Here is a 471,225-nt window from a genome sequence, read left to right on the forward strand (position 1 = left end):
CAACTCCCAGAGCTTACTCAAACTCATGTCCATTGAGTTGGTGATCCCATCCAACCATCTCACCCTCCGTCGTCCCCTTCTTCTCCCACCTTCAATCTTTTCCAGCATCAGGATCTTTTCTAATGAGTCAACTCTTCGCATCAGGTGGCCAAAGTATTGGAGTTTCAACTTCAGCATCAGTCCTTCCCATGAATATTCAGGACAGATTTCCTTTAGGATGGACTAGTTTGATCTCCTTGCAGTCCAAGGGACTCTTAAGAGTCTTCTCCAACACCACAGTTCAAAAGCATCAATTTTTCGGTGCTCAGCTTTCTTTATAGTCCAGTTCTCACATCCATTCATGACTATTGGAAAAACCATAGCTTTGACTAGACAGACCTTTGTTGGCAACCCAAAGCAGCCACCTTTTTCAGTAGCTGGCAATCCAGCTCTCTATCTCAGATGCAGAGTTTCTCACTTATATTTTTAAAACTGTTTGCATATGGAAAATTCAGGAGTTCCCAGCAAATTTTATATGCAGCAAGAGAATAAAGATCTGAGAGATTACATCTCAGGGCCAACACTTGACAGAACCTTAGCAATTATTCCTAGAAGGAAAGAAGGACTCTCCAGTGGTAGCTGGAGGACCCCAGCGTATATCTGGGACTGGATGGGCTTCCCTCTGATGGAACCAGAAGGACTTACTGGAAAGTTGCCAGCCACTTCGTGTAACAATTTAGGTGGGGAGATAATTCCTAATGGGCCTGTGGAACTCTAACCAGATGTTCTGGTTTTACCTGTATTCAAATAATACTGAGTTACTACATGTGATGTTAGGTCGCTCTGGCCTTGGGAACGCCACGATTCTCTATTATTGCCCTGAAACTTGTGATTCTTTCATTGCCACAATGCTGAGTCTTCTTATATAAGGTGCTTTGACTGCCCTGACTTCATGAGAGAGAGATCTACAAGAAGAGAGAATTGCTGCTTAGCAGGGAACTAGGAGAAGGTTTTCAATGTTCCTTAGGGAAATGTGCAAATGAGAGTAAAATGAGAAAAAAAAATCATTTCAGATAGAGGAAAAACAAGACATCTCTGAAGTTGTAGTTTCCTGCTTGAGCACTCAAAATATTCAGTGAACAGTTAATATGGTAGCTAACTATTTCCAATTTCAAGGCTCATTTATTTCCAATAAGTATCTGAAGGGAACAGTGTCTATTTTTAATATTTCCTATAATGTTATATTACTTTGTACTGGTGACTTTATTAATGTTCCTTTCAGTTGAGATGGTTTGGGGTACAAGTAACAGAATATCCAAGTAAAAGCGACTTAAGCAGTGACCATCTGTTATCTCCAGTGGGAGGGGGGCTCTGTGTGGTTCTATCACGTTGTCACCTCCATCTTTCTGCTCTGCCATCCCTGAGGTATTGGCCTTGTCCCTATTCGTGGTGGCAACTCCAGATACTGCATGCAAACATGATCACATTTAAAAAAAGAAGTGGGGCTTTTCTCCTTAGGCATCTTTTCGCTAGACAGGAAAGCTTTTCCAGAATCCACTCCCCCCCCCACCCCCCAGCTGCCTCCCCCTCTCCGATTCCATTAGCCAGGACTGGATCACATGCCAGGGAGGCTGGGAAAGTGACTGGTAGGCATTTCCAGGCTTGGGAGTGGGAGGTGAGCCCCGCTGGTGAGGAAGAAGCGGGATGGGGTGGGAGGGCATCACTAGCAGAACTTGGCACAACCATTGTATAGTGTATTCTATCAGCGAGATTGTAATTAGTCACAGGGTCTGTAACGAGCAAACTAATAAATGAATCCTGTTACTTTCCTAAACTGCCCACTGCCACAATAAAGTTCACACTTCTTCAGTCTATCAGTAGGAGACCCTTTATGAGCTGGCCCCCATTCTCTGCTGCATTTAGCTCATTCTCATTTTATTTTTGAAATAAAAAATCATTTTCAGTTTCTTGGCATTTTTTTTTAAACCTTTACTTTTGGAGGATGATGGCACTTGGTACAGAAGAGGTATGATGTATACAGCCTGTGATGTGCTCTGCTCTAGACGCCAAGATGTCACTGCAGTTGCTGTGACTGTCCTAGCGTGTGGGGGTGGTTGAAACAAAGGATTCGTGACCAGCGCTCCTTCCCACACAGTTCACAAGGAGGCAGCAGGAATGCCATGTGAGTTATTTTGGTCCCAGGAGTGTAGGCAGCGCCGGAGCCTGTTCCGGGCATTGTGATGGCCTGTGCCTCTGGCAGGGTTTCTTCGGGGGCTGTTCTGTTCACTTTACAAGATGCCAAAAGCCTTTGATCAACCTCCTGTCCTCAGCACTGGAACAGTGGAGGTCTGTCTTCCTCAGTTAATTCAAAGGATTCTATTCTGGGGCCACATCATTTGAAGCTGGACTTCACTGTGAACTTGGAGAGCAGGGTTACATTTTGCCCACTTTGCCTAGGATCACTTGCTTACAGCCTCTACAAAATAGTTTTGTTTTTTTAATTCACCTTTAGCATGAGTCAGTCAGTGATAGTTTCACTAATGATGAATGTCTCAGGGGATAAGGTAGATTATTAGGGTAAAGATTAATTCAGGTATCTTATATCATATACAAATGACAACCTCAGAGTAAATGAGAAAGGTAAATCTCTAAATTCTTTTGGACTAACCAGATGATCTCTACAGCTGACAGTATAAACAGTCTTTAAAGTGCAAATGCTAAAGGCAGATTGTCAGGTTCACATTCTTCTACCACTTATTTACTGTGTGACAGTGATCAGATTGCTTAATTTCTCTGTGTCTTACATTCATCATCCATGAAAGGGAGTTAAGAGTACTGAAACATAGTACTCAGTAAGGAGCTTCCCTGGTGGTCCAATGCTTAAGATTCCGAGCTCCCAATGCAAGGGGCCAGGTTCAACCCCTGGTCAGGCAACTAGATCCCACATGCCACAACTAAGACCCAGCAGAGCCAAATAAATAAATATATGCCACACTTCAGCATCTATCCAGTGAAAAACAAGGTCCAAAAGGACACATGCACCCCAGTGTTCATTGCAGCACTGCTTACAATAGCCAAGACAAGGAAGCAACCTAAATGTCCATTGGTAGAAGAATGGATAAGACTTAGAGAACTAACTTACGGTTACCGAGGGAAGGCAGAGGGAAGGGATAGTTAGGGAGATTGGGATGGACATGTACACACTACTATGTTTGAAATAGACAGTCAACAAGGACCTACTGTATAGCACATAGACTTCTGCTCAGTGTTACCTGGCAGCCTGGAGGGGAGTTTGGGGGAGAATGGATACATGCGTATGTATGACTCTGTCGCTTTTCTGTGCACTTGAAACTATCACAACATTGTTAACCAGCTATACTCCAGTATAAAATAAAAAGTTTAAATGAAAAAAAAAAAACAACAGTAAAATCAAACCCCCCAAAAATCTTATAAAAAAGAAAGAAAGGACTCAGTAAGTGCTGGTGTTTCCTATTACCTTGGTAGCGGTTTGATCACTAAGTCGTGTCTGACTCTTTCGACTCCATGAACTGTAGCCTACTGGGCTCCTCTGTCCATGGGAGTCTCCAGGCAAGAATACCGGAGTGGGTTGCCATTTCCTTCTCCAGGGGATCTTCCTGACCCAGGAATCAAACCGAGGTCTCCTGCATTGCAGGTAGATTCTTTACTGACTGAGCTACAAGCGAAGCCCTACTTAGGATGGGGAAGCACTCCTTAAACAAAGAGAAAAAAATGCAAACCACAGAGGAAAAAACTGACACATACCATTAAAATAAAATTAAGAACTTTTATACATCAATAGACCATAAAGTATAAAAAGATAAGTCACAAACTAAGAATTTTTATTTGTTGCATATGTGATTGACAAAAGACTCACATCCAGAAAATATAAATAACAGTTAAATAACAAAAAAAATCAGGCAGCCTCGTGGAAAAATGGGCAAAAAATATAAATAGGCATTTTTCATGAGAAAATACAAACGACTCATAAACACATAAAATGCTTCCATCTCATCAATAATCAGGAAAAGTCAATTTAAAATCCCAATAAGAACCATTTTACACCCGCTGGTTTGGCAAAAGAAAAAAATTTTTTTTTAATTTACAAAATATCCCGGTACATTTGGGAACACTACTGATTGTGTAGCTCATAATCAACAGAAATTTATTGCTCTTAGTTTTGGAGAATGGAAGTCCAAGATCAAGTAGCCAGCAAGGTCATATTCAGGGAGGCCCTCTTGCTGGTTCATGGTGAGCACCTTTCTGCCGTGCCCTCATATGGTGAATTGAAAGAGGCTAGGGATCGCTCTGGAACCTTTTTATCAGGCATTAATCCCATTCATGAGGGCTCCCCTCCTAAAGCCTCATCTACTAATACCAGCCCCTTTTGGGGGGGTTGGATTTTAAATAATAGTTCTGGAAGGACACAAGCATTTAGACCAAATGCTGGTGAAGACATGAAGCATCAGAAACTCCTATTCATTGCTGATGCCATAGATATTGGAAATTGGATGTTGTTTGGTAAAGATGAAGGTGCACGTATAAATTTCACTCTTATACCCCAGAGAAACTTCTGTGTGTGGATAGCAGAAATATACAAGGATAACAGGACTGTTTGTAATAACAAACAAGCAAACAAACCTGGAAGCAGCTCAAGTGGCTATCAACAGAATTAGTGGGCAAATGAACTTTGATACATTTATATGATGAAATACAATACATTGAGTACATCCATATGTGGGAAATTTTGAAGAAAAGCAAGGGAATGAAAAAATTTGGATAGTGGTTCAAAGGTATTGGCAATGTTCTATTTCTTAAACTGGGCACGGTTGTTCATTTTATTATTAAAGATATACATTTATGTGTAATATGACATAACTTTCTATGTATGGTTTTATGTTTCTATGTATATTTCTATGTAAAATATACTATGGTATATTTTATATGTAATTCAGGAAAGCACACAGTTTTGTGGTCAAAGTTTCCAAAAGTTCAGGGTCCTTAGACCTGGATTTAAGTTCAGTCTTCTGCTCTTTATCAGTTACATGGTTTTGGACAAATTCTTTGGAATTCAGTTTCTTCATTCATAAGGTTAAAATAATAACATTTATCTCAAAGATTGTTGCAAAAATTCAGTGGTAGGTACTGAAATTCAGTGGTAGGTTCAATGCTAGTGAAAAACATCTTTTAGTTCAGTTCAGTTGACCAAACACTTTGTGCAGGAGCCAAGGACACAAGGATGAATGAAGCGTGGGCCCTGTCCCTGGGGCTTGCACTGTAGTGAGCAGATAGGCAGGCAAGCTGATAAACTTGAATTAACCTCTGCCTGGAGCTAGGAGAGAGCAAAGAAGATGCACTCAGTTCAGCTCGGAAAGGCAGGTGCAAGCCTGAGATGGCTTCCTAGAAGGGGATGATGTCTGTTGAAATCCCAAAGGACGAGTTAGCCAAATAAATGAGAGAGGTAGGGGGTGAGCGGGCAAGAACAGCATAAGGAACGGCCAGAGGCAAGAAACAGCATAGTTTGTACGTTTTCATGTTAGTTTCAGGTGGGATGAAATGTACCCTAAAATAAGGATAGAGAGACTGGCAGGGCCAGGAGATTCAGAATTTCACACATCGGTTTATTAAAGTTGGACTTGATTCTTAATGGAAGCCATGGAGTAACTTTAGATAAGAGAGCTGCAGGACGAGATTGGTGCTGTAAAAGATCCTCTGCTGGAAGAACAGGTGGAAAACGCCAGAGATAAAGAGATAAAGAGAAAAGTGAGAAGACTGCAGTGGCTCAAGTGAGGATATATAGAAAGGCTGGAGAGAAGCAGAGAGAGTTTAAGAAAAGTTTAGACATAAAACCAGAGCAACCTGTTTGTGGGGCAGGGGAGGAAGGTAGAAAGAAGAACCTAGCTTGGGTGCTGGGTGCCAAGCCAGCACCACTGCTGATGCAAATTGGAAGGAAGAGCTGATCTGGGAGGGAAAAGGGATGAGTTCGGTTTAAGTCAGAAACTTACTGAATTTGAGGTGCTTGTGGGGCATCTGTGCAGAAAAGGGTATACAGAGTTATCCCAAGATGCAAGGTGAGGTCAGGGCCAGGGAGATAGACTTGGGACTTACCAGCTTGCAGGTGAATGAGACTGACCAGGAGAGCACATGGCCTCCGCTTTTTAGGGTAGGGCTCAGCACTGTTTGTCTGTAAAGGGCGAGGTAGTAACTATTTTAGGTTTTGTGGACTCTATGGCCACTACCATAACTATTTACTTCTGATACTATAGTGTGAAAGCAGCCACAGATAATGCATAAGTGAATGCATGGGGATGTGTTGCAATAAAGCGATTCACAAAAACAGGTGGCTGGCCAGATTTGGCCCTTGAACCGTAGTTTGCTGATCCTTGTTCTAGAGAGAGAAGAGCTGAGTGCAGAACACAAGGCCCAGAAGGACCACTTGAGAGGGAAGGGACTATATTTTCCAGGCCTCTTGGCATGTGAATGATAGAATCCCAATTCAAGGGGAAATTCAATAGCTCATAACGAATATCTGGGAAGTGGGGGATGGAGTCAGACCACTGGGTCGAGGAACTTGATTTTTTGGGTATGGGTTTCATCCTCAAATCTGCTTCACATGAGGGGGCAGGGCCACAGCAGCTCCCAGTGTCCATCTTTAGAGCCTGGGTTCAGAGAAGTAAGGAATGCCGCAGATTGACTATTGTTCCCAGTTCTTCATGCCCCTACTCGCAGGGATATTTGTATGACACAACCCCAGCAATTCCTCCCACAAGAGGTGTCTTCCCAGTGATTGTGGATGTGGCCACATGACTTGCTTTGGGAGTGTGGACAGAGTCACAGTGTGACGGTTCTGGCCAAGGCTTGAAGAAACGTCACATGTTTCTGCTTGCTCGGTGCCCTGTCCTGAGAAGAGTGTGTCCCAAGTAGCCACTGGTCCAGAGAGAGTAAAGAAACCTGTGAAACATACCCGGAAGCAACCTTTGCCACATCTGACTGTGGACTATTGGCAAGAAAATAAATACTGGGTGTCACAGGCCACTGAGATCTTGAGAGTCTTTGCTACATAACAAAAGTGACTGATTGAAGGTATTCCCAACCAGCTTTATTGGCAAATGCTGGCGAAAAACTCTGATTGGCCTGATTTGGGACACGTGACCCATCTCTGAACCAATCAGCGAGGACAGAGAGGTTTGGTATTATGATTGGCCCACCTGGGTCACATGCCCACTCTTCAGGGAAGTGGGGCACTTAACCGAGGTGAGGAGAAGGCGTTCGGGGCAGAGGAAATCCTGCCGAGGAGAACCAGCATAGAGTGGTGCATGGAAACTCGGGCAGGAGAGTAACAAAAGCAGGGGTATGTGAATAATTGCATCAGCAGCAAAGAGAACACCAAGACAACAAACGAACTGTGTTTCTTGGTTTTGGCAACATGCATGCGTGCGTGCTCAGTTGCTCAGTCGGGTCCAGCTCTTTGTGGCCTCATGGACTGTAGCCCTCCAGGCTTCTCTGTCCGTGGGATTCTCCAGGCAAGAATACTGGAGTGGGGTGCCATTTCTTCCTCCAGGGGAATCTTCCTGACCCAGGGATTGAACCCACATCTCCTGCATCTCCTGCAGTGGGTAGCGGAGTCTTTGGTTTTGGCAATAACAGCCAGTAAAAGTCATTGGTGATCTTTGCTCCAGCAGTTTCAGTTGAGTATCGGATGACAGCCGGATTATAGCTCACAATACTGTTTCAGTCAACTCCAATCCACTACGGGAATGCTAGTTGTAACCAAAATAGACCTTTGATAGGAGCAGATTAGGAGTCTGTTAAGGGAGAGCCAGGAGTTTTATTTAATTGTGCATCACTTGAAAGCTACATGAGGCTTAGGACAGGGATCATGCACACTCTGTAAGACACAGTTCTTAAGGTGTGAGAGGTCTCTTGAGGGTGGAACCAGGCGGAAAGGTGGAGTCCCCGTCCTGGCATGACCCTCAGGGTCTGTGGGCAGAACCAGATGTGAAGGCTAGATCCAAGCAACAGGAAATTTAAAACAGCAGAGTTTAGTGAGAGATCAGAAGGAGGTGGGAGAGGCCAAGGGAGGGGAGAGCTGATAAGAGTCTCTGGTCCCAGGCCTGGAGAAACAGGAACACAGCCAGCTTGTAACACAAGTATCCATCTGATGGAATGTTCATCCAGTGCCCAAACCTTCAGAGGGGTCTGACTTTTTCTTGACTTCTTCTAAGACCTCTTTCCCCGCCCCGCCCCACGCCCTGTCCTCCATATGCTCCCCGTCCATCCTGCTTTCACTGATGTCGAACTCTGCAACTTCCCAAGGCTCTGTCTCATCAGGGCTGGTCCCCGGCATCTCTCCCTCTGCCTCATCGTAAATGGTACCATCTCAGGTCCCATTCCTTTGCTCTCCACTTTCATCTGGGGATGAATCCATGCCAAGATATTAAAGTAACAGCTCTTCTTCTTCTGTGCTTATTTGCTTTCTAAATAGAGTCCTGGTAATGTGATGTCTTCATCCAAAAGAGCATTTCTGTCAAGGGAGTAAGAATTAGGGCTGCTGGATGTGGGGCAGGCAGAATTGTCCCTCACATCTTACCACAAGAAGAGCTGATTTTGCAGTTCAAGTGTGAAAATAGGATAAGAACAGCATCCCAGCTCAGCAGTCAGCATCATCCTCTCTTCTTCTACTGACGGGATGAGGCCCACCCACATGAGGGAGGGCAATCTGCTCTTCTCAGTTTCCCAAATCAAATGCTAATCTCACCCAGAGACACGCGAAGGAATGCTTGACCAAATGCCTGCTTATCCTGTGGCCCAAATTGACACATGAAGTTAGACACCATAGCAGGCTCCACAAGAAAGGGAATAAGAGAGACAGTCCTGTTTGCTTTTAAAACTGATAAAATGGCCTGACGGCTGTGACGAATGTGGCAGGCAGAAGTTTCACAGACAGAAATTTGATTATTTCTACCATTTTCCTTTGGCCTGGAGTTTGATCTCTGTAGTAATCCAATTTGTAGGCCATTCTACCTGGATAGAATTTCTTTTCTATCTTTGTCCTCCCTCCCCTTCTCCTCCAGTAACATTATCATCATCGTATTGTCATTGTCATCAACATCCAAGGTTTCTTGAGTGCCTGCTGCTTATGGGACTCTGTGCTAGGAAGAAAATTGGAATTCACAGGGGAAACTAGATCTGTCCCTTGTTTTGAGTGGCTAAGTGTCAGTTTAGGAGCCAGAACATGTACATAAAAAGTACAAATCAGTATGAACTGGATAGCTAAGTGCAACATGCAGGAGGATTCTAGTCTTCTTGCTTGGAGAATCCCATGGACAGAGGAGCCTGGTAGGCTACAGTTCACGGGGTAACAAAGAGTCAGCCACAACTGAAGCGACCGACTGAGCATGCATAGGTTCATCTTAGATTCCAGAAAAAGGAGTGCTTAGCAGGCTGACCATGGTCTGGAATAGCTTCAAGGAGGTCATGATCCTTGGGCAGGGCTTGAGGGCAGAGTATGACCAAAATGCATGTTGGGAAGGAGAAAGACTGTGTCAGGTCCCAGAACACTGGATCCAAGTGGAGAGTGCAGGTGTGGGAGGGGACTGACAGGGCTTGGAGGCTTGGTGGCACCTGCACCAGGGAACAGCTTGACGCCTGGGGCGCAGCCTCCAGGAACAGCTTTAGGCCCAGCTTGCTCATTAAAATCTTTTGACTGTGTGTGAAGTTTTCCAGGATCAGCACAGAGTGTCTGCATCTCCCGGAGGCGTCTCCTCCCAAACATGCCTTCTGAAACCTGCCCAGCAGGTCAAGCATGAGGCTGCTCCAGGGAGTGATACACGCACCCTCTGCAAAGCCCTTCTCCTGGATTTGCACATGATTAAAAGAAAGAAAAGCAATGAAAGCAAAAGCCTTGTTTTCCTGGGTGCAGGCGAGCTGGTTTTATACTGTTAGTCCAGTGTACCTGGGCCCGCATCACTGTCGGTTCTTGGTGAGTGTTTGGGGGATGGGATAGAAACTGTGTGAGCCAGGAGACAGTGCAAACTGTGCCTCCTGCAGCCAATGAGGCAGCCTCCCTACCACCCCCGAATCTCCCCCAGGCATTCCTCGGTCCTCAGGAGGCAGTGTGGGTTGCAGAGAGTCATGTTCTATGAGAAACCACATGAGCTTCAGTTCTGCTCTGCCAGGAATCAGCTGCATGACCTTGGACAAGTCATTTTACTTCTCTCAGCCTCATTTCTCATCTGTGAAATCAGAGGCTTGGACTAGATAATGGTGCAGAATGCTTCCAACTCTGAAGGATGAGTACAGGAGAATTTTATCTTCCTTGGATTATAACAAAGAGCTTTTTTGTTTTTTCCTCCCCTGTCTACTTAGGGGAAGAGAGAGCCGCTTGAGAAGGGACTAATCCGTCTCCCTGAGATGTCTTGGGATGTCTGACAGTCTCTAGTCAAAGAGGGTTGGCTTTTAGCTACCAGCCACACTTAAAATAATATCTTTTATGGGTATTTTAGAGAGATGGAATATTTAGAGAACTTTAAATAAAGGAGAACTAAGATTCAAGAATGCTATAATTGAGTAGCTCTGTGATCTTGGACAGATTACTTCACTTTTCTGAGATTCAGTTTCCCTTTTTGTGGTGGCGCTAGTGGTAAAGAACCTGCCTGCCAATGCAAGAGATGTAAAAGACGCAGGTTTGATCCCTGGGTTAGAGAGATCCCCTGGAGGCAGGCATGGCAACCCACCCCAGTGTTCTTGCCTGGAGAATCCTGTGAACAGAGGAGCCTGGCGGATGACAGTCCATGGGATCACAGAGAGTCGGACACGACTGGGTGACTGAACATCAACAACATACAAAATATTATCATTTCAACACAGAGTCAACATGGAAATGTTAATTAAGTATTTAATTTCTTCATACCGTGCTTGAAATCTGCTTTGGATTTTACTCTTTGCATGTCTCAGTTCGGACAGCACAGTTCAAGGCACAAAAGCCACATGTGTCTAATGAATGGTTGCTGTATTGGAAGGCGTAGCTCCAGGTTAAGGTTGATGAAGCCTAGCCTTCCACCCTCCATTCCATTCCTCAGTTCTACGTCCTGTTTGAGAATCCAGGTCTTTCCCAGGTGGCTGTCCTGAGAAAGGCTTTGGGCTTCTTTGAAGACATGCCCACCACCCACATGGGCGTGCTTCAGTCTTACATGTCTTACTAGAAAAATCACAGCATGACACCATAACCATAAAATCCATTCCACAAGGTACATGTATACCATGAGAATAAATTTTTCAAGGCCCTTCAAGCTTGTTATTTGAAGTATCAACTATCATCAAATATCAACTATCATCCTCTTTTTCAGACATGCATTTTGGAGAGCTTGATTTACTGTGATCTTGGCTTACATTCAACCTTCTCTGATAATTCATTTGTTCATTCAATTTATGGAGTGCCTACCATGTGTAATGGAGTTAGGAATGTTATCACATGCAGGAAGGATTCAAGGCCTACCCTTGGGAACCTTAAATTCGAGCTGATGAGCATATCAAGAAACAGGATTTTATAACACAGAGTAGTGGGGGAAATACTCAGTACTCTGAAAGTTTGTAGGAGAGCAGCTAACCTAACAGAGGAGTGTGTGTGTGTGTGTGTGTGTGTGTGTGTGTGTGTGTGCGAGTGCGCGCACATGCAAGGGGGCAGTCAGGAAGGCAATATATAAAGTAAGACCCAAAGTATAGAGAAAGGGAACCCTCCTGCACTGTTGGTGGGAATGTAAATTTATGCAACCTTTATGGAAAACAGTATGGAATTTCCTTAAGAAACTAAAAGCAGAATTACCAAATGATCCAGCAATCCCACTCCTGGGCATATATCCAGAAAGGATAAAGACCTGAAGGTTGAATTGAAGTTGGGGTGTAAATTATTGGGGCGTGTGGGGCTGGGGAAAGGAGGAGAGCCTTCCAGAGAGGTGACGAATGAGTAGGCACATGTCCCAGAGGGTCAAGGACAACACAGGGGATCTGCAAATCACTCCATCTGGCTCAAGCCCAGGAAGAATACATCTTTGGCTTGGGTAGATATAGGGAAGGCATAGTCAAGAGTTTCGACTTTATTTACATTCTACAGTAAAGATACTGGAAACTTCAACTTTGGTTCTGATTTCTCCACCTGCCTTCTTAATCTGTATTTTCTAGCTGTTTACAGGGTATCTCCCTGTTCCGCTTAAGATCAACATTATCAGAATCACTCATCACCCTCACTCCTCTACTAAATATTCCAAACTGGTTCCCTGTCCTAATTTCTCTGTCCCTCATAATGAGATCAGCATAATTCTAGTCTCCTACCCAGCTAAGACATCTTTCATCCCTTCTATATCTTCGCCCCTGGTACCCAAGCTGTCACTGACTCTCGCTAATTTTTTGATTGAATAGCTGAAAGCTTTTGGTTCAAGCACTTTCTGGCTTCCTTGAATTCATCACTCATCTTTCTATAATAGCTTTAAATTTTCACCAAGGCTATCTGAACTCCAAGTGGTATAACTTGTACTCCTTTGAGATATCATTCTGGAACAAAGCAGCAGTTTAAAGATCACATCAGATTATAAAGTAGGAAAATAATTTCTGCAGTCCAGAAAAGCCTCAAGTAATTTTTACTGGAAAAAAGACAATTCTTAATGTTTTATTTAGTTTTGATTCTACTATCATCTTTAAAAAAAATTCATCAACCTTCCTCTTGGAATCTGAAGCTTTTATTACCTGCATAGAGAATTCAGAAGTTGGGGTTTTTACTTGTCTAATTGTGTCCCTCCCTTCAAGGTTTTTCCTGGATGCATTACCTGAATGCTCACTCACCCTAAAAAAATGTTCAACACTGTTTAAACTTGCCCTGATTACCAAGTATCTTACTTCATACTGGCTCAGCAATTCATTATAACCACACCCTGAGAACTGGACACGGAAAATTTAAAACACAAGAACCAGATTGCATTTTGTGTCTCAGGAATAGATGAGAAATGATAATTTCCCCCAGTTGTATTTTGTCATATTTTAAACAAAATGTCCACTGGCTGGAAATTGCATTTCAATCAGTTAAATATTAGGTGAGGTTTAAGTAGTGTGCTCAGCATGAAACTACTTGTTAGAGGTATGGTCATCACGTTTGCTACATCTAAAATCAGGACACATGGTGTGACAATGGAACAGAGGGTTTGAAATCAATGTTACCTTGGAAAATGTGGGTTATGTGACTGCCATAGTTACAGGAAAAGGAAGAGAAATATTGTCCCTCAAGTTTACAGTATTATTGGAAATACAAGTCTAACACATTCATTTACTCCACCACTAAATAGTGAACATTTAGTATTGGAGGTATTTTCTTAGCCAGTAAGATTACAAACATGAAAAATATAGTCACTTTAAATGCGTTCTTAAACAAGGTAGGCCCATATGAGGCTAATTTCATGTGCCAACTTAGCTAGGCTCTGGTGCCCAGTTATTTTGTCAAACACCATTCTAGATGTTGCTGTTTTCAGCTTCAGTTTAGCTGCTCAGTCGTGTCCAACTCTTTGCGAGCCCATGGACTACAGCATGCTAGGCTTGCCTGTCCATCACCAACTCCCAGAGCTTACTCAAACTCATGTCCATTGAGTCAGAGATGCCATCCCACCATCTCATCCTCTGCCATCCCCTTCTCCTCCTGCCCTCAATCTTTCCCAGCATCAAGGCCTTTTCAACTGAGTCACTTCTCATCAGGTGGCCAAAGTATTGGTGCTTCAGCTTCAGCATCAGTCCTTAACTTTTTAGATGTGATTAACATTTAAATAAGTAGACTTGAGTAAAGCCGATTATACTACATACCATGAATGGGCCTCCTTCAATCATTTGAAGGCCTTAAGAGCAAAGACTGAGATTCCCCTCAAGGAGAAGGAATTCAGCCTCCAAACTCAAGGCTACAAAATTGACTCCTAGGGGAATTTCCAGACTACCAGCCTACCCTGCCATTCCCCGGGCATGTGAGCCAACTCCTTAAAGAATCTCTCTCTCTTCTCTCTGAAGAATTCTAATACAACCCTCGTAAGAATTATTTATTTCCCACTCCCGAGGTGTATATTTAAGCCTACTTGTATAACCTTTTTTTTCCCCCCACAAACAGTAACATTCCCCTTCACAATATGTCTTCTAGCAATGTTTTTAAACATATGGCATTCACTTTCAAGGCCCAGCTTGCTGCTGAAGAGAAAATTTAGAAGCTGATATGTAATGAACTGATGGAACAAAGTTGCCTAATTTTAAGTGGAATGGAAAAGAGGGAAGGCAGAGAACTGCAGGAAACCTGAGAGCATTCAGGTCAGAGAGGCCACAGGAAAAAAAGCACAAAGAAGGCAACTTCTTGATGGCAGAATTTGGAGGCAAGAAACTGCATGGAAGATAGGGCCTGTGTCTATGAGGACATACAGTAGAAAAAGATGCTGTGGGGGGAAGAAAAGAGGACAGTAGAGTGAAGCTGGTCAAAGCAATTTGGATAACAATCAAAACTGCTTGCTGGTAAAAAAAACAAGCAAAAAATGTCATTTATGATATAAACTATGAGTTCAAGGCTAGATTAGTGTTTGGGGGTTTTGGAGTTTCTATGAGCCTTTCCCGTGGAAAATGGTACTAGTTGAGCTGTCCTAACAGGAAATGTGGGCGCCTCACAGCAAGAGAATTTTGGAAGGAATACGTGATAGTTGACTTCCCTATCTGGTTTGAGCACATAGCGAGCCCACTTCTCTGAACTGGAGATAGAACCCACTTGGAAGAGGGAAATCTTAGAAATAATTAGGCTTAATTAGGTTGGCAGCTCAGATATCATTATGTCTTGCTGCTCAGGGATGTTTTGCAGATTTAATTAGTTAATGTTTGTAAAATAAGCTACAAGTGCCGTGTATCATTGGCGTAGAATTTGATTTTCAGTATGATGAATCTTCAGTGTGATGTAATTAAGTCATACTGATTTCATATGAACTTTCTTTGCAGGGTAATGCCTGTTCCAGAGTGTTCTGGGGGCATGGGCTCTTGGGCTCTCATACTGACATTTCATCAGGAAGAGTTCTGTCGCTGGAGCACGGCGGCAGGCATTCCGCCTGGAATGTGATTCACGGATCAGGTGAGACGAGACATTTAAGCTGTCAGATGAGAACTGTGACTTACTGATGCATAAATGTGATGTTGTAACGATACCCAGTTGGACAGTATAGTAAATAAAAACAAACACTTTATTATCAAGATTTGCATGAGAGAAAACACTAAGGATCTTAGTTGAGTCCCTATGTTCTCTTTGCCTAGTATATGACATGTACATTAAATACTCTTCAACTAGGAAATTAATTTTTTAAATCCTAAAATGACTTCAAGTATTACTCCATCCATACCTGTTAATAAGCTCTTCTTGCGTGTGTGGGAAAGTCACTCAGCTGTGTCCGACTCTTTGTGACCCCATGGACTGGAGCCTGCCAGGCTCCTCTGTCCATGGAATTCTCCAGGCCAGAATACTGGAGTGGGTAGACTTTACCTTCTCCAGGGGATATTCCCAACCCAGAAATTGAACCCAGATCTCCCTCATTACAGGTGGATTCTTTACCATCTGAGCCACCAGGGAAGTCAAGAATACTGGAATAGGTAGCTCATCCCTTCTCCAGCGGATCTTCCCGACCCAGGGATTGAACCAGGGTTTCCTTCATCGCAGGTGGATTCTTTACCAGCTGAGCTACCAGGGAAGCCCAAGTTCCTCTTAAGCAGTACAATTTATTGTTGACTCAGAAACTCAAAAGTGTATTCACAGTTTTGGACTTGAGAGAGGAATCAAATAAGGTCTAGGATAGAGTTTTTCAAACATTTTAGTCTCAGCGTTTTGTTTTTTTTTTTTCAGCGTTCTTTATACTCTTAAAAATTGTTAAAGATTCTAAAGAACTTTTGTTTATGTGTATTATATCTATCAATGTTCATTGTATTAGAAATTAAAGCTAAGAAAAAGTTTTTTTTTAATTTATACATTCATTGAAAATAATCCCATTATGTAATAACATAAATAAGAGATTTTTATTTTTTTTACTTTATTTTTTTTTCCTAGTGGGTTTTGTCATACATTGATATGAATCAGCCATAGAGTTACACGTATTCCCCATCCCGATCCCCCCTCCCACCTCCCTCTCCACCTGATTCCTCTGGGTCTTCCCAGTGCACCAGGCCCGAGCACTTGACTCATGCATCCCACCTAGGCTGATGATCTGTTTCACCATAGATAATGTACATGCTGTTCTTTCGAAACATCCCACCCTCACCTTCTCCCACAGAGTTCAAAAGTCTGTTCTGTACTTCTGTGTCTCTTTTTCTGTTTTGCATATAGGGTTATTGTTACCATCTTTCTAAATTCCATATATATGTGTTAGTATACTGTATTGGTCTTTATCTTTCTGGTTTACTTCACTCTGTATAATGGGCTCCAGTTTCATCCATCTCATTAGAACTGATTCAAATGAATTCTTTTTAACGGCTGAGTAATATTCCATGGTGTATATGTACCACAGCTTCCTTATCCATTCGTCTGCTGATGGGCATCTAGGTTGCTTCCATGTCCTGGCTATTATAAACAGTGCTGCGATGAACATTGGGGTGCACGTGTCTCTTTCAGATCTGGAAATAAGAGACTTTTAAAGAGAAAACATGAGAACAATGACATTGTTTTACATTTTTATAAATCTTTGAAATGTTTAGCTTAGTAGAAGACAGCTGAAGCTCCATATCTGGTTCTGCATCCAATCTGATGTGATACATTGGTTGCAATAGATGAAAAAAGTTTGGCCTCACCCAAATATGTAACTGGAAAGGGAGGAGTATTTTAACAGACTTCTTAGATGATTGTGGATATTGCTTTTTGACTTGAGACTGTAACACAACAACTGATAGTCTTTAAAGGTTGGTTTCTTCGAAATTGATGGATCCTGCAACTATATCAATGACTCTTATAAAAGATTTTTTTATGTGGGCCATTTAAAAAGTCTTTATTGAATATGTTACAATATTATTTCTGTTTTATGTTTTGGTTTTTCAGCCATGAGGCATATGAGATCTTAACTCCCACACCAGTGATTGAATCCATACCCCTTGCATTAGAAGGTGAAGTCTTAACCACTGGACCACCAGGGAAGACCCTATATTCCATTACTTTAAAATCCATTGGTCTGTCTTGTACTTGTATCATGCACTGGTCATTTGGAAAATATTGATTCACTGAGTTGTGTAAATCTTCCAAATGTTGACACATTTTGTTATACAATATCAAACAATCACTTTGTTCAATATCACCACTGATTTCATCTTAAAATTCTTTAGATATTGGTATACTGCCAAGTTTTCTAAAATTTTCATTTTTGCTATAAAGTTGGAATTTTATTATTGGCAATAAATACTTTCAGTTGTTTTCCTTGAAGTGATAGTCTCACTTTGTTCATTTTAGAAAAAAATGTCTGCCAAATACCCACATCTGAATAAGCATAGTTTGTTTTCAAGTAAAAATGATATTCCATTAAAAAAGCAGCCAGTTTAGCTCACACCCATTGTAACTGATACACCCAGAGGTCTTGTTGGAACATCCCATTTTTCACACAGAATATTAAAGTGATATGTGCTCAAGGGTTGACATTTAATAAAGTGAATACTTTTTACTGCCTTATCAAGGTCACTGTTAAGTGAAATCGGTACTTTAAGAAAAATCCAGGACTACACGGCGGTGCCATATACACTGGTTGTTACAGTTTGGTACCATTGCCTCAACTGGTGCTAAGGCCCAGTATTGCATTCATTTTACCTTTGCTCCACCAATGCAAATGTAAGCACAGTGAAAATACAAATAAGGTCCTCATCTTACAATGAACTTGTAGATCTACTCAGAGACCTCCGGAGTCTGTGGACAGCACCTTGAGAATCACTGGTACAAGAAATGCACTGAAGGGAGACCAGAGGAGAGTCAGGGTGTGTTTTTTTTAAAGCAGCTACTTCAGGATACACAGGATGGTATAGGGCAGTATAATCTGATGGAATTTGTTGTTGTTACTGTTTGCTTTGTAAACGGCAGGAAGCATAATATACTGCCCTAGATCAGTTTTTCCAACTTTTGGGACTATAATACACAAAAGAAATATTTTCTACATTGTAACAGTGTGTACATACATACATATTTACTGAAATAAAACTTTCATGAGATATCCTTACGATTTGTGATGAACTCTAAAACATTTTTATTTTCTTCTATTTCACCTTTTTCAAAAAATGTTAGTTATGACCCACTAAATTGATTTTAGCAACTAACTACAGTGCTCTTGCCTGGAAAATCCCACTGATGGAGGAGCCTGGTAGGCTACAGTCGGTGGGGTTGCAAAGAGTCAGACACGACTGAGCGACTTCACTTTCACTTTTCACTTTCACAAATTGGAGAAGGAAGTGGCAACCCACTCCAGTGTTCTTGCCTGTAGAATCCCAGGGATGGGGAAGCCTGGTGGGCTGCCGTCTGTGGGGTCACACAGAGTCAGACACGACTGAAGCGACTTCCCTTTTGCAATGGGAAATTACTGTTGGCAAAAATCTGCATTTAATAAAGATGCTTTCATTTTGTAATATTTAAACATGGAACATACGGACTGGTTCCAAATTGGAAAATGGAGTATGTCAAGGCTATATATTGTCACCCTGCTTATATAACTTATATGCAGAGTATATCATGCGAAATGCCAGGCTGGATGAAGCACAAGCTGGAATCAAGCTTCCCAGGAGAAATAGCAATAACCTCAGATATGCAGGATGACATCACTCTTATGGCAGAAAGTGAAGAGGAACTAACGAGCCTCTTGATGAAGGTGAAAGAGGAGAGTGAAAAAGCTGACTTAAAACTCAACATTCAAAAAACAAAGATCACTGGCATCTAGTTCCATCATCTCATGGCAAATAGGTGTGGCAACAATGGAAACAGTGACATACTTTATTTTCTTGAGCTCCAAATCACTGCAGATGGTGAGTGCAGCCATGAAATTAAGAGACACTTGCTTCTAGGAAGAAAAGCTGTGACCAACCTAGACAGCATATTAAAAAGCAGAGACATTACTTTGCCAACAAAGGTCCGTCTAGTCAAAGTTATGGTTTTTCCAGTAGTCACGTATGGATGTGAGAGTTGGACTATAAAGAAAGCTGAGCACCATAGAATTGATGCTTTTGAACTGTGGTGTTGGAGAAGACTCTTGAGAGTCCCTTGGACAGCAAGGTGATCAAACCAGTCAATCCTAAGGGAAGTCAATCTGGAATATTGATTGGAAGGACTGATGCTGAAGCTGAAACTCCAATACTTTGACCACCTAATGCTAAGAACTGACTCATTAGAAAAGGCCCTGATATGAGAAAGATTGAAGTCAGGAGAAGGGGATGACAGAGGATGAGATGGTTGGATGGTATCACTGACTCAATGGACACGAGTTTGAGCAAGCTCTGGGAGTTGGTGATGGACAGGGAAGCCTGGCGTGCTGCAGTTCATGGGGGTCACAAAGAGTTGGACATGACTGAGCGACTGAACTGAAGGGTTGATTACCTTTGGTTGGAGACTAAATGTATCCAGGAGTTTTAATGGCTGCTTATTCTGCTATTTCTTGGCTTAGTTTAAATGATTTTAATGCGTAATCAAATGAGAAATGCTTTAAGGATACAACATGTATATTATTACATTTAATATCTGATTGATTTGGTTTTCTCTGCTAAGTCTAGATGTTTACCTGGAGTTGATGAAACCTAACACTTTCCCTCCAGCATTGGTGGATAAATATATGCACTGTGCTGTGTTTAGTCACTTAGTTGTGCCTGACTCTTTGGGACCCAGTGAACTGTAGCCCACCAGGATCCTCTGTCCATGAGATTCTCCAGAGAATACTGGAGTGGGTTGCCATGCCCTCCTCCAGGGAATCTTCCCAATGCAGAGATTGGACCCAGGACTCCCACATTGCAGGCAGCTTCTTTATGGTCTGAGCCACCAGGGAATTCCAAATATACATACTGCTGCTACTGCTAAGTCACTTCAGTCGTGTCCGACTCTGTGCGACCCCATAGACAGCAGCCCACCAGGCTCCCCCATCCCTGGGATTCTCCAGGCAAGAACACTGGAGTGGGTTGCCATTTCCTTCTCCAATGCATGAAAGTGAAAAGTGAAAGGGAAGTCGCTCAGTTGTGTCCGACTCAGTGACCCCATGGACTGCAGCCTACCAGGCTCCTCCGTCCGTGAGATTTTCCAGGCAAGAGTACTGGAGACAACCTTATAAAAGATTTTTTTGTTAAGACTGGTACAGTAGTAACTATCACTCTCATAAAAAGAAAACTTTAGTACATTCCCAGGATTTAGGTTTATATCCCAAGATTTAATACTGCTGTGACTTACTATTCCAGTTTTTTGAAAGCGTTACTTTGATGGATGCAACTAATTGTAAAAACCCAAATGAAGTGGCTATCAATTGGGGATTTTATGCTTTAACAGAATTCTTTCTTGCTAGTGATAAGACTAGAGATGGTAAGCAAGTAGAATGTATGAGAGATTCGGTATTTGGCCCTTTCCTGCTTCTCTTCCTTGGCTTTCAAGATGTCCTTTCATAATCTCTCTCTTTTATATTTTTCAGTATTTTAAAAATATTGACTTATTGTTCTTATTATTGCTTTAATCTTTAAAGTCCGTTTTTTAAAAAAATTTTAATCAGAATATAATTGATTTACAGTGTGTGCTAGTTTCAGGTGTACAACAAAGTGGATCCGTTATATACATATTCACTCTTTTATAGATTCTCTTCTGATGTAGCCACTGCAGTAGAGTTCTCTGTGCTGCTCAGTAAGTCCTCATTCATGATCTATTTTACATATGGTAGTGAGTATGCGTCAGCCTCAATCTTCCAATATATCCCTACCTCCCCTCATCCCCTGGGAACTATAGGTTTGTTTTCTATATCTGTAACTCTATTTGTTTTGTGAAGAAGTTCATTTGTACCCTTTTTTTAAGATTCCAGTGTAAGCAATATAATATGATATTTGTCTTTTCGGTCTGACTTCACTAAGTGTGACCGTGTCTAGGTCCATCCCTGTTGCTGCAAGTGGGCGTTCTTTCATTCTTTTTCTATGGATGATATTCCCTTGTATATATGTACACATTTTCTTTATCCATGCGTTGATGGACATTTCAGTTGCTTCCATGTCCTGGCTATTGTAAATACTGCTGCAATGAACAGTGGGGGACATGAGCCTTTTTGAAGTATGGCTTTCTCCGGATGTATGCCCAGGAGTGGGACTACCAGATCATATAGTAGTTCTATTTTTAGTTTTTTAAAGGAAACTCCATTTTGTTCTCTGTAGTGGCTGCACCAGTTTACATTCCAGCCAACAGTGTAGGAGGGTTTCCCTTTCTCCACATGCTCTCTAGCAGTCATTGTCCATAGATTTTTCGATGATGGCTATTCTGACTGGCATGAAGTGATACCTCATTGCATTTTAATTAGCATTTCTCTAGTAATTAGTGATATTAAGCATCTTTTCATGTGCTTTTTAGCCATCTGTATGTCTTCTTTGGAGAAATATCTATTTAGATATTCCATCCATGTTTTTTTTTTTTTAAAAGGAGGGGGGTTTGTTTTTCTGATATTGAGCTGCATGAACTGTTTGTATATTCTGGAAATTAATCGCTTGTCAGTTGCTTCAGTTGCAAATATTTTCTCCCGTTCTGAGGGTTGACTTTTCATTTTGTTTATGATTTCCTTTGCCTTGCAAAAGCTTTTAAGTTTAATTAGGTCTATTTTCTCTCTGTTCAAGGCCAAGGTACTTACTTAGACTTGCCTCCTCTGCTTTGGCGTCATTCTGGTGATGTATAGGAACAACTGGGCGGGGAGACGGGAAGTGAGAGTTAGCTATCTATTGCAATTGTTCAGAAGAGAGATGAGGAGGCCCTGAATCAGGGAGGTGCCTCTGCAAATGGAAAAGCAGGAAGAGGCCCAGAAGATTTGTCTGGTGATGGGAGAGTGGGGATGTAGGAGAAAGAAAAGATTAGTTTGAGATTCTCAATTAGAGGAACCTGATAAGGTAAGAGGAGGAGCTGAAACAGGAAAATAATTAGGTCATTTTAAAAAACATATTGCAGATATTAAACAGGCATCAGAAAATATAATAGTGGAGCCAGAGAGAGAGCAGGCCTAGACCCTTGAGCTAAATTATCTACACAGGAGCAGTTGTTGAGCTCATGGGTATAAATGAAGTCGATGATGTAGAGAACACAATAGAAGAAGGTGACTAGGTAAACTTTGGGGAATTTTGAAACTGGAAAGAGCAATGAGAGATGAGAGATGAGGAGCCCCTGCAGGAGACATTCAAGGAGCAGAGAACCAGTTAGAAGAAAGGCACTTTGACAGCAATTTCCTTTGGGGGAAAGGACAGCTTCTTTCTTTTTTTCTGAGCAAAAAATAACACAGAAATGTTCAAGGAAATGCGTGATATGGAGAGAAAGATCCTAGAATCTGGAGCCAGCAGCCATGGGTTTTCATTTCCTCATAAGAGCTTACTAGTTATGTGACTTTGGGTAAGCCACAGAACACAGACATGAAGCCTTTAGAGAACAGCTGCAGGAAAGTCTGTGTGCAATATATTGTCAGAAATACGTCAAATCAGAGGGAGGAGAGCTTTCTGGTCGGAGGAAGGCAGAACACATCACTGAATATGTAGAACTTGAGTGAAGTGTCAAAAGATGAGTAGGATTTTGGCAGATACAATAATGAAGGGAGAATACGTGACTCAGAAAAATGAGGGTTTGTCATCTGTAGAAAAGAGAATTGAAGACAAAAATTCTCCTCAAAGAGAATCCTTGTGCTTTCCTTTTCCTTATTTTTGAACTTATGTGGCTTGTTTATTTGAAATGTCGATGTGCCATAGTATAGACAGAAGAAAAAGGTAAGTATGCACTTAAAGGAAAAGCCTTCTTTTAGGATGAATGGGTTAATCGATGTTTTATTTTATTCACTTTCATTTTAGAAATGTACCATGAAAAAGTTTCCATAAGATGCTTCTTATGTTAGTGTTATGGAGAAGGGAATGGCAACCCACTCCTGTATTCCTTCCTGGAGAATCCCAAGGGCAGAGGAGCCTGGCAGGCTATAGTCCATGGGGTCCCAAAGAGTTGGACACGACTGAAGTGACTTAGCACCATGTTTTTGTTAAGGAGATTAGCAGTACTTTATGTAGAAAGTTCAGCAACCACTTAAAGATCACTTCACTTTTCAAGTTGGAGGTACAGATAAGCAACTTATTTAACTTCGAGATCAAAAGTGCAAGTCACACAATGGAGGTCTGGGAGATGTATATTAGATGTGATATGAAAGTGCATCTTTTTGGATCACAATAATAGAGAAAAGCAGGAGGTGATTGCAAACTGAAGAGAGACACAGAGGGAATACAATCCAGAGGAATAAATTGTTTAAGAGTATTGTGACTTTAAGATAAAATATCAGTTTGGTAGTTAACCAACATTCTTGGGCCATGATGCTGGTTCTTTGGGGGAAAAATTAAATCAAGCAAACATAAAGGCATTTTATTCCACTATCTTTGGGGAAAATACAGTTACACATTTGACCTCTCAGAATCCGTTCCAGAATCCGATGAGCTTTATGGACCACGCGCTGGATCAGCAGTAGGGTGTGTGAGAGGCATCCTGTCTGTGGCTGAGCGTTGTTCATTAAGCATTACCAAAGGCTTCAGAAATGATCTCAGTGTGGTTCACCTTGCTTTGAATGAAACCAGTGAGATCACTAGCACTCATTTTAGTTGAGGACAAGCTGAGGATTAGCAGCTTTTCAAAATGAAAACCAGAGAGTACTAAATGTGTCATCATTGGGAGGGGGTGCTCTGGGTTTAAGAGGATTTGGACACATACAGAGATCATTACTATGTTATTAAGCAGTTATAAGTTAGTTTATATTTGCCAAATGCAAATATAAAAATCATTTCTTAATTATACAGGCATAAAAATCTTGCATCATTAACCACATATTTAAAACAGCTTTGCATCACTTACGAAAACAATTTGAAATATCAGATTATTGAATTTCCTCTGTTCTAAAGGCCCATTGCCTCACAGCCAGCCTTAACCTGTTTATTATCTTATAATTAAATGCATTTTTTTAAAAAAGTGTTATTCTGTCATTTATCAAAAACTGAAGTGCAGGGAAATGAAGCAATTTGTGCATATGTTTTCATCCATCCAGTGTTCAAATTCAAGAATCAAACTCAGATTGTTTTTTAACCTGGTCTATATTTGTATAGTATGCCAGGCAGGCAGCATACTGTTAAGGGAAAAGAAGGAAAATAATAAAAATTTTCAAAAAATGATTAGCTTTGAGTTAAATAACAAAGGAGCACCAAATGGAAACTCATCCACTAGCCAAGAAGGGCCATAGTTCACTCCACCATCCATCACCACCAGCTGGCAGATGGGCTCAAGAGTAATGCACTCCTGCGTAGATGCCAAGTTCTCTGCTTGTGTAGCAATCTTTGTCCTTGCCATCCAGAGTGGGAGGACAGGGAGCGGCTGGAGCCTACAGTTCCACGTAGCAGTACATCCCACTTGAAGGAAACTCTTGGGGTTAGCCAACAAAAGTGGAATTCAAATTTGGAACCAGATCTCACCTGATACATTTTAATTGATTGCCATGTGATTGACCATCTGTTTATAATTTGTCTTTTCTTTGTATGAGAAATGCTTTCGTACAGGGTGGGACCCATGTGCCTTTCAATTTCTATATGGAAAAAAAATATTTTCTATCTTTTCATTGCTTTGCTGAGTAGCTTTCAACAAGCTTTTGGAAAAAGTCTGGGTCCAGATTTATAAAGTATCAACTGATGCTGTGCTAAAACAATAGGATATTTTATGGGTTGTAAAGCTCTTATTATTAAGTAATTTTTGGTTGTGGTAATTTTAATAATAAGAGTAGTAAACTATTCTACAGGGTGGAAGGCTGATGAACCTTTTAAAATCAGTTGAGGTTGTTTAAATTCAGTTTATGCCTTAAGAACTAAACCTTAAGTATCTCATTTGGCTCTTGCTATAGTTCTATAATTTATTTGAATGTCACCGTTGCGATGAGGTATAGACATTGATGCTAGCTGGAATTGTGGAGCTAAATGATCAGTCCCTAAAATTTCCAGAAACACCAAAATTTTTGTGTTTTTACAATTTAAAATGTGCTAATCTTCATTGGTGGAAAAGGCAATGGCACCCCACTCAAGTACTCTTGCCTGGAAAATCCCATGGATGGAGGAGCCTGGTGGGCTGCTGTCTATGGGATCACACAGAGTCGGACACGACTGAAGTGACTTAGCAGCAGCAGCAGCAATCTTCATTGGGCCAAATTTCATTCTCTTGTCTAAACCTCCCTTTTATGAGTCCCTCATTAAAACCATGGTGGTTAATATAAGACCAGGGAGCTGCATTTCTTAAAGATGAAGAACAGCATTTCTCTAACTTTGGGGTATCAGAATAATGGTGGGCACTCCATGACCCAGCCCAAATCCATGAAATCAGAATCTGGGGTCTGGACAGCTTTTGTTGTCACGAGTGGCTCAGGTCATTCTGATGCACACCAACGTTTGAGAACAAGTGAACTTAAGAACAAGATCAGCCCAAAGGCCAAATACACCCACTGCCTGTTTTTGTAAATAGCATTTTATTGGAACAGAGCTACAGCCATCATTTTTGTACTGTCTGTGGCTGCTTTCCCAATACAATGACAGAGTTGAGTAGTAGTGACATAAACCATATGGCCCACAAACCTGAAAGTATTTACTATCTGTCCCTTCATGGAGGAAGCTTGCCAACTCCTGAGCGAGACGAATGATATAAAAAGAAATATGTTTTTCCAGATCTAGTCATTTCAGTTCACCCATTCATGCATTCATTCACTCCTTTGCCTGGACAAATAGGAGCTAAAATTCTTAGAATCATGGAGGGGGTTAAAAATGACTTTAGATATCACCTCTTAATATTCTTCAAACCTTTAAGTTGTTTCAAAAAAGAAAGGAAAAACAGCTGAATAATATGTTTTTTAAAAATTAACTTTTTAAAATTCTGTATTTGATTAAGATTTTGGATATTTAATGATTTTCCAACTTATTGCAAAAGGACCCATGGGCAAGTTAAACTCTGTAATAGCATGTATTTTAGCAGCAACTCAAATAAAATTCAAATATAAGGAAAAAATAAGCCTTTCATCTCAAAAGGTGCATAATGTTAAAAGATTAAAGGGGCTTAGAAATGCATTTGGATTCAGCAAGGCAGTGAAATGAGGAAAAGGGCTAATGATCTTTAGGAGCCAGAGACAGCCATCATAAAATAAAGATGCTTTCTGGTGATATAGTACAAAAATGCTCTGTACACTGTATGAAGCATCTTGAAATGTGAATAAATTGGATGAAGTTCCAAAAACAATAGATATGCTCAAGTGAATGGGAGGACTGAAACTGCAGGAAGGCTTTTGATTTACATAGCATGATTGTTTCAAGGTGCACACAGTCCTTCCCAAGAGCTGGGCTGGATTTTCCTCCCAGCGCCTGCAGGAGATATTGAATTGACATCACAGAAAATTGTCAGCAGAGAAGAGAGACTGATTGCCAGGCTGTAGGAGGGAGCTGGAGAAGGGAATTAGGTTCCTTACACCTTGTTCATCATGTCATTCACTCCCTTCTTCAAAGATCTTCAATGACTTCTCATTACTTAAAGGATTAAAGGCAAGTCCCGGCTGGTATTTCAGGCTTTCTCTAATATGTCCCTTATGGGGTATCACTAAGCATTTTCATGCCTACTACCTCATTTGATCTTCACAGTATCCTCATGCAAGTCAGAGGGGGGACTTTGCATTCCCATTTTACAGATATATAAGCTCAGGAATAGCTGGTTTGGGGGCTTCCTATGTGGTGCTAGTGGTAAATAACCCACCTGCCATTGCAGGAGACACAAGAGATGTGTGTTCGATTCCTAGGTTGGGAAGATCTCCTGGAGGAGGGCATGGCAACCCACTCCAGTATTTTTGCCTGGGAAATCCCATGGAAAGAGGAACCTGGTGGGCTACCGTCCACAGAATCACAGAGAGTCGAACATGACTGAAGTGACTTAGCACACACATAACTGGTTTAATGGACCAGCTAAAGGCCATATAGAATGTGGGGGCTGAGTCAGGGCTAGGACTCCTGTCCTCTGTGTGACATCATGTTCATGAATCTTTTCCTCTAGGTTAGCCTGGTTCCTGAAACATGCCTGATGCTTGCCTGGTCTTTGCTTGTGCTGTGGAATACCTCCCCCTTCTCCACGTGCAAGGCCACCTTTTGAGTTCCAGTTCCCTTTGGGGCTTACTCGGTGGCTCAGTGGTAAAAGAATCTGCCTACAATGCAGGAGACGCAGGAGATGCGGGTTCAATCCCCAGTTCTCTTGGTCTGCTAGCAAATGTTTCCTGAGCTCCAGAATTCTGTGCTCTCTTTCTCCTCCTCTGAGCTCACATATATCTTGTTGACATCATTTTCGTTTCCTCCCAATCCTCCATGCCAAAGCACAGCTCCTCCACTTTCCTGGGTGTTCGTCTTGTACGCTGAGACTCTTGAGTCAGTCTTCAACTTTGCTCATGTGTATGCCCCATGTCTCCAATGGAACTGTCTGCTCTTTGAGGGAGCATCTAGATAGCATATATTCCTTTTCTCCTCCACAATGCCTTCTGTGATGCATCAAGAAGGTGGGAGATCCATAAATATTTGTTGGACAAATGAATAATTTCAATCTCAAGCTGTCTCTGAATATGATTAAGAGAAATGAGATGAATTTGAAAAGCGGAGACCAAGTTGTCTTTTTGACAGTAAATTTCCTTTCTGATGAATCAAAATATTCCAAGGACAGCCACTGACGCTCCATGTTCAACTGAGGCCTGGAGTCGTAAGGGCTGAGTAATCTGAACCTGGGCACAAAAGAAAAACCAGCCCCACAGGAAACTGACTTGGAATACGCACTGGTGAGACAACTCTTTCACAACTTTCACTTGAGGCCAGCAACTCACAGGCAGTTGACCTAACAGGAAGAAACAGGAGCAAGTTTCCCCCCTGCCCAAAAGGCTGGCATTGCCATTTCTCCACCTTCCTGGAGGTGCACGCAACTCTGTGCTTTCCTGGCCAGGAACCCAAGGAGCAGCTGCAACAAAGCAAACCTTCCCTGGAGCTTCACCAAGGTCTTCTCATCTCTCTTTGGTTGTGGGATTAAGAATGAACGTAGTCTCTTTGTGAAGTCTGATACATGGGAAATACAGTCCATGGGGTGACTCCTCATGGGAGTGGGTGGTGCTCGCCTCTGAGCAGGGCTGGCTAAGCCTTCATGAAGCCTACTCTGTGCACAGGGCTTCCCCCCTCAACTTTTGTGCATTTCCTGCCCAGTTGCGCTGATCCCACCCTCACCCCCAGGACTGGTGCACGAAACGACCACGCCTGTGATCAGCATTCTCTGAGGTCAGGGCCCCGGCCCGGTCAGCAGGGCTCTGTGGTCTATAGCAGGGGTCCCCAAGCCTTTTGACACCAGGGTCTGGTTTCGTGGAAGACAGTTTTCCCACGGACTTGGGGATGGTTTGGAGATGATTCAAGCACAGTAGTGTCCGTGTTCCTATGAGACTCTAATGCCCCGTTGATCTGACAGGAAGCGGAGCTCAGGTGGTAATGCGAGCAATGGGGAGCGGCTGTAAACACAGGTGAGGCTGCCTGGTTCTGCTGCCCACTGCTCACCTCCTGGTGCAGCCCCAGGAGGTGGTGGGGGCTGCTGGGGACTCTTGGTCTATACCATTCTTCCTAATTCTGGCTGAGTACGTTGACCAAGTCACAACTAAATTTGAGGTTATACCTCTGTACATTGATGACTTCCTCGTGATTTACTAGATCTTTCTGTTGCAGAAAGTGATTATATTAGCCTGAGTGCTACCTGGGAAGCTGAAAATTTATGTGGTTTTTGTGTGTGTAGAATATAATTGAGAGGTTTCTGCAAGAGCCTCTCAATTATATTCCACACACATATTTCTTCACTTAAGAGTAAAGCAGAGCTGTGTAAAGTGAGCAGCGTGTTTACACTAGGTCCCTATGGCTTGCTATCAAATTAGTGGCAAATCAGTATTATAGTAAACAGAGGTCAAAGATCAAACCCACAATTTCACATAAAATTCAAAACACAAGACACAAGACACAAAATAGAAGGCTCGTGTCATGAGACCATCAACTACTCTTAAAAAATAATCAAAACCAGGAAAAGATGAGAGGAAACAAAATTTAAACATGATTTTGGTCCAGGATCTGATGCAAAAGCCAGACCTTACAGAGATCTTTTAAAAACCATGACCACTGACTACATGTCACTCATCTTAACTGGAAACACACACCAAAAGGTGGCAAGAACCAAGACTTAGTAACTCCCGGATTCTATTCATGGACTTGACACTGACTTTGAACAAATCGGAATCTGTCTTCATTTTTCACTCTGAAAATTAGGGTGGAAACTATTGTTTTACTTCTCTTGATGGACAACTCTGGAGAGAATCATGCTAATAAGGAGACAATGGTAATTCTCTCCTAGATTTGATTAGATGTATTTTTGAAAGGTCAAATAATTTAGTAGCATAAAATTGTACACACCACACCCCATTTTTACTGTGGGCAGCTCTCCACTCTTGGCTTCTAAGCAGGAAATGAGAAGAATCACATTTATTCCATGTTAAAGCATTCCTTGAAACAACAACAAAAAAAGCCCCATACAAATTGATTACTGCTTAGCTCTTATTATTGAAATTGGAGTCCTAAATTAGTCAACAGTTCATACCTATCATTATTAATCTAGGTTTAATTAACCTTGAGTTAAAGCATAATGTTTTACTGAGCGGCTTAAATGAATGGGCTAAGACAAATGACAAATATTATTGGGAAACAGCAAAGCCTTTTTAAAAGAGTTTAGAAAAGCTCCAAAGGAATGCTGAATATTTTTAAATAATTTAGTCAATAATTTTAATTACAATGCTGCTTATTAATTCTTAAGTATTTGCTTAATCAATACCACCAGATGTCAGTATATTCTGTATGATTAGCACTGAGTTCTCAAAACCAGCCAGAGTTTTCATTCCAGTTAATGAAAATGATGTAGTGGCCAAATAATTAAAGCTCTCTAGAGGATTATAAATCCTCTTCCTCAGCGTTGGTTATGTTATGGTAGAGGCCCCTCAGTTTAGATACAAATTCCCAGCTTCCCCATAAATCTTGGCACTGAGGTTCTTGAAAGTAAGAATGCCATTCTCTGCAAGTGATGCATGGTCTTTGAGCTCAAACAGCGTGTTGAGGGACACAAACAAGCATAGCTTCAGCTGCGCCAGCTCTGGATCTCTACTTCTGTGCTTTTTTCCTAGCCTATTGACTTGACTTTTCCATTCAGGCAGTGTCTTATTGGCATTTGATGTTTAAACCACAGGGGTTATCAGCTCAATAAGGGGAATTTTGTTAACAAAGAAATAATTTTTACTAATTCCTGGATATGTCCTGGGACTTTTACCTATGTTATCTTATGGAAGCAATAAGAAGTTATGAAATAAAGTTTAAAATGCCTGAAAGCTTATTGTGTGTCTCTTTTTGACAATATGAAGGGCTCAAACTGAGTTCTCAAGCCTTTCATTTCAGTTAACAAAAGTGATGTCATGGTAGAAAAAAAATTAAGGGTTTTAGTAAAACTGGCAAAATCTTGCATTTTCAGGTTATTATTAAGCAAAAATCAGTCCATTCTTTAACAGGATAAACCTGGAAGGCATTTAAGGCACTAGTAAGGATAGGATTTTAAATGCTGTTTAACAGAATGCTATTAATTGTGAGATATGTGTGCATTTTGATAACTGTAAACTTTAGAAATATTCAAAGTCCCTGGCACTATGCTATGTTTTCAGGAAAAAAAAAAGTATTTTGTATAAACAGAACCCACATTGGAGCTTCACATTATGGAGGTTCGGTGTGGGACCATCCTAGATGTGGTCTGGGGAGACAGCATAGCAAGGTAGCTCCAAGCTTCTTGCTGCATAATGAAGAATGCACCTCTCAATTAGAAATAAAAGGGTCCTTGTTTATCCTAGAAGTTGATATTGCTGCAGGCTTTACCTTTGAAGGAAAATCCTTTGAAATATTCTATCTTTATTGTGTTATAAAATGGTTATAGTCTTGTTCCTTTAGGACAAGAGGAAGAAACACTCAACAAAATTCCTTGGATTCTACTTACAAAAACATTGAAACACCTACAGTTGTATTAGTGAAAAGATAACACTGAGTTTTTTTTTTTTTTTTTTAAAGCTTTTCCAACTTCAAAATATTTGTGGAATTCACTGCAAATAGAATTCCCACTTCCCCAAATGCACACGCACACATATTCTTTCATTGGCACCGGAGACCACTGCACCAGATAGTTAAGACTCTCTATTGGACAAGGTCAAATCAGAAATTTTCATTTGGTAACATATATGTTTCATGAAATAGACCACTGATGTCATTGTATTTCAATATGTGCCCTCACATACCATCCTAAACCCACAGAAATCAGAATGTTCATTGTTACCTAGTAGCTAAAAGATGTTACAAAAGCCACTCTTAGATAAATCTTACTTGTCCTGAAATGTTTCCTTATAAAAATACCTTAAGCACACCACAGAATTAGTTACTGGTTGAATCGGAATTGTGCCAGCTGGGGAGGACTTTGGTATTTATACAGTGACAGACAAACCCACTGCTTCCCCAAGCCCCACTATTTTGGGGGGGGACACTGATGCTCAAAGGAATAACTTGCTTAGGACTCATAGTCATCACTGGTATGTGAATCCCAGACACTCTCAGACACCTGGGCATTTGCACTATTTCACTCTTTTATTGAAGTATATTTGATTTACAAACTTGTGTTAGTTTCAGGTATATTGTAGAGTGGTTCAGATATAGATATTTCTCCAAATATATACACATTCTTTTTCAGGTTCTTTTACCCTTATAGGTTATTATAAGATAATTAAGCATAGTTCTCTGGGCTCTACAGTGGGTCCTTGTTGTCTATCTATTTTATATATAGTAGTGTGTATATTGGAGAAGGCAATGGCAACCCATACCAGTACTCTTGCCTGGAAAATCTCACGGACGGAGGAGCCTGGTAGGCTGCAGTCCATGGGGTCACTGAGTCGGACACAACTGAGCGACTTCCCTTTCACTTTTCACTTTCATGCATTGGAGAAGGAAATGGCAACCCACTCCAGTATTCTTGCCTGGAGAATCCCAGGGACGGGGGAGCCTGGTAGGCTGCTGTCTATGGGGTCGCACAGAGTCGGACACGACTGACGTGACTTAACAGCAGCAGCAGTGTGTATGTTAATCTCAAATCCCTAATTTATCCCCCCCACTCCCTTTCCTCTTTCGTAGACATAAATTCACTTTCTGGGTCTGTGAGTCTATTTCTGCTTTGTAAATAAGTACTTTGTATCATTTTTTTCAAGTTCCACATATAAGTGATATCATATGATGTTTGTCCTGCACTATCTGACTTACCTCACTTTGTATGAAATCTCTAGGTCCAGCCATGTTGCTGCAAATGGCATTATTTTTCTTAATTCTTAATAATCATAGTTTTATTATAAACTAACTTGTTTACTCACTGTAACTGGTTTCTAGGCATTAACGAATCTTGACTAATCTTCATAATAGATCACTAGCCAAGTAGATAGCGAGTATAATTCATCTTTTAAAGCTGAAGAAAGAAAACAAGAAGAAGAGGAAGGCATTTTACACACATCATCTTATTTATTTTTCACAATGCCATATGAGGGAAGGTAACTCCATGTGACAAACAAGGAAACTGATCAGATAAGTTAATTAACATGCCCAAGGTCACTATCTATTTAAGCAGCAGAGCCTGGGTTAAACCCAGATCTGTCTGATTCCAGAAACTGTGCTTTGTCCTGTCTGAGATGTTTCTGATTAAGTTGCTTTTCCAAAATTACATGATGAGAGATAATGGAATTGGACACGAAAGTCACTGCCAATGCACTGGATGATGTTTGAACAGGATCTTCACAATTAAGTCCAACAGTATAACTTTTAGCACTAACCAACAGCATCCTAAGCTTTTCTCTCTCTTTTATTGCCAGTCCTTATATATTCCACATACTCAGTATCTTAACTAAATTACAGGTTTGTCTTTCTCTTGCAATCTGTAAACTCCCCGAGGACAGTCCATAGGAATGAAGTTCACCATGAAGTAAAATGTATAAAAATCCCAGCGAGAGATACTGTTCAGATGTGGTTTTAAATGCAGGTACGTATGGTCAGCAGGCTTCTGTTGGCTCACACAGAAGAGTTTCAGATGGGGCAGGAAGAGGGAACGTGGACTCAGAGCCCTCATGGGGCTCAATGCTCCAGCTGTCCTGCTCTCACTCTTTCCCCCATTTTTCACCTCTAATTTAAGCGTCGTTTCCAAAACAGAAGTTGATATACTCTGATGAGTTTTTATTATCAAGTTATGTGAGGTTGATATTGCCTTGACAAGTTTGCCGCTGCTCCTGTTGCTGCTGCTGCCAAGTCACTTCAGTTGTGTCCGACTCTGTGAGACCCCGTAGACCGCAGCCCACCAGGCTCCGGCGTCCCTGGGATTCTCCAGGCAAGAACACTGGAGTGGGTTGCCATTTCCTTCTCCAATGCATGAAAGTGAAAAGTGAAAGTGAAGTCACTCAGTTGTGTCTGACTCGTAGCGACCCCATGGACTGTAGCCCACCAGGCTCCTCCATCCATGGGATTTTCTAGGCAAGAGTACTGGAGTGGGTTGCCATTGCCTTCTCCAGTTGACAAGTTTGGGGTTCAAAAACTGATGTATTTTAAAATTCAGCCTTGTTTATTCAGCATGGGTCTCAATAGGCTTAGGAGGTACAAAGTTCTTAAACAGACCTCAATACCAAGGGCACAGTGGGAAATAAACCTCTTTCCTCACCAGATAGCTGTTTGTTTTTAATTGGATGACGGAGGCAGTTTCTAACTCTGGTGTCTAATTGATGATCCCCAGTGTTTTGGAAAAGCAATAAGATCCTTCCTGGGGCCAGTTTGGAGTGTGCCAGAGGGGCTCCTAAGGACACGGGCAATTGCTGAGTAAACACTCATGGCCCAGTGGCTGCCATGTTGTTCTTGAGTACACGGAGGACAGGGGAGTGGAAAGGAAAATAATTTCTCAAGACTGTGCAAATATTACTTATAACTTCCTGCTGGGGAAATTCGTGAAGTTTCAGAAACCATCTTGCTTGGTATTCATTCATCAATTGGTCCTGGGGGTGGGGTGTGCATGTGGTATTCACCACTTTACCCAGCCGTAGCCTTGAAAGTCATCTCATAAAAATTCCAGCTGTTCTGACACAATGGAAGAGAAACTCTTATTCCTAGGTTTTTGCATATTCTGTGCAGGAGATACGGCTCAGCTCTGCTTCATCCCTCTGCATGTCCTTTGGTTATGAATGACCCAAAGCCTGGTCACAGTCCCTGTGTCCCTCTGGAAGGCCTTCCATAGCAGAGTGGCCCTTCCTGAGGCTGTCTTCAGAGCTGCCGTCAGAGGGCACCCTGAAGGGAGCCAGAGGTTTTAAATACCGCACCTCTTCTTCTTTGTTTTTGGGTAAACAGAAACTCCTATGTGCAGGTAAAGGGAAAAATAACCAGTTGACATTTCATTGACCCAAAAAGGACAAGCTCTGAAATCTCCATGAAGCTGAAAGAATCTAGGCTGGAAAGAAATGACTGATTTTTGCAAATATTTGCACTAACCATATAGTCTTTGTATTAAATTTTTTCTAAAAGATCCTCAATTTAGGAGCTTGAAACCTATCAAATCATCCTCACCATATGCTTGTTTTTCTTAATCATATCATAATATTTCAGAGTAAATTGGCTAGCTTTCTTACTTCCAACTGCTCTGATACAATGAAAAAAGAGCTTCTCTCTTTTTTCTTTTTGGAAAGTAATTTTATCGAAGTTTGTATTTCACCAGGGCATTGCTGACAAGATTCCTTCCTCTGGCTCTCTGCTGTCATAGCACTAGTTGATGCTCTCAACATTAATCATTACATAATAGAACTAATAGTAAAGTTATTACTTATCGGTTAATTTGGAAAGGCCATGAAAGTGAAAGTGCTAGTAGCTCAGTCATGCCTGACTCTTTGTGATCCTCATGGACTGTAGCCTGCTAGGCTTGCCTGTCCCTGGAATTCTCCAGGCAAGAATTTGGAGTGGATAGCCATTCCCTTATCCAGGGGATCTTCCCGACCTAGGGATCGAACCTAGTTCTCCCACATTTCGGGTAGATTCTTTTCCATCTGAGCCACCAGGGAAGCCCTGTATAGGCCATAACTCTGCTGATATAACATAATGTCTGCTGCAATAATATGCATAATTTTTTTTGTCTCTTAAAATCTTATTTTATTTACTTATTTTTAAAAATTAATTAATTTATCTTAATTGGAGGATAATTGCTTTACAATATTGTGGTGATTTTTCCCATACATCGACGTGAATCAGCCATGAATGTGCATGTGTCCCCCCATATTTATTTATTTGGCTGTGCTGGGTCTTAGTTGCAGCATGCAGGATCTTTATTTGCAGCATAGAAATTCTTAGTCGCAGCACATGGGATCTAGTTCATTGATCAGGGGTGGAACCTAGGCCCCCTGCTTTGCGAGCATGGAGTCTTAGCCACTGGACCACCAGGGAAGTCCCTACATTATTTAACCCTCATAGCAGTAAGTGAACAAATAAGGTTAGCAATGAGAGCTTACTATGTGTAATGGATAATTTTATGTGTCAACTTGATGGGGCCATGGGAGGTCCAGCTCATTATTTCTGGGTGTATCTGGGAGAGTGTTTCTGGAAGAGATTAATGTTTGAATTGGTGGACAGAGTAATGCAGACTGTCTTCCCCATGTGGGTGGGCATCATCTAATCCATCAAGAGCCTGAATAGACAAAAACACAGAGGAAATTTGAATTTGTTCTCTGCTTGACTGAGCTAGATGTCAATCTTTTCTGCTCTCAGCACTCCTGGTTCTTAAGCTGTCAGGTCCAGACTGGAATCTATACCATTTTCTCTCTGGCTCAGCTCTCAGGCCTTCCAACTACACCACTGGCTTTCCTGGGTCCCCAGCTTGCAGATGGCAGGTTGTGGGTCTTCTTAGCCTCCAAAATTCAATGAGTGAATACCTGTAATAAATCTCTTTGTAGTTCTGTTGTGTAATCTATTCTGTTTCTCTGAAGAATCCTGATTAATCTGCTCTGCATCAAACATTTTTCTAACCACTTTACACATATTAACTCATTAATTCTCTTTAGTTCTATTTGGTAGATTTTTATCCATTTTCTCTTTTTGTAGGTCTATTGCATCTGGACTGTGACATTAATTTCCAAAATGGTAGCAGTTTCCTCTCTCTTGCCAATTCATCCTTCAAAGATATCAGGGTTAAAATCTTTTTTTTTGTCAATCCTTTGATGGTTTACCACTGCCTTTAGTGTGAATTCCAAATTATTTGACATGGTGCTGCAAGTCCATCAGCATCTAGGTGGCCTTGATGCTCATCAATTTCTGCTGTTCGCTCTGGGCTGTAGCCAACTTCTGTGGCATCTCTCAGCTCCACTGTGCTCTTGGTGCCTATGCCCTTGTGCATGTGTTCCGTCTCTGCCATTACTGCTCATTCCTCAGTTCAGTTCAGTTGCTCAGTTGTATCTGACTTTTCTCCACCCCATGGACTGCAGCACACCAGGCTTCCCGGTCCATCATCAACTCCCGGAGTTCCTAGGTTCCCATTTTTCATGACTGCAGCTGGCTCTCAAGTGGTCTTCTTGCCTCTATTCCTTCTCCCCTCCAACCCATTTTCTATTTGGTGGCCAGACTGATCCTTCTATTAATAAAAATGCAAAGATGAACATGGCACGCCCATGCTTGAGGTCTCTCAACAAGTTCCCATTGTCAAGAGGTTAAAGTCCAAATTCCTTCAAAATACCCTTCAAGACCTTGTCCCAGCTTCTCTCTCCAGCCTCGTCAGTCACTATCCTCCTAAAGGTCACCACCAGACCTTTGCACAGAAAAGCCCTATTGACAAAATATTCTGCTTTGTCCTCCTTTGGCCAACACCTCAGGCTTCATGTCCCCACTGAGATGTCATCTCCTCTAGCCCACCATCCTCTAGCCCATCATCAACTCTTGCCCTTGCAATGGCACCCCACTCCAGTACTCTTGCCTGGAAAATCCCATGGACGGAGGAGTCTGGTAAACTGCAGTCCATGGGGTTGCAAAGAGCCGGACACGACTGAGCCACTTCACTTTCACTTTTCACTTTCATGCATTGGAGAAGGAAATGGCAACCCACTCTAGTGTTCTTGCCTGGAGAATCCCAGGGACTGCGGAGCCTGGTGGGCTGCGGTCTATGGGGTCACACAGAGTCAGACACGGCTGAGGCGACTTAGCAGCAGCAGCAGCAATGCCCTCCAGGGTGGGAAGCATACTGTGCCAACTGTGTACCATAGCACACGATGCTGATTACCCACTTCATCTCCCTGTGTGATCATGCTTGCCTCTCATCAGCTTCTAGCACTGGACTCTGCATTTCCTAACTGGCAGGACCGTCATTTTACCATCACTGCCCCAGTGCCTGCCATTTAAAAGAAACTCAGTAAGTATCCAGTAAGGATGGTGAGAGAATGAACAGACGAATGGCTAGCTGGATCCCTGCCCTATCTTCACTCCCTGATGAAAAATCCCTGCTTTCCTTCTTTGGCTCCAACTTCAGTTCTTCACTAAAGCTGCCCTGCCCCCTCTGTAGAATCAGCACGCCTTTCTCTGTGCCCTCCTGAAAGCGTGAGGCACATATGGTCCTGTTGAATTACAAGCTCCTTGAGGTCAGGGACTGCATTTTTGTCCACTTCAAGCTTGGTCTCTGGCACAGGACCTGGTACTTAGTTGACTGTCAGTACATTTTTGTCAGATGAAATCCTAAATTCACTCATTGCCTCTCTATTCACATCAGTTGAGAGTTTTCATTAGTATTGCCGCATGAAAAATGAAAAAAATATCTACAGAGGGTTCAAAGAGAAGAAAATTAAGGAAGGATGTAGCATTGTGATGAAACAATGCACCGCACCCCCCCCAAATAAACACCCAGCACTCTGTTCCTGGGGCTTTCTGCTCCCTCCACCTGGGTACCTGGGGCACCTTGACTTTCTCCTCTACCTTCTCTCAACCGACTCCCCCGCAACGGGTCTGCAGCCCAGCACATCCTGATCCATTTAGAAAGCAAATTGTATTTTTTTCACCACTGTTTTTAATCAGTCACTCAGTCGTGTCCGACTCTTTGCTATCCCATGGATAGCAGCACACCAGGCTTCCCTGTCCATCACTATCTCCCAAAGTTTGCTCAGAATTGAGCCAGTGATCCCATCCAACCATTGTAACATTTATTGCTGAGCAGAAACTATGTGCAAGCAGATGGAAAGTGCTCAGGGGGCTAAACCTTGGTGTCATTTGATACATGCATCGGTCTGGGGCTCGGTCACTCAAGGAGCTTTCCCCTCCAGAATCGCTTCACCCTAACTTTGTGTTCAGTCCAGCCTACATCTGCTCAGCTAGAAATTCCCTCTCCTTTGCCGCCCAAATGCCAACATGGATGCTACCCCACCTTGAGGTCCCCCTTCCACACATTTATTGTACTGCGTCTGTCCTCTTAAGAATTCCCCTCAGTCGATGCCTTGTCTAGTTGCTGTTTCTTTAGAGTTCTTCCTTCCTCTCTAGTTAATTTGATTTTTTCCTCACTTTCTGTAAGTAACCTCCTTCTCCTCTTTATTCCTGCTCCCACTGGCCCACCCTTCCAGTTCTTCTGCAGAGGATTGTTCCAGCCCCTCTGTCCATTTCTCCCTCAGTTTACTTCCACCAGCATTTATACAGGGTCCACCATCTGACAGGCACTGAGGATAAATAAATAACGCACAGGGCTGGTCCTCAAAGGAGCTCGCTGAAACACATAGAAATAATTACAACGCAGAGCTGTCACAGGATAATGGAAGTTTGTATAGGACTGTGTTGGTATGGATTCTCTTAAGAAATAGAACTTGTTTGCATTCCCACCAACAGTGTAAGAGGGTTCCCTTTTCTCCACACCCTCTCCAGCATTTATTGCTTGTAGACTTTTGGATAGCAGCCATCCTGACTGGCGTGTAATGGTACCTCATTGTGGTTTTGATTTGCATTTCTCTGATAATGAGTGATGTTGAACATCTTTTCATGTGTTTGTTAGCCATCTGTATGTCTTCTTTGGAGAAATGTCTGTTTAGTTCTTTGGCCCATTTTTTGATTGGGTCATTTATTTTTCTGGAATTGAGCTTCAGGAGTTGCTTGTATATTTTTGAGATTAATCCTTTGTCTGTTTCCTCATTTGCTATTATTTTCTCCCAAGCTGAGGGCTGTCTTTTCACCTTACTTATAGTTTCCTTTGTAGTGCAGGTGAGATGCATGAGACAAGTGCTTGGGCCTGGTGCACTGGGAGGACCCAGAGGAGTCGGGTGGAGAGGGAGGTGGGAGGGGGGATCGAGATGGGGAATACGTGTAACTCTATGGCTGATTCATGTCAATGTATGACAAAACCCACTGAAATGTTGTGAAATAATTAGCCTTCAACTAATAAAATAAAATTTAAAAAAATAATTAAAAAAAAAAGAAATAGAACTTGTGATAAAGATTTGGGTACATTCATTTATTCAAGAGGTGATCCAAGGCAGCCCAATGAAGGTGTGAGGGAGTGAAACAGAAGGGGGAAGTGTCAATCAAGAGCATTTGAATAAGTGGGTAAAGGCTGTGGGTGAAGGTCTGAGACTCAGACCTTCTGGGAACCACATGAGACACGGTGGAGAACATCCTCCAAAAACGGTTTCTTTGTAGACTCACAGATTTAGGAAATGAACTTACGGTTCATTTCAGGATGGGGGGAAAGGATAGTTAGGGAGTTTGGGATGGACATGTACACACTGCTATATTTCAAATGGATAACCAACAAGGACTTATGTGTATAGCACATGGAGCTCTGCTCAATGTAATGTGGCAGTCTGCATAGGAGGGAGTTTGGGGGAGAATGGATACACGTACATATAAGGCTGAGTCCCTTCGCTATTCACCTGAAACAATCACAACGTTGTTAATCGGCTATACCCCAATACAAAATAAAAAGATTTCTAAAAAATGGTTTGTTTGTGAAGTCAGGGATGAATTCCTGCCCCTCAGTGGTTAGGGACTGCTTCTGAGACAACCCCCTCACTCCACTCTTGCTTGTCACGTGCAGGGATGACATGCTGTTTTGGTCAGAGAAAGTCCTCGAGTCAAGAGACACAGAGTCCTGAGAAACGAAGCCATACATGTGCCCAGGAATGATCTGCTGGATCTCCAGGTGGCTTCTAGGGTAGCCAGAATATGAGCCAAGTACCAATGACACCTGTCATATGGACACAGAAATATGTATGTGTGTGAGAGTGTATCAGGGGTCAGCAGAATATTCATAGCGGTGCAGTCCTAGCAAGGTTTTGAAGGTGAAAAGTTCTCCAGGTGAACAAGTAGGGAAAATGTTTAAGAACAGGAAGACAGGACGAGGGCTTAGAGATGAATTGCATGCTAATGTTGGTTGCAGATGAGTCGCCGGTGGGTGGAGGTGGAGACACAAGGGGGAAAGTAAGATGGGCAAGACTTGATAAATATTCACGATACATCTTTTCAATGTGAAGAGACAAAAATCCACACCAAGGTGGTGAGAAAATGTTGCCAGCCTTGGCTCTGTGACGTGGTGGTAGGTTGCAGGCAGAACGGGCTGGATGGCTAGAAGGTCCAAGGGTAAATGGAGGATGTAACCAGGTTTGTGGGCCTCATCTTAAACCTTTTACAAATACATTGCAGCTTCTGGTGCCTTGTTTGCCTCTAGATTGTTTACTTACTTTGATGGAGGGAGAGATTTCCTGTTCCTGAACTTCTCAGTTTTACTCTAGTCATCAGCAGAGTCATGTGGAATAAAAATCTCAAGGAAAATGTGGCATTTTCATCTCTTATGAGGAAGTGTAATTTGGGGCTGAAAGAGAACTGAACCTGAATTATTGGCAGAAGAAATATGACCCTCTCTGGGCAAGGCAGAACAATATGGATTGGGATATTCTTCTTACTTCAAATATACATCACTTGTGTTTAAATAAATAAATAGCCCAGACACACCTAACATGGGGGGAAAGCATAATTAGCCAGTAGTGATGATCATGGTCCCCCTGTGCATTTCATCTCCATCTGAGGTGTTTGACTGAGTACTTCACATAAGCAAGGTTTTTTCTCTGCTCCATGACCCCCCGCCAAGCCTCAGCAGAAACCTTCAGAGATCTTTCTCTATAATAGTGTGTTTAACTCCATCTGCAAAAAAAAAAAAAAAAAAAGGAAAAAAAGGTCAATGACATAAACAGAGGGCATTTGGGGATTGGTCTTGCTTATTTAATTTCCTTAAAAAAAAAACACACACAGCTAGGGGCAGCAAAGGGAAAGGCGGGTGAGAGTCTTTAAAAGCTAATTATAGCATAAAAATCATCCTAGAGCTCTGTTCCGGCCTCTGTCAAAGTCCCAGCTTTGTCCTTATGCATGAGTCAAAGCTGCCCAGGGGTCAAGCTTGTGACTACCAAACACCATTACTGCGTCTGATCGCTCCTGTGGAATTTCAGAATGTAATTGGTGTCCCCCACCATCCCACTCCATGATGTAGGACAGGGTTTCTCGGTCTCAGCACTACTGACATTGGGGCCAGATAATTCTTTGCTGTGGGCTCTGTCCTTGCACTGTAGGATGTTTAGGAGCATCCCTGGCCTCCAGCTGATACACAGATGCCAGCAGGCGATCCCTCTCAGGAGATGTGACAACCGAAAATGTCTCCCGACATTGCCAAGTGTCCTCTCGGGGGAAAATCACCCCTATTTGAGAACCACTGACATGAGGCTACAAAGTCATTTCTTTGGAAGCAAATACTCCACAAAATCTCTCTAAGTGACTTGTTCAATTATTTTTTTCTCAAAAGAGCAAAGGAAACCCGTCTTTATGTTTCCCCACTTTGGTCTGTGGTTGCTTTTCTAGTTCTGTTCTTTTTTTATTGCCTGAAAATAACGTTCCCCTATAATACTTTGTCTTCATTTGATTTTCTCAGTTCTCTCAGGCAGACTGGTGCTGTGAAACAAAGCCCAGAACCCTGTGGCTTGGGAACCTTAGGCAAGCTGACAATCAAACATTCAGACATGACAAGGAAAAAGAGAATTTTTTTCATGCCCTTTCTATTAAAAATGCTGCGTTGTAAATGATGTTATTTTCAGTTTCCAGAACAATTATCAAGGTTTCCATCTCCTTGAAGATAGGACCCTCTGAGTATAATTATGTAATTGTTCAGAATGCTTGGCACATTGTAGGTGCTCAATAAATATATAATAATTGACTGCTTGATTAAGATGGATCTACTAGTAATTTGACTTCTACTAGCCCCAGTCATAGGGGGTCCCAGAAACCAGAGACCTTTGAGTAAGTCACTCATGAGGAAGTAAGTATCCCCCCAAATCCACATCGTCTCAGTTTGAATCTGTTCAGTAAATATTTAGAGATTGTTTAGTGCAGTGGGGCTGAGACACAGAGGTGAAAAAATGCAGTGCCCACTTTTAAGGAACTTAAAGACACATCAGTGGATAATTTTAATGCAATGCTGTACATTCTAAGATACAGAGGCTAAACCAATACTGTGGGTGTTCGGTAGAGGGGCCCCACCCTGGCCTTTGCTGAGAGATAGAAGCAGGGTCAGAAGATGCAGCACATAAACGTGTGTCAAGGGACAATCCAAGTCGGTTCTGTGAAGAGGCGCGGGCAGTGAAGAAGTAGGGTGGTGGCAAGGGCGTGCAGGCAGAGGGCCGGCATGGACACACACACAGAGGAGTGATCTACTCTTCCTGAAACTGGGGGTGCTGGGAGATGAGTCTGGAGACGTGGAGAGGCAGGCCCTGGAGTGGGAGCTTTCTTCCACCTAGGGAGCTGTTAAGGTTTTTGTTTTTAAATTGGAGTATAATTGCTTTACAATGCTGTGTTAGTTTCTGCTATACTACAACGTGAATCAACGGTATGTATACATATATCCCCTCCCTCCTGAGCCTCCCTCCCACCTCCCTCCATCTCACCCCTCTATGGCATCCCAGAGCACCAAGCAGAGCTTCCCACTAGCTATCTATTTTATGAATGTTAATGTATATACAGGGCTTCCCTGGTGGCTTAGATGGTAAAGAATCTGCCTGCAATGTGGAAGACCCAGGTTCAATTCCTCGGTTGGGAAGATCCCCTGGAGGAGGGTATGGCAACCCACACAAGTATTCTTGCCTGGAGAATCCCATGGATAGAGGAGTCTGGTGGGCTACAGTCCATGGGGTTGCAAAGAGTGAGACATGACTCAACGACCAACACTGACATATATATATCAATATATCTACTCTTGCAATTTGTCCCACCCCAGCAAGAGAATTTCAGAAAAACATCTACTTCTCCTTCATTGACTATGCTAAACCTTTGCCTGGGTGGATTACAACAAACTGTAGAAAATTCTTAAAGAGATGGGAATACCAGACCACTTTCCTCCTGAGAAACCTGTATGCAGGTCAAGAAGCAACAGTTAGAACTGGATATTGAAAAATGGATGTGTTCCAAATTGGGAAAGGAATATGTCAAGGCTATATATTGTCACCCTGCTTATTTAACTTATGTGCAGAGTACATCATGAGAAATGCTGGGCTGGATGAAGCACAAGCTGGAATCAAGCTTCCCAGGAGAAATATCAATAACTTCAGATATGCAGATGACACCACCCTTATGGCAGAAAGTGAAGAGGAACTAAAAAGCCTCTCGATGAAAGTGAAAGAGGTGAGAAAAAAGGCTGGATTAAAAGCAAAGATCATGGCATCTGGTCCCATCACTTCGTGGCAAATAGATGGGGAAACAATGAAACAGTGACAGACTTTATTTTGTGGGTTCCAAAATCACTGCAGATGGTGACTGTGGTCATGAAATTAAAAGACACTTGCTCCTTGGAAGAACCTAGATAGCATATTAAAAAGCAGAGACATTCCTTGTTGACATAGGTCCATCTAGTCAAAGCTATGGTTTTTCCAGTAGTCACGTATGGATGTGAGAGTTGGACTAGAAAGAAAGCTGAGTGCTGAAGAATTGATGCTTTTGAACTGTGGTGTTAGAGAAGACTCTTGAGAGTCCCTTGGACTGCAAGCAGATTCAACTAGTCCATCCTAAAGGAAATCAGTCCTGAATATTCATTGGAAGGACTGATGCTGAAGCTGAAACTCCAATACTCTGGCCACCTGATGTGAAGAACTGACTCATTGGAAAAGACCTTGATGCTGGGAAAGATTAAAGGCAGGAGAAGAAGGGGACAACAGAGAATGAGATGGTTGGATGGCATCACCAACTCAATGGACATGATTTTGAGCAAGCTCCAAGAGGTGGTGAAGGACAGGGAAGCCTGGTGTGCTGCGGTCCATGGGGTCGTAAAGAGTCGGACACGACTGAGCGACTGAACAAGAACCCTCACCACCACTGTGTCCACATGTCTATTCTCTAGGTCTGCCCTGCGCATAAGTCCATCTGCACCAGTTTTCTAGATTCCATACATTTGCATTAATATACAATATTTGTTTTTCTCTTTCTGACTTACTTTAACAGACTCTAGGTCCATCCACGCATGCGTGCTCAGTTGTTCAGTCGTGTCTGACTCTGAGACTCCATAAACTGTAGCCCACCAGGCTCCTCTGTCCATGAAACTTTCCAGGCAAGAATTCTGAAGTGGACTGCTGTTTCCTACTCAGGGAGATCCTTCCCACCCGGGGGTCAAAGCCACATCTCCTGCATCTTCTGCGTTGGCAGTCGGATTTTTTCTTTTCTTTTCTTTTCTTTTTTTTTCCCACTGAGCCACCTGGAAAGCCCCTAGGTCCATCCACGTCACTACAAATAACCTGATCTCATTCCTTCAGTGAATGGTTTTAAGCAAAGGGTAAGGCAGCCTGCTTTGGGTTTTCCTTCAGTATGAAGCATGGATTTAAAGACCAGTGCTGTTATCCAAAAGTCTGAGAGCAATAAATGCTGGAGAGGGTGTGGAGAAAAGGGAACCCTCTTACACCGTTGGTGGGAACGCAAACTAGTACAGCCACTATGGAGAACAGTGTGGAGATTCCTTAAAAAACTGGAAATAGAACTGCCATATGACCCAGCAATCCCACTCCTGGGCATACACACCGAGGAATCCAGAACTGAAAGAGACACGTGCACCCCAATGTTCATCGCAGCACTGTTTATTATTGCCAGGACATGGAAGCAACCTAGATGCCCATCAGCAGATGAATGGATAAGGAAGCTGTGGTACATATACACCATAGAATATTACTCAACCATTATAAAGAATTCATTTGAATCAGTTCTAATGAGCCCTTTATACAGAGTGAAGTAAACCAGAAAGAGAAAGACCAATACAGTATACTAACGCATATATATGGAATTTAAAAAGATGGTAACGATAACCCTATATGCAAAATAGAAAAAGAGACACAGATGTACAGAACAGACTTTGGGACTCTATGGGAGAAGGCGAGGGTGGGATGTTCTGAGAGAACAGCATTGAAACAAGTATACTATCAAGGGTGAAACACATCACCAGCCCAGGTTGGATGCATGAGACAAGTGCTCAGAGCTGGTGCACTGGGAAGACCAGAGGGATGGGATGGGGAGGGGGGGGGGCAGGGGGGTTCAGGATGGGGAACACGTGTAAATCCATGGCTGATTCATGTCAATGTATGGCAGAAACCACTACAATATTGTAAAGTAATTAGCCTCCAACTAATAAAAATAAATGAAAAAAAATTAAATACAAAATAAAATAAAATAAAGACCAGCGGCTGCATGAGAGAATAACATGACACTTGGGGGAAGAGGCAGTTAGGGTCTTTTCTAGGTAACGGAAGGGGGAAAGGCACACAGTCGACAGGTGGAATGGAATGCCCCGGGATAGACTGAGACCCCAGGGGCAACCCTCTAAGGGACAGACCAGGGTGGTTGGTGGCATTTGAGGGATGTGTCTAATCTGTTGCGATAAGAAAAGCATTTCTCCCTTATCTCTGTGCCACTCCTGCTCAGATCTTTGTGTCTTTTTAGGTAGAGAGGGGGCTTCCCTGGTGGCTCAAATGGTAAAGAATCTGCCTGCAATGCAGGAGACCCAGGTTCAATCCCTACATTTGGAAGATCCCCTGGAGGAAATAATGGCTATCCACGCCAGTATTCTTTTTTTTTTTTTTTTTTTTTTTTTTTTTTTTTTTTTGGGTTTTATCATACATTGACATGAATCAGCCATATAGTTACACGTATTCCCCATCCCGATCCCCCCTCCCACCTCCCTCCCCACCCGACTCCTCAGGGTCCTCCCAGTGCACCAGGCAAGAGCACCTGATTCATGCATCCCACCTGGGCTGGTGGTCTGTTTCACCATAGATAGTATACACGCTGTTCTTTCAAAACATCCCACCCTCACGTTCTCCCCCAGAGTTCAAAAGTCTGTTCTGTACTTCTGTGTCTCTTTTTCTGTTTAGCATATAGGGTTATCGCCACCATCTATCTAAATTCCGTATATATGTGTTAGTATACTGTAATGTTCTTTATCTTTCTGGCTTACTTCACTCTGTATAATGGGCTCCAGTTTCATCCATCTCATTAGAACTGATTCAAATGAATTCTTTTTAACGCCACGCCAGTATTCTTGTCTGGAGAATCCCATGGACAGAGGAGACTGGTGGGCTACAGTCTACGGTCGCAAAGAGATGGTCAAACCCAACAGAGCGACGAATACTTTCATTTTCAGGTAGAGAGGATCAGTTGTTTGCAAATTCCTGATAGAGGCCTTTGTGCTTTCGAAACTCTCAAAGAAAATAAATAGAGTTGGGGGACTTCTATGGTGGTTCAGTGGTTAAGACTTCTTGCTTCTAATGCAGGGGGTGTGGGTTTGATCTCTAGTCAGGGAACTAAGATCCCCCAGGCCATGTGACCAAAAAGTGTAAAAAACAAATAAATTTAGGTCTTAAAATTTTTTTTTATTTTAGAAAGAAATTTGAATGTCAAAGAGGGAGCAGATGATTCCCTTAAATAGTGATGTTACACCAATGAGAAGGAAAAGGGGATTCAGATTTCAAAAGAAACAGAGGCCTGGGTTTCCTAGGTTCATTGCCTTAGACCGCAGAGGGCAAGAGGGAATGAGTCAGGTGGGCAGATAATATTTGATGTGCTCCATACTCACAAATTGGGAAGTATTTGTGAAGTTCAGGGTAATGCTAAAATCTGGAGTTCCAGTGAAGGTACTTGGAATTGAGGAAGCCAAGAACCTCAAAACACTAGTAATGTGTTGGTTGGCCCAGGCATAAATGTCCTAGAATACAGCAGAAATTCAGTCCACCCCTAAGGTGTGTGCCGCTTTGGCAAGAGTGCCCGTGGTGGTATTTCCATTCTCTTCCCAACTCCAGCCCTGTTCTGTTCCCAGACTGGGTTGGTGGGGGATTGCTCTCCTACTTGTATGCCTCATCCTGCACATTCAAGATTCTCCCACACCCTCCAATCACAGCAGCATGGTCCACCCTTTAGAGGGAAGAGGTCCTGGACGTGGATCCAGGGCCTTAAGGCTCTGTGGGCAGGGATTCCCAGCGTCCTGTGTACCCAGAACAGGGTCTTCAAAGAGGGAGCAGGAACTCCCTATGGGACTCTTCCTTTGGCTGTTTGAATTCCTTGCCTCTTGGAAAGGAAGATGGTTATAGGAGGGCACAGCAGGGTCCTCTAAAAGAGGGGTCCAGGGTGGCAATCCTGGTGGACTGGGGGCAATGATGGAAGGAATTGGGATGGAGAAAAAGGCTGTGAGTCAGGGCCTTCGCCCTCCATGAGGCTGTGCTTCTATGTGTGTTTGGGAGAGGTGGGTGGCAGTAATGACACAGAGGGTGAAGAAGAAAAACTACTCTTCATCAAACTCTATGGCTTTAGAATCAAATGAAATACAAGGATGCTATTCTAGCAGATTGATTTTCTCATTTTCCCTGGTAACCTTTAGCTCCTGCAGAGTTCAAAGCCAAGCAAGCAGAGTGGGAGATGCTGGGAGATGACACAGTGAGAGTGGTAGCTGGTAATAAAAAAGAAGAGACAAAAGAGTCCCCGAATAGAAAAACACATTAGTTGGGGGGTCAGTCAGTGCCAGGGAAAATGGCCCTGTATGTGTCCTCGGGACACAACTCCATTACAGCATGGAACAATGATGAATGCGCTTTTAGAAGTTTCCATTTTGGGGAAGAAGCATTTGCTTTCAGTTGTTGGGGAAAAAAAAACATTAATTTAGAGCTCCTATTCTCCAACAACTCAGGGTAAGTTGGGTATTGCTGCAGTTTCCATTTAATCTGAGACTTTATGTTGCCTCTCCTCTGGCTCCTGATGGGTTGAGCAAGTTTTGCCATCGCTTTTCTTTCTCCCCTTCTCCCTCCTGGAGAATTCCACGTGGAGCTGCATCACTGGGCCCATTTCCTGGTCAGGCAGCATAAAATCAGTTCAACTCATCTAAGCCCGAAAATGAAGTGACAATTCTGCGGTTATGGCCTAATTCACAGCCACAGCATTAAATGGTTCATCACAGCCTCAGATGGGACTTTTCATTCTCTTACGACAGATGGCAAATGATAGGAACAGACGTGCCCACTCAACCCGCCTGGCTTCAGCAGGAGCAGGGAGAACAGTGAGGATCATGGACCATTGCAAAAAAAAGGCAAGCCACCTCTTCTCATCAGCGCTTATCCTTGGAACATGTGGGCTTCCACGGTGGGGGGCTCGGAACAGTGCTCTAGGAGCAGGGCTGTAGCATGGCTCCAAGAGAGCCCTGGGTCTGGGAGAGCCTTCGTGTGGTGTTGAAGAGCTCATCTCATCTCAGGGGGATTTGCACCCCTTCTCTGCTCTCGCCTCCTCTCCTTTGAAGGTCAGGAGTGAAGATGCTGCCCCCACCTCATGGCAACTCAATACTTCGCCTCTTTCCCTCGAACAAAAAGGCATGGGTGGACCTGCCTGCCACTCCGACCACAGTATACTATAGTTTATAGCTTTGATGGCCAGGGGCTCCAAGTGCCAGACAACTGGTTTGCAAACACTTGAGTCAGATGGGGCTGCTGGAACACGTGCAGGCATTTGGGGCCTATTCTCCCTGTCACTCCTCCAACCCTGGGGCCAGTCCTGTTCTGAATGGGTGGGTGAGATATGACATCATGATGATAATGATGAAGATCGTGGGAGGAGAAGAAGAGTTTATATACTTCACAGCCCCGCTCTGCAGTACCGGTGCCTGAGAATGATCATGCCATGTAATGTCTATGACTCTTCTGTGCGGTAGGTATTTCTAACCCCCTTTTAGAGATAAGGAGACTGGCCTGGGGCTATTGAACTTTCCTGAGGTCACAAAGGTGAGAGGTCAAAGAGTCAGGCTCCCAGCCCAGCCCTTGCTCTCGACCAGTATCAGGCAGCATCTCCTACCAGACACCTGGGCACTACACTTTGTACTGTGTGGGCTCCGCTTCACTCAGTTTTCCTAGGACCGCCTCTGATCTTGTCCCTTGATTCTAAAAACTAGGCTCTGCCTTGTTCCCTAAGACCATCTTGTTTTAGGCTCCATTTCTGGTCACTGCGTCCTTTTCTAGTTCCCTTGCATGGAGTGCCCGTCAGAGCCAGAACCTCCACTTCTCTGGGATAGAATGCATGCCTTGATCTTTTCAGTACTGCCCACGAATCCCGGCTTACCAGGAGGGTCCCCCAGTACCTTCTAGGCTTGTCGATGATCATCACTTCCTTGTGGCTCCTAGTGGGCCATCGTGTTGCAGAACCCCACTGTCTCTCTTTGACCTCTATACGCCTCTCTATCTTAGGCCCATTGTAAGCTTGTGACCATCTCTGATCACTGCTAATACCTCATCAAGTTTTCCCATCCATCCCCTAGTTTTAAACCACCCCGCATAACACTGAAACATTTATAAGAGGACTGTAAGCAAAACCCGATTTTCCTAAAGGAATACCAGGGAGCCTGAACCACACACTCGTTTCTACAAAAAGCAAGGTCACTCTCCAGTATTCCTTTGGAGGTCTGCCCTTTGGAAGACCTCCCCATCCATTGGGTTGGCAAATAATACTTTTGCTCAGTGTTAGTACCCTTCTTACCACGATCACTGACATCAGGGGCTCATTTGGAAGCTTTCTCAAGTGTACTTTCCGTTATTGATTAAATGTATAAAGGAGGAGAGCTTTATTTATTAGTAATCTCCCTTAGACTTACTCTCAAGACAAGCGTTCAGAGAAGCAGAGAATATAATTCCCAGGGGTCTTGCCAGCCTCCCTAGGCAGCAGAGAAAGGTCATGGAATAAGGAGCCACAGTTCTCTCAGCTTTCCTAGAACAGCTGGTAGTTGTGGAAACCCCTCTGGCAATCTCTGGTGAGGCAGCAGGGCAGAGAGTAATGATAGTGGAGAAAATCATGGATGGAGCCCCTGCAGGGTGGATGTCCAGGAAGGTTTCGGAGAAGACTGGGAGAGTTAGAGGCTACGGAGCAGCCATGGAGTAAGAGAATTGCAGATGAGTGAAAATTTTATGGTGCACTGTGTTGCCTAGGATTCGAAATTGGATCCCCATCCTTGAAAGATACAGTAAAGAGTAGTGTGTTTTTAAAATTGTTTTTAGTTTCTGAAGTGCATTTTCTTTGAATGTGATTTTTGAAAAGAGACTGGGCCATGTGGGACCCTAGAGTCATAAAAACCCCATTTGGACATCATTTCAGGCCACGGAAGAAACCACAGTTGTTTTGCAAATCATCTGACAAGTCCTTAGAAAGGCATTGTTTTCATCTGGAGATAAAGTTTGCCCTAATTCTGCCATATTTTCCAATGCCACATTCCCCTTCATCTGGGAATCATCCCATTTCCTTCCTCAGCTCCCTATATAGCTCTACTTAAATGAGACATGGATAGTTACCTGTGGCAAACACCGAGAATCCTCACAAAGTCAGGCTGGCAGGAAGGCCCAACGGCCCAGAAGGAGAAAGACTGGGCAACAGGCTCAGCATAGTTTAGACATCTTTACTGCTCAGTGCCTTTGATCCGCTTGGCAAACGGCCTGGATTCTTTTCAGAAGTGGGATAGACAAACTCAACTGGGAAAGGCAACGTGGCCCGAGGAGGAATGTGAGTGGGAGGTTTGAGAGTCATCAGTCTGACTCTGTACTGCTAATCTCATCACTCATATCAGTGAGATACAGGGCAGTAAAATATCTTCTTCTTGTTGTTTAGTTGCTAAGTCATGTCCAACTCTTTTGTGACCCCATGGACTGTAGCCCACTAGGCTCCTCTGTCCATGGGATTCTCCAGGCAAGAATACTGGAGTGGGTTGTCATGCCCTCCTCCAGGGGATCTTCCTGGCCCAGGGATCGAACCCAGGTCTCCTGTGTCTCCTGCATGGCAGGCAGGTTCTTTCCTCACTGAGCCACCGGGGAAGCCCCTTTACCATTGCACCACCAGTAAGATAAAGAGTGCTGAATTGCATCTCCAAAATCATTACAGGAGGGATCCCATAACAGATCTAGCAAATATTCTGAGATCCTTAGGACCACAGAATGTAGAACTGCAAGTCCTAGGTATCAGTGAGAATGTGGAAATAGGCCATTTTCATTTGAAACAGAACAAAATATTGTAAGTTACTGAGCCTGAAGCAAAAGATTTATATATACTTGATCTAGCAATACGGACCCAAAGTACTACAGGTCCTCTTGACTCTCACAATGAAAAATGAGCTCATATTTATTGTGTAGAAGTAAATAAAGCAGCTTTTCACGTACCAACACCATTCCTTTACCCTCAGTACCCGCACTGAATGCACTGAATCACCTCCTAATGCTCTTCTCCGATTCATCTTAGTAGGAATTCTAGCTCTCACTCCCCTTTCCTGGTTTTGGCCTGTCTGGTGGTGGTGGTTTAGTCACTAGGTTGTGTCTGACTCTTGGGACCCCATGGACTGTAGCCCTTCAGTTCCTCTCTTCATGGGATTCTCCAGGCAAGAATACAGGAGTTGGTTGCCATTTCCTTCTCCAGGGGATCTTCCTGACCCAGGAATCGAACCCGGGTCTCCTGCATTACAGGCAGATTCTTTACCGACTGAGCTACAAGGGAAGCTAGGGGTTTGCCAGTGGAGAAGTAGCTCTTTTAAGATATTGTACACCAGATACAGACTCTTTGGCAAATGGTAGTTGTATAGCAGAGTTTTTCCATCTGTCTGAATCCCTTCATAAATACAGTACAGCTAGATAGCAAAACTGAAAACACATGGACAACATTTAAACAGAGCTAGGTGACAACCCCAAATACAAGTATATAAAGACAAACCAACAGCAACCCCAAAAACTGCACAGAGTCACAGGACTACACGGGAGGAGGAAGAAAGAAGCAACTGACAGGGTTTGATGGGCCTGAGAACAGAAATCCAGCAGGTGCACCTGAAAATCAGGGTGAGCCAATTTGAGAAGGGCAGCTGAAACACAGAGGGAGTTGTTTCTTCCAATACCAACTAAAGGAAAAGGGCCCCCGGTCAGAATGACCCAGAGGCTGGAGCCATCTAGTCCTTTGAATTCTCAAAACTAACCCAGACCTCCCTTCTAGGACAGGGTAACACAATTAGGAGAAACTTACGGGAATGCAATGAAAATTGAACAGGATGTAGGTAAAAAGAAAAGAGGGAAGAAAATGTCCAATCTGACATGGAGGAAAAGAACAGAGCCTGAGAATGTCAGAAAAGAAGATCCACACAATAACAGCAGAAGAGGGCGCTCTGTGTGGTTAGAAAAGCTTTCTCGAACCTCATTTCTGACCTCACTCTACAAGCCTAGGAAAACTAATGTCACGTAAAAATGATCAACAGGCAAAGCCCATACAAATTTATTATTTAAAAACAGAAGTCAATGAGAATAACATCCCTATGAAAACACAGCAGAAAGACGTGTCCACCAAACATATCAAAATTGTAACTGATTACTTCAAAATGAACCAAAGGACACTTAGAAGATGATTTAAGACTTGAAAGAACAACAACAGTCAGAAATAGAAAAACTTAGAAATGAGCTGACAGAACTCAGGAAATATGTTTAAAAAAGAGAAGCATTATTTCAGAAATAAAGACTAAACTATAAATCTGAGAACAAAAACAAAACAGATAATGTCTTAAGAAAGGTAAATAAGAGAGAGGGAAAAATTTAAAGTCAGAAAAAGTGAAGAGTGAAGTAAAAAGAATTTGAGAAAAAAAGAACAAATATTGAAGACAGGCAAAACAAATCCAATGCGCAGATAATAGAAATTCCTGAAGATGAAAATTAAAACAAGGGAACAGAAAAGAATACTAATAAGCATAATTTAAAAAATATTCCTGAAGGAAAAAAAGTTGAAAAGTGCATCACTTTTCCCCTTTATGACAAGATGGACTAACAGGGACTAGATTTACTCTCCAATATGAAAAAGTAAAAATACTGTACAAAATGCATGAAACAATGGTTTCAAGACACTGGACATCAGGCGATGAAGGACAGTGACCCCTGAGACACGGGAAACAATTGAAGTGAGCGCTGTGATTGCTCCAACTTTCTGCCTTATGACAGTTTCCAGATTTTGGTGCAGAGATGGGAAATCCAGGAGGAGTCAGGCAGATTCCTCAAGTTGAGGAGATAGCCCTATGAGTCTAGGGAGAACAAAATGAGCTAGAGTTAGCAGAACAGAATACTGAGAAGAGAGTGGCACAGAAAAAGAACTCTAGTGATCTAAAAAGGGTATTCAGCACAGTATTGATCAGTGCTACCCAAAGCTGGAGAAAGAATGCCTGAAAAGACTGGAGGGAAGAGTACCTTGATGGTTACACAGGATTGGGAATAATGTCTACTCTGGCCAGGCATGAAAAGAGGCAGGAAAACACAAGCCATAATGAGAAGAATAATTAATCATTATTGGAACCAACCCAGAACTGACATAAGATGTTAAAAATAACAGTCAAGAATGATAAAATTTTTTTTATAACTATGTTCACAAAGTTAAATAGAAAATATAAGAGATCCCAATTGAATTTCCAGAAATGAAAACTATAATGGACATGCATTTGAGCAAGCTCCCGGAGATGGTGAAGGACAGGGAAACCTGGAGTGCTATAGTCCATGGGCTTGCAAAGATTCAGACATGATTCAGTGACTGAACAACAACATGTCCATTGAGTCAGTGATGCCATCCAACCATCTCATCCTCTGTTGCTCTCTTCTCCTCTTGCTCGCGATCTTTTCTGCAGGGCAGACATAGAGAATTGACATGTGGACACAGTGGTGGTGAGGGTTGTTGTTCAGTCACTCAGTCTGTCCAACTCTGCGACTCCATGGACCGCAGCACACCAGGCTTCCCTGCCTTCACCACCTCCTGGAGCTTCCTCAAACTCATGTCCATTGAGTCAGTGATGCCATCCAACCAACTCATCCTCTGTCATCTCCTCCTCCTGCCTTCAATCTTCCCAGCATCAGGGTCTTTTCTAATAAGCTGGCTCATTGCATCAGGAGCTTCAGCTTCAGCATCAGTCCTTCCAATGAATATTCATGACTATTCATTGATTTCGTTTAGGATTGACTGGTTTGATCTCCTTGCTGTCCAAGGGACTCTCAAGAGTCTTCTCCAACACCACAGTTCAAAAGCATCAATTCTTTGGTGCCCGGCCTTCTTTGTGGTCCAACTCTCACATCCACACATGACTACTGGAAAAACCATAGCTTTGACTAGATGGACCTTTGTAGGCAAAGCTATGTCTCTGCTTTTTAGTATGATGTCTAGGTTGGTCATCGCTTTTCTTCCAAGGAGCAAGTGTCTTTTAATTTCGTGGCTACAGTCACCATCTGCAGTGATTCTGGAGCCAAAGAAAATTAAATCTGACACTGTTTTCACTTTTTCCCCATCTATTTGCCATGAAGTGATGGAACCAGATGCCATGATCTTCACTTCTTGATTGGTGAGTTTTAAGCCAACTTTTTCACTCTCCTCTTTCACCTTTGTCAAGAGGCTCTTTAGCTCCTCTTCAATTTCTGCCATTAAAGTAGTATCATCTGCATATCTGAGACTGCTGCTATTTCTCCCAGCAATCTTGATTCCAGGTTGTAAGTCATCCAGCCCAGCATTTCTGCATATAAGGTAAATAAGCAGGGTAACGATATACAGCCTTGACGTACTCCTTTCCCAGTTTGAAACCAGACCATTATTCCATGTCCATTTCTAACTGTTGCTTCTTGTCCTGCAAACAGGTTTCTCAGGAGGCAGTTAAGGGTCTGGGACTCCCATCTCTTCAGGAATATTCCACAGTTTGTCTCGATCCACACAGTCAAAGGGCTTAGCATAGTCAATGAAGCAGAAGTAAGTAGATTTTTCTTTAATTCCCTTGCTTTTTCTGTGATTCATTGGATGTTGGTAATTTACCTAGCCTTAAAAAGAAAGGAAATTCTGACACCTGCTACAGTATGGATGAACTTTGAGGATGTTATGATAAGTGAAATAAGTCAGTCAAAAAAGACAAATACTGTATGATTCCACTTACATGAGGTTCTTAGAGCAGTTAAATTCATAGAAATAGAAAGTAGAGTGATAGTTGTCAGGGGCTAGGGGAACAGGAAAAGGGAAATTTTTTAATAGGAATAAAGTTTCAGTTTTGCAAGATGAAAAGAGCTCTGGAGGTTAGTTACACAACAATGTGCATGTACTTAACGCTACTGAAATGTACACTTAAAAACCATTAATTTTGTGTTGTATATATCTCATTACAATTAAAAATAAAATTATCTAAAAGTATAGCTAGAGATAATATCACACAAAGTGGGCTTCAGAGCAAATAATATTATTAATACCAGGGATAAGCAAATCTATTTTCCAACAAAGTGACCAATTCATCAGGAGGAAAAAGCATACCACATACCTAGGATCGTTGACTTGAATGCCCAACTCTTCAGTATATTTTAACAAAACCATACAACTTTAAAGAAATAGAAAAAAAAATTGGGGGGCATTTAGAAAAAAGAGCACATGGCATAAAAGAGGAAAAATTAACTTATCTCAGACTTTGACATGACACTGTATGCCAGAAGAAAATGGAGTTACTTGCTTAAGTTACTCAAGGAAAGAAAATGTGAGCAAAGGATTATATTCAGCAAAACTGACTTTCTAGTGTAAAGGGTACAGACATACTGTTATCAACATGTGACAACTTTGGGAAACTTGTCCCTAAGATTTCACTAAGAGGTCTACTGGGGAGCAACTTTGAACAGTCAAAATATCTAGAAAGACACTTGCATGAACATAAAATATACAGCCACTTGGCACTCTAAGACCTTTTTTGTTTTTCGGACCCTAAGTCGTGTCCTACTTTTTGTGACCCCATGGACTGCAGCACACCAGGCTCTTCTGTCCTCCACTATTTCCTGGAAGTTGCTCAAATTCATGTTCATTGAGTTGGTGATGCTATGCAACTATCTCACCCTCTGCTGCCCCTTTCTGTTTGCCTTAGATCTTTCCCAGCATCAAGGTCTTCTCCAAAATTCAGCTCTTTGCATCAGGTGGCCAATGTATTGGAGCTTAAGCTTCATTCAGCGTGAGTCCTTCCAATTCAGGGTTGATTTCCTTTAGGATTGGTTGATTTGATCTCCTTGTAGTCCAAAGAACTCTCAAGGATCTTCTCCCGCATCACAATTCAAAAGCATCAATTCTTCAGTGCTCAGTGTTCTTTATGGTCCAACTTTCATATTTGTACATGACTACTGGAAAAAAATTATAGCTTTGACTATATGCATGTTTGTCAGCAGTGATGTCTCTGCTTTTCTTCCAAGAAGCAAGTGTCTTTTAATTATATGGCTGCAGTCACTGTCTGCAGGGATTTTGGAGCCTCCAAAAGTAAAATCTCTCACTGCTTCCACTTTTTCCCCTTCTATTTTCCATGAAGTGATAGGATTGGATGCCACGATCTTAGTTTTTTTAATGTTGAGTTTCAAGCCAGCCCTTTCACTCTCCTCTTTCACCCTCATCAAGAGGCTCTTTAGTTCCTCTTCACTTTCTGCCATAGAGGGGTATCATCTGCATATCTGAGGTTGCTGATATTTCTTCTGGCAATCAATTCCATCTTGTGATTCATCCAGCCCAGCATTTTGCATGATGTACACTGCATGTAAGTTAAATAAGTACGGTGAAAATATACAGTCTTGATGTACTCCTTTCCCAATTTTGAACCCATCTGCTCCACATCCAGTTCTAACGATTGCTTCTCTACAGGTTTTTCAGGAGACAGGTAAGGTGGTCCGGTATGCCCATTTCTTTAAGAATTTTCCACAGTTTGTTGTGACCCACACAGTCAAAGTCTTTAATGTAGTCAATGAAGCAGAAATAGATGTTTTTCTGGAATTCCCTTGCTTTCTCCAAGATCCAGGGAATGTTGGCAACTTGATCTCTGGTTCCTCTGCCTCTTTGACACTCAACTTGCACATCTGGAACTTCTTGACTCACTTACTGCTGAAGCCTAGCTTGAAGGGTTTTGAGCATAATTTTGCCAGCATGTGAAATGAGCACAATTGTACAATAGTTTTAACATTCTTTGACATTGCTCTTCTTTGGGATTGGAATGAAAACTGACCTTTTCCAGGTCTGTGGCCAATTTGCTGGCATACTGAGTACAGTACTTTAATAGCATCATCTTTTAGGATTTGAAATAGTTCAACTGGAATTCCATCACCTCCACTAGTTTTGTTTGTAGTAATGTTTCCTAAGGCCCACTTGATTTCACACTCCAGGATGTCTGCCTCTAGGTGAGTGATCACACCATCGTGGTTATCCAGGTCATTAAGACATTTTTTTGTCAAGTTCTTCTGTGTATTCTTGCCACTTCTTCTTAACCTCTTCTGCTCCTATTAGGTCCTTACCATTTCTCTCTTTTATCATGCTCATCCTTGCATGAAATGTTCCCTTGATAGCTCCATTTTTTTTGAAGATTTTCTAATTTTCTAATCATTCTCATTCTATTTTTTTCCTCTATTTCTTTGAAGATTGTTCATTTAAGAAGGCCTTCTTATCTCTCCTTGCTCTTCTCTAGAACTTTACATTCAGTTGGGTACATCTTTCCTTTTCTCCGTTGCCTTTTGCATCTCTTCTTTCCTCAGCTATTTGTAAAGCCTCCTCAGAGAACCACTTTGCTTTTGAATTTCCTTCTCTTTGGGATGGTTTTGGTCACTGCCTCCTGTACAATGTTATGAACCTCCATCCATAGTTCTTCAGGTACCCTGTCTATCAGATCTAATCCTTTGAATCTGTTTGTCCCTTCCACTGTATAATCATAAGAGATTTAATTTAGGTCATACCTGACCTAAATGGACTAGTGTTGTTCCCTACTTTCTTCAATTTAAGCCTGAATTTTGGGATAAGGAGCTCATGATCTGAGTCACAGTCAGCTCCAGGTCTTATTTTTGCTGACTGTGTACAGAGCTTCTCCATTTTCAATTGCAAAGAAGGTAATAAATCTGATTTCAGTACTGACAAACTGGTGATGTCCATAGGTAGAATCATCTCTTGGGTTGCTGGAAAAGGGTTTTCTATGACCAGCTGCTGCTGTTGCTGCTGCTGCTAAGTCGCTTCAGTCATGTCTGACTCTGTGGGACCCCATAGATGACACCCCACCAGGCTCCCCCGTCCCTGGGATTCTCTAGGCAGATACTGGAGTGGACTGCCATTTCCTTCTCCAATGCATGAAAGTGAAAAGTGAAAGTGAAGTTGCTTAGTCATGCCTAACTCTTAGCGACCCCATGGACTACAGCCTACAAGGCTCCTCCATCCATGGGATTTTCCAAGCAAGAGTACTGGAGTGGGGTGTCATTGCCTTCTCCATCTATGACTAGCATGTTCTCTTGAAAAAATTCTGTTAGCCTTTGCCCTGCTTCATTTTGTACTCCAAGGCCAAACTTGCCTGTTGTTGCAGATATCTCTTGACTTCCTACTTTTGCATTTCAATCCCCTATGATGAAGAAGACATCTTTTGTGGTGTTAGTTCTAAAAGGTCTTATAGGTCTTTGTGGAACTGGTCAACTTGAGCTCCTTCAGCATCAGTGGTTGGGACATAGACTTTGATGACTGTGATGTTGAATAGTTTGCCTTGGAAACAAATTCTGTCATTTTTGACGTTGCCCCCAAGTACTGCATTTCAGACTCTTTTGTTGACTATGAGGGCTACTCTATTTCTCCTAAGGGATTCTCACCCAAGTAGTAGATATAATGTTCATCTGAATTAAATTTGCCATTCTCATCTGTTTTAGTTCACTGGTTCCTAAGATGTTGCTTTTCACTCTTGCCATCTTCTGCTTGACCATGTTCAATTTATCTTGATTCATGGACCTAACATTCCACATTTTTATGCAACATTGTTTTTTATATCATCAGACTTTACTTTCACCACCAGACACATTCACAGCTGAGCATCATTTCTGCTGTGACCCCACCACTTCACTCTTTCTGGAGCTCTTAGTAATTGCCCCCTACTCTTCCCCAGTAGCATACTGGACACCTTCCAACCTGGGGGCTTATCTTTTAGTGTCATATCTTTTTGCCTTTTCATACTATTCATGGAGTTCTCAAGGCAAGAATACTGGGGAGGGTTGCCATTTTCTCCTCCAGTGGACCACATTTTATTAGATCTCTTCAGTATGACCCATTCATCTTGGGTGGCCCTGCATGGAATAGCTTGTAGTTTCATCAAGTTACACAAGCCTCTTTGCCACTACAATGCTGTGAGTGGGATTCTAAAACTAGATGAAAGCTAAAAGAGAGAATAGTATGTAATAGTTTCCTGCTCTGATCATGCAGATGTTATTGTTGTTCAATTGCTAAGTTATGTCCAACTCTTTGTGACCCCACGGACTGCAGCACACTAGGCTTCCCTGTCCTTCACTATCTCTCAGAGTTTGCTCAAACTTATGTCCATTGAGTCAGTGATGCCATCCAACCACCAGATGTAACATAACTATTTTTTTTTAAGTTGAGAGGATAGAGTGATCATGTTTGCATTTTAAAAAATGTTTTTGATCACTGTAGTGACAGTAGGATTGTTTTTTATTCTGAGATGGCTGTGCATCCAATATGAGATAAAACAAATGAATAATTGCACAATATTCTAAAGTCTATCATCCACTGCATGCTTGAAAACCAGGACTCTTGGCATTGAATAAAGGAGATAAAGATTTAAGAGATTAATAAAAACTCTGTAATAATATATAGTCCCTCTCTCAGCCCCAGTAACTCTGTCCACTAAAAAGGTCTAGAAATGAAAATCGACCCATTAGCAATGGATATACTTCAGCACCCAGATAGCCCTCTAAATGCTGTTTCTTACTCGAAAGAAATAGAGCAACTTAGAGAAATGACTGACTCCAAATATAAGATAGGAAATATACAAGGTGAACAAGTTGTCAGACCAGTTAGCAGGAAGCAGAAAGCAAACACTATTAGGGTCATGTCAAAAGGGCTCAGGAACCAACTTGAAGAGAATCCCACCAATGAAAGAGAGGACAATATGATAATAATTTTAGTATCTTGAAATCTATTACATATATTTAAACCCACAATTTCATAATGGTATTTAAATTAAAAAAAAGGAAAGAATTAGTCATCTACAGAGGAGACAGTCTCTTTATCTTGCTTTTCCTATTTAAAGTGTACCTTTGCATAACCAAACAATAGATGAGGGTAAGAGTTTCTTTATACAAATATTTCAACTGGCAAATGAAAACAAATTCTTGCAATTAGAATATCATAAATTTGCAACTCCTAATGAATTAACAAATGCAGGGTAATGTAGGTACAGAGGCCATAGGAATCAGGAAAAGACGTATGGGAAAGACATATCTTTGTTGTTCTGTAGGCAGACAGAAAGTATAGTGACCACATCCTTTCCAAGTCCAGATCAGTTAGAGGCAAAATGGTGAACCATCAAGGTCATTGTCTTTTTCTTCTCTCTCCTGGAAACACTCTGACATGAATTATAATACATATGATTATTACAATAATTCCTGTATTAATCAGGCTCTTTAAGGTTTGATAAAGAAACCCTCCTAGATAACATCTGTGGTGTTGGAGAAGACTCTTGAGAGTCCTTTGGACTGCAAGGAGCTCAAACCAGTCAATCCTAAAGGACTGACTGATGAATATTCAGTCCTGAATATTCATTGGAAGAACTGATGCTGAAGCTGAAACTCCAATATTTTGGACACCTGATGTGAAGAACTGACTCATTGGAAAAGATCCTGATTCTGGGAAAGATTGAAGTCAGGAAGAGAAGGGGACGACAGAGCATGAGATGGTTGGATGGCATCACTGACTCAGTGGACATGAGTTTGAGCAAGCTCTGGGAGTTGGCGAAGGACAGGGAAGCCTGGCATGCTGCAGTCTATGGGGTCAAAAAGAGTTGGACACAACTGAGCAACTGAACTGAGCTGAAGGAGGTTTACTGCAAGGATATATGAGACAAGCCCTGGCCTCTAAGATGATGTTCCCCGAGAATCTCAGGGCTTCCAGTCAGGGATGTACAACAGAACTCACGGTGATGTGGAGCAGTGGGTCGCCACCATGTGGGACAGCCTGAGCCTGTGTGACCCCTTCCATTCTGTGCGGTGCACCCTCCAAGGAAGGGTCTGGTCTGGTCTCCACGTCACCATTCACTACATAGGGTTTCAGCTGTTCAGAGACGTTCCAGCTAGACAGTTTCAGGCCAGCTCACCATCAAGGCTGGCTTTCTTCATGTCTGGTGTACCCATGGTTGTCTTGATTTGGCCCTGGTTCCTATTCCAATTAGTTGGAGCCAGTGTAACCCAGCTACTTTTACTGCAAACACCTGTTGGAGCCCAGGCAACTCCACATAGAAAGAGCTGCTTGGAGCTGTTTTTCCTACCTTTCTCATCTAAGTGATGAAGCTCTGGCCACTGAGACTTCTGGGAAGCCTTAAAAGAAGGGGACACAACTGTCTCCTCTTCATCCACCCGACAGGAACAAGCATACAGAGGAGCTCCTATAGCCATCAGCTTAGAACGTGAAGGTGAGATTTTCAAGGACAGGCAGAGCCGAGAAATGAAGGAAACGAACTGCATCAGTGATGCTTGTGTTGAGTTGCCATGCTGGCCCAAGACTGCCTACCTCTTTGTATGTGAGGGACACAGCTCACTGTTATCTGGGAGCTTGCTGTTTTATGCGACTAAACATTTCCTCATTATTAGAAGCCATACATTCCAGTCTATCAAAATTGACTAATCTGGGGAGCTCTTTTCTCTAAAGATATCACCAAGTGGCTGCCTAACCCCCTAAGCTTATCCACTAGAAAGTGTCTGTGGCTAGTAACGGTGCCAGACACTATCTTTTCCATGAGAGAGAGTGTATTAACAGGAATCTGCCAGACACTCAATGCCCTTGAACTAAGAAATTACTTTCCGTGGTGGATACTTGTATTTGCCCACACGACGTTCATTTGTCTTTGCTAACCAAGTGCCGGTTTTGAGCCCGAATCCAGTGTCTAAGTGCTGGACTGAGGCTAGATTCTGTCTCTCCCCCATGTAATTCTTGCAATTACTTCTCTCTGTATGCCTGACTCATTCTTCTGCAGTTCAACTTTCTTAGTTTCTCCATGCATATGGCAGAAAATGCCTTTAGTAGAGCTCTCAAATTTACATGCATCACTCAGACTAGCTGTTTCTGAACCACACCTCTAATTTTCTGGAACAGAGGATCCTACGCACTCTGCTTTGGTTTAGGTGGAGTCCACTGATCTAACCAACTGGATCTAGGGAGGGCTTGTGCAGTCCTGACATGACAGCAACTGCTGGGGCCACCCTGATCAGTAGTTGGGGTGTAGCACTCAAAAACGAGGTCCAGGGACTGGGAAGACACCCCAAGAGGGTACTTACTACAAGTCTGACTGCTCCCTGTGACCATAACTGGCTCCCTATGACCACAGTCTCAGGGCTGTGACCTTGTCGTTTCATCAGTTGGATCCTGAACTATTAGAAATGCAAGTCATTGAAATTTGGGGCTGTTTGTTAGTGCAGCATGCCTATCCTATCCTGGCTGATACCATATGAACTGGGCTAGGATCAGCATCATTTATGAAAAAGGCATTTGAAGACCACAACTTAGCACCAAGTCTGTCACACAAACCCCTCTCCCCTCCTTTGTTCTGTTTCCTATGAATCTTTCATCCTCATGTGCATGCACGTGTACACGCATGCTCAGTCATGTCTGACTCTTTGTGACCCCATGGATTGTAGCCCACGAGGCTCCTCTGTCCATGGGATTTCCAAGCAAGAATACTGGAGTGGGTTGCCATTTCCTACTCCAGGAGATCTTCCCAAGCCAGGGGTCAAACCCACATCTCCTATGTCTCCTGCACTGGCAGGAGGATTCATTACCACTGAGCCACCTCGTCATTACATCAGAAAGAAAAGTGCTAATGCCTAGCGGTGATGCCACCAAAAATAATGCGAGTGAAAGCTTATTTCTCGCTTGGATGGGGTGTGCCCAGGGATGTGCATACATGAGCAGAGTTTGAGTAGAGGAGTCTGGTGCTCAGTCCAGACTCAGAGAGAGCTCTGCCTGGTTTTCAGGACAAGGTCCTGGGCAGGGGATGCAGCATAGCCTCAATGGCCAGGTAAGGCTTCTGGTGGTGTCCCCCGCTCTGCCAAAGTCACAAAGGAGGCTCAGGAGTCTGGAAAGACAAGCTGAAAGTCATGGGTGCTCTAGTGCTCATGCAGATCCCAAATGTGGGAATGCGATGTGATGATTTTATGAAATATAAAAGTCAAATGAATTTTTCATGAAGAAGTTATCTTCCCAAGATGCAATAATGGAAAATTCCTTTCAAGAACTGGTGTTTAGACCTCACAAAAATGCGCAGCAAATTGCATTGTGATTTATTTGTCAATGTTTTTATAGGTTAGGCGTTACTTTCTACCCCACAGCTGGAGTCAATTTTTAATATTTAAAAGTGGAAAGAAAGCAAAACCTAAACACATCCAGAGCTGTCTGTTTTAGATTGAGCTTTTCCCAAACAGTGCTGTTTAGAACTGAACCCTGAGCATGGTCGGTCAGAAGCCAGCTGGCACTTACTTCCCTGCAACATAGAATTAAAATATCTGGGACTGGGCAGATTACATATAAGACCTCCTAAATTGTAGTTGGTGGGTCTGGTGTTTATAACTGCTTTCAAATGCGTGTAGCCTGTCTGCCCTCTCGATTGAAGAAGGGAAGACTCTTTGTGCTTTTTATTCTGGGTTTCCCTTCATGCTTTGAGCTCAAGGTGCCGTGAACATAATTTTCAAGTCCAGTGGTTTCTGGCCTCCTTTGATGGCTGAGTTAGCAGGAATCCCACAGACGGTCTCCTTGGTGATTTCCAGCACACCCACCCACTACAGAGAAGCAGCCTGTCCTTTCCAGACGCTGACTTCCACAGCGTCTAGTCTGGGAAGTACCCAGAGCCCAACTTCTTGGGCCTCCAGGTGAAACCACAACCTTGAAGGCCTTGAAGGTGGGTTCTCATGGCAAGAATTCAAATCACACACACAAAAAATCAAGCAGGTCTTGAAGCTTAATTCCATTAACCATTCCTTCGGGCTAGTCTCCAGGCTCAATCAGGGGGCTTCATTATATCCGGTGACAAAGGGTTCGCAAAGCGAAACTGGGTCTGTGCCCTTGAGAACACCACAGCATGCTGTTGTCAGAGGCACACACTTGTACCTCAATGCATGGCACATCATACTTCATGCTCATTGCAGCCCCATTGTTGAAGCCTTCAGCTGGCCCTGGCTGCTGCTACGGCTGCCACGCGTGTGCTTACCAACAAAGGATTCTGTAACACACAACATCTGCAGAGAGGAAAAACAACCCTAATTGTGACAGGTGCAATCCCTTTGGGTAAGGGTTGATACCCTTTCGATGGTGGGGGGTATTTCTCTTTGCTCTCTCCTTCTTGCTCTCTCCTGATCATTCTATAGCCAAGGCCCACAGAGAGAGTTGACCCATTTCCAAATGTGTGCATTGGTCCAGCTGGATCAGCCAGTGGAGGGTTCTTGAGGTTGCTGACAACATTCCCCCCATCAGGTTCTGAGAAGCACCAACCATGTCATGGAGACAAGCTCTGAGTTACAAGGAGCCTCAGCAAACGATGAAAATATCAGATGTGCAAGCATTTTGAGCTCAGTGTCAGCTCCCACAGGCCTTCCCCAGCAACCATGCTCATGGTCTTCAGAAGGAACCCTAGCATCTAGCAAACCTCTTCAATAAGCCCCCAAATCCACCAAGGAAGTATCTATCTATCCAATCTATAAGTATCAACCAAGGAAGGGCTGGAGAAGGGCAGTGATTATTCCCCCATCACGAAAGGATTTCTCGCTTCACAAAAAGAGTTTGACATGGATTTCCTTTTTTTTTTTTTTAAGTGCACACCCTAAGAACACAAGTCTCCAGGAACATATTCAACTGTGTAGAGCGAGGTACTTCACATGGGCAACTGGGGCGAAGGTGCAGCAGAGCTGCCCGCCAGCAGGGGGAGCGCTTCCCCCGGTTCAGGTGGCCATCACCGCTCTCTAAATTACCCACACTCGACCGGATAAAAAGCCTGCCGGAGCAGTCAGGGCTGAAGTCCACTGTCCGAAAGGTAATAGACACCCGGTGCATTTGTGTTTGCTCTTAAGGGCCATGGGGAGCCACCAACGGGTTCTCAGAGATGTAGGGAGTTGTACTGGGCCATCCTGTCTTTTGTGCCCCGTGTCTCTGATGTCTTTGAGGAATCCATTTTCAGGAATGATGTTCTATTTCCAGCATTTTCAGCTCCTCTTAGACTGAATCACAGTGGTGACCCAGGAACCAAATACTTCTCAGGGCCCAAGGGTAGTCTCAAGTTTAGGGGGGTTTCTAAGAAAATACATAGCTTTTTGTTGTTGTTGTTGGGAGCTAGGGGAAAGACAAGCATGGTTTAGGGGAACAGGAGAGAGGGGTGAGGCAGAATTATTATCATTTTATGCTCCAGTGGTGCTCCAAACCTTGAAGCAAGGAGCTTGGCACTGAAAATGGTGTTGTTTGAAAGTTAGTGGGCAAGACCTTCTGAGAAACGGGTTGTGGAGATAAGCATCAGGAGGAAACGGCATTGTTTGAAGTTCGTCTGCATCCAGGAAACCAAGAAAAGCAAAGCCACCCATCAGCTGGACCGCAGTGCATACACGCACATGCTCGTGGAATCCAAACACTGTCCAGAGCAAACATCTCAGAGGAGCAAATGGAGAGTGACTTTGCTGGAAAAGGAATTGGGGAAATGGCATTTCCCTCCTGTTCTGGGGATCACAGTCACGATATTCTCTGGGAGAGACGTGAGCTGCAGGGCAGGTACTAGGCACTGTCCCTTTAGTCTCACTGAGTATTGATTGTAAAAGTAACGTCTTGACTTCACAGAGTCCCAAAGATGGGGGAACCCAAAGGGAAGTGATGAAATGAGACATGCGTGTCCTCTTGAATAGCTTACACCCGAATTAGGCCACTGTGACAGCTCCTTTCGGGATGACTACAAGGGCTTTCCCACCTCTGATCTAGACCCCCCTCTCCCACTGCCCCTACGCAGCGCTGCCAGGAGGATCTTTCTAAATCTCACCTGCTTAGCATCCTTCAGTGGCTCCCAGGACCCTCAGGATAAAGCTCCAGTTCTCTGACAGAAGTTACAAGGCCCTTCAGACTTTTGTCTTGGAGGAGATCTCCAAATTTTGTCTTGCCCTTTCTGCTATGGTCACTCAGAAAAAGTTTTCAGTGCCATAGGGAAGGGAAGCGATGCTTTGGGTACTGCAGTGTAGTTTGAGTCCTTTGTCTTTTCATTGACTAGACGTTGTCTAGACCCACATTTTTGAGAGACCCTTAGAGACAGGAGCACACGCCTTCCCCTGCTCCCTCTTTGCTCTGCCTCTGGATAGCTGGCATTTCCCCGCTCTGATTCTTGCATGTACCCGGGGCTTTCTGTTTATCTCCCCTACCTCCACCACCTCTATTTTATCTTTTGAAAGTTGCACTAGACATCGTTCATTACAGAAGTCTTTGCTGACTCACCAGGATGGGAAGGGCCACCCCTGATATCCCCCACCCTGTCCCCCTGAGCGTCTCCCTGTTGTAGCTTTGCACACAGTGGGTAACCACCTGCTGACCTGCCCACTGACCCCCAGGACTGTGAGCCCCAGCGAGGGGGGACTTCTCTGCTGTGTCCCCATGTCTAGGCCAATGCCCAGCATATGTAGGAGCTCAAGTAATCTCTGAATGAAAATATTCCTTTCCCCCAGGCTATTGAAAGACTACCTTGGCATTTGAGGCCGGTTTTTTTTTTTCCCCCTGATCAAGTATGATCTATTATTAATGATCCCACAGTTTGGTCTGTGAATAGGACATCTATGGACAAATGGGTCTGGCTGCTCTGTTTAGGCTTTGAGGAATATCCCTCCTTCCTCGAGAGCTCTCTCTGCAGGCACTTCCATCACCTTAATATTTTATTATGCAGCCCTTTTTCAGGTCATAAGGGCATCATCTCTGTTTAACTGAACATCAAAGCAGAGTCGCCAAGGCTAGCGGTTCCTGTGGCATTCCAGCAATTAGAAAAATTTGTTACCAGGCCAGTTGGGCTGAGGCTGTGTGATTACGTGTTCTCAAGTCTACTTTGATGCAGAATGACATGTAAACAAATAGAGATCAGAGGTGGCTAAAACATTTTCCAGGGGTGTCAGAAGGTCATGAAAATAAACTTTCAGTTCACTCTGTTACATCCTCCCCATCTATAGGGCTCAAGCTCTGCAGAATATAAAACCACAAAGTAAACACCTGATGTCTTCCATCTGATAACCTGTTGTTGTCAGACTCCTGGAGTCTCAGAAACCTGCAGGGTAAGCCCAACCAGAGTAAGAGATTTCACCAAACAGCCCTTTCTCAACCAGAATGGATGACAGAGAGGTTAGGTATTTGACTCCAGTGAATGCTCAGAGACGGCCTGCACCCCAGACCAACAACCTTTCGGGCTGAAGAGCTGCTTACTGGGAGTCCAAGGCCCACATGTCCTGTAGGCCAGGCCCTACCTCCTGCCCACAGTGCTAGGGTCTGTGGCTCTCACGGTTATTGAGAGGATTAAATTAATGAATGAGGTGCTTAGAACAGTGCCCAACACAAGGTGAGCGTCACAATAAACATGCATTATAATTATGAAATTAACAAGAGGTGTGGCTAGTCTTTAACATCTCATTGGGTTGCCTTTAAAAAAAGTCAGAAGAGCTCAAAATGCTCAGCTCCAGCTTCCCTGCTGTGTTGATGTGCATGTGAGCTAAGTTGCCTCAGTCGTGTCCGACTCTTTTGCAACCCCATGGACTGTAGCCCACCAGGCTCTTCTGTCCATGGGATTCTCCAGGCAAAACTACGGGAATGAGTTGCCTCTTTCTTCTCCAGGGGATCTTCCCAACCCAGGCACAGAACCTGCGTCTCTTACGTCACCTGCATTGGCAGGTGGGTTCTTTACCACTAGCACCCCCTTGACAGTGATGAATAAAGCAGCATGTCTTGTATAAACGTGTATATTTCATCGGGACATTGGATGTTTTGACCCCTGGCAAGGCTGGCTTTTCGAAGGAACTTAACAAATGAAGCGATTCTGCTGGTCTGATCAGGCTGGCATGAGCTGTGGGAGCAGGCTCCCAGAATGTGGCCTTGTAGTTTCAGGACAGGGGAGCCACGGGCGAGGGCTGTTTGCTTCTCAGCTCAGGCAGCAGAGCATCTGGACTCGTGCCGGTCCCAGGGGTTTGGTGATCTCAGCTTGGTCCTGGCTGCCAGCAGGAGACCTCTGTGAACTGGAGCTGGCTTTGTGGATGCTGTCCCAGTTTCTTCGTGGAACCACTTAGCTTGGATTCCCGGGGTGGTGAACATCCCTCAGGGGAGGCTTGGGCCAAAGTGTTTTTTCCTACAGGATGTTTGAAGGTGGATTGACCCAGGAAGAAAGGTATTTAGAAGAGAGCAAAGGAGGGTGGCTTGAAAAGAATTCAGAGCTTTTTAACAATAAACAGGCCCCCTGGGGAGAACACTGAAATGAGCCAGGGTAGCTCCGTGGGAGGATTACAGGAGATGTACAGATTTGCAGGCCTCATCGGACTTGTTGATGGATTGGGTGGGGTCGGGAAGAGAGAGAACAGCTCCAGGGGTTGTTTTTTGTTTTTTGCTTTTTTTTTCTTTATTTTTGGAACAACTGAGTGGCTGGTGGTACCTGTCTGCTCACCCCGTCCCCAGGCTGAGCTAGGATGGCCGTAATGGCCCTGATGGCCCTGCTGGTCCCTCCGCCATCATCCTATGAGTCAAAGTTCCCCTGCCCAGAGTTCACCAGTTCACCGGCCTTTAGAGGATGCAGGGTGATCGGAGGAGGGGCACAGTTGGGGCACACTTTTTCTGAGGTCAAGCCTGCATCCATCCAGCAAAATCTCTGGGTCCTGATCCCCCAGGTAGGTTGCTGAGACAATGTCCATCTCTTCCCAGATACAAGGGCTGTTTATAGGAGGGGAGCGCCAGCTCCTCCTGCCTCCCACAGAGGATCCTGCAGTGCAGTGTTAGCAACTGGGGTAAAGAGACAAAAAAGAGTGTGGTGCTTCCTCTTGAATTAAGAGCACAGAATCCTGGCTCAGCCCAGGGCTGCCGGCGGAGGCGTCTTCCCACTTTCCTCCACCGCATCTCTTCCATGTCTGTGGAGGATACCCGACAGGTCTAATCTGCAGAAAATCATTTCAGCTCTGAAAACAGTTAGCTATTTCTAGAAAGCTCCTACATAATCATTATCTGTGGCTCCCCATACCCCCCCACCGCAGTCACTCACTCACACACAGTTTTATTTACAGTTCAAGAAAAGCCCATACATTCTGAATATATACTCCACCCTCCCCACGAACCACTGTAAAAGTCTAAAAACCTACACAGGCTTGTAAATAGATCACCCTTAAATGGAGCAGGATCTCTGAATAATCTCTGAACACCCCGTGAGTCATGCAGCTAAAATGTCCCCCCGGGGGAGCCCAACTTGGCAGCACGCATTTTCCTATTTAAAAAAAAAAATGAGTTCAGAGCTTTCCGAGGCACCCAGCTCTATGCCAGGAAGAGCCCATCTGTGTTTGGTGGGGAAGCCTGTGAGGCCAAATACTCTGCCCTTCACCTGGGCAGAAACATCCCCGGCCAGAAGTCACAGAGCGGAGCAGTGAGGAGAGCCCAGTTAGCAGAGGAGAAAGACCAGCAGATAAGAAACGGGGGCTGGGGTCCACCCCAGGCTCTGTCCTCACAGAGATCTGCTAGGGAATATGCCTACCTTCCCTGAACCTTTGTTTCCTGGTCTCTGGAAGAAAGGGGCTGAGCCAGATTAAATCCCATAATCACTCAGGGCCAGAGATGTGCTCTTTATTTTTAGAAAGCCAAAATTCAACCCTAGGTCTCTAGGGTTGCAGTCTTGTGGATGGATAACTGGTGCTACCTGTTTAGGATTTGGGATCCCCAAGAAGGCTAAGAGGCACCACTCCCAGCTTTAGGAACCTGAGTTTCTGTCTCCCTGGGGTGAGTGCAGGGAGCAGCCTCAGGTTGGAGTGAGTGGATGCGATGCCACCACAGAAATGTCACAGTCTGTGGACGCATTCTCTCCTACCACCGCTGGCCATTGCTAAACTACAGAGACATTAAAATTTATACACCTGACCAGACACTAGAAAAGTCCTGATGGGAACAAGGGGAGGGATAGAGAAAGGGCCAGATTCAGCCCCAGCCCACGCTGTCCCCCAGCACTCTTCTATCTGTGTCCCAGACAAGCCAAGAGACCTTAGCCAAGAAGCCCGAAGCTGAGAGGAATCTTCTTAATGAACTGGAGGGTGTTGCATGGTCTGCTGAAGGGTGCCCGGGAGAGGAGGCAGCCAGCCTGGGTTCCTGGAGGAACCTCCGGCCCTCCTGGTGCCTGGTGAGTGGGACCAGCACTGTTTCCCCAGGCAGCCTCAGGCTGAAGGGAGGTCTTGGCAGCTCCACCTGCAGGTTCTGGGTCTCACACAAGGCTCTTCTCCCTCCCACTCACCTGCTTTCCTTTGACTGCCTGCTCCTCTCCTGTCTGTGCACCCAGCAACCACGGCTGCTTAGGAATTCCCACTCGGAGGAAACAAAGATTGGGACTTTATGACCCCTCGATGCCAGCTCCCTCTGGTTCCACCTTGAAGCTCCTGCCCCCTTCCTTCTGCCCCTCGCACTGGCACTAGTGTGGTCTATCATCCTTTTCCCCCAGAGGTTCTGCTAAAACCTAAATCCCAAGCCCTAGTCTTTTTTCCTCTCTGGTTTCCACTTCCTTAACGTTGACGTCTTCAAAGGTTATATGGCCCAGATATTTTTTCTCCTGTTCTTCCAAACTAAATTGTGCAACTGTCATTCACTAACTCTACATCTGGGACTGTTTTTAACTATTAGGCTGGGTAGTCACCATTAGCGTGCACTCCCACCCACCTCTTCCCTGCTCTGAGCCCCTAGGGGACTGCCCACTGTGGACTACATCTCCCAGAATGCCTTGTAATCTGCTTCCTATCAATTAGCCAATGGGAGGCACCTGGAAAAGGTTAAAGGCTGAAAGATTGGTCAAGGTATTTCTTCCCACCTCTTCCCTATCCTCTCTGCTCTGGTTCTGTCTCTGACTTTTCATGACTTAACCTCGACCAGGCGGCCCCTCGTCTGTAGTTTTCCCTGGGCCACAGTTCCGTTGTTCCTTCTCCTCCTCCGCTTGCCTTAGGTTGGTGATGACTTCCCACTGCCACTGGCCCCCGGGTGCTTCACCATCCCTGTGTGTGCCCATAGCACGGCCCACGCCCACGTGTGTGTCATCGTCTCTGAGCCTCCTGGGGTGAATTTCCTGTTGTGACCGTGCTGATGCAACAGTCCTCTAGCTTTTATTTCTGTGTTTGACTCACTGCCCTTCTAAAATTACATAATTTTTCCACCGAGATCACTGAATTAAATGCTTTCCTTTTAATATGACACCTACTAGAAGTTCTAGAAGGACTCTAGAAAGGTCAAATTCCTTGATAAAGCCATAAGCCATGGAAGAAAAGGTGGTTTCTCAGAGACAAGACAAAAAGGCCCCCCAGGAACAGAAAGAAGTGTCTCCCATGATTGATGGAATTCTTGGCTCTTACTTCTTGATGAAAAGAACTGCAGGAGAGCCAGGCCCTGGAAGAAGAGAATGAGGCAGAGTGATCCCAGATCTGCTTACTTCTAAGGAAAAACAACAACAAAAAAACCCTGAAAGAATCCGTGTGCCTGACACCCGAAATGAACAAATGCTTGCTTTTAAATCCTTACTTCAGATCTTTAAAAAAAGAAATAAACCATTACAGAGTTAAATACCCCCATTTTCTTGTACCAGATCTTTTCCTCTTCCTCCCTTATCAAAGCAGCCACTATGATGAATTCCATGTGTCCCCAGTCCTTGTCCTTCTATTCTCACTATACATCCATGTATTGATAAATGATGTATAACATTATTGTGTGTTTTTAAGCTTGTATGAAAAGTGGTATCTCCTATAGGTAAGATTGTGCAACTTGTTTTTATCATCCAACATTGTGTTGCCTAATCCGGCTCCAATGCCACATAGAGATTGGATCCATGTATTCTCGTTGCTGTATAGTATTCCACGGTTTATTCATTGTATTCATACTCTCACTGGTGGGAAGTTTGTGGCTTTCAAAGGTTTTCGTTTCTATAAGCAATGTTTGTAAAACATGTACAGATTTTTCTCTTGAAAGAGGAGTGCTCAGTTGTTGGGTATGTGTATTTGCTCTTATATTAGAATTTGCCAAAATCGTTCTCCAAAGTTATTTTACCCACTGCTGAATTCCTGTTTCCCTGCATGTTCACCAATACTTTGTATTGTCACAATTTTCCATTTTTACCAAACAAAATTGAATTTCCTTGTTCAAGTTGAATATCCCTGTTTCTTGGTGAGGCCCTAATGTATGTTGGATATTCAGCATTGTTTTATAAATTGATGGTTTATAGTCTTTACACATATTTGAGCTGTGCTCTTTGTCCTTTTGAAAAATTGACTTAAAGAATTTCTTTATATATTTCAAATATGAGTCCTTCGTTATGACTTGCCTTTTACTATATTTTTTCAGATGTTTTCAATTTTGACATTTCCTTTTTTGATTTTCATGTCTTATAAAATAAATCTTTCCTTATCACCATGTCCTAAAAGTTTTCTCCCAAGTGTTTGAGTCTTTAAGGCATTCGGAGTTTATTTTTGGGTTTGGTGTGACACAGCGATCTGATGAAAAATTTTTTTCCATAAAAGAAGCTGGTTGTCCTAATATATTTATTAAATGGTTCATAATGTCTCCACTAATTTATAATGCTTCTACTATCATAAACTAAAGTCCAATTTAGGCTCTATTTGGACTGAAGTCCAAGGCTCTATTTCTGGGCTTTCTATTCTGTTTTATTGATAGGTTAGTCTGTCCCTTTCCCCCCATTCAGTCCAGATGAAAGTGGTAAACCCCACAGCCTCCTGTCTTCAATGCCCATCTCCAATATCTCCCTCTTCACTTTTGTCCTGCACTCTGTACTTATCACTAGACCCATCTTTCCGAGCATCTTCGTCACCTAATCTGAGCACCTACCTTGTGCCAGACAGTGTGCTCCACATGTTGTTGTTCAGTCGCTAAGTCGTGTCCCACTCTTTGCAACCCCATGGATACCACACCAGCACACCAGCCTTTCCTGTCCTTCACTGTCTCCCAGAGTTTGTTCAAACTCACATCCATTGATTTAGTGATGCCATCTACCGTCTCATCCTTTGCTGCCCTCTTCTCCTTTTCTCTTCAATCTTTTCCAGCATCAGAGTCTTTTCAATGAGTCAGCTCTTCACATCAGGTGGCCAAAGTATTGGAGCTTCAGCTTCAGTATCAGTCCTTATGATGAATATTCAGGGTTGATTTCCTTTCTGATTGACTGGTTTGATTGCCTTGCAGTCCAAGGGACTCTCAAGAGTCTTCTCTAACACCACAGTTCAAGAGCATTTATTCTTTGGTGCCCAGCCTTCTTTATGGTCCAGCTCTCACATCCATACATGACTACTGGAAAAATCATAGCTCTGATTATACAGACCCTTGTTGGCAAAGTGATGTCTCTGCTTTTTAATACGATGTCTAGGTTTGTCATAGCTTTTCTTCCAAGGAGCAAGCATCTTTTAATTTCATGACTACAATGACCATCCACTGTGATTTTGGAGCCCAAGAAAATAAAGTCTCTCATTGTTTCCATTTTTCGTTTATTCCTCACAGCTCTATTAGGCGATCTCTGTTTTGCCAATCAGGACACTGAGGTTCCGCAACCGAGTAACTCACTCATGTCACACAGCCAGTAAAGGACAAATACCAGGTGGATGTGTCCATTTGTCCCCAGAGCGCTGATGGCATTCCATTTCCATTTTTAGCCTTCACGATTACCACGATCTGGTTCCTGTCTAATCTCAAAATTCTTCCATCAGAAAAACCACTTGCAAGGTTGTCATAAGGATTCTGTGAGATTATAAATGGGAAAGTACTTTAGGACAACGCCTAGCACATAAAAGGTACTGAATAGACATTAGCTAAACTGGAATAGGAAGTAGGAAACAGTTGCCGAAGTTAAAAAAAGAAAGAGAGAAAGAAAGTTAGTTTACCCCTGTCCTCTTATCCCTCCTTCATTGTTAAAATTAGCTTTTATTGGCATATAGTTGCTCAACAGTATTGTGTTAATTTCTGCCATACAGCTAAGTGAATCAGCTATAGGCTTACATGATTGTGTGCACACATGCCAAGTCGCTTTAGTCACGTCCAACTCTTTGTGACCCCGTGGACTGCAGCCCTTCAGGCTCCTCTGTCCATGGGATTCTCCAGGCAAGAATACTGGAGTGGGTGGCCATGCCCTCCTCCAGGGGATTGTCCTGACCCAGGGATTGAACCGGTGTCTCTTATGTCTCCTGCACTGGCAGGCGGGCTCTTTAGCACTAGCGCCACCTGGGAAACGCCATAAGTACACATATGTCCGCTGCTTTTGGATTTCCTTCCCACTTAGCTCACTATAGATCACTGAGTACAGTTCATGAGCTATACAGTAGTTTCTCATTATCTCCGCTTTAGAATCCCAGTGGGAGTTGGGGAAGTGTGAGTGGGAATTAGTGGGTAGGGGTGTGTGTGTTAGTTGATCAGTCGTGTCCACCTGTTTGCGACCCTACGGTTTGTAGCCTGCCAGGCTCCTCTGTGCATGAGATTCCCCAGGCAAGAATACTGGAGTGGGTTGCCATTCCCTTCTCCAGGGGATCTTTGACCCAGGGATTGAACCCAGGTCTCCCACACTGCAGGCAGATTCTTTACCCTCTGAATCACCAGGGAAGCCCGAGTAGGGGTAGAAACCATCATTGGATACCTACCACTTCCTTGCTGCTTCTTCTGGTTACAGGCTCCCAAGAGCAACAGGATGACTGACAAGGAAAAGCTGATCTAAGGTTGGGACACCCTTAGATACATTATTTATTCCTGCTGAACCTCCAGGCTGAGAGTCAACTCCGCCTGAGCTGTTCTGTATCTCCGGCCACTGAATGGCCGTCATGACCCAGGTTTCTCATCTCCAGCACTCTGAGCTGGAGGGGGACATCTTCCTCCCTCTTCGGGCTGTCTGGGCTCACAGTGTGGCCAGCCATGCCTTCCGCCACTCCCACGGCAACAAGAGACCTACAGGACTCCCTCGGAGGAAGCAGGTGAAACAAAGACAGCTTTTCCAGGCAGCTCCCTGGCTAATGGGAACCACACTGGTGAGGGAAGCTGACTGACTTGAAAAATCCCATGCTAGTACACAGACTCCCATTAACGCTAGGGGATAATGGCCACTTGCAATTTTCTTGCTAATTGAAGTTTTCGTAGGAAAAACAAACACATACATACACATGCATGTCGTATTTCCCCGCGTATTCTATTTCAGAAGCAGTAGGCTGTACGCTTTGGTTCCCGACTCTCTTTGACTCCACCACTCACATCTGTGCTGTGTCATTGGCAGCTCCAGCCACGGCCCCAGGCCACTCTGCAAGAGTCAGAATAAGAGGAAAACCACAGTGAGGAGGACAGTGCCCTCTCTCCCTTGTTTCACTCGGAAATGTTGTCCAACTCTTATGAGAAGCAATATGCTGGGTCCTAAAAGAGGTGAAAACATCAGGTTGCTCAGTGGGAAATTCCAAAGGGCTGCAGCCTGTTTTCCTTTGCTGGTGGTCTGACTCGGTGGGTTGAGGCAGCTGCTCATGGCCAGGGGGCTCATCTCAACATGAGTGATTCTGTAAGGGGAGGATTTTTCCTTCAACAGTCCTTACTGTTCCCCCAAGTCAAGCAGAGATCCTGGGTCCCCAGAACCTTTTTAGATTGGTTGCAAGGAACACTCAGCCGGTGTTTAAAATTTCAAAGTTTGATGGAAAAGCTGTCCATGATAGAGAGACAAGGGCTTCCTAGGTGGTGCTAGAGGTAAAGAACCCTCATGCCAATACAGGAGAAGCAGGAGATGTGGATTCAGTGCCTGGGTAGAGGAGATCCCGTGGAGGAGGGCATGGCAACGTATTCTTGCCTGCAGAATTCTTACCTGGGGAAGATGCTCATCACCAACTAATTATTAGAGAAATGCAAATTAAAACTGCAATGAGGCACCACCAAACACCAGCCAAGATGGCCTTGGTTAAAATGTCTAAAAACAGAATCCCATGGACAGAGGAGCCATAGACTTGCAAAGGGTTGGACGTGACTGAAGCGACTTAGCACACGTGCATACATGCACAGGGGAAAAAAAGTGACTCCATCCCTTGTTATGCTAACGTGACAACGCAAGGGTTCCCGTTGTGTACCTGCTGCCACACCCTCCCCCACACACTCTCAAACGCCTGCCATGCTCATGTGCACGCCACACTTCTACGGTCATGTCAAGACCCGGGCCAGGTCCCTGCAGTGGCAAGTCCATTTCTTCTACATTCCCCAAAGCTTATCAGAACACAAACGAGCTCCAGGAATATTTTAGAAAAAGAATTCACTCACAAAGATCATTCTCTTTTGCTTTTTATTTTGGCCACGATGCACAGCTTGCAGGATCTCAGTTCCCCAAACCAGGGATTGAACCCGGGCCATGGCAGTGAAAGCTCAGAATCCTAACCACTAGAATACCAGGGAACTCTCCCAAAGATTATTCTTGATCACATGTGTCAGATTAGTTATGATGCATGTCTGCATTCATGGTGCCATGGTGGAGACAGGAGATTTCTAGTCCTGGTCCTGGCGCTAGCTCGGTGACCTCGGGTAGGTACCTCTCTGAACATTGGTTTCTTCATCTGCGGAAGTGCGAGGCTGGGCTGGGAGCCTCTGAGTGCATTGGCAGCAATACTTTTCTTGAGGGCAAACTCCTTGTGAGCTTTGTTAGTTCACACATTTGAGGGCCCTGGAAATCAGGACAGACCAGAATTTTCAGGCATCTGACTATTGCTGCTGGGGGCCCTGTAACATTTGCCCCATGGAAGTTGCTGTTTATTTGCTGCCCCTTGACTACCAAACATTCTCCTGGTCTCCATCCCTTCTTCCTAAAATTCTGCCCTCGGGAAAGGATGTGATCATTGTGTGCAGGCTGGGTATCAGTTACTAATCGGGTGGAGGAATTGCCTTTGAAGAGAAGAAGGAGCTTTGAACCAAAGGAATGAAACCCTCATTGTGAAATTTTAGCTGGAGAGTTGAAGGGGGAGCTCTTTGGCTTGAGGAACCTAACTGCACAGAGGCTTATCTTATTGCATATGCCTGAAATCTCAGCTTTAACAAGTGAGTCCTTTTGTTGAAACTTATTGGAGGTTTTCTCCCCACAAAAGGAATGTATTAAAATTCAGAAGTCATTCAGGCCTTGGTGGGAAGGAGTTATTCAGAGCCTTTTTTTTTTTTTTGAGTGCCTTTTAAAAGATGCATTTATTTATTTAAATTTTATTTATTTTTGACTGTGTCAGCTCTTTGTTGATGCGTGGGCTTTTTCTCTTATGGAGATTGGGGGCTACTCTCCAGTTGCGGTGCTCAGGCTTCTTATTGTGTGGCTTCTCTTGTTGCAGAGCATGGGCTTGAGGGTGTGCGGGTCTCAGTAGTAGCTGCAGCAGATGGACTCAGTAGTGGCGGCTCAAGGACTCCCGAACTCAATAGCTGTGGCGCAGAGGCTTAGTTGCCCCATGGCATGTGGGATCTTCTGGGGCCAGGGATCAAACTCGTGTTCCCGCATTGTAAGATGGATTCTTAATTACTCAGCCCCCCTCACCCCGAGGCCCTTCAGTGCCTTTTTTAGTAAGGATGGGGAGGGGAGCAGCTGGAGGTGGGCAGATGGCTGGAGGACTTTGCCGCTGAGGGAGGTGAGAGGAGTTACCCTGAAGGGAAAAACCGAAGGGCGGACTTAGGACCCCAGAAAGCAAACCTCAAGTACCACACAGTGTGGGTGAGGGCCTGCTCACACGGGTAACTCCCCTGCAGGGAGGAGGAGGAGGGCCCAGGAAAGGACTCAGCAGGAGAAATTCCAGCCGTGTTAGAGCAGCACAGGTCTTGAGAGATAAAACAAGAGTCACTGCGTAGAGACGGGATTTACCTCCCCCTAGATTTCGTTCCATATCAAGACTGAAGACACCACGCATGCACCTAGAGGATATTAAAAAGGTCATTAGTCACAGAATGAGTCTTTCTAGGAAGATCACGGCAGGCTCCCAAGAAGATCTGAAAATGGCTGGTGATTTGCAAGTGGTTAGGGGTTGGGGCTGGCGGAAGGGCTCCTGCCTGCTGGCGGGGGTTGGATGGCTTGAACTTGCTGCCGTGCTAAAGGAAGGTGTCCCAGGGCATTCTTATCAGCTTGCCCGGATGTGGGGCAGAAGGGGAATGGGAGTGATGGGATTTGAAGACTGTCCGCGTCAAAAATAAAAAATAGAGTTTTGTTTTTATTTTATTTTTTTAATAGGCCTGTGTGTGCTGTGTGCACAGTCATGCCCAAGTCTTTGTGACCCCGTGGACTGCAGCCCAACAGGCTTCTCTGTCCATGAGATCTCCCAGGCAAGAATGCTGGAGTGCGCTGCCATTTCCTCCTCCAGGAGATCTTCACGACCCAGGGATCGAACCGGCGTCTCCTGCATTGGCAGGCAGATTATTTACCACTGAGCCACCTGGGAAGCCCCTTCTGTAGGCCAGGATGGAGCCCTGGGCCTCCCAGGTCCTCAGTCTTCTGCAGGAGTCAAAGTGACTTCAGCCTGCTCAGTTTAGTGGACCAGAAACTTTCATTCTTTTAAGAACTAGGGAAGCCTGTTAAAATATTTTCTGAATCCACAGACCTCCTGGCCTTCTCTGTGTGTGTGTGTGTGTGTGTGTGTGTGTGAGTATGTCTTTGAAGAACACTGGCTTTAACACTGACCCCAAACTTTAGAGTCTCGTATAATGAGATGCCTGGGACCCCCTAATCAGAACTGGCTCATTTCATGTCTGAGAAATTGAACTCTAAAGAGAACAGGATGGCAGCTCACAAGGTAAAGGTGATCCTCTCATAGCTACTCATCAAACATATCATCCAGAGTAAGAGCAGGGAGAAAACCAAGAATGGGAACTCAGACGTGTGCCATCCTTCCAAGTCAGTCTGGAGGGGCCTATTCAGCATCTAGAAATGCTGACATGGGCTCTATTATTCTTGGAACCAGCTCCCCTTTGGGCAAGGCTTTAGAGCCAGGTGAAGTATAATCTTTTTCCCCAAGAGTCACAGTTTTAAAATTGTAGGTGGTCTCTATCAGGAGATAAGGCCTTTGGGTTTAGTCAAGTCAGTTCAAATCCCGGGTAGGTGACCTTACATTGCTTTCTTCCCATCTGAGCCTCAGTTTCTTCTCCTGCAACATGGGATGTTAAGACTGTACAAAATGTTGTAAAAATTAAGGCTGTTCCAGGTAAAGGACCTTGCAGAGCGTAAGCACTTCGAATACATACTTACCTTCACTTGGTTGTGTGTTCATACAAGACAAGAATTGATCTTATCATGTGTTGTATCCCCAGGGTCCAGCACAAAGCCAGGTATTTCCTAGATGCTCAGTAAGCATTTGCAGAATTGGACCAGTGAAGTGATTGATGACGGGTGTGTCCCTCCTTCTGAGTCCATCTACCAGACAGGGAAGGGCAGGAAATGAAGACCTCATTCAACACTTACTGTGTATACTTGCATCCACTTTTGTGTACATCACACTATTTCATCCTCAGAACAACTCCAATAAGTACCGATGGTTCCATTTTGACAGATGGGAGGAAAGTGAGGCTCCTCCAAAGGTTAAACAGCTCATGAGTGATGGAGCCAGGCCTTCCCTCAAAAGCCCAGGTTCTTTCTAAGCCCCATTCTTTCTGGAGCGGTAAGACAAAACGCAGGGGCAGTTGGATGGGGGGAGCTACCAGGCAGGGATGTTGTGCTGGTATTTTCTTCAGATGTTCAACTCTTTCAACAAAAACACTTCCCAGATGTTTCCAGACCCTGGCGAGTCTTCAGTCGAAAAGAGAAGAATGGTCCCACACCTGCAGGAGAGCGGAACTCTCGAGCCTGACCTCCCTGGATTCAGCTTTTTAATTTGTCCAAGGGTCCCCTGGCAGCGCCCTCATCTCAGCTGCCCTGAGGGCTCCAAGGCAATCCTTACTGTGAGCCAATACGTTTATCCCATCTGAGTGCTAGGTCATGGGGGCTGTTATGGGTTGAATTGTTCCCCCCTGCCCTACCCCACGAAGACACGTTGATGTCCTTACCCCTGGTAGCTGTGAATGTGACTTTATTTGGAAGTAAGGTCTTTGCTGATAAAACCAAGTTAAGATGTCTTGTGTTAGTCCTCCAGTCGTGTCCGACTCTTTGTGACCCATGGACTGTAGCCCACCAGGCTGTTCTGTCTCCAGGCAAGAATACTGGAGTGGGTTGCCATTCCCTTCTCCAGGGGATCTTCCCAACCCAGGGATTGAACCGGGGTCTCCTGCATTGCAGGCAAGTTCTTTGCCATCTGAGCCACCAGGGAAACCCAAATTAAGATGAGCTCATAATGAATCAGGCCCTTAATCCAATGTGACCTATGTCCTTGTAAGAGGAGGGGAATTTCAATGCAAATGCCAACACCAGGGAGAGCCCCTGTGAAGACAGAGCAGAGACTGGAGTCATGTAGGAACAGGCTGAGGAATACCAAGGATTGCCGGCTCCCACCAGAAGCTAGAGGCCTTCCCAGATGGCACTAGTGGTGAAGAACCCGCCTGGCAATGCAGGAGACATAAGAAATGCGGGTTCGATCCCTGGGCAGGGAAGATCCCCTGGAGGAGGACATGGCAACCCACTCTAGTACTCTTGCCTGGAGAACCCCATGGACAGAGGAGCTTGGCAGCCTATAGTCCAGGGGTCGCAAAGAGTCGGACACAACTGAAGTGACTTAGCACGTAAGCACGCATGCCCCAGAAGCTAGGAGGCAGCAAGGAGGGATGGTTCCATGCCTCAGAGACAGCTCGGCCCTACTGACACCTTGACTTCAGACTCCTGGGCTCCAGAACTGTGAGAGAATAAATTCCTGGTGTTTGAAAGCAGTCTGTGGTGCATTGTGAAGGCAGCCTTGGGTTCCAGGGCCTGGCACCTTGGCCATCAGCTGAGAAGGCTCACAGATTGCATCAGTCAGGACCCCAGAGCTCCCCACCTGCTTCCCCCCACCCCCAGGAGACAAGACAGACTTCAGCTCCGGGACACATTTCTCCCTGATGGTCTCTTTCCTGATGGGCTATTTATTCATCTTTTAGCTCAGGTCAAAACCCATCTTGAATCTGAGAAACACACCTTTCTGTTTCCATACAGACCAGTACCCTTGCTACTATTTATACGCTCCTCCAGGGTAGGCGGAGGGTCTAGGGTGTGTGATCCACTCTGGGTCTGGAGAACAGAGGCACTTCACACTTTGTGCGGTGCCCAGGGATCAAGGAGATGGGAAACGAGAACAGCAAAGGTTTCAGACTCAATTCAAATTCTAGCTCTGTTACCTAAAAATGATGTGCTTTGGGAACCGCCATTTAGTCTCAAAGGCTTGGTCTCCTCATCCACAATATAAGGAAAATAACACCCACACAGTGGGGGGTTATTATGAGGATTAAATGAGATAGGATGCACAGCGCCCAACGTACAAAGTGACCCATAAATATTAAGATTATTATTACTTTCGCCGTGGTTGTTGTTACCATTTCCTCTTTATTATCAAATTCTCTGGAATGGGACAGCCCACACCACGAACTAAAGAATTATTTGAGAGAACAGACACAGGAAGCCTCAGTAATGAAGGGAAAGGAATTCACTGCATTTTCTGCCCAGCTCATAAGCCTGTTTTCTGAGCACGGCCCCTCCAACCATAGCTGACTCTCCATTATGGTAGCTGTTACTACCTTTTTATTTTTGCTGTTTATGAGGTTGCATATCTGAACCAGATCTGCAATACTAACTGCTCCTCTGCCCCAGCCAGGGGCACTTGTGGCAAATTGGATTACTGCTCTCAATCTTCACTCCTTGTAACAGGATTATGTATCCATACCCTTTTCTATGCAAGGTGCATTTCCTGTGAGAAGAGTATGCCTTCTACATGACTTGATTTGGCCAATGGGATGTCAGCAGACATGACGTTTGACTTCTCTTGTATTTCTGATCGTTTCTATGGAACACTTGTATGTATATTCTGGGCACTACTTTTCATTATCTTATTGAATTGTCATAAATTGGTAAGCTGAGTACTGTTTTCACACCATCTATCACAGATAAGAAAACTGAGGCCAAGAGAAACTAAGTATCTTGCCCAAAGTCACACCAGTATGGACCCATGGCTGAACCCAGACAGCCTGGCGTGCTGGCCATGTCACCTCATAGCCTGAAGACGTTGGTAGAAATGCCTCTCTCCAAAGACACGAAAAGGTATTGTCTACTCTTTTCTCTTTTTTTTTTTGACAACAGCAACAAGGCAGGCACCTGTCCATGTGTTTTATAGATCTTATTTCTTCATCCCTAAAACTTGCCCCTTTGGGTTTTATGGATGAGGAAACGGAAGCTTAGAAACCGGTGTGGTGGCTTGCCAATGTCACAGAGCTAGTAAGAGGAGCAAGAGCTGGACTTCAGATCTTGAATATCTGACTCCCACACCTGTACTCTTTCCATCTTCTCTCTATGGCATGCCGTCCTTCTGCAGGTTACTGTATTATGGGGGCCTCTGCTGCTCTGGATATAAAAACGGAATAATCAGTCTAGAATCTAGAATTTAGATCTTCTACTCATGCTGGAAGAGGGTGCTGAGAACAGCAGCAATCATGTCTATGTATGATCAAGAGTTCATGTTAAATAAAATTTGTGTTATGTTTTGAATGCATGCCTGCTAAGTTGCCTCAGTCATATCCGACTCTTTGTGACCCTATGGACTATAGCCCGCCAGACTCCTCTGTCCGTGGGATTCTCCAGGCAAGAATACTGGAGTGGGTTGCCATGCCCTCCTCCAGGGGATCTTCCCAACCCAGGGATTGAACTCTTATGTCTCCTGCATCGGCAGGATGGCTCTTTACCACTAGCACCACCTGGAAAGCCCCTATGTTTTGAATACATGGGTAAATTTCTGGGGAGAGTGAGGAAGGGAATATTTTACAAGTCTTAGAGCAGAAGGTTAAAAACCAGCAAAGGCCAAACAATAAAATTAAAAAGTGTCCTGGGAGAAGCGTGTTGGGGAGATGCAGACCGTGTGGCCTGGCCAATAATGGGGCAGGTGTTAGGGAGCCAAGGTGTCCCGGCCGTAGGGAGGGCTGAGTTGTCTGAGTCAGTGGGCCAGGCCCCAGCGTCTGCTATCCGGTGGGTTTACAGAATGGACAGACAAGGTCTTGGAATTGAATGGGGGCGAGTTGCCTTCCAACTCATGTTTAAATGAAGCCATTTGTTCTACAAATATTTATCAGATAAGCAAGGCAGTCTGAGACAATAGAAGTTTGAACTGGAGCTTTTATTTCTGGCAGTAACTGAGGCTTGGCACGTTGCAGCAGGTCTGGGTGTACCATGTACCTGGCTGAACGCTTCAGTAAATAGACCCTCCCTGCCCCTTGGGTGCAGTCAGTGCTAGAAACACATCCTTCTTCCCTAAGGATTTTGCGTGTGAATATGTGAAAAGCCTTCAGCCAAACTAAATCCAAGGCTACAACTAACCATCTCCCAGAATTTAGGTGCCAAAGGGTAACCCTCTATTGCTGATATGGGGAGAGCCCCAGGATACATGATTAAGTAAAATAAATACAGTGTAAATTGTGTCACTCTTGTGAGAAAGCAGAGGAAAATGAAAATAATATTCATATTTGCTTGTATATTTGTAAAGAAACTCTGGAAGAAAGCATGAGCACCTCAAGGCAATGGATATTTCTGGCAAAGGGCTGGGTAGGAATGGAATGAATGAAAGTAGGGATTAGATGAAGACTTCATTACATAGGTTTAAAGTTTTTAAATATAAAAATTATTATACAATAAAATTGACTTTTTGAGAACTTTTTGTAGCGTTTTATCAATTTTTAAAAATACGAGTTTTTTCATTTTATTTTATTTATTTATTTTTGGCTGGGCTGGGTCTTTGTTGCTGTGGGCAGGCTTTCTCTAATCGCAGCAAGAGGGGGCTACTCTTCATTGCAGTGCACGGGCTTCTCACTGCAGTGGCTTCTCTCGTTGGGAACACAGGCTCTAGACACACAGGCTTCAGTAGTTTTAACTCATGGGCTTTGTTGCTCCATGTGGGATCTTTCTGGATCAAGGATCTGAACCCGTGTGCCCTGCATTGCAAGGTGGATTCTTAATCACTGCACCATCAGGAAAGACCAAGTTCTATCAATGCTACCTGCTAAAATTGCTTCAGTCATGTCTGAGTCTTTGCGACCCTATGGACGGTAGCCCTCCAGGCTCCTCTGTCCAGGGATTCTCCAGGCAAGAATACTGGACTGGGTTGCCATTTCCTTCTCTGGGGGATCTTTCCAACTCAGGGACCGAACCCAGGTCTCCTTTGTCTTCTGCACTGACAAGTGGATTCTTTACCACTAGCACCACCTGGGAAGTCTCTTTGAACACATTTAGCCTCACTTAAAATACCAATATGATCAGGATACCAAACAATTCCATTACCCTGAAAACTTCCTGTACTGTTGTAAGACCCAAACGTCAGGTCTCTGTTCCGGAGACGAGCTCCCGCGACTCAATAAACAGTCCAGCAGATGCAATATGCAAGAGGCTTTATTGTCGGTTTGCACAAGCTGGGCGACTCTAGTCTCCTCGGAGGCAGAGTCGCACCGTATAGCAGTGTAAGCTGACTTTTATAGGCAGAAGTCACATTGTCAGCACATCCAGTACAGTGAATGAATAACATAATGTATACCGTTAGCACATCCAGTACAGTGAATGAGTAACATAAAAGTAACATAATGTGTATCATATGGGGTCATCTTATCTGTGAGTACAGGTGCTTGACGTCAGTTGGTTCCGGAAAACAGCAGGCTTGTTTGTGCAGTTATTGGGAAACCTATAGACGTTCCGTTTACATTTCTCTATCCTTATTTTGCAAACGGAAAATTCTGCGCAAGTGGAGAATTTACACAGGCCAGGGAATTTCATGGTGTTTTTCAGATTCTTTCACTGTTCCGTCAATAGCACTGCCTCCCATTGTCCTTAACTCCTGGTAACCAATCATCTATTCTGTATCTTAATAGTTTTGTCTTTTCAAGAATCTCATGTCAATGGAATCATACAGCATGTAATCTTTTGAGTGTAAGTGGGAAAGTCGCTCAGTCGTATCCGACTCTTTGCAACCCCATGGACTATACAGTCCATGGAATTCTCCAGGCCAGAATACTGGAGTGGGTAGCCTGTCCCTTCTCCAGTGGATCTTCCCAACCCAGAATCAAACCCAGGTCTCCTGCATTGCAGGTGGCTTCTTTACCAGCTGAGCCTCCAGACAGCTTTTTTCTCACTCACCAAATTTCTTTGGGATTCTTCCAGGTGGTTGTATGGATCAAAAGTCCATTCCTGTTTATAACTTTGTATCGTCCCTGTATGAATGCAAGACAGATTCCCTCCCCGCCCCCCATTCACCCACTGAAAGACATTTGATTTATTTCTAGCTTGGGACAATTACAAATAGACCTGTTATCGATGTTTGTGTATGGGTTTTTGTGTGGATATACATTTTCATTTCTCTTGGGTAGATATGCGGGTATGTGATTATTGGATCATAAGTACATGTTTCCTTAAATGAAAAACCATGAAACATTTTCCACTGAGGCTGTGACTTTTTACACTCCTGCCAGCAATGTATGAGAGCAACTCAATGTTTGGGTTTTTTCAAATCTTCCTTGGCAATTCTTGCTGTCAGTATACATTAAAAAAAAAAAAAAAAAAAAGACACCACTCTAACAGGTACATAGTGGCACCTTGTAGTGATTTTAATTTGCATTTCCATAATGACTAATAATGTTCAACATATTTTTGTATGCTTCTTTGCCATCTTTCCATCCACTTAGGTGAAATGTCCCTACATGTCTTTTACCCGTTTAAAACCTGAATCGTTTGTTTCCTTGCTGTTGAGTTTTGACAATTCTTGATATATCCTGTACATAAAACCTTTGTCTGATACATGATTTGCAAATATTCTTTCCCAGTCTGAGTTTGCCTTTTTATACTCTTACTGATATCTTTCTCAGATACTGTTTTTAATTTTGATGAAGTCCAATTCATCATTTTTCAAAAAGAATTGTTTTAATGCCATGTCTAAGAGATCGCCAAACCCAAGGTCATAGAGAGTTCTCCTATCTTTTCTTCTAAAAGTTTTATAGATTTGTTTATTACATTTAGATTTATGAACCATTTTGAGTTAATTTTTAAGTTCTGAGGCTTAGGAAGTTTTTTTTTTTCTTTCTTGCCTATAGATCCATTTGTTCCAACATCATTTTTTTGGAAAAGACTATACTTTCTCCATTGAATTATTTTTTGTACCTTCATTGAAAATAATTTGGCCTTATCTGTGTGGGCCTATTTCTAGATGTTCTATCCTGTTCCATTGATTTATTCATCTATCTCTTTGCCAATACCACATTGTCTTGATTACTGTATAAGTCTTAAAATCATGTAATATAATTTCTCCTATTTTATGCACATTTTCCAAAATTGTTTAACCATTCCAGATTTTTGTCTTTCCATATAAATTTTATGATCAGCTTGTATATATCTATAAAAATTCTTATGAGGTTACTGTTGAATTTCATTTAACCTATAGATCAAGTTGGGGAGAAGCAGTATCTTTGCTGTATTGAATCTTCCAATGCAGGAACATGAAATGTCTGTCTACTTATTTAGTCTGTATTATCAATATTTTGCTGTTTTCAGCATTCAGGTCCTGTATGTGTTTTGTTAGGTTTACATCTAAGTATTGCATTTATTGGAACTATTTTAAAATGTTATTGTTTTCCAATTGCACATCGCTAGTGTGTTAATGTATGCTTATTTTTTGTGTTGACTTTGAATCTTACAATGTGCTAAATCTACACATTCATTCTAGCTTTAAGTTTTCTCATTCATGAACATGAGATATGTTTCCATTTATTTAGGTCTTCTTTAATTTCTTTCAGTAATATTTTTATTTTTTATTGTATAAGTCTTTCACTTCCTAGGTTAATTCCTGAGTATCTTGTACTCCTTGATGCTGTTATAAATAAAACTGATTTCTTGTTTTTTCTTCTTTGCATTTTTTATTGAAGTATCATTAATTTACAATTGAAACTGATTTCTTAATTTCCTTTTTATCTTATTGATTGTTAGTGTATGCAACTGACTTTTATGTATTGACCTCTCCTGCTACTTTGCTGAATTCAGTGATTAGTTCTAACAGTTTTTTTGGTATGGAATCTTTGGGGTCTCTTACACATATGATCCCATCATCTGAAAACAGAAATCATTTTACTTCTTTTCTTTTGGATGTCTTTCATTTCTTTTTTCTGCCTAATTGCTCTGCCAGAGTATTGTAGCACTCGGAATTTTGTCAAATGCTTTTTCTGCATCAACTGTGATGATAGTGTGTTTTTTTCCCTTCATTCCATTAATGTGCATATTATATTGGTTGATTTTTCATATGTTAAACCATCCTTGCACTTCAGGACAAATTCCACTTGGTCTTGGTGTAGTAAAATCTTTTAAATACGCTGATGAATTCCATTTGCTAGTCACTCTGATTTTGTTGTTGTTTTCTCTTTTCTGCCTCCTTTTGTGTTATTTGGACACTTCTTATTGTTCCATTTTAATTTATCTATTTGATTTGATTATATCTCTTTATATTTTAGTGGTTATCATAGGTACTGCAAAGGACACATGTAACTTTTTACAGTCTGCATGGAATTGACATTTTACCATTTCATTTGGAATGTAGAAATCTTACCACCTCATAAGTTCTTTTACCCACCCTCTTTTATGCTAGTTACCTTCTGTATGATTCCATCAGACTATATTACAATTTTCCCTATCAACTGTCAAATATATTTTAAAGAACACAAGAGAAGATTAGTATTTTATATTTACCTAGGTATTCACCATTTCTGTTCTTCCTTTATTCTTAATATTTTAAAATTCTTTTAGGTACCATTTCTCTTTTGTCCAAAGTGTGTTAGTCACTCAGTCATGTGTGACTCTTGCAACACTGCCTCCCCCCCCGCACACACCCCTACACCCACCCCCACTCCCCCTTCCATGGACTGTAGCCCGCCAGACTCTTCCGTCCGTGGGATTCTTCAGGCAAGAATACTGGAGTGGGTTGCCATTTCCTTCTCCAGGGGATCTTCCCAAACCAGAGATGGAACCCAGGTCTCCTGCATCATAGGCAGACTCTTTAAGGTCTGAGCCACCAGGGAAGCATAAAAGGATGGTATGGTCGTGTGGGGAAGGTGGGTAGGTGGCAGGGGCAGAGGAAGAGAAAAGCTTTCCTGATAGGGAATCAAACCAGGAGGGCGTGAATCCTGACCACTAGACCACCAGGGAGCGACATAGTGAAAGTCAGTCGTGTCTGACTCTTTGTGACCCCATGGACTGTAGCCTGCCAGGCTCCTCTGTCCATGGAATTCTCCAGTCCAGAACACTGGAATGAGTAGTTGTTCCTTCTCCAGGGGATCTTCCCAACCTAGGGATCAAACCCAGGTCTCCCGCATTGCAGGCAGATTATTTGCCATTGAGCCACCAGCGAAGCCCAAACATCTTCTTTGAATGATTATTTTAGAGTATATTTGCTGACAATGAGTTTTTCGTTTCCTTTCATTTGTGAATGCCCTAATATTATTTTGCCCTCATTTCTGAAGAATACTTTTGCTGAATACAAAATTCGGGTTGACTCTTCTTTTATTTCAGCCTTTAAAAAGGTGTTGTGAGAATTCCTTTTGGCCTCCATGGTTTTCTATGAGAAATCTGAAGTCCATTTGAATTGTTTCTGTATGAGTAATGCGTCAGTTTTCTCTGGTTATTTTCAAGGTTTTTTGTTTGCTTGTTTTTAGTTTTTAGCAGTTTGATTACAAAGAATTCGGGTATGAGTTTATTTAGATTTAGACTGTTTAGGATTTCCTTGACTTCTTGAATCTGTAGGTTTACATCTTTTACCTAAATTAGAAAGTTTTCAACTACTTTTTTAAATGTTTTTCAACACTATACTGTTTTTTTCTTCTTTTTTTTCTTTTTTCATCTCATGACATGAAGTTGGATCTTTTGTTAATGTCCCACAGATCTTGGAGGCTTTGTTCATTTTTCCCCCCTATCATTTTTCTTCTCCATTGTTTGGTTTCTATAATTTTTATTGATCTATCTTCAAGTTCATTGACTGTTTTATGTTATCTCTGTTCTGTTATTCAGATAGCAGAGACTTTTATATGCTATTATCTTTTTTTGTTTCCATTCACTCTTCTTTATATCTTTTATTTCTTTTATGAGACTTTCTTTTCTTACCATTTGCTGCAAAAGTATTGGAAATTGCTCATTGAGGCATTTTCATCATAACTACTTTAAAGTCTGTGTTAGATAACTCTGATGTCTGTATAGTCTCAACATTGATGTCTATTGATTGTCTTTTCCCATCCAATGTTCCTAGTTATTCATATGCAATTTTAAATAGCATTCTGAAATTTTTTTTTCATTCCGAACATTTTGAACATTGTTCAAATTCCATGTAGAATGTTTATGTTTTTGTTGTAGCAAAAAAATTATTCTGGCTAATCTCAGGTTGCAATTTACAATCCATCTTCTATAGGCTACGGTTCCATTATAAGTTCAGTCCTCCAAAGCCATTGTATTGCGCTATGGGTCTATCCCACGTATGTACCACCCAGTGGCCACTCTGAGACCTAGTCACATTTTGTTCTCAAAATCTTTGCTATGCTAACAAGGATCAGATTCACAGTATTAAGCTCAAGGGTGAGCTCTCGAATTCATAAATGCCTTTATTGGATCATTTCTCCAAGCGCCTCCTATCCACAACCTCACAGATAGTTCCCAGCTCCCTCTGGGCTACCCGTTTTGGTTCTCTGGCCAGAACTTGGAGCCCGAGTTACTCTGCTCTGCTGCACTCTTTCACATGCTCCCTCACTTGGCCCTTATGCTGGCCTCTGTTGAGAGGGGACAGAGAAAGGGATAACAACAGTCAGTGAGGTTTGTCCCATCCTCTTGGAACTGCAGCTCTCCCAGAGAGGACGGCTCCCCTCCCTTAGAATTTTGGATCTTCTGGATTCTCGTGGGTTGCTACTGATACTGCAATCACCAGATTGCCTAGAGGCTGGAGCACAAGAGAAAGGAGATGAGGGAAAATAAGATGGAATATTTTCTTACTCTTTGGAGCATTCGAAGTGTTTTTGTCTGGTCCTTGAGCCAAAGCTAGAGGCCTCTCATGGAGCTCTCTCTGCTCAACCGTGCTTACTTGTGGGTTTCTGGATGCCTTGCGTTCAGGTCATGGGATACTGAGGCGAAAAAATACTGTGAACTCACCATTGATGAGATCTGATGGTATTTTGAATTCTGAAGCTCTTTCTCAATCTGCCTGCTGCTATTTACTTTTCACAGTTTTCAAATTGTGTTTCATGTTTCTGTTCAGGCTTTATGGTTGCCGTCAGAGGGAGAGAAAGGGTGAAGCATACCTACTCCATCTCACATGGAGCTGGAGCCAAGCATATTTATACTTATGTACCATATGAGTGTATTACCTATTCAGAATTTAGTCAAATCATTTTAAAAATAAAAAATACTTTATGCACAACTTATGTAGGATGTTATACCAACAGGCTCTGTGAACACTGCAAAAGGTGGCACTTGCCTCTTGTGGGCCAAAAGGTTTTGGCCTACCCCCAGCCCTACTGTCCTGAGATAGCTTCTTCTTTCCTTCATGAGATGAAACGGTTCTAGCCTCTTGACCATGGGTCATCAGTAGGGACACTCACCGGGTTTGGGCCTCTGGCTATTCCCAGCCTCAACCACTTTCACCACAGGTGAAGCTTTGCAGAATGTGGAGCCGGAAGGCCTCAGGGAGGGGGAGTGTGTTTCTTCAGTAGCCAGTAAGGGTGACGTTCCACTGATGTCTCCTGTCTCTTGTGGAAAAGCTGTTAACTCAGGGACAGAAGGTTCACGCCAGTGAACACACCCACCAGGTGCCCAGCTTATTTCCCGAGAGAAATCTTCCACAGCAGGACTGCGTTGTCACACACCTCCTTCAGGCCCAAAGGAGAGGCAAAGAGAAGAAGCAGAACAGGGGACTTCCTGGTGGTCCAGTGGTTAAGACTCCCAGTGCAAGGAGCATGGGTTCGATCCTTGGTCAGGGAACTAGATTCCACATGCTGCAACTGAGACCTGGGTGCAGTCAAATAAATTTTTTAAAAAAGAAGAAGCAGAACTGCTCCATGGCAGCCACAGATACGAGAAAGAGATGGGCTAACCTGAGCAGTGCTACTCCAGGAAAGGGATCAGAACGTGTTTGGAAGGCTGGCCCTGCAACTCTGTAGTAATATCCAGCTGAGATATCTACCCTGAGCAGTTCATCAGCTTGCAGAAGGGTCCACTTTTCTCTGCAGTCAAAAGCTGGGCAAAGATCCATAGCACGTGGCTTTCTGATGAGCTGCTCTCTCCTTTTAAGACACTGACCAGAGCACTCTAGTTGTCCTTTCCTCCTTACTGGCCTTCTCCAGTATGTTTCAAGATCAGTATCATTAGGTGGTTCAGAGCTGGGGCCCCAGAGTCAGAGAGACTTCTGTTCATATTGTAACTCTGTGACTTCCCAGTCATGATTCAGGCGTGTTATTTACATTTTCTAAGTCTTGGCTTCCTTGTCTGTAAGATGGATATAAGAACAGTGCTCAGACTGTGAGATGAATACAAGGTAATACACGTGAAGAACTTAACCCGCTGCCTGACACAGTGCATGTGTCCAGTGGATGGTATCAACCTCCTCCTCACCACCCTCAACATTATGATTGTGAAGACTCTGCTTCCTTCTCTGACCTCTTTATTGTTGGGAGGGCTGTGACTGGAAAAACCACTCATTGAGAATCACCTGCGAATATCTACTTAAAAAAGACAGCTCCCTACAATTGCCCCTCTCTTCAGGATGGGGCATCTCCACCAGGTGGGTTTTGCCAACCTTCAAAAATTCAGAGATTGGCATGAAAACCCCACTGAGAGCCCTATGGCATTTGGGGCTGGGGTAGATAGGAGAGGAAGCTGGGCATAACTCGGGTCTTGAGGGGCTCCCAGCCCTTTTTGCTGGAGGCGTCACTGGGCCCAGGTCTGTGGGCTCACTGGGTGTTGGTCTCAGGTCTTCTGCCCCTCACTTGGCTCAAGACTGGGCCTGGGGGCAGCATGGTTTGGGTAAGCCAAGTAGCTCAAGAGTTAGCATCTGAGGGGCTTCCAGAATCATTAGAGAATCTGGATTTTCAGCTGCTGTAAAGCACTTCCAAGGAAAAATAGGCTTCATGAAAATAGGTTAGACTCAAAAGTTGCTTTGGTATTCCCACAACAATGGACTGATCTGTTTGCATAACTTCCCTGAGTGTGCCTTCTAAGATACATAAGGGCTATTTCACCTTTAGGGAATAATTAGCCTAAAACAACTATTAGTAGGTTTCTCCTCAGACCCTGGAGAATGAAATAATGCAATCATTTTGCTCAGAAATGTTGTTCTTTAATAATATTACTTCCAGAGGACCAAATGCTGCATTAACCTATACCAGGCTTTGTGAATTCCTCCCACATGGCTCTGGCCACCTTGGTTAGCAATGACCTGTTGGTGTGCTGGGAATCTGCGCCCACCCTCCCCTCATCCCTCCTACAAGTGTCCTGGGACTAAAGAACTGGACATAACTGTTCCAAAGGTCACAGGTGCAAGGTCACCCACACCACACTCTCCTACTCCCTAGGATAATCAGATCCTCAATTTCTTTCATTCTTAAAACAAAAATACTACAAAAAGAAACACATGTTCATTGCAGAGAATTTGAAATATACAGAAAAGCAAAAAGCAGAAAGTACAACTCAAAATCTTATCACCCAGTACTTTATTGTCATCTACCCATCTTTCTATATACATTTTAAAATCCCCTATTATTGGACACTTAGGTTATTTTTAACACCCTGGTGAACAATTCCTTGCTCTATGTCCTGCTAAAGAATTCCTGGTAAGATTTTTTGCTCAAATCTCCTATTATTACCTTAAGATAGATGTCACTCCAAGGAATGTCATTATCAAGTCAAAGAGTTTGCATATTTTTAAAGCTTTTTATTCAAGTTGACTTCCAGAAAGATCATATCTATTAACTCTCCTTTCAGTCATGAATGAGATTGCCTGTTTCTTTAGACTCTTACTAGTACCAGGAATTGTACTTTTTTTTTTTAAGTCATAGTTTGAGACATAAAAATTGCACTTCTTTGATTGTTGGTAAAGTTGAGTACACTTTCAAGGGAGACTTGGTCCTTGAAATTACCTGCCTGTTGTTCATTTTTCCATTGAATGTTCTTCATCTTTTTCTTGTAGATTTATAAAAACACAACATACAACAGGGAAATCAATCTATTGCCTATAGTGCCATGTTGTGCTAAGTTGCTTCAGTCATGTCTGACTCTTTTTGACCCCGTGGACTGTAGCCTGCCACGCTCCTCTGTCCATGGGATTCTCCAGGCATGAATACTAGAGTGGGTTGCCATATCCTTCTCCAGGGAATCCTCCTGACCCAGGGATTGAACCTGCATCTCCAGCATCTCGGCATTGGCAGGCAGATTCTTTACCATTGAGCTACCTGGAAAGCCTGGAAAAATCTATAGGCCTTCAAATTTTGATGGGAACTATCCGAGAGCCTTCAAGGATCTGGATTTCTCAGCTTCCATAATCACATAAGCCAATTCTTTACAGAAAATCCCTTTATTTATCTATTTGTGTATATACATATATTTATATATGTGAAATTTGTATATACACACAAAACTTATATATGTATGAAAAGTAGAAGTGAAAGAGTTGCTCAGTCATGTCCGACTCTTTGTGACTCTATAGACTGTAGCCCTCCAGGCTCCTCTGTCCATGGGATTTCCAGGCAAGAATACTGGAGTGGGTTGCCATGCCCTCCTCCAGGGGATCTTCCCAATCTAAGAATCGAATGTGCAACTCCTGCATCGCAGGCAGATTATTTACAGCCTGAGCCATGAGTGTGGCCTATATATGTACATATATAGCCCATTGATTCCATTTCCCTGGAGAACCTGGACTAAATGTCCTCATTTTACAAACGAAAATATGGAGGCTCAAAGAGGTTCAGTCACTTAATTTAAAGTCATCCAGCCGGGAAGTGGCAAAATGGAATCCTTCTCTGTTTGGCGTCCAAGTCCAGGTTTCCTGCACTCCACGTGGGTTCTGAGGATGGGGCATTTCAGCAGGGCTGCAAATGAGATGAGTCATGCGGGTGCAGGATCAGAGCTTCCTTCATTTAAAAGTTTTCATGGATTTATTTTTGCATGACTTTTTATTTTTAAAATGTAACACATTAAAACATTATCTTCAGTGTTGAATTTTTGCCGCTACCTTAAATTTTGTGCCTAAGCAAGTGCCTTAATTCCCTCACCCGAAAGGAGAAGGACGTCTATCCTTTTCAAAGAAATAAAAGTGAGGACACACAGGTGAGTGGAGAGGTTGGGGAACTGGGTGCAAGCCAGGGTCAGGAGACCTGGGTTTGGATGCACTTCCCAACGGTGACTCTGTGTGGCTCTGAGAAGTCTGCTTGGACTTCTGTGCCTCTGGGCCTGTCAGGAGCAGACCTGACTCCCCCCAGCCCCCTGCCCTCAGAAGCACGGCTGGAAGAGGAACATGGGGCTCAACAGGCCCGTTCTACATAAGAGAGACGTTCTGCTTAACACACAAGGTTTGTGATGCTTGGTTAACAAGCCGCATTTGAAATGATCATGGTCTCCGTGTCATTTTGTTCTAAAGGCCTGCTTCCTTCCCGGCCCTGGCTCCCACAGGCAGAGGAGATCAGACGAGGAATTCCCAGGCCCAGGTGGTGGGAGAAAAAAGCCCTCCAAGTCCAGGCCGCCTCCTCCAGCCCAGAACCCAGCCTTCCCAGGGGAGGAGAAGGTTGGGGACCGAGGGGAGGCTCTTTTCAGCTCTCTGACCCAAGAGACCAGCCCAGGCTGCTTGCGAGGTGGGGTCTCGTCCCAGGGCTCCCACATTCTGCGTTCTAACCCATTCTCCCCTCTGACGAACATCCCCACTCCCCCTGCCTGGAGGATCGCCTGACAGCTAATCGCCTTCCCGCCCACTTAGTGCACGCCAGCGGCCACATGACTGAGGGGAAATGGCAACAGACTCAGCCCCTGAACCTGGGCCCAACTGATAGGGCCCAGTTCCTGGAATCGCAGCCGAGAAGCGGCCGGCCCGGCGGGGGCCAGCCTTCCCGGGGTTTGGGCTCCGTCCTGCATGGCAGGGGTTCAAAGTCCACGCAGGCCCCAGCTGGGCCACGGCCTCCCACAGAAGACAAAGAAATCCAGGCCTCCAGGCCGCTCTTACCCTGGAAGCCTTCCCCGTCCCACAGCCTGAGGGGCTCGTCTGCTCCTGACTTCGCTTTGCAGGGCGTCCACCCCCCTCAGGTACAACCTGCCTTAGACCACCGGGCTGGAGCCCTCACTTGCCTGGAGGGGCCGTGCCTGGTCAGGAGGACCCTGTCTCACTCACCTCTAATGACTCCCACTTTTTAAGTAGTTTCTACACATGTGTTATCCTATTTGCTCCTTACGCTGAGAGGTAGGCACTGGTACCAATATTATCACCATTCTGCACGAGGAACAGAGGCCTCAGGGGGGTAAAATAACTTCCCGAAGGTCACAGTGGGGCTTCTCTTGTGGCTCAGCTGGTAAAGAATCTGCCCACAATGCAGGAGACCTGGGTTTGATCCCTGGGTTGGGAAGATCCCCTGGAGATGGGACAGGCTACCCACTCCAGTATTCTGGCCTGGAGAATTTCATGGACTGTACAGTCCATGGGGTTGCAAAGAGTCAGACACGACTGAGTGACTTTCACTTTCAAGGTCACCAGTAGGTGGCCAAGTTGAAAATTGAAGCTGTGTTTCCCATTTATTACCAAAGCTGGTGCATTGATTCACGAAGCCAGAGGTTTCAGACACCAAGCTGCAAAGATGACAGAGCAGAAGGAAATGTGTGAGATAAGGAGCAGGCAGGATCTATCATAAGATAGGAGGTGCTTTCTGTCTGAGGGAGCAGACACTTCACCCTCCAATTACTCTGCCATGTAGGAATTCAGGCCCATTGCAGCTATATGGGTTTTTCTGGAAGAACTTGAAATATACACTTTCAGGTAAAATGTCCTGATTTTCAAATTCTAGAAACCAGTTGAAAATAAAAGGAGCAGGACTTCCCCAGTGGCACAGTGGATGAGAACTTGCCTTACAATGCAGGGACATTGGTTTCATTCCTGGTTCAGGAAGATTCCGCGTGCCATGGAGCAACTAAGCCTGTGGGCCACAACTACTGAGCCTGTGTGCTGCAAGTACTGAAATCCAAGCACCTTGAGCCTGCGCTCTGCAGCAAGAGAAGCCACCACAAGGAGAAGCCCAAGCCCCACAATGAAGAGCAGCCTCTACTCACCACAACTAGGGAAAAATGCCCACGCAAAAGCAATGAAGACCTGTTGCAGCCAAAATAAATAAATAAAAAATAAAAGAAAAACAAGCAACAGTATTATGTTGGCTAAGCAGTAGAAGTCTTTGGGTCAGACATAGCCCATGAGTAGCAATTTGCAACTTCTGCTCCGTGCATTTGCACGCACCATGCTCTGTATATTGGAGATGAGAAGGGAATGCTTGTTTCATTAAATGGAATGTAAACTAACCCTAATTATGGGACGGTTGTATCTGCAGGGGGGGTGGGAATGGTATAATCTCAAATATTCCTAAAGGTTCAGTTCAGTTCAATCACTCAGTCGTGTCCGACTCTTTGCGACCCCATAGACACGCCAGGTCTCCCTGTCCATCACTAGCTCCCGGAGTTTACTCAAACTCATGTTCATGGAGTCGGTGATGCCATCCAACCATCTCATCCTCTATCATCCCCTTCTCCTTCCACCTTCAATCTTTCCCAGTATCAGGGTCTTTTCAAATGAGCCCTAAGGGTATATATTCCTAAGTGTATATAACTTTAAATGACATGGCTCTTGTGTTAATCTACCTGCAATGTGGGAGATTTGGGTTTGATCCCGGGGTCAGGAAGATCCCCTGGAGAAGGAAATGGCAACCCACCCCAGTATTCTTGCCTGGAGAATCCCATGGACAGAGGAGCTTGGTGGGCTACAGTCCATGGGGTCGCAAAGCGCTGGACACGACTGAATGACTAACACTTTCCTGGTGTTGCCTGCTAGGACAGTAGACAGACAGATTCACATACAGACCAGACTGGTGTACTCATAGGACACTCTGAAATGAATCCTTTTCCCAAGTATCCAGAGTGAGACTGTGTCCTGGGAAGGAGGTCATGTGTACGTGGTGCTCAGCCCTGCAGAGACTTGGCCTCTCTGAACTGTCCTCTTTGTCTCCCCATCTCTTACCTGTGGAAGCATCCCAGGACTCAGCCCTGGGACCTCAGCACCTCTTTCTCTCTCTGTCTTGTCTTCCAGGAAGCAGGGATCTCAGCCCCCCTCAGGGACTTGACTGTGACCGCTATACCTTGCCCAAGCCTAAAGCCAAGTTCACTCTCTTCCTCCCAGAATCAGCGTGCCCACCTCCAGCTGGCCTCATTTTAGTCACTTGCACCATCAGTCTTCTGCTTGGGCAGCTCCAAATCCCAGTCTCATTCTCGACATTTTCCTACCTCCCCCTTCATCAATCAGGCCCTAACCCTCAGCCAACATTTCATTCCACCTCTCATCACGTCATACCTGGCTATCACTAAATGCTCCTAACTAATGTAACAGGGATAATATTTGGAGATGGTAACTAAGCCCCCCCCCCCCACCTCCGCCGTTCTTCTCTTTAACTTCTATGGCCCTCCCCCATTCAATCATCCACTGCTCCAAGAGACAGTTGTTAGAACTTAATAAAACAGTTAAGTCACTGCCTTTTGAGTTTCAAAAGCCAGTGGTCAGACTTCAAGACCAGGAGCCCAGTCGGAGAAAATTCCCTCTTCTCTGGGTATAAATACTCCCTGTGTTGGGTGTCGGGGAGGTGTGAAAAGGAAGGAACCGGTGGGTTTCTGAGAAGAAATCCTGTGCCTTCATCCCACACCCAATCTGAGCCCCAGATAGATTGGGGAGGGATTTCAAGAGGAGACAAAACATATGTCTCACTTTCCAGGAAGGAGCCCAGCACAGCCCAGAGACAGAGGAATAGAAATGGCTGCACAGGGTATCCAGAAGGTAAGATCTCAGCTGTCCTCCCAGAGTCTCCTGTGGCCCCCAGGAGGTGCGGGAGAACAGTCAGCATCCTTGGGTTCCTGAAAGAGGAAAGAAAAGAGCTAAGACCCAACCAAGAAAAGGTGCTCTAGATGAACGTTAAGGAAGCCATACCCGCCTGCAACTTCCTTGGCGGGTGACTGAGGACCTACCAGGAGGCGGGGGTGTCTCAGCAGGCGCCCAAGTGGACAAGAAGCTGACTCGCATTCCCAGAGCCCCAGTCCATCATTGTAACACTGACCTAAGACCCCGGAATTCAGACATCATCTTACGTGTGAGGGGATAGGGCAAATCTGAGCAGACAGAGGTTATTAAATCTGTGCTTTTGTGTGGAAGAGGAAATGGAGAAAAATAAAGTTGTCTTTACAACTTGGTCTTCTGTCCTGAAATTCCTAAGTGCGCCTTGCCTCTCTTCTCTCCATATTCCAAACTATTCTGTATTCTGCAGCTAGATCAATCTTCCTAAAATACCACTTCATACTTTTATGGATTCGAAGAGTAATTATTGAACAGCTACAGTGAGCCAGGAGCTGTGTTAGGAGATTAAAAACCTTAAATGGAGTGTAATAAGAAATATGCAAATAACATTAAACTGAGATACCATTTTTCAAGCAAAAATCCAAAGTTTGACAACATACTCTAGGGAGGCTGTGAAGAAGTAAGCACTCAATACATTGCAATTGGAAATGCAAAATGGTACAACCCCCATGGAGAGGAATTTGGCAATACCTCGCAAAATTATAGATGCATTTGTCCTTTGAACAACCTATACCACTTATAAAAATCTGGAGAAACACTGACAAAATTATGAAGGGATGTGTGCACAAGACTATTAATTGCAGCACTATTTATATTAGCAAAGAATTGGAAGCAATCCAAATGCCTATCAATAGGAACCTGGTTAATTAAGTTATTGGCGTATGCTTTTGTTAAAATACACAATAGATTACCATGCAGTGAAAAATATTTCTACATTCTATTATGGAGTGATCTCCAGGACATATTATTAAACGGGGCAAAAAAAAAAAGTGCAGAATGCTATATACATATAGTATGTTGCCTTTTATCTGAAAAAGAGATTGATTACATACACATGCCACTTACGTATTTTTAAATAATAAAAACTAATAATGGTTACTTACAGATGAGGAAGAAATAAAATGGAGACAGGGATGAAAGCAAGACTTCTCTGAATGTACCTTGTTTTATAAATTTTTTACCTTGAAACAATGAAAATACTTTACAATTATGAAACAAAATTAGGTAGAAAATGCAGTCCTTAAACATGAAAAGTAAATAAAACGATTACACCTGTGTATCAACTTGGTGGCTTCATTACCTAGGGAAAAATTATTTCAAGTGACTTCAAAACACAGTAATTTGATTATACAATTCAAATGATATATAGCCTAAGGATTTAAAAAAAAAAGTCCTGAATAGAAATAAACTGCTTTTAGTGGTTATATTGTTAAAAATATTCTACTGTTATTCTGAGACACACCTATAATAAGATAAAGCAAATAAACAGTTCATTTTAGAATTCGATTTTCAGAAAAAGAGAAGAGAGGTATAAATATAAAATTAAAGAAGTAAAAATCATAAGGTTTTAAATTCAAATTGGAAGTATCAGCATAGTTCAGGATATATTTTCTCCTTAAAAGAAAACAAATATGTATTTCCTTTCTTGGTTTGCTAAAAAGACCTAGAGACAATGACCTGCCTAGGAATAACAAGCCCATGGGGATAAAGTCTGCAATATCCAGAATGTCATAAATAAACTACAAGGAGAAAAGAGGGAAAGGAACCTATAAATTTTAAAAGACCTGGAAGACCTATCTGATTAAATGCAACTTGTGAGTTCTGTTTAAATCTTGACTTAAACACATCTAATTATTATTATTATTTTTTTTTACTTTAGAGGGGCTTCCTTGGTAGCTCAGATGGTAAAGAATCTGCCTGCAATGCAGGAGACCTGGATTTGATCCCTCAATCAGGAAGATCTCCTGAGTAGTAAATGGTAACCCACCCTGGCATTCTTTCATGGACAGAGGAACCTGGCATGCTGCAGTCCATCGGGTCCCAAACAGTTGGATATGACTGAGTAACTAACACTTCCACAAATTTTTGAAAAAGACAATCGAAAAAAAATCAGACTATATGATATTAAGAAATCGTTGTTGACTATTAGCTGATGCCTTTTGCAAATATGATAAAAATTTACTCTCTGACCTGGCATTTGGTGCCTTCTGCTTGAATCAATGATAAGATATGACAAATATAGATAGCATACTAAAAAGTAGAGTCATTACTTTGCCAACAAAGGTCCATCTAGTCAAAGCTATGGTTTTTCCAGCAGTCATGTATGGATGTGAGAGTCAGACCATAAAGAAGGTTGAGTGCCAAAGAACTGATGCTTTTGAACTGTGGTGTTGGAGAAGAATCTTGAGAGTCCCTTGGACTGCAAGATCAAACCAGTCAATCTTAAAGGAAATCAATCCTGAATACTAATAGGAAGGACTGATGTTGAAGCTGAAACTGAAGCGCCAATACTTTGGCCATCTGATGTAAGGAGCTGACTCATTAGAAAAGACCCTTATGCTGGGAAAGATTGAAGGCAGGAGGAGAAGGGGATAATAGAGGATGAGGTGGTTGGATGGCATCACTGACTCAATGAACACGAGTTTGAGCAAGCTCCAGGAGATGGTAACAGGGAAGTCTGGAGTGCTGCAGCCCATGGGGTCAGAAAGAGTCGGACACAACTGAGCAACTGAACAACAACAACAACTGGAACCAAAAGATTTTAGTCCTAGATGTGCTACTTTCTAGGCTATGTCTCCTTGAGGAAGTCGTTCAATGACTCGGAACCATTTGTGATAATATGACATCAAAATATACCACTTTACTGGACTCTTGCAAAAACATGAGACGACAAATGTAAGGGCATGTTATAAACCACATCAGCCACCTCTCAAAACCAACCTAGAAACATACCTGAATCTCTGCCTTTATTCTTGTAATTTCCCCTTACCCCGAGTATTCCCCTTGCATTTGACTGCTTATGGATGCTTCACCCTTCTTTCTACTCTCAGCTCAAGTTTCACCTTTTCCTTGAAATCTTTTCTAATCAGTTCAGCTCCTGGTGACCTGGGCTTTGCTTACCCTGTCTGCTGTGGGCCTCCCACAGCTGCACGTGCCTTCAAGGCCAAGCTGTGGGAGGACTAGGGTGGAGAAGCGGTTCCTCTCTGCCAGTCTGATTCTGATGGTGCTTCAGATTCTCCCCTTCTTCCCCAACTTGCCTGCTACTATTTGCTCTTCAGCATTCTCAAGTAGTGGCCCAGGAATTCTCCCCTGACTTCATATCTGCACTTCACTGGGAGAGATGGTGCAGTGTGCTTATTCTATCTTACCTGGAATGTGAATGAAGTGCACTTATTTAAATTCATCTCAGAACTCAAGCTCAGCAAAGAGATGAACTTATGAAGATTTTAAAAATTAGACTCATTTCCTCTGCTTTACCCTGGCTTCTGTAAAGCTCAGAAAAGACGATTTGGCCCAGACACTTGAGCTGCAGTGTCTGGCACACAGGAGATACTAAGTAAATAGCAATCTCTACCTGTCTGTCCGTCCTCTTACCCCTCAAGTGCCGAATTTATTATGCTCAGTAGAAGGAACTTTCGTTAGTCTAGTTTGAGGGCATAATGTCTCTCACTCCCATGCCTTTTATTACTTGGCTTTTCTTGCAGTTCTGTGACAGTGGTTTGGGGCTTATTTTTACCATACTAATATCGTGAGCTGCCTCGAATTCTGTTTGGAAGTAGTCGAGCCATCCGTGAACAAATAAATGAAAAAAAAATATTGTATTCGTGGAATGTTTCATCTGCTTTCACACGTTTCCATATTTCATACTAAAAAAAACTCGATGTGAGTGAGGAAGAAAAGGTAGCAGACGTCTCCTCTATAGGAGAGAAACTGGCATCCAGCCAAGACAGGCTGGCTTGAGGAATCTCTGGGTACATCCTGCTCAACCAGAGATGAACTGTTTTCTGTTTCGGTCTTCTGCTGAATGTAGTACCAAGGCTACAAGCAGTTTGGAAGCCACACTACTGATCTCCAGGTATCCTCTGGGACCCCTTGCCTCCAGAACTCCAAGACAAGGACTTCCTGCCAAGCCTCTTCTCAGACTGACCAGATCCACAACTGGTCTATCCATACTTTGGGATCCAGGGACCCGCTATAGATGCTGGACGTTTGATGTCACTTAAGGAAGTATGATAATGGTTTCTCCACCTTCCCATCTGACCTAGAAAGTTGACCCACAGCTGGCCATATACTAGAGAAGAAGCCCAGCCAAGACCAAAGGAGCTGCCCATTTAATTCTAGCCTAACTTGTCAATGTATAGACAGAATCATGAGCAAGAAGAAATGGCTCCTGTTTTACGCCATTGAATTTTGGGGTAGTTTACTACCTAGCACTGCTAACCCATGCAGAAGCCAAGCAGTAAAAGAGCTATTTCTCTATCATTTCTTGGGATAGCCGGAGCACAAGGTTTTAGTGGCACGAGTCATTCCACAGAGACGGGAAAGGTTGTTAGTGGCCGCACAAGGTTGGGTCTTCGGGGACATTGCTGCTATCTCAACACTCAGACAGGAGTAGCCCAAGCAGGAATAGGATGGGATAAACAGGAGGATCAACTGGAGAAACAGTCTTAAAGTTATCTCCAAGGACTCCCAGAAATATTTAGGAGATATGTGAAAGGGCTGGCAGTCTTACAGGCTTCCCAGGTGGCACTGGAAGTAAAGAATTCACCTGCCAATGAAGGAGACATAAGAGACATGGCTTTGATCCCTGGGTCAGGAAGCTCCCCTAGAGGAGGGGGGCAACCCCCTCCAGTATTCTTACATGGAGAATCCCATGGATAGAGGAGTCTGGCGGAGTACAGTCCTTAGGGTTGCAAAGAGTCAGACACGACTGAAGTGACTTAACACACATGCACGGCGGTCCTACAGAGTAAATATGTTTGGAGCCAGATTGATCACATAATTTGAATATTATACATATGAGGGAGGAGTAATTCTTTGAATTTTTTTTACCTCAAATAAGAATTTAAGTTTCATAAACTTATTACACATAAATTCTTCCAAAGATTTTTTTAAAAATCAAAGAATTCTGTATTTTGTCTATATTGCCAATTCCTTGGGGATAGTTAAGAATGAAAAATGGGAAACGGGTGCAAGGCTGACAGCATCTATCACATATGCTTTGCAAACATCGAAAAACAAAGTGCACAACAATAAACATTAAGTTATTGTGGCAGAGAATTCTGATGCTTGCTCATCCTTGGATCTCTTTTCCTTCCCGGCAAGCATGAGGATTACATATCTCTGCTCCTCTCTCATCAGGACCCATGTGACTGGCCAATGCAGGGTGTAACAGCAGTGATCCTATCACTTCTGAGCTGAAGCATTTGCTTGTTGGTCTAAGTCACTCCGCCATTCTCATCTGCACACTGATGGTAAAGTTACGGGAGAGTGATATCTCTGTCTGCCTGGATCACTGAGTCACAATATGGAAGGCAGCTGACTTGGAAGTCAACCAGACCTGCAGTGGGCGTTGCATCAGCGTGGGAAATCAACTTCGGTTGTGCAGACCACCGAAGTTTTGGCCTTGCTTGTTCCCAAAGCATTCCCAGACCCAATCTACCTATTAATATTTAAGGACCTGAAATTTTAAAAATCTGATTTAAGGGAAAAAAAACCTATTGATACTGTAAATAAATTACAAAAATGGGGAAAAAACTGTTGTGCTGTTGTTGAATGCAGATTATACATGGTTTAATTTTTGGCAAGCAAGATCTAGTGTTCAGAGGAGCATCCAAGAAACTTTATGTGCATGAACATGATAATGGGAATGTTATCCACTTGGCAGAAGTCAGAGGAAAATTTGATAATATTATGGTAGAACTTTTATGCATAATATAAATATCAACACCAAATAATACTGTACCTACTTAGGGATGAGATACAAAACTAATTAAAAGTGTGGCAGATGCAATGAATGAAATCAGTCTGAAGAAGGTAAGAAGAGTTAAACACTACTAATTAATTTGGCTACAAACCTGATGTTGTATTTGAGACACACCACTGATGAACATAGAATAAATAACAATTTTGTTAGATTTGTAGATTCCTAAAAGGCAAATATTTCTACATATAAACATGCTTGGGGACTTTGTTTCCCAGGAGATGACACAACTAAAGAGGGATTATAAACAGTGTCAGTAGACCACGTACAAAAACAATCAAGAATAAAGGAATTTGAGGGGCCATGGATATCACAATATGGCAAATATGCGTGGAAAACACGACAGATTGAAACAGATGATTCTAAGAAATGATTCTAGGGCATTTTCTGTTCCTTGACTGGATATTTTAATCTTAGTGGTAAATGGTGCAATAAAAATCTCTTCTGACACCACTGATTTTTTTTTTTTATACCATCCAGGATCTATACAAGTGCTTTTCATCTTCACTGAAGCCTTGTGTATTAAAAACACATTTACCAAACATAAATTTGAAACTTTGTCAAGTGCATGATGGAAAAGTTGAGCTTATGCCATTATGGCACTAAAAACTCAATTAGAGACTCTGAGCAATCCTTTTTTAGAAAATGTTGCTGTATTAATAAAGACATAGATTGTAGAATTCAAGCCAGAGTTATGCTTTCAAAAACATCCACTATTAAATTTATTTGCTCAGGGTTAATTTGGCAAGATGTTTGAAGCAAAATTAGTGCTCTATGCAAAATAATGCAGGAGCTGAAATTCAACATAGGGTCCAAAGAAGCATTGACAGAGGCTGTGTATTTGTGAAGGCTGATTGGTGTGACTGGGTGAAAGCATGCGGGTTTTCTCCTGTTGGAACCTAGAGCAGGCTGTGGAGACCAGACTCGGGGTGAGGGGTGTGATCAAGGCCCCTCTCTGGGAGGAGGTGAGCCTGCCTTGCAACACAGCAAACAGGAGACTAATCCCTGTGGAAGGGCCTTTGCCATCGAAATTCTGGAATTTTCACATCTGCCCACCAGCGGTCAGCAATCTTTTCTGCATAGACCTACTGTTGCTTGAACCTTCAGAAACACTTTGTCCAACTCCAGAGTTTCAGCTTAGGTCTCCACCATGTCTGGGAGGCTGTGACCCCAGGAGAGGATGAAGGAGGTAGTGAGATGCTGTGAGAAGAGCTGGCAGAAGTGAGAACATAGTTCCCAGAGCAGAGCTTGCTACTGGCATGCATTCCTGGTGACCAGCAAGATGCATTGTAGGCCGCCGTACACAGCCATTGAACGTGTTTGATTCTGCATCTCAGTCCAGTTCCACAGAAAACATTTTTTGAGTAATTACCATGTGGCAGACCCTATTCTAAGCTCTTCATGTGTAGTAATTAATTTAGTTCTCAGCCACCCTATCAATGTGCCCATTTTACAGATTAGGAAACTGAGGCCCAGAGAGACTCTATTACTTACCCTAGTTCAAACTAAACAGCACACTACTGAGAACGTAACCCCAACTGTCTGGCTCCAGAGTGTACATGCTTAGTCAAGATGCAACAGAATCTGGGTATCACCCTTGTAACAAAAGGGTTTAACATCATATTCTGAATTTTTACCCCTAAAACACACACGCACACACACACACACACACACAATTTCCCCTGCAAGAGACAAATCCAAGAGCTGCCACCAGCTTGAAACTGCTTCAGACCATCAGGGTTTCAGGAATGCTGACACCCAGCCGCAGAAGCCGCCCCCTCACAGGGTCACGCCGTCTTCCCAGTGACAGCTGCTGCTGCTCGTCTGTCTCCCCACACAGACGTGACCTTCTCCACCTCTGAGGACAGGCTGAGACCTTGTCAATGCCTCACAGCCGGCAGGAAAACCAGCTGCCAGCCCTTCACAGACAGAGCAGGTGACGGGCGCTAGGGACGCGGGAGGGACTCGTGAGCCCAGGTCCCCTCTCACAACAGTGGGGGCGGATGGGGAACCTGCCCTCCAGCGCCCGAGGCCCCGCAGGAGCTGTTTAGGAAGGACCTTCCCTCCCATCCCGTGAGCAAAGTGCCGGCTGCCTCTTCAGGTCACACTTGCCAAAATCAAGGGACCCAAAATTTAAGGTGACCGAGTTGTCCTGGTTTGCCCAGAGCTTTCCTGGCTTCAGCACTGCAAGTCTCACATCCTGGGGCACCCCCCAACCCTGCCACCAACAGCGAGGCCCCAGGAAACCCAGACAGCTGGCACCCTAATGAAAGCAGACATCAAGGGAAACCCGTTTCACCAGAGCCTCAAGCTGGTACATTTCTCCCCAAATCATCACCATCAGGGTACAGACCGGTCCCCACTGCTCTCTGTACAGAGGGACGTGACATCTCCCTCGGAGCACTGAGAAAGAGACGCTGAGGACACAGGCCCCAAATTCCATCCGCCTGTTCCCATCTCCCCAGAGGGTGCAAAAAATTGGACCCTGGGAGACAGATCTGCTTGGCGGCTGGAGTCACTCCCAGCCTTGGGCAACATTTCCAGGTTTTTCCATCTTTGGCTGAGATGGCAATATTCCCCCTTCATTTCAGAGCCACATGGCTCAGGGTCAGAGACATGAGGACTCATCCAGAATGCTCTGCGATAAAGAGATGACAGATTTAAATCAGTGAGTTAACGTACAGGTGAGAAGACGGTTGGCACAATTTGGCTGGGATGGACAAGAAACCCCGACCAGCTCCAAGGTGCACTCTGTCCCCAGGGATTCTCTTGAGAGGTCTCGGTCCTCAGCACAGCTACAGATACTCACTGTATATAATCCAGACCCCATCTAATGATATGAGTAAATAAACTCTGGACATTCAGCGAGAACAAATCACTAGTCTATCAAAATCCTTGGGGTAAATTAGTTCAACAGACTGGCCTAGAGACATACGCCGTGACTCACTCTCACCCAGTATAAATAAGCGAAGATTAAGCACAACTTGATTGAATCATACTGAAGCTTGGCATAGCTCAACAAACAGATCAGCCTGAAATCTCACATTAGGAACACATAATCTCATAAAATTTATGACTGTTATTGCTCACCACATATGTTTCTGGGTTACTGTGTGCCGGGCTCCGCGCAAGCTGCATCGCTGGGGTCTTGAGGGGCCTGCCTGCAGATCCACAATGTATTTCAAGAAAGAAGACACGTTCCTGGTTGACACTCTTTGGCCTGACTGTCGGCATGGCCTGGCTGCTGTGAGGACTGGGACAGGAGTGGGGATGCTGGCAGTGGGGTCGGAGGCTTACACCATGTCCCAAGCCAGGCCCCTCTGTTAGGCTTGGAATGCTGGTGGGGAGATTGGCAGGCAAATCCTCTTTCCCTTCTCTAGGCCTCAGTTTCCTCCCTTGATAAGAGGGAGTGGTAGAATTAGATGATCTCTAAGGACTTTTCAAGACTTACAGGATCAGTCTAAGAAAGAAGATCAAGGGAGCAACTTATTTATTTATTTATTTTGGGGGGCAACTTATTTAAAGAAAAATCAAGGGACTTCCCTGGTGGTCCACAGGCTAAAACTCTATGCTCCGGATGCAGGGGGCCCTGGGTTAGATCCCTGGTTAGGGAACTAGCTCTCGCCTGCCACAACTAAAAGATCCCACGTGCTGCAACCAAGATGGAAGAACCTGTATGCTGCAACTAAGACCCAGCACAGTCAAATAAGTAAGGAATAAATATTTAAAAAGGAAAGAAAAATCAGAACTGAAATGTCATCAATGAGATCAGTAGAGCATAAAGATGCAGGAGATGTGGGTGTGGCTTTCTGAAGGCATGGCTGGGTACAGGAGGCCGTGGAATGTTAGCCTGAAAATCTGGTAGGGAAAGGTAGATGGCCAACTGCTTTGACAGGCATCTGTCCAAAGCTAAAACATTTCAAGAAATGTTGTCTGAACTTGCATCCCCACTCTACCTTCTCCTGCCAATTGATCGGGGCCTTCTTTCTGCTGAGCCTAAATGCAGCCTCAGGATCCTTCTTAACACAAAAGCCGTTGCCCACCCAACAGATATACAGATGACAGAGAGCTGCTTTCCAACCCAAATGACTCTGAGGCCCTCTCCCAGTCCAGAATGAGAGATTCCAGGGACTCAGAATGAATGCAACCCACGAGGAGTGGAGCACGAGAGAGGAAGGGATTTCCCTTCAATGAAGCATCCTGGCTTGCAGGAGATGGCCACTGAAGTTGAGGTTCAGGGACTCCAGTGATGAAAAGGGGCTGGGACCCTTAGCCCTTGGCTCATTTGCTGGAGCGAGATTCTGCCCACTACCCCTGCCCACCACCCCCTGGCCCCTAGGCCATGTGCTCCAGGTGTTCCCTGCTGTGCTGAGGCTGGTACCCCTCACCCCTCTGCTCCCCCATCCTCGTCCCCACCCCAGTTCATCCTCAGCTTCATCTCATCAATCCCAGGCCCCTCCACGCTTGCTCTGCCAGCAGGCAAGGTCTAACCCTTCTGACCCCCCAGCTTGCTTCCAAGCATTTCTTGCACCATTTCCAGCACTGTCAACTCCATCCAGAAAGAGTTTTGAGCAAGAGAATAACCTTTTTCTTTCTGGCTCATTTATTTTCATTATGATTTTCACAGCCAATTCCAGTAAATCTGCTACATGAAAAGTCCCTACTCATCATTAGATTTGACTTGAACTCTACTTCTGTTAATATTTTGCCTTTTGAAAATGAAAAAAAAAAAAAAAAAACAGTCCTGTTTTGTCTTGACTGTAACTCAGCTATCATTTGGGGACCACCCTTGCCCCTCGACATCTGTGAAGTGTCTCGTGGCAGATTGTATTTCCCCCCAAACTGGCCACAACAATATTTTCAATCTCACATGCTTGCTCCAGATCCTCCATCAAGAGATGAAGCCTGTGTCATCTCTCTTGATCTTGGGTGGACCTTTCGACTGTTTTGACTTATAGAATGCAGTGGAAGGGACTTGATGTGACTTTCAAAGCTGGCTTAGAAAGGCGATACAGCTTCCACCTGGCTCTCTCGAGACACGCTTTTGGCTCCAAGACTGTCAGAAGCCCAGTACCCCTGAAGAAGACTGGATGCAGGTGCCACGTGGAGAGACCCTACAGAGATAGATATTCTCGGGGAGCCTCAGCTGCTCAAGCCTCCAGAGCCTTCAACGCAGACACGTGAACGGGGAAATCTTCGCCATGACCCCAGCCACATCCATCTGAGTGTAACCTCAGGAAGGATCCCAAGCAAGGGCCATGCGGCTGAGCCCCGGCAATCCCCCAAATGGCAAGAGAGAGAATAATAAATGATTGAAGTTGCTTTAGGGCTTCCCCAGTGGCTCAGATGATAAAGAATGTGCCTGCAGTGCCCGAGACCAGGGTTCAATCCCTGGATCGGGGAGGTCCCCTAGAGAAGGGAATGGCAACACACTTCAGTATTCTTGCCTGGAGAATCCCAAGGACAGAGGAGCCTGGGGGGCTACAGTCCACTGGGTCACAAAGGGTTGGACACCACTGAGTGACGAAGCACATAAACACATTGTTGCTTTATGCCACTAACTTTGGGATGGCTTGTTATGCAGTGGTTGATAACCAGGGCAGTCTGACTCAAGCTTGAGCAATTTCCTGCCCCATGGAACTCGAGAAGCTTCTCAAGATTTCTGCTGATTGCTATTGGAGTAGAACTGATTGTTCATCATGGACTATGTGTCCCCAGATGCTGCCTCTGTCCTGTCCCACATTAACTCTTCCATGAAGTCCAGCCCCAGTTTCCATTCCTGAAACAAAAATCACTCACACCAAGCATTTGAGTGAGTAGTAAACTTCATGGAAAATTTAAGGAGATGATGCTGACCAGACAGGCCCCTGCCAACCGGCTTCCTCTTCCCTGCCCACACAAACACCTCTTCCCATTCTCACCCTGCCTCTCGGATGGCTCCGGGAACCCAAATTCTTCTTCTGCCCTGAAGAGTCATTCAGCTCCCCCCAAGCTTGTCATCCAAGATGTCCACACTGACGCATATCAAGAATCTAGCCTTTGCTGGAACCCATTGAGTGATTTTTCTTATGTACACATGCATTGTAAAAAAAAAGAAAAAAAATAAGTTTTAAATAGCATACAGACAAAAAATTAAAAATTGTCCCCAACTCCCATTACCTAGAGGTAAGTACTATTAACATGTGTGATAAATGTCCTACACATACACCACTATTTTACGCAAATGGGATCACACTATCCTTGCTGTTCTTTATTTTCTCCAGGCATCATTAGTAACAATAATAGCTTTACCATTTATTTAGTGCCTGGTATGTATTAGGCTGGCCAAAAAGTTTGTTCGAGTTTTCCATAAGATGTTACAGAAAAACGTGTACAATCTCTTTGGCCAACATAATCTTGGTAGTTGCATAAAGGAGACATCATCTAATCCTTACAACATCCCTAAAATGTATGCTCGTCACCATGGGGTTTCCCTGGTGACTCAGATGGTAAAGAATCTGCCTGCTGACACAGGAGACGTGGGTTTGATCCCTGGGTCGGAAAGATCCCCTGGAAAAGGAAATGGCAACCCACTCCAGTACTCTTGCCTGGAAAACTCCATGAGCAGAGGAGGCTGGCAGGCTACAGTCCTTGGGATGACAAAGAGTTGGACATGACTTAGAGACAAAGACCATCACCATTACCTTCTTTTTCCTGAGGGACCTTAGTGAGAAGCAGGGCTGGAATCTGTAATCCAGGCCCACCTAACTCTAGGTCCTGGGGCTTTCCTCATAGTTCAGTCAGTAAAGAATCTCCTGCAATGCAGGAGACCCAGGTTCGATTCCTTGGTCGGGAAGCTCCACTGGAGAAGGAAATGGCAACCCACTCCAGTGTTCTTGCCTGGAAAATCCCATGGACGGAGGAGCCTGGAAGGTTGCAGTCCATGGGGTCGCAAGAGTCAGACACGATTTAGCAACTAAAGAGAAAGAGAGAACTCTAGGTCCTGTGCTTTTTCTACTGAGGCAGAGGCTCCTCTTTGTATCCTTTTCCCAAACCCTCATACCGCCCTGGATAGACCACCCTGGCCTCACATATCCTGAACCAGACCTGGTCCCCTAACAAGGTCCTGTCTCTCTGCAAAGGGTTCAGAGCTCTTGGGGGGTGGGTGGGTGGGAGGTGGTGGTCCCGTGACTGGCTCATTTGCCTGGTGGGGCTGCGTCTCTGAGAGAGAGGAGGGTCTGGGCCCATAGGAGGAGCAAGGCAGAGACAAATAAGCACTCCCTGTCTCCACATCTGCTGGATCAAGAGTGCCCTGCTGTCCTGAGTCTGGGGGTGGCCTTCACGTGTCATCTGCTCCTTGGCCTGCCCCCCGGGCACGCTTGTCTTGAGTCGTGAGGGCTGCATCTGTCCAGACCAGCTGTACAAGGAGGCCATGCCTATGGAGAAGCATCTGTGCTGGTTCCCGCCGCCCTCGAAGGGACTTTGCCAGGTGGGACTTGCTCTTCCCTGGGAAGGAACACGGCATGTGTCCTCTGTTACCCTTCCGTGATGAGGATATTTTCTGAGCGGAGCCCCAGGGGACCAGCATCCGCTCTGTCCCCTTCTGCAGGGACGCTGGGGGGAGGCCAGGGTAGGAGAAGCCACGCTGAGTGTACTGTGGCCCCAGAAGAGGAGGAACGGCCTCCGGGGAGAGCTGACCTTTCCTTTGACAGCTTTCCTGAGCCTCCAGCTAATTGTGAAGGAGATTTCAAAACTGAGTTATCAGTCTGTCTCCCAGCTGTTTCTGCAGCTGCTGACGCTGGAAGGAGGCCAAGGGCAACCAAGTCCTTCCCACTGCCCCCAGCCTGAAGGTGGGCCCTGCCTTCCATGCCCGAGGCTGTCAGACACTCTCAGCTCAGTGTGGGAGTGAGAAAAATCAGGCTTGGAAGCCATAAGACCCAGATTTGAGTCCCGGCTGTCTACTTATTAATTGGCAACCCAGGACAATTTGCTTAACTTCTCTGATCCTGGCGTTTCTCATCGTCTTGGTTTGCTTTCTGCTAGAAGCTGACCTTGAAAGAGCACTTCTAGTGCAAGTAGTTTGATTGGGAGGTGATCCCAACAAGCACCAGCAAGCAAGTGGGCAAGGAAGGAAAGCAAGCCAGTGGGAGATGCATTATCAAGCAAGTGAGCAAATTGTAGCTTGATCCCACTGGGGATTCTTAGAGATCACATAAATGTCCTGAAGTTATCTGCCATCACCCCCAGAGGCGAGGGAGCTGGGGTGTTGATCTACCAGCTGCTATCAGTTTTTGATCAGTTGAGGGCTGTCCCTGGGGAAGGATCTAGGGGCGACCCACTGCCCTCTGGCTTGCTCCATGTGCGTGCTCCATGCACAGCCAGGGACGTCCTTCAGCAGAGTCACAGTACAGGCCAAAGAGATGCAAGGAGAGTTTGTAGCAGTGTACCTTCCTTCTTCTTTCCAGCTAATGTGCAGACACACGTCTGGAGGCACAGTGTCCTCTTGAGACCCTGAGGTAACGGCATGAGGAAAAGACTGGGAGAATCACACAGAAGCCAGCCCTGGGGTCCTTAGGCTGTAAAGGGAACCTCCAGCCAGCAGCCCCCAGGCTGTTTGTTCAAAGGCTGCAGTTGAGTCTCCCAGTGACTTGCACTCAAGGGTGGGGGAAGTCTGATTCTTTCCTGAAGAGCTGCTGATGGGTAAACCAGACATGGGTTTATCTAGTTGTCCTGCCACAAATGAAAAAGAACACTTCTCTCGGGTAATTTAAACCTGGAATTAAGCTCGGACCTCCTGTTCTGCAGAAGAAGGGGTCTGGGCCAATTGGTGGCAAACACTGGTACCAGCCCTGGAGTCCAGCATGGAGGAGGAGGCCACAGCGGGAGCATCCTGTGAGCTCCAGCCTGCCCCGCCACTCCAGCGGAACTTGCTAAGAGGTGAGAGTATCCCACAGAGGCTATCCCAGCTGTTGTGATATCTTTCACCAAACTTAGGGGCAAAAGGACCACCGGGCAGGCAGTGAGGACTCTTCCAGCAGAGGCTTCAGGCCCAGAGGAGGTCAAAAGCTGTGCATAAGTCAGCAGGCAAATGGAAGGCCCGATGGGCAATGAAAGCCGAGGATTGGAGAGGTTGTACAGTTTAGATCTGGAGAGTGGCTTGCCATGAATGTATGTGTGGTGGGTGAGCATTTATGGAGCTGGTTTTAGAGACCAGACAGTAGCAGATGGGGAAGATCTGTGTTCCTAACCTGCTGCAGATTTGAAATTCAGAAGTGCTCTTCCGCTGGCACATGCAGGTGTGTACATATGTGCATGCTGGCAGGTAGGCGTGTACACACACGTGTGTGAGTACGTGCGTACACATGCGTGGGTGCTGCGGTTGCTGGCTCCTTACCCTCCAGGCTGGTTGGGAAGAAAGCCTTAGTTCTTGCAGCTTAGCCCAGGGGCTTTAGGACTTCTAAATGGTACCTGCAGTTGCTTGAAGATGAGAGGAAAAAGGAGCAATTAATAAAGCACCCCTCTAACATCAAGGGCTGTTGCCGGCCCCTCTGCACACATCGCACTCACAGTGAGACTGTGAGGCAATGCTGAGCTCACAGACTTCGAAGATAGGGCTGATGAGCCAGGACTCGGGACTGGCAGAGCCACTCACTCTGCGTTCTGTTTCTGCTTCCATAACTTACATCCACACGACCGTGGGCATGTCACCTGAGTACTGAGAACCTTAATTTACCAACTAGGAGAGGGGGCAGCTTGGAGTCGGAGGTCCACTGAATCTTTCCTACTCTGCTCAGTTCCCTATGGTATAGTGAGGCTCGAATTAAATAACATTTGGAAATTTTTTTTAAATCAAGTGCCATGATAATTAAAGGATTATAATTATTTTCCATCACAATAATAATAAGCTAAATTTGATTCTGGCATAAAAATGCAAATAGCTGAAATTCAATGATGTAAAACAGATCAATTTGGGGAAAATTATACCCCATATGCATTTCACAAAGCCTGTGCACATACACATTGCCACGGCCGTGAGAAGGACCAGAGAGAGGGAAAGGTTCATTAATTCAGCAAGTCTGTCCAATTCCTGTTGACTCAAAGGCACAACGATTTATTCATGGATAACTCTGCTGGGCTTAGGGGAAGATTCAATGATTAAAATATATTCTTAAAGCCTTTAAGAGACTTTAAGCGATCATTTGTATTCCAAATAGGTCTCACTGACACAAGCTCTTTAAAATGTCAAATTGCAAAAAAAAAAAAAATCCAAAGCCAACGCTGGCTGGCAATCCTTCTGCTAGTTTTATGTAGTTGCACGAGAGTTCTCATTCTGCTGAGACAATAGACTGCATAAATAAGCACTCATAATCAGAGTGCAGGGATCTAATCCAATGAAACTTTCAATCAATTTAATCTGATACCGCTTTGGCAATTTTTCTGGAGCAGTCGCGAATTCAGATCATCTGTCTTATTATTCAACGGTGAATACCACCAGATGACCCAGTTTTGAGTTTGAAATAAAATGTCCCCTGTTGTTCTGTGGTCTTCTACTTTTTTCCCTATAATGCAGCTTGCCTTCTTTAAGCCTCATAAACATCAACGACCTGAAATTCCTATCCCTATTTTCCCACTCAGGACCTCACATCCCACTGAGCCCTGTGCCCCCATTTACTCGGCCAAAGCTCTCTGGGAACCCACTGATACATGGTGCTCCGTGGACAATGATATTTTGGGTGGGAGGGAGACACCATCTTTTGGAGCAACTGAAGTCAGCATCCCCGGAGATGCATGAGTAGTACGGGGTTCCATGCAAAGTTAGAAGAATGGCATTGCTCTTGTGTTTGTGGGTGAGCCCCAGAGCCACTCAGCTTGTACCCAGAGTGCCTTCACCTTCCTCATGGAAACAGTCCCTTTGGCTTCCTTTCTAAACCCTCTGTATGGGGGCCCCATGGAGCCCTGAGCACTCTGCCATTCCCTCCATCCTTCAGTCTTCCCTTCTCTTCCTTCCCAAGGCAACTCTGCCCCCAATTGCCCCCAAAGGCCCTTTGCACATCACTTCACATCAACAGATGCTCAAAGTTTGACAGATGGACCATCAATTCAACCACCAGTCAACCTCCAGATCCCATTCGGGTCTCAGCTACAACACCCTGCAATGTGAATTTTCAAATTCCAGATGTTCTGTCTTATTTTACCCCATGTGGCAAACCATGTGTTTCAATTTTAAGACTTGAAAAATACAGTCAAGATGGCTCTGAGGTCGTGTACTGGCCTTAAGTTCCTTCTGACTCATTCACAGCTGTCTTTAAGCCCAGGACAATTTCCTACACCTTCTCTGCCAAATGCCTTCTAGGCCAGGCTGATTGATGGATGGAAAGCCTGGGTCTCTCAAACACCTTCAGTGGGCCGTTCCTTGGCCAGAGAGTGCCACACATCCAGGATGAAAGAACTGACCCAAGTCAGAGGCCCAACAATCAGATTTTATTTAGGATAGAAGGCCACTGAATCAGTCTTATTTTCTCCAACTTGTGCTGCCTAAGTTTTTCCACATTATTTCTAATTTGGGCTGTGAGAAAGGGGGAAAAATTAAAAACTACTGATCTAGAGATAATGGAATATCTCGGTGGTTATTGCATTAAAAACCAGCCAGTTAAAATGAGTTTGGAAGATCTTAGAAGGCAATCTCTGACTCAAAGTCTGTACAAGCACTGAAGGCAGAATAGAAGCATGGTTAGATGAAGTACTGAACAGCAGAGAGTATTCACAGCTCCCAAGCCACTAGGCATCTTGATTTAGTGGTCGACCACCTCACTGGCCTAATGGTAGGGCTTTCTAAGGGTAGGATGGGGGTGGTGGGAGGGGGCTAGGACTTACAGATTGTGCTCGTAATTAGGAATTTACCAGCAGCACAAATGTCCTCCTGTGCTGCAGTAGGAGAAGCTGCTATAGCAGGGCATCCCCGAAGGAGCCATAGAAGCAGGCTTGGATAATGAGAAGCACTAGGATCAGTCCTTGGGGAAGAAAGATCAGCAAATTTTAGCAAAGAGCGCCTGAGCAGTTTGAGATCTGATCTGAAACTTGGAGAAACTTCCTCATCTCTCTCTGTTGGTATGGCTAATCACACTGAGAAACAAATGAACGAAAAGGCAACATGGCATCTCCTGGATGCAAGATGGAATAATAAGATTTAAACTCAGGCAGCCAGGATGGTTTAGGGAGCAGTGTGGCTCAACTTGAGAAGACAGCTTGCTTAGTACCATTCAAGAGACACTCCAGATCCAGCCCTGGACTTAGATTGAAGACAGCACCCTTGAATTTGCTCCCGAGGAGGTAATGTTGGTCACACGAGAGGAATTTCTCAGAGCTCAGCATGTGAGGCAGCATCACCCTCAGGCTGACCTGAACACTGGAGTAAGTGACATGTATGCTTCCTTTGTGTCAAGAAGGAAATTTTGAACTTGTAACTATGTGGAGACTGCCAAGGAGCAGAGACTGGTGGGTGTTTGCCCACGCCTGAAACCTTCCAAGAACCACTAGCGCAACACAAAGTCCTTTTCCTCTGAATCCTTGCATGGAACTTCCTGTGAATTTCTTATGTTTCTAGCAGCAATTAGTTTGTATAAACAGTTCAAAGTTGACTTGATTGCTAGCCTCACAGTAGCAGCCATGCTCCAGGGGGAGTTGGTCCCAGCTAGAGCAGGGCTGCGACTTTGAACTAGCTCGAGCGTGCTTATCATTGAATTCCTTGTTCCTTGCATAAATTCTCTTATTTCTTAAAACAGAGCTGGGCATCCATGAGGATTAGATTAAATGCTAATGTCCAATCTGCAAGTTCATGTAGGCATCCTCCATTTAACAAAGTTGCAGTTCCCTGTATTCATTTATTCCTCAGTGTGGATTAGAGAACCACCTGTTCTCTAAAATTCTAAGTGTAAAGTCAGAGAAGACTCTGTCTTTCTCTCAGGCTTTCCTGTGCTGTCGTGCTTATGCCCAATTCACCTACATTTGTTTATATTACGGTTCCAACACTTTGCAATCCCAAAAGGTGTATCTGCGGCTCAGAACATGACTATTATTTTCATCTAAGAGGCAGAAAACTGTGCCTAAGGCAAAATCCCACTCAGGCCCCTCAAATCTAACCTTCATAAAGTTGGGTCCACTTAATGGTCCTGTCTACTTGAGTTACATTCTAAATGTACATCCTAGTTTCATTCTAGAAGAAAACTCCAACCCAAATTTGGAAAGAATAGGGAACTTTTGTGTCATAAACTGACCAGTTCTTCACCAAATCTGATTCTTCTTCCTCCTGGCCACATGGTTAGGTGATATTTCCCAACCTCCCTTGCAATTAGGAGTGGTCATGTGACTGATTTCTGACCAGTGAAATGCCAGTGAATACAGTGGGTACCACATCTAGGCCTAGGCTATTAAAACACCCCACATCTATCTCTACCCTCTTTCTCCTTCTCCAGGTTGAATGTAGGTAAGCTCTGCAACATTGGAAAGATGTATTAAAGATGGGAGAAGGAGCCCAATTCCTTGAATCACCACTTGAAGGAGCGTTGTCCACAAATTTATAGCAAATATTTTGGACTTTATGTAAGTAAGAAGTAAACTTCTATCATGAGCCATAATACATTTATTTACTATACTGGTTGGCATCACTTTAACTAATAGCACACCACACATAAAAACTCCTTCTGGAAACACCTCACCTCCTCTTTCTCAACCATTCAATCACTGTCCCCTTTTGAGAGGACCTGGGTTTCCCTGGTGGCTCAGATGGTAAAGAATCTGCCTGCAATGCAGGAGACCCAGGTTCAATCCCTGTGTGAGGAAGGTCTCCTAGAGAAGGGAATGGCAACCTACTCCAATATTCTTGTTTGGGAAATCCCATGGACAAGAGGAGCCTGGTGGGCTACAGTCCATGGGATTGCAATGTGTTGAATATGAAAGAAAAGCTCCTTATATTTCCCTAGTGGCTCAAACAGTAAAGAATCTGCCTGCAATGCAGGAGGCCTGGGTTCGATCCCTGGGTTGGAAAGATCCCCCCGAGAAGGAAATGGCAGCCCATTCCAGTATTCTTGCTTGTAGAATTTCATGGACAGAGGAGATTGGCAGGCTACAGTCCATGGGGTCACATAGAGTTGGACACAACTGAGTGACTAATACACACACACACACAGACACACACCCATTCTGACTTTTACTTTGAAGGGCTACTTTTAACCTTAGCCTGGAATTTTGATAAATTTTAAAACCTTCCTGCTGACACAAAAGTTTTGCTTAAATAAGTTAAATATGCTCTCCAAAAATCTTATTTAGACCAGCAGAAGTAAATTTCATCCCATTCCAGACTTAACAAGATGGATGATTTTTGAAATGCCAAAATAATCTAACAGGCGATAATTAAAATAACATGGTGTTGCTGTACAATGATTATTAGAAAAGCATTATTCATTATATTAATCAAGTTGGGAGAGAGTCTGCTTGTAAGAAACAACCAACTCTCCTCAAACCTCTGCAATATGACGCAACCAAAATGCATCTCTCAAACATATCAATACAAAGTCTGCTTTGGATCCAGGAGCCGGCAGGGCAGCTGGGCTCCACGGGGCAGCTCAGGGATCCAGGCTGCGTTGATCTTGCAGCACCAGCATCTAACTATGTACGTCCACGGCAGGGGAGGGGGACGCTGCGGCCGCTCACACGGGCAGAGCAGTTAAGTGCTTGGGCCCACACAGGTCATTTAGTTCCTCCAAACTTGGAGAGGGTGGAGAAGGAAAGTCACCCTTCCATATGCCCTGTGTGGGGGGAGAATTGGATACAGTGAGCAGTTTCTTTCTATTGGGGGGTGGGTGTGTTTAAGTCATTAAGTCGGGTCTGACTCTGCAACCCCATGATCGTAGCCAGCCAGGCTCCTCTATCCATGGGATTTCCCAGGCAAGAAAACTGAGTGGGTTGCCATTCCCTTCTTCTGGGGATCTTCCTGACCCAGGGATCGAACTTGTGTCTCTTGCATTGCAGGCAGATACTTTATCACACAGCCATCAGGAAAGCCCAGGGTGAGCAGTAGGTACTAGAAAACTCGACCTTTGAAACTTTTGATTTTGATGTCTTAATATTTATGCTGTGAACTTCTGGTAAGTCCAGATTTTTCTCCAAATAAAAAAAAAAAATTCCTGTAATTTAAGCTTGTTTTGCTAAGTCATTTGGATTTCCCAGCTCCGGTTAGTTAGAATAAGTGCAATGTAAGGAAATGAATTTCCTTTAATAAGAATAAGAGCAAAGGAAACAAGAATCCCAAGAGGACTGCAGCCTTTCCCTGGGGCCAGGCTGGGAGGCCACTCAGGGAGGGGGAGGGGGCCAGAGGAGGCGGCTCTTCCAGCATCAAATTCCCCACCTCTCCTGGTCCCAAGTCACACAGCTTCCTACCATGATAAAAATATCCAGAGCCTCGTCATTTAGCCAGATTTAATTAAAGCTGCCCTAAATTAAGAAAATCTAGTCATTGTTTGCATTCCTAGATGCCTATGTTTAGTTGAGTCGCACGTAAGCAAAGAAATGAAAAAATTAGCTTAATTTTTTGGCTGCAGGGAAGAGTGTGAATTGGTTTTCTGTCACTTGCGGGGAACATCTTGTGTCTTCCCTCAGCTGGGTGTCTCTGATGGGATTGCTTCTTCCCACCCTCCTGAAGGCCTCTGAGGACAAGCTGCTGTTCGGCTCTGGCCTGAGGAAACCTCTAGAGCCCACGGACGGCCCAGCTCATTGTGGGCAGGGTTGGGGAGCTCCTTCAGAGAATGACTGCCCACCCACCCAGGGCTCAGAGCAACCGAAAGCTCATGCCAAGTGGGTCACTTGTGGGCATTTGTCTGGCCTGCCCAGGGTTGAGCTGAGCACCAGGGAAAGGTTCAGAATCCTGCTTCTTATCTAAAAAAGAATAAAAATGAATCAGGAAAACTTCTAGACTCCCTGGCTGGGGAGGAACAGCTGTAATGGGTGAGTAAGTTGTGAGTCTTACCTCTAGAGTTGGCCTGTCTTGCTTTGAATCCCAGCAATGTCACTGGTTAGCTCTGTAATCCTGGACATGTTACCCCCCATTTCAGTGCCTGTTTATCTTCAGAAAATTGTAATATATAGATAGGCTCATTGTCAGGATTAACCTAGTTCACAGATCTGAAACCCTTAGAAAGGTGCCTGGTTTAAGGAAGTGACCAACAAATGTTACTTCCATTATTATCATAAGCGGGGGGAGCTACCTACCCCTGGAAACTCCGACTTGGTTGCCTGTGGCAGACTCCCCGACACTGTACTTTCAGAGCACCTCTCTGTTCAACTACTGGAGAGCTTTTCATTTTTATTTTAAATCCAGGAAGCTGATCACCTTGACAGGTTGATGTGTAAGCAATGTGTGATCTAAACAGATAGGGAGAACTGTAAGAAGGATGGGATCCCATTGGGTATCCAGGGTTTGAGTCCAGCAGTAAAGATGTCATAGGAACAGCCTAGAGTGAAGAATCTCTCAGCAATCCCAGAGCAAAATCAGGCCCTGGAGTAACCATGGAAACAGGAGCCCACAGAGGGATGGGAAAGTGGGTGGATGGATGGATCCATCAATGGCGATGGATGGGTAGTTGGGTGGGTGTCACTTTCACAGAAGAGTGAAGGCCTGTGGGCTGCTGTGAGCGCCTCTCAGCTGTAGGGAGCTTTGGGCGGCGGGGAGGGTGGGAATGTGTCCTAGGGTAGACAGTTAGCCATGGTAAAGGACAAACGGGCCAGGGAAGAAAGAGAATCTTTCCCTGAGAGATTTCCCCCAAGTTCTCAGCCTAGGGAAGAAGTGGAGATCAAAGGAAGAGGAGGGGAGCAGGCTTCCAGCCTCTGCAGCTTCCAGGTTGGGTTTCTGGCCCAGAGAATCTTGACCTATCTAATATCTTGTATTCCATGGTTCTTCTGCCTGATTCTCCGCTGCTTGCATTCAAGAACTGGGCTTGACCCTTCCTCAGACCTGTGATGTGGTTCAGGCCTGAAAACACCATTCTGAGAAAAGGGCGACAAAGTCTCATCTGATCATCTCAGCTCCAGCTCAGGGCTCCCCTGGGCCTATGGTCTGAAGTCCTTCCAGCTGGGGAAAGCTTCAGCCACACCCCATGGTGAGGAGCGGGTGGGGACACTCCTGTGTTCACTCCTCCCACCTTGGGAGAAAGGGACGCAGGGTGGCCACCAGCCTCTGCTACCCCTACAGGAACGGGGGTGCTGATGTCCCCAAATGCTCTTCTTCCTGCAATTTCCTCCACCTCTCCCAGTTACATGGGGCCACTAGCTGATATCTGGCCAAAGGAATGTGGCAGGAGAGAAGTCTGCCCCTTCCATAACTGGCCTCAGAAATGTCTCATTCCATCATCCAAACTCTCCTCGTCTCCCATCTAGATGTAGACGATGCCAGGGAAGGATTCCAAGGCCCTATAAGCTGACAGAGCTCAAGATAGAAGGAGACCAGATTCTAGAAATCACCAGGTGGAAAGTTGCTTCCAAACATAAACACATGTTTATGTTCATATCATAAACAATAATATGAGTGAGAAATGATACCTTTACTAGGTGAAGATAGTGGGGTTGGCCCAGATGACCCAGTGGTAAAGAACCCACCTGCCAATGCAGGAGATGCTGGAGATGTGGGTCCGATCCCTGGGTTGGGGAGACCCCCTGGAGAAGGAAATGGCAACCCACTCCAGTATTCTTGCCTGGGGAATCCCATGGACAAAGGAGCCTGGAGAGCTACACTCCATACGGTTGCAGAGTCAGACATGACTGAGCATGAGCAGGCATACAAAAAAAAAAAAAAGAATACAACTGGGATTGGGAGGTCTGGTTATAGCAATTACCCTGCACTTGAGATCATTAAGAGGCCAGACTTTGGAACCAGAGAGACATGTTTGAGTCTAAACACCTCACTTTATGGGCATCAGTAAAATAAGGTTAATAATGGTACCCAAGGGGAGGAGAGCAGGAGGCAAGCAGAGAGCTTAGCACGGGGATGATCACATCACGAGCACATCACGAGCACTAGCTGATACTAGTCATGGTTAACGTCTGGAGCACTTACTATGCACCAGGACTCCCTATACTGCCACCCTTACCCTCAGCCCTCTCAGCTTCATTTTCACCACTATCTTCATCTTTGGCCACCTGCCCTGGGGGGGGGGGGGTGGTTGCTGAGATGCTTCACTGCCTGAGGGCCTTGAGGTAAACGCTCCTGATCTGGTATTCCCTCTCCTCCCCACCCCTGGCCCAGAGAGGAGGGCAAGTGGGAGGGGCTGGGGGCTTCAGTCCAGGCGGTCAGTCACCCAGAGAAGGGTCAGGAGAGGAGAGACAGCAGAAGTGACATGCTGGAGGCAGGCAGAGAGGGGGTTCCCGAGGCCCTGGGGCTCCGACTCCACATGGTGGGTTTTGAGGAAGGCCTGGTGTAGAGAGGAAAGACGGCCAGACCCTGGGCAAGAGTGAGGCTGGGAGACCTGCTGTCTTCTTGTGAATTTCCCTGGGCGCGGCCTTAATTCCAGAATGAATCGAGTTCATCTTCTTTTCTCTAGCCTTGCTCCAGGATGTTTCGGGGAACATAGTGAAGGGTCCCCCAAAGGAGCAGTACCCAGATGGGGGCTCATAGGGAGAGCTTCCCATGGAGATGGGACTTGGACCAGCAGGTCCAAGAGCTGTGACCTTGAAGTCCCAGCCCTTCAGGAGCAGGCCCTGGACAGGCCAGCTCGGAGACTCAGATCCCCTTTGCAATAAGGAATCCCTCTTTTCCTTGTCAGCCTCCCAGGGGTACCTAGGGGACGGGGGCTGTAAGTGGAGAGGAGGGTGGTCTCTGGGAAGAAAGCCAAACAGCCTTGGCAAGGACTTGCACGGTATAAATTCAGTCTGGCATCCAAAAACGATGCAACAGCTATTTGAAAATTTACTGTTGCCTCTTGAGAAAACACTTAATGAGGCATTGCATTCATAATGCAGCAAAACTTCTTACAACTCATCATTTCCCAACTTCCTCTCAGCCTCCCCCACCAGTGCCCCCCTCCCCTATGCCCTCCTTCCCAAGCCTCAGCCCCACTTTCCCAGCACAGGTCTCCCTGCCTGCCTCCCTCTTCTGTTCAGCCTCTACTCCCAGCAGCTCCTCTGTGCCCTTTTCCACCCTAAATCCAAGAAGGGGAAGGAGACAGATTCTGAGAGGCGCCATCAATGGGAGACCAGCAGAAGACAGGAATTGAGGGCAGGCGGTGAAAAAGGCCCCCAGCCTTTACGGCGCCCCTGACCTCAGGCAGGCATGGACCCTAAAGTCAGGACAGGAGTGGGTGCTTACTGAGCTAAGACATAGCCCCTGCCCTTGGTGCTGATCACGGGGCTGCACTGGGGCACATGGCTCTGTGCCAAGGCCCCTAAAGGCAGACTGCTCAAGCTCTGAGTCTCAGCTCCAGGCTCCACACTGTGATCACTTGGGGGGCAGGGGGCGCTTAGAGAAAACCCTGACTCCATGGGCCCGGCACCAGGGATCATGATTTAATTGGCCTGGGTGGAGGCCCAAGGAATCCAGAGGCATCAGTTATTTTAAAATCTCAAGTGATTCCAATGTGCAGCCAGGAATGAGATCCATTAGACTAATCAATTGCCTGGGAGAGCACCCTGGAGCCTGGGAGATCCAGGCCACAGCCCCAGGCACAGCAATTCTTCCCCCTCCAGCTGCTGTCCTGATCCCCCTGGAGGAAGAAGAGGAGGCACAGGATAACGTGGAACAGAAGATGGAGCCTTACTCATATCCATCACGCAATCACATATTCAATAACTGCTTAATATGAGTGCTGCGGGGAAATGGTAGAAACTGACTGAGGCATCTGTTTAGATGGGGCAGCCAGGCTTCTCTGAAAAGGTGACGTGAAATCGAGACCCGAGTGACAAGAAGGCACCTGCCCTGTGAAGGTGCCGGAGCAAGCAGCGGGAATGGCAGGTGCAAAGGCCCTGTGGAAGCAGCCAAGGGGCCCGGGGCTGGGGGCATCCTTGATGTAGAAGAAGCCAAGGGCTGAAGTCTGCCGGGCAGGGGGTGCATCCTGGGGGATCTTGCAACTCAGGAAGGGCTTGCCTCTTATGCTCAGTTCCATGGGAAGCCCCTGGGAGGATTTCAGGAGGGATTGGCAGGACCTGATTTGCATTTCTAAGAGACATTCTGGCTGGGATGGGAAGGGTGGCTGGTGGGAAGCAGGATGGAGGCCCGTGAACAGTCCACTCCGGCGAGGCGGGGGTGCACTCGGCTCCTCCACACGGGGGAATGTAGGTCAGGCAGCCCAGCCCCCTCAGTCAAGCTGCCAGGGCAGCCCCCTCGCCTGTCAGAGAAAGAAGCCGACTCTGAGATGTGTGGGCTCCACCGAGAGATCAGTGTTGGCAGAGGAGACAGAGATAACAATCGCCCAGGTGCAGGGGATCTGGACCGCTGCCTGGGGCCCCCTCTGTCCCTTTCCTGGGATGCCTTCCCCCATCCTGTCACCTCTCCAGGATCCCCCGAGCAGGCCAGCCCAGGGGCAGGCCTTGTGGGTGCCTGGAGCAGGCAGCCGTATTTTAAGACCAGGGCTCAGGCCTCTAAATAAACCATAAACACAGCCAGCTTCCCGGGCACAGAAGGAGGGAGATGACTCCATTTCTCTTCAGTGCAGCGATTGGGAAATAAACCAGTGGCTCTGCCTGTCACACACACTTAGCCCTCTGCAAAGGCGGCTGTCAGACCCAGAGCCTCTGCCACGGACTTCGCGAGAAATAACTGATGTGCCCCAGGCCCCGGCTTCTCCTTGGGGCACCAAGTTCACATTCCCATTCAAGGGAGGGCGGGCATGGGGCCTTGTCCTTGATCCCAGAAAAGGCTGACAAAGGACAGGAATGGACACGGGGCCCCTGAGGGGCTGGGGCCTGTCTCGGTCGGCTGCTACAGGAGACCAGGGAGAGGGAGAGAGGGAGGGAAGATACTAAGAAGGGGGCAGAGGGAGGCTGGCCAGAGCAGAGGCAGAAAAGAGGCTTGTGGACCCCATCATGGAGATGGTGGGCACTCCAGGGGCCTGGCAGAGGTTGGTGTCTGCAGACAGGTGGGTGGCCGTGGGTGTGGGAGAAACAAAGAGAACCAGAAGGTGGGAGGGGGCGGGGGGAGGCTCTCTCTCCATGGGTGAAATCTCCCACGACCACAAAGGAAGAAGGAATGAGCAAAGAACAAAAGCAGACAGGAACAGAAGGAGGCAGGCAAATAAATAGAGCAGGGGAGGGAGGAGAGCCACACAGTCATCAAACCCAAGAGCTTCTGGGGGAGAGGGACCCTCCAGATGGAAAAGGTGATTTGTGCTTTAAGCTCAACTAGGAGAGGAATCAGGGGCAAGGCCAAGGCCACGGGAGTGGCCGGGAGCGGGGGCCATGCTGCAGAAGCCACGCAGACACGTGGTGGTGAAGCAGAAGCGAGGCTGTGAGCTTCTGGGCGGCGCGGAGCCAGGCCGGGCACAGTGAGGGGATGGGCAGAAGGGCAGAGAGAGTCACAGGCACTGCTGCTAAGGGCGCCTGCAGAAGGGGGGGTCTCATAGCTGCCACCAACTCAAGGTGAGGGAGGGGGTGGAAACACGGCGCCAACACACTGATCGTGCGTGCATTTACACAAACACACCCTCGGCAAGGGCTGGCGCACTCTCAGCAGCACTCCTACGGGGATAAAAGAGACCCAGCGGCCCCCAGATGGCAGGTTGGCCAGGTGCGGGGAGAGCCGCAGACTCCCAGTGATAGGTCCAGCAGACCAAGACGGAAGACCTAAAAGAAAGACCCAAGACCACTGACCCAAAAGAAAGAGAGACGGAGACAAAGACAGCAGATCCCGGATTCTCCCTCGCCCTCTTGTTGTGTGTGTCTCTTTCTCCATCTCTGTCTAGTCTGTCTGTCTCTCTCTCACACACACACACCTCCCTCTCTAAAAACTTCAGACAAAAGAGAACGGAAGCTCATGTAGCCTTTTCCACACTATTCTCCCTCCCACCTGCCTCCTCAGGGTCCCCGTGCCTGCAGAAGCCTGTAGGAACATGAGCGTAGAGCCCTGGTGCAGGTAACACATTTGCACACACAACCCCCCTCCCCCACACCCAGAGGCAGGTGGCGAGCACAGCGACAGGGCTGCTGCTGCTGCTGCTAAGTTGCTTCGGACGTGTCCGACTCTGTGCGACCCCATAAACGGCAGCCCACCAGGTTCCCCGGTCCCTGGGATTCTCCAGGCAAGAACACTAGAGTGGGTTGCCATTTCCTTCTCCAATGCAGGAAAGTGAAAAGGGAAAGTGAAGTCGCTCAGTCGTGTCCGACTCTTAGCGACCCCATGGACCGCAGCCCACCAGCCTCCTCCGTCCATGGACTGTTCCAGGCAAGAGTACTGGAGTGGGTTGCCATTGCCTTCTCCAGGGACAGGGCAACCCTATATAAAGCCAGGCTTGGTTCCAGAAAAGTCCGTACAAAACCATCTCGAGGGTTCTCCCCAGGCCCTCCAAGAAGTCCCAGAGCACTCAAGCTCTGCAGAGCACCTGTCTAGCTGAGGTGGCATTACCCGGGTGTTGTAACTAAAATACACGCTGCCCGCAGTGGCTGGGGTGGCTGCTCTGGGAGTCCAAAGCCACAATGGGCTTTCCTGGGACCGGGAGCCCACCAGCTCCCGGCTAAGCTCACGTTGTGCTTCGCATCTTGTAGAATGGGGACCACACAAGGGGCTGAGATCAAGGGGAGGGGGCTCCCCAGGGACTGTGGATCCATTTCTCAGCTCTAACCCAGTGGCACTGCTTTGAGGAACAATCGTAGGAGACCAAGAGCTCAAATCGAGGCCACAGGTCTCCTGGGGAATGCAGGCATGGGTACTGAGCACATCTATGCTGGATCCACACCCCCAGGTCCCCACGGAGTCCGCATACATACGGGTCTCGTTTCATTTGGCACACAGACCCGGTCACAGTCCCACTGAATACTCCGCTGTATACAGCATGCCGTGCACACAGCTCACAGCCTGCCGCGGTGTACACACACCACAATGGCAGGCTGCAGGTTCCCCTGTTCTGACACAGCGTACACATTCCCCCCACCACCCCAGAGGTCCTATTTTTAATTAACGCTGCACAGACCCTGAAAAGCCCCACTTTCCTCAGTCTATACACACAGACACACACACACACACACACACAGTTCCCAGCCATCTTCCGAAGCTGGCACACCACCCCGGCCTGCACACACACAGTGCCCACACAGAGCTCCCAAACAGAACTCCGTGACTCCCTCCCACGCCGGTAGGGCCTGCACTCCGGGCCCCAGCAAGCTAGGCTGAGCTCGACCTTGGGTTTCCCTGCCCGCCGCACCCCCCCCACCCCGGCTTCTCCCCCCTCCCCTCCAACGCCTTTCCTCACCACCCCGCTCCCCCCGCAGCCTCAGGAAACTTTTCAGCAGGTCCCTAAAAGGGGGAAACCTGGAGTTCCCGGCGTCCCGCCCTTCCCCCTCCCCGGACGAACGCAAGTCGCCGGTCATTCCCCAGCTCAGCTCCGCCCCAGAGACTCAGGTAGGGAAGGGTCACCGTAGGCAGCCCCCTGCCTGCGCCCTGGGAGCAAGAGGGTGGTCATAACAGCTTGTCATCAGGGGAGGTAGGTGAGTGATCGGGAAAGGTGTTGGCTCGGCCTCGAGCCGCGGGCGCGAAGGGGTCTCCGCAAACCAGAGGCGGCAGCCTCTCCCGAGTCCGGGCGGCGGCCTCGCGCGGAGCTGTGAGGCGCGGAGCTGTCCGTTCAGCACCACCGCGCCGCGCCCCAGAGCAGGGCCCGCGCAGAGGCGCACGGACTCGGCTCCCGCTCCGGATCCCTCGGGCTGCGGCGCGCGTCGTTGTCTCTCCTCGGTGCCGAGGGGCGTGCGGATCGAAAGAGGGGGGGCTCTGCGAGCGTCGGGGCCACGCAGCCACCTGTGAGCCTCCCGCAACTGCGGACGGCGGCGGCCTCCCCGGCCGGAGACAGGAGGCGCTCGGCGGACCCCGCCCGCCCGCCGGGCGCACACACAGGCGCACACACACTCAGAACACCCTCGCGCACACGCACAGCCAGCCGGCAGCGGCGGCCGCAGCGATGCTCGCCGGCAGGTCGGGGAAGTTTCCCGCCGGCCTCGGCCGCGGGCCCCAGAGCTCGCAGGTAAGCGCTTCCAGAACGCGCAGGGCGAGCCCGGGTAGCTCCGCCGGGTAAGGCGCGGCGCACGCGGCTCCGGGGCACGGAGCCAGGCGGGGGTGGGGGGTGGGGGGGAAGCCCGGGGCGGAGGACGAGGGGGGCCTCAGTCTCGGGGGGCTGGTCTCCGGGGACGCCGGGCCGGCCCCCTTACCCTGTTCGGGGGTTAAGGACTCGAGGGGTGGATTTCCCCGCTCCCCCTCCCGAAGCTACGCGCCCCCCCATCTCGGCCCAGCCCTGCCGGTGCGTATCCCAGCTCTGGTCCCGCCTGTCTGCGGCGAGAGGGCGGGGGCGTCTCCTCGGCCCGCCCACGGGCAAGGTCAGCTCGCAGCTGGCGGAGTCGCTGGGGTGCGACCCCGGGCCGCGGAAAGCGACCGACAGAACCCCCAGGGTGGGGGTGCGGGCGCGGCCATGCTAGTAGAAACATAACCTACCCTCCCCAACTCCAAGCCTTTCTTTGGGAAGGCGGGGAGGCAAAGCCCAGAGCACGGTCCTCCCATCCCAGTGTCCTTCAGTACTCAGAGACCCGCTGGAGAGGACTGGGCGCTCTAGAGACGCATGGGGAGAAAGGAAGGGGTGCCCGAGCCCTGAGCGCCGGGCGCTCACCCGACGCGCTTCCTTTGGCTTCCAGGTGTAGCGCCCCCGCGCGGCGCGGGCGGCCGGGCGTCTCCAGCATGACCGGCCAGAGCCTGTGGGACGTGTCGGAGGCCAACGTCGAGGATGGAGAGATCCGCATCAACGTGGGCGGCTTCAAGAAGCGGCTGCGCTCGCACACGCTGCTGCGCTTCCCCGAGACGCGCCTGGGCCGCCTGCTGCTGTGCCACTCGCGCGAGGCCATCCTGGAGCTCTGCGACGACTACGACGATGCCCAGCGCGAGTTCTACTTCGACCGCAACCCGGAGCTCTTCCCCTACGTGCTGCACTTCTACCACACCGGCAAGCTGCACGTCATGGCGGAGCTGTGCGTCTTCTCCTTCAGCCAGGAGATTGAGTACTGGGGCATCAACGAGTTCTTCATCGACTCCTGCTGCAGCTACAGCTACCACGGCCGCAAAGTGGAACCCGAGCAGGAGAAGTGGGACGAGCAGAGCGACCAGGAAAGCACCACGTCCTCCTTCGACGAGATCCTGGCCTTCTACAACGACGCCTCCAAGTTCGACGGGCAGCCTCTGGGCAACTTCCGCAGACAGCTGTGGCTGGCGCTGGACAACCCCGGCTACTCGGTCCTGAGCAGGGTCTTCAGCGTCCTGTCCATCCTCGTGGTGCTGGGGTCCATCATCACCATGTGTCTCAACAGCCTGCCAGACTTCCAGATCCCTGACCGCCAGGGCAACCCCGGCGAGGACCCCAGGTTCGAAATCGTGGAGCACTTTGGCATCGCCTGGTTCACCTTTGAGCTGGTGGCCAGGTTTGCTGTGGCCCCCGACTTCCTCAAGTTCTTCAAGAACGCCCTAAACCTGATCGACCTCATGTCCATCATCCCCTTTTACATCACGCTGGTGGTGAACCTGGTTGTGGAGAGCACGCCTACCTTGGCCAACTTGGGCAGGGTGGCCCAGGTCCTAAGGCTGATGCGGATTTTCCGCATCTTAAAGCTGGCCAGACACTCCACTGGCCTCCGCTCCCTGGGGGCCACCCTGAAATACAGCTACAAGGAAGTGGGGCTGCTTATGCTCTACCTCTCGGTGGGGATTTCCATCTTCTCCGTAGTGGCCTATACCATCGAAAAGGAGGAGAACGAGGGCCTGGCCACCATCCCCGCCTGCTGGTGGTGGGCCACCGTCAGTATGACCACCGTGGGGTACGGGGATGTGGTCCCGGGGACCACGGCAGGGAAGCTGACCGCCTCTGCCTGCATCCTGGCAGGTATCCTGGTGGTGGTACTGCCCATCACCTTGATCTTCAATAAATTCTCCCACTTTTATCGGCGCCAGAAGCAACTTGAGAGCGCCATGCGCAGCTGTGACTTCGGAGATGGAATGAAGGAGGTCCCTTCCGTCAATTTAAGGGACTATTATGCCCATAAAGTTAAATCCCTCATGGCGAGCCTGACGAACATGAGCAGGAGCTCGCCAAGCGAACTAAGTTTAAATGATTCCCTACATTAGCTGGGAGGGCTTGACATCTTCAAACCCACATTGCTGAGCTGTCTCTTGTGCCTCTGGCACGGTCCAGGTACCCTAGGGTTATGGCGTGAGGAGTATGCCCAGCCCCAGAGGGGAGAGAATGCATGGGATCTGCACCCCAGGCTGCTTTTCCAGTATTTAGGGTCATTTTTCGAGGCTGGTGTGTCTGACACCATGCCTTCGCACCTTTCAGTGAAATGACACTCACTGGTCTTCGCATCGTGGGCATAAAATGTTCACATTTCTGCCGGATGAGTACCACCTCGGATGCTAATCTCTCTGTTCATTGTGCTCTCTTGTCTAGTGCTCATGGCCCAGGACTGTCTCTGATTGTTTGTGCTCCTGTTTCTGAGGTTGTCACGTGAGTTCCGTACAAAAAGCCCCCACAAATATGTCCAGTGGAAACACATCTGTGGGGCCTGCAAGGATAGGATGAGGTTTTGCTCACAGTCAGGTGAAAACAAAATCTCAATTCTTTATCCATTGCTTTCATTTAGTTTTAATATCAAACAAAGAGAATGTGAAGTTAGGTAGACATGACTGATTCAAGTCTGTGAGTTGTTTTTGTCAATGACCTGTAGCCTTGTGACTTGCATGGGTACCCTGCTCCCCTTTCAAATGATGTGCACCCGTGTTGACCTCTTAAATGTTGCTCTTTAGAGAATGTTATTTTGTTAAACATGTAGTGAAGATTGAAAATTTCCCCAAGAATAGATGCATTAGGGCTAGGGACTTCAGCTAAACAAAGGCCAAATCGCATGATGCTTGAAGATCTTTCAGAATCAGGCCTCATTCTTTCCTCGGTGGCTGCAGGGACATTTATTTCTTGCTGAGGTTGCTGGTCTAGGTCATTTGACCAAACTTTGCTGTGTCTTAGCTATTAGCATGTTTCTGATATGTTTCTTTTTTAAGGTGTTTAGAAATAAGATTGTGTTGTCTTTCTCAACCAACAAGTTTACTGTTGTACTGTCTTTCTGAGGCAAACACTGTTGGGCTGCTAGCAAGGGGAGTAGCTTAGAAAATTTTGTTACCTACTCTGAAAGCTTAGATAAAGCTTTTATTTCCAAGCAGAGTTTACTTAGATAATTTTGCTTCTAGGATACAGTATGTAACACACAATGCTCTAATCACCCCAGAGTTCCTGGTATGACATGGACACCTGGTGGTATGGAAGTGTGTACTCAAAATATAGACAAGTGGCTTATCCAGGATGAAAATATTACAGTTCTTATTTCCATTTCAGCTGCCTTCTGTTGGGGGGAAGGTTGGTTGAGGCCAGGAGAAAGGAAAGAGTTGTAAAACAAAAAAAGCATTGTTAATAAAATGTCATAAATAATTGCAAACTTCTTGAAAAGCTTGATGCTATTTTAAAGGCCTTTAAACTTTCAAACTCGGGTTGAAGGTTAGGAACTCTTTCCTTTTCCAAAATGCTCTCCCTCCTTCTTCTTCAGTTAACTAGCATGTAGCATTTTGAAGGGTTAACTTGGATAGTTCTCTGTTATATTCTAGGTAATCATATGGTGTTCCAATTGGCCTCCGTTGTTGTTCTTCTTTGGAAAGGCTACAGAATCCAGTGGTCCACACGTGGAATTAGGCAGGCTTTTTCTCGAGGGCTTGGATCTTCCTTAAAAAGGTCCATTTTGTGTCTTAGTTGGTTGAAGGTAGTACATACCCCTCAGATAGAGTGAGGATCTTGTCAGAGGCTTTATGTCCTTGTAGTTGCCATGGCTACTACAGAGGGGGCCATTTGTTGGATGAATGCACTAGTCACTTACAGCTTTGGGTCCCCAGTTCAAATCTTTCCATCAGACTGGAGCCTCGTAGGGAGCACGGAGACAGCCACCTCCTCGTGCTACCTGATCTACCATCTACTCTGTTTTTCAGAAATATCAGGAAAGATGAGATGCCTTAGGGGTAAAGAGCCACCAAGTCAGAAGAACAGGGTTATTGCTCAGATTTGCACATGTAGCACTTGGCTTTGGCTGATGTTTGCAGCACCGGAAGGCAGAGAATTTATGAAATCATCTCCAGCTGCACTGAGGCAGGTGATGGTAAAACTCGTGAAGACTGTTCAGTTTGCCAAGGCTGATGGTATTGGGTCACTGAGCATGGTATCCACAGTCACTGAGATAAAACTTGTGAAAAGAGGAAACAAGGCAGGAGGCTGAATAGCTCAGTCACTCTCATCAGTATTCTTTTTAAACAGGTTTTTACCACTGAAACAGAGATACTTCTAGTGGTTACTCTTTGCTGATGTGAAAGCTGGAAAACTTGACTTTTCATTTCAGTGATGACTTGCATTATCTGGTGCCTTTCATTGGGGGAATCCCAAAGTGCTTTAGAGACTGTCTTTTTAATATCTTTTGTACATACATACATATATACTCTTATAAAATATTATTTTGCCCATCCTGGAATTTCAGTCACTTCCGAGCATGAGAATAGCCTAATAGCATTGAGGGCTCCAAGCAGTGGTTTCAGATAAGAGGGCGAGAGACCAACCCAGCTGGCTTGAACACTGGAGTTAATTCCCACAGAGAATGGAGATGGAACTCTGATCCAGGGAGAAAGAACCCTTCCTTTCTCACAAAGTAGCACCGAGGTACCAGGTACGCAGTTCACGAGAGCTCTCGGCAGGGCTTTGATTAACCTGGTCAGATAACATTTGATGGGGCAGTTTCTTCGGGTCCCTGAAACTATTTGGTGCAGGGAAGGGGGGGGGGTGGGTGAATTTTCTGTTCTGTTTCTGGAGTTGAGAATATGACTATGAGCTGACAGCTTTGGACACCAGGCTGCCAGACTGACCCGTCCACCCCCTTTGGAGGACACAGTCGGAGCTTCAGAGCACCTGTGTCCAGCTGTGGGCTTGAGAACAACTTCACGGCCAACACTTGAAGGTTATTCTTTTCAACGCCATTGGGACAAAGATATAGGTCATGCTTTTCTTGAAATGCATGTGATGAGCATTTTGAAAGTGCTGGCTGGGAAGTGACACTGTGTCTTTACTGCATAGATGCATGTTGGTTATTGTCCAAACTCTTCTGTCAACCCCCTACTTTTCCTGGCTTTGTTACCAAGGAGGGGCATGTTGTAATGCCGAGCTGATGTGTAGCTCCTAAGGTAGTAATTGGCATTTACCGCTTGGATTTGTTATTTCTACTCGTCTTAGTGTTCACATAATAGAACTACCTGCTAATTCTTGCCTCACTTCGAAGAAAATGGTATGTTATGCACTTTGGGATAGCCATGATCTGTACAGGCTGTGTGTTATCTACTTGAAGGCTTAACTAGTATTTCTTGTATGTTTTAACAGCATGACTTGTTACAGAGTTGTAATTTTAAAAAATCAAGAACGCTGTATTTGTGCTGTCAGTTTTAACACTCATTAACGCGCTACTGTGCGGGCATTGATGCAACCCCGAGGGGCCCTTCTGTGTGATGGCTGCATTTTAGCCTCTGCCCCTCGACTCAGCAGTGAGGGGTAACACCGACGCACTCAGGACTCCAGTCTCGAAGAGTATGAGGATTAAATAGAAAATGATTGCTGACACTCCCTTAGGGCACTTCAGTTACACATGGAGTGGCAAACACAACAAGGGCGTTCGATGCTGGGAACCAGATTTCCTGAGAAAGACTGGGCTTTTTGAGCATTTGTTGGGAAGGAAGAGGTGTTCATTCTTCTTTGGGGGTATGGAGAGGTGGGGTCCCTTTTTCACCGGGACCTGGAGCGACCCGCCTGCTCTGTAGTGGGAATAGTTATGAATTACTGGAGCCCCTGGAAACAGACATCCCTGGTGGGGTTTGCCCCTCCCCTCCCGTCTCATTCACCACCACCGCCGGGCCTGCCAGTACCAACCTCACCCCACCGGGTTGCCATGCCCCCGACTGCTACAGTGCCTCTCTGGCAGCAGGTTGGGGTCCTGGGTAACCTGAGTCTTCTGGCTGGTTTGCTGGGACTATTGCTGGGGGAATTGGCCCTTAGCATCTCCTTAACCTAGTAGTGACCTAGCCTGTGGGGCTTCCCCTGTGGCTCAGTGGTAAAGAATCTGCCTGCAATGCAGGAGATGCAGGTTTGATCCCTGGGTCGAGAAGATCCCCTAGAGGAGGGCCACCCACTGCAGTATTCTTGCCCGGCAATCCCACAGACAGAGGAGCCTGGCAGGCTAGAGTCTGTAGGATCTGAAAGAGTTGAACACAGTTGAATGACTGAGCATGCACGCATGCGTGACCTAGCCTATGAGCCATTCTGAAGGCCACGTGAACCTGTAGGGAGGTCCCTGGGCTAACTGGGCTTTGCTCCCAGTTTTGCCTTCAACTCTGTGATCTTAGGCACCTCACTTGACCTCTCTGAGCCTCACATCCTCCTGCTGCAAAATGAGGAGCCTGGATTAGATCAACCTTAAAGCCCTGCCCAGTTCTTCATCTCGATGTAAACACAGAATTTCTGCATGGCGCTCCACGTCCTCTTGCTAGCACCGAGTGGAACTCAGTAGCCTTAATTTATTTTTAACAAAGCAGAGGGACTGCTCTGTTTGCTTCCATTTCTCTTCTCAAAAGCCATCCACAACAGACAACGATGTCAGGGACAACGATACCAGAGAAAATACTTGGGCTGGTGTCTGTGTCAGGGAAATAGAGGTTTAAGAGAATCAAGGCAGTCTCCTGTGGCTTTTAGGCTATTGACACCGAATCCAAATTCCTGATATTAAAAATCACTAGAGAGGAAAATCCCATTGATCTCATGTGGCTTCAGGGCTAATACTGCCCATTTGTGTTTGCTGCCTCTGTGAAGCCCGGCGGGTCCCCTAGCCAGTTCCCATGAGGTTGCTGGGCCCCAATCTGGACAAGGGCAAGTGGGCTGCCCACCTCCCACATTAAGTTCTCTCCGAGGGGTGGTGGCATCTGCGAGTGTCCCCTTCTGTATAACCTCCAGAAGGGTGTGCCGACAACCTGGTCCCATCTCATGACAGCTGGAGAAGGCGACTGATGATCCAGCATGGAGAAGGTGCTCACAGCCACCACAGACCCTGTGTTCCCATCACACAGGTGTCCTCCCTCCAGCGGGGGTGTACCTGGATGTTCAGGGATATTTGGGGGGATTCCTTGCCTTCTAAAAGGAAAAAAAAATACTTCCTCTTAAGGGAAGAACTTAAATACTGTATTTGCATGGTTATTATCTTCTCCTATTTTTAGGAAGACTTTTAACCAGCGTTTCCACCCAAGGACCATATCTGGGTATCAGATTCAGTTAATAGTGTAGATCTGAAAACAGGCAGCATGTTCTTCCTTCTGTGACCTCATTTGTCAATATGATCACCCTCCTGGTGAAATTCTCCAAAGCAAAGGACTTTGTCTGCTGGTGACAAGTCAATGCTTTCAGAAGAACATTCACACAAACAATAAGACGGGAGGAGAAGCGGGCAGGTGTGCCCAGGAGCTAGTGCAAGTTCCTGCAGCAGAAAAAAGGGAATAGGAAGAAGCCACGGAAAAGAGGAAAAACAAAAGAGGGTACAGAAGGAGAGAGCGAATACAAGAAAAGGCAGAGATGAAGGAAGTGAAAGAGCAGTCAGTTAGGGAGGCTGAGAGAGGCTATGTTTAATGCAGTTATTTCAGGCCTTCCGTTGAATTCATTTTATTTCCAGGCAACAAAACAGGCTCTGAGTCCAACAGTGGCCTCCTGGGAAGTAACTATTTCTGGAGGCAACTCCCACCCCACCCCCCAGCCCCTCCCCTCCCCACCAAAAGGGCTCATGATCTGCTAGAAGAGAGAGATGGAAAGTACCGAAAGCCTTTGGCGTGAAGAAGGCAGTGAGGACACACGGCAAGGCGGGGCAAATAGTGCCTCTTGAAGATGCGTCTTCTGGTTACAAATAGAAAGAGGACCAAATGGTGGCCAGAGGTGGTGGGGCAAGTCAGGAACTGAGAAGTGGAGGGAAGGGAAGGGGAAGAAACTTCCATGCCCAGGGACCTGCACCAGCAGACTCGGAGACCTCCCTGGCCAGCGCGTGGGAGACACATGTGAGCCAGTGTGGTTGAAATGAAGTGTGCTGCAAAGCCAACCCACGGCAAAGCCACCGAAAGAGCTTGGGCGTCATTCTTTTGTCACGGGGTTGGGACACTCTGACCAGCTAATGCTGTTGGGACAGGACCCTGGGTGCAGCTTGGAAGCCTGGGAGGGGCTGGGAGACCTGCCTGAGGTCACTGCCACAGCACAGGCCAGCTACAAAGGAAGCGAGCTGGAGAAGAAGGGGCAGAACGAGATGCCAAGGAGGTCAACCTTACCGGAGTCCATCGACCGCTGGATGTTGGGAAGAGAGATGGAGGGCTGGGATGGCTTCTGGGTTCAGGGGAGGGAGACGGTGCACCAAGAGAGGCTGGGAATACCTGGACCCGTCCCCGAGCTGGAGTCGTGTTGCCGGGTGCCTGGGCAACAGGCAGGCAGAGCTTGCAGAGGGCAGAGGGAAGCCTGGCATGGACTCCTCTGCAGAGAATGGAAGTTGAGGCCATAGGTGAGGTTACCTGGGAAGTGAATGGAGAGACACAGAAGAAAGAAAAGGTCCCTGCGGAAGACCAGCATCCGAGGGGCAGCCACAGGGATGAAGTCCAAGGCCTTGCCTTTCTCTGCCGGCTCATTAGAGCTGTCGTCCTATTTCTCTGCTTTCCCCTGAGAAATCCCTGGAGGGCAAACTCTGCCGGCAGTGGCTTCAGGTTTCCTCTTGATCTGCTTCCTTGTTTTATCTCTGTGATTGGCTTCTGTTCCCATCACTCTTTCCAAACCGCCTTCTTGAAGGCCACCAGGGGCATTCCTGGCCGCCAAGCCGGTGACCCATAGCTCATCAGGTTCCCCATAGACAACCTCTCTGTTCTCCGCCCTCCCTCCTCATTTTGGACCCTGCACTGCAGGTTCTCTGGGCTCTGCCTTTTCTTATCACACCCCCACTGGGTCTTCGTCCTCCTTATTGACCCTCTTCATCAAGTATGTCCCCCAAACTTTGGTCCAGCAAGTCACAGCCATAACCAGTGTGGAGGTGTCAACCTGCCTGACCCCATGTCACTTCTGGGGTCCATGCACATTACCCATGGGCATTTGGAAGTCACCATTTCTAGCTCCCTTGTGGCTCAGGTGGTAAACAATCTGCCTGCAACGCAGGAGACCTGGGTTCGATCCCTGGGTTGGGAAGATCCCCTGGAGAAGGGAAAGGCTACCCACTCTAGTATTCTGGCCTAGAGAATTTCATGGACTGTCTAGTCCATGGGGTCGCAAAGAGCTAGACACAACTGAGTGACTTTCACTTTAATTTTTAGCTCCATATATCCATCCCAAGCTTCCTCTTCCTCCTGCCTTCTCCTTCACATCTGTTAACGGAACCTCGGTGCTCTCAGCCACTCAGATTGAGATTTCAATTCATCTGTGAATCTTCTCCATTGAGTTAGCTGCTCACTCACCATAGCAAGCATTTCTTGACAGCTGACTAATTGCCAAGAACCATATTAGAAGCAAGAGTGATATAGGTAAAGGGCGTTGCTCCTGACCTCTCAGCAGTGTAGACTTTATAGCTATTTTATTGTGCATTGGAATCATCTGAAAGTGTAAGTGAAGTCGCTCAGTCATGTCTGACTCTGCGACCACATGGACTGTAGCCTACCAGGTTCCTCCGTCCATGGGATTTTCCAGGCAAGAGTACTGGAGTGGGTTGCCATTTCCTTCTCCAGAGGATCTTCCTGACCCAGGGATTGAACCTTGGTCTGTCACATTGTAGGCAGACACTTTACCATCTGAGCCACCAGGGAAGTCCTTGGAATCATCTGGGAAGCTTTTAATAGTGCAGATTCCTGGGCATGACTCCATCTACAAAATCAAACTCTTAGGAGTGAGCACCAGGAATTTACTCTTAAGCTCCCAGGTGATTTTGATGCAAGTGGTTTTCAGACCCACATGGAGAAACACTCGGGTCTCAGGGATACCCCTTGCAGAACTCTCACTGTCCCTCCATCACTCGCACACTCTCTTGGACAGCAAGTTTAGTCAATGCTTTCTTCACAGGATCTCACACATTTGTCCCTTCATATTCATTCTAAAGGCGCCCGCCCCACCTCAGTCCTTAACTCACGTTTTGTTCATTTCCAGCAGACTCGCGTCCATTCCCCTCTAGCTCATCCTTTTCTGCAACCCCCTCTCCCAGGCTCATCTTTCCCCTTCCTGTACCTTAGACCTACTGGTGACTTCTTCATAAGCTGGTGCTGACATTCAAAATAAGTACCACAGATATTAAAGGTCACAGCTGGGGAGGTGAAAAGTCTGCATGGACCCATTAAGGCTCTAGACAGAGAAAAGGGCCCATTTAGGAAGGAGTGCCTTTCAATGGGGCAACCAAGGACAGGTGAGAGGGACATAAGGATTTGTAACAGGGAACACAAAAGTTGACAGCATGAAGGCCCTGCGTGTTGGGTGATCAGGCTCCCCACCTGTCCAGCGATGGCCAATCCTGAGTCTTAGACAACCACATGGAAGTGTTAGTTGCTCAGTCGTGTCCGACTGTTTGTGACCCCACGGACTGTAGTCCGCCAGTCTCCTCTGTTCATGAAATTCTCCAGGCAAGAATACCGGAGCAGGTAGCCATTCCCTTCTCCAGGAGGTCTTCCCAACCCAAGGATCGAACCCGGCTCTCCTGCATTGCAGGTGGATTCTTTACCATCTGAGCCACCAGGGGGTCCTAGACTACTGGTTTCTCAGAGACACTGGTGGGTCTGTCCAGCACAGAGTCATCCCTGATATGCAGGCATGTGGGGTGAGGCAGGCAGGCTGGGGGAATATGGTAGAAACAGAATAGGGGTTCACAGGGTGGGGAGCTTCCCACTCAAAACTCTTCTCATCATCGCCTACATCTCCAGACGTTTAAAGACCTCTGAGCTATTTCCAGACCTACTATGAAAAGAACTGAAGTGTCACCCATCAGACACCCATCTAACCATTTCCGAAGAGGAGAACTGGCATGAGTCACTTTTGATCTGTCAGCTTTGAATTGATTTTCCTGGCAAGTTTTGTGGGTCTGCCAGGGCCGACTCCACTGGGAGCAGCTGAATTGTAACCCACTGTGCTCAGGGTCGGTTGTTACAAAGGCCACCGGCCCGGGTCGCAGCCTGCAGTTCTTTTTGTGGAACGTGTGGGAGGAGAGGAGGGAAACACGCCGCAGGAAACCAAGGATGGCCCGGGGCTTTCCCACTGCTTTCCCATAAGCCGTCCTCTCGGATCTCCAAGATCTGAGGTCTGCTTTTGGAACAAGGTGCTGCCGGGAACCAGGGGAGCCCCAGAAGTCATGCTGGATTCTTCCTCCGCTTTCTTCCACTCTGCCCTTCCCTGCGCCCTGGGACCTGGGAGCCGAGCTCAGGCATTTAAATGTTACTATGTAATTTGCCAGTAAAACATGAACTCCCTGATTACTCCATAGTCTTTCTCATCTTTTAAAAGAGCCCTCTCATGTTAAAAAGATAAAAAGAAAAATACAAATTCCAAACCATCCCACTGCCCCTCGCCTTTGCCCATGCTCCCCGGCCTCACCCGTGGGAACGTGTAAACGTGTGTCAGAGCTCTGGAACCAGCAGGACGCCCTGAGTCCCGACGCTCGGGGACTCGTTTGTGCTGATATTTCAGGGCTGAACTTGACGCCTGGAAACTGCAGTGCGCAGATGTCATGCGCTCAGAGAGCCTGGGGAGCCAGTCTCAGCACACAGTGCCGGGAGGGGACCCCAGAGGCAGAATTAAATCAACTGTGAGCCCAGAGCTATCGTTTAGCTGGGAGCCAAACTCCTTGCCCAGCCCAGTGCTGAGTGCAATAGATGTCCTGGGTCCCCAGTACCGTCATGGGTGACATCTCTGAAAAGGTACTTCAGATGGTACCCCCCAGCTCCGCCAGCAGCGCAGGGAGGATACACATGTGTACGTGCCTGTGTCTAAGTTTGTCCATGTGCGCACAGCATGGGGGTCTCTGTGAATTCGTGTGTGTCTGTGTGTCTGTGTGTGAGTGTGTTCCTGCCCTTGTGTGTCTGTGAATGTGGGGGTGCAATGACAGGGGGCATCTTACCCTTTAAAGGAAAGAGGCAGCACCAGCTGCTCTCCAGGGCTCCCACTAGATGTGACTTTCATAGAGAGGCTTTCTCTGCACTTGCCCCAACTTCAAAGACGTCTTTCTACCACCCAGTGTCTCTGCCTTATTTCTCACAGCGTTCAGTACTTTTCCCTCTTAGCTCTTCTTGTGACTTTTCACTTTTGCTTATTGGGTGTTGTCCATCACCCTCACTCAGTGGAAGCTCAGAGGGCAGGGACTTTCGTCTCCAGGGCTCAGCACAGTGCTTGGCACAGAGTGATCATGCTGGCAAGTCATAAATGAACCAAGGACAGAGTGGCCAGCTGAAGTACAGGGTTCAGGCCCTCTCACTGGAAATGATGCTGGAAAAATTGCAGGTCCTTGGGAATCAGGGTGAGCGGCTGCATCCCTGAAAGGAGGGTAGGGAGGCCTTTGTAAAGGGGTTTCACTGCATGGCCATCCTTAGCACAGTCTCCCGGCTGGAAGACCTGTGATGTGCTGGTCAGGCAGGCCGCCTTCAAGGTTGGAAAGGACTGCCTCCCTGTAATGTGCATTTCTAAGTGCACCCAGAACCCAGAGAGGGCTGCCAAGACATTCCCGTTGAATAAGGACTAATGCACGAACCAGTGTGCATGGGAATAATGGGCCTGTATACAAGTCAACATTCAGAAAACTAAGATCATGGCATCTGGTCCCATCACTTCATGGGAAATAGATGGGGAAACAGTGGAAACAGTGTCAGACTTTACTTTTGGGGGCTCCAAAATCACTACAGATGGTGATTGCAGCCATGAAATTAAAAGACGCTTACTCCTTGGAAGGAAACTTATGACCAACCTAGATAGCATATTAAAAAGCAGAGACATTACTTTGCCAACAAAGGTCCGTCTAGTCAAGGCTATGGTTTTTCCAGTGGTCATGTATGGATGTGAGAGTTGGACTGTGAAAAAAGCTGAGCGCCGAAGAATTGATGCTTTTGAACTGTGGTATTGGAGAAGACTCTTGAGAGTCCCTTGGACTGCAAGGAGATCCAACCAGTTCATCCTAAAGGAGATCAGTTCTGGGTGTTCATTGGAAGGACTCATGCTGAAGCTGAAACTCCAATACTTTGGCCACCTCATGTGAAGAACTGACTCATTGGAAAAGACCCTGATGCTGGGAGGGATTGGAGGCAGGAGGAGAAGGGGACGATAGAGGATGAGATGGCTGGATGGCATCACTGACTCAATGAGCATGAGTTTGAGTAAACTCTGGGAGCTGGTGATGGACAGGAAGGCCTGGCGTGCTGCGATTCATGGGGTTGCAAAGGGTCGGACACAACTGAGTGACTGAACTGAACTGAACTGATGGCAATGACAAAGAATGTTCAAATTACCACACAATTGCACTCATTTCACATGCAAGCAAAGTAATGCTCAAAACTCTCCAAGCTAGGCTTCAATAGTATGTGAATCAAGAACTTCCAGATGTTCAAACTGGATTTAGGAAAGGCAGAGGAATCAGAGATCAAATTGCCAACATTTGTTGGATCATAAAAATAGCAAAAGAGTTCCAGAAAAACATCTACTTCTGCTTCATTGAGTATGCTAAAGCCTTTGACTGTGTGGATCACAGCAAACTGTGGAAAATTCTTAAAGAGATGGGATTACCAGACCACCTTTCTTGCCTCCTGAGAAACCTGTATGCAAGTTGAGAAGCAACAGTTAGAATGGGACATGGAACAATGGACTGGTTCCAAATTGGGAAAGGAGTAGGTCAAGGCTGTATATTGTCACCTTGCTTATTTAACTTATATGCAGAGTACATCGTGTGTAATGCCAGGTTGGATGAAGCACAAGCTGGAATCAAGACTGCAGGGAGAAATATCAATAACTTCAGATATGCATATGACACCACCCTTATGCCAGAAAGTGAAGTGGAACTAAAGAGCCTCTTGATGAAGGTGAAAGAGGAGAGTGAAAAAAAACTGGCTTAAAACTGAAAATTAAAAAAACTAAGATCATGGCATCTGTTTCCATCACTTCATGGCAAATAGATGGGGACACAATGAAACAGTGACAGACTTTATTTTCCTGGGCTCCAAAATAACTGCAGATGGTGACTGCAGTCATAAATTAAAAGATGCTTGTTCCTTGGAAGAAAAGCTATAACAAACCTAGACAGTATATTAAAAAGCAGAGACATGACTTACCAACAAAGATCTGTATAGTCAAAGCTATGGTTTTTCCAGTAGTCATGTATGGATGTGAGAGTTGGACCATAAAGAAGGCTGAGCATCAAAGAATTGATGCTTTTTTTAAAAAAAATTTTATTTATTTATTTTAATTGGAGGCTAATTACTTTACAATATTTTAGTGGGTTTTGCCATACATTGACATGAATCAGCCGAATTGATGCTTTTTGAACTGTGGTGTTGGCAAAGAGCCCCTTGGACAGCAAGGAGACCAAACCAGTCAATCCTAAAGGAAATGAATCCTGACTATTCATTGGAAAGACTGATGCTGAAGCTGAAGCTCCAATAATTTGGCCAGCTGATGCAAAGAGCCAACTCATTAGAAAAGACCCTGATGCTGGGAAAGATCGCAAGCAGGAGGAGAAGGGGATGACAGAAGACAAGATGGTTGGATGGCATCACCGACTCAATGGACGTGAGCTTGAGCAAGCTCTGAGAGATGGTGAAGGACAGGGAAGTCTGGCATGCTGCAGTCCATCTGGTTGCAAAGAGTCAGACATGACTGGGTGACTGAACAATGACGATAGTTGCTTTCAGTAGTCTCTTATGATCTTTTGTATTTCTGTGGTGTCAGCTGTAACTTCTTTTTCATTTCTAATTTTATTGAGTTGAGCCCTCTTCCTATTTTCCTAAGAACCAGCTCTTAGTTTCATTGATCTTTGCTATTGTTCTCTTCTCTAAATAAATAAATTTCATTTATTTATGCTCTGCTCTTTATTATTTCTTTCCTTCTACTAAATTGGGGTTTTATTTGTTCTTTTTTCTCTAGTTGCTTCAGATATAAGGTTAGGTTGCTTGAGATTTTTCTTATTTCCTGAGATAAGATTGTATTGCTATAAATTTCCCTCTTTGAATTGCTTTTGCTGCATCCCATGGGTTTTGAATCATCATGTTTTCATTGTCATTTGCCATTAGGTGTTTTTTAAAATTTCCTCTTTGATTTCCTCAGTGATTCACTGGTTATTTAATAACACATTTTTTAAGGCTCCGTGTGTTTGTGTTTTTTACAGTTTTTTTTTTTTTTCTTGTAGTTGATTTCTAATCTCACAGTGTTGTATTTGGAAAAGACATTTGATAAGACTTGAGTTTTCTTAAATTTACCAATGCTTTCTTTGTGCCCCACCATATGATCGACTCAGGTGAATGTTTCCTGTGCACTTGAAAAGAATGTGTATTCTGCTCCTTTTGGATGGAATGCTCTCTAAATATCAGTGAAGACAACATGGTCTAATGTGTCATTTAAGACCTGTGTTTATTGATTTCTGTCTAGATGATCTATCCATTGACACAAGTTGGGTGTAACAGTCCATCACTATTATTGTTTTACTGCCAACTTCTCTTTCTATCAGTGTTACTCTTTACCTTATATATTGAGGTGCTTCTATATTGGGTGCAGATATATTTATAATTATTATATCTTCTTCTTGGGTTGGTAACTTAATCATTATGTAGTGTCTTTTTTGTCTCTTTTAACAGTGTTTATTTTAAAATCCATTTTGTCTGATATGAAAATAGCTACTTCAGCTTTCTTTGGATTTCCATTTGCATGGAATAACTTTTCCATCCCCTCACTTTGTCTTTATGTTTCCCTAGATCTGAAGTGGATCTCTTGTAGACAGCATATTTACAAGTCTTTGTATTTTTTCAGCCAGTCTATATTTTTCAGTTGGCACATTTAATCCATTTACATTTAAGTTAATTACCAATATGCATGTTCTTATTGCTATATTGTTAATTGCTTTGGATTTATTTTTCAGTCTTTTTTCTTCCCTTCCTCTTTTGTACTCTTGTGATTTGATGACTGTCTTTAGTTTGTGCCAGCATTAGTTTCTTGTGTGTGTGTGTGTGTGTGTGTGTGTGTGTGTGTGTATCTATTGTAGGTTTTTGGTTGGTAGTCCCCATAAGCAGTCTATATGTATGCAAGATTGTTTTAAATTGGTCTCTTAATTTCAAATGCATTTCCAATATCCTGCATTTGTACTCTTCTCACAATTGCTGGTTTTGATATCATGTTCATGTGTGAATGATTTTCTACCTTTACTGCATGTTTGCCTTTACCAATGAGCTTTCCTGTATGTAATTTCCTTGTTTCTCATTGTGGCCTTTTCTTTTCCTCTCCAAGAAGATCCTTTAGAATTTTTTTTTGTAAAGCTAGTTTAGTGGCACTGAATTATCTTTGCTTTTGCTTGTCTGTAAAGCCTTTGACTCCATCATTGAATCTGAACAAGAGCCTTGCTGGGTAGAGTATTCTTGGCTGTAGATTTTCCCCTTTCATCACTTTGAATATATCCTGCCACTCCCTTCTGGCCTGCAGAGTTTTCAGCCCCACAATGCTGAAAAGCATTGCGGGGATTCCCTTGCATGTTATTTGCTGCTTTTCCCTTGTTGCTTTTAATATTTTCTCTTTGTCTTTCAATTTTGCCAAATGTCTTGGCATGTTCTGCCTTGGGGTTATCTTGTATGAGTTTCTCTCTTTGCTTCCTGAATTGGGTGACTGTTTCTTTTCTCATGTTAGGTAAGTTTTCAGTTATTATATCTTCAAATATTTTCTCAGGCCCTTTCTTTCTCTCTTCTTCCGGGACCCCTATAATGTGAATACTGGCGCATTTGATGCATTCCCATAGGTCTCTAAGACTGTCCTCATTTCTTTTCATTCTTTTTTATTCTGTTCTGTGGCAGTTATTTCCACCTCTCTGTCTTCCAACTTATCCATTTTTTGCCTCATTTATTTTGCTATTGATTCTTTCTCATGTATTTTTCATTTCAGTTATTATATTGCTCAACTCTGTTCACTAGTTCTTTATATCTTTTAGTTCTTTGTTAAACATTTCTTGTATTTTCTTGTTCTATTCCATTATTTCTCCAAGATCTTGAATCTTTTTTTTTTAATCATTATTCTGAATTCTTTTGGGATAGGTTGCCTATCATCACTTCGCTTAGTTGTTTTTCTGGAATTTTATCTTTTTCCTTCTTCCAGAATACACTCCTCTGCCACCGTCTCATTTTGTCTAGCCTTCTGTGTTTGTGATCTCTGTTCTGTAGGCTGCAAGATTATATTTCCTCCTGCTTCTGATGTCTGCCCTCTGGTGAGTGTGGCTGGTCTAAGAGGCTTGTGCAGGCTTCTTGGTGGAAGGGATTGGTGCTTACCCACTATGGGTGGAGCTAGGTCTTGTCCTCTGGTAAGCAAAGCTATGTCAAGGGATCCGTTTAGAGGCAGCTGTGGACTCAGAAAGACTTCAATCAGTCTGTCTGTGATGTGTAGGGCTGTGTTCCTACCCAGTTCACTGTTTAGCCTGAGACATCTCACTATTGGAACTGACAGGCTGTTGGGTGGGCCCAGGTCCTGGTGACAAACGGCAGTTTTGAGAACTCATGCCAATGAGGAAGCCCTGTTATCTCTATCAGTGTCCTTGCCCCCACAGCGAGCTACTGCTGGCCCCTGTCTCCCCAGGAGAGCCTCCAAGACCAGTGGATAGGTCTGACTGAGGCTCCTGCGAAATCATTGCTTTTTCTCTGGGTCCTGGTACACGTGAGAGCTTGTGTGTGTGTGCCCTCCAAGAGTGGAGTTTCTGTTTCTCTCAACCCTGTGGGGTTCCTGTGATCAAGCCCCACTGACTTTCAAAGCCAAGTGCTCTGGGGGCTCCTCTTCCCAATGCCAGAGCCACAGAGTGGGGGGCCTTACATGGGGCTCTGAACCCTTGCTCCTTTGGGAGAGCCTCTGTGATATAATTATTTTCCAGTTTGGGTCGTTCACCTGGTGAGTATGCGATTTGATTGTATTGTGAATGCACCCCTCCTTCCATCTTGTTGTGACTTCTTCTTTGTCTTTGGATGTAGAGCATCTCTTCTGGGAGGTTTGAGTCTTTTTGATAGATGGCTATTCAGCAGTTAGTTGTGACTTTGGTGTTTTTGTGAGAGAGGGTAAGCTCAAGTCCTTCTACTCCACCATCTATTCTCAAATCTCCAAAAAAAAAGTGTGTCGAGGGGGTATTTCAAAGACAGTGCAGGGTGTACAGTGATAAGGAACGGTGTAACAAGAGCATTCTTTTATGATAGGTAATGAGATGTATAGTAATTGTCTCATTTTACTCTTCACTGCAACACTAAATGATAATTTTTTGAACTTATTTTAAAAATGAACCAATTTGTAATTATATATGGAATAGTTGAATACATTAAAAAAAAAATCAAGCCATATAGGGAGAACTCAAACATGCATAACTAACTTCAGTCCCCACCCTTGAGTAACTGCTGTTATTACATTGGTACATACCCTCTTTAACTTTCCACTAGTTTATATACAGATCTTTGTATCTGGAGAATAGAATTGAAGAGTGGTTTTCTAAACTGCTCCATTCTGGAAATGCCTCAATATCACTGAGATAATTTTTTCCATCAATACATAAAAATTAGTATCTTTCTTGGTAGCTGCTTCTAGCATCCCCTCTATGTGCTTGTACCTGAGTTTATCTAGTCATCTCCCTCTAATGATCAATTAGTGAGGTGAGTTATAATCGTTTGGGGACTGAGTACTTTGTCCAAGGCCACCCAACTGGAAAGTGCAGAGCTGGGCTCCAGCCCAAAATTCCATCTGGCTCCAAATACAACAGTCATGACCATGGGTAGTATAAGTGAACACAAACATAAAGGTTTGCTCTAAAGCCGGATAGAAGCTCAGTATGTGTTTGCTCACCACACATTTCTTAAGAACCTACTATGTGCCAAAACAAGTGATGGGGACTCTCCTCCTTGAAGTTTATTTTCTCTAGATGTCCAGTGTCCCGCATGCCTCCTTGCCTACTATAAAATCTGCTGGCCATTTGTCCTGCCTTGCCTGCCTCAGGGTTTTATCCTGGCCCTCCCCCTTTGCCTCCTCACTTGGCACAGTCTTCGGAGTTCTTTTTGTCCGTTCCTCTACCTGACAACAGACGTCTTCATCTCCTGGCCTATCTCTCTCAACCAGTCCCAGGGTCGTACTTCCAACTGACCCCAGGATGCCTCCTCTTGGATATCTCATAGATTTTGAGAATTCATCATGCCCAAATCTGATCTCATTATCTTACTTTTCAAATCCATTTCTATCTTAATGAACTTATCAGTGTTTTGGGGTGGTGCAACCTGGGGTTCTCTGCTCTTTTTGACCCCCACATTCTTTTTTACCTCCTGCATCGATTTAGTCTATCACCTCTGCTTGTTCAGTCTCCCGAATAGCTCTTGGATTTGCCCTCTCCTCTCCATTGTCAGACCCCTGTGAAACTTCAGCCCCTTTCCCCTGAACTAGCACAGAAACCTCCCTCTGACCAGTTCTCCAAGCTCCTGAAGCCCCTAACCCATTCCTCTTTTAGCTTTCATTTCAGTGCTGAGATTACAGGTACAGTTGCTTCAGTCAACTAGTGTGAACTGTGCTTTAGTCATCTGAATGTCTCTGGCACGTGAGGGTCTAGAACCCAGTTTCCCTGAATATTTGCTGAGTGAATGGTAGCACTGATGAGGTTTCCAGAAATAACAGATCAAACCACCCCGGAGGGTGCTTTAAGTGAGGCCCTCCCCTTTTTCATCAGGGTTTGGGTGAAAGAGTGGGAGTGAGGATGAAGCAGAATGTCTGGCTCCTATACTTGAACGTGTTGTTAAACTGACTGGGAATTCCATACCATTAAACTCACCCCACAGTTTTGCATTTTAGGAGCATTACAGATAGTATCTTCTTCACTATCTTTGTGTGGTGGTGATGGCAGGTCTGTCACCAATGCTTCCTTGTGTGTGTTAATCACACACATAGCAAATTTATACAATAAAAATAGAACTGGCAGCAAAATATATAGTATTGCTCTAGCTTTACTGCTTACAAGTACATTTTTATTTTCTCATCACATCAACTGAATGTTTTACTTTATAAAGCACTTTTTAGTACTGTAATTGGTTCCTAATGATCCAGAAAGCCCTGAGATTCTTCTGAAAAGCAGAGATATCCATTGCTTCCCATGCAAATTTCTGCACCATTGACAACAGAATTATAGGGACAAAAAAAAGAAAAAATGAAAAGATTCTATTCTCTTTTTCATATTTTTTTTTTTGTGAAGCAAATGTGATGCATCAGTCTGTTTTGTATGAAACAGGACTCCAGAGATTTTCATTATGTAGGACAATAAAAAAGCTCATGTTTCCCCCTTTAGAAACTGGGGTATATTCTTTCAGGGCTTATAGTTACAGCTGTGTGCAGGGAATTCAAGGGTATTTATCACCCAAATTCTCACATTCAGTTGGATAATTATTTGCTCAAGGGCAAAACCAGTGCTTCCCCAGGTTCCCAAGTATTGAGTACTAAGTACCAACTCTGGTTTGGGAGATAACACAGATGTAAATTTGAGGATGTTGGGACTATTTTCATGAAACTGGTTTGTTTCTAGTTCATTTCTCTGCCTGTATCTTTGTTCATACATTTGCTTATCTTCCCATCCACCCATCCAGAAAATACTGAAAGACATCAGAGACACTGTGATGAACTGAATAGACACAGCCCATATCCTCATGGAGATGAGCAAGGACATTCAGCACCTGAAACTTGGGCTTCTATGATTTCTTAGCCATTTGCTTAGATCCAGATTTGAATCACATTTCTTTCACCTGTGGCTTATCCCTTATTCAAGTGTTTATTTAGCGTTACTATGCTGGGGCTTGTGCTGATGCCACAGAGAGAGGAAAACATGGGCACAGTCCTGGCCCTCAGACAGCTTAGCTGGTGGGAGATACAGAAGAATGAAGGGCCACAGTAATACAATCTGGAAAGTGCAGTGATCCCAACCTGCATCTGGGTGCACAAAGGGGGTTATGCATACCTGAGCAGAGTGTGAACAGTGGGTCACTTCAGTCTCAGGAGGGGTAGGCAGGAGCCATAGGTCACTTGAGGGAGTATTCAGAGCCAGAAAGGGAAACGGTGGCAGGGCTCTGGTATCCAAGGACATGTTTGCTTTAATGGGCTTTATCCTGCAGGTGATGGAAGTCCATTGCCTTCTGGATTGACAGTGCCAGCAGATGCGAGGGAGGGTGAGTTGAGGGGAACGAACTTGGAGCTGAGACCAGTTAAGGGGCCACTGCAATCGTCTGGGCAGGAGATGATGGAAGACCCAGGGGCAACAGCAGAGAGAGAATGGAGGTGAGGACACAGATTTGAGAAACATCTGGAAGCTGGAATTGTCTGGGTGGTGCAGGGTGAAAGACAATGGTGATTCAAGGACCCCCAGCACTGGTGATTGAATGGCAGATGTAGCACCCACTGGGCTGAAAATATAGGGGCGGTAGTGTTCGGTCACGCTGAATTGGAGGTACGTGTACGGCATTAAGAATACCTGGGTGTGGCATTTATGAGCACAAGTCTGGGCTGAAGGCAGGGATTTGGGAGCCATTAGCATGCAGGTGTTTACTGAGTTGAGGTTGGGTGATGCCATTGACAAATACTGAAAACACCACACAGCCCGCTGTTAACTCTGAGAATATTGATCATGCATATTGATATTAAATTGAATATGCACTGTGTGCTTTCCAATAGTCCCCTTAGGGAGACACTTCTTATCTAGGTACTAAGAATGATGGGGTTTCTTCTGAGCAGCAGTTTGCTTTTGTCTTTTCCTCCCCTAAAATTAAAAAAAAATTATGATTTTAACATAACTAAATATATTCACTTTAAAAAGCTTACAATTGATTGATTATTAATACAGTCACAGAGCTATGCAATCATCACCCCAATCAATTTTGGAACATTTTTGTCACCCCTCCCAACCCTCCTGTGCCCATTATTTCATTCCTTTTTACTGCTAACCATATTTCCTGGTATGGATACACCACATTCTATCCATTCATCAGTTGATGCAAGCTTTTATCTTACAGACCAGCACTGTCCAATAAACTCATAATGTGAATCACAAATATAAGCCACATATGTAATGAAATTTTTTTATATAATTAAAAAATTTTAGCTGCTTTTTTAAAAAAAGTGATGAGAATTAGGCGAAATTAACAAGATAGTTTAACCCAACAAATCCAAAATATTATTTCAATATGAAATAATAAAAATTATTAACGGGATAGTCAACATTTTATTTTGCATGAAGTCTCTGTGATACAATGTGTATTTTATACTTACAGTTCATCTCAGTGTGGCTATCCACATTTCACAAGGCTACCATTTCAGACAGAATAGCTGGATAATGTGAACTGTTTCTGCTTTCTTTCTTCACGTTGGCTTCCGGGAAGCTTTGGACCAAATTCACAGTAAGCAATTTTTCTATTATCAATAATATGATTCATGGCTCCAGATTGCTTCTCTTGTTTTTGCTTTTCCTTTTCTCACTTGTTTTTAATTTATGCTACTTTATAAATTACCTCAAATAAAGGTGGAAAATGACAAAGATCTCGAGAAGACTATCACTGACGAAAAGAAGATAAATATTTCAGTCCGGCAAATACCGAGTGAGTTGATTTGTGGAGTTGAGTTTAAGTGAATTTCTTTAGATGCTGTTGCTAATTCTCTACCCACTTTCTCTGGCCCCTTTGATCCAATACCCAACCTTTGCAAGGCTCTGCACACATTATTTCTTCTAGATACTATCAAATAATATCAAATAATAGAAATGGGTCTGACTGAGTGTGACTGGGAGACACAGGCGCCAGGAAACAGGCCAGATATTTTTACTTTCAATTAATTCATCTGGGTAACATTCAGTGACTGGGGAAAACAAGCCCAACCAGAAACACAGACCACATGACCTCCTAAACTGCAGGAGAGAGCAAGCAAGACAAATGGTCCTTAACGTATTTTCACTGAACACCTTCCCTGTGTCACGAAACTTTCTTAGACTTTGGAAGTATACCAAATATTCTTTCTCCTCTCTGCCTTTCTATGTGCTCTGCCCTCCCCGCAGTGCCTTTCTTTCTCTGCTGCCTTCGCAAGCCTCAAGGCCTCGTTCAAGCACCCCTTCCTGAAACCTTCCTCGTCCTGCTCCACAGGGCTTCCTCTTTATATTTCTTACCACACCCGTGTGTGTCTGCCCTCTGCCAGGCGACCAGCAGCAGTGCTCAGGCAGGAGACAGGTCACCTGTGTTGGCAAACCCAGCACAGAAGCTGGTTCCACAGGTGCTCGTCGATGAGTTAAACGAAGGGCAAAGTTGCCGGGACTCCCCGGGTGTGAGGCAGTGTGCTAAGAGCTTCACGTGTGTTTCACATTCATTTTCACAAGCCTCTGAGGCTGCCTCCCCTGTTTGATAAAGAAGATGAGACTTAAAGGAAGGTTAAATAACTCATTCAAGGTCTTGCAACAAGTCGGTGGCAGAATGTCAAAGATGCTTACCTTTGAAGAGCTCCAATCTGCAGACGAGATCAGCTTTCATTATCTTTTTTATAACAACCTCAAGAACTAAAGAAACGAATGTACTTCAAATTGGACAGAGTAGGGGTAGGTCTCTTCTGTCAGAAGTTTTTTATTCCTTTCAGCCAAGTTAGAAATGGTTACTATCGACTATCTCTGTATATCTTGTAGATATTTATTACATATTATACTTATTACCATTGCTTTGGGTAAATGTCAGGGGAACTGGTAAGACATCAGAAGTCATTTAACAAGTATATGACATCCCTTACATATGGAACCTAAAAATGATACAAATGAGCTGACTAAAAAAACAGAAAGAGAGTCACAGAATTAGAGAAAGAACTTATGGTTGCCAGGGGAAAATGGGAGGAAGGGATAGCTATGGAGTTTGGGATGGACAAGCACACACTGCTGCGTTTAAAGTGCGTAACCAGAACAGACTTTTGGACTCTGTGGCAGAAGGCAAGGGTGGGATGTTCTGAGAGAACAGCATTGAAACAAGTATACTATCAAGGATGAAACAGACCAGCCCAGGCTGGATGCACGAGGCAAGTGCTCGGGGCTGGTGCACTGGGAAGACCCAGAGGGATGGGATGGGGAGGGAGGCAGGAGGGGGGATCAGGATGGGGAACACATGTAAATCCATGGCTGATTCATGTCAATGTATGGCAAAAACCACTACAATAAAAAATTAATTTAAAAAAAAAAAAGTGCGTAACCAACAAGGACCTACTATACAGCACAGGGAACTCTGCTCAAGGTCATGTGGCAGCCTGGACGGGAGGGGAGTTTGGGGGAGAATGGAGGCATGTGTGTGTACGGCTTAGTGAAACTATCACAACAATTGTTAATCAGCTATACCGCAACACAAAATAAAAAGCTAAAAATACCCCAAAACTAGCAATTTATTAGATTTGTGTGAAGTTATTTTGCCTTATGAACTTTAAAAGCATTGTTGGACTTCTGTGACTGCCCACATTCAAATTCTGAATCATATTCCTAATCACTACTCACTTGTTACAGCAAATAATAAACCCTCACAACCAAAAAGCCTTGCTGAACCTTGTTAAGGCCTACATTCATTAGTCCATTAGTATCAGGCATAATTTCCAAAGGCCACATTCTAAGTGTGGAAACTGATTTATGGTCATTAGCTGGTATGCTTTTAGAATAAACTTCTATAAACTTTATGAAAGGTCAACAGAGAATGAACTCATGAATTTGCACACTGATTCATTAATAATGAAACAGTTCTACATTTCAGATTCCTCAGTGTATCTTGTTTTTAATATTGAAGACTTTTTGGTTCCAAGTGCTATTATGTCTTCTCATTTGAATATTTTTGCTAAGAATATTTTCTTTTTAAATAGGAAAGAAAGCTGTCATGGAATAAATGGGAAGTCTGAAAAACTGCACAGCTGCAGAACTGCCCCCATCCAGCGAGCTCTGTATACACTGGGACATTAGAAAGAGAATATTTTAAAAGCTGAGAGCGTTAGTGTCAGGTTTTATTTAGCTTCCACTCAACTAATTACACTTCACCTTGGAAAATTCTATAAAAATTTAAAGACAACTAGTTGCTTGGTTTAAATACAGGCAGGCACTGAATTTTCTACTAGAATTTTGGAATTCTAATTTTTAGTGCTTTCTCATAAAATGGAATACTTGTTTTTCTACCGTGGAAATGTAGGGTATGACACTATTTTGTAATTTTGGCTACAACTGTCCTATCTATCACGTTAAAAAATAAAAAACCTGTTTCCATTTGCTCTTTTCTCTTCACCGAGACTATAAAGTGGCTTATGGATAGAACAATACAAATGGGAAAACACTGAGATGAGATTTTAAGGATTCTGATCTGCTGACTGGCCTGGGGTTTGGACAGCATGGTGTTTTGCCTGGTTGGCCTAAATCAGTTTTGGTGTAAATGTGATTTGAGCAGGCTGCCGAGGGCAGGAGGTGTGAGGACTGGGGGCATGTGGTATTCTCTCTTGGCTTGTTCCCTAAGAGCAAAGACAGTGGTTATCTCCAAACCAGGGGACCTCATACCCTACAGATTTCTTTCTCCCCACGTGGTGATACTCTGAAAGATTCCAGCAGGGTTCCAGACCCAGGGCCTAACCTGCAGATTCCCTTGTCACACTGTGACCATATTTGACACCCACATGAACCCTATGAGACGATATAAAAATAGCACAATAAGGAACCAGATTCTTCTCGGTATACTGGAGAGACTCATACCTCCAGGTAATTCCTTTTCCTTAAAAAAAAAAAAAAAACACCTTTCTATTTTTACAAATTTAAGATCAGGAAAATGTAAACACATAGATCATAGAATCCTATAAAATTATTAGCTCTAAATTTGATTTCAAACTTCCTAGGATCAAAGTAAACTGGGAAACCCAATCAATTACATGATTCATACTTTTGAGAACCAGAATGCCAAAACTTTACTGAAATAAAACTATAGAATAAATTTGAAAATTTTCTGATGGTTCTTCACAAATGAGGCCAGAGATGTTGGCCTTAATAATATCCCTAAAATAGAAAAGATAATTCTTAAGGTGGGGGGGATGGTATAGCTTAACCTAACTACTGACTCTGGTCTAGGAAGAAAGGAAATACTTAAATCACTATCTGTGAGCAGGTTAGACCCTTGATGGGTTCTAGAAGACTCTAATGCACTTTAGAAGTTACAATAAACTTACTTATCAATGGAGACCAGGGCCTTTTCCTTTATTCTTTTAAAAACAAACTATATAAACTGAAAAGAGTTAAGTTTATTTTTAAAGTCATATGCTAGGAACTTCACTTAATATTTCACATGTACTAGAATGTTTGATTATCACAATTGCTGCATTATTATAGATCAGGAAATTGAAACAGATTGCTTGAATGCTTCTTCTTACCCAGGGCAACAAAAGTATAGAGCTGGAACTTGAACCCAGGTAATTGACCTTCTGAGGTCTTCTTTCTTCCACTATACTGATCAATGTTTCTTTAAAGTACTCATTATCAAAGACAGACTTTGGTAAGGAAGAGAAGATGCTAACATTTTAGTTTACCAAAACAAACAAACAAACAAACTCTCTCTCTCTCTCTCTCTCTCTCTCTCTCTATATATATATATATATATATAGCTTTTAAGGCACAAGAACTCCAAATATATCCTAATGAAGGGTAAAAAATATCTTTTTGTACAAATCATCTTGGAAACTTCAGTAAATGCACCCTGCTTCTTTTCCTGCCATGTAGATAGGGTGCCTTTTAGGAAAATCTAGGTTCCATTGAAATGGAGAAAAAGTTCAAATCAGCTAATAAGGTCCTCTCCTAAGTTTTAACTGAAGCTTCTTCCAAGATAGATCAGCAACCCTGTCCAGCAATTCTAAAGCCAGACCTGCTGTGTTTATTAGGCAATGTGGTCTAGTGGAAAAAGCAAAGATTTTGGAGACAGACAGTTTAAAGCTCATGCTGGCATTGACTAGCATGATGATCTCATTTAATCTCTCTAATCCTGTCTTTTCCGAGAAAAAGACTATGCATCTTGTTGTGAAGGTTTGAGATAATATACCAAGTTCATGATTTGGTAGCTGCTCAAAAACTGGTTGACATTATTGTTCTTGTTACCATGATTACCAAAATGTAAGGAGAGGGATTAGCCTATATGATTAATGATGGCAATTCTGTTACTCAAGCTAGTTGCCTGCAGTAAAACTTTATTTACTACCAAATACATCTAACATCCTGGTAAGCAGTGAGAAAGCAAGGTAGACAAACACCAAGTTTCTGCTTTCAGCTACCTTACAATCCAGTAATAAGGGAAATCGAAAAGAATTTGGAAGCAGTTTGGTTTGGTGGAAGAAAGGCCTCAAAGAAAGCAGTTAAGGCAGGATGGGCTTCACGGCTGGGACAAGCTGCAGGCCTTGAGGGGCTTCCCAGGTGACGCTCATGGTAAAGAACCCCCCTGGCAATGCAGGTAGATGCTGGAGACTAGGTTCTATCCCTGGGTCAGGAAGATCCCCTGGAGAAGGGCATGGCAACCCACCCCCGTAGTCTTGCCTGGAGAATCCCACGCACAGAGAAGCCTGGCTGGCGGGCTCCAGTCCACAGGATCCCAGAGTCGGACATGCCTGAAGCTTAGTGACACGCACACAGGGCTTGAATGGCAGGAGGCAGAGTTCATTAGTTTTTTTTCCTCCCATTGCGCAGAGTTCATCCTTAACTTGGTAGGCAAAGTTCTGCGAACTGGAAGAGTGACCAGCAGAATCAGAATTTTAAATTAGAGAGCTTAATCAAGTGAAGGAAAAAAAACTGTAATCGGGAGTCTGGCTAATACAGGTGTGAGAAGAGCAATGGACTGGGAACTGTTCTTCCAAGACTAGTGGAAGAACCGAACTGGTCACTTGCTTTCTCGTTTGGGGTCTTTTTATGACTCGGGGAGTTGGTTGACTGAGGTTGAAGGTGTTTTGAGTAGATATGGAACACGAAGAGAAGCTGATTGACTCCTTGGAGGATAAGCCATGATCCAATACATCAGACTATGCTACGAAGGTATATAAGCGGCCCTGTATCTTAGCTCCAACAGCAAAGACAAGTAATCCTCCTGTTAGACTCCAGATTCCTGGGCTCTCAGCCCCCACCCCTCAGAAAGAATCTCCAAATAGTACTCCAAAATAGCATTTTGATAAAATATCTATTAACTGTCTATACTTAAGAAGTTTAGTATGCAATGCAATTCCAATTATTTTTAAAAATTGTTCTATTTTAGAATGTTTTATTATTAGTACTTTTGGATTTATTTTAATTATTATTCTTTAACATACAGGATAGGAAACGAAAAATAGCACTCCTATTGAATGCTAACGTGTCAGTAATTTGAAAAGATTTCCTGTGACTAAGTTAAAAACATCTCATTAATATATTATATAATTTCCGCAAGAGAAGCTACATATTTTTCAGTGACTAGAGAGTGATTTTAAAAGTTGGGGATATGATTCAGTAAACAAGCAGAAGTAAGAAATTCAAAAGCATGTAAATAATACATGTAAGGCTGTTCAGCAAAGTATCTGACACACATAAGTGTCCCAAATAACAGGTATTATTATTTTGAAAACCATTTAAATAAATACATTTTCTTGTCCAACTGGCCACAGTAGCTCATATTTTGAATATAAAACTATTTATGCTAAAATAAGCTAAGTGTATTGTAAGCCTGTAGAAATGAGTCATCTAAGTTCATTAAATCAAAGAAAAAATTTTCTCATCTAGAGGCCAACATATACAATGATGCTGACTTTTCAGCAAGGTGAAATCCTTCTTCATTAGCTTCAATTACATCTACAATACTGTATCTATGAGAGGACGGGGGTGTGCAGAAAGCACATGTAACTATTTTTGGAATGTTCTCAGCAACCAAGGTTAAAATAATAAGTGTCTTCGTCTTAAACTCATTAAAATAACCAGAAAACTCTTTCCTAAGAATAATGACTAATCAATGCTGACCTAGACTTGAAAGTTTCTTTAATGGCTTTTGGTTCTTCCAAACTTTAAATTCCTTTTTTGATTGGTGGTTGGCAAAGAGTGAGAAGATAGGAAAATTTTAAGGCAGATTATCCTGAAATGTTCTGGAGCTTCCTAAGGTTCTGAAGTAGAACAATGTCTACTGTTCTTAAATCTCTAAATATAGGTGTGTATCCATAAATTTGGGCTTCTCAGGTGGCTTAGATGATAAAGAATCGGCCAGTCATGCAGGAGACCTGGGTTTGATCTCTGGGTCAGGAAGATCCTCTAGAGAAGGAAACAGTAACCCACTTTAGTATTCTTGCCTGGAGAATTCCATGGACAGAGGAGCCTGGTGGGTACAGTCCACACAGTCCATGGGGTCGCAAAGAGTCAGACACAACTGAGCGACTAACATACATATATTGAGAAAGACAAATATAACAACATATAAATATATATATATAAATAACATATATATAAAGAACAAATAATTCATATATAAATAACATACACATTTAAAAAGACAAATATACATATATAAAGACAAATGTAAAGTCTAGTCACATAAAAATTATGATTGAAACATGGGATATCTATGATTAAGAGGAAGATTCTTGTTGAGACTTTATTAGTAAGAGTAGTTAACAGGCCTTGTTGAATGAATTTGCATAAATTTTCTAGTTTAGTAAATAGGAGATAAATCATCTTCATAGGTTTCTTTTCATTTCATGTAGGTGGTTTTACTTGGCTGATAACAAATCAGTCAGTGGATTCCATCACATTAGGTGAGGTATTCAGCAGTTTACTGAAAGAAAAACAAAGAAAAAAAAGGGCGGGGTGTTTGAGTTGATTGACTCATCTGACTGACCCTGAAGCTGACAGCGGAAGTCACAAACTCAGTCTTCATTTGTTGTTATTCAGTCACTCAGTCGTGTCCCACTCTTTGTGACCCCATGAACTGCAGAACGTCAGGCTTCCTTGTCCTTCACTACCTCCCAGAGTTTGCTCAAACTCATGTCCAGTGAGTTGGTGATGCCATCCAACCATCTCCTATTTTGTGGCCCCCTTTCTCTTCCTGCCTTCAATCTTTCCCAGCATCAGGGTCTTTTCCAATGAGTCAGCTCTTCGTATCAGGTGGCCCAAAGCACTGGAGCTTCAGCTTCAGCATCAATCTTTCCAATGACTATTTAGAACTGATTTCCTGATTGACTGGTGTGATCTCCTTGCTGTCCAAGGGACTCAAGTTTTCTCCAGCACCATTTTTAATAACCTTTATAAAATCTTCAATATTTACCATGTTTTAACAATATCATAACCTGTATCCAATGAGACAATTTGCTGTTTGTAAGGACTCAACAGGGCAAAGACAAATGTTACTCCAGGTATTACCTGAGGTGCAAAGGTCATTTTAAAAAGGAGTAGAAGTTTCCAGAGATGACACAACTTCTGTTGCTGCTGGCTGGAGCCACTGTATGACTCACCAGCACTCCTTCCCTTGCTGTGGTGACCACCAACGTTGCAGACGGCGGAGGCTGTCAGCGTGGTCCCTGGCAATGAAGGTCAGGAGCAGGGCACGTGGGTGACAGGTGATCTAGGTTATATTAAACCCTTGAAGGTTTAGGGTTGTTATCACTAAATAGTCTAGCCTGTACTGTCCTGACTAACATACCTTCCTTGCCTAGAAAAGACAGAATCTAGGTCATGAGTTTTAAAAAAAGATAGAGCTGAAATGTGCGGGTGGCACAGTAAATTTATTTGTCTTTATGATTTACACATAGTAATTAAACACACAAAAGAACAAACGCTGTCAAGATGGCCATATGTAGTTTAGGAAATGACTGGTCCCGGTTCAATCATGCAAATGTTCATTCAGCTTAGAAATGAGTTTCTTTTTAATGGTTTTAATCTTTTTTTCCCCCAGTCCCCAAGGCTTGCACAGATCAGTACAAACATTTCTGCTACTTTGTTATCATCAGGCACATGATGTTTACCAATTCCCAGCAAATAAGTGAAATCAACAAAAAAGTCTGGGGACAACTGAGCATTTTCACAGAAATAAATGTGATGAGCTTATTACAATTTGATACAGTTTAGCTCTCAGACCTACCCATGAAGCATGAAACAATATTAAGAATTACATTTGTCTTAAGGATTTATTTCTTTTAAAATATTCACCATACATTTTTGTGCAAGGGTTCCATTGATTTCTTTGGTTTTAAACATTATAGCTCTGTATGACCTAAATATATATAATCCTATTTGTACCAAACATCAGAAATAAAAAAATTAAAATTTCAGAAGGTAAAAATGGAATTATTGCTTCAGTATAAAAAATTGCCTGGCCCATTTATGTACTATTGCTATTATTGCTTTGCTTCTATTGGAAAACTATCCTGGAAATCAAGGAATGTACCCCGTAGCTCCTGGCTTACAGTATAATTTGGTTGTACACTGTCATCTATTAATATGTCCCGACCTTCACCAAAGCTATCCTGATTTTGCCCTTAAAAAACAAAACAAAGTGAAATAGCATAAATAAATAAGTTTACCTAGAGGGATACAATAAATAGGCTATTAGAAAAGAATAAAGAATACTGTAACATAAAGCCCTTCGGTGCTGTACAATTAAACAATAGCTTTGGATTTTCAAGGTTTCTAAACACAGCCTTCGTTTTACAACACAGTTTTAGTGCTGGTATGTAGCTGACAGATACAGAGAAGAATGTACTTCTGCTGTTTTCATCATCTAAAAATGAAAACACAGTGGAAACCGTATTAAGTTCTGTCTTCTGGGAATTTACCTGGGTTTGTACCATCATCAGTTTTTGGCTGCTGCCTGGCTGTAGAGCACAAATCTTAGAGATTAAAAAAAAAAATCATAATATTTCTTCAATTCTTAGTGGTTTCTTGGTCTCCAGAATAGTCATAGAAACAAACAGAAAGGAAATTAGACTCAGAAGTTTTGCTGTCTTCTTTTCTTTGCATCCATTGCATCCAGAATGGGCTGCCTTTTCGCAGTGTATCTTTGACGAAGCTCTTCTATTTCTCGTTCCATCATGGGGTCCAGTGCTTTTAACCGCATCTGTAGTTCTTCTAAACTGAGATTTTTTAACTAGATATAGAAAAAAAAAGAAGACGACATTAAAATAGTAAAATTATCTATAATAGGTTAAAGTCTAATGAGTTTTAGCAGGAATATTCCGACTCTTTACATCATCTTTGAAATATGGCTCAACAATTAAAAGAGGAAGTCCTTCCCTGAAGAACCGAGAAGGCACATCTTGCAGGAACCTCAAGTAATTTGCAACAAAACAATAAAAAAAAACCTCTCCTTTTAGGAAAAAACAAATGAGAAAAATAAGTTAATAAAATCTATCTGGGTTAAAAAAAGGCAGAAATACAAATGTACCACTGCCTACAGATAGATTTTCAGGATATGTTCTGGATTGTTGTTGTTGTTGTTCAGTTGTGTCCAACTCTTTGCAGCCCCACGGACTGCAGCACGCCAGGCCTCCCTGTCCCTCACAACCTCCCGAAGTTTGCCGAAGTTCATGTCCATCGCATCGGTGATGCCATCCAGCCATCTCTTCCACTAACACCCTCTTCTCCTTCACTCTAATCTCTCACATCCTTGCCAGCCATGGAGAGCTATGGATAATCATGAACACTTGCAGAGATCACCCAAGAATGTGACAGGATTGAATACAGGGTTAAATTAACTGTTCTAGTCTGCATTTTATCAAATGCTTAAATTTTAAGTACTTGGCTGATCAGAAAATCAAATTATCTAGAATACTTTAACCCCAAATTGGTTACTTTATAAGCCAGGCAAGAAAACACTCTCATTACTTTGTCACATACCAATTTTAACCAAAAATAGCATTTTTCAGCTTGATCCTCCACCTTACTCATCATACCTGGCCCTAAGTGACTCTTGGTTCCAAAAGTCAAATTCATTCTCAACTGAAAAAGATCTGTCACCGCTGAGGATACTGAAAAGAATGAGTCACAGACTCTGAGGAAATGCAAAGGAGGAGCTCCAAAAATATAAGGATGATAGTGTTACGGGAAAGAATGCATTGGTTCCCAGGATGATGACTCTGAAGGTGATTACCACTTGCTCTGGTTTGTATAAGCAGTGCTTGTATATACCTAAAATATGCCCTGTTATTTCTTAGTCAAACATCACTAAAACAAAACAAAACAAAAAACCCCTAGCCTATTATATTATACAATTATATATATGTACATATAAAGCACAGTGTTATGTTACATGGGCTTCCTAGGTGCTCAGTGATAAAGCATCTGCCTGCCAACGCAGGGGACATGGGTTCGATCCCTGGGTCGGGAAAATCCTCTGGGGAAAGAAGTGGCCATCCACCCCAGTATCCTTGACTGGGAAATGCCATGGACAGAGAAGCCTGGTGGGCTACAGTCCATAGGGTTGCAAAAGAGTCAGACAAGACTTAGTGACTAAACAATAATTATATCACATACTTTCTTCACTAATTTTTAAGATAAGTATTAATCTGCTCTATGGTCACTACTGTTTAAATCACTCTGGGGATAAAGAATAAGCTAGTGGGGCATCTTGACACTTCTGTGATGGTGAGATGAACGGCCAATGGAGATCACACATAGCCACGTTTCTCTGGGGAAGATGCTGGGGGCTGTCTACCATAAGATCAGGTTCCACTGTCTCTGTTTTAGCCTATGTTACCTTTGTTATCTTTGAATTTCTATAACATTCAAAATTTAAATATCACCATTCAGTATTTGATTCTGGAGTCATGTACTATTTTCACAATTAATTTTTATGCATGGGTTTCATGTCTATCCCAGATAATCCCCAAATATTTAAACTTTAGACACACATCTTTGTACACACATCTAGAAACTATTAAACTATACTGCTAAATGTAAGGACACAAAGGTGAGGTAAATAGGAATATAGAATAAATGACTCAAAGGAATGGGTTACACTATAATTAGTGTATTAGTGTTATAATTAGTGTTATTTCTAAAACATCATACAAAGCAAACAATTGTTGCATTAAATACCCTATAAATATCTTACACTACCTTACTGGGGAAAATTACCCATAGTTTCTAACTATTTTACTAAAGTAATGGACTGAATTCAGAAGAAAGCTACTTAGAAAACTTTTTTTTGGTAACAGACTTTTATATTATCAACATGTAAAATTTTATATTATCAATATGAAAAACAGATCTGTGATATTGGAGAACCATTAGCTGGCATTGTTAGGGAATTATGTGTTCCACATATGAAAATTCATGGCACATCTAAATCTTAATTAAGTGATAAAACTCTTTCAACCATTTTTAACAGAAAATCCTTTATAAAGTATTTTACAGAATATGCTGCCTTCTAAAACAACCTCTCCTTTTGGTGAATCATCATTATTAATATCTATTACTAATGTATACCATATATTAATTTACCTTCTTCCTTTTGGTTTTATCTTCATTTGAGGGAAAGCTATCAGCTCCTCAGTATGTCTGGTAAGTGGCTCAGATGGTAAAGAATCTGCCTGCAATGTGGGAGACCTGGGTTTGATCTCTGGGTCAGGAAGATCCCCTGGAGAAGGGAATGGCAACCCACTCCAGTATTCTTGCCTGGAGAATCCCATGGACAGAGGAGCCTGGCGGGCTACAGTCCATGGGGTGCAGAGTCGGACGCGACTGAGTGACTCTTGCTTTCACTATCAGGCCCTTTCACTGCCACCCCTGGGTGAATATCCTTCTCTCTCTACTCCAAGTCTTGTTCACCTACTGGGAACCAGAAAAGCAATTAAACAATTCTATCAGGCATCACACTAAATAGGAATAAATAGCTCTGAGTGAAAGCTTGAGGCTATTTTAGGAAAGATAGAGCATGGCTTTAGTGCTGAAGCTTGTTACACATTTTCTGTTGTGTATGTGTGTTTAAAATTTTGGACTTCCCTGGTGGTCCAGTGGTTAAGAATCTGCCTGCCAATGCAGGGAACACAGGTTTGATCCCTGGTCCAGGAAGATCCACAAGCTACGGAGCAATTAAGCCCTTGTGCCACAACCACAGATGCTTGCATGCTCCAGAGCCTGTGCTCCACAAGAGAAGCCAGCGATGAGAAGCCCACGGGCCGTAACTGAAGAGTAGGCCCCACTCGCTGTGACTAGAGGAAGCCCATGTGCGGCAATGAAGACCCAACACAACCCCAAGAAATAAAAAATTAAAAAATTTTTAAAGCCTTAAAAAATTTAATTTCATATTTGTGGCTGTAAAAGGTTGAGATTACAGGAAATCTTTTACATAAAATATATCCATAGTTGGGGCTTCCCTTATGGCTCAGCTGGTAAAGAATCCGCCTGCAAAGCAGGAGACCCTGGTTCAATCCCTGGGTTGAGAAGATCCCCTGGAGAAAGGAAAGGCTACCCACTGTAGTATTCTGGCCTGGAGAAGTCCATGGACTGTATACTCCATGCGGTCACACAGAGTTGGACACGACTGAGGGACTTTCACTTTCACTATACATAGTTATGTTTTCTGGTGGGCCATCAGAGAACTTCAGAACTTTAACTCACTTGTTAAAACATTTATTGATATTTTCTATGGACCCAAGCACTGCAGATGCAAAGATGAACAGAACGCTACCTCCCTTAAGGAGCTTGCAATCTAGCTCATGAGACAGGTCCAGGTACAGCTAACTCATGAATGGAGGGGTACGCTGAGAAGTCGGGAAACAGGATGGGGTAGGGTAACAGCGTATGCAGAAATGTGTAAGGCACACAAGTGCCTGACATCTTTCGAGATGTCAGCTGACTGCTGGGATGTAGGAAGGATCCATGGGAGAAAGGGATCAGAAGATAAAGACAAGAAAGAGGGGAGAGGCTGGATGACTAAGGGCTTTAAATGTGCTGCTACAAAATTTCTGTAGACAAGAAAAGAAATGCTTGATAATTCTGAGCATAATTACTGACATGACTGTATATGAATGAGCTTTAGAAAAATGTCTCCAATAGCAGGCAGAGAAAATGGGTTGCCAGCGGGGTGGGGGAATACGTGCAGGAGTTGTCGTCAACAGGTTACTTCAGCAATCTAGTGACAGGAAGAGGCTTGAACCAGGGAAATGGAAGCAGAGATCGAGGAGAGGAGTTAGAGAGTCTAGAAAATACAACTGATCAGGCTTTCTTTGTTCACTGACAGAGGGAGGAAGGATTAGGGACGATTCTGGCTTAAAGCTGGGGTCATGGGGTAGAGATTGACACCAGTTAATAAGGGGGGGAGAGTTAACGGCATTAAGGTGGAGATATCAGATGTGGATTATAATTTGGGGGTTTCAGACCTCAGGAGAAAGATTCAAGCTGAAGACAAAGACTCAGGGAATCATCAGCATTTAGTTTGTAATGAGGCTCTCAACGAGGATAAGATTATCCAGGAAAAGAAGATTTTTCTCTCTGTTCCTAAGATCCATGATATCCAACAGAAAACGACCCACAAATCTTATTAACACTGTGGTCAGAGGCTTTTCTTATCTTCTTAACAGAACAGAAACATATATATATATATATGTCTCCATTCATCTAGCCATATATTCCTAAATAACTCTAGATTATGGTGTCATCTAGACCCCAGAAATTGTGAGGTTAACTGGTAAAAATGTTTACTTCTTATACAAATAGGTATGACTTACAGACATGAACTTCTGGTTGAATTTTGACTTCTGATTCAGCCCTAATAACATATATTTAGCACTCTGTGTTTCTGTAGCCCTCAAGCCTCCACAGGCTTAAAAATGGTTTGGGGTGGGAAACATGGCAGAAACAGCTTTTCAGTCTCTTAGAAAATAGTATGCTCAATTCCTTGGTAGTAAAAAGATCACAAGGCAGATTAAACATTTAGAGAGACTCATAATGATAAAAATTACCCTGTAAAATCATACAATCCACTATCACCCTTTAAAAATGCTAATCCAAATTAAAACAATTTGGGGAGGGGTAGTAAATGTGAAGAGTTGACTCATTGGAAAAGACCCTGATGCTGGGAGGGATTGGGGGCAGGAGGAGAAGGGGACAACAGAGGATGAGATGGCTGGAAGGCATCACTGACTCAATGGAGATGAGTTTGAGTAAACTCTGGGAGTCTGTGATGGACAGGGAGGCCTGGCGTGCTGCGATTCATGGGGTCGCAAAGAGTCGGACACGACTGAGTGACTGAACTGAATACAGATAGAATCAGAAGAAAATGCTGAGCTTCCTGAACTAATATCAATGTTACTGTGATGAAAGTTTCCTTCACTAAAATCAAGTCTCTGAGAAGATGGAAATCACTTCAGAATTATGTTTATGGATTAACAGATCTTGTGGTAAATTAACTTGAATTTACATTTTTTTATATAGGAAAGAAATGTTACTTATGAACCATCTTTCTACATGAAATACAAAGTAGCTGTATTACCATAATCACATGCCAGCTGACTAACTCCAGAATAAATGTAGAGTAAACAGTGTTGGGAGCATCAAGTCTTTGTTCTATGTCTGGGTTTAGAATTTGGTAAGTCAAGTCAAATAAAAGAATTTTAGAATATGTATACATTGTGGGCTTTACTATATACGAAAAACATACAAAAATGAGTATCTGGAAATGACTTTTACATGTTTTAGGCTAATTTTATTAAACAAAATTTAGTTTTTAACTTAAAATGATAAAATAGAAATTGCATAACTAGCAATGATGCTTAAATCTTCAGGCCTTAACACAATGGAAGAATATATTGCAGCTTGACGATCTTTACAAACACTGGACACATGTCTTGGTTAAGTGACTGAATAGGCTGCCATGCAGCCAGAAGGAAAACCTGAAGGTAGAGAGTGAGCCCACAGCTGCTTCAAAAACACAGTCACAGAAACGTCTATGCGTTTTGGAACGGTACTGTTTCATTATCTGAGACATTTTTTTTCCCTATATTATAATTCACATTCCCTATTCTGCTCTTCTTGGCCATTTGAAATGACAAATATCAGGGGGCAAGACGTACTAAGAGCAGAGAATAAACTCAGTTTCCATAAAAGGGTTTAAACAGAGACTGGGTATATTGAATCATATGGGCCTGAAAGAAATACATTTTGAGATCTGGGATTATTAAAAGTTATTGCATATGACTAAATCATTTATTTAGCAGAAAACACAGAGCCAGGTTTAGTTAAGCCTCACAGAATCTCACACTAAGAGAACCTTAGAGATGATCTACTCTAACTTCCTTATTTTAGGGGAGGAAATGAGAGCTAGCCTGCTCAGAGTTACACTCCTGGTTAGTAACAGAGACATACCCAACTCTTAGGTCAAAGCTGCTCTGTTTTGTTTTTTTTATTATACCAAGCCTGATATTCTTAATCTAGCACAGCCAGAGAGTTCAAAATGTTATGTCACTTCAGAATGGGGGTGTGATACTGAGAAACTTCTAGGGTCTTCAACCTGAACTAAAAGGAAAAATGGTTTTTAAATATTCAGCTATAAAGGCCACACTGAGCAGAAAATGCCACATTTGACATTTCTACAAAGCCGTCTCTTAAAATGGAATAAACTGCAGAAGTTCAGCAAAAGAGGAAATGGCTCTCTTCTTAAAGGTTCAGGCTGGTAAACTAGGATCTCCCAGCTCTTACAGAAAGTTTAGGTGACAAACTCTTAAGAAAAACCCAAAACTTTCAAAGAATATTAATTAGATAGTTGAGTGGGTGGATACTTGTATATAATGGAAAAGTCAAAACTACTTTTCAATAGGAGTAACATTTTGTTTGAAAATAGTATCGCTTGGTACATGAGTGACAGCTTGAATAAGCAGCTCATTTTGTTACTGATAGTCCTAGATTATCACATTTTAATCCAAGAGGTAAGAAGATTACAGCTCAATATACTAAAATATTTTTTCACTATGCTTTTAAAAAAAAATCCAGGACAGGTATGCAGATTAATAACTCACCAGCTCTTACATAAAACAGCATAAATAACTCAGTGATGTAAGAAGGCAGCAAACAAAATTAAATCAATCCACAGATAATTCTGACAGCTCAAGCTTTTAATAAGAATCATTTCTGAACTCTATGAGAAGTACTGAAAAGCTGCTAATTATTATTGATCAGGAAGAACTGCCAATAAAATTAGAACTTTCAAGTTTATGTATCCAGTCTGCTATAAAAATGCTATTTTGTTTTGTCAAAAATAGTCCTAGTTACATGAGGGGTTTTTTTTTAAGTCTTAATTTCAAAAAATAGCAGAAACAGGATCATGCAAGTTTTAAAGTGCTTAGGTGTGGTAACATTTCAATACTTAATGGGTCTATGAGTTGCTGGTATAATCAATCAACTCAGAGACCATCACAATGAAGCAAATGGTCTTACGTGTAAATGTTAACACCGTCAAAGACTCGATCAAAAAAACTTTGTCTAAGGTTGGCTGTGTTTACTGGGAAAACACACTCTTCCTAGCAACTGTTTAAATAAATCTCACAGATGCTACAGACCTTATTAGTGGCCTGTGATTAAAAAAATATGGATTGCTAATACTGTATCCTGACTCATCTATTTTCCCATCTGCTAGCAATTCTAACAACACGAACTATCAACAGAACGGCTAACAACAATAATTTTCTATGGCAATTTTGATGCTGAATCGCCTATAGCATTTTGCAGGATTTACCGCTGCACGCCTCAAACTGTTTTGAATTGTCTGTGGCCTGGAGCAACATATTCCGTCCCCCCCACCCCCGATATTCCATTTTAGTTCAAATTTTTACTGTGTTGAACAGAATCTGGTTTAGTTTTATACAACAGTATTCATGGAGGCCGCCACATCATTTCACTAACAATGAGAGTAGGAGACACACCAAAGTACTAGCAGAAATCCAGTCAGGACCACTGATTAAGTTTAGACACCTGTGCACAGCTAAGGGGCTTTCTGCTAAGCAACAGGGATGATGGGTAGCACTTAAAAAAAAGGTTAAGATGTTAACATATTAAGGAATTTCCTGATTTAATTTCTGGCACTGAGAAGAAAACAATAAACGAGCTCTCAAGTCAATACAAAATTCTACGAAGCTTTCTTAAAAGCTTCATAGTACATACATATTTAAAACATGTATTTACAAGCTAATGAAAAAAGTGATAACTTCAGACTTGACACCTTATGGAAGAGAGGCTGAATTACTCACCGTATACGTTTTTAAAAATCTACATTAAATCTATCAGCAGAGCTTTCTTCAGACAGACAATCTCTACCTATCTGGATGGATGATTGTACATATAACTCTGTTTGGGGCTGAGTGGCCCCGTCTATAGCTGAATGACTACAAGAATTCCGGGATTATAACTGGAAATTGAATTAAGCGTCTGTTTGACCTCGGAGCATCTAGAGTAACTGTAAGACATTTAGATCTTTTCATTCCTGAAGAAAAGGGAGAGCATCCCTTCTTGTGGCTGTCAGTGGAGGACAGAGGGAAAGTGCCAATTACTGATCACTTACCAGGGGTCAGACGCCATCCTGGGTCCCTGGCAGTAAGTCATTTAATCCTAACAGTCACTTTACAGGGTAGCTATTACCAGTTCTGTTTTAGAGGTGAGGACACTCAGAGACCCAGGGACTCACCCCAGGTCACACGGCTACCGGAGTTTATCCATGCACTCAAGGACAACATCAAATCCACCCATGTAAGTTTGAAGTGGAGCCTAGTGAGAACAATTTCTTAGGCCTCCCAAGAACTACAAAAGCACGTCAAAGGCCAATTATCAAAAGATTTTTTTAAAACAGATTGTTTATAGATTAAAAACAGGGAAACATTTATAATCCCACCTTTCCCCTCTAGATTGCACCTAGAGGAATATTTTACTTTCAAGATATTAATGTATTTTTGAGGCTTCCCAGGTGACGCAGTGGTAAAGAATCCACCCGCCAATGCAGAAGATGTAAGAGATATAGGTTCAATCCCTAGGTTGGGAAGATCCCCTGGAGGAGGAAATAGCAACCCACTCCAGTGTTCTTGCCTGGAAAATTCCACGAACAAGAGCCTGGCAGGCTACAGTCCATGGAGTCAAAAAGAGTCGGACACGACTGAGCGCACACACAATGTATGTTAGCTATAACTGGCTTTATGAAATAAGCACGTATATGTTTTTGAAGGATTTTTCTACTTACAGCTCTCTAGAAATATAAACACATTTCTACATAGCCCTCTGGGATAGATGCCACAATTTAATCAATAAAGAGATACGCCGTGACAAAACTAACATGACCTGTCCCCTTGACATAGAAGCAAGATAGCCGGCATCCATTCAGACTGTCCCATAGTTGGTCTGACATGGTTTCTGGCTTGGGTCCGGCAGCGAGCTACAAACTGATGGACATTACTATGGCTATTTTCTACAGAAATCTGAGCCACCCATACAAAAAAAAGAACCATGAAATTTCAGTTGTATTCCTCAATGGCAACTGAACACCCATTCCTTTTATGCCTTTCAATTTCTAGTAAGCAGTTTTGTCTGCTAAAAATACCAGGAAAAACTTAATTCATGCATAACTCTGCTATACTGTAAGAAGCTCAAAAATTCTAGGCCCAGAACAAAAAATTATGAGTAACTCGAAACCAACCACTAATTAAATCTTTCCAGATCTACTAAGGGGCAGATGAAAAAGCTCTATTAACTCTGATTCCTTATATCTGTGTTTTTGATGAACACTTTGAACAGTTTTTAAAGCACCAACAAAGTCATACATGAGGGATTAACCAATTATGTGATTAACTTTCTTTATATACTATGCAACTAGTTTCTTTAAAAATTATATGACTAAGTTATGGATGATCACAAACATTAAAAAAAAAACATAACTACTTAAAATGTATCTGTAACCAGCTTACTGGGCAAATCTTTGTGTGAACAACTGTATAAACAAATAGTTTCACTTCCTCAATCACACTTCTTCAACTATGCTATGCCAAATTTCCCTGACACATCCCTCAAGGAGTCTTGCACAGATTGCATTGATTTTTGGTCACTTTTTATTATTGAAAGTCCAGTTATAAATCTCAATCTCATACTAAACATGGGCTTCCCAGATGGTGCTAGTGGTGAAGAACCCGCCTGCCAATGCGGGCGACAGGAGACATGGGTTTGATCCCTGGGTCGGGACGATCCCTCCCCCTCAGTCTGGGCTTGCACAGAAAGACCAAGAGATTGTGGGAAGGGATGCTGTCTGCATCCAGAACCTTCTCCCCACCTCTTTTCAATTTCAGGGTCTACTTCCTCTCTGGCTCTGGGAGCTGGGAAAGACAGAAGGACCTTTTGAACTAAATGGTTCCATGTCAGCTGCAGGGAGGTTCCCCTGGTCCTGCTCCGGCTAGACTGATTACTGGGGCTGGATTTCCAGTACGGATTTCCAGTGGGGGGGGATGGTATCACCCTGGTGCTCACCCCTCCTGGAGAGGGGCTGCACTCTGGGTGGGGTATCATCTCCTCCGGCCTGGAGGCCCCCTCAGCAGCAATAATGACTTCTGATCTCTATTTTTAGAACCACAGAGATTGCAGAGCTTCTTTTCTACACTCTCCAGGGCCACCAGGACTACAGAGGGCAGAGGGCCCCTAGTCCCTTCTCTCCTAGAACATTACACAGCGGTCCCAAGTTATCCTGCAGGCCTTGGTTCCACCAACACACGTCTTTGGGGGAGAAGCAGACATCTTCGTTAATACACCCTCCAGACTCCCAGGACCTTGCCTGTCTGCTCTAGTGGTAACCGGTGGGTGTGCAGGGTCAACCAGCTCAGCGAGCAGCTGGCTGGGACACCAGATGCCAGCTCCCTTTACCGCAGGCACACCGATCTCTACGAACGGCAACCCCGAGGCACGCCACGGCCACCTTCAATCTCAGCCAGGAGAGGGCCCCTTCCTTCCCCACCCACTAACCACTAGGCTGTGAACTGCATCAGGACAGGAACTTTGGCAAATAGTTGCATCCCCAGTGTCTAGACAGAGCAGGTACCTGATAGACGTATACTGAATGAACGAAAAATGGCGGGGCTCTTAGTAAACCCTGGAGGGAGGTGTCTGGTCTCAATGGCTGGCAGGCCTCCTTAGAACACATGATAACTTGAGAGTCTGCTGGTTTTGGTTGTGGACAAGACTGCTCATGTGTGGCAACAGGAAAAGTACTTTCAATGCTGTGGTACACATCTGTTCACTCTAAAATATGAAAAAAGTGTGTGTGTGGTATCAAGTAGGCGCACGCACACCTGAAGTAGGGCAGAAAGAGCCATTTGGGAAAATCAGAGACATTATCCAGCATATTTCACTTATTTCACTACAGGATAGGTCCATGCTCCGTTACATGTTTATTCTGCATGTCTGATAATACATTTAATTTTGATCTCAACTCCTTACTGTCTTAGAAAAATGGCTTCTGTCAGAAAGTTCTTCAAAATGATAATAAATACCATAGTTTACTCCTTTGGCAAACATGTACAGAAGTGCTTTGGGAGGGCATAATTCTTACTAATACCACTGAGTGCATACAACCATTTATACAGTTTTCTGCTGCAGTAATATCATAGTACTTAACCTGACCATTTAAATTACGTCTATCTGCAAATCATGAAGATGCAAAATTTACTTTGCCCATCTATAAAAAGGGTTTTAAAATAAAATAGAGGTCAACTGAAAACCACACATCATGAAACGCAGGTTGTAATGCATGGCTTTTTAAAATAGAGAAGCAATACCTACAAATGAACAGGATTCCTAATACTTTAGTTTTAAGGCGTTCAATTTGTAGTTCCTTTAAGACACCACAGAATAAATATCATGGTCTAATACCCACTTATAAAATAACACGAACTCAAAGTGTGGTAAAAAGTTTTTAAAAACTTAAGAGAGCAACAATAAATTTTGAACATAGTTCTTCATCCTTACTTGCCACATGAGTTTTAGAAAATAAAATTTACCAAAAAGGAAACATTTTAACATAATCAACAATTTTAGAATGGCATAATTTGTGACCAAAACAGTATTTTTAATTTCCCAGTAGTAATAGTATTTTAAATTTTAATTGATTAATTTTTAATTTATTTGAATATAAAAATTCAATTAAAAATCCATGAAGAAATTCAGGAGTTTAAAAGGATGAGCAGAAAAAAAAGGATAGGAGGGCACCTATGAAAATGTTAAAATATAAAATCCCTTCCTATTTTAATAACAATCAGTCTTGTGCAAACATAAAGACAAAACCAAGTGAATAAGACTGAAGCTGAAGGCTTCTGCCCTTATTCTTTCATTAATAGTTGTTTTAAAATATGTTCATAGTGCTACTAATTTAAAGTAAGAGAAAATATAAAATGAGACTAAGTGAAAATAAAATTGGCTAATTATTAACTGAAATGCATCTTATGAAGGAGGCCTCAACTAAGTGTAAATGTTTCAAACTTACAACTTTCTGGTTTAGGGAGAAGACAGCAGTGTTTGTGTGTTACATCATCATCTTAGACTGGACAACTAATATGTATAAAACACTGAAAATAAAGATGAGAAAGTAACATGCCAGTGTCATCTGCAAACGAAATAGCTTAGAGTAAAAGTTTACTGCAAACTAAAATTTTCACACTTAGGTGCCTTTAATAAATGAATTTTTCCCAAACGCTTTTTAAAAAAATATGAGAATGCCATCAAATTAGATTTTTAAAAATTGCTTTTATCAACTAGTGGCATCAAAATTTTGTTTAACCCCACCTTGTAAAATGAGTTAAAAGGAGGCACTTTAACATAATCAAGTTAACAAACATTGTTCCCAAATGTTCCCAGAACTTTTCGGCGCTGAGAGGGACAAAGCTGCACCTCCTTCAGAGGCAACGAGACTTCTGACTTGATCTTCCTTGAGCCAAACACCTCTTCCTGAGTGAACTCACAACTAGGGGGACACGGAAACAGAGGCAGAGAGCTGCGACTGAGGGGACTTCATGAAAACAAGATCGTCTCACTTTGCATCTGGTGGAAGCCAAGAGACTGCGGTCACTAGTGGAAACTAGTGGATCAGAGTTTGAGCTCTGGTTCGAATAATATACATTAATGTAATGTAGTTTTGCTAGTAAATCTTTACATCTTATTTTTCAGTATGAAATTTCAGCTCAGTCTTAAAAAACGTCCGATTTTAAAAAGGATAAGAGGAAAAATGCATCTTTAATTAGTGACCAAATAAAAGACATACTGTTGGTTTACCTCCTGTGGAAAAGTTACAAAAAACCTATGGGGCTGTTAAATTCAATGTGCTTGTGAGGAACATTCTATAAGATGTTGTTAGCAAGTGGCTGACATATGTGTTATTCACAACAGCTAATCCACTTGTATCATTACTCTGAATTATTTTGTATTAGCATACAGTATTAGGCAATTCCCAATTCTGAATAAATGATCTAACAGACTTAGTGACTGGCTGCCTGGTACCACCAGATGCCAGAATCCTCCGGAGCACTCTTAAGACAAAAATACTGAGAGTGAAATTTCCTTTTCCTTATTAGATTTAGAGTAGAGGTGCAATACCAGAAAGTCTGAAATAATTAAAAAAAAAAAAAAAAAACCACAACAAAAAACTTCACTCAAAGGAATCACCCTCAAATGAGCTCAGGTACTAGCCCACACTGCGCTGCCCATTTCTGGATTCCCATGAGATCCAGCCTGTTTTCAATGAGGAACATCCACGTGAACAGACTGCTTCATGCCATGGTCCTCTTAACCAGTGTGGATGGTCCGTAACTGGGAGGCTCACCCTCGGCCCTGCTGCCATCGGTGGGCGTGCCGACTCGCACACCTCTTCGGCTCCTTGGCAGCTGTGAGAATCAGGCCTGGCCTGAGCCTTGCTGTCCCGGCCCAACGGTGCTCACTGCCTCGTCGTGCCCAGACTCACCACCGCCTTTGAAGCAGGCCACGTACATTATGTTGGCCCAACCTGATACTCGAACAGACAGCTGTGCCGAACCACGCTGTCCGAGGAGAGAGGCCTCAAGCATTGAAGCAGCTGCAGATCTTGCCAGTTATCTCCTAATTTTTCAATTACCTGAAACTTTGCTTTTCATTAACCTTTAATGAGCATCATAATGAACTATGCACCTAGTAACAGAGAGGGCAGATTTCCCACCAGGCTGTTTCGAGAGACTGACGGCAGTAGAAGCTTCCCCATCCTGTCAAATCTCTGACTACAAAAAAAAAAGATGCTGTTTATGGATTCTGAAGCACTTAGTGGGGTTTTAACCTTGCAGAGTTACCACAGATTGAATAATTGGTAATTATATTGTAAAACCTCTTAGACCCCATTAAGAAATTAACACATAGAACATCTGAGAGTAGTGGATGTGGAAGCAATGGGATGCAATAAAACGAAATCCTTGTAAATCAACTGATTGCAATGGGTGGGGCTCTTCTGGAAGGAGCACGGTGTAGAGCGAAAAGTCTGACTGACTGCAAGAGTACAAAGGTTTATGGAAGATGGGAACTGGCTTGCAGCTCGATCCCTGATCTGTGAGAAGGAAGGAAGATGAGTCACTACTGCATCAATGGTATTTGGACCCGAGAAAGCAGGATGTCACTGAGCTCCACACTGGTGCGAGGTCCTGAACACCTCGCACGAGGGCAAGGTAAGCGCTCAGGCTCTAGAAGGGGCTGGGTCACTGGCTATCCGGCTCCCTCTAGTGGCCAGACTTGGCACCACACGTTTCTGCCTTGTAAGAGCATAAACCTGCTTTCCTCTTTTTCTTTCTCCTGTTTGAAGTGTGTGTGTGTATGTGTGGGTGGGTGGGTGTATCACTCAGTAGTGTCTAAATTTCAAAACCTTTTTTAGTTGTGGAAGGAATCACCAATACTACTGTTGGTCTATAGGCAGGTGGAAAACTACTTATTATGTATAAACATTTGACATCCCCAAAAGTAAGCTGTATTACAATGATTCAAAGAAAAAACGTTCCTTTGAGTATATATAAAATCCCATGGATGAAGCTACTTAAATGGAAAGATGCAGTCAGTACTTCACTATTTAAAATTTAATTCTTTACAGGTACTTAATTTGGAAGAAATATTCTTTTATATATGGATATGTATTGCTGGAAAGTTCATGTACATAATAGCTAACAAGTTTTTTGAGCACTTAGTACTGGTAGACACTATGCTTAGTGTTATCTCATTTAACAGGTACTAATCCTGTGACACAGTACTATTAATGTCACAATTTTTCAGAGTTTAAATTGTCAGAGGCAGCAAGAGTTTACACTTATGGAAGACATTTAGCCACTAAAAGGTATGATGGGGATTTGAATCCAAGGCAACCTAAATTTGGAGCTGGCGGTTTTAAACATTACACTACATATAGATACATAATTTATCAGCCATTTTAAATCTAGGTTTACATTAGCACAGAGACTTGCAGGTGAACAAAGCTTAGGAACTAAACTGAAATCCTTATGCCAGTCAAGGGCTCATTCCCTACAACATTTATTCATGTATATTTTACAGTTGATGGGGAGTTGGCCACGAGAGCCTGAGATATAATATTTTTCAAACTGTAAAATATTTAAAGATACTTATAATTTACAATGCATGTTTACATTATATTATTATAAGATGAACTTCACAGTAACTCTGTGAAATGGGACAGATAATTCTGTAAATAGGCATTATTCTTACTTTACAGATAAGATTAATAAGATTTAGAGTGATTGGTTAACTTCCCTAGGTAACCTTTCCTCAAAATCTAGGTATCTCAAATGATTGACTATACAACGAATTAGCCTCAGTCTATAATCTTTATCCTGTTACAGAGAAAATAAAAAATGAGAATTTCCACGATAAACCAAAAGAAAATTTTACTTATGCTAGACAATTTAAGTTTCACTTTATTTCTTATTTATCCGCAGTAAGTAATTCAACAGTAATTACTATTGCTGAACTTGCAAAAATCCATGGAAGAAGAAAATAAAAATCAGAAAGTAAAAAACCATAGGGGAAAAAAAAAGAACAGATATGAATCATAAAATCCCCACTGAATTGGGAGCAGAACAGTCCAAAAATTATGAGGTTAAGGTGAATGATTACATAAAGTACTTAGCATTTTAAAATTCTTTAATTTTGTAAAGTGCCTTCAAAAAAATTTGATATTTTTTTTTTCATAACCCCTAAGAGATCACTGGGAGGCATAATAGCGTCTACATGGCAGATCAAGAACATTTCACAGCACAAAAGTACTATGAAAGTAAGCTATTACTTTTGCTGAATAGAAGACAGCTTGTGATTCTAATTACAGGACAAAGCCCCCAATTCTTTCTGAATATAAAGCAGTGCAGTTTAGACACATTCCTGCTCACTCATCTTCCACACCCCCTGTTCTAATGGAAGACACATGCCTCCCTCTGATCCAAGGCCAGACAGCCCTGGAGTGGGCTCAGAAACCTCACTACATGGTTATCTTCCTTCTCTCACGCTCCTTCAAACTCTCTCAGTCTTTAGCACCAAAATCGAATACTTTCTAAATATATCCGATCTTAAACAGACCAAGAAAAACAGACTTGCCTTCAATTTCACCCACCCCTCTCCGCTGTCATAATTTCATCCCTCTTCTCTTAAAAGCCAAACTTCTCAGAAATGTGAAGGAAAGTTTCTACTTTCTAAACTGGGTATCACACTTCAGCTCCCTCCATACTGCTCCTGCCCCCATCAGATTCTCCAAACTGCTCCTGTTCGGTCACCAAAGTCAAGTGAATGCTTTCTACTTTCGGATAATTTGACCCCTCAAGCTGCACTTGATACTTTCTTCACTGCTTCATTCTTATTCTTCAGATCCTAGCATTTAACAGGTGCCTAACATATGCTTGTTGAATAAACTAGTAGCCAGAAATAGGCAGAGGAATATTTCCATAGTCATAAAGGTACAACGATTCATAAATCTCTAAAAATGATTTTTGGGGTCTACAGTTCATTCTGATTCTGTTTAACTGTGAGGTGGAACTTCGTCTTGGCCGGGCACTAACAAGCTTGAATTCTTAAGAATCAGTGTGTAATTTTTGAAAAGATCTGACTACCAAGGACAAAAATAATGTAGCTATGTTAGTAATATCTGCTACTAGTAGATATTAACAAGGGATGATACATCATCATCCAACCTGGGAACATTACTAATACGTTTCAAAAAGCATCATGAAAGATTCTATTTATCATTTTATCAGTGTTTATCATCATGATGACATATTTAAAGATAAATATGAAATACAATATTAATCATTAAATATGTTACTGTGATGAAATTTCCTGAAATCAGAGTTCATCTGTTTATGCACACTCAACAAGATAATAAAATGTCTTAATCAATGTATTAGCACAATCTCAAGTCTTATTAGGAATCTCAATTCAAATGGTTAACATCCTTTTTTAAAAGACGTTTTATTTTACATTGGAGTATAGCGAGTTAACAAGTTTCAGGTGGACAGCTAAGGGACTTGGCTCAGCCGAACATACACGTGTATCCATTCTCCCCCAAAGTCCCTCCCGTCCAGGCTTCCACAAAACCCTGAGCAGAGTTCCCTGTGCTATTACAGTAGGCCCTTGGTGGAAAATGGTTAACACCTTAATGCTGGGTAGAGGCCGGAAGGCTGGGGGATTCTCAGATGCACAAACCTGAAAGGATTGTGCTCAGGTGTGAATATAACCTTGATCAAAGGCACCAAGGGGCTAGGTGAAGAGGCAGAATGCAGAACACGCATTTGCACAGAAAATTAACGGGGGAAGAGACTGTGACAGCAGAGATGGCCCCTCTGAGCTTCCCTCAAAGACCTGATGTGACGTGATGTTCTAGTTCAGTTTAAAGAGAACTATCAAGGACCACAGGGGCTCCTACACCTTAGACACATTTCAAGGCAAAAGTAGATACACTGGGCAGAGAAAACTCCGAATTTAACATTTAATTCAACATAGACTTCATGTCAGTAACAAGTTTTTATTCAAACCAGTGGGAGAGAGAAGTTTCTTGTCCCACATGTATTCAACATAATGCCCTTTTTTTCCTCCCAGATAATTTGTCAAAACCAGAGGTATGGGGATAAGGGTTGAATCATGCAGTGCTTTTCTTACAGACATGAAGACTTCCCTGGTGGCTCAGATGGTCAAGAATCTGCCTGCAATGCAGAAGTCCTGGGTTTGATCCCTGGATTGAAAAGATCCTCTGGAGAAGGGAATGGTTCTGTCTCTGGTATTCTAGCCTTGAAAATCCCATGGACAGAGGAGCCTGGTGGGCTACAGTCCATGGGGTCGCAAAGAGTAAAAGGACAAGGCTGAGCTACTAACACACACGAAGACTTGGGAACACCTTAGTCCAAGGCAGAGAACTTCAATGCCCCACAAGGTCTAATACTGAGCAGATCTGGGATTATACTGGTCAGGTGATGAAAGGCCCAAGGTAATTATCGAGACTAATCAGAATTGCCAAGGGCACTGACATGCGGGCCCTCTAATAGTTATATTTATCAGCAGTCTTAAATGGCTACAGGTACATGCTCTGGTTGTGTGCCCCCCACGCCCCTGCCTTGTAACTAGATTTTCATTCCAATAGAAAAGGGGAGGAAAAAAATGACTCCAGGTGGGAACAATGTTGCCTCTCTCTGAGAACTGACAACCATGTTCCCAGGGCAGCCCTAGTGGCTCAGCCATAAAGAGCCCACCTGCCAGGGTAGGAGACGTGAGTTAATCCCTGGGTTGGGAAGATCCCCTGGAGAAGGAAATGGCAACCCGCTCCAGTGTTCTTGCCTGGGGAATCCCACGGACAGAGGAGCCTGGCGGGCTACAGTCAGGAGGTCACAAAGAGTCAGACAGGACTTAGCAACTCAACAGCAGCAGCAACCATACTACCAGCAAATGGACAAGGCAAATACAAATACAATAACAGATTTGAGTGTTTCAATAAAAACAAAGCTTCCCCCAAACTGACTTCATTTCAAAAATAACCAGAGCCAAAGTTGTTTTTCTAGCCTCTCCCGGAGTTCTCCAAGTTCCTTAGCACCTATAACTTATATCACTACCAGCACGCACCCTTTAACTGCAGCTCCCTGGTAGCCAAGGTGACAGAGTAAAGGCTCCCACATGCCTCCGCTCCACAAATCCCGCCCGTGGCTTCCAAGGGTCCACTAGTTGTTCATTCAGGGCTTCCCGTCCCTGCTCTTCACCAGAAAGGACCACTCCTGTGGTTCTGGCTGCAGGACAGGCTTGAGAGAGGCCTCCATCCTTTTCCAGGCAAGAATACTGGAGGGGGTTGCCATTTCCTTCTCCAGGGGATCTTCCCGACCCAGGGATCGAACCCAGGTCTCCCGCATTGCAGGCAGACGCTTTACCTTCTGAGCCACCGGGGAAGCCCTGAGAGAGGTTGGCCGGGCACAATCACTACACCAGTGGGAGTGGCCCTCAGAAGGAAAAGAAGGGATAGGGGAGAGAAAGGACACAGGAAAAGGCTCTAGGCGTCTGTTCCAGGTTTCTCAACCGCGGCAGTGTTGATACATTGGATTGGACAGTTCTTTATTATGGAGGCTGTCCTGTGCTTTTCAGAAGGTTTAGCAGCATCCCTGGCTTCTACTGACAAGATGAAAAGTAGCAGTTTCCCAGCTGCAAGAACCAAAAATGCCCAGATATTAACAAGTGGGCCCTGGAGGCAAAATCAACCCTGGCTGAGAACTAATGATCTCCGAGGATCTCAGACATAAAAAGGACTAGGAAGAAAACGAAAGAGAGAGAAGGACTCTTGGGCTGTGTGTGGCAGAAGCCAGGGCCCAGCACAGAGGGCAGCACAGCTGGCTCCCTGTCCTCTTGTCTCCCCATCTTTGCAAACTCTCTTTCCCCTTCAGCTTACATACAGATGCCCACATCTGCGTCCAACTCCACACCAGAGCGTTCCTCCATCTGCCCTTATAAGCTTTATTTCCAAGCTTCTGTCATCATCCTGTTCTGAGATTTTCTTCTCTCCCTGTGTTCCTGATGAGGTGGCAGTGGTACCAACTGATGAAGGCATCTAAATTCATTCCACTCATCTCTGATAGAAGAGTGCATGGGTGGCAATCGGCATGATGCAGAAAAAAGGGCGTCAGTTGTGAGGATGACAAACTTCATCTTTATCACTGCTTCACCCTTGGCAGTTCTGCTTGACTTCCTCTGGGTGAGGACATGAAGGACTTTCTGTGTGACAGTGTAGGCATGTAGTTTAACAGGAAACATGAGAGGCAGGTAAAGGATTAAAAAGCATATCAGGAGTTCAGCTTTCGTAGGTCAGAGAAAGCTCCTAAGAAGCTAACTCTTTCACAAAGAACTATCTTAAACTTTTCCACAAAGAACAGCCTTAAGGATATTAAACTTAAACCTTCAGAAAACAATGACAATAACAACAAAATGAATCACTAAAGGCTATGAAGAGTAAACATAACACATTCTTTCTCTCCAAAGTAAAACATTTACAATGTCTGGGATATGATCCAAAATTACTTGACATATCAAGAATCAGGAAGATGTGATCCACTCTCAAATGAAATGAAAATCAACTGAGACCAACCTTTATATGATCCAGATATAGAAACTGACAGGACTTTAAAGCAGCTATAATTATACTCAGTGAGGTAAGGAAGAATATGTTCACAATGAATGAAAAAATGGGAAATCCTAGCAGAGAAATAGGAAAAATAACAAAACAAAAAAAAAAAGGAAATTTTAGAACTGAAAAAATTCAATATCTGAAATAAAAAATTACTGGATATGCTTAATTGCAGGAGAAAGATGATAAAAGATCTACTGGAAAGAGACCAATAGAAATGATCTAATCCAGAGAGAAAAGATTGGGGGAAAAATGAATGCAGTTCCCACGACCTTTGGGATAATATCAAAAGGTCTAACAGGTTATCTGGAGTCCTGAAAGGTAGGGAATGAGAGACTGAGAAAAAAAATCTGAAGAAATAATAACCAAATATATCTCCAATTGTGGTAAAAGATGTAAACTTATAGATTCAAGAAGCTCATGAGCTGTCAAGAAAATTAAAAACAACATCAATCACAAAAATCTATGCCGAGGTCCGCTGAAAACAACAACAAAAAATTCTTGAAAGTAGGCAAAAAAAAAAAATATACAATATATATAAGAGATACATATGAATCCCCTGTATATTACACCATAGACTTCTCTTTAGAAAATATGGAGACCAGAAGACAAGTAGAACAACGTCTGAGATGTTCTGGGGGAAAAGTATACTTCATTTTAAATATAAAGGCACAGATGGGTTAAAGTAGATGAATATAAAAGCATAAAGCAGGCAGTCAGTAAACACAAGAAGGATGTAGAGACTATACTAATATCAAGAGGAAATAAAGGCTATCACTTGCCTAGCTGAGAAAATATCATTAAAAAAAAAACAAAACAAAACACTTACCAAGCACAAACAGAAAAGCTTCTTCAAATGTACGAGGCACTGAATTCACACTTCATCAGATAATCTAGATGACCAGGGCTCTTTCTAACAACCTTGGTTGGCACACATCACAACTATTGCAGAGACGGCTAAGAGAGAGATCCAACCTTTGTATGCTCTCTACTACTGTCTCGCCAGCCACATAATGAAACCCACCAGAAATAACAATAATCTACTAAGTCAGAGATTCTCTACTTAGGGGAAAGACTCAGGCGATGCTCTTACATCACAATTGGCAGAGGAAAAGACACACACACACACAAACACACACACACAAAACACATATGGCAAAACGCTAGTATTTGTTGACTCTAGGTGGTGAATGTGTGTTTACTATTTTCAGCTTAAAAAAAAATTTTGCAGTGAAAAAAAGTTGGAGGAAAATGAGCCAGAAGAACTTTATTCCAAATACCCATTCCTTTCTTTTCTTTCAGTGTTTTCTAGTTGGCAGGAGGGGGGATGTCAGAGTACCAGCTACATATTTTGAAAAAGAACTGCATATGATTTTGATATATACATCAGTCATTGCAAGAAAACCCACATAGATAAACACTGTTGGAATTATGTATAAAATCTTCTATTTTCAGATTATAAAGTCTAGGAATCTTTTTTCAAGATGTTTTTCATTCATTCAACAATTATTCCCTGAACACCTATCATTGTGACTGGCACAGCAGTGGACACACTGGAGGAATCCTGGTCTCCGTTCTAGTGAAGAGACAAGAAGCAAAAACGTACATTGCTGGGTGGTGCTAAGTGCTCATTAAGAAAGAAAACCAAGGACTTCCCTGGTGGTCCAGCAGTTGAGAATCTGCCTTCCAAAACAGGGGACGTGGGTTGGATCCCTGTTTGGGGAATGAGGTCCCACACGCCGCAAAGCAACTAAGCCCCCAGCCATGACCAAGGAGCCCGCCCGATGCAACAACAGATCCTGCAAGCCAAACAAACAAATTTTTTTTTTTTTTTAAAGAAAGAAAACCGAGTAGGGATTAGAGTGACTAGAACGTGACTTGAATGAAGAGGAACTATGTGAGAAGGACAGTCCTGATTGTGCCAGTGAAGGCCCAGGCCTCAAGGAAGGAGTGAACTGGACTTGAAGACCAACAGGAAGACCAGCAGGGCTGAGCACCATGAGCCAAAAGAGCATGGGAAACACGGCCAGAGAGAGGGCCGGCGGCCAGAAACGAGTGGCACCAAGAGACCTCAGAGTTTATCCTGTGATGGAAACGTCCTGGTGTGTTTTGAGCAGGGGAGCAACTGAATTTGATCCACATTTAAAAGGAACCAATGAGGCTCCACAGTGGAGGATAGAATTTAGGGAGGCAAGAATGCAACCAGACAGAACAGTCAGCAGATCAATTAGTTGTTGCCAAAAATAACCCATCACAAGTGGAAAATACATAAAGACATTCTAAAAACCATCCTGCCCCCACCCCCACCTCACAGGCAGGAAAATACACAAAGGTAGGGAGTAAATACTGTATACTTATCAATTACTAAGGTTCCACTACTAGCCTCTGCTGGCTTGTGTTTAAAAGGAAAGGTGGTCTGAAAGAACTACCGGCTAGGATGTGTTTGGGACTTTATAAACAATGGGATGGGGTTCTGACAATCAGGTTTCACCTGTACTTCTCACCTCATCCTTCTACACTAAAAAAAAAAAAAAAAAAAGAAAGTTACTAAAGTATAATATGCATTCAACTGAAGCTGTTTCCACACATTTCTCACATTTCCCTTGAGTTAGCATCCAAGATTAACTTAAAAGGTCAAGAAGGAATTCAAATTCAAGGTTCTTCCTGCCTGCCCCATCTCAGGCACTTTAAAATAAACATAAACATATACTAATGTCACTTCATCTGTAGCATTCACCTTTCCAAGGAACTTTAAAAGAAAACACCCTGCAGGTGGATTTTTGACATGTAAATCTCACAGATAAAATAGCACAGCATTCTTATACATCAATTATGTACTTTAAAAATATTATTTCTCCCTCAATAAAAATAAATCAGTTTCAATCCTAAGAGTAATTAAGGTCAAAACTCAATGTTCTAACAACAGTTTTACATAGTTCATTTAAATTATTCCATTTTAAATAAAAATGACACACAAGAGACAGATGTTTTTATGGATTCTTCTGAAGAAATTACATAAAACCAAAATGAAATATACTCATAATAGTTTCTAACTGATGGCAGGAACTGGCAATTCCTAAAATGGTGAGGATTTGTTTCCAGGGTTCGGGGAAGCACATGCCCTGTACGATGGGCTTCAGGAGTTATTATGCTGTCGTCTGCACAGCAGCGACTGACGGCCAACACTCAAACGGTACCTTGGAGAGACTCGACAGCACCTCTCACTGCCCGGCGCCTTCCTCTCCATGCATGTCAAACGGAGAGAAGAACAGTTGCCAAGCCACCTCTCAGCAATTTCTGGCTTCCCTGATAGATCATTTAGTAAAGAATGTGCCTGCAATGCAGGAGACCCCGGTCCGACTCCTGGGTCGGGAAGATCCGCTGGAAAAGGGACAGGCTACCCACTCTAGTATTCTGGTCTGGAGAATTCCAAAGACTGTAGAGTCCATGGGGTTGCAAAGAGTCGGACATGACTGAGCGACTTTCACTTCACTTCACTTTTCTCAGCAATTTTAGAAGATTTAATGACAAGGGAGCCAGACCTCCGTGGCGAGTCAATTACTCCCTGGGTGGAAGTCACGTTATTTGTGAGGCGCTATAACTCTAAGGATCGTAGAGTACTTTACAAGCACTCTGAGCAGTTATTTTGTGACTCTCCAAAGTGTTTACATTAAAGAATAATGTACACTCAATCACGTAACAAATAATTGGATGTTTTATTAAAAACAGTTTGACAGAATGAAATCATCATACAGATATTATAAAGGTGTTTCTCTTCTATTAATGAGAAAGAGAATACGGATCTTTTAGGACAAATGGGTTTAAAGGAAAAGACAGATAAGGATGAAGCTAACCGAATCCAGACCGATTAAAATGGCCTGATACCATGAACTATGTATTTCATTGAGCCAAGTTCAGAGCCCACTAATCTCAGCTTGCCCAAGGCAAGCTTAGGACACTACCCTTAAAAGAAAAGATACATATCTGCTGATGAAATATGATTCAATTCTTAAAAAGTGGCCCAATATTAATTGAAATAATTAATATAACACGTATAAAGGCAGTACAAACACTTAAATTTGGATTAGTGAAGTCAGACTCTCTAAATAGTTCACACAGGACGGTCATGCTCTCATAAGTTAAAATGGATAAAATTGATTTTTTACACCAGATTAGCTACACAATATTAATCATATAAAATATTTCCCTGAAAGTCTTGGCACAAAAATGGGCCAACGTTTTCTGTTGTGGATAGTTTTTTTCCAATGTAAATTTAGATGGGGAAAAACCTTTAGAAGGTAATCACAAATTTCAAAATCAATAAATTCAAATTGTTTTTAAGCCCGTGAAGACATAGGCCTGCCAAACACTGCAGGAAACTGATGTACAATATGCCTGGCAGCTGGACCATGTGAAAAAATTTTAGGAACGATCTTAAAATAATCAAGATTCTAAAGTCTCAAAAAACCTTGTTTTAGTAAGACCACTTTCCTGGTTCATAAAAAAGATACAGAAGTAAGGGGTGGCGAATTATCTTGGGTATCTTTCAGTGGTATTTTTATTTGGGCCTGGACTCAGAAGAAATAGTTCACCGTCATCATTACGGCCAGCTGCTCAGTGGCACGGAATGAAGTCAACCGAGGGAAACCATGGACGTGCGTGAAAACAGGGCGTAAGACAGTCCAAAACAAACTAAGACAGCTACCTCCACTCAGTGAAAATTGGGGTCAATTTCTTGCTACCTTTAAAAAGCTGCCTCTACTAATCTGGCCGTGAATATTAACAGACTGAGAAGATTCAGTTTCCCAACACAAGTGCCACCATGGTTTAAAGACTTAATAGAATCCACTTTATTCTAAGTCCTACCACTTTTCAAAAGGAACAGGAAACATTTAAACAAAGAAAATAGTTTTCTTCCTACAAAAACTGGGGGAAATGCCAAACTTTGTCTTTAGAAACAGTTTTAGTTTGATACTAAAGTATCATTAACACTTTGAGCAGAAGCACTAACATATTTCATTGTTCACTTAAAAATTATAAGAGGAGTGCATCCTGAATGATAAAGTTCAAATAATACCAAAACACGAATGTACTAAAGCAGTGAAAGTCTACTTTTGACTCTTGGAAAACTGATTTGTTGTATAGCTTCCAGATCTTTTCCCAACACACATACACAAATATTTTACAAAAAATTGAATTATTTTTCTGCCTGATAACTTGTTTTTTATTTTTAGAAAAAGTGTATTATGGGGGACATGTCCCTGGTGGTCCAGTGGTTAAGATTCTGCCTTCTAATGCAGGAAGTCCAGGAGTTCAATCCCTGGTCAGGGAGCTAGGATTCTGCATGCCGTGTGGCCAAAAACCAAAACGTAAAACAGAAGCAATATTGTAACAAATTTAATAAAGACTTTAAAAAATGGTCCACATTAAAAAAAAAAAACACTTAAAAAAAAAAAAAAAGGACCAGCATATCATGGAGAGTCTTCTGTATCTGGACAAAAAAATCCGCTGCTCTCAGAAAGAAGGCATATAAGGCATATATATGCACACAGGTACACACCCCACGGCTGCACCTGCTAAGCTCTTTTCATTTGTTCATTCATTCATGTAACAAACTTTTACTGAATGCCTACTATATTTCAGGTATGGTGGGAGGCTGGACCCCTGGTCACTGCCTGAGGGAAAGAAGCAACTGCAGGTGCTGCTAACACAGAATGGCAGGCTGTTAAGGGAAGCTTTCCTAGAGGAGGTACACCTAAGATTAGTCTTGAAAAGTAGGCAAGAATCAGTAAGGTAAAGGACTAAACAATCCACATTAAATTAGACTAAAGTAATGCAAGTTTATGAACTTATTATACTAATACATTTAACTATGTGAATGAGCTATTTCGCCATATTTTACTGTTTGTCTTTTTTTTCCCCAAAGTAAAGATAAAAAAATAACACTAGAACTAGATTTTCCAGTAGTGCAATTAATAATGATTTTTCTAAAAGTATTCTATATAAAGGGAAATACAAGGTTTGAAAATTTAAGACCCTCTTTTTTATATGTGCATGTTTATTATATATACATGTATGTACATGTGAATATATGTATATACTCACATACACAAACTGTATACTGCTGCTGCTGCTGCTGCTAAGTCGCTTCAGTCGTGTCCGACTCTGTGCGACCCCATAGACGGGAGCCCACCAGGCTCCTCTGTCCCGGGGGTTCTCCAGCCAAGAATACTGAGGTGGGTTGCCATTTCCTTCTCCAAAACTATATACTACAGGATACTAAATATTTCAGAATAAAATAAATCTCATCTTTTTTTGGCATTCTTGTCAAAGCAAAAGACAACTCATATTCAACTAGTCAAATTAACTTTTATGCAGAACTGTTTTTTAATGCCTTAAAAGCCGGGTTCATTTTAGTCATCCAAAACCTTACAGAGCTTCTTTTATGGACAAGCTACTATATGAACCTCTGAAATATAATCAGCTGAAGACACAATCCTTACCCATGAAGGGCTTTCAATGATTGTATCAGGGGAATACAGAGTCACAAATAATTATAATACAAAAGCAGCACGCAGAGAAGAGATTAATTCTGACCTGGGGAATTGGACATTAAATGGAAAGCACAGGGCTAAGCTGGGTGGAATTTCAACTCGCCGAACAGGGCTCAGGGGTACTCCAGAATAACGCAGAAAGGCACGAGGAAAGATAAGGAGGATGGACAGACCAGGAGGACGGGTGCTGCCACACACAGGCAGAGGACAAGGAGGTGGCAGGGTGAGGCTCAGTTTAGAGGCACAGAGGAAGCAGGGGTGGGAAATGGCTGAAGCGGTCATGGGGGCAGATCATGGGGCAGAGTAGTCACATTCCAACAAGCTCAGCCTTTACCCTAAGGAAATGAGCCATCAGAGATTTCTCTAAGGGGATGATCTGATTAGAATGACGCATGAGTAGGAATGGAAAAGAAGACAGGAGTAGGTAGACACTGCAGAGGACTGTGACAAAGCTCTAATGAAGAAGTGAGGAGGGATTAAGGACTGTAGCGGTGGAAACTGGAAGATGGGAAGAGCCTGATAGAGACCCACTGAAGGCAGAGTGAAAAAGGTAAAGAACGTGGGCTCCAGAAAGCCCTGGATCTGAATTCTGGCTCCTCCAAATACTTGTTTTCTGACCTTGTTTTACCTCCTGTAAGCTATAGGTACCTCATCTATAAAACAGAAATATCTCAATCTTCCTGTGTGGGGAAAAAACCTACAAGAAAAACATAGGAAGCTGTCTAGATAAGTCATGTGCACACACTTATTTATTCACCACAATATAATGACACATAGAAGAACAAAATGCAGCCCTTATCTGGTTGGTAAAACAGACATAAAAACACAGAAGAGAGGGGGCAGAGAGGCATTAATGATTGTGTAGAAAATGGTGAAGGAATTCAGGAAGTTTTCATAGAGGTGTTTGAAGGAGGCTACTCACAACTTTGAGGTGTTTCAGTCTGACCTTGACGCACTAGGGTCTTCACTTTACCGTATATATTATAGTACACGACTGCCAAGATACTGTGTTATCAGAATTTTAGAGGTGAAGGGAAAGTCAAGAGAAAGTGGTAGAAAAAAAAAGGTGGGGCAAGGGGAGGAAGGGCAAAGTAAGAAAGATTAGAGGAATATGAATGAATTTTTAGGCAAATACCTTATCAGGAAACAACACTTGAAAGAAAGCCAGACAATATTTAGATTCCTAGTGTAATACAACGTCAAGGCAGCAAAACTCAAATGAAAGAATCTAATGAGTTTCAGGTGGTGGTTTAGTAGATGTTTTTCATTAGGTGAAGCTGAGTTGAGGTGGCTACTGTCAGTGTCAAAGCCCTGTCTGAACAAGTTTTAACTTCAAGCAACAAATGTAAAGACTTTTGTTTAGACTGCTTAAATGCACTGGTCTACCACTGGTAAGAGTCAAAGTAACCTGCTTCTTTGTAACCAGAAAAACCTGGTTGCAAAGGATGTTGTCTTCAATTCTTTCATGTATCAGGCAATTTTATATAACTTAGCCAATAATATATTTACATAACGATATTCAACAAATATCTATTGAATGCCCAGTCTATGTAAGGCACAATAGTGTATCAGTTCAGTTCAGTTCAGTCACTCAGTCATGTCCGACTCTTTGTGGATACATGAATGGATATTATACAGATCTCGCCACCATGAATCTCATAAATGTGCTTACTATAAAGCAGAAACTGATCAATTCAATGAGCGGTACAGATAATTCAGAGCGAAAAATGGAGGTTGACTACCTTTGAGTTGGGAAGATTAAGGATGTGCCACTGGCATTAGGTCAGAAGGGACTATTCTGTGATAGTCATTTGACAAACATTTAATGAGCAAGCCATTTACTTGGAGGACAATGAGACTCTGAGGTGTTTTTGTCCAACACTTTCATTTAATTCAGTGGGAAACAAAGACCCAGAGACTCAAACAGCTAATTCAAACACATCATAAGAGGTCAAAACAGACCTGATATCTCCAGGCTGCAAGCCCGGGTACTTTGACTACTTTACTCTGTCTCCCTCCGTCTGTTTTGGAACAATGACTATTTTAAAATGCAACCCATTCCATTTCTGGATTCAGTTTAACTGTTGTAAATGCCTGCTGTAACATTTAGTTAAAAATATCTAAGCAGTGGCCCCCTCTGGAGGCACATAAAACATATACAATCCTTCAGCCACATGGCCATCATTCACATATATGAAGACAATTCTCACACTCCCATTCTATCATTTGGGATTCAGTATATCACCGTGACTGGGGAACAGGCACTGGAGTTGGGAAGAGCTGTATTTGAATCCTAGCTTCAACATTCAGGCAGTATATGGTCATGAGCAGAGTTACTTGACTTATACAATCTGTGTGCTCTTGTAGAAAATGGGGGTATCTGTGTCCCTTCTGCCTCCCACTGAATATAATGGCTAATAGCTATGATGGAGAACTGGTATAACTTTCAGTATGACTGTTGGAATACTCGAGTTTCTCTACATGTTAATCTAGCACTGAATCATGAGGAGGGAAAAGTTACACGACTGAAAAAGATGGCAGTGTTTTTCTCCCTCCTCTCCTTCTCCGATACTGACCAGTCAATGAGTGATGGCTGTGCAATACTGAAGAAAAGCTAGATAACTGTCATGGTTTTACCAGAAAGTAGACAGAGCTCTGTATGCATGTGTGCCGTAATCGTATTGACTCTTTGCGACCCCATGGACTGTACAGACTGCCAGACTCCTCAAGAATACCGGAGTGGGTTGCCATTTCCTACTCCAGGGGATCTTCTTGACCCAGGGATCGAACCTGTGTCTCTTGTGTCTCCTGCAATGGCAGGTGAATTCTGGCGCCGCCTGTGAAGATAGCAGTTTTATGGAGATGTAATGTTGAAAATATTTCCCTATCATATAAGGCACAAGGGCTTCCCTGGTGGCTCAGATGGCAAAGACCCCACCTGCAATGTGGGAGACCAGGGTTCGATCCCTGGGTCAGGAAGATCCTCTGGAGAAGGGAATGGCAACCCACTCTAGTATTCTTGCCTTGAGGAATTCCATGGACAGAGGAGCCTGGTGGGCTATAGTTCATGGGGTCACAAAGAGGTGGACACGCCCGAGAGATTAACACTATCACTTTCACTATCTATAAAGCACAAACATGCATGCCTTTTCTTTTTTTTTTAATTAGAAAGAAAGATCTTCAAGGGTGGGATTCAGATAGTTTTACAACTTGTACTGTCTCAAATGCATTAAGACAGAAAAAGGTAGAAGGACTCCTCCCTCTTTGTTCATAAGTTCACCTAAACAATGCAGTACAAAGCTGACAGTGTTTCCCAGTTCCTTGGGGAGGATGGGGAGGAGTGGAAAAGAAGAACAGACGATTCAGAAGTGGATTCTGTTCCTACTTCCAAATGTTACACACCAGCTGGTAATGTTTAATAGCAATAACCTCATCTGCTAGGCACTGCAACTAATTTCCCATATTTGGAGAGGAAAAATGCATCGTGTCTGAAAGAACGCCCTACTGACAGGGAATATAGTGATTGACAATTAAGGTAGATATGTAGCTCCTGGGTATGAGAGAGTACTCAAGGACTCAGGTATCTACACAGCGGACACACAGTTTGCGGAAGCAGAGGCAGAATGAGTCAGTGTCCTCAAAGTACGCGCGGCACCAAGAAACGGAAGATGAAGACACCAGAGGAGGGGCAGAGTGGCAGGCTGGTAGCTGCCCCCTGCCCCCAACCCCCAGGATCTGCTCTTCCTTCTGCAAAAATAACATTTTTAGCTGGATTCACGGCCATTCAGAATAATGAGAGCATTTCCCCTGTCTCTCTTGCAGCTAGGTAGATGTAGCCATGAGGCTAAGTACTGGCCCGTTTCTATGGCAGTTTCTGGGCACCTCCCTCAGAAGATGGCTGGGGCAGGCCCTTTTCATCCTGTTCTCCAACCTGCTGCGTGAAATGGAGATGCTTCCCCTTCTATCAGGAAAATGAGAGTACCACCCTGGGAATGGTGAGTGGTAAGCGTCAGGAAGTGGGTCTCTAGGCATATAAAATGTTCTCAATTTTTATTAAACAGTGCTGTAAAAAAATCCTTAAAACTCTTTTGTACAGATCTATTTCCTTAGATCTATTTCCTTTACCCCCAGAAGTGGGTAAAAGGATTAAAAAAAAATTCTGAAGATTATGATACATATGGGTGGAATCACTCTTCTCAAAGTTTACATTTACGTCTGCTCCCCTCCTTCCCAGACCAGTATTAGGAGTTAATCTATTTTCACTAATTGGTAAGGGCTCTTTTTATAGTGTGGGCACCATATTATAAATACTCCCCAAATTATTTGCCTTTTTTTAGTTGATTATTTTACTGTCCAGAAACCTAAAATCTTTATGCAGTCAAATCAAACCCTTTAAAAAGTAATTCCTACCTTTACTATCATCCATTTAAAATGCCTTCCCCTTCATTAAGATTATGTATACATTCATCTACATTCTTCCTACTAGTTTTTACCTTCCACTTAATCTTTAATCCACAAGATTTTCCTCACATATTTAGCTAACTGTACCAACACCTGATTCAACACTTTCAATAATACGTATTATTATGTACTTAAAGATCCACTTTTATTATATTCTAATCTTTAAAAATTAGTAGTAGGCTGTTTTAATTACTGTGGCTTTAGAAATATTATAAAACTCACTCATGCAAATAACTCACATCACGTTTTTGGGGGGGGGACAAAAGTCTGGTTTATTCCTTCAAATGAACATTAGAAATACACAGTCAGGTTTGACAAAAAGAAAAAAATACCAAACTTTAATTGGAATTGTATTAAATGACGAAGAGAAAAAATTATATTTTGGTGAGGGAGAATGTATAACTCTAAAACATTAACTCCTCCCATCCACAAATATGGAATATTTCTCAAATTGCTTTTATGTCACTTAGTTAGGTTTCATAGTTTATGTCATATGTTAGTTCTATAGTTTACTTAAGTCCTTTAGTTTACTTTGTTAGGTAAATTTCTTAAGAATGGTTGAAGATCTTTTTCATTTAATTGTACTACTATAAGCAGGATCTTTAAAAATATATTTCTAATTGTGTTGGTATTGAGGAAAATAATTTTTGAATTTATTTTTAACTAACCATTTTACTGGTATGTTTTTCTTTTTTAACATTTATTTTTATTTATTTGGCTGCATAGAATCTTAGTTGTGGCATGTGGGATCTAGTTCCCTGACCAAGGATCGAACCCAGGCCCCCTATATCAGGAGTGCAGAGTCTTAGCCACTGGACCACCAGGGAGTTCCCACTAGTATGTTTTTAAATAAAATTTTCATAAATATTAGTTGATTATCTTGGGTTTTCTGGTTAGACAATAATCTTTTCAATTTTAAATGATAATGGTAATCCTCATTTCCTTTGCAATATTTATACTTCATTTCATCTTCCTGTCTTAACTGCATTAGACAAAACTTTCAAAATAATATTAAAAAATAGAGTCAATTAAGGTAATAGCTGATACCTTATTTTCATTGACTTTACATCGGAGGGCATTTCTCTCTTTTGCCCTGTGTAAACAGCTGTTCTTTATCAGGCTTTTTCACTTTTATACCTCCCCCAACCCCTAACTATTCCATAAATTTGAAGGCAGAAACTGTGTTTTCAGTCAGTTCAGTCACTTAGTCATGTCTGACTCTTTGCGACCCCATGGACTGCAGCATGCCAGGCTTCCCTGTCCATTACCAACTCCCAGAGCTTACTCAAACTCATGCCCATCAAGTCAGTGATGCCATCCAACCATCACATCTTCTGTCATCCCCTTCTCCTCCTGCCATCAATCTTTCCCAGCATCGGGGTCTTATCTAAGAGTCAGTTCTTTGCATCAGGTGGCCAAAGTATTGGAGTTTCAGCTTCAGCATCAGTCATTTCAATGAATATTTAGAACTGATCTCCTTTAGGATGGACTGGTTGGATCTCCTTGCAGTCCAAGGGACTTTCAAGAGTCTTCTCCAACACCACAGTTCAAAAGCATCAATTCTTTGGTGCTCAACTTTCTCTTATAGTCCAACTCCCACATCCATACATGACTGCTGGAAAAACCACAGTTTTGACTAGATGGACCTTTGTCGGCAAAGTAATGTCTCTGCTTTTTAACATGCTGTCTAGGTTGATCATAGTGTTTTAGTATAGGTTAAAATAATAGTAGCACTCAGAACAGTGTCCTGCACAAAGCAGATAAACCATTAAACCTGTAGTTCTCCAACCTGGTGGATCATTGGAATCACATGGAAGCTTTTTAAAAACTAGACTGCAAGTTCTATAAACCATTTACAAAATTCAAATTCTCTATTCACAGGGGAGACAATCTAGATGTTTTAAAAGTTTCTCAGTCCATTCTGATGATCCACTAGATTTGAGATCTAATCTAATATTTTTAACATTCCTGGAGATTCTGTTTCAGAGCCAGGGATATCTGATTTTTAACAAATTTTTCTAAAAGACTCAAAGGCAAGTTTGGAAATTACTGATTCAGATAGTAATTCAGGGAAGAGATCAAAGGCCTTTTTCTCTTTTATGTTTTCTGTATTTTATATTCTTCATAAAAGTAAAAAAAAAAAAAAAGGCGAGATATATAATGAAAAAGTTAATCTCCCAGCTGTACCTCCTTGAGATAACTACTGATAACCAAAGAGTGGTATCCTTTCAAACTTTTTCCTTGCATAAACAAAATGAACGTAAGAGTGTATGTGTGCATGTTGTGTGAAATTTTCTCTTTGCTTGTTTTTACCAAAACAAAATAATAGCCAACCCATTATTTTATAATTTGGCATTATATTTAAATCTGTTACTGCAAACAAATGATAATGAATGCTCTCAGGACCATTTAGCCTACTTATTAATAAAATGAAAACTAACTTCCATTTTCTCATCTATAACACACTTAAATATAGCAATGAGTATAAAAATATTTTAATTTCATTTTTAATTCTTTAGCAAATATAGGGACAATTTTGGGAAACTCAGCTAGGAAGTTCAAAGCTAGAAGTTAATATTAATGTACCAAAGGACAATGGGTTCACAAATCAAAACAGCATCTTAAAAACCATGAGGACAGTGGTAATGTAGGAAGGCTAAAAATGGCATATAAAACTTCCTTTTCAACACAAATAATAAAGTACTTAAAGACTACAAAAAGAAATCCTATTATAGATGTTACTTATGCTTCAGCTGTTACTCATCTTTTAGATAAAGGCTATTTTTAATACACAAGCAAAATTAAGGTTCAACTGACCTCCATTTAACATGCTTTAATGAAACCTAAAAGATAGCACTCAAATGTATGCCAGAAATAAACTTTTCTAAAATAGAACTGCTAATAAAGGGAAAGAAAGTAAATTACTAGCTAAGAAAAAAGAACATATTCTAAAAGACTAAGTGATGACTTTGGTGAAATCACTACATCATTCGTCACTACTAAATTTTCATAGTTTCTTTTCCATATTGCTCAATGAAACACACTGGTTATTATACCAATTATGACATAGTAGAAATAGATTTTTCTATATTCCCCAACAGTGAAAATGAGAAGACAGTGTGGGAGTTGCAGAGAGAATGAGAGAGAAAAGGAAAGCTAAAAGCAAAAAAGTTAAGAAAGACGTCTTCCCCTACCAAAAATGAACAAAACTGCAATTTCAGATTCATTCTGCAAGGATCTTTCTGTACAAGCAGGATTTAAAGAGAGTTTTAAGAAAATGATGTCTTCCTGGCTTTCAGGAATTTGTCAGAAGAATATCTGATTCGGTAAAGTTGGAATGGGGGAGAGAATGTGGTGGGGGACGAAGTTAATCTAAAAAAGTGTGAAATTAGAAGGTTTAAAGGTTTAAAAATCAAGAGCAAATATGCTGAAAATAACAATAATAATTTACAAAAGAAATAGTTTTGAGAAAGGGAAAACAATCAGTGTTGTGGATGATGGAAGCAATCCTAAAAAGTGTTCTGCTGTGTTTTTAGAGGGAACAACAAATCAGGGAGACTTATGATAGCAGTTAAGGTTTAGACGGCTAGATACTTGGCAGAAGTGACAAATGGAAAGGAGAGTAATTATTAGGTGCCATCTCCAGACAGCCACTCCTCTCCAGCACCCACCCATACTCCCTAACTGCCCTGACACAGATTAACACTGTAATACACTTCTCCCTTTACCAGCTAAACTCGATTTCTCTATCAATCCTCTGGGTGCCATCCACTCTTGTCCGTTAATTAAGGACTTCATTGCATTGATTATCTTTGACCAATCCTCAAACTCCTTAGTTCTTCCTTTTCAGCATGTAAAAGTCCTCAAGTTTCTCATATGTAAGACCAAACCAAAATAGGAGAACAAGTTTCCCTTCAACTATCTCCTTATTATCTCCCTACAAGCTGCTCCTGGGAAAAAAGTCTGCTTCTTCCCCTCGGTTCACCCCTCACTCTGAGGGAGTGTGGCTTGAGGACTAACCATCTGACGGAGGCAACTTTACTTAAAAGCAACACTGACCGTCTAAGCGTCAAATCCAATCTCCAGTTTTGAGTTCCCATATTGATTTAATCTTTCTGAAGCTCTTTATGCGTTTACCTCCTCTTTCTTGAGAAGCTCCCTTCCCTCAGTACCTGAGCCATCACTCCGCCTTCGTCCATGCTCGCCAGGGATCCATCTCAGTCCCTCTATTACTGCTCTCCTTCGGTTTTCCTTCAGTTACACCAGCTCAAAAAAACCTCCACAATTCTGAATCTCTAGCCCAAACATATTTTTATGGAGCTCTAATTCTGGATATGGCCAAAAATACAGCTCTTTCTGAATTTTGACAGTATTTGTACATCTAAAACTAATTCATCACGTTCCCCCTTAAAAAGTCACTATTCCTTAACATAGTGGAAGGAGCCATCACTCACCCAGTGGTTCAAGTAACATCTGGGAATCATCTGAGATCTTTTCTCTCTTATTTCCTACATCTAATCATTAGTGGCTAGAAATTCTCTCAAAAGTGCCCCTTTCCATCCAATTCATTGCCTTCATGCATTTCTCAGATTATGTCATATTGCAACATCCTTGTTAATGATTTCACTACCTCTAACCTCAATTCCTTCCAACCTAGTTTCTGAAGATCGGTTCACTGTAATTTTTCAGTGGCTCTCAGGTTTATATAAGCTAAAACCTAAACTTCTTTATATGACATAAATGTACCTGCCACTTGCCTTCCTCATTCCCACCACTTCCCAATTCCACTTCACGCTTTAGTAACACTGCATATGTTACTAATACATGCCCAACTCTTCTGTATATAACACAATTTTCCCGCCTGTCTGCCTAGTACATTCTTACATGTTCTTAGGTATCTGTTTAAATGCTAACTTCTTAAACAGCATCTCCTTCCTCTATCAGGTGATACTTTGGTGTTCTTTGTATATTCTCATTACACTTTTAGAGATCCTTCCATTAAATGACCTTACTGCATTATAATTGTTTGCAAGGGCAGCTTAACTAATTAACTGGTTTATATTAGGGAATTAAAATAGATCTCAGGACAACAGTTACCAAACTATTCCCTAACTTAAAAAGTTTTATAATAATGTATGCTCAGAAATAAAGGTCTTTTAATTAACTTTCTGAGATTGAAGAATAAGACCATTTATTATTTTTGCTTTACTGCTATTTTTTTATTTGCCAATATTTTTTATTATTTTGTTTTTTTGCTTTGCCTAGAACAGTGACTGGAAGAACACAGATTTTTGATACATGTATTGCTCTTGATTTAAATCTAATTTAAAGATCTGTAGCATTTACCTAAACCAGTATTTCACTGCACAAATATTGTTTGAGTGAACTATTGTTAATATTAGCCAGAAGCAACCCTTGGTGCTGGGAATAGTGCTGACAGTTACGATCTCTACTCCAGAGGAATTTAAAATGTGGAGAAGACAGATGGTTAAAAAGTAATTCTTATAGTGTGTAATGAGAGCGTGACAAGAGACTACAGAAACCTTTATTTAGAGGTCTAACCTGTCTTTTCCCCTGAGCATATCAACCTTAAACAGTGCCTGGAAAGACAGGCAAAAGACAGATGGATAGTGAGAGGGGTCGTGATGCTAGAGAGGCCCAGGAAACTGTAGCACAGATCCTGCAGAAGGGAGACTGTGAGAAAAGAGAGGAGAGACACTTGGAGCCAAACCGGGAAGGGACCATCCAAGAGAAGTTAAAGCTCTGCACTTGCAGCAACCGAGTCAAATGTTCTCCAGGAATCAAACGGCTAAATTAAACAACTGTTTTCCAAAAGCACCATATTCCTTAACCATAAAGAGAAAAAATATTCTAAATAAAACTCTTCCTAGACTTCCCATCCTGTGGTACCCACTGTGACTAAGCACTGAGGAAGTACATTAAACTAGAGATGTTTCACTTGCACATCTCCAGGGTGTGTGAAAATGAAAACAACTGAGACTCAGAACTCTCAAAAGTGATCAGAGTTCTAACCATGAACTCAAGTGTGCCAAGCAACATAATAAACGTTCACTTTTGAAACCGGAGAAGTATGCTTTACCTTTTTATTTGGGGTAGAAGATTAGATTCTAATCTCTTTTGGTTTCCCATTCAGATGAGTACAGTAAATGGGATCATGCTTCTATGTTACAGGTACATTTTTGGGAAAGTCTGTGACTATTTTAATTTAAAAGCCATGGACAGCAAACTGGAGGAGTTCTTATCATGCAAAATGTTGTATAAATAGTTCCATGTGCACTCTTCATCTGGAGTCTCACTAGAGATGGATAATGACCTTGTATTTTGTACTCATTTACTCTGAATTAGCCAAACCTTCTGTTTTTAATTACACACTTAATTCACCTAGCATGGTCTAATTACAGAAAACAAAACATCATTTAAACAAAAGGTGGCCTTGAACTTAATCTATCAAAACACTAGTTAGTTTTAAAAGTTTTCAGTTCTTAATAAACTGCCAAGACATGCAACAGCAATTTTCCAAATGTGATCATATACTTTTATAGCAACAGATTTACTACATAATCAAACATCTGTATATACTTTGAAAACTTGATGTACTGTCTGTCTCACTATTAATGCGAATCTGCTTAAATTTTGACAGACGTGAAATAAAAAAGTCTAAAAGTCAAAGTACTACGTAATACTTTTTTCAATGTCCAAGATCATTTTGGCCTTGAAATGACGAGTCATCATAACTATGGCTACTTATTTACAAAATGGTCCAGAACCCTGCAAAGGCTCATCTGTGAAATTTCTCCTAACTCCCCGCAGCAGAGGAGCCCTTCCCTCTGTGCCACCATTTCTCTTTACACACCTCTCAATCCCAGCATTTACAGCACTGAATGGTGATTACTGGTTTAAAGATGTCTCCTACCTAAAGTGCAAACTTCATGAAAGCAGAGTTCATGCCTTTTATTTCTATAAATATGTGCTCCAACATGGAGCACAGAGCCTGACACAAAGCAAGTTCTCAATACATGTTTGCTGAATTAATGTTTTTAAATATAATACTGTAAAACTGTCTTAATTTGGAGATGACATGATCTCGTATATACAAAATTCTAAGGAATGCACCAAAATACTACTAGAACTAATAAATGAGTTCCATTAGGTTGCAGGATACAAGATCAATATATAAAAATCAATTGTTTTTCTATACAGTAGCAAAGAGCAAACCAAAAGTCAAACTAAGAAAAATAATTCCATTTAGAATGACATGAAAAGAACAAAATATTTAGGAAAAAATTTAACAAGTGCAAAACAGACTATGAAAATTATAAAACATTTCTGAGAGAAATTAAAGAAGATCCAAATAAATGTAAAGACATCCTATGTTCACGGGTTGGGAGACAATAGTGTTAAGGATGAACTACTTCTCAAATTCATCTACAGAATCTAGAGAGTCAATGCAATTCCTACCAAATCACAGCTGACTTCTTTGCAGAAAATGACAAGCTCATCCTAAAATTCATATGAAAATTCACAGAATTAAAAATAGCCAAAACATACAATGGAACATTATTCAGCCTTAGAAACGAAGGAAATCCGGTCACAAGCTACAACACAGATGAACCTTGAGGACATTATACTAAGTGAAACAAACCCATTATAAAAAGTTAAATACTACACGGTCAAGCAACTGTCAGAGGTATCTAAAGGAGTCAAAATCACAGAAACATGACAAGGCAGAATGATGGTTACCAGCGGCTGGGAAGAAGGGAAAATGTGAATTGTTTAACAGATATAGAATTTCAGTTTTGCAAGCTGAAAAGAGTTGTGGAGAACGGTTGCATAACAATGAATGTAAACATTATGGAACTGTACAGTTAGAATGGTTAAGACGGTAAATTTTACGGTTGTTTTTTTTTTTTTACAAAAAAATTATTTTAAAATAGCTCAAACAATCTTGAAAAAGAACAACAAAATTGGAGCATACATTTCCTGCATTCAAAACTTAGCGCAGAGCTACAGTAATCAAGATGGTGTGATTCCATGCTACTGCCTCAATTCATCCCACCCTCTCTTTCCCCCACTGTGCACACAAGGCTGTTCCTATGTCTGCATCTCCACTGCTGCCCTGCAAATACGCTCGCCAGTACTATCTTTCTAGGTTCCCTATATATGCGCTAATGTGTGATATTTGTTTATCTCTCTGACTCACTTCACTCTGTGTGACAGGCTCTAGGTTCATCCACCTCATTAGGACCGACTCAAATGTGTTCTTTTGATGGCTCAGTAATATTCCACTGTATATACATACCACAACTTCTTTATCCATTCATCTGTTGATGGACATCTAGGTTGCTTCCAATTTACAAATTAAAAAAAAAAAGATAGTGTGGTACTGGTAGGAAGACACGTGTATATAACAAAGCAATAGAGTTAAGAATCTAAAAATAATTCCTCACATTTATGGTCAACCAATTTTCTAGAAGAGTGACAAGACCACTTAATAAGGGAAAGAATATTCTTTTCAACAAATGCTGGGACACCCAGATACGGACAAGCAACAGAATGAAGTTGAATTTCTATCTCACATCATATGTAACAATTAACTCAAAATGGATCAAAGACCTGGATGTAAGAGCCAAAACTATAAAACTCTTAGAAGAAAACATAACTGCACATCTTCACGACCTTAGTTTAGGCAATAGTTTCTATACAAGGAATCAAACAAACAAAAAGGACTTCATGAAAATAAAAAATTTCTGTGCTTCAAAGGACTTGATAAGACAGTCAAAAGACAACCCACAGAATGGGAGAAAATCCTGAAAATCACAGACCTGATAAGCAACTTGATACAGAATATATTAAAAAAAACTTTTACAACTCAATAAAAATACTAACCACACAATTAAAACATAGGCAAAGGATTTGAATAGACATTTCTTCAGAGGATATATGTAAATAGAAAATAAGCATACGAAAAGATACTACAGCATTAGCTGTAAGGGAAATACCAATAAAAACCACAATGAAAACAAACAAAATCACAATGGATTCCACTTCACACCCGCTAGGACAGCCAATCAAAAGTACAGATAATAGCAAGTGTTGATGAGGATGTGGAGAAACTGGAACCCTTAATCCTGCTGATGGGAATGTACAACAGTGCAACTGCTTTGGAACACAGTCTGACAGTTCCTCAAATGCTTAAACCTAGCACTGTCACATGATTCAGCAATTCCACGCCCAAGAGAAATGAAAATATATGTCCACAGAAAAATCTGCACAAAATTTTTCATAGAAGCATTATTCATAGTAACTAAAAGGTGGAAATAATCTAAACAACCATCAGTTGATAAATGGATAACCAAATACCGTACATTCAAACAATGGAATATTATTTGTCTACAAATAGGAATGAAGTGTTGATATACAGCGTAACATGGTTGGACCTTTAAAACACTACTTACACACACAAATAACTTAGAATATTAAGTGACCAAACTACATTTCTAGGAAAGAAACATAGGATTATGTGAAAGTACAGCTGACCGTTGAACAACACAGGAGGTAGGGGGGTCGACCCTCCATGCAGTGAAAACCTGCATACAACTTAAGAGTAGACCCTCTGCATCCAAGATTCCTCTATAAATGCTGTTTCACATCTGTGAGTTCAACTAACTGCAGACTGTGTAATATTGTAGTATTTACTATCGAGAAAAATCTACACATAAGTGGACTCATGCAGTTCAAACTCTGTCGTTCAAGTGTCAACTGTATAAGGCTTCCAATGACTAAAGAGATGTCTTCACACCTAAATTGTTTCCCTGAAAAGAGGTGAAAACCCCCACTGTGGTACAAACTATACAAAGTGCAACATGGCCTTGCCCTTCATAAAACAAGTGATTGCTTCATGTTACTATAATAATTTTTATCTTTTTTTTTTTTTGAGATTTAGGGAGGATCTTTTTCACTTCAAGAATTTATTATGAACTTAAACTGTCAGGATCAGTAATAAGCTCCCTTGTTGCTAACTATTCAACAGTAAGGGATCAGTGCTCATCTTGAGCTTTAGCTGATCACTCCCTCATTTTAGGACACTTTTCTCACTTAACCTTCAGGATACCACACTCCCCTGGTTCTCTTCTTACTTCCTTGATCATTCCTTCTCATACTCTTTTGCTGGTTCCTTCTCTTCTCAAACTTTTAACATTGCTATCCTCTGGGGACCAGCCCTTAACTCTCTGGTAGGCTGAATAATAATCCCTCAAGATACCATGTTCTAATTCCTGGAACCTGTAAATGCTACCTTATATGGCAAAGACTTTGAAATGTGATTAAGTTGAGGGACTAAATTTAAAATCCTAAAGACGGGGAACTCATTCTGAATTATCTGGATGAACCCTGAATGTAATCACAAGTGTTCCCACACGAGGAAGTGACAAGGAGATTTCACACAGAAGAAGGGATGGGAGAAGTAATTGGATGTTGAAAAAAGGCAAGGAAACAGATTCTCTCCTAACATCTCTGGGAGGGAAGTTTGGCCCCACTGAAGTCTTGGTTTACTCCCATAAGACAGTTTGTATTTCTGACCTCCAGAACCATAAATGAATAAATTGAGAATGTTATACCAGTAGAAATATTAACTGCTTGGCTTGAAGAGAACAAGGATACACCAGTGTCTCCATCCTTTTCCTGCAAATAGGTCCATCAATACCATTTTTCTAGATTCCATATGTATGTGTTAATATACAATATTTTTCTCTTTCTGACTTAACTTCACTCTGTAAAACAGGCTCTAGGTTCATTCACCTCATTAGAACAACTCAAATTCGACACAGATGTAGAGAATGAACTTGTGGATACACTGGGGGAACAGTGGGACGAATAGAGAAAATGGCATTGACACATATACATGATCATGTGTAAACAGACAGCTGGTGGGAAGTTGCTGTATTACATAGGGAGCCCAGCCTGGTGCTCTGTGATGACTTGGCGGGGTGGGATGGAGGGAGGGGAGAGAGGCTCAAGAGGGAGGATTGTATGTATAATTACGGCTGACCTGCACTGTTGTACAGCAAAAACCAACAGAACATCATACAGCAATTTTCCTCCAATTAAAAAATACATTTTTTAAAAAAGGACAAGAATAGGATAAAATGAAGGAAGACTGTCAAACTCCCAAAATTCTACAACCAGGAAACATGCTAAGAAAACTTGTTGCTGTTTAGCGGCAAAGTCGTGTCCAACTCCTTGCCACCCCATGGACGGTAGCCTGCTGGGCTCCTCTGTCCTTGGATTTTCTAGGCAAGAACACTGGAGTAGGTTGCCACTTCCTTCTCTGGGGAAATCAAACCCACCTCTCCTGCACTGGCAGGTGGATTCTTTACCACTAAGCCACTAGGGAAGCTGAGCTGAAAAAACTTCTTTACCCATCAAGAAAAAGGAAGTGTGACTCAGAGCGCAGAGTGTATGACCCAGAGGGCAGAGCCTCAAGTCACAAAAGATTACTCTCAGGTCTTGAAACCTAACTAAGATTTTCAAAATTGAATTTCAAAATTGCTTGGGACCAGTGAGTCCCTTCTTCCTTCCACTGAATCCTTTTTGAAATATTTATAACTGTTACCTTATTCCTCTGTGCCACTGTTATATTTTGATCAGTAGATCATTTATTTCCTAGTTCAATAGGTCCATGACGGGTAGGAATTTTGTTCCAGAACGGATCATGCCTAGAGTATAACCATACCTGATTTTGATGATGATATTCTGGGGACTTGTGATCCTTTAGATAAGGGGCTCTGAGTGAATGCTGTAATGGGCCAAGACTTTTGGAGATATTGGGTTGAGGTGAATGTATTTTGCATAAGGACAGACATGAATCCTTGGGGACCACAGTGAAGACTGCAGTATTCTGTGTTAAAGGCATTCCATGATGTCCATGTCCTTATACCTGGAACCTATGACTATGACTTTACAAGACTTTGTAGAAGTGACTAACTTAATAATCTTGAGATGGAAGATTACCCTTCAATATACAGGTGGACCTTAAACGAAATCCTAAGTGTCCTTTTAAAAGGACACTTTTAAATTCACACAGATGACAAAGGTCATGGGACAGAAGTAGGAAGCAGTAACACAGAAAAGACACTACTCCAGTAGCTTTAAAGATGGAGAAAGGGGCTATGAATCAAGGCTGCAAGGAATGCTGCTTGAGATGCTCAAAGAGGAAACAGGTTTTCTGCTAAAGCCTCTGAAAGGAACACAGTGCTGCTGATAGCATGATTTAGCCCTCTAAATCTTAGTTAAGACTTCTGATCTCCAGAACAATGAAAAAACAAATTTCTATTTTTTAAAGCCACTGTTTGTGGTAACTGAATGTCATATTTTTCTATAGTCACAGGAAACTAATAGAGACTCCTTTCCCCTTCCCTATACATATGCATTCATTTGGAGAGTCCGTTAAAGATCCTATTCAACCTCATGGTTTTGAATACCATCTATATACTGATGTCCCCAAATGCAGCCTGCGTTTCTCTCCCAAACTCCCAACTTGTATATACAAACAAAACTCCTGATATTTCATACTGAATTAAACAGACTAAAGGGATAGAACAGAGCCTCCCAAATAGAATCTCTCATATACAGACACTTGATCTATGAGAGAGAGAGGATTTCACAAAGTGAAGAAAGAATGGATTTTTCAGTATATGGTGCCAGACAATCAGTTATAAAATCAGACTCTAAACTAACTAACTCAAAATCTAACTCAAAAACCAAAGTGACTGATTTATGTCCACACAAAAACATCCACATGAATGTTCAGAGCGGCTTCATTCATAACCACCAAAAATTGAAAGCAACTAAGATGCCCTTCAATAGATGAATGGATAAACACACTGTGATGCATCCACACAATGGAATATTATCCGGCAACTGAAAAAAAGGAGCTATAAAGCCATGAAAAAACACGGAGGAAATATAAATGTATACTGCTAAGTGAAAGAGCCCAATCTGAAAAGGCTACATATTGTATATGATTCCAATCGTATTTTGGAAAAGAGAAACTTCAGAGACAGCAGAAAGATGGATGATTGCCAGGATTTGAAGAAACACGGGGCGAGATGAACAGGTGGAGCACAGGCGCTTCCAGGGCAGTTACGCTACTCCGTATGAAACTATAAAGGCGGCACACGACAATGTGCATTTGTCAAAATCTACAGAACTGTGCAATACAAACAGTAAACCCTAGTGGAAACTATGGACTTTAGTCAATAATAATGTATCACTATTGGTTTATCAATTATAACAGATATACCCCACTAACAGAAGACTTTAATAATGGGGGAACTAGGGAGTAGAGGGGTGAGAGGGAAAATGTGGAAACTGTACTTTCTGTTCAGCTCTCCTATAAAGCTAAAACTTCTCTAAAAACTAAAGTCTACTAACTAAAGACAAAGTGGAGGGTAAAATTGTAATATTTTAGAATTCAACAAATAAGATATATTTGCTGCTGCTGCTAAGTCACTTCAGTCGTGTCCGACTCTGTGTGACCCAATAGAGGGCAGCCCACCAGGCTCCTCTGTCCCTGGGATTCTCCAGGCAAGAATACTGGAGTGGGTTGCCATTTCCTTCTCCAAAGATATATTTATGTCCTTTTAAATATGACCCAGAAAGAGTGTATCTTAACAGAGAATAATGAATCCAATTATATTAAAATTCAGAACTTCTATCATTAAAAAAAAAATCACAGTGAAAAAACAACTGACCAAATGGGAGAAAAAGATCATAGCAATTTAACAGAAATAAAACAAAACAAACATCCAGAATATATGAATAGTTCCTATAAAGCAATAAAAAAAAGACAAATAATCTTAGTAGAAGACTAAAAGACTTGAACAGGCACTTTACAGAAGAGGAAATTAGAATGGCCCAAATCCATGAGAACCACATGAAACTGTATTCAGTCCCATTCATGATGAGGGAAATATAATAATGAAATATCTTTTCACAGCCACCAGATTGGTGACAATACAAAACCTAGCAATAGTAAATTAATGACAGTGCTGAGCAATGGGTACTTTTAGTGTAAACTGGTATACCATTTTACAAAATAATTGTGTATAATCAGTAAAGTTAAAGATGTAAATATTTTACTATTCAGCAATTTCTAACACAGAAGATACTATAATGAAATTCTTGCACTTGTTCTCTGGGAGGCATGTATAAAAATGTTCATGGCAGCACTGCCTGTAACAGCTAAAGGTGAGAAATGATTCAAGTATTAGTCAATAGAGACCAGATATATAAAACATGGAGGGAAAAAAAATCATTTAGTGGAAGACTATATAGCAGTGAAAATACATAAACTACAGTTTCATGAATCAAAACTAGTTTCATGAATCTAGGGTATACTTTTGAGTATGAGTTCAGTTCAGTCACTCAGTCGTGTCCGACTCTTTGCAACCCCCTGGACTGCAGGCACGCCAGGCCTCCCTGTTCATCACTAACTCCAGTGGTTTACTCAAACTAATGTTCGTTGAGTTAGTGATGCTATCCACGCATCTCATCCTCTGTTGTCCCCTTTGCCTCCTGCCTTCAATCTTTCCCAGCATCAGGGTCTTTTCCAATGAGTCAGTTCTTCGTATCAGGTGGCCAAAGTATTGGAGTTTCAGCTTCAGCATCAGTCCTTCCAATGAATATTTAGGACTGATTTCCTTTAGGATGGACTAGTTGGATCTCCTTGCAGTCCAAGGGACTTTCAAGAGTCTTCTCCAACACCACAGTTCACAAACATCAATTCTTCGGCGCTCAGCTTTCTTTATAATCCAACTCTCACATCCATACATGACTACTGGAAAAACCAAAGCTTTGACTAGATGGACCTTTGTTGGCAAAGTAATGTGTCTGCTTTTTAATATGCTGTCTAGGTTGGTTACAACTTTCAAGGAGCAAGCGTCTTTCAATTTCATGGCTGTAGTCACCATCTGCAGTGATTCTGGAGCCCAAAAAACTAAAGTCTGTCACTGTTTCCCCATCTATTTGCCATGAAGTGATAGGACCAGATGTCATGATCTTAGTTTTCTGAATGTTGAGCTTTAAGCCAACTTTTTCACTCTCCTCTTTCACTTTCATCAAGAGGCTCTTTAGTTCTTCCTTGCTTTCTGCCATAAAGGTGGTGTTGTCTGCATATCTGAGGTTATTGATATTTCTCCTGGCAACCTTGATTCCAGCTTGTGCTTCATCCAGCCTGGCATTTCTCATGATGTACTCTGCATATAAGTTAAATAAGCAGGGTGACGGTATACAGCCTTGATGTACTCCTTTCCCTATTTGGAACCAGTCTGTTGTTCCATGTCTAGTTCTAACTGTTGCTTCCTGACCTGCACACAGATTTCTCAAGAGGCAGGTCAGGTGGTCTGGTATTCCCATCTCTTTCAGAATTTTCCACAGTTTGTGGTTATCCACACAGTCAAAGGCTTTGGCATAGTCAATAAAGCAGAAATAGATGTTTTTCTGGAATTCTCTTGCTTTTTCGATAATCCAACAGATGTTGCCATATTTCATCTCTGATTCCTCTGTCTTTTCTAAAACCAGCTTGAACATTTGGAAGTTTACAGTTCATGTACTGTTGAAGCCTGGCTTGGAGAATTTTGAGCATTACTTTACTAGCGTGTGAGATGAATGCAACTGTGCAGTAGTTTGAGCATTCTTTGGCATTGCCTTTCTTTGGGACTGGAATGAAAATGGACCTTTTCCAGTCCTGTTGCCACTGCTGAGTTTTCCAAATTTGCTGGCATATTGAGTGCAGCACCTTCACAGTATTATCTTTTAGGATTTGAAATAGCTCAACTGGAATTCCATCACCTCTACTAGCTTTGTTTGTAGTGATGCTTCCTAAGGCCCACTTGACTTTGCATTCCAGGATGTCTGGCTCTAGATGAGTGATCACACCATCGTGATTATCTTGGGTCGTGAAGATTATCTGGGCATTCTCTGTCCCCCGTCTGAGGTCTATGTCAGAAGCTTTCTCTGTCTCTTTTCATACTTTAATAAAACTCTGCGCAGTGCTGGAGCGGCGGCTGCATGGCGCTGGAGCGGCCGTGAGGAGATACCCCATGCCCAAGGGCAAATGAAAAGCCCCAGCAAAATGGTAGGAGGGGAAAATTCGCGTTTAGAATCAAATCCCACTCTCGCCAGAGACGCTCAGAGGGCTCAAACAAACCTTGTACACGCCAGGACCCAGGGACCCCACGAGACTGAGCCAGAGCTGTGTCTGAGCATCCCCTGTGGAGGGACTGATCAGCAGTGGACTGCGACAGTTACAGGCTCTGGGCACAGCAGACTTGGGTATGGCATAAGCCCTCTTGGAGGAGGTCGCCACTGACCTCACCACAGAGCAGCCAGAACTTCCACAGGACTGGGGAACAGACTCTTGGAGGCACAAACAGAACCTTGTGTGCACCAGGACCCAAGAGAAAGGAGCAGGGACCCCACAAGAGACTGACCCAGACTTGCCTGTGAGTGTCCAGGAGTCTCCACCAGAAGCATGGGTCGGTGGTGGCCTGCTGCATGGCTGCGGGCAGTGAGTGTGGCAGTACATGCATGGGACCTTTGGAGGAGGCCGCCATTATCTTCACTACCCCCCCATAGTTAAGTTAGTTAGTTAGTTAAGTCACTCAGTCGCGTCTCACTCTTTGCAACCCCGTGAACTGTAGCCCACCAAGCTCCTCCGTCCATGGGATTCCCCAGGCAAGAATACTAGAGTGGGTTGCCATTTCCTTCTCCAGGGGATCTTCTCAAACCAGGGATCGAACCCAGGTCTCCCACACTGCAGGCAGATGCTTTAACCTCTGAGCCACCAAGGAAGCCCCCACCATACTTTGGCCCCAAATAAACAGCAGGGAGGGAATACAGCTCTACCCATCAACAGAAAATTGGATTAAAGATTTACTGAGCATAGGCCCGCCCACCAGAACAAGACCCAGTTTCCCCCTCAGTCAGTCTCTCCTGGCTCAACTGGTAAAGAATCCGCCTGCAATGCTGGAGACCTGGGTTCGATCCCTGGGTTGAGAAGATCCCCTGGAGAAGGAAAAGGCTACTCACTCCAGTATTCTGGCCTGGAGAATTCCATAGTCTCTACAGTCCATGGGGTCGCAAAGAGTTGGACAGGACTGACGACTTTCATTAGGCTTTTGAGTATACCCTAGACCAAAAGAGTCAAATCACAAAAGCAGACCCAAAATATAATTCCATTTATATAAAGCTCAAATCCAGCAAGACCAAATAACATACGCTTAAGAATAAACACCTGTTTATGGCCAAGTTATTTCATTGTACATAATATACCACCTCTTCACACCTTCTTTATATTCATCTGTTGGTTTCCATATCTTGGCTATTGTAAATAAAGCAGTTAGGAACACTGGGGTACACGTATCTTTTCACACTAGTGTCTTCATTTTCTTCAGACATATACCCAGCAGTGAAACTGCTGAATCATATGTTAGTTCTATTTTTACTTTTTTGAGGAACCTCTATACTGCTTTCCATAGCGGCTATACCGATTTATGTTCCCAACAAGGGTGTATACAAAGTAGATGGACCTAGAGGGTATTATGCTCAGTGAAGTAAGTCAGACAGAGACAGACATATACTCCTGTATACAGATATATGTATACAGATATACATATCAATTATATGTGGGGTCAAAAAATAAATAAATGTATATAACAAAACAGAAACAGACTTGAGATACAGAGAATAAACTGGTGATTACCAGTGGGGAGAGGAAAGAAGGAAGGGGCAAGACAGGAGCATGGGATTAAGAGACACGAACTATCATGTATAATATAAATAAGCAATAAGGATATACTGACAGCAAAGGGAAATGCATTATTCTGTGATAACTTTAAATGGAGAATATTATAAAAATATCAAATCACTGTTGTACATATGAAACTAATATAGTATTATTGTAAATCAACTATACTTCAACAATTTATTTTTTAAAAACCAACAAGATATATACAAATGAAAAAAGAGAAAATAACATACACCTGGTTGGTATAACTACAAAGATAAGAAAAGTAATATTAATAATTGCCACAAAAGTAAGAATAGTGGGTATTGGTATAGGAAGAGTTGGGGAAACATAAGGAGCTTTTAAGAAATTATAATTTATATTGCTTAACCTAGATGGTGAGTAACTGGGCATGTGTATAACTTTTCTTAAATTCATACATATAATGTTTGGTGAAAAAAAAATAAACATATATGTAAGAATTATAAAAGGTAAAGGTAGAAGCAAATAATAATAAAAGCAGCTACAGAAATATAAATGTACTTTATATATGCTGCCTTGGGTCAAATATTTTAAAATGCTACATACCTTAACAAAAAAACCCAGCATAATTACAGAAAGGGAGTGCATATTTTTTTCCTAACTCTTTATGATAAAAAATTGCAAACAGCCATAGAAAAGTTCAAATATGGTAGCATAATGAACACACACATATAATCTCTGCTTTGCTTCAATAACTGTTAATAGTTTATTCTATCTACTTACCTTACTTTCTACACACACACACACACACACACACACACACACACACACACTTCTATTCTGAGCCACTGTAAAGTACATACAGAATAACACGGCACTTCACATCTAAGTACACCAGCATCTAAGATGCACCTTCTGAGAATAAGGATGTTTTCCTGCATCACCACCTGCTTCTATTGTGCCCAAGAAAATGAATGCTATGTCTATAAACTCACCTAACATAGGGACTACACATTTTGTGAAGAACAGAAAACCTGGGAAACTTATACAATAATATGTACAGTTGAAAGGTTACCCATAATAAATTCACTAAATATGCTGAGGAAATACATGTTTACTTACTTTAAAAACTCATTAACAATACCTAAGGATTAAGTTTAACTAGGCCAAGATGGGAGAAGGCAATGGCACCCCACTCGAGTGTTCTTGCCTGGAGAATCCCAGGGACGGTGGAGCCTGGTGGGCTGCCGTCTACGGGGTTGCACAGAGTCGGACACTACTGAAGCGACTTAGCAGCAGCAACAGCAGTGACTCAGATGTTAAAGAACCCATCTGCAAAGCAGGAGACCTCAGTTCGATCCCTGGGTAAGGAATATTCCCTGGAGAAGGGCACGGCTACCCACTCCAGTATTCTTGCCTATAGAATTCCACAGACAGAGGAGCCCGGCAGAATACAGTCCATGGGTTCACAAAGAGCGGGACACAACTGAGCAACTCACACACACACCGTTTAATAAAATACCTTGATATTGAGCTCTATAAAACTTCAAAGTACAGGTCTTGAAAGTAGGGGACTAGAAATACTAAATAAATGCCAATTAAAACAAAAATAAATGAATAAAATCTATGGAGACAATTGCATATTCATGTGTTGCATGTGAATCATTTCAACTATAGTATCTAATAATTTAACATTTACATATCTCAACAACTTTTAAAATATAACCATATAAGAATCTAATTTAAAAATACAAAGTAGCTACTGCATATATTGTACACTTGTGATTATTTTATTAGAAATGCAAAAAATTCAATAAAATTTCTTATTCTAAAAATAAAAGTATGTACACAGTCATGCTTAAGGTCATGCTTAAGGATTTTAGAAAATTCTCTTTTAAAGGAAAGCGATCCTAAATACAAGAGAACAAATACATTAAGTACATCAGTATGAAATTGAGTCAAGAGTATGAACTGATACATTTCTTGAATGCCTTCTCTTACATTGTCACCTTGCTCTGCATTTAGAAGGTAGTTTTATTTGATACTTATTTCAAATATTAATACAAAACAGGTTTTCCCTAAATTACAAAATAAAGATGACTTGAGAGGGATTTTCATTTAACTTAGAGAACATGCATTAAATTGTTACCAACAAGTAAACTGATATAGATGCTACTGTATTTATGTTTTAGTTATGAAACAGAAAAGGGTATGAAAAACTCTGTAAGTATATTTTTAAAATAATCTTTACTGTTTAGATGAATGTGATTTTTATTTAACCTTTCAGAATAATAACCATAAACGGAGATGATGATGTTTGGCTTGATTTCTTCTAAGCTCTTTTGCATGAATTCTGTTTATTTTCACAGTTAAACATATTCCCTCATCTGGAGCCATGGATATCAGAGACGTCCTATTACTAGAAAGGGGGCTTGAACTGAAGGAGCGTTGCCCATTTCGGAAAAACAGTTTTTCACGGTTCAGTGAAAAAAGGAGGAAAGATTCTCACCCCAAGAAAATCACACATATGGTTCACATGGAAACTGCAACATCAGCAGAGACACTCTACAGTAGAGAGAATCGGACTGTGCCAGAACGGAACCGGCCATCTTCAGATGACCAGGTTCAGATGATGAGCTCGGCCTCTTCTGGCCTTCCTCTAGCCTGCTCCTCACCCCTTCCCTCTCACTGTCCATCTCCCCAAGAGCGAGACCCAGCAGAGGAGAAAGCATACCAACTGTCTTAAACCACTATGGTGGCCTGTCCTGAGACACAGGGTAGGGAATGATCAGGTGAGATTTAAATCACATTTGAGCGTAAAATTTTAAACTAGTCAGACTTTTACTAACCAAAAGTAACCAGAAACTTGTAGCATTTGTTGAAAGGCAAGTTAGGGGGCAGAAAAAGGAGATTAGAGAGTGTATCCACTGTTCAAAGTAGGTTTGGAGAAAAAGCCATATCAGATTTACACCCAATGAACTGTAACTGGTAATCTTCTTTCAATGCGGGAGACCCAGGTTCAATCCCTGGGTTGGGAAGATCCCCTGGAGAAGGGAATGGCAACCCACTCCAGTCTTCTTGCCTGGAGAATTCCATGGACAGAAGATCCTGGCAGGCTACAGTCCATGAGGACACAAAGAACTGGACAAAACTAAGTGATTAACACACACAAAAAGTGTTTACATCTAAAAACATACCAGCATGAATCATGATACCAGAATGAATCCTCAAAGAGCTAAGAACACAAAATCTGGTAGCTGAAACTATGAAGTTCAAGTTTAGACTGATACAGGCCTCAGTTAGAAAAAAAAAAAAGTAAAATGTCAGCCCTGGTAAATTCTCAAGTGACAGCTGTTATCTGCCTTCTTAAGTAAGCTTGACTCAGCTTATATCCAAGGCTAGATAAAGCCAGTATCCACTGCTCACTGCTCCTTCTCTGCTGACCTGCTGCCGCTAAGTCGCTTCAGTCGTGTCCGACTCTGTGCGACCCCATAGTCGGCAGTCCACCAGGCTCCCCCGTCCCTGGGATTCTCCAGGCAAAACACTGGAGTGTGTTCCCATTTCCTTCTCCAGCTCATGAAAGTGAAAAGTGAAACTGGAGTTACTTAGTCGTGTCCGACTCTTAGCGACCTCATGGACTTCAGCCTACCAGGCTCCTTCGTCCATGGGATGTTCCAGGCAAGAGCACTGGAGTGGGGTGCCACTGCCTTCTCCGCTCTGCTGACCTAGGATTCCCTAAAAATCCACTTTTGGTAACTCTCTCCCCTTACTTCAAGGCTTTCTCTGGGTGATCTCATGTCCTGTAGGCCAAATATTCCCAGAATCATAGCTTCATCCTGTATTTTCAACTATCTAGTGTACCGTATGTCCTCCAGACATTATAAACTTAATACATCTGCAACAGAATCACCCTCCAAACCCAATCTCCAAAACCCCTTCCTCCCTTCTTCTCTACTCTGTATCTCAAACAATGGCAACATCATCAATCTAATTCTCTAGATCAGAAAACCTTTCGTTCATTCTAATTCCCTACATACGATTGGTTATCATATCCAGATGATTCTTAAATCTAGGATATTTCTTAAAGCGAAACTCTCATCACTAATTTCACTGTCTTTGTCTTAATCATTTGACAATTTCAACAGGCTTCAATCCAGCCATCCTAAGGTTCCAGTCTATCCGATTCCTATCTGCTTCACCCTGACACTAAAAAACCAATTTGATAAGGGTTACTCTCCTGATAAGAACTCTGCACTAGTTATCCACTGCCCACAGAATTAAGGCTGAATACCTGCTTGGCAGTTGAGACCTTCACAACCTGGGTCACTCCCAAATCATCCCCAATATTCCTCTGTTTCGCAGTCATTATCTCCTCTAGGACCTGTTCTCTCACTCAGCTCAAGTGTGCAGAAAAGCCTTCTTCTGTGTTTCTGGCTAAGCCAACTTGCTTTGTACCTGCACCTTTGCCTGCAACCATGTATGAAATCTACTCTACTCCAATGGTCATCATCAGTTTTGCCTCTGTTTACAGTTTGGGTTCGGTGCCATCATTTACCCATCTTCTAGTTTTCTTGATTTCAGGCTCAAACTACAGCCTGTTCGCTAAAGGCTTAACAACAGTGTAGTTGTCAAGGGCAATTAATTGTACAGGGCAAATTCTGTAGTCATACCTCCTGGGTTCAAATTTTAACTGTGTCACCCAGAGTCTATGTGGCTTTGACTATGAACTTATCAGCTCTCTATGTCTTAGTTTCCTCAGTTTTTTTTTTTTTTTTAAGATGGGGGAGAAATTACAACAGTACCTTCTGCAAAAGGATCACTTTCAAGAAAATGCTTTGAAATGTACTCAGCACACAATAAATTCTCAATGTTTATTAGCTATTATTTCTGCTAATAATTAGCATCTAGAAGCAAAAGGGACAGGGAAAATTCTGAGCAGTAAAATTACACAGGTAGACAAAACTGCACTCATCACTCTAAACTTCAAAGAACTGATGAGTCAGAAAAATAATCTCAGATGCTGACATTTTAAACTTCATGCAGCATCCTATCCTGAGTTCCAGCAAAATGGGGAATAGGCTCTGAATGGATGGAAGCCTCAGATTTCCAGCGTGGAGTCAAGAGAAAGAAAGGTATAAATGAATACAGACAAGGAAGAAATTCTTACAAGTGAGAGCAACTGATGTAAAAAACAAGAAACTCAAAGGTTGACTAAGTTGAGGAAAATGCTTAAAAATGACAACAAAAAAGGTGAATTTTTAGCATATCTAAAGAGCTGCTTTTAAATGACTACTACATTGGTCAGGGTTGGATAATTTATTGATTTCAGCTATTTCAAGAATATTTTTCTGAAAGACTATACCTATAATTCTAAAGTAAAGGAAAAATGGAAAGGCAGAATTTGTTTGCAGACATTGGCTGTGTCTGCTAATTGATTCACACTGATTTCTGTGAATCAAAGGGGAATTTAACCATCTGGCTGCTATTGGGCCTTATATACCAAGCAACACTCAGTATTCACAGTCAGGGTAAGAATAATTGAACACTGAAAACCAAAGTCAGGCAATATTCAGTTTTGTACCATCACTGAAGTTCTAAGGCTTTTCAGTAAATTTCTTTTCATCAAAGATTATAATCATGAAAATGACTGTTTCAGAACTTTCGTCCATAGCAACAATAATCTATAACTAACTACTCACTTCATTTGACTAGTTAGTTAAAGTGTATGGCTGATTATCAACTTTTTGCAATTTAAATATTTTTAGCCTTGACTATTATATAGCTTAATTTGCTTTCTCATATTAAGAGAGAGAATAAAACTAAATTGAAAGATTAACCGAGATTTTTATAAGACACTAATAAGAAACAGCTTTAATTACATGTGTATACTGCACATCAAATTTAATATGCACCATTACTTAATTCATGAAGGAGAAAAAACCTCCTTTGTTAAAAGCCATGAAAATGTGTCTTAAAAATAAATCAAAATAATTAAGTATCTCTATATCAAAATTATTCTGCAACTGTATGTTAGTTTGATATCCTCTTTTGCTTATCTCTGTACTATCTGTCTATATTTCTAGAAAGATGTTTCTATTATTGATGGACAAAATTATAAAATAAAACTAGTTTGGTTCTGAATCAAGAAAACTAGGTTTTGATTTTTGAAAAGCTGTAATTTACTGGAATGTCTTCTAATCCAAAGGATCCAGTCTAATGAAAGCTTTCTACATTTAACAAATGAGAGGTAGAATAGAAAAAGTTTCCAACCTAAAATTACAACAAGAGAAAAAGGTGTATTAGTTTAACCAGGCCAACAAATCTAATGGACCCAAAATGAACTATGTACTTGTAACTCTGAAAGACACAGATCAGGAAGTATGATGGAATCAGTTACAGAAAAGGCTCTGACACTAAACCTGAATTAAGTATGAATGTACACACACAGTTTCAGACTTGAAGAAATTTCATTTAGGATGGTTAAAGTAAAAAAAGAACTCTCCTATTGTCAACACAACCTGCTAACTAGGGAGGTTCAGTCAATCCTAACAACTTGCTTGAAATCTTATGGCTTATTTAAGAAGTAAATACTGTGGGGCATGGGTCTTAAATTAGAAGGCAATACGTTTTATTGTCCACTCTATAATTCTAAGTTCCACTATTGGTTCTTAACATGTTTTTTTCACATAATCACCCAGGAGTCTTCACTGCTTATTGACTAAACATTCAAAATGAGGTTATGAACAAAAAGTGCACTTAGTCAAAATAACTTCCTAAGACATCAACATTAGCCACAACATGCTTAAGTGTATTAACATCTTTGTTTTAAAATGTAAAGTAGCCAATTTTTCAACACACTCTTCTAGATAAATGACATTTTTAAAAGAATAAATTACTATGAGGAAAGTTTGTGCTTTTTAGAACTCTTTGGAAAACCATTTTTCCTTTTGCCACGTGTTTTAAACATCGTAATAAATTCCAACATGGTGACAAGAACCCACACACTGCACCTGTGCTTTCTATCTTAATTAATCCAAGAAGTACAGGCCTGCTCACTTTAATTTGTAAAGGAAATGATGATATAGTGAGTTTCAACTTAAGGCATTAATTACCTAAGCAAGCAGAATTAGCTTAATGTTTCAGGAGATCTTGCCTAGACACAAGCACCAAATAAAATCTTCTGAAATTCTGGACGCCTTTAACAGCCTATTTAGGAATAGAAAGCAAAATGCTCACTCTACCTTAGGTGTCCAAATGGATTAAATTATATTGAGGGAAAAAACAGTGTGAGGGTTTAGAGATGCTAAAGTTTTTGTGGTCTTTACTACAGAATTAATTAAATTCAGTTTAGCTCCCTGGTGACTATTAATATTTTCTTCCCTACTTGTATATGAATGTGTATCTTTGAAGAAGGGCCCCACTCTCCTTTCAAAACAAAGGTTACAACTGTCTTAATGCCACAGTAGACTGATGGCCAAAATCTTATAAAAAAGTCTCCATGGACCTAGACAATCACATGTTGCAACTGTGCACACAGCACACCATCTGTTGGATATAACTGCCAGCACAGATTTCGTGAGTTGGCGAAGGACTGCAACAGTCAAGAATTCTCCAAGTGTTTCACAGCGTAGGGTTCTCATTAATTTTAATTTCCTGTTGGCTCTCGAAGGAAAGAGTGAGCAGAGAACGCACCGTGTGCCACAAGCGCTCCAGTTCAGGCCGCACGTACACCTGTGATCATAAACACTTCCCCAGGGCTGGCCACGCAAGAGCTTGAGATTCTGTGTTTATTTCTTCTTTACCCAAGAAGAAATAAATCTGAAGGACCTACAGTTATCTTCTCATACTGGGGTAATACTCCTGCAAACATCTGGAAATACTTGACAGTAATCATTTAATTAATGCAAAACTAATCGATGACAATATGCTTAAAGACTTCCCTCAGTGGAAGCACTTTCCTTGGTGCACATGACTAGGGTCTGAGGAGAACAGGCAGTTCTTTGACTCAGGAGCGCACCACGAGCGAAGCTGTGAGCCAGCATCTCTTTAAAGGGCAAAGGCGCTCTCGGGTATTTAAGTAGCGAAAGCAGATGGTAGCATACTGCTTCGCTGCTGAAAACGCAGATGCTGTTGGCTGAAGTTTTTACCTCCAGGCTCCCTATAGGGCCTGGGTGGCTGAGGGCTTTCCAAAGGCCTGGCATCACTACAAGTGTTTGCATGGGCTCCTGGACCCCACCACTGCCTCCACTTCATCACCCTCCACCGCTGCTGGCTGCCCTGGTGGGCTGAAAAAATCCTAAGAGGGGAAGATGCCTAAAGTGCCCCTGTGGCTCCAGAAGCAGGGCTGGTACTTCCTCCAGCTTTCTTTACTGCTTTCTACAGTTGGCAGCACTGAGGTTTCTTGGGTTTTGTGGGGGGGTTTTGGGTTTTTTTTTTCCCCTATCACCATAATGATTTGCCAATCCAGAGTCAGAGGAAGAACTGTAAAAATCTCAGCAAAGTTCAGGGCACATTTATGCTTGAAGAAGAGAACTTTATTTGCCTTCTGCCACCATCACGAAGACTGTTTCTCCAGTGTTGCCGTGGAGAATTTTTGTGTCCCTTAGCTCAAAAGAGCAACACAAACTGAATATTTAAGAAAATTTTAAAAAGTTACCTTACAATTAACATTACCTTCAGTTTGAGTCAAAAACGAAACAAAAAATAAATAAATAACTGATTTATCTAATCCCTCTTATACTAGCAGTTACTGTCAATCCAATTCCTTTTTTAAAGTTTGGAACCAATATGGTGGATTAGCAGATGGCTTTTAAAAGTTTTTGTTCTTATTCCAAAATCTTTACATTATCCAAAGAATATCTATTTAAGTATGAATGATAGTGTAATTTCTGCAAAACATGATCTTCATACATGCTCTCCAATTAACACTAAACAATCTGGATGCTAAATCTGTTTGGAAATAATTCTAACAAAAGCTGAAACATTAGACAAGCGCTGTTAATAAACAGATTTGCCTTTTACATTTGTGTTAGAAATTTTCATAGCCACACCCTAAACAGAACTTTTTTAGTAGAGTTAAAATAATTGGTTCAGTTAGCCTCAATACATTCTATCTTATCTTTATGCTACCTTCAAGATGGTGAAATCACAAATCATTTCTCTTATCATCTCCTTACATCCAGGAACATAACAGGAAACAACCAACTGACAGAAAATCTAAAAGACAAATGCTAAAGAAAATACACAAATTAAGTTGCATGCAGACTTCAAGATAAAGAATGCCTCCTACTCCTCACATCTGTCTGGCAGGTGTCTTTCCTAAGTTTTGCCCTTTTGGAATCTACTCTGAATATGACAAAAGACAGAGAAGTATTTGCTTTCGTTTTTCTTTTTTGAAAACTCTTTTTCTTAAGGTACAAGGAAAAGCCCTCCATGTCCTGTAAACACAGTCAAAATGACTTCGGATAGTTTCAAGCAACTTGTATTTCATAGACACAGGAAACACATAAAATGTAGTTCTTTTGGAAGGTGTCCTTGAGATATATCATAAAGACGGAAGATAAGCACAGAAACCTGTGCACACTTTAGACTTTGATGAGTCACATTTTTAACATTCTATATCTAATATATGATGGAATAAATAAGACCAGATTTCCCTTATCAACACCAGCTGGGGTCTTAAATGGAAATTGGTCTTTGCTTTTGGTCCATTTTCTTGTTTTGTATGCAAAGAATTTTATCACATTCTTTACACTTTGTCCCACCTTTGCATCCTCTTGTCCTACTCTCTTTTAGCCTCTTACACACTCTTCCTTTTTTTCAACACACGCACTGCTTCTCTTAGCAATTCTTTATTTATCTTCTGGCAATGATTCCTTTCTTCATCTCTTATTTATTCCCATTTGCATTCCCTCCGTAGCTACTGCAAACATATTTCACTTTCCTCCAAGTGATGAGAGGGTTGAGCAGTTCACAGGTGTAGTAAACGCTGGAGAAGGAAGAACTGCTCTAGTCATTCCGTCCCCCTCCCTTCTCCCCTTTTACGGCTACATGCCCTGTATAAGTCAGAAAAGAAATAATCCTGCAAAAATTAAATCCAGTCATATGATCTCGTGGAGACTCTTCCCAGCTGTGAATTTATTTTCCTTCTCTCTGTTTTTTTTTTTAAGTTTCACCTTCTATTATTTAGCTCCTCCTCTTAACCAATATCTTCTCTTTAGTAAGTCAGCTATTTCTGCTGATTAACCTTTCTAGTGTCTCCTACATCTCTCCCTGTTTTTGCTGCTTCTTTTCCACTTTATTACTATATTATTTAAAGTCTACTTCACATACTTGATTTTCCCCTACCTCTAGTCTTTTTCTATCAATCAATTCTGCATGCTAACATCAAGATTAATATTCTTAAAACACTTTTCATCATGTCATTCTCCAACCTAAAAACCTTCAGTTGGTTTTCCACTGTCTAGGAAATAAAATTTCAGACTTTGCAATCTTACATTTAAGGCTTCCACCATTTAAGGCTTCCACCATCTGACCCGAACCTAGCTTTCCATTTTATCTCCCGTATTATTCCAAATGCGCTTGAAGGTCTCCACTTCATTGTCACCCAATATATCTTGTCATTTCCTACCTTTAAGCTTTTTATTACACACATCATCCTTTGTACTGCCTGCCTTCCCTTCTCCAACCTTTACTGAGTCCTCCTCTTAATAAAACCACATAATATCTGAATTACTGCTCTGGATTACAATTTAACACTTTACTAACTTATATTTTGTCTTAACAAATGTACACACACACACATTTAAACCCACAGTGCCTGGCACAATCCAACCAGAAAACAGGACATTCGTTAAGCTAAAGTTTTCTAAAAAATTTTGGAATTTCCAGATAGAAGGACTCCAGAATCTATGACGGGCGGAAAATGTTGTCAGAAGTTGGCCACTGGAAAAACTGATGCTGTGACTCAAAACTAGAATGAGCTGAAAAAGGACAGTAGAAGACTGCATGTCAAAAGTTGTGCATGAATATTCCAAAAGTAGGGTATGAGATGACCCTTGCCAAAACCACTAATGACCTCCGGCTCCCTAAATTCGTCATTCTAAACGCTGCTGAGTTTTTCATTATGACAACTTTCAGGAGACTATTCACAAAGATGACTGCAATAATTCTCATTCATTCCACAGGACCCTCTGCAATGCAACTTTGCTATTCTCCTCATCACAAGGTGAAATCAATTTCCACATCCTTTGATTCTGGACTGGCCTTGTGACATAGAGTGACTAAGAATAACCACTTTTAAGTTCAGTGGCATTAAGTACATTCACACTACTGCGCTATCAGCATGACACACCATCCCTAGGACTTTTCTCATCTTCCAAAACTGAAGTTCTGCCCTCAAAAAACAATAACTCCCTACTTTCCCTTTCCTCTGTACCTGGCAACCACCATGTTATTTCTATGAATTAGATAAGACTACTCTAGATATCGCATATAAGTGGAATCATACAGAATCCTTTTGTGTGACTGGCTATCTCACTTAGCTTATTATCTTCACAGTTCATAGATCCATGTTATGGTTTGTGTCAAAATTTCCTTCCTTTTCAGGCTGAATTATATTTCACTGTATGCACATATCACATTTTGTCTATCTGTTCATCTATCAATTGACACTTGGGTTGCTTCCATCTTTTGGCAATTGTGAATAACACTGCTATTAACGTGGATATACAAATATCTATTCAGGTCTTTGCTTTTATTCATTTCTTCTGGGTATATACCCTGAGATGGAATTGCTGGATCACATGGTAATTTATGTTCAATTTTTTTTGAGGAATGCTGTACTGTTATCCACAGCTGTACCAATCTACATTCCCACGTGTAGTGTACAAGGAAGGGTTCCTTCCAAATTCTCCTCATCCTCACCAACACTTATTTTCTGTGTGTGTGTTTACATAATGGGTGTGAAATAGTATCTCATGGTTTGGACCTGTATTTCCTTAATGATTAAGGAAATCATTATTTGATGATAACAAACAAATCTTTTCACTTGTTTACTGGCCATTTGTATATCTTCTTTGGAGAAATATTCATTGGAGCACTTTGACTATTTGTAAATTCGGTTGCTTAGTTTTTCGTTGTTGAGTTACAGTCATTCAGCTGTATCCTGGGTGCTAACCCCTTATCAGATATGACTTACATACTTTCTCCCACTCTGTGGCCTGAGGTTTGTCTGCTGATAGTGTACTTTGATGCACAGAAGTTTTAGTTCAGTTTCTCTATTTTTTTGTTGTTATTGCCTCTGCTTTTGGTGTCATATCTAAGAAACCACTGCCAAATCCAAAGTCATACAGCTTTCCCCCTGCTTTTCCTATGAGGTTTTCAGATACAGTTCTTATACTTATTTAGATCCTTGATTCATTTCAAGTTAATTATTGTATATTATGTAAGGTAAAGGCCCAAATTCATTCTTTTGCTGTGGCTACTCAGTTTTTCCAGCATTATTTCCTGACAAAGCTATCCTTTCCTCATTGAATGGTTTTAGTACCCTTGCTGAAAAATCACTTGACTGTATATGTCATGGTTTATTTCTGGGCTTTCTATTCATTCCATCAGTCTATATGTCTGTCTGTTTTGATTACTGTAGCTTTGTAGCAGTTTTGAAATGAGGATGAGAACTCCAACTTTGTTTCTCTTTTTCAAGGTTGTTTAGACTATTCAAGTCCCTTGAAATTCCACATGAATTTTACATGGATTTTTCTACTGCTGTAAAAAAACGACATTGGGATTTTAATAGAGATTATATTGAATCTGTAGGTTGCTTTGGACAATGCTGACATCTTAAGCAAATTAAGTCTTCCAATCCATGAATATGAGATGTCACTCCATGTATTGGTGGCTTCTTTAATTTCTTTCAGCAATACTCTGTAGTTTTCAGTGTACAGGTCTTTTATCTCCTTGGTTAAGATTATTTCTAAGTACTCATTTTTTTTTTTAATGATATTGAATTCTAAACTTACGACTCAAAAGACCTTGCAACTTCTTCTATCACCTTCTTGGAACACTGCCACCACAACAAAAAACTTTTAGGCTTGCATGATAGGGTGATACGGCCTAGACAACTCTTAGCAACTGCCAGACATGAGTGATTTTAGAGATCATTTAGCTCCAGTCAAGCTGCTAGATGATTACAGCCACGTGAGAGGGAGACTAGCAGAAGAACCACTCAGCTGAACCTAGGCAAACTGCTTACCCACAAAATTAAAAGCAAATAAAATAGTTATTTTAAGCTACTAAATTTTAGGGGTGGCAGTAAAGACTAACTGAACAAAACTAAATCATTTTATTTGCTATTTCTTAACTATGATAATTTATTCATTACTTTGTACTCATTTCAAACTGTTTTCCAGAGGCTGTTAAGATTTATTCCAACTGAGTTAAGACAGAGTTCTTTGATGCTAAGTACTCTACATTATTCATTGTGTTCATGAATGATTTAAAGCTTGAGGGGCAGGACTCTAAATAATTTATATATATTTTAAAAGGAGATAGCATAAAATTAAATTGTATTAGAAGTATAGATTTCTAATTTACAACCTCAAAATTGAAAAAACAGTAAGGAGATACTATAATGAGTGTATTTCAGACTAACCTGTGCTATCGCTAACAGTTGCTAGCAATTAGTGCTAAATTTACTGAGGAGAGATTTTGAAACTTTATTATCTGATTATTAAAAAACTGAAATAATCACAATATTTAGGAGAAAAGTATTTAACACTAAAAATATTTATAATCCCAAAGCATTTAGAGGCTTGGTGTCTAAGCAAAATGGCTTGATATTACTTAAAATTTTTGAAGATACACATATATCTAAAATTTTATGTTTTATAACAAACATGTATTTATTAACAAATATAGCTATAGTTATTTTAAGTGAAAATCTTACAGAGCAATAGGCAAAAATAAATGCTATTTATGTGTGTGTGTGCTCAGTTGTGTCTGACTCTTTGTAACCCCATGGACTGTAGCCCACCAGGCTCCTCTGTTCATGGGATTCTCCAGGCAAGAATACTGGAGTGGTCTGCCATTACCTTCTCCAAAATGCTATTTGTAATACACACTAAAACAAAAATTTACTTAATAAAAATTTCTACCCCATTAAAGAACTCACTTTAAAAATTTACTCTCTCACATTGTAGAAAGAGTTTAGAATTATTCATCTAGTACTATATGTGTTCTTTAAAAGAAATAATTAATAAGGAGAAAGAAAAAATAAGGAGAAAATGTAACAGGAGGCAACAGACAAGCTTTTTATGTGGCTCAGATGGTAAAAGAATCTGCCTGCAGTGCAGGAGACCTGGGTTTGATCACTGAGCTGGGAAGATCCCCTGGAGAAGGGAATGGCTACCCATTCCAGTATCCTGGCCTGGAGAATCCCATGGACAGAAGAGCCTGGCAGGCTACAGTCCATGGGGTAGAAAAGAGACGGACATGACCGAGTGACTTTCACTACTTGCTTATATTTCTAACTAGACATAGAATGGGACTATTTTTTCTGACAAATCAAGTGGAATTAACACATAAGTAGAAACTATTTGAGTTAAACTTTTAAAGCTGAGGCAAATTCCTCAATGTCTATGTCATAAATACATTTTCAACATTTGTTTAGGAAATTGAATTTACTGTCAGAAATATCTCATATTTGCATCATTAAAAACATCTTTTGAAATAGTTACCATTTTTGTTTTAGAGTCCTAAATATTACTTCAAATTTGGGCTATAATTTATTTAACCACTAGCAATTACTTACACTTCTCTGAAACTACATTTCAACAAACAAACTACAATTTCGCCACTCCTCTACCCATATATGGCAACACACTGAATATTAAAATATAGTCCATAATTTTAATCATACACAAGTGCATACACACACACACACACATACAACCTATCTCTTGCTAGGATGACAAAACAAAGAAAGAGAAAAGAAATATGGAAGAAGTAAAATGTACTTACAAAGTCAAAGTCTCCATCCTGAGGAACTTTCCAGTTATCAGGAAAAACATTTTTGGACATAGGGAAGGGTTCATGCAAATTCTGATGACAGTTTTCATGACTCTTATTCTTGAAGTCCTGTTTATCAAAGTAATCCATGAAAGACGGCCTTTGTACTTGTGGCGAAGTTGCATTTCCTTAGGTAACCAAAGAACACAAGGAGGTATAAGTTATTACAATTACTAAAGAACTATAAGTTTTATTAAAATATGATTTTTAGTACTATAATAAATTTTCACTAGTCAGATTTAAGAACAGCATAGTTAATGAAGAAAATACAGTAAGTAAAATAAGAATGAAGAAACAAAAATATCTAAGGCAAATAGATTGCCTTCACCTAATGATAAGACAGATCTGTAATATTCTTAGATTGTAGAAACATCCCAGAATTTCGGCAGAATCTTTATCATAATATTATTAAAAATGATTTCAAATACATTTGAAATTTGTTAAAGAAAGTAAACATTTTAAAACCTCAATCTTTATTCATAAAACATTCAAGCCTACATTGTTATTGTCCCTGTACCAGCATCAGCTGTAAGAAGTTACAGCTGGTAAGACTTACCCAGCTTCCTCCTGTGTCTCTTTGACTACTTCCTCACAGTCTTTCTAGCTGATTCTACCTCCTCCTGGAATGCCCCTTGTTTCACCTGTCATATTTTTACCTGTGACCCCTAAAGCTATTTCTCCAGCCCAGACCTTGCTCCTAGGTTCTCTGACTTTCCAACAGCTCAATTCCTGGACCTGCAGTGAATTAGTTACCTTGAATTTACCAGTTCTAAAACTAGAACCAAGATCTTTTCCTTCAAGCCTGCTGCTTCTCCAGATGCTCTTTGTCTGCCAAAGTTAACATTCTTTACTTAATCCTCAAAGTGATCAAGTTGAGAATGAACCCAGACTCTCTTTTCCCATCAAACCAAACTGCTCATCAGATTGTTTAACGCTACTGCTCTATCCACCCCTGCTACTGTCTCAGTTTAGCTTCTAATCTTTTCTTGCTGAGGCCACTGTAGCATCCTCCAAACTGGTGTCCGTGCCTTACCTCGGTTTTGATTTTAGTCACACGGACGACGTAGTGACCTTTCTAAACACAAATCAAATCATGTCTTTCTTCTGTTTAGGATCTTTCAGTGACTCCTCATTTCCTATACTGAATGATTAAAGTAGAGAATAAACAGAATAACTAGACTTTCCCAGTGATTTTCAAACTTGATTCCCTAAAGCCCCAGTGTCCCCAAAAAAGATCTTAAGTATCCTTGTATCTGTTTGGCTGAGTTCCCTTAGCTGCTCACCTGAAACTATCACAACATTGTTAGTCCACTATATACCTCAATAGAAAAATTAAAAAGTTAAAAAAAAAACCTAAGTGATTGCCACAAAGATACATGCCTATGCAGTCCTCCACATAATAAATTACCTCTCATCTAAAAAATTTCCTGTGACAGGATGTACACTTATCCACAAGGAAGCCTGTTGGGCTATTCTAAGCTGCAGAGTCTTTTTAAAAATGTGAACTTGAAGTATGTCTTTTTGCAACTTATACTCATGTTCCAAATAAATTTCTCTTTCATACACCAGTCCTTCAGATATCTGAAGACAGATAATGGCTCCACTTTGGCTATGTTTTTCAGGTGAAACATAGCCAGTTCCTTTCATATGACATGTTTTTGAGACGCATCATCATCTAGTTTACTGGCCTATGGAGACATTCCTGTCTCTAAATGATCCTCTAAAATCGGACATAACACTGCTAACAGTAACATGGCCAACTCAGAATGTATTTGTAATAGCACTAACAGAGCTTAAAACTACAGTTTGAAAACTAGGTAACACTATTGGCTCAGGGTGAGCTATAAGGCAATTTTGTAAACATTTCTCCAATCAGTCAAAGTAAAAGTCCCATAAGAAATGAGCAGTGGCAATAGGAAGGAAAGAGGCAGAACAATACTTCGGGCTGATAGAAGAAAACAAGGATATCGCTGAGAAATTTTATACCCGGAATCTCCTTTTGCATTCACAGCAGTCCTGTGCCGCCTCCTCACCCGATCCTAATCAGAAGCTCCTTTCCCAGTTATAGGAGCCACCACAAACACCCTAGGGTCTCAAGGTGAACAGATCGTAACCTAGGATCTAGAGGCTCTCCCTCTCTGAAGATGACAGGGGTCTCTCCTGTGGGGAGGAGTGGCCGTGTAACTCAGTTTTGACCAGTGACACGTAAAAAGAAGGATCCTAGGAAAGCTCTGTTTTCTTGATACCCACATCGTTCCTCTGCTTCTTCTTGCGCTTCTCTGCCTGGAATGCAGACTTAACAGCTGAAGATCTGACAGTTATTCTGCAAGCAGGAAGGTGAGAGTACTACCCTAAAGATGAAAGAATCTAACCCAGAGAAAGAATCACTAATGATGTTATGAAATCACGCTACCAATGTAGGACACTCTGCTTCCGGACTTTTTGTTAAATGAGAAAAGAAATTAATTCCACTCTATTTAAACCACTGTTATTTGGTTCTTCTGGTACCTATTACCAAATTCGGCCCCTAATTACTACATTTCTGTTCCCGAGTAGAGGATATAGTAAGATAAAGGAGCAGCAACCTTCAATTTTAACTGCACCTACATAACACCCCAATTTGAAACTCAGAATTCACTACTACATAGTGGTTTGATTATCACTACATTTCAGGCCAATCTCAAAATCTATGATAAAATGCCTGTCAGAGTCCATACTCAAAATTTTCAAAAATGACCCATTTCTACATTAGAAATAAACATTGTCACAGAAAGTTAACAGAAGTCCAAAAATCAACTGAAATAAAAGAAGGTAGTCTGTTCCATTAGATTTTTCTGTTTGGAGGATGTCAAAACAAGATATCATTAACCAAGACATCCCTCTACACAATTTTTTCAAATGTATGTGCTTATACTTTTAACTATTTTCCATCATTTAGTTTAAAACCTACTATCAACATTTAGAGTATATACTTTTTATATACAAAGAAAAGTTTAAAAACAATTTTTAATTTATAAGGAGGAAAATAGGTTAGGTATATTTTAAAAGTTGGGCTTCCTAGATGGCACAGTGGTAAAGAATCTGCCTGCCAATGCAGGAGATCCAGGTTCCTGGGTCTGGAAAAATCACCTGGAGAAGGGAATGGCAACCCGCTCCAGGATTCTTGCCTGGAGAATCCCATGGACAGAGGAGCTTGGCGAGCTACCACCGATGGAGTTTCAACGACTGAGCACACCCACACATGTTTTAAAAGTTAACGGGATGGAGCAGCTGTAATTGGCCAGTCATATTTAACTACACGATATGAAACACATGTCCACAGAGTGCAGTTGAGTCTCCAAGGAGGCTCGTGTTCACAGACAGACAAGAGGATGATGCTTCTGACTTACAATTTGTTTTTTAAAAAAGAAATAGTAGGCCCTCCAACAGAAGAGTGAAGCAGGAAATCTCAAGACAGTAACCACTGTCATATGTGATTGTGGTTGCTATGGTGAATACCTTTTTTTATATACACAGAAAATAATCACATAAAATTGACATCAGTTTCTCCAGTTATAGTTGAATTCTGACCCTATCTTATAAAAATATATTTTTTATTTTAATAATAAATTTAATGGTCAAAATTACTTCATCCTTCAATTTTGGTCCCAATTCCTTCAACTAGTTGCTATGGAACTAAAATCCCATTAGCAATAAGGAATAAAATAATCACCACTCAATTCTTTTGTGTATGTGAAATTTTAAAGAAAAAAATTATTTCCTCTCCTTCAAACATTCCTTAAAACACACACAAGGAAAGTAAATTGTATGGTATATCATACCTTTTACAAAATATGCCAGTCTACTCACAATTATTCACTAACTATTCTAATTTACACATGACTTCTAAACAGGTGAAAAATTGTCATGAAAATTTAAATATACAACAGAATTTTTAGAATAATCTAACAAATATAATCTGTTTAATTTTTAATTTCTTAACATGAGTATGACAAAGACAGTCAAATGTAGAAATGAAATAATCATCACTTTAGCATAATATCTGGAGTAGGAAATGGTAACCCACTCCAGTATTATTGCCTGGGAAATCCCATGGATAGAGAAGCCTGGCAGGCTACAGTCCACGGAGTTGCAAAGAGTTGGACATGACTGAGTGACTAACACTTCACTTCAGTTAGCATAATATATTTCACTAACAAATGTTTTTTGAATATTACCTAATTTGCTCTAAAAATATTTTAAGATGTGGGTGTTCCACCTGATTAATGATCCCGAAAATCTGTCCTTTAATTTGTTGCCAAGAGCACAATGAATAGGGTATATATAGAAGGGGTTTCCCAGGTGGCACTAACAGAAAAGCACCCACTTAGCAGTGCAGGAGATGCTGAGAGACGTGGGCTTGATCCCTGGGTTGGGAAGATCTCCTGGAGTGGGGCATGGCAGCCCACTCCAGCATTTTTGCCTGGAGAATCTCCCCATGGACAGGGGAGCCTGGCGGACTATAGTCCATGAGGTCACAAAGAGTGGGACATGGCTGAGGCGAGTCAGAGTGTGTGTGTGTGTGTGTGTGTGTGTGTGTGTGAGAGAGAGAGCCTGAGGCGAGTCAGTGTGTGTGTGTGTGTGTGTGTGTGTGTGTGTGTGTGTGTGTGTGTGTGTGTGTGTGTGTGTGTGTGTGTCCATGAGGTCACAAAGAGTGGGACATGACTGAGGCGAGTCAGTGTGTATGTGTGTGTGTGCGTGTGTGTGAACCAGGATGTTAAGAGTGGGACATGACTGAGGCGAGTCAGTGTGTGTGTGTGTGTGTGTGTGTGTGTGTGTGTGTGTGTGTGATGAGGTCACAAAGAGTGGGACATGACTGAGGCGAGTCAGTGTGTGTGTGTGTGTGTGTGTGTGTGTGTGTGTGTGTGTGAGAGAGAGAGAGCGCCTGAGGCGAGTCAGTGTGTGTGTGTGTGTGAGCCTGAGGTGAGTCAGTGTGTGTGTATGTGTGTGTGAGAGAGAGAGAGCCTGAGGCGAGTCAGTGTGTGTGTGTGTGTGTGTGTGTGTGTGAGAGAGAGAGAGAGAGAGCGCCTGAGGCGAGTCAGTGTGTGTGTGTGTGTGTGTGTGAGAGAGAGAGAGCGAGAGCGCCTGAGGCGAGTCAGTGTGTGTGTGTGTGTGTGTGTGTCTGTGTCTGTGTGAGAGAGAGCCTGAGGCGAGTCAGTGTGTGTGTGTGTGTGTGTGTGTGTGTGTGTGTCCATGAGGTCACAAAGAGTGGGACATGACTGAGGCGAGTCAGTGTGTGTGTGTGTGTGTGTGTGTGTGTGTGTGAACCAGGATGTTAAGAGTGGGACATGACTGAGGCGAGTCAGTGTGTGTGTGTGTGTGTGTGTGTGTGTGTGATGAGGTCACAAAGAGTGGGACATGACTGAGGCGAGTCAGTGTGTGTGTGTGTATCAGGATGTTAGTCCAGAAGCTACTAACATCAGCTTTTTCATAACATCAGCCTCTACTATGAAACAAAGGAGGATACAGTCAACATGGAGAGGATCTAGAGGCTATTCAGAAAAAGATTAAAAGCTTAGTAAATAATACCTGCACAAAGGTTAAAGGGAATGAAATTGTGCAGCCAGAAAAAGTCTGAGGATACAATTTAATAAGTATCCAACTATACATGAAGGGGTCTTGCACAGAAAATGGTGACCAGCTGTTTTCCATCTCCGATGAGGGCAAAATAAAAGGAAATAGAAAAATTGAAGCCCAGGATTTTAGTTAAATGGAAGGGATGATTTCCTGTGTGAGTAGTGACCACTGCAACCACCACTGTTTGTCTATGGAAGCCCTTTCTTCAGAGGCCTTGATAAGAATGACTGGCTATCATTTGCAAAAGACTAATATTTATGTGTTTGTGCTCTGTGCTGATACAAGAGGCATCCTATGGTCAAAATACCTACACTAATCACATATCATTAAACATTCCACAGAGCAAAAGCACACAGAACAGACCATATGCAGTACCCACAGGTAACTCCAAAGCACTGTGGCCACACCTTAGCTGAACACCCAGTACCTCTGCAGAGGAAAATAAAGGGTTTCTAACCGCCCCGTGATATGCAGGGCACCTGCACCCAGCTGAAGGTGGGACCTGTAGTCTACTGCTGTCACCTTTACTGCCGTCAGTGGCAAAAGTAATCTTAAAGACGCATATAAAGATTTCTCATGGAAGAATGGTAAGATCTATGGAGAGGTGGGAAAGTGATTCACCGACATACTTCCTTATACTGACTGACTATTTTTGGGCACCTGAATTTCCATCCTTGGTTATTTACTCCTTTGGCTCAAAAAATGTTTTTGGGAAAAACTGTAAATTTGTTGGGGGATGTAAATATTTCAAGAACATAAAACATCATTAAGGAGTTTTTGCACCTGCATATCGGATACTTTGCTGAAATAGGTTTCGGGAGGAAGAAGGAAGGAAAGGGATCTGAATCAGAGCTGAAAGAGAATATTATCACCAAGCACAGTATAGGACATGGAAGTTATCGTTCAGAGCAAATGGTCTCACGCTTACAATTGTGTCCAGAGGCGTCCAATGAACTAGAGAGTAGGAACACCTAATGTTGCTTCTTTTCTTGATATCTCTCCTAAATGCCTTCTAAATCTGTGTAATATCTATTTCTAGGATAAATCCTAAAAACCTAAAGCAGAACCTAATTTGCCTTCTCTTACTATTTAAGTGAAACTACATACATGTGTTTTCTAAATGAAACAATAAACTGTGATCTATTTTAAAAATCACCATGTATTAAAGGTATATACAAAGAAGAAATCTAAAAAATATATATTCAATTAAAATCACTTAAATCAATATTTAATAACTGATGAATAGCTATGATAACTTAATATAAATAAACAAAATAAAGGATTCAGACAGAGGTTATTCCTCTACCCATTCCTGTTACAATATGGTCTCCATGTACTTCACCATTCAGCTAACTGCTTGGTGAACACATGCGACTGCGTCTCCATCCTTCCTAGATAAAACAGGTGAGTTCTGGGCACTGAGGGTACAGTGGGCCTGCTTACTTCTGTCCTAGAAAGTAAGCTGTCAGTCCTAGCTGCACCTCAGAAGTACTTGGAAAGTTTACTACTTTGGGATGTTAGGTTTTGTTAGAGATGTGTGGGTCCTCCTCTGGTCTGCAGAACCAGCATCTCCCAGGGGCCACTGCTAAGATGCACACTTGTGAGGTGAGTCATGTGGACCCAGGAGCAGGGTTTATCTTGTAAATCAAGCCTCTGCTCCAGCCTGAGGAGACCTCTTGAGCTCCTGTTTCTGCCTTAGAATATATTTTTCTTTTCTTCCACTTCATGTCAGTTGCAATTCTAATGGGCTTTCATTCCACAGCTTCACCCCAATTTCTGTAAAAAAAAGAAAAAAATTGAGCTGAGGGCTCAGGCCTAGACCCTAGACCACACAATGGGAAATCTCCTTGACAGCATTATTAAACACAGTGAGAGAAAAATTCTTAGTTTGCTCAGTCATGTCCAACTCTTTGCGACCTCATGGGCTGTAGCCCGCCAGGCTCCTCTGTCCATGGGGATTCTCCAGACAAAAACACTGGATTGGGTTGCCATTCCCTCCTCCAGGGGATCTTCCTGACTGAGGAATCGAACTCTGGTCTCCAGCATTGCAGGCAAATTCTTCACTGTCTAAGCTACCAGGGAAGCCCAACAGTTGGCTGACACTGAGCAACCACTGCCGTTGCCTCTGATGAGCCTTCTTATTGTGCAGTCTGGGAAGCTAAACACTACATTTCCTGTAATACCCTGCACCCAGGGTCCTGGGTAAGTGCACTCTCTCATGACTGGGAAAGCAAGAACCGAGGCAGAGAACAGGGGCCTGCTATCTCAGCCATTTCCTTCCAGCAGCACAGCTACACAGACATGGGATTTTTTTTACTGCAGCATTCCAGCTCCAGTCGTCAGCCTCACTGTGGTTGCAGTCTCAGTGGTAGCTTTCTAATCCCTGAATAGCAACAGGTATTTGATCTCAATCTGTATTTTGAATTCAGCAGTGCCAATGGCAGCCTCTGAATTCACTAGCTTCCTGACTGTAATAATAGTAGTAATTCCATAATGGTCACTTTTGTGGGGGTGTGGGAGTCATTCTTGAAGGCCCAGCCTACACAGCCCTCTCTTCCAACCTCTCCACTGATTTTGTTAATATCCAAAACTCTGAGTTAAATCTTTCTGTGTTTAAAATGCATAGTTTCTGTCCTCCAAAAAACACTGACACAAGCCTATATGTGTATAACTGCTCAACCCTCATAATAAAACCATCAGCTTGGTCATACTACATAGAGTCTACAAGGGTATCATCAAAACCACTGTAAAATACGTTCCTCAAATGATAAAACACAGTATCCAAATCTAGCAGTTTCTCTGATCTAGACGTTTAGCAATGTTGTCAAAAAAGGAAATCAAATTGTTCTGATATGATTTATTCCCACTAACCTATGCTGACTTATAACAATTCAGGTCTCCTTTCCTAAAGGACTCACAAATATTCTAAACAGCCTGCCCAAGGGGACGTCAGGTTCACTGGCCCACAGTAATAACGTGATTTGGGGGGTGGAACCTGGGTCTGTATATAGGGTCTATCACTCATCTGCTATGAAATCCTGGACAAGTCACTTCATGTTCCCAAGTCTCAGTTTCCTTAGCGGCAAACGATAGTGACAACATTATTTACAAAGCCCTCGTGAGAAGTTAATGAGTTGATGTATGTAAAGTTCCAAGCACAATGTTCAGCCCATACTAGACCTGCAATTAATGATAGCTGTGAAAGTGAAAGTGAAGTCCCTCATTCGTGTATGACTCTTTGAGACTCCATGGACTGTGTGTAGCCCGCCAGGCTCCTCCGTCTATGGAATTTTCCAGGTAAGAATACTGGAGTGGGTTGCCAGCTATAGCCTGAGAAATTTACCTTTTATTCTCTTTTCTGAAAATAAACAATGAATAAAATAAAATAACAATTAACTTCATCTTGCTTACATGGATGGCACTTCCCTCATTTTCTCAAAAAAAGACATCAAACTTCACAAACAGTGAAATACAATCCTTTCACCTGCAAGTTATCGCAACACATTACTGATCATACTCCCAGTCGGGAGGCACTGACTCAGCTGAGTGTTCCCTGATCATTACCTCACCTTGCCATTCGATTTCTTATAAATCCAGCCCCAGCTCTGGGAGGCCAGGAAGTTCCACTGTAGGAACATAGCAGATCTGAACAAGGGAAAAGGCCCCCACTTTTTCTTTCCTACAACAGTTTTGCTCTTCTAGAGTTACCCACAAAGAAATAACCTCTACTAGTTTATCAATTTCATGACAACGGATTCCTGACCTGATCCTAATCGATTTCCTCCAGATAAAAAAAAATCCTAAATGTTGATTTCATTCATGACAACCAACCTGCTTACACTTACTGTCAACCTCCTAATTCCAATTGGCATAGACTAGTCTGGATAAAAGATAATATGTAGGGCAGTAGAAATCTATATGCAAATATTGGCTGATGCCAGATTCTGAAAGACCTGGGTTACTGAGCTGAAGCCTCGACATCCTGGAGCAATGAGAGCCCAGGGAAGTGGGAACGGGAGGACGCAGAGCAGGGGAGGGACGGTGAGAGTAACGCCGGCACTGCTGGAAGCAAGCACAGAGACTTCTCCAGACGTGCTCTCCAGGTCTATGCCCGTTTAAAAAAAAATTAAAATTTAAATATTTTCTGTCATTTTCTCTATTTCCCTCAAAAGATCTTTCAACAACTTTGCTTCCTAGAGTTAAGTCATCACACTTTTAAGAAGTAAGGAAAACAGGACTATAATTTCTAGCTTCATGGATAAAGGTATAAAAAAGTATGCAGACATAATCTAAACTGTCAAGAATATTAAATTGGGCAACTCTTTTGAAGCTCTAGTGGTAAAGGTGATGGAAATCAGAATTTTCAGCATATAACATGGTAGATATTTTAGAAAACTGAAAACTGTATAATGCTTTCATCTTTTAGGGAATATATAGATATAAAATCTTTTTAGGGAACAAAAATGCTAAAGACACATTACCAAGTGGGGCTTTCATCAACTTTTAACATAACCTAAGAGCTCATACCAACTAATCTATTTTTTAAAAGATTAACATCATGAAGAAAGACAAAACTAAAACTAATTATGTAGTTTCACGGAAAGTAAGTTCTGCCTCAGTAGCTTCTTTACATTCTATACTATTGCTGTATTACAGTATGACAAAACCAGGGGTTACACTAACATCATTTGGTTCAACTTTTGGGTACATGGAAATCCCATATTATAGAATGATGTCTAAATTGTGGAAACTTAAAATACAAGGAAAGTTGGCTCATGAGATTTAAAACTTGCTCAAGCATATAAAGCAACTACATAAACCACTATCTGCTCCATTTAAAAATAAGCTTTCAATAAAACTTCTGTGACCAAAAAAAATCATGCTTAGGATATAAAATTATGACATAAACTGAATGTTTACTGTGGTTGTCAAAGCTAAAAGTCATTACACAAAACATGTGGAAATCTGTTATTTTAAAGCATGAGGTCTGATAAATCACTATAACATATCTCTTCCTTGAAACAGAATAATCTTAATGTGAATTTGATTTCATAAATACTCATTTTTAAACTACTGTTTAAATGATGATGTTCAATTATATGGACTACAAGGGAAAAGTTGTTTATGTAGTTTCATAAGGAGCTCAGTAGCTCTCTGAAGATAGAACGAAGTACTCGATGATCTTACTAGTCGGTTAAGAATCAGAAAACCTGACTTAGAAGAATTTTATCAGCTGTGGAAAACCGATGCTACCTACTGATGGGAAGCATGCTGTAAATGACCTTATCTGTCTTTTCAATCTACAGGGCATATGACTTGTACCCTAACATAAGCTGGCTTTGGAGGCCACAAGACCGTCCAGTGTAGTCGGTTAGCATGTTAAGGATGCAGAAGCCCTATTCTAGTAATATGCTCAGCTAGGAATGCAAGTCTTAGACTGCTTTCCAGGGCAAAGGCTCAGGATACCCATCAGCATATAAGATTAAAAAAAAAAAAAGTCGCACCCCTTCCCACCCAGGATTAACTATCAGTATCTGGCAATGTGTTTTCATCCTGTGCTTCACAACCCTCCCTTTCAAAGTATACAACCATAATGAGCTATGTATACCAAGGAATATGAAGGAAGCAGCTGCAGTGAGCCAAATGACTTGAAGCTATAAGCTTATCAAGCAGCCTCCTCATGGGGTGTGTGTGTTGGGGGGGATGGGGCGGGAGGGGAGCAGCAAAAACAAAATAGGCAAAAAGAAACAAAAATGTTGGAGAGGAAATTCCTACCTATATCCATTTTATGCTATCAGCAGATCACTTGACTATAACTCTACAGTGCAAGAAGTCATATGTTGCTGCGTTTGTACCCTTCGGAAGAAGTCCTATGTAGTGAAAAACAGCCTGTGCTTAGACTTCGACATTGACCACATATGATTAGGGTAACGGGGGAAGAAAAAGGTCAGTAGGCATCAAGAGGTAATTAATCTGCTGTTGTCTGTAACTGAGAAATCACAATGTTCTACATTGTTAATTGCAAACTTAAAGGGCCATGTTTATACAAAAAGAAATGCTAGCCTGTGAAAGTATCTCTGTCTTCATCACTCTGCAAGCAAAGGAGATCAGAGAGAATGCTTTAACCGTCCTTTCAGCCCTGCAGCGCCCCTGGCGCCGTGCCTCTCATGTTACAAGAAGTAATGATTATGCACTGGGCTGAATGTTCTGCATGAGTATCCTTGTCTCTTGACACATCTTTCTACTGTTTCTTCTTTTCCCACCTTAGCCCTTATGTCTTCCCTCAGCTGTTCCCCTGTGTTACTGCAGCTTCACCGATAATATGGACAACATGAAATAATATTATGTTGTATTATTTGGGACAGAATTTTAGGCTTACTTTTTTAATCAGAAAAGCAAATGTGAGGAATTTTTTTTAATCTCTATCATTCTATCTCAAAGATACTTTACAAATTAAATTTTGGATTAGTATATATCCTTCAACAGAAAAAAGTTCCATAAACCCTCAGCTAAAGAGGAGTTGCTTTCTGCTGTACTAAAAGAAATTCTGAAAACTTACTTGTGGCATACTCCTTTCACTCCCCTCCCCCCCCGAACTTTAAGCGTTTTATTTTGTATTGGGGGTAGAGCAAATTAATAATGTTGTGGTAGTTTCAGGTGAACAGCGAAGGGACTCGCCCATATGTTTACATGTATCTATTCTCCTCCAAACACCCCTCTCACGCAGGCCGCCACGTAACACTGAGCAGAGTTCCCTGTGCTATACTGCAGGCCCTTGTTGATATCCATTCTGAGTGACAGCAGTATGCACACGACCTTCCCAAACGCCCTAGCTATCCCTTCCCCTCTGGCAACCGTAAGTTTATCTGCTAAGTCTGCGAGTCTCTCTCTGTTCTGTAAGTTCATTTGTATCATTTCTTTTTAGACTGTTAAATAAAGTCAAGAAACAAAATTTTCCACAACTGGCTATAACAAGTAACACAGAACTATCCTGGTTTCTATAGAAGCACACTCTCAAAACAGAAGATCAATATTCACGGGGGGAAAAAGCCACATACTTTTCATAGTTCCGTCTTCTTCTTCCTCATCCTCGCTGTTTATGACCATGGTCCCCAAGTCAGACTCTAACATGGTGCTGTTGTGTTCAATCATGGTCTGGGCCCCTTCACTCATGGTGCTTGTGGCCCTCATGGTGCCCACGCTTTCCGAGCTCGTCTTCACCATGGTGTGGGAGTCCAGCTCATCCTCATCCTGCAAGCAGAACACTGCAATGAAGGCAGACTTTTCTAACACAAATGGATATCTTAGAAGAGTATGAGCATTATTATCTTTTTAATAATAAAAAAATGCCATTACTACTAATTCTCATGTAAGGACATACATACAGTGTTATCCTAAGTGCCAACTATCCAAAATAACCTAAAGAATTTAAAGTAAAGTTTTAAGTAATTAAAACTCAAGCAATAGAAATTATTTGATGAAACTGGAGGTGGCCAGTTGTTCTTAAAGTAGGATTAAGATAGACGAGGAAGATGATCAACAAAGAATATATAACAAAATAAATAAAAGAGCATATTAAAGACAGAATGTGTTGGCACTATTATAACAGCCTTAATAATGTTTCTAACTTTGTACAAAAGCCATTAGCTTTTAAAAAATTATTGTAAATACACATAACATAAAATCTATCATCTTAATCATTTTTCAGGGCACAATTCTATGGCATTAGGAACATTTACAGTGTCATCCAATCATCAACACTCTATTCCAAAAATGTTTCATTGTCTCAAACAGAAACTCTGTACCCATTAAAAACTAACTCCTCATTTCTCCCTTCTCCCAATCCTATTCTACTTTCTGGTAGAAAGTATGGAATCTCTGTTCTATTTTCTGTCACAATGAATTCACCGATTCTAGGCACCTTATATAGGTAGAATCATGTCTTCTGTGTCTGGCTTATTTCATTTAGCAAAATGTTTTCAAAGTTCATCCAAATTGTCCCAGATGTCAGAATTCCATTCCTTTTTAAGACTGAATGGTATTTCACTGTGTGTGTGCAAACACGCACACCCCACCACCATCACCACCTTATGTTTACCCATTCCCTTGTTAATGGACATTAAGGTGTTTACACCTTTTGGTTATTAGGAATAATGCTCTGAACACTGGTATATAAGTATCTATAGATATGTGGTCCTTGACTTCTGATGGTTCAACTCAGGATTTTTCAATTGTACAACAGTACAAAAGAGAAACACATTCAGTAGAAACAGTAGTTTGAATTTTGAACTTTTCCCAGCCTTAGCAACATTTGCTAGGAGCTACTCTCATGAAGCTCTGTGACAGCAGCAGCCAGCCATGTGATCGGGGATGTAAAGAACCCGTACATTTACAACCATTCTATACCTATAACACCAATCTGTGTTTCACAGAATGCTATGGTTCAGCACAGCATTTAACAAATTGCACGGGATTCCATAGTTTATTATAAAATAGGCTTTGTGTTAGATGATTTGACAAACTGCAGGCTAATCTAAGTGCTCTGAGCACATTTAAGGTAGGCTACAATTAGCTAGGCTTTTTGGTAGGTTAGGTATATTAAATGCATTTTCGACTCAATCACAGTTTCAACTAGCGAGTTACTTAAGACGTAACTTCATCAAACGTTAAGGAGGATCTCTAGAGCACTTGAAGTGCAAATTATACACTTTCCACATTGGCTGCACCGTTTTATACTCCAAGAGTGTACAGGGTTGCAACTTCTCCACATCCTCACCAACACTTGTTATTCCCCCCCACTTTGCTAACAGACATCCTAATGGATATGTGGTATCTCATTGTGATTTGATTTACATTTTCCTAAGAACTAGTGATGTTGAGCATCTTTTCATGTGCTTATTGGCCATCTGTATGTCTTCTTTGGAGAAATCTCTATTCAAGTCTTTTGCTCATTTAGTGTTATAGGCTGTTTTTGTTGTCAAGCCAAATAAGTCCTTTTTAGGTTCTGGATATTAATCCCTTATCAGATATATGATTTGCAATTATTTTTCCCCATTCTATAGGCTGTCTTTTCACTCTCTTGACAGTTTCTGTGATACACAAAAGCTCTGATGAAGTCCAATTTATCTTTTTCTTTTGTTGCATGTATTTTTGTTGCCATATCCCAGCCATTGGCTTTTAAATGAAATTCACAGAAGAATCAAGTCAGTGACATAAGTATGAACCAAAAAATTCTTTTTAGAACGTTCACCAAAAGATAAACTGGAATAGGGCCACAAAACTAAACTAACAAATTCTGTTTAAGAAACCAAGCAATGTGCTATTTGGAAAAACTTGATCATGCACTGAAATTAATTTATATCTACTTCACTTTAAGTAGAAACAAACAAACAAAACCTAAGTTCTGACAGAAAGTTAAAATGCAAATATTGGAGAACAGGAACATCCACATTGTTCTCAGTGGTTTGACAGCCCTTCTCTTCCTAAACCTACAGTATAAACTCAGCATTATATCTCAAGTTCTTTGCTCATCTTTCATGATCTTCTCTTCCTTTGGAAGACGTCTTCATTCTTATGCCTTCAACTATCTTGTGTGTTGAGGACTCCCAAATTCTGAAAATCTTCCTGACTTTATTTACTACTTATAAGCTTAATGATATTTAAAACTCAACAATCTCAAATGAGATAATTTCATCCATCTCCATGGCCCTTTTAGTCTGCCTCCAGCCCCAAAAACAACCACTAAAGTATCTTCATTAGCTATCTGAGAGTAAGATTTCAATGTCTTCATGGGTTTACTCTTATTCATTTCCTTTATACCAACAGCCAACAAGCTCTTCTTCAAAAGACTCTTTCTCAGTTCCATCTCTTCTTTTCCAGTCCCACTGCTCCTGAGTATCCTCAACTCATGTCTGGGTAACTGAAGGAAGAGCACCCCGACCTTCTAGAACCAGACAGATGTTAGTTCAAATCCTAGTTCAAAGCACTTACTAGACTTAAGACCTTTGCTTGGTGATGTGGTCACTAAGACGTGTCCAACTCTTGCGACCCCGGACCCCAGGCTCCTCTGTCCATGGGATTTCCCAGGCAAGAATACTGGGGTGAACTGCCATTTCCTTCTCCAGAGGATCTTCCCGACTCAGGGATAGAACATGGGTCTCCTGCATCACAGGCAGATTCTTCACCCACTGAATCACCAGGGAAGCCCTCTTAAGACCTTTTAGTAAAGCTATTTAAACTCTCTGAACTTGGGTTTCTTTCAATGGTGTTATGATGATTAAATGAGAAAAGGTATGCCAAATGTTTCCATGCGACTAGGAATAAGGTAGTTTCACCTTCTTCAAAGTATACATACTACACCAATCTCTCTTGAAAACTACTTGTATTATATAATATTCTTCTGCTAAAGAATCTATAATGGCTCCCAGTTCTTACCTGCACTGAAAGCTAAACAAAGCTGCCTAGATTTTAATGTTCTTGTTATCTTGTTTTATATAGTCAACCTATTTTCCCATTGTTCATGTATCATGCAATAGAGTCAGGCTGACCTAAACTGAGTCTCTAGCTGCCATAAACCTGTACCATACTATGCTCATTAAGACTTCATCTTTGTTTATGTCTTCTTCACTACCCAGGATGTTCTTTCCTCACTAATTCATTTTAATTAAATCCTATTACCTTCATGGCTAACTCAGTCTTTATTAATTATTCCCTTTTTCAAACTTTGAGAATTTATGACCTGTCTCACAGGTTGCACTTCTGCATTTAAATTTATGATCTCATACTGTAACTGTTCCATAAAATTGTTTATAAATATAATACTTATGGACAAGAAAGCCTTATAATAATTGTTTCTGAATCTACTAAAGTGCTCCATTCAGTACCCCAGGCAGTTTTAAGTATTCATTGTATATTTACTTTTACACAGAACTGTAAAATCATGAAGCTTTAATAATTCAACCCCTTATTTTAGACATAAAAAAACAAGGCTCACAGAAAGTAAGGGACTTCCCCAAGGTCACACACCTATTTAAAAGTAGAACTGGGACTAAGAAACTAGTTTCTTCATTTCTTAATCCATTATTCCACCAAGTACATGTACCTTATTTACATTTTTAAATTTTGATCTACTTGAATGTTTAAGGTAGAGGAGCAAGTTTACACTTTTCACAGCTTACGTCACCAGATCTTATGCTGAAAGGGTCCCATACAAATTACTTGTTCCATCCTATTCAAAGCCACTGTCGTCTCTCGGATTATTACAATAACCTCCTAGCTGTTTTCACTTTTTGCCCTCTTTGTTCCCATTAGTCTCCCACATAACAGGCAGATTGATCCTTTCAAAACACAAATCACATCATTTTACTCTCTGACTCACCAACCCCACATTTGGCCTCCTGTCACAGTTACAAAAAAGCCCAAAATCTTTATCATGGCCAAATGTGATCTGGCCCGGTAACATCTGCCAACCCCATCTCCTATCACATTCCTTCTCACTCACCACATTCCAGCCAGCCTGGCCTCCTGTGCTGTTTCTTGAGCATTTGAAGCATGTTCCTCTTCAGCCTTTTAAACTGACTGATCTTTCAGCGTGGAATGCTCTTCTCTAAGGCAGTTTTATTTTCTGCTTAACTCAGGTCTCCATTTAGATGCGAGATGTTACCTCTTTAGTGAGGCATTTTCGGACCACCAATCCAAAATTGAAGTCCCCATCAATCTTTTATCCTTCTATATTTTTCATCGCCTGTACCTGGCTTTTCTACCATTAGAATCTAAGTTTGATGAAGGCAAAGAAGCCTTCTTTTTCACAGATGAACTCCCAATGCTTAGAATACCTGGTACACAGTAGTGAAGTTGCTCACTCGTGTCTGACTCTTTGTGACCACATGGACTATAGCTCACCAGGCTCCTCCATCTATGGGATTTTCCAGGCAAGAGTACTAGAGTGGGTTGCCATTTCCTTCTCCAGGGGATCTTCCCAACCCAGGGACTGAACCCAGGTCTCCCGCATTGGAGGCAGATGCTTTACGGTCTGAGCCACAGTAGGGACTTGATAAAAATTTATTGAATACATGAAGTAATTAACATTATTACTTATTCATTCATTCAACAATCATTTATTGCAAATTCATAATATGTCAAGGAGTGGACTAGGCATTGGAGATACAAAGAATAAGAAACAGTTTTGCTCCATTTTTGTTTTTTTTTTTTAAGAAGTCTGAGGTCTAAGAGAAATTGCCTGACATGGAACAATAAATTACAAGACAATTTGTTAAATGCTGTGTTGGCAAAACACAACAGGAATAAAAAAAGGAGCGCCTTTTACTCTACCTCTTATCAAATGAAGAAAGCCTCATAGAGGACACTGCCTTTAAATTAAGTTCTTAAAGGACGAGAAGACTATAATATTTAATGTTGCTGTTGTTGTTCAGTTGCCCAGTCATGTCTGATTCTTTGTGATCCCATGGACTGCAGCATATACATATATATACACACACACAATATTTAATATATATACATAGGCATGCTTAATATTAAAACTTCTTTTTACAACAGAACTACACTTAGACATCCATTCTCAGTTTAGATACCCCAAGTCAGAAATAGGTGTCATATTTTTGTGTTGTTATATCAACTTTTGTGCTTACCTATGCTGATAATATCTTACTACACAATACTGTAATTGTAGGTATATCTGACTTGTCCAAATCAATTAGACTATAAAATTTAAAAGGGAAGTAACCAGATCTTATTAACAATTATATGTCTAGTATCCATTAAAAAGTCTTGTTCTCATTACAAAATCCATTATATTAATATTAAAGCCCTCTTTATGAGGTAGTGCTAAAGCACAGAATGTTATATACAAGGCTCTACCACAGAACTTTATTTAAATCAACTAGTTATTTAAAACATAGGATGACTATTAAAGAAACTGGTAGGAAAAACAGTTAATTAGAATTATTCAGTCAATTATTTATTGAATAGTTGTCATCAATGAGTTAAAAGCACTATAATAAGGAAATTTTGTAGGTCACTCTTATTTAATCCTCTTATTAATACTGTGAGACCCTGTTGTCCCCATTGTGTAAATGATGAAACTGAAGTTCATTTGATTAATAATTTAATATAATTATTATTTTAATAATTATATAATTTTATATTATATAATATATAAATATAATTTTATATTATAATTTTATAATTATAATTAATTATAATTATTAATAATAAAAACTGGGCAAGTTTAATAATTTGCCCAGGATCATCTAACAAATAAGTGGAGAAGCAAGGATTCTAACCAGGTTGTTTGATTCTAAAGCCCAATGACTAACTTCCAAATTTATAAGGTTTTTATTTACAATATTTCTCGACTCTAGGTTAATTTCTATTACAAGTTAGCTACAGCATGTTTCATTTTGCTAAGTTAAGAGATGAAGAAACTGATACACACACAAGTAAACTAATTTGCATGTGCTAAGTCACTTCAGCCGTGTCCGACTCTTTGCGACCCCAAGGACGGTAGCCTGTCAGGCTCCTCTGTCCATAGTATTTTCCAGGCAAGAATACTGAAGTGGGTTGCCATGCCCTCCTCCAGGGGATCTTCCCGACCCAGGGATCAAATCCCCGTCTCTTATGTCTCAGGCATTGCAGACAGGTTCTTTATCACTAGTGCCACCAGGGAAGCCCGAACTAATTTGCACTTTGGTCAAAAAGTTAACAAAAAAGGTTGAGATTTACTCTTTTCAGTAGATTCCACTAAGGAGGGAAGAAAAAAGTTGATTTTCTACCAGTCCTCTTAAAAAATCTGCTGCTAGTTTAACATCTTATTTTACTGTGGTTGCAACCAGTTAATTCCCAAAATACTAAGCTAAATCTATTTTTATATGTGTGAGTCATTTATCTCTCATTCTTGTAAGATTCAGTACTGTGACCATTAAATTTAATAAGAAACATAACATCTGGTTGGTGTGAAATAATACTTTGAAATCTTCCTATATTCTACAACAGAATTGAATCTATAATGAGATAATGAAGCTTGCATCTTTGGATTCACATAACTGACTTAGATAACCTATAAAATTATAAAAACACTGAATTAAGTTTGGAAGGGATAGTTTTTACTGCATATTACTTGCACTTACATAGTCACTTTGCTAGAGGATGCTAAACCAATTTACAAACCTACAGTAAAAGCAAAAAAAAAAAAGCAATCAAGTCACTAATGAGAGGGTGGCATCCAAACAGTCAACAATAAAATACAGAAGGAATGAGAAGCTGTATTTTATGAAATTAGAAAACTCAAATACTAATAATTTGGTGATGGTGTTGAAAACTCTTCAGTAACACTTTTTACTTTTCTCAATCATTAACTCAAATTATTCCTGATCTTTTAGATGGCTATTAAAGTTTCATTTGATTTTTTTAACATTTTCATAATAAAACAGCTATTTATAATGTTTTTCCAAAGTTACACTTCATTTATATATACTCTGCTATTTCTTACAAGAGAAAAGCAGAAGAAAAACATGTTGATACTTTATAGAAAAAGGTCTGCAGAGCAGATGCTTCCCCACTGTAGAGAGCCGCCAATTCCAGTAAGGAATACAATAGCATTTTCAATCAGTGGTCATCATGTGCCAGGAATGCAAAACAGAGTACTGACGATAATCCAGGTTATGAATCATAAAATCCACATGGAATACAAATATTTGAAAACATTATTAGGAAATCCTACTCCACTGCTGAGACAGATTTATGCAATAACGGTCTGAGAAATAATCAGAGCCACTGCACTAGGTGTCTTTACATTTGTAATATCTTCCACCGTAAAAATTTTTCTAAATATTCAGCTACTATCTGACTGATTTAAAGGATATTAACACAAATTTTAGAAAGCATTTGTCATTTCTAACATGAATAAGACTATTCTTAGATAAATGGGTGTCTTTTTAATTTGCAATATTCTAATTATTTTATTTCTCTCCTTGAAATGATATTAAATTCTTTATTACTTATACAATTCTATAACACTATGTTATAAGTACAGAACTTATCTTAGTGACACTTATTCAATTAGATACTCCTGTTGATATTTAGGACTTCCCCAGTGGTTCAGCAGTAAAGAATCTGCCTGCAATGCAGGAGATGCAGGTTTGATCCCTGGATCGGGAAGATCCCCTAGAAGAGGGCATGACTACCCACTCCCATTTTCTTGCCTGAAGAATCCCTCGTCCTGAAGGAGGAGGAGCCTGGTGGGCTGCAGTCCATGAGGTCGCATTGAGTTTGCATACTACTACAGCATGAGAAAAATTATTTTTCAGAAAAAAAAATGAATGTGATGAAAGAAATTAAAGAAGACACAAACATATGGATAGATATACCATGTTCTTGGTTTGGAAGAATCAATATTGTGAAAATGACTATATCACCCAAAGCAATGTACAGATTCAATGCAATCCCTATCAAATTATCTATGGCATTTTTCACAGAATTTTTTACATTCTGTGTAAAAATTATAAAATAGAACAAAATATTTTACAATTTGTATGGAAACACAAAAGATCCTGACTAGCCATAGCATTCTTGAGAAAGAAAAAGTTGGAGGAATCAGGTTCCCTGACTTCAGGTTATGCAAAGCTTTAATCATCAAGACGGTATGGTACTGGCACAAAAACAGATCAGTGGACATGATAGAAAGCCCAGAGATAAAGCCACACACCTATGGTCACCTAAACAATGACAAAGGAGACTAGAATATACAGTGGAGAAAAGACAGTCTCTTGAATAAGTGGTGCTGGGAAAACTGGACAGCTACATGTAAAAGAATGAAACACTCCCTAAAACCATACACAAAAATAAACTCAAAACAGTTTAAAGACCTAAATGTTAGGCCAGATACTATAAAACTCTTAGAGGAAAACATGGGCAAATATTCTCTGACATAAATAGCAGCAAGATCTTTTTTGACCTACAACCTCCTCAACTAACGAAAGCAAAAATAAATAAATGGGACCAAATTAAAATAAAAGCTCCTGCACAGCCAAGGAAACCATACACAAGGCAAGACGACAGCCCTCAGAATGGGAGAAAATATTTTCAATGGAGCAACAAAGAATTAATCTCTAAGATATACAAACAGCTCATGCAGCTCAATGGAAAAAACAAAACAACCCAATCAGAAAACAGGCAGAAGACCTAAATAGACATTTCTCCAAAGAAAACATACAGATGGCCAACAAACATATGAAAAAATGCTCAACATCACTAGTTACTAGAGAAATGCAAATCAAAACTACAATGAGGTATCACTTCACATCCGTCAGAATGGCCATCATCAAAAAGTCTACAAACAATAAATGTTGGAGAGGGGTATGGAGAAAAGGGAATCCTCTTACAATGCTGGTGGGAATCTAAATTGATATAGTCACTACAGATGGTGGTTCCTTAGAAAACTAAAAATATAACTACCATGTGACCCAGCAATCCCACTACTGGGTATATACTCAGAGGAAACTGTGATTCAAAAAGATACATACACCCCAATGTTCACTGCAGCAATATTCACAATAGCTAGGGCATGGAAGCAACCTAAACGTCCATCAACAGAGGAATGGATAAAAAAGATGTGGTACATATACACAATGGGGTGTTACTCAGACATAAAAAGGAAAGAAACTGTGTCATGTGCAGACATGTGGATGGCTCTAGAGACTGTTATACAGAGTATAATGTCAGAAAAAGAAAAATAAATATCATATATTAACATATATATGTGGAATCTAGAAAATTTGCAAAGCAGAAACAGAGACACAGACAGAGCAAACATATGCATATCAAGGGGGCAAAAGGGTGGGATGAATTGGGAGACTGGGATTGACATATATGCAATACGATGTATAAAAAAATATAACTAATGAGAACCTATTGTATAGCACAGGGAACTCAATTTGGTGCTTTGTGGTGACCCAAATGGAAAGGAAGTCCAAAAAAGAGGGCATGTATGTAAACACATGGCTGATTTACTCTGCTGTACGGCAGAAACTGACAAGAGGAGTGTAAAGCATCAAAATTCCAGTTTTAAAAAAATTAACTACAATATTATGGACCTAAAGAGGCCAAACTGACTTTAAAGAAAAAATTGTAAGATCCTAATTCGAATAGAGGAATACAGATAATGAAATAGATAATGTCAGTTATATATAAACAAAAAAAATAAAATAAAACGGCAATGGAATTTCCTACTTCGGCACATGAAAAAGACACTGAAATCTAATAACTAATTTGTGGTGAAAGAGTCAAATGAGAAATCAACATGGCATGTGCAGTGCAACTTCAAGGAAATGAGCGTAAAATTGGGGAAACCTGTGGCAGTGATCTTTTGCTTTTCTCCCCATGCAGAACTAAACCAGAGCTTGTGCTTAAATGCTAACCTGCATCACCAAATAAATTTTAGTCATTCTTGACTTAGAAAAGGCAAAAATCAAAGGGAACTCTTGTGTAGTTGCTTGTATGCCTCATAGCATGGACGAGTCCTGTGTCCTGTTAAAGTAGAGGTACTCTGCACTAGGGCAAGGTGAACTCCTGATGTGACCGCACAGGGCACACATTCCCTTTACATTCCACTTCCAAACATGGCAAGGCTGGCACTATTTGTTGCTTCTGTCATCCGCACATCTGCAGTGTCCACTGTTTCCGGGTTACAGGTGCAAGAGCCCACAGCAGGAGCAACTAACTAACTCTGGTCTCGTTTCACACTGCATTCAACCCAAACTGAGCTAAGAACTACTGAGAAAACATCAGAAATATTCCCCTTCAAATCGTTGCCCTTAAGCATTGCTTCAACACCTGACAGGCTGGAAAAAAAGTCATGAATTGATATTCACCCATTAAATACTGCTAAGACTTAACAGTATCTGGAAATCTGTACAAAGAATGAACTTGCTTCCCACTGCTGTAAGTAGGTGGTCCTTCTACTTCGCTGCAAAAGCAGGAGCACAAGAGCTCATACAGCTGCTGCCTTTCACGTATCTGTCTTTAACAAACAGAAATGCCTGCCTTCATGGATCCTAGCTTTTTGCATGTTCACGGGCATGTTTTAAAGTTACATCAAAGCTTTCAGGATCTCCAAGAGTCATAAAAGACTTGTTCATCAGCACAACAAGCCAAAATGGTGAGAAGGCCTGTGGGCAGGACTTCAGAGGCTCCCTGATGCAAGACGGTACAAGTTCCTGGCATTGTATTAAAAGCTTTCAAACACAAGATTATCTTACATCCCCTGTGCACAATACTGATATATAATAGAGTAAATTAAAAAGTAATAGCAACCTTAACCATGACTCCTTTCTTTTTTCCCAGAGCCAAAAGCACGTCAAAGGATGAACAAAATATAAAGATTATAAAATCAAATATTTTAAGATAAAAGGAACTTTTAAAAAAACTGTTGTTACGAGCAGTTTATTAAAAATCCACAAGAGGGCACCAAAGACAAAAGGCTAGAACAAATTCCATTAATTTGATTTATACACATAAAACAAGTTTACAAAATAGGTTATTATATTTACTAACATACTATCAGTATTTTTCAGAAAGACTACTGGCCACTGATTTTTTAAAAACCTGAATATTTTACAATACCATCACCACTGCCATGTTATTTTTTTACATAAGCAGTATTTATGTTTCTCCAAGGATGTATCTATATTCGTTAATACATTTAGTAATCTATCTACATATCTACATGCAGTAATCTCCCCAATGACTTGCATAAAACAGGAGCTCGGGAAACACTTGCTGACTCTACAAAATTGACAGAAACATACAATAGGAAATATCAAGTACTCACATGACTTAGTCATTGCATTCTAAATTGTGTTTATATAAAAAGATTTATAATCGTGTTATGTTCTTAGAACAAACAGAAGTGAAGTGAAGTGAAGCCGCTCAGTCGTGTCCGACTCTGCAATCCCATGGATTGTAGCCTACCAGGCTCCTCCCTCCATGGATTCTCCAGGCAAGAGTAGTGGAATGGGTTGCCATTTCCTTCTCCAGGGGATCTTCCCAACTCAGGGATCGAACCCAGGTCCCACCAGGGAAGCCCCAAATTAGAGCTAATCTGTCTTTGAAAATAATGTCTTTTTCTCATCTTTTCTTTCTCCTACTCCTTTTCTGCTCTATTATGATAGTTCTTAGCAATAATCAGAAACTTTAATAAATACTTAACAAAAGAAATCGCTTTTATAAACTCAGAAATGATAACATTATAAAATGACTTTTAAGAAATCAGCTTCCAAAACATACAGTTTAGAAGAAAACTGTCTGGATTACAAGAAAATAACAATATTAATTTTAGCATGCAGTTTACATTACTGAAACTGCTGATACAAATGACATTCTGGGGCAGAGAAATGCCAAGTCAGGGCCGCAAAAACAAGCAGTTCCCCCCAAACCAAATATTTATGACATGTTTGACTTATGCACTGCTCCAGAAATACTTCATGTGCCAGGACATACCTGATTATTTTTAAACGTAGATACTTTCGGTGCTGATGGTAATCTTGTGGCACTATGCTAAAGAATACACGGTAAAGTCAGTTAAAATCCATTACAAAGAATTTTACATATCTATTTATTGACTTGATAAATCTTAAGTATTTGTAAGCACTTACTATGTGCCAGGCAGTATGCTAAGATATAGCCTTTGTCTTTGAGAAATGCACAGGTTAGTGGAGAAAATTAGAAAGTACACAAATATAAATACAGTGAGTTAAGCATTCGCACAGAGATAAACACAGAATACCATGAGAGTAGAGGAGCATTTTAATTCAAGATCAGTTGGATAAATACCAAGGACCGCAACTGGTAGATCTCACAGTATGTTCAGCTTTCTGAGAAACTGCCAAACTCTCTAACAGTGTTACACCATTTATGCTTTTCCACCAACAGTGAATGACAGTTTCTGTTGCTGAGCTTGTTCACCAGCACTCAGTATTGTCAGGTTTTTGGGTTTTTTTTTCATTTTAGACATTCTCACAAGTATTTAGTGGCATCTCATGGTTGGTGTAACTTGCCATTCCTGATGACCAAAGGTGCTGGGCATCTTTTCATAAGCTTATTTGACATTTATGATCTTTGACAAGGTGTCTGTTCAGTACTTTTACCCATTTTTTAAATTGTCTTGTTTTTTTTATTGTTGATTTTTAAGGAGCTCATGTATTTTGGACACAAGTCTTTTCAAATAAGGCAGTGCTTTGCAAATATTTTCTCAGACTATGGCTTGTCTCTCCATTTTCCTAATGGGGTCTTTCACAGTGCAGTAGCTTTAGTTTTAATATCACCAGCTGTTTGGGTTTTTTTCCCCCATAAAACTTGCTTTTGGTGTTATAACTCAACACCAAACCTAAGGTAACATAGAGTTTATCCTATGATTTCTTCCATAAGTTTTCTGGTTTTACATGTTATATTCAGGTCTATGATCTATTTCAAGTTAAGTTTTGTGAAAGCCCTGAAGTCTATGTCTAGGTTCTTTTTTTTTCCCCCCCATATAGACATCGGGTTGTTCCAGCACCCTTTAAGAGAGTATTCTTTCTCCACTGAGTTGCCTTTGTGGCCTTTCCAAAGGTCAACTAATTATATTTGTGTGGGTTTGTTTCTGAGTCCTCTATTCTGTTTCACTGATAATACATGTCTATTCTTTTTCTAATACCACACTGTCTTTATTACTATAATTTTACAGATGTTTGCAAATTGGAGTCTTCAAACTATTTTTTCTTATTCATTATTGTGTTGGCTGTTCTAGGCCTTCTGCCTTTCCATGTAATCTTTAGAATCATTTTGTTCGATAGTTACATGTTAGTTTGCTAGAATTTTTATTGTGGATGAACTGAATCTATACATTAAGAAGAAATGATATCTTAACCACATTTTGAGTCTTTTAATCTGTGAACATGGACTGTTCCTCAGTTTTTTTTAGAACTTTGCTTTTTTTAATCAGTGCACACAGATTCTATACATATTTTGTCAGACTTAAGTATTTCTTTTTTATTTCTTTTGTTAAAAGGATTTTTCGAAATTTTCAAATTCCAGTTACTTATTGCTGGTAAACAGAAAGCAAATGAATATTTTACATTGCCCCTGTATCCTGTGACTTCACTATATCCACTTATTATATAGTTCCAGGAGGTTTTTTTTGTCGATTCTTCGAAATTTCCTAGAGAATCGTGTCTATGCAGGCCTTTTCAGTCAGTCACATAATTATCACTTTCTTCTGGGGCCTTTCTCCTCAGTATAAAAATTTAGTAATAGTCTGACCATCAAACAACTAAAGGAAAAACAAGTTATTCATAACCAGACTTCTTGATAGAGTAGTTCCAGAGCCTTTGTTTCTTTCCTTCATCAGGTTCTCTCTCTACCTCGTATCATACTGTGGCTGAAATACTCTTTACAGGGCAACTTTCTGGGTAAGATGAGATCATTTAGAACCTATTTAATTTGAGGTTTCCATGGGTCATCCAAGTCTTTCTGTAGCAGGCAGCAGAGTATGCATTTTTTGAACCCCAAGGGAGAGCTCAGGCAGTTAGGGAATCAACAGACTTTCTGCATCTGGTGATTAAACCTTAAGCAAAAGTGGGATTGCTCAAGAAGTCTTTAAAGAACAACATGGGTTGCTGCTTCTGCTGAGACCACTTCTTAGGTCACCGTCATTAGCCTGATTTACTCCTTATCCTTCAGGAGTCATTTCAGCCTTTGATTCCTCTGGAAAGGGAGCATCTTTCATGGTACTCCTCCAAGGCTTTGGTTTGTTGTTGTTCAGTTGCTAAGCTGGATCCAACTCTTTGTGACCCCATGCACTGCAGCACGGCAGGCTTCTCTGTCTTTCACTATCTGAATGGAGTTTGCTCAAACTCATCTTCATTGAAACATCTGTTAGAAGGTCTAAAATGCCAAAAACACAACACTCCACAAAACCTGACAATACTAAGTGCTGGTGGACATGCTCAGCAACCAAAACTCTCAATTGCTGGTGGCGATGCAAAAATGGTGTAACACTGTTAGAGAACATGGTAATGTTTTACAAAGCTAAACATACCACAGGATCTACCAATTACAGTCCTTAGGTATTCACCCAACTGAATCTGAAAACTTCCATCCATACAAAAGCTGATATGAAAATGTTTACAGCCACTTTATTCACAATTGCCAAAAGTTAGAAATGACCAAGACATTCTTCAGTAGATGAATGGATAAACAAATTGTGGTACATCCATGCAAAGGAATACTGTTTAGTTAAAAATTAAAATGGGGTTGATTTTAAAAAGGGATGAATCTTAAATCTTATTGCTAAGTGAGACAAGCCAGTCTGAAAAGGCTACCTTCTGTTCGATTCCAATTACATGACATGGATAAGGCAGAACTATAGATGGTAAACAGGATGAGCAACTGCAGTGAGCTTGGGGTAGAAGCAGAGCTGAATAGATGTAGCAAAGGGATTCTGGGCAGCGAAAGTATTCTTCAGTGTATTGCAATGGTGAAAATGTAACACCATGCATCTGTCAGAGCTCGTAAGATGCTTACACAATAAAGAATGAACCTTAATGTATGCAAGATCTCAGGGTGTAACGCACAATGCAACACACACCAAAACATCTAACTGTGTTACAAATGTATGAAAGAACTTCACTGAGCAAGGTGGGCAGAAAAGGTGCGAACCCAAGTAACCTTGAAAGTCAGAGGAGTTTTAAGACTTAAGCACTGTACTGAGCACCGTGTTCTACTTGATAAAGTTGTTCCTGTGGGGATATGGCTTAAGTTCTGAAACTACTATACATGTACACAGGAATTGAAACACGTAGCAAAGTGGGTGGTTTAGGTAGAGGGAACCAGGTTTCTCACCATTGTGGTGGGAAGTCATAAATAAGCAAGGAGAAACAGAATGACCCATGTGGTAACAGATTAGAAGTCAAGAGACATCAGTATGAATTCATGTTTAGTTTAATATAGAAACTGATAGAGATATATATACACACACACACAGATACATACATATGTATGAAGACACAGTTAGTATACACATATTTACAGCTGCTTGGTTTGTCTGCTGAGAAGAATCGATAAAGGGACAATACTCCCACAGCAGCAAAAAGTACACCTACAGTCCGTATCTTAGTTTCTAATGCCATGTGCTAATAAAGGAACTAGTCTCCCAGGATTCTAGAAACTGTGGCAGGAAATGCACAAACTGAGTCTAGAGGATCTTACAGTGTCAGAGAATAAGGAAGCAAGTAAAGTAAAAGCAAACCCACAATGATGTGGTTATGTCAAAGGGACAAAGGAGTCAACCATACGAGGAGGCTCCAATGTCCACAGCTGGAATAACTGGAACAAGAAAACAGTACGGAAGTATTGGACTATAACTCAAAGTGTCAACTAAATAACCATGAGTCAGTAAGATGTATATGACTGAATAAGTAAATGGAGAAAACAGACAAAACTCCTATACAGAAGAATTCCAAGTAACTTATGTAGACACTCTGCCCTCCAAGATGGGGAGTGTAACTCCCCATTCCTCAAGTGTGGGCTCCGTTTTATGATGTCCTTCCAAAGAGTACAGGATGGAAAGGGGGAAAGAGTAATTTCATCGTGCAGAAACCTGACAAACACCATGTCAGCCAGGTGATCATGGGTAACATTGACAGTGACAAGTCATATTAACAGAGTGTACTTGTGATATTGTGATATAAGAGGAAACACAGACTTGATCTGTCCCCAGTTCCTGGCACAGTGCTTCTAAAACCCTTATAATTTCTGAGTGGTATATGTGGGAGGAGCATGTTTTGGTATTCATAATAAGCCCCTTTCCACCATATCTGGGTTTTGCTAATACGGAGACTCTCGAGGATGAAGGCTGGCTGCCAGGGGAACCATGTGATTAGAGGGTTGGAACTTTTAGGTCTACCCTCCTGACCTCCAGGAAGAGGAAAGGAGTTAGGGATTGAGTTAATCACCAATGGCCAATATTTTAATCAATCATATCTCTGTCGTGGAACCTCCATAAAACCTCTAAAAGGAGTGTTTTGGAGATTTTCCCGGTTGGTGAATACACTGGGGTGTCAGGAGAGTGACATGCCCGGAGTGGGCATGGACCCCCCCCCCCACAACCCCCTTCCTCACATCCTATTACGCCAGGTAACTCTTCCATTGGGCTATTCCTGAGTTGTATCTCATACTGGTAATAGTAAGTAAAGTGTTTTCCTGAGTTCTGTGAGTTATTCATAGAAAATTAATGAATTTAAGGAGGGCACTGATTTAGAGCCAGTTGGTCCAAGTACAGGAGGCCTACACTTGTGAGAAGCATCTGAAGTAAGGGAAGAGACGGTTTGGTGAGACTGAGCCCATAATCTGTAGGGTCTATAGGGTCTGTGCTAACTCCAGGTAGTTAGCATCAGCATGAATTAAACTGTAAGACACCCAGTTGGTGAACCAGAGAATTGCTTGGGGTAGAAAACCTACACATCTGGTATCAGAAGTTTTACAAACAGAGGAAATGAGTTTTTTCTTTAATGCTCTTGATATAAATGGGATAAGACTAGCCTTTAGTTCTACAGTCTCTCTCTCTCCAAAACGAATAACCTCAGTGTCATCATAAGAAAAAAACATCAAACAAATCCCAATTGGGGACATTCTACAAAATACCTAACTAAATTCCTCAAATTTCTCAAGGTCACCAAAAAGAGGTAATCTGAGAAGCTGTGACAAGCAAGAGGAGTCTAAGGAGACACGGGGTGGTGACTGAGTGTTAATGAAACGTGGTATCCTAGATGGGCCCTGAAACGGAAAAAATGACAGCAGGTGAAAACTTAGTAAATATGGATAGAGTATGGATCTTAGTTGAGAACATTTATCAGTACTGGTTCATTAATTACAACAAATGCAGTATACTAACACAAGATATTAATAATTGGGGGAACTGGGTATGGGTATATGGGAACTCTGTACGACTACTCTCACAATTCTTCTATAAATCTAAAAGGGGTAGTCAAAAATTACAAGCTACTTCAAAAGATAAAATGGAAGAAGCTCTTCACTTTTTTATTTGAATAAAAAAAAATACTAAATAAATATTTATGCTATAAAACCCAACACTAGAATCTACAGTTCAATGGTTCTTTTATCTACATTAGAATCAGCTAGGGAGTTTTAAAAAATTCTGATGCCTGGGCTTCAGCTTATATCAATTAAATCAGAAATTTTTCAGGGTAAGGAATTCCCTGTGGTCCAGTGGTTAAGATTTCATGCTTCCACTGCAGGAGGCATGGATTCGATCCCTAGTCAGAGGTTTAAAATCCCACCATGCCCAGAGACAAGGAATTTTTTTTTAATTAGTTAATTAAAAAAAAAAAAAAAAGAATTCACCAGAGTAAAAGCCAAGGATTATTGGGGGATTTTTTTCCCCTCCAGAAGTAGATAGGTTGTTCAAATGTATAAAGAGAGATTAAGTGACAGTCATTTGCTGAATAGTCAATGCTTGCATGCTAAGTCACTTCAGTTGTGTCTGACTCTTTGCAACCCCATGGATTGTAGCCCACCAGGTTCTTCTGCCATGGGATATTCCAGGTAAGAATACTGGAGTGGGTTGTCATGCCCTTCTCCAAGGGATCTTCCTGACCCAGGGACAGAACCCATGTCTCTTGTCTCCTGCATTAGCAAGCTAATTCTTCACCACTAGCGCCACCTACATTATATTAAACATTACAAATTCTAAAGAATCATTTTTTCCATTAGAGATAATAACTAAAATATACAGACTTTAAGTGATTCGTATACACAAGTTTTTGTATTGACTAGAACAGAACTCTGTATTCCATTATTTAACCAAAAAGTTTGCAGGACTTTCTTTTCCAAATAAGATATTTTAAAAAATATTTAGCAAATTTCTGTATTTATATGCTTTAAAACAAGAACACCCTGGAGCATATCTTATTTTTGAAAAGGTATCCTTTATTGGATAAGATCATGTAAACTTTCACATGGCAGAAATAATTCACATAGATTTACTTTATACCCTACTATGAATGCTCCTTGGTAAAAACAAAATGTCATCTTTATAGAAAGTTGTATTGAGTAGAAAGACCAGATTCATTAGAAGACACTCTTTAAAAAACAGACTTTCTATAAATAATTCAGGAATTTACAGTAAATATGAGCAAATATATGCTTTTTAATCAACTCACACTAAGGATTTGGGAATATCTTCCACTGACATTCAGAAAACAAATAATTTTCTTAATACGTAATACAATTGACCCACCTCAGCACCAAATTTATATCACATGCTCAGGAAGGCCAAAAAAAGATCTTTGCCATGTTTAGCAATGCTTAAACTAGCACAAAAACCTTGATATCAGGATTAACCTGCTGCAGAAATCTCTGTTTGCAATTTATTTAATTTTAAAAAGCTGTACAATTACCTCAGCAATGATCAAAAAATGTCTATTTGTCAAGATATATCCTCATCAGACAAGCTTTTCCTATAATAGGTATAAAAATCAAATTCATAAAGTACTATTTCTTTTTTTTAAAAGCACTATTTCTAATCATGTCCCATATCTCTCTTGAATAAAAAAATATTTAAAGAAGTTTGTCTGTAATAGTTACCTGGGGCTCAGGTGTATAGTACTAAAAAACCTTAAAACACTGTATCTTGAAATAGTTATCATACAGTGCTTCCCTTTCAAATTCACATGGAGAGTTGTTGGTGAATTTTTAGGTTGATGAAAACGTTGATGAAATTTTAGGTCACAAATTTTTCTCCAAATATAGTAACTTGAATTACAAAAAAGAAAATTAAGCTTGGAAAAACTGTAAGTTGATATTGGTATAACCCATAAATTCTCTCATTTCATTCACTCAAAATGAAAAAAGCAGGATCTACAATTGGTTCAAGCATTAATACTGAATACGAATATAAATATCTTTGATAATACAGTAACACAAGGTGAATTTACAGCTCTAGGATTTTCAAATCAAAGAAAGAATTTGATCTATATTATTTCAAAATTCAGCACTATTAAATTTTCAATGGTTCAGGGCCAAAATGGCTCCATGTCATGTCAGCCCAGTAACTGGAAAACAACTAATCAAAAGATCGAGACTAAAGATAATAAACAGGCCATCATGGAACACAGACCCTCTGTATTCTTAAACTAAAAATAAATGTAGAAATAAAACTTGGTAACGCAGACTTCCCACGATGCTGAAAAGACCATCTTTGAAACAATCAAAAAAAGGAAAAGAGGAATGGAGAAAAATCTCAAATGGAAACAACTAGTATATCAAAATAGCCAATCAGGTGGAGTCGAGACGGTAGAGCAGGATGACACAGAGTTTCCACCTCCACACATGTAGAGCATCCACCAGGCACTGGGGGGTGGGGGGGGGGGGGACGGGACACTTCAGACACCTAAGGAGAGGGGAGGAAGCCCCGTGTGACCAGCTAGGATGCTGAGGGAAAGGAAAAGTGGAGGTGGGACATGATCGGCATCCCTGAGGGGTTGCTGGGGGAGGGGAGGGGTTTGCACTATCAGAGGGGCCCACCCATGGTGTGGGGAGTTGTGGGGACAGGAAAAGACTTTTGGGGGCTTAGGGGATCAAAGGGGAAGGGAGCCAGCATTTTCCTGTTTGTTCAGGTCCCGTCAGCCCGCCAGCCTTTTCTAGCCACACAGGTCTTGAGCCTAAGTCCTGCCCTCCTCAGGGCCTTTACTGGCCGTGTGGATCCTGGGCCTAAGCCCCCTGCCCAAGCCTCCTCTGGCCACAAGGGTCCGGGGCCTGAACCTCCCCTGAACCTCCGCACTATCAAGGCCTTTTCCATTTTCTTTTTTTTCCTGCTGGTGTACTGTTTTGTTTCATTGTTTTTACATTTTTGTTTTTTATGATATATTTTTCTATTTCTCTAAATTTATTTTCCTTTTTATTCCTGTTTGGTGCCCTTTTCTTTGGTATGCTGTTCAGCTTGCCAGGTCTTGGTTCCCAGGCTGGGGGTTGGATTGGAGCTCCTGTGGTAGGAGCACTGAGTCCAAACCACTGGACTAAAAGAGAACTGCAGACCTCAGGGGATATTAACTGGTATGAGCTCACCCAGAGATTTTCATCTTGGTACCAAGACCCAGCTCCACCCAACTGCCTGCAAACTCCAGTGCTGGATGTCTCAGGGCAAAACAGGAAGACAGGAAGACATACCAACCCATTAAAAAAAGTGAAACATTAAAAAAAAAAAAAATGAGACAACAAAAAAACATAGTACAGATGAAGAAACAAAGTAAAAACCTACAGGACCAAATAAATGAAGAGGAAATAGGCAACCTACCTAAAAAAAGAATTCGGAGTAATGATAGTAAAGATGATCTTAAAACTGGGAAATAAAATGGAGACATGGATAAAGAAAATACAAGAAATGTTTGACAGGGATCTAGAAGAAATAAAGAATGAACAAACAAAGATGAAAAAACACAACTGAAATGAAAAATACACTAGAAGGAATAGCAGAATAACTGAAGCAGAAGAATGAATAAGTGAGTTGGAAGACAGAAAGGTAGAAATAACTGCCAAGGAGCAGAATAAAGAAAACTGATGAAAAGAAATGAGAACAATCTCAGAGACCTCTGGGGCAACATTAAACAAACCAACATTAGAATTATAGGAGTCCCAGAAAAAGAACAGAAAGAGAAATGGTCTGAGAAAATATTTAAAGAGATTATAGTCTAAATCTTCCCTAACATGGGAAAGGAAATAGCCAACCAAGTCCAGGAAGTGAAGAGGATAAATCCAGGAAGTGAAGAGAATAAAAGACAGGATAAATCCAAGAATAAACATGGTGAGACATGTATTTGAATTGACAAAAATTAAATTCAAAGAAAAAATATTAAAAGCAGCAAGGAGACAGCAATAAACAACATACAAGGGAATCCCCATAAGATTATCAGCTGATTTTTCCACAGAAACTCTGCAGGCCAGAAGGGAGTGGCAGGATATATGTCAAGTGATGAAAGGCAAAAACCTACAACCAAGATAACTTTAGCCAGCAATGATCTCATTCAGATTCGACAGAGAAATCAAAAGCTTTACAGACAACCAAAAGCAAATAAAATTCAGTATCACCAAATCAATTTTATAACAAATGCTAAAGAAACTTCTTTAGTCAGGAAGCACAAGAGAAAATAAAAACCCATAAAAACAAACTCCAAACAAGAATATGGTAAAAGGAGGATACATATTGATAATTACTTTGAATGAAAACAGATTAAATCCTCCAATGAAAAGACCAGCTGAATGGATACAAAAACAAGACCCATACACATGCTACCTACAAGAGACCCACACAGATTGAAAATGAGGGGATGGAAAAAAAATACTCTATGCAAATGGAAAGCAAAAGAAAGCTGAAGCAGCAATACTCGTATCAGACAAAACAGACTCCAAAATAAAGACTGTTATAAGAGACAAAGAATGTCACTACGTAAGGAACAAAGAATCAGTTCAAGAAGAAAACATGGCACTTATTTATGCACCCAACACAGTAGTACCTCAATACATAAGGCAAATGCTAAGAGCCATAAAGAGGAAATTGACAGTAACACAATAATAGTGGATGACTTTAACACCCTACTTAAACGAATGGACAGACAGTCCAGACAGAAAACAAATAAGGAAACATAAGCTTTAAACGACACAACAGACCAGATAGACTTAATTGATATTTATAAGACATTCTACCCAAAAGCAGCAGAATATACTTTCTTCTCAAGTGCACATCCTCCAGGATAGATCACTTCTTAGGTCACAAATGAAGCCTTAGAAAATTTCAGAAAACTGAACTCATATCAAGCATCTTTTCTGACCACAATGGTATGAGATTAGAAATCAATTACAAGGGGAAAAAAAACCCTACAAAAAACATAAAAACATGGAGACTAGACAGTATACTACTAAATAACCAAGAGGTCACTGAAGAAATCAACAAGGAAATAAAAAAATACCCAGGGACAGATGACAACAAAAACATGGTGACCCAAAACTTACAGGATATAGCAAAAGCAGTTATAAGAGGGAAGTTTATAAAAACACAACCCTACCTCAAGGAACAAGAAAAATCTCAAACAAACAACCTAACCTTACACCTAAAGCAACTAGAGAAAGAACAACAAAAAATTCAAAGTGAGTGGAAAGAAAGAAATCATAATGATCAGAGCAGCATATTTACTCAATAAATAAAAAAGAAATGAAAAAACAATAGTAAAGATCAAGAAAACTAAAACTTGGTTGTTTGCAAAGATAAGCAAAATTGACAAATCATTAGCTAGACTCATCAAGTAAAAAAAGGGAAAAGACTCAAATCAATTAAACTAGAAATGAAAAAGAAGTCACAATTGACACCACAGAAACACAAAGGATCTAAGCAACTACTACCAGAAACTATATGCCAATAAAACGGACAAACTGGAAGAAATAGACAAATTCTTAGAAAAGTACAACCTCCCAAGACTGAATAAAGAGGACATAGAAAATATGAACAGACCAATCACAAGTAATGAAATTGAAACTGTGATTTAAAATCTTCCAACAAACAAAAGTTCAGAGTCAGATGGCTTCACAAGTGAGTATAGAGAAGAGCTAACATCTATTCTTCTCAAACTTTCAAAAAACTGCACAGGGAGGAACACACCCAAACTCATTCTATGAGGCCACCATCAAATCAATCAGCCTGATACCAAAACCAGACAAAAATATCACACAATAAAAGGAAAAGTACAGGCCAATATCACCAACATAGAAGCAAAATCCTCAAAAAAACACTAAAAAAGAATCCAACAACACGTTAAAAGGACCATACATCACTATCAAGTGGGATTTATTCCAAGGATGTGGTATACCATATTAACAAATTAAATAAAAATCATATGATCATCTCAATAGACGCAGAGAAAATGTTTGACAAAATTCAACACCCGTTTAGGATAAAAACTCTCCAGAAAGTGGGTATAGAGGAAACTTACCTGCCTCAATATAATAAAGGTCATATGGCAAACCCACAGCAAACGTTATTCTCAACAGCGAAAAGCTGAGAGCATTTCCTTTAAGCTCAGGAACAAGGAAAGGATGTCCACTCTCACCACTATTACTCCACACTGTTACTGAAGTCCTAACCATGGCAACCAGAGGAGCAAAAGGAATGCCAGATGGGAAAGAGTAGGTAACACTGTCATTGTTTGAGGAAGAAACTATATACAGAAAATCCTAAAGATGCCACCACAAAATTCCTAGAGCTCATCAATGAATCTGCTAAAACTGCATGGCAAAATTAATATGCATAACCTCTTGCATTCCTATACACTGACAATGAAAACTCAGAAAGAGAAATTAAAGAAACAATCCCATTTACCACTGCAGCAAAAAGAATAAAATATCCAGGAATAAACCCAGGGGAGGCAAAAGACCTGTACTCAGAAAACTATAAAACACTGATGAACAAAGTCAAAGACGACACAAAAAGAGATACCATGTTCTTGGATTGGAAGAACCAATAGTGTAAAAATGACTATACCACCTAAAGCAATCTACAGATTCAATGAAATTCCTATCAAACTACCAATGGCATTTTTCACAGAAGTAGAACAAAAATTTTTACAATTTGTATGGAAACACCAAAAATCCCAAATAGTCACAGCAATCTTGAGAAAGAAAAACAAAGCTGGAGGAATCAGGCTCCCTAACTTCAGATTACACTACAAAGCTACAGTCATCAAGACACTATGGTACTGGCACAAAAAGAGAAATATAGATCAATGGAACAAGAAAGAAAGCCCAGAGATAAACTCAGGCACATATGGTCGTCTAATCTATGACAAAGGAGAAAAGACAATACAATAGTAAAAAAACAAAAACAAAAAAACAGCCTCTTCAATAAGTGGTGCTGGGAAAACTGGACAACTACATGTAAAAAAATAAAATCAGAACATGCCCTAACACCAAACACAAAAATAAACTCAAAATGGATTAAAGACCTAGACATAAGACTGGATACTACAAAACTCTCGGAGGAAAACACAGGCAGAACACTCTTTGCAAGATCCTCTTTGACCCAGCTCCTAGAGTAATGAAAATAAAAACAAAAATAAACAAATGGGACTGAATTAAACTTAAAAGCTTTTGCACAGCAAAGAAAACCATAAACAAGACAACTCTAGAAATAATTTCTCCCATTCTACTTCAGAATGGGAGAAAATGTTGGCCAATGAAGCAACAAAAGATTAATCTCCAAATTATAAAAACAGCTCTTGCAGCTCAAAACAAAAACAAAAACAAACACCAAAAACCCCCAAAAATCCAATCAAAAAATGGGCAGACCTAAATACACATTTCTCCAGAGAAGAAATACAGATGGCCAACAAACACATGAAAAGATGTTCAGTATCACTAATTATTAGAGAAATGCAAATCAAAACTGCAATGAGGTATCACTTCACACCAGTCAGAATGGTCAACATCAAAAAAATCTATAAACAGGGAGTTTCCTAGTGGTCCAGTGGATAAGACCCTGTGCTCTGAACATAGAGGGCCTGGGTTTGATCGCTGGTCAGGAAGCTAGATCCCACATGCCACAACTAAGACCCAGGGCAACGCAACTGTAAAATAAATTTAAAAAAATTTTTTAAATCTACAAACAATAAATGCTGGAGTGGGTGTGGAGAAAAGAAAATCCTCTTGCACTGTAGGTGGGAATGTAAATTGATTCAGCCACTATGGAGAACAGTATGGAGGTTCCTTAAAAAAACTAAAAATAAAACTACCATATGCCCCAGCAATCCCACTAAATGGGTATGGACCCTGAGAAAACCATAATTCAAAAAGACCCATCTATCCCAATATTCACTCCAGCACTATTCACAATAGCCAGGAAATAGGAGAACCTAAATGTCCATCGAGTTTGTGATGGACAGGGAGGCGTGGCGTGCTGCAATTCATGGGGTCACAAAGAGTCAGACATGACTGAGCGACTGAACTGAACTGAAACGTCCATCGACAGATGAATGGATAAAGAAGGTGTACATACATACAATGGAATATTACTCAGCCACAGAAAGGAATGAAATTGGGTCATTTGTAGAGATGTGGATGGACCAAGAGTCTGTCACACAGTTAAGTCAGAGAAAAACAAATATTATTTCCTAATGCATGTATGTGGAATCCAGAAAAATGATATAGATGAAACTATTTGCAGGGCAGGAATAGAGACAAAGATCTAGAAAATGGACAAGTGGACACAGGACAGGAAAGAGAGGGTAGGATAAACTGGGAGATTAGGACTACTATATATGCATGCCCACATGTAAAATAGCTAGTGGGAACCTGCTTACAGTACAGGGAACTTAGCTCTGTGCTCTCTTACGACCTTGATGGGTGGGATGGGCATGGGGGCAGGAGGTCCAAGAGTTAGGGGTTATATATATAGATATAGCTGATTCATTCTGTTGCACAGCAGAAACTAATACACCATTTTAAAGCTATTTTACTCCAATAATAAAAGAAGAAGAAGAAACAGAGCAGGCCTTCAGAGTTTTAAGGGAACATTATTTTCAATCCAGAATTTTATACTTGATCAACCAACAGTAAAGAAAGAATAAAGACATGGTCAGATATACAGGTCTGAAAAAACTGCTAATGTCTGGAAGCTCCTGGAAGATAGGATGCATCAAAATAAGGAAGTAAAACACAAAAGACAAGACTCAGGAAACATAGGACACATTACAGAAGAGAGAGAAAGGAAATTCCCAGGATGATGTTGGGGAATGGAGGGCCACAATGGTCTGCAGAGGACAGCTTGTTCAAGACTCTAGAAAGTAACTGTTCAGCTTAGAAGCAAATAGAGGGCTCAAATAAAGAATCAGTCAAGTAAAAAGTATGATGCTAAAAAATTATTTGCATTTGAACATACAGAGACCTTTACAACCTCTGCAGAGAGTATAGGGACGGAGCATTTGACAAGTTGGCGATGGGTATGTAGAAAAGTTAACAGCAACAAACAACAGTAAGAAAAGCTGTGACAACTACTAGTTCCAGAAACCACAAAAATAAAAAATATGTAATCATAACGTATTATGATGCTTACATAGTACTATCTAAACACTGAGAGGGATTTTTTTAGAACGGTGCTTTATTATATGAGGAAAATGAGAGATAACAAGTAATCTGTACTTTTAAAGAATTTCAGTTTGTGATCAATAATTTTATCTCAAATATGTTTTCTTAATAAAACTAATTTACTTTTCAAAAAGTAAAAGAACAAGGATAAATTTTTAAATTCTCTTTACTGGTTTTAAGCTTAAAGTAGTTTATAAAGATCTCTACCAATTCTTCCAAACACACGTGGCCATTTAAATCTTGTTTTAAATAAAGACCTTTTCATGATAACTGATGTTATTTTCGTGGCCCTTGGAGTAGCAAAACCAGCAGCAACAACTATTAACACCAAAGAAACCAAAAACAAAACAATAACAAAGTGCCTGGCCAAAATATTTTAATAGCAGTAGTGGAGATAAAAGTAGTAGCATTAATAAAAATGGAAGCTAAACTATTGAGCATACTATGTGTGATAAGTTGTTCTAAGTGTGAAGATACACATTTTTTTTATTCCATCCCTCTAACAACTCTATGAAGCAAGATCTCTCACTATCCCCTTTTTATAGACAGTGAAGCTGAACCAGAGACATTAAATAACTTGGCCAATGACAGTAAATTGGGAACAGAATCAGGATTTTAGTCAAAGCAGTCCATAATTTAACCAATTTGATATAATTGAAGCTTCTGGACTGATTGGACTGATTCTGATGTTGTTCTGTTCATCATCAGTTTAAAAGATTAGAGAGAGAGACTGATCTGAAATTCCTTGGGCTTCCCTGGTAGCTTAGATGGTAAAGTATCTGCCTACAATGAGGGAGATCTGGGTTTGATCCCTGGATTGGGAAGATCCCCTGGAGGAGGGCAAGGCAATGCACTCCAGTATTCTTGCCTGGAGAATACTTCTAGACAGAGCAGCCTGGCGGGATACAGTCCTGAGTGTATAATCACAGGGAGGAAATGGAAAATTCTGGAGAGTGCTCACCTGAAGGCTATACCACCTTCTGGAGGGATGTAGATTTTTCCAAGCACCCTAGCATTTCTCCTGATACATGCTGAGAATTACTGCTTCAGTGAATCACACTGGAGGGGACATGGCATCCCTCAGACATTAAGGACCACAGCATGACAAGTCTAGAATTCAGACCATAAAGAAATCACCAAAAAGTCCTCTTTTCTAAATACAGGAGCTTGGAAACATGGTCAAAAGCCAGTTAATAGGCAAAACCTTTTTCTTTGACTCACTACTAAATTAATAAGAAATAAAATGACACCTTGGAAAGTGAAAATAAAAGGCCTACTACACACATGAAAGTGAAAACTCTCAAGCAAGCCTAACATCAAGAAGTATCCAATTTTGGCTCAACATTTTACTTAACATTCTTCCACATCTGTTTGGCTTCTTGTATTCTACTTAAATTAACATTGTGATTGACATGGGAAACACTTGTGCTATAGCACAAAGCAATTCTTGTAAACTCTTAATCAATTTTTAAATCTATTTTTAAAAAATGACCATTTGACAATATGCACTCTCTGCCTTCTCTTATAAATTCAACTTATTAATACCATCCATTCCACTTTTAAATAATCATCTAGTGTACTGTGTGTGGAGTGTCTACCTTATTATTTAACTAAAATCAGCAAGCACTGACTTTTATTTTATCAGTATTTAAATATAACTCCCTATCTAACATTTTAATAAGATGTACCAGATAACTTAAAACTAGTATTTTAAAAATCAATGATTAATTAGGGTTTAAGAACTACCTAGGCACATAGTTTATTGTATAATTAATACATTACCAAAATGCATGCTCACACATGCATTGAATGCTACAGATATATTAGTATAATCTGAATGAGAACAAGAAAAAGTTCTGTATGCCTTCAATTTATACAGACAACCTATGTCCCATTGTCTGCTGACTTGGTCAGAAATAAATGCAAACTTTATGATTATGTTTGACTTTTATGAAAAATAAAATATCACTTTAATGACAATTTGGCTGTGAAGATTAAAGAGATACATAGCTATGAGACTGTTTTACTTTAAACCTGAACATGTAATCCAATTTTAAGCCAAATTTGCAAGAGGATCCCAAAGGCATGAATAGTATAAAGACAAATACTATGTAAGATTTTTAGCCTTCAATATGAATAAGAGTTCCTGAGAGGACAAGACTACTGATTTTAAAATTTGGTAAAAATGAATGGCAATGTAGAAATATACTCTTACTATAGAAGGACTCCAGATCCACTCTGCGTATCTTGTTCTTATAAGTTTTTGTGTCTATGAATGTATATGTATTTATTTATATTCAGAGCACAAGTGATAAAATGACCTCAAGATAGAAACTACTGCCTGAGAACATAATATAAACTGAATGAATACTACTCATAGTGTGTGACTCTGTCAAGACAATTTTTTCTTATAATTTCAATAAAACAGCAAAAAATAACATAATAGTTTCATCTAAAAATATCACCTTGGTTCCAGAGAATAAATGCTTACTTGAAAACTAAGAAATCATTAAATTTGATGCGATTTTTAACTCTATCCATATTATTTTGGAAGCCTTCCCTTCAAGTGGTAAAACCTAATGCCCCCCACCTTGAATGTGCACTAGACTATATAACACATACCTAAAACAATAGGATAGCTTCAGAATGGGGCAGTGAGCAGAAGCTGGACACACTTAAGAGAGTATTATTTAGTAATAGTATGAAAAGTGACAAACTTTTAGCTTTTATATTTTGGACACTGATTCATCCAATTAGATCTTATATTAAAAAGTCATTGTATATGATAAGAGATAAGAGTACAACTTCACACTTTCACATGTGGCTATTCAGCTGTCCCTCGGACATATTATATTTAACTTACATGCAGAGTACATCATGAGAAATGCTGGGCTGGATGAAGCACAAGCTGGAATCAAGATTGCCGGGAGAAATATCAATAATCTCAGATATGCAGATGACACCACCCTTATGGCAGAAAGCAAAGAAGAACCAAAAAGCCTCTTGATGAAAGTGAAAGAGGAGAGCGAAAAAGTTGGCTTAAAGCTCAACATTCAGAAAACTAAGATCATGGCCTCCGGTTCCATCACTTCATGGCAAATTGATGGCAAAACAGTGGGAACAGTGGCGGACTTTATTTTTCTGGGCTCCAAAATCACTGTAGATGGTGATTGCAGCCATGAAATTAAAAGACGTTTGCTCCTTGGAAGGAAAGTTATGACCAACCTAGACAGCATATTAAAAAGCAGGGACATTACTTTGCCAACAAAGGTCCATTTAGTCAAGGCTGTGGTTTTTCCAGTGGTCATGTATGGATGTGAGAGTTGGACTGTGAAGAAAGCTGAGCGCTGAAGAATTGATGCTTTTGAACTGTGGTGTTGGAGAAGACTCTTGAGAGTTCCTTGGACTGTAAGGAGATCCAACCAGTCCATCCTAAAGGAGATCAGTCCGGGGTGTTCATTGGAAGGACTGATGGTGAAGCTGAAACTTCAATATTTTGGCAACCTGATGCAAAGAACTGACTCATTTGAAAAGACCCTGATGCTGGGACAGACTGAAGGTGGGAGGAGAAGGGGATGACAGAGATCAGATGGTTGGATGGCATCATCCACTCAATGGATATAAGTTTGAGTAAACTCTGGGAGTTGGTAATGGACAGGGAGGCCTGGCGTGTTGCAGTCCATGGGGTCGGAAAGAGTCGGACATGACTGAGCAACTAAACTGAACTGACTGAGTCAGCTGTCTCAGCACCATCCATTAAAAAGACTGCTCTTTTTCCATTGAATGGTCTCCATACCTTAGTTGAAAATTAATTGGCCATAGGTAACATGATTTATTTCTGGACTCTCAATTGTTCTGGACTTTCTATTCCATTGATTTTTATACCAATATTTATGCCAGTACCACAATGATTTAATTACAATTCTACAAAATTTAATTACAAATAGGTTTGTATTATATTCTGAAATTGGAAAGTGAATCCTCCAACTTTGTTCTTTTTTTTTCAGTATTATTTTAGCTATTTGGGGCCCCCTTTTCCATATGAGTTTAAAGATAGGCTTTTTTTTTTTTGCAAAAAAAAATCATAAGGATTGGATGAATATCTGAGTCACTTTGAGAAGTACTGCCATTTAAACAATATTAAGTCTTCCAATCCATGAACATGGGATATCTCTTCAGCGATTAAGGTATTCTTTAATTTCTTTCAGCAGTGTGTTACATTTTTCACTATATAATTATTTTACCTCCTTGGTTAAACTTTTTCTTAGGTATTCCATTCTCTTGATGCTATTGTAAATGTAACTGTTTTCTTAAGTACCTTTTTGCATTGTTCATTGCTAGTGCATAAAAATATAACTGATTTTTGTATGCTGATCTTGTACTAAACTTGCTTATTAACTCTAGAAGATTTAGATGTTTTGAACAGATAACATCTAGGAAGCTTCTCTACCTTAAGGAGACCAAAACAAAGGCAAGCCTCTGTGTCAGTCCCACAGGGAACTGCCAGATAGTTCAAAATGGAGAAGCACACATTTCTGAGAATAAGGTTATTACTCCTCTCCCCTGCCCACAACCTCCACTGTCCCCATGGCTGCCACTGAGCTAAAAAATCGGGGATGGCAGGCATTCAAAAACGCAAAAATGCCACAACACTTTCTTACCAAAACTTAACATTCTTAAACTTCTTCACTAAGCACTCCTCTGGTTGTTTTACGTTTTTTATTAGTTTGCAGTGTTTTGAAAAGGCTGATCTGTCAGTTTCTGCTAACTCAATGGTTTCTTCCTTTTATGTGTTAAAAGAAGCTACTGGGGAAACTTCACCGTTCTCCATGATCAGTAGCTTCTTTTTACAAATAAAATGTGGTGGAACTGACAAGAGCACAACCCTTGAGACTATGTCATAAAAGGCACTGAGATGTCCTTATTCTCTCTCGGAGCACTCGCTCTAAGAGAAGTCAGTTGCCAGACTGTGAAAACTCTCAAACAGACCTACGGGGAGTCTCACATGACAAGTTGCTGAGACAGTTTACCAACAGTCATACGAGTGAGCTACCTTGGAACTGCAGTCCTTGTCAAGCCTTCAGATGACTATAGCTCTGACCGACATTTAAACTGCAACCTCAGAAGAGACTCTGAGTCAAAGTCATCCAATTAAGTCACTCCTGAAAAAAACGATCTACAGACACCAAAAAATAATAAATGTATATTGCTTTAAACTGCGAGGTTTGGGCAGTACATGATATTTAAAGCTGAGGCCTGAAATATGAGAAGCTAGTCATCCAATGAGTTCTAAGGAAGAAGAGTGTTTCAAGCAGAGGGAATGGCAAATGCAAAGGCCCTGCATAAAGAAAGTTCACTGACATGCTAAAAAAAAAAAAAAAAACTTGAAAGAAGATCAATGTCACGGGAGCTCAGTGAACAAGAGGAAAACAGTGAAGAAAAGAGATCACCAAAATGGCAGAAAGTAACTGAAGTGACTGTAACGAAGTCTTTAAAACAGTGAAAATTGCTAAGTTCTAGGGTAATCAAAGGTACCTTATCCATAAAAACATGGAAATTGACCTATAATTAAGTACAGGTAGATAAGACCAAAGCAGTAATAGTCACTAGTCCAAAGACAGCTAGGCAGTTAACTAGTCCAAAACTCACGACAGGCTCACATAAGGTGAAGGAAAGCCAGTGGGTACTACCCCAGAGGGGCAAAAACTAGACTTTTTAGACAATATAACCTTATTGAAAAGTATATAACTCTGATAAGCCAATGTTGCTTATTTTTAGAAGTACTAATAAATATTGGAATGAAACTGAGCATAAGGTCTTAATGAAGAGGCCTAAAAGTAAAAAAACCTAGTTTTATTCTTGGGTTTCTCACTAGTTTTGTCAACTTTGGTAAAATAACTTCACTCCTAATTTAATTTCACTTAACTACAAAATGAAATAATAATATACACATGTCCAGTCTTATCTTTTTTAAGATCAAATAAAATAATATGATAAAAATGCTTTGAAACTACCAAAAAAAAAAAACAAAAAACAAAAAAAACAAATCTGATCATTTGTAGAGAGAAACCAATAAAAACTAACTGTATCTATTATCACACAGGAACCCAGCGTGGAAACTGTAACCCTTTGAGAGTATGAACCAAGATCTTTACATCATCCCATATTACTTACAGAAACAACACCTTTATGAGGACGCTATTTTACAATTCTGAATGGTGAAATCACTGGCGAAAAAATTTATATCTAGAATGCAAGCTTAAAGCATCTGTCTCACCAGGCAGTCCACAGCTACTGCCAAATGAATAACTGATACAGCTGAATACCTAAAGAAAATGATTACAAATCAGTTCTGAGGCTCCCCTGCTGGCTCAGTGGTAAAGAAGCTACCGGCCAACGCAGGAGACCTGGGTTCGGTCCCTGACCCGAGAAGATCCCACATTCCATGGAGCAACTGAGCCAGCGTGTCACAGCTACTGAGCCCGTGCCCCAGAGTCCAGGGATCACAACTACTGAGCCCTCTCGCCATAACCACCGAAGCTTGCACACCCTGGAGCCCATGCTCTGCAAAAAGAGAAGCCAATTCAGTGAGAAGTCCGGTCACTGAAACTAGAGCCCACATGGCAACAAAAACCCAGTACAGCCAATTAAAAAAAAAAAAATCAGCTGAAAAGATGCACACTTGTCCTTGTTTTGGGATACCATATGGCACAAGGTTTAATAACTGGTGAAAAGAGTAAAAGAATTTCAAAAGAAATGCCAATTAGATAACCAGTCTCTGAAATTAAAAATAAATAATTGAGGGCTTCCTGGTGGTCCAGTGGTTAAGAATCTGCCTGCCAATGCAGGGGACACAGGTTCAGTCTGGAGTCAGGGAGGACCCCACAGGCCGCAGGGCAGCTAAGGCCAGGCACCGCAGCTACTGAAGCCTGCGCCCCAGAGCCCGAGGGTGCTCCGCAAGAGAGAAGTCACCCAGTGAGGAGCCCCGTGCACCAACCAGAGAGCAGCCCCTTCTCGCCACAGCTGGAGAAGGCCAACGGGCAGAAACGAAGAACCAGAGCAGCCAAAAAATAAGTAAATAGTAAATGTTCAGGGTAAATTTGAATCAGCAAAATGACAGGATTTGTGTACAAAAACCTTAAGATTAATTTAAAAAACCTTCTTTGGGAAAATACAGATGATGTTATCAAAGCCTTCAATCATTATAAACATAAGATATCTGTGTTTTCAGATTTAATGACTAACTGAATACCCAAGAGGTTTCATCTCTATACCCTACTCAGAAAAAAAAAAAATTACATAATTTGAAACAAGGAAATAAATCATTAGTGAATCACAGAAATGGTAGACACTATTAAGCGTGATATAAAGATATAACCTTTTACTTTATTAAAATGCACTGATGCAGTAATTTAAATAGAATAAGCTGTCCTTTTATGTCCCTCCTGCTTTCCCTAATAACCCATCTTCTGCTGTAGTATTTCATCTACAGTATCGATGATCAGTTAAAAGCAGGTTCCAGAAAATATGACATCAGTTCAGTTCAGTTCGGTTCAGTTGCTCAGCTGTGTCTGACTCTTTGTGACCCCATGGACCACAGCACGCCAGGCCTCCCTGTCCATCACCAACTCCCGGAGTCTACTCAAACTCATCTCCATTGAGTCGGTGATGCTATCCAACCAAATTGACCAAATTCAAGAAAACATTTATTCAACAAACAAGAGAGCTAATATCAACTAGACAACAAATACTGTATAAGCTTACTATATTAACCTTACGTTCCCCATTAGTCACTAAAGCTTAGCTACCAGAAAAGAGTAGCAAATATTTAATAAAAACAAAATATATTTTGAGATTTAATGAACAAATATACTTCTTTTGTACAATAAAACAGAAAGTGCTATCGATATATTTAAAGAAAAAACTGAAATTCTAGAAAAAATCCTAAGAAAAAGATTAACTTTTTTAGGGTAATTACGAACCGAATTTTCTTCCTCCTCTTCCAGTTCTCGCTGCTGTTCTTCATGTCTTTTAGCTTTGATCTCCATTGCTTCTGTGATCAGGTCTCTTAAAATCGATACAGGTTTTGCATTCTTAATAAAAGGGTGCTAGAAAAGTAAAATTCAATGGTATAAATTCAAATGGCTTCTCTGAATTATATCTTAAAAACATTAAAACAATATGTAAATGTGAACCAGGATAATAGGCTTCAATGATTGGTCCTTTATCCAGAATTACATAGATAGGTTAAGAACAGAGAATATTTCAACTGCTTTAGAACTAAAGATTTTACATTTTAGGTTTACTTGTTTTTTAAAAACCACTGCAGAACACAAAAACAAATGTAATCCTGTTGATAAAAATATATCACCATTAGAGATATAGTTTTCCAAAGGAAGTATAGATTATGTAGTCAAAAAGACAATTTTTTTTTTTTTTTTAAACATTGGCATATGTGTATGCTCAGTCGCTCAGTCACATCCGACTCTGCAACCCCATGGACTGCAGTCTGCCAGGCTCCTCTGTTCATGGGATTCTCCAGGCAAGAATACTGGAGTGGGCTGCCATTCCCTTCTTCAGGAGATCATTCTGACCCAGGGATTGAACCCAGGTCTCCTGCATTGCAGGCAGATTCTTTCCTGTCTGAGCCACCAGGAAGCCCAAAGATCAGTGATTATATTACATATAAAAATAAAATGATTTCGGTATTGTTATAAATTTTAATTAATCTTAACAAGCCAACAGCTAAAATCAGTAGTCAAAAGGAAGACAACTATTTTTACTTCTTTTACATATTTTCTATTTATTATATATTTAACAATGTAATCATTTCCAAGGGAAAAGTAAAAAATAGTAATGAGAAAAATATTTTTCAGAAAATAAGTACTGCTTAATTTCTATACTATATATAAAGTAACTTTTCACTTCTTTTTTTGTATCATCCTGATCCAGCTAAAACATCTGAGTTTGCTACAATTCTGATAAACAGAAATAGAACCACCAGGAAATACCTGGGTGTTTGACAACTTTGTAATTCAGAGAGGGGAACATGAGAGAATATAGACAGAAAGGTTAAAAGTTTAATTTGGAATAGATAACTATATTTTGAATCAGCAATACAGCTTCAAAATGTCATTTTCTTAATTATATGTCAGCAGATAAGAGTCAGATGAAAGTCATCTGAGTTATTTTAATAAAGATTCATACAACACAAAAATATTTTTAAAGGTAAAACAATTTTAGTGCTAAAGAAGAAATTTACTGACATTTGTAGGAGGCTTTAAAATGGTGAAGAAAACTATGGGAAAACTATGAGTAAGAATTTTACCTGAATACAGAAGTTCTAGGATAGATGACAAAGAACTAATAAATTATTTTATAGTGGTTATAGACTGATCACCAGATAAATTAAGTTCTATCAACATACCTGTGGTGGAGACTCCTAGCCACCCACCAAAACAGAGTTGGGACTGGACCTATGGCTGCCCAGCTACATTCTACATCTCTCAGACTCCCTTTCAGTTGGTTGTGATTATGGACTAAGTTCTCACCAATGCAATAAAGGTATTTCATTGGTACTGAATGAAATACCAGTGTCTGTGTTGTGTTCTACCCCTTTGATCTGGGCCTCAGAACAGAGAGTGGGAACTCTTCTGTGATTTCTTTTCTTTCTGCCATGCTGGGAAACAGACTGAGACAGTGTCCTAAAGGAGGGGAGAGCAAGAAGGAAGAAATCCCAGTCCCGCTATCAGAATTTCTGAGTAACACTGGTAAAGAGGCTGCAAAAATTAGTAATAACTGAAAATACGCTCTTTTGCCCTTAAAGAACTTATTATCCAGAATAAGGAATAAAAGATAAACGCATAAAAAAAATTACAGTGTGACATTCATGATGATCTAGCACAGTCTATATGATTAAGCAAATTAAAAGTAAAAGAATAGGTGAAGTAATATCAGGTGTCTCCTGGAGAAGAAACAGACTGTTTCAGGGAGAAGGAAAAGTATGAATGATACAAACACACACACACAAAGATAGGAGACGGATGTGAAAACACCGTAGGGAGAGCTGTTGAGCCAAAACAGAAACCCAGCCTACAGAAATGGTGTCCTAAGAGTTTAGACACAGGTAACAGTGGGACAAGAAGGATAAATATTCAGAATAAGACACCAGAATTTTGCCTGACAGCCCCTTTAATTACATAGATTAGAGAATAGTGTAAGGAAAAGAATGTGATACCACAATCTTGCAGTAGAGTTTGGGAATGGAATGAAGTAAGATGGGGAGAAACTGTCAAACAGGTGTAAATTATTAAGAACCTGGGTTAAAAAAATAGCTGCCACAATCAAGAGGAAATACTGAATCTGATGGAAAAACTCTTAAGAAGGATTTAGAGCCTATGTATTAATAGAAGTGAAGGAAGCCTAACACAGCAAAAACTGAGAACCAGTAGAACTGTATCTCTTTACAGAGGCAAAAAAATACCAAATTGTATTTATACTTTATCTTTTCAGGAAAAATTATGAGCCAAATTCCAAGCAACAGTTTTATCTTTAAGAAATGCCAAAGTACACCATCCAGTCTATTGCAAACTTACTTTCATGCAGTTCACTGTGAACTGCCTACGCAGTGTGTTATGCTACTGTTAGCCTACAGAGCTTAACATTCCTTATCTCAAAATCTCAGCATGTCTTACTTCATTGTACTCATTTTTTCCCTACATAATCACTACAGGCATGATTCTGACCAACAAAGAGGAACTGGCTAATAAAGTTAAAAGGATACTTTAAGAACAAGCCCACAATATTTGAGCATTCTTGATGGACTGCATCACCGACTCGATGGACATGAGTTTGGGTGGACTCCGGGAGTTGGTGATGGACAGGGAGGCCTGGCGTGCTGCGGTTCATGGGGTTGCAAAGAGTTGGACACGACTGAGCGACTGAACTGAACTGATCATCACAAGAAAAGTTTTATCAGACACATCGGCAGATTTTTGAAGAATATTTGAAAGCTTTTTACAAGCAGCTGGTAGTAAAACTTTAAAATGCAAAGCAACATAGAAATGAACAGAACAACAACAAAAACCAGAGAAAACAAGGTGGCGAAAGTGAAACGTGACACCTGAGACTGAAACGTTATTAGTACAAACCACTATAAATAAATGAGCTGAATTTCCACGATAGCAGTATTTTAGTTAAGTACTCAAAGATATTTAGTTCACAAGATAAATTAAACTACATGCTTTCTATATGAGATATACTTAACAAAATAAATCCAAATTACGTTTCTATCAGGGGATACTAAAAAGAACTTGGGGGTTAAAAGTCAAGGACAGGCAATGAAATATCAAACATAAACAATGTCAAGAACAACATGATCCAAAAAAAGCAGAAATGAAGACAAAAAATGGTAAGTGAAGGAAGAGTCATACAATATTAATAAGGGACATAATATAAAGAAAGATATTATAGCTATAAATTTGATATATTGGTATAGCATTATGATATATAAGAAAAACAGAGACATAAGAAGATCTAAGTAAATAAGGAGAGGAGACATTAGTATTTCTTTTTTAGTCACTGAGAAATGGAACACTAAAAATTAAAGATTAAAGCAATCTGAATAATATAATCAGACTGAGTTAACAGAAAAATCAATAAACAGAAGTAATGTCTTTTTGTTAAATGCCTAGAAAAGCATGTGGTACCAGCATGAGAATGGAAAGAACAACAAAACAGAATATAATGCCTGGAAATAGACTATAATGTACAAAATAAGCTGGCATATTATGAAAATAGCAATTCTAATCAGTGATGAAAAAATACTTGCTGCTTCCTTATTTTGGGGGTTGAGAGGAAGGTTTTGAATTAAGTTAGATCTTCACCACAGAAGTATCAGAATAAACTGGAGATGGATTAAGAACTCAAAAGTCAAAAAATGGAAATATAAAAGAATTGGTAATACAGGAGAATATTTATATGTTCAACCCAGTGCCATGAAACAAACAAACAAAAACTATAAATCAACTAAAAATTTAACATTTATGTCAGACAAGAGGGTAGTTACTTAAAAGAGTTTTAAAAAGAGTATCAACAAGAAAAAGATAAATAGACCAAGTTCTAAAAGGCAACACAGTTTCCCTATTTCTAAGTGTATCCAGGGTTTCTACCCCAGTCCAACCGTTAGGACTCGCTGCTTTCACTTCAGCAACCCAGGCTCAATCCCGGGTCTGGGAACTAAGATGCCGCAAACTGTGTGGCGTGGCAAAAAAATATCAAGTATCTAACATAAAACATAAGCTAAAAGAGGACAAGAATTCTTACACCACTCGAACTGAAGAGAGAGACTACCCAAAATCAGCCTATCACGTTCTTGGTCATGTATTTTAAGAAGTAAAGCTACTTAAATATGTATTCTTCTAAAATCTGAACTGTTAAACTTTATGTTCTGAGTTATCAATTTCTAAACTGAAAGAATTTAAATTAGTAATTTCTTCCAAGGAGTGAACTGCAGAAGAGACTTCTGCTTCTAAACAGATTGGGCAGTCTTCCTTTCCTCATACCGGTCCGTCAAAGCACAGTGAAAACCCTGGACATCATGCGCAAACAAGCCCAGGGAGACACTGGAAGATGGAGAGCAGGTGGCAAGCCAGCTCGGGGCTGCGGGACTGAAGCAAGGGCTCAGCCGTGAGTTCCACGGGCTTCCCTTTTACTTCAGTTATCCCAGACTGGTTACTGACGAAGCCAGGAACCCAGACACACCAACGGACACAGACTAAAACAGCCCCTACAAAAGCCTGCTCTCTCTGGAGTCCAAGGATCAGGAAAGGGACAGTTAGCCAGCTCGCAGCCCTCTCTTTTAAACAATAACCATTCTGCTCCACCCAAACCCTGCGGAGCGAACAGTGGCCCCACCCCATGTGGCGAAGGCTGGGTGGGGAACCTAGACTTCCACCCTCTGGAGGCTGTCCAATCCTTTCCCTGCAGTGGCATCAGAGAAGACCAAATGTTAAGCTGGGGTGTTCATCCACACCCAGCAGTAAAAGAGGTGCTTCCCTCCCCCAGCGGGGAGATTGGTGAAGATCTCGTGACAGCCTGGACTTCCAGCACTATCAGGCCGTAATAAGGAAACCCCACCTCCCTCCCTGCTAGCGGGGATCGGAGGCGGCAGAAGGGAGAATCAGAACTTCCATCACTGCCCAGCTATCCCGAGGCCCTGCAGCGCCTGCAGAGGCCGCTGAGGGAATCTGAGTCCTCAACCCTGGCTGGTGGTGATAAGGGCCCCCCCCTCCACGAGTCAAAAGAGATCACATGGGGGGCCTGGACTTCTAATGCTACCTGATAGAAATGATGGTGCCCCTCTACCTCACTGAAGCACTATCAAAGGACACCACTTATTACAGAGAATTTAAGTAAGATCCAGCGTCTCAAAACATAATACTCAAAATGCCCGGGGTTTCAAATGAAAATCACTCATCATAAGAAGCAGCAAGAAACTATCAACTTAACTGGGAAAATGCATTCAACAGATACCAACATCGAGATGACATGGATAACAGAATTATCTAGCAGGGATTTTAGAGCAGTCATAAAAATCCTTCAGTGAGCAATTACAAACATGCCTGTAAACACACGACACATTAGAAAGTCTCAGCAAAGAATTAGAAGATGCGAAAGAGAAACAAATGAAAAATACAAAACGAAAATATATAAAACAAAACCTGATGGATGGACTGGTTCTGCAGCAGAATGAGGACAGAGAGAGGACTCAGTGACAGAATATGAAACAGTAGAAATTACACACTATGAATGAGAGAAACTAAACTGGCATAAAAATGAACAGAATCTCAGGAATCTGTGGGACTGAAACAAAAAAATCTAACACTTGTGTTAATGGAGTCCTAGAAAGAGAATAGAGGGTAGGGCTGAAAACTGTCTGATAAAATAATAGTTGGAAACTTCCCCACACTGGCAAGAGATATAAACCCAGAGAGTCAAGAAGCTGAACATATTCTAAACAGTATAGACCCAAAGAAATTCATACCAACACACATCATAATTAAACCTCTGAAAATAAAGACAAAGAAAAAAATCTTGAAAAGACCACGGGGTAAAACAATTCAGATGACAGTAGATTTGTAGATTTCTCGTAAGAAACCATGGATATCTGAAGAAAGTGGCACAGCATTTTCCAAATACTGAAAGAACTGTCAACCAAGGAAGGATTCTACAGCCAGTGAAAACATCCGTCAGGAACGAAGAAGAAACAAGACGTTCCCAGGTGAAGGAAAATTAAGCGAATTTGTTAACAAAGGCCTACCCTAAACGAATGGCTAAGGGAAATCTTCTAAACAGAAAGAAAGGAACAAAAGAAGGAACTTCTGGAACATTAGGAGGAAGAACACTGGAGAGAACAAAAACAGGTTAAAGAGTTGTCCCTTATCCTGGTTTTCTCAATCGTTTAAAGGTTAAAATAAATATAACACTCTGAAGAGGAAGTATTAAGGATAATTATATTATAAATGGGAGGGACACCAAGGTAGATAAAGTTTCTATTCCTCACTTCAACTGGTAAAATGAAAACCAAGTCATATGCCATGCGAGTTCACAAAGTGACCCTCGACACCAGCCAAGCCCATGGGGTAATTTGAATAATGACAGATCTCACTCTTCCTGAAGGCCAGACTAGGGCAAGAATTGACTTTCAGGTTCTAGGCCACCCACCAGAAGTACAGAGAACAGTTCCAGACTAGGAATTCTAGTGCCACCAGGCTGAACTTTAACTGTCCCTGGGGATTCAATATCCTCTTCTTTTAAAAACTACCAAGAGTTCAACTTAATCTCAAAGGATCCTCTCAGTCTTAACCTGCTCTTTTAAACTTATACAATTATCTAGTGTTGGAAAATAAACACTATAAAAAATTCAGCACAAATTTCCTTTTAAAACCTGTTTATCAAAGTCTAGAAATCAATATGGTAAAATCTACACATGTAGATTATAGGCAAATGTCCACTTAAACTTGGTAATAAGACTATATTCTTAAAGTTAAAACATAATTTAACTTATAACATATAAAACATATGCAAACCTCCCTTAAGAGACAGAACAGGATGGCTTTCAGACATTCAGTAAAATAAAACTCGGAGTCTAATATTAGAGACTCAAATGATACAACAGATAGTAATTCTGTCTAAAAGCTTTTAAAATCAAAAGTTAGCTATCTTAAATAAACATATGTTGAATTTAATACACATGTATTAAGCACTACATGTGTATTAAAGATACCAGGATACAGATACCTGTATTAAGATACCAGGAATACAAAAACAACCCCCTCCCCAAAAAGAGTACCACTTGACCTTGAACTAGTTACAATCCAAGACAAAGACATAGAAACAAGTTATTTCATTCTAATATGGCAAATGACATGCCCAGGGTGCTTATGGAAACCCAGAGAAACAATTAGCCTGAACAAAGATGAAGGGAAGGCTTTCTGGAGGAGTATCTAATTTGAATTTAGAAACAATGAGACAATGAGTAAAAAGGAGCCTGCTGGTAAAGGCGGTCTTGAAACTAGCAAGTGAGGGGTGAGAAAAGGTACCAAGGATTGAAAAAACATGATCTGTATGAAACATGAAACTCCAAGTAGACTATTTCAGCATTTATAAAGGGGCACACCAACATTATAAGAGAGGGCCTCCACGCTCAACAACAGCACAACAGGAAAAGTTTTTTTTTTAAATCAAGAGAACAAATACTGGCTCATAAGCACTATACAAAACCAGCTGCACTGTTTGCCCTCAATAGAAAGAAAAATGCTTGAGCCAAACCCAGCTAGAAGACAGAGAGTAACGAGCTTATTAATATAATCCATATAGGTCAACTGGGCTTCCCATGTGGCTCAGCTGGTAAAGAATCTGCCTGCAATGCGGGAGACCTGGGTTTGATCCCTGGGTCGGGAAGACCCACTGGAGAAGGGAAAGGCTACCCACTCCAGTATTCTTAAGGGCTTCCCTCGTGGCTCAGCTGGTAAAGAATCTGCCTGCAATGTGGGAGACCTGGGTTCAATTCCTGGGTTGGGAAGATCCCCTGGAGAAGGGAAAGGCTACCCGCTCTAGTATTCTGGCCTAGAGAACTCCATGGACTGTATAGTCCATGGAGTTGCAAAGAGTTGGACACGACTGAGCAACTTTCACACATACAGGTCAACTTCCTGGGCAGAAAGCAGAACGCAGAAAGGGTGACAAGTGAGGCTAGGGGACAAATGTATAGTCCATGGAGTTGCAAAGAGTTGGACATGACTGAGGAACTTTCACACATACAGGTCAACTTCCTGGGCAGAAAGCAGAATGCAGAAAGGGTGACAAGTGAGGCTAGGGGACAAGTGGAATAAACCTAGAAGAATCCCTTGATCACTGTGTGGTCTTTCATGAGGCACTGAACTTTTCTGCGCTGCAGTACTCTCATATACAAAATTAGGGAATTTTATTGGAATACTTCTTAAATGCTTTTCCACCCTAAAAACTCTAGGTTAAAAACAGAATTTCTTTAAAGAGATTAGAAAAGATTATGGAAGAAAGACCAGAATGAATGAATGAATGAATAAATAAATAAATAAATGACCAGAAAGAAATATTGGTTAAATTATCCAAAAACCAGTCATTGGATGTATTTGGATTTACTTTCATCATCAGATTTTATACTATTTATCCCATTTTTTTGGTTATTTCCCCTCTCCACTGCTTTCTTGTCTTCTTTATGGTTAAATAATTTAGACATTCAACATAGTAACAGCAGCAATAGGTCCTTGATTTATGTGCTTAAAATTCCTTTGAAGTGCTGACAATATTTCAAAAATAATGTTTCAATTAATTAACTTTTGAAAGGTAATATGGGCACATAAAACCAAACTCAAAAGTCTTAAAAAGAGTCTTCAGCAAAAAGAAAGTTTCCATCCCACTACTGCTTCTCAGCCATGTAGTTACTTTCTCTGGAGGCCATTTTCTTGCTTATTTTTCTAGAGCTACTCCACTATAAGCATTGACATTTGTATACATACATACATGTGTAATGTGGGTGCATGTATTTTGCCAATAACTCCCCTCAGTAGACCTCAAATTGCTTCCAATTTGTTGACAGGTATTTATGCTGTTTCCAATCTTTTGCCATTATAATGGTTTATGAAGATTTTTTACACCTATGTTATTTCACACATGGTTAAATTTCTCTGTAAATTGCTAGAAGATTAACTACTGTGTCAAAGAATATATGGTGTTTTATTCTAGACAGATTTTGCTAAACTGCCTTTCATGGAAACTGAGTATTAAGCTAAATTTTTGTAACAATAAACCTTATATTAAAGGACTAGTTTCTAACATTCTCAATAATTCCTTTTTTAAAAAATATTACCTTGGAAAAATCACTTTTTATAGCTATGCTTTTAATCCCTTTGTCACTTAAAAAGAACTATTCTCCAAATATCAAGTTTTGTTAACATGCACACTTATCATAGCACACAGGTCTAAGTCAATTCTGCTGAGAAAGTAAAGACTCATGAATAATTACTAAAAGTATTCAATTATTTCTACTTGCATTTAATGTCAAAACAGATTTAAAAAAAAAAAAAAAAGGCTCCTGACACTCTGGATACAAAGTCTCTTCATTTAGGTCATCTTGCAACCAGTATTTACAACATTGGATCTTCTCAGGGAGTTCAGGGATTTCATATTTACATATCTTACAGGGCAAAAAGTCAAAGAAGAAATGCTGGGTCAAGGAATAATACATCTGGAAATTAAAACATAAGAAACAATAACAATGGAAAAGAAACTCATTTCTGAAATGAGAACCCTACAGAAGTTCAGTTTTAACACAATTTTAGGAGGAAAGAATTGGCAACAAAAATTAGTGGGGCAGAGGGGAGGGCAGAAAATTGATCTTGGAAAACAAAATTTTTAAATGAGAGAAACAGTACAGGAGAAGAAAGGTGTATGTGTCTGTCTGTACATCAATCCATGTTTCCTGAAAAGTTTACATCTTTACAATTCAGTTAATGAATAAATAAATCAGTTAATGAAACTCATAATGATCTTGGTAAGTGCTAGAAAAAGCTAAAAGGTATATAAAGAAAATATCCTCCTGTTAGAGACACAAGCACTGACCTGTAAAAGTTGTGTTGCAGTAGCTCTCTGCTCAGGATTCTTCACTAGGCACTTTTTAACAAAATCGGTGAAATCATCAGACCAAAGTTCTGGCTTCCTGAATGTTGGTGGTGGGTTTGTGGGAATCATAAATATAGCCTGATACAAACGAAAAATCCAAAAGACACAGTAAGAATCACAATAACACACCAAATAAACAAATCTCTTTATCTATCTTTAATCAGACTCAAAAATCTGAAAAACAAATTTAAACTCTTCTAGGATTTCCAGTCAAATTGCAATTCAGGAAGCAAAGCCATCTGCTACTAATGTAATCATTTCCCATTAAATTTCCTCTATTTGAATTGTAGCTCATTGAGCACATCATTCTTTATTTTATCTATTATTTTTAATCAGTCTCCAAAGAAGACTGTATTTCTAACCCTTTTACCAAACGGAGGACATTCTCTGGTTAAACAGATATATACTTCAATTTTGCTATTGCATGCCAGACTTATTTCCCATTTCAGTATTTTTTTCAGTACTGCTATTTAGAATGGCTAGCAGCAGCCTAATTTGCGTCTGCAATTCAGAATATTTAAGTACAAATATAATTACTGCTGTGGTTTGAAATAATACTTGGTGGAAGCAAGTCTTTAATTTCTCTTTCTAAATATATGAGTTAAGAAAGCAAATTAAAAGCTTTAAAAGTAATATACCACATTATCACTAATGATTTAATATTAATAACTTATGGCGGCTCAGACTGTAAAGAATCTGCCTGCAATGTAGGAGACCCAGGTTCAATCCCTGGGTCGGGATGATCCCCTGGAGAAGGGAATGACTACCCACTCCAGTATTCTTGCTTGGAGAATTCCATGGACAGAGGAGCCTGGTGAGTTACAGTCCATGGGGTTGCAAAGAGCAGAACATGACTAAGCAACTAATGCTTTCATTTCTTCACTTTCACTCATGATAATACATTCAGAGAGCTCAAAAATTCAAAAACTTTAAAAAAGTCTCCCTGCCATCTTGTCTTTATAGCTACCCAGTTATCCTTTTATTGACCAAGAGAATTAATCCCTAAAGTTCTCAGAAAATCACTGTATGCAATGAATTAACTTCTCTCCTGGGCTGTAGAATAGTTCCTGATAAAATATCATCACTAAAACAACATTTTCTTTGAAAGGATATGAAAACCATAATAAAGTTTAAAAAAAAAGTATCCTGCACACAAATATTAGATATCATCACTTTCATTTCCACATAATGTTATTTTAAAAAGACAAGAGACAAACACAGCAATGACAAAAATTTTACAAAGTAAAACGAACTCAACCATGTATAACTACCTATAGTTTAAGAGGTAAGTTTATATATAATGACACAATCAACATTACAAGTGACAAGAGGAAAAAATGGCTTTTTGGCAATCAATAAAGACATTCACAGTATACAATACACACGGACCTCTTAAACGCACAGCATACACAGGCCTCTCAAAGATGTATTCAGGGGTGAAGCATCCACAATACCTCCTTTCTAGACTTTGGTATTCTCTGACTGTCCAGAAGAGAGGTGTCCGTCTCTGCCCTAGCTCATTTCTTTGCTGGTTTTCGCTGGTCCTCTCTCCTCATGTCCCCCTCACGGATCACAGCCTTGTGATGAAGAGGCTTGTGTAACTCAATGAAGCTATGGGCCAGGTGGTGCAGGGCCACCCAAGATGGACGAGTCATTGTGGAGAGTTCTGACAAGACATGGTCCACAGACGGAGGGAATGGTAAACCACTCCAGCGTTCTTGCCTTGAGAATCCCATGAACAGTATGAAAAGGCAAAAATATATGACACCAGAAGAAAAGCCCCCCAGGTCAGAAGATGTCCAATATGCTCCTGGGGAAGAACAGAGAAATAGCTCCAGAAAGAATGAAGACGTTGGGCCAGAACAGAAACGATGCTCAGCTGTGGGTGTGTCTGGTGGTGAAAATAAAGCCCAATGCTGTAAAGAACAATACTGCATAGGAACCTGGAATGTTAGATCACTGAATCAAGGTAAATGGGCTATGTCAAACAAGAGCAAGAATGAACATCGACATCTTAGGAATCGGTGTATCAAAATGGATCAGAATGACCATTTATAATGGTCCAATGACCAATTCAGATGACCATTATATCTACTACTGTGGGCAAGAATCCCTTACAAGACATGGAGTAACCCTTCTGAGGGCTACAAAAGAGTCCAAAATGCAGTACTTGGATGCAATCTCAAAAACGACAGAATGATCTCTGTTCGTCTCTAAGGCAAACCATTCAACATCATGGTAATCCAAGTCTATGCCAAAACCACTAATGCTGAAGAAGTTGAAGTTTAACAGCTCTAGAAAGAACCATAAGACTTTCTAGAACTTAACCAAAAAAAGATGTCCTTTTCATCCTAAGGGATGGTATTACAAATATAGGAAGTGAAGAGATACCTAGAGTAACAGGCAAGTTTGGCCTTGAAGTACAAAATGCAGCAGGGCAAAGGCTAACAGAGTTTTGCCAAGAGAACACACTGGTCATAGCAAACACCCTCTTCCAATAACACAACAGACAAATCTACACACGGACATCAGCAGACTGCCAATACCGAAATAAGACTGATTGTATTCTTTGCAGCCAAAGATGGAGAAGCTCTATAAAGTCAGCAAAAACAAGACCAGGAGCTAACTGTGGCTCAGATCATGAACTCCTTATTGCAAAATTCATGTTTAATTTTAAGAAAGTAGGGAACACCACTAGGCCATTCAGGTATGAACTAAATCAAATCCTAAAAGATGATGCTGTTAAAGTGCTGCACTCAATATGTCAGCAAATTTAGAAAACTTAGCAATGGCCATAGGACTGAAAAGGTCAGTTTTCATTCTAATTTCAAAGAAGGGTAACGTCAAAGAATGTTCAAACTGCTGTACAGTTGTACTCATTTCACACACTCTAATGTAATGCTCAAAATTCTTTAAGCTTGGCTTCAGTAGCGACCGAAGAACTTCCAGATGTACAAGCTGGGTTTAGAAAATGCAGAGGAACTAGAGATCTAATTGCAACATCCACTAGATCAGAGGGAAATCAAGGGAATTCCAGAAAAACATCTACTTGGACTTCATTGACAATGCAAAAGCAAAAGCTTCGAGTGTGTGGATCACAACAAACTATGGAAAATTCTTAAAGAGATGGGAATTACCAGACCACCTTCCCTGTCTGCTGAGAAACCTGTATGCAGGTCAAGAAGCAACAGTTAGAATCAGACATGGAACAATGGATAGGCTCAAAATTGGAAAAAAAAGAGTACAACAAGGCTGTGCATTGTCACCCTGCTTATTTAACCTACATGCAGAGTACATCATGTGAAATACCGGGCTGGATGACTCACAAGCTGGAATCAAGACTGTGAAGAGAAGTATCAGCAACCTCAGATACACACATGTTACCAGTATAATGGCAGAAAAGTGAAGAGGAATTAAAGAACCTCTTGATGAGGGTGAAAGAAGATAGTGAACAAGCTGGCTTAAAAACTCAACATAAACTAAGACCGTGATATATCCAGTCCCATCACTTCAAGGCAAACAGAAGGGGAAAAAAGTGAAAACAGTGACAGACTATTTTCTTGGGTTCCAAAATCACTGCAGACAGTGACAGCAGCCATGAAATTAAAAGACACTTGCTCCTTGGAAGGAAAGCTATGACAAACCCAGACAGCATATTAAAAAGCAGAGACATCACTTTGCCAACAAAGGTCCACATAACTAAACCTATGGTCTTTCCAGTAGCCATGTATGGATGTGAGAGCTGGGCCATAAAGAAGGTACAGAGCTGAAGAATTGATGCCTTCAAATTGTGGTACTGGAGAAGATTTTTGCAAGTCCCTTGGACAGCAAGGAGATCAAACCAGTCCATCCTAAATGAAATCAGTCCTGAATATTGGCCACCTGATGTGAAGCCTCATTGGAAAAGATCCTGATACTGGGAAGATTGAAGGCAGGAGAAGGGGATGACAGAGGAAGAGATGGTTGAATGGCATCACCAACTTGATAGACATGAGTCTGAGCGAGCTCTGGGAGTTGGTGATGGACAGGGAGGCCTGCCGTGCTGCAGTCCATGGGGTTGCAAAGAGTCAGACACAACTGAGCGACTGAACGGAACTGAACTGAACACACAAAAGCATGGCATTAGACTTCATATGGAATTAAAAGATGCAGCAGAAATACAGTCACTGTCCTTAAGAAACTTTTTTTTTTTTTTTAATTTTATTTTATTAGTTGGAGGCTAATTACTTCACAACATTTCAGTGGATTTTGTCATACATTGACATGAATCAGCCATAGAGTTACACGTATTCCCCATCCCGATCCCCCCTCCCACCTCCCTCTCCACCCGACTCCTCTGGGTCCTCCCAGTGCACCAGGCCCGAGCACTCGTCTCGTGCATCTCACCTGGGCTAGTGATCTGATTCACCATAGATAATATACATGCTGTTCTCTCGAAACATCCCACCCTCGCCTTCTCCCACAGAGTCCAAAAGTCTGTTCTGTACTTCTGTGTCTCTTTTTCTGTTTTGCATATAGGGTTATCATTACCATCTTTCTAAATTCCATATATATGTGTTAGTATGCTGTAATGTTCTTTATCTTTCTGGCTTACTTCACTCTGTATAATGGGCTCCTTAAGAAACTTCTAACCCAGTCCAGTAATGAAAGAACAGTAAAGGATTTAAAGAACTGTACAATGATAAAGAAAATCATATAAAGCATTAAGGAGAGAGGTCATTCTCCTTAGAAGAAACAGGATAAGGAAAAGTGAAATAAGACTGTTGGGAGGAGCAGAGAACAAGCTGATTATCCTATAAGGGACTAAGAAATGATAAGATTAGAAGAGGAAAGAAGGATATGGAGTTTGGTCAGCAAGAAAGTACACAACTAAAACAAGTTTGTTCCCCACCCCTTCCCATGTGTGTGTCTTTATATTTTTGCTTTTAATCAGGGTTTGTATGTGACCTAAGAAAAGGATTAAGAAACAAACAAACAAACCTAGAGATATTCTGAATGTGGCTAGCATAGAGGTCTCAGGATGAGTCATAAACAGTTTTAAACTGGGATGGTATTTACAGGAATGAAACGGAAGAAATAAGGTATACACGCTACAAGGGCTTCCCTTGTGGCTCAGCTGGTAAAGAATCCACTGGTAATGCGGGAGACCTGGGTTCAACTCCTTGGTTGGGAAGATCTCCTAGCGAAGGGAAAGGCTACCCACTCCAGTATAATGCCTAAAGGGAAAGGCTACTCGCTCCAGTAAAACGCTTAATGTCTGAAACTATAAAATCTCTAGAAGGAAAAGCTTTGTGACATTAGTCTTGGCAATAATATCTTGGATATGACATCAAAAGCTCAGGCAAAAATAGCTTACAGACTCTAGGAGTAAAAATAGTGCATTATCCTGCACTTTTCCTCAGTTTAAGTTTTAGGAGTGACCTTTGATTCTGAAAATTTGTTGATGTTTATCTAGGATAATGGGGAAGGCAATATGGAGGAATTCTGAGAAAAAAAAAGTGTGGTTTTACAAGGACCTACTTTATAGCACATCGGATTCCCCAGTGGCACAGCAATAAAGAATCCTCCTGCAATGTAGGAGATGCAGGTTTGATCCCTGGGTCAGGAAGATCCCTGGAGTAGGAAACTGCAACTCATTGCTGTATTCTTGCCTGGAAAATCCTATAGACAGTGGATACAGTTCACGGGGTTGTAAAGAGTCAGACATAACTAGGCACGCGCACACACACAAATAACTGAATCACTATGCTGTAAAGCTAAAACTAACACATTATTAATCAACTATACACCAATATAAAATAAAAAGTTTTAGCCATGCCGGTGGTATAGTGGTATCATGCAAGATTCCCATTCTTGTGACCCAGGGCTGATTCCCAGGAGGCGCAGATTATGCTTTGTATTTTGGGGCTTCCCTAGTAGCTCAGGCTTCCCTTGTGGCTCAGCTGGTAAAGAATCCTCCTGCAATGTGGGAGACCTGGGTTTGATCCCTGGGTTGGGAAGGTCCCCTGAAGAAGGGAAAGGCTACCCACTCCAGTATTCGTATAGTCCATGGGATTGCAAAGAGTCGGACACGACTGAGCGACTTTCATTTCATTTGACTTCACTAGTAGCTCAGACGGCAAAGCATCTGCCTGCAATGCAGGAGACCTGGGTTCAATCCCTGGGTCAGGAAGATCCCCTGGAGAAGGAAATGGCAACCCACTCCAGTATTCTTGCCTGGAGAATCCCATGCACAGAACAGCCTGGTGGGCTACAATCCATGGGGTCGCAAAGAGTTGGACATGACTGAGCGACTAACACTCACACACTCTAGAAAAAGAAGCAAGAGTACCTCCTAACAACATTGTCTGGAGGACTAGAGAAAAGGAAAAACAAAACATTACTCCAGAATTCAAGAAATAAAAAGCAGACAGCTTAATTACAGGGCATTCAGGTATTCTACCAATTTACTATACCATTCTTTCTGAGAGCCCGCAGAACATGCGGCAGTTTACTAAAATGTGTTATCACTGGTTATCACTGGTTCCTAACTTGGAAAGTCGTGCAAAAGACTCTCTGTGGACAAGGCAATGAAGATTCAATATCCCAATCTGTTTATTCTAGGGTAAGAGTTAATCTCTTTATTACTACACTCATCTTCTTTGAAAAAGAGAAAATCCTTTAATAGAAGAGAACATTCTTATTCATCTTATATCACATTACACATATGACATCTAAGATAGCCCTTCAAAAGCAGTGTAGCCAGTTTTATGACACAATGAGCATCTACCAAGTGACAACTATGCACCAAGTACTTTCTGTGCGTTCCTATGTTTTATTAAAAGAAATAGCAGATGGATAAGCCACACGCCAGAGAGCATCAGCAGATTCATTTTGTTCAGGCAACACTGAGTTCACAGTCCCATAAGGTAAAAATGTGCTGGAATTAGACCGCTTCTACATGAGGTGTATGTTTTCCCTTTTACGTGGATCCCATCTAGCCTGGCTCAGTTTTATATTTTATCAGATGGCCCCCATTACATATCTAACTTTGTAAGCCCTGATATTACAGATTTTAAAATAAGACACATATCTTGACCCCACGGAGCTTGCAATCAAATTGTGGGGGGCTGGGGGGGGGCACATATGTGAAAAAACAGCAAACAACGGAGGGCTAGAAAATAAAATTTTTCTGTAAGTAACTGAAGTAACCTCAGCTCCACAGTTCAAACAACAAAAAAGAATTCATCTGCAATGCAGGAACCGTACAAGATGTGGGTTCAATCCCTGGGTAGGGAAGATCCCCTGAAAGAGGGCACCCCCGTATTCTTGCCTAGAGAATCCCAGGACAGAGGAGCCTGGCAGGCTATAATTCACACAGTTGCAAAGAGTTGGACACAACTGAAGCGACTTAGCAGGCACGCACGCACACATTCCAGCTTTAAGGAGGGGCAAAATGGGGTTAATATCAGCTGTGGCAAAAGGCACACAAATACACCTGCTACTTCAAATTAGAGAATAAAAATAAATTTGAACTCTCATCTCTGCGAAACAGTTCAAAGCACATATGTACATAAACCCCTATAGAGACTGACCTCAAACTGCAGGTATATGATACTAGATTGTCTAGATAAATGCTGTTCATCTGCCCTTCTGTTACAAATTGATGGATAACAACTCAGCGATTTATGTCCTTGAGCTAATGCTCTCCTTTGAACTTTGAGCCAGTGAGTGAGCTGCAGTCTTATCTTCAGATAATCTTAACATATAAGGCTCACCTTAGCAGTAGCTATTAGAAATCCAAGGATAAAAAGCTTAACTCTAAAGCTTATTTACCCAGTACTATCATAAAGTGATCCTAAAATGTTCACATTCTATTCTCAAACAAGCACTGAACTGCATACAGTTCAAACAAATAAGTCCTAATATATGATCTACCAAAATGGAGAGGCTCTAAAAGTCTCCAGGGAAAACACTATATGTTTTATTTCCTTTTATTTTTAAAGTTAGATAATAATAAACTGACAGATTTTTCTCACAGACTTGACTTTGTTCAGCTAATTTAACCTAATCATGAATCAGAGAGGATCCTCTTAAGAATTGCCAGGTTTTGTATGAGTTGATTAGGTAATAGGCCTCTGCTGTAGAAAGTTTTGGCATTCAGTGGCTAGCCTTATCCTAACAATTCACTCCCTTCCTTGACACCAACCAAATCACATGGACACACATTACAGCCATAAAATTTATCTTATCTCTAACACCATTTTGATTGAAGAATGTTAGTACAATAAACGATATGATTATCTTTGTGTTTGTTTCTACACAACATGTTGCTTAACTACATAGTGAACCTCTGACTGAGTTTTTTAAAGAACTTCCCTGGTCACAAGCAGTCTAAGAAGCCAAGAAATATTAGTGCCTCAAAACAACGAATTATCTTCATGCCTGGAATTTCACACCTTAGACTCCAGGAGCATCCAGAGGATGTGAAAAAAGCTGGAGCTGAGAAACAACAAGGCCTGAACTGTAATCTCAGTAGAGTGAGTCTACTGTGTCTGAAGCTAAGGTAGCTAGGACTTGTGAATGTACAGGAGCAAAGGACATGCTGGATCACAAAGGAACCTGTGCCACTATTCAAGAACCTCAGGTACCTGAGCAAAAGGTTATCTTCATAACAAGCAAATGAGAGAAAGGATGAGAAAGCACTTCACTAAACTGTGAAGAACTAAAAACACACATAGCTGTCTTCTGACAGTGAACATAATACAGAGGCAGCAAGTTAAGTTAAAGTACATAATTCCTAAAAAGAATACATAGTAATAAAACTTTTAAGAGATACAAATAAGGGAGTAAACAGTACAGTGGAATGAAACCAATGCTGGACTCAGGTCAGAAACATAGGCTTGAATTCTAAATCATCCTCTGGCTGTGTGGCCTCAGTATCTTCATATAGGTGAGGCAGTTGGATATTTTTCAGATTCCTTTTTAGGCGTGTAAGACTCTGGCACTCTACCTAGCAATCTAGGTTAAGAGTTAAATCCTACTAGGCAAATACTCAACTGTTGGTTAAAAAGAACATGCAGGTGGAAGAGGAGAGTGAAGGATAACAAAAGGCCTACCAAATATTAATATAAAAATACAACTCAAAGTTTCTCTCACCACTCTCTTAAAAGCAACTTTAAACAGACAGAGGTTTGAAGAGAGGATGAAGATCTAGAGTGATCCTTGCCCTTAGGGTGCAGTTTCTACAGTAAGCCCAAGGTTAGAGCACTGCAAGCATGACTTCATAATCGGCTCCAGTTGCAGCAATTTCAGTAATCATTAATCTGCTCATGAAGGCCAGTCTGTCTGCCTAGGACTCAGATTAAGGGGATGGATGGCGCTGATGCCCTGGCAGTCCAGGGTGAATAAGAGAACCAGCTCTAGAGGTCTGAGCCGGCTCTAGATGGCCCTGGGTCACCATCACACCTCTGTCATAAGCAGCCATCTGACTGACCTCTTTTACTTCTCTACGCCTGTTTCCTTACTTTAAAATTGGGAACAATAGTAATAATGACAGAACAATAACAGAGCTACCTCATGGGGCTGTTCTGAAGTTTCAACGGGTTAATATATGTAAAATACTTAGAATAGCACCTGCCATTATAAATGCACAATAATATTAGCTCCTATTAATCCAATTTTACTGCTGAGGCTCAGTTAATTAGCTTATTCAAGATCACACAGCTAGTAAAGTGACTGTCAAAACTAGAAATCAGATCTATCTGGTTCCTTATCTACTTCACACTATTTCCATGTTTCTATTAGATTTCTGCCACAGATAATTCTATTACAAGGTAAAGGCTCTGTAACACATATTTGCTCTCTCAAAAAGAAAATGCAAAGCTATCTGTATAAAAATAATTATAGTTCACTTTCTGTAATTGTGGTAAAATATAAATAAAAAATACCAAACAATTAAGACATGGCCAAGTAAAATACCATATATCAACAAAATGGAGGAACATACTGCCATAAAAATGACAAGTGTATAAATTACAAAGCCACAAAGAAATGTTCTATTGAAAGAAAAGTGAATTTATAATAACCAAGACATGGACACAACCTAAATGTACATTGACAGATGAATGAATAAAGAAGATGTGATATATATATATATCATGTGTGTATACACACATGTGCACACACACACACACAATGGAATACTAATCAACCATAAAAAATGAAATAATGCCACGTGCAGCACATGGATGGACCTAGAGACTATTATACTAAGTGGAGTAAATCAGAAAGAGAAAGACAAATACATCTGATCTCACAAATATGTGGAATCTAAAATATGATACAAGTGAACTTATCTATGAAACAGAAACAGACTCACAGACACAGAGAATAGACCTGTGGTTACCGGGGGTAGGGGAGAGGGACTGAGTGGAAGACTGGTGTTAGCAGATGCAAGCAAGTATATACAGACCAGATAAACAACAAGGTCTTACTGTGTATCACAGAGACCATATTTAATATCCTGTAATAAATCATAATGATAAAGAAAAAAGAAAATGGAAAGATATAATAAAAAAGAAAGATAACAATGAGAAAACAAACAACAGTACAGAATGATTTGGTACAAAATCTCGAAGATTCAAAATATATATTCACTGTCTACAAGACTGCATGTGTTGTGAGTGCTCATTCAGTTGTGTCTGACTATTTGCAACCTCACGGACTGGGGCCTGATAGGCTCCTCTCTCCATGGAATTTTCCAGGGAAGAATACGAAAGTGGCTTGCCATTTTCTACTCCAGGGGATCTTCCTGACTCAGGGATTGAACCTGTATCTCTTGTGTCTCCTGCATTGGCAGGAGGATTCTTTACCACTGCACCACCTGGGAAGTCCTGCATTGTACAAGACTGTATAAGATTCCTTTAAAACTTTTTATTATAAAGGTCACTATATATTTATAATTGAACAAGACATCACTTAAAAACACTGCTTAAGTTATCACCCATTTCAGTCTGCTTCTACAAGCACCTCTCACAGATGCACAATTTAAATTCCCATACCTTTAAATGCTTCCAGTTAAGTCTTAATCATTTTTCAAGGCTGAAATATAATATCCCTTTAATATAATTCAAAAATATCCATAAAATATGGCTATAGAAGAAACCAAAAGTAACTAAGAGCCAAAACTTAAGGAACTTCATAATTCTACTCTCTCTCAGACTCCAGAATTGGAAATCCTGTGTGTGATCAGCTCAATTACCCTTTTTAAAGCACATAAAATGTACCCACACCTATAATACTAGAAATTATTCAAGAAGTTTAGACTCTAATGGAGTAGGAAAATGCATACCAGATCACTTCAACAAAACAGTGTAAGTGCTAAAATAGATGGGAACAATGGGCATTACAAAATGAGTTAGCTCAAATTGACATTTAAGGGAAAAAAATGAGAGGCTGGGTCCTAAAGAATGAATGAGTGAGTTAATGAGGCACAGAGAAGAGAGCTGCAGGTTTGTTCAAAGGTGTGAGGTCTGAAATACTGAGGGGTCGAGGAAGGAAACCAGCTTATTCCTGGTGTGGGGCAGGAAAAATTACAAGATGAACCTGAAGTATCTTCTTGGCCCTTAAAGGAAAAAAAATAAAAATAAAAAACACAAGCTAATCAAGTCTACCAAGAAGTTCAAAACTTGTAGAACTTAGCTTTGTTCACAGCAGATTCAGATTTAATTTAAATCTGATCTGAGAACCAGGCACATTATTTTTTGTCTCCCAAGTAATCCTAACGTACAGCCAACGCTGAGCACCACTGTGCTAGAACACAAAACATAAGGCAACGTACCATCACACCACACACCTCAGCTTCGGCATTCTGCATATTTTAACGTGGACTCCAGTTAGTTTTAAACTCATTCTAAACGCTCTGAGTAACATGGAAACTACTTGAAGGCATAAACAGGCCTATCAAGTTTTGTACCCCCAGCAGCATTAGACCTAGTTATTTATGCAGAATAAATTCCAAATCTATACTAACAGTGTTGATGTAAAAGACTCCAGTTAAATATGGTAACTTGAATATACTGACTCACTCAACGCCATTCCAAAAATGCTACTAAAGGACAGTAGGAATTTTTTTAAATGCTTAAACTCCAGAGAGAAGGACAACAGCAATTATGGGATAGCAATAAAATTCTGAAAACAGAAAAGCAAATGGAGGAGTCTTAACTCAAAAGATCTGAGAAATGAATGAGAAGCAATCAACTCCCACCATGGAGGAGGGCGGGGCCAGGGAAGGCTAGGAAATTGGAAGAACCAGATACATTTAAAGATAGAGGACATCTGCAGCAATGAGCACACGTGGCATCCAAATTTTAGTTTCAAAAATGCCATTCTCACTGAAAGAAATCAGGGCTCCTTGAAGAAACATTGCTGGGCCTTATTTCAGTAAGGAAGCACTCAGAGATTAATAAAACCGTGCCAAAAGGTGCAGGACTAGCTGAACTTGGAAAAACTGAGCATCCAGATAGTAATACCAGTGGCTGTAAGTATGGAGGTGGTTTAGTCTCTCAGTCGTATCTGACTCTTTGTGACCCCGTGGACTGCAGCCTGTCAGGCTCCTCTGTCCGTGGGATTCTCCATCCAAGAATCCTGCAGTGGGTTGTCATTTCCTTCTCTAGGGGATCTTCCTGACCCAGGAATGGAACCCCGGTCTCCTGCATTGCAGGCAGATTCTTTACTGACTGAGCTAACATACTGGATAAGATGAAAATCAATTAGCCTATAGTAATATTTTTATTTTTTTATTTCACTTCTACATTAAAAAAATTATTTCAAGTTAGAAGGCACACAGTTTTCAAGAATTTGTCGAAGTTTGTTATGGAAAACAGCAGTTCCACACTAATCCTTTCTTCTCCAGGGTAAACACCTCGCTATTTTACCTGATTCTTTAGGTATTTACCTCAGTTATATAAATAACATGCTTACAATGGTACTTCTCGATTTTTCGGTTTGAGGCATAATCTTCTTCTGACCCTCAACTACAGATGAACATGTAGCTTTCTTCTTCCTGCCTGTTCCACAAGTACCTTTCCTCTTCCAAACTAGTTATTATTTTCTTTAAACTGATACTCAGTGCCTACAACAGTGTAACTATGTAAATACCATATATAGTAGCTGAGCCAGGTAGAAAATGATGAAATTTTTTCCTATCCTGCATAATTTTTTTGTCTCTGGAGATGATATAAAGTGGTATTTTTAAAAAAGAGTTTAAGAAGAACTGTTTTTTTAATAGAAAAATACCAGCTAATAAACACACAATGACTGAATGACTTAGAAGATCAACATTTGTCACCCTCAAAAGTACTGCAATGATCAATTTGGGCAAGGACCACCAGAGGATACTACCACCAGAGAACGATTACTGAAGAAAGGATCCTTACAAATTACAAAAGTTCCCTTCCAGACCACTCAATAATTACAAAGGAGAAGATGTACCTTACCATAGAGGGATCTGTTCATTGCTACCTTAACTAAGTGATCAGACTTAACTGAGAGACAAACTCACAGTATGTGATTTCTGATATGACACAACATGAAAAACACACCACCACCCACGAAATCCTTCCCCCAAACATACAACCTGAATCCACTCTATCGAGGACAGGCCGCCTTGTTCTACTGTGTTCTGCCTTACTGCGTCATGCATATACTGAGAGTTCCACAAACTGAGGGTCCAGGCAGTCCTGCGTCAAGCAAGTCTGCCGGCCTCACGTGTCCAGCAGCGCCTTCTCACGTCACATCTCTGTGTCACAGCCTGGTAATTCTTACACTGTTTCCTATTTTTGCATTGTGTTATGATATTTGTTATGGTGCTCTCTGACCAATGATCTCTGATTTTATACTAGGACTTGCTGAAGATGTACAAGAAAATGAGCATTTTTCAAAGCAATATTTTAAAATTAGGGTACATATATTGGTTTTTCTTTTTTAAACACAATGCTATTGCACACTTAACGGAATACAGGATAGTGTAAACATAACCTTTATATGCATTGGAGAACCAAAGAAATTCACATGATTCATGTTACTGAAATATTAGATTCACTGGGGTGGCCTGGAACTGAAACTGCAGTATCTCCAAGGCACGCTTGTACTGGAAATGGAGCTAGTGTAACAAAGAAACTGAATTTTTAATTTTATTTAAATTACTATTAGGTTGGTGCAAAAATAATTGCAGTTTTGCATTGCTAAAATTTGCCATTCGCTATCAGAATACATTCTTAATAAATGTAGTTATGCTATACATCATTTTAACCTGCATTTCTCGCTTTATGTTTTTTCACTAATGACTTATTATTTGCTGTTTACTTTATATTTATTTTAAACTATGGAAAATGATGTTAGTCAAAAAGCAAATTTGAGCAATTTTCTTATTCGAGTTCAAAATAGGTCGTTAAGCAGTGGGGACAACTCGCAACATCAACAATGCATTTGGCTCAGGAACTGCTAGCGAACATACAGTGCAGTGGTGGTTCAAGAAGTTTTGCAAAGGAGATGAGAGCCTTGAAGATGAAGAGAGTAGTGGCCAGCCATCGGAAATGGACAACAACCAACTGAGAGCAAGTATATAAGCTGATCCTCTTACAACTACAGAAGAAGTTGCCAAAGAACTCAACGTCGACCATTCTACTGTCATTTGACATTTGAAGCAAATTGGAAAGGTGAAAAAGCTCGATAAGTGGGTGCCTCACAAGTTGACAGCAAATTAAAAAAAAAGCATCCTTTAGAAGTGTCATCTTCAAAGAACAATTTCTCGAGTGGATTGTGCCGTGCAACAAAAAGTGGATTTTATATGACAACCGGTGACAACCAGCTCAAGCGTCTGGACCAAGAAGTGCCAAAGCACTTCCCAAAGCCAGACCCAGACCCGAAAAAGGTCATGGTCACTGTCTGGTAGTCTGCTGCTGGCGTGATCCACGACAGTTTTCTGAATCCAAGAGAAACCATTACATCTGAAAAGTATGCTCAGCAAATTGATGAGATGCACTGTACACTACAACCTATGCAACCAGAATTGGTCAACAGAAAGGGCCCAATTCTTCTCCACAATGCCAGTCTGCACATCACACAACCAATGTTTCAAAAGCTGAACGAGTTAGGCTACAAAGTTTTGCCTCATTTGCCTCACCTGACCTCTTGCCAACCAACTACCCCTTCTTCAAGCATCTCTGACAACTCTTTGTTGTCCACAACCAGCAGGAGGCAGAAAAAGCTTTCCAAGAGTTCATCAAATTCTGAGGCACAGATTTTTATGCTACAAGAATAAACAAACTTATTTCTTGTTGGCAAAAATGTGTTGACTGTAATGATTCCTATTTTTATTAGTTAGTTGAGTTTGAGCAGAGTTATCACAATTTAAAATTCATGAACTGAAACTGCAGTTACATTTGCACCAACCTAATCCATGTGAATCATTAGGCTGGTTTTCCTGATTTGTATCTTTTGTATTAACACTGTAATCAAAACTATAGTGCTTTCTTCAGTTCTGTGAGTGATTCGAACAAATTATTGAACCTGTGGAGGTGAAAGGAATTGACGAATTCATAGCCAGTTGGTACCAGTGACCGGAAGACCCCTGAAGCACAGCTGGTCTCTGAAGAACCAGCAGTTGTGTTGGTAACTGTGACCTTTAACTTGTGGGGTCTACACCAACTCCAGGTGGTTAGCACCAGATCTGAATTGCATTCCACCCCACAGGGGTTCAAACAGAAAACCAAATTACAGGTGGTATTCAAACATGGCAAAGTATCGTGAAACTGATATGTAAGTTTATACGAGAAGTACTTCTTAAATTAAGGGGAAGAATAATGTTTCTCTACATTTTTTCCCCACAGTTGTGGTTCTCAAAGTGTGGTTCCTCCTTCACGAAGTCCTAGGGCCCATCAGGTCAAACCTATCTTCATAAAAACCCTAAGACATTATTCTCCTTTTTCTCTCTATTGACATTTGCACTAAAGGTAAAAAAACAATGATGGGTAAAACTGCTGGACCCCTAGCACCAATCAAGACAGTGGAACCAAACTCTCCTAGTAATCACTGTATTCTTCACTATGCAGTCATGGTTTTCTTTAAAAAAAAAAAAAAAAACAAAACCCACTTTAAGAATGTCCTTGATGAAAAAGAAAAAAACCTTCATTTTTAAGAATCTTAATATCTGAACAAATATCTTTTTAATATTGTGATTAAATGAGAAGGAAGCATATACTACTTACGCTGCTATCAAAGTAAAATGGTTGTCTTGATGAAAAAGCACACATGATTACAGTGCAAGCCAAACCATCACTTTTGGGGGGAACATTGTTCTTATTTGAAGAAAAAAAAAAGACTTGATAGGCAAACTCTTCATAATTCAGATTCAGGTACGTGGCAAACATTTCCTCAAAAATAAGCCAAATGAGCCTATCTCTTCAAGGAAAATACAGATACTTTCTGCTACCCATGATAAAATTCAAGCTTCCAAGTGAATATTCAAATTTTCAAAAATTTCTGTTACTATTAATAACTTACTAATACTTAAAATTAAAAACTGTTCTGATGAGACTAGTAGTGATACTGACAAATGTCATTTTTGGGGGGTACTGAACGTCAAAATGTGAAAGCTCTGCCATTACTCAGTGAATTAAGATGTTAACCAATCACATGAGAAAAGACACATTCAAAGTGCAAAACAGAACGATGGATTTTAATGTAATCATTAAGAAAAGTTACTACTATGGTTTCATATTCTAATACTGAAACTAATGTTTATGAAACTACTATTGTTGAGTTTTAGTGTAGTATCAAAGAATAATGTCTACAAATTTCAGGGGGGAAAAAAAAAACGATTAAGATGTTCCTCTGTTTTACTCAGCTACGTGTGTGAGGATAAGATTCTTTTCATATACTTAAATCAATGTATTGCAACAGAATGAGTACAGAATGTACTAAAATATGGAACAAACAGCATGATTACAAAACGGAAAGAAAAAAGAAAACCCTGTACAAAAGATTCATGAAACGTTACTTCCTGTAAGCCCACCATGGCACAGTGGTAAAGAACCCACCTGCCAATGCAGGAGACTCAAGAGACCTGGGTTCGATCCCTGGGTTGGGAAGATCCTCTGGAGGAGGGCATGGCAACCCACTTCAGTATTCTTGCCTGGAGAATCCCACGGACAGAGGAGCCTCAGAGGACACTGGTGGGTCGTCACACGAAGGTGACAAGGGCGTTACACAATAAAGGAGGCTCTGGCCCAAGAACAGTACAATATGCCCAGTGCAAATCAGTTTAACAAAAAGTATTATAGGATGAAATCAATGTAATTTGAAATAAGAAAAACTAAAATTAAATAACAACAAAAGGTATATTAAGAAAAAAAAAAGAAACACAATTGAAAATGTGGAAAAGTCTGTAATCATTAAGAAATGACAGATCTCAGGAATTTAATTTGACACTTAGAAATTAATGGTAAATTTTAGAGAAAAGAAAAATCTATCAACATGGTCCTTCAACCTTGTTTAGAGAAGAGAATGATTTAATCTGTTGCTTTGGTCAAATACAAAAGCCAAATTAAATCTAAATGATCAGATTCAACCAAAACTTAGTGAAAATGAAATATATATATATATATTCATGTATTCATTTCTAGCTCATTCATTCTTTAAGGAAACCTTGACCAGAAGGTCTCAACGCTGGCTACATATTAGGGCTTTAAAAAATTCCTGATGTCCTGGACCCAGCCCAAAGAATCTGATCTGGAGGGGGCCTACGTATATTTTTTAAATTCCCCAGATAAGCCTAAGAATAGCCAGAGTCAAAAATCACTTCATGAAGCAAGCAGTTATGGACACAGTATCTACTTCTAAACCCCTACTATTCTCAGCATATCTCTGGGGTTAGCATGAAAATCATACCATTTTTAAAGACTGAGAATTCATCAATAAAATGAAGGAAAGAAACTATGAAAACTCAATAATTCAAGGGCCAGAACTAGGCAGCAACAACCAAACTATTTCCTTTCTTACATATATATACAGAAATAGGAAGATATATATACTTGTATTTTACACATTATATTTTCTATACATACCTAAAATTCCATCAACTAGAAAGGCACTACCATTTAAAAACCATGTGTCACTCTTCTGCTTTCAAGAGGATGGAGTAGGTATACTTCCTCTATTCTATCCATTAAGTACAACTAAAAATCATGGACAATATGTGTAAAACAAACGTAAGACTTCAGGACTGCGCTGGTGGTACAGTGGGTAAGAATCTGGGTTCGATGCCTGGTCTGGGAAGAGTCCACATGCCACAGAGCAACTAAGCCCAGATGTCACAACTCCTGACCCTCACTCTAGAGCCTGGAAGCTGCAACTACTGCATCCGAGCCCTCGAGCCTGTGCTCTGCAACAAGAGAAGCCACTGCAGTGAGAAGTCCGCACAAAGCAAGGAAGAGTAGCCCTTGCTTGCCACAACTGGAAAAAGCCTGTCTGCAACAACAAACACCCAGTACAACCAGAAATAAAGGAATTTATTTTTGAAAACAGATAATTGATAGATGTCAACAGTTTAAAGAACAGAGATGTCAAAATTATTTGACAAATATTTTAAAGCAGTGATGAACCTGCAACTGGTTGAAACAAATGTAAACATAAATCTTGCCATTTACATTTTTAATACTAATAAAGATAATATGAAAAAAAAAAGAGTAAAAATAGAAAGCCTCAGCAAAGAAACCCAAGACATAAAGAAGGTATTTCCAACTGGAAATTATAGAAGTGAGAGTAATAAACAAAAGGCTCAACTGATGAAAAACAGACAGAAGAGAAAAAAATTTATTAACTTCCCTTTCAGTGGTGTTTTAACTGTCCTACAAATTTTGACACTTTGTATTAATTTGGTATTTTCATAGTTTTAATACACTTTTACTATTAACATTAAGGTGGGAATAGTTTATCAAACCATGAAATAGGAAAAAAGTCAGTATTAATTTCCTCCAAAATTTCAAAACTGTTCTGTTCCCCATTTGAAAGTCAAAAGTATCACTTCTAGAGCATTTACATTGTGATCTATTTTATAAGAATAGTAACAATCTAACACAGTAGTAGTACTCAGTGGTGGCGGTAGTGAGTAGCAGTACAGTGGTGAGCAGCAGTGTGTTTACTCTTGGTAAAAATGAACCAGTGAAGAGATTAAAGGGAGAAAGTGGAGAAGAGAAGGAAACGACATAAAAGGAAGGAAGAAGGGAAAGACAATTACAGATATTTACTGTTATGGACCAAACTGTGTCCCTCCAAAATTCATATTGAAGCCCTAACCCCCAGGACCTCTGAATGTGACTGTATTTATAGATAGGACCTTTACAGAGGTTGCTGCTGTTGTTTGCTGTTGTTTTTAGTTGCAAAGTCTGACTCTTCTGTGACCATGACGGTAGCCCACCAGGTGCCTCTGCACGTGAGACTTCCCAGACAAGAATACTGGAGTGGACTGCTACTCAGTATTCCCCAGGGGATCTTCCTGACCCAGGGATCGAGCCCAGGTGTCTCACACTGTAGGCAGCCTCTTGACTGTCTGAGCCACCAGGAATTATGTTAAAGAGGTCATAAGGATAAGGTCCTAATCCAATGTGACTGGTACCATCTAAGGAGAGGAATAGACACTAGGGATGTGCATACACAGGGTAACAAAGGCATGTGATGATTCAAGTGAAAAGACAAACCATGAAGAGAAGCCTCAGGAGAAACCAAATCTGCCCTTCATCTGGGACTTCCAACTTCTAGAACTGCGAGAAATTTCTGCTGTGTAAGCCACCCACTCTGCAGTATTTTGTTACAGTGGCCGGACCAGACTAATACATACATCTCAGTGTGGGGCAGAAACATTGAATAGCTAACAGTATCGTTTTCTCTGAGCTAGAAGACAAGATCAGCCCAAAGTCAGGAAAGCTGTGTTGAGACAAAAGGATTTTGCAAACTGACTCAGGGCCAGGTTGGGGCTTGGTGGGACAAGGCAGGGGAGACACAAGAAAAGACGGCAAATGGCCAAGTTCAGACTAGAGAGCAGAGTTTTGCTGGCACCAGGCTTCATAGTTACAGCCATCCCTTGGTATCTAAGGAGGACTGGATCTAGGACCCCCAAGATAACAAAAGATACAGATCAAGACCCTCAAGAGACTTTAAGCACCTCCCCTTTTAAAGAAGTCCTTCATTCCTCTAACTTCCCTCAAGAAGATTAGAGACCACAGAAAAGACTCTTCACTGACTGAAGGTCTCTTTTCAGGCCTGCGGGGGATGCTAAAGTGGCAGACTTAGGACACCAAGAGAGTGATGGCAGAAAACTATCTTCCTGAGAACACTGGCTCAGACCTGGCTTCTAGGACAGGGGGATTTTACTAACAGGATCCTTCAGCCTTACTTACTTCCTACGAGACACAGAGAAAGTGTGCCCACAACTGACAAGCCTTACAAGAATCTTTAACATAAAGTAAGAAAATACTATGGACAGAACTACATGAAGAAGTAACTACACAAAGAGATGCCATTAATTAGATGAAAAAGGGGAAACCTATCACTAAAGGAGAGAAACACTCCTTACCAGAGAAGCAGGGAGAATCACAACTATACAACAGCTTAGAACAGGGATCAGCAAGTCTCTGGCTCTCATGCCAAATCTGGCCAGTAACCTGTCTTGATTATTAAATAAAGTTTTACTGGAACATAGCCATGCTCACTCTTTCACTTGCTGTCTATGGCTGCAGAGTTGAATGTTTTAATTACAATGGCAGAGTTGAGTGGTTGCACATGACCTACAAAGACTGAAATAGTTACTACTTGGCCCTTTACAGGAAAAACGTTCTTTCTTGGGACTAAGTCGCTAAGTCGTGCTAAGTTGCTTCAGTTGTGTCTAGCTCTTTGCAACCCTATGGACTGAAGCCCGCCAGGCTCCTCTGTCCAAGGGGTTCTCCGGGCAAGAATACTGGAGTGGGTTGCCGTGCCCTCATCCAGAGGATCTTCCCAACCCAGGGATGGAACCTGCGTCACCTGTGGCTCCCACACTGCAGGCGGATTCTTTACCACTGAGCTACCAGGGAAGCCCTTTCTTGGGGGGCCAAGGAGTAACGTGAGGACTAAGATAAGGACACAGGATCTGGCCATTAGTGATCCTTGGTAAATATGATGAAACAAACTAAAAGACATTTAAAAGAAAATGTACGCATAGTAATAAAGAGACAGCAAGCATAAGCTATTATTTCAAGCAGTTTGGCTACTAGGAAAAGACCACATGGAAGCCTCTCAGGAAAAAGAGATTTTCTTTCTTTCAGCAATCCTGCTCCTCCAGGAGTCCCTGTCTCTTTCATCACCACTTGAACTGCCTCCGAACTGGATACTTCAGTCATTTTGGCCACCAAATTCAGGTGATTCCAATTCCGAATATCTTACGTATCATCAGTTTTAGGCACAATGCTTAGTATATAGCGGGTGCTCCATACACATTTGTTGAATAAAAGAAAGTAAGAGCACGAAATACAGAGAGAAAAGACTGAGAAGAAAATAGAAGGCTCTGTCTCAGTTCTACCCTTAAAAGCAGCTATGTGGCTTGTACTTAAGTCTTAAGAGTCTTCATCCCAGAGATGATAGTAGTATCATTCTATTATTTTTAACCCATTCAATTTCATTCACTAGTCATTCGATATGACTAGTCTGCACAGATAAATGGAGACATAATTCACATGCCATACAAATTACGGTATATATCCAGAATCTGACCACTTCTCAATACCTCTACCTTTACCACCCTGATCCAAGCCACCATCATCGCAAACCTGGTCTATCAAAGAAGTAACCTCCCTCCTGTTCACTCTGCTACCATCCTTGCCCTGCTACAATTTAAAGGAAGACCAAAACACTTTTTAAATCATATATAAGACCGTATCAGTCCTCTGCTCAACACCTTCCAATGGTGTCCCATCTCACTCCCAGGAAAAGCTAAAGAGCTCATCATGGTTTATTAAGGTTCTAAGTGATCTGGTCCTCTGCTGCCTCTCTGACTTCATCTCCTGCTTCTCCCCCCTTCTCATCCAGCTTCAGCCATACAGATCTCCAGACGGCTCCTTAAAACATCAAACACATTGCCATATCATTTTCCTCTAACTAGAATACTTTTTCACCAGAAATCTGCCTGGCTCATTTTCTTATCTCCTTTACATCTCTACTAAAGGAGAGGCCCTTCTTGACCACCCCATACACACCATCACAAGCGCCCTTTGTCATGCTGTACCCCTCGTATCCTGCTTATTTTTCTAGCGCAGCAGTTATCAGCACCTGATGTATTTATTAAATACTTTTTTGTGGGTAATTTATTGTCTCTCCCCACTATAATGTCAACACCTAAAAGCCTGGAAGTTTGTTTCATTCACTGCTATTTCCCAGGGCCTAAAACAGTGTCACAGCAGACACTCAATAAATACTGGATGAATTAATATATAACAGTCTCTTTCAGTTTCACTAAGATTTTGAATTCCCAAAAGAGAGGGATTCCGATGTAATGATCCTTAAGACACCTGGACAGCTTTAAAATCTATAAATCTAGTGAAGAGGCAGAACAGGATAACTAATGGCAACGTATAAAAATGTAAGCTGGCCTTCTCAGAAAAGAAGGACAATTTGACAGTAAATGATTAACCACCAAAAGAATAAAGTATATGAGAGGTACTTCCAAATAAACATGTGAAAAACTTTATAATAAAACTATATAATTAAGCACAGAGAACAAGACTATCTTGCCAAGATTTGCTATCATTGGCAGAAATCCACATTAAACTCAGCTTCCTCAATTCCAGATACAAACGGAATTGTGAATTTGGCAACTCACTGGAGAGAAGGACTGAAGTACAATCTGGGTTCACATTAAAGTTACCTCATTCTTCTCAACTTAGATCTGACCCAGAGGAAAATTTTTAACAGATTGTGTTGGACTAGTGCCATACTATACTCAGTGAAGTTCAAAATTAGCATTTTAGATGCTAACCTAAAGGAGTTCTATGTTGTTTCCCCAAACTAAAGTGGACTAAAAATAAAATATGATGAATTATGAATATAAAATTGATTGTTTAAAGTAATATTTTGTCAAAGAAAAAGCAAATCGTAACAGCAGTCCTTCTCTCTTATTTCTTTTGATTTCATTCAAGCAGTATCTCACCCAGGGCTTAACACATGGTAGCACTCAAGCTGCTAACTGATAAGAAAGAAATAATGTTCTTCTTTCAAAGTTTATTCAGATTTAGTGACACACCATATAGACATGTCCACCTCAATCTTCCTAGTTTATTTAAAAATGCACATAAAAATTACATATTTCAAATATATATATATATATATGCATTAACCATTTATTTTACACCTACTCTGTCATAAAGCATTGCATTAGACACTGAAGACCTAAGATAGAAGTCACATACGCTGCTCTCAATAAATGTAAAATCTGGTGAAAAAGTCAGACAAATTATAATAGAGTGTAATAAGTGCCATGATCTTAAGCTACACAGGGTACTAAGGAAGCCCAGAGGAAAGGTTCCCAGCTTAGACAGTGGAGAAGACAGATGGGAGAAAAGGCAGGCAGAGAGAAGTGAACCTGGACAGTGAACAGCAGTAAGACCTAAACTACCTACAAATGACAGTTTGGCTAAAGGAAAGCGGCCATCACATGAATAAAAAAGGAGGCAGAGCCCAGGACTGCGTGTAACACCCTTAAGAGTTTGGCTCTTAATCTAGAGATAAATGAAAGAAATTGCTTTTTAATGGGAGGATTATAAATAAAGAAGTAATATGATCTGTGTTTCATTTTAGAATGATCAATATAGCAGCATCATGAAGGATACTTTGGAAAGTAGGGTGAAATTGAACACCATTAGAACAGTTAGGAGACTGTTGTAGAAATCCAGAAGAAAAATTATGAGGTCTGAAATGAGGAAATAAAGATGTAGATGGAAAGAAGGAGATGTATTTAAGAGATGCTAAGGGTGTAAGTAATGTGAATGAATAATGGTGAATAATGAGAACTTGAATTAGCTCAGTGGTAGAGAAGCTGGAAAGAAACTAAAGATTTCATGAAATTTAAGCAGCAGCATCAAAAAGACTTGGTAATTGATTAACAGTAGAAGACTGGACAGAGAGAGAACAGATTTTCAATTTGACAACTAATTTGGATGGCAGTATCATTAACCAAAACAGGAAATACAAAGGTAAAAACAAAGTCTGCTGACAAAACAGATTTGGATTTGAAGTGTCTCAAGACAGTACAGAAAAGATAATTAAAAATGAGTCTAAAGAAAAAAGGAAATTTAAGAAGAAAATGGCTACTAAGGTCAAACAGATGTAAAACCGAACAGGAAAGAAAGGAGGAGAAGAAACAGCCAAAGTCTGTCCAGCAGCGGGCAGGAGGGAAGTGAGGAAATAAAGGTGGCAAGTATCCGTCAGTCCTTTTACGCATGGCTCTGAGAAGAAGGAGTAAGACAGGGCAGCAAGTGGAGGACAGCAGGAGGGAAGCTGTTCCTTAAACGAGAACCTGATTCTGTAAAGCTCCACAACAGGGAGAAGTGATGGGTATAGGGTGGAAGACAAGAAAAAAGGAGCATGCCCTTCTACTAAAGCCAGAAAAAGAGAATGAGTCCTTACACCTAACACACATAACAGCCATTTAACCCTATATATTGCTTCAATGACAAACATCCTGTGCTTAGGGTATCTTAGCACTATAAAAAATTTTGTTATGTAACTTTTGACAAATTTATCTGTTATATGTAATAATAATAACTGTTGTTAGTATTATATCTACTGTATACAGATAATGTGCATGGTAAGCAGTTTTACAAAAATTATTTCTATTAATCTTCACAAAAACCCAATGACGGATTGTTACTACATTTTATATAACAGAAGACTACGGCATGCAGAAGTTAAATAACTTGCCCTGTAATACTGAGCAAATAAAGGACAGTGTTAGAAATTAAACCTTGATGGTGTAGCTTCAAAGCTGATGTTCTAAACCATCAAGCTATCTCGCCTCTCTACACAGAGATAATACAGAATATATTGGTTCACTAGATTAATCTGAAGACATGTTTCTTATTAGAAAGTATTTCTAAGCTCAGAATAAAAGAGAAAAACTAAAGTTTACTGATCAGAAACTTGCTAAACTACATTTAATATATTACATAAGAAAAACTAAAGAATTAACAGAGTACTATTAAAAACACCTCACCTTTTATTTTTCATCTGTATAAATACATACATACAACAATGGTTCTTTTAAATTTTAGCAAGGATCAGAATTCCTTGGAGATCAGGCTGAAATGCAGATTGCTGACCCTCACCCAGAGAGATTCAGATTCCAAAGGCCTGGGGTGAGGCTCAAGAATCTGCACTTCCCACAAGTGCTCAGAAGATGCTGATGCCACTAGCCTAGGAATCACACCTGAAGAACTACTACCTTCTAGTAACCCTGTAAGAATTAGGTGAGATGAATGTTAAAATACTGCATATGACAAGCAGCCAGTAAATGGCATCTGCAGTTATTAATAATAACAAATATGATGAGGATGATCATTACCATTATCTGCATAATTTCTTATATTTTTATAACAGTTTTACTCAGAGACCACGCCAAACTGACATTTTAATTTTAAGATCACAATAACCTTGCCTGCCAGCTCTATCTGCCTCTGGTATCTTTCCTCTCTCTATACTGCTTGCAAAATAGCCTTTCTAAAAGGTAAGTCTGCATATCAACCCGTACTTCAAATCAGTCTTTCCCCATCACTTACAAAATAAAGTACAAGCTTCTTGGCATGGCTTACAGATACACCGCTTTGCCCATGAACTACTGACTAACACTCATCTTTTAATACCCTATTAGAACATTACCTATTCTTTGAAGGTTTCCTAATACAACTCTATTAAAGCTATACATTCCTCTCATAACTTTGAAGTACCTCTAAAATAATAATAAAGAGAACAGTGATAAAATCAATCCACATTTATGCAGCACTTCCCAAGGATTTTATGTGAATTATTTCATTTAATCCTCATAACAGTTCAGAATAGACTATAATTATTCTCATTTTACATATGAAAAAAAATGAGATATGAAGAAGTTAAATTTGTCCTAGGCAATAAAACCAGAAAGTAGAATAACCAGGATTCTACCACTGCAATTACACTGTTCTAAATATTATCAATACTAGATTGTTGAGTACTTGAGTACTATTTAGATAATGTATGTGTGTGCTTGTGATCCCATGGACTGTAGCCTGCCAGGCTTCCCTGTCCATGGAATTCTCCAGGCAAGCATGCTGGAGTGGGTTGGCTTTTCCTTCTTAGGGGATCTTCCCAAGCCAGGGATCAAACCTGCATCTCTTGCATCTCCTGCACTGACAGGCAGATTCTTACCATTGCACCACCTGGGAAGTCCAATATAGATAACAGATTTTTGTATATACTAATCTAAATAAAGTCTTTATTCATTTTATATTTAACTAATTTTACTGCCTATTACATGCCAGTCTCTGAGTTAGAGACTAAAGAATATCAGATTTTAACAAAAGGGAAGAGCCAGTGCCTGCTCCCCTAGGACATGCATCTGGTGCGGAAAGGGAAAGTGAAGTCAGTCAGTTGCGATCGACTCTCTGTGACCCCATGGACTGTAGCCCGCCAGGGTCCCCTGTCCATGGTATTTTTGATGCAAGAATACTGGAGTGGGTTGCCATTTTCTTCTCCAGGGGATCTTCCTGACCCAGGGATCAAACTCAGGTCTCCCACACTGCAGGCAGACTCTTTACTGTCTGAGCCACCTCTGGTGGGGAAGACAAACATTAAATAAACAAGTAAAAATGCCACAAAAATTTCAATAAATAAAGACAAAAATACAAGTTCTCTGAAATTACAATAGGAAAATCTAACCTGCCTATAGCTACTGTCCTTTATCTTCAGTATCCTAATACAAGGGTATAAGTTATGCAGAATAAATGAGACTTTCAGAATGCCAAATAACTCCATTCTAAAATGATATTCTCAAAGTCAAATTAAGGGATTTAATTATAAGATCCAAGTCACACAGCTAAAAATTTAAACAAATTATTAAAAGTGACATTTCAATTCTTCAGCCCTTTGTTCCCTTGGCAAATGTAGCTACTGCCTCTCTGAAATAGAATATAAACTATAAAAAACTAATAAAAATTATATTTGAAGAGGCTGCAATATTAGTCATGATAAAGGTAAAAATATATGTCAAATTCCTGACAATCCTAGTAGAGCGAAAAAGTACTTCCGTTTTGAACAACGCTAACTTGCTTAAGCTTAAGGAAAAATCAGATCTATGACCTTTATAAAATATGTAAGATTCTTTTTCTAATTCTAAGATTTTTTAAAAAATTTCCTTTGTAGTAAGTTTCACAGGGAAAACCAACATTTTTTTTTTTTAATATAGAGGAAAAGTCTAAACGTCCAAATACTGAACTTACAGAAAGACATGAAAGGTAAAAATCAAGTATGAACCAGGTCTGGATCCCCATATCTTCAGTTTCTATTTATCAAACAGAAAAATCTTTCCAACGTTCTCCTTTCCTGTATAAGACCAAAACTATGCGATATTCTGTTTGTATTACAATTACACTAATTCAATGCAGGTCACTTGATTTTTACTGAGTCCAGATGACATTCAGTAAACTAAACACGGGCCAATTAGTTAAAAAAAAAAAAGAAAGGAAAAAGAAAGAAGTGTGTTCTGATTGCCTTTGGGTAGGTCATACGGTGGCTACAGAGCATCACGGCCTGAACTTCATTTTGGCTAACACCAACCATACGCTACCATTAAGGACTAGCAGTTTTCATTCCTTTCAGATTTCTCACATTTGGAAATTCTAATTTAAATACATTTTCTGGTGAAAGTGAGGGCAGGACTCCTGCACAACACTGCTTTTCTCCCTACTTCAGCTCAAGTGTGCATTATTTTGGTGCTACTAGGATGACATTTGCATACATCTTAAAATTTATGACTCATTTAAAACCAATTGTTTTTTACTCATCACAGTTATAAAAGAGTGAATAAAATTGTTGATTTAGCTGATACACACGCACACACAAAAGAATGTTCTGAGGCCGTGAACTTCCAACATTGATAACTATAATCTTGTGAACTGAAGTGAAAATGTTAGTCACTCAGTCATGTCTGACTCTTTGCCACCCCATGGACTGCAGCCTACCAGGTTCCTCTGGAATTCTCCAGGTAAGAATACTGGAGTGGATTGCCATTCCTTTCTCCAGGGGATGAACCTGGGTCTCCCACCTTGCAGGCAGATGCTTTACTGTTTGAGCCACCAAGGTCAACCAAAACCACCGTGTAAACGGGCACGACAAACAGGGCAACAGCAAGAAATATTTATAACTAAAGCAGCAATAATTTTTAAGTACCTTATCAGGAGTTGGCATGCCACATTTTCTTACAGTCTATTATGTGAAGAAATTTGTTTTACTATTTCTTTTAAAGCCTGCTCACTAATACACATTTTTGATTAAAAGATTAAAAAAGCTCTTAAAAGCTATAATTTTTTTTAAATTTTTTTTCAGTGGGTTTTTTTGCCATAATTTTAAACTAAAATATATACAGGATTGTGCTCCTACAACAAAACTACATTAATTCATTCCTCACTACAATTATATTTACTCAATTGCTGGTGTTTTAAATTAAAAGCTATTCAATCACTATTATTACAAAACTACAAATTTCTAAGTATTTAAGTTAGCCTGATTTAAAATTTTGATTTTTACTTTTAGCCTGATTTTCTTTTAACTTGTATATATTTAACTGAAGAATATTATGTTCCTGCAAGTGTTCATGAATACAAAGATAAAGTAATGGGGATGGAAATTATTTACTCTGAAAACCCTGACTGCATGACTGTTAAATCACTTACATACGGCTAAATGATCTACAACAAAGCAGGGAGGTCCTGAGATTGTGTACTATATCCATTTTCAACTACTGCACAGGTGACACAGTCAATCACGTCCTTACTGAAAGAGAATGGGGACAGAAGGCACTTGGTGAATAATGGTGATGTCTTAAAATAAAATGGAAAAACAGACTATCACCGTCTCATATCAAAAAGGACTCGACATCTATAGATTAAAGAATATTTTCTACTCTGGTATTCAGTAAGGCAGGTCTAACTTTAGGCCCTATCTACACTGTAATCAACGTAGAGAATAATACAGAAAAAAGCCAATATACATAAAATAGTTCACTAATAACAAATCCTCTGATAATCAAGTTTCCTTGAGCTCCTTGACAGAGATTAGCTAGTGATTAAGGACGAAGAAACAGCAGCAGTGTCCCTCTCCCCAAAGTATAAAAGCAGGCAAGCCCATCCCAAGGGAAGCGCTCAGCGACTGGCACTCGCGTGGTGGAGGAGACAGGTGCGGCCCTCTGTCTGGGTGAGTGGAGTGGCGGACACACAGTACATCTGAGGAGAAGCAGGAAGCCCATCCTATCCCACCTAGGAAAACATAAGGAAGGAAGTATCCGAGCTGAACTACACTGAAGAGGAATTTACAACCTGGAACACATCTCTACAGCTCCCATCTTTTTTCTACTCGACAACAGAGTGAAAGTGGCTCAGTCGTGTACGACTCTTTGCAACCCCATGGACTGTACAGTCCATGGAATTCTCCAGGTCACAATACTGGATTGGTTAGCCTTTCCCTTCTCCAGGGGGTCTTCCCATCCCAGGGATCGAACCCAGGTCTCCCACACTGCAATAGAGTATGCGTGTTATCAGAAATTTCCTCAACATAAGCACTTCCTATTCTTAAGAAAAAAAAATGCAGTTTTAAGTGCCTTGAAACATTAACCAAAAAGGTCTACAACGTTTAAGTCAACTCTGTGTATTATATGCACACACAAACAACATATCTATGAGCAACCCTACATGATATAACTTTTTCTGCACATAGAATTCACTGTCAACCAAAACTCCTAACTGCTTTTTATATCTGCTACTCTTAATCCAAGTCTTCGCCAAGATCCAATCTTCCTACCTACCCTCCTTCACTAGAAGTGAGTGTAGGGGAAATATTCAAACCTAATATAGGCTTAATTTTATCTTCTTGGATTCAATCTACTGCTTCATTCTGCAAGATATTTCTATATGCTAATTCTGCCATTTAAGAATATTTATCAACCCTCCTTTCTTCTTTGCACCCACAAATTAGCAAAACATGGCTGTTGCTTTTTTTTTTTAATCTTAACAGAAGTCATTTCTAAAAGATGCTCAACCTCTGAGAGAAACAATCAGAAACTCAACAAATTGCTTTAAGGATCTACTTATAACAGCTGAGAGAAAGATTTCATAAAGAAGCAGATTATGCAATAAATTGGGAAAACTGATTATCTACCAGCACTGGGGCAAGACAGTAGTGGCTGGAATGACATAGCAGCAGCAGGCCTCTATAATGATTATTCAAAAGAAAAAAGAATTAAGATAATCAAAAGGCAAGGGGGTGGTAGGGAATACCACCAGCAAAGACAGAGAGGCAGCAGTGAATTCAGTGTGTGAGAACAGCCTGATTAAGGACTTTTGATTAGAAAACCAGAAAGGTAAATTAGGCAAGACACATTATCAAACTAAACATTTTAAGCTTTATCAGATAGCCAAGAGTTGTACATGAAGTACAGAAGGATTTTTTTTTTTAAAGTGCATTTCATTCATATATTTACAGGAAAAGAATCCCTCAGTTCAGTTCAGTTCAGTCGCTCAGTGGTGTCCAACTCTTTGCGACCCCATGAATCCCAGCATGCCAGGCCTCCCTGTCCATCATAAACTCCTGGAGTTTACTCAAAATCATGCCCATCGAGTCGCTGATGCCATCCAGCCATCTCATCCTCTGTCGGCCCCTTCCCCTCCTGCCCCAATCCCTCCCAGCATCAGGGTTTTTCCAAAATGAGTCAACTCTTCGCATGAGGTGGCCAAAGTATTGGAGTTTCAGCTTCAGCATCAGTCCTTCCAATGAACACCCAGGACTGATCTCCTTTAGGATGGACTGGTTGGATCTCCTTACAGTCCAAGGGACTCTCAAGAGTCTTCTCCAACACCACAGTTCAAAAGCATCAATTTTTTGGTGCTCAGCTTTCTTCACAGTCCAACTCTCACATCCATACATGACCACTGGAAAAACCATAGCCTTGACCAGATGGACCTTTGTTGGCAAAGTAATGTCTCTCCTTTTTAATATGCTACCTAGGTTGGTCATAACTTTCCTTCCAAGGAGTAAGCATCTTTTAATTTCATGGCTGCAATCGCCATCTGCAGTGATTTTGGAGCCCAAAAAAATAAAGACAGCCACTGTTCACACTGTCTCCCCATCTATTTGCCATGAAGTGATGGAACCAGAGGCCATGATCTTAGTTTTCTGAATGTTGAGCTTTAAGCCAACTTTTTCACTCTCCTCTTTCACTTTCATCAAGAGGCTCTTTAGTTCTTTGCTTTCTGCCATAAGGGTGGTGTCATCTGCATATCTGAGGTTATTGATACTTCTCCCAGCAGTCTTAATTCCAGCTTGTGCTTCCTCCAGCCCAGCGTTTCTCATGCTGACTCTGCATATAAGCCAAATAAGCAGGGTGACAATATACATCCTTGACGTACTCCTTTTCCTATTTGGAACCAGTCTGTTGTTCCATGTCCAGTTCTAACTGTTGCTTCCTGACCTGCATATAGGTTTCTCAAGAGGCAGGTCAGGTGGTCTGGTATTCCCATCTCTTTCAGAATTTTCCACAGTTTATTGTGATCCACACAGTCAAAGGCTTTGGCATAGTCAATAAAGCAGAAATAGCTGTTTTCCTGGAACTCTCTTGCTTTTTCAGTGATCCAGCGGACGTTGGCAATTTGATCTCTGGTCCCTCTGTCTTTTCTAAAACCAGCTTGAACATCTGTAAGTTCACAGTTCACGTATTGCTGAAGCCTGGCTTGGAGAATTTTGAGCATTACTTTACTAGCGTGTGAGATGAGTGCAATTGTGCAGCAGTTTGAACATTCTTTGGCATTGCCTTTCTTTGGGATTGGAATGAAAACTGACCTTTTCCAGTCCTGTGGCCACTACGGAGTTTTCCAAATTTGCTTTATCTTCATTAAATCAAAAAGCACTATCGCTAAAAACTTGAAAATAATGCACAATGAAATGTTACCTAAAATCTTAAAGTAGTAATTATACTTTAGAAAAGAATAAATGTCTTTAACATTCAATTAAAAATTAACAATAGGTAAAATCAGTCTATGGTCCAAAATATAATACCATATAATATGGGAAAGGATTATCGACATAACATCTGTTCATATAGCTATAAAAAATGCAATAAAGAAGTCTGCAGAAATAATATTCTAAAAATCATAATACAGATATTAATTCTTCTAAAAGAGATGGGGCTTTTAATAAAAATGCAATATAAATGTAACTATCTCAGTTCAAAATTAAAATTTGCTCTTCCTTTCTTTTTTTAAAAATTTGCTACATTTATTTATTTATGGCTGTGCTGGGTCTTCACTGACACGCTCAGGTTTCCTCTAGTTGCAGGGAGCTACTCTCCAGCTGCGGTGCCCAGGATTCTCTGCTGTGGTTTCTCTCACTGTGGAGCACGGGCTCTGGGCCTCATGGGCTTCACTAGCTCATTCCATTCACGTGGAATCTTCCCAGACCAGGGATCAAACCCACGTCCCTGCGTTGGCAGGTGGATTCTTAGCTACTGGACCACCAGAGACGTCCTGCTCTCCCTTTTTTTAAAAATGACATTACATTGTGAATGTTTTAACAGAATTTTCACACTTTCACATAATAAATTTTCGTAATGCTTACTACTCTAAATTAGCTGCATGACTACTAATATTTTGGAGAAAATTTCTTTTTTGGTTTCTTCGTTTGCTTTTCAAAACCATAGGTAATAATGCTTCTTTATGTTCCTCTGACTAACACTGATCTGAAGTCATTAATACTTTTGATATCTTTTTAAATGTTTTTCAATGTTAAATAGAGAATTATTAACTTTATATAGCAAAGAATGGGCTTCCCTGGTAGCTCAGGCAATAAAGCGTCTGCCTGCAATGCGGGAGACCTGGGTTCGATCCCTGGGTCGGGAAGATCCCCTGGAGAAGGAAATGGCAACCCACTCCAGTATTCTTGCCTGGAGAATTCCATGGACAGAGGAGCCTGGTAGGCTACAGTCCGTGGGATCACAAAGAGTCGGACACGACTGAGCAACTTCACTTCACTTCATAGCAAAGAATAAAGTAAAATATATCTTTCTTCCAATTTCCAAATTGTTTTCTCATTTTAGAGCAGAAAAGATGCTCCCAGCTACAGGCTCAAAACTTCAAAAATTCTTGACAATCTTTCCTCTTTTAAGTTTTCCTATGTAGTTTCATATTCCTTTTATTCAAAACGGTGGCTCAAAAAAAACCAAAACCAAAACAAAACCAAAAAAAAACAACTGTGGCAAGGTTTCAGGGAAGATATTCCTTTATAACTCTATAATCTAAGTGGAAAATATGTGATGTAAAAAATGTAATATTTAATTTTGTACTAGTGAAGGGTTTCTAGTATTCATTTCTAAAAACACTGATTCATTCTCAACCTATTTTATAATACCATTTTTCTTATAAAAGTATTTCTCAACATTTTCATTGTTGTCAATAAATAACATTAAAATAAATAACAGCCTGCATTTATTATAAAGTATCAAACTAAGTATTTCCTTGAAAGGAATATATTTTTTTGAAAGGAATATTTTAATATAACATTTCAGTTATTTACTCTTGGTCAATTGCTCATGTTTCCCTCTATAAATACATCATACCTCACAAATTCCTATATAAACATAGCATTAAATATTATTAAGCTTTTAAATTGTTTTATTCACAGCAGGAAAACATATGTGCTCAAAAAAGCTTTTAACTATAAAATCTATTTTCTAACTGAAAAAACATAAAACAGAAAGTATGATTAAAGTATTAATCTTAAAATATTGAAGAGGTATTACTACAAATTAAGTCTCACGGCATTCTCCTTCACTCACTACTTTAACTCAGTAACTTACAATCCACAAAATTTCTCAGCACTCTGTCTTCCTGCAGGAGGATCTGCCTTACTAGTGACTGCTAACCCAAAACACTCACATATGACTACATCACGGACTGGCTATTCAATCTGTAATATATTAGATCTTCTATTTCTATTTTTATTTACTCTGACTCATTTTTGACCATTTTCACTATTTATTCAGCTGAAGATCCAAACTGGCTAAGTTCCTGCTCTCCAAACCAGGAGGTACTCTAAAGCAATGGTGTCAGCAAAGTGTGAGTGCTATAGAGCTTATCTACTCATTTAAGCACCAGTTCTAGACTTTTTCAAACCTGACCCAATCTAATACCAGAAGATTTAATATCCTTAAATGTTAAAGGCTCATCTTTGGTAGACAAGACTCATTCATTCAACAGATACTTGCTGTGTACTTCCTATGTGCCAAGTACTGTCCTAATGCCTTAACATACATTAGTGAAAGAAAGAAATTTAAGATTGGAGTCCTCCTGGAGCTAACACTAGTGGTACTGATTTACCATGCCTTGACTTCACACCAAGACTACAGAGATGAAGACATTGCCCCTGCCTTAAAGAATATTTAATTCAATTACAGCAGAAACAGAAATTCCCAACTTATACAAGGGCAAAATAAACACATGGAAATGACAGTGAATGCACAAACCAAGTACTCTGGGAATAGATAGGAAGACATCTCTGTGCAGATGTTACTGAGTACACAACCACAAAGGCTACAAATCTTTCTGCCCATGTCAACCATATACCAAGAATAGGAATCCCCAGTGAGTGAGTGAAAATCCCTCAGTCATGTCCAACTCTTTGCGACCCCATGGACTATACAGTCCATGGAATGAATTCTCCAGGCCAGAATACTGGAGTGGGTAGCCTTTCCCTTCTCTAGGGAATCTTCCCAATCCAGGGATCAAACCCAGGTCTCCCACATTGTGGGCAGATTCTTTACCAGCCCAGGAATCCCCAGGGCAACAACAAAGCTTTACACCTAATTCCGCCCGCATCATCTTCTTTCAGAGGTTAATCTATGCCCCATTAGCATCTTCAATAGTAAATACAGAACGTGGGAAAACTCAATTATCTCCATCTGCCAATTGCTAGGCTTCCCTGGTAGCTCAGACAGTAAAGCGTCTGCCTACAACGTGGGAGACCTGGGTTTGACCCCTGGGTCGGGAGGATCCCCTGGAGAAGGAAATGGCAACCCACTCCAGTACTCTTGCCTGGAAAATCCCATGGACCAAGGAGCCTCGTAGGCTACAGTCCATGGGGTTGCAAAGAGTCGGACACGACTGAGCCACTTCACTTCATGTCACTTCAAGGAAAAGGTTCTCTCAGGATGACAGTGAAACAGTTAACTTCCATAAAATTTCTAGATTAACTGAAGGCCTCAATAATTCCTACCAGCTTTATCTCTTATTCAGATGAAGACACTGCCTACTATTTATTAAGTGCCTCCAAGAAGAAAGGTAGTGTGTAGACCCTTTACATACATTATTTCTAAGGCTTACATCGGGAAAGTAGATAATTTTATTCACCTTTTTTGAAGATTAAAAGAATTGAGGGTCAGAGATTTTATAATTTTCCCAAGCTGGTCCAGAGTTGGGCTGGAATATAAATCAAATCTATCTGAATACAAAATCAGTGTCTGAACAGGGAACTAGGGACCTTTTCCCTGTATTTCACAGCCTCTTAATCTCACAGAGAATATAATATTGGGGGATATTAATTCCTCTTCCATAGTTATTTTTAATCATCCTATATACAAATGGCTCAGACAGTAAAAAAAAAAAAAAATCTGCCTGCAATGCAGGAGACCTAGGTTCAATCCCTAAGTTGGGAAGATATCCTGGAGGGAGGGCAAAGCAACCTACTCCAGTACTCTTGCCTGGAGGATCCCATGGACACAGGAGCCTGGTGGGCTACAGTCCACGGGGTCAACAGGAGTCGGGCCGACTGAGCAACTAACACTTTCCCTTTCCTATACAGATACATATGTGAACTACCTAAAACAGTTTATGCCCTTGCTGAAAACAGAAGCACATAAGATGATCTAGCTAGCCAGCCAGAGAAAAAAACAGATGGATGAAAGAACAAAATTCTGAGTATAATGGTACCTAAAATTATTTAAATCTACTCCACAGCACTTTTATAAGTCTCCAGTGGCAAGAACATAATATGACATTATTTCGAAAAGCACAATTAAAAAAAAAAAGCATATCCCAAGATGTTTGTAATAACTTTATTACCTCAAATGTCTCATATTACTGTCCCTCTGGTGCACTCCAGCATACTGGCCTCCTAGTTAAGCCTCAAAGAGCCAGGCATCTTCCCACCTCATAGACTTCGTGCTCTCCGATCCCTCTACCCAAAGTGGTCTGAGCCCGGATACCCACAGGGCTCACTCTTTCATGTCCTCAGGCCTCTGCTTAGATGGCACCTTCCTATTAGGCCGCCCTATGGTATATAAAGCACCTCCCTGGAGCTCAAACGGTAAGAAGCTGCCTGCAATGCAGGAGACCTGGGTTCAATCCCTGGGTCAGGAAGATCCTCTGGAGAAGGGAATGGCAACCCATTCTAGTATTCTTGCTTGAAGAATCCCATAGACAGAGAAGCCTGGAGGGCTACAGTTCGTGGGGTGGCAAAGAGTTGGACATGACTGAGCGACTAACACTTATTTATGGTATATAAAAGTAAAACCAGACCTTTATATTCCCCACTAGCAATTTCCAAGTCTAATACTATATATTGTACTTGTTTCATTTCTTATTTGTCTAATCCAACTGGAATGTAAATATCATTAAGGCAGGAAGTTTTGTTTTATTCAGTGCTATAACTCCTGCCCAGAGAACAGTGTCTGGAACTCAATAGATATCTACTGACTGAATAAATGAACTTCATTACTTAGAACCTAAAGAGGAACTGAGACTTTATCATTGCCAAAGAATTCAAATAAGGTTTCTTCAAAAGTATAGTTTAAGTTATTTGGTATATATTGACAATATATACCATCTTATAAAATATTTACCTCCTTACTCTGGTCAATAATCTTTTCACTGCTTTTCAGAAGTTTAACATAAAAGAAATCAACAATTTTTATTTTAAAAATCAAAGCTTGAATGAAACTAAACTTGGACAAATCCATCTATTAGTTCTCATTTCTATAAAGTTATTAATAAACATATTTTGAAAGAAAAACTAAAATTAATATTTTACTGATGCTTTATTGCATTCTTTATATTAAGTGGGTATCATCATTCATTATGTTGAATGGATTTAATATTTCTAAACTATAGGTTTCCGTTAGAAAGGCTTCTGAGAAAATTGCACTCCTTGTGTTGTACAGAGCCCCTCAGCGAAGTGCTTTACTGAAGACATTCCTATGAATAATAAGTGTCCCAATGCAATAGGAATTACAATGCCACATCATACATACTTTAGCTTTAAACTATCCATGGCTGCTATGTTTAACAAAGAATCTCTTATCCAAAACTATGTGTTGTTTTAAAATCATTTTTTCTCAACAAAAACCTTTCTCTCCTAAGGTAAATGAAGGTGTAGGACATCTACCCCATTATACAACTTTTTATTATTCAATTAAATATTTAACTGATAACAGCACCCTTTAATACCATTCCTACATATTTAGAAAAAGTAAATAACCTAGAGATCAAAATACACAGGAAAACCATAGGAACAGCAGTTTTTCATTGCCAGCTCTCTCTATATAAACACTGAACGCAATTCTATGGAAGCACGGCTCCACATATTACGATGAGGAATATGTCTGTTTACATGTGTCTCTTTCCTGCTCTATATTACACTGGAACCTGTGTGTGCCTCTGTGGTTAAGATCTACTTCATGTTCATATTAAAGTCCCATTTCCAATATTTAAACACACAGCCACAAAGACCAATTACAACAGTTATTAGTACAATCTTTGGTGACCAAAGATTTGAGAGTTGGTAAAACTGGAATTGATTGTATACAGACAATTACAGGTACTGAGATTATATAAAACATTTCAATTTTTGTTTTGCTCTGCTGAACTAAACAGTCTCATTTAAACAAAAGAACCAGATGCAGAGATTTAAGTATCAACTTTTAATCAAAAATCACCACTGATGTCTTAGCGGGGTGGCCATTCTCTAGCTCATTAAAAAGTCTTTCAAAGGTGCAGGGACTCTGGAAGTAAGATGATGGTATTCAGTTCCAAACATTTTTAGAATAAACAAAAACATGTCAGGCCTAGACTTTCAGCTTAAAGAAACATGTAAGGTCCAAGAAATAATTAAATCAGTGCATTCATAAAGCTGCTATACAGCTAAATGACACATACATAGTACATTAGAAGCACTTTCCTGCTAAACACTAAATTATATATTAAACAAATATAAATGAACCTATTAGAAAAATTCAAATGAATGTTTGCAAGTACCCACATAATGTCATGCTCATGAACTGTGAGCTACTTCAAGACAGAGAATGTGTCTGATTCATTCATCTTTGAATTGCTGCTGCTAAGTCACTTCAGTGATGTCCAACTCTGTGTGACCCCATGGACAGCAGCCCACCAAGGCTCCTCTGTCCACGGCACTCTCTAGGCAAGAATACTGGAGTGGGTTGCCATTTCCCATCTTTGAATTACCAGTGCTTAAATAAAGGGTTTATATTTAGTAAATACTGACTGAATGCATCAATGAACATAACATAAAGATAGTTATATAATGATATCTGTCAATGCCAACTTTAAGAAAAAGAAAATTGTACTTCTCCAACAAAGTTTAAATCGCCCCTAATCTTGGAGGTAGATGGCACAATAGATGAAAAATAAGACATCTGTCAGCTGGACAGAAGTCTAAACTCACAGTGTTATTACTAAACACACTTCAGTGTTATTACTCTCCAAACACTATCACTGTGATGAACTACCTCTAGGATATCTGCTTTTCCTTACTTCTTCTAGTGACAACTGTTAAAGAAAAAGTCAAAAAACAACTTTTGGTAAGAAGTGTGACTACAGGATTCTGTTCCACTTCAGAAGCAGGGTCCCTTTACAACCCAACAGGCACTTGTGATTTCAGTTGTTTTTGGTTTGTTTTTTTTTTTTTTTGCAGAGAACACAGTAAGTTTTTTCCTCAGAGTGATTTCTTTCTGCACCTCCTCACCAGCCTGGTTCCCACCGACTTGTCTATCAATCCCTAGTTCCTAAAGGGCTTCAAATCTTCCCCAGTGGTGAACTGCAGTCCCTTTTGAGTAACGACACGTCCCCACATCAGGACGACAGCATCGAAAGCAGCAGTCCCTGCCACCACCTGATTTTGCCTTTCCCTGGTCTCAACTCGGAAAGGCCTCAACTGTTACATGAAAGAAAGCATTCCACCACACTGTGTAAAATCTAACCATGCCACTAGTCCCATCTCCTTTCCCCCACATATTTCTGAAATCTCAGTTCTATAACATCAACCCCTTCCTGGTGGCAAAGAGAGAGAGAGAAGGATATATAGGTCAATTTGAAAAGTTACACAGAGTTAATCCTGTTTATTCTCTCTTGGTCAGAGTATATTTCTAATTTATCCCATTTGAGGAAAATATCTGAACAGATTCTATCAAACAGCAAATGAATCAGAATGGAGACCTCAAAAGAAGACTATGAAGAGAAGAGGAAACATTTAAAAGCAATGAACCTTTCAATATATGTGACCAAATTCAAATGACTCATAACAGAATGAATGAAAGCATGCTAAACACGAATTCTTGAAATGCGAAGGACATTCTAACAAAAAATAATTAACCCTGAACAGCAAAAAAAGAACAATGTATATAGAGCTCATTAAATTAAAGGAAGAAACTCAGATGCTGAAAAAATATTTGCCAATACTCAACAGCTTTTCCTTTTAAGTACATAAATGTAGCAAAATATACAAAAAACAAAAATGCAAACATTATTTTAAACTCAGTGAAATGCTGAATCTATTTCTTATAACAGGTGTGCCTCTATTATCATTATCATTCACCATTTTGTTTTATATGGTCTAGCAGGTTCTATAAGATAAAATGATGGAATAATCAGTGTAACATTAGAAAATAAGAGGAAAAGTATGCTTTATTTTATTGGTATGACCGACTGTATGCCTGGAAAACCTGAGACATACCAGTAAAAGATTACTAGGATTAATAAATGAAATTAATAAATGAATATACATAGGATAAAATACACAGGAGTCAGTAGCCTTTCTTGATGCTGATTATTCATTAAAGAAAAATTGAAAAAAATAATTCAAATACTTTCAAAAACTAGAAAGTAACGTATAAATGAATTTCATAAGAAGGGTACAATTTAATATTAAGAAAGCTATAAAATCACAGGTAGAGGCAATGAGACCAGGTCAGAGGCTATTGTAATAATCCAGGTGAAAGGGGATGATGGTCTCCACAGGCTGGGAGCACTACGGGTGATGAGACCCGGTCAGATTTTGGCCGTATTTGGAAAACAGACCCAACGGAATTCCCTGAGAGATTAGATGTGGGGTACAAAAGAGGAATTAAGTTAGCTGGTGGGAATTCTCATAAAACAAAACAGAAAAAAGAGAGGGGAAGAGGAAGGAAGAGAGGGCGATTTAAGAACCTTAGGAAGCAGTAGGAACTTAACACAAATATTATTCTGCTTTCGGCCTCTAGCCAAGTGTGTGTGTTTGTGTATGTGAGGGCTGGGATCTTCTGTATCAATTAAATCACACAACAGCCTGTTGTTCTCTGTTGTTGGTGTAAGACTAGCCCTGAATGGGCACGTAATTGTATTCAGTTGATAGAGCAAATATTAATATAACAGAAAAAGAAAAGTGAGTGTTTTGTGGGAATTAGGTCAAGTACAAATTGAAACCTGCATATTAAGTGAATGCGGAAAAGACAGAGAATGCGGAAATAGGAAAGCTTATCTTGAAAGGGTAAGATGAAGGGAAGGAGTTAATACTAAGAATGAAAGAGAAGAATCTTTCTTCTCCACCTGAAGTAAAGAACCTTGAAATAGGAATCTGGACTTTAGAACACAAGAATGTCATAAATTTCTTTGACAAAAACTGGAATTAAAAAAAAACCTCATATGGCTGATTCATGCCAATGTATGACAAAACCCACTGAAATGTTGTAAAGTGATTGGCCTCCAACTAATAAAATAATATTTAAAAAAAAAAAAAAAAAAAAAAAAAAAAAAAAAAAAAAAACCTCAATACTAAATGAGAACAACTGGACAATGATAAAGGCAAGGGGGGAGGATGCTGTTGTTGATGGAGGTTAAAATATTATTGAAATTATATGGAATTCCTAATATATTCCAGGTGCTTCTGGTAAGTGTATGGGAATTTAAGAAGAAGGAGAAAATTTTCCAGTTTACCTTCTGGGGAAACCCCAAGGGTTAAGTCTCTGAACTTTTTGTCAATGAAGTGTCATTTAATTTTGGGAGACAGTACTAGTTGGGAAAACAAGAAAGCCCATCCTTCCTTTTAGTACTGAGTCATTTATCATTCATCCATTTATCAAAAATTTACACTATGCAATATTCTCTGTTCTAGGTACTAGAGATAAATCATGAAGAAAATAATCTTTGCCTTTAAAGAATGTATAGTGAAACTGGGGGAGGAAATAAGCACATAAATGAATACATGAACAAAACACAAAGTAGTTATTAAGAGCTAAGAAAAAAAGGTAGGGCTGGGAAAGGAGAATGATGTTGGCATATAAGTGCTACTATACATACATATATACGGCAGTCATCAAAGACACTCTGATGATGGCGACAATGAGGACAGTGGTAATGATGACAATGGCAGTAGGAAATCTGCATTCAGTGCTTTCTAAGGGCCAGGTACTGTGCTAAGTACTGAATACACATTAACTCATATACTACCAAACAACTCTATGAGTAAGCTAGTATTAAAATAAAAGCTATATGAAATCTTTAGATTCAACCACAGAACATGTTTCTGAAACAATATTCAGAATATGTTACTGAAATTCTTCATTTCTATAGAAAAATGTTTTAATTGAAATGTTATATCATCTCATTATTCAAAAATTGATCAGATAAAGTACTCAGAATTAAAATGCTGAAAAAACAGGCATCTGAGAGTATCTTTATGTGATTTTAAAAGACTTTATGAAACTAAAGGCTAGAATGATACATAAAGGAGAAACAAGCAATTACATTAAAGATAGAAACGAGACTAGGATGCTTATGGTACATCTTTCTGGATCCCTTCCACAGAACTCCCCATATAATCCTCCCAAGCCTGTGATTCAAATAGTCTAACATGTGCATTTTGTACACAAGGAAGGTGAAGTTTAAGAGAATTGGCATCTTACCTAAAGTCACAATAGGAAAACAGAAGAAGAAATAAAAATACGAATTTGAACAGAAGGCATGACCACAGACTATTACATATCCCAGAAAATCAATTTACGACAGGTAATAAATGGGTTTAGCCAAGTTGGAGGAGACACAGGTAACTCAAGTACAGTGCTTCCCTACCAAGGCTGGACTGTACAATGGAAAGAAAATGGGCTACTGAACCAAATATGCTTGATACAAGTCACGGAAGCTAGCCTGGAGAGTTAAGCGAAAAGCATGTGTTCCTGAGATTAGCATCTGCAGGTTTGTTTTTTTTGGGGGGGTGATAACCCTAGTGGATGCACCAGTGACAGAGTTGCTCAGCAACAAAAGCAATTTAAAGCAACACTAAAATACCTGATCAAACATCTCCATTCCTGGTTTTGAGAGATCAAAGGCAACCACCTCAGCTATGTATGAAGTTAAAAACCCCAAGTCCCTAGTAGGCCCCAACACCAACTTCACCCTCTGTTAACTAGTCACTCTTTTCCTTCCTCTCTATTTGACTCTTTCTTTCTGATTCTTCCCTTTTATTCCATTACCTTAATCAGGTATCTTCTTTTGAAGAACTGCTTTCTTCTTTCCTACCACCAGACTTTGGTTTCAAGAGCATTCATATATACCTTCATTACCTCCAAACAAATTTTGACATCAAAGGCCTTTCTCTTCTTTGACTACTAGTAATCTAAGGAAAATCTAAAGAATTCATCATATGCTCAGGATGAAAAATAGATTTAAAACAATGACTTGTGTATGTTAAAATACTATGCAGCTTTAGAAAAAAATTATCCTCTAAATATATTTTTAATTCTTTCATATAATTTTTAATTACTCTGCAAAATTCAAGGAGATTAAGAAGATTAGTTTCAGAAAGAAACTCAATTGATTCAGTGCCCCTCAGCATGGCATTTCTTTTCCATTTGGACTTAATAACACCTCACATATATACATGATTCACAAAAGGAAAGACAAGTCATTGACAGTTTACTATTGTGGGAATCAGAAACACAATGCTTTTAATTCTTATCATATTACTAAAATTTTAGCAGAAACAGATGTTAGCAGTAGAATTTTGATGGAATTAGTTAACTTTTCTTTCACTTTCATAACAAATTAAGCATTGCTCAGTTGAAAAGTTACAATGTCACAAGCCTTGAAGCAGTGTTAGGTGCTATAATTTAAACCTGTACAGTGCAGAGTTTGTATGCTATTGGAAAAGAATTGTTGGCCTCATTACTGGTAATTATTCAACTGCTTTAACAGGTTTTTTGAAAACTTTCAATCAATTAAATACCTAAGGAAAGCAATAAAACAATTCAAAGCTCTCTAACTGTATAAATGATATGGCAATATATAAAGTAGCAATTTAGCAGCAAATAGGTGGGAAAAATAACCATTAACACGACTTGCAAAGAACAAGTCAGACAAGTGGTTAATATCCATTATAATAAGTTAAAATCTAGAGATAAAGAAACTCAGTAAGTGAACAAGAAAGATAATCCATACTTAAATTCTTAAACAGATGAAAAAAATAAGTGAAGAGGATGGATGGATAAATATAATGTGATATATATTATAATGGAATATTACTCAGCCATAAAAAGAAAGAAAATGCTGGTATATGCTACAATATAGATGAACCTTGAGAACAGCATGCTAAGCAAAATAAGCCAGTTACAAAAAGACAAATAGTCCATGGTTCCGCTTGTATCAGGTATCCCCAAAGTAGTCAAAATCACAGAAACAGAAAGCAGAATACTGTTACTGTCACTGGGGTTGAGGGGAAAGGAGAGCTGTTTAAATGGGTCAGAGTTTCCAGTTTGCAAGATAAAAGTCTGGAGAGCTACTGTACAACAAGATGAATACATTTAACACTATTGAACTATTTAAGATGGTAAATTTTGTTATGTATTTGTTACCAATGAAGAGTGAAGAACTTAAAGATTTGCAGCGTAACTGGTTCTCACAGGCAAAAAATTCTTGCAGGTAAAACACATTTGTTATATGTTATGACTTTAAAAAGCCACAGGTGTTGATATCTGGTGTCCAAAGCATGTGATATAATAGCTCTCTCCACATCAGTCCTGACAAGTAGCCCCAAATTGATTTCTTAGGACTAGTCCCTAAGCCATACTCATCCACCCCTCCTCCCGCCAGAATTCTAGGGTTCCAAAGGAAAATCTTTTGCCTTGAAGTCTCTGACCAAAGTAATCGGTCCCCAACATACAACCAATCATCCAGGAACGGTAGGCCAAGACACCACACGGTTTCTCCTTCCCTCCTCTCTTCTCTTTCTCATTACCACTGAAAAAATTACTACTACCTGGGACATCCCTCCCTTCTCAAAAACGAAGAAGAAATTATGACATTCTCACATGGATGAAAACGGAAAGAACTCACTGTGAGCAGACCTACAAGAAATGTTAAAGGGAGAACTCCAGGCTGAAATAAAGAACACGGGACAGTAACCTGAATTCCCACAAGGAAATAGAGAGCACCAGTAGTGACAGAACTACACTGCTGTTAATCAGTCGCGAAGTCGCGTCTGACTCCTTGCAACCCCATGGACCGCAGTACACCAGGCTCCTCTGTCTTCCACTGTCTCCTGGAGTTTGCTCAAATTCATGTCCATTGAGTTGGTGATGCTATCTAACCATTTCAATGACGCAGGTAAATCTAAGCAACAGTATAAATTTAATTTTTGTTTGTACCTCTATTTGGCACTACTACCATTAACTTATGACCAAGCGGGGGGGGGGGGAGCCCAGAGGTCCTGTTTCCAAAATCATGCTTTCTATTTCTAGAATAGAGGCAGTGAAGAAATATAAAAAATAGAATAGAGGCATCTTTGAAAAGAGGAAAAAGCTTCAAAACAAACCTGTGTGGATGAATTACATACATGTCATAGACAAATATTTAAATTTACAACTTGACAGTTTGGTTCAGTGTGGCTCTAAAACACTGACCTTACCTTGTTCACTTTACCTCCTTTCTATTTCTTAACTCTGTCCCTTTCTATCACCAGAGCTTAACCCAGGCTTTCACTATTTCTCACTTGGATTACTGGAAGTTTCCTGAAGGGTCTTCCTAACGGTCCTGCTCCATCCTAATCCATTTCCTACACTGCTGCCATTGGTGATGTAACCAAAAGAAGAATGAGATTTCATCACTCTAGCTTTAATTTTTCCCACGGCTCTCCATAATCTTCGGAGGAAAGAAATGAAAACTCCAAGGACAAAATTCAAGACTTTGTGACATAAAAGCTACTTTTCTCTCCTACATCAACACCACCACATACATAAATAATCTATAACCACATTATCCATTCTATAGCCCTTGAAATCAATTTAGGATCCTAGAGAATGTAGTTCTATGTCTCTCTTTACACATGCCACCTTCTCTGATTAGAAAAATCTTACTTTGTACTTACTTACTTTGTACTACAACCTTATCTGTATTCCTGCAAAGGATTTAAGTTTCTTGAGGCCTCAACACACTATACCTAGTTACCCCAACTACCAGTAAGGCTAGAGTTTTATCATTATCTAGACATAAATTACCTTTTCCTGGTTCCAAATAGGAAACAGAGTATGTCAAGGCTGTATATTGTCATGGTGTGTTTATTTAACTTATATGCAGAGTACATCATGAGAAACGCTGGGCTGGATGAAGCACAAGCTGGAATCAAGATTGCTGGGAGAAATATCAATAACCTCAGATATGCAGATGACAACACCCTTATGGCAAAAAGCAAAGAAGAACTAAAGAGCCTCTTGATGAAAGTACAAGAGGAGAGTGAAAAAGGTGGCCTAAAAGTTCAACATTCAGAAAACAAAGATCATGTCATCTGGTCCCATCACTTCATGGCAAACAGATGGAGAAACAGTGAAAACAGGGCAGACTTTATTTTTGGGGGCTCCAAAATCACTGCAGATGGTGACCGCAGCCATGAAATTAAAACACTCTTGCTCCTTGGAAGGAAAGTTATGACCAACCTAGACAGCATATTAAAAAACAGAGACATTACTTTGCCAACAAAGTTCAGTTAGTCAAGGCTATGGTTTTTCCAGTAGTCGTGTATGGATGTGAGAGTTGGACTATAAAGAAAGCTGAGTGCTAAAGAATTGATGCTTTTGAACTGTGGTGTTGGAGAAGACTCTTGAGAATCCCTTAGACTGCAAGGAGATCCAATCAGTCCATCCTAAAGAAAATCAGTCCTGAATGTTCATTGGAAGGACTGATGCTGAAGCTAAATCTCCAATACTTTGGCCACCTGATGCGAAGAGCTGACTCATTTGAAAAGACCCTGATGCTGGGAAAGATTGAGGGCAGGAGGAAAAGGGAACGACCGAGGATGAGATGGTTGGATGGCATCACCAACTCAATGGACATGAGTTTGAGTAAATTCCAGGAGTTGGTGATGGACAGGGAGGCTTGGCGTGCTTCCCAAAGTATTTATCTTAGACTGTAAGCTATTTAAGTGTAAGAGGATTGTTCTTTTATTCCTATATTTTTTTATCCCTACATATATACACATTATGCTAGCACGGAGTAGGTGGTAAATAAATGTTTGGGAAAAAATACATCAAAGAATGAAGCAAGTTGTACATTAACAGACAAGCCACTCAATTTTTACTTTCTATAATCAAACTTAGTATCTGAACTAACAATGAAGCAAATAAACTGAAATACCAACATTAATTTTTGCTAATTTTATAAACAGTAAAAATAAGCAAATAAACAATATAATATGGTTCTTAATTTTAATAGCTCATTCTTTCAAAACATCTTCTTCCATTATAAGAAAAGGGAACCCAGTGAAAAATGAAGGCTCTCCTCAAAGGTTTTACAATCAAAAAATAAGTTTGTTTCAGTGATCCCAAATCCCCAAGTAACCTTGCAGTAAATTAAACAACATGACCTATGATTTACATACAGACCTTTACTTTGTAAATAGAAAACAGAGATATATTAAACTTGCTTTATCTTATGGTAAAAATTACCAATATTAGAGGAACATTTAAATGTTATTAATTAAAAAGTGAAAATCTAAATTTTTTAAACCGGAATTCATATACTCCACACAGAACAGTCCCAAGTACCTAGTAAAAACTTAGTAAATGTCTCAGTGGTGGTGATGGGATTAGTAGCAGGACAAGTAAGTGAAAAGGGAAAAGTGAAAGTGAAGTGGCTCAGTCGTGTCCAACTCTGCAACCCCATAAACTGTACCCTACCACGCTCCTCCATCCATGGGATTTTCCAGGCAAGGGTACTGGAGTGGGTTGCCATGCCCTCCTCCAGGGGATCTTCCCGACCTAGGGATTGAACCCAGGTCTCCCGTGTTGCAGGAAGACTGCTTACCATCTGAGCCACTGGGGAGTTCCCTTAGCCCAACTTTATTTGGCTTGGGTGCATACATGGACACCTCATAAAGTGCTCTCTTCAAGGATAGCTTATATTACTATGCATAAGGATGCTTTCCATACTGATTGAAAAGAGATGAAAAGGAGTAACAAATTCAGTGAAAGCATAAATGATTAAGAGGTGAGAGAAAATAATCTCTGGCTTTGGGGATTTCCCTTAGAAGTGTTGGCTGAAGTAAATAGTTCAAAAACAATCCTAGACACAAGAATCCTCAGTCCTACCTTAAACGCCTCTAGAACACAGTCTTGTAATTACACGGACTCTTAATTTCTTGTGGGGCACTCAGCATGGAAAAGCATTCATGGAAAAGCATTCATGGAAAGAATGAAGAGTGCAGGGATGAGTGTGCACTAACTAACATTAACTTTCTGCTGTTGAGTCAGACACTACACAAGGCGATTTTTTCTAGTTTCTCATTTAACTCACACAACAACTTTAAGAAGGATTACATCTGCTTTTCAACAGATGATAAAACTGAGGCTAAAGATTTTTATGTCACAGAGATAGTCCATGGTTTAGAGAGACTAGAAACCTAAACCTAAAGATCTGACTTCAAAGTCATTTCTTTCCATTTCACCACGTTATTACTCAGTGAAGCAGCTGAACTTTTTAAACGCCACCAGGGACTTATATTTCACTGAAGTAGTTGGTTAAATAAGCCATCAAGATTTACAGCGAAAATTAACACACGTTCTTCCAGTCTCTTCTAAATGAATGAACAATGTAAAGTAAATATATTCTAATAACTAGTTCAAACTTGAAGAAAATTTATCCTTCACTCAAATAACATTCTATTTAAACCAGAATGATCTTCTTACCCTGACACAATGGTTTTGGCAATTGTCAAAAAATAATACCAAGAAATTCTGATTCATCCAAGGACATTTCCTATATTAACCTAGTAATATATACAAAAAGTAGTATAATAGAAAACTTCGGGGAGAGGGCTGTTTATTCAGCCACATGCTCCTTGTTAAGAAAAATTTTTTAATTATTTATATACCATAAGAAATAGTCATCTTATAATTAAAAAAAAGAGCAGAATAATAACACTTTAAAGGGATGTCAAATATTTAAGGTCTAGGTTCTCTATAAAGCTCTACCCAATCAAGTCAGGTTTAGGGACTGAGACTCCTACAAATACTTTCATGGTAAGACAGAACCTATGCCAAAAAAAAGAAAAAGCCAAATTCAAATAAAACAAAGATTCTCTAGTCTATACACCCAGTTCTTTTCAAAGTAAACCAATACTTTACCACATGAACTTTTCTTTGGAAAACACAGGAATAAATCCCACTTGATCAAGGAAATTGCCAGAAATATACATGTTAATCTAACATGGCTGACTTACGTTGCATATTATAAGACACTCAATTCTCCAGACATGCAAAATTAATTATTTTCAGCCACTTGTTTTACTGCATGTAAGTCTCAATTACCCACAACTACAAAAGAATAATGACATTTCATGATGTCCCAAACACATGAATCAACAATATAGCAGATGTATGGCTCAGGAAACTCAAACAGGGGCTCTGTATCAATCTAGACGGGTAGGATGAGGCAGGAGATGGGAGGGAGGTTCAAAAGGAAGGGGATATATGTATACCTATGGCTGATTCAGGTTGAGATTTGACAGAAAACAACAAAATTCTGTAAAGCAATTATCCTTCAATAAAAAAATAAATTAAAAAAAAAAAAAAACCAATACAGCAGAAAAATACAATACAGATCCTAAATAGACAAGGTAACATTTTTGCCGGCTTCATCTCTTTCCCACAGGAGCCTCAATACTATAAGCCTTAGTTCACATACCTTGACTCCTCAGAACTTTCAAAAAAAAATAGATCATTAAAAAATCTCAATTGTTAGCAAACAAATGAAAGGAAGCATAGCTTTCTAAGATGACATTCTAAGTCCTTTTTTTATTATTGCTGTCAACTACTTTTCTAATTTCTAATTCTAATAAAAATTTTCATAACTAAGAAAGACAAACTAAAATTATCCAGAGATTTTTTTAATGCAAAACTTCCAATGCTGTGTCCTAAACTCTCTTATTCCAAAGTGAGTTCACAAACTCTGACAGATGTTTTATAACTCTGTTTAAATATTTAGTCAGTAAAAGGATGAAATAAAAAAAAAAACTCAGAATGATTTCATTCTTCTCAAAAACCAGGGTGGTCTATGGGCAATTTTGGGACCAGTGGTGTTGCCGGGGGAACAAAATGAAAACAGGTGCCATCAAATTCAAATTAAAGATTTAGTTCTATTTTAAACCACCTTAAACAATGTTTCCATAAACTTTCTAACTGATACTACTATAAATCTGACAATATTTTATAACAAGAAAAGGATTATAAATTGTCTGTAGACCATCAAATTTTAACTGTAACAAATTTAGACTGATTGGCAACACTTCCTTTTAAAAAACTTACTTTCATTAAATATGCAGCATCATTTAAAAAATGGAATGAATATATAATAAAAGGCAAGTAAAAAGAAGGAAATAAAGTATAAAGTTTGATAGTCTTTTCTGAAAGACTTTACCTTGACCTGAATCTACAGTTTTAAAAATGAAAAATGAAAAATGAAACACAAAGAAGTTTAAATTCGCAACATATAAGGGAAGTATTATGCAATTATTAACATTATGAAAAGCTTAACTTTTCCTCTTAAACTTAATTGTGGTATACACTTAACTATTAAAAATCAAATGCATTTTCTTTACAAAAAATTCTGATAACCTTTGTTTTATTTTAGTACTGAAAACAACATCCTTATTCTACCATTAAATAGCTCTTTTCTTTTTTCTTTACTCTTAAGAGATGAAGCAAGTGCCTCAGTATAAAAGTTAATTGATGTTTTAAAAAATTTACTATGGTATTAAACATTTTCTTACTTATTTCATATGGTATGAGTGATGAAAAATTTTCCTCTAAGAAATGAGCTTATAAGAAACTTTTAAAAAGTGATATTGCATTTAGGAGATAGTCTCAATAAGGCTGTATAAGAGTTTTTCAGCAAGAGTTAAGTATTTTGCTTTCAAGGATGATTCTAGATACATATGTAGGATGAGACGCACATTTTACAGTATTATTAATTAGATAATAATTTCTCTTTGTATCAGTTTTGACACTTGAAAAAATTTTAAACCGATGCACAAATTCTCATTCTTTTACTCTGATCATAAATAATCAAATTCTGTTGTCATGTCAAATCTTTCAGACAGTTCAAAGTTTTATTTTTAGCAACGCTCTGGGGAAACACAAGTTGGTTCATTAGTGTGGAATCATAACTTAACAGTCAGATCCAGTCATTGGATTCTTTCCAATATTTAACCACACTGAAAGTTTCATCAGCCAGTTTTCTGAAAAACTTACAGTTTCCAGTATTAATAGATAAATGTCTTTGAAATTTTCTTGTTTTAAAACCTCCCCCATTAAATTACATTTGCAAAAATAACAGAATCCTTTTTTTTCAGATTAGCACTTGTAAGTATTTGAATCATAAAAGAAAAATACACAGTATTATATGAAGTTGATCAATGTAAAACTTCCTTTACAGTTATGTTAAAGTTTCAAATAATCTCACTTGTGTATAATTATAAAATTACTGTACTGGTCTAGTGCTTACTTTGAAAGTGATTAATCAAAGTCAGAGAAAGCCAACCATCAACTGAAGTATGTTTCAAATTTCCTTCTGAGAGAAATGTCAAAAAAAAAAAAAAGATGAATCAATTTTACTTTAATTAAAACCTCATTTAGAAATATGAAATAAATGCTTTCTATTTAATTCCAATTATATTTCAATTGTATCCAGCTTTCAAACTGCTTCTGCTACTTGATTACACGTGCCAAATTAATCTTTTCTTATGATTCATATAAACAGACAAAATCAAAAGGCTTGGATATTTGATTATCTTGTCGGTATACAGTATTTTACATCTTATTCTAAATCAAAGAGCTGAGCAACAAAAACTTAACTATAAACATTTTAGCCTCAGCTCATTAATGGCTATTTATCTCTTATGCAATGCATTACCTAAGAATGCTTAAATTCTATTTTTTGCATTTAAGAACTTTTAACTTTTTCTTACATTCTCTAATAACTCATAAAAGTATAACAAATGTATTGGCCCAACTTTCTAATTCTGAATTGTTTTCCCAGAAGAGTTAGAAGTAACTCTTCCTGCTAGAACCGGGATACATGTGTTACAGCAATCCAATCATAAAATACCTGAAAGCTCTGTGAGCCAGGAAAGACTCCTTTAACACCAAATGTCAAACCCCCAAAATATCCTTAGCTAAGTTTAAGATATGTGTTATTTGGTTGGTTCAAATACAGGAAGACTTGTCCTCTGTATATCCCAACATCCTTTGTTACATCTTTTCAAAGAATAAGAAGGTAGGGGAAACAGATTCATCTAAAATACTTCTGTTTTACTAATAAGCAGCAAACTTTCAAAAATTGAAAGTAGAAATTTTAGAACAAAAGATATTTTCTGGCATGTCTTCACATAGACGGTCAGGGAATCAATGAATAAGTAAGGGAATACAGAGCCTAAAATGGAATCAAGCAACATGCTGCACAACTGAAAGGAACACAGTGCCAGCTCCTCATAACATGAGTCAAGCAAACCTCCTCTTTCCTTCACTTACCTCCTCTTCCTACACTGCTCGACTTACGGCCTCGCTCTTCAGAGGCATCTGAAGGCAGGAAAGATTTAGATGCCTTTCACATGAGAGAAGAAATAACTCACTGATGAAATGGAGAGATGTTCAGAGAAGGCTCAAGCTCTGAGCATCCTTCAACCATAAGCTCTTCCATCTATATCTTTAGAAGATAACTGAACTTATAAATAGTTTTTCAACCCTTTCCAAGGGTTTCCTGTTGACAAATACATGAAAATTAGCACTTACTGTACTGGATAAAAAATAAATAGAAAAGGAAAAAAAGAAGCTACTGACTCATGGTAAAAAGTAACCATCAACAGGCAAATAGAATAGAAATCATTAGATTTAATGTGAAATCCTTAGCCTCAATTAGAAGTTCACTCAATCAAAGCTGTCAAAACATGTTTAATATGAAAGAAACAGTCAATATTAAAGAGTATGAACAGAATGTTAGAAACATATTATTGACAAGCCAAATGAAATTAGAGAATGTATAATAAAGTTCTCTGGGATGAGAATCTGTCAACAGGCTTTCAGAAACATTTATTACCTAAGAAATCAGAAGACAGTCTGTATGAATAGAACGACTAATTTCTGACATGGAGACTTTGCATCTAGAAATATTGTCTAAATCCATTTGAGGTGGGGGGAAAAAACCACTTTCCACTAGGAACAAATAAAGACACAGTTAATTATAACTACATGCAACCAAAAATGCCATAAATTCAATGATTCAATCTATATGAAAAAGAAATGAGCAATGCGGTTATCTGTATAGATACAAAGACAGCAGTAAATAAAATTTTCTTTTATATTATGTAAAACAAAATGTTTAAGGACTCACTGATAAACTTCTCCAAGTATTGTAACATATGGATATAAATGTTTTACTGCCTTGGAGGAGACATCTTCTGTACTACTAAATACCTGACATTATAATGAAATTATGGTTCAAAAATTTGTTTTACATAAACTCTCTCATCTACCTGTCATCAAACTAGTCACTAGGACAGCACCACCACCTCGTCCACTGGCTCCAGCAGAGAAAAAATAAGATGTTTTGGGTTTTGTTTTGATGTCCTCACGGTTCAGCTAAGAGTAAAGGCGAAAAAGCAATCCTTAATCCCCCAAAGGTTTCAAGGCAATTGCTTCAGTAAATCAGAAGGATCCTTTCTCTATTGCCCAAACCACATAATTTAAGAATAAAGAGTTATTTAGGATGATTCAGCTTTTCTCAAAGAAGTAGAAAGTTAAGTGCTAATAGGGTTAGTGATCAGAATTCTGGGGAAATGCCAAATTCTGGCACATTCTGATTATCAAGCTATTACTAGTGCAAGGAACAGGGACAGTCTGGAAGAACTTTGGATGCAGGCTTAAATTTTACATAAAGAGAAGCCATTTAATTGTTTTAAGATGCTTCAGAGCTCTAAGAAGCAGCTACCACACTTTGCTATGTTTCTTCAAAAATGTATCTACATAGCTATTGACTTTGAGTGGTATTTAGCTCCCAAAACACAAAGTATCAGAAAGATGATGTGTATAATTAATGTTTGGTCTACATATTTTATATGTGGCCTCTAAACTTTCGCCCTCAACTGAAACTTTCGCATTGCCCAAACATTTAGCTATACCACTTAAATTTTTCCAGTTGTCATGGGATGCCCTTTTCAATTTGGTTCAATGTATATTTACAATCCACTTCATACAAGGATGAATACAACACTATATTACATCTGAATTAAGAGGCCAGAATCTGGAGTCCACTGCCTAGGTTCTAATCCAACACCTTCCAATCACTTGGAGAGGAAATGGCAACCCACTCCAGTATTCTTGCCTGGAGAATTCCATGGACAGAGGAACCTGGCCGGCAACATTCCATAGGGTCGCAAAGAGTCGGACACAGCTGACCGACTATCATTCACTCCAATCACAGGTCAAGAAGCAACAGTTAGAACTGGACATGGAACAACGGACTGGTTTCAAATCAAGAAAGGGTGCCTCGCTTCCCCTTCTCTCCCCTCCCCTCGTCCCCTGTCCCTGGGGCTGTTTGTTAAAAGAATAATAAAAGGATTAAAAAAAATCCAAAAAAAAAAAAAAAGAAAAGAGTACGTCAAGGCTATATATTGTCACCCTGCTTATTTAACTTATATATGCAGAGTACATCATGTGAAATGCCGGGCTAGATAAAGCAAAGCACAGGCTGGAATCAAGACTGATGGGAGAAATATCAATAACCTCAGGTTTGCAGGTGACACCACCCTTATGGCAGAAAGGGAAGGAAAACTAAAGACCCTCTTGATGAAAGAGGAGAGTGAAAAAGTTGGCTTAAAGCTCAACAAGTACAGAAAACGCACATCATGGCACCTCGTCCCATCACTTCATGACAAATAGATGGGGAAACAATGCAAACAGTGAGAGAATTTATTTTGGGGGGCCCCAAAATCACTGTAGATGGTGACTGCAGCCATGAAATTAAAAGACGCTTGCTCCTTGGAAGAAAAGCTATGACCAACCTAGACAGCATATTAAACAGCAGAGACATTACTTTGCCAACAAAGGTCTGTCTAGTCAAGCTACGGTTTTTCCAGTAGTCAGCAAATGGCAACAGCCCACTCAAGCATTCTTGCCTGGAAAATTCCAAGGACAGAGGCGCTTAACTAGCTACAGTCCACAGGGTTGCAAAGAGTCAGCCTCAACTGCGTACTCACACACATACAAATTATTACCCATGCCACAAAAACCAGGAACTATGTAGGATGTTGTAGTACAAAATTTTAAATAATATACAAAAGTTTAGAGCTTTATGCTTACTTTAAGTTTTCACTGTATAAATTATTTCTTTTAAATTCAGAATGAGATTACATAATTCACCTATTAGGAACTCATTTCCTCTAAAAAAGATATTCATATAAAAATTACACATGAAAAAAAAAATTACACATGAAAAATGGCAACTAAAAAATTACTTTATATATTTACTATTTCATGTTATCCAAGTTATAACTATAATTTTGACATATAGTACTCATGTGTTTAACTATCTAGGGGAAAAAAGGAGCAAAATTTTAAAAAAAAAGATACAAATAACACGGCAACCAAAGAAATATTTTGTAAGTTTAACCCTACAGATCATAATTGCTGTGCTGTGCTTGGTCGTGTCCAACTCTTTGCAATCTCCTGGACTGTAGTCAGCCAGGCTCCCCTGTCCATGGGGATTCTCCAGGTAAGAATACTGGAGTGGGTTGCCATGCCCTCCTCCAGCGTATCTTCCTGACTCAAGAGATTGAATCCCTCATTGCAGGCAGATTCCTTACCGTCTGAGCCACCAGGGAAGCCCACAAATTATGTAATTTTTAGTGATATTTTGCATATTATATTATTTTAACATCTTTACACACATATTTACAAATTCAATGGGAGGTTCAATTTGTGATGAATCTGAAAAACTCTTCACAATGGAAAACAAAATGGGAATCAAGAGTTGGATCAGCCCAGGGAAAGCAGATAACAAAAAACATAAAACCATAAGGCCATATTTACGGCTATCAGAGATCACTAATTCATATTCTTACTTTAAGGAAAAAGAGAAAAGTATTTCCTAATCCAAACTTGAAGCCTTTAAACTATATGTAAATAAATGAAGAGATCATAGTCAGCTCTCAAACTATCAATTATAATAGCCAAGAGATCAAGTCTGAAAGCACTTCACCTCAAATAAAAAAGCTACTAGAAGAAACTATGAGGCACTTTCTACTAACATCTAAAAAAATAAAAAAAAAAAAAAAGCAAGAAAAGCTCCAAAAGCAAGAGAATATTTCATATTTTCCATTTCTAGGCTTCACATGTTTGTTTTACCATTAGAAGACTGTCTTTTTGTTTTGTCATGCCTAATGTTTGTCTAATAAGTTTCCATTAAATGTGTTACAAAAGGTTTCTTTTGGGAATAATAACTATATTTCAAATACACATTTAACAACAAAAAAGAAAACTGTCATTGATAATTTTAATGTGAAATTAAATTATTAAAATAAACGTTCAAATATTATATGTTGACATCAGTCAAAGAACTGGGGCATGAAGCATGTAAGCTCTACTGGATCAAAAGCAGAGTTTAGGTCAAGCTTTCTAAAACAGCCAAATGTTTAACAATTGAAGAAAAATACACATTAAGTGCTTTATGGATAAAGATACAAGGTCAGTGGGAAATAAAGCATTCTACTTTCTATATCACACATCAACACTGTCTGTAGTGTTATATATACTACATGTGATATGAGAAAAAACTTCACAACTACAAAGTTTTTTTAAACATTATCTTTTCTTCTGAATATCTTTAATAATTTCCTGAAATTATTTAAATGTGTTTCACACTAAACAGAGATGTATTTTTCCCACATCTCAGTTCCATAAACATTTGAATAAAAACATGATGCATTCTGCATGCCCTCTGATTTATATGTCTAATATCAAGAGTTGAGTGAGTTGTAGAAAACAGTATAGTTGTTCCTCAAAGAATTAAAACACTGAACTAATTACCATATGATCTAGCAGTTAAAAGCAAGAACTCAGATATCTGTACACCACTGTTCAAGGTTCATGGTAGCATTATTTATAATAACCAAAAGGTGAAAACAAACTCAAGTGTCAATGGATGAATAGATAAAGAGAATTTTGTATATACACACAATGGGATATAATTCAGGCTTAATAAAGAATGAGTTCTTGACACATATGCAGAGTACATCGTGCAAAATGCTGGACTGGATGAATCATATGCTGGAATCAAGATTGCCAGGAGCAATATCAACAACCTCAGGTATGCAAATGACACCACCCTTATGGCAGAAAGCAAAGAGGAACTAAAGAGACTCTTGCTTGATGAGGGTGAAAGAGGAGAGTGAAAAAGCTAGCTTAAAACTCAACATTCAAAAAACTAAGATCATAGCCAATATCTTGTAATAAGTTACAATGTAAAACAATCTGAAAAATAATATTTATGTGTAAATGTATACACATGTATATATGCTGCGCACCTGAAACATTCTAAGTCAACTATACTTCGATAAAATATATATATTAAAAAACAAAACAAAATTAAGATCATGGTATCTGGTCCCATCACTTCACAGCAAACAGAAAGGGGAAAGTAGAAAAAGTAACAGATTTTATTTTCTTGGGCTCAAAAATCATGGTGGACAGTTACTGCAGCCATGAAATTAAGACACTTGCTCCTCAGAAGGAAAGCTATGACAAACCTAGACGGTGTACTAAAAAGCAGAGACATCACTTTGTCAACAACGGTCCATATAGTCAAAGCTTTGGTTTTGTCAATAGTGTAGTGTAGTGTAAAGTCACTCAGTCGTGTTCGACTCTTTGTGATCCCACGGATTGTAGCCCGCCAGGCTCCTCTGTCCAGGGGATTTTCCAGGCAAGAATACTGGAGTGGATTGCCATTCCCTTCTTCAGATGATCTTCCGGATCCAGGGATTGAATCCGGGTCTCCTGCGTTGCAGGCAGATTCTTTACCGTTTGAGCTACAGGGAAGACATATAGCTGTAGTTTTTCCAGTAGTCATGTACATATCAGAGAGTTGGACCATAAAGAAGGTTGAACACCGAAGAATAGATGCTTTTGAACTGTGGTGCTGCTGAAGACTCTTGAGAGTCCCGTGGACAAGAAGAAGATCAATCCAATCAGTCCTAAAGGAAATCAATCCTGAATATTCATTGGAAGGACTGAATCTGAAGCCAAGGCTCCAACAGTCTGGCCACCTGATGTGAAGAACTGACTCACTGGAAAAGACTCTGATCTGAGGGCAAGAGGAGAAGTAGCGACAGAGGATGAGATGGTTGGACGGCATCACCAACTCAATGAATATGAGTTTGAACATACTCCGCGGGGATAGTGAGGGACAGGGAAGCCTGATGTGCTGCAGTTCATGAGGTTGCAAAGACGCGAACATGACTTAGCAAGTGAACAACAACAATACGGATGAACCTTGAAGACATGCTAAGTAAAGAAGTCAAACACAAAAGGACAATATTACATGATTCCACTTACTGTGAGGTGCTTCAGTTTAGTTAGTTCAATTCAGTCGCTCAGTCATGTCCCGACTCTTTGTGACCCCATAAACTGCAGCACGCCAGGCCTCCCTGTCCATCACCAACTCCTGGAGTCCACTCAAACACAAGCCCATTGAGTTGGTGATGCAAACCAACCATCTCATCCTCTGTCATCCCCTTCTCCTCCCACCTTCAATCTTTCCTAGCATCAGGGTCTTTTCAAATGAGTCAGTTCTTCATATCAGGTGGCCAAACTATTGGAGTTTCAGCTTCAACATCAGTCCTTTCAATGGATATTCAGGGCTGATTTCCTTTAAGATGGACTGGCTGGATCTCCTTGCAGTCGAAGGGACTCTCAAGAGTCTTCTCCGACACCACAGTTCAAAAGCATCAATTCTTCAACGCTTAGCTTTCTGTATAGTCCAACTCTCACATCCATACATGACTACTGGAAAAACCATAGCTTTGACCAGATGGACCTTTGTTGGCAAAGTAATGCCTCTGCTTAATATGCTCTAGGTCGGTCATAACTTTTCTTCCAAGGAGCAAGCATCTTTGAATTTCATGGCTGTAGTCACCATCTGCAGTGATTTTTGAGGTGCTTACAATAGTCAAATTTATAGAAACATGAAGAATGGTGATTAGAGATGGGATGAGGGATTAATAATTATTGCTTAGTAAGTACAGAGTTTCAATGTGAGATGTTGAAAAAGAGCTAGGATGAATAGCAGTGATGCTGCAGAACAATGTGAATGTATTCAGTGCCACTTTAAAATGGCTAAATGGTAGAATTTATGTTGTACATATTTTATCATAATAAAAAAATGAAAAAAACTTTAAAGTTCTGGAAACAGGTGGTGGTGAAGACTGTACAACAATGTGAAGGTACAGATGACATCTGAACATGAGCTGAATGGCACAGGTCCATGTATATGCAGATTTTTTCAATAAATACTATGTACATCATTGAACTACACATTTAAAAACAGTTAAAATGGCAAATTTTATGTTATGTGTGTTTTCCAACAACTGATTTTTAAAAGTCAGGTGAAGTCTTTGAGTAGTCAGTTTCAGTCTTGGTTAATCATTTTTAGAGCAGGTCAGAATACAGCTACTGAGAAGTTTCTGAACACTGTGTAAGCAACTGCGGCTGACCAGCCTCCTAAGTCAAGCACTGCCTACCAAGAGAATCGCTGCCCTTCAACTGAGCGGCCCTGACTACGCTGGGCAACCAAACAGAATGCTCTATATTGCTACTGCAGCAGTCAGGGGTGGGTTCTTAAAATGCAGCACTTGTATTTTGTTACAGGCAAGCATGAGCATGTTATAAACAGAATATACTTTAGATTCATTTTCCCCAAAGCTAAGGACTGCACTTTCACCTTCAACCACATCCCCTCTTTCTTTGACTTGGGCCTTGTTTCCCTGATTGTCATCTTTGGCCCTACTCCCTACATCTTTAATCCTCTCCCTGCATCCTTCATCTCATTCTAAAATCAGATTAAGTCCTCTCATCCTAATAAAATCTTTCCTCAACTCTGATGCCTCTAAACTAGTTTCCCAACTTCTCCCCTCCTCTTGGTTGCCAAATAACCTAAAATAGATTCTACTGGTACTGTTCCTAGTCCTCTATCCCTCTTCATTCCTTGATCCCTCAGGAATTGGCTTCTGCCCTGCCACTAAGTCAAATTACACTCCTGAAAGTTAACCATGACTTCCATCTAATAATCTCTTCATACTACCCAATCTAAAGGGAAAAAAGACAAACACTGATAAAAAGTCATCAATCACTTTCTTCAAAAAACTCTTCTCTCCCTTGCCTGGAACACCATATTCTCCAAATTCTTCTCTGACTCTCTGGCTTCCCTTTCACCTCCCTCCTCCCAACCCCCAAACAGGGGCACTATTATTCTGTCCTTCATCATTTTTCCCTTCTCTCCTAATAACTTTTCAGAAGCTTTCTTTTAAAATTTTGCAAAGTCATTTTATAAATGCAGAATACCATCAGCACAAAGGATACTAGAAGGAGTCAGGTAGTTGAAGAACAATTATACTTATGCCAAAAGCTAATTAGCTGGCAAAAGAGGAATGCTTCTCTACTGCACATGCATATCTCAGTGTTCAAGGTTAAGAAAATCACATTTGTATTTTTTGGCAGGTAAAATACATTTTAAATGAAAAAAACATTTGGAATGTTTTCTTTTTTAAATGTCTGTACCGCTAGAAGGAAGTATCTAACAATCTGGTCATTATTAATTGCCTGTTTTCTGATATGGTTAATTATTTAGGCTTGATGCAATCATTCAGCTGGTTAAGCCTGCTTACTTGATACAGAGTTAAGGATAGGATGTATAAATGGCAATGTAATATAAATATCAGTTTCTTAAAGCTCAAAAATAACAATTTCCTCTAGAAGAAAGTTTAAAACTTTTATATAGAAATAAAAAATGAAATCCATAGAGAACAAATGTTATACCTTACTTTAAAAGTTGTTAGACTATTTATAGTCTTTAAAAGTATAATTTATGATAACTAATGGATAGTTTATTAATATTAATTATTAATATTAAATAATTTATTAGTATTAAATATTAAAGTCAAGACATTTTTGCACACTTTGGGACTGCTAACTAGCCATGAATCCTTTTTTCATTATAGTTAGTTGGTTAACAATGATGTGTCAGTTACAGATGTATGGCTAAGTGACTCAGTCATGCCCACAGCATGAATACTGGAGTGGGCTGCCAAGACCTTCTCCAGGGGATCTTCCCAACCCAGGGATTGAACCCATGCATCTTACATCTCCCACATTGGCAGGTGGGTTCATTACCACTAATACCACCTGGGAAGTCCTTTAAAAGTATAATTTATGATAATGGATAACAATTTATTAGTAGCAAATATTAAAACTAAGACATTTTTGCACACTTTAGGACTGTTGAGTAGCAATGAATCCTTTTTTAAATTTATTTATTTTTTATTGAATGAAAGATTCTTTGAATTCTATAGTGCTTTACAATTTTCACAAGTTTCATAAAAAAGGAAAACAACTCATTTTAAAGCTTTTTATCATAAAAGTAGAATATCTAAGATTATTTCATGTAAGCAATTTTCTAAACATTTTGAAGCTCAAAACACTTAAGAATATGGGGACACTCCCAAGATATAGTGCTAAATGAAAAATAAAAATTATAAAACAACACAATCTCATGATTCCAATTTTGGTTAAAAAACAGTATGCTTCTCACGGGCATGATCTACATGCAAAGTAAACAAGAATACCATACATCAAAATGTTAACTGTGAATCTCTAGGCAGAACAAGTGATTTTTCTTTTCTTCTTTACATTTTGCTTTCCTTCTTTACTTCTTCCTTCCTTTCTACAGTAAACATGCATTACATTTATATCTGGGCTTCCTGGAAGAAAAAACTCTACACTCTATTCAATCTTGTGCCTTATACTTCGGCAGAGCAGAAAAACAGGCCAGCTCCCAAAGTTGTACCAAATGGCTTTAAAGCACTCTCAGTGTTCTCACGCACCTAATCTATCAACAGATTCTGTTAATCCACTTTTAAAAACATACCAGAAACCAGCGATTTCTCACTTTCTTCGCTGCTTTGACTTCCATGGTGGCTCACGCAATAAAAGCGTCTGCTTATTACAGTGTGGAAGGAACCGGGCTTGATCCCTGGGTTGGGAAGTTCCCCCGGAGAAGAAAATGGCACCCACTCCAGTAATCTTGCCTGGAGAATCCCATGGACGGAGGAGCCTGAGAGGCTACAGCCCATGGGATCGCAAGAGTGGACTGAGTGACTTCATTTTTCACTGCTTTTACTGCCCTAATGCAATCATCTCTTGTGTGGGTCATTCAAGTCTCCCAGTTTATGTGATTCTACCCTTGTAACTCCTCAGGCTATTCTCATGCCACCCTCTTCTCAGAAATCCTCATCTCATTCAGAATAAAAGTCTAAGTATTTACTGAAACCTTCAAGTCTCTATGATCTGTACCTGGAGTTACCAGGCACATTCCCACTTCAGGACTAGTGAACCTGAAGTTGGCTGCCTTTATGTGGTATACTTTGTACACAGATATCCATTTTCTTAAAAGTTTTCATTCAAGTCATCTCTTTAGTGAGGCCTTCACTAGCAATCCAGTACTATACATCAACCACTTTAGCCCACCAATGAAATTTCCTTTCTCACTTACCTGCTTTATTTTTCTTACTGTAGGACTTATTACTAACATACGTTTGTTGTTGTTGTTTAGTAACTCGGTTGTGTCTGACTCTTTTGTGACCCCATGGACAGAAGCCTGCCAGGCTTCTCTGTTCATGGGATTTCCCAGGCAAGGATACTGGAGTGGGTTGCCATTTCCTTCTCCAGACGATCTTCCCAACCCAGGGAACGAACCCATGTCTCCTACATCTCTTGCACTGCCAGGCAGATTCTTCACCACTGAGCCACCAGAGAAATCCTAAAGTGTTGTATTTACTTCTCTTCCTCATTATCTCTCCCCCTCACTCAAACATAAGCTCAATAAAGAGAAATTTTCAACTTTTTTTTTTTGTTGTTGCATCCTCTGAACTAGAACAGTCCCTAGTCATAGTAAGTGTTCAGTAAATAACTGCTGAATGAATAAATACATTCCTGTGTAAAGGCAAAGCTTTTGGGTCACAGTAATAGCTGACTCACCTAAAGTCATGAAATGACTGCAACTCATTTATTCAGATTCTGAAAATCAATATCTAAAATGACGTCACAGAGGACTAAGAGCTGAAGAACAGCCTCAGTAAACAATAATGCAGTCTTATTTTCTTAAATCTAAAAGGGAACTTGTAGGATCTTTTCAAAATTCAGCAATAAAATTATGACGTGATTTGTTATATCAAAGGTTCTTTGGGAGATCACATTGCTGTTATTGTTGATACTAAAAAGTAAGCAACATTGGCTAAAACGACACAGTTACTCTTCTAAGTTTTCCACTAGAATATTCAATTCCACTTTAGGAGGCTGGCTATAAAAACATTCCTTATATATAAACAAAAAACAAGCTGAGTATCATACTTCTATGCACCTGAGTATCTGTTATCTAAAAGATCTTGAGATATTTTATAAACATCAATCAATGCTGTGCAAGGAAAGCTAAGGCGGAATAGGCAATTAGATACTGTGAAAAACTGGAGGCAATCAGAAGAAATGCAGTCCATGGCGGCAGTGACACAGCTAAGCAGGAGGTATGGATAATCTGGGTAAGTGCCATGGAAAAATAAATATCATGATTGGACTTGAGGCAAATGGAAACAGTTCAAATTGGCTTCGTACAGTACTCTGCGGAACATATGATGTCCATATGTCCATTACCAACAAACTGAAACATGGAAAATAACAAAAGCCAATGCTGTGATGGCTATAAGAACACACCCAGTGCCAGTCCCTACCACACCACAGCAGCGTAACTGACTACAGCTGCCAGGTACGCTGGCGAAGAAGCCAGAAGCAATAAGAAAAGAAAAGGGGAAAGACCTACTATAAACTGTTCTCTTCACAAACAGAAGAAAAAGCCAGATCTACACTAGAAAGTAAAATGTGACCAAAGGCAAGGCTGAAAATGAAGTACAATTTTTCTTTTCTTTAGAGTCCCCAAAAGTATGAAATCCTTCAGAATTAAAAAGGTCAGCATTTTGCCCACAACTACCAATGATTTAAGATTAAAAGACCTAAATAAAATAAGAATGGGATAGATGGAATAACATCCAAGAAAAAAAAAAGCAACAACTGCAAATGTGAGTTTTCAAATTCAAAACACACAATAGTGAGCTAAAGCAAACTGAACAAAAGATGTGCTAGGAATCCATTATGTTGTATGTCAGTGCTAACAAGTCTACCAAATTTTCTTTCCATTCTCTACACCCCAAAGTGATTCATCTTCAAGATAAAAATTATAGTTGATACCAAATAAGAACTGCTTACTCAAATGTCATGTAGACCAATATATACAGCAAAGCCAGAACTATTAAAAAAAAATTATAAAAAGTAAACTAACATCTTAGAGCCTATCTGGTGGTCCTGACCGTTCAACCAATCAAACCAGATATCCCCAGCCAGGTGAAATGCATAAAAATAACCTCAGCCCTAATTCAGAAATACATTGGTTGTCACTCACTGAAACTATACAGTAATAAGATCCAGCAGTTAAAAATACATAACTATTTTATAGTAAATATCAGTGTCATTCCTGTTTCAACCTGACTTCCCATTCTACCCTCAAAGCCCCCAAACCTGAAACCAAGTACCATTTGTTGAGTAGCTGGAGTGTGGTTAAGGAAAGGAAGCTATGCTTGTTTGTAAGGAATCTGCCATTTCCTCCCTGCCAAAACACTTGTTTAAAAAGTCATGTAATATTTCTATTAAATTGTAAATGCAGCCGACAAGGAAATGGCCTACTGGCAGTGTACTGCCTTTGTGGCAGAGCCAACGGGCCTACAGCAAAATAGTGCACATGATAATTTCAGCATGCATTCCCAAGTAACAAAATTGTGCTTTACATAAATACCACAGAACCTGAGCAAGATCCAGAAAAAGCAATGAAAATTTGCCCAAGCTTTCATGCTTGCCTGTATCAATTGTATGTCATAACTAAAGCAAAATAGAAAAGCATCTACATATGTCCAAGAAGCTTGTGAAGTTAGATCATATAACCCTGGGAAAACTATTGCAACTTAAATCTGTGTATTTCTTGTTAACCACTGTAACAACTCACTAATAAAAATTAAGAAAAACTGTGGGTATCAAATGAACCAAAATGTACTAACTGCATACAAGTCCTTAAAGACTATAATGCAACTTATTAACAGGAACATATGTTCGGCATAAGCCACAATTGTTATGTTAAATTACTTCTTCCTTTGATATCACTCATTTGATTACAGAATTTAAGAGATTCACAAACCTTCCAATTAAAACGGTGACCTTCAGTTTATAAGTCACTTATTGCAATGCTTATAAAGTCACCTCCGATCATTTATCCCTTACCTTTCATTACATAGCACAACTACATGTAATTATGCTATTTAAACGATCCCAGATGTAATGAAGATGATTCTATTTATGCAAAAGTTCTACTGAAAACTAAGTTAACATAATCAAACAAATAATCTGTATTTAATATACTCCTCTAGGACAGCTGAAAATTCTACTCTGCAAGAATTTAGCTAAAATAGTTTTTAAGTCAGGTATGTTTTATCTGTCTTCATTTTTTAAAATATGTCTGATTCAGCCTTGATTTCAAACATCAATATGCTACAGACAGCATTTCCTCCAAAAACATTATGAATTTTTAAGTGCAATAGACATGAAAGTAGAGTCAACAACTGCCCACAGACACCTCCCAGTATCCTAACACAGAACACCTGGGCATTTACAGATACCTCCCAATATCCTAACACAAAAACACCTGGATATTTATGTCTTCTAAAATAGACGCTAACCTAGACAGTCAGGTTAACAAAACACAACAAAACTTATATGATCAATATAGTGAGTCTATACAATTGATTTTAAGACCTTCAAGAGGGCTGATGACTGAACCCCCATGAATCCCCATTAGCAAACCAAAGCTACTGTCCAGAGGCCAACACTAAGTCTTTCTGATCTCCTTCAACATATTAACAGGATCTAAAGTAGCAAATATATATATATGCATATATATATATATGCATATATATATGTGTATATATATGAATTAAAGCAATTTAAAATTGAAACTTTAAATTAACTGCACTTAGTAAAAGTTCAAAAGTCAAGTCAAGAGCAACAATATGGCTTTCAAGTTGTGCTTAATTAGTATTTACTTTCATTTTTCATTTATTTCCCTGACTCTTATTCTAACCTACAGGTACAACATTATCATTATAAGAAAGAAGAACCTCAGCTTGCTAGATTTCAATATCAACACCACGAAGTATCTTTGAGATAGGAAAGGGAATTGAGCACATATTCACCAAAAACATTTATTGGATGCTCTTATGTAAGTCACTCTGATTTTCAATTAGACACACAAAGACGAAATACACTTGCATTTAAAACTTAGATCTAGTAGAAGAAATAAGACAACAGCATAAACATTACTGCAATATTGATACATGGGAAGTTTAAAAGAATTGTAAGAAAGATAAGAGAAGAAGTGATACGAGAATACAGAGGGGGAAAAAAAAGATTTTTTTTTTACATTAGTGGAACTTCAGACAATAATTAGACATACATAAAACTAAACTTTCCAGAAGTTCAAGAGTTTTGGGGGACTGGGGTGAAATCACAAATGCCCTATGCATATATAGTTACTGGTTCCAAATTAAAACACAGGACAGTGATATGCTGTAATAAAGTAAACAATGAACAAAACCACATCCTAAATACACAATATAATAAGAAACTCTGTTGAGGGTCTCCAATACTATTATTGAGAGCCACAGTTCTCAATCTTTGGGGACCAAGAAACTCATATTTTCATTGATGAAAATTGAACTCTTTCACCAAAAAATGGACATTTGCCCAAAAACCAATATTTAAATGCAATTCTGGAGGTCCGTTGACTCTCTGAATTCGCTGCTCCAGAAAAAACTCATTCTACTCTCTTTTGAATCACAGTTTCCATTACTAAGTATATAGTGAAAATGAAGTAGAAAACATCTGTATATCACAGTATGACCTGAGGTTAGAAAAAAGAGTCCACATGTCTCTCTGTCCTCATGGGCTCATTATTTCCATATTGTTTCCAGTAGAGGCTGCAGAAGTCATCTCAGCAGTCATAAGCAAGGGCTTAAAAGCTTTCAACAACCTCCCCCAGCTGGCAATAAACTCCCCTGGGAACTGTATAAGCTCCCAATACCTCAAACTCTACTCAATAAGCCAAGACAACGGTAAATATTATCAAATAGGGTACCCTCCATAAGAACTTGAACTAATTTACAATTTCAATTTGAGACTTGAAAACTTAATAAAGCTACCTAATATTTCTAAAGTATTTAATATTATATATATATTGCTCATTTATAATGTCTTCTATTATCTTCATAACAATTTAGGGAAATGGACAATTAGTTGCTATTCAATTGCTCAGTCGTGTCCAACTCTTTGTGACCCCATGAACTGCAGCATACCAGGCTTCTCTGTCCTCCACCATCTCCTGGAGCTTGCTTAAACTCACATCCATCAAGTCAATGATGCCATCCAACCATCTCATCCTCTGTTGTCCCCTTCTCCTCCTGCCTTCAATGTTTCCTAGCATCAGGGTCTTTTCTAATGAGTCAGCTCTTTGCATCAGGTGACCAAAGTACTGGAGCTTCAGCTTCAGCACAATCCTTCCAATGGATATTCAGGTCTGATTTCCCTTAGGATTGATTAGTTTGATCTCTTTGCAGTCCAAGGGACTCTCAAGAGTCTTCTCCAACACCACCCCCTCAGTTCAGTTCAGTCGCTCAGTCATGTCCGACTATTTGTGATCCCATGGACTGCAGCACTCCAGGTCTCCCTGTCCATCACCAACTCCCGGAACTTGCTCAAACTCATGTCCATCAAGTGGGTGATGCTATCCAACCACCTCATCCTCTGTCGTCCCCTTTTTCTCCTGCCTTCAATCTTTCCCAGCATCAGGGTCTTTTCAAATGAGTCAGTTCTTCACATCAGGTGACCGAAGTACTGGAGTTTCAGCTTCAGCATCAGCCCTTCCAATGAATATTCAAGACTGATTCCTTTAGGATCGACTGGTTGGATCTCCTTGCAGTCCAAGGGACTCTCAAGAGTCTTCTCCAACACCACAGTTCAAAAACATCAATTCTTCGGCGCTCAGCTTTCTTTATAGTCCAACTCTCACATCCATACATGACTACTGGAAAAACCATAGTTTTGACTAGACGGACCTTTGTCAGCAAAGTAATGTCTCTGCTTTCTAATATGCTGTCTAGGTTTGTCATAGCATTCCTTCCAAGGAGCAAGAGTCTTTTAATTTCATGGCTGCGGTCACCATCTGCAGTGATTTTGGAGCACACAAAAATATAGTCTGCCACTGTTTCCACTGTTTTTCCATCTATTTGCCATGAAGTGATGGGACCAGATGCCATGATCTTAAGTTTTCTGAATGTTGAGTTTTAAGCCAACTTTTTCACTCTACTTTTTCACATTCATCAAGAGGTTCTTTAGTTCTTCTTTGCTTTCTGCTGTAAGGGTCGTGTCATTTGCGTATCTGAGGTTATTGATATTTCTCCCAGCAGTCTTGATTCCAGCTTGTGCTTCATCCTGTCTGGCATTTAACATGATATACTCTGCATATAAGTTAAATAAGCAGGGTGACAACACACAGCCTTGATATACTCCAATATAACTAATTTTCAGATAACAGAATTGATTTAGGACTCATACACCAGGTCACCACGCTCATGTGGCAACAATGAAAGCATCGTGGCACTGGAAGAAATCAGATTTCCAAAGGCTGGTACAGTGGTTCTTGCCCTTAAAATTCAAGTTACAAACCAATGCTGGGTCATAAAATCAGCTGAATGGATTTGAACCACCTTTTTTTTTTAATGAAAAGATGAAGTACAACAGATGATAATACTGTGATAGAATAGAAATCAGAGTCGATCACAAATAGTAATTCACAATATAAAATTTATATCACATGGGACCCATTATAGACATACATAGATAAACACTGTTTTTGTTGTGAACATGTGACGTGCTCAGACCCTTCAGTTGTGTCTGACTCTTTGCAACCCCACGGTCTGTAACCCACCAGGCTTCTCTGTCCACAGGATTATCTCAGCAAGAATACTGGGTAGGTTGCTATTTTCTCAGCCATCTTCCAGACCCAGGGATCAAACCTGTGGCTCCTGCACTGGCAGGCAGAATTATTTACCACTAAGCTAACCTGTGGGAGAAGGCAATGGCACCCCGCTCCAGTACTCTTGCCTGGAAAATTTCACGGATGGAGAAGCCTGGTGGACTACAGTCCATGGGGTCGCTGAGAGTCAGACACGACTGAGCGACTTCACTTTCACGCATTGGAGAAGGAAATGGCAACCCACTCCAGTGTTCTTGCCTGGAGAATCCCATGGATGGGGGAGCCTAGTGGGCTGCCATCTATGGGGTCGCACAGAGTTGGACACGACTGAAGTGACTTAGCAGCAGCAGCAGCAGCAGCAAGCTACCTGGGAAACTATTTATATATATTCTGTTTCAATTGTGTGCACACACATGCATGCCCACATGTGCATAATATGTCACAATGTGAAATATATTTCTTACTAAGGATCACAGTAAAAAAAGTATGAAATATAAATCATCTTTCAATCATTAATAATCAACTTATATTGTCTCCTGTAAATGCTCCCACACAAATACAGGCAAATATTACCTTTGCTAGCTTCCCACGTTAAAATCTTTAAAAGATAGATTCTAGTGTAATTCTTTAAGTAAAACTTAATGTAAATATGTCTCCAATATTACTATTCCTATTCACATAATTAGTATGTCAGTGAGAAAGTGATGATTGCTTCCTCAGTAGTTACCAAACTAATCATATTTACAGAGGACTTGGCAACATCAACAGCAAGGTTTGAATATAAATTAACAGTGGGAATTTGTCTTCCCCATGAAACCCTCAGGGGTGACCTCAGCAGACTCAACCAAGAGAAATTGAGATCTGTTTATTCTGTTTTCCCTGCTTATTCATCTCTTCAAGAATAATAACCCCTACTGGACAGAAATATGTTGAAACTGTCAATGTAATAAAACTTAATCCTCGATTTTGAGGCTGGAACGCCTTGTACTCCCACATGTATTAGGACCACAGGGCAGAACAACTCTAACTCTCAAATAGAGTGAAAAACCACATGTCCTGGAAGTTGTACTGAAATTCTCCAATGATCCAATTTACCCCCTCCTCCGGATCCTTAGCTATTTCTGATCTGAAAGTATAGTTAAGAGAATCAAGGTATCACTTAAAATAATCAGGCAGAAAGACATAGGGAACAGATAGGGGGAAGAAATGGAGTATGAACAGGAAGAAAAGTGAAGGTTCGAAAGGGACTGTGTGAGCATTCATGTACATACACTGTTAGGAAACAGGGAACAGTCAGAGGAAGTCAAGGCAGCACTGGGGAGAAACGGAAAAAAAGGAAGATGAGGATAAGTTCAAAGGAGAAAAACAAGCACTATAATGCCAAAATAATAAAAATCATATGGGCATATGATTCTTTATGATTTGTAATATACATATAAATGAATAAAAGTTGTTACAGTCTATGGTCTTACATTCTAAACAACTGAATATATATGTACTTCCCCCCCATACACACACACAGAAGGCAAAATAATTCTAACATCAGAATGCAAGTTATCACTGGAGTGGAAGTTCCAAGAGAACAGGACACACACCTGCACTGCTTACCACTACATCCTCAAAGTCTGACTGGGACATGATGAATGAGCCCTGAATATATGCAGAAGGAAATAAAGAAAAGGGAACAGAAGTAAAAGAATATAAGAAGAAAATTCCAGGGTCCTTGTCTTCAAAAAATCAGACATCCACACTTAGGGGACACTCAGTTTATCTGACACAAAATAATTGGTGTCCAATGCAGGACACCAGATATATTCTCCAACTGGTCCAAAGGTTGACTTCCTGCCTCCACATGAGAACAGGCATCTATTTTAACATCAACACTAAATCAAAAATATGTTAATATTAATGATTAAATTTTGTATTACTGCTAAAATGGATATGTCCATGATAAAAAATAAACACAATTATATGGCAAATAAGTTTCAACAGCATTATTCTCATCACTAAAGGAATCAATAAAAATTATTTTTTAAAAAATAATATCCCCAAAATGTAAACTCAATTTACAACCATTAAATGTTTATACAAAATCCCTAGAACACACCTATTACACAAAGCAAAGTAATACAACAATTAAATACAAATAAGCAATCCTCTACTTGTAGGATAGCAAATCTGAGATACATTTTGACTCAAAGACCTCCCAAGGGAAGGACTGGGAGGATTCTACCCAAAAGAATTATAAAGAGACTTAGACTGAGTATTAGAATTGGATACAAAAAGTGATGGGGGACAGCTGGAAGAACAATAAACAGGCAGTAAAAAGACAAAGGGCTAGGAGACTTCAGCCAGCAAATAGAAAACGGCAGACCAAACTAGAGAAAAGCTGATTAAAATAAGACCAGAAACTCAACAACACAGAAAACAACCCAATTTTAAAATGGCAAATAACCTGAATAGCTGTTTCTCCAAAGAAGATATACAAATGAACAAAAAGTACATGAAATGACACTCAACATCACTAGTTATCAGGGAAATGTAAATCAAAACCATGAAGTAACACTGCACTCTCAATAGGATGGCTATTATCAAAAAGACAGAAAACAAGCGTTGGCAAGAATGTGGAGGAACTGGAATCCTTGTGTATTGCTGGTGGGAATGTAAAATAGCACAATGCTATGAAAAACAGTAAAGAGGTTCCTCAAAAACTTAAAACATAAAATTACCATATGACGCAACAGTCTAGTTCTGGGTATATAGACACAGAGTGGAAAGCAGGCTCCCGCCGGGAATAAATGCACATTCATCTTCACAGAAGCAAGAGCCTCAGCAATCAAAGGGTGGAAACAACTCAAGTGTCCAACATGGATGAATGGTTAAACAAAACGTGGCATTTATACAATGGAATATGATTCAGCCTTAAAAAAGAATTTGGATACATGCTACAACAATGGATGAACCTTGAAAACATTATATTAAGTGAAAGGAGCTGGACACAAAAGAACAAATATTGTATGATTTCACTTCTGTGAGATGCTTAGAATAGTCCAATTCATAGAAACAGAGAGAATTATGTTTATAAGGTGTTAGGGGGAGGAGCTAATGAGTTACTTTTTAATGTGTATAGAGTTTTAGTTTTGGATGATAAAAATTTCTGTAGTAGACAGTGTGATGTGAATGTACTTTAAGGTCACTGAATTGTATACTGAAAAATGGTTAAAATGATACCATTTTTATGAACACTTTACCACAATTTAAAAATTTGAGAAAAGACAAGGAAAATAGATCCTGAAATTAACCATTACTGATCTTAAAATACATATAATCTGAAAAAAGGGAACAGATTGTAGAAGATACAGTGGATTGAAGAGTGGCCCCCAAAAGGTACATTTATATCCTAATATTCAGAACTTCTAAACAGGATCTCATTTGGAAAAAAAATCCTTGCAGTTGGAGATTGTTCCCGACTGCTGGAGTGGGCCCTAAATCCAATGGCATCTGTCCTTTAAAGAAAAAGGCAGAGGAAAATCTGAAATAGACAGAAGAGGAAAATGCATACACTCACAAAGGAGAGTTAATGTAAAAGATGCAGGCAGGAACTCAAGAGATGTAGCTGCAACCCAAGGAATGCCAAGGACTGCGGGCAGCTGCCACTCCAAAGCTGAAGAGGCAGAAAACGGAGTCTCCTTTAGAGCTTCTGGAAGGAGTGCAGCCCTGTCAACACCTTCATTTCAAATTGCTGATCTCCAGAATTGTAAGAGAATAAAGTTCTATAGTTTTAAGCCACCAAATTTGTGGTAGTATGTTAGGACGGCCCTAAGAAATTACCATAGGGGGTAAAAAAGATAAAATGAAAACTAAGAAAGTAGATTTGTTGAGCACAGAACGTCCCATTCAAGCCAAAATTTAACTATGTAAAAAGTCAGAGGAAAAGGGAATCCTGAGCTTTGTCACTGAGTTGTAATTTCTGGCCATAAGATGTCAGAGGGCGAAGTCCCGTGCACACACACTGAGATGGGCCAGGTGCCGACTCCGGCACACACAGCAGGAACTGGCGGGTGGAAGACGTGCAGGCGTGCCCGGGGCGGGGACTACTTAACTGGCACCTCTAACCAAGCCCAGTCGTCCAGAATTTCTCAACTTGGTTCCATTATTAATTGGGCAGGAAGGAAGGAGGTCATGGATTCTTGTTTTGTTTTTTTAATTTAAAAATGACTGACTCAGTTTTCAATTCTTAATAAACATTTTTGAAATTTTTTTAAAAAAGAAATCATGTTGGATTAGGAGTATACTTGGTTGTGACACCGTGCCATGTAATTTGCAATGAGAGAAGCTACTCTGTGCTTTATTTTTTAAATCCTTGGCTATCTGCTAGAGAGACGACCTCATGGTCAAACTGAATATGTGGAACTATTTGGTTGGAAAAAATAAGATTTATACTGGAGGAAGCAGAACAGTAATACTCTTAAGTCCTGGGTTAAATCCCAGCTCTGACACTTAGCTAGGCTGTCTTGGATACTTTGGTTAACCTCACTAACTTAAACTCACATATATCTAGCTAAGGATCACCCCAAAACCTTTCTAGCTGAAAGTACCAAAGATATCTAATAATCAGAAAAGAAATGAGAATTTTATTGATCATTTTATGTTGCCCTTGTTATAGATCATGTCAATATTTTCAAAGAATTCATGCTATTTTTCTGTTTCACTTTAGCAAGAGGCGTTTATATGTACAAGGAAGATAACATATATCATATACAATTATATTCCTCAAAGAGTTCTCAAGTGGCAGGCAGATTTTTAAATATTTCAGTATAGTACACTATTATCTACACTACTGAAATTCAATTTATAATAGCACTATAGTATCAGATAGAATTTAAATTTATTCTTCTTTTTCAAATACTCTAAAATACTGCATTCTTTTTCCTCCCATCTGTTTACTTCACACATTTCCCCATCTACCCTAAAACCATCTTCTTTTCTTTACACACACACACACACACACACACACACATTCTCTCTCTCCCCCTCCCCCACCTTCTTTCTGCCTTCATGCCTATATCCTTTCTTCTTGAGTTGAATACAGCCACTAGAGGGCAACAAGTTTACAAAGATAAATGTATTTATCTATAATGAATTGAGATTCACATACTAATAAATTTAAAAACTGTATCATCACAAACCCTAAAGCAGTGGCAATTAGATTTGAATATGCAATGTATACATTTCAGACTCAAAAATTTATCATGGAAAAGGAGTTCATAAAACCATAAAATAATATTCAAAAAAGGAATCCCATTTTCTCACTGAACACTAAAAATAAAAGCTTAATTCACTTACAGATACATAGCAATTATTAGAAATTGGGATTCTTTTTTAATATTAGCTGGACTAGAGAAACAAAAAGGTACAATATGCAGGGTATGTAGAAGAGAATGGATTTCTTCCAAGCCTCCACTGTTACATTCAGAATACGAGGAACTGAATAATGCAGTGGATTTACCAGCCCTTTCTTCTATTTACATCATAGGGAACCCTATATGCAAAACAGAAAAAGAGACACAGATGTACAGAACAGACTTTGGGACTCTATGGGAGAAGGCGAGGGTGGGATGTTCAGAGAGAACAGCATTGAAACAAGTATACTATCAAGGGTGAAACAGATCACCAGCCCAGGTTGGATGCATGAGACAAGTGCTCATCTGGTGCACTGGGAAGACCCAGAGGGATGGGATGGAGAGGGAGGTGGGAGGGGGTTCAGTATGGGGAACACATGTAAATCCAAGGCTGATTCATGTCAGTGTATGGCAAAAACCACTACAGTATTGTAAAGTAATTAGCCTACAACTAATAAAACTAAATGGAAAAAATAAATAAATAAATAAATAAATCATAGGGAAATGTAGCAGGTACACTTTGGGGGGGAAAGAACAGCCACTGTAGAGAGAAATATAGGCTTCACTTCTTTCCCTCCCAATTAAGGATGTGATGTGGAAAGAACTGAACAGTCACTAAGCCCTGACAGATTTTACTAATTTTTGCACAGAATCCAAATTCAAATAATCTTTTTACTCCGTGTTTATTTACATTCACACTACAAAACTGCAGTGCTTTTAACATTGACATTTTCCATCATTTTCTTACCCTCATCGGATGTATATCAGCATAAGGAGGTTTTCCTTCAGCCATTTCTATAGAAGTAATGCCAAGGGACCAGATGTCAGCCACACAGTTATAGCCTATTTCTTGAATGACCTCAGGAGCCATCCAAAATGGAGTTCCTATCACAGTATTGCGTTTTGCCATTGTATCCTGCAAGAACATTACAGAGATGTAACTACAAAAACACTAAGGAAATGTATTTGCCAATGTATTCCTTAAACGACATATTTGAAACCCTCAAATACTACTGGTTATATCTGAAATTGACTATTTTCCTAAAATTTCAATCAGTTGTGACATGACATATTTAGGAATTTAGAATTCTGAAATAACCAAGAGTCCATAAGTAACTTAACTCCACTACCTTCATTAAAGAGAGTACTATAACAATAAAACCTACAGAAATGGAAAAATGCAGCTTTCGTTTCCAAATATTTAAGCATTTTGATGGCAATATATATTTTTTCATATTCGTCCAATGTCTCTTAAATGGTAAATAAAAATAATTAAATAATACCTAAATAATGGCTGCTTCTCCCTGACAGTAATGAATTTATGCATTTCTTTTCATAACCCTCAAAAGATATTATCAACGTTTAATCACACTCGAACCCGGACAATACAAACCTACAGTGCTTCCAAAAGTATTACACTTACCGTTAACTGACCGGCAACTCCAAAATCCGCCAATTTTGCATGTCCTTCTGTATTGAGGAGAATATTTCCAGCTTTTATATCTCTGTGTATTTTTCTCATAAAGTGTAAGTATTCTAGTCCTTTCAAAGTAGATTTGAGAATGGTTGCAATCTCATCTTCTGTTAACTGGAAAGAAATATTTTAAAAACTCAACTGAAATGCTGATATAACTAAACTCTTAAAAGAGAGCATTGTTAACAAGTACTTCTTTCTAAAGATCATTAAACTTTTAGGAAAAGGCTAAAAGGTAAAGTACCGAGAACCTCTTCTGATGAAAGAAAATGTCATCATTCAATTTCTCCTTTCTTTAAAATTATCCATGTCATTCCTCAAGCACGTTAACATATCCCAAGAATCACCATGACCCTAAGAAATCACTCTTCCCTATGCCATCTAACACTGAGGTGGCAATATGACAGCTTTCTGTCCTGAAAAAGTAAATCCAGAGACACCCTTCCCTGTGGTCCCTGCAACTACTGATGAAAGTGAAAACCAACAGTGTCACACAAAGGAAAGGAAATGAGGAAGTGTGGACTGCCAAGAGCCTCCTGTGTGAAGCATTTACACCAATACCACTCCTCCTCCTTCCAGTGAGGTCATTCTTAATCTATCCAGGTCCTAGATTTCTAACTCTAATAATGAGAACTCAGAATGAAAATGTCAGAGAAAGACTAAGAAAACGGGAACACAAAAACAGACCATCAGGGAAGGAAAAAGGAGGAGGGAGGTGTGAACGTAAAGACTTTTGGTACTGATAGCACCAGAGCCAGTGCTATCTGTACCAGGAATTGTGCTAACAGTTTCACATGCATTATCTCATTTATCTTTGTAATAACCTTATACAACAGATTATCACTATTTGACAAAAGTAAAATATGGGTACTCAAACAAACATGTACATGAGTGTTCACAGTAGTACTATTCACAATGGCCAAAAGGCTTTAAAACAACCCAAATGTCTATCACAGAGGAATGGATAGACAAATTATGGTATACGCAAACAATGCAATATTATTTGGTCATGAAAAGGAATAAAGTGTGGACATGTGCTGCAATGTGGATGGACCTCAAAAACATTATGCTAAGTGAAAGAAGTCGGACACAACAGAAAGCATGTATCATATGATTCCACTTATATGAAATACTAAGAATAGGAAAATCCACAGAAAAAGAAAGCAGACTGGTGACTGCCAGGGACAAGAGGGGTAGAAATTACACAACACTGTAAATGCACTAATGACAAGGAATTTTTCACATTAAAATGAGGAATCGGGTGGAGAGGGAGGTGGGACGGGGGACCGGGATGGGGAATACGTGTAACGCTATGGCTGATTCATATCAATGTATGACAAAACCCACTGAAAAATAAAAAAAAGAAAAAAAAATGGTAAATCTTATATGAATTTTACCTCAATTAGAAAAAAAACCTTTATTGTGTCAAAATTTCTAAGCAAATTGCCAGGTGGTTTACATTTGCATAAAACACCAATATATACTGTCATAAAATTACTGCATAGACCATGTAAAGCTTTGCAGGCCATGGATAAGGAGTCTGGATTATTTGAAAATTCTAATACTTTCAGGAACTGATTCTGTACCTCAGACCAGATGGACTGACTTCATGGTCCACAGAGGGCACGCACTATATTCTGAAGCTGCACTATTCAACACAGTAGCTCCCCAGCATTTGAAACATCGCTAACCCAACTGAGATATGCTATACATATAAAATATACCAAAGTTAAAGGCCTAGTACCAAAAAGGAAATGTAAGGTATCTCATCAATAACTTACATACTGCTTATACAATTAAATGACATTTATATACTAATTACATTATTATATTTTAAATGTGTTAATGTTATTAATATAATAAAAATTAGTATCAGTGAAAAAAATGTTTGTCACTCAGTTAGGTCCAACTCTTTGGGACTCCATGGACTGCAACATGCCAGGCTCCTCTGCCCATGGAATTCTCCAGACAAGAATACAGGAGTGGGCAGCCAATCCCTTCTGCAGGGGATCTTCCCAAACCGGGGACTGAACCTTCATCTCCTGTATTGCAGGCTGATTCTTTTCTGTCTGAGCCACCAGGGAGGCCCCGCCTATATTTAATACATTAAAATTCATCTCACCTGCTACTTTTTCTTTTTGAATGTGGGTGCTAGAAAGTTCAAAATGGCATATGTAGCCCATGCTATGTTTCTACTGGACGGTACTGCACTAAGAGTCCGAAAGAGCAGAGACCTTTGTCTGGGTCACTGATGTGTCGGCATTCAGTGCACACACTGGTGGAACCACAGCTGGCATACAGTCAGCAATCGATAAAGAATGAATGAATGGGTATGGACTTGTAGTTACTAAAGGAGAAGAGAAATTCACATCTGATGGTCCCAGTCCTTTGAAATTAGTGCTCTGGTGGGTGAGTAAGAAGCAGGGGTGCATAGAGGGCCACCACACCACTGCAGAGGTATGCAAAGTGGTGGCCTGGGTTCTCTCCCCTCCCCCGATTCCACATCCCTACTATAAAGATTAAAGAGCTCAGGGTGTTACAAAAGCAGTACCAGTCCAAAACATGGTTTCATGTTTAGTCACTTCAATGCTGACCTTTTCAGTTACCCAGACTTCGATTTTTATCCTCCTAGCATTCCACTATTTCCAACCAGTAATTCAACTAATCCTTCATTAACTTCTTGGCTTGTTGTCTCTGCTCCTATACCCTGTATTTCAGAGCCACACTAGAGAAAGTTCAAAATTAAATGGACCTACTTTACTTAGGCCTCAGGATGAATCTGATTTCAGTGCATTTGCCACTGGACAAATCCAGAAAGACTAAAAGAAGACTTGCCAGAGACAGTAAGCTGATTCATGAACTGTCTGGTTTTGCTAAAAGACTTTCAAGGTTCATTCCAACTCTGTGATTCTATAACATCACATTACGAGATCTTCATTGTCTTAACAAAAGACTAACTTGGGCACCCATTTTTATTTTTCACTAATTTGGGCATTCACACTAATTTGGGCATCTATTCTTTCAACAAGGATCTACTTCACTGGCTCTCTTGTGTAAGTCCTGCTAAAGGGGCTGGGTATACAGTAGTGAAGAAGCTGACAGTACTAGTTTTTATGACGTTTACAAGAATATCTGAGGCCACAGCCAGTATTTGGCCCTGAATTAATAAAGGTGAAGAGGACAGATCTGAAGCAAACGTGAAGTGTCTGAAGTCTCTTTCCCATTATGCTTTTCTCTATTCAGTAATAAATCCCTCCCTCTAGGGGTTCATTTCATATCTTCCCTCTAAAAAAAAACAAAAAAGATGCAATAGCCAATCATTCTAACAGTACATGGATATGTCTTAAATTAAAATTATTTGTGTACAGTATTATTCTAACAATCCCTTTGAATATTAAGGCTCAAATGTGGTATCTGCACTTTGAGACTTTTAACTTCAATTATAAAATGAAAGGTTTCTATCCCTCTATAAAATCATTTTAACAATTAACAAGTAAACATTTTCTAGAACACAGAGACATAATGTTGACTTAAATTTTTTTATTAATTTACAGTTACAGAGTCTTTTATGAGTTTCACACAAACATGAATGCATGAATTAGCCTCAGTACAAGCACGGAGTAGCAACGCTTGTTCCAAAGATGAGACTCAAAGTGTGTATGCAACAGAGAGTAAAGGCAGCCAAATCTCAGCCTAAGTGCAAAAACTGCAGGTAAATCTTGACAAATTTAGAAGAATAAATGTTTATCTGGTCTCTTTTAAATATCAAGCGTAGCAAATACACTTTGAAAAAGAATAATATCTATTTCAACATTTAAACCACTCGACATATATTTGGGGTCATTAATGGAGAATAGGAAAGAAAGGAGCCTAGGCCTTCCCAGATGTAGGCCTTGATCTAGATGTTTATTTCACATCCTTTGGACACATACTATTTAGAGGGAAGGGGTAAGGGAGTTCAATGACAGTCATTTTCCTAAACAGAGTTTTGTTTTTAAACAATTTTTAAACGCAAATTTCACTTACATACAAACAAAATCAGCTACCAAAGGTGACTAGGTTTCTATTTGGCAACAGAGAAAAACCAAAAACTTTAAGTACTATCTTTTTTATTTCGATAAATAAGACTTTTCATCAGTTCAGATAAATTTCAAAATCATAAGCTTTATATTGAAAATATATAGAAAGAAAAGAAAAAAACAAAAGAGAGAAGATCTGCTTTTATACAGAAAGTAAAGTAGGATTTAAGTTCTAAGATGGAAAACACTCAAATCACAACTAACACTTCTTTTAGTAGTATCTGTCAAGAATCCTTTCCAATGGAAAATTTTATTGAGAGTACTTCATTTGTGGATTTAATTAGGTTATCATCAATTCAATACAGATTTAATTTTATTTCTGTCACTACATAAATGGAGCAATTTCATCTTAAAATCATTTGAATCATATTTAGACTCTAGTTTAAAAAAAAAAAGAAAAAGGAGGGCAGGAAAGAGATAATAAACCATGAATGAAACACTCGGTAATCAGAGCTGGAAATAAGACTTTATAGCTGAGCTAATACATTAAAAGACGGAAGTCTACATCTGGTTTCAATACTGCTATGAATTCACTGGCAAGTTTAAAAAGAATCCCATTGTACAAAAACAAAAAGATGGTTTTGATAGGCTCTAAGTCCCCTGGTTACTTTTGTTTCTAGGGTCGTATGATTAGTATAATAATATGATACATTTAATATGTCACCATGTATATGGTTTTGATAAAAATGCACCCACCAACGTGTCTCAAGGGCACATGCACAAGCTGTTTTAAAATACTCATAGTGCCTTAATGTTTTTACACTAGTAAAAACAAATTCAAGGGAGGTTTTGAAAATTCATACAAAATTAAGAATTTTATTTTTCTAAAAACGAAACTGACACTCTTAACTAAACTCTATCTTTTTGATATAATTATCTGTGCATATAAAATAATATGTTGGGGCTTATGGTTCAAGATGGCGGAGTAGAAAGACAGGCACTCATCTCCTCCAGCGAGAACATCAAAATCACCACTAGCTGTTGAACAACCATCGACAGGAGGACACTGGAACCCACCAAGAAAAGAAACCCCATGTCCAAAGACAAAGAAGAAGCCAGTGAGACGGTAGGAGGGGTACAAGCACAATGAAATCAAATCCCATACCTGCCAGGTGAGTGACCCACAAACTGGAGAATAATACCAAAGAAGTTCTCCCACTATTGTGAAGGTTCTGAACCCCACATCAAGCTTCCCTGCCTGGGGATCCGAAAAAGGGACTGGGAATCCCCAGGGGATCTGAACTTGAAGGCCAGCAGGATTTAGTTATAAGAGCTTTCACAAGACTGGGAGAAACAGAGACTCCAGTCTTGGAGGGCACAAACTCACTCTCAAGCACACCAAGATGCAGAAGAAAGGAGCAGTGACCCGGCAGAAGACTGAACCAAACTACCTGCTGGTGCTGGAGGGTGGCCTATGGAGGCGTGGGTCGGCGGGGGCTCACCTCAGGGACAGGGGCAGTGGCAGCAGTAGTCCAGGAAGGTCCCCCTTGGCATAAACCCTCCTGGAGATCACCATTAACTCTACCAGAGAGCCCAGAGAGCCCAGGGTCCCCTCAGGCCAAACAACTACAAAGGAGGGAGCACAACCCCACCCCTCAGCAGATAATTGGATTAAAGCTTTACTGAGCAAAGGCCCTGGCCACCAAAGCAATTCCCAGTTTTTCCCACCACCAGTTCCTCCCATCAGGAAGCTTACACAAGCCACTTAGCCTCCTCCATCAGAAGGCAGACAGAAGAAGCAAGAAGAACCACAGTCCCACAGCGGCTACAACAAAACCACATTACAGAAAGTTAATCAGCATGAAAAAGCAGAAAGTTATGTCCCAGATGAAGAGACAAGATAAAACCCCAGAAAAACAGCTAAATGAAGTGGGGCTAAGCAACCTTCCAGAAAAAGAACTCAGAATAATGATAGTGAAGATGATCCAGGATCTCAGAATGGAGAAGATGCAAGAAATGTTTACCAAAGACCTAGAAGAACTAAAGAACAAGCAGAGATGAATAATACACCAGAAGGAATCAATAGCAGAATAACTGAGGCAGAAGAACAGATAAATGACCTGGAGGAGAGAATGGTGGAAATCACTGCCACAGAACCGAATATAGAAAAAAGAATGAAAAGAAATGAAGGCAGCCTAACAAACCTTGGGGACAACATTAAACGCACCAACATTTGCATTATAGAAATCCCAGAAGGAGAAGAGAGAAAGAACGTCAGAAAATATTTGAAGAGCTAATTTCAAATTATCCTAATTTCCCTGAAAATTTTCTGAAAATTTCCCTAATATGCAAAAGGAAATAGTCAACCAATTCCAGGAAGCACAGAGAGTCCCAGGCAGGATAAACCCAAGGAGGAACACACTGAGACACTCAGTAATCAAACTGACAAATACTAAAGACAAAGATAAAATACTAAAAGCAACATGGGAAAAACGACAAATAACATGCAAGTTGAACTCCCATCAGGCTATCAGCTGATTTCTCAACAGAAAATCTACATGCCAGAAGGGAATGTCACGATATACTTAAAGTGATGAAGGGGAAGAACCTACCAAGAATACTCTACCCAGCAAGACTCTCATTCAGATTTGGTGGAGAAATCAAAAGCTTTCCAGACAAGCCAAAGTTAAAAGAATTCAGCTTTACAGCAAAAATCAGCTTTACAACAAATGCTAAAGGAACTTCTCTAGGCAGAAAACACAAAAGAAGGAAAAGACCTATAGAAAATAAACCCAAAACAATTAAACGGTAATAGGATTATACATATTGATAATTACCTTAAATGTAAATGCATTAAATGCACCAACCAAAAGACATAGCCTGACTGAGTAGATAATACTTTTGCATGTATACACTTCCACTTACCACATCACTCTGCTTGACTCCCCAAATTCTATGCAATTATTTTATATTATTAGGTTAACCATGTTCCCATTATGGCTTACAACTGTAATTATCTTTTTTTTTTGGTCTGGCTACTGACTGTGAAAACTGGTAAACATCTTTTACTATTGTGATTATGTAACTATTACTCACTTAATACCACTGCATCATGACTAATCAACAGAAAAATAACAGAATGTATATCACCAAAACTACCATTTTAAAAAGAGACCTGTAGTCACTTTTTAAACCCAGATGCATATCAGAAGTACCTTGGAATTTTTTGAAAAATAAAATAGTAATAATAATTCTATATATAGTACTTCCTATTAAGGAAACAAACCTAAAAATGAGACATAGTTCCCCTTTCATGTGCCACAGACAGATAACTATAGATATAATATTATCAAATTTCAAGTTTTAACTTGCACCTTGAATTTTCATAAAGTTTTGAAAACTATCTGAGCAAAACCCACCCTACACAGTCTTTTAATCTAATCTAATTTCTTTCAAAAAAGGACCCTTTATTCCCAAGTGAGGATTTATCTGTCCAGTGATGATAATGGCAACACCAACAACTTACACTTACTGAGTATTTACCATACCTGCCACATTACAGGTATCATTTCATTTAATACCCACACACAACAACAGATGGTAGGCAGCAATAAAAATTTACTGAGAATCTGTTATTCTGCCCTTGCCTTCAAGGTGCTCATAATTTAGTGGGAAAGGAAGGGAACAGGAACAAATAATTATGGTATTAAGCAATGCCAGGTACAATAAGATTAGATATAGGAGCACTCCAGGACAGCAGTATCTAAGGTGATTATAAGAACCAGTACTGCATCAGAACCAGTACTCTTAAAGTAAAACTCAAACCATACACTTTAACCCTCAAGGCCTTGAATGATAACAGTTCCTGTAGCCTTGACAATCTCACCACACCACTCTGCCTATTCAAGGAAGTCTTCACAGAGAAAGAGACTTTTGAGCTACCTCTTGAAGAATGTACAAAGTTTGTCAGCAGACCAAAGAGGAAAAGAAATACTAGATATGCGCAAAGTAAACGGGCACAAAAAATGAATGAAGTCTAGTACCAGTTCTTTGTGTCCGAATGCAGTGTGCATGGGAAAACAGTGCAAAATGGCAAAGATAGGTTAAGGTTAACTCTGCTTTATGTGCCTACATACTTTTAAATGAAAAGACGGCACGACCATACCTGAACTTTTAAGAAGGAAACTGTGACAGCAGCCTTCATCTAAAGACTAGAAGCAGAAAAGCTACTGTGGAGAATTTAATAAAAAAACCATTTATAGGGGTAGTAGTAGATTTGCAGTACTAGCTAATAGATAAATAAACTTGCCTAAAATCCCAATGGATTTTTTTAGCTTCTTATTTCATGTTGGAGTATAGCCGATTAACAGGACTGTGACAGGTTCAGGTGGACACAAAGGGGTCCAGCCACGCATACACATGTAACCACTTCTCCCCCAAGCTTCCCTCCTACCCAGGCTGCACATGACAAAAGAGCCCCCTGTGCTCCACAGTAGCTCCTCGCTGGTACCCATTTTAATTACAGCAGTGTGTACCTAGTCCATCCCAAACTGCCCAACTATCCCAACGCATTTTTTTTAGTCAAAATTTCTAATTTTAAGATGGAAGAGATGCCAAAGCATACAGTTTAGCAGGAAGCCACCAAAAGCAAAATCCAAAATCCTTTCATAATTCAAACTGAAATTGTCCCCCTCAAAAAAAAAAAGAAGAAGAAGAAAAGGAGCTGTCACATGAACATGCCCTCTAACTCAGTAATTTCATTTCTCAGGACGTAACCAATAGCAGAACAACACAGGTGCACCAATCAGTTCGGTTCAGTTGCTCAGTCCTGTCTGACTCTGCGACCCCATGGACTGCAGCCAATACATACCTACAAAAGTTTCCTTCAGCTTTGATTACAACATAAGTTGGAGCTCATTTTATCCAAAGTACTGAAAAAAAAAACATTCTGTTACATATACACAGACCTATATACTAATATGGGAATATCTCTGAGATACAACAAAAGTTGAAAAAAAAAAAATTCATCTCCTGGCTGGCTCGCCAAGAAAAAAAATAAAAGAAAAAGACGTCTAAAAAAAAAAAAAAAAAAAGGAAAGCGAAGTATAGAATACCACACATGCAGTATGAATCTCTTGTTTAAAACAAAATATGATAGAAGACCTAAATGTAAGGCCAGAAACTATTAAACTCTTAGAGAATAACTTAGGCAGAACACTCAATGATATAAATAAAAGCAAGATCCTCTATGACCCACCTTCTAGAGTAATGGAAATAAAAACAAACAAACAAACAAAAAAACAAGTGGGACCTAATTAAACTTAAAAGCTTTTGCACAGCAAAGGAAATGAGAAACAAGGTGAAAAGACAACCCTCAGAATGGGAGAAAGTGATAGCAAAGGAAACAACTGATAAAGAATTAATTTCCAAAATATGCAAGCAGCTTATACAACTCAATACCAGAAAAGCAAACAACCCAATCAAAAAGTGGGAAAGGGACCTGAAGAGACATTTCTCAAAGAAGACATACAGATGGCTAGCAAGCACATGAAAAGATGCTCAACATCGCTCATTATTAGAGAAATGCAAATCAAAACCACAGTGCAATACCACCTCACACCAGTCAGAATGGCCATCATCAAAACGTCTACAAACAATAAATACTGGAGACAGTGTGGACAAAAGGGAACACTCTTGCATTGCTGGTGGGAATGTAAACTGATACAGCCACCATGGAAGACGGTATGGAGACTCCTTAAAAAGCTAGGAATAAAACCATCATATGATCCAGCAATCCCACTCCTAAGCATATACCCTGAGGAAACCAATACTGAAAAAGACACGTGTACCCGAATGTTCACTGCAGCACTATTTACAATAGCTAGAACATGGAAGCAACCTAGACATCCAACAACAGATGAATGGATAAAGAAGCTGTGGTACATATCCACAACTGAATACTACTCAGCCATAAAAAGGTATACATTTGAATCTGTTCTAACGAGGTGGACAAAACTAGAGACCAATTATACAGAGTGAAGTAAGTCAGAAAGAGAAATATAAATATTGTATACTGACATATATATGGAATCTGAAGAGACGGCACTGGTGAATTTATTTTCAGGGAAGTAATGAAGAAACAGACATAGAGAATAGACCTAAGGACATGGGAGGAGGAAAGGAGGGGAGAAGGGAAGATATATGGAGAGAGTAACACAGAAATATACAATACCCTGTGTAAAACAGAGAGCCAATGGGTATGACTCAGGGAACTCAAACAGGGGCTCTGCTACAGGCTGAAGGGTGGGGTGGGGAGGGAGACGGGAGGGAGGTCTGGGAGGGAGGGGACATGGATGTACCTATGGCTGATTCTTAGAAAACCACAAAATTCTGTAAAGAAATTATCCTTCAATTAAAAAAAAAATTTTAATGCATACACATGCACTGAAAGAAGCCCCAAGAAACTGGTACCTGACATCTCCTCCAGTAAGTAAAACTGAGGGATGAGTGAGTAGACGCTAAATTCCTCTTTTGTACTATTTGGAATTTTTACAATGTGCTCCTATTACTTTTTTTCCCCTTTATTTACATTATTAAAATGGAAGGCATTTATACATTTTGGTTAAAGGTATAAAGAATTATACAATACAATTTTAAAAGAGCTTCATCTAAAACTGTTAAAATTAGATTTGCTACCTAATGAGCTAAATTTCCATTTTCTGAAAAACTAACTTACATTTCTTGATTTCCTAAAATTAAATAATATTTTACTGGATAAGACACAATGATCTTTTTATGTTTTTCTAATACTAGAGGATATCCACTATTTCAACAAATATAAAATTCTTAAATCAGTGATAAATCATTAAAAAGTAAATACCATCTTTTTAAGTTTCTGCCTTAATAGTAACAAAACACAGTTTACACTTGTGTAGAACTTGGCAGGTTACAAAATGCTCTGACATTCATCATCTTTGTTCCTCACAAGAAAACACTGAGGTAGGTAAGGCAAGTAATAGGATATTAGGTCCATTTTAGGATTAGGCATCTGAAGTTAAAAGGAATTAGTTACACGGTGTGTCCGGGGTCACAGAGCTAACATGTAACAAGCCAGGAACTGATGTCTGGTCTTCTGACACTACATTCAAGGGTCCTTCCACTAAACCACATCCTTCCAAATAACCACTGTCACAGTGTGCTAAGGGGTCAGGCTTATGACAGGGAGGGAGGGCTCATGGCAGGTCTGGCTGTGACAGGCAGTCTGCCAGGAGAGGAACATACAATATAAAAACAAAGTGCGTGAAAGTGGGCCTGACTTATGCAAGGGAAATAGAACTGGGAGAAATGCCAAGAAGTACAGCAACTGAGGTGAAGCCTGGGCAGCTCACCAATTGGAGAAGCCAAGGAAATGCCTCTGGAGGTTTACCTTACTTAGCTAAGGCAGAAGAGCAAGACTCCTGGAGGGGCTATATTGCAATGTGGAAAGATCATAAGAAAAGCGTTTATAATCCAATCAAAAGACTTAGAAAAGATGTCATGGAGCGTGATGTGCACGACATATTTAATAAGAGCTGAGATGTGGCACATGATTGCTATGAAAAACTCTTGGGGTCTGATCCTACAGTACATGGTCATTTTAAGGCTGTGGCTTGGAACTTTTAAGAAGCATGTGTGAAATAACTTAGAACTCAATCTCACTCTACAGGAGACACCAAATAAGGAGCAAGAATTACTTTCCACACAAAAGGATTCTCTAAGATTCTAGCATAGAACTGAACAGCAGTACCCGTTTAGGGTGAGAAAATCCTTGTCAGGAGAAGGGGCCATGGACACCGGAACTAAAACCAGGGTTAGGTCACCATGGTCTGAATGAAACCACGACTCTGTGATCCTGAAAGGCAGACCTACATGAATTCCTAGAGCAAACACTTATTGCTGACCCAGCAGAAGCAGGCTCCTTGAGATACATGATCCCAGCTGTCCCTTGCTGTACTTCACTGTGACAAAGAGAGAAAAGGCTGAGGACCCCATAGTTTTAACCAGATACCACTGTAACACTTAACATTCATTTTGGAAGTTATTTTAGAAGGGGTGTGTGTGTGTGTGTGTGTGTGTGTGTGTGTGTGTGTGTGTGTGTGTGTGTGTGTGTGTGTGTGTGTGTGTGTGTATTTGGAAGTTATTTTAGAAGGGTGTGTGTGTGTGTGTACATTTAGTTTTTATTTTAGGTTTGATAAATACATAGAAATACCTGTTATTTTTGCCATTCTAACACTCATTCACCCTTCTCCTGCTGCTGCTGCTGCTAAGTCGCTTCAGTCGTGTCCGACTCTGTACAACCACATAGATGGCAGCCCACCAGGCTCCCTGGTCCCTGGGATTCTCCAGGCAAGAACACTGGAGTGGGCTGTCATTTCCTTCTCCAATGCATGAAAGTGAAAAGTGAAAGTGAAGTCGCTCAGTCATGTCCAACTCTTAGCAACCCCGTGGACTCCAGTCTACCAGGCTCCTTCTGCTAACATACCCTCATTTCCCTTGAGGGAATCACCATTTCCCCATCTTCAGACCACGCACTTCTAGCAGTCAGTTCCATCCTTGCTCCAGGTCAGACACATGTCCTAGATCTAATCCAATTACTGCATCACATTCCAATGGCCACAGAGAAAGGCACATGACTCATTCAGAACCAGCGAGGTACAAGACTCCTCCTGGATTTCAACTAGAAAGGTATAACCGAGCAGCTGTCTTGCCACTACGAGGCAAGAGGCTGAGAGAAGAGTCAATAAGAGGTATTAGAACAAAGAGACAAGTCTAAGTAATTCCTTTCACTCTGAATCATGCCATGCATGAAACCAGCCCTGCAAAGATTTTTAGTTATGTGAGTAAATAAATTCCCTTCCCGGCTCAAGCCTGTTTGAGGTGAGTTTTCTGTAATTTATAACCAAGAGCTGAAACTCCGATGTAGTAAATTTCAGGTAGATACCAAAAAAGTGGGGAGGTTCCTGGAAAAGAGGTTTGTACAAAGCACAAACCACTGACCAACTCTAGAACTGCTATAGGTTACTCCAGATATTTAACAGTATGAAATCTCTGAAGCTGATTTCTATTTTCTGCCACCAAACAAAAGGGCTACAATAACTGGGGGTGGGAAAAGTAGAACAAACAAGTCTTTTAAAAGGAACATGAAGGCCTCCTTTTTGCCTTCATTTTTCCGAGTACCACCTGCCCCAGCCAATAAATGTTTACTCCAAATTAAATTAACACTGCATTTAGATATCTCATTTTATAGAGCTCTTTGAAAGTTTCAGCATTATTAGTTTTTATGATATACATGTTACATCAATACACAATGGTGACCAAAGCCTCTTGCTAAAAATCAATGGTTTAGAGAAACCTGAGGGGTTAAGTAGCAATTTCTGGAATACCTAAATTTCAAAAGTAATTCTTAAGTTTACATGTAAGGCTTTATCTAAACATCCATGAAGCTTCAGATTTCAACTGCTCTACAATCAAAATTTCTCCCCCTCTTACTCCTTCTTTCTTAGGGAAAACAATACATACATTTAATGGGTCTGTTAGGTATTCAACATGAGGAAAACACTGGAAAAAACAACAGAGCAACTCAGTAACTCCCTTCCACCCCTCACCACTCTATCTCATCCCACCCAAAAATGGGAGTGTTGAGGGTATAAAATAGCCAAGGTTTTAAACAATAAAAAATTTATGGGATTCTTACAGAAAAACACAAATCTGCTCAATACAAAGTACGTACATTAGAAAACATAACTAGAATATTTTAGCCATTATTATATACAAAAGGGCAGAGAGGTTTTCTTTCATGAAATCTGGATTGCAGATGTCTGGCAAAAAAAAAAAAAAAATTAATAATCTATCACAAAGTCCCACAACTAGTGATTCAAAATGAAAGCTTTCACTACTTACACCATATGTAAATATACATATATACTCGCTGCTTATAATCCCTTGATCTGAAGAGAAAGAGAACTGATACTCTACTGTGAAAATGGTCAGTGGGCAGACATTTAAAAATCCTTTCCCACATGAAAAGATTCCTGAAAAAGAGATCAGAAGACAACAGAAAAGCACTCAATATATATGGAGTTGTAAAGCCCGTATGAACTAGTATCTATTACACAAAGAGGGAACATGCAACAAAGTGATTAGAAAAGTCAAACATGAATTAGTCCAATAACACACAGGCAAACATAAACCCTAAAAAGAACTTTATGGAACAGAAATCCACACATCTCAAAAAGATGTCTATTATTAATAATGAAACAATACCAAATTTTGAAGCTCCAAGTATTAAACCTTAAATCAGTAAGAAATTGGTATGCCTTTACTAAGGGGAAAAAAAAGCTTGAAACAGTACATAATGAACATCAAGGCAGAATACATATTTTTAAAATGCAAACATATATCAAAAAGACTATTATGTATAAGGCGTTAATTCTAAGGGCACTAAAATAAAATATTCCAGCATGTTCTGAATAGCCACTGTCTGAGTCTATTAAACAAACTTTCATTGTACCTAAAAATGTAAGCTCTATCTCATGGAGCTTATGTGCCTCTCTTGAAAATAATTCAAGGTACCAATGGTGAATGCTAAGAGATTTTGTACTTGGTTCCATAGTCTTCTGTATTATTCTACTCAAACACATTATCTGATTAATGCTCACAATGCAAACATACTTCCATCCATATAAGTGAGAAGGCAGGACAATGATGACAATATCAATGCAAATACATACAGGACTTTTTATGTACCAGGGACTGTTTCTAGCACTTTACAAACGTATAATCTTCAAAACAATTCAATGAAGTAGGGTGGTATTCTTATCCCATTTAGCAAATGAAAACAATGAGTCACAGAAAAGTTAAAAAACTTGCCTAAGTTCACACAACCAGTATGTAGCAGAGCCACAATTCAAGACAGTCAGGCTCTGCACTCTATGCTCTTAACTTTTACAGTTCGATTCCAGCAGTCGGGTATAATTTCAACCCTTTCTTTCCCTCTAATCTACTTTACCACTCTATGATTCAGTTGCTTGTCTGGAAAAATGGGGTTAATAACTGTTCTTACCTTACACAGTTGTTCAGGCTTTACATAAGGATTAAATGCAACAGCCTATATAATATGCCTGGCACATACCAGTATTACAGCAATGGTTCTTAAAATACCGATCAAATGTCTGGAGCTGAGAATCACTGCCATAATACTAACAGTAAGAATTTACCAAAAAGAAGGGTCTCAATGTGTCCTTCACACTTCTCACGTGATGCCTAAATAAACCTGACTTCCACAATCACTGCCATTATATAACAAGTTCACCACAAGTCTTCAGGAAAATACACACATAGACAACTTAGAAACTGCTCTCTTCAGTCTGGAACTTCCGCTCCATTATTTTGTGTTCCCTCAATGCCCCCTCCCCCACTCCCACCCAATCACAAAAACACAGTTCATTCTGGTAGAAGCAGACACTAAAAAAATTTCTCTCCTATACCAAACTGGACATTTATTGTGCTTTAAGACCCAAACGTCCCTTGGTATTTTCATGTCATTTCCACCTGCACACTGGGGTACGGGTACTCTAAAAGGTCTCAACCAGAATGCTCCTCTCAGTTTGTCTTCACCAAGGAGCGGCAAAACTATGGAGACTGAAAGAACAGCAGCAATTCTCCAGTCCAGGGTCTAGTGCTCATCAACATTTAAGTCTGCTCCTAATTTTTTTGTTGTGACAACATTCTGGAACATTTCTCACCATCCGATCATGTTAGGGTTTCTCTTAAGGTACAGATGGAAGAGGAGAAACACTGGATGGTGTTTTCCCATGGTGCTTTCGTATTCAAGTTTACAACACTGCATCAAATTGTACTCCTCAAAGGAGCTGTATTAATTTAAACACCTAAGGGTATGAAGGTATCTATAGGGATGTGGGTAGGAAGGGGAAGAGGACATACCACTGATTCAGGTTCAAAAACCAACCTGAATTTGCAATTTGTTTAGTTCTCTGTCTTTCCTCCTTCTAAATTCCCATTAAACTGATAGGAAAAAAATTTAATAAATAAACTGATAAAAGAATCAGCACAGGAGAGTATAATAAATTTGGAAGCATTTCTATGAAGAGTTCACAGGCAAGAGAAGGCAAGGAAGGGGTGATCACCAAGTAAACACTAAGGGGGTTCCAAGTTAGAACCACTGGGTAGAGAGTGCGGGAGTGAGAAGGGGAATGCAAAAGGTAGGCTAGCTTTTCCCCAGGAAGTGAAAAGAAGAAAAGAGAGCAAGAGTGAGCTCCTCACGCCTACTTTATACACAGAGATTACATGCATCCTGGCATTCATCCCCAGGTCCCAGAAAAGGCAGGGGAGGGGAATGGCTAAAGAAACTGAACAAACCACCTCTGCAGGCACTTCCTCCTAAAGCCAGATACCAGCCAGTTCATCTTAACATTATACCTGCCAGGCAAAAAGCATCGTCCCGATGTTTCCAGTGAGAGCTAGTCAGCCTTTCCGGCGGTCATCCTCCATGGGGAAGACCAGGATCAAGCAAGTGAAGCAATAACCCCAGCAGAAAAAGAGATGATGCAGGAAACAGAAAACAAGTTTTTTCAAATCTTATTTTTCTTAGAGTGATTAGAAAAGATCATGCATCCATGTCTCAAGCATCAAGATGTTGCGAAAAAGAAATAACCAAAAGCAAAAGAGTTCTTGTAAATTAAAACATAACTGCTGAAATAAAAAGTTCAGTTAGAAGAGTCAGAAAATAAAGTAGAAAAAAAGAAAAGAAAAAACCCCCCAAAGGAGGCAGAAAACCTGGAAGGAAAAATAAAAAGAATAAAATTCAGGAGATTTCACCATCCAATGAATAAAACAGGGGGGAAATTATCAAAGAAATTTTTCCAAAGCTAAAGAAAGACACAAGTTTTTATCTGAAAGGAACTACTGAGTGCTAAGCATAACTAATAAAAAGGACTCATACTTAGGCACATCCTCATGAAATATCTTGATCTTAGTCAACTTCAGAATAAAGAAAAAAGTCTAAAAAGTTGTGAGGTGGGAGGAAACCTACAAATGAATAAGACTCTGACAGGTATTAGCTATCTAGAACATTAGCAACACTGGCTGCTAGAAGATAATACAGGAAAGCAAACAGAGCTCTGAGAGAAACTTAGTTTCAAGGTAAAATTCTACTATCAACCAAGTTTGAAAGCAAAATAAAAGCATTTCAGACAGAGAGGACTCAACTAGTTGATCTCTTAATTTTGTATCCTGAAAAAGATAGTTTAGGAAAAACACAGAACAAGAGTGAAAAGCCAAGGAAATAGGAAATACACAAGAAAATGGTGACACTAACCCAGGAGTCCAGTGAAAAGAAATTCCAGGACTGCAGCTGTACAGCAGACCTAAAAAGCAATGAGTCCATATTAGAACAAGAAATCAGGAAGATCCAAAGAATGTTTTCTCAAAGAAGAATCACACAAACTCCAGGAAGTAGATAAAATGAGTAAGAAGCTAGAAAACATTAGTGAAATGATAAAGATGGTATATGCTACTTCTTCCAACATGGGGGGAAAAAAAAGGGAAAACAAAAAATCACGATCCTAGCATAGATCCATCAAACTAATATATGACAATGATTTTGAGCAATTAAGTTTGAGGAAAGTAAATCCATTTAAACCAGATGTCAGGAACATTTTCCTTCAGGTGATCAAGAAATATGACACTGTACTTTTAAAGATGAAAATATAATTCTAGTATATCATTGTTTCCTCTTCCAAGATGTCCTTTGCCCTCTCTTCTGACTCATTCATTCGTTCATTTACACATACAATAAATATTTACTCAGCATCCTACACGTCAGGCACTGTCCAAGGAGTGGGGACAGAACAGTGAACAAAGACAACAAGACCCTGCCCTTGTGGAGCCTGACTCTAATGACAGATGACTCCTCTTTCAAGACCATGTTAAAGGGTTCTCTCTCCTATGAAGCTTTCACTGAACTTCCATGTTAGGCTAAGTGCTTGTCTTGTACTTTCTCTAAAGAACTCCAACTCTTTACAGAATCAAATTTAGCTTTTTACATATACATTACCTCAACCAGTCTGTAAACAATGCAACAGCAACATTTATTAGAGCTATCTGTACCTCTAACACACAGCACCAGGCCTAGATCAATAAATGTACTAGTAAAGTGCAAAGCACTGTACCAATGCTAATTATTATGAGGAAGCTGAAGACCCAGATTATAAAACTAGTTTCTAGAAGAACCAAAATTAAAATCCACAGTGCTAGGTTGAATTAAAATAAGTGGCCAAATGAAAAACTGAGTCAGAGTGGGAGAGACCAACCTTAGGCATTTTCTTAGAACATTTCCAAACACACAACAAACATCTAAGACGTAGACTCTATTTCTTCCATATGTCAAGGCATAGCTTAACAATTATGTAAAGATCATTTTGAAAGCCTCTAATCAAATATATAATCTATCTTTAAAAAGCTTCAATTTCACAGAATTGTCTATTTTTACTTTGCATAAATGCATAAATACTTGAAATGCATAAATGTTCAGAGGTTAAATGCATTTAACATAAAATACATTGGTTTTTAAAATGTCCTCATAAGAAAACCTTCAAAATTATTGCCATAAATATTTTATGTATTTATTCCCATAATTACTGGACTAAATGCAATGATTACATTAACTTCCAGTAATAACAACATAAGGCAGATTTCTTTTTCATCAGCCAAATGAGCCCTATGGTTTGAGTTATCAGGATATACATTTGTAAAAATAAGCAAAAAATTTAATTTACATAAATAAAACTTCTATAAAAATCAGGGAACTAATACAACAGATCCTGTTATTTCATACTTTCACAGGTTACTGATAAGCACATATACTTTCTTTGGTATATGATCATATCTGTTCAATAACCCACATCATTAATATTGAATAGTAGTAGCTATGAAAATTACAATTTACCTGCAAAAATACAACACTAAATAGATGTGTTAGATTGTTTATATTCACAGAAGCAGTAGTCAAGGAATTGTTCCTGTTTCAGCTCAACAAACATTTATCAAGGTTGCTAGATGCCAGTAGCTACTCTAGGCACTTGTAATAGTTTCACGATGAACATATAAAAATTTCTGCCCTTGAGAGGTTTATAGTAGGGGAAAGCAACTGCTAAAGCTTTTCTCCTAAAGACTAAAAGCTGACTAATAATTAAATGTGATTTCCATGTACAGAATAGCCACAGCAACGTTATCTACACATAGGTTTCACCAAATTCTAGTTTTAAATATTATTTTTTTTAAAAGTCAGTTATTAAAGATACATGATACCAGGACATGAGTTGTATGCTATGGGTTGATCACAGAATCAGGAGTTTAACTCACATATACTTATTATAGATTAACTTATATATGGTATTAACTTATAAACCAAAAGATTCAATAAATTCTAACCAAACAGTGATTTCTCCGCTAAATGCAGCTAGAAGACTCACACTTTTATCACCCACTGAAACATAAGAACGTTTCACCTTGCTTCTCCCTCTAGCACCGCCACCATTACCCGAAGTACCATTTGCTACTGGCTCAACAGTCCAACAATCCAATCCCCAAACTCCTGCCACTCAGCCTCAGTTCCACTCACTGAGAGTTCTAATTAACCCTCAAATTTAATGCTATGCTTTTATCTTTTCCTAGGTATTTCCCAAAGAAAATGTCAGGGCATAAAACCTCTAAAATAGATTTTAGAAATTAAATTTCTAAAAGATTTTGAAATTCTTTCTTCAATATCTATGCTGACAATCAGATAACTGGTTTTTTTACTTTTAAAATGATGTGTAAAGTACTCATAAAACTATTAGCAAACTGTCAAGTAAGCCTGCAAATGTAAGAAAAACACCACTACCAACAATAATAATAAAATGCAAAGGATAAGCACTAAAAATAAGTAAAAGAGCCAATACACAAACAACAAGATGCTTAGTCTATCCAGCAGTCAAAATATGTAAGATAATAACAGTAAAAATCCTAAAATAATGGCTGCTAGAATTTATTGTGCTCTTATGTAAGAGTGAATATGCAATAAATACTTAGCTAATTCATTAATGAACCAATTACCAAATAGATAAAACTACCTAGGAAAACAGGGAAAGCTTCAAAGATGAGGTGATAACTGAGCAAGTCCTTCATGGATGCAAACTCACTAGGCAAAGACTAGGGGTAAGGAAAAACACTCCAAGGTGGGGGAGCAGACGAGGCAAAAGCATACACCAAAACACTAAAACACGAACCCATTCCTTTATTCTAGGAACCCATTCTTACCGTGACGCTGAAGTGACAAGTTACGAAACTGCACAGATAGGAGGGAGGTAATATATAAACAGTTTTATACTTCAGGCTAAAAACTTATTAACTTTTTTAAAGGTATGTAACTTAATCAGGTTTTTTCTATCTTTAATTTTTACATAAATATTTGATCAAAAAACCAACAGCACCTATGACATCTCTTATGTGTGGAATATAAAAAGAAATACAAATGAACTTACTAGCAAAACAGAAACAGACTCACAGACTTCGAAACCAAGCTTATGGTTGCTGGTGGGGGAAGGATCGGGGGACAGCTGGGGAGTTTGGAATGGGCACATACATATTGCTATATTTAAAATGGATAACCAACAAGGATCTACTATGTAGCATCGAGAAGTCTGCTCAGTGTTATGTGGCAGCTTGGAGGGAAGGGGGGCTTGGGGGAAAATGGCTGAATCCCTTCCCTGTTCACCTGTTCCCCTGAAACTATCACAACGTTAATCAGCTATACTTCAACACACACACACACACAAAAGACAGCAATAGAACTGAAAATCAAGAACAGTTCGTCCCTAATAAGACTTCTCTCAAAGACAAGAATAATTCTACAAAAACGGTGTTACTTAGGCGGTTTTCCAAGAATCAATCCTCTTAAATTAAAAATGTAAAAGAAATTGCAAACCTAGAATTCTTTACCTAGCAAATGTACCATTCAAAAGTGAAGTGAGATAACATTTTCATACAAGAATAAAAAACCAAGGGCGATTTTATTACCATCATAAGGAAACACTAAAGAGCACTGTTCAGGCAACTGAGAAATGCAAAAAAGAATAAAGAGCAAAAAAAGTATAAATTTAAACACCATCAAAAATAATAAGAAGAATTATTATTTAAACACCCTTGTGCTGTTTAAAATGTACGCAGAATTACAAGAAACAACAAAGCATGTAACAAAAACCAAAACAGGATATAAAGCCTGAAAGAAAAATTTCCATACTGTTAGGAAAAGACAGGTTGTTCTGTGACCATGAAAACAATTAACTACTAGAGTGAGCGTTAACAGGTCAAGGACAGCTGCTTCACTGGTCACCTTTTTTGAAAGTCATGCCTCTGAAATTCAAACAATCAAGATTATCATTCCAGTGAACATTCCTAAAAAATAATCAAATATTAAACAGGATGATAACTACCCCCCCATACTGCCAAACTTCATAACAATGGTACTCTTTTTAAATAATACATAAATGAAAGGAAAGTAGTGTAAGTAGTATAGAATATTTTTGAGATTTTACAGGAGCTGCTATCAAGGCAATACCCGGAAAAAATATATGTACAGCACCTGAACCATCTCATGCAGTTCTGGATTCTTTTTTGTATTTGGGAATCAGATCCTTCCATACCTCCCCAGGCCCAAGGAAAACCTACTTGTGAGAATAATAATTAGACTATTTCAAATGTATGATCTCCAAACATGATAGGTGGAATCTGCTTTCTAAAAAAAAGCGCAAATAGGGTAAAATCCTTCCTTTGATAATTGGTGAAGGAGATACCTGAGAATAATTATCCCATCCAAATCTACCTTTTAGAACTATAGTATACCTTCATGGTTTTTATTTATTAACCACAAGAAATAAAGTGTTTTTGTATACTTAGAATACATAGAAGATTGTATTCTTCCTATGTACTCAAAATAGTAACATTAACTTTAAAAATAAATAAGATAGATTTTACACTACCTACAGTATTACTCCGTATTTCTACTTGGTAACTTTAAATACCAAATGCACTGAATTTAGCCCTGAAATGGTTTTAAAACACTTCTCTAACTGGAGTATAATTATTTGCAATTAAAGCATTGTCCTGCCACTCAGGAGTCATCTGATTTACATAAATGTTAGTTAAGCACCATAGAAATTCTAAAATATGTAATTAAAATGTCACAAATCACTTAATCCATTCTGTCAAAACAGGGCTTATTTTAACTTCTGTTTCACTTCCTTTAAAAGAAATCCTATTTACTTTATTTTCTCTAACAGAAAAAAAAAAATTAGTAGGATAAACTTACAACGTACTTCCCCAATCAAACTTTAAAATGATTCTGGTTAACCACAAATTGACTCAAGTAGTTAAGTATTTTTCCGAATGTATTTTACTGAAACATGTCTGAAAACATGTAATAATGACATGTAGTAACTGGGATACTGTTGTACAGAAATACAAATTATTTCACTGATTTATTATTCTTAGTCATTCACAGATTTTAAAAAGGTCATTTTGGTCTTGAAAATTATCCAAGTTAACTAGGTGCATTGCTAGGCTAAAGTAAACAATTCTGTAAATAGCTCTTTTACTTAGGGTTAAAACATAGCCATAAAATTTATCATTAAATAACACATTCTCACTAAGCTGAATTTACCAGAAAAAAAAAAATTATAATTGAGCTCTATTCATTTCAAACATCCTGAGATATTTGGGGAAACAAGACAAAAATTGTTCTTCAGTTATTTTTAAGATTCAGAAACATAATACTTCAACTGTTTACCAACCATAGGTTATAAAGCAAAAAAACTTATGATAAAGAAATACCATAAATATTATGAAATAAAATTCTAGCCATAACTGACTGAACTCAAGTTAATACAGAACATGCAGCACTGATTCCAAATGAAGAAGAGGAGTGCCATGGTGGTTTCTCGGTGACTAAACCAAAAATTATCCTAATAAATAAATTAAACAATCATACGACTCCTGTATTTGCCACACAAAGATCTGTGACTAACTCTCACACCTCATACTAGATCCTTTTACACTGTAAAGCCTTTTCTTTTTTCACACTAATATTTTCCTTGTAACAAAACACTATATAGTCAGCTTCTAAAATATGAATCTTTAGAAATGAGATTGGCAAAACAATTTTAAAATACTTACTGTCTTGTTTCGTAATCTAATTATGTCTGAGACAGAGCCAGCTCCACAGTACTCCATGACAATCCAGAGGTCTGTGTTCTTAAAGTAACTGCCATAGTACTTTACAACATATGGGCTGAAGAAAAATATATAGACAATTAAATTCAGTTAATTCTCAAAGAAAATTATTTCTTAATCCCAATGCAAAGTATTTTCAGCATTTCATAATGTTCCAATAAGTCAACTTAATGAGTAAACTATTATACATGGAATTGTCTCTATGTAGGGTACAACTACGTATAATTAGGCTTTAATTCATGGATGAAATTTAACAGGATTACAAACCAAAGGAGGTCCAAATGTTCTGAGTGATTCCCAAGAAAATAAAGCTTTGTTTTGGCAAAGAACATACTATTTAACATTAAGGAACAAATGAAAATATTTTCTTTAATTAAAGGATTTTAAACATAAGTCTTTAAAGGATTTTGTATCCAGTCAAATATTAACACTCAACTTTATATTTCAATAAGGCCCCCCAATTTTTTAAATTCTCTTTTATTTTGACCTTTAAAATCCTAGAGAAAAATAATTATATATTTTTTGCTTCAAATTCAGATAATTAAAGTTATTGACAACTTAAAATATTTCTGAGCTGAGGTCTCAGGTTTTTTAGAGTAGAACAAACTATGTTTCTAACCAAGTTGCTTTTAGGAAGACTTAGAATGTGGCAAATGACCATCACATTATTAATGATATGCTATGTACAGTGATGTGCAAAATATCCTGTCCAACTCAAAAAGGCAGAATATCAACATTCACAGACTAAATAAAAAGATGAAAAAATATGCTGCTGCTGCTGCTGCTAAGTCATGTCAGTCGTGTCCAACTCTGTGCGACCCCACAGATGGCAGCCCAACAGGCTCCTCTGTCCCTGGGATTCTCCAGGCAAGAACACTGGAGTGGGTTGCCATTTCCTTCTCCAATGCATGAAAGTGAAAAGTGAAAGTGAAGTTGCTCAGTCATGTCCGACTCCTGGCGACCCCATGGACTGCAGCCCACCAGGCTCCTCCATCCATGGGATTCTCCAGGTAAGAGCACTGGAGTGGAATATAAGGAAGCATAGAGGAGTACACAGCTTAGCTACTATAAGAGCCCAAAGGTGGAAGTGGCCATGGCAGAATCATGCTAGAGGACTTTGTAGAAATGGTGGGATTTGAATTATGGGAGGGGAAAAAAAAAAACGTTAAAACTTCAACATATGGGTGTGTAAGAGAGATAAGAACATTTGGAAAAGACAAAGACCATGAGCAAAGGCACAAATCAGAAGGGGAACAAACCAAGAATGACATGTTTAAGAGACAACGTGTTCAACAGCTATTTCTATAGAGAAGCAGCTATCATGAAAAGTGACATCAGTGAAAGATAAATAAGACACAGGAATGAAATAAGCAAAACAGAACAATAGAGAATGTAAAGTACTATAAAATACGACATAAAAAAACTACCAAAAGAACAGATTAAGAGAATTTGATCAGGGAAAGACTTCTCAGTAAAGTCTTTGCAATTTTAGCTGTCTTGAAGTCAAGGGTAGAGCTGATTGGTTGGAGCTTAAACTGAAACAGGACTAGAATTCAGTCCTGTTTTATCCCTACTGCTCCTCATTCCCTCTTGCACAAACTTGCTTTGGTCTCCTTGTCATAGTTTTCTCCCCCATTCTAATCTATGTTCCATATAGTTGACAGGTAGCTTTCCTTTAAAACAAAATAAAAGCTAATCATGTTGCCTTCCTGATTTTAAAAAACCTCCAATGATTCTCCATTACCAAAGGGACAGCCTCACATCACATACACAACCTTTCAAAGTCTACCCTCTACCCACATCTCTCACTACTCCCCATCTCACAGCTTAAATTTGCAGACAACACTCAACTTTGCTAGGTGGAGGAACTGGAAAGTACTACCAAGAGTTCATAAATATTCACTAAAACATTTAAAAGTACTTCTTTATAAATGAATCTAAACTATAGAACCAGAACTGTAACTGATGGGAAACATAAAAAAGCATTCTTGACATACGCTTCCTTGGGGTATGACTGCCTGTGTAGAAACGTCCATAGGATGTTCTTATATCTGGATCTATATATACTGCTCTTATACCTGGCTATACATGAGAATCACCTGTGACCCAGGTCCCACACTTTAGAGCTTCTAACTAAATACGGCTCTTAAAACCTCTACAGGTGACTTTGATACACACCCACAGTCAAGCTTCACTCCAGAAGATAGATGGTGTATCCTTCAGAGAACTTCTTTAAATATTAATTTCCTTATTCAAAATCTTTAAAAGTGTTACATTAGCCATGCATTCAAGATTATGTTCACTGAAAAGCACACAGAAAATATATATTTTATCTTGCAATCTACACTAAGAAATCAGCAACTCTAAGGGTAGGTTTGACAGCTACTACAAAAATCAGAGATTCTAAACTGGGCAGAAACCTAAAAGGGCAATTCCATCTCTTGAGGGATGAGTCAAGGCAACACCTTTGGGGAAAGGCAAAATTCTCTTCAAGTGGCCCATTCTAATACACAGTCAGTTAGATGGACCAAAGTCCAACAATTCTGTATCATTTATAATTGGCCTCAATAATCTTAACCCAGAAAAAATATTTAAGCAGATAGAAACAGCCACCTTAAGGACACATGCTCAAATACAGTTTCTATCATTTATCTCAACATTCATTCACTGACCTTCAACTCAAGCCAAGCATTAGACCACATAAACCAGACACAATTCTGCCTCTCCTGTGGCACAAAGTAGCCTGGGATACTCAGGTATCCAGAAGCAAACCAACAAATAAATATGATTACTAATTGCGGTAGGAAAAGGACTGCTATGAGACAAACTGGATGAGACTTTATTTTGCATTCATTATTTCTGCTAGTAAAATTGTTCCTAGTTCATATGCAAGAATGGAATAGTGCAAAGGAAGCTGCTAGAGGAGAGTCTGAGCCCTTGATCCTCCATAACTGCTCACTTATAAGTAAAATGAGGGCTTCCCTGGTAGCTCAGCTGGTAAAGAATCTGCCTGCAATGCAGGAGACCTGGGTTCAATCGCTGGATTGGGAAGATCCCCTAGAGAAGGGAATGTCTACCCACTCCAGTATTCTGGTCTGGAGAATTCCATGGACTGTATAGTTCATGGGGTTGCAAAGAGTCAGACATGACTGAGTGACTTTCACACACTTTCCATGGTAGCCCCTGTCTTGGGAAGCACTGGAATATATGAAAAATTTTGAAAGTAGACATGGGTGAGCTTTTAACAACAAAGATAGCATTTCACATGCTAGCAAGATTATGCTCAAAACCCTTCAAGCTAGGCTTCAGCACTATGTGAACCGAGAACTTCTGGATGCACAAGATGGATTTACAAAACACAGAGGAACCAGAGAGCAAATTGCCGACATCCTATGGATCTTAGAAAAAGCAAGGGGATTCCAGAAAAGCATCTATTTCTGCTTCCCTGACTATATTAAAGCCTTTGATTGTGTGGATCACAACCAGATCACCTGGCCCACCTCCTGAGAAACCTGTGTGCAGGACAAGAAGCAACAGTTAGAACCAGACATGGAACAACAGACTAGCTCAAAATTGGGAAAGGAGTACGTCAAGGCTGTATATTGTCACCCTGCTTATTTAACTTATATGCAGAGTACATCATGGGAAATGCCAGGGTGTATGAATCACAACCTGGAATCAAGATTTCCAGGAGAAATATCAACAACCTCAGTCATGCAGATGATATGACTCTAACGGCAGAAAAGAGAAGAGGAACTAAAGAGCCTGTTGATGAAGGTCAAAGAAGAGAGTGAAAAAGTTGGTTTAAAACTCAACACTCAAAAAACTAAGATCATGGCATCTGGTCCCATCACTTCACGACAAATAGATGGAGAAAAACTGGAAACAGAGATAGATTCTATTTCCTTGGGCTCCAAAATCACTACAGACAGTGACTGCAGCCATGAAATTAAAAAACACTTGATCTTTGCAAGAAAAGCTATGACAAACCTAGACGCATATTAAAAAGCGGAGACGTCACTTTGCTAACAAAGATCCATATAGTCAAAGCTATGGTTTTTCCAGTAGTCATGTATGGATGTGAGAGCTGAACCATAAAGAAGAATGAGAGCTGAAGAATAGATGCTTTTGAACTGTGGAGCTGGAGAAGACTCCTGAGAGTCCCTTGGACAGCAAGGAGATCAAACCAGTCCATCCTAAAGGAAACCAACCCTGAATATTCATTGGAAACATTGATGCTGAAGCTGAAGCTCCAATACTTTAGCCACCCAATGTGAAGAGCTGACTCACTGGAAAACACCCTGATGCTGGGAAAGATTGAGGGCAGGAGAAGAAGGGGACGACAGAGGATGAGATGGTTGGATGGCCATCACCAACTCAAAGGACATGAGCCTGAGCAAACTCTGGGAGATGATGAAAAACAGGAAAGTCTGGTGTGCCGCAGTCCATGGGGTCACAAAGAGTCGGACACAACTTAGCAACTGAATAATAATAAAACTGTTTACTCAGTTGACCCATTCCTTCCCACAGAAACCACAGTAAAGGCTCTTGCCCACATTTCCCTCTCTCACCATCTGCCTCCTGACTGACCCTGGTGTTTACCCCCATGGGTCCTCCCTCTCTCACCCCATCCTTCTCGGATCTGTGTGTACAACAATCTATCTCCGGATATGCTAGTCTCATCATAACTGAATAATAATAAAACCTACATTTTAAAAAACAGATGGTGGCTTTGAGAGAGAGTAGAAGAAATAGAAAACAAATTAAAGAAAGATTTTCACGGTCCACTCAATGCAATTCCTTATTTTATTGGATTATAGCTGTTTTACAGTGTTGTGTTGGAGGAGGAAATGGCAACCCACTCCAGTGTTCTTGCCTTGGAAAGCCCATGGACACAGGAGCCTGCTGGGTTACACTCCATGGGGTCACAAAAGAGTCACATATGACTCAGCAACTAAACAACAATAACAATGTTGTACCAGTTTCTTCTATCCATCAGTGGGTCATCTACACATATACATATATCCCCTCTTTTATGGATTTGCTTCCCACTGAGGTCACCACAGATACACAACACCAATTTGATGACGAGGTACACTGGCAAGTTAGAAGACAATAAGCAAGGTTTCTACTGCGTTTTACCCACTGTGTTTCCTTTCAGCTGCACACTAAGTATAAATTTAAGATTGACAAATTAAAAGATTAAAACTTTAAGCCAACACTTTGAAAAATTACAAACACAGACACAAAATCAGCTCAGAGAGTTCAAGACCTGGGGCTTTAACTCAGTGTGTTTCCATAGACATAAATGTCATTCATTCATCATTCATTCATTACCATTTTAAACATAATCAACAAACATTCACTGAACAACATATAGAGACTTGTGGCAGATGCTAGGGAGAAAAATAGGTAGACTTTAGGTTAGTGACAAACAAGAAAAGGCAGTCCAGGCAATGGAGAACCCGTGAAGAGTTTATGCAAGAAAAATAATACAATCAAATAGCACTGAAGGAGAAGTATCCAGAGCAAGACTGCCAGGGGTCAAAGGCGACAGAGTCAAAGCTGTGGGCAAGTCAGCTAACTGTACAATTATCTAGATATACTGACGTCTTTTCTTCAAACCACACATTGATTATTAAAGGCTGCAGAGGAAGCAAAGAGAGCTTCCTTCAAAACACTAGCTCAGTGTCACTTATAATTTTAAGCAACATACAAAGTTTTAGTTCAGCCATAATGCATAAGAATCTTGACTAAGCCACCGTATGGACTTAGAGGACATGTGAGAACCCAGCAATTCTATGTATTCTTGGCATGGTCAAATACAACAGTTAAACACGACTTTGAAAATTCCAGTGGGTGGAGAGACAAGGAAGACACAAGTGAAATTACAGTCTACCCCGGAAAGCAAAAGTGAAACTCGATGCCTTGATAACTGGGGGAAACTCAGGAGGCAGTCTACTCCTTCTTCCGGTGCCATCCCCGTACCTCTCACTCTCCCATCCTATTCACTTCCTTTCCCCTATTTAACACTTTTAGCCCAATGAAACTACACAGCATGCTCTTTTTTCTTTTTGCTTTCTTGGCTTCCTCTCATCTCATGCCTAATGTATCAATCCTTGCCACTCCTCTGTTTCCATTTCATAAACTCCCAAACTCTTGTCCTAAGGGTCTTCCTCTGTTATCACAACTCAAAATAGAAGTAGTGTTTAAAAAAAAAAAAAAGTGAGGGGGGATTTAGAAACAAGAAAAACCAGAGGGGGAAAAGAATAGAAAACTTTCCTTACCTATTTGTTCCTTACACAGACACTACTTGTGGTACACATTATTATATTTGGACTGAATCATTATATTTAAGCTTCTTACAGAGATTCAAATGTTAACTTTTCCTGTCTAAAAGGTAATTAAATTTGTATATTAACTTGAATTTCAACTTAATTGAAGAAAATCATGTTTTGTTAAAGGTATTTTTTTAATAACAGGTTTAGATTAGAGTCACAACAAAACTGAGTGAAATGTAAAGAGATTTCTTATATACTGCCTGCCCCCTACAACATGTATAGTTTTCCCATTATCAACATCCCCTAACAGAGTGGGACATTTGTTACAACCGAAAAATCTATATTGACACACATCACTGTCAACCAAAGTCCATACTTTACATTAGGACTCACTAGTGGTGTTGTACCTTCTTTGGGTTTCAACTGTATACACCATTATAGCACCATACAGAGTAATTTCACAGCTCCACCTAAGCATTCCCTCCCTCCACCATCCTAACCCCAGGCAACCACCGATGTTTTCACTGTCTCTATAAGATTTTTCCGCCTGGCTGTCATATGGTTGAAATCATACAATATGTAGCCTTTTCAGATCCTCCTCTTTCACCAGTAATACCCAAGCTTCCTCTACGTATCTTCATGGCTTGATAGCTCATTTCCTTTTGTATGTGCTAAGTCACTTCAGTCATGCCCAACTCTTTGCAACCCCGTGGACTGTAACTTCCAGGCAAAACACTGGAGTGAGTCGCCATGCTTTCCTCCAGGTGATCTTCCTGACCCAGGGACCAAACCCACGTCTCTTATGTCTCCTACATTGGCAGGCGGGCTCTTTACCACTAGTGCACCTGAATAATATTCCATTGTCTGGATATATACAACAGATTACCCATCTGCTTACTGAAGGACATCTTGGTTGGTTCAAAGGAGCAAGACCGCTGGATAATATGGTTAAAAGAATGTTTAGTTTCAGAATAAAACTGTCAAACTGACTTCTAAACAGGCAATATGATGTTGCATTCCCATCAGCAAAGAAAAGAAGTTCCTTTAGCTCCACAATCTCACCAGCTTTTGGTGCTGTCAGTCTTCTGGATTTGGGGCACTGCAACAGGTGTATAGTAGTATCTCATTTTAATTTGTATTTCTTTGATGACATAGAATGTGGGGCATGTTTTCATATCTTTATTTGCCATCTGTATATCTTCTCTGGTGAGATGTCCATTAAGGCCTTTGGTTCATTTTTTAATTGGGCTATTTGCATGTTGAGTTTTTTAAATTCTTTGTATATTTTGGATAACAATCCTTTATCAGATAAGTCTTTTGCAAGTATTTTCTAAAGTATACTTTTAATGTTCCCATTATGAGCATGTGATAATTAAAATACTAAAGAAATGACTATTTTTCATTGCATAAGTTTCATCAACACCCTTCTACAATCTTCACAGTGTTCTAAATTAATAGGGGTAACACAGTGTTTTCACAAAGGCAATGTGAATGCTCTCCTATGAAAACGGAATTTTTTCCAAAATAAATCTAAACCATAAAAACTGGTTTTTTGACCCACCCAAAAAATGAATACATATACATGAGCTGGTAAAAACTGCCAAAGTTAATCACAAATCCTTCAATATGGTGAGTGTCATTTTTTTTTTTAATCAGCAACACTGTTCAAACACAATCTCACCCAGAAGCATCAGAAAACAGAACAGATGGGACAGGAGCTGCTCTGGAAAAGACTCTGAGCAGACAAGCTAGAAACTCACTATTTCTACCACATGGATCACCTCTCTCTCTTTGCCCAGTAAATCAAGTCATCCTTTTTCCCTGAATTTCCAACAGCGAGGCCTTCCATGTCTTCCAGTACAATACAGTATGTTCTCTGCTTACCCCATCAGAGCTCTTATCACACTATATTGAAACAGCCTGTCCATTCATCTGCCTAGTCCATATGAGTGAAAGTCCGTCCAAAGTCTGGTTCATTCATTGTTATACCCCTCATGCACAGCACAGAAGGGCTGCCCTCAGGAGTAGGCACTCGATATATATTAGGTGAATAAATTTATTTACATAATATATATGCTGAATTTGGATTTTATATAAATGTATACATTTACAGAGAAGGGCTTCCCCAGTGGTCAGTGGTAAAGAATCTGCCTGCCAGTGCAGGAGATGCAGGTCTGATCCCTGGGACAGGAAGATCCCCTGGAGGAGGAAAGGGTAACCCACTGCAGTATTCTTGCCTGGAAAATTCCCTGGACAGAGGAGCTTGGTGAACTACAGTCCATGGGGTTGCAGAGAGTCAGATACGATTTAGCGACTAAACAACAACAACAACAACAACGAATATATAGAATAAACTAGGTGAATAATTGTGTGCCCTAATGCATGTGTTAACAACACATTTCTCCTGGTTTAGATATGAGAAGTTCCTTCGCTAAAAGAGTTAAGTACCACGAGTGTAGAGGTTTGTGGTTCCCCTGTATGCATGTTACTTGGGCACATGGTATTCAAAAGAACTGCTAACCAGCTCTTGCCTCCATCTCTAGCCTTGCCTTAAGAGTGAGTACTTTACTACTTTGAACTATTGGAATCTTTGTATAGATACTGCTTTCTTCAGCAATGCCCCTGCAGTCAGCAAATATGGCTCCTCATATCATCCTAGTAATTAGCTATGATCTAGGACAATCCATGTAAAATCTCTAGATCTCATTATCTGTACCTGCAAAACACTTCTTTATTATGCTTTAGCACCAGAACCTTAAATAAAATTTTAGAATGAGCATCAATATAGAGAAGAAGATAAAAGTAAGAGCTAATTTCTTACTCTGCTTGATTCTTCACTGTTTGAGGAAAACACCCCTAGAAGGACATCCTTAGAGAAGAGTACATTGGAAAAACTCGAAAATACACCTACAGATGTTTAGTCAAGCACCAACATTCAATGATTTACACATTCAACAAATACTTACTAAATACCTATTCGGTGTCAAGCGCTGGACTAGACAAAAGATTCAACCATAAACAATGCAGATGGGTTCCCCCAAATATTTATGCCAAAAAGCTGTACTGAATACGTGTTGAGTATGCATTAAAATGAACAAAAGATTTAAAACGTCCTCTGGTCTCTTTTTACAGTGTAGAAAGCAAGACAATTTGCAAAATAGCCAAACAGCTGTATAGACTTAAGAAAATATATCAGTTTCAAAAATACAAATCTCATTTTCTCTAGCTGAAATTCTACTATTTTATGTGGGCATTTTTCAACTTATACTGTTTCGTCCAAATCATTTTTACACCTACTCTCAAAAACACATCTGCATTAACACTAAGTAAGTAGTAGCTAAAACGTAATGCTTGCTCCTGCCATTTCCCAGTTTTTCACTCACCTTATCTTTTAGCACTTTTCAGTTCAGTTCAGTTGCTCAGTCGTGTCCGACTCTTTGCGACCCCATGAATCGCAGCATGCCAGGCCTCCCTGTCCATCACAAACTCCCGGAGTTTACTCAAACTCATGCCCATCGAGTCGGTGATGCCATTCAGTCATCTCATCCTCTGTTGTCCCCTTCTCCTCCGGCCCCCAATCCCTCCCAGCATCAGGGTCTTTTCCAATGAGTCAACTCTTCACATGAGGTGGCCAAAGTATTGGAGTTTCAGCTTCAGCATCAGTCCTTCCAATGAACACTCAGGGCTGATCTTCAGGATGGACTGGTTGGATTTCCTTGCAGTCCAAGGGACTCTCAAGAGTCTTCTCCAACACCACAGTTCAAAAGCATCAATTTTTCGGCGCTCAACTTTCTTCACAGTCCAACTCTCACATCCATACATGACCACTGGAAAAACCACAGCCTTGACTAGACGGACCTTTGTTGGCAAAGTAATGTCTCTGCTTTTTAATATGCTCTCTAGGGTGGTCATAACTTTCCTTCCAAGGAGTAAGCATCTTTTAATTTCATGGCTGCAGTCACCATCTGCAGTGATTTTGAAGCCCAAAAAAATAAAGTCTGACACTGTTTCCACTGTCTCCCCATCTATTTCCCATGAGGTGATGGGACCAGATGCCATGATCTTAGTGTTCTGAATGCTGAGCTTTAAGCCAACTTTTTCACTTTCCTCTTTCACTTTCATCAAGAGGCTTTTTAGTTTTTCTTCACTTTCTGCCATAAGGGTGGTTTCATCTGCATATCTGAGGTTATTGATATGACAATCTTAATTCCAGCTTGTGCTTCTTCCAGCCCAGCGTTTCTCATGATCCTTTAACTAACCAACTTTTTTGCCCCTTCACTATTTTCTATGTTCAATATGAATGTTAAACTGATATCTAGAAGATGGAATCCACTTTTATTAGGTTGGTTCAAAAGTAACTGTGATTTTACATTGTTGAACTTTGCTATTTCATACTGGAATACATTCTTTAAAAAATGTGATTATGTTATACATTATTTTAATGTGCATTTCTCACTTTGTTTCTTTTCTTTGTTGCTAATGACTTATGAAAGTGAAGCTGCTCAGTCGTGTCCAACTCTTGGAGACCCTGTAGAGTATAGCCTACCAGGCTCCTCCATCCATGGGATTCTCCAGGCAAGAATACTGGAGAGGATTGCCATTTCCTTCCTTAGGGGATCTTCCCGACCCAGGGATCAAACCCAGGTCTCCTGCATTGCAGGCAGATGCTTTACCCTCTGAACCATCAGAGAAGCTCAATGACTTGTTCAGTTCAGTTCAGTTCAGTTCAGTCGCTCAGTCATGTCCAACTCTTTGCGACCCCATGGACTGCAGAACGCCAGGCCTCCCTGTCCATCGCCAACTCCCAGAGTTTACTCAAACTCATGTCCACTGAGTGGGTGATGCCATCCAGCCATCTCATCCTCTGTCATCACCTACTCCTCCTGCCTTCAATCTTTCCCAGCATCAGGGTCTTTTCAAATGAGTCAACTCTTCGCATCAGGTGGCCAAAGTACTGGAGTTTCAGCTTCAACATCAGTCCTTCCAATGAATAATCAGGACTGATTTCCTTTAGGATGGATTGGTTGGATCTCCTTGCAGTCCAAGGGACTCTCAAGAGTCTTCTCCAACACCACAGTTCAAAAGCATCAATTCTTCGGTACTCAGCTTTCTTTATAGTCCAACTCTCACATCCATACATGACTAATGGAAAAACCACAGCTTTGATTAGATGGACCTTTGTTGGCAAAGTAATGACACTGCTTTTCAATATGCCGTCTAGGTTGGTTACAACTCTTCTTCCAAGGAGTAAGTGTCTTTTAATTCCATGGCTACAGTCACCACCTGCAGTGTTTTTGGAGTCCCAAAAAAATAAAGTCAGCCACTGTTTCCACTTTTTCCCCTGTTTCCCCATCTATTTGCCATGAAGTGATGGGACCCGATGCCACGATCTTAGTTTTCTGAATGCCGAGTTTTAAGCCAACCTTTTCGCTCTCCTCTTTCACTTTCATCAAGAGGCTCTTTAGTTTTTCTTTGCTTTCTGCCATAAGGGTGGTGTCATCTGCACATCTGAGGTTACTGATATTTCTCCCGGCAATCTTGATTCCAACTTCATGCAACCCAGTGTTTCTCATGATGTACTCTGCATATATGTGAAATAAGCAGGGTGACAATATACAGACTTGATGTACTCCTTTCACTATTTGGAACCAGTCTATTGTTTCATGCCCAGTTCTAACTGTTGCTTCTTGACCTGCATACAGATTTCTCAAGAGGTAGTCCCATCTCTTTAAGAATTTTCCAGAGTTTGTTGTGGTCCACACAGTCAAAGGCATTGGCATAGTCAATAAAGCAGAAGTAGCTGTTTTTCTGGAACTCTCTTGTTTTTTTGATGATCCAACAGATGCTGGCAATTTGATATCTGGTTCCTCTGCCTTTTCTAAATCCAGCTTGAACATCTGGAAGTTCACGGTTCACATACTGTTGAAGACTGGCTTGGAGAATTTTGAGCATTACTTTGCTAGCGTGTGGAATGAGTACAACTGTGTGAAAGTTTGAGAATTCTTTGGCATAGCCTTTCTTTAGGATTGGAATGAAAACTGACCTTTTCCAGTCCTGTGGCCACTGCTGAGGTTTCCAAATTTGCTGGCACATTGAGTGCAGCACTTTCACAGCATCATCTTTTAGGATCTGAAATAGCTCAACTGGAATTCCATCACCTCCACTAGCTTTGTTTGTAGTGATGCTTCCTAAGGCCCACTTGACTTTGCATTCCAGGATGTCTGGCTCTAGGTTGGTAATCACATCATTGTGATTATATGGTTCATGAAGATCTTTTTCGTAGAGTTCTTCTGTGTATTCTTGCCACCTCTTCTTAATAGCTTCTGCTTCTGTTGGGTCCATACCATTTCTGTCCTTTATGGTGTCCATCTTTGCATGAAATGTTCCCTTGGTATCTCTAATTTTCTTGAAGAGATGTCTAGTCTTTCCCATTCTATTGTTTTCCTCTATTTCTTTGCACTGATCACTGAGGGAGGCTTTCTTATCTCTCTTTGCTCTTCTTTGGAACTCTGCATTCAAATGGGTATATCTTTCTTTTTCTCCTTTGCCTTTCACGTCTCTTCTATTCACAACTATTTGTAAGGCCTCCTCAGACAACCATTTTGTCTTTTTTGCATTTGTTTTCCTTGGGGATGGTCTTGATTCCTGCTTCCTGTACAATGCCATGAACCTCCATCCATAGTTCTTCAGGCACCCTGTCTATCAGATCTAATTCTGTGAATCTATTTCTGACTTCCACTGTATAATCATAAGGGATTTAATTTAGGTCATACCGTAATGTTCTAGTGGTTTTCCCTACTTTATTCAATTTAAGTCTGAATTTGGCAATAAGGAGTTCATGGTCTGTGCCACAGTCAGCTCCCAGTTTTGTTTTTGCTGACTGTATAGAACTTCTCCATCTTTGGCTGCAAAGAATCTGATTTCGGTATTGACCATCTGGTGATGTCCATGTGTAGAGTCTTCTCTTGTATTGTTGGAAGAGGGTGTTTGCAATGACCAGCGCATTCTCTTGGCAAAACTCTATTAGATTTTGTCCTGCGTCATTCTGTATTCCAAGACCAAATTACCTGTTACTCCAGATATCTCTTGACTTCCTCTTTTGCATTCCAGTTCCCTATAATGAAAAGGATTTCTTTTTTGGGTGTTAGTTCTAGAAGGTCTTGTAGGTCTTCATAGAACCATTCAACTTCAGCTTCTTCACCATTACTGGTTGGGACACAGACTTGGATTACTTTGATATTGAATGGTTTGCCTTGGAAGCGAACAGAAACCATTCTGTCATTCTCTGGGTGCAGCAGACCTGGGTATGGCAAAAGCCCTCTTAGAGGAGGTCGCCATTCACCCCACCATAGAGCTGCCAGAACTTACACAGGACTGGGAAACAAACTCTTGGCAGAAACAAAAAGAAACTTGTGCACACCGGCACCCAGGAGAAAGGAGCAGTGACCCCATAAGAAACTGACCCAGACTTGCCCATAAGTGTCCAGGAGTCTCCAGCGGAGGCATGGGTTGGCAGTGGCCTGCTGCAGGGCTGGGGGTACTGATTGCAGCAGGGTATGCATGGGACCTTTTGATGGAGGTCACCATTATCTTCATTACCTCCACCATAGTTTGGCCCCAGGTAAACAACAGGGAGGGAACACAGCCCCACACATCAACAGAAAACTGGATTAAAGATGTACTGAACATGGCCCCGCGCATCAGAACAAGACCCAATTTCCCCCTCAGTCAGTCTCTCCCATCAGGAAGCTTCCATAAGCCTCTTACCCGTCTCCAACATAGGGCAGACAGACTGAAAACCACAATCACAGGAAACTAACCAATGATCACATGGACCACAGCCTTGTCTAACCCAATGAAACTATGAGCCATGCCATGTAGGGCCACCCAAGACGGATGGGTCATGGTGGAGAGTTCTAACAAAATGTGGTCCACTGGAGAAGGGAATGGCAAACCACTTCAGTATTCTTGCCTTGAGAACCCCATGAACAGTATGAAAAGGCAAAAAGATACGACACTGAAAGATGAACTCCCAGGTCTGTAGGTGCCCAGTATGCTACTGGAGATCAGTAAAGAAATAACTCCAGAAAGAATGAAGAGACAAAGACAAAGCAAAAACAACACCCAGCTGTGGGTGTGACTGGTGATGGAAGTAAAGTCCGATGCTGTAAAGAACAATACCGCATAGGAACCTGGAATGTTAGGTCTGTGAATCAAAGCAAATTCAAAGTGGTCAAACAGGAGATGGCAAGAGTAAATGTCGACATTCTAGGAATAAGCAAATTAAAATGGACTGGAATGGGTGAATTTAACTCAGATGACCATTATATCTACTACTGTGGGCAAGAATCCTTTAGAAGAAATGAAGTAGCCATCGTAGTCAACAAAAGAGTCCAAAATACAATATTTGGATGCAATCTCAAAAACGACAAAATGACATTACTTGCTGCTTATTTTATATTTATTTTAAACTATGGAAAATGATGTTAGACAAAAAGCAAATTCGAGCAATTTTCTTATTCAAGTTCAAAATGGGTTGTAAAGCAACAGAGACAACTCACAACACCAGCAATGCATTTGGCCCAGGGACTGCTAATGAATGTACCATGCAGGAGTGGTTCAAGAAGTTTTGCAAAGGAGATGAGAGCCTTGAAGATGACGAGTGCTATAGATGGCCATTTGAAGTTGACAACGACCAACCGAGAGGGCCATCTAAGCTGACCCTCTTACAACTACATGAGAAGTTGCCAAAGAACTCAATGTCGATCATTCTACGGTCGTTTGGCATTTGAGGCAAATAAGAAACGTGAAAAAACTTGGTAAGTGGGTACCTCCTGAACTGACTGAAAATCAAACAAATTGTCGTTCTCTTATTCTATGTAACAATGACAAACCATTTTCAATCAGATTGTGACCTGCAACAAAAGCGGATCTTATGCAACAACCAGCTCAGTGGTGGGACCAAGAAGAAGCTCCAAAGCACTTTACAGAGCCAAACTTGCATCAAAAAAAGATCATGGTCACTATTTGGTGGTCAGCTGCCCAACTGATCCACGACAGCTTTCTGAATCCCAGCAACACCATTATATCTGAGAAGTATGCTCAGTAAATCAATGCAAGGCACAGAAAACTGCCACACCTGCCGCCATCACTGCTCAACAGAAAAGGCCCAACTCTTCTCCACGACAACACCAGACCACACGCTGCACAACCAACATGTCAAAAGTTGAATGAATTGGGTTACAAAACTTTGCCTCATCCATCATATTCACCTGAACTCTCAGCCAACTATCACTTCTTGAAACATCTCCAACAACTTTTTGCCGGGAAAATGAATGCTTCCACAATCAGCAGGAGACAGAAAATGCTTTCCAATAGTTCCTCAAATCCCAAAGCATGAATTTTTATGCTACAGGAATAAACAAACTTCTTTCTCATTGGCAAAAATGTGTTGATTGTAATGGTTTCTATATTGATCAACAAATGTGTTTAAGCCTAGTCACAATTACTTAAAATTCACATTCCAAAACTGCAATTACGTTTGCATCAACCTAATATCAATATATGTTTCACCATTTCATTCAACAAATCCTTTAACAAGTACTTACTATGTGCAAGGCGTTCTGCTATAAAGTGGTACAAAATTTCTAGAATTTGTTTACATTTTCTACCCCTTCAGGCTTCACTGGTGGCTCAGATGATAAAAAATTCAACTGCAATGCAGCAGACCCGGGTTCAACCCTTGGGTTGGGAAGCTCGCCTGGAGAAAAGATTGGCAACCTGCTCCAGTATTCTTGCCTGAGAAATCCTACGGACAGAGAAGCCTGGTGGGGGGTTGAAAAGAGTCGGACACTGAGCAACTAACACTTTCTACTCCTTTAATTCGTTACTTTTTTTTTCCAGTTAGTAGTTTAAAGTACATAACAAGAACAAATATCAAATTTCCCTAGGGTTCCCTCAACCTACAATGCTCTTTCACATTCTCCTTATCCATACATATTTATTCACATTCATTGAACAAAAAGTAAAGTGCGAGGTACTGTAATGTGTGCTAAGAAATATGGTTCCTTCTCTCAAGGAATGAAGAAAGGATAAAGACAGTGAAGACATTTCAGAAGGAGACTCTACAAATATTAGTGTCAACAGGGGTATAAGAAAAAGAAACAGATGAGTTCTGTTTTTGAAAAACTAACTAGATGATGATGTCATTAACAAAATAGGGATCTGAATGGTTTGTCTTCCAACAATTAAAATTTGGTTTTAGAATGTTAAATATAAAGTTGCTTCTGGATAGTCCAGTTGAGTCATCGAGATGGGAATTAGTTAATACTGGTCAATACTTGAGTGGCCACTATGTGGCAGGATCCAAGGGCACTTAGTAAGACATCACTCCAAACTCAAAAGAATTTAAGTCGGGTGACAGGATGCAAGTAAACAGGTGCTTAAAAGCAAAACTCAGGTAAAAGAGAGGCTGCATAAGCACTGGCCAGATGATGCAGGACCCTGGGGTCATCCTTAGGAGACTGGGTTCAGCCAAGCAAGGCAGAGCCACTGAAGGGTTTTAAACAGGGAATGGCTTGGTTAGGTGTGCATTTTAGAAAGAAGACTAACTTCAGGCGGGAAAACAGACTGGAGCAGGCAAAAATGAAAGACAAAGTGAACACAGCAGCTGCTGCAGAAATCTGAACAAGAGCTGATAGGCACCAAGATGCACAAAGATTAGGGGAGGAGATGTATTAATAGGTAATATTTGAGACACTGCTTTTTCCTAGACCACACTCAATTAAAATCTCTAAAGCACAACACTAGAAACTGAACTATTTTTAATCATTACAATAAAATAATCACAGTTACATGCCAACATTAAACAACTGAAGGGCCCAGCACTACACTATATCCAGTCTTTCCTTTTCTACATCAAACTATGGGAGCCACATTCTTATGAAGTTATCAAATAAATAGCAAGGTCTGGAAAAATTCTGCAAATATATATTTTGATCAGGGAACTGAGGAATGTATGTTTTTTCTATAACCACTTTACATGGCCTTCATGAAAAATACATAGTATGATCTAAATATATAGCACACAATAAAGAGCAACATTGAACAGACCCAAGCAACAAAGTTCCTCTATGATTATTCAGTCACTTCATTAGCCAAAGAGCTTATAATATATGGAGCTTATATACCTTTAGAAAAGGAAGTTTTCTATACATCTCTTACTAATAGGGCCCAATGATTTGATTAAAGGTGACAATGTGTCTAGACTCCTTTAAGCTCACCAGCTCTAAGTCACCATGTGATGCAATTCTGATGAATAAAATATAAGCTGAGGGTTTCTGGGGAAGCCCTTTCCTGCTTCTCATCTTCCTACCGTCTGGAATGTAGATAAAAGGCTGGAGCTGGAGCAGCCTTCTTCTAACTATGAGGAAATAAGCATGAGAACAAAGACTCCATGCTAGGTGGCTAACTCTACCTAGAGACCTTTTATACAGGGAGAACAACAAATTCCTCTTCGATTAACTATAGACTCCGCATCCCTTAGGAAAGGCCAGGCTACTTAACAGGTCAGCTTCGTGGTCAGTTCCATTTACCTACCAAACTCATTTCAGACTAATCGCTGTCTCTTACTTTCCACCCCAGTAATTCTAAACCCTATCAGAACAGCACATAACAGTGAGCTGTTTTTTACCTTTCTACTTTTAATTCTCTACATTCTCTCATCCCTCCATTTCTTCACCAGACTCACACTTCCTCAGCATTCCAGACCTCCTGACTCCTAGCTGAGGTAGGTGCCCTCCCTCCTTGTTCTTACATCTCCTCACATGTATAATGACTGCACTGTACTACAGCTATTCACTTAAGTATCTGTCTTCCCAACTAGATTACCAGCTCCTCAAGAAGAAAACCAATGTCTTAGTTTCCCTAGATCCTGTGACAATACCTGGTATTCCTAGATCCTGTGACAATACCTGGTGCACTAGGGATGTCTAGTAAATGTTTGCTGAATAAATGAAAGTTACATAAAACATGACTTTTAATTTTTGTTGTTTAGTTGCTCAGTTGTGTCTGACTCTTTGCGGCCCCATAGACTGCAGCACACCAGGCTTCCCTGTCTTTCACTATCTCCCGGAGTCAGCTCAAACTCATGTCCCTTGAGTCAGTGATACTATCCAACCATCTCATCCTCTGTCATCCCCTTCTTCTCCTGCCTTCAATCTTTCCCAGCATCAGGGTGCTTTCCAATGAGTCAGTTCTTCACATCAGGAGGCCAAAGTATCAGAGCTTCAGCTTCAGCATCAGTCCTTCTAATGACTATTCAGGGTTGGTTTCCTTTAGGATTGACTGGTTTGATCTCCTTGATGTCGAAGAGCCTCTTAAGAGTCTTCTCCAGCACCACAATTCAAAAGCATCAGTTCTTCAGCACTCAGCATTTTTATGGTCCAACTCTCATATCCATACATGACCACTGGAAAAACCAAAGCTTTGACTATGTGGACCTTTGTTGGCAAAGTGATGTCTCTGCTTTTTAATTCACTGTGTAGGTTTGTCATAGCTTTTCTTCCAAGAAGCAAGTATCTTTTAATTTCATGGATGCAGTCACCATCCACAGTGATTCTGGAGCCCAGGAAAACAGTCTGTCACTGTTTCCATTTTTCCCCATCTATTGGCAACCTCCTCCAGGAGTGTTTTTAATTATTTAAAACAAATTACAGCAAAAGGACTGTTAAATGACTTCTCCCTAATATCAAAAGCTAATTTTCACCTATAAATTTCCCCTGAAAATGAGAAAAGTGCTTGAGTATATTCTATCACCACATATTTGATTAAAGGTGACAAACTAATCATTTCTGCTTAGAACTGAAAGTCCTAAGACAACCCAACAAAGCTATTCTCATCTTTCTTGAAAGATAAGTCTCACTTCTGATGGGAAGTCAGAAGAAAAAACTAAGATGACTAAAGAATACATTTTATTGTACATGACTAGCAAAATTTATCAAAATGAAGGTAAATAAAGAAATAAAATCTCTTCATACCTGTCACATTGCTGCATTATGGAAATTTCTTTGATTATTTCCTGAAGATCTGATTCAACAGGTACTTGTTTAATTGCCACAACTTGACCAGATTCCTTATGTATTGCTTTAAATACACTTCCATAAGACCTAAAAGAAACCAAGACATTCCTTTATTATTTTTCTTTCAAACATCATAACTATTAGAGAAAGAGTCTGAGTGTTCACATGTAGTCTTTTCTAATTTAAAATACTATTCAATGGTGACAAATCAAATGAAATAAATCTTAAAAATAAATTATATCTTAGCCTTAATGCTTCAATTATAGACTTAAAATTCATTAACATCACCAAATTAACAGAAAAAGATTTGCTCTATTTCTTATGAATGAAAGAAATAGACTTACGGTTTGTCAACTCAAACAAGTGCAGCATTAAGAAGATATATAAAGGGAAGTTAAAAGAATGGAATATAGAATAAAAACAGCCAAAATCTCATGTTAGGAGAAAAGGCTGATCTCACCTTAAGCAAAATCATCCCCAAAATATCAGAGTCCCACGCCTGCCCAGGCTGCTTACAAGTAACTGAAACCTTCACCATGGGTTTGTGTGTGTGTGTGTGTGTGTGTGTGTGTGTGTGTGTGTGTGTATATTCCTAATTTACACACACGCACATATACAGGTAAACCCACTTTTCAAAAATTCACTTTACACCCCTTCATTTTTACAAAAGGCCTGGAATAACTAACACCTGTTTCACTAACCAGATGAAATCTGAAGAGGATTTACACTTTTACAAAAAAAGGTGAAAACAAAAACAACATTCAACATTTATTTTTGCAGGAGCCATTAGAGGGAGAAAGTACCATCAGCAGCAACAGTGGCACTGCCAAGCTCATTCCTAGAATCACACTCAGCATCTCAGCATCAAGCCACCATATCTCTGAGCTTTGTCTGAGAGGATCTGTGCTTTATCTCACAATTTATTTTGTGTAACCATTAGCAAGATGTAATATATCTGCTTCAGCTCCTCTGTCCATGGAATTCTCCAGGCAAAAATACTGGAGTGGGTAGCCATTCCCTTTCTCCAGGGGATCTTCCCAACCCATAGATCAAACCTGCAACTCTTGCATTGCAGGCAGATTCTTTATCATTTGAATCACCAGGGAAGCCCTTCTTTGCTTCATGTTTCAACTTAATAAAGGTTTCATAAGAATGCTCTACTTTCAGACAGCAAGGGAAATCTGTATCTCCCCCTTTGAAGCCATATATGTGTGTGTGTGTGTGTATATAAATATGAGTGTGTGTGTATAACCCCTCAAAAGCTAGTCTAGACTCAAGAACTAGATTAACTATTGCCAATTAAGCAACACCATCAGTCTCTTCTAAGGTCTTCCTCTCACTACAAAAGAAAACTGGGATCCACATTTCCCAGATTTCCCTTCCCTGAATGGATCCCACTTAAGAGTCTGACAATGAGAAGAACATTCACGAAATCCGAATGGCAAAAAGCTGAGGAAAGACCATCACTTTTCAAACACAGCTGCAGCAGATGCCTGACCAAATATCAGCTATACAGTGGTTTCCTGCTGAGCTTCTTGATAACCACCACACTGCTGCTGCAGACTAAGAGAGCTGGTGGGAGCATCTAAACGACTCTTAGGGATTCCAGAAGAGTCCATGTGAGCTTTTGAGAAACACCACTTCAGGGCTTCAAACTGAGATCTTTAGCACTAGCTTCTCTGAGCTTCAGTGACAGAGTCCATAACCTTTGCATCCCTGGCCTTTGCACAAGTCGTTTGAGCTCCAAATTTCATAATAAACTCTTATACCTGGAGTTCATAGAGTAACCTTTCTTTTCCTAACCATGATCTGCTACCAATAGTTTTGGGGAAGGAAGTGGTTCCAAGGGAAAGAATCTTAGGAAATGGGAATCTTGGATTAGTTCTTTCTTAGATTTAAAGATAGTAATGACTTAAATGCAAGGTACAAGCAGAACACTGATAGACTAAGGTATCTGATGGCAAAATAATTATTTAAATTATTATCCTTAGTTCCTGGAGTCTAGGGAAAGTTTTAGAAGATCAAGTACATGAATCAATTGAATGTTACAGTGAAAATAAGAGTACAAAAACTGTAGAATGGAATGGCTGCTCCTGACTAAGCTGGAAAAGTCATAAAACAAACCTGACAAGCTCAGGGCTTAAATTCCCAGGCCAAGACTGAGAGATCCAGAAAACTTCTGAATGCTTCGAAGAAAAATCTTATTTCTTACACGTCCAGGACTGAGACTTCTGAAACCCAAAATCTAATCTTGCCAGAAGCTGAATTACAATGCAAACTCAATTCACAACATCACCGGGTCTTACTGTTTCATTATGAGTTCTCTTTCATATCACTACTTAATATCCCTCTTCATTCTTTATCTGAATAGTAACTCCTCTTTACTCACTTACGATCTTTTAACTTTAATTTATGTGATATAAACATTGCCATTCACACTTTCTTTTTGATGTGGTTACCTCTTTCTTATCTCATGTCTCTAATAGGAAATACCACTATATGTCCACCCTTTGTATTAGGCCTCTTATAAACAGCATATAGCTAAGTTTTGCATTTTAATTGACCCTAATAGTCTGTCTACGGAAGAACTGACATTTAGTGAAAAATACATTTCACTTTATTCCTTCTAACTTAAATTTATCTTACTATTTTATATTTTTGTTTTCTCTATTTCCTTTTCCCTGTTCTTACTGATCTAATCTGTTTTGTGTTTTATGCCTTTATTACCTTGGAAGTTCTCCTATACTTTTGGTTTTTCATTATGGAGTATGATATTAGCTTGGGCTTGTCATATATGACCTCTGCTAATGTTCAGGTATTGATACATTCCCTCTATACAGTTACTGTTTAATTCAATCAAATATACTCTAGTGAAGGACTAATCTTACATGGTATGTTATAATTGTTCTGTCATTATCTAAAAGCTACTTTTCTATTTTTTGTACTTACCCTTCTCCCAGTTTCTCTAATACATCAAAAACTTCTTCAGGCTGTTTAGTCAAACTGTCTTCACTCAGCTTTTTTAGCTTACTAATGAGAAAAACAAAAGAAAAAGCATTTTCTGTAAGATATCTTTATATATTTTAAAATTTTAAGAGGCAATATATTCAGATGGTTCAAAACTCAAAAATACAAAAAAAGTATACAGTATATAGTCTCCTCACAATTCCTGTTCTTAAACTTCCCAGAAACATCGCAAAGAATAAGCACTTTTATTACCTTCCTGTAAAACCTTTATAAAAATATTTCTATTTCTCCCCCTTTTTAACACACAATATAGCATTTTATACACATGCTGTATATATACTTTTTACACACGCTGTTACATACTTTGATGTTTTCATACAACAACATAAAATCTCTGCTGGAGATCTCTACAACATAAATTCATAGAGAACATCTTCATTCTTTTCTTTTCTCTTAGCAATCCTTTACTTACAGATATCTAGGTTCCCTTTTGCCATTATAAACACTGCACTAAGTAAGCTTATAGGTAAGTCAGCTAATACATGTGCTTGCATATCTTTAGAATAAATTCCCAAACGTGAAACTGTGAGAGCAAGAAAATATATAAACACACAAAATATAGACGTTTGTGTGTGTGGCTCAGTCACTTCAGTCATGTCCAACTCTTTATGACCCTATGGAGTGGAACCCGCCAGTTTCCTCCGTTCAAGAGCACTGGAGTGGGTTGCCATACCCTCCTCCAGTGGATCTTCCTGACCCAGGGGTCGAATCCATGTCTCCTGCATCTCCTGCACTGCAGGCGGATTCTTTATCACTGAACCACTAGTGAAGCCCATACAGAAGTATACATATGATAAGTAAGTACATATACTATGACCATATTTCATAATATAAATTTAATAATGTAATAAAATCACTGTTATAATCACTAGATACTAATTATTAAAATTGATTGATTATATTATGGTATATTTTACCTACTACAATTGTACATTACGTCAATATATATGTATATTAATGGACACTAGCAAATTGCCCTCTGGGGACAATTTACACCAATTTACTTTCCTACCAGTAATACATGAGAAACCTTCTTTTCCCACAATTCCACCTATAGAGTACTAAACTCTATATCTGGATAGATACATTAAACTTTATATTTGGAAATATTTGGATTTCAGCCAATATATTAGGTAAAAACTTATAACTCAGATTTATTTTGCATTTCTCCTACTGTGAGTGAAGTTAAGCATCTTTTACTACAGTATGAAACAAAATCATCTATTCATGATCTCTGCTCCCTTTTCTTCTGGGTTTTTGGTCCTTTTCTTATCTGTACACAGAGATAAGAAAAGGTTCAGGCTGCAAATATTCCCATTTGTAGTGACTTTACTTATGAGTTTTTAGTTTTTATGGGCTACTTGACTGGTTGCCATAGAGAAAACTTTTTAATTTGTTTTTGCTTTTTTAAAAGTTATCCAAAGTATGGCATGGGCAGAAATATCTAGAAACAAGAAGCGAGAGACATTATACATGGTGTGTTTGACAGACCAAAAGTAATTCCATATGAATAAAGTAAAAGTGGTCAGGATGCAGAAGTAAAAAGAGTGAGGTTAAAAAGAGTCTGTAAACCATGTTAAGGAGCTCTGTTTTTAAAAGATCACCCCCCTGTAATCAAGAGGAAGAACATGCAACAAGCAACAGCAGAGAAGGAAAACTAGCAGGGAGTTGTTCAAAATACGGATGCAAAGAATATAGTAGCAGTGGCAATAAGAAGCGAGGGAAGACAAGCTAAGCAAGATACTGAGCAGGCACACTCAACAGAAAGTGGTTTTGATTAAATATGTGGAGATGCAAGAAAGAGAGAAGTTGAGAATGACTCTTAAGCCTTTGGTTTAAGCAAACGACTAGATGTAACGTTATTTACCAAACTAAAAAACGCAAGAAGCTTGAAGAGGAACGTGTTGGGTTTAACTCCTCTCATCCAAATGTAGATTTCCAGTAACCAACTGTTTATATGAATCCCAGGAGAGATCTGAATTGGCAATGTCATTTTTTGGTATCATGGTAAAGAATCTACCTGCAATACAGGAGACCCAAGTTCAATCCCTTGATCAGGAAGATCCCCTGGAGAAGGGAATGGCTACCCACTCCAGTATTCTTGCCTGGAGAATTCCATGGACAGAGGAGGCTGGCGGGCTATGGTCCATGGGATTGCAAAAGTCGGACACGACTGAGCAACTAACACACACACAGCACACAGATGAAGCCTAAGGTATGATGAGGGATAAAGCCATCAAGAAAATGTCTAAGAAGAAATAAGGATCAAAGAGAAAACAGACGGGGGAGGAGCCAAGATGGCGGAGGAGTAGGACGGGGAGACCACGTTCTCCCCTACAAATTCATGGAAAGAACAACTGAACGCTGAGCAAACTTCACAAAACAACTTCTGATCGCTAGCAGAGGACATCAGGCACCCAGAAAAGCAGTCCATTGTCTTCGAAAGGAGGTAGGACAAAATATAAAAGATAAAGAGAGAGACAAAAGAGCTAGGAACGGAGACCCGTCCCAGGAAGGGAGTCTTAATAGAGGAAGTTTCCAAATACCAGGAAACCCTCGCACTGGCGGGTCTGGAGGAAGTTTTTGAATCTCGGAGGGCAACCTAATTGGGAAAAAAATTAATAAAACCCACAGATTACATGCCTAAAAGCAACTCCCAGCTGAAAAGTACCCCAGACGCCGGCATCCGCCACCAGCAAGTGGGGGCAGAACGAGAGGAGCGGGCGGCATTGCTTAGGGTAAGGACCCGGCCTAATGCCCTGAGAGCAGTCGGAGGGAGCTTTCGTGAGATAGCAATTTAAACTGTGGGATAGCAAGAGAGAGAGAGAGAAAAGTAACCGGCCCAAACACACAGCCGGCGGTTCGCAGAACAAAGGGACTGAGCAATTCCAGAGAAGAGCTAGCCTGCGGCAGACCGGCCCATCCCCGCTGGAGGCAGGAGGCAGGAGGGAGGGGAAGGGGGCAAACTCGGCCCCAGAGACGGCATCCCCTGCCACACTGCAAACAGGCCTCCAGATTCTAACCAAAGACTTCCTGAGATTCTGGATGGTCGACATCTGCCAGTGGGGGGTGGTCCCGGCTAGAAGCCAGCTCCCGAGAATAGACACAAGCCGCACACACCCGACTGGCGCGCGGAAACTGAGGCTGGGACCGCGAGGGGAGAAGGCGCACCGCACCCGGGGAGAGGGCGCCCGTCAAGCTCCTGGCTGCCTGAGCTGCTCGGGCGGGGAAGCCACAAAACGCAGGCGCAACCAAGTCCGCGCTGTTATGGAATACCTGAAAACTGGAACCGCACGCAACGCAGAGCCCGCTCCATATAGAGCAGCCGGGAGCCAGAGCAGCGTAGACGGGGAGAGCACACACCCGTGAGCGGGGCAAACCCGGTGTGGCCGGAACACTGTGAGCGCGCCCCACACACAGCGATATCTGCCTGCAGCGCCCCTCCCTCCCCGCAGCGCGACTGAACAAGCGAACCTGAACAAGAGGCCACCTCCGCCCGCCTGTGTCAGGGCGGAAATTAGACACTGAAAGAGACCGGCAAACAGAAGGCAAATAAACAAAGGGAACCGCTTCAGAAGGGACCGGTGCAACAGATTAAAATCCCTGTAGGTAACACCGACTACACCGGAAGGGGCCTACAGATATCGAGAAGTGTAAGATGGAACGGGGAGCTACCTGAAACTGAGCCGAACCCACACTGACCGCAACAGCTCCAGAGAAATTCCTAGATATATTTTTATCTTTTTTTTTTAATTAAAAAAATTTGTTTTCTTTTATTTTTCTCCTTTATTTTCTTTTAAAATTCCCTATTACTCCCCCATTACTCCTTAACTTTCATTTTCATATATTTTTACTATTTTTTTAATTAGGAAAAAAAATCTTTTTGTTTTATTTTTTCTCTTTTCTTTTAAAGTCATCTATTACTCCTTAATTTCCATTTTCATTTCACTATAACCTTGCAAAAAAAAAGAGAGAAGCCCTATTTTTAAACCAAACTTCATATATATTTCTAAAATTTTTTTTGTTTTTAATACTGTATTTTTAAGAGTCTAACCTCTACTCTAGATTTTTAATCTTTGTTTTTCAGTATGTAATATAAATTTTGTACATCTAAGAATCCAATATCCAGTTCCCATTTTCATTCAGGAGTGTGTTGATTATTCTCTCCCACTTTTGACTCTCTGTTTTCTACCTCAGAACACCTCTATTTCCTCCCTTCCCCTTCTCTTCCCAATCCAATTCTGTGAATCTTTGTGAGTGTCTGGGCTACGGAGAACACTTTGGGAACAGAGAACTGCATAGATCTGTCTCTCTCCTCTTGAGTCCCCCTTTTTCTCCTCCTGCTTATCTCTATCTCCCTTCTCCCTCTCCTCTTCTTCATGTAACTCTGTGAACCTCTCTGGGTGGCCCTCACGGTGGAGAATCTTTTCACCATTAACCTAGAAGTTTTATTATCAGTGCTGTATGGTGGGAGAAGTCTTGAGACTACTGGAAGAATAAAACTGAAATCCAGAGGCAGGAGACTTAAGCCCAAAACCTGAGAACACCAGAAAACTCCTGACTACACGGAATATTAAGTAATAAGAGGCCATCCAAAAGCCTCCATACCTACACTGAAACCAACCACCACCCAAGAGCCAATAAGTTCCAAAGCAAGACATACCACACAAATTCTCCAGCAACGCAGGAACATAGCCCTGAGCGTCAACACACAGGCTGCCCAAAGTCACATCTAACACATAGACCCATCTCAAAACTCATTACTGGGCACTCCACTGCACTCCAGAGAGAAGAAATCCGGTTCCACGCACCAGAACACCGACGCAAGCTTCCCTAACCAGGAAACCTTGACAAGCCAATCGTCTAACCCCACCCACTGGGTGAAACCTCCACAATAAAAAGGAACCACAGACCACCAGAGTACAGAAAGTCCACTCCAGACACAGCAATCTAAACAAGATGAAAAGGCAGAGAAATACCCAACAGGTAAAGGAACATGAAAAATGCCCACCAAGTCAAACAAAAGAGGAGGAGATAAGGAATCTACCTGAAAAAGAATTTAGAATAATGATAATAAAAATGATCCAAAATCTTGAAAACAAAATGGAGTTACAAATAAGTAGCCTGGAGACAAAGATTGAGAAGATACAAGAAATGTTTAATAAGGACCTAGAAGAAATAAAAAAGAGTCAATTAAAAATGAATAATGCAATAAATGAGATCAAAAACACTCTGGAGGGAACTAAGAGAATAACAGAGACAGACGATCGGATAAGTGAGGTAGAAGATAAAATGGTGGAAATAAATGAAGCAGAGAGGAAAAAAGCAAAAAGAATCAAAAGAAATGAGGACAACCTCAGGGACCTCTGGGACAATGTGAAACACCCCAACATTCGAATCATAGGAGTCCCAGAAGAAGAAGACAAAAAGAAAGGCCATGAGAAAATACTCGAGGAGATAATAGCTGAAAACTTCCCTAAAATGGGGAAGGAAATAGTTACACAGGTCCAAGAAACCCAGAGAGTCCCAAACAGGATAAACCCAAGGCAAAACACCCCAAGACACATATTAATCAAATTAACAAAGATCAAACACAAAGAACAAATATTAAAAGTAGCAAGGGAGAAACAACAAATAACACATAAAGGGATTCCCATAAGGATAACAGCTGATCTATCAATAGAAACTCTTCAGGTCAGAAGGGAATGGCAGGACATACTTCAAGTAATGAAAGAGAATAACCTACAACCTAGATTACTGTACCCAGCAAGGATCTCATTCAGATATGAAGGAGAATTCAAAAGCTTTATAAAGAAGCAAAAGCTGAGAGAATTCAGCACCACCAAACCAGCTCTTCAACAAATGCTGAAGGATCTTCTTTAGGCAGGAAACACAGAAAGGCTGTATAAACATGAACCCAAAACAACAAGTAAATGGCAACGGGACCATAACCTATCAATAATTACCATAAATGTAAATGGGTTGAATGCCCCAACCAAAAGACAAAGACTGGCTGAATGGATACAAAAACAAGACCCCTATATATGCTGTCTACAAAACAAGGGACACATACAGACTAAAAGTGAAGGGCTGGAAAAAAATATTTCACACAAATGGAGACCAAAAGAAAGCAGGAGTCGCAATACTCATATCAGATAAAATAGACTTTCAAATAAAGGCTGTGAAAAGAGACAAAGAAGGACACTACATAATGATCAAAGGATCAATCCAAGAAGAAGATATAACAAATATAAATATATATGCACCCAACATAGGAGCACCGCAATATGTAAGGCAAATGTTAACGAGTATGAAAGAGGAAATTAATAGTAACATAATAATAGTGGGAGACTTTAATACCCCACTCACAACTATGGACAGATCAACTAAACAGAAAATTAACAAGGAAACACAAACTTTAAATGACACAATAGACCAGCTAGACCTAATTGATATCTATAAAACATTTCACCCCAAAACAATCAACTTCACCTTTTTCTCAAGTGCACACGGAACCTTCTCCAGAATAGATCACATCCTGGGCCATAAATCTAGTCTTGATAAATTCAAAAAAATTGAAATCACTCCAGTCATCTTTTCTGACCACAGTGCAGTAAGATTAGATCTCAATTACAGCAAAAAAAGTATTAAAAATTCAAACATATGGAGGCTAAATATCACGCTTCTGAATAACCAACAAATCATAGAAGAAATAAAAAAAGAAATCAAGATATGCATAGAAATGAATGAAAATGAAAACACAACAACCCAAAACCTATGGGACACTGTAAAAGCAGTGCTAAGGGGGAGGTTCATAGCATTACAGGCTTACCTCAAGAAACAAGAAAAAAGTCAAATAAATAACCTAACTCTACACCTAAAACAACTAGAGAAGGAAGAAATGAAGAACCCCAGGGTTAGCAGAAGGAAAGAAATCTTAAAAATTAGGGCAGAAATAAATGCAAAAGAAACTAAAGAGATCGTAGCAAAAATCAACAAAGCTAAAAGCTGGTTTTTTTGAAAAAATAAACAAAATTGACAAACCATTAGCAAGACTCATTAAGAAACAAAGAGAGAAGAACCAAATTAACAAAAATTAGAAATGAAAATGGAGAGATCACAACAGACAACACTGAAATAAAAAGGATCATAAGAGACTACTACCAGCAGCTCTATGCCAATAAAATGGACAACTTGGAAGAAATGGACAAATTCTTAGAAAAGTATAACTTTCCAAAACTGAACCAGAAAGAAATAGAAGATCTTAACAGACCAATCACAAGCAAGGAAATCAAAACTGTAATCAGAAATCTTCCAGCAAACAAAAGCCCAGGACCAGATGGCTTCACAGCTGAATTCTACCAAAAAATTTAGAGAAGAGCTAACACCTATCTTACTCAAACTCTTCCAGAAAATTGCAGAAGAAGGTAAACTTCCAAACTCATTCTATGAGGCCACCATCACCCTAATTCCAAAACCAGATAAAGATGCCACAAAAAAAGAAAACTACAGGCTAATATCACTGATGAACATAGATGCAAAAATCCTTAACAAAATTCTAGCAAACAGAATCCAACAACATACTAAAAAAAATCATACATCATGACCAAGTGGGCTTTATCCCAGGAATGCAAGGATTCTTTAATATCCGCAAATCAATCAATGTAATACACATTAACAAACTGAAAGGTAAAAACCATATGATTATCTCTATAGATGCAGAAAAAGCCTTTGACAAAATTTAACATCCATTTATGATTAAAACTCTCCAGAAAGCAGGAACAGAAGGAACATACCTCAACATAAAAAAAACTGTATATGACAAACCCACAGCAAGCATTACCCTCAATGGTGAAAAACTGAAAGCATTTCCCCTGAAATCAGGAACAAGACAAGGGTGCCCACTCTCACCACTACTATTCAACATAGTTTTGGAAGTTTTGGCCACAGCAATCAGAGCAGAAAAAGAAGTAAAAAGAATCCAGATAGGAAAAAAAGTGAAACTCTCGCTGTTTGCAGATGACATGATCCTCTACATAGAAAACCCTAAAGACTCTTCCAGAAAATTACTAGAGCTAATCAACGAATATAGTAAAGTTGCAGGATATAAAATTAACACACAGAAATCCCTTGCATTCCTATACACTAACAATGAGAAAACAGAAAGAGAAATTAAGGAAACAATACCTTCACCACTGGAACAAAAAGAATAAAATATTTAGGAGTATATCTACCTAAAGAAACAAAAGACCTATACATAGAAAACTATAAAACACTGATGAAAGAAATCAAAGAGGACACAAACAGATGGAGAAATATACCATATTCTCAAATTGGAAGAATCAATATTGTCAAAATGGCTATACTACCCAAAGCAATCTATAGATTCAATGCAATCCCTATCAAGCTACCAATGGTATTTTTCACAGAATTGGAACAAATAATTTCACAATTTGTATGGAAATACAAAAAACCTCGAATAGCCAAAGTAATCTTGAGAAAGAAGAATGGAACTGGAGGAATCAACCTGCCTGACTTCAGACCCTACTACAAAGCCACAGTCATCAAGACAGTATGGTACTGGCACAAAGACAGAAATATAGATCAATGGAACAGAATAGAAAGCCCAGAGATAAATCCACGAACCTATGGACACCTTATCTTCGACAAAGGAGGCAAGGATATACAATGGAAAAAAGACAACCTCTTTAACAAGTGGTGCTGGGAAAACTGGTCAACCACTTGTAAAAGAATGAAACTAGAACACTTTCTAACACCATACACAAAAATAAACTCAAAATGGATTAAAGCTCTAAATGTAAGACCAGAAACTATAAAACTCCTAGAGGAGAACATAGGCAAAACACTCTCCAACATAAATCACAGCAGGATCCTCTATGACCCACCTCCCAGAATATTGGAAATAAAAGCAAAAATAAACAAATGGGACGTAATGAAACTTAAAAAAGCTTTTGCACAACAAAGGAAACTATAAGCAAGGTGAAAAGACAGCCCTCAGATTGGGAGAAAATAATAGCAAGCGAAGAAACAGACAAAGGATTAATCTCAAAAATATACAAGCAACTCCTGAAGCTCAATTCCAGAAAAATAAATGACCCAATCAAAAAATGGGCCAAAGAACTAAACAGACATTTCTCCAAAGAAGACATACAGATGGCTAACAAACACACGAGAAGATGCTCAACATCACTCATTATCAGAGAAATGCAAATCAAAACTACAGTGAGGTACCATTACACACCAGTCAGGATGGCTGCTATCCAAAAGTCTACAAGCAATAAATGCTGGAGAGGATGTGAAGAAAAGGGAACCCTCCTACACTATTGGTGGGAATGCAAACTCATACAGCCACTATGGAGAACAGTGTGGAGATTCCTTAAAAAACTGGAAATAGAACTGCCATATGACCCAGCAATACCACTTCTGGGCATACACATCAAGGAAACCAGATCTGAAAGACACATGTGCACCCCAATGTTCATCGCAGCACTGTTTATAATAGCCAGGACATGGAAGCAACCTAGATGCCCATCACCAGATGAATGGATAAGGAAGCTGTGGTATATATACACCATGGAATATTACTCAGCCATTAAAAAGGATTCATTTGAATCAGTTCTAATGAGATGGATGAAACTGGAGCCCATTATACAGAGTGAAGTAAGACAGAAAGATAAAGACCATTACAGTATACTAACACATATATATGGAATTTAGAAAGATGGTAACGATAACCCGATATGCAAAACAGAAAAAGAGACATAGATGTACAGAACAGACTTTTGGACTCTGTGGGAGAAGGCGAGGGTGGGATGTTTCGAGAGAACAGCATCGAAACAGTATATTATCTAGGGTGAAACAGATCACCAGCCCAGGTTGGATGCTTGAGACAAGTACTCAGGCCTGGTGCACGGGGAAGACCCAGAGGGATGGGATGGGAGGGAGGTGGGAGGGGGGATCGGGATGGGGAATACATGTAAATCCATGGCTGATTCATGTCAATGTATGACAAAAACCACTACAATGTTGTAAAGTAATTAGCCTCCAACTAATAAAAGTAAATGGGGGAAAAAAAAAGAGAGAGAAAAGAGACCCTAGGAAAACATCAATAATTAAGAAATGAGGTCATGAAGGACAAGAAAGTAGTACTTGACCACTTTCAAGAATGCTACTGAAAGTTCAAACAACTTGAAAATTTGAAAGTGTCTGTTACAGGACTTCCACTTCTGACTACAAGGAAATAAGAGGATATTATCTGTCTGCTGCAAACAGCCAAAAAACTTAAAAAAAAAAAAAAATATATATATATATATATAAAATGGGAAACTATTTTCACAAATTAGATATCAGACATTTCAGGACTGTGATCCATAACAAAAGGAAAAAAAAATAAGAAAAGTCCTGCTATCGCCCAGGCTTTACATCTAAAGCTATATGGGCTATATGGGCTATATCCAAAATGTTGCACAGTGAGAGAGAAATTCAAAGAGTCCAACAATTTCGCAGAGTTAAAAAAACAAAGATGAGAGTTTGGAGAGGCAAGGCAAATAAAATTTACACTACAGAATACCTGTGAGAAAAGAGGTATACTGAGAAAGAAATCCACCAATCTACCGAACAGTTCCCTTGACTATTTAGCTGAATGCCAACCTGTACATGCTTACAAAAACATGCTACAAAGCCCAACAAAATCAATTTCCTAAAGGGGAAAAAAAAGATTTTTAAGAAGAACAACTCCCAGAGATCACACAAGGCTGAGAATCTTTCCCACCAACAATAGTTAAGTCAACAATAGTTATGAGAATACATCCCAGAACAGCCTTGTTTTACGAGAGAGACTGCATTACCAAAACATAAAGTCTACTTTGCGTGAGTACATACTCAGTTGTCCAACTCTTTGTGACTTCATGGACTGTAGCCCACCAGACTCCTCTGACCATGGATTCTCCAGGCAAGAATACTGGAGTGGGTTGCCATGCCCTCCTCAGGGGATTTTCCTGATCCAGGAATTGAACCTGTGTCTTCACTGCAAGCAGACTCTTTACTGAGCCAGCAGTAAAGCCGAAAGGCTACTTAGACTTCCCAAAAGGAGCTTAAAAACAGGCTTCAAAAGCACTGAGCCAATCTTAACTGCCTACCAGAACAAGTCTATAGAGGCATACCTTCTTTTATTATGTTTTGCAGATACTGAGGTTTTTTTGTTACAAAACTAAGGTGTGTGGCAACCCTGCACAAAACAAGACTTATTGGTACCATTTTTCCAACAGCATTTGCTCACTTTGTGTCATGCGTCACATTTTGGTAATTTTCACAGTATTTCAAACTTTTTCATTATTATTATGCTTTTATAATGATCTGTACTCAATGATCTTACATGTTACCATTGCAATGTGTTTTGGGGTTCCATGAACTGCACCCATATGAGCCTAATAAATGTTATCTGTGCTGACTGCTCCACCAACTGGCCATTCCCCATCACTCTCCCTTTTCCTTGGGCCTCCTTATTCTGAGACAAAACAATATCGAAATTAAGCCAATTACTAACTCTAAAACAACCTCCAAGTGTTCAAGCAAAAAGAAGAGTCACCCATTTCTCACTTTAAATTAGAAGCTAGAAATGATTAAGCTTAGTGAAGAGGTTTGTCAAAAGTTGAGATAGGCCATAAGCCAAGCCTCCGGTGCTAAACAGTTACCCAAGTTGTGATTGCCAAGCAAAAGTTCTTTCCTGTTGTTTGATTTATTTTTAATGGGAGGATAATTGCTGTACAGTGTTGTGTTGGTTTCTTTCATACATCGGCATGTATCAGCCTTAGATATACACATGTCCCCTCCCTCTTGAAACTCCCTCCCACCTCCCATCCCTCTGGGTTGTCACAGAGCATCGGTTGAGCTCACTGAGTCATAAGGCAAATTCCCACCGGCTATCTACTTTACATGCGGTAATGGGTGTGTTTCAGTACTACTCTCTCAACGCTTTCCACTCTCTCCTTCCCTCGCTGTGCCCACAAGTCTGTTCCCTATGTCTCCTGCTGCCCTGCAAGTAGGTTCATCACTACAATTTTTCTATTAATAGATTCCATATATGTGCGTTAATACATGATATTTATTTTTCTCTTTCTGACTTACTTCACTCTGTACAACAGGCTCTAGGTTCATCCACCTCATCAGAACTCACTCAAATGTGTTCCTTTTTATGGCTGAGTAATATTCTATTGTATATATGTACCACAACTTCTCTATCTTATTCATCTGTCAATGGACAGCTAGGTTGCTTTCATGTTTGGCTATTGTAAATAGTGCTTCAATGAATGTTGGGGTACATGTGTCTTCTTTTAGAACTGTGGTTTTCTCAGGGTATGCGGCCAGTAGTGGGATTTCTGGGTCATATGGTACGTTATTCCTAGCTTTTTGAAGAAATCTCCATACTGTTCTCCATAGCAGCTGTATGGGAAAAGTTCTTGAAGAAAAGTTAAAGCACTACTCCAGTGAACACACAAACAGTAAGAAAACAAAACAGCCTTGCTGCTGCTGATAAGGAAAAGTTTTAGTAGACTGGTTAGATCAAACGAGCCACAGCATTACCTTAAACCAAAGCTTAATCCAGATCAAAGCCCTGATTTTCTTCACATTTATGAATCTTTACCAGCTAAGCCACAAGGGAAAGCCATCTATGAAGACAGAGAAAAGTAAAGCAGTGGCAAGAGGAAAGTCTATAGCTAGCAAAGGGTGATTCATGGGTTTTAAGGAAACAAGCCATCTCCATAACATGAGAGTGCAAGGTGAAGCAGAAAGTACTCATGTAATGCTGCAGCAAGTTACACAGAAGATCCAGCAAGATGCAGGCACCTGCACTAAACAAGATCAGGACATCCAGTCCCATCACCTCATGGCAAATAGATGTGGAAGAAGTGGAAACAGTGACAGATTTCATTTTCTTGGGCTCCAAAATCACTGGACAATTAATGCAACCATGAAATTAAAAGATGCTTGCTCCTTGGAAGAAGTGATGTGAGTGAAAGTGGCTCAGTCATGTCCAACTCTTTGTGACCCCATAGACCATACAGTCCATGGAATTTTCCAGGCCAGAATACTGGAGTGGGTAGCCTTTCCCTTCTCCAGGGGATCTTCCCAACCCAGGGATCGAATCTAGGTCTCCCACATTGTAGGCAGACTCTTTACCAGCTGAGCCACAAGGGAAGCTCAAGAAATGGAATAGGTAGCCTATCCCTTCTCCAGCAGATCTTCCTGACCCAGGAATTGTACCAGGGTCTCCTGCATTGCAGGTGGATTCTTTACCAACTGAGCTATCAGGGAACCCTTCTTTGGAAGAAAAACTATGACAAACCTAGACAGCAGAGAAATCAATTTGCCAACAAAGGTCTGTATAGTCAAAGCTATGGTTTTTCCAGTGGTCATGTGTGGGAGTGAGAGTTGGACCATAAAGAAGGCTGAGCACCAAAGAACTGATACTATTGAATTGTGGTGCTGGAGAAGACTCCCTGAGAGTCCCTTGGACTGCAAGGAGATCAAACCAGTCCATCCTAAAGGAAATCAGTCCTGAATATTCATTAGAAAGACTGATGCTGAAGCTGAAGCTCCAATATTTTGGCCACCTATGCAGAGCCGACTCATTGGAAAAGACTCTGATGCTCAGAAAGACTGAGGACAGAAGGAGACAGGGACAACAGAGGATGAGATGGTGGGATGGCATCATCAGCTCAATTGGACATGAGTCTGAGAAAACTCCAGGAGACAGTGAAGGACAGGGAAGCCTGGCATGCTGCAGTCCACAAGGTCACAAAGAGTCTAATGCACCTTGGGGACTGAACGACAACACTAAACAAAAGATGTCCAGTGTAGATTCAACAGCCTTATATTGCAAGAAAATACCATCGAGGACTTTCACAGCTAGAGGGGAGAGGTCAACACCTGGCTTCAAAGCTTCACAGGACAAGAGCTAATGAAGCTGGTGAGTTTAAGTTGACACCAATGTTCATTTACCCTCTGAAAATCCTAGGGTGCCTAAGGATTATGCTAAATCCACTCTGCCTGCACTCTGTAGGTAGAATAATAAAGCCTGAATGACAATTCATCTGTTTTACAACTGAATATTATAAGCCCACTCTTGAGACCTGCTGCTCAGAAAAAAAAAGATTCCTTTCAAAACATTACTACTCATTGACAATGCACTTGGTCACTCAAGAGCTCTTTGAAAATGCACAAAGATAATACTGTTTTCCTTCCTGCTAACACAAAGTCCATTCTGCAGCCCATGATCAAGGAGCAATTTCAAATTTCAAGTATTATTATTTCTATATATATTTCATATATAGCCTTATGATATGTATTTCATAAGGCTATAGGTGCCATAGATAGTGATTTCCTTGATAGCTCTGGGCAGAGTAAACTGAAAACTTGGAAAGGATTCCCCAATCATAAGAACATTAATGATTCAAAGGAAGAGGTCAAAATATCAACATCAAAATGGTTTGAAAGAACTGAGCAGAAATCTCAGGGATGACTTTGAGGGGTTCAAGACTTCAGTGGAGAAAAATATTGCAGATGTGATAGAAACAGCAAAAGAACGTAATTTAGAACTGGAACTTGAAGATGTGCCTGAACTGCTATAATCTCATGATAAAACTTTAGCAGATGAGGAATTGTCTCTTATGAATGAGCAAAGAAAGTAATTTCTTGAGAAAGAATCTACTCCTGGTGAAGCTGTTGCAAAGACTGTTGAAATGACAACAAAGGATGTAAAATATGGCATAAACTTTAGTTGATGAAACTGTAGCAATGTTTAAAAGGACAGACTCCAATTTTGAAAGAGGTTCTACTGTGGGTAAAATGTTATCAAGCCCAGCACTGCATGCTACAGAGAAATGGTCTGAGAAAGAGAGTAATCGATGTGGAAAACTTCACTGTTGTCTTATTTTAAGAAACTGCCAAGCAACACCAACTTTCAGCAACCACCACCCAGATGAGTCAGCAGACATGAACATCAAGGCAAGATCCTCCACCAGCAAAAAGATTACATCTTACTGAAGGTTCAGATGATGGTTTGGAGACGGCAATGACAACCCACTCCAGTACTCGTGCCTGGAAAATCCCATGGACGGAGGAGTCTGGTGGGGTACAGTCCACAGGGTCGCGAAGAGTTGGACACGACTGAGCGACTTCACTTTCACTTTTCACTTTCATGCATTGGAGAAGGAAATGGCAACCCACTCCAGTGTTCTTGCCAGGAGAACCCCAGGGACAGGGGAGCCTGGTGGGCTGCTGTCCATGGGGTCGCACAGAGTCAGACATGACTGACATCACTCAGCAGCAGCAGCAGCAGATGGTCAGCATTTTTCAGCAGTAAAGCATTTTCAATTAAGGTATATTACACTGTTTTCTAGACAACACTATTGCCCACTTAATAGACAACAGTATAAACACAACTTTTCTGTATACTTGGAAACCAAAAAATTCATGTGATTCACTTTATTGCAATATTCACTTCATTGCAGTTGTCTGAATGCAACTTCATTCACTTCATTGCAGTTGAACTGAATCCTCAATATCTCAGAGGCATGCCTGGAACTCTTTAAAAACTTAAAATCCAGCCTCCACAAATGCAAAAATTTTAAACATTAAGAATTCAATCAAAAATTACTAGACATAAGAAAAACTGGGAACTATGACTTACAAAGAGGAGAAAACTTAGTCAATTAAAACAGACACACACACACACAAAATAAAACCAGACATAGAAATGGCAGAAACAGTAGAATTAACAAAAATAATCTTATAAAAAGCAAATATAAATATGTCCCATGTACTTATTGATGTAATGGAAACAGATAGGAAAAAGAGCTAAACAGAACTTTTAGAGATAAAAAAACAAACTATCTGAAATGAAGTTTTCACTTGATAAGACGTAAACAGATTAGATAGTACAGCACAAAAGATAACTTGAAGAAAAAAATGTTTTAATAATAAAGGAAAAAAGAAAAAGCCTGAGCTCTACATGGAAATGAAGAATAGATATTAAAAAATCAAAATAGGCAAAAAGAGGGAAAAGGGCTAAAGGAAATACTGGCCAAACATTTTTCAAATTGTATAAAAACAATAAAACTAGAGATGCAAGTAACTAACCAAATCTAAAAGGATAAATACACACAGAGAGACAAATCTGATGTATTATAATGAAATTCCCAGCTTTAAGAGGTATACCAGTAGAAAGTATACTGGAAGAAAATACTAAAAGCTAAATACTGAACATCCCAGGAAAAAGACATATTACTTAAATAAGGATAAAGACAAGAATGACTATAGTCTTCTTGTCAGACAGTAAGCAAGCCAAAAGACTTTACCATCCAATACAGGGGAGGTAGGTTTAATACCTGGTTGTGGAGCTAAAATCTCACATGCCTGGTGGTCAAAAAAACAAAACATAAAACACAAGCAATATTGTAAAACATTCAACTAAGACTTTAAAACTTGTCCACATCAAAAAAAAAAAAAAAAGAAAGAAAAGAAAATATCTAGAGACAAATGAAAACACAACATACCAAAACATCTGGGATGCAGCAAAAGCAGCATTAAGAGAGCAGTTTATAGCAGTAATCCCTTCCATTTAAAAAGAAGATATCAAAGCAACAATGTGACTTTATACATCAAAAGACCAGAAACGCAAATTAAACTCAAAGTTCATAGAAGAAATGAAATGATAAAGATTAGAACAGAGATAAATAGTGACTACAAAAGAAAATTTTAAAAAATCAACAAAATTGCAAAATTGAATATTTGTCTCCTCCAAAAATATTACTGATGATATCCAAAATCCCAAAGATGATGGTATTAGGAGCTGGGGCTTTGGGGAGGTGCTTAAGTCATAAGGATGGAACCCTCATGAATGGAATTAGTGCCTTATGAAAAAAGCTCCACAAGTTTTCACCTGCATGTGACCATGCTGGCACCCCAATCTTGTGTTTCCAAGTTTGCAGAACAGTGAGAAATAAATTCCTATTATTTACAAGCTACCCAGTCTTGGTATCTCAATAAAGCAGACTGAAACCAAGAATTGGTTTTTTGAGACCAACAAAATTGGCAAACCCTTAGCTAGACTAGGGTTTCCCTTGTGGCTCAGCTGGTAAAGAATCCTCCTGCAATGAAGGAAACCTGGATTTGATCCCTGGGCTGGGAAGATCCCCTGGAAAAGGAAAAGGCTACCCACTACAGTATTCTGGGCTGGAAAATTCCATGGACTACACTAAATGGGGTCGCAAAAAGTTGGACACAACTAAGTGACTTTCACTTTCACTTTTGCTAGACTAAGAAAAGAGAGAAAGAAAGCAAAAAGGAAGAAAGAAAGAAGGAAGACTCAAGAACTAGGAATAGGAATCAAAGAAGACATTAAAATTGATGTCACAGAAATAAAAACTATTGTTAAGAGAATACTATGAACAATGAACCTAAAAGAAATAGATAAAATCTTAGAAAGATACAATCTTCTAAGACAAAATCATGAAGAAATAGAAAATGTGAACAGTAAGGAAACTGAAGACATAATTAAAAACCTCTCACCAAAGAAAAACACTGTGCTGGAGAATTCTACCAAACATTTTAGGAAGAATTAACACCAATACTCCTTCCAAAGAATTCAACTCTTTCAAAGAATTGAAAAAAAGGAAAACTTACAAACTCATTTGTTGAGGCCAGTATTATTCTGATATTAAGTCCACACAAAGATACAACATGGAAAAACAAAAAACTACAAACTAATATTCCCAATAAATGCTGATGCAAAAATACTCAACAACTACTAATAAACCAAATCCAACAACATATTAAAAGGATTATACACTATGATCAAGTAGAATTTATACCTAGAATATAAGAACAGTTCAACAAATGAAAATCAACAACAAAATAAAGAACAAAAACTGCATGATCATCTCAGCTGACAAAGTAAAAGCATTTGACAAAATTCAATACCTTTTCATACTGATAAAAAAAAACACTCAACAAACTGGAAATAAAACTATCTCAACATAATGAAAAGTTTGCAAGAGAGTGAATGGTAAAAGACTAAAAGCTTTTCTTCTAAGATAAGGAACAAGGCAAGAATGCCCACTCTTGTCACCACTATTCAACACAGTACTAGAAGTTCAAACCAGAGAAATTAAACAAGAAACAAAAATAAAAGGCAAAGAAGAATTGTAAAAGAAGCAAAATTATCTCAATTCACAAACAACATGACCTCATATGTATAGAACTCTAAACATTACACATATACACATAAAAACCTGTTATAACTAATGAATGATTTCAGCAAAAGTTTTGCAGCATACAAAATCAACACAAAAAAATCAATTACACTTCAAATACATTAACAATAACCAGAAGTAAAATGAAGTTAAGAAAAAATCCCATTTTTAAAGCATAAAAAGGGGAAAGTACTCAGAAAGAAACTGAACTAAGGAGGTAAAAGACTTATACATTGAAAACAAAAAGACATTGCTGAAAGTAAAAATAATAAAAGAATATACAAATAAATGGACATACACCCTATGCTCGAGGATTGGTTGGAAGACTTAACACTGTTTAAATCAATCTACAGATTCAATGCAATCTCTATCAACATCTCATGACTTTATTTTTTTTCAGAAGGGGAAAAAAAAAAAATCCTCCAATTCATATGGAATTTCAAGGAGCCCCAAATAGCCAAAACAATCTTGAGGAGAAAAAACAAAGTTAGAGGTCTCCCAGTTTCTGATTTCAAAACATACTACAAAGCAAAAGTAATCAAGACACTGTGGTACTGATTAAAGTCAGTACCACAAACTAATGCAACAGAACAGAGAGCCCAGAAATAAGCCCTTGTATGCAGGACCAAATAATTTTCAAAGGGTGTCAGGACTACAGAGTGGGGAAAGGACAGTCTCTTCAAGAAATGGTCCTGGGAAAACTGAATGTCTACATGCAAAAGAAGCTGGACTTTTACCTTACAAAAATGTTTAAAATTAACTCAAAATCTCCAAGACATAAACGTAAGACCCAACCTTGAAGAAAACATTCGGGAAAAGATTTAGGACACTTGATTTGAAAATGATTTCTGTAAAATAACAAAATAAAAATCCTAAAATTTAGGTGAAATGACAAAAGGCCCAGAATTGCCAAAGCAATTCTGAGGAGAAAGAACAAAGCTGGAGGCACAAACTTTCCAGACTTTAGACTATGCTACAAAGCTACAGTAATCAAAATAGCACGGTACTGACACAAGAACAGACATGTATAATAGATCAATGGAACAGAACAGAGTGCCCAGAAATAAACCCATACATCTACAACCAACTAATCTATGACAAAGGAGGCAAGCATACACAACGGAGAAAAGACAGTTTGTTCAAAAAGTAATGTTGGGAAAGCTGGACAGCTACATGTAAACTAACGAAACACACTTTCATACCATATACAGAAGTAAACTCATGGTTTAAAGACATGACATCATAAAACTCCTAGAAGGGAACGCGTGCAAAACATTCTGACATAAATCAAAGCAATATTTTCTTAGATCAATTTCCCAAAGCAAAAGAAATAAAAACAAAAATAAACAAACAGTACCAAATGGAACTTAAAAGCTTTTGTCTGGCAAAAGAACCATCAACAAAACAAAAAGAAAACTTATAGGAGAAAATATGTACAGGTGATACAAAGGACAAGAGGTTAACATCCAAGATATACAAACAATTCATATAATTCAGTATCAAAACAACAACAACAAAGAACCTAGTCAAAAACTGGTTAGAAGACCTGAACAGACATTTCTCCAAAGAAGATATACAGATGGCCAACAGGCACATGACAAGATGCTCAACTCTGTTAATTATTAAAGAAATGCAAATCAATACCACACTGAGGTATCACCTCACACTGGTCAGAATGGCTATCATCAAAAAGTCTACAAACAAAAAATGTTAGGGAGGGTGTGGGGAAAAGGGAACCCTCCTACATTATTCATGGAAACGTAAACTGGTGCAGCCACTATGGAAAACAGTATGGAGGCTCCTTAAAAGAACTAAAAATAGAGCTACCATATGATCCAGCGATCCCTAGGATATATATTCCTAGGTACACACATCCAGAAAAGGCGAAAACTCTAATAAAAAAGATACATGCACCTCAGTGTTCACAGCACACTATTTACGACAGCCAACAGAGAGAAACAACCGAAGTGCCCATCAACAAGTCACTGTCTTATACCTACACACACAAAGTGGAATATTATTCATGAAAAAGAATGAAACACTGCCATCTGCAGCAACACGAACAGACCTTGAGAACAGTATACTTAGTGAAGTAAGTCAGACATAGAAAGACAAATTTGATATATCAGTTATATGTGGAATCTAAAAGATAATACAAGAGAATTTATATACACATAGGAACTGACTCTCCGACACAGAAAACAATTTATGGTTACCAAAAAGTGGGGGGTGGAGAGGGACGAATTATGAGTATGAAATAACAGGTAAATATTACTATATATAAAATAGATAAGCAACATATTCCACTCATAACATGCAGAACTCTATACAATATCCTTCAGAAAACTGTAATGGAAAATAATCTGAAAAAATATGTATAAATGAATCACTTTGCTATACATCTGAAACACAATAAATGAATGAACTATACTATAATTTTTTTAATGTGAAAATAATCCCAATGATGAGGAATCATTTTTAAGGTATTAATACTTAAGGACTGTAGTTTTAAAATCAATCTGCTATCACATTACTGTAATCTTAGATCAATTTTTTAGTATTATTAGAGATGTGTGCTTATAATGCCTTTGTGCTTGTAATACAAGTAGAACTATAACAACTACCTAATCTTATACAGAAACTGTATATGAATTTGTTCTGAAATAAAAATATTGTCTGGGGGAAAAAAGAACAGACCTAGTGAAAAGTAAAAGTCAAAAGAGACTTCTAAACTATAGGTTTCAACGTGCTCCCCAACCCATACACAGATACTGGAATCAGCAGAGACTGGAAGACATACGGGCTCAACGTGTTTGAGCACAACTTTTGCACAAATCACTGATGGACAAGGCAATCCCCAAGAATTCTGGCTAGGAAACTAAAAATAAAAGATGTGAGCAAGGTATTACCAGCAAAGCACTGTAGGGAGATAGATGCTACAGTTTAAGTTCATGAAAGTTTAAAAAAAAAAAAAAGCCTGGGAGGGAGGAGAGAAACCAGAGCTCCTATAATGTATCATTTTACAAGTACAGTTTTAAACAAACCAAAAATTATGAAACCTGCAAAGGAAAAGTGTGACCCATACTTAGTAAAGCACTCAACAAAACAAAATAGAAGCAATCAATGCAAAAAACAAAAGCAGTCAACAGACAATGACCCACTGTGGGTCCAGCTATTGGATACATCAGAAAAAGGCTTCAAAGCAGTTACTCTAAATACATTCAAAAAAATGAAACTGTGTTAAGGAAATTAAAAGAAAACACCATGAAAATTATACAAAAAGTAGAGAATCTCAATAGCAATACAGAAACTAACAAAAATGTAAAATTTGGATGTGAAAAATGCCTTAAAGACAATACATTAGAAGAGTTTGACAGCATTTCTGAGATAACAGATAAAAAAAATCAGTAAACATGAAAATAACTAAATAAAGTATCTTTCCTATGAAAACAGAAAGAGTGAAGAAAAATCAACAGAGCCTCAGAGCCTAGTAAGACATCAACATACCAATACAGTCATAAAGGGAATCTCAGGAGAAAAAGAGGCTTCCCTGGTGGCTCAGCGATAAACCTGCAATGCAGGAGACACAGGAGACTTGGGTTCGATCCCTGGGTCAGGAAGATCCCCTGGAGGAGGAAATGGAAACCCACTACAGTATTCTTGCCTGGAGAATTCCACGGACAGCGAGCCTGGTGGGCTGTAGTTCATAGACTCGCAAAGAGGCGGCCATGACTGAAGTGACATAGCACTCAAGCATGCAGGAGCAAAAAGTGAATAAGAGGCAGAAAAATACCTTTTTTAAAAACAGTGACTGAAAACTTCCAAAATTTGAAGAAAAACAATAATTTACACATACAAGAAACTAAATGATTAATGGAGATAAACACACAAAGATCTACATTTAGATACATTGGAATCAAACTGATGAAAGACAAAAAGAAATTTCTGAAAGAAGAAAGAGAAAACGGCTCATCATGAATTAGAACAAGAATGTCATTAAAAGCTGAGTTCTCATCAGAAACCATGGCAGTCAGAAGGTAGTGAAAGAAACACTCAAAGTGCTAAAAAGAACAATGTCATCCAAGAATCCTTAAATCCAGCAAATTTATCTTTCAAAAATGAAGGGAAAATAAGAACATTCCCCGATAAATAGAAACTAATAGAATCTGCTGCAAGCAGAACTTCTGTACAAGAAATAATAAAGGAAATGCTTCTGGGTGAAAAGAAATGGTAAATATTTACATAAACATAAAATATTAAAAAGCAGAGACATTACTTTGCCAACAAAGGTCCATCTGGTCAAGGCTATGGTTTTTCCAGTGGTCATGTATGGATGTGGGAGTTGGACTGTGAAAAAAGCTGAGCGCCGAAAAATTGATGCTTTTGAACTGTGGTGTTGGAGAAGACTCTTGAGAGTCCCTTGGACTGCAGAGAGATCCAACCAGTCTGGAAGGACTGACACTGAAGCTGAAACTCCAATACTTTGGCCACCTCATGCAAAGAGCTGACTCGTTGGAAAAGACCCGGATGATGGGAGGGATTGGGGGCAGGAGGAGAAGGGGACGACAGAGGACGAGATGGCTGGATGGCATCACCGACTCGATGGACACGAGTTTGAGTGGATTCTGGGAGTCTGTGATGGACAGGGAAACCAGGTGTGCTGCGATTCATGGGGTCGTAAAGAGGGACACGACTGAGTGAACTGAACTGAACTGAAAAGATAATATATTTATCTTATAAAACATGACAGTTTAAATCAATAATTTCAACACTGAACTGTTGAAATTGTAACATATCTAGGTAAAACATATACAAAAACAACAGAACAGGGGAAATGGAGCTATAATTAAGCAAATTTACTGGAATCAGGTTAACCTGAAGTTGATTGTAATAAAGATATATACTATAATCCCTAGGGCAACTACTAGGAAAAAAGTAGAAAAAATGTACTTAACAGAACTATACTGGTTAATTACTTTAAATAATATAGTCAAATCATTCAATTAAAAGAGAAAGATTGCTAGACTAGATAAAAAATAGGACCCAACTACATTCTGACATCACCTTAACTATAAAGACAAAAAGAGGTTAAAAGTAAAAGGATGGAGATAAAGATAGACAGATAGATGAATACAGATATATAGATACAAACATAGATGACATGTTAAACTAATCAAAGCAAAACTAAAGTGGTTGTATTAATATCAGGCAAAGAAGACTGCAGAGAAATTATTACCAGGGCTAAAAATGGACATTCTGTAATGACAAACAGTCAATTTATCAGGAAGACATAGCAACTCTAAATGTGTAAGCACGCTAAAACAAAGCTTACAAAACACAAAACGAAACAAATTATTGATAGGAGGAGGACAAACTCAAAATAACTGCAGGAGATTTCAACAACTCCTCTCTCAGTAACTGATACAGTAAGTTTACAGAAAATCAGTAAGGATATAGAAGACAAACAACAACATCAACCAGTTTAAATTCTTTTTATCTCTAGCATTTCTATTTGACTCTTTCAAAAAGAAATAATTTCCACTGCGCAGATAAATTCTCCTAACTGTGCACAGGTGTTGTCCACCTTTCACTAGACACTTAACACAGTAGTCCTTGTAAATTCAAAATCCCTACATGATAATTCCAACATTTATATCATTTCTGATTCTGGTTCTGTTGACTATTTCATCTTTTGACAGTGGGTCATTTTCCGTGTTTTTGTGGGTACTATCTTCACGTGAATCCTAGATACACATGTACATGCATACAAATATATAAGCACTGATACAGAACTATTTAATCTAAGTGACTGGAGAACAAAACTCACATATATTATCAGAAACTGTATCCAAAATACATAAAAAAATTCTTATCAGTCAGCTCAATTCAGTCTCTCAGTCATGTCCAACTCTTTGCGATCCCATGAACTGCAGCACGCCAAGCCTCCCTGTCCCTCACCAACTCCCAGAGTTCACCCAAATCCATGTCCATCGAGTCGGTGATGCCATCCAGCCATCTCATCCTCTGTCGTCCCCTTCTCCTCCTGCCCTCAATCTTTCCCAGCATCAGTGTCTTTTCAAATGAGTCAGCTCTTTGCATCAGGTGGCCAAATTATTGGAGTTTCAGCATCAACTTCAGTCCTTCCAATGAACACCCAGGACTGATCTCCTTTAGGATGGACTGGTTGGATCTCCTTGCAGTCCAAGAGACTCTCAGGAGTCTTCTCCAACACCACAGTTCAAAAGCATCAATTCTTCGGCGCTCAGCTTTCTTCACAGTCCAACACTCACATCCATATATGACCACTGGAAAAACCATAGCCTTGACTAATGAACCTTTGTTGGCAAAGTAGTGTCTCTGCTTTTTAATATGCTGTCTAGGTTGGTCATAATTTTCCTTCCAAGGAGTAAGCATCTTTTAATTTCATGGCTGCAATCACCATCCACAGTGATTCTGGAGCCCAGAAAAATAAAGTCAGCCATTGTTTCCACTGTTTCCCCATCTATTTGCCATGAAGTGATGGACTGACACTGAAGCTGAAGTTTCAATACTCTGGCCACCTGATAGGAACAGGCAACTCTTCAGAAAAGATCCTGATACTCAAAAAGACTGAAGGCAAGAGGAGAAGCGGGCGGCAGAGAATGAGATGGTTAGATAGAACCACCCACTCAATGGACACTGAGCAAACTCCAGGAGATAGTGAAGGACAGGGAAGCTTGGCACACTGCACTCCATGGGGTCGCAAAGAGTCAGAAACGACTCAGAAACTGAACAACAACAAAGAAAGATACGATGGACCAGTAAGAGTATATCCCTACCAGAAAAAGAAGTCAGTCTCTTAAATTTTCAAAAACATCACAGTGTCGCCCTGTGCTTCATGCCCTTTGTGGACAAGGAAGCACAAAGCAGCTGAAGATGAGTCACACACATGAACACAGTGATGGAGAGAGCATCATACTAACAAATCTTTAAGACTAAGCCAAAAGGTAAGCTAACCACCACTTAGCTCTTTGGGAGTTATAATTACTTTCTTAAAGTAGGCTTGCAAACGCTCACTTTGAGCACACAAGTCATAGGTCCCCCAAGTGAATCCAGTGAAAGCTTAGTGAGAATTTTCTATTAGTCCATATGTCTTATTTTCCCAACATGTGGAACAACTGAAATGTTACTAATTTAACTGAGGCAAAAAGATGGTCTCAGGGGTATTTGTCAAGCGAAAACACATGATTTATTTTGGTGAACGATTCATGCTTGTCTTTATTTCCTCTTTCCCTTTCTGGTGTGTTAAATGAAAACTGATCATTTCAGTTTATGGTATAATTTTAATTAATTTTTATATCATCAGCTTTTAAAGCCCTTACAGATAAAAAAGAAAACCTCATAATTGGAAGCCAATTTAAAATACATACACACACAAATACATTTTCCTATTTTCCTGCCTTGGCAAACACAATATAATGAGTATCATTTCATCTGTACTTGACATATTGTGATTTTAACACCTCAAAATTTCATCATAAATGTTTTTAATCACAGATCCAAAAAAAGTCATTCAAGACTGAGTCCTTTAGAATATGCACTCTCTCAGGTGCTGGTGAATTTTGTGGAGAACAAGTCACCTCCAAGATCTCCCTCTCATGGAACTAGCAAGATATAGTTTACTACATACTTTAGCAGACATACCCTAGAAATATCTTTTTCAAATAAATAACTGAAAATACAATCTGGTTTTTCTGTCAATTGACTTTCTATCTCAAAAAGTAGGAAAGAACATAATCTGTTACATGATTGCTAACACAGTGGGAAAAAGCAGTGTTCTCCCAGGTCTTCTTTGGAGAAATGTCTATTCACATCTTTTGCCCATTTTTATTTGGGTTGTTTTGGCCGAAGACATGTAAATAGAAAGGAATACAAAGGAATGGCTTTCTACACTGCTAGATCTAGCTCCCTAGTGAAGAATAATTAGGATATGCCCTCTAGATCTCTTAGGAAACTAATTTTGAAGAGGACCTGGCTAGAGTGCAAATTCAGCAACAGAGAAAAAACTCCCAGCTTTGAGAAAAGAGAGATTCCACCTTCAAAGAGCACCTTCTACCTCATATCAGCTCAGTCATTTTCGATGTCTTTTTCCCTTCTGGCAAAGTTCTCTGTGTTTTAGTGATTACATTACAGGTATTACTACGAGTAGTAGCTCTTTAATGCTAACAGTTGCACTGCTGCTTTTCAGTCGGACACTGAGTGGTTCTTTGGATCATGTCTGGTGGCTCTGTGGATTTTAACAGAGAACATGGCGGCCCAGAGGGAATGGACCCTGATGGTGTCACCAGGAGCAACTGGAATGGGATTGTTGATAACTCTGATGATATGAAATTTAAAGTTTGTTCTTCAGGGCATCTATGCTTATGATTCTGAGAAGCCATCAGCTATTCAGCAGAGAGCTATTATTCCATGTACTAAAGAGTATGATGCAATTGCTCAAGCTCAATCAGGTACTGGCAAGACAGCCACATTTGCTATTTCCATCCTGCAACAGACGGAGATTGAGTTCAAGGAGACCCAAGCACTAGTACTATCCCCCACCAGAGAACTGGCTCAACAGATCCAAAACGTAATTCTGGCACTTGAGGACCACATGGGAGTTTTTTCCTCCGTTGCTGAATTTGCACTCTAGCCAGGTCCTCTTCTTCATTATGACATGTGCAATTTTACCAGGGGTTGAACCCTACCTAGGATGATTGCTTACTGGGGCTAAGCAACACGGTCCACTTCACACTTAGCACTAATTGAATACTTTAACGAATAAATATAATACCAAACAAAATGCATTCAAATGTTTTCTTTAAAAAATCAACTTTAAAGGCCTTTCTATTCAGGTTAATGACAAACACAATAAAGTCTCAAAGATGGGAATTCCCTGGCACTCCAGTGGAAAACTGTGTCTTTCTTCAAAAGATGTCAGCAATGCCAGACATTTCTAAAACACCTCAGAAACTCTTCAAAGGTAAATGCTTTTTTCTCCCTCCATTAAAACTGTGAAGATAAAATGTGAGGATTTAGTCTCTATACACTCAGAACTTCTCACTCCCATCCTTAGAAAAATACTAGACTTAACTGCAATAATCCCAAACAATACACTGATTAAAAGTATAGCTACATTAATAAAAGTATAACTTAAGGGAAGTTTAAACTCTTGACAACATTAACATTTGTATCATTTAGGGAGTTCTGTACTCTGACTTCTGCATAACTTTTATATACTTCATTTAGTCCTCACAAAATCCAAAGAGAAGGTACTATTATCACCTCCACTTTATAAGTGAGTATACCAAGACTTAAAAAACGTAAGTAACTTACCCACCACTGCATCAGGAAATGGCAGAACTAAGATTGGAACCATGTTCTACCTGACTCTAAAGCTCTGGCTCTTAACTGTTTTCCTAGCAATTATCACTTCTTAAATAGTAAGACAGATATAATTTGATGATCTCATAGTATATTTACTTTTTAAAACTGTATGAAAATTTATGACGGTTTAGTTAATTAGTGGCATTAGAACGAACTAAAATCCAACTCAAAAAATAAATGGTCTACAATGGATAGAAGACTTCATAATTAAATGAAAGTCTTGTTTTTCAACTCTATCAAACCATTTCCTCTCAGCTTGGGCTCTCTGCCTGAAGGTACTCTACAATTATAATTTCCTGGCAAAGGACTTTAAAGAAGAAGAAGTTAAGATTTTTCCCCTTCCTTCACCCTTGGAGTCTTTCATTTTTAATTTCTAAGAATTTTTTCACTTACTCTCAACCAGAAAGTGGCATTATTCCTTTTAATTTCTTATAACAAACCTTTATGAAATTAACAAACACTGTGATACACTCTCCAGCCCTAAAGACATGCTAGTGCATTTACTTTCTTACTAACCCATTTTTCAAAAAAATACAAATCCAGAAAATGCAGACAACATAAAATAGCACATTTGAAAATGCTCCAACATACTCACATCCCACCAAAATAGAAATTAAAAATAACTGTATAAGAAATACACAGAACTATATAACTTTTAATCCAGTTCATTAAAAAGATTTTTAAACACTCAACAACCATACCTAGATTTGAGAACTAAAAAAGGGAACAGAATCTTTAGCTGATTAACAATAAAAGAGGAGACGTCTACATGAAACTTCCTAAGGTCTACTCATGAATATAAAAAAATCCACTATGACTTGTGCTAAAGAGACTACCTACACTTAAAAACTGTATTTACTCAATATGTCTTATTCCTCATTTATTTCCCCACACCTCAAATTTTGAAAATAAACTATGAAGATTTATTCTCTATACACTCTCAACTCCTTGCTCCCATCCCTAGAAGTACACTATAATTAACTGCAACAATTCCAAACATTAATACATTAATTAAAGGTGTAATAGCCACATTAATAAAAGTCTAAATTCAAGGAAAGTTTAAACTCTAACATACTAATATTTCTATCATTCAAGGAGTTCTATACTCTGACTTCCACATAATTTTTATAGGCTTTCATGAAGAGAGGTATGGGGCAACCTGTGGGGACAGTGGCTGCTTTCAGCTGTTTGCAGAGATGGACACTGTTTCACTTGATTTCTCATCACATTCTGACTACTTCAGAGCAACAGCATATAGGAAACCACTTCTCAGTACTTCTCCGAGGTTCTTTGTAAATAAATTAAGGGGAGTAAACTGAGAAATAGTTCCTGATTTTGGTGCTTTGTGAAAATTCCTTTTGCTTTTTTTAAAAAATTGGGATTATTTTCACCTGTTTGAGGTTTTTTTCCAAGAAATAAAAATAAAATTTTAAAATTACAGCTGTGTCTAACAGACAAAAAAAAGATCAATCATTACAAGAAAGATAAATAGCTTAAATATTTCACCCATAGAAATTAAAAATAAACTACTACAAATGCAACTTTACCGTGTTTGTGTGTGTGTATGTGTGTGTGTGCTCAGTCGAGCCCGACTCTTTGCGACACTATACACTGCAGCCCTCCAGGTTCCTCTGTCCATGGGATCATCCCGGCAAGAATACTGGAGTGGGTTGCCACTTCCTCCCCAGGAAATCTTCCCAATCCAGGGATCAACCCTGTGTCTCCTGCAGCTTCTGCACTGGCAGGCGGGTTCTTTACCACTGAGCCACCGAGGAAGTCCTATTTGTACACAAACATACCTCTGAAACAGCAATTCAGTTTGGTGATACCATGGGTCCTCAAAATCTAAGCAATGTTTCAAAATGACAGAAATTTGTTTAACTTGGGAGTTTTGTGAGGGTTTTAAGGTAAAATCTGTTCTTTTTTGAAACAAAAAAATTGTTATTTTCATACTTAATTTTAGAAATTTAGGAAAGTTTGAAAAATTTTGCTCTCCTTCACTGCACAATAATTGCTTAGTTAAAAGATGATTAAGACGTACTACGTGAACCGTGAACTTCCAGATGTTCAAGCTGGTTTTAGAAATGGCAGAGGAACCAGAGATCAAATTGCCAACATCCGCTGGATCACAGGAAAAGCAAGAGAGTTCCAGAAAAACATCTATTTCTGCTTTATTGACTATGCCAAAGCCTTTGACTGTGTGGATCACAATAAACTGTGGAAAATTCTGAAAGAGATGGGAATACCAGACCATCTGACCTGTCTCTTGCGAAACCTGTATGCAGGTCAGGAAGCAACAGTTAGAACTGGACATGGAACAACAGACTGGTTCCAAATAGGAAAAGGAGTGCATCGAGGCTGTATATTGTCACCCTGCTTATTTAACTTACATGCAGAGTACATCATGAGAAATGCTGGGCTGGAAGAAGCACAAGCTGGAATCAAGATTGCCGGGAGAAATATCAATAACCTCAGATATGCAGGTGACACCACCCTTAGGGCAGAAACTGAAGAGGAACTAAAAAGCCTCTTGATGAAAGTGAAAGAGGAGAGTGAAAAAGTTGGCTTAAAGCTCAACATTCAGAAAACTAAGATCATGGCCTCCGGTCCCATCACTTCATGGCAAATAGATGGGAAAACAGTGGAAACAGTGTCAGTCAGACTTTATTTTTTGGGGCTCCAAAATCACTGCAGATGGTGATTGCAGCCATTAAATTAAAAGACGCTTACTCCTTGGAAGAAAAGTTATGACCAACCTAGATAGCATATTAAAAAGCAGAGACATTACTTTGCCAACAAAGGTCCGGCTAGTCAAGGCTATGGTTTTTTCAGTAATGTATGGATGTGAGAGTTGGACTATAAAGAAATCTGAGTGCCGAAGAATTGATGCTTTTGAACTGTGGTGCTGGAGAAGACTCTTGAGAGTCCCTTGAACTTTTCGGAGATCCAACCAGTCCATCCTAAAGGAGATCAGTCCTGGGCGTTCACTGGAAGGACTGATGCTGAAGCTGAAACTCCCAATACTCACGCAAAGAGTTGACTCATTGGAAAAGACCCTAATGCTGGGAAAGACTGGGGGCAGGAGGAGAAGGGAACGACAGAGGATAAGATGGCTGGATGGCATCACCAACTCGATGGACATGGGTTTGGGTAGACTCCGAGAGCTGGTGATGGACGGGGAGGCCCAGCGTGCTGCGATTCATGGGGTCGCAGAGTCAGACACGACTGAGCGACTGAACTGAACTGATGAACCCAGGAGAGAAAAAGGCCTTTGGTAAGCAAACATTGAACAAAGAGCATTTACTTTGAGAAAGGGAAAGCTAGTGTTAGGTCAGATCACTAGTTCTAAGCTGCCGTTTAGAGAAGAGCATAGCAAAGAGAAAAAACAGGTCACAATGAAACTAGACTTGGGCAGTAGGGGGGCAGGAAACAGTTATAGGTAGCAACGAAACTTCTAACACACAAAATAGCACCCTTGACTGTTTCTATAAACTAAAACTATGAACAGCTCCATGAATTTTATTATGGTTTTTTATGAACTAAAATTTATTTTAAAATAATACTAAGTAATCAAGAAAGCAAATGATTTGTCTCAGAAGACTGGGTCAAGTGTCCTCACCTTGAAATGAATTTCCATCAAAACTGGTTGTTTTAAAACTGTTTTAAAAATATTTTAAGAGTATAATGCTTGAAGTGATCTACTTCATTTATTTGGAAAATCTATTACATAATACATCACACTTCCCAGTAATGTTCGATACTATAAAGTTATCACTATATCACTATTTTGGGAGACTGTTTTACATCACATGACTTTTTTATGAACATTAACTAAAACTGACTAATCAAGTGCTGCAAGTCTGTAAATAAAGGGGTGGAGTGATCCCATTTTCTTATCTTGGCCTGGTACTTGAGTTCTTTTAGAAAAAAAGACCTTGGAAGTATAAATGAGACTCAAGTGTACAGAAGGAAAACTCAATCTACCAGGAAAAGAAAATTATCAAAATACTTTCCTCTCGAGAGCTAATGAGTACATATATTTTTAAGTTTCCACTGGAATTTTTATGAAATTCCATTGTTTAATTTCATCTTTTTTTTAATAATTCTTAGGAATTACATAAACTATAAATTCTATTCAGTGCAATCATTTCTCTCTAATCCCTTTCTATGATCTAGATGTCACTATTAAAAATGTTTGAACAGACATTATTTAGTATCATTGGAAAATGGTTACTGACTGCTATTTGACTGCAATGACGAACTAATTCACACAGCAACCTGTAAGTGCAACCTAATGTCTTTTAATATAGTAAGCAATTACATCAAAACTAATTCCTTTTATGATTATGTGACACAGTGGCAAATGTAACTTACCAACTATGTCACTGAGACAAATATCTCATTTTACTTATTCAAAAGCACAAAGAACGGAACAAGAGGTGTTAATATCAAAAGTAAAAGGTAGTGACATGTGGCATTTAGTATCTGGATGTGCTTCATTTTGCAATACAGTCAGTTGGGCTGGATTTATAAAGCAGCATCAAGATGCCCTTGAATTTTGTTTGTTTTTACACAGATACACTTGTATGTATATAAGACAAGGCAAGCTAAAAGGTCTACCTTAAAAGTAAGGCCTGAAATCTGATCGGGTCACTAGTAGTGTTCTCTGTCTTGGATTCATTTTCCTTTTCTCATTTAAGAAAAGAAGAAACTAGGTCACCTGAAACATTTAAAGCTAAGAAAAAAGTGAGGCTAGATCTTAGGATAACAGTGGGTCACAAGGTAACCAGACCAAGATAGGGAGAAGACAAAGATAAAAGTCCACTCTAAAAAGTCTCTACCACAGAAATCTGTCTACACATGTCCAATTTCTGACTCAAACTTAGAAACATAAATGCATGGTGGATATTATCCAGGAAAAAGTGTAAAACTGCCAGTGCTAGCTCACATTTTTTTGATAGACTAGCCCATAGTTTGAAAAAAACGAGTCAGGCTTCCTATCTAGAAATAAACCTCTTATTTTAAAATAACATCATATTAGTGGCCAGGTTAGGGTCTTGAAATACCATCTCTCACTAAAAGTAGGGCTTACTGTACAGGTTGATTCCAGATCTGGGACGAAAGATGAACAAGATGAGGCCTCAGTATCTTATCACAGCAGAGAACAAAGAAGCTCTCAAGGACCATGCGGGTCATGCTGTCGCTTAAAGGGATTCCCACTGATCAAAGATGGGACACTCTGAGCTTCAGCAAAAGTAAATGCAATGAATTAAATCCATCAAATATGTCTACATTCATCAGTTCACAATGGCATTTTTAAAAAAAGAAAAAAAAAGAAAGGAATGAGTTCCCTTTGGAGGAAAACAGGGACTTGATTCATTATCTTAAAAACGGGTAAATAAAGGGAAAAAATCAAACATTTATCCTGTCTTTTCCTTTCCACTGACTAACCACATAGAAGCTGAGAAAAGTTACTCTTTAAAAAACCATTCCAACTAATAATTGAAAACAAAATGGTGTATTTTCAATTTCACCATTCTGCAACTCCCAACAAATTAAGAGAAATAAGTATTAACCATCAACAGCTGCTAACATCACAAAAAAGAGAGGCAACTAGACATTAAGTGACTCATACAATCTTGAGAACACCACCTATTATGATGCCTAAGGGACTGACTTGAGCCCTGATCCAGTCTCTGGATCCAGCTGCCCATCTGCAGGAAATATGGAGGACAAATGAACGTGCTGAACTGCACTTTGAGCAAGCAATCAGCAAGATCCAGGCTGCAGGAAACAATCCAAACAGTCTGGGTCTTCAACAGGAAAAGGAGACGAGAAAAGATAGAGGACCAACCTAAAGATTAAAAACAACTCATATAAAAACTATTTTTTAATTGTCAAGACTAACCTACAGTGTCCAGCAATGCACATTCAAGTGATTTACCATAAAAGTAAGGATAATGGTTACATGTGGGGAAAGGTGGCTGTGACTGGCATGGAGCACTCAGAGGGTGGCAAAGCTCTGTTTCTTAACCTGACTGGTGATTATAAAGGTGTCTGCCTTATAGAAATTCGTCAAACCATACATTTGTTTTTTACTGATGTCTCATTTTGCAATAAAAGAGTGAAAGTCGCTCAGTCGTGTCCGACTCTTTGCGACCCCTTGGACTATACAGTCCATGGAATTCTCCAGGCCAGCATAGTAGAGTGGGTAGCCTAAGGTTTTTCTTAAATATCAGGTCAGCCGAACATTTCAACACTTAACAGAGGCTTGATTTGTTTCCCATTCTCTAGTCTAATGCAGTGAAAACAAGAGGTTGAAGAAAGAAGTCAATGCCCATCATTTCCTCCCTACACATTTTCTCTTCTGAGGGAACCACCCAATATCAACATTTTGGGCCAAACAGATTCACATTCCTGGGAGCTTGGAATTCTAAGGAATATAGGTAACTAACTGTTCCTCTCCCAGTCTTTCACCATCCCCCAAGTAGTCCAAATCCAACACCCAGGTGCCAGAATTGTTTCCTTCTTCCTTATTCCCCACATCTGACTTATCAGTCTTTCATTACTAACTCCAAAACATAACTTAAATCTGTCCACTTCTCTTCATCTCCGTGGACTTCACCATCTCTAACCAAGGACTACATCAATGGCCTTCTCACTTGTGTCTCTGCTTTTATTCGTGTGTGTGTGTGTGTGTGTGTGTGTGTGTGTGTGTGTTCAGTCACTCAGTCGTGTCCGACTCTTTGCGACCCCATGAACTACAGCCCACCAGGGATTTCCCAGGCAAGACTGGGAGTGGGTGGCCATTGCCTTCACCAGGGAATCTTCCCCACCAAGGGATCAATTGAACCTGCCTCTCCTGCATTGCAGGTAGATTCTTTACCACTGGGCCACCGGGTAGATTTTATTCTTAACCCTCTACAATTTATCCTACCCAAGCAATAAGAGTGCTCTTATAAAGACACAAACTGCTTAAAATTCCACTTAAAACCATTTAGTGACAGCCACTATACGGACTTAAATCCAAATTCCTTTCCATGGCTTGCATCATTGAATCTCTGCCCATCTCTCTGACCTCATCTCCAACCACTTTCTCCCAGTCTACAACACAGCCACCGTGGCCTTATTTCAATTCCTCCCACACACTACATTGTAAACTCTTTCCCACCTCCAGGCCTTCTCACAGCTTTTTGCTCTGCCTGGAATACTCTTTCCAGACACTCACACTGAGTACTTCTCAACCTCATGTTGACAGCTTAAGTGCTACCTTCTTAGGAAACCTCCTTCAACTCCCCTATTAAGCAGGTTCCACCATTTTTCTTAACAATAGATACTACTTCTACCCCTCACAGTTCAAGCTCCAACTAAAGTGTATGTTCAGGGGCAAAGATTTCATCTGTTGCATTCAAGCATGTACACCTGGCATTTGAAGGTAATTAATTAGTAATTACTAAATATATGAATAAATGAGCAAATTAACGAACTCAAGGATGACAACCAATTGGTGCCATGAGCAACAATGGGTGAGTAAAGTCACTTTTTACAAAGAAAGAGTAGAACGGGGCAACCCACCAGACAGGAAAAATAACATGGCTAGAGACAGAAAGAGTCAAGGAAATTAACTGCCTATTCTCTTTAATTTCTTCAAATATGTAAAAAGTTCACCTAAATCACAAAAATAATCCTAACTTACATTCCTTTCCAATCACAGAACTCTAGGTCCCACAATTTCAGAAAATCAAAACTCTAAAAGTGAAAACATGATCTGCAACCTAAATGTCCATCAATAGATGCTGGATAAAGAAAATAAAGTACATATATTCAGTGGAATATTACTCAGTCATAAAAAGAGTGAAATAGTGCCATTCACAGCAACATAGATGAATCCGAGATTCTCATACTGGGTGAAGTAAGTCAGATGGAGAAGACAAATATCATATGATATCACTTATATGTGGAATCTAAAAAAAAAATGAACATATTTACAAAACAGAAATTGACTCAGAGAAAACAAACTTAAGGTTACCAAAGGGAGGGAGGGGTAGATAAAAAAGGAATTTGGGATTAAAATACGCACACTACTGTATATAAAACAGGTAAACAACCAAGATCTACTGTACAGCACAGAGAACTATTCTCAGCATCTTGTAATAACCTATAACGTGAAAGAACCTGAAAAAGAATATATGCGTGTGTGTGACCGCATCACTTTGCTGGACACCTGAAACTAATATAACATTATAAGTTAACTACACTTCAGTTTTTTTTTTAAAAAAAAAGACAAAGATACAGAAAGCAATGCTAAAGCAAAAGACAAAAAAAGAAGAGATGACCTGGACAGAGAATAACACTCTATATTTTGAATTAAAGAAACGATCTCATCTTTAAAAATCATATGTACTCACCTATTTCCCCAATTTTTTGTGTGTATCAAGATACTAATACTTATAACAACACATCCGAAACAGTCACTCCGTCTTACCTCGTACCTGAGATGTCCGGTATTAGGACAGAACCCACACACAGGACTACACGCGTACACCTGTATTATTTATTACTAGTGCTGGGAGCTTTCTGGGATTCTCACTCGGCTACAGAGTCATGATTTAAGATATATCTTTTTATGTACTCTTCAGAAGTTCAAGGTAATCTGCACCTTAATTTCATGGCACGCAACCAATGGACTTATTTCTAACTTTCATACATGTCTGTTTACATATTTGTTACTTTCATTTATGCAACTTGAGACTGTATGTAGAAAAAAACAGTTGTAATAAGACATTTCAAATATACAATCTTTATTCTACACTATAAGCTAAAAGCTTTGGAAAATTAGAGTAATCCTGACATATGAAGCAATTCAAATAAAATCATAACAAAAAGCTTGAGACAACTGAAAAAGAAAATGTCTATCAGACAGTATAAATGTTCACTTTAGAAGAAAAATCGAAAGACCTCTCTGGTAGATAGAAAGGGTGGAGCTGGCAGGGAGTCAGAAATTGAGGTTATCGTAATTACAGTCGGATATTTCCAGTGTACTGGGTCATTCCACATCAAAAGGCAAAAAAGCCTTTACCTTCAAGAAATCTTCATGTATTATTGTTGTTTTAGTCACTCAGCCATGTTCAACTCTCTTAAAACTCCACAGACCGTAGCCCCAGGCTCCTCTGTCCACAGGATTTCCCAGGCAAGAATACTGGAGTGGGTTGCCATTTTCTGCTCCAGGGGATCTTTCTGACCCAGGGATCGAACCCACGTCTCCACCATTGCAGGTGGATTCTCTACCACTGACCCACCAGGGAATATGTTCCTTTATAAACTCTGTCAGATGCCAGGCATAATCATTTTCCACTTTCCTGTACCTTAACTGGGACATATACACAGTGTTTGAAAGACAGTTGTTTTTAAATGGTTTCCTCTTCCTCCTTCACCTCCCTTTTTGTTTTACAAAGAATAGCTCTATTGTACGTATAGCTTGTTACAATTATACCACTCTGGATTCCTTTGGCAATGCCATCATCAAGCTTTAAAGTATAGTGCTGGAAACGCAATCGGTTTCCTCACTGTCACAACTATATACACCAACGAATGTTTCTCAAACTGCAGATCACAACTGGTTAGTAGGTTATGAAAATTTGGTAGGTCATGACTAGCAACTTTTCGAAGAACTAGAAAAGAACAGAAAATAGAAAAATACCAGAGAACATTACATGTAGTTCATTTCATGAAACTTCTGCTTTGGAGTCTCATCATCAATATTAAAAAAAAAAAAAATCATAGCATATGATTGGCTGAAGCGACAGTACCTCTAATTCTACACAGACTTTTTTGAAACTAGAAAAACTAAATTCTAAGCACTTTCCCCCTGCACAACCAAACAAGAAGTGCTCCATTTAAACCCATTATCTTTAAAGGTTTACTAGTACACATTTCTGGAATGAGCACTGAAATTTTCTGGGATTATTTCAGGAAAACAAATTTCAAAACTAGCTGTGTTTAACATACATTTACCTTTTTCTTTACATCCTAACAAATTCTTCAGTGCCAATATACGCTATATCTCAGCCCCTTAAAGAACAATGCATAAATTAATCATTGCCGAGAGTTGACTAAAAGACTGAGTTTATCTCCTGTCTTAATGCACAACTGAAGTTTGCTCACCAAGAACTGCTCCAGAGGCTGTCATACTCCTCTCTAGAAAGGAAGAGCCAATTGATTGTTCCCACCTATAGGGCTTAAATCCATTCGAATGGAGTTGCAGCCACCCCATATTAACCAAGAAAACCCAAAGGGAGGACAAATATGCTTTGGGGCCAAGTCGTTAATGTAAAGACACAGTCTGCTGGATTATTTTCCCACTGAACTACTTGACCATCTCCTCCACTTGCCTGCCACTGAAGCTGGAAGCTTTTGCCAGCTTAAATCAAAGAACTCTTCTTATCTTGAGAGTACATATGCTTCAGCAGTTTACTCTTTTCTCATTATCCTTCCAATATTTTCACTATTTCAATCCAACTTTTCCTCTAAGTATAACCTTAATCAATGAATTTTAAACTTTAAATAACTATCAATCCTATAACCCATCAGGGACCAGGCTTATCTGGTAAAGTATTTCTCTCCAACAATGATTATCTGTCCTCTCTTTGACAAGTACTGTATATAACTATCTACCCTCCAGCAACCAGAGTTCTCATGCTCCCCACCTATCACAGATCCACCTCCACAGAGATCCACAGAGATCCACCTTCCCTTCTATCAATGTTCTACCCGGAGAAGAGCCCAGATTTGGTCACTTCCCTTTCTACCTATCAAAACTTACCTATTGTATGGTCATTTTTCTGTCATCTAATAGTTCCCCTAAACAGAAATCTGATAAACTCAATCTATCAAAATACTGATAATTAATAACAATTTAGTGGATTTCCCTTCCCAGTTGTTGTTCAGTTGCTCTGTCATTTGTCCAACTCTTTGCGACCTCATGGACTGCAGCACACCAGGCTTCCCTGTCCTTCATCATCTCCCAGAGCTTGCTCAAACTCATGTCCATTGAGTTAGTGATACATCCCTTCCCAGAGGGACTTCATTTTAATAAGGATATCTGAAGACCTCTGTGATGAGGTATTAAGGAAATCTGGGGGATCTAAAAGCCATTCTGATCCTCAAATTAGACAAAAGATGTGGTCAGCCCTATCACTATGTTAACACGGGCCTTGTTGAGGAAAGCAAGTCAATATTGCAAAGGTAAGAGGGGCTTTACAGATCACCTAGGCACTAGTTTCTCAGACGTGGTTGTACACTGGAATCTCCAACTCCCAGAGGAGAAGAATGATACCCAAAGAAGCAACTTTCAAAGTCAGTGACAAAGCTGGGCCTAACATCAAGGCCTGACGCTATGTCAGATATATATAAACAACAGTTATATACACAAACTAAAAGTTTAAAGGCATGTATGGGAATGGCAAACATGTACGGGAATGGCAAACATGTACGGGAATGACAAACACCCAATTCACAACAGTGACAACCCTCGAGGGGATGGGAAAGGAATGCAAATGAGAAGAGATATACTTCGGGAGCTTCAATTATATTGGGAATATTTTCTTTTTAAAGCTGAGTGGTGATGTGTAAGTATTTACTAAATTCATCCCCATTATCTTTTGGATGTCTAAAACCTTGTAATTAAGAAAAAGAACAATCTTAAGATTGATACTCAAATGAATATCATTATAGGAATAAAAAGAAACAGTTTAGGCTAGAAAGCACTCAAGTAAGATACTTTATGAAGCAGGCTTTGAATAAAACATAAGATTACTAGTAAAAAATAATAATAAATAAATAACACAGACTTTTCTAAGGGAAAATCATGAACAAAGGCAAACCTGGGAGTACCTACAGCCTATAACCTAAACAAAGAACAACAGGGAGACTTTAGAAGGAAAGATTCAGCTTGCAAAAGTAACATAAGGCTGGGGGTTAAGTTGGAGACCAAGCGATGGAGCTCTTGGGTACCAGTCAAAGAGTGTGCCCCAATCTCCCCCCCCTCCAAAAAAAGGAGGAGCATGATGTTTTAGCAAAAAAAAAAAAAAAAATCAGAACAGAAGCTGTGTGCAGGACGAACTAACGCAGTGGTCTGTTGATCATGAGAGGATTCCATACGAAATCAAAAGGGAAACAGAGGGAGGTGAGGCCCTCAGAACCAAGTTCCAGGGCTCTGCCTCTACTGCAGAGAGAGGTCTTCTGCTGTTCAAATGTTTTGATAATCACTGAACCAGAGTGCCCAACTGGAAGGCACTGCTATAAATCAACTGTTGGGGTCTTAAAACCCTGGAATGGGGTAGTAATACTGGGAATGAAAGGGGGTGGACACAGACTTTCCAATGGAAAATTTGATAGTGACAAACTAAATAAGATAACGAAAGAAATGGATCCACACGAAGAAACCAAAACTACTAACTGAGGAGCAGCTATTGGTCATATAGACTTGATCATCAGCAACACATTTGTGACCATGTAATAATGTCTGAACCCTAAGGAAGAGCTACTCACAGCAGAAAAGCGAAGTGGAATTCTTACAGAGATTAAAAGCAGAACAAGCAAAGGGGACGAGAAGATTATAGAAACAGATGATCATGGAATGCTAAGACAGCAAGCAGAGTTTCAGTTTCAAAAAGAGGCATCGCCGGACACAATGAGTGGGCACACAGACCTTGCAGCTCAACATTATTGAACATATTATGAAGCACTGTGCTGAGTGTTCTACTGGCACCTCCTCCACCCGACCAAGTTACTTAACCTTTCCAAGCTTCATTTAATAAGGAAAATATAGACAACTAACATTACTGAACATATTATGAAGCACTGTACTAAGTGCTCTACATATGATCTCATTTACTCCAAAACACATTTTACAGATGAAGAAATTAAATTCAGAACTAGCACAGCAAGTTGCAGAGCCAGGATTTCTATTCCTTGAGACAACAAAGTAAAAGAATGTATATACAAAATTCTTGGCAAATAGCATCTCAAAAAAAAAAATGGTAGCTTCATTTCATTATTAGAGGGTAATCATTAAAAAGTGCAACACAAAAATTCCCTGTCAGTTATCTTTGTCATAGCCCTCCATGTGGTGAACCCTCTTAGTGTCCTCATCTTATAAAACAGGATTAATGTGTATAATCCAACCTACTCAATGGGGTTGCTTTAAGGATTAAACAATATGATGGAAAAGAAAACACTATGAAAAAAATCTTTAAGAGATATTCGGCCCCCGGCTCCCCCCCCCCCAAAAAAAAGAGATATTCAAACATATGGGATTTGTCACGTATCTTTTGCTCTTTAGAAATGGCTTCCTAGATGAACATGTCTCTCTGAAGAGAGCTAAAAATAAGTCTCTTAAACGTGCAACCAAACACTTTGAAAAGTATAAGTCACCACCGGATGGTGGTACACACCACCACCCCTCCCCAAACTCCTCCAGGTTCTCTAGTGTCCCCGCAAGGGCAGGGGTTCGCTCTTACATCTACAGTGAAACTCGCATAACTTGGCGTCGAGCTCATCAATAGAGAGTTTCTCCTTCAATTCAGAGTCATTCAACTTGGCCTTAACTGTAGGATCTCAGAGGTACCCTTTACAGTCCTTCCAAAACAAAATGGGTGGAAAACTGGTTCCAGTTTTTGTTATAGTATTAAAACTGAGTGCCAAATCAATATTAGAATTGAGATATTTTAAAATGCCAGAGAAGAATTTATCAAGGGCTCCAACAGCAGGTCTCTTTTGGAAACTCCCCAACAACCCCCTCTTTTCACCTGAACAGATGGTTCCCAGGCTTCAAGGCTCACATGTCTAGCCACACAATTCACAATAGTTCACGAAGTTCCTACCTTTCAATTATTCCATATTCTTGAATATACACCTTTCCTCTAAAGATCTCTAGCTATCAAAACTCTCTTTACTCTTCACAACAGCACTATCTGGGAGAAAGATTGGTACCCTTATTTTACAAATTAAAAATGAAAGATTTAAGTGAAATGCTTTATCCAACATCAATCAACTGATTCACCCTTATGGGGGGAAATACACATTACAAATTTGTATCAATGGACAGCCTTGATTTAGCTTTTCAAGACCATTTCAAATTCCAGTTCAAAAGTATCTACTGTGTACTGCTACCTTTACAATATACCAAAGAATATTAACCAACAGTAAATACCAAAGCATCACTATTTTTACAAGCTAAAAGAAAAACAAACCTATACACACACACACACACACACACACACACGCACACACACACGCACACCCATATGGGGGAGGGGTTCTAATTTAAGACTCCTACTGTCCTGCATCCATAAATACTTTTGAACTTGCGGAGTAAGGGGCGAGGAACACCTGTTAGTGCAGCATTTGCACAGTAAGTTTTACAGACTGTCTAGCTATTAATATTTAATTCCTTGAACTGTAAATAAACAAACCGCTTTCTCAAAAAAAAAAAAAAAAAAAAGGTGGGGGGTGAGCAACATTCTGGAAAACATTTGACAAGAAAGCCTAGATGGTTATACGAAGTCTAGTAATTTCCTAGTTTTACGTCTCCCAGATGCTGACCCTGACACGCGGGAGAACCGCGCCCGCCCCCGGAGTCCGGCCGCGGGGCGCCCCGCGCTGCCCACCGACTCTCCCCGCGCGCGCCAGGCCCGGCGGGCCGCTGGGGACGCGAGGCTCGGCCTCCCCTCCGGCCCCGCCTCACCCACCGACAGGCGCGGCCCGGCGCTAGGACCCGCCCTGCGACCCCCGGAGCGCCCGGCTCGGGGCCCCGCAGTCGCGGAAAGGGGGTCGCGGTCCCGCCCGGCCTAGCCGCCCCCGCCCCGCGGCCGGCGGCGCCGCCTCCCTCCTGCTCCTCGCGCCCTGCGTTCGTTTACCTCTTGGGCGCTGGCGGTTGCTCCATGGCGGCTAGGGGCAAAAGGAGGGACCAGGTGGGCGGCGAAGGCTGGAGGCGGGCAGAGGGCCGGGGCACCGGCCGGCCGAGCCCGAAGAGCCACAAGCAGGAAACTCCAGGAACTCGGACCAACTTTCCCGTAACTCCGCGGCGGATCCCCCGCCCGCGGGCCGAGCGGGGCTCCTCCCGGCCCGCCCCGCCCCTCGGCCGCCGGCCCCGGCCGGGGAAAGGTGGGCGGGGCCGGCGGGGCCGGCCGCGGGCCGGGGAAGGGTGGGCGGGGCCGGCTGCGGCCCAGTGTGGTGGGCGGGGCCAGGCGCTGGGGCCCGGGGTTGGGGGGCTGGTGGGCGGGGCCGGGGCGCGGGACAGGGCTGGCCCTGGTGCAGTCGTGGGGAGGAAAGAAGCCCGGACTGGCAGGGCGAGAGGCTGAGGCCTAGTCTGGACCCAGAGCCAGTCTCGGCTGGCCTGGGGCACGTTCTTTTCCAGTGGCCCGAAGCTGCCGCTCCTCACTTGCCTTCACTGCTTTTGACCCTATCTGATTTGATTGTTTCTCTGGATTTCCCGAGGATACCCTTCCAAACATCTTGAAGCAACCTTTTGAAGTACTGCTAACTGCCCACGCTTCCCTCTCTAGTTTTCATGATTATTGGTTATGTTTTCCCCCAGCCAGCCCCTGGTGCTCGGGATGCTTAAGGATCATGTCCAGTTAAAAAGAAAATTAGCTTCAGTGAGAGCTCTCATGCACTAGATTCAGTGTGGCCTTGCCCGCTGTTCAGCTAGGTAACCTAGCAAAACTATCACAAATTATGGGTCCCTAGAAAAGTCCTCCGAACGGTTTATTTCTGTCCCTCTTGCTACCCCTCCTCCCAACCTGTCCCCAAGGACCTTCAGTTCAGTTAGTCGCTCAGTCAAGTCTGACTCTGCGACCCCATGAATCGCAGCACGCCAGGCCTCCCTGTCCATCACAAACTCCCAGAGTTTACTCAAACTTACGCCCATCGAGTCGGTGATGCCATCCAGCCATCTCATCCTCTGTCGTCCTCTTCTCCTCCTACCCCCAATCCCTCCCAGCATCAGGGTCTTTTCCAACGAGTCAACTCTTCGCATGAGGTGGCCAAAGTACTGGAGTTTCAGCTTCAGCATCAGTCCTTGCGATGAACACCCAGGACTTATCTCCTTCAGGATGGACTGGTTGGATCTCCTTGCAGTCCAAGGGACTCTCAAGAGTCTTCTCCAGCACCACAGTTCAAGAGCATCAATTTTTCGGTGCTCAGCTTTCTTCACAGTCCAACTCTCACATCCATATATGACCACTGGAAAAACCATAGCCTTGAACAGATGGACCTTTGTTGGCAAAGTAGTATGTCTCTGCTTTTTAATATGCTGTCTAGGTTGGTCCTAACTTTCCTTCCAAGGAGTAAGCGTCTTTTAATTTAATGGCTGCAGTCACCATCTGCAGTGATTTGGAGCCCAAAAAAATAAAGCCTGACACTGTTTCCACTGTCTCCCCATCTATTTCCCATGAGGTGATGGGACCGGATGCCATGATCTTAGTTTTCTTCATGCACCCATATTGCATGTGTACCATTTAACCCTAAATTTCATCTATAGATAACTTTTCTTATGACCATACACAGCCGCTGTGTAGGTCATTTGCTTGTTAGAAGTTGTCAAGATGTAGAGTCACAGAGTTTTTTGAAGTTTAGAGCAGAAAATGTTGTGAACATTAATTCAAATCACACTTGTCTATTAACAGGTAGCCTCTTGCGTTATTTTCAGTTTTGATATATAATAAACTTACATGATTTATTTTCAAACCATTAGGCTCTCCCTCTTAACTTAGTTATTTTAAATATGTTAAGATCATTCGCTGTTAAAACTGAAAGTCAAAATTTGTGAACAAAAGAGATTACTACAGAATGTATACTTATTTGTATTTATTGTAGAGCCACAGACTAACAGTTCAGAAGTAACAAGACAATCGTTAAGATGTCAAAGCTAGGAAGAGCCTTTGAAATTACCTCATTCCGCCCCTCACTCACGTCCTCATCCCCAACACTGCTAGTCCCTTCAGGCCAGTGGGGGGGCGGGGGTGGGCAACTGCCTTGCAAGTCTCTGATGCCTCCTCTCTTCTCTACATTCCCCTAGATCTCAGCCCTCCTCATATAACCCTAATTTCAGTGTACCTTCAAAAGCATTTCCTGTTGGAACCCCAGTTCAGATACCCATAAAGAAGTTTTGTAGAATGAGGAGGAATAATATCAGAAAAAAAATCTCCTTAGTTTGAAAAACAGGGGGCTAACAATTATTGTATGACCCCAATGGGATCAGACTCTTGGCCTATGTTATCTCATTAAACCCTTAAAATTGCAATGTTAGGTGGTTAGTTAGGTAAAGAAACAGGTTCAAATAGGTGGAGGGAGTTAAACTAGACCAAATAGAAAAACCACATTCTAACTCATGCCTTTAAAACTCCAAAGCCATGCCTTATCCCACTGTAAGCCAGTTGATAAATATTTGCTGAACTCTTATGGCAGGAAGAAAAGAAGAACTAAAGAGCCTCTTGATGAAAGAAAGAGGAGAGTGAAAAAGTTGGCTTAAAGCTCAATATTCAGAGAACTAAGATCATGGCATCTAGTCCCATCACTTCATGGCTAATAGATGGGGAAACAGTGGACAGACTATTTTTGGGGGCTCCAAAGTCACTGCAGATGGTGACTGCAGCCATGAAATTAAAAGACGCTTATTTCTTGGAAGAAAAGTTATGACCAATCTAGACAGCATATTAAAAAGCAGAGACATTACTTAGCCAACAAAGGTCCGTCTAGTCAAGGCTATGGTTTTTCCAGTAGTCATGTATGGATGTGAGAGTTGGATTATAAAGAAAGTTGAGCACTGAAGAATTGATGCTTTCGAACTGTGGTGTTGGAGAAGATTCTTGAGAGTCCCTTGGACAGCAAGGAGATCAAACCAGTCCATCCTAAAGGAAATCAGCCCTGAATATTCATTGGAAGAACTGATGTTGAAGCTGACACTCCAATACTTTGGCCACCTGATGCAAAGAACTGATTCATTTGAAAAGACCCTGGTGCTGGGAAAGATTGAAGGCAGGTGGAGAAGGGGATGATGGAGGATGAGATGGTTGGATGGCATCACCGAATCAAGGACATAGGTTTGGGGAAACTCCAGGAGTTTGTGATGGACAGGGAGGCCTGGCGTGCTGTGGTTGATGGGGTCACAAAGAGTCAGACATGACTGAGCAACTGAACTGAACTATGTATACAGGCATTGTTCTCAGTGCTGGGGATACAACAGTAAAGAAAACAGACAAAACTTCTTGCCCTTGTGAGGTTTACATTAGAGAAACACAATAAGACGAGTAACTAATCAATATTGTTGTTGTTCAGTCACTTAGTCGTGTCTGATTCTTTGTGACCCCATGGACTGCAGCACAGCAAGCTTCCTGTCCTTCACCTGAAGCTTGCTCAAATTCATGTCCTCTGTCGTCCCCTTCTCCTCCTGCCTTCAGTCTTTCCTAGCTTCAGGGTATTTTCCAGTGAGTGAGCGTTTCACATCAGGTGACCAAAATATTGGAGCTTCAGCTTCAGCATCAGTCCTTCCAGTGAATATTCAGGGTTGATTTCCTTTAGGATTGACTGGTGATCTCCTTGCATCCAAGGGACTCTCAAGAGTCTTCTCCAGCACCACAATTTGAAAGTGTCAATTCTTTGGTGCTCAGCCTTCTTTTTGAGCACCCACATTCATATATGACTACTGGAAAAACCATGGCTTTGACTATATGAACCTTTGTCAGCAAAATGATGTCTCTGGTTTTTAATATGCTATCTAGGTTTGTTATAATTTTCCTTCCAAAGAGGAAGCGTCTTTTAATTTCATGACTGCAGTCACTATCTGCAGTAATTTTGGAGCCCAAGAAAATAAAATCTGTCACTGTTTCCATTGTTTCCCCATCTATTTGCCATGAAGTGATGGGACCAGATGCCATGATCTTAGTTTTCTGAATGTTGAGTTTTAAGCCAGCTTGTTTCACTCTTTTATTTCACCTTCATCGGGAGGCTCTTTAGTTCCTCTTTGTTTTCTGCCATAGGGGTGGCGTCATCTATCTGTCTGAGATTATTGATATTTCTCCCAGCAATCTTGATTCCAGCTTGTGCTTCATCCAGCCCAGCATTTTGCATGATGTACTCTGCATAGAAGTTAAATAAGCAGGATGATAATATACAGCTTTGATGTTCTCCTTTCCCAGTTTTGAACCAGTCCTCCCCTTTCCCAGTTTTGAACCAGTCCACTGTTCCATGTCTGGTTCTGTTGCTTCTTGACCTGAATACAGGTTTCTTAGGAGGCAAATAAGGTGGTCTGGTATTCCCATCTCTTTAAGAATTTTCCACAGTTTGTTATGATCCACACAGTCAAAGACTTTACCACAGTCAGTGAGGCAGAAGTAGACATTTTTCTGGAATTCTCTTGCTTTTTCTATGATCCAACAGATGTTGGCAATTTGATCTCTGGTTCCTCTGCCTTTTCTAAATCCAGCTTGTACATCTGAAAACTGGTAAGAAAAATAAAATGGGGAAAGGGAATATAAAGTGGAGGGAAAGTGTGAAATTTAGAAAGAGCGGCCAGGGAAGGCCTTAATGAGAGGGTGACTGAAGAGGAAGTGAGGGGAGAGCCTCGGAGATTGCTATGGAAGAAGAGTGAGGCCAAGGGAACAACAGTAAGTGCTAAGGCCTAAGGCCAGTGTGCCTGGCACGTTCTTTATTAGTGAATAAAAGGAATTGTTTTTCTCCTGAATTACTCAGGAAAAAATAAAGAAAATTGCCTCAAGTCCCTGTTTGTCTGTGGAAAGTCAGTCTGAAGATTCCAAGAAGGAAAGCGTAGAAATCATCATTTAACTTGCTAAAACAAGGCAGCAGCGTTCACGAACAGATGAAAGTTGTCAGAATATTTCAGATTTAGATAAGGATGGCTCAGCTTCACTTAACTGTGAAAGCAGCATAATCTGTTTCTGCTTCCAACCGGAATCAAAATTATATACTTTAATTATGCTAGTAAACAGCTCACCGGAACTCCCAGCTAAGTGCTCCAAGAAAGGATCCCCAAGCTTTTGGCATCAGGGACTGGTTTCACGGAAGACGACGTTTTCCCACAGAGTGGGGAGGGACGGTTTCTGGATGGTTTTCGTGAAGAGCGCGCCTCTCGGAGCCCTCGCATGCGCAGTTGGCAGGAGGGTTCACGCTCCTGTGAGACTCTAACGATGCCACTGACCTGACAGAGCTCAGGCGGGATGCGAGCCCTGGGGAGCGGCTGTAAATACAGAGGGAGCTTGGCTCCCGCACCTGCCGCTCGCCGCCCGTCGCGCGGCCTGGCTCCTGACAGGCCACAGGCCTCTATCACGTCGGGACCCCTGCTCTAAGAGAAAGCGCAGCGAAAGCCTCAGGAACCCAGTTCCTTTGGATAGCGAAAGGGCATTTCTTGTCACTGAATACATACACTGCCATTTTTTACAGATAGAAAAATATTTTTAAGAGGGAGGGGACACATGTATTCCTATGACTAATTCATGTTGATGTTTGACAGAAAATTCTGTAAACCAATTAAACAATGTAAAAACAAAATTCTGTAAAGCAATGATCCTTCAATTAAAAAATAAATCAATTAAAAAAATTTTTTTAATTTGTCCTTGCCATACTGGTTGCTGCTTAATACTGAAACTACAGGCTTGTACTACTCTTTTTCTCAATTTTATATTTATTTGAAAAATAATACTAATTAACAACTGTTAAACTTTCTTACCAGGAAGAGTTTGGGACAAAAAGAAAGCTCCGCTCAAATATATTATGTAACTTTTTTATTTGCAAGGAAGTGTTCCAAGAGGCAGTTTTACAAAGCATTTTCACAAGATCTGTTTTCTCTTTTCTAATTTAATGTTATAGTTAGTTTGGAACTAGCATGTTGCTTTTAAATTCAACCACTACCCTTTTTTATCATAGCAATCAAACTTTTATTTCATTTATTTCACTTATTCCCCAATATTTTATCCCTACTTGTCATATCAAATGTCTAGTGTCTGTTAACTATAAGCAACAACTCAAAATGACTTTTAAAACAGGAAGCCTAGAGATGGTGTTCCTAGGTTTGAGGAATTCTTTGATTTTCTTCTGTTTCCTACCCTGTGACGCACTGCAGGGTCTTCCTCAGGCTATCTCCTCCCCTCAAATAATGGCCACAGTAGTTCAGGCATCACATGGAGACTTGACAGTGTCCATCAACAGAAAGTTATTTCTTCCTGAATACCACTTTTAAGATGGTGGAAAAGTCTATCCTAAAAACCCTCCTGCAGGTTCTTCTTCATATCCTGTTAGCCAGAAGTATGCCACAGAACTATTTGTAAGAAATAAAATGGTGTCACAAAAACCTGTGTAGGGGCTTCCCCGGTGGTCCAGTGGCTAAGGCACCACACTCCCAATGCAGAGGGCCCAGGTTCAATCCCTGTTCAAGGAACTAGATCCCACATGCTGCAGTTAAGACACAGTGTAGCCAAATAGATAAATACCTGTGTAGACCAATTGCAACTCACCCCATGGGGCTGGGCTTGAAGCTGAGTTTGGGACCAGCCTTCCCAGAAGCTTATGGCAAGGAGGAGCATGAAAGAAGAAAATTGAGACTCTATGTTAACAAAGGACGGAGGAATCTGCTAATGATAAGGACCTAGAATGTGACAGTCACTGAATAAATGTTTGCTGAGTCGATGAATAGACTTCCACACAAAGAAAACATCAAGAATACTAGGAGACATAGATAATTTATAAACTACACGTTAAGTGAAAGTGAGTGTGCCATTTATCATTTTATTTCCTCTGAGTTCCAAATTTATCCTTCATTGCCTGCTCTGCCTTTAAATATTTTTCTCTATCAGTGCATGCGTGCTAAATCGCTTCAGTCGTGTCTGACTCTTTGCAACCCTATGGACCATAGCCCACCAGGCTCCTCTGTCCAAGGGATTCTCCAGCCAAGAATACCAGGGTGGGTTGCCGTGTCTTCTGCATTGGTAGAAAGGTTCTTTACCACTAGCACCACCTGGGAAGCCCTTTTCTTTGTCAAATAGTAAGACAAATTAAGCTTTGTCACTGGAGGACCATGGGGAGACATTACTAAAGAAGAATCTTCCTTTCTGGCTGGTGTGTGTTCCCGTGGCTCCAGCACCAGAGTGGAGGAGGCACAGCTCCCCTGGGCCCCTCAGGACATGTCATGTTTCCAACACTTGATTCCTGTTACTACATGGAGGCAACAGCACTAGGTACCCAAAAGTTTTCTCTCCATCGTAACTGCTCCCTCCCTGAGGTACTTCTGCAGAGTGCCGCCAGCAAGACACCTCACTATGGCTTGTTTCTCCAGCAGCCTAAGATTTTCAGAAAATTCCAGAGGACAGATTTTCAGTAAGTTCCACTAGCATGGCACCAAAACAACTTCTCTGCCATTCAGTGAGGCACAGCTGTGCTCTCTCCAACAAGGTCTGCCTCTCAACCTGGGGGGCCTCTTCTTCGTCGGGGGCTCCATCTCAGCCCCCAAAGTACTGCTCCTGATTACTGCTATTCCTACACTCTTCAGAGCTCTCTTTACTTCTTACTAGCCAATCCCTTGTTACTCCAATCCTCTCTTATAGTTAATAATTCTTTACATGTTCTCTATTCAAATAACTGTGTGCTCTCTGTACAAGTGTTTCTGTATTGGGGTTTCTGTATAAGGTTGGACCCTGACAAATACAGAGAATAATAGCAAAGAATCTCAGTCCCCACTGTAAACTCAGAAAAAAAAGATAAATAAGACTGATTCCATTTTCAGTCTAGCACATAATTCTCTATACAAGCAGCTCTCAGATTTTTTGGTCTCAGGCTCATTTTGTTCTCCACTCTTAAAAACTGTGGAGAACCTTAAACAGCCTTTGTTTATTGGAGTTACATCTATTGATATTCAGAACTTAAAACTGAGACATTTTTAAAACACATGGGTACACAAGTACACTTTCCATTAGCCATCAGAGCAATGACATCATCACATGTCATGTAGCATTCAAAAACTTCCACCACACACTCACAAGGGAATGAGAGTGAAAAAAGGCAAATAATATTTTTGTATTGTTTTTAAAATAGTTTGACTTTACTGACCCACTGAAAGTCTCTCAGTTACCCTCAAAGTTACTGAGATTACACTTTGAGACCTATCTATCTACAGTAACTTTATGTAAAAACAATAAGTAGGACCTATAGGGGGTGTTATGCCCGATGTCCGAATCCCCGAGCGGGAAGAGAGAAGGCCTCCAAGACAATGCAACTAGGGAAGTTTATTACTGACTCGAGTCAGGGCTCCCCGCCGCAACCAACGCAGTGGTGCGGGTCAGAGAGCCTCGAGCCCAAGCTGTTATACAAATTTATAGGGTGAGAAGCGGATTGGTTACACGTTTGCAAAGCAATTTCATTGGTCAATACTTTCGCGCGCGCACGCGGGACTTTCCTGGGGGTTTCTGCCCCGTTCCTAATTTCCTAATTGGCAAACATCGGTGAAAGCTAATTGGTCCTAATTGGCAAACAGTGGTCATTGTTAATCGAAAGCTACCTGATAATCTTATCAAGTAGGAAGGCCTACTCCTAATCTAAGCTGCGTTACTTCTGCTCGCCTCACAGGGGGAAATAAGGAAGATACAGTCCTTGCTCTCCAAGAATATGGTTTGGTTGAAAATATAGAATATATAGTCATATGAGTAAAATAATGGTTCAACTGAGTGTATAATAAACTATCCTATTTCTATCATTCAGAAAGGTGTGTAGTTCCAATTAATAAGGGCTGGAGCTCAGCAAAACAAAAATGCCTTCCATTTTACAAAACCTACCCTCCTTATACATCCACTACAAGGTGAAAATCAACTTCTGTTACATACAAATATAAATTCCACAAGCTAAAGATCTCTCAAAAACACAGCAATGATGGAATAAGACACTACACATGGGGACAGAGTGAAGGAAAAGAAAGAGATCAATACAACCTGGTAAACTCCACAACTTTCCATAGTCGACATTTAGTTACATTAATACGAGGAACTTATTCTCAATGAACTAAGTCAGTGCTATGCTTTCACAATTTCTCTTTTTTTATTTTTGCTTTTTTAAATTTCTTTTTATTCCGGTCTAGGTTTCCAAATAATTTCTAATTTGCCTTGATCAAATGAAGGAAAAAGAAAACTTGTTTACTGACTTGTAGGCCAGGAAAGCTAGAAGACTCCTCCTACACAGATATGCAGCAGTGACAGCATTAAACACTGCTGGGAAACTGGACGATGAGATTTACACAGAATTTGTGATAAAACTGAGCCGCCCTGAAGCCAACCTTAGCCTGTGATACATTCCAAATCAAACTCAAATCTAACTTCACAAAGTTGAAACGATGTCTGTTTTCAGGAACAGTCTCATGGATATGCCGAGGAAGGAATCACATGGCATAGTAACAAAGCACAGCTTCCTAAAAACCTTTACCTGACTTTCTCCCTAAAGTTTCATGTTGTTGTTTAGTCCTGAAGTCGTGTCTGACTCTTTAAAGGCCCCATGGACTGTAGCCCACCAGGCTACTCTGTCCATGGGATTTTCCAGGCAACAATGCTGGAGTGGATTGCTGTTTCCTACTCCAGGGGTTCTTCCTGACTCCGGGGCCAAAGCCACGTCTCTTGCATTGGAAGGCTGATTCTTTTCTATTGAGCCACCAGGGAAGCCCTAAGTCTATTATACTCATTCACCCTTCCTCTCCTTCCTTTTGCTGTTACTCCAAGCTCTACCCTGCAGAGAATAATTTGACCCCTTTTCTTGATTCCATAGCTCTTCTAGTCAGCACACATAGTTCTGGGAGACAAAAAATGAAGGACCCTTCCCCTAAGGGGACCAGGGAAGCAGGAGAGATAAAAACTGTGAACACTCAGACTTCAATAATTTTGTCCCTATCAAACATTCTTTCAATCAACATTTACTTATTAAGTCGCCGGGCACAGACAATGAGGTATGGCCCCCACATTTTCCCATTAAAACTTTTACCTTGCTCCCTCTTTTGAATTTCTTTCCAAAGGGAATGATTCTCTTACAAGAGGTAATTTTTTGCTTAATGAAATAATCATTTTACAATAATTACCCATGGAATACTTTTACATGGCTAATTTCCCTCAAGCATTTAAACGTGATTTCAGTTTCAGTGTTCACTGAGAAAGAGGTTAAGATGACCATGGTTTTTATAATCTCGTTTGGAATAAAGGTATTAGGAAATATTTTCCTGAGGGTACCTGGCTAATAAATCACTGCTGACAACAGTGGATTATCTCTTTATATTTAGCCACAAATGAAGTAGAGAAGAGTAAGAGAGAATCTTCTGAATACCACAGGTTTATACTTGGCAAACTGAAAATATCTTTTAAAATGTCATTCAGCAATAAGAGCACTGACGGACTCCTCCGGTGGTCCAGTGGTTAAAACTCTGCACTCCCATTGCAGGGGTCCTGGGTTTAATCCCTGGTCAGAGAACTAGATCCCTCATACCACAACCAGGATCGAGAGCAGCATGATTAATTAAAAAGAAAAAAGAATGAGAGCATTGAAAACATAGATAAACCTAACTTTAAAATTTCTGACTATATTAGTTACCTATTGCTGCGTAACAAATTACCCCATTGTTATTTCATAGATTCTATATGAAAGGAATCCAGGTGCAGCTTAGCAGGACCCACCACGCTTCTGCCCAGGGTCTGTCCAAAGACTGTGATCAAGGTGTTGGCCAGGGTCACAGTCACCTCCAGATTTAATGTGTAAATTTAAAACAATCCCAGTGCTTTTTATGGGCTTCCCCAGTGGCTCAGCAGTAAAGAATCCATCTGCAATACGGAGACACAAGAGACTCTGCTTCCACCCCTGGGTTCGAAGATCCCCTGGAGGAGGAAATGGCAACCAATCCAGTATTCTTGCTTGGAAAATTCCACGGACAGAGAGGCCTGGAGGGCTGCTGTCCGTAGGGTTGCAAAGAGACGGACACGACTGACCCACTGAACACACAGCTTTTTTTAATCTTGAGTTTTTTTAATTGAATGAACTCACTCTGAAGTTCAAAGAGAAGAGAAAATACATAAAAAGAGCTCATAAACTTGGGGGGAGTGTGGGGAGAAGAACAATGAAGAAAGGTTTGCCCATGCAGATGGCAAAACATAGAATAAAGTTGTAGTAATTACAACAGCATGGTATTTATCGAGAAACAGCTAAAGTAATATATGCGATGAATACTGAGCTTAGAATCATTTTTATATGGAAACGTTTATGATAAAGTGACATTTCACATCACAGAGGGAAGAATGAACTACTCAATAAATTGTATGAGCACAACTGACAATCTATTTGGAAAAATAAATAAATAAGGTTAAATCTCTGTTGCTATACCCCTGTATCAGGCTTCTTTATATTGCAAGCATTTGAAGACCTAGCCAAAACTGCCTTATACAACAAAGGGTTCATTTAACTGGAAGACCCAGAAATAGAGCAGACTGTAGGGTTGCTTTGATTTAGTGGCTCAGTAGTGACATGAAAGACACTGGGAGGTTTTGTTTAATTTGCTTTTCGTCTTTTTTTTCCATCTCTGGGTTTTAACTTCTGCGATGTCAGCTTCATTCTAAGGCCAAATGACCGCCCAAGGTTCAAACTTCAAATCTGCGTACCAGACTGCCGTTTTTGGAAAGGGGAATGCCCTTTTTTGGAAGCTCTCTAAAAAGGAGAAACTTCCTTTTCCAAAGTGCTTCCACAACCTCCCTTCCTGTCTCATTGGCTCAAGCTGTTAGCCTGGCCTGTTTCCTAACATGCAATGATTTGACTTATGCCTGAACAAATGATTGGCTTATCTGAATAAATCAGTGTGAGAAGATGGATGGGAACTCTCTGGTCTAAAATAGCAGAACTCTGTTTTAGAGCTATATGTGTTAGTCGCTCACTCATGTCCAACTCTTTGCAACCCCATGGACCGTAGCCCACCAGGCTCTTCTGTGCATAGAATTCTCCAGGCAAGAATACTGGAGTGGATTGCCATTTAGAGCTACAGATGGTGTCAATTTCCACTATGACCACCCTAAATGCAAGAAATGCCTATTACACAAAAGAGGAAAGAAAGACTCAGTATCCATTAGGATAGTATATCAGAATAAATTCCAAATTCACCAAAGATCCAAGTGGTTAAAAAAAGACAAACAGGATGCTCTACACCCCAGGAAGTAGGGCAGAACTCCTCACACTATAAGTACAAGCTGCACATAGCGGTTTCTCTCCAAAGACTACAGCGTTAAAGGGAAAAAAAGTAACTTCTCAGTAGGGGAACACAATCTCAGTCAGGTGGTCAAGGTTATCAACAGTGATCAGTCACATTGGTTGTATAAACTGTTGATATGACACGATGAGAAGGGCACATTATCTCTGTGGTCTTCCTCCCCGAAACACAAAATCCAAGTTGCATTGTAAGAAAAACATCAGACAAATCCCACCTGAGGTCCATTCCACGAAGCATCTGACCATTACTCCTCAAAACTGTCATCATCATCAAAAACAAGTCTGAAAAATTGTCACAGACCAGACTAGGCTAAGGAGACATAAGGGCCAAATGTAATGAGATACGGGCATGCCAATCACTCCAGTATTCTTGCCCAGAGAATCCCCATGGACAGAGGAGCCTGGTGGGCTACAGTCCATGCAGTCACAAAGAGTTGGACACGACTGAGGGACGAAGCACAAACAGCATCGCAAATACACTGGGAGTTCTGGAACAGAAAAAGAACGTCAGGTAAACACTCAAAGACATTTCAGTGACGTATAGGCTTCAGTTAATAATGATATCACTATTGGCTCAATAATTGTGACAAATGTACCATGCTAAGATGTTAATAGAAGGGGAGACTGGTTTGGACTATATGAAAACTTCTTGTACTACCTTCACAACTTTTTTTGTAGATCTAAAACTATTCTAAAATTAGAAGTTTTGGGACTTCCCTGGTAGTCCAGTGGTTAAGACTCCACACTTCCACTGCAGGAGGTATGGGTTCAATCTTTGGTTGGGGAACTACGATCCTGCATGCCCTAAGGCACAGCCAAATAAAATAACATAAGAAAATTGCTTTTAAAATAAATAAATAAATTTTGAGGTTTATTTTTAAATGTTTTAAACACATTAAAAACCTCCAGGATATGTTTTAGAAAAGAATATAAGAGAATATTTTAATAATTATGAGACAGAAAAAGATCTAACAAGCAAAATGCAAAATTCACAGAGCAGAAAGGAAAAACTGAACAGACATGACTATATAAGAACTAAAAACTTGCATAAGAAGAAAGACAATAACCAAAGTTAATAGATACCCAACAATGAAATGAAAGAATCTGCAACATATATGTTAGATAAAGGACTGATATCTAGAATACAAAGAGAGAAAGAAACTTAATTAGAAAAAGATAGTCTAAGTAAACTTATGGGTGAGGCATCTCAAGTGACAAAATCACAGAAGAAATTCAAAGGATAAGTAAACATGAAAGGATGCTCAACCTCACCAATGATCAGGAAAATGCAAATAAAGTAACAGCAATGTTTTTTAGTCCTAGGGGAGGAAAGAAGAGGCGGGGTGGGGAAGGGAAGACAGCGTAGGAAGAGTATATGATTGATACTCAGAGAAACTTGTGTTTATCACCTTTAGAAGTGTGAGGTTAAAAAAAATACATAGCTGTCCAAGTAGGAAGAGGATATGATTGATACTCAGAGAAACTTGTGTTTATCACCTTTAGAAGTGTGAGGTTAAAAAAATACATAGTTGCTCAAGACTTCCAGAAGCCCACAATAGACAAGCTAGAAACTGCAAAGCTGAATACAAAACTTAGGGAGGTAGAATTAAAATAATCGCTACCTTTGTTTAGGAAAATATCTTGATAAACTTCTTTGGGCTGGGAAGGTGGCACCCAAAGACTTGCTCTAAAATAAGGCAATATACAAAGAAAGCTAGAGTCAGAATTGGAAATACATGTAAATTCCAAATGTCTTTGGACTCTAGGAAGAGATTTAATAAAGCACTAATCAGAAACAGAATTAGATTTGACTGCCATATCACTGAAGGGTGTTCAGGAAGATACTAAGTGGCCTCAAGGTTTGACATATTTTAAAATTTGCGTTAAATTTCACCTTTCCTTAAAAATAAGTGTTTGTAAAAAATAAATAAATAAATAAGTGTTTGTATCAAGTAGCTAGTTAATATTCATTCTAAGTTTGAGGAATGGTTGTTTTTACAGAAAAAAAATACAGCTGTATACAGAAAATTTTAGGCTGTAAGCCTTAGTTGTCCACAGCGGGAGAAATCCTAACTTTTGGCACACGGCCATGTCCAGGCTCCACCATTTACCTCAGGGCACCAAATTCTAGCATGGTGCCTAGGAGTAAATAAATAGCCTCATATGCTTTAACTTATATAAAGTCATGGTAAGCATCAAATATGGATAGGGCAATTAAACTTACTTCACAAACACAAAAATATTAGCAAGAAAGGTTGCCCCTTCAAGCTTTAAGAGGTAATGTTACTAAAAGAAAGAGCTAATGTTTTATAATAGGGACTCTAACAGGAATTCACGAATTCATGCAATCATTCAAGTTGAAAATGCAAACAGATTTGAGGATATTATAATCTTTATAGTTATCTCTAATATTATCACAGACTATGGATCCATTATAAGCCTTTTTTTTTAAGGAAAAGGAAATTCCAGGCATACTCCAAATATTTTTCAAGTGTCATAGTGAAGAATAATCACTTTTTTTCCACAAAGCCCCATTTTACTCTTAAAGACTTCCTCTCCGTGATCATTACCATCATCCTTACCATCATCAACACTTACTGAAAATTCACTCGGTGCTAAGAGTTTTACATTAATTTGCTTTTTAAGTGTGAGATCTTTTAAAAACGCAAGTAACTCTGGATGCTATTACCAATTTACACAGCAGCAGCAACTTTAAAGCAAGAGCCTTTGGGAATACAACACAGAATATAAACCCTGAGAATTGAATGGGAAGGTGGCATGAAAGATGAAAAACAAAAAACAAACTTTCTGTCCTTCATGATTTTGCTTAAAAAATAAGAACTGTATGAATGGAGAATAAGTCAACCCTGAATATTCATTGGAAAGACATTTGGCCACCTGATGCGAGAAGGCAACTCATTGGAAAAGATTCTGATGCTGGGAAAGATTGAAGGCATAAGGAGAAGGGGATGGCTGAGGATGAGATGGTTACGTAGCATCAGCGACTCAGTGGACCTGACTTTGAGCAAACCCCGGGAGACAGTGGAGGACAGAGAAGTCTGGTGCCCTGCAGTCCATGGGGTCCCAGAATCAGGCTCAACAACAACAACATATGGATAATGCTATAATGACAGCAACAACGATGTATGGATAATGCAATAATGAAACCAAGATGCTTGCTATATTGTATTTTTAACTGACTCCTTTTTATAAAATGCTTCAAGGATAGTCAGCAGAGAACTGATTGACTACTTGGAAAGTGCAAAACACTTCCCTAAGTGCTATGATTAAAATTTTTAATTAAAAGAGAACAGTCTTCAATCAAGAAAATGTGGGAAATACAAAAAGTAGAAAACTAAGTAATAGAAAGTAGTATCAACAAGTATGCCTCCAAAGCATAATTGTCTTGAATGTTTTGATTAAACTTTTAATTAGAACTTGTGATTTTCAAGTAACATTATATCATAAGCATTTTCCACATTACCAGAGTCTTTGTAATCATCATTGCAATTGCTGCAAGGAGATTTATAGTAACTTACTTGTGCCATTAAAAAAAAACGTAGGTTTATCCAGCTTTTCACTATTATATCCACTGTTACAATGCATATATTTCCATAGAATTTGTGTTTTAGAATTATTTTCTAGGATAATGTCCATAAACAAAATTAATGGGAAAAGAAGTACGAGCAGCTCAAAGCTTTCAACATATTACTATCAAAAGCTGCTTTCCAAAAGATATTAGAAATACAAAATATTGGATATACTCATTTGGAGCTATAAATTATTAAAGACTTTTTGGAGGACAATTTTATATACATATACATTCTAAACCAGCAATCCCACTTCTAGGAATGTTTTCAACGAAAATAGTTATACATATATTCAAATATGGATGTATAAGGTTTTGTTTTAACATTGTTTGAATTAGGAAGAAAGCTAGAAATAGCGTGACTAAAGGAAAATAAATTGCATTTTGGTCATATTATGGGAAACATAAAGCTGTTAAGAAGAACTAATTGCCTCTATAATTTTGACATGAAAATTTCTCTTAGAGAGTTTAGTGGAGCAAGAGCTAATAGATGAATAATTAAATTGAAAGATTTCATTTATTAAAAAAAAAAAAAAAGTAATTATATGTTTGAAGTGAAAGTCACTCAGTTGTGTCTGACTCTGCAACCCCATGGACTATACAGTCCATGGAATTCTCCAGGCCAGAATACTGGAGGGGGTAGCCTTTCCTTTCTCCAGAGGATCTTCCCAACCCAGGGATCAAACTGGGGTCTCCTGCATTGCAGGTAGATTCTTTAATAACTGAGCTATCAGGGAAGCCTAATATGTTTGATCATGTTTGAAAACACATCCAAAAATCAACCATCAATATTTTGATGCTTGCGAAAGATTATGAATGCATTTAATACCATTGAACTGTACGCTTAAAAATCGTTAAGATGGTAAACTTTCAGTTCAGTTCAGTTCAGTTCAGTCGCTCAGTCGTGTCTGACTCTTTGCGACCCCATGGACTGCAGCACGCCAGGCTTCCCTGTCCATCACCACTCCCAGAGTTTACTCAAACTCATGTCCACCGAGTCGGTGATGCCATCCAGCCATCTTATCCTCTGTCGTCCCCTTCTCCTCCTGCTCCCAATTCCTCCCAGCATCAGGGTCTTTTCCAATGAGTCAACTCTTTGCATCAGGTGGCCAAAGTATTGGAGTTTCAGCTTCAGCGTCAGTCCTTCCAATGAACACCCAGGACTGATCTCCTTTAGGATGGACTGGTTGGATCTACTTCAAGTCCAAGGGACTCTCAAGAGTCTCCTCCAACACCACAGTTCAAAAGCATCAATTTTTCGGTGCTCAGCTTTCTTCACAGTCCAACTCTCACATCCATACATGACCACTGGAAAAACCATAGCCTTGACTAGATGGACCTTTGTTGGCAATGTAATGTCTCTGCTTTTTAATATGCTATCTAGGTTGGTCATAACTTTCCTTCCAAGGAGTAAGCATCTTTTAATTTCATGGCTGCAGTCACCATCCACAGCAATTTTGGAGCCCCCAAAAATAAAGTCTGACACTGTTTCCACTGTTTCCCCATCTATTTCCCATGAAGTGATGGGACCAAATGCCATGATCTTAGTTTTCTGAATGTTAAGCTTTAAGCCAAGTTTTTCACTCTCCTCTTTCACTTTCATCAAGAGGCTTTTTAGTTCCTCAGTTAGTTAGGTCATGTATTTTATCACACTTTTAAAACAATTGATAGGGATGACATACCTGTAACTGAGACTGCTAGTTGTCCTGCCAAGTAATCCTCCACATCTTTTACAGTAATAAAATACCAAATTTAGCTGGGCATATTTCCCAGCCTCTCTTGCAGTTAGAATTGGCCATGGACTAAATTTCTGGCCGATAATATAAGCAGAAGTGTTTGTGGCACCTCCTGAGTTCTTCCTTAAGAAATAAGTAAAATGTTTCATTGTCTAATTTTCGGTAACTTACAACAGCAATTACTGATTCTCAGGCACTTGAAGGGCAGCTGCGCTCTGCATTCATTCACTCTGGGGCCCAGGATGAAGGGGCAACAAGTCAGGAGAAACTCTTCTCTTAGAGGTAGCAGGGGTGCCTGAGAGCAAGCAGAGGCCTAGGATTGGAACTGAAACATTGTTAGCCTACATGCTACTAACCAAACCAAGTCAGGGGTCCAAGCCCAAAGCCAAGAGGCAAGGAAGTATATTCTGTCCAGGATGAGGCCAGGACAGGATGTGAATAGGAAGGGGAGGTGAGGAAGGAGGGCAATTAGGGTCTATGATACTTGCTTTACAAGATATTAAGTTAATTGTCTGAGATTACATATACAGGTTGAATGACATAACCCTTATGGCAGGAAGCAAAGAACTAAAGAGCCTCTTGATGAAAGTGAAAGAGGAGAGTGAAAAAGTTGGCTTAAAGCTCAACATTCAGAAAACTAAGATCATGGCATCCGTTCCTATCACTTCATAGCAAATAGATGGAGAAACAATGAAAACAGTGAGAGACTGTATTTTGGGCGGCTTCAAAAATCACTGCAGATGGTGACTGCAGCCATGAAATTAGAAGACACTTGCTCCTTGGAAGAAAAGCTATTGACCAACCTAATCAGCATATTAAAAAGTAGAGATGTTACTTTGGCAACAAAGGTCCATCTAGTCAAAGCTATGGTTTTTCCAGTAGTCATGTATGGATGTGAGTTGGACTATAAAGAGAGCTGAGCACCGAAGAATTGATGCTTTTGAACTGTGGTGTTGGAGAAGACTCCTGAGAGTCCCTTGGACAGCAAGGAGATCCAACCAGTTCATCCTAAAGGAAATCAGTCCTGAATACCTATTGGAAGGACTGATGCTGAAGCTGACACTCCAATACTTTGGCCACCTGATGCGAAGAACTGACTCATTTTAAAAGACCCTGATGCTGGGAAAGATTGAAGGCGACAGGAGAAGGGGATGGCAGAGGATGAGAGGGTTGGATGGCATCACCAACTCAATGGATGTGAGTTTGAGCAAACTCCAGGAATTGGTGATGGACAGGGAAGCCTCGCAAAGAGTTGGACATGACTGAGTGACTGAACTGAACTAACATATATAGAATGTGTCAGAGCCAGGAATTTAAACCTAAGTTTACTGGATGTAAAGTCCATGTTCTTTTCTTGTCACCACTATGCATTTTAAAAAATTTTTATTCTGTTTTAATTCGGATAGGATAAATTTTTCCTCATTACTCAACTTTTTCATCTTCTTCTTTTCTGTTATAGTGCTTATTATTCCAAATGAACTTTAGAATCATTTTGTCAAATCCTAGAAATCAAGTAAATAACAAACAGTTAAAAAATGGGCAGAAGATCAAAATAGACATTTTCCCAAAGAAGATATGTAGATATGAGGCCAAGGGATAAATGAAAAGGTGCTCAACATCATAGATCATCAGGGAAATACAAATTGAAACCACAATGAGATAAGACATCACATCGATGAGAATGCCTATTATCAAAATGATAGTGAATAGCAAGTATTGGGGAGGATGGAGAGAAAAGGGAACACTTGTATGCCACTAGTGGGAAATGTAAATTGGTGCAACAACTATGGAAAACAATATGGAAGATTCTCAAAAAATTAAAAACAGAACTACCCTGTGATCCAGCCATTCCACTTCTGGACATTTACCTAAAGAAAATGAAAACAGTAACTCAAAAAGATAAATGCAAACTCATGTTCATTGCAGCATTATTTACAATACCCAAGACATGTAAGCAACCTAAGTGTCCATCAAGGCACGAATGGATAAAGAAGATGTAAGATATAGATACAAATACAGATAGAGATACATGATGAAAGTTAGCTAGACTTATATGTTGTCATTTCACAACATATACATATATTCAATCATGAATATAGAATTATTATGTTGACATCTGAAACTGGCATAATACTGTCTGCCCTCCCCAACCCTTGAGCCATGGACCAGTACAGGCTTGTGGCCTGTTAGGAGTTGGGCCCCACAGCAGGAGGTGAGTGGCAGATGAACAAGTAAAGCTTCATCCGTATTTATAGCTGCTCCCCATCTCTTGCATTACCACCTGAGCTCCGCCTCCTGTCAGATCAGCAGCAGCATTAGATTCTCACTGGAGCTCGAACCTACCATGAATCACACATGTGAGGGATTTAGGTTGCACACTCTTTGTAAGAATCATCTGAAGTGGAGCTGAGACAGCAATGCTAGCATCTGCAAATATAGATTACCATTAGCAGAGAGGCTTGACTGCACAGAGATCATAATAAATCAGTTGCCACAGACTCATATCAAAACCCTATCAGTGAGTGGCAAGTAACAATTAAGCCGCACCAGGCTTCCTAGTGGTAAGTGAGTGGATGTCCTTCAGTTACATAGTTGCATCTGGTGGCAGGCTTTAAGTCAGAATGTGACACTTATTTTAGTCTGCGCATGGACCACCCATTATTTTATTTACCACTTCTGTCCATACTTCTTTCCTGCATTGCATGCTTGTCTCAGTCATGGTTTTGGTAAGCCAACCCTAACCAAAATGAGTGAAAAACAAAAGTTGCTGAAGAGCTTCTTTGAAAAGGGGAAAAGATCCAATGATGAGACAGCAGGAGACTAAAACTACCAACAAAAAGAGAACAGCATTTAAAAGAAAATACCTGAGAGAGTAGCACTGACATATATACGCCAGCATGTCTACGATAGGTAACTAGTGGGAAGCTGCCATGAACACAGGGAGCCCAGCCGGGTGCGTTCTGATTACCTAGAGGGGTGGGGCTGGAGAGCGGTGGAGACACCAGAGGGAGGGGTATGCACATACTTACGGCTGATTCGAGCTGTTGTACAGCAGAAACCAACACAAATTTGTAAAGCAATTATCCTCCAATTTTAAAAAATAAATAAATAAAAGAAAATACCAAGAGTCCTACTTAATTTAGGGGTTCGTTGCAACAGGTGATTCACATTCTCAGAGCCACTTCGTATCATACATGGTGACGGGCTATCCAACAAAGCCACAAAAACCTTCAAAACTGCTTCAGCACATGGAGACTGAGTACTCTGCATTAAAAGACAAGCCTTTGGAGTTTTTCAAAAGAAAAAAAAAAACCAACACGGAGAATAGAAGCAATTATTGAAGGCCACCACTTCATCAAATGTGTCCTCATTAAGCATCATTCTTAGTGGCTAACTGCATTGCTAAAGCTAAGAAACCCTTTACTATTAGTAAAGAGTTGATCCTGCCTGCCTTAAGGACACTTGTCAATAACTTTTAGGAGACTCTGCAGTTCAAAATGTGGCATGTGTTCCTCTTTCAGCTAGCATCATAATTGACAAATTGATGAAATAGCAGAGGATATTGAGGCATGATTGTTAGAATTAATGAGTCACCATCCAGGTTGACAAGTCTACTAGTACTGACAGCAAGGTAACAATGTTTACTTTTGTGCAATGTATTTTTCAGGAGGATGTGCACGGGGATATGTTAGTGCACTTTTGTTGCCAACCAACACCACGGCTGAACAACTATTCAAGTCTTTGAATGACTACATATCAGGAAAACTGAATTAGTCATTTTGTGTCAGAATATACGCAAACAGAGTGACTGCTGTGACTGGACAGCTTTCTGGTTTCACTACTCAGGTCAAAGAGATCAGTCCTGAATGTGAGTCTACACACTGTATCATCCATAGAGAAATGCTGGCTAGTTGAAATATGTCACCTGAACTTAATGTTTTGCAGGGTGTGATTAAAATCATCACCCACATTAAAGTACACACCCTTAACTCACGTCTGTTTGGGCAGGTCTGTGAGGAGATGCACGCTGAGCACACACATCTCTTACACACAGAAGTGAGATGGCTTTCTAAAGGTAGACCACGGGCCAGGATTTTTGAGTTATGAGAGCTGCTCCCAAGATGTCTTTTAAAAAACAGTCACCACTGGCAGCACATTTCAGTGACACAGAACAGGTCACAAAACTTGCTTACCTGTGTGATATATTCAACCTCCTCAACGAACTCAATCTGTCATTGCAGGGGAGAATAACTGTGTTTAAGTCAGCAGATAAGGTGACTGCCTTCAAAGACAAACTCGAATT

General features: G+C 40.4%; 2 protein-coding genes across 3 annotated transcripts; one reads left to right on the forward strand and one right to left on the reverse strand.

Moving 5' to 3' along the window:
• Positions 1-130,300: 130,300 nt before the first annotated feature.
• Positions 130,301-131,734, forward strand: KCNS2 (potassium voltage-gated channel modifier subfamily S member 2). Its single transcript, XM_065903643.1, has one exon. It carries the CDS (start codon positions 130,301-130,303, stop codon positions 131,732-131,734), a length of 1,434 nt encoding a protein of 477 aa, XP_065759715.1.
• A 28,938-nt stretch (positions 131,735-160,672) lies between these two features.
• STK3 (serine/threonine kinase 3) lies at positions 160,673-449,458 on the reverse strand. 2 transcript variants are annotated; one of them, XM_065903271.1, is made up of 11 exons: positions 449,231-449,458; positions 406,555-406,635; positions 403,564-403,692; positions 384,189-384,303; positions 360,850-361,014; positions 360,175-360,342; positions 284,414-284,551; positions 274,234-274,359; positions 239,119-239,311; positions 226,397-226,572; positions 160,673-162,049 (listed from the first exon to the last, which is right to left on the reverse strand). In XM_065903271.1, the coding sequence occupies exons 1-11, from the start codon at positions 449,254-449,256 to the stop codon at positions 161,891-161,893; spliced, it is 1,476 nt and encodes a 491-aa protein (XP_065759343.1). In that variant the 5' UTR covers positions 449,257-449,458; the 3' UTR covers positions 160,673-161,890. The 2 variants fall into 2 exon arrangements, with proteins under 2 accessions (XP_065759343.1, XP_065759344.1); XM_065903272.1 differs by lacking the exons at positions 360,175-360,342; positions 360,850-361,014.
• Positions 449,459-471,225: the final 21,767 nt, after the last annotated feature.

Source organism: Muntiacus reevesi, chromosome 12, assembly GCF_963930625.1.
Source record: "Muntiacus reevesi chromosome 12, mMunRee1.1, whole genome shotgun sequence".
In the NCBI taxonomy this organism is placed as follows: Eukaryota; Metazoa; Chordata; class Mammalia; order Artiodactyla; family Cervidae; genus Muntiacus; species Muntiacus reevesi.

Coding starts and splice junctions, on each gene's coding strand:
- KCNS2 (XM_065903643.1), top strand. CDS start 130,301: ATGACCGGCCAGAGCCTGTGGGACGTGTCGGAGGCCAACGTCGAGGAT.
- STK3 (XM_065903271.1), bottom strand. CDS start 449,256: ATGGAGCAACCGCCAGCGCCCAAGAG. Junction 403,693..406,554: donor TTAGAGAAACTGGGAGAAGG/GTAAGTACAAAA, acceptor GGTTTCTTTTAG/GTCTTATGGAAGTGTATTTA. Junction 284,552..360,174: donor CTGATATACATCCGATGAGG/GTAAGAAAATGA, acceptor CGTTTGTATCAG/GCTATATTTATGATTCCCAC.